The sequence below is a fragment of the Netta rufina genome (assembly GCF_964035555.1).
Source record: "Netta rufina genome assembly, chromosome: 1".
Classification (NCBI taxonomy): domain Eukaryota; kingdom Metazoa; phylum Chordata; class Aves; order Anseriformes; family Anatidae; genus Netta; species Netta rufina.
This window is the reverse complement of record NC_140123.1, coordinates 55,942,926-56,436,898: the sequence shown is the minus strand read 5'-3', so window position 1 is coordinate 56,436,898 and position 493,973 is coordinate 55,942,926. Positions and strand designations below refer to the sequence as shown.

Here is a 493,973-nt window from a genome sequence, read left to right as displayed (position 1 = left end):
ACTTGAGTGGCAGGTAGGTGGCAAGACTGTTAAAGATATGTTCAGAGGTATGTAGCACCCTTAGCAGAAGCCAGCAGATATTTCCTTAGAGAATTTTTTACTTTGTCATACATTCTAGCAGAAGGACGTGTGGCATGTAAGGAGTTAAATTTTTCTTGTGCCCTACTTCTCACCTAACTTTTAAAGAAGTTTTTGAACTCATAGTGAGATTCTTCCATTATGCTGAAGTGTGTCTTCACTACAATAAAGACTTACACTAATAACAAAATAAGACTCGAGGGAGAATGGTTCCTATAGACTAATCATAACCTCAGGGAATTGGCGTCTCTAGCTTGCAGTTTGCTATGCCCCACAGATGCAATTATCTCACTCCAGCTACATAATTTATTTTGACTCTTAATGAAGGACTAATACATGTGCAGAATTACACAGTTAAATCCAGAAACAGAATCACACACAATAAAGGAACAACAACATTTACAGATAATTACTGAACTCATCAAAATATATTATCCTGTAGACCCAGAGACCTCACATATATGATCAATGATTATTCTTTTATAATATTACTTGCATATGGTTATAGGATCAGGCCCCGAATAACTGAAATGAAGCACTGATTCTAATTGTATGCAGAAGTTGTCATTTAATGAGATGTCAGCTATAAACTGCCGATTTTAATGGGATTAGATAGCCAGATTTGCAAAAAAAAATAATCCCTCTGGGGAAAATCTTGGTCTATTTAATTCACAGGCATAGAGAGAATTTCATCATAAAATACCTTTATGCGGTGAATTTATTAGGAAAAATATTTCTGAGATACTTTCCTGAAAATATTGAAAATTTATTAAAAAAAAAAAAAAGTTACTTAACTTCAAGACCTGAAAAGTCCCAAAGTTTGATTGAAGTATAAAATACAGGTTAAGATGTCAGTAAATATCTTCTTAAGCTAAGTGAAAGTATGCAAAGTTATCATAAGCATCACTGTCAGTGCCTTCTCCAGCTCCAAAGCTTCCCTTGGCCTTCAAGTTTCCTGAGTCCAATTATCTTATCAGCTCTGTTCTCCTCTATTCCACCCTCCCAATGATGACCTGCATGCTTCTGCAAGATACCCATATCTTTGCTACAACAATGAAGTAAAAAAAAAAAAAAGCAAATCTGAGTTTTTCCCAGCTATAGGTAATAGGATGAAAAATAATCTAAACTAATTAAATGTATTAACTCCAATCTGCATGAACCAGCACACATGCATATATGCACAAGCATACAGAGAGCTTCAAAAACAGACAATTGGTTCAAAAACTCTTTTGGATCTGAAATATCAGTTTCAGACTGTGATACCTATTGCAGATAGATATCAAGAGTCCTTCATAACATGGTGTTCAAACAGAATTCTAAGAACATATGCAGCTTGAGTGGATCATCTGTAGGTAGTAACTTCTGTATGTTATTTTTCAATAAGTTAACAGTTTCAATTGCCCAACACAAATGCATGGGCATCATTTGCAGTAAAAATCTGTGGATGCTACATGAATTATTTAAAACATAAGATTTTTATTAGCTGGGGTGATGCAGAAGGCAACAGCATCCTGTACAAAGCTCATATTCAGGAAAGCCATTCTCAGAGTGCTGTAAATAAACACTTGTGTACATGTGTAAAATCCCATTTTGTTGCCAGTTAAACAAGACTGGCTTGGCTGAATGGAGAACTTCTCATGGATCTTATGCAAGAAAAGAAAATTTCCAATCTCTGGAAACAAGGTCAGGCCTCACAGGGAGATTACAGAGCTGCAGTTTGCATTTGTAGGGAGAAAACAAGAAAAGCCAAAACTCTGCTTGAGTTGGTAGTGGCCACTACACTATCAGATAATAAAAATGGATTTTTTAAGTATTTCAGCAGCAAAAGGAGGTCTAATAAAAACATTGGACAGATACTTGATGAAGATGGTCACTGAACAAGTAAGCCTGCCTGGTCCTCTGAGTTGGAGGACCATGACAGAGGGAGCAGTGACTTTCCATTTGTGGTCACTGAAATTGTAAGGGAACAGTTGTACTCAGCTAAATGTACTTAAGTCCATCGGGACTGATGGGATTCACCACAGAGTACTGAAGAATTTAGTGGATCTTATATCTGGACCTCTCCCAACAATGTATGAAAGGTGTGAGTCACTCCCTGTTGACTGCAAGCAGGAGAAGATTATCCTGGGGAATACTGAAAGGCTTTTTAAAGAACAAAGCTTTTATCAGGCATAGTCAACATGGGTTCATGAACAGAAAGAGCTGAATTAGTAGTTTGATCTCCTTCCTATCTCCTTGATAGGACAAGGGGTAATGATTTTAATACAAAAGAGGGTAGTTTTAATGCAAAAGAGGGTAGATTTAGATCAGACATTAGGAAGAAATTCTTTACTACCTAGGTGCTGAGGCACTGGAACAAGTTTCCCAGAGAAGCTGTGTATGCCCCATTCCTGGAATTGTTTAAGGCTAGCTTAGATGGAGCTTTGAGCAACCTGGTCTGGTGGGAGGTGTCCCTGCCCATGGCAGGGGCATTGGAACTGGGTGATCTTTAAGGTCCCTTCCAAATTATTCTATGATTCTATGATAAGGTCACCTACTTACTGAACTAAGGGAAAGCAGTCAATGTAAACTTTTTGGATTTTAGTAAGGCCTTTGCTACCATCCTTCCCAGTACCATTCTGGACAAACGGTCCAGCTGTGAGATGAACAGGTTCACGTTATGCTGGGTGATGAACTTGCTGAACAATAGGGCTCAAAGGGTTTTAGTGAATGGTTTTCACTGGCTGGTGGCCAGTTACTAGTGGTGATCCCCAGGGCTCAACTCTAAGCCAGTTCTGTTCAACATTTTTAGCAATGATCTTGATGCAACCTTAGCAAGTTAGTTGACAGTGCTAAACTGGGAGGTGCTGGTGATTCTCTGCAGAGATAAGAGGCCTTGCAGAGGGATCTGGACAGACAGGAGCACTCGGCAATCACCAATGACATGAAGTTCAACAAAGGTAAATGGCAGGTGCTGCACTTGGGATTGAGTAATGCTGGACACAGGTGCAGAATGGAAGGTGAGTGGCTGGAGAGCAGCTCAGCAGAAAAAGAATGAGTATTGCCTTGAATATTGTGTGCAGTTCTGGGTTCCACAATACCAAAAGGATATGAAGCTATTGGCCTGTGTCCAGAAGAAGGCAACAAAGCTGGTAAAAGGGCTATTAGGAGAGGCTGAGGACAATTTTTTGTCTAGGGTTTTTCTGGGGAGAAAAGAAGACAAAGACCTCACCACTCTTTACAACTGCCTGAGGGGAAATGGAGGGGGAGGTGCTGGTCTCTTCTCCCTGGTAACCAATGACAGGGCACTTGGGAATGGCACAAAGCTGCACCAGGGAAGGTGCTAAAGTAAAAAAAAAAATCTTTACTGTGGGGGTGGTCAAACAGTGGAACAGGCTTCCTAGTAAGGCAGTTGATGCCCCATGCCTGTTGATGTTCAAGAGGCATTTGGACAGTGCCTTTAATAATATGCTTTTACTTTTGGTTAGCCCTGCAGTGGTCAAGCAGTTAGACTTGATGATCTTTGTAGGCCCTTTCCAACTGAACTATTCTAATTCTATTCTACTCTACTCTACTCTACTCTACTCTAAATTCAGTTATTCTGTTTGAAGAGACAGAAGTACCAAAAGGCAATAGTTTGAATGAAGGGCATTTTTACATCCATTCCAAAAAATAATAATAATAATTTAAGAAAAGTCAAAAAGAAAAACAAAATTTTACTCATATTTAACAGGACAGTGAAAAGGGGAGTGTGTTTTTCAGCCCCAGTCAATGCTTAAAAGGAGCTGAAAGATGAATTTTTGTTTCCATTTTTTGGTTCAGACTGTTTTGTCTGATTCAGTGGTTTGTTCGTGTAAATTACAAAACTGGTTCAGCCTGCTTGGCTTGGCTTTGTTTGCACAACATTGCTGGGTTTCCATTGTTTTATTGCAGGCAGATCTGGCCCCTTTCTCATTATCATTCTCATTGTTCATGTTGGCAAGTGGCTAATATTTACTTTTTGTTAAATGTACCAGTCTGATCACCCAGCTGTACAAAATGAAGAGCCAAAGCTATACCAGGAGTTATTACTGAAATGTATAAAAAGGCAAGCAATATTATGGGGTATGGTTTCAGTTCCTCCCTGACTAACTAGAAGAAAAATTACATTTGAACTTACATTTGAGATGTCAGTGCTTTACCTGCAAAACCTGTATGAGTTATCAAAAGTTAACTCTATGAATACTGGCAGATCTTAACCTTAGTGGTTTGAAAACCTAATTGAACAAACAATGACAAACTCCTTTAGAAGCCAGAACAATATTTTACAAAGCCTCTCTTGTCTCCTAAAGTAACCCTGGTATGTAGCATACTTTATAGACTTATATATGTATATTTGCTGCATAAATGTAGGCATATAAGGCCTCCTGACTTCCATACCTTTGTTTGACTCAGGGTCTGCTCTACTTGTGCACTAGCATCCACATCTGACTTAGTGAAACCATCTCAACTCTACCTTTGCAAAAGTTGTGAAGCATGCTGCAACCACACCAACAGTTGTTTGTACAGCCTCACAAGCCAAAAAGGATAAGCCAAAAAGAATTTCATTAGCCAGGAAGAAGCTGCACCTTCTAAGTGGAAGGTAACGCTGATGGAAGCTGATAGTCTTTGTTACTGGGAATTAACATTGTCTAGCCATGCATGCAAACACTTAATGTCTTCAAAATTTTCAGCCTGTATTCCTTTGTGAGTGCTTTCACAATATTTTTTTATGCATGGTACCTGCTGGTTTACTATATGTTGAAGGGAAAAAAAAAAAAAAAAAAAAAAAAAAAAAAAAAAAAAAAACCTTTGGGGTGTTAATATCTCATGTAAACCTTTCAGAATGAATAAATTTCTAGAAGAAAATCCTGCAGTTTGAGAATTCCAGTTATCCCAGTCTCAGAAAAAGAGGTATGTTAGGGGAAGTTCAGGCTTGCAGTACTTAGCATTTAAACAATAGCATCACAATAAATAAATGAATAAATGAATAAAATAAAGAACATACATACTTTGACCGTTGTCATCCTGACAAATAATCCAAACTGGTCAAACATAAGGTGACATCAGGCTGTCAGAGCTGTTTTCAGACAACATGAGAAATCTGCATCTGTTGCAGAAGGACCTGATATGTTAATAAAATAAGTGAGTTCAAAAGTAGGGCAGGACTCATGGCACCAGGCAAATTACAGACAATGTGTCCACACAGTGAAATAGAGCATAGTGAAGAGATACCTGAACTAGAAAAGACTTCCAATGGTAAGTCACTACATTGTACCTGAACTCCTTGCAGACTTTAATTAAGTGGATCTGGATACTCATTCACTAGCTTATCAGTAGTAAGATGTATTAAACTGCACTTAGAGCTGCAGTAAATAGATTCACTACCTCAGATCCCCATTAGCTCAAGCCTTTTTGTTTCATGTGTAGACACAGGTTGGGTGATTAAACAACTATCAATTTAGACTTGCCTTCAGACACACCACTCTTGCTTCTGTTATGAAACTAAGAATAGTAAAACAAACTAATTCAGGGGAAAGAAAATTGCTCAGAAGAATAATTGTAGCAACTTTCACCTCTATAGCTAGGTCACCAGTTCAAAATCATTCAAATCACTTGTGACTGAAAATCATTATTAGTTGACTCCACTCAATGAGTTTGTGCTTCAGGTCAGAGTAATAATTACTGCAGGGCTAAAATTGCCATTAGTGGTTATGTTTGTAAGAAGAGAAAGAGAGAGAGAAAAGATGTAGCAGCCTTGCTTTTGTTAGTGTTGCTTCCCAGTCAAGGACAAGAAGAGGAAATAGTCAGGTATCACATACTGCTGAGGCCCAAGTCAGCTGCAAGAACACATTGCTGTATGAGATACTCTGGGACACGTCACTCAGTGTGCATCTGAAAGGACAGAGGTTTACATTGGGTCTTACCAGTCACATCTGGCAGCACCATGTACATATGACAAATACCCTACATCACCTCGGGTCTAGCAGTAGAAGTCTATCTGGGGACAGCTGGGTGAAACCTTTTCCCGTCCAGCCTACCTCCAGCCATTCCAAATAGAAATGCCTGTCTCAAAAGTAGTTGAGATATTAGTAACTTTACTAATTAAAGCCTTCTCCTTTCCCTATTCTTGTCTATGTTATGCCAACAAAGTAAACATACAGATACAGGGAAATCTAAGAAAATTTGTGTGTATAAATGATGAACATTCAGCAGACATCCACCTGTAGAGCTATTTATCTGGTCTTCCTTACAGCCTGAATTGTGCCACACTGAGTGTTTTTTTCACCAGCAATTTGTCTAACTTTTTTTTTTTTTTTAAAGGGAATTTAGAACATTTCAGTATCATAGAAATAAGCTGAACAAGCTGAGCTGAGGAGCTGCCCTAGGAAGAGCAGCCGATCTACGAGTGAGATTTATGACAGCTCTGCATGGCTTTCTGGTACATGAACTAAAGCATAATAGGGCTGTGCTTGGATGTTACACCCACTGCTCTGTCAGGTCAATGACAGCACAGATGAGGCCAGGTAAAATAAGTACAGATTAGCAAGAAAATTATTTGCATAAAGTGAAAGGAAATTCATGGTGGAAAACAAAACCTTTTTAGAGAAAATATGTGTCTCATGTTTTCAGAAGAAAGCCTGTAAAAATTCCATATACTAATGAACATAAATCTAGAGGCCTGTGAAGGAAGAGCAGTGTTTTAAAAAGGGTAACAAATGCTTGAATACTGTGTTAAAGATTTATTATAGATCATCTGCTTTCCTAAGAGTTTCTGGTAGTTTTTAAAAATATGTTTGCTTATATAACTGGATTATTTATCCTAAGATATCCTCACAATAACTTGTACTCACAATAATAGTATGGATTTATTAACATTCCATATTTAAAAGATCGGGTGACATTTCCAATTGTTGGGTTTTTGTTGTTTTTTCTTTTGACACTGTAACAGTTTTCTTAATGGTTGATAGCTTAATTTGTCTCTTTTAAAATCTTTCTCTCTTAAATATTTATCTTTCTCTTTAAGCAGAGTGTTTTAATCTAATACTAACTCTTTTGATTTTAGGAGAGGGTTATTACAATACATTAACCATATGGTCTCACTTCAGCTCCAGTATACAGAAAATTAGTCAAAACAAAACACTACCTAATCACTTACAAAGCATGTGGTTCAGTTAGCAATCTTTGCTCAGAAGCATCTTGGGACTAATTTAGCATGAAAAGTACAATTTTTTTTCCTCACCTCACTCTTATCTTTGTAGGTCATATGGCAACAGAAGGCAGAATCACAAGATGAAGTTCACTCTCACTGCCTCTCTCTGTCCCTCACTTATATTTCATTCAAGGTTGTCTCTGATTCCAAGATAACAATTGCTTTCAGAGACTGGGAAATCTATTTTCAGAATTTATATTGCCTTTTGGAATTACAGAAACGCATAAATCTCAACACACTGGTGGAAGCAGAAACTTCAAAGCAAAAGTCTTAGTACTGAAAATGTGAACTAATTCCAGGTTCTTCCCCACATCTCACTTCTGTATGAGATTGTTCGAAGAAAATGCCTTTGGGACCATGCAGATATACTGCTTGGTCCAGTGTTAGGATAGGGAGCACATCTGCTCTTCCAAAGAGAGTTCAGGAACTAAGCTACACCCCTCAGTGAACCCTTCTCTCCCTGGATCTGCTCTGGGACACTAGGCAACCACTGCCTTGAAGGCAATGCCCAAGCACAGTTCAAGGGATAATTTTCTGTCAGGACCACTCAAAATAGATATCCAGGTGTCATATATTGGTTTTGCCTTGTTCCACTCAAAACATCCCTCCAAAGCCCAGCAGGGCTTGCACCCTCAAGGTTCTTATGCTACATCCCAGGGCACACAAGATATACCTTTAGTTTCATGCTTTGACAGTACTGCACTGAAGAGTTGCAATTCAGCCCTCATGTTACTTTAGCACCTTTGAACTGTAAAAAGGACAGAAAATAGTTACTGTGTTTTATGGTCATGGGAGAGTCATACTAAATCCACAGAACTCTGCACTACAGTACTAGATGGGGTGAAAGTAGCTGCCTCAGCCAGGGGATAGCTTCATGAGCAATGGCGTAGCGTGACATGGGCAAGACCCTCACCTTCTTCCCTTTGGCAGCCTCAGGAATTTCCCTTTACCTCCTTTTTTGGTGAGAAATTCTGGAGATGTGCAGCACTTGGGCCTGACTTCAACAAGGGTGCAAAGCCCATGGTTTGCATTTTCTATACACTACATTAAAAAGACATACAATGCAAGCAGCTATAAAATCAAGCTGTGATTCACCATTAATGTATGCTGGCATATAATAGCTGTCAAGGGTTTCAGGCCAGGAAGCAGACTTAAACACAGCTTCTAAATGCAGAGATACTACTAAAATTGTTGCAGTTTTAGAAGTACAATTCCTGTTTAATGTAACACCACAACAATCTATGGGAAGTGTAAAACTGTAAAAGAAGATCGAAAACAACCTTTGACATTTCTGACATAGTGTGAATCCGATATGTGAAAATCAATGCAAAAAAAAACATGAACACTTTTAAAAGAAAAACATGCTCCGATATACGTGTGTATGTTCTATTTACTCACATATTTCACAAGATTTTCTGAGTAAAATGAATCCAAGAATCTTGTTGCTGGGGAAACTAAAATAATGGTGTAATCTTCTGAGAAAGTGTGAAACGTGAAATTAACACCACCAAATTGAATTTAATAACACTGTGCAACATCAGACCTACTCTTAAATCAATACTTAATTTTCTCACCCATCCTACAGATCAGTTATAGCCATTATATTTCCAGGAAATGTCTTCCACCCCATGGAGGGTCAGCCTACTTAAGTGGTGTTTTGAAGGATCTTCTAGTGGACAGATCACAAAATATTATTTAAGAGTATATAACCCCAGCCTCCATAAATGGTTGTTGTTTTTTGGTTTGGTTTGGTTTGGATTGGTATTATATATTAAGGAGACATCCCTAGGGTTCTCTAAAACAGTGACTTTTACCCATTTACGCTCAATGATACCTATGATTTACTACATCTATTATTTCTAAACATAGACTAAACATAACCCACTTCTGAAAGGCAACAAAAATAATAATCACCAATGTGATTGCATAAAAAAAGAGTTTCTGCAGCCACTGTTTTCACAGAAAGCTAGTTTTAAATGGAAATCAGAGCTGCACTTTAGGTTATTCATAGCAAAATATTGCTGCTTGAAGTTCTTCCATACTCTATTTCAATCAAGTTTCTACTTGGAGTACCTCACAATCATAAGCAAAACAAAATTAAGAAATTGGGTGCACCTTCAAATGAACCTTCACCCTTGTCTTTAAAAAACAGTTTGTGAAAGGGCTTTGTTGCAGCAGCAGATGTGCCACTCCTTGCAAGATATTCATGAGGTAGGATCAGCAGATGTTCATGCAAGGTGGTTAGCAGATCTGGGACCCACCAATTAACCGCATCAAATGAATAGAATAGAATAGAATAGAATAGAATAGAATAGAATAGAATAGAATAGAATAGAATAGAATAGAATAGAATAGAATAGAATCACAGAGTGGCTTGGGTTGGAAGGGACCTTAAAGATCATCTAGTTCCAGCCCCAAAACAGTTGGGTCCTTGAGCTATGAAGTGTGGCATCTGGATGCTACAGGTCCTCTCTTCCCCATAACACCAGGAGGGGGGGGTATCCATCATACTGCTTCGTACACAGGTGGGCATCAAAGTGTCTCTTCAGAATGTGGCCCAGTGCACGAATCTTCCCTGTCAGGCTCCCACATATTTAAGAGAATTTTGCTAGTATAAAACATGTCGGTGCTGAATGCACATAAATGGATGTAAGTGTGGCCAAGGTGAGCCCTGTGACATCTGCAATTAAGCAGCTTGACTCTGGAAGTGAAATTCAGACAGACTAACATCCTATCCGAATCTGAACCAATTTGTTTCTTCTTGAAGGATTCATAAGAGATTTGCTAAATTATTCTTACAGAGACGATCACAAATACTTATGCAAATAAATACTGATGCTGTAAGCAGCAATGATTTCACTTGGTAAATGACATTGTAAATTGATGGAAATAAGTATAGAGATTTTGGTTATGTCATGGCAGAACATAAATTTTGTAGTTCTGCCTTCAGCAGTAGGTTGGCAGCAACCAGCCAGGAGCAATTTATTAGGAAGAGTACATGCAACAGAAAGATCCTTCTCTTTTCATATTACACATGATTTCTGTCAATAAATGACTTTTGGACTGCCTGATAGAAAGTTTTGAGTCTAAATTTAATATTTACTGACAGATATGCATGTACATGTTTCGTGAACCCAAAAGTCATGGATACATGTATACTGGAATGTTACAAGAATCTCTGATGGAGCTGTATACTGAGACTACACTGTACCTACAGATCTATCCATAATTTTTGGACAGGCAGCTTTCCCACTTTTTTCCATAAACAATAAAATTACCCTAAAAAAAATAATTCTGAGTGTCAACATAAGATTTTTGTCTTCCATCCATTTGGCAAGAATGGAGGAAAATAACAAAAGAACAGATGGTAGAAAAGATACAGCAACATGTTGTATGCAACATTGAAGATGGTAATCTTGTAGGAAAAACATAAGATTTATTTGTTTTAAAAATGATAGACAAAGAAGATCTTTAGTTAAATGCATTAGACAATGTGATCTTCCAGACCTGAGAAATAAAGGGGTATTTTTTTCTGGGTTTCTTTCTACTACTGAAGACAGCTGAAACATCCCTGGTGTTTCAGCGATGGACACTGACAAGGCAAGTCTGTGTCCTTGTCAAGAAATGCAGCACTAAACTAGAAAAAGCATAGCTTTTATCCCTTTTTATTAGAGCACAAATATTCGTCCCTTTGGATTGACAAAAATGGTGAGCATCTGCAAATAAAAATCCTGAAAACACTTAATCTAAACACCCACAAGGACTGTAAACCCTGCAACTACTTTGTTGCTTCAGGGTTGTTTAAAAAGACATGACATTCTGCCTGAATGTATTTGTAATATAGGACTTTGTATTTATAGTGCAGCTATGCCATATAACACATCTAAACATAATATAGTACATCTGAACTCATCTGTAGAACTTACTGCTTTTGACTGCAGGAAGTGATTTAAATTACTGATGCTACATTTAATTTTTATGTTAAATATTTAACAAGCAATCTTCAAATAAGCCTCTGAGTATATAGTGATATTGCCACAACAAAATCTGGGAGGGGTTCTAGAGCTTCAGGAGGCAGATACCAGTCCTGGAAAGAATTACAGAGAGTGCATGTTAGTGTACACATAAAATTCTTGAAGACTGAGACAAAGAATATCATGTGTTCTCACTCAGGTGGGTCTGGGCTGAGGAATGTTCCTCTTTCATATGTCAGAAATGTTACATCCAAAGTCATTTTAATGTTGGAAACAGAATAGCCTCAGTGGAACACAGTGTTTGTTTGCTGCATTTAAATATTGCAGTTAAAGGATATTTCTTAAATATTCATTGCTTGTTCAACCAAAGAACTATTTACAGAATTTATTGGGGTTTTAGCATCTTTAAGAATTAAAATAGCAATTGTTTTTTCTCCCAGCTATACTGTACTGTGTCATGTGTGAAGTAAATCAATAATCTATACAGTTTTGATCTCAGACATTTAAAAGAAACTTAAAATCATACAGCCCCACTATCACCCAGTTCTTAAGAGTCAAGATGAAAGCTGTGTAAATGATATTTTAGTAAAAGAAGAATAATAATGGGCATAGGTTCCTTAGTGGGATTTGCAGAGTTCTTACGCTGACATTTGGAAAGTAATCAACGTACAGTGCCTGGGACTCAAAAAAAAAAAAAAAAAAAAAAAAAAAAAAAAAAGTAACCTTGGGTCCAAAAGAACTGAGATTGTATTCTGTTCTTCAATCAAAGAAAAAAAATCTCTTTAACGTGATTTATTAAAATTAAATTTTAGATGATTCCTCTTTTACTTTTTTGTTTTTTTGGGTGGTTGGTTTTGTTGTTGTGTTTTTTTTTTTTTACATTTTTAACCCTGGAAACAAACAGCACTGCAGAGGAGAAGCAATTTCAGAGTACTCAGCACTTACAACACTAAGATGCTGTAAGTCAATATTCTTCCTAGGTAATGGGCATTAAATGTAGATTTATTATTTGAAAACATACAGCAAACTACTTGAATAAAGGATAGCCAAAATTCATCTGTTCTACAGCAGATGTGACTGGAAAAATGCCAGCCTTCACCAAGAGATGGAGGAGGCTTCATTGTTGTAGTTAATATATGACCACAGCACCATTGAAAGATATAAAAATCTATCATTTTAAGACAAGGGATGTTAGTATCCCTTCACACCTATATGAAATAATGAGATAGACAAACTAAATAGATAAACCAGAAAAGTGTCCAAGTACCTATTAAGTTTCATTCATACAGTATAGTTACTGAAACCAAAAGCCTAAGAATATGCTAATCCAAACACAAGACTAGCTGAATGTTTTTCAGAGAAATTGGACAATCAAAAATCAAAGCTTCTTATTTCAACATTTTGACCAGAAAAAAATTTCTTCCACAGCTTTGAAGACAGACATTTGACTCTCTTATTTGAGCTGAAAGCTACTTACACAAAGACAGTGTCCACCTGAACATTTTCATAACCATATTATTCATTCTGACTTACTTTACTGCTTTTGGTTTTATCTCAACACATTACTGGTAGTTTTTCTGTAGTGGAAATTAACAACTCAAGAACCTGATTTTAATAATAACTTGAGGGCACCTTTTGTTTATAAAGTAATGTGCATAATCTGGACTAATAGATTCTGTGGCTGAAGGCCAAGGACTTTATTAGCCCAGGATATGATTATTACTAGGTTATTATACTCAATGTTTAATTAAATATTGAAATCTTAAAAGATAGAAGTGGGAGGAAAATTGCTTTTCTTCCTACACCATCCTCCAGCGGTGTCCTTTAATCTCCTACTGCACTTTCTCCTTGTTATACCATGTCCATTTTACATTATCTTCTAATCATTTGTGTGCAGTTTCCTTTTATTTTCACAAATTTTGACAACAGCTGAAAAAGTTTCTATTATATCTTTTACAGTAAAAAACATTTTGACAACTCAGAATACTATAGTTTTTTTTTTTACCAGAACATGTAGATACTAATACACAATTGCAGTAGAGGTACTTGTATATTCACAGTATAATTACTATAGAAATATCTTTATGTGATTAGAAGAACTCAAGCATGGAGAGGGGTAGGTTTGTCACTGAAGGCAGATAACATAAATAACCTTTATGCCAGTGAAGATACAAGGCACTTCATAGAACAAGGTCTGATGCATTTTTGATATTTAGGAGGCCATCACAGGATATGAATCCAATTCCTGCTAAGAGTTCTTTCCTGAACTCCATTTTTTAACTGTAACAAATAGTGTTGAATTCCTGTGTCTCCCACAGTAATACAGGCAAAATATTGAAAAAATAGCTGAAATACAGCTTACACAATTGTGTTTAGAAGAGTCACCAAGGAAAGTGAGATTCATTGGAAGCTTCTTAGGGAGGTGTTCTCAGTCACGAGAGACGAATGTGCAATTTCAGGTGGGTGTATATGAAGCGATGAAGCAATATTGTATGAAGACAGCTGATGAAAGAGATGAAAGTCAGTTGGCAATTGTCCTCCACATTAGCAGAAGTGTTCTCTTATTTGCTATATGGCCACAAGCAGAATGACAAGGATGAAGACAGGCTCCAGCAACACAGTGAGAGGAAACTTCAAACAATGGCAAAAAGATGACCACTGTTCATTGCTGCCAAGATGGGGCAATCTGTTCCAGTGTTTCACCCCCCAAATTAGTAAAGAATTTCTTACTAATTTCTAACCTAACTCTACCCTCTTCTAGTTTAGAGCCATAACCCCTTGTCCTATCACTACACTCCCAATAAAGCATCCTTCTCCATCCTTTTTTTAGGTCCCCTTTAAGTTCTGAATGGCTATAGAAAGGTGTCCTTGGAGCCTTCTCTTCTCCAGGCTGAACTACCCCAGCTCTCTCAGCCTGTCTTCATAGGAGAGGTGCTCCAGCCCTCTGATCATCTTCTGGACCTGCTCTAACAGGTCTGTGTCTTTCTTACGGTGGGGACCCTGGAGATGAATGCAGCGCTCTGGGTGGGGTCGTACAAGAGCAGAGCAGATGGGGAGAATCACCTCCCTCGACCTGTTTGTCATGCTTCTTTTGATGAAGCCCAGGATACAGTTGGCTTTCTGGGCTGTAAGAGCACATTGACAGCTCATGTTGAGCTTCTCATCCACCAGCACCTTCTCATCAGGGATGTTTTCAATCATTGTCTGCCTAGCCTGTATCTATGCTTGGTGTTTCCCTGCCCAAATGCAGGACCTTGCACTTGGCCTTGTTGAACCTCACAAGGTCCACACAGACCCACCTCTCAGACCCACCTCTCAAACCTGTCCAGGTCCCTCTGGATGGCATCCCATCCCTCCAGTGTGTTGATCACACTACACAGATTGGTGTCATTGGCAAACCTGCTGCAAGTGCTCTCGATCCCACCGTACATGTCAACAACAAAGATGTTAAATAGTGCTGGTCCCAATACAGACCCCTGATCATTACTGATCACTTGGACATTGAGCCACTGACCACAACTCTTTGAGTGTGACCACCCAGACAGTTCCTTACCCATTGAGTAGTCCATCTGTCAAATCCATGTCTCTCCAGGTTGGAGAGAGATATTTTTCTCACTTGTCTACGGCACTTCTCACACGTCTTTCTCACAGCTTTGTGTAACCTTAATGACTCAACTTTACATAGAGGTTGCTGAGAGGGAAGGTTAGAAGGACACTCACAGTGGTGAGGACTGGAAATTTATAGTTTCTGGCAGCTAATGTGAATAATGGCAGCAGAACCTCCCAAACAACATGAATTTCACATTATGAAGTTGAAAAGGCATACATGGTGCATCACCACAATGTTTGTGTAGCTGTACTCTGCAAGATACGTGGAAAGTGTGCAGAAACAAGCACCAGACATGCTGAGGATTCTCAGCAGTGCCACAATAGGAATGACTGGGGAGTCAAGTTTTAGGTCGATTCTAAAGAAGAGGACAAGTGAAATGGAGAGGGACTTCACAAGTGAAGCTACTGTCACAAGAACCTTAAGTAACAGCTTCAAAAGCAGGGAAATTTAAACTTTAAATTTGGAAGTGATCATGAGTGTTAGTAAAAGAAAATTCTCACATACAGGCTGATCATTAAAAAGTTTGGCTGAAAATTTTGCCCCTCACTACAAGAAGGACATTGAGGCCCTGGAGCATGTCCAGAGAAGGGCTACAAAGCTGGTGAAGGGCCTGGAACACAAGTCCTGTGAGGAGTGGCTGAGGGAACTGGGAGTGTTTGGTCTGGAGAAGAGGAGGCTCAGGGGAGACCTCATTGCTCTCTGCAGCTACATGAAAGGAAGGTGTGGGGAGCTGGGAGCCAGCCTCTTCTCACAGGAAACTGGTGATAGGACTAGAGGGAATGGCCTCAAGTTGTGCCAGGGGAGGTTTAGTTTGGAAATGAAGAGACATTTTTTTCTCAGAAAGAGCAGTCAGGCATTGGGACGGGTTGCCCATGGAGGTGGTGGAGTCACCATCAGTGGGGGTGTTCAAGGAAAGGTTGGATGTGGTGCTTAGGGACATGGTTTAGTGGGTAATATTGGTGGTAGGGGGATTGTTGGACCAGATGATCTTAAAGGTCTTTTCCAATCTTGATAATTCGATGATTTGGTCCTTAGCCAACCCAGTGTGTGGATAGGGTAGATTTTCCTTACTTCTTTGCTTTATCTGCTTTACTTGCAGTACATCTGTATCCGGATTTGTTCTACATCTCTTCCTCTACTTTCAGAGGACTGAAGAGCTCTCTGCAACACATATCACTTGCTCTACACATACACCTAGACAGGTGAGCTGTAATGTAAAACTATCTTGTCAGAAATCTTCCTTTACCCACAGCTGTCACGTGTCAGTGAGACTGTGCTTTTATTCTGTTTCCTTTCTGTTTGAATGAGGAGATGTATTTTGACCAGAGCACTTTCCTTTCCACCTGACCCAGGTTCACCCACACCAAGAGCTGCTATGTGCATAACAGCCTGTCAAAATGCAGGGGCAACAAGAGTACTCTATGAGTTTTTGTCCACCTGTCACTCTAATTCTAATAATTTCCTGCTTCTCATTCTCCCTCTGGGTTTTCCACTTCTCCAGAACACGGCTACTCAGCCTGTGACACTAACCACGAGGAGCAGCTTGTGCTCGGCGATCTGCACACTCCCCAGGAAACTTGAAGTGCCACAGCAAACCTCCAGCCGGGAGCAAGGGATCTCAGGTAAAAGGCAGTTGCCAAGGCACTGGGATGATTTATATTTTTTTAGTTTCAGTACACACATGCATTTCAAAGTCTGCTCTCTGGGTATTTGACCCACACTGACAAGTATTCATGCAAAAAGAGAATATCAATTCTATTGTTCATAAATTCTACTTGAGTGATTCTCAGAACTCAAGCTGAGGGCCAGCTCATGTGCCTGGCAGCCAAAGACATTTAACTTCTGGCAGTGGAGTAGTTATTTGTCTACAAAATCAATAATTTATAGGGAAGAGAGAGGCTGCATAAAACTAAGAGTAAAAGAAAAATGATAATATCTCTAAAATATGAATGCAAGAAATAAATCACTCTTTCTTTTTCTGTACTAGATTTTTTTTTTGGAGATTCTTACATCAAGTGGTCAGCTTAATGGAAACAAACCACCCAGAGTATAATTCTTAGTAGCATGCAAGTACTGAGGTCTTATCCAATTGCCTCAGCAAGCAGTTGTTCTGCAAGGGCAAAGAAGTAGGTGAATAACAAAGTTTCACAATTGAAGAATACTTTGAGACTATAAGTGATTTAATCTTTACTTTCCTTGACTTTAGCTGACCTTGTCACTATCCCCATAGGAGACCTCTGATTTATTCACTGTGATCTTATTTGGTTGGGTCAAACAGCTTTCCCACACAAAGATCACAGATAATAGCAGAGTAGCTTGGTTTCAGAAAAGAAAGGCAAGGTGTCAGGAGAATAGTATTGGTGCCAAAGTTTCAGCCTGGAAAGCTAAAGCTTGTAGCAGCATCACAAACAGCTGGATTTGCAGGGCCCAAATTTCTCAAGGGTACTGCACAGATTCTCCCCATCCTGCCCTGCAGTGGAAAGATACAGCAGAAGCTCCATGTGTGAAAACTCACCCTGCTTCTTCCCTCTTTTAAGAGTTTTTTCTGTTCATATAAGCAAAAATCCAGCTCAGAGCTACTAGTGCTGGCAATTCGATTGATTTTCAGGGTATAGTGTTTTCTTCAAAATTGCTTTGTCCAACATAACATGAAATTAAATAACATGAAAAAAAAAAATCAGCAAAACTGCAGGCACAAAAAATATTGGCACATTGTCAACTAATGACCTAAATTTCCGACAGCATTTGCCACCAAAGTCTGAGTAATTACCTCCAGAAGGACCCATGAAGGGAAGGGAAGGTAAATAGTTCATTGCAGATACTTGGTCTATGCATTGTGCCATCCCATGTGACAGCATAAAAGAAAATGGGATGATGTGGGTAATAGGAAAAGTTAGATTATCGTCTAACTGTGTTTGCCCAAGATGGAATTTCTTGACCCATATTGCCTCTTCAATCTGCCTTAATAAAACATGCGAAGGCCAAAATATGGTGTGAAAGTGAAGACAGTGCACATCACATCTTACCTGAGCTTGCTGCCCCTTTTCACAAGATGCACTACTATAACCTGTTAACTATGAAACAGGTACAGCCACATAGTGAGCCAAAACTCTCCTAACTCCTGCAAGCAATCCCAAATATCATTGTCTATACCACCAGCTGACAGTGCTTCACAGAAATACAAAGTTTGTATTCACGACATCCTGAGGAGGTAAAGCGTTGCCTCTCAAGGGTGAGGCAACACCCAAATACTTGTATGTGCTTGGGCATGTTCATACAAGCTCGTTTCAGGCTGTATGTAAGACCGATATGTAGGAAGAGTCATCAGTTTCAGAGGAACTGTTTTTATGACCACAGACAGCAGATTTCTTTCTGTCTGAAGTGTCTTCTGTTTGCAGTAAGATACCTGTGGTACCAACAACAAGCTAGGTACTAAGCAGTATAAAAAGAAAAGCACAGAACAGCTAACAGTCCAAAGCAAACAAAGGAAAAGAAGAATAAAAGAGGATTATACATATAGACTCATGGTCTTGGTCATGGTCTATGTTCTGGTTACAATGATGTGGGTGTAGAAGAAGGCTATAAAACATCTGTCTCTATTTCTGGAAGTCAAAATTATTACTTGGCAATTCAGCCTGAATGTCCACTGGTTCTGTCCAGATGTCATTCATGCAGTCTTAGGAGGGGTGTGATCTGGCAGATGTATAGCAGTAAGGAAAGGATTGCAGCCAAAGCAATCTGTGTTACAGACTGTGCTAAAAAAAAAAAAAAAAAAAAAAAAAAAAAAAAAAAAGACCTTCTGATTATTTGGAATACCTACTACTGCTATAGCCTGTACAAATGCTGCACCAGCTCCTGACCTCCTGCCCTCACCAAAATCTTAGAGGTGAGAGGTGCAACATTGTCCTCAACTTCTTTAGGCAAAACATGGAATCAAAACGAAAACTGAGAAGAGAGGGACACACAGTCTACATACAGCATCCAGGTGATAAATGTCTCTCTTTTGAGATTGAAGGGTTCAAATAGCCTTTTATTTCCAGTGCAATATGTAAAGATTATCCCAATTATTCATTAGACAGGCCACCAACTCTGTTAATTCTTCTGTTTCCCTTAGAGAAAGCTGATGCTAGCTATTAAATTATGCATAGTAGGAGAATTCTTAAGTTACCCAGTGTATGAGGTACATTTTCAGCAGTGCACAAAGTACAATTACCTTACAGTTAACACAGTATTGTAGGAATATGCTTTATTTATCATATCTGAAAATACAGAAATTGCAGCTGCATGACTCAACATAAAATATTCAAACTGTTAACACATTAACAGAAGTGACAGTATACCAGATTGCAAAGCTTAGCATAAAATTACAAATAACTAAATATGGTGTATACTGTCTCTTCTCCAAGCAATCAAAAACCTTGCATAATATTATAGTGCAGCTGGTTAGCAGCTCATGCAATGTAATTTAAGTCTCCTTAATGGATAAGAAGAACATTGAAGCAAGTTCTAATGAAATATCACGTTGGACTCCAAAATATCCTGAATAAGTTCTTTTTTAGCTTTTTGGTTGTTTCATTGTTGATGGTGGTTTGGTTTGGTTTTTGGTTGTTTGTTTTTGTTTTGTTTTGTTTTTTTCTGTTTTCCAGGACTAAACATAATAATCAAAGTAATGGCTTCTGTACATTAAATATATGTATTTTCACCTCTATCATACAATGAGAAAAGTGGGTGTTTCTCACTGCCCTTGTGTAGCTGTGTGCTGTATGTTTGAGGTGGCCAAACACTGGATGGTAAGTGAATATTCACACCAGCTTACACACTCAAAGCAGCACAAAAGAAAAGGGCAATAGAAGTTCCTCAGCTATGCTGATTAGACAATACTGACACATTTGGCTTGTTGTGAAAGCCAATACTGTTCCAGAAACAACCTTATTACCTGTCATGTTGAGATCCAGAACCATAAAAACTCACATTGTTGATGTTGTAATTTCTTGTAATTTCTGGCAGGCTCAATAGCCCTGGAATTGAGCTACACATCTAGGACTTCTTTAGCACGCTGAGATAACTTACCAGCTAACTACTGGCAATTAAAATCTGTAATGTAAATAGAAAAAGCATGAATTAATCAGCAGGACATTAGATAAGTAACAAATAACAAAAATAGTCCCTCAGTGCAGAAGCCAAAGTTTCAATAGGAAATGTGTAATATAATATATGCTAAAAGACCATTCTTAAAACTGGACTCTAGTATGTGTTCTCATACAGAAAATAAATCATATGCATCTTGCTAGCATTCAGATGTGAAAGAACTGCCTGGAGCTATGATAGTAGCTGAATGCTTCATTCTGTGAAGAATTAATATTTTCAGCAGCAGTAACCAGCACTTTACGGAGATCAGATAAATCATGGCAATAAATATGAGGTACAGAAGAAGAGACCGTATGTTTTCTTAATTTCTTCATCCATCTACTCATAGTATATTTTGATGCATTATGCTAAGATATATGAAACATTAAAAGAAACAGACAAGGATCTTATGATGCAGAGCTTTTGTTTGATTCTGACCATTAAATTGTAGCATTAGACACAAGATTGAATTATTCACTCCCATTTACAAGGAAATGATATGAAAACATTCTGTTTTAGATGAAACATAGATGGTAAATTAATTGCCTCACCAAATCGTTGTGTAGCTTCTTTGAAAAACATGTTTAAGACATACACTACTCTCAGAATACCCTGGAGATCAATGTGTTATGCTTAAGCAGTAATGAATTTTATGCTGGCCACTGCATTACCAGTCAGTTAAGTATTTTCTTAGTTAGGCCCTTGAGAATTTAGCAGGTAATTAATGATCATGAAAGATGTATTCATTACGAGTATTATGCATTTTTCCAAGATATGTCATTGTTCAGCTTTGTCATAAAGCAGAACCTATTATATGAAAAGGTTATGCACTAAGTACTATGGGCTTGAGAAATAAATCCACAGAGACAGAAACACTGAGACAAAATGCTATAGCACTCACATTTCACAAGCCCATGACAGTCCCAAGGTAGTCTGCCTTTGCCCAGACTCTTTTCAGAGAAGCTGTAATAGCAGAGTATACTGCCCAAAAATAAGAAACAAAAATAGAAAAGGCAATCCAAATTATCTACAAGAGGTGCTAAAGATGTTAATGGACCTAAGTACCCTCAGCAATAATTTAAAAATAAATTGGAAGAAGGGCTTGAATTAATATCTGTAGAGGTGTTTTCATAATCCCTACCTGAGTGTATTTGATAAACTGCAGCAGCTACAACAGAAGAAACTAAGTCCTATCTCTACACCACTACGTAAGGTGTAACCTTGAGGACAAATTCTGTCTACCCTTATTTACCTAATGCTAACCTTCAATGCATTTTCCCTTGTAAAAACATTACTTGACCATGTAAGGCACACCAGGTGGCTGGGGCTTTTCCTATAAGTGTTCCAATGCTCCTCCCCAAGCTCAGACAACTTGCACTGGAAATGGGAGCACCAGGTAGCAGAAAGACCAGTGTACAGCACAACCTTTTCCATCTTTCCCTGCCTCCTTTTTTCCCTCCTTCAAATAAGCTACTCTGTTAGATTCTTGTAGCTCAGGAACTTAAGAGGTATACTTGTTGTTTACATGGTACTGGCATTCTCACATTTTTAGTGTCTTGGTAGATTTATCCCCCCAAAAAATTAAAATGGTTGACATGCAAAAAGGCGACTTTCTTGCACGACAAGTGATTCCAAAAAAAAAAAAAAAATCCAAGAGAAGAAAGTGAAACTTTATAGACAGCTGCTGTTTACTTAAAATCAGACTACCTCTGTGGGGGGTTGAAGTGATTATAACCCACAAAACAGTATCTGTTTGGAAGGTAATGCCTCCCATACATACAAAGCTACATAAAATAAAATTTGGTAGTATAACTAAAAGACTGTTTTCTGTCAGGGAAATGACCCTTAGAGAATAACATTCATTGCTTCCTCAGCTGCTGTCATACTGACTCTTGAAAATCTGGATCATTGTTTAAACTATGGGTTATGCAGCATTGTTTCATAGAGAATTCATGGATTCAAAGACAGCCAAGCTGTTTTTAGCCAAACACACAGAGCTGTTAAAAAAAGAACAATTATGCTGTGAGCTGTTGTTTACTGTTTGATGGTTCTGATAAAAGTTATACAATAGAGCTGGTGCTTATTAAAAAGTTCATAAAAATCTGCTCAGTCTAGAAAACTCATTTATGTTATGCTTCAGTTACATTAAAAATAAATAAATAAATAAATAAATAAAAATAAAAAAGACTGACATGGATCTAATAACAGCCACATTCAGAGAAATATCCTGATAGCCTGACTTGAAATGGGTGAGATCATGAGCCCCTTTCTCTAGAGAGATAAAAACATATCCCCGTGAAAATCAAGGTACCAATTTGAAACAATCTCTGTAACCAGTCTGGATGTTGCATGTTCAGTTGATGCCATGTAGACCTAGGCAAAAAGTTATAAAGATCAATAACAAGAGCATCTATTTAGGAAAGCATGTCAAACATCTCACACAGTTGCTGATAATTCTGTGAATATATTTGCAATCTGTTACATATCAACCAACAGTATGCCGTCTTCCCAGGAGTGCTCACTGAAATAATAGCTTTTGCTCCTACAGGCAGCATCACTGATGTAAACTAGACCTGGACAAAAGGGTCTGCACACTATGCCATAAATAAGGATGAGGGGATTAATCCTGAAACCACTCTTCAGGCTAAAAGGCCAACCCAGTTACTGGAAATGTATATAAGGCATGAAAATTAAAAACAGACTCAGGCTCATGCACTTCTGGAAAGTCTGATAAATAAGAGGCAAGTGACCAGTGTGATTAGTTTCTTTGTTTCTTGTGTTTTTTTTTTTTGTTTTGGTTTGTTTTATCTCTGTAATGCCATATCTGAAATGAAAATTTACATACATTAAGCTTGAAAAATCCTACCACTAATTTTCATCTACCAGTTTATATATGCTTGTTTATTTTTATTTTTGTAGTTAAAAGTACTCCTTGGTACAGGCTTAGAACCAGGGTCTAAGCAAAAAACTTGAGCAATTGTTGGCACCAAGAAGGATATAGACACTGAAAGGAAGTTTCAGTAGAGAACCAAGACAACCTGTTTGATCTTTCCTTTACCTAACTGCTATGATCCTTATTATCTGTAAGGGGGTGGGATGGTACTTCAATATTTCATGTTTACTGGCTTTCTGAAAAAAAAAAAATCAGCATGTGTAATGTCTGTGTTTCAACTTCACTACTGGCCTGAAGAGGCAGTGGAATTCCCTGCTGCCCTCTTCATGTCTCTGACCATGAAGTTTTGCTTATCCTTTGCTCCCTGAAATAATTACAACCTTTCTACATAAGAAAAAAGTTTGGCTTAACATAGAGACCCTGGTCATCTTGTCAAAAACACAATAGTTAGATCCATGTCACAGCCTTAGTTTTGATCCACAAACCTCTGTCAGGGTACCTATATAGAAAAGAGTTTTCACAGACAGTAGATTCTTCACCATCGTCTACTTTGTCAAATGTACTGCATTTATTCTCTGACAAGACACATGAATAAACGTGTTATTTAGAATCATTTATGATGTTATTGATCTATAACTACATTCAATGTGTTCATTCATTGCCAGCCAGATATGGGATAGAGTAGAATAGATAAAAGTGCCTCTAAGAAATTGCCTTGCAAATAGAAGTAATGGGAACAGCATTAGGAAACCATTTTCTTCTGTTTTCTGCTTTCTGGAAAAAAAAAAAAAGAAAAAAAAAAAAAAAGTGCAAAGTCATACCTTTAAACCATAATTTTATTAAAATAAATTACAAGAATGATTAAGATGCAGGCTATAGAAGGAGGTAGAAAAAGAGATTTGTGAAAAATGAATTCTTTTCATCATCTTATACCTACATGTAGCAATATATATTTTAATTGATCAGATCTGAGGAGCTAAATTTCTCTTCTTTCCCTACTCCACTTTTAACTGCAGCGCTAACTGCTTTTATGAGTCCAAAGGCGACAGGATATCAGCATAGCTATGAAGGAAATATCTTACCTTACATGTGCTTTGGAATATAGGTGTGAAGACTTCAGCCACTGCCAGGGTGACTGAGCAGGAATCAAAGAGAAAGAGCAAGAAAACATTCCTGTATTCCAGGTTATACTGTAAGAATTCTCACCCACAAGAATTGTGAATAAACACCACAGAGGCCGTTTGGGGTCAGAGAGGGCAGCACAGGAATCCTAAAATAAAGCAAAATTAAAGCACAGCAAGTTCCTTAAGGAAATAAGAGTTCAGAAAAGAAGAAAAAACATCGTGACTTTTTGCGAGAGACCATTCCACCAACTGAAACTACAACTGGTCCTCTTCTTTGAAATCAAAAAATGGAGAGACAAGTAAACGAGTATGTTTCAAGCCAGTTGGGCAAGCCTGTGTTGCCCAGGTTTCTGTGCCATGAGGAAGTTTGAACCTCAGATCCACAACGAAGAACTACAAAACATCTACAGAACTTTGTGTAAAGTGGGGAGAGAGAACACGCTGCATCCTGGCAGTTGGAATTCGATTGACTAAAATGTTGAAATAAATAAAGCTATATTCACTGATCTCTAAGCTCTTTACTTTAAGAGTACAGGGATAAGCATGTTTCCTGATTAATATAGCTGCAACAGTCCGTAATTAAATATTTAATTAGATTTATATTTGAAGTTGTCGTTTTCAGGTTTCAGTATCAACCATGTCAAACAGTTTATTCCATCAAAGTTCATAGACGTGTCATATTTTTAAAGACCTTCTTCAAAAGGTCTCAGCTACCCATTGGAAAACTTTGTCTGCAACCAGCTGTTGTGGTTTGGCCCCAGCAGGCAGCTAAGTACCACAAAGCCCCTTGCTCACTATCCCCAGGTTAATGGGGGAGAAAATTGAAAAGGTAGAAGTACGAGAACTCATGGGCTGAGATAAAGACAGTTTAACAGGTAAAGAAAAAGCCGCATGTGCAAGCACAGCCACACAAAGAATCCATTCATTGCTTCCCATGAGCAGGCAGGTGCTCAGCCACTTCCAGGAAAGCAGGACTCATCATGCTTAATGGCTTCTTGGAAGATAAATGCCATTACTCTGAATGTTCCTCCCTTCCTCCTTCTTTACCCCGGTTTTATGGCTGAGCATGATGCCACATGGTGTGGGACATCCCTCTGGCCAGCCTGGGCCAGCTGTCCTGGCTGTGTCCCCTCCCAGCTCCTGGTGCACCCCCAGCCTAAGAGCTAGAAGAGTCCTTGGCTCTGTGCAAGCACTGCTCTGCAGCAACTGAAACTGTCAGTGTCTTATCACCACAGTTTTCATTAAAAATTCAAAACACAGCATTGTGTGAGCCTCTACAAAGAAAATTAACTCTGTCCCAGCCAAATTCATGACACCAGCAAAGGCATATTTAAAAATTTACTCAGATTGTCTGCAATCCATTAGTTATTAAAATATATCTTTGGTGGTCTCTTATATCAATTTTACTTGAAATTAAAGTTAAAACATAGCTTCTGATATCAATTGTTATATCAGAAGGACAGACTTGCCATTAAAACACTGCACTGACATCCATGTTTAAGTTTCCAGCTGTGTCACTGATTTTTTGTGTGCTATGCCCAAGCATCATTAGATAGGAATGTGTTTCACTTTAACCTATTTCCCCAGTGTAGATGGAGAAAAATGTATTAGCATAAGGTTTTATCTAAAATGAAGTATAATCAATAAAATCAATTTAATCGTCTAAGTTACCCTGTGTGCCAACCACAGCAGCATAGTTAAGGCTGAGGTTACACCAGGTTAGTCTCATATTAACCAAGCCATATCCAGGTCAAACTCACTCAAAATTTAGCCTTATGCACAGACTAAAAAAAAAAATAAAGAAAGAAAGAAACAACTTGGCAAATGAGTGTATATTTTGAAAAAGAAACATAAAGAAAAACATTTCAAGTCCATTCCAAGCATTATCTTCTAATTTTCCTCACTGAAGTCATAAAAAGTGATGTAGGATTAGAAAAAAAAAAAAAAAGTCAACCCCAAACAAGGCGTTTTATTTTCTTTCATTCTTTAGAATATTTATAATGTCATTGCTTCTATTAGTCAAAATAGATTTTGTTAAATGCAGTAGTGAAACATGGTTTTAGAATAAGCAATTGAAACAGCACTTTGTAAATACCAGAACCAATAATTTTAATATTTCAGAAAGAATCTCAATTTCACAAATATTTTCATTCAAATCAAAACTGCATTTTTCTGCAAAAATACTGTTCACCTAAGAAATGCCCCCTACCTGCACTCTTCAGCGCACTTATGACAGGCTGTAAAGAGAGAGCTCTGCTGATTCTTCTGCAGGGTAACAAGTGACATCAGGGTCCCTATGAGTCATGAAGAGGTGACAATGAGGCAATTTAGTTCTAGAACTGGCCTCTGTTGGAGGATCATCTTAGCATAACCTGCCCCTGTCCACATAGTTCTACACGCACATATGTCTTTATGTCTATGAACAAGTGCATGCGTGCACATACATGTACACATTACATCTATACATACACACATGCATACATGCATACATGTGAGTGCTATTGCTTTAGTCATATTTGCAGCCAAGAACATGAAAGAAGAATATAGTGCCAGAAAACTGAGTGATGTCTGAGAATAAAGTCCCATGTATTACCAGTAGACACAGCAGAAGTATGAGTTTCCATGGCAAACTACATTAATGAAAAATGCCTCATTTCTGAATTGCATCACAAGAGAGCAATTGTAATGGAAGTAACAATGAGATATGTAGGTGATAATATTCTTCATCCTCAGTGTAGCAGGATGGGAGGAACATATCCCTGTTGTGCAGTAAATGCCAATAGGTGCAGCCAAAGTGTTTATTGTTCTGAAGCCCTCAGGAAATTTGGGTAAAAACTAAAGCCAATTATTCTATTGGATCATTCAGTGAAATGAATGTTCATTATAACACACAGAAATGAAAAAATGCAAGGCCGTTTTAAATTTAAATATATTTTAGCAAGTAGAGCAAGGACTGTCACATTATTCTCTCGGTAGGGTGTGTGCTGCTGTATCAGTTAGCATCTGTTCTTTGCAATTCCTCCAGTCAGAATGCGATGATTTAGTAAATACACAAAAAGCCATACTTCTGCAAATTATCATTTTTCCTGAGGTGTTTGTTTCTAGTTCATATACAGTAGATGGCACTGGTGGAATAAGAAGTCATGGTATGTGGCAACTTGTAAAAGACCTACAACCTACAGCATTTCCACCATTTTTCAGTGAGGAGACACCATTACTTATTTTTTTCCATTCACTAGTCTCTCTTTTACACAGGACCTAAAAGAACTGTAAGCATGTGAACATTTTTATTTTCCCAGTTCACAGAATCACAGAATGTTTGAGGTTGGAAGGGACCTCTAGGGATGGTCTTGACCAACGCCCCTCAGAGCACCAGGAGGTTGCTCAGCACCATGTCAGTCAGGTTTTGAATGTCAACGAGGAAGGAGACTCCACAACATTCCTGGGCAACCTTTTCCTGTGTTTGATCAACCTCATAGGAAGTTAATGTTTTCTTGTGTAAATGGAATTTCTTCTATTTCAGTTTGTGCCCATTGCCTCTGGTACTATCACTGGGCACCACTGAAAAGGTCTTTGCACCTTCCCTTCAGGTGTTTACGTACACTGATGAAAACTGCCCTGAACCTTCCCTTCCCCAGGATGAGCAGTTCCAGCTCCCTCAGCTACTCCTCAACATATAAATGCTCCAATCTCATAATCACACCAGTACTGAAGAGAAGGGAAAGATCACCTCACTTGATATGCTGGCCTTCTTTGATGGAAGGACACATTGCTGCCTTGTGTCTGATTTGTTGTTTGCAAGAACCATCAGGTTCTTTTCTACAAAGCTGCTTCCCTGCCAATTGACCCACAGCCTGTACTGCTGTATGGCATAATTCCTTCTCAGGTGGAGGATGTTGCATTTGCTTTTGTTGAACTTCATGAGATTTCTGTTTGCTCATTTCTCCAGCTTATTGACATCTCTGTGAATGTAAGTACAACCATCTAATAACTAGTCCTCCAAATTTTATATCATTTGCACATCTGCTGAGGCTTCACTCTGTCCTACCATACAAATCATTAATGAAGATGTTAAACAGTATTGGCTCCACTATTGGTGGTGGTACATTACTGGCCTTGAGGCAGGCTTTGTGCTGCTGATCACAAGCCTCGAAGTCCAGCATTTAAGCCACATTTCAGGCCACCTTATTGGACATTTACCTAACAATAGAATTATAGAATATCCTGAGTTTGAAGGGACCAAAAGGATCATCAAATCCAACTTCCGGCTCCACACAGGATGACCCAAGAATCAAACCATATGTCTGAGAGCATTGTCCAAACACATGAACTCCAGCAGACTCAGTGCCGTGGTCACTTCCCTGCAGAGCCTGTTCCAGTGCCCAACCACTCTCTTAGTGAATAACTTTTTTCCTAACTTCTCCCTGATCCTCCCTGATCCTCCCTGACCCTCCCCTGTCCCAGCTCCATGCTGTTCCCTTGGGACCTGTCGCTGTCCCCAAAGAGCAGAGCTCAGTTCCCCTGCCCCTTCACTCCTCTCGTGAGGGAGCTGCAGACTGCCATGAGGCCTCCCTTCAGCCTGCTCTGCTCAGGGCTGAACAAACTAAATGACTTCAACTGCTCCTCATACGTCTTCCCATCTAGACCCTTCACCACCTTTGTAACCCTCCTTTGGATGCTCTCTAATTGTTTTATGTCTTTCCTATATTGTAGCACCTGAAACTGCACACAATACTTGAGGTGTGGCTGCACCAGCACAGAACAGAGCGGAACAATCACTTCCCTCAACCGGCCAGCAATGCTATGTTTGATGCACCCCAAAATACAATACTTCCACACAAATTAGTCCATACATCATCACTTTGTCAATAAGCGTGTTTAGCAACATTAAAAACCTTGCTAAAGTCTAGATAAACAATACCCACAATTTTCCCCTTGTCCACAAAGTCAATCAACTCATCAGAGAAGACTCAGGTTGATCAGGCATGGCTTCCCTTTCATAAATCCATGCTGACTACTCCCTGTCTTTAATATATTTGGAAATGGTTTCCAGGATTAGTTGATCCATCATATTCCTGGGGATCATGGTGAGGTTGACTGACATGCAGTTCCCCACATTCTCTTTCTTACCCTTTTTGAAGATAAGAGCGACCTTTGCTTTTTTCCAGTCCTTAGGAACCTCTCCCATTCACCCTGGCTTTTCAAAGACAGCAGAGTAGCTGTACGATGACATTTGGTCAGAGGCTCATTTAAGCAGAAGCTTAAGTCTGCTTTCTCAAAGTCCAGGGTTGCACTCCTACTATTTACTTTGTTTCCTCCCTGCAGGATCCTGAACTCCACAATCTCATGAGTGTTGCAGCTAAGGTAACCCCTGACCTTCTTATCCCCAAGCAGTTTTTCCTTGTTGGTGAATATCAAATCCAGGAGAGCATCTCCTCTTGTCAGCTCTGTGATCACCTGCATTAGGAACTTGTCCTCAATGCATTGCAGAAACTTTCTGGATTGCTTGGACTATGCTGTGTTGCCCTCTCAGCAGACAAGAGGGTGAATAAAGTCCCTGATCGGTCAGGGCCTTTGAATGTGTGGTTTCTTACAGTTGTCTGAAGAATACCTCGTCTATTTCTTGATCTATGACAGATACCCATCACAACGTCACCGATGTTGGTCTGTCTCTTAATCCTGTCCCATAAGCTCCCATCTGGCTCACCACATATTCCATGCACTCCTGCTGCTCTCTCAAATAAAGGGCAGCTCCCCTCCCTTGCCACCCTGGCCTTTCCTTTCCAAAAAGCCTGTATCCACCCCCTGTAGCACTCCACTCATGAGAGCTATCTCACTGTATCTGTGATCCCAATGGGATCATAGCCATGAAGCTGCATAAGGACCTTTAATTTCTTCTGTCTGTTCCCCACGCCACTTGCATTTTGCATACAGGCAGCTCAGACAGGCATGTGGCAGTGCTGATTTCACAGAAAAAGTGTGAAAGACTGTCCCCTTCTCTCTGTTGGTACTATGGAAAGGTTGCCAGACACAACCTGCATGCTGCATTGCAGACATGCCTCTGCCATACCCCGCCAGTTCAGACATAGGCCCAGACCTAGACCCTGACCTGTGGACTGACTTCCTGCCTTGACCTTGTACCTGTCTCCTCCTGGCAGCCTGCACTCAGCCGCCCCCAGCTGCCCTACTCCCTGGCTGGGGTTCTGGTATAGGCCCTAGCTGGGGAGACCCTAACCTGCCAGCCCCATGGGGAGCCTCCTCAACTTCCAGGTTCTCAGCCTCTATGGTGCTGCTGGTCCACACGATGCCCAGATAGACTAAAGAACTGATTTTTATATAGCCTTTGTTAGGTAAAACAAATTACACCTTTCTTCTGAATTAATGCACTAATGCAGCTTAGATTAAACATCTCAAAAAGGAAAAAAAAAAAAAAAACATACTTCTTTGTTAACACGTTTTTCTAATTTCACCACACAAGAACCACAAAACAGTTACTAAAGCAATTCCAGTGGAGCATTCCAATATTTTTACACTACTGACAGACTGCTGGGGCAGTAGCTGAAAGAAATGTGAGGTGTATTTTAGAAGGAACCTAATACTGCAGCTTCAGAATGGTTATGATTTGTAAAGGCAAGCATGTGGGCTTCCCTATGATTACATTTATTTCAATGCCATTGTTCTCATAATGACTACCAGTGGCCAAATGCTACAAAGACAATGCTACAAAAATCAAGGAAAAATCCTTTGACTGAAATCCAGACTGACTGCTGAGTGAAATATATATATATAATATACATATTATATATATATATATATGTTCAATGCCCTAACAAGGGTATAGTTAAGGAGGAATGCAAAGCCATTTAAATTACAGAGATAGAAGTAAAAGCATGAATGATGAATTCCCTATAATATCACTCTGAAGCCAGAAGATCCTCTTTGGTGTGAACAAAGTACGCTGGAGATCTCATATTTTATTGAAATTTATTCATTCTTTAAAAAAATGTTGTTACTCTAGAAGACAAGGTAAATTCCCAGGGCTGTTATCCCCAGTAGCAGTAAGATTAGCCACTGCTTGCAAACTTCTGCAGTACTCATTCTGAGCATAAAATTTCAGTTCTGAATTTTCTAGCTTTTATTAACACTTCAAATATTGCAGCCCAATAGATTTGTTTTTATTCCAGTTTTAGTTTTAATGGTGGTGTTAAAAAAGTGAAGCCAAATGGAACCTTTTATTTCTAAGTACACTTTAAAAGTATTTTGATCAAGGAAAATCTTAAACAAGTTACAGCTTTCTACTCTGACATGCCACGCGTGAATAAAAGAACAAAGCCAGAGAGATTTTGTAGCAATTCAGATAAAACATGTTTGTGATTGTCAAATGTGTTTAAGAGTGAGAAGTTGTATAATCAGCCTAGGAAGGGGCAAAAAAGGCATTAAATTCCTGTCAAAGTAAGGCACTCTTCTGTAACAGAAGACAACTGGTAACCCTTGTATCTGTACTAATACTTTAATACATGTACTCTTTTTTTACCATTCATTATACATGCACCACACTAGCTTGGAATAATTTCCATTCGGCTTCTCACAGGATACAAAGTTCTGACAGATCTGGGAAATCATTCCTAGATCTTTATTCTCCACTGGACTTTAGGATGGCACAGTCTTATCTTCTACTTCATTGTATGTCACTGTGCTGAGTGAAAAAGCAGGCAACCTATTGGCTTCCCTAATACTCTGGTGCCAAGTAACACATGTATTGTTTCCCCAAACACTATTTTGGCAGTTATTTTGTGAGCATCTGCTGCCCACGGCCAGGAACAACCTGGCTTCCCCTGCAACTGCACATAGCAGCAGGCAGCTTGTGTCTTCACCTTCTTCTGAAAGTTCAGCTCCCTCTATCAGCTTGAGGTCTATAGCTTAAGGCAGTTAAGAGCAACTACCACAGAAAAGGTGACAGCAGAGATGCTGTGGTCAGTGTAGCAGCGTGAAAAGAGAAATGAGGTTTCACTGGCCTTCTCCAATGCTTCAGTCCATTTTCCTGCAGAAAATCCAAATTTTCAGAATCCTTTGGAATAGCTGGCATTGCAAAAGGTGTAATAGGAGTAACAAAGTGAGCCAAAAATTTTACCTAGGCCTTGCTGAAATGCTGGTGTGTTGTGAGAAGGAAAGAAAATGGCAAATGATAACAGAAAAATAATAATAATAATAATAATAATAATTTAACAGAAATTCTCTTGTAATTTTACACAAAAGGGGGGGCAGCTTCTCTGAGCTCTGGTGCAACAATGTCAGGAATAATGTGGAGTTAAAAAGAAGAACAAGTGATTGTCATTAAAAATAATCTATTCTGATTCTCACCATTATAGCTGGGCCCCATCCAAGGCATTCACACAGAACTACAGAATCTCCTCCTCCTCACAACCAAAACACACAGTAGGGATGTTTGGTGATACACATGAGAAGTGAAGAAAAGAAGGAAAATACATGTACCTTGAGGTATTCTAAGTTCCTCTCCAAAATATACACCCAGCAGGGATAAGCATGAATCATCAGTCAGAAAGCCACATAAAGGATAATCCTCCCTGTGCTGTTTTTGTTTCATTTGCTTTTAAATTTGTTGAAGTATTTGTTTTGTTTTGTTTTGTTTTAAACACCAGAGCCAACATCATCTGTATTCTCACTTCCTGGGTTACGTTCAGTCTTTGAAATTTTCTGAAATGCAAGTCGTATGAAGCAGGTCATTCTTTTTTCACCCTCATAAATCATCATACAACAAAATCACTGCCCTTACTGCCCGCAGGTGACCGATAGAAAAAGAACGAGTTCTGACACTGAAAAGATTATGACAAAGAATAGGGCACAAAAATGTTCTGTTTAAAAAAACATAGCCTTATGTAGAAAAAGAAAAGGTTAGCTTCCTCCCAATTAACTTTTGGGGCACATAGCTCTAGCTCATCAATTTTAATCTGATGTTTCATGGCAACACTTTATAAATTAAAATAAGATTCACCTCTTCTGATATCAGGAAGAAGTTCTACAAAGGAGATGAGATTCAGAAGTCTGCACTTCTTCCTCTGTGCAGCATACAGAGTGGGATGCCACGTCTGAGTAATGCAGAGTATTCACCATTATCTGTTGTCTGAACTCTCACCAGGACTGAGTTTGTGATTATTAGAGCCCTGTATTTCAAAAGTGTTGGGACATCCTGATAGTTCATTTCTCCTAAGCACTGTTATATTCAACACTCCATCCAATTAAACACAACATTTACAATTGAGCTCCAAAATGCTGCAGTCCATATGCTGTGAATGGAAGAGGAATATGAGTTGTAAGAGCTTTGCAACATCAGTCCACTAAGCAGAGCAACATCTGAACTGTACAATGAGGAGATCCAAGTGGGAAGAATGGGAAATTTTCTAGAGCTTAGGTTCTGACTGCAGGCCTATGATACAAAGTGAAATGGGTTCAGAGACAAAAACCACCTTCTGCATTGAAGTATCTAAGTCACACACATGCGGACCTGTAATGTCTTACCTATAATATCTACCTCTCAGTGATAGTTAGTCTCTGTTTATATCCAGTGGAGTGAAATAAATACACTCTTCCAGAAATACTACTTTGTCTGCTTTTAGGTATTTATCTTGAGATGAAACAAATAACAAATCACGTTTTAGGAGATTCTAAAGAATGTTTCTAGATCTACTCTGATAAAGACTTCTCTGTTGGAGGGTTTACATTTCAACAGATGACTGTTAGTTTGTCAGTTTGAAAAGATGGCCATGAAAGATGTTGGCTGACTTCAGGAATGGCTTGGTTATTAGGACATTTACCAGATGAACAGGACACTTGAATTTTATTCTTTCCACAGCCAACAGGGTTCAGATTTGTAACTGCATATTGGCAGAAGGGAACTTTAACCCCTCACCTCTTATTACTGGTGGGCCACTGTTCAAGCAAGTAGAAGGGAACAACCAAGTGTCCATGCCACTCAACTGGAATCACAGTCGTCTTGGTTCTTCTCAGCACTTCCATGGTTAGCAGTCACGATTAAAAAAAAAGCAACAAAACTTAAAGCCAGATCTAGGTTCTCTATTTCTTCTGCAAAGACCAGTGCTGAGATGGACTCCTATACTTTTTTGGCCTCATTGAGTCTTTCATTCTTTGTTGCCCATGAAAAAGGAAGAGTACCTTTCTGATAACCACATGGTTAAGTTCTGCATTGGTCGGGCTACACAACTCTAAGGCATGCAAGCAGCTATGGCATTGTGCAGAATTCAGGCTTTTCTATTCTGCCACTATCTGCTGATTTTAAATAAGGCAAAATTGAATGTTAATATATTAGGTATAATGACAAAATGCTTAGAAGGACTGCATTCTTTGGGGAACTTAGACTGTAATTCCCAAAGAAGCCCAGGCAGGGGGTGATCCCAAATGTTCAGTTCAGCCACAGTAGCAGTACTTTTAGCTATGCAGAATACTACATTTTTTGGCACATAAATAATTTTCAGTAGAAAACTAAAGGATCTATTGCTTTTAAGGCACACAGATGATTGAACATTTATGGGTGTTTTTTGTTTGGCTGGGGTTTTTTTGGTTGGCTGGTTGAGGTTTTTTTGTTTGTTTGTTTCGTAATTTTTCCAGTAAAGTTAGGCATCTATATTCTTTCAAAATACACTTTAGGCACCTAGGCAATATTTTCAGATTTTTCTCTCAGTTAAGTATTTGTTCTTTGCTGTATTCAATTTTGTCTCATTCCCATTGTTCTATCCTTAAGGTCATCTATTTTTTCTTGTATGACATCTAAGTTCTCTCCTGCTTTGAGAACACAACCCAGTTCCATACCAGATATCATTAGTTCAATCCTACTTCTCATGCCAAAGTCATTAAAGAAAATATTAAGATCCACTCAAAGACTATTTCATGAAAAATGTTTTTAGTAGTTTCCCTCAATCCATTACATCTTTTATTTAACATTGCCCATTGTCATCTTCACGTTAAACAGCTCCCAAACTACCTTAAAATTCTTACCTCTGTCTTATTAATGAGCACTTTCCTACGGACATCATTTCAGATGTTTTATTCATAAATTAGTCTGTCTCAGTGGAATTACTTCCATTTAACTTCAGTGTCTTTAGGGTGGTTATCTACAGCTGATCTGGTCACCCCTGGCTAACGTTACAGTCAATGGAGAGAAACAAGCACTTGTAGGTGTGCCAATTCACCTGACTTACTTTAGACATTGACTTTAGGATAGCATGAATCATATCCTGAAAGGATTTTTTTTTTAGGCACTGCTAATAAGGGAGCCTGGGGTGATTAGTTTAGAAATAGGTGTCTCAACAGCAGACAAGTATATTTAGTTAGATGAATCCCATCATCCATAACCAAATAAATTAGATCTTTCATATATCTCTTCTTTATAAAATCTGTTATCTAAAAAATGAATCCAGTTATTCTGGTATAAACTGCCCTTGGCTAAACATGTTGCATTTTATCTCATTTTCTGTTACCTTTCTGTTATAAATTATGATTTCCATTATAATTTGATGTTGCATACTGTTGTTGCTCATACTTTCACCTTGTGTGAATAAACCTCTTGTATTTCATTTCTATCTGCAAAGCGGTTATGTCCATTTTCTGTACATTCATTCTGATCTTTATTAATTTTTATGTTTATTTTATATATTATTATGAACTATTAAGTGTATAGTTTTACTGATCTTCCTGCTTTTACTTTTTTTTTTTTTTATGTTTTCTACTAAGCAGCTGGCTATTTTAAAAGTTAAGCCCAACCAATGGCAGAAGTTTGGAATACAAGGAGTTTATTAATAAACATTCTTTGAAATTATATTTTTTTTAATATATAACTCTTCAGTTGTTTATCTTTAGAATCAAAATTCAAATAAGCAGTACAGGCATTAAGTGCAGTTAAGCATCAATTTTAAGTTCAGTGAATTGTAGTAGTTATCAAAATCTATAAACATGAAAAGGGGAGTATAGAAAATTGCTCAGTAGCACACAAACCCAGAGCAGTGAGCAATCTTCTCTACCTGACTCCTCTTTGATATGAAGCCTCATTGCAAACAGATGCACTAGAGAACAATCTCTCTGCTGTTCAGTAAATTAATTTCAATTTGACTTTATTAATACCGAATAGGAGCACATTGTATCATTATTAACAACCCATTATGAATGTGTAATATGACTAGATTGCCATATTTATTGGAATAATAAACTATGAACATTTAGCATAACATTAAAATCATTAATACAAGGACTATAGTAAGGTGGTATTTTCCATACTCCAAGCAGACGAGAACCATGCATAATGTAATAGCATAGCTTGCAGCTGGTAACAGCAAGCTAGATTGCACAAAGATATTTTAAATGTGCTTTTATTAAAAAGAGAAAAAGGTCTTTTAGCTGATCTAAAGCAAATACTGAGAGAAAAGCTAAAGAGGCTATCATCATGAAATGTAATGGTAAATGGAGAATCCTGGCAGAAAATGTCCCACGAAACAGTTTCCCTCTGTATTTGATCCATATTTACTGAGGACCTGATCCAAAGCTCATTTGAAAGTCAGCTGAAAAACTCCTGCAGAAGCCAATGGATTTTGGACCACTGTTGGAGTGCAAGAATAAGATAGTTGAAATTATCCACAGGGGCTCAATCTTGATATGAAAAGTAAATGATGCCTAAGATCATGTATACAGCTGGCGCTAAAATGGGAGATGGGAATGAACTGTGAATCTGTGGTGGTTTTACCCAGTTGGGCAGCTGAACTCCACCACAACCTCTCTCACACTCCCCCTCCTCAGAGGGAAAGCGGGAGAAAATACAATGGAAAGGGCTCAAGGGGTGAGATAAGGGCAAGGAGATCACTCAGCAATTATCGTCACAGGAAAAACAGACTCAGCATAGAGATTAATGTAGTTTATTACCTATCACTAGCAGGCTAAAGCAGTGAAAAACTACAGGTGAACTGAAAACACTTTCCCTCATCCACCCTCTTCCACCTCCTTCCCCTGAGCAGCACAGAGGAACAAGGAACGGGAGCTGCGGTCAGTCCTTGATGCTTCGTCTCCACTGCTCCTTCACGGTCCCTCTCTACCCCTGCTCCATGTGCGGTCCCTCCCACAGGATGCCATCCTTCCCAAACTGAGCCTGCGGGAGTTGCCCACAGGCAGCAGCTCTTCAAGCACTGCTCCCACATGGCTCCGTACCATGGGGTCCATCCATCCATCCCCCAGGAGCAAACTGCTCCAGCACGGGTCCCCCACGGGTGGGCGGCAGCTCCCCCCAGACCCCCCTGCTCCTGCATGGGCTCCTCTCCATGGGCCGCAGCCTCCTCCAGGCCACATCCACCTGCTCCACCGGGGGCTCCTTCACCCATGGGGGGGCTGCAGCGTGGAGATCTGCTCCATGTGGGACCCATGGGCTGCAGGGGGACAGCCTGCTCCACCAGGGGCCTCTCCGCAGGCAGCAGGGGAACTGCTGCTGCGTACCTGGAACACCTCCTGCCCTCCTGCTCTGAACTTGGGGTCTGCAAGGCTGTCTCATGTTTCCTCGCCCTTCTCTCCCAGCTGCTGCTGTACAGCATTTTTTTGTTGTTTGTTTGTTTTTTTTCCCTTTCTTAAATCAGCTTTCCCAGAGGCACAACCAACATCACTGACTCAGCTCTGGCCAGTGGCAGTTCTCTTTTTGAGATTTGGAGAGTTGCCTCTGATCTGACATGCGGCAGCTGCTGGGCTCTGCTCACATAGGCCACCCCTGAAGCCGCTTGCTGCCAAAACCTTGTCATGTATACCCAATACATCAATTATATGTAGAGTTATTTTGAATATTTTTCCCTATTCGATCAGCCCCAATGGTCCTCAAGGCTTTGGAACTCTAGCGTGATTCAGAAGCATTTCAGAAACAGATGGAAGGTATGAAGTGCAGCTTCCAAGCCCAGCCATAAATCTTAATACATTTATCAGACACTAATACATTAAATACCATGGATTAAATATATTAGAGATATTAGTTGCATTTCATCAATACATGGGTAAAAATCACATGAAGGAAATCAGATGACCAGAAAACACTGATGGTGAGAACACTTGTATCCAAGAAATGTGCCAGGGCTTCCTATGAGCAAAAACAAATAAGCTAGCTCATTCACAAATTTAACTTTTGCTTCATGTAAGAGTGAGACTGTTTTGTATTATCAGTGGATTAATTTTTCTACCTCATATAGACCAATATAATTTATTGATAATATCTTATTATATATATTAGCCTGATTTCATATCAGAATTAAAATGATAAAAGAAGAATTATGCTCTGAAGCAGTACTTCAATGTTACTGAATCAGTGTTCATGTTGCTTCCCATCTGCAAACTCTCCTAAACCCTTCTTTAAATTTTTTATATTTAAACTTCGGAAAATTAGGTAAGAATTCTTCCACAATAGGTTAACTAACTAATAATGATGGGTAAAACGTACATTTTGACTGCTTTTATTCACTCCTTTTCACTTACTTTCTCTCTTAGTTATTATGGTCATAATTACTGTTAATGTATTTCATATTATTGAAGGTATGAATTCTTATTGTGCTATCTCTACTGCATTATTCTTTTTAAGTTTCTTGTACCATGTACTTAAGACTTTAAGTATTAAAAAGTAAAAAGTTATCCATTACACTGAGAAGCTTTTACTGGGGTCTCTCTCCTGGACCTCTCTTTGTCTAGGAGGATCTCATGCCTGAGAACTGACACGTGGTTCCCTGTGTCAAAGGAGATGAACAGACTTTGTCAGGTTAGAATCCAGCTTCTATTAATACAGATCTCTAAATCTCACAATATGGGATCTAGGCACATCTATTTTTCTCTCAGTTAACTGTAAAGAAACCTGGAATGAGTAGCTCAGCTGTAGATAAAGAGCCACGTGCATTCAGTTTGATTGAACCCAACTTCAAGTGAAGGAAATTTACCACTGTCTGTTATCTGATGGTCTTCTTGGGAGTGGTAATATAAATGCCATTCAGAACTCTACTCCATATCTTCAGGAACAATTCCATCAGAAAGGAAAAGGAATGAATGGGATGCTTTGTGCACTGCAACATTTTGAAATTCTACCAGTCTGAAAAGATACCATTATTTCCAGGGTGAAATTGCTTGTCTTGAGAAATTGTAAATTCTGAGATGAGCAGGAGAACATTTGTAGGAAGGAACTTCCCAAAGGGTTGCAATTTTTGCTAAGGGTAAGGCACGTTAAAAGAGGCACTCACTCTACACGGTCTGTCAGTAACTAGAACACTCTCTTGAGCTTGAGAACGGGTGTGAAAGAATATCAGGCAGCTGACTGTCAGATGAAGACTTTGTGTGGTGGTTAAACAAGACAACAGGTTTGTCTGTAATGCTGTGCAAGAAGAACACTTCTGAGCATGGTCTGTTCTGCATCCCCTCCATTTCCTGTATATGCAATAGCTTCCTAGTCCTGTGAGCCCTTTCAGGGGGGGCAGGTATACATTGCTCATGTATGCTGATCAAGCAGGTATTTGAGCAAATATAGGCTTCTAAATGATCTGACGGGTATGTGCCACCGAGCTCCCACTGACAGACCAGTCTGCATGATGCACAAACTCAGTTTTGAAAATTTGCCTTCAAGCTGCTAGTTTGCCCTCCAGCGCACCACATAGACAGATGTGGTCTGGAAAAAGAATGGTTGTGGGAACTACTAAGCCCCACACTGCAGTCAGAAAATTCCTAGCCTTTTTAGGAGTTTTGTAAATGATTGTAAAAAAAAATGTAATGATTTTTACCCAGAGGCCTACCCTTAGAGGAGAGCAATAGCAAATTTACAGCTTAGTCTCCTTTATAACCTTAAAAACACTTAGCAGTATGACTTGCTTAGCATCAAGCTATATGCTTGAGAGTCAGCAACATAAATGTATTTGAACATTCATTCAGCAAACAAAGTGTGGTTCAGTCTGTTTTATTCTTCCTGCAGACTATAGCAAACACATCTTCCAACAATACATGCCCTTTTCCTTAAACAATGTAAAACTGACTTTGCTTGTATTCAGCCTCTGTCAGTGGTTGCAGCAGCAACCTCACCAAAAGCAATAGGTGACCCTCTGCCTCTCGGGCAGTTTTTATATGCTGTTTTGTTATTTATGATCCACATACTATGCTGGGGTAATCCATGTTCTGTTTATAAGTGCAAGCAAAATTCTGCTGTTCAATTGGCATAATCTCGCAGCACTTCTGTAGCTGTATTCACGGGCAAGCAATTAAATCCCTGTGCAATATACACACTAGCCATGTGCAGCAGATGTATGCAGAGCATATATAGTGCACCAAATATATATGTGCACCAAAATCCTTTTTGCAGCTGCTGTCTTGTTTTTATAACAGGCCATGCAGATGGTAAAGGTGCCTTCCCATTCAGCATTACCTTTCCACAAGTCAGTCACAGATTGTTTGTTTCTCGCTCACTACTTCCCTTAATATCACCACCCTTACGGCACCAAATGAGAAATCTGGTGTTCCAGATGCTCTATGCATACTACCATCTACCAAAGAGTTAGTCTGGCTCATTGCAGATGGTTTTGACTGTATATCTGTGAAGGCTTTCACCCATCACTACTGAAGAGAACTGATGAAAAGCAACACGGGTCTATGAGAAGGAAGACACAGGCAGGCACTTCAGCTGTCACACAGCTTTTGTTTCTGTATTCTAACTCACCAGCACGACTCTTCTGTCTTAAAAGCAAGAAATATTTGCTGCAATTTGTGTTCTGTTTGTCTTAATACATTGGCATACTTCTGCAGCTCTATAAAACAGCTATCACTGGGGACTATTTTATTGCTGGGGTGTCTCAACTGTGGCACAGATGCATGGTTGTGCTGCTTAGCTCCCACCACTGCACCAACTATTCCTTTTCTTGCTTCTCTGCAGCACAGCTAAGTGGGCAAGTCTGTTGTCCTAGACCACTGCTACAAGACTTTTCTACTATACAGCAGAATTAGATCTAATGTCTGCCTATGGGGGAGAATTTCATGGCAGATTAATCTGATTCTGCTGCTAAAAAGACAGTGCATATACAACTGTAAATACAATTTTACCTGACTATGCTCCTTGCCACCACCTAGTGGGTGGCTGGACATTTTTTTTATCCCTATAAATTACTGGGTTATCTTCTGGGAGAAGCCTCAAAAATACTTTGCACATGTGTTTATTTAAATGCACTTGTAAAAAAACAGGTTCACTGCTAGCTGGTTCAATAATGTAAATATCTGCTGTATATTTTCATCAAAAGTACCTTGCTAAAAGTCAAATGTGACATGTCTTTGCTCTCTATTTAGACAGCAAAGCTGTCTTTGAAAACCTGAGCCCACTGAAAGCCCATAGGAATGTATGCAATCTTTACAGATGGTACAGAATTTTCCTCAACTTTGCCTTTTACTTTTGTAGCAAAGCATGTTGTGTATGGACCAAACATATACATATGTATGGAGAGAGGGGGCTGGGAGGTGAAGAGAGAGGCCGTCACGATGCCATACTCAATTTTACTTCAGAACTCCTCCCTGGCTTTTCATACATTTATGCATAGTTCCCCTCCAGCTCTTCTAGACTTACACTAAAGTGAAAGCTTAGCAGTATGGAACAAAAATGGATGTAGTCTTAAGAATACATTTACTGTGCAACTGAGTTTACTCTCCTGTTCAGCCACAATCCTGTTCTCCCATCACACCAGCAAGCACTGTTTTTACTGCAGAAGATCTTCATCTGGGCCTGGCAATACAGAGGGAATCACCTGTGCCAAATCCTGTCCTCCTAAATCACAGCTAGTTGTGTAACAGACATGGAGTTCTCACAGAACTTCCACTCTTGTAATGAAGGACAAGCTTAAAAACTCTGATGTAAAAAGGATGAAGCCACAAAAACTGCAATACACTATATGAATACAGCAGAAAAAAAAAAAAATATATATATATATATGTATATAACAGTACGGTGAATGCTCAAAAATAACAATTTAGTTATTAGGAGACAGTTAAAAAGCTGCTTTTGTTCCTCTCCAAGCAGGTTTCTAGACATGACATTTTGAGCAGTCATTACAGTCCTTCACTGTTTTATATAGATACATAGGTATATAAATGTGTACATCTGTGTGCAAGTGTGTATAAATATGTTTATAAATATGCACATACATATTTATACTTATCTGCTCTCACTTGCTTTTCCTATTTGGCACCTTTCAGTGCTTGCTGTAAATGACCCACCTGAAGTACTGTCCCACACTGGTAAGCTGTGCCTTCTCCCCTTCTCAGCTTTATGGAAGAGGTACAGATAGGTACCCTGTTCATGTCAAACGTTAATACATCTCTATACCAACCAAATATTGATTGTTTTCCAGTTATATTTTTATGTGTATAATCTTTGCTGATTTGGGATTTTTCTTGAGCAGCATGGGACTAAGTCAGAACAATAAACCTGATGCAGAAAATAGCAAGCTGAATTCAGAAACAGGAACAGTTTTCATCAGCAGTTGTTTTATCTTTCCTGTAGTCCCCAAACATAAAATCCAAGAGGTATTTTCATACAAACCTTCCAGCACCGAGCTTATTAAAAAAAAAAAAAAAAAAAAAAGTTAATTGTCACCCTGCTGTATGGCATACTCACATCAGAGAGGTAATTAACTTCAGGGGATAAAAGAATGACGGTAAATCTGCATTTAAATGGCATATTTAAATCCTGCTTCCATCTCCCAAATCTGAGCACGGATTCCTTATCCATCCTCATTCATACTGATAAGGATTCATTCAAGTATTCCAATTGACCTTGGTAGTTTTTCTCCAGAGAGTACACACCATTGCCAGCTAAAGTGGCCCTTGGGGACTTCCTCCAAGAACACTTTTCTTGCTAATATATGACTTAATTATAACCAGTAACACACACTGTCAAACAATACTGCATGAATTCACAGTGATTAGGCTTTTGGATATATATTTTTTTTTAAGCAATAGTATAAAATTCTCTATATATTTTAACAGACAAAAAGAAGATTTCCTACTTCCAAAACCTGAGAATCTTCAACAACAAAAAATAAGCTGGTGTACACATCTAAAGACACAGGCAAGCAATTTTGGTGCTGGAGGTCTTCCTTGGACCAAAATGTGTGAAGTGACAGTGGCACAGCCTTGGAAGAGCCTAGAATGACTGAATGACACATAAATCTGACTACAACATGTAGATTTACTTGAGCAAAGTTGCTCCTCAGCTAGCTCTTTTTCTAACAAATTGTTACTGTTTCTTCTGTTTAAAGACTTAGAAAATTACTGTTGTTGAATATATTCATATGTATTTAATTGGTTTCTCTGTGGCTTGTAAGACAAATAGGTATAAGAACTATTTAGCTACTCTTTATGTGGTAGTTTATTTAGGTAGTTAAAGATAAAAAAGATTTAATTTTAGAGTAGACAGCAATCAGGTCTAGATAATTCCACTAGTTCTAAAAAACAAAAATATCCTTGCTTTAATAAAACAACCAAATGGTTCACACACTGAACTTACTCCAAGTTGGCCTATCTTCACTGAAATATTTAACATAGGCTAATATTTAATATATAGAGATGGGCTGGTGGAAATGTTAAACTTTGCCAAGTGAAACAAGCTCACCCAAGCTCTTAGTCTTGGTTTTCTATCAGGCTGAAGGTGGTTCTTTCAAGAAATGGGTGCACAGAGAGCAACTCACTTAGCATCAGCAGATTTCGGCTAAGTAGGTCATGTTACCTTGTTCCAAAATAAGCCATACCACAATTTCAATACAGTAAAGAAACAGGGAAAGAAAAAGTGATATTATTATTGCCAATGATGCAATGCTATAGATGTGACAAGATGAAGGAAGATCCTTACTTCAATAACTATACTTTTTGAATTAGACAGTTGACTTAATATGAAATCTCAATATTATTTCAAGAACAAAGCAAACCAAAACAAAAGTGATGGCACAGGTGAATGGCCTAGAGTCGAGTTATTTGCATGGGATTCAGAAAATGAGTTTTGATTTTGTGGTGAAATTCACAGAAGCCATGTAAGGTTACTTTTATTAGTCTCTACTTGTAGCCTGTGAAGCCATACAGGGAAATTTAAAGCAAGAGAAAAGTTAGGCATTGTGAAAACTTTCCCATATGTTCCTTTTTCTTTCATTATTATACAATCAGGATCATAATCAGCAAGGCGCATTGCTGAACTGGTAAAAATCAAGCTGAAACTGGAGAGTGTATTGCTTATCTCCTGATGGATGCAATGCTGTGTGTAGGTAGTGCATGTGAATGTTGCCCAAGAAGCTGAAAACCCTTTTTGAAAACTGATCAGTGTCCAACAGAATTTGAAACCACTGGAATAACTATATCAGTATGTTTTGACCCTACACAGCCTTAGCAATTAATTTCTACTTATATTTCAGGAGAACTACATAGCTTTCTAAAAATTATTTTAGAAATCCTTTCTCAAAGTTTTTGTGTTTAATTTTCAAGATGGATAAATACTTTAAACAAATCTTATATTGTATGAACTTTAGCTTAATACTTAAATGATTTGATACAGATTATGTTGCATCATTCCAGAACAAGATTTGGTGAACCTAAACACAAAGTAATGGTTCCTGAAGGAATTGTAAAATCAATGGCATGAGCATAAGTGAGATGCACAAAAATAAATATATATATATATTATTGCAGTTGAGAGCTATTAATCTTTTGCCACATATTTAGGGGGCCATAACTGCACTAACGCAAATGTTTAAAAATTCATATTATAGAACTTCCTGGGATAATATAATTGGAATTATTGCCTGTTATAATTATTGCCTTGAGTCTTAGTTTTTCCTTATATCTTTTTTTTCCTTCTCATTCTGCTAAAGAAATATTACTCTTATTCATGTCTCGATATACCATTTGTTGAATACTACCTAGCATTTAAGAAGTGATATGCTAATAAAACACACTAAGAAAATAACATATTTTAAAATGTGTTTTCAGAATTTGGAGTTTGAGTATCAGTTCTAACAAAACCCAGAATTTAAGAGTCATACGGCTAAACATCTATATTATTATTTTGTATGCATTTCAAACAGCTTTAGCAGTTTTATATCAGGCAATTTCTCTGCATTTATTTCTGGATTTAGTGAGTATCATGACAGTCTTGTAAAAGCACAAAACTCCTTTCGGGTTAATGTGCTCCTTTAGAAATGTTTGTTCATTAATGCTACACAACATTTTCTGACATTTCTCTATTGTGTTATACCGAGAGATAATTCACTCAGGCAAGTCTAGGATTACCTCCTTGTGACACATCACTTTATGTTTGAGGTCAGGGATGTGGCAATACCAAGTTTGATCCTGTGAAATACAGCAGACTTCCTCACTGACAGTTGGTATCTTGGAAAATGGTTCCAAAATCAATCACATTTGGAGAAGAAAACATTAGAAGATAACATGAATGTCTGTAGATACTAGCCAGGGCTGCCGTTCTGATCTTCCTTACAAAAATGTTGATCTGCTTTCATACAAGTATTACCACTGCAGTCAACAGAAGTTAGAGCACTTGGTGCTTTTCAGAAATGGTTCTTCAGTAGATACAGAAAAAGCATAGAAATGCTCAAAAAGCATGTGGATCGTCAAGGATTCTTTAAAGCCACAGATACTTTTACTAAAAGTCACTGATGCCTGGGCTATGAGATCGTGCAGGCCACTGCTTCTGTGGGAGAATTCATTCAAGTTTCTGACTTGCTTGGAAGGGAATAAATACAAAAGCAAGAAACAAGTAGAAATGTCCTTTCCCTAAGAAATCCATGAAATCTCTTATGTCTACGTATCCTGCCTGAAGGTTTCTACAGAAGGTTCAAAGAGACAATCTTGCTGAAAGCTCTCCATATATTTGCCTCAGGGAGTGGGACTGGAGTGCATTTTTCATATGTTACATCCAGCCTGCAGACTGTAGCCATTTGGTTTTCTTCTTCTTTTTGTCTTTTTTTTTTTTTTTTTGACATTAATTAACTTATCTTTGATGTGCTAAAAAAAAAATGAGTATGTGAGAAAAAAAAAAAGGCAGTAAGATTTTTCTTTCTTTTACCTTCTCAGTTAATCAAACTGAATAATTGCAAGAGATGCTTATTATAAGGCAGGCCTTGATTTGCATTGCGCTGAGCCACCAATCTTTTGCTGCAGTTACAAGATCAACTTGCCATGGGTGAGCCAACATCTGATTCTGTGGGGCATCAATTCTTCGGCTGTCACTGCTTGCATACACATTGCTACTCTGCTGTACCCTGGGGTAGATGCAAGCAAGTTTACCCTTCAGTGAAGTTATTTTCCCTTTATTATCCTGTTGCAGAATCTATCACAGCCCAACAATTCCACAATTGATTTGCTGGCAGCCGAGCCCTGGGGCTTGGAATGTAAATAAGACTCAGAATAAAAGTGATGTGCACTGCAGCAGCTGACAGTGAGTGCAGGTACTTCATCAATTGACCTGATTTCTTGAAAATCTGCTTGCAACCTTGAAACTTGCCTGCAATTACAATCTTTGCAATAAAATATTAGTCTCCATGGTAATGAGAAGTACTTTCCTAACATATTTAGAAGAAAGAAAAAAAAAAAGTGAGGGGATGACAATATCTCTGAGGAAAATGAAATTTTCAGTATCATTTCACAGTTGGACAGCTTCCTGCAGACTTGTCAACAGATTAGTAGCATTCTGCCCATTTTATACATGGGAAAACTGAGTAATTAATAGCCCTCAGGCCTTCCTTGCAAGAAGGAAATTTAATGAGCTCTGTAGCAGTATCAGAACAGAAGGGCACATAAACGGTTTGCCTGTGTCCGTGCAAAAGAATTGCACTGATGGAAGGATGGGCCTGCCTTACTCTTTGCAGGATCTACTAAATGTTATTAAAAAAATGCTGCTCTACCGGTTTAAACGTTACAAAATTGTGGGTTGAAAAATGATCTCTTTGGAGCAGAGATTAACGTATTTCCTACATTTTTGTACAATGTCTATCACAACAGGAATCTGATCCAGAGGCCCTACCTTACCAGAAAAGAAACATGAATTAGGGTCGGGTAGGCAGCAGAAGAATAAGAAAAAATGTGGTAGGCTCTGTACAAAGCCAAGCACTCAGCAGCCAAAATATTATCCAGACAGACTTATGAATAAGGGGCTATGTTAGGAGCCACATGAATTAGGTTCTAAAGCTGGCCATGAAATACCTTTCTGAATAATTTCCCCACAGGAAACAATCAAAACAACGGACAAAAATCTTCAAGGCCAGGAACCAGGCCAGAACTAAAGTCAGGGTATGGAGAGAGATGAGAACAATCTTTTTCTCCCTAGTCAGAGAGACAGAAAGAACCACAGCATTCAGAGACGATGGCAGGCTGCCTGGAGGATTCATGTCAATTTGTCTTCAAAAAGCCTTCCAGATGATAGCTGGTTTGCTGAGGAATTCAGTCTTGTTTCTCCTTAGATGGAGTTCTCTTGGATAGGCAGGATTATTTTTTTTCTAAGACCTCAGAATTCCTAACAGAAAGAAAAATGCCATGTTCTAATCCGCTCTGTTGGGTTGTGTTTTCTGCTCTTGACACTGAATTGCTGTGCAATCATGGGTAAGTGACTTTATCCTTTATCTCATTATTCCTCAGCTTCTCCACCTCTAAAGTGAGAGGCTTTCCTTTGCCAAGCAGTCTAGAAGAAGAAGAAAAAAACAAACAAACAAACAAACAAACAAACAAACAAAAAAAACAGATGAACTATTCCTTCTTAAACGTCTTATGCAGCTATAATTACCATTGAGCAAAAAGAAGAAAAATTTTATCTACAAATCACAGCTGGAAATTATCTAAAAGCAACCACTCTAGACTCACTCCACAGTAACTCATATGCTCATATGTCTTAAATTTCTCAGTTCTTTCTTGGGTAGACACAGAAATTTAGGCATCAATGTCTGATCTCACACTTCCAGCCAGACTTGTCTATTAAATGAAATGATTTTAGTAAGAATACTAGCTTCATTTCACAAATACCAGAAACGAGAAAAGTTTAAAATCATTTCTGGGTTTTATGTTAGTGTTTCTGTCTGATGTCTTGGTCTGCAGCCTGATGTTATCTTATATCTGCATGTTGGATGATGCTGCTCAACAGCTTTGCTTCAAACACTGATGCAGTTTTAAGATTTTTCAATTTAGATTTTGATTTATGAGTTATGAATTGGATTCATATGAATCATGCAATATTAACTTCTCTCTTTTTTTCTTTATATTACTGAGTGCTTTGCTGAATATATTTCCTGAGAGGTCTCTTACCGTTTTTAGGGTTAGCTTCAAAGATCATTTTTTACCCCTACATTTTATATATAGGTCTTGGTCCTGGAGTTCTTTGGATGAACTTTCAAGGTTTCATGGAGCCCATTGTTAGGTAAGTAGGTCTGTGAAAATGGAATAAAAGACAAAGCTAGACCTGTCACTGAAAAGCTAAAAATAGTTGGGAAGGGAACGTTTACACAGAAAAAGGCCCTACACAGGCCCTATTTCATTGTTTCCTCGTACCTCATATCATCATTTTAGATTATTCAGTACAAAATGTCATCATCTGACTTACCACATTCAGCATTTATATTTCTCTTAGGCTCTGTAAGTGCGAAAAGAAGGTCCAATTTTTGTGTAGTATAAGGAAAGGCAAATAATTTTCCTAGCTCTCTAATCACAGTTGCAAATGCTTTTCAAAAGAATTTATTTTAGATGCTGCTTGGCTTTCCACTAGATTATCATTTCCCTAATCTTCTAATGAATTGCCCAATACAACTTTGAGTAGTGTGCAGTAAGGTTCCCATCAATTTAACCCTAAGACAGTTACAGACATGATTAAAAGTGCCTATTTTTATATTTTTATATTTATTTATTTATTTATGTAAACATAGATAAAAGACTTAAAATTAAAGGTAAAAATAGTAAATTACAAATTGTTTCTGACGGAATGGAGATGCTTGTACAGCCTTTGATTAGGACAAAACAATCTTTAAATTGTAAAACGTGAAAATATTCTTAAATCATATTTTAGCACATGCAATCAGCCTGACTATGTCTCCAATCTATTCCTCATACAGCTTGAAATAATTTTAGGAAGGAAATTTGAGTACTTTTGAAAATGATTTAAGAGTTCCACTTTCCACCTAAATTTTCTTTTTTATCTTCTGCTTCTTTGTGTCAAGCGTGGATAGTTACTTTCATTTCAACGTCTGGCAAAGAGAGAGAGGAGGGGAAAAAATGTACTGCAGTTAAGTAAAAACTTTGTGTTTTCTCTAACATGACAACAGCTAAGCAGGTGCACAGAGTAAAGTAGTTCAGGCTTAACACTGAACTTTTAATGAGTTGGCATAACTACATCAGTACTTTCCTGGAAAGATTTAAGTTGATTACCAAACTTGTTTACTTTTCCTATGAAAGCTAAAGTATATCTTATACTATTTCTGAAAAACTGCAGTGAAGAGTAGTGATAAGGATACTTATCATTCAGAGGACAACAGAGCAGGGGAATCTGTGTTATTTGCAAGTGTTTGACCTGCTAAATTTCCATTTCATATCAACAAGAACCCATTTCACAACTATCTGCATAGTAGAGCATGATTTTCACTTTCAGTTATTAACTTTTTTTTTATTAAATTTCAGTTATTCACTTTCAGTTATTCACTTTCACTTATTAACGATAATTTTTAATAATATGTATTAGCTACCTATTTGGGGGAAGGAAAGTGCATGATTAAATGCACACTTTAATGTAATTTAAGACGGTGAGCCATAATCCTTCAAATCCCTGCTAAACATTACATGGATTTAGCAACAGGTCTTAATGGGTCTGCCCTTTCTCATCCAGCGAGCAAGGATATCTCTGCAGGAGCAGGGCATCTGGCACTTGAGTGGAAGCCTGGCTTCTAAGGAAAATTTCAGTTATGGAGTCTATTCACTAGTCCTCTTCTAAAAACTTCTGGCCCACATAATCCAGATTTATCAAAGTGCAGGAGCCTCAACTCAAGCATGTGGTGTTCTTACGTGTTTCATGAAAATCTTAGAGGCTGTGTGAATGAGAGCAACCTGACAGGTACTTTCACCAAGAGACGCTTTCTGTGGGGTAGCCCAGAAGTCTGGGTGGGCCATCCAGTGGTGAACACACTCACAACTCTGGTTAGTAGCAGGATAAACTGAATCTGGAGCAGGTGGCAAGTGAAAAAGCAAAGGGAAGAATGGAGTGGGATCTGAATGAAAATGACTCATACTGGTCATGGGTGGAATTGCAGTTACTAATGCAAGGTGTAGGGATGTGGGACACAAATCCATGGACAAGACTTTGATTCATTTAACTTCCCATGCAACAATCCTGTAACTTCTGTTTCATTTGTGTTTTATTTTTATCATTTAGAGTTTATCAAGACTGCAGCTATAGCATGAGTTTGCCTGAGTACACAGATACATGTACACACACAGATATATATAATTACACACAAAACAAGCTACCCAAGACCTTGAAAAGCCTTGTAGCAGAATACCTGGGACACGGGTTGCCTAGAGAAAGGGACCACTGAACTACTTTTAACAAGCAACTGGCGCATTTGCATGTGATGCTTGTGCATGCCCCAACCATGCAACACCTAATGAGCAGCTGATTAGGTCCAGTTAGGAGCAATTGTGCTCAATGGGCACAGCCACATTAATGAAGGCAAAATCCATGGCATGAAGAGGCATCTGTTTTGAATACAGCTATGGTAAAGACTGATAGTCTTTTAAGGCTTCTGAAACATTTTGGTTGAATCCCTCATTACCATAGTCACTGACATTTTATTCACGTCTGCAAAGTCACTGCAATACTTGCAAATGCTGATCCCTTGAAATATGTCTCTTGCACACTCCCTTCTTACAAAAGAAAGATTGGCCTTTGTGCAAATCTGCAATGACAGGCTTCTAAAAATAAGGATGCAATAGCCACTTAGGTGGATCAATTTAGCATGCTGAGAAAACTACAGCACAAGTAGATACTCACCTCATACATAAACCTTCCCAGAAACTGCAGATTTTTTAAAAAAATAGTGTTGTATTTAGGAACTGTTTTAAACTGGAGCGCTATAATAACCCTTCTGAAGAAACAGACAGGAGATAAATTATGCAATTGTAGCTGATTTAAATCAGACTTTGAGGGAACTCTCCAGAATGAGTATTTGCTCTGCAGTTAGTTCTTCACGTTAACTGAAACAGAACAGAAGGTCATTATAAAAGTTGCTATGTTATATGTAAAGCAAAATAACAAAATTATTAAAAAATGGGTTTATTTCAAAATGGAAAAAAAGTGGGAAGGAAGGACTTCAGTATGTGTTGTCTACATCATAAGGAAATGTTAATCAGTATTATTGTATTGACATAAGAAGCAATGAGGTGATTTATATCAGCTGTTAATCTGGCTGTGTGGATATAGATAAATTTGACCAGAACTGATGATATCAGCAGACTTAGACTGAACAAATGAAATTCCGGTTATAAAACATAGATCAAGTATGTGCAGATGTATAAGAAATGCGAGCAAAGGAGCTACTGAGTATCTGAATGGGCCATTAGTAGGAATAAATACATCAGCAAATGTGAAAATGACAGATCCTCTGCTGAACAAAATACAACGTAGCAATGTGGAAGTGACTCAACTAATATAAGGCTTGCAATCCTCAGAGTTAGTCCAGTGAGGCAAAGCTCAGCCTTGACTCTGAATCCTCCATATATTTGTATATGCTTAAATTACAAGAAATTCCTACATATTCACAAGTTTAAGCATGAACTGAATTTTAGTTGACTCTGCTGGAATTTATAGAAGGCAGAAGAATAAATATATGAGACTGCCTTTCATAACTAAGGATTTTTTTTCCAGATGGGGCCCCTCTCCTCTGAGTTGGGGCCCTTCCATTAGTAAAGGCCAGAGATTTAAAAGGTGTGTAAATATTGTGAATTCAGCAAGACTGTTGGGTTTGGAAAGACCGGGGAGATAATTGACAGGAATTTGAATTGCTGATCCTTACTTGCATTAGTTTGGGGGGCTTAAGTTGGATCAGTAAGGCAATGTGACAGTCATCAGCCAGTACTTCTTCATGATAACTAATGCAGTGTGGCAAACCAGCTGTTTTCAGGAAGCGGTATAAATCTTGTCGCTTTTCATTCTAGGAGCAGAAAACCTAGAAAACATACTGGTAGGGGTTATCTCACGTTTTATCTCGCATTTATAAGGCAAAAAAAGCCATAAAGACGCCTTCCATCGCTGCCAGTTTATGGTTCCAAATTTATGGTGCTAAATTAGAGGCTATGAAGCTTAGAGATTGTGCCCACCTATGCCACTAAATCGAGGACGAAGGCAAAAAGGACAAGATTAATTCCATCCATAAGGCACAGGTGACTGCCTTGGAGTGTTTATGCGTTTATTCGAGCCCCGGGAACAAAGGGAGAAGTTTCCGTGAGCTTTGTGTGGCGAACAGCGTGCTTTGTGACAGCTGCCTGGCATTGCCCTACCGCTCCCACACCGGGGAGCACCTCGGGTGCCTTGTGGCGGCTCCCTTGTGGCGTTACGGACTCAAAGCGGGAGTTTCACGGATACTTTAACAACACAGCCTGGGAATCGCGCTGCCTCAGCTGAGCCGGGCGTGTGGCGACAGCAGATTAAGGGCGACAACCGCCACGCTAACGGCCGCCCCAACGGCCGCCCCAACGGTCAGCCCAACGGCCAGCCAGGTGAGCGGGACGCCGCCCGCCCGGAGCCGAGGGGGGCGCTCCGCCAGCCCCGCTCCCTCCTCGCCCCGCCCCCTCCTCGCGTCACCGCCACGCCCCCCCGCCTCCGCCGCCAATGAGCGGGCGGGGCTGCCCCGAGGGGGCGGGGCGGAGTGTGGGCGGGGCGGCGGGGCAGCCAATGGGCGGCGGCGGGCGGGACCAAGAGGCGAAGCGGCGGCGGCAGCGGCCCCTCCCCCGGCGGCCGGAGCGGCGGGCGCTCCCCGCGAGGGGAGTTGGGCGGCGGGCGCCGCGCGGGCTCCGGCTCCTCGCAGGTAACGGCGGGCGGGGACCCCCGACCCCACAACCCACACACCCCGCGACCCCGCACCCCGGAGCCCGTCCCCGGCGAGGGGGGCTCGCCCTTTTCCCCTCTCAGCGGCCGGAGCGCCCGCAGAGCTGGACGGGACGAGGGGACGCGGTACCCGTTGGGACCGTTGGGGCCGTTAGGACCGTTGGGGATGCGGGGTCCCGGGGAGCCCGCTCTGTCAGGGCGAGCTGCGGACAACCCCCCCCCCCCCCCCGAAGCCCTTTTTTTATGAGGGTGCGCGGCAGGGAGCCCCCCGGGCGGGGTCTGCGGGGAAACTTCGCGGGGGGAATGGGGTGAGGGCAGGGCGCGTTGTGGCGGGGCGCTGCTCCCTGTGGCACCGCCGGGTGCCTCCCTCTGCTTAACCCCCTTGTTTGCAGCCTCTTCTTCTCCCGGCGACCTCGAAGCGCAGGGGTGGGTTACTTTGGGAGAAGGTTTTGCTCTTCTTGTGCTGCTAAAGTGGCTGCCCCGCTGAGCAGCGCCGCTTTTCCTCAGCCCTCCCAGCTCCCTGTGCCTGGCGCCGAGCTGCGGAGCGCTGCTGCTGGTCCTGGCAGCGAGAAGGGCCGCTGGTGGCACGGGGAGTACAGCCTGCACGGGGGCATGGGCGTGGGGGGGGCAGCGAGCTGCCAAGCGATTGTCTTTGCAGCCCTAATGGTCGAGTCCGTTCGGAAAGCCGGAGAGCTGGAGCGTTTTCCTTGGTTAAGTGCGATGTGTTCAGGTGTGCAGCAGTAAAGTCGGTATAAAAGAGCCAGCAAATAAGAAGAAAGTTTCTAAGTTAAGGTTTGGACTCTAGGAATTGTGAGGCTGGGCTCCGGTATGTGCTTGTCACAAACTTCACATACTCCTGTTATTACTGTAGCTTCCCATTTGTAACCTCCCCCCCTGCCATTTACAGCAGCACTCGGTAATAAAACCCCTCTCAGTACTGTGGGAGCAGCAGCGAAGCAGAGGCAGCATAGCTGCCCAGGCAGAGGGCTGGCTTTGGAGCATCAGACGACACCCTGCCGAGTAAAGGTGGCTCGTGGGTAAACTTCCAGTCTTGGTACCTTCATGCTGATACACTGCTCAGTGCTGTCGGATTGTGTGGTCGCTCTCATCTACCTCAACAACTACATGCGTGTGATGACAGTGGTGGAACTAAGCCTGTGCTGCACTGGAGGTGTGCAGAATGATGTAGTGAACGCTCCTTTGAGCCCTAATTGTATGATACTTGTCTCATTGTTTGAATTGTTGAGATTTAGGGCCCAGTGTCTGTATGTATTCCCAGTATGGACTGTATGTAAGACTAGATCACTTAACTCAATGGACTTGGCTTGAGTTGAGTTCTTTTTGCAATTGCTTATGGTTTGTGTTTGTTTTTTTTTCCACTCCCTGTAAGGAAATTACAGTGCTTATCATTCTCTTAAGAATTTTATAAATGCTCCGCAGTCCCTGTTATGCCCTATATGTTGCACTTGAAAAGAATAGCAAGAAACAGATAAAAGTGACTTGCTCAACATTTTAGGATTTATCTGTGCCAGAGCTGTGGCTTGGAATCTCAGAATTTCTTGGCTTCTATCTCTGTGCATGGACCGTGAGAAATTGTGTCCTTCTTCCAAATTTGAAGTATAAAATTGTGTTTTGGTATGTTCTGGTATTACGAAACACTGTGAAATAAAGATATTTGGTTGATAGAAATTTAATTTTCTTATTACCACCTCCCATTTTATTATTATTTTTGTAGTCAAATGTAAAACTGTGCATTTCTGTATATTTCTTTCAGATTTGCAACCAACATAATGCTGAAGCTCCCAAATTGGAACAAGCGTTTCACAGAATGGCACAAGCAGAACCTAATCTGGACCATGACATATCATGGGTTCTCCTTCCGTCACACTGGGCTAAAATCGTTGTGGCATTAATTTCCTTCCTCTGTTTTGCTAACAGTTATGATGGAGATTTTGTCTTTGATGATTCTGAAGCCATCATCAATAATAAGGTTTGTCTCTTTTGTTTTGTTGTTTTCTTTCCATTTGATTTAAGTGACAATAGGAAAAGAAATAATGACAACAGTTTAAGTAGGCCCAAAATATTCAAATATTCATCCTAGTGGAGAACTTCCTTCTGATATTCTTTTTTTTGAACTTTATTTTTGTTTGTGTTTTTTTTTTTTTTAAGTAAGCCTTGTTTACAGTTGACAAACAAACTGTCCAGAAGTGTTCCACAGAAAAACCAGAAGCATGAGTAAGCTCATTAAAAAAAATCGTATACCTAAAGATATTTGAATAACTTGACCTGGGTTCTAATGCATAAACAAAAGAGGGAAGAAATTAAACAGTTTTATTTTTCTCCCCTTTTTTGTTACACCAAATGGACATAAGAAAGCATCCAGGGTTGCAGTGAATTTGGATGTGATGCTTAATAACACTTATTCACTGGGTACCTGCATTTCAAGACTGCCTACAGATCTAATTTTATGCTCATTTCTAAGAGTTAGGCTGTAGATTTTCTAATATCCATTGATAGTAATAAGAGATATTTTCATTATTCCCTCACAGTGACAGATGAATAAACTGTATGAATAAACTGGTTGCGAGATCACTAAGTGGCTGTAGGGTGCAGGGGTTCTCCAGCTGTGGTTTATACCATAAAAATGTTATAAGAGCAAGGAAAGCTGTGTTTTCCTGTGCTCCTTCTGCAGTTAATATTCCTGTGATGGCAGTATTTTTTGAAATAGAGGCAGAATATTTTTGTGCTCTTCTTTAAACTGATCGTACATGCAACAAACAATTCTTGAAATACTTAGAAATTAACATACAACCCAAACAAACCTCTAGTTACAAGCTTCACTTTTACTGTGAGAAGCTGAGTGTCTTCAATCGCTGAGACCCTTCATACAGTTACATGTAGCAATTAGTGGGCCTGTGGTCATGAGTGGGTCATGGTGTTGCACAGCAGCTCTTACGCTGTTCTGGAAGGTACTTGTGACAGGTTTGAAAAGAGAAGCGCAGACTAAAATGAGTCATCCTCATCTGTTGATTCTGTTTTCCTGATGCTATGGGAGTAGAGGGAGGATAATTTACAGAGACTCGTACATCTATCTAGAAGAATACAATTCATGTTTTTTGACCTTGCACAAAATTTAGAGGCAACTTAACTGCAATGTACATTTAAGAACTTCACGGAATTACTGTTTACTCAGACAAATTTATATTTTGATTGTGTAAGTCTTCGTGCCTTGAGTTATAAATGGATGGGGGAAAATACATCTGTCAAATTGGAAATAAATCTCAAAGCTCCTACAAGAATACTATCAACAAATTAACAACCTACAGTGATTTTATTTTTGGCATTTTATTTTAAATTACACAGCTCCTGGGAATGTTTCATTTTGGGACACAATTATAATATTTTAATTTCCTAAAAGAACAAACAAAAGACTGATGGTGAAACAAGGCAGGTTTATTCTTGTAGAATTTCCACACTTGTCATCTTTCTCCATTTCTTCCACTTTTTAAGTTTTGAAGTGTTTCAGTTTATCTAAGCAACACAACAGCCTGCATCAGGATTATAGCTGTTGGCAAAGCTGAGAAATTCATCCAATTGCTTAAATAGATTAATTCTTACCTAGTCTGTATATTGAAAAAATTGTGAGGCTTACTCTATTTTTTCATTATCAAAATCTTCCAATATCCCATGGAAACTAAATGAGATTTTGTTGACAGTACCATTTTAATACAGGTCAAATAAGTATAGGGAAATAAAAAATCCACAAGAAAAATGCAGAGACGATGAGCATTTAACTGTGAGAAAGAGCATGTAGCAAAGGCAGGAATGTTCCACCATGTTGTAGAACTGTCTGATATTAGATAATAAACCCAATAAATGGGGTACGAGGCTGTTTCCAAGTTTTCTTGTTATTTTAACTAGTACACAGCTGTGTTTTTTTGTCTTCATTTATAGAATCATAGAATATCCTGAGTTGGGAGGGACCCATAAGGATCATCAAGTCCAACTCCTGGCACTGCACAGGTCTACCCAAAACTTCAGACCATGTGCACAGTCCAATCGCTTCTTAAATTCAGACAGGCTTGGTGCAGTGACTACTTCACTGGGGAGCCTGTTCCAGTGTGCAACCACTCTCGGTGAAGAAACTCTTCCTGATGTCCAGCCTAAACTTCCCCTGCCTCAGCTTAACACCATTCCTGCAGGTGCTATCACTGGTGATTACAGAGAATAGGTCACCTGCCTCTCCACTCCCCCTTGCCAGGATGCTGCAGACCCCAATGAGGTCCCCCCTCAGCCTCCTCTTCTCCAGGCTGAACAGGCCCAGTGCCCTCAGCTGCTCATTATACATCTTTCCCTCATGGCCCTTCACCATCTTTGTCGCCCTCCTTTGGATACTCTCTGGCAGTTTAATGTCCTTGTACCGTGGTGCCCATAACTGCACACAGTACTTGAGGTGAGGCCACACCAGCACAAAGTAGAGTGGGACAATCACTTCCCTCAACCAACTAGCAATGCTGTACTTGATGCACCCCAGGATATGGTTGGCCCTCCTGGCTGCCAGGGCACACTGCTGGCTCATATTCAACTTGCTGTCAACTACCACCCCCAGATCCCTCTCTTCTAGGCTGCTCTACAGCGTCTCATCGCCCAGTCTGTACGTATAGCCAGGGTTTCCCCGTCCCAGGTGCAGGACCCGGCGCTTGCTTTTGTTAAACTTCATGCAGTTGGTGATCGCCCAGGTCTATCTGCAAGGCCCTTCCACCCTCATCCAAGTCTACAATTCCTCCAAGTTTGGTGTCATTGGCAAATTTGCTCAGAACTCCTAGTCCTACATCCAACTCATTTATAAAAACATTGAAGGGGACTGGCCCTAAAATGGAGACTTGAGGGACCCCACTAGTGACCATCCGCCAGCCAGATGTGGCCCCATTTACCACAACCCTTTGAGCCCTGCCTGTCAGCCAATTGCTCATCCATTGTATGATGTTTTTGTTAAGTTGTGTGCTGGACATTTTGTCCAGTAGGATCCTATGGGAAACTGTGTCAAAAGCCTTGCTGATGTACAAGAAGATCACATCAGCTGGTTTCCCTTGGTTGACTAGGTGGGTGATCTTATCATAAAAGGAAATCAAATTTGTTAGGGAGGACCTACCCCTCATGAACCCATGTTGGCTGGGACCAGTGACCACATTGTCCCCCAGGTGTACTTCAATAACTTCAAGGATCATCTTCTCCATAATTTTACCAGGCACTGACGTGAGACTGACAGGCCTGTAATTGCTAGGGTCTTCTTTCTTACCCTTCTTGAAAATTGGCACAACATTTGCCAGCTTCCATTCTACTGGGACCTCTACAGATAGCCAAGATCGTTGAAAAATAATTGAGAGAGGTCCCACGATGACGTCAGCCAGCTCTTTAAGCAACCTTTTAGCACCCTATTATATTAAGCAATGTATTTGCTTGCTTGGCAAATCAAACAGCTGTATTAGGACAAACTTCAGACACGATGTGTCTTTTTGCATAAGCCTTCATATAGAAAAACCTGACCTTTCTTCAGGTATTGAACCCTGCCTTGTGAAGGCTGCTGCTATCAAATCTTTAGAGATTATTTGCTTTGTACTTTCATATGTATGTATGGGAAAAGCATACTTAACTTTTAAACAGTTGTGACTCTTAGAGCAAACAATTTCATTTTTAGAGTAAGTCCACTGTGTGGCAAAATTGATGTAAATAACTTTCTCTAAGAAAACTTAGGTATATGAACAATGATAGAATCATAGAAAGGCTCTGGTTGGAAGGGACCTACCTGAAAGACCATCCAATTCCAACCCCCCTGCCATAGGCAGGGGTGTCTTCCACCAGACTGGGTTGCCCAGGGCCTCATCTAGCCTGGCCTTGAACACCTCTAGGGATGGGACACCCACAACCTCTGGGCAACAAGATACGTGACTGAAGATTTCTGGATCATAAGGAAGTATAATCTAATCACTAAATCCTTCCAGGTATTCAGCATTTCCTGTATCCTGCCTGTTGAAGACAAAAGAAGGCTGATTGAAGATGAGCGGGAAATCTAGCCTTACTCATCTCGAATATTTCCAATCTCATGTTATTATGGTTATCTGTGACATAGAGAACATACTTTTAAAATTGTGCTAGTTCCTTAAAAAAAAAGAAGAATAAAGTTTCTTTCATAGTCCATTTCTTAGGTAAACATGCATAAGGAACAGTGCTGCTGGCTGGAGCAACAGTTGGAGGGCTTCACTGCCACCAACAAATCCCCCTTGCAGAGTACAAAGGCTGCAATACAACCCAGTCCCAGCTTGCCCCTGTAAAAGCAGGCCATGTTGATTGATTTAGTGGACTGCTGATGAGGTTCACTCCTTCCCTGAGAGTCAGATTATCATCTTTAGGGTTTGTCCATACCAGTGAGGAATGGAACAGGAATTTAGGTGCTGAAGGCCAAAATTGCAGTCCTGGGAGCAAAAATACCTAAGAAATTCTTAGCTGTCACTCAACAATGCAAACATCTGTGAGGGACTAAAGAAGTTTTGCACCTTGGGGCAGTCTTCTATAGAGATGGAAATGTAGAATAAGTGAGACGTATCACACCAGGCTTTGTAAGCCTTGTCATGGCTTCAATAACCTGATTTACCTGCTTACTGTTGTTTGGATTGCTTGTTTGGACTGTTTTGATTTGTTGGTCTGTTTAAGAAAAAAAAATAGGGAGAGAAGGTGGGGATAGACTAACTTGGGTCTGAATACAGGTATAATACCAGCACTCATACGAAAGCTGTTCATTAGCTGGTACAATTTTGTTCATAGATTCCGCCTTAAGTGTATTTAACCTTTGCGTTTGCTCTAGTATGAATTGGTACTTATTAGAATTTTCCCCAGGGAAGCAAGAGAATAAGGGGTGGGTAGAAGATAAATATGTTAGATCGAGCTTCCCAGATTGCTCTCAAAGAAAACTGAAGATGCTACAAAATCAATTTCTTTCAAAAGGTGGCTTCCTTATTTTTTTTCCTCTCTAAAGTGTATGTTTTCCATTCAATAGCCAGGTTATTTGGATTTTTCCATTATCAGCATAGTTTGAAGATAAAAGGAAAGAGTATACTTATCCTTTGCAATGTTATGGGTTTGTTTTTATTATAGGCCCTGACCCCACCCCATATTAACATAATTCATTCCATTTTTTAATCTTCTGCTATTAATCTTTTAGAACAGTATGCAGAAGAATTTGCTTCTTGCTTTCTTGTATTAAGGATTTAAAAAATAAAAATAAAAAAACTATTTGAATAGTGTTCTGTGCAAAGTAAGGCTTCAGAAAGGGCTAATTGTTGTTTTCTATATTTAGTCTCCTTGCTTTCTTGCTTTCACTAATAGTTGACCTTCTGACACTGGGAGAAAAATGGCTATTTGTGACAGTTTGTATTTGGCCTCTTTTGAAAGATAACCTAGCCCTAAAATCAAAGATGTTTTACAAAAATATTGTGTTCTTTTATGTGCATTATATCTCAATAATTGCACCAAATGATCAACTGATATGAAATTTAGTAGAACTATGAGTATTTATGTAGTTATGCCTACCTACAGAATCCAAGCATCATGACCTTCATGATGACAGGCATCCAAAATTTGACCTTCGCTGAAAACTAGGGTGCCTCATCAATGTCAGTAGTGAGCCAACAAAACACGCTTATGTCTGTGGTAACATGAACTTGTTTTAGCTATAACTTGTTTGTGCTATGGCTGCTTTGAACCAAACTGAAATGTTAAGAATCTGATGTCTTGTTTCAGGACCTCAGGGCAGAAACCCCGCTTGGTGACCTGTGGCATCATGACTTTTGGGGCAGCAAACTCAGCAGCAATACCAGTCATAAGTCGTATCGACCACTGACTGTCCTGACTTTCAGGTGAGACTTGTCATTTAGCTCCAGGTCTGAAGTTTTTTAACACATATTGGCTTGATTGATTTTGGGGAGGAGGAAACAAGAAAAGGGAAAGAGGGGGAAAAGGGGAGACACAGCGTGTCTGGAGGGAGTTGGCTGCCTTTCCTGACACTGATTACCTTAATCTCAAATTGAGTTTTAATTTTCAAATTGTTTCTTTCTCGAAGTATGTGTTATTTTGACTTTTTGTATTTCCTTTTATAAATTACGTTTTGTTTACTTGGTACTAGGAGCAATATAGTTGAGGTCACATATTGATGAGGTCACATCATCAAGGAATTAGATGTACGTTGCCTCTGCTTAGTCATGCTGCCACTTGTGGTGCTGTTGTTTTTTTCTGTTCTCTGCTTTGCTAGTGGCCTGTTGAATAATTCTCTTTTATATAAATAGTATCAATGCAATGTGGTCTGTTGCTACTGGGTTACTGAATAGTTTTCCCCCAGATATTTTAGCTTGAAGTGAGTGTCTGAGAAAAAGATACTTAGCTAATGTCTACTGCTTGCCCAAATCCTTGTACAAAGATCATGTAGCAACTGGGCACAGTAACACAGAGAACATTTGAGAACTTGGCCATAAGCTTCTTTACTTTCCCCGTACAGCCCTCTGTTGTGGGACCCGCTGCTACAGAATGTGGAGCTGGCACTGCTTATGCAATTGTGTCCAGACTAAGGCAGAGACTAAGTGATTGGGGAATAAGTATTCCTGCACTTTCTCCTCAGATTCAAGGAAAAGTTTTGACTCAAGCTCAGTGTTAGTGTTTTAAGTACTTAGCATAATGGATTTCACAGTCTTGTTGGAGTTTCTTCGCATTGTCACAGAGGAAGATGTATGGCTGAAGAGCATGTGTTAGTGTCTTAAACCTAGTAAAGCTTTCAGTGCATTACACAGCACATGCTTTCCTTTCTTTTCAAGGTCTCTGTGGTATATTCCATCCTCAGTAATATTCTGGTTACTTTAAAGAGAGAACTGGGTTACAGTCAGTGCTATATTCAAAAATGCAGACAAGCATGTGGAGATGGTCCATGAAATGTTATTTTTACAAGTATTAGCTTTCTTAATCCCCTCAGGTCTAACTTTTATGTGTGTCACGTTTACAATAAGTTAGGTATTTTTAATAGATTTCACTGAGTCAGATGCAGACTTGCCAAATTAAGTATATAAAATCCACTACCCTACCTAGGTGTCTATATATCTCACCTAGTGATAAAAGCACACAAAAATAACAAGATGCTTCTTCCTCTGCATTTTGTCTCAAAGTTCCTATCCTGAATAGGGTCTTAGACTGAATTTTTATTTACACTTCTTTCTGGTTCAGATACTTGCATGACACCTGTCTCTAGCCAGTCTCACAAATCAGTTACTAAGGCTTGCTATCTGACTACTTTCTGGATTGATGCTGGATTGTACCCAGTTGGTTTCCACATCATCAGTCCAAATGTGAGGACATTTCTTCTCCTAGAATATCAGTGGAAATCTGTTGCTGTGCATATCAGTTCCCTTACTACATGGATCTATTTAAAATTCCATAAAGTTGCTTGTGGACACAGTGTCTCTTAAGCCCAAAGTATGCCCTAGTAGACTGGGTTGTTTATTTGAGGCACACTATTGCATTACAACATTGAAGTTATGTTGCTGGCCAAAAGCCAGATCTAACTTACCATACGTATGATTAATACAGCAGTATTAACATATGTCTTTGGAGACGATAGGTATTATGTTAAATATGGTATCTCATGTGAATATATCTGAGTAAAATCAGGATGGTGTTTCTAGCCTGCTGTGGTGGTGAAGTGGTAATACTATGCGTGCTGGGGTTTGCTTTTATTTTTCAGCCTTTGGGGTTCTTTGTCGTTTGTTTGCTTCTAACATAATCTTTTAATCAAGTTTGGTTGGATTTTCTGTTTGCCTATCTCTAATCATTTATGCAATTCTTAACCTTAATGCTTTTGTTTGTATACAGAATTAATTACCTTTTTGCTGGAGGCTTCTACCCAGTTGGTTTCCATGTCATCAATATAATACTGCATTGTATTATCTCCGTGCTGATGGTTGATGTGTTCTCTATATTATTGGGTGGGCTGCAATTCACTAATAAAGGAAGAAGGCTAAACCTGGCTCCAAAGACATCTCTTCTAGCTGCTTTGCTGTTTGCTGTACATCCAGTACACACCGAATGTGTAAGTAATGAATACTTAACTCTTAAAATTCATATCTTCAGAAGTTCTTGATTATCTTGGCTAATTAGTTCTGACATAGCCTTTTACTCTACATGTTGCTTATATATATTCTTAATGCTTCTCTTGGTACTTGTCTTATTAGAATGTCATATTAGAACAATCAAATATTATAGTTAGTGCTTCCAAAACCTTGTAATTCCACAGGGCTGGACCTTATTAAGGAAGATAAATTAAATCATTTAGGTACAATAACTAAAGAAGGATAGCTGTAAACTACACGGTTTTCCTAATTACTTTGTTAAGAATTCAGTACATGAGCAGCCACGGAGAATGGAAGATAAACTGAATGCAAATGGTTAACCACTTTTCAATCCCATTTGCTTTGATAAAGAGCAGGGAGTTAGAAAATTGGACTAGGAGTATTATACAAACTCTGTATGTGACTAGTAGAATGCTTTATCCAGTTTTGAATCCATGCTGCAAGGAGAATGCTGGGAGAAAATGGAGAGGGCTCGGAAGAGCTGTGAAAATGATTAAAGGATTGGAAATCAACCCATGTCATGAGAGATCAATTTCCATGGGTTTATATTTTTAATATGAAGGAGAAGATTAAAGGACTTTTTTTTTTTTTTTTAATTACAGCCTCTAATTGCGTACATGAGGAGCAGAAATCTGATAGTAGTGGGCCCTTTAATAGTGCAGACAAAAGCATAACAGTGGCTGGAAGCTGAAGCTGTAAAGAACCTGAATAGAAATATGGCATGTGCGTAGCAGCCAATTAAAATAGCTGACCAAAGATCAAAGTCGTTGTGTGGAAATTATAGTGAAGAGGAAAAGGTTTTCTTAAAAAGCTCCTTTGCACTCATAGTTAAGAAAGTCTTATGGCGTTATGCTGGTGGAGTTGCTGGATTTGGTTCTTGATTGCTTCATGTCTTATAGATATGAGTACATGACATATAGAATAATAGCAATGCAGGATGTTTTGTTTTTTGAGTTTGGAGAGGCTAAGCTACTGGAAGAGTACTCATTTCTAATACTAGAAATGAACGCTAAATTCTCAGTGTACCTTTTTCTACATATGTGGCACTGATTTTTCACTGACAATATGCCATGGGTATTTTAGCCCTTTTTCATTCCCTTTGTACATAATTGATGGGGAAGAGGTTACAGAAAGTTAGCCTCTCAGCTAACTAGGGATATTGCACATACCGAACACCTAGAGATAGTGCAAGCTCTGTATTTGCAAATTCTGAGGTTTAACCTCACTTTATTTGACAGTGTAGCTAAAACACCCTGCAATTTGTTCTCTGGTGTTTGCTTGCCTGCAGAATAGCTTCTTTGTTAGAGCACCTTATGTTAGTCAGACGGGCTCGTGGTATGTGTTCTCCAAAACCAGTTTTAGATGTCAAAATGAAGTAAAACAAGTCCTTGGTGCTTTTGATGCTTTGACATACAAAGTGTAATCTCTCTTGAGTCTTATCCGTAGTCTTGCTATTGACTCTTTTATTAATATCCATAATTTTATTTTTCATTCCATTTGGCTCTAAAACTGTATTTAAGTCAGAAGGCAGTTTGTTGTTAAGACCTTGGTCTTGTCAAATAAATCACAAGTGATGTGGTCTGTCTGCTATGTGAGCTTTGAAGACTTGTATACACTTTGGGAAGACATTGGAAAAAGAGGAAAAAGTAGCATGCTTAGGTAACGCGTCTCTTCTAAGATCCAGGAGCTGACAGAGGCTTGTAATCATTTACACGGTGAATGATAAATCTTGTTGCACGATAACAATCATGATACTGCTATGGTTCTAGCATGAATGCATGTCAGGCAGCATCTTCTCAGAGAGCATTCCTCATCATTTTAGGTGCCGTGACATTCTGGTTTTGAAATGAGATGACATATTTTGACACAGAATTGTGAGGAATCTGTCTGTTTGCTGCTTTAGTTTTTGGTGTGTGCAGCACAAAACAAACTGTCATGTACAACAGATCTTGAAAAGTTAAGTGCATTCAGAAGCTATGTAATAAAAACATCTGTCATTTTCATTTTTCTACATACAAGTAAACACTGCTGTGGCACCGTTCTCTATTTTAAGAGATGTTTATTCTGTGTAACATTTGATGGATGAAAGACATAAGACTATGCCTGATGATAATTTAAAACTGTATTTTTCTGTTTACCTGTTAGCAGTGATTATGCGCCTGATTCTGTATCTGAGATGAGAATATTGTACATTTGAAGTCATCTGAGACCATATGTGTGTTATTAGCCCCTTAATCTTTTTTATAACAAGTTAGCATTTATTTTCAAAATTGCCTCATCTCGCCTTCACTTTTATCTCCTTAGTAGAGAGCAGCTTCTGAAACAGAATGGCACGTCATTATTGTCACCTTCCAAAGTACTTCATAGGTATTTAACTGATTATTATAACTCCTCTACAATGTAGAAGAAACAGAGAAGTTATCTGGATAAATGAAGAAGTTTTTCCAAACTCGGTTTAGATATACAGGAGTTTCTCCTTTATGGCACTCAGCTGAGGCGGAGGGTAAAGCAGGAAAGAGCTGCTTCTGTGGATTTAATCCTACTCACATATCTCTACATTTTACTTTCACCCTCTGAAGCTCTTTAGAAATATCTGTTCCCTCATGTCACACTGACCAAAAAACAAACAAACAAACAAAAAAAACACCTTTTCTGAAAGGAGGGTTAGCAGGTGCTTTTAAACTAAGTGAAGATACAGTTTCCCTTTTTACTTACTTCTCTTGCTCACAAGAACCAAAGTTTCTGCTTCTGTGCCTGAATCATTACAAACAAAAAAACTGTAGCTGTCTTGCTTTGCTTCCGAAAGGCCTCTGTGTACAGCTTCTCCAGGAAACATGGAACTCAGAGCCTCAGTAAGTAAACCAAGACTGACAACAGTTTAATGGCTTGAACCAATGCTTCTTGATGGTCCTGAGAATGCTCTTGATTTAAATAGTTGGGCACAGATCCAGAATACAGAGGTCCCAGAATGAGCTTCTGATTTTCTTATGTTACTACAGCTTCTGTTAGAGCAAGATGCAGTTGGAGATAGCTCTCATGTAATCAAGTAATATAACACAAAAATAAAAAAAAATGGTGGAGGGAGGCCTTTCAGCAGGCTAGAAGTTATTTGTTCATTCTGAGTGTTTAGACTGCAATTTGAAGGCTGCCTTATATTCTGAAAGTAGACAGTCTTGATTTGTATTTCAACAGAGTTCTCAATTTTGCAGGGATTTGGAATGTTTGCAAAGAATTCTACTGAAAGGCAATGTAACCCAAAAATCTGATGAAATGGGACAGAGTCTACATTTTCTTAAATAGTCCTTTCTTGTTTCTTAAAATAGCAGTTTTTTCATAAATTAAAGCTAAATTCTTTACCCATCTATTTCTAAGCAATAATAAAAAAAAAAAAACTACAGTGATAATTGTATGCATTCACATTGTGCATATATATGTATATGTGTATCTTAACCTCAGATTTTCTGAGAATAAAATCTGGTAATAGTGATTTTTTTCTTTTTCTTTTTAAGGTTGCAGGGATTGTTGGCAGAGCAGACTTACTATGTGCCCTGTTCTTTCTGTTGTCATTCCTTGGCTACTGTAAAGCATTCAGAGAAAGTAAGCATTATGTTTGCACCTTTAATTTTGTACTGTAAATTTTATCTGTATTCATACATTTCATTTAAGTGTAGCAAAACCGAAAATGTCAACTGTTGTGGATTGAATCTATTAATGTTTATACAATCTGAAAATATAAAGAAATCTGCTCTAGCAGGTATTTAATTTTAGAAGAGCTAGAAGGGAATGTTGTCCTTAATTCCTGTTAAACACTATGAATTTATTTTAAGAAAAATAGGTTTTGTACTAGGCTTATTTGTGAAATGGTTTGTTGTTTAGAAACATAAATAAATATTTTAATAAGTATTTTAGAAAGAAATCAGACCCGTGAATTTATTTTCTTAAATGTTTTAATATACTTTATGCCATTGTGTTGGGATGGCCTAAATGGGAATGAATTTTAGAAACCTTACGAGTAATTTTTTTAATAAACAGAAAGATTTACTGGTATGAGTAAGCCCTCTAAATCCCTGCAATATGCAAGTGCTGGCATATACATGTTGAATATAGTATTATTCATAGAGTTTTTGTAAGGTAACAGTATTATTTTTACATGGAAAGTTCTTTCTTAGATGTTTTTTCAAATGAGCTTTTAGATCTGTTGTATTATTTGATCTGAATGCAGCTTGGCAGTTGAAATACTGTTGTGGAGAAATTATCGTGGGAGTCTATTAAATAAGTACAGAATACATCAATTCACAATTCACAATTAGGAGAACCTGTACAGAATATGCAGTCTGGTATCTGAATGTGTTCTACCACAGGAAATAGTGGAATCATTTGGTGAACCCATGAAGAACTGCGCTGTGAAGAGCTTGTGTGATATCGGTTCAATAGGCATGGCCTACGATGTTTAACCACAGTTGGCAATTATTTAGATTAACAACACAGTCACAGAAATGCAGAGCTTAGTGTAGCCTGAGGGGGGTGAGTTGGTGCACAGAGAGCTCTAAGATGTTGTGAATAACTCCTGCTAATTGAGCTTAGCACGTTTAGAACTACTGTGCTTATTTCTGCACTTGATATCATAAGTTTAGGTTAAACTTGGTCACTTCAAATTACATTTGTAGTAATTCCTGTTCACTTCTGATTATTTTTTCCAACTGTTTCCATTCTGTCAACTGAGCTAGTAATGTCTTGATGAAAATTGGCCTTGGGACCTTGCTTACTCATTAGTTCTTTTTTCACCTATTTTACTGGCTATGATTGTGCTTTGGATGTTTCTTCTGTCAGCACCAAATTGAATTAGACAAAATATTGGCTATGTGCTTTCCAGTTTGTTGATAGAGGTAGGCTGGGGTAATTATCCTTGTTTGAACAACTCAAGAGCCAAGTTGTTAGGAGGACTACTGGAGACTCAAAAAGGAATCTGTGTTTCTTTTGATATGGAAGACATCTCAGGAATGATTAAGAATGTGATGTATACTCTGGTAAGGGATATTCTGAGTGCTTTTAAAACTTGCAAAGGCTAGTCTGATAGCTTTTAGAAGTCAGTGTAATTTTAAAAGTGTTGTACTAAAGTTCTTGTCATTGATACAGAAAAAAGAAAATGTTATGAAGTCAAGATACTAAGCAGCACGTAGGTTTTGTTTGTTGTTATTGTTGTTTTTTTTTTCATTGGATGCTATCTCATAATAGTATCAGAACTGTGTCTGTTAAGCAGATTTGCTATGGAGAACTATGGTCTGCCAGCATAATTGTGTCTTTTGTCCTTCAGATCAGTTTTCAATGTTTACTGTCACCTTCAGTACTTGATTTTTCCTCAGTGACTTTTGAAAGCAGTTTCGACTTTGTACTGAAGAATTTGTATCCAAGTTACATAATTGTGTCTCTTCCAACAGCTGCTTCATTTTTGGTAGCTTGGTGACAATTTCAGGTTCTTGCAGGTATCTGGCATCTTCTAAATGAGAGAATGAAAACTTACACATCATCCAGCACTGTGGAGAGCACTAATAAGGTCCTAAGCAGATCTTGCACAGACCCTAAAGGGAGGAGCCCAAGCTTCAGAGTATTTCTTCCCTCTGAACCTTATGTGATTTGCTACAGGCCAATGAGCAGTGTGCCGCACAATAGATATTTGCATCAAGTTTTCAGGTCAGAATGGTTCTGGTCTGAAAACTGTCTTAGAAAGGTCTGGGAGGTTTCATTGCTCATCCTAGACATGTCTTCCTAAATGTGAAAACCTTTAATTTGTAAACAGAGAGGTAAGTGAGATTGTCTCTACCAGCAGTTTCCCCACAAACTTGATCTCCAGTCTCGTAAGCCAGCTGCATTTCACCTTGTATCTGTTATGTACGTGGGTATTCTCAAGCTTTATTTTTAAGTTTCCCTACTTTGTGACCTTCACCAGCTAACTTGGGCATGCAACTTAAAAGCCTTTTCTCCATGCTCTTTCTGTGTAGTCACTGGAACGAGATAGGCTTATTTCAGTGGTTACTGAGAGGGGGGGAGCTTATCTTAGGAATTTTCTGTCACCTTCTGGGGGTACATTGCATAGAAGCTTAGGAAGACTAGGCTTGTTGCTTAGGGTAGCTGCAAAAATGGAGCAACCTAGGTTTTTGTCATAGATTATAGAGATCCTTAGGTCAGAAAAAAACTTTGGAGGTCGTCTCTGGTCTGACAACTTAAAGCAAGGACACTTTATAGATCAGGTTGTTCAAAGCATTAGACAGGTGGGTGGTAAAAATCTTCAAGGCAATTCACAGCCTCACTAGGCAACCTGTGTTTAACAGCCCTCCTGAGAAGTATTTTTTAGAAGTATTTTTTTTCCCTTTACGTTCAATTGCATTTTACTTCGCTGGGCCTTGCATCATTTCCTTTCTCTGGGCACTTCACAGAAATCTGTCTCTGTCATCCCTATAACTTTTCTTCAAATGGTAAGACTGAAATTGGATCCTTCTCAGCCTTCTCCTCTAGGGCAGGAGGATGAGGGAACCAATTCCCTCAGCTTCTTTTCCTAGTTTGTACTCTCCTAACCATCTTAGGGGTTCTTTGCTGGACTTCCAGCTTATTCATGTGTTTCTTGAATTGGGTACAACAGTGCTTCTGACATGGCCTCACAAGAGCTGAATACAGAGAAGCAACTTTCCCTCACCCCCTGGGTACACTGCAGGTTGTATAGCCCTGTGTACATTTAACCTTCTTCATTGCTACGCTGTCGACTCCTCTTCAACTTGCTGTCAACCAGGAACTCCAGCTCCTATTCTGCAGAGCTGCTGCCTAGGCAGTCCCCAAGCTGGTCTGCTGTGTGCTGCTGTCTTTGAATTTCACGAGGCCTCTGTCAGCCTGTTCCACCAGCTTGTCTTAGTCCCTCCAAATGGCATGCGTGTTCTTTGCTGTACCCATGTATCATGCTGAAGCCCACTGACCACCACCAACAGTTTTACTTTCTATCTTTATGATCTCTTTTTTCTTTTGAGCAGGGAGGTTGGTCCAACCCATCAGGCACTGGTATGGACAGTAGTGTCGGTATCATAAAGGCTGTAGGAAAAGGTAACCACGTATGAGGAAGTAGCTATAGGCAAGTATGACTTTTTGGTGGTTTTATTCTATTAAAGCAAGTGCAAAACTTTAGTCTTGGATGTCCCCATTTTGATGGTGTGAATATCCTTGTTTGATTAACAATTCTTCTAGTCATTCAAAAACAATAGGATGAATAAGGAATAAAGACCTTTTTATCTGAGTTTAGCTGAGTTTGGATGTGTATGGATTTGAGGGAGTCACAGCAGAAACCATCTTAGTCCCAAATGTAAGCTGATCTCACTTTGAGGATCAATGAAGAGCAAGCATTTTAAAAATATGCACATGCAGTTTAAAGAACAGACTTAAACAATGTCTGTTAAGATGTAACAAAGAAAAAATATCATGTCTTCTCTCAGAATTCAAACTATTTTCCTTCTGCTGGCAAAGTGTGGTTAGCCACAAGGCTCAGAAAGTCTGTAGTACTGCCAGGGCACATTGATAGTGCTAGTCCAAGCTAGCAGTTGTTACTTCATCTCTTTCAAGGTCCAACTGAGATGGTAATTTATCTTTGTGGAATAGTCTTAGTAAGAAGGAGGGGGAGAACACAACCAAAAAACCTTCTGTGCGTTCTGTTGCATTAGGCTTTTGTTTCTAATCATACATAGTGGCTTTCTGAGGATCCCCCAGAAAAATGGGATCTAGCAGTTTGTTACACCATCCTATTTCCTTTTGTTCTGCTAGATTTGTATATATTTGTACAGATACAGTTAGTCCTCAGTAACATAAACTCTTCTGTCTCCAGCAGCATCCTAATGTTACTAAATACATAGGATATCTTAAGTCTTTCATAAAGAACCTGACTGTTCTTGCAGCAAGGCAATGTGAGATTTGTGTCCAGCAGTGTTCCAGAAATCTGTTTCACTAGGATAGATACAGTTGTTGAATTGTCATCCTTGAAGTCTTCTCTAACAGTGATAAAAGACATAGAAGAGAGGCTGGTTAGTGTTTGTTTTCACCTGATATATAAACGAATAAATGTAAGATTATTTTTTTTGTCTTGAGATTGAGGACACAAAATGTGTGAAGAGTATTTGGGGGATAATGGAGGGAAGTATAAATAATACTGAAAACAAGTAGGAGATTAGAAAGGTAGAATTTGCCAGACTGGAAAATTTCCAAAGGAAAATGATTTTTGTAAAGCTCAATATATACTGTAGGTTGCCTGTCTGATGTGGTTTATTCGTGGCTTTGATGGATTTGGGGGCAGACAGTTTCTTTTAGCCAGAATCCGTAGCATTTTATCTTTTATCTTTTTTTTTTTTTTATCTTTTTTTTTTTTTTTTTTTCCAAAGAGTATCAGCGTTTAACACACTACATAGGTTATAAATATGTTTTACTGAAGTTCTAAAATTCTGTTACTTTTTTCTAACATAGAGTTTTTAATGTTACCAGAACTCTGATAGGATAACATTTATGTTTGCAAGGAACTAATCTGTTGTTCTCATTCTGTCCGGCTGTTTTAAAAACACATCTGTGGGGACAAATCCACTGCATAGGCTTTGGAGACAGCAAGAGCTGACAACTGTTTAGGTATGTTCTGAAGGGAACTGTGGGTTATTAACTTTGTTGAATTTTAATGCAGTATCTCTGGGAATTAATAAGGACTTCTAAAACTGCTAGAGTATTCATTTTGCCTTCCTTTGTCTTCAGCCTTGACAGTGATCCAGTTGCATGTATTTGCCAACTGCATTGGTGATCTGAGTAATGTAAAATGTTGAGTTTATGATATTTGCTTCATGTGAGTAATACTTGGCATGGATCTGAAATAGGGGAACAACTGTTTGCTCATATGCTATGACTTCTAAAAATGACTTTGTACTTGGTTGTGTGTTTCTGTTTTGTTCTGTTCTTTGTAGTCTTCCATTAATCATCTGCTAGTTCACTGCTAATATAATGAAACATGCAAAGCAGACTGTAGCAATGAGTTTTGTGAATAGTGGAGGTTTTCCTTTAGTTTGGAAATGTGTAAGTCTTCTATGTGAAAGTCAGTACTGTTAAGATGAGGGGGAGTTTGTTAGCTATTTTGCAATTGGTCAAAGGTATTTACTACCCATAGAATCACAGAATCATTAAGGTTGGAAAAGCCCTCCAAGATCATCTGGTCCAACCACCCCCCACCACCAATGTCACCCACTAGACCATGTCCCTAAGCACCATGTCCAACCTTGCCTTGAACACCCCCAGGGGCAGTGATTCCACCACCTCCCTGGGCAACCCATCCCAATGCCTGACTGCTCTTTTTGAGAAGAAATGTCTCCTCGTGTCCAACCTAAACGTCCCCTGGTGCAACTCGAGGCCATTCCCTCTATCCTATCACTAGTTACCTGTGAGAAGAGGCCGACCCCCAGCTCCCCACACCTTCCTTTCAGGTAGTTGCAGAGAACAATGAGGTCTCCCCTGAGCCTCCTCTTCTCCAGACTAAACTGTTTAACATTTGGGCCCTGATTTTTCAACTGTGTGCCCAACTGTTCATGTTTGAACACATTGGGAAGGAGGAGTTGCATGTGGAAAATCTATCCATTTATTCTTTTAGTGGGCAAATGAAAAACCATAACTTTCTTTCTTGTAGAATTAGCGCTAAATTTTGTTTGTCCAAGATGGTATGATTTGGGGTTAGATAATCGCTCTACTGTAGCCTCTTTGTAATGAGTTTGAGGTACTTGGAGATGTTTAGGAATGCCATTTGCTGTTGAAGTTTCATTATTAAGTGAAATGCTGAGCTGCGCTGCAGTGGTATGTACATTCAGAGAATTGGAGACACGCAGGGAGATCTCAGGCTTAAGTTAACTTTGACAATGGATTCTTACTTTATCTTCTAAGACTAGGGAATTCTTCCTGCTCTTTATAGCAATGCACTCAAACGTGCTTCAGTGACTTCTTGAACTGCTCCAAGTTGTCACCTGGTTAGGCCCTAAGATGCTCAGTTGGCTTTGAGGGAGGAAATGCTGAATGCCTAAATGTCTAACTTGATAATTATTGTTTTTTTTGCTGTTGCTAGCTTGACTTTAAAGTAAAACTAAGCTTGGTACTCTACACATGTAGTATTTTTCTTCATATCCTGAACTTATTAGGAATTTGTATTCATTGACTTGTGGATTTAGGATATTGCAAGATAAGGTCTCTTAAAAGAAGTAGGATTAGCATCTAGGAAGGCAGAGTTGAGGGGTATCTACACAATAAGCATATTGCTCATAAATTTAGGATCAGTTGACTCCACAATGTAAAACACTTTCCTAGAGCAATTCTGCATACATAGTGCTTATACTTGAGTCCAGCAGCCTGAGTGGAAGAGCCCTCATGGCTTCTTCATGTCTTACACAGGTATTTCTTTGGATCCCCTTGACTTTCAGACTTAAGGTACTCGTAAAGTGGGGTCATTGAAACACCCTTTTTTGTTGGTATAGAAACAGTGTGTTTTTCCAGCTTAAAAAAAAAAAAAAAAAAAAAAAAAAAAAAGGCAAGTACTCTGTTTATTTGGCGTGCTTACAATCTTGTCCATCTGTCAGAGTGGCACGATGCCCACTCACAATATGGTATACCAGCTTCAACTAGGTGCAGGTGCCAACCAAAGATTGGTTTCATTTTCTAACACAAGATTCTTCTGGTGGGAAGCAGTGCCGTATTAGGGGAATGTGCTTTGTTAGTCTGATTACTTCTATTGGCATGTGTGTATCTTATAATAATAATTAGCGCTTATGCAGTGCTTTACATTTTCAAATCACTGTAAAAAATTGCTTGACATTGCTGAATGCCAGTCTTTTGTATCTGTTTTTCAGTCCTAGTTTAGTCCTGAGATTTCTGCAGGGAGGATATGGGGGGTGTCTGTGCATATTGACCCAGGAAAAAGCACAAGATAAAACATTTCTTAATTAAAATTCTCTTTCTTTGAAGTTTAATCACAAACTGATGAACTTTCATAATATTACAGTTCTGTATATGGCTGTCCTGACTTTTTGAGACTGCAAAAGAAAATAAAGGAACTGAGATCATGGTTTTGGGAAGGAGATCGTGATGCTTGTTTCTCATCTTTTAACGAATGTATCTATGGAATTGTGTTTTTTCGTTGTTGTTGTTCTTTACCATTTTTACCGTATTTGAGGGTTCCTACATAAGCTTGGCTACACTTTACATGCTGAGACATTTCTGGCATCTGAGACTTGGAATGTTCACAACACAAGTCAGTTTCTGTACAACTTTGAACGTGTGCCTATTGAATAGCGTTTGATTATCGGTTTTCAAGACCATTTCTCCAGTTTGTCAGAGGAATTCTGTCTTCTCCTTAGTATGTTTCATAGCCATTGTAGCCTGGCAGCAGTTCTGGACCTAATCAGAATATTCCTTATTCCATCATCCAAATTTTTAAAAATACCTAATAGAGCTAGATGAAAGGAAGAACCAATCCAGAATGTATTTTCCTATTTTGCACAGTGGCCTTGAGTCTTAGTGCAGTTTTACAATGGTTACTTGTATCCATTCTATAATTTCATCCACCCCCTATTATTTCTTGCTTATTTCACGCTGTCTCCAGTGGCATTCTCATGCCTTCCTGAAGTCGAGGTTTACAGGTTTGCTCTCATCCAGAAAGTCCTTTTTGCTCTCCAAGTCAAAAACTATACTTTATTTGATTTAAGTAGCTGTAATACGTCTTTGGAAAACAATGAATCATATCCTTTTCTTTTAGAGACTCATCTAGAAAATACCTTGTGGTGTTTTTTGTTTTCTGGACAATTTCAACTTGTCAGCTTGGCTTTGATGCTTTAGCTTTACTTTTCCTATCTCTTTTACCCTTCAATAGTGGACATGCAGGCACGATGGGATTTTTTGTTTGTTTGTTTTTAACTCCAAGCTTCTGGAATTTCATGCATTTTGCATGATGTCTCAGAGGTAACAGTTGAGATTACTCTGTGGTGTATAAGACCTGTTGGAGTAAATGTAATCAATCGCTGTAATTTAAAACAGATTAACTTCTCTGTTAATTCTGTGTTGTTGTTGTTGTTCACTGTTCTGCTTCTATTCTTGCTCCTTTCCTGCTGATGTTGTGTAAGCCAGCTAATTGCAACTGACCTCTTTGTGAAAAATGAAGCAAAAAGGCACAGAACACTTCTATTTTCTTGGCAATGTCCATTTTCTTTCTCACTGAGTATTGGAATAACTCCTCCTTTACATAAATTGCCTTTTCTCCTTTTGTGATGCGGCTTTTATGAATTTCATGCTGTATGAGTGTGCTATTGTTATACTCGTCCTTGATAATTTGAACTTCCTTTTCTCCCTGTTGCTTCTCACACTGCAAGTTATCAAAGCATTTGTGAATCACTGTGTTGGTGTCTCTTTGCTGTATATACTTCCTACCAACTTCCGTGTTAACATAGTCTTTATTTGTGCTCAAACATCCCAGCTTCTCTCCTCCAGAATTTGATTGTGGGAAGAAGAACCCTCTCACCTGAAGAAAGTACACTTCAGTAAACTCAGTGAAGTCAGTTGACTTTGTTCAATGTTCTCCCTTTCACGCTTACTAGGGATGACTGATTGTTATTTTGTCATCACAGTCAATTAGTTTGCCTTCCATCCTCACCTCCTGCCGACTAGTTTCTTTCTACCTTATATAAAATAAAAAAGGCAGATTTCAAAAACTGGATGAGCAGTCTTGCGTTGCAAGCAGTCTGAAGAGTCGAAGATCTTCAAGGCATGTATTTAGGACAGATCCCTTTTATTCTCAGCAAAGCTTATATAAAGAAGTTTGAAGCCCCGTTCTCCATGAACTGTGTTCATATTGCAACCCTGAAAACCCTCAGTTCTGTATATGTGATGTGAATTAGAGTTTCCTCATTGATTATTTTTTTTAGTTACAACTAAAACCTCTTTAGTTTAGCCATTATATTTTGTATTTCCATGTTTTGTTTTGGTATTGAAAGGTGTATAACTTCTGTCCTTCAGGAGGCTTTCTTTTCAGTTTATAACATCTGCATCTCCAATGTTAACTCTGTCCTCACCTGCAAGGACATAATTTGGGGTGGAGGGAGAAGGAAAAAATGCCCATTCAATTTTTATTGCAATGAATTTTAAACGTCTTAATGTCCACTTTGCTGAAGCTTTAAGTCTTGGGTAAGAAAAAAGTGCTAGAAGCAATTTCAAAACTTGTTCCTGTTCTTCAGAACTTCTTGTTCTGAATAAAAAAATAAGTACTCAAAATAAGTACTCTGACTCAAAATGAGAGAGGAAGCCAATGTCAGTAGATCCTCAGACACTTGTGATGGTTCGTATCTTGTCAACAACTGAGTTAGTATGCTAGTTTCCCTTTATCATCGGTGAAAAGCAGGTGACTAGATCCCTAAAGGGTTCTCCTTCTTTCAACCAGTTAGAAAGGAAGCCTGATGTTCTGTTCTATTCCATTCTATTCTCTTCTCTTCTGTTCTATTCTCAGGTGCCTACTTCTGGTGAAATAACCCTTACTTCTTCCATTTGCCCTCTGCGTAGACAATTATTGCAGTTCTGTTTAAGTGCTGAGGGCCCAACCTGCAGTAGGAAAGTGCGGCTCTAGAGATCAAGGAGAATAAAAAAGGGGTTCAGTCGATGAATATAGAGTTCAACTTTTGTTTTCTTCACATGGCAAATGATTCTTGTGATGCCTGTAGTGCTCATGTTGCTTGAATCGAGAAACTCTCTCTGAATGAGCTGAGTGCTTCCCTCTGTTGGTTGCACCTGTGGAGTAGAGGTTGTGACAGACATGTTTTTATGTGAAGTACCCGTGTACTGTGTGTGTGATAGTACCTTTGGCTGTAGTCGAGCTTATTGTTATATCAATCTCAGAAATGCCTGCTTGTAGTGCCCAAACTCAGCTACATGGTACAGTCTTTAAAGACATTTTTTTTTTATACTAGAAGCTGTAGCTACTCTTGATCTCTTAACCCCAGAGTTTCTCACCCTGCTGTAAAACTGCAAGAACTAACTGCTTCTCTGATCAGATGCTGAAATTATTGAGCTTCATGGCATTCCACAGCAGTACTAATGAAATGACATATAGCACTTGCTAAATGTAGCAGCCCTGGAAAAGCAGCTCATTGTGCCTTTGTACCTTAGGTTACTGTTAACATAGTTTGTGTGTGTGGTGCTGCTTCATGTGTAACCATTAGAAAGAATTTCTTGTTCTTGTGGTAGCTTGGAGGAGAGTGGCCAGTAATGATAGAGCTATAGCTAAGGATGATAAATGAGTCTAAATATTGGGAATTAACCTTTTCAGATGATGAATTGTGAAAACTGTGAAGCTTCTGCCATTCTAATTAGTCTGGCTAAGACATCTAGCAAACAGGAGATTTCTAATGTCTCTGAGAATAGAAAATGACTGCAATAAAAGGACAAATGCCAGCATATTGCAGGAGGTGCCCAATGATTTTCAAGTCTGTGTATCCAGATTTTGACTGATAAAAAAAGATTGTGAGTTTAGATGCTGTTTGTTTCTTTTGTTTTTAATTCTAATTTTAATTTCTAACTTTGCCTTTAAATGTATAAACCTAATGGTATGGCATGCTTTATTTCAACAGATAAGGAAGGACATCATTTTTCTGTATTCTGGGTGCTGGTGAGTGTTGTCCTAGGTGCAGTAGCCATGCTGTGCAAAGAACAAGGAATTACGATACTGGTAAGAATCCCAAAAATCAATTGATTTTTGACCTTAGCATCTGTCAGGTGCAGTTGTAAAGTCTACAAGGATGAATCTTCTCCACAACTAATTTCATGAACATCTTTTTGTTCTGCTCAGAAAACTAGTTAATGTTTACTAAAAACAGTATTCCATTAGATCTCTCTCGATTGTATCCCAGCCAACCTGCTGGAATTCATTTTATCTTTCGTAAGCAGTTCACATGTATCTTGTTAATTACTTGCAAAATTTAAGATTCACAGTGTTAGTTTCACTGTGTATCACGTTCATTGGCCTTGGTTTTGAATGTATAATCGTTGAGGTAGTGGGTCTACAAACTTCTCTCTGAAGTTTATGAACTGGAGGAGACTGTTTTTAGGAGCTCCACCCTCTTGGTTTTTTTTGAACGTTCTAATTATAAGTAGGGTAATTGTTTATGTATTTCTAATACTGAATTTCTTATTTCCATCTCTTATGTAAACAGTCTATGCAAACAGATGTACTTACTTTTCATGTCCATTTTACTCTTGCTTTCTGTTACTTAAGTGAAGAGTCTCTTTCGGTTGATCCAGTAAGCTACCTGTAATACTACGTCAGTGATTTATACCTTTTGCGTGGTTGTATATCTGTATAAGTAAATCTGATTTGTAGCTTTAAATAACATAGATAAAGCAATCAGAAGAATTATTTGCAGCAAGGACCTTCTCAGCCTTAGAAAAAATTGTAGAAGAAATTACTGAAAACATCTTACTGTAGGACATTATTTTTTGATAAACATCCACAGGCTGATGTATTTTTCAAAGGTATCTGTGAAGAAAACAGAAGTTCTCTTAAAAAACATAGTGTGATTATTTCTTCTAGTGGTATGAAGTAATTATTTGAGCTAGCAGACACAGAATTGTTATTTGATCTGGATTTTTTGTTTGCTGTTGCATTGCTAGGATGATGATATTTATCCTTGAGTTGAAGGGTAAAGGTCAGAGGGATAAAGGGATATATCATACATTAAAAAGATTCCTTGTAGGCTGAATGTATTTTTCAGCAAGATTCTTGCTTTCCTAATCTCCATGTAAGTGAGCCATAAGCCTTGTACCTGCCAGCTGATATCTCTATGTGGAACCATCCAACTCTCCAGCCTATCTTCTCTCTTCTCCCTTTGACTATTAAAAAGAGACTTACGGCCTCCCGGTGTCCTCACTCTTTACCTTGCTAGGAGATATTTTTCATGACTTTTTTTCCCCGTTTAGTTTACAGGACATTGAGGTAATTTCTGAAGGTATTAGGATGTAGGCTAAGTATTCATGAATTGTCATGGTTGGTGATTGCTGGAACACTGAGTTTGGATTTTACTGGTGACCTCGACAGAATTACCTCATTGACCTCAAAAGAATTTACCTCTGGATATATTTTTTTTTGTTTCTGGGGGGGGAAATATGTGCAAGTATAGTCCTTCAAAGAGCTGAATATTCTCTAGTTTTATGTGTAGTGGCTAATGTTACATAGAATTCTGCTTTTCTTTTTCAGCAACTTCCACCGTGTGTATTGATGTAATTGCAAGAAAACAAAGCCTGATACCCATGTAAAATCTTTCTCAGCCTTTGCTTGTTGTGACAATTTATGTACCTTTTAATATTTTTGAAACCTGTCAGTCAAAAGATACCATGCTGCACAGCAAAAAAAAAAAAAAAAAAAAAAAAGTCTTAAAAAAACTCCACCTTACTTGGACAGAAGCCTTACCTTTTGACTGAAGCATTTACACTGCAGAACATTTAGGAAAGAAAGCAGAGAGCAGACAGATAGGTGGTTCAAAGCTGTTGTAACCATACATATGGGGTGTAGCTTGCTGGTACGTGGTATCCCTGGTATATCCTGGTATCAGATGTAGCAGGTGCATTTGCATTATAATAATGTGATGTTCTACTCATCTGAGCTCAGGTTGTTAATTTCTTATTCTGCCGTTGTTACTAGCAAGGTATCTATTATCTACTTGTTTGAAAGCAGAATTAAGTTGTATGATAGTTCATGGTAGAAGTGGAATATAAGGTGCATTTTTTAAAACCGGTTTTGTGTAGCTACTTCGTCTTACGTTCTTATTTTTCTTTTGGTTGCATAGGGTTTGAATGCAGTGTTCGATGCACTGGTGATTAACAAGCTAAATGTTTTGGAGTTCATTCAAAAGTTAATACGTAAGGACAAGTTGTTGGAGGTGAGTCCTTAGAGGTTTTGTTCATTCTTGCCAATCAGAGAGTCATGTACAAAGATAAAGATAAGACAAAGATAAAACTTCTGGCAGTTTTGTTTTTGCTGAGAGTTAAATAAAAATGAGAGGTATTTTCCGTCAGCTAAGTAAGGCAATGGGCTGTGACATCTCCTCAACATGAGTGGTAATGGAATAACGTTACAAATGCCTTGAATACAGAAATCCATTCCATGCTTCTCTCAACAGTATCTTAAAAATGTGGTGTGGAAGAGCTGGCTGCTTGATGCAACAAGTTCTGCAGGGTCAGAAGCTAGAATACCAAACAGGAGACAGTTCCGAGTAGCTTGGGAACTTGAAAGTGAAAATATTTAAGCACAAATAGTCATTAAGGATTGAATTTTTGACTTCTGTTGGTACTACTCTATCTAATATTGGCTCAAGTGGAATGTAACACCTAGTATTTGTTGTGAGATCTTGATCATAAGCAAATCACAGAAACATTCATCTTTAGGTGAACAATTGGTAACAACCAAATAAACAGCCTACTAGAACATCACTGCTGTTGAACAGCTAAACCATTTGCCTCTCCGGTGCAAGCTTTAGCAAGGCAAAGGAATATTCATTGGAGACTGCATTGGTCAGTGGTTTCACTGTAGACAAGTCTTGCTCATATTTCTGAGTAACACAAGTCCTACAGGACTTTTAAATTCCTTCACAGAGAGTGAAATGGAAATGTTCTTGAGGAGCTTTGTGGGGAAATCAGTGAAATTGGAATCTCTAGAACTGAAACAATAGATTTGGGCAAGAATGGCTGAGGGATGGAGAAGTACTTCAGGCAGCAAATAAGAATGCTGAAGAATTGAGTTGTGTAATGGGACTAATCAACTAGCATGAGGAAAAGGAGTGAAAAGCTGTAGAGAATTAAAGCAGATCAAGTTCAGAATTAAAGTGTTGGAAATGTGTCAGAGGTGAACATTTTTTTGGAGGATTACTCTTGAAGCATGAATAACTCAAAGCATTGTGCTTTTGTTTTGTGACTTTTAAACAGTGATGTCTGGGTGAATAAAGCATTGTGTGTCTTTTTTTTTTTTCTTATTGTAATAGGAGTAATTAATTTTAGCTCCTACCAACTACAAGAATCTGTTGTGGTCTTTTCATTGAAGTGTATTTAAAGTTTGTTTTGTTTTGGTGAATGTCAGGTCTTAAATTCTCCTACTTGCAGATTTTTTTTCCTCTTGATTTGAGAGATAAGTTTCAGTTTCATGCCAGATTTAGTTAACTCTAAATCAAAGACTGTAACATAAGGTAGCGCTTCTTCAACTTCTTAAATTCTGCTTACTAAGAGATTTTGTGATTTGTGAAATGTGGCCTTTGAGGAGCTGCATGAGGAGCTGTTAAATGAAATGAAATCCGGAATAAGAGTTTTTGTTTAGTTACTCTGTAATAAGACATTAATTGTCACTATGCTGTTTTCCTTTGTAGCACAATTTTGTTGCCAAAACAGTTTTTAGGAATGATTTTCATTGTATTGACTTTGGTTTCTGAGATGTGCAAAAATAGCCATTTTGAACACAAAGGCTAGCTTATGTAAAATCAACAATACAAACTTGTTTCCCTAGACATTCAATTAAGTGTTTTATGATGACTCCATTGTCAGCTACAAATATTAAAAGCCCGTCTGAATATTGCTTTTAAACTTATTTTTTCTATCATTTTAGAGAATAAATACCTTCAGCCAGGACACTGTTGGATCTCTTACTTTTTGAACAAGCCTATTTTTTTCTTAGTCTTCAGAAATAAGTAATATTGATCTAAATAATTGCATATTGCAATCATAGGTAATAATAATCAGCGTGTCAGCTGCTATGGTGGACATAGAGAATTGATCATGATAGGCTTTTTACGATAATAGAAGCATACCAAATTAAGGAAGGAAGGTAGGAATAAAGGAAAGCTGGAGATCACATAACCATATTTTTCAGGATCCAGTCAATTTTTCCATGTAAAAATCCACAGTTTATCAACATTTTCCTTTTCAGACAAATTCAGTGGGGAGGGAAGTGGTTCAAATGACCCCTCATTTCAGAGAAGCTCTCACTTTCAATTTTCTGCATCTCTGATGACTTACCAAGGCTGCATAGGTTAACTTCAGCCATCAGGATTCGGGCAGCTCTAAGGGATCCCTGCAGCACTGTAACACAGGGACTCAGAGAGAAGCCAGGTCCTTTACTTCCCATCTGAGTTAACACTTGCTAGCTGGGTAGGGTGCTGGAAGACTGGGGTTGCATCTTGAAGTTGTGACATGGGTATCATTTTAGTTCATGATTTTCTTCCCAGTCTCTGGAAAAGGGTAAAGAACTTCTGTGGCACACAACAGTCTTTGTTTTTCTTTGGTTGTGTTTTTTTTTCATTTATGAAACTGGTGCAAGCATGAAGAAGAAGAGTTATAATTCACAGGGAAGAAGCAGAAGTCTGTAAAATTTAGCTTCTATGACATCACTTCTCTGTGTGGACTCAGATTTCTTGCTTTTAAGTGAATTGCCTTCTTTAGACCCTAATGTGTATGTTATAAAACCTGTAATGTAAATCAATGGAGTTAATACTATAGATAAAACTGGATTATTTCTTTTATAGCTCCTGGAAAATTTTAACCTGACCAAAGTGATTTTGGTGCCTGTGTGTCATTGGCTTTTTAATTGCATTTGATTGTGAAAAAATTATTTTTTCTTTTCCCACAGCTTCGAGTTGTGCAGTTTTCTTGCACTCGTGTAATTTTACCCCTAAATAGACCTAAGTGGAGAAAAACTTTTGGTGACAAAAGGTCAATCAGAGCGATTTAAAATAAAATTCATGGGAAAACTGTCCTGCATTAATCAGTTTAATGTGGTATATACCAAAGACTACATTCTTCACAAATTCCCTGTCAAAAATTGATGTGTGAAATTATATCAACTATAAAATTACTGAGGATTTGTAGAAGAGAATTGTTCAATAAAAGTTTTCTGATTGAAAACGAAATGAAAATGTTTGCAAAAAATATTTTGCAATTAATTGTAGTAAAACTTGAGACCTTTCTTGTTAACTGCAAAAGAAAGACAAACGTCAGTTGACAGCCTCTTTTTTCTGAGATGGTCACAAAAAAAGATGTGAATATAGGCAGGATGAGAATAAAATATTGTTTGTTTTTATTTAATGTTATTTTTCTTTCCTTCCTGTAGAATGCCGGGCTGTTAAGAAAGGGGCTGCTTTTCAGGATAACTCTTCTGATGTCTGGAGGGGCTAGTATACTTTATATCCGCTGGAGGATTATGGGCACGGGGCCACCGGCTTTTACTGAAGTAGACAACCCAGCTTCATTTGCAGATAGTCTGTTTGTGAGAGTAAGTTATGAAGTTGTTTTTGTTTTGTTTTTTTCTGGCAAGCTCAGAGCATTTGTCTTTGTCATCAAATTAAATTTTCTGTGTCTCAAAGAAACAATAAAGCGGGCAGTCTAAACATTTAGAGATGTGTGATGAGTCACCTTCCCTTGTGCTTCTGTGAAGATTTTTTTGCAATTTGAGAAAAAGTAAAAAAAACTATTCTTTGCATTCAATTTAGCGTGCTCTGCACACATTGAAGTACATTTCCATTTATTCACTACTTGTCTCATGCATGCAAGGGTTTAGCTTTTGCTGGGTTTCTTCCTTTTTTCCACATACTGTATTTGACTCTTCATCTGTTCTTTCACAATTGAAGAAAATAGCATAAAGTTCTGGTCTGGTGCATTTGGAGTATGTATTGGCTTTATACCTCTGTATTAAACGTGGCTTTGGAGATGAAGACTGAAAGAAAGGTGTTGTCTTTTGACATTTCCTCCTGTTCTGGGAAATTATTCTTTCTACACGTGGGTATTGGTTGCACAACATAGAACTGCATTTCCCTTCTCTGAATAGGAGAACCACGTAACTATATTAAAAATAATAATTTCACAGCTGTTAAGTAAGTAAATATGCAATTAGATGTAATATAACAGTATTCAAGGCCTCTTTTTGTATAAGAAACATTTTACAATAGCAGAAATGATAGAAAACAAGAACTAAAGTTTCTCCCCCTCACACTTAAGTTTAGTATCAAATAAACGTTTGTTTTCTTTTTGACTGACAGGCTATAAACTATAATTACTACTATTCATTGAATGCATGGTTGCTGTTATGTCCCTGGTGGCTGTGTTTTGATTGGTCAATGGGCTGCATACCCCTCATTAAATCCGTCAGCGACTGGAGGATAATTGCACTAGCAGCACTTTGGTTCTGCCTAATTGGCCTGATATGCCAAGCTCTGTGCTCAGAAGACAGCCATAAGAGAAGGTAAGAGACAGTGATGAATTTTAAATGCCCGGACAACTTGAGTACAGTATTATTTTGTTAAATTCAGTACTGATAATTTTAACAATTCAGTGGAACCAGTGTCTAGCAAATGCAGTTCAAATAAATATTTATAGCTGTCATTACAGTTTATCCCAATTTGGGCCCATCACTGTACACAGGCTAGTGGGAAGCAGACTTAGAGGGGGAGGTATGGATGGCTGCTTTATTTTTCTCCTGAAATGGCATTTTGAGATCCTTAACACTGTAGGTGGTAAAAAGTAATCTCTGCTCAGAACAGAATAGTCTGCTGTTGCCCTTGCTGCTTATAAGTCATCATCTCCTTTAATCTTCTCTCCTAATAATGAAAGAGAGAGGAGATATGCCTTGAAAGGAGGTAGAAATGCTGTATATACTATTAAAAAATAGAATGCTGACCATGAGGAAACAACTTGTACTTTATCAAAAGAAACTACAAATTTGTTGTAAGCTATTCTGTCTTATTAAGGTCTTCTTTAACTTCTGTTAACTTTTGTCCATTCCCATGGATTTTATGTATAATTAATTTCTAAGCTCTTTAACGTTTTTAGCAGCTCAGTCATAATGAGGTCATCCTGTTTTTCAGAGTACCAAATATTTTCTTTTTATTTCTGTGGTATTCTGTAATTTAATTTCTTTCCCTGTGTCTCCCCAAAGGCTGTCATCCCACTAGACTTCCTTTCCTCTATTCCCATAATCATTTGCACAGATAAAACCATTTTGAAGGGGGTTTACACTTGTTACAAGTGTCTTCATGTTTTCTTTTAAATACTCACTGAGCCAATATTGCTGAAGAGGTGTTGTTTGTTTTTTTTGTTTGTTTGTTTGTTTGTTTGTTTTAGTAAAAATAAAGACAAAAGTAAAGTGAAAGCCAAGGACAATTAGGGAGGAGACGAAACTAAGAAGTACCTCACTCTAGATTTGTCATTTTGTCATTTACATTATAGTATAGAGACTTATTTGTAATAAACTGGAATAGAAAACTACCAAGCCTGTGGCCTGACATGGACATAGGGTTCCTACTCTCAGTTGTCGTAAGTTTTCTATAGACCATGAAGAGTTACCTGCTGAGTGTTACTCATTCCTAACGTAGATACCTAAAACAGGGAAGATGAACTGCCTTTGAGAAGTGCCTCTCTCCAATGACTGCGGAGAGTGTAGATGAGTAACTTTTACGTGGTTAAACACAATGGATTCTGTTATTGATGTCTTTGTTAGGAAAGACAACACTCTCAGTGGGATATGTACCTAAGTTCTTTAAGTGACCTATATTTTTTTCCCTGTGCTACTGACTTACTAGTTACAAAACTAGACAGATAGCTTTTATCGTTAGTTTTTTTCCCATATATTTTTAATAGGAATTCTGTAATTAATGTTCAATGGGTTTATTTTCTGCTCTGGAAGCATGAACACTGCTTTTCTGGGAATTATAGCTAGAATTCTGGGAATTATAGATAGAAAGAAGTATCAAAATGTTATTGAAACATAATCTGATTTTGTTATTTAGCTCCCATGGGCTGCTTTTGAATGCCCTGCTCCATATACACATTTCTGTTTGTTTTTTTTTAATAAGGTTTATATGTTAAGTGGAAAAGGTATTCTATTAAACTTTGTTGTTTACTTGAGAATCTGTTTCTTGTTTGCAGGATTCTTACACTGGGACTCGGATTTCTTATTATCCCTTTTCTTCCTGCAAGTAACCTGTTCTTCCGTGTAGGATTTGTTGTTGCAGAGAGAGTCATCTACCTCCCCAGCATTGGCTATTGTATTCTGTTTACATATGGATTTACTCTCTTGAGTAAGCAAGCCAAGAAAAAGGTATTATCAAAACAATCACTAAGGCTGATGATGAAGTGTTTCAGTTGAATGGTTTTGTTCTTACCTTGTTTCTCTTTCTTTAAGAAAATTCTTGCTGTCGCAGTCCTTGGAATCTTACTGATAAACGTTATGCGCTGTGCGCTCCGCAGCAGTCAGTGGAGGTCAGAAGAACAGCTTTTTAGGAGTGCACTGTCTGTGTGCCCTCTAAATGCAAAAGTAAGTCAGTTGTGGACTTTGAATCTTTCTTTTTTTTTTTTTTTTTTTTCTTTTTAGAAAGCGTTTTGAATTTTGGAGTGGAAGAGGTTGTGTGTAATTGAAGTATTGTGGTATAGTAGACCTCAGTCTTGATTGGGGCAAAAATATGACATATCAGACACCTAAATTATGGTGTTAACACGGTCAGTACACAGTGCACAGTCAATACCGACAGTGCAAATTACAATTTTCTATTGTTCTGAACTTGTAATTCAGAACTTGGGGGTGGAAGTGAGGAGGGGGAGGAGAAAGGGGAATATACCTCAGGAAAAAGCATCCAGTCAAATCAGATGTGCTAGGAAAATCTCTTAAAAGAATTGTATGCATAATTGCAGATTATTACAACAAAATATCAAAGAGGATGTAAGTAAGTTGAGATGTATTCACCTGAATAATTCCTATGCTATAATCTTCTTTCTGTACCTTCCAGTGATGCATATAGCCAGCACAGCTAAGGGAGAAAGAAGCATATCATCTGCTTAGTTGCAGGACATGGGATAAAATCTTTGTTCCTACTTCTGCTCTTTAACAGCAGCTGAATGAGCTAGGTAGTCTTCAGACACAGGCAATAAGGACAGGTGCAATGTCCCTTGCAAATCTTAGTGAGGGAAAAGGTCTGAGATGGGACTGGGTAAGATGTTTCACTGCTCTGAGTATCGGTGTAGCATAGACTGCATCTAGCCTGCCATTAGAGGTGAGCTCTGCAGCAGTCCTTCGATAGCTGAGGCTGGGATCTGTTGGAGTGTACCACAGAGCCCTGATGTTGTCTGAATTTTAGGACACGCTATCTTCAGTGAGCCTCAGAATAGGAATCCACAGCTTGTTAATAACAACACACAGATGTTTTGAAAGATTAGATTTCTGTAACCTAGAAAATACAGATGAAGATACAGAGTTTAAACAGCCAAGAAACGCTCAACTTTGTGAAGGGAATGATAAACTTAGCACACACTGGAATACAAATAGGCATCAATGAGCTCTAAAACACATTTATGATCAATATTTACAGCATGGTGATGTCTTTGAATAATCTCAAATTTTGATACATAGATAAAGAGCCGTAGTATTTTATTGTGGCAGTGGTAGGCAACCATCTCCTTTTTAATGATGACCTCAGTGTATCTTGTCTTCTGAATGACAAGTGCATACTATAAATGGAGCAAATGCAATCTGTTTCTTTGTGTGTAGCTCCATCCATCTGCTATGGCAAGAGTACTTTAGACAGATCCCCACTCTGCCTGGGCTCCAAGGTCCTTGGACACAAGCCACGTCTGGCTGGGAAGCTGTGTAGCTGTGTTCACACAGTGCTGTGCTTGAGCCGATAAGCTGTGTGCAAGCTACTGAACTAATGCAGCTGGTTCAAAGCCAATGAGTGTACAGGGAAAATGAGCTTGTGTTTGTCAACACTGGGCCCTCTAGACATGCCTGGACTGTATTGCTACTTGCGACAGCTTGCACAAATGGAGAGCATGGTGATGTGTACGGGGAGGTTTTTATAGACTCACATTCCAATTTTCTTTAAGGAGTCACTTTGAAATCACATTAGTAGGGAACTTTACTAGGCAAGAGTGTTAGAGAGTCCATGCCTAAAAGCCAATCTGTTTTTTTTTTTCCTTCATGGACTTCAGTCAATTTTAACCAACGTAAATGTAAAAAATGGAGCTGGTTCTGTTTTGATCTCTTCTTGTCATGAAATTGCAGACTTCCCTTAAAGCTGACTCCACGGGACTTTTCATTAGTCCATTTATTCCAGTTCAAGGCTGATGCAGACCAGAAGATGAATGTAGATAATAACATGTTTTTTATCATTTTTCTTGGAGCATCTTTAATATGTGTAAAGTGCTCATGCTTTAATTCCCCCATGTAGCAGGGCCCTAGAGTCTCCAGGTGTTTTGCAACTACCAACAAAAGCCGCAGCTCCTAATTCAAGCTTTGTAGAACAGCTTTTCTGAATTCCAAATTGTCTGTATATGAGCAGTGTAAAATAAATTTACCTTCATTCTAAATAGTATGTTCTCTAATTTCAGACTCATCTTTTTAAATATTTCTCTTAGATGGAGGTGTGGAAACTGCACTAAATCAGATTCTCTGGCATAGTAGCAAACCTGCCTCCTTGACTGATGGATGCATCTGGCTCAAGGTGGTGAAATTTAGTATCATTTTTGATAAACATGGCCTAGTCATTTTGGAATGTGTTGGAAATAATCATACACCATAACGAAGTTACAGAGATTTTTGACTTTAAGTTCATGACACAGAACAGTCTGGCAGCTCTGTCTAAAGAGAATCTGTTGCATATTTTTAAATATGTAATGTGTGTGCATTTATTTATTTGATAGAGAAAGAAGCATGTTATAGCTACGTCCAGGAGTATGTCACTCTTGCTTGGTCCTATGCTTAAGTTGGTTTGAAAGGTTGTTAGTCTGTATACAGTGTATAGTATACGTTTTGAATACACTTAACAGTATTTTGCTTAGATGAGCAGAAGGTGCCTGTATTCCATTTCCATTTTTGCATATAGTATAGATTCACTGAATTCTTGGAGTTCAATGGTGGTAAGCACTAGTGTGAGTTAGAGCCAGGCCTCTTTTTTCTACTAAGGCAGATTTTGTGAACAGTTACATGGACTGTTTCCACCTGATATGTTAATAATATGTTACAGGTAGTTTATAAATTTGGAATGATTCCATGCTAATGGCTTAGAAAAGGCTCACTGGATCTAATTCAGAATCTTTTCACTGATGTCAGTATGTTGCAACTTAATCCTGGAGTGCTTTGTTGAAGTACCGGAATATCTAATTACAGGCTATGATGAAAGCCTAACTACAGTTTTGCCATATATCAGACTACTTACTGGCTTGGGATTCATCCCCTTAGCTTTAGATGTCTACATCTGAGCAAGCCAGATAGGCTGCCCTCATAACTGTGAGGAAAAACTGACCCTTTTAGCACATTTTATCGTCACCTTGAGCTATGTGGCTGTCACAGGCCAGAAGGACTGCACCCTGTTCTGTGTGTTTCTTTCCACTGATTCTGAAAGAGGTCCTGACAGCTACCTCAGATGTGGATGCATAAGGTGACATGAGATTTTGCCCTTCTACTGCTGTTCACTATTTCTAAACATTGCTGTATTGCTCTTCACTCTCTGAGCTTGGTACACGTTGTTTCCTTTTGATTTTTGAAGATTATTCCTGAAGATGTTCGTCATGTTGGCTTTTTCTGCCATGCAGTAAGTTACTGTTGGAAATGTCAAGTTACTTTTTTCTTCCCTCTTAGCAAAGCCAGGGCAATTTTTCAGAATCCAGAGACAGTTCTTATTTCTGGATGACTTCATCTAATTAATTATATAATTAAATTTTGGAAGAATATCATTAAATACATGAGAAATAGTGACCGTTCTCTTCTGGTAGATTGGAAATAGCTAAATTTAAATAATTGTAAAAAGTTAACATTCCCCATGCTACCAGCTTTCATTTACCAAATAGAATTTAATAAACACGGATTTTCAGAAGAAACAAGTAGCAAAACCTGGAATCCTGAGGAAGTTATGATACTCTGAAAAGAATGTGCTACTAACCATTCTTTGTTCTTAATGCTTTGTGACAAACTTACACCTCTAATAGTTTGCAAAGACAAGCTGTTCTAATGCTGAAAATGTACAACAGAGTCTTAAGACTGTTTTTCAGTTCTTGGGCTAGGCTGTGGTGCCCTGATTATGTTAACTTTAAATATGGCATGCCTGTTGAGATAACCAACTTTTTCATGGGGTATTTTTAGTACTTTCCTCTTTCCTAATTGCCCTCATTGCAGAGAATGCTGTGTTGTTATTCATCCCTTAGAAATGTTCATTTTAGAGCTATTACTGTAAAATAATTACCTGTTTAAGTTTGATAAAGGAGCAAGTGGGCATAATGTAATGTGTCATTTCCAGTTAATATCCATCATTAATGCTCATCCGAAAATGAAATGGTATATCTGCTCTTAAATGTTTAACCAGGAAAGGAAAATCCGTTCCCAGGTTGTCCTGGGCAATATCAATCAAAGGCAGAAGAAACACGTCTGTAGAGATTAAATTTAAAACATCACACTGCCCCCTTCATTTTTAAAAGCCAGATTTTTCCCTCCCACTGGCATATTGAAAGTGTTTGTCCCCACGTTGTGCAGATAGGGGTCACAGGAGAGAGCAAGGAGAATTACAGCCTTGTGCTTAGCGGAGGGCATGTGGGTTATTGTAACCCTGGTTAAGGGGAGTAGAGCAAAAGGCTCATCTTGGCATCTGTCTCTAATGGCAAAAGAAGTGGGAGACATTGCTGTCCAGCAAAAGTAACCTGCACCTTTCAAGTGATTCTGTATGCCTAAAAAAAACCCTCCTGACTCTGTTTTTAAAACTTACTGCATTTAAATATATATATAAATATATACTTACTGCATATTTACCCATTGAAAATTATCTTGAAAGCTCTTTTCATCATTGGGTATTTATGTTAGGCTGAGGGGTTCTTTTGGTTTGCTTGCTATAATTTTTCTTCTCTTACTTTCTTTGTCACCAACATATTTAGAGGAGCTAAGGCTTCAATTTGTCTTGAAGGGAAGCTAGGAAACATACATACAACAAGCAACTCTTCATTTTCAGGAGTATTGTTTAGAAATATCACTTCCTTTCATGCAGAAACTGTGTCTGAGGACAGAAGAAATACAATGTAAATAGTCTTGTTATTGGTTTTAATACTGTAATACATCTTTCTAGTTCAGTTCACAAAATATGTATGTACACTTAATATTTCATTTGATATTTTGACTTTAAATAATTGATATCTTTTGGATTTTTGCAATACACACAGTTCTGTTTACATGAGAAAAATATGCTTTCCACTGCTGCTTTAGATAGAAACGGATGTTAAGAAACTGAGGAATGAGTAGAATCAGAAAGTGAAATGCTGACTGGTTGTTCATAACACAAGATAGCTAAAACATATTTTTTGAAATTTTTTCTTGTATGCTCTGTCCTCATTCTTTTAATCAAATTTTTTCTTGCAGTAATACTTACAATTTCTGAAAAATGTAAAACAATAAGAAAAAAAGGCACTCAAAACTATTTTAGAGGAAGAAACTGAATGTAGTTTTAGTTCGCTGATATTGAAATGTGAATTCAGGTATTTTAAGGGGTAATATACGTTACTGAGTGAAATCTTCCTTGATTTTTTTTCTGTTTTGCCACAAGTTATCATTTATCTAGGAGTACAGCAAAATTTAATAATCTAATTTTCTTCACATAGATTTTGAGTCTGTAAACTTCAGTATATATAATCACAGTGATCCAGTTTGGTAAGAATGTAGTCATGGTGTGCTGAAAAAAATTCCCGAAGACATAATACAAATAATACTCAGTCCTAAGAAGCATTTTTCAAGGTATATCATGTTACTGTAATGACTCATTGGAAAGCAGTGCCATTCTATTTTTTGTCACAGTCAAGTGATCTTTATAAATGGCTATGCCTTGATATAAATGTACCATTCTGTTGCTTCTTTGGAGTGGACCTTGTCATATTTTTATGAATGTACAAAGGAAGTCCCTGGATTATTTTTTTTTTCTACTTGAAAGCTGTACTAGAGCTTTTATTAGATGCTGAATTTGTGTGCCTTACAGGCTAAGGAGCTGTTTCTGTGAAAACTTATTAAGCCTTACAGCATCTTTGCTATCTTTAAAACCAGTGAAACTACTTTTTCACTTATTCTAGAGAGCATGGAAAACAGTTTTAATTTGATTTATTGATGGCATGTTACAGCATAGTCACAATCACGTAGAGGTGGAATTCAACAACTAAATACTATAACAGTTAGATTGAAGCATAACTTTGTGTGTTGGATCAATGGGTCCCAGGTATTGTGCCAAACACGATGAAAATTAATCCTCTGATGGACACATGAGATTAAGTACTTTTTTTTTGACTGTATAACATTAATTAGAGTTATCTAAGTGTATTACAAACCTATATTTATGTACTTCAGTCTGAAGTAATTTCTGCATAGTGTTTTTGAAGAGATTTAAATTAGATTTTCGAGGTATGGAAAAAATTGCAGTGTGAGAGTTTTTTAGATGAGGCATACAACTTAATTTCAAATAGTAAGGTAATTTACAGAATGAATTCTGGTCTAGTTGCAGAAAAGTGTTTGCAGGACTTTTTACTCAAAACACTTTTATTTCTAAACTTCAGTCTTCCTCTGACCATGTAATGTAGTCTTAGAGTAGGATACAAAATGTCTTCCAATTAAGATTTTTTTTCCTGAAATTCCTACCTAATCCTTTAATCCTTATCATAAATTCAAATGATAAGGATCTTCCCTGTAGTTATCCCAAAGCCCTAGATCCTCCCTTCATTCTCTGCTTTTGAACAGTCAAGGTCTTCAACATGATGCCACACATGATTTATTTTTTTCCAGAAATGTTGTTTGATGCATTATTGTATCAAGACAATAATAATTGGGTCTTTTGCAGGGCTGGGGTGAATGCTGGTTGGCATTCTTTGTGAGTTTTCTTTGTTTTGAAATATGGAGCTTAGCTTAATTTTTCTGTTAATGTTGATTTATTTTTTAGCTTATGCTATAGTGAAAGCAAAGTTTAATCAACACATACTGCTGTAGATTTTCTGCTATGCTGGATTTGAATGAGTCAGCCTTTCTCTTAGTCATCTGACAAGGAAGGACAAGAGGTGTCCATATAAAATGTCTTAGGGACAGTGTTGTGATCTCATTTATAATATCAGGGAGTGAAAAATCTTTCTTAACTAGCTAGAACAGGTAAGTTGATTTATTAATTTATTCCTCAGATTTTATCTTGCTATTTTCATTGTCTGTATTGTCCAGTCTTGAGATCCACCTACAACATAAAGCAGTAGTGAATGACAAAAATTCTGGCTGTATTTATTTGGGGTAAGAATTTTTAGCAACTTGACTCCACAAAATACCTGACTGTATAGCATCTGGCTAAAAAAGTTCATCTGTGTTTTCAGGTGCACTACAATGTTGGCAAAAACCTGGCTGACAAGGGAAATCAAAGTGCTGCAATCAAATACTACAGAGAAGCTGTAAGGTATTAGAATTTTTACTCCTTTATTGAACTATCCTAAAATTGCTTTAAGGTTTAACAGGGAGAAAATGCTTAGGTATTCATTTTCATGTTCTGCAGCGATGCAGAGCTAACAATTTGCATAAAGGAATGTGTCTCCCATACATAATAATAATCTCTTAAATTTTACATTTTAGGTTGAATCCTAAATATGTACATGCCATGAACAACCTTGGAAATATTCTGAAAGAAAGAAATGAGCTCCAAGAAGCAGAGGAGTTGCTGTCCTTAGCTGTACAAATACAGTATGTTTAGAACAAAGCCAAGCAGTATTTTGTACCAGCTGAGCAGAAAGGATACAATGGGATCTTCTGTTCAAAGTGCTCAGTTGTCATCTCTCTTATTTTTTTCTCCAATTTATTCAGACCTGATTTTGCTGCTGCATGGATGAATCTAGGAATAGTACAGAACAGTTTAAGAAGGTTTGAAGAGGCAGAGCAAAGCTACTGGACAGCAATTAAACACAGGAGAAAATATCCAGATTGTTACTACAATTTAGGGCGGTTGGTGAGTATTTTTGAATGAATTATTGCTATTAGAGTAATCTGTGCGTGCATATATTTCTGCTATGTTGTTAAATGCTGATCGTTATTCCAGTTTAATTGATTTGTAGTTCAGGATGATTTCCTACTTTCAGTAGCTTTTTTCTATTGCTTTCCTAGTATAATCCCTTTCTTATCACGTTTGGTAGTCCTACTTTCCATATAAAGACATCAAACCAAAAATATAGATTGTGATCTTTTGTTTAAGAGAGATCTTTAATCATTTCTCAATATCAGACTGCTTTACAGTCATGAGCATATTCCAACAAATTGTTAGGTAGTAGAACTATGCAAAAAAAAAAAATCATTTTAGATTCATGGAAATGTACTTATTCTCTTGTGTAGAAAATGCTAATTTCCCACTTTATTGGTGCGTATGTATCTGACCAGCTTCCAGAGAAGAAAAAAAAAAAAAAAAACAACATAAAAGTAAAAAATTATTTTATAACAGTCTATCTTCCATGCTACCCTAGTATTCTTTTTACATTTCTTATTTTTATCTGTAAGAGCAAGTTTTACTAGAACAGAAAGAGAGAGATTAATAATCTTTGTGCCTTTAGTCCATAATTGAAAAGTCAAGTAAATCTGAGTGACATTACTGGAGTTTTCTTTCTTTTTAGTATGCAGATTTGAATCGCCATATAGATGCATTGAATGCATGGAGGAATGCTACAGTTCTGAAACCAGAGCATAGTTTGGCTTGGAACAATATGATTATATTACTTGATAACACAGGTATGAACCCACTGGAATATTTTAATGAGTAATTCAGTGTCTTTCAAAACTCAGTTTTATCTGTATTTGTCTAAAAGGAGATCTACTTCTTATTTGGCTACCAAGACACTCTCCATAAAAATTAGAATGCTTTCTAACTCAGTGGTTTTAAAGCATCACTTGAAATCCAGCCCATCAATTGCATTTCTGATCCTCATTTGAAATGACATCATTTTGCAAGCATGTTTGTATTAGAGACCAAACTTCAGAACTCTCGAATCTCTGCTTTTGTTCTTCTAAAAGTGTTATTTGTTGAAAATAAAATGGAGGTTTTCTGTTGTCTTATTCTGTAGGCCTTTATATTTATGTGTCAGAGATACCTGTTTTTCTTCAAAAACACGTATAATCAGCCCTTCATACAATATGTGTGCTTGCAGCATGAAAAGTAACTAGTAAGGCTGTGTTAAGATGCCTTCTCTTTTTCCACTGCGTGGCTCCCAGGCAATCTAGCTCAAGCAGAAGCAGTTGGAAGAGAGGCCCTGGAGTTAATACCTAATGATCATTCCCTTATGTTTTCTTTGGCAAATGTACTGGGGAAATCACAAAAATATAAGGTAGGTAACTAGAGCTCTCTGTGTGTTGTTTTTTTTTGTGGTGGTGGTGGTTTTTTAACCATATATACTGTGTATAAACTGTGTGTATCTCTGTAGAAACGGTGTGAGGAAGTCATTGCGGACTGTGACTTCATCAGGATTCAGTGCCCATTTCTGTCACAGAATTGTTGTGTGACTCTGACCTAAATTCATCTCACCTTATTTTAGATGTTGTGTGGTTGGTTTTTTTGGAACATTGATTGCTGCACTAAACTGTCAATGGTCATTGAAGAGAAGTAGGCTCTTAAGCACACTAGAGGGCAGTTAGGGTCTTGTATTGGTTCACTGGTTCTCTCCGGAGAGAACCTCCCCTGATTTAAAGTCCTTGGTTCAGGGTCCAAAATTAGATGTGATATGTTAGTTCTGGTGTTCTTTCTGTGTAAGGAAGCAAGGTTTCCCATTACCCGATATGAATTCTAGCCTCATTACCTCAGAAGCTATCTAAAATGAAGATATCACAGACTCTCTAATCCCAGGTTGAGGATGGGATACCTAAGTAACCACAGAATATTATGGTATGCTCATACATTGAGCAATGTATTGAACTTTCCCTTGAATATAGTTGGCCAGTTAGCAAGTGGTACTTCAGTATTGACTACTTGTATTTAAAAGTAGTAAATGTAATGCAATTGAGGTCAGAGAAATATTTTCCAGAAGGAATTGTATGAATATTCAGAGAACAAATCATACATAGTTAATATTTTTCGTTACTTTAATTGACTCCATAGTTACCGATGTATGCATGCGATAGGGAGAAATAAATAATGGAGCAAGTTTTTTGTATTCCTCAGAAAAACATCATTTATTGAACTATGACTGCTGGGGGGAGGTTGATGGCTTTTGATATGTTGAAATGTTAGCAGTGCTGAAGGAACATCCTTAGTGTAAAAGAAGTAAGATTTTTTGATATTAGACTTCATAGACTTGATAGAACGGATGTGTTTTTTCCACCAATTACCGTGTCCACTAACATTTCCAGTCATGTCCAAATGTGGGGTGATGACCTGTCCACATGTCAGAGGCCCTGGCAGGCCTAACACCTCCTTTGGTTTGTGTTGGTGATGCTGTTACCCACGGCATTGCATTTTCTCTAGACTGTCACTTTCATTTTTTGTACACTCTGTTACTAGTCTCTTTCCACCTGAAGCTGTTATAAAATATATTTTTAGGTTACATTAACAAAGTTCCAGAAGGATACAGATTAACATCCAGAATGTATAAGGATAACATTATGGAGGAGTTAATTGCTAGTATTATTTTGATGAGTCATGAATATGAAAGAATAGAGTATTGTACAGTTATTTAGCAAGAATAATATGCAGCCTGACAGAATAAAGAATGTTTATAATGAAGTAAGGAGAAGAAATAAGTGGAAAACTAGGTAGGAAACTTTCTCCAGGTATAGGAAAAACAAGTCTGTCACAGTGGATTTAAAAAATAACAAAGCAGGTAGTGCTTTTGATGGCCAGTTCTGAGAGGTCATTATGCTGCATGGGAATGCATTGGAGACGGTGGAAATGATGGTGGGAAAAAATGAAGCTTTCAAGGCAGCATCCTGAATAAAGCAAAAGGCGCAGTGGAGCCCAGGGAAGAAAGGAGGGGGCCACTGACAGTTTTAATAGTTCAACAGGGAGTAGTAGGTTTGTGTAAAGCAAAATATAACTTATCTAGTAACTTGAAATTGATGGGTTATAATAGGGAGAGCAAACTAAGGGCATTGGGAAGTGCACTTAGAAAATTTGATGATAGCAGTAGCTGTATTTTGTATGGATTGGAAAGTAGAGATACAGGGTTGCTTTTGTCGTTGTTTTTTGTTTATTTTTAAGTGGGAGAATATACAATTAAGATAAAAAGAATGGTAGATTAAGATTTCTTGTCTACCCCTCCACATGTAAAAACAGAGAGAAGTGGATGGCTCTTTAAGGATTTTTACTGTGTATGGGAGGGGAGGGGAAGACAGGGGATTGGAGGCTGTCAAGGTGATGGAGGTGATTTGCAGAGGGCTGCCTGGCTGTGTCTGTTGTGTTGTATAACCTCAGGCATTTCATTTATTAGGTTACTTTTTATGTGTCTGTATAAAAGTTGATACTACATTGGCTCTGTTGCCATAAAGTAAGATTTGGTTTGGGTTTTGTTGTGTTTTTTTTTTTTTTGGTTTTGTTGTGGTTTTTCATACTTCATATTTTAAAAGGCACAAAATTGAAAAGATTTTGCTATTATGAAAGAGTTCCTTCAAATAAGTACACAGTATTCTTCAGTTTCAAATGCTCTTTTCATTAGAAGATAGATTTTCTAAGACCAAAAAAAAATCCCCCAACCCGTTAAGATTTCTGTTTGTATCTATTCATGAATGATTTATTGTTTCAGAAACAAAAGCACATACAGGAAGAGTTGTTTTGGTGTTTTTGCTTTTTTTTTTTTAATTAACATCTGTTATGTCAAGTTTGATTTCTCATTTAAGTACTTGTTGCAATGGACAAAGAATCAAACTATCTTTAGCTCTTTGAAAATATGTATGCTGTATTTTTGTTATGTATACATCTATGCTTTTTCTGTAAGAAGTACAACAAATCGGAAACATTCAGCATTTTTTCTATTTGAAAAAAAGCCAGACAACAATTTTGTGCTGTGGCCTTGGCAGCAGATGGAATGCAGTGTGCTTTCCCAAAGCCTTTGCTATACACAGTGTGCAAGTTTCTTGACAACACTTGATTTAAAGCTTTGGCAAGACAGTCATTTGAAATATCACCGGATGTACTGGAATGTATATTTACACCATATATCCACAATAATATGAATGTGATGCACCATCAATAGCCTTTAATCAGACAGTATGCTTCTACAAGCAAAGCAGTGGCAATAAGAATGTTTCCAGAGTGTGGTTGGAGATATGTACAGTAATGAGAGTCAGTCAAATCTGAGCATGTGTTTTATTATATTTTCTGGGAACACACTGCACATGTTGTCCCATCATACACCAGCAGTGAAAGGGTGAGTCTGTACACTAGCTGCTTCCCCTCTGTGTAGCTGACAACATTCAGGCATAAAAATGCAGTAATTGGACAGCACAGCTTTCAGTCTGTTGTTAACCTGCCCAGTAAGGAAAGCAGAAGTTTACTTAGTAAATTAAAATAGTAGAAATTGCAGTGGAAAAATTACAAATTGTAGGACTAATGACTACTGCGTAGTTTCAAGAGCCATTCTGCTGTTGATTTTTAGGTTTGGTTGGGTGTATATAAAGAGGTTACCTTGCAATACCACAAGGCTTGCCAAATGTTTGAATCTTGGGGTGTTTCTCAAGTGACTGAGTTAGAATCGTAGAATAATTTTGACTGGAAAGGGACATCCAGAGGTCATCTAGTCCAATCCCTGACCAAGCCAGGCACCAGGACATGCAGAGGGACACCCAGCTTGAAAGCAGCTCTGCAGAAAAAGACAGGAGGGTCCTGGTGGACACCAAGCTGATCATGAGCCAAAAGCTCTTTTTGCTGGTGCCCAGTGACAGGACAAGAGGCAATGGATGCAAACTGGAACAGAGGAGATCTCCTCTGAACAGGCAGTACTTCTGTGCTGTGCAGGTGATGGAGCACTGGCATAGGTTGCCCAGAGAGGCCGTGGGGTTTCCTCCTTGGAGACGTTCAAAAGCTGCCTGGAGATGGGCCTGGGCAGCCTGCTCTAGGTGGCCCTGCTGGAGCAGGAGGGTGGGACCAGATGGTCTCCAGAGGTGCCTTCCAACTGTAAAGACCCTGTGATTCCTGCCCATCCATTTGTCCATCCTGTTTAAGTGTGAATGGTGGCCTTCCCCTCCAGTGTACTGACCATTCCCTCCAATTAGGGGCTATCTGTAATGCTCCTGATAGAGTGTTCAGTCCCATCACCCAAATCAACACTTTGGGTCTCAAATAGCCCAGTTCATCTAGGTACATCAATAGTCAGGTATGTGAGAATGCTAGAGCTGGTGATGATGCCAGGGAAAAGCAATGCCAAAACTTGCAGTGTAGAATCATATACTGCATAAATTTCTGGTCATCTGGTTCCCTTGTTCACTCCTATCCACATAGGCCTTCCACAGGAAAAAGAAGTACAGAAAGGATACAGAAAGGAGATACAGAAAGAAGTACAAAAAGAACTACAAAAGGATTTGTTGAGAACCTAAAGTCTCCTTGACCTTACAGAAAAAAAAAAAAAGCACTTTCAGCATCAGCCTTTCTTGGGTTGAGAGTGGCAGCCTTAGCTGTGCTCTGGAACGCTTTGAAAGGAGAGTGAACTTTGGGTTTGAATTTGGACATAGCTCTTCAGTCACTCGAAGTTGAGTCACTGACATCAGAAACTTCTCACCTGTGGGACCCTTATGGAACTTATGTCATGCTCCTCAGAAGAACACAGCAGAATCAAAAATTTGGCCGATAGATTTTCTTTTTTAGCAGAGCCTGTGTGGTGCTGTGTAGTTTTAAATAGCAAAGGCTTAGCGCAAAGGAAAGGCCTTTTCCCCAGGGTTGTTCTCAAATACCTGGGACATTAAGTGTGTGCACTAGAATAGGTAATTTTATCTCCAGGTAATTTGACCTGAAACTAAATGAGCAACTTTCTCTAAAACACAGCATAGCCCAGAATCCATGTGAAATTGTTTATCTAAAGTATCTATTCTTGTATGCAAGTGAGTACAATATGGTCCATTTGGATTGGGAAATATCTTTCTAAACTTATACAGGAAATATGCTCTGGAACAAAAGTGTCTGTATCAGCAGCTCATTTGGTAAAATAAAAATGTCAAATTAGGGAATTAACTTAGCAGTAAGTTGTTCTTCTGAATATTTGGTGAGAGTTTGGCTTTTCTAAGTACTCGGACGTCAACAGTCCTAAGAGCATACACACTGCAGCTGGGAATATGGGAAAGGTTGCTTGGAAGAAACGTGAGAAACAGTTCAGTTGGTTTGGTTTTTCAATAACAGACACTCTGCTATTCTTCATAGAGAACCATGTTGAAACATCTGTATGAAAGGTTTTTACTGGAAAGCTCCTGCCTGAAATGGTAAAAATTGTTAACGGGAAAAGGTGTCTAAAAGGAGTTTTCTCATATGCTACATTTTATTATGCTTGTTTTGATTGAATAAATAGGTAAAACTTCAGCAGGTAATGCTTGAAAATAATATAACTGAGGGGCGGGAAGTTAAACTGCTTTATAAACTTCACTAGTGCTTCACTTTTCTTTATTTTTTTATTTTAGCTCTCAGCTAACATAATGTGAGCCTGTGAAATCTTGGCACTTATTTGTACCACTGTCACTTTTCTGGAGGCTACAGCCACCTGAACTACAGGATCGTGCAGGCTTAGATTATACATACTGTGGCATCGTATAGATATGGCACAGTTTGGAGTTTCTTTCAGTTACAATTTTGTGTACATTTTGTATTATTTTATATACTGCAAGAGTAGACTGTCCTGTTGACTTGTTCTTCTAAATTATTCAGGAATCTGAAGCATTGTTCCTCAAGGCAATTAAAGCCAATCCAAATGCTGCCAGTTATCACGGTAATTTGGGTAAGAGCTTTTCTACGTCTTATCAGCTGCATTGTTTATTTGCTTCATATTTGTTGTGTTTTAAAAGAAAAGGCAATCTTTTGAGCCTTCTTCCTGCTGGGCAGATTCCTATTTTACTTCCTAGAAAAACTGCCAGCCAGAGAAGAACAGGGCACTAAACCAGAAAAGCCATCACATGATATGACAGATCAAGAGGGCTGCACAATCCAGCCCAGAGGTAGCTGCACTTCAGTGGCTGCAAATTGGTTCATTTATGCTACGCTTGTAACCCGCAATGAGCTCACCAGATAAGAGCTGCCATTTATGGCTCCAGTGTAATTCATTCCTTCATCATTCCCATGCCAGTTCTGCTCCCAGGCTTTGCTCCTGCATTTGGCAACAGAACAAGCAGCTACTGTGCCACCAGCCAGTGAGAGACCCTCACTGGAAACAAATGCCTTAATGTTGTTTTCCAAGTGATTGGCAAGGCTGTGCATTATTCAACAATATTGCTAACGAAATTCTTCACTGACGTTCCAGCTGTGCTTTATCATCGCTGGGGAAATCTTGACTTAGCAAAGAAGCACTATGAAGTCTCTCTGAAGCTGGATCCTATGGCACCCGGGACCAAGGAAAACTACAACCTCTTAAGAAGAAAATTGGAGCAATTGCAGAAGAAAGGCGGTGCCTGATGTTTCTTTTCAGGTTGTCCGTGCATGCTGTTTACTGTTAATGTTACATGGTTACTTTTGACCATGTAAAGGATTCAGTCATTGTTTCTCAAAAATAACACCACCACCAGCAATGCACATTTGAATGTCCAATTATGCCCTCCTACAGATTCTAACATTTCAGCTGGAGTTTGGAGGATCTTTTTTTTTTTTTTTTTTTTCTCCTGAACTGCTTTTAAAGTCCCTTAGGACACTTTTATAGGTATACGAAAGCGATGCAGATGGATTCACAGCTGTGAATAAATAGCAATATTTGCTTTCACTTGCAATTTGATATCTTCATCTGACTTTTTAGTAGCAGGATGAATATCAGAAGGCAGTTTTATTTCTGAAAGTGTTTCTGGAAAAAAGTGCAATTTCCTGTTTAAACCCTGATCTGTTCAAGTATGAAGAATATCTGTCCACTTCAGTTTTATTACTGCTTTCTACCGCCAGTCCTGCGGAGACAGTGGAAGAATGGATTCTCTCCAGCACATCAGTTTGCTCTTGTAATTTGAATTACGCCCTTGTTCTTGTTTCTGGCTCCACCATTTGAAGTGTAGGATTTGTACAGGTGTAAATGAGTGCTGTAAAAGGTTTGTCAGCCACTATACTGCTGAGGTATGCTTGAGTGAAGAAAGTACTCCTAGATTTAAGGCAAAGATTTTAGCAAGCAGCAAAGGGAAGAGGACAAAGTTTAAAAAGACAGAGGGGTAAGCTAGAGTGTCTGTTTTTGCAGGCCAGCCTCATCTAGCACAGACAGCTTGGGCCACCAGTCAGCTCTCGCAGCCAGCTGGTGCTCTAAACACAGAATAGCATCTATAGGAGCTAATTCCTGTGGCTTGAGGCACTGCAGTGCTTTCTGGTTAAGGACATAACTTTTGGCTCCTACATTGTTGGTAAATAAAGAGAGAATTTCTGTGGAAAAGTAACTGGGCAAACAACCTGACCATGGCTACTGAGGTATGAACTGGAATGATCTGATTCCATTTTTGTCTCCCATGGCTCATGAGCTTGCGAAAGAAACAGTTAAATAAGCATAGCTATTAATGTGTAAGCTGATCACGTTGGTGCGGGAAGATTCAGAGATGGTACCCATTGATACAGTGTCACTTTTCAAAATGTGTTATGCTTTAATACATGTTTAAACTCTGGCTGTCCAAAGTTGTTTGTCTTGTGCCAGTATTTACATTCCTGCTTCAGGAAATCATCACATGTCTATTTTATTTGTTTTCTTGTTTGCTTGTTGTATTTAAGGTTGGAAGATTGCTATCAGATGTGAAAACTATGGAATTTAGTCTCTCTTTTTGCATTCCTTTGTTCTTTCTTTTTTCCCCTCATAGGAAGACATTGATCAATGCAGTGTTTGCAGCTTTCCTAATGAGTCCAATGGTTTTGTTATAGGAGATTGTGGAATGTTCCCCATACACAAATCATCTATGTGTGGAACCACTTAAAATGTTGAGGGAATGCCTGCCATAGGACAGTATGCCGCGTGGCCTTGCCAGCTGACTACCATATTCTACTTCTGTGTCTTGAACCTATAATAGGCTAATTTTAATTTTTTTTTAAATGACAGTTGCTTCAAGAAGCAAGTGTGTCTACAGAGCACAATACTGCAGAGCTACCCAAGCATCCTCTGACAAAGCTCACTTGGTAAAGTAGTGCAGCTACTTTAATGTAATATTCTTTCCAGACTAACTATAAATCAAGACAGCAAGGCTCTGGCAATACAATACTGACCACAAATTTGGCTTTGAATGAATGAATATGCCGGCATTGCACATACCCAAATTGTATGTTGTCATACTAATTTTAGTTGAGGTACCAGAGACATGTGTTTGTATTCCTGCAGTGTTCTGCTAATGCACCCTATCTTTCAGCAGGGCTAATTGGTTCCTGTAGGGCCCCAAGTTGATGCATTGTATCCACTTCTTCTGGTTTCCAGACAGAAGTTTCAGAAAGCAGTTTCTGAATGTCTTTATAGGATATAAACATGCTTTTTGGTAAGTCTCCTTACTGGTCCAGCAGAACACTGCACCAGTATGGTTAGTCATCTTCTGATAACCAGTATAGTTCAGTCACTACCAACTTTTGTACCCAAAATGTGCTGAAATTGATACACTGTTCAGTACAAACAGCACACTTTTAAGGCCTGGCATGCATCAGATACAGAGAACACGTAACTACATCAGTCACAAGGTATTAAAGGGCTGGGATCTGGCTGGACGTGCTAGTTTATAACAGAAAATAGATGTTTAATATAATCAGGTCTTTTCTGTATATTTGGAATAGGACATATTGAGTTTAAATTATTATTCTCATCATGAAGTTCATATGTATATTTGTGCCTGTTGGCTGCCAGGTTAGATTTACAAAAATCCAGTAGATCAATATTATGTATGGAGTATGAATTCTCTCTAGCTCATTACAAACCGAAGTTGTTGCAGAAATTCCTCTGTGGAAATCAGTTTGTCCTCCTACTCATGAGTCTTAAATGGAAGCGATACACCAACAAGCTGAATACCTTGTTGGCATTTGAAAATGGTGTTTACTCTTCAATACAGACAATGGGATTTATTCTCAATTGTTTTTTGGGCACCTATTGTGTTACTGTGAGGGGTGGGAATATTTGTTTTATATCATTTTTAGTGCTATAGAAATTCAATGTAATTACTTCTATGATGGTAATAAGGATACGCTTATGATTGTGCGTAATGTTGACGTAAATTGGGTTCAAAAAAAGCAACAAACAACTGATTTTTCAATTAAAAATTTCCTAAGACTTTAAGAACACTGAATCATAAGAATGCTAAGGATTTTTTACTTTGTCTTCAGAATTATTTTGAGAGTGTAAGTAATACTGTAAGCTTTATTGAAATGTTTATATTATCATCACTTATCACTTTTCTTGTTTTCTTATACCTCATAACTGACTCCTGGAATAGTGCAAAACCAGGCACCCTGGATAAAAAGAAAGGTATAGAAAAGTGTCCGATTCTGTATGAAAATCAAGAAACATGGATGCTTTTTTTTTTCCCAAAGCTTTCTTGTTCAAATATAGTTCTGAAGAGAGAAATACAGAATGATTCAATGCACAGAACGGAGTCAGAACAGAAAAATGTTCACACTGATTGCTATAGATGACAGCCTATTTTCACCAAAAACTTCCAAGAGAGTTCCCTTATTGTATGTTTCTCTCATGTCTAGAATAATGTCATGTACATGAAGTTTCCTGTTGTTTAATTTCATACTTAAAACTTAGAGATGTGGATTGTGTGTATGAGCACTCAGAAATAAAAATCTTTTATTTGTTAAAAATATTGGGCCTGTTAATTGGAAACAGATTCCTCCATATTTTAGACATCTGCATCTGAGCTATTCATCCCAGTTTTTCTGTATTGTCAATGGGAATAAAACAGGTAATCTGAAATATGATTCATCTAAAGAAAAAGATGTGAGGCATCCTGTGCTTGAAGCAGTCATTCCTCTTCACTAACTTCAAAGGGCAACTAAGATGATCAGCTCACATATCTGAAGAAAACCTCACTCTGCTGCTTTCAGATGAATTGATCTGGTCCTCTATACTTCTCCTACAGTCCATCCTTCGCACCAAGAATATTAATAGACTGGCATTGAGGCAAAGTGGTAGGTACTTGCCTGGAGAGTCAGAGCTATAGTAGTTAGATGAGGGGATGGGATAAGACAAATGAGGAGGGATTTGGGTTCTGCAGACAGTTAAATTTATGAAACTGATACAGCAACTGAATGTCAAATCTCTGCCTATGTTAACAGAACATTTGGGTCTAGCTCTACATATAATTAGCTTGTCTGCAATTACAATAAATGGTAAGAACTTCTTGTTAAATTGACTTTTTGCTGTGGTTCGTTGCTTTGGAAGCAATCTAAAGCAACTGTAAATTTACAAAGATGAGATTTTTGTCTTAAATTGAAGTTGCTATTTCAAGCTATAGCTATCAGAATGTCAAATGTGATTCCGTGTTCTGATGGGATTTTTTTGCATGTTTTACTTTAAATATCTTTATTTGGTGGTTCCTGCATGTATTCTTCATTTCATCTGAGCACATGTACATTTGCATACCTATCATTATGTGTTTATCCTCACATGAATCTTGACTTCGCCCATTCACTGGAAGTGCGTCTTTTCACAGTTTGTGGTAAGTCTCTACCAACCATGTGTTTGAGGGTGTGCTGAACCCAACAGCGAGGTCACAATTGAACCTCTGATGTAAAAGCAGAGGTGGCCAAACTTGTAGGATTGTCACGTACCATCACCCTAAGCTGCAGGTACTGTGAGTAACAGCAGCTTCAGACCATGTGCTGGGCTCCACGATAAGGTGAAGTGTTTTTATGTACCAGTAACATACAAACACGGCAATTTAGATGCTTGGAGGAAAAAGGACTGTCTGCCCGCTGTGAAGAAGCTGATGCATTCGGCTGTACAGGCTGTAGAGCAACGGAGGAGAGGTTACCTTGGTATCAGAGAGCTGCAGGGTGGTACGGGGCACGGGTGTTGGTGTGTGCATGTGATGGTCTGTGTCGAGTGGTTCAGGGCTTTATTTTTATATTTGTTAGAAAAAAGTCCCTGTAGATGTTGAAATCAGCAGCAGGTCAACTCAGGACAAGTTTTGAACCTTACGTGTTGTGGGGTTGCCAAGGGTTTGTTCCAACTTAGTTTCAGGGGAACGAGAGGCAAAGACAGGGGCCATGTAACAAAGCTAAGCTTTACTATCTTTTTCATCGATTTAAACTGTGATAACGATGCTTGTGTTTGAACTGGGGGGGGTGACTCGAGGTCCTGCCGCAGGCCGGTAACAAACATTTTCCCTTTGCCTTCACTGAGCCCGGCCGGGGGCCGCCCCTTTCCCTTCCCTCCCCTTCCCGCTCCCCGCCCCGCCCCGCCCCGCCGCCTATCCCCCGGGACCGGCCGCGGGCCGCCCACACGGGACGCGGCCGCGGGCGGAAGCGGAGGCGCCGTGAGGCGAGGGCAGCGCTGGCGGGTGGGTGCCGCGCGGCAAGGCGGGGGGGGGGGGCGCGTGACGCGGCCGTTAGCGGCCGTTGCCCCGCGCCCGCAGCAGCCAATCAGCGGGCGGGGCGGGGAGGGGAGGGGAGGGCGGTTGGGCCGTTGGGCGGGCGCTGAGGGAGGCTGCGGCGCTCGGCTCCCCGGCGAGACCTTGTGAGGTTTAGGGGAGAGTTTTGGCCGAAAAACCATGTCTGAATGTGAGGGAGAAGCAAAAGAAAGCCGCTTAGGTGTGGAAGATGAAGAGAAGCTACCAATCTCCTCACAAGTTAACGCTTTAGAGCGTTAATTGCTTTGCCTGCATTGTGTGGACTGCATATATCTTTCTTTTTTTTTTTTTTAAATCTTGGCTAACCTCCTGAGTATTTCATTTCACTGAACTTAATTTCTCATCCTTCCCTGCATCCCTTTCCATTTTAGAGAGTTGTAAACCTTCTGCTTCTGACTTCAGGTTTATTTAGCTGTGTCTGTGTTAACTTCAGGCAATTAACTTCCTCGTTTTTGGCTTTAGGGTTTCTAATTTTCTAGTGCTGTAACTTTCGCTGTCCTTTGAGAATACGAAGGCAGCAACTTGTATAGAGCTTAACTTGCAGAGACGCAAGTAGGAATATCAATCCGTACAACCCGTTTTCGTGTCAGGCCACGTGAAGAGTGGACCTGTCTTTTTATGCTTTCTAGGTTAGAGTTTAAGCACTCAGTCAATCTGCAGAAGCAATTTCCTGACAATTAAAATTGTTCACAGCGTGACATAGGCTTCAGGTTTAGCATATCTGAATGGGCTTATTTCAACTTTCTTTTCCCCTCCCCTTAAGAAATGCCTTAAGAACCTAGACTGCCTTTAAACCCTATGATATGTATCCTCAGCCAGCACTGATCTCCTCTTTCCCTGTATGTGAGGTCCAAGTTATGTTAAAATGAATGTGTCTTGTTAGCCAAGCGTATTACAGCATTCTGTTGCCATCCATAAGTAAAATTAAGCAGAACGAATACCTCAAAAGCTGAACTGTCAAGGGTGCTTACGTGTTAAAGAAATTAACTTCCAATACCTTGCTTATGTCTGAGAACCCGCATGCTATTGCCAATGAATATTAAGAAGTTCATTTCTGTGGTACAAGAACTTCATTTTGCTTGGATTCTTGTTGCCTGTTCATTCCTTGCTTTCCAAGTTACTGTGATGTTCTCCGTCAAGTTTGCAAACAAGTTTCTTTGATTCTGTTCAAGAGGTTAAGGCTACGGGAATATCGAACAAAGCTTTGCTCGATTGCAGAAGAGAATGTGTCACATCGATACGTGTCATGTTGTTTGATCCTTACAGTTTTTCTTTCAGTGCCTTCTTTACGTGTGTGGTCAGATTCAGGGTAGAAATGTTGCTCTGAATACTTGGTTTCCTGCAGTATCTGCTTTTTATCCTTCATAAGGGATCATCGCTTCAGTTCATGGTTTCCTTAGCTGATTTCCAACTTGGAAGGCTAGGTGCCTCCGGAGAGTACAGAGCACAAACCAGGTCTGTTTTTGCACCAGACATCCTGCTGTCTCTCCCACCCACTGTTTTGCTGAACGCAGCCTCTTCGCTGGAAAAGTGGTGTCTGGCGTTGGCATTAGTCCTGCTCTGAGCAGGAGGCTGGGCTTGGTGACCTTCAAAGCTTCCTTCCAACCAACCTTCCTCTGATCCTGCCTATATGTTTTCGTGACTCCCATGATAGTTAGTAACCTGTCTGTTTCAAAAGATTTTATTTCTCAAAGGGACTTGCATCTGACTGCTGTTGTAACCCTATTTTTCCCTCTTCTGCTGTTTATATGGTTGTGTTTGTTGTTCTTAGGGAACTTCAGGGAAGCAAGAGGTTAGGTGACTGCCTGATTTCTGTCTTAAGTTTGTGAGTGTAGGTACAAGTACAAAGGTGCAGTCAGGAGGGTGTACTGGAGTGAAATATGGGAATAATAAATTTATTATGATATTATTATGATATTGTATTATATATATTGTGGCATTCACCTTCTGGTACTAGCTCTGGTTCGCTTTTGCTCACTGATGGATTATCCAAAATATTTGTCTGTGTAACCATAAACAGCATTATAGCAAAAATATACCTGATTTCATTGTAGTTTGAATGTCATCACTTTTTTTGGAGCAATGTACTTTTTTTTTTTTTTTCCTTCTAACCTGTGTCCTGTTTTATGTTTCTCATGTTGTAGAAGAATATGCTCCTTGGGCTTAAATCTGGTCAAATATTTTCATAATTCTTGCTGTAGGTAGAATTCAGTCTGAAGCTTGCATGATGCTTTCAGTGACATGAACTGCTTGAGCAGAGAACGCTTGCCATGATAAGATGCATTTTTTATACGAACAGATTCTACCTTTTCTGCATCTTGTAGAGTATATTTTTCTCGTGCTTCTGACAAAGAGGGTGAGTATTAGAAAGATAATTAAATAGGGGCCAGAGTGAATGTATGAATGTGATGTTACTGAGTTTGCAGATATAATACCTTCATTCTCTCTCTTTCTCTCTGTCTCTTGTGTGCTTAATAGCTTTTTTTCCTTCAGGAGCAGAACGATTAAAGCAGTAGTAAATTACTGTCCTTAAATCAAGTCTGTAGCTATTTAGAATTCTCTGTTCTTTTTCACTACAAAAGTTTAATTACGTTTTATGGACCATGTCAAAAATGGCTCTCTTTTCCCCAATTCTGAGCACCAGGTAATGCTAAAGAAGGACAGACTTTACCGAGGCAATATAACGTTCTATTGATTTACCATTACGGTGTTTTTCAAGAATGCCTTTTACATTAAGATTTTGGTCATTTTCATTTCTTTTCTGAGTTTGTCAGCTATTTGCTTTTAACATCTCAAGAAAAGCATGCCAAATATCATTGTCACTTCTGATTTCTCTGTCTCACTCTCTCTGGAATTACCTGCACAACAGCTTTTTTCCTGCAGCGTTTTGTCTGTAATTGCTGGTGACCTTTACTAACAGCTGAAGGTACCCATGTATTACTGCCTTTCTGACAGCAGTTCTTGCCCACGTGGAATCGTATTTTCTCATCCCTTCCCTAAAGCATTGCCTTTCCCACTGTTACCTGTGTGCTTCCAGTCTAACTAGAGGGGACATCATGCCGTGTGCACCACCCTTCAGCTGTGGGAGGCTTTCTGCATTAGCACAGTGTTGCAATTCTAAATATGTGTGTCATCAATTAATAGCAGAGTAATTGCAAGTCACTCTGTCATCTTTCCCTCCACTCGTCTTGTTTGGTCTTACAAGAACCCCACGACTTTTTGTCATAGTATAAATAAAGCTGAAAGGGACCTCAAGAGTCTCTAGTCCAGCCTCCTGTTCGAAGCAGGGTCCCCAGTGTGAGCATGCCAGGCTGTTCAGGGCTTCATCTGATGTGTCTTGAAAACCTGCAGGGATGGAGGCTGCACAACCTCCCTGGGCAGCTTGCTGCAATGCTTGTCAGTCTTCTTCATGAAATCCCTTTCCTTGAATCACGTCAGGGCCTGTCTTGTGCCAGTCTATGCCTGTTGTTCCTCAAACCCACTGTAACCTCCTCAAAGGTGTGGGAAGGCTGCTGCTAGGTCATCCTGGAGCCGCCTCTTTTCCAAGAGATGAACACGCCCAGTTTCCTGAGCCTCTTTACAAGGCAGTGCTCACCCCCCGCCTGTCTTGGTGGCTCTCCCCTGAACTCACAGCAGTTTATCAGTACCTTCCTTGTGCTGGGGGGCACAGAGCAGATGCAGTACGGCAGATGTGGTCTAGTCAGTGTCAAGTAAAGGGAGAAAATCACTTTTGCTTGCTGCCTTTCATGCTTCTGTAGTCCAGCAAGGTGTATTCATGAGTTAAAAGGCAGGGAAGATAAGATACCATCACTGGCACGCCAGAGGAAGCATGGATCCCAGCCAGCATCACCCGGGCTGACACACTGCACTTCCAGCCAAGCTCTGGCTCTCCAGCGAGTCAGGAGTTTGGATTTACTGGTAGTAAGGAAGGAGACATCGATGTTCACTTCTCACCACCTTTAAAACCCTCACCGCATGTATTTTCCATGAGTCTCAAGAATGCCTGTTGGCATTATGGTACTTTCTGGTAACACTATCAAGGGCAGTTCGAATAGTGTTTTGGCATGATATAAAAGCCATCTCCTTTCTACCAAACATTTGCTTCTGAGCTAGCCTCAGTCTTCCATGATTCCTCTCTTGGATCTCTCTATACCCTGGGTATCTGGCTGTAGCTCCACTGTGGCCATCTGCATCACAGGGACTACTTCTCTAAATATCTAGTAAAATACATCACTTGTTACATTTTGCCTTCTGGTAGGCAGACCAGTTTGTACAGCACTTGAATTATATACACAGGATTTATTGTTTCTGCTGACAATTCTGGTAAGAATTGTATACTTATATCTCACCAGCACTTCCTCCTTCAGAATGGATCGTGGCAGTGTATAGAGAGTATGTTACTACTTCTGATTTGCAAGGTGGTTTCAATCTGATCAGGTTTTGCCTCCCCCGCTTCAGGAGCTGAAACATTTTTAGTGTAGGCTTAATTTGATGTGCTGAGACTACTCCTGCTGAATCTGCAGCTTTCCTAATAGTGTTTTAAAAAAATAAAAATAAAAGTAGAGTATGTATATACATGTAAGTCTCTGCAGAATTGGAATATGAATCCAAATCCATAATAAAACTATCTTGACATTACCAACATTAATATTTATCCATATATGGATACCATATATGTTCTTTTATATTTTTTTTTCCATAAATAACATCGTTTGGTTTTACTGGGTCCTATGGGATTCAAAACAGTGCCTTTCTTAGGTTCTGCAGCCCACAGTTCTTGTATTACACAGTGCTGCTAGAAGGCTGGTATTTTCAAGCACGTAGGTTGAACAGCTCAGCCATTGCCATTCGGTTTTGGAAGAGCACTCACTTTGTGATTGCGTCCTTCATGATGTCTGCTGGTGACAACAGTTTAGGTTTATTTTAAACTGTTTTAAAGGATGGAACTCGTTTTTAGTTATTTTTTTCCTCATGTATATTTCTGGATGTTAACATATAGAATATGTAGAAGCATGAAGCAAAAGCTGGTTTTAATTGAACTTGGGGTTTCAGTGTACCAGAAACTCCAAAGCTTGACAATGCAATATAGAAGCAAATTATTCAGGAGAGCTTCAGCATCAAACCATTCCTACGGGCACTATAAAGTGAGATTTATTTACCCAGCCTTAATTATCTACTACTTCAGGTGCAAGACTTGCATTTGAAATGTGAGTTTCATTTGTAGCTGATGGTGATGTAAAGAGACGTGAGCTGAATCCCTCAACTCTTAAAGCCTAAGTGACCAGCATAGATTCCTGACTTTAGAGTATTAAATGCAATGAATACTGCTCTCTGGTTCATAAGAACTTCTCAACACCATTCTAAGTTGTTTTAAACCGAACCCAAGGTTGTTTAATTGCATATGTGGATACTGAAATTTAGTGTTAAAATCAGGGTGTGATCATGATCGTGTCTTGTCCACAGTGAGATATTATTTTCTTTCACTCTCAGATTTCAAGATACAGCCCAAAAAATGGATTCTATCCACTCTGACTTCTGTAGTAGGAGTTTTGTTGTTGCTTGGATCTCAGAATTGTGTGAATTTCTCTAGAAATCAAAGGTAACAGGTTATATTATTTCCCATCAGGAGAAGTACAGCCCACATATATAGTAATTGGACTGAAAGCTAGCATGAAAGTAGAAATAAACCAATTTTGTTCAAAACATTGCTGAGAAAAATAATATTGGAAGTGAGATTATAAGTAGTAAGTGAGAAATAAGGGTCTTGTTTCGTTTCTGTGTTGGAAGAATGGTGGCTGTGGTGGCTTTGAATGACATTTAGATGTGCTGACAAGTGTTTCGTGTTAGTCGTGATATGAGACTAAGGCCATGCCAGAATTTCATTAGATAATAGCTTCATTAGAAGAAATTACGGGTTACTTTAATTTATAAGGAAATGGCAGATAGGCCAAAGTACATAAAGGGCCCTGGTTCAAGTTGTAATTCTCTTGTCCTTAATTCCTTTTTAATTCTTTAACTATTTTTGTCTTTTTAAATCTAATATAACTAACTGCATGACCTGCAATTCACTGTGGGTGCTGTAATAGGACATTTCAGATTCTGGTAGCACATAGCGTGCTTTGAGCTCTAAGGCAAGTGTTTAAGGCTGCTAATGGTTGGTCTAGCGGCTTTGTTGTGATTCCTAAACAAGAATTTATGAAGTCAATTGGTATCACAAGAACACAAGTTTGCAAATTCAAGTGGTTTGCAAGTCTAGAAGTGTGACTGGATGATGTTGACCAGTAAAGAACCTGATTCTGTCAACATCTTTACAGGTTTGCAGTGAAGTGATATTTATTTTACAGGATATTGGCTCCTTCATTAGGACCGCTATAATTTTAGCTTTTAAGACACGATGTAATTGCCCTCCTCTCTACTACCTCTTTTTTTGGTGATGACATTCTGCTGGCCTCCAGCTTTTGCTTCTTTTCCTGTGCTAAATGGGTTATGGAGCTATGCACTGGCAATAGTATGTTGAATGAGTGCAAGAATATGCTCTCTTGTTTAGATTTATCCAACCCAGGAACAAGAAGTTGTTGCGTAGTGAGGCAGCAGGTTCTTGGCAGTGTTACCATCTGGAAGAAACAGGAATCTCGTGGTGGTCGTGAAAAGCTCATGGAAAAGGAAAAGGGATGTAAGGAGACTTGAGAAAGGTCTAAATAGTGTAAGCATCCATAGTAATAACTTGCAGATGAAATTATTGTGGTGCTGGGTGTTTGTCACAGAGATTGGATCTATGTTGGGAATAGGATTTGAGTTCAGATTGGAATCAGTACTGGAACGATTGGGTGGGAAAACTGAAGGCGACTGACAGATTTAAGCAATAGCACTTGGGCACGACACATCATTGGATGAGATGATTATCAGAGGAAACAAAAGAAATGACTTACCATGGTTGTCAGCTGAGATGTGATGAGCTGAGATGATCTTGGACTCCTAGATAGCAGTAGGAGAAGGTTATAGGTATAAGGTTTCTTTATTCCCCTGACTGCATGCCTGAGCAGGTCATAGTGCCAGCACAAGGGGGAGAACACGGATATGAGTCTCCTTTTTTTAGTGTCAGCACAATCTTGGCCTTGAGTTATTCTTCAAACAACAAACTTATTTGGGGCAAAAGAAAGACTCTAAAGAGAATGTGACAACTCTACAGAGAGTTAGCAAAGTGAAGTGAAAAGAGATTTCCACCCAGAGATTACTAGGTGGAAAACAGAATCTTGCAGTTAATGTCTGCATTTATATACGTTCAAGAGTGTATATCAATTTCTATTGATTTTCTTTGAGGCAGTATTTACTGGAGCCAACAAAATTGAGATTTTCTGTAGAATGAGCAAGTAAGGATCCGAGCTCAGTGTTGCATAATATTTCTGCCGAAAGGGGATGGAGTGTGGCAACATGTACTTTGAAAGCAGAGCTTTAAAAATACATCACCTTGCACTGTGCTGTTGTCTACAGCACTGCTCTGTGTCGTGCTGCACGTGAGGTGTGGAGATAATGTTCAGTAAATATTATGTTTGGATGTGGGAATAGGAGAATAAGTAAATTAAATTTAGATGGCATTGCACAGAGCTAAGTCTGCACTGTATTAGGAAAATGTATAAATACCTGAGAAGCTATACGAATGAGAGAAATGTTTTGACACAATTTATGGAGTGGAGCCCCAGGCTTAATTTTGCCTTAGCTGAAAATTACGTAGGGAATAAATCCCAGCAGGACATTTATCATACACATACACGTTTCACACATCAAACCACCAACCTGCTCCAAGGCTGCAGTGCTTGCTGTGATGTAGTTCAAATACACCAGCTAGGAAAACTTTCAGAATATGAATCCAGCCACTGGCCAAATCTTTCTGAAGCTCATTTCAGACATGAAAAATAACATAAAGTTATAAGCTTATGAACTTCGGCCAGCTGGGAAGAGTGTCTTTGGGGAAGGTGATATGAAGGACTCAAAAAGAAAGGAATCTTTTGACTTCTGTGAACTCTGTGAGTAACGAGACTTGTTCTCTTAATCATTGTCTTTAACAGGAGTGCAATTCAAGAGAGACTGAGCATAAAAGAAGGGCAGTTAAGGAACAGTTAAGAGATTAAAATATACTTTAAGTTAATGATTTATTTCTTTTGATTAAACTCTCCTAGGGCACTGGACTATATTCTGTGTTTGTAGTTCCAGACATAATGAAGTTCTTAGTAATGTGATTATTTAAAGTTAGGTAAAGCTTCAGAAAACCTGCTTAACAGAAACAAAACATCTTGGAGAAGAAAAATAGGTGCAGCAAAAAGACAGAAAAGGTTTTTGGTGTTTTCCCATCTTTCTAGTATGGGGCTTCATCATGAGATACGCTTGCTGGCTGTTTTTTCCTCTCCCTTTTGTTCTTGTTTACATATACCTTTACTTATCGTGTTGAAATATCAAGAAATTTAGGTCAAAATATATCTGAATCCATCTGCTCATCTAGTCTGTTATTTTACTGCTAGGAGACACTATATCTTTTAAGTAAGTATGCTTAATGACAATTTACTACATTAATGGGTGGCACCAAGTATCTTTAATGTTGTACCTGATTAATTTCTACACAAGTTCTTTTTCCAATTTCTCTGTATCAAAACAATGACTTAATCTCTTTAATTTGTCCAACTGTAGTCTATATTGTCTTACATGTAACTTTGGTTTCAGCATTTTTGTATGTGAAAACCCAATTAGGATCTATCATTTAGCTGCCTTTATCAAAAGCCATATTATCATCACAGTCACAATGAATATAAGAAATATTTATTCAACAGTTCATCATCATTCAGCTTTGAATATTGCTAGCTATCACAGAATGCCAAAAGGTATTATCGTTATATTTTTGATGTAAGAACTTTAAATTCACTTTTTTTTTTTGTCTGTCATATGATTTAGAGCATAAAGTTTGTGACTGGCCTTTAAATTTTGTGTTCATCAGTTATGTTTTAATTTTAAATTTGTCTTTTTGTGGCTGACCTTCAATATTGATGCAACCTAATTGTAAACAGGGTTCTTCAGAGTGGTGCAGCAGACAATATGACCTGGTAGATCTGATATCAGAAGAGAGGAGCAGATGATATTGCCTTCAGGATAATTTGCCTTTCATGACTCTGCCAGATCAGGTGATTTGGTCTCGCATTGAACAGGTCAAACAAAAAATAATATCTTGGGCTAATTTTCAAGGCTGTATATGGGGAGGATTGTTTCTTTGACATTCCTTCCATCCTGCTCTACATCTCTCCGTTAGCCCACCGAGAACACCAGCCCAACCACGTTTTATCACCTGGCTTTTTGTTCTAGGTAGTAGTGATGCTTTAGGAGTGTGTTTAGGAAAAAGTGATGGGAAATATTTTCAGTGACAGTGGAGCAGACAGTCTTAAGATTATTTCTGATAAGAGATCAAATCATTAAACTTCTCAGTAATCTTGTAGTTTTGTGATCTGTAAAAACTCAGCAGTGTGCTAATAGCAGCATGCACAATTACTATTTGCTTCAGTATCTCTTCTTGGATCCCAGCTTCTGATTATTTCTGTGTTGTGGGCAGAGCTGCTGCTGATGTAATTTGTGTAGCACAATATAATTGCTTACTTAATTTTCTTTCTAAGAAATGTGTTAGCGTTTTTTTTTTTGTTTTGTTTTGTTTTGTTTGGTGAAGACCTGTGGCCTGAGTCTGTACTACAACCGTATGCATGTGTAACAAGTTACCTGTGAATCTCCAGTAATTTCAGTCAGGTCACGTGTGCAGAAAACAGTCCATGGAAATAAATGCATGTGCAAAATGTTCTTGGGCGTCTAGAAGACTAACATCAGCAGTTGCCCCATTGACAGCTTGGAGAAAGCCTGCAGGAGGGTATAGATTTTCAGTTAATTTCTTCAGTTAATCAGTATCGGTGATTTACCTCACCACTTACTTGCTAACAATAGAGCAAATAAAACATTTTGCCTATGAGCCAAATATTGTTTATATTTTTAAAATCTCTAATAGCAGTTATTTCAGAACTTCTTGCGATTAAAATCTCCTATCTGTGAGCTGAGAGCAGTAGTGTTTGAGAAGAAAAGTACATAAAATTAAGAGGTTTGAGTTTAGATGCAAATTTATAACAGCTTTTATGCTCAGTATGCAAAATGGGATGGCTGTCATGCAGGCTCTGAAGGATGAAAGTCTGTGTTGCTTTTTACTAGAGGAGCAGAAGCCTCCAGCAGGGAATGGCAGTAGTGAACTTTGCAGCTGTTCCAGCTGTGGTGGTGGAGTCCTGGGTCCTTTACTTTGCCTTCTGTCAGTGCTTTATCAGGCCAGAGGTGGGTAACTGTGCCAGAGGTACACATGATCCAACCAAGAGCAGCTTCAGGATTAAGAACAGTCTTTCTGTGCACCATCTCCTAGAAAGCAGAAAAATTAGATTTGTGCCCTCTACTTGGAGAGCTCTAACCTGTGTCTCCTTGGAATATTTGATCTTGCTGTTACTTGGCCTTTTGAAGCTGCATCAAAGCACAGAAGGCAGGATCCGTGGGGTCAAAAAGCATTCGATGTAGAACTTCGGGATTATATCTGCGAGTATATTTGGTAGGAGATATGTGGAATGGGTGGGAAGCCAACGTTTTGTTCTCTCTTTTCAAAGCTATTGCTATTTGGAAAAAAACTCCAAGTAATTGCATAGTGTACTGTCTCTAAACAGGTTAAGAGCAGGATGTAGAAATCTCTTCTTGAGGTGGCAGTAGATGGGATCTAATGACTGGACCACAGAATTAAGCTCTTTCTGTTCTTCTGTGTTCTCCATAAACCTAGTGTTCCTTTCCATGCATAGCATATGAATTAATCTGCTGTTTATCTTTACTCTTTTAAAGGAGAGCTAAGAGATTGCCTAATCCATTTCCTTGGCAAAAGGCAAGTTTAGCAGTAATACTGTTGTTTCTGACAGAGATTTGACTAACCTGCTGGATAGTTGATAGCTCTCCTGGATGGTCTAGGCTCTTCTTAAGCACTGTGCTTACCAGGAGGTAGATTAGTTCTAGTGTCTCTATTTGGAATTTAAGCTCGCTGGCTCTTCAGTAAAAGTGGATGTGAAACAAAGCTTTCTGCCTTTTCTCTTACGGCATGCTTTGATACAATTAAAGGCATGACCTATTTGCTCTAAAATAAATGATCACAGTACAGTGTTCCCTGCTGCCGCCGCCTCATGATTTCTTGGCCTATGATTGTCCTCTCTCTTCTTTCTGTCCAATTGATCCCATTCTTAAAAACGGTGGTGCCCAAAGCTGCACGTACTACTCTGTGACCGGGTCAGAGTTGGAGTTTCTATTCATGTACCTTCCTAATGATACACTTGTTTGTATATAAACATTAGGGTATTTTTTTCCAAGAGTACCACGTTGTTGACTCATGCTGAGTTCATGATCATTATAACTGCCAAATCTCTTAATACGGAGCTGCTGTTAAGCTAATATTTCCCCCCAGATTTTGTTTACGCAGTTGAGTATTCCTGGCTAATCTTAGAACTCGGCACTGACCTTACTTGAATTGCTGCTGCAGAGGCTTGTGAGGCACAAGATTAGCTTTGTGCATTGTGGCATCACTTGCATTTTTCATGTCAGTCAGTATTTTCATTACTAGTATTTCCCTGCTACTTGAATGAGTGTAACAAATTTTGTGCTTATTTCTAACCTACGTGCCAACAGTTCTTGTTAAATGATGTTTTTTTCTGGCTTGCTTATGAGAATATCTTGAGTAACAGCGCCAAAAGTTCTACAAAGGTCAAAATAAAAAAACTACCATAGAAGAAGACAGATTGGTTTTCAGCATCCATGCATCGTACCACCTGTGGAAGAAGGAAACTAACTTGTGTATATTCTAAATATTCATTTTTATTACTGGAAGGTCTACATCCCTTCTTTCTTCCACAGAAATTCATGTTGGAAATAGTGGGTGGCTCCATCCACATGCTGTCTCCTAGGTCTGTCTTGGCAGCCTTTTTCCTATCAGCTTGTATGGTCACCAAATGCTTGCATGTTTGGAAGAAAAGAGCTCCCAAAGACCTGATTGTTAAATTATTTTGCTCTTTTCAAAAGGGGTAAGGAGTTGTAAAACAATTGGCACTGGTTTGTTTCACAGAAAGCTTTATCTCTCTTTCTCTCTCTCTTTTTTTCCCTTTCTGAAATGCTGAAGAAGCTGGAGAAGAAGCAGAGTTATTATATGAAATAAGTCATGCGTGTAAAACTTGTCTAACTCCATTAGTCCACCAGACCTAGGTAGTCTCTTTTAAAAATTATTTGTTTATGTTAACATCTGTTAATTGGGAGAAAAGCTCTTTTTTATTAATGATTCAGCATTCCTCTTCTCAGGGTTCAGCTTTTTTTCTGCTTTCCATGAATTTTTTTCCATCAGCATTTTGATTTGGAGATACTGTTCTCTTTTGATCCTGGTTTACTTAGGCTTGAATTGCTTGATTGCAGCATTCAAGGTTGTGTTGCTTTCTTTTTCTTCTTTGATGACTCAGCTGTCAAGTACTTGTCAGTTGAAAAGTAGCAAATGCCTCACTGGAGCACAAGGATCTCCTCCAAACGTTGTCTGCAGATCCTAGATAGGTGTTCACCTGAAAATTATTCCTCTGTCAGTGTTAACCTTTCTGTACCAGCGTTTAAAATCCACAGTGGCAGGACTAACACCTGAATACCCACACCCATAGAAGTTCCTGTAAACTCAGTGAGAAAAAATATGGACAGACAATGCGAGTTCTGGAAAGTTTGTTGTAGAAAACTTATAATTAGCGGAAGGAAAGTGCCAGTTTTAATGTGTTTTTCAAAGTGAATTTGAAATATCTTGACCACATCTTGTGCAGTATTTCAATTTTCTGATAAAGAATTTTCTTCTGAAATAGAATCAAAATGTTCCGAAGGCTCTGAAGTATTCCATTCATTTGTTGTAATACAGTAATTTCGATCTTTGTATAACAAGCTTATGACTCTTCTGAAAGTTCAGGATTCCTTTTTTATTGGAAAAGCTGTATTTAAAAAAAAACGTAGCACAACTTTAATCGTGTATCAGTTGATCAAAATGCCAGCCATAATTCCGCTTGGGTTTTGAAATAAGCATCAAAAGCTGAAAAAGCTTTAATTCTCTATGCCCATTATCTGACGTTTAGAGCGAATAAATGCATCTACTTTCATATTAAAATAATGAAGTATGGGGTTACTAATTGTGACTGTCTAGGCATCTTCCATGAATTTGTCATGTCTTTTATTGGTTCTGTCTTGCTGATAAAGTGGGGAGGAGGAGGGATTAAGATTAATTACATCTTCTCCGAGATTAATTTTTTTTTATTTAGTATCTTGGAGAACCAGGGAGCTCCAAACAGTAACACGCCTCTCTCTGTCTATTCTTAGTGAAACCATCATGATAACTGATTAATACAGCTGTCCTAGGCTGGATAGAAAAGTAGTGATTAGCCCATACAAAAATTGCTTGCGATTAACTAACTTCTGGTTTAGAAGAAATGACCACTTAAAGCCTTTTTGTAAAATAGGTGTGGGATTTGGCTTGCTCAGAATATGGGAATACAGAAGAATTTTTGCTTTGCTTCAGGTCTTTCTTTACCTTGACTAAGGGACAAAGGCTTTTAGAGACCTTGAGTTCATTTTTTAAATGACCCATTATGGTCAGTTAACTGATAATGTCTCATTTAGCCACTAAAACCATCTATGTGCATCATTTCCCTTGATTTCTATGGTTCCACTCTTATTTGAAGTATTCCTGCCTTAAAATCAAAGCGCACACAACTGCAGAGCATTGTAGAAATATACGGCGTTATTCTGGTGACACCAGGTGTTGAAAGTAAAAAATGTAATGCATTATGTATTCAGAAGCATGCCTGCGTTAATTGATGGTTATCTGGAAGTAAACAGTCAAGTAGGGAAGCGCTGTCATTTCGCAGTGCTTCGAGTGATCTGTTTTAAAAGAAACGTTCACGTGTTGAAAATCAGAAGCAATGTGTTATTACTCGTCTTTTTAAGCCATATCAAAAAGACAACGTGAAATTCTTGTATGATTTCTCTTCTTCCTGTGTCTTAGGTAATGCGCTGTTTTGTGATTTGCAGTGCGATCCAGTATAACTCTAGTTAATTAGATTATTTATTTTTCATAATTAGCATCACTAAGTGATTATTTGCTTAACACAGAAGTAAAATTAATTGAGATTTCCAAAGGTCCCTAGATGCCTGCTGTCAAATCTGGGATAGATTTGTTCAGAATAATACCGTTACTATGCTTGAGGATTTTAAGCTGCCATAGATTGCTGTGCTACATGATATTCAGCAGGGCAGTGGCATTGGGAAGACAGAGACTGACTTGTTCAAGAACAGAAATAGAATTCCTTACTGTCAAGTTGGCCTAAGCAGTTGCTTAAGAATAATTGGTATCTTTTCAGCAGTGTAGGGATAATGCTTAACTTTAAATTTTTTCAATTAACTGTAACTGAAGTCAAAAAATATGATACTTGCTTAATCTGTAAAATCAGCTTTCCATTGTGAAATATATTAGATCTGGAAGTGAATGAGTGTTCACCCAGAACTACTTCTTGAAGCTCCCAGACCTAGGTCTAAGTAGGCTGCTACTTAGACCTCCTGGGCCAAGACCTTTCAGGGGAAGCCATCCATTTTTAAAAGTGTGGTGCTGAATTCTTCGTGGTATTTAGTGGAGGTTCATTTGTTTAGTCATAAAATGAAAACCTGTTCCTTGGATCAAGCATCAATAGCCTTCACAGCTCAAGTTTTCTAAGAAAAGTTGTTAGAACGTAGTCTTGCTGGAGATGAGCTTCTGATGGAGACGGGTGGGTAAATGGCAAATTTTATGGCTGTGGGAGAAGCTTTTAAGAAATGTGTTCGGCTCTGTTTTATTTTATGAATGAAGAAAATGATCAAAGCTCAGGTTTATAAAGTGGGTTGAAGGCATACAGGAATGATGATGTTGGTGCATTTGTAGTCGGAGGAAAGAATGGCTTTCTGCAAAAGCATATGAAGGAGCCGGAATGGCTTTTGGGAGCACCAAGCCATCTCATCTACCTGTAAAGTGGGGCAGAAAATGCAAAGCTGCCCCCCTTGGCTTCAAATGAAATGCATATGTAGAGACACATTTTTGGTCTGATTTTAAATGGTGCAAGTATCTTGTCTGTTTATAAATTTGATATTTATGATAGACTTTCCGGTGTAATGTAGGGCAAGGTACCTTCACAGTGTCACAGAAGCAGTTGCCTGTTTTTTTTTCTGTGAATCAGCTGCCAGATTCAGTGAATCAACTGAACCTCTCTTACTGATTAAGTTTCTGCAGAATCTGAGAGTTTCATTCAAAACTTTAGAAAAGATTAGTTTTTGTATTAAGCCTTTTTAAAAAAAATCTCCTCTAGTGAATGTCTATTTTGCCTAATAATCCACTGTGGCAAAGCTCTAATGGAGGTGGCAATGATGGGGAAAATCAACAGATGACTTTCCTTTATTAAAAAAAAATATAGGTTTTCTCTTCTTTATGTACATGCATAAATTGTCTGATGTATGTGTAGATTATACCTGGATAAGGGCCTTGCATAACACAGACTACAACATGAATAAATTCAGCCAAACAAACCTGTCTATAATGATCCATGCTGTATGGATCATCATTGGTGTCACCTTTGTGACCACATGGCTATGCTCCGTTCTGCAGGATTGACATTTCCTAGAAGTTCCTTACATGCTGTCCACAGCATCACTTGTACATGGCGTTCAACTGAGTGACTTGTATTCTGATCTGAGCTGACCTGAGAACAGCCTGGCATCTCTGTGTCTCAGGTGAGACTTCATCACGTTATTGCTATCACGTGAGATGAAGTTGGCTCTTGGAATCTGAGAGGTGATCAGAAACTGAGGTCAGATGGGTTGCCTCACAGGTTGGTGAAGGCATCACCAGAAGCAAATCCAGAAAGTTTCTGACCCCATGGCATGCAGAAACTCTTCACTCAGAAGCATAAAGTCGTAGGACCTGCCTTTCCTATCTTGCTCACCCTATTCACTGACACTGCAATTGGAAAAAGTAAAGCATGAGGAAGTGAATTGGTGGCTACTGGGACCTATCTGGAAAGGTGAGATCCCAATACAGCAGAGAATAAAGCAATAATTATCAATTATTGTCTCATTTCCAAAGCAAAGCATGGAAAAGGACAAACAGGGTTTCCATTATCACTTCTGTCTCAGGTTCCACTGCACAGGCAGTGGATACTAATTTGGCAGGTACCCTTTTCAGGCTGAAATCTGTGCAATTCCCTTTGGTCTGCTCTGTTGACTACTAATGTAGCCAGTTTTGCTGTGCTTATTACTAATTATTTTGTCCCATATCTGAGGCATGCAAGGAGGCTGTTGTGAGAAATTAAAGCTCGTCTGAGGATATGCTACTTTATACTGGAGGCTTAAAACACTTTTGCTTGGGATCTGCTCCAGTCCACAGCTGGCTACATCTTAAGCCCTTGCCTGAGGCATTCAGCACTTGCTCCAGCCTGTTATACTGTGATATTTACTTGTCTGCCCTCCATGCCTCTTTCCCCAACACTAAGTCTAGATCTGATGGAGAGATGTAGTCAGGCACTCTCTGAGATATTTGAATGCCTTAAGGTATGAGTTTTTTTTCCAATACATGCCTAAAGTAACTTTGAAGACTTATGTCCCTAGAATGTTTTTTTTTTAAACACCCCTACCCACACTAAAAAAAAAAAAAAAAAAAAAAAAAATGCTTTTTCAGCTACTTTGTGCTGTCATTGCAGATGAAAAACATGTGGTTTGGACAAGTACGATCCTTCTCAAAATTACTTGGTGCTGGAAAATATGAAACACACTTTCAGCGCGTGGGACCGAACAGTCATTAAATGCAGACATCTGCAACTGCAGAAAAAGAAGTAATAAACGCTTGCTGTAAGATAACTCGCACAACTGTATGAAGAATGCATGTATGAAGAGCAACAGTCTGCATTTGCAAGCCAAAGCCATTTCAGCCCTTTTTATTTTTAACCCTGATAACAAAGTAATAAAATTGAATGATTGAGGAAACAAGTAACTTTCCAGTCTTTGCATTTATGCCTTTTACTGGTGTTTCTGAGTGTGGATGAGGTCTCTTGCTTGCAGTTTTCTAAACAAGATTTTGCCAATACCTTTGTGGTGCCTCCTGTGTTTCTCTGAAATACTTCTTTTGTTTGTCCTGCCCTCTTTACAACAGTGTCATGTTGGTAGCTTGCTCAGGTGTCTGTTGTAGCTGATGGAGATGCTGCCTGTGCTGGTGCAGCTATTTCTGCCCAACATCAGTGTGTTTATTCGTGTGAGAAGAGGAAAATCTCTGATGAAAGGGAATGTCTGGAAAATGACCATGTGAATTTCTGAGGACTGCAAAACATACGTGATTTTACTCGAGTATTTTCTCTCAGTCTACAGCTTGACTTTGTTCTTTAGCCATTGTGCAACTGACCAAAGTACAGTGTCTTGCTTCGTTGCTTGCAACTGCTGAGTCCCCACTTTATATCAGAAGTTCTTGTCAGTGCTTCTTAAGCTTGTTTTTCTGCACTTTGTATCATTTAAAGCCACCTTACTTCGATTATGCACTTCATTGGACATCTAATATGTCTATGGCATGACCCACTCCTCCTCAGGATGCATCATGCATGGATCTGATAGGCACACAACTGCTTGCTGCAGCAGGGCCACTAACAAATAAAATAGCATCAGTTCCCAAGGAATATGACCAGTAGTTTGTCTGTGCTGATTACTTCTATTTTAATGTAGGCCGCTGTAATCTTCCCTTAAGAAACTCCTTATTCATATACAACTCTTCCCTATGGCTTGCTCCGGAGCTATTTTCATTGCATATTAAATTAAATATTTTGTTGTACTCCAGGCCCATTGTGTTAGCCTTGCCTAAGGAGGAAGCAGGTTGTTTTAATGACGTTAGTCTGGCTTTTTTTACTTTCAAAACCACGTTGAATATTATTCGCCTTCTCATTTACTTCCACTACTTGGTTCTGTCCTCCTTCCTTCATCAAGTTAGTAACTGGAATTCCTTCTCAAAGGTCACTGAAAAGAGGCTGCACAGCATGTATAAAACTGCTTTCATCTGTATAAATATTTTATTTGTAAATAATTCTGTCTCGTATACACGTCTATATAATTCAGATGAATATTATATATTGTTTTCTATTACAGCTAGAACTCTGGTTTAAGATGCCTTTGGTTAAGGCTTCTTTCCAGGGATCCTGGATGTTGCCAAGAAGACCTACAGTTAGAATAAATTCTACATGCCATAGTAAAACTAAAATAGCGTTGCTTTTTCTTTTTGCAATTGCAAAGATATATCTCAGTAGGAACACCATGTCAGGTAATTATTTCCATCAGTATTTCTTGTGAGCCTCTTGTGGTTCCAGGAGAAGATTTAAGAACTTCTATAGCTGGTTTTGCTGATTCTCCAGTAAATACAGACCTGTGTTAAATTTTGCATCAGACTGCAAAACTTATTTCTGCATCAAGAGACCACATCAGTCCTTACCGGAAAGTCAAGGTTTCATTCAACACATCCTTACAGGACACAAATTGGTAATTTCTTGTCTTCTTGCTTGTCTTTGATTCTACCAGCAAGGATATTTTAGGTTCTGGTCACTACATCTTCTGGATCTGAAAGCAGTTGCTCCAATGCCTTGCTATGAGCCATTTCAGGCTTTTTGGATGCCCCCAGAATATATATTTGTTTCTTCCATGTAGCAGATAGCAGACCAATAAATGTATTTGCTTTTAGATAAAGATGCTTTCGCAGTTGATGAAGAAAGAGACAAGGTATGTTTCAGATTTCACTGCAAGATTTTGCAAGTGCTTCTTAGAGAACAAAAAATCAAGATCAGGAAAGTTGAAATAACTCATTGGTTTTCTTTTCATGATGATCTGTGACTTTTTATCTTTTTTTATTGTAAACTTAGTACTAGTTTCTAAACAGAAGTGATATACCTCAGTGGGACTGAAGTAATTACAGACATCTGCTCATGGTTCTCTGTAGTTTCCATGTGGGGATCTGTTTTGTTTTGTTTTGCCTTTTAGTGTACTAGAAAATGATGGAAAAGATTTATTACTAAGATAGGGATTAGCTCTTTATTTTTGACTTGAAAAAGGCCTTTTTATTAAATAAAACTACCTGATATGCATACCTTATCAAAGAAAGGCTTGCATATTTAATTAATTAGGCAAGTAAAATAATGGCAGTTAGTGAATTAATCTGATTTGCTTCATTTCCAATATCTCATGTGTTAAATATTACGCTTCTCCACAAATCTGATTCATGGACTGAAAGGAATGAAGCCTCCCTTCTCTCTTAAAAAACAGAACAACATTCATAACCTATTTCTTAGCCTTAAAAAACTTGACCTGAATAAATTAAATAAAGTGAAGGGAAAATATTTCTGTATATCACAGAAGGAGGATCTGCTGAATATTTTTTTTTCCTCATTTTCCAATGTCTGTACAGTGACTGTCTCCAGATCAGTGGTCTGACTTGCTTCAGAGCTTTATTAGCCAGCCAGTAATTTTACAATTCCACTTTATTAATATCATAATCCTCCAGCTTTCCACGTGTGCGTGCTCAGTAACCTCATCTGTGCTCCTCCAAATGTCAAGAAGGGCTTCTCCTTCTTCTGCTGCGAGTTAGTGGCACGCATACGCTCATGTTGATACATTTTCATTTATATCGTCTGTGTGCCTATACCATGTTATCCACAACCCTTCTGCATGACCCTGCTTCAGAACAAGCATGCTTGGCCATCACCCCACGCTGTCCGTACCCTTCCTGGCTGAGTTTTTAAAATAGTGTCTGCATTTAACTCTGGTGATTCCTCCAGTACAGCTGGTTTTAATCTTTCTCTCTCTTCTTTTGTGGGCCACTGGTATTTTCCAAGAAAAGCACGGTTCTCTATAGAAATTTTATGTACATACATAAATGCTATAAAAGCGTATGAATTACCTTTCCTTGGCCCTTAAAAGTCACCCATCATTTCCCAAGGAATCATAGCCAGAAAAAAAGCAGCCTGTTGGGGTTTCCTTAAGTTTCGTTTCTACCAAGTTAGTTGGTTTGTGTTTCAGTAACTGGCCTACACTGGTACATGTAGGTGCTTTCCAGGATAAAAAAACAAGCTGAGTACTACGTGCCCCTACTCCTCCAGCTGCCAGGCCAGGACCTCTTGCCCTCATCAGTCTCATCATGAGGCCTGAGGTGGCACCACCTGGATGCTAGCAGAAGTCACTGCGTGCCACCTGGGCAGCTGGAGGCTCTCAGCATCCTTCCCACAGGGCCAACAGGAAGGCATGCAAGGGCCTCCAGAGCAGCCGGCTCCTGCTGCAGGAGGCCACGGCTGCTGAATGCTGCGTGAAAGCCTCCTTTCCAAGTCAAGCCACATCCCTGAGGGACGAGGGGAAGGAAATCTCCAAAGAGCAGATTTGGCTGTGCCGTGACCAGCCGGGCATCTCTCTGCTCCTTACAAAGCATTATTGTGCAGTGGCTTCCCCATCCCGTTCCAGCACCGCTTTGTGGCAAGGCACCTTGCGATCTAGCACAGACCTGATCTTTTCCCCCTTCCATTTTTCTCTCCCTCCATCTTTTCAGCACAGAAAAATATGTTCCCATGCTTAGGTACTCAGAGTGTTTGCTGCGTTTCGCAGGCTGAGATGCTCTTCCCGATCCAAAACAACTAACTGAACATTCTGGGCATTGGCATGTAAATCAGTGTGCTGACCTCGCTGGGAAAACCCGTCCCAGCTTCAGACTGTATTCTGAGCCTCAGGATGTCGGCGGTTTGAATCAAGGCGGTATGCCCTGCATGTCAATGACAGAAACCACTTCAAATTCACTGTGGTGTTTGAAACTGTACAGGGAGCACAGCTAGCATAATAGGGCTGTGCTATCAGAAATTGTTCTCTACTTTTTTTTTTTCCCATAATGGTGATCTGGTGTTTAAAGTAAATGTTCTTTTTATTTCCTCTGTCTCCTTTTGAATAGATATAACAGCTTAAGCCTCCGTGTTAGGGGGGTGGTTTGACACCAATGGGTAGGTAAGCACCACCATGCCACTCTCTCGCTCCCCCTCCTCAACAGAACAGGGGGAGAAAAATACGCTGGAAATGCTGGGACGTCTTGTATGCACCACGACAGTCACTGCCTCTGGGTTGGAAAGCTTCTGGGCCACCAGTCTGTAACCCAAGCACTGTCTTTGTGTCCTGTTCTTAGCTCTTGATGAGGAATCTGCTGTCAACCACTATCACATGTGGGATACGTGGCTCGTTTTTGTTGTGACTTGTTGTGGTCATTCTTATGTCCCATGTTTTTATAGAGAGCTGTTTGTTTGTATACGTGGAAGACAAATGGTCCCTTCTGTAAAACCTTTACTTCTATTTGTAGGTGATATGCAGGAGCCCTGATAGCTCCTCTTCAAGCTTAACAACTTCCACTTGTTTGATCTGTGTCCCAAAATAACAGCTGTGGACTCCTTTTCTCTGTGCTCTGCCCTGAGCTCAGTTTAACTACTTCTACAGTCCACAAGTGTATGAGTTGTGGTGTCAAAAACTTGATACAATAAGCTGTTAGAGGCTTATACATGTATAATGATAATATTATTACTTAATAATAATGCTGTGACAAAACAGTCAATAATACTGATCTAGTATCATGGGTGTGCAACTATTTCTTTTTTGCCAACACAGTTTGTCCACATCCGTTGACTTTCCGTTGTCTTCATGCTCCTTTTCTCATCCTCCTTACGTGCTTCCAGTCCCCTCCTGTCTCTGCACTTTAACATTTAGCAGATTAAATGGTCTAAAAATGCATCCGGCGTGTTTCTGCAGTGTGTCCCGGCATCGTTTTGTGTGTGGTGGCTTTAGCCAATTGCCTTTTGGAGCCCTCTTTAGCAGCTCCTAACTTTTACTTTGGGAATGAAGCTCTTCCAGTAACAGTAAATATATATATAATGAGGTTTCTCTATGAAATAGAGCTGAAAGTGACTGGAAACGGTTTCAAACAGATGAAAAGCAAACGTTTGCCCTGGTGCCGAGTCAGCGCGAGGAATTAGAGCAGCGGTGTGATTGATGCCTGTCAGGAGGGAGGGCTTCCGTGCTCTGGCTCCCAGTGCCAAACATCAGGATACCCAAGCTTAAGTGTGGGCGTATTTGTTGGTTTGGGGATATAAGCTGTCCGAGGGTGAAAGGAAAAATCTCGGTGAAGTGCCGTCCCAGGTAGTGCCCGGTAGTGTCCAACGTGGCATTGGTTACCATAATACCGTTGTTTGTTTTCACAAAGCAGCACCTCAGAGTTTCTGAGCGAGCGACTGCTGCGAGGAGACCGTAACCTCTGGATTTCAAAGGAGCCATCGTTTCGCTGCTGCCTCTGTGGTTAATGTAAGAAAGGTGTCTTGCCATAAACTTTTCCGAGGCATTCAGCAAGGTTGGAAAGGGGTCGGCCCGGGCAGGAAGCCCTTGTCTGTGCTATAAAGAAAATAGCAAGTAACAAAATGAAAGCATCAAAGGACCAACAGGATGCAGTCCCATGAGTCCTCTCTGGCATGTTAGTCCTGCTTGAAAGTTAGCATTGAGTGAAGAGTGACCTTAAAACTCGCTTCATTCAAACAGACTGGGCTCAAGTTTAAAGTTCAAGGCGTTTTGTTTTTTCACCTGTTTCCTACAGTTTTAAGAAACTTCTGAAGAATTAATGTGTAACTATATCTGGTCACTGAGCCAGCGCTAAGCATTTTTCTCAAGGGAAAATAATGTTACTGTATGGAGGGCGAGAAATGGATACTTTCTGAGCTGCAAGGAAAAGCCTCAGCAAAACAAAACCCGAACCCACCGCTACCGCAATCACAAAGGGCCCAGGAGCCAGCCTGATGCACGGAGTGCTGCTCACTTCATTTTTGGAAGAAGCTGGTAGGACCCCATCATCATCCGAGTCACAGAGGTTGTGCCACCCCTGCTTTTATCTGAACCCAGCAGCACCTTCTGCCTTCTCCATCCTAAAGCTGTTACTTCATTTTCTGATCTTTGCCTCTCACCCAGCGAAGGGAGCAGCAACGGAGCCCACGAGCGGGTCGGCCGGTTGCCTTTTTCCTAGCTGGAGGAGGCGACACGGATCTCATTCGCGTTCCCCCACATCATTAAATTTTAATGATCCCAGCATGAATATTGCATGAAAGTACTTTCTGAATGGGTTTGTTTTGCCCTGGCAGCTAATACTCAGCGTAAAGTCTGATTTTTATTTCCTTTTTTTTTTTTTTCCCCTCTAAGGTAGCTCAGTAGAGGGATGAAGTGTCAAACCGGATTAAGTGAGAAAAGGCAACTTTTCATTGGCACTGTAGGTTATCCGTTGAAGCGATGCCGTCTGGAGCTCTTTTCAGCTGCTCAGTGGAAGTCTGTGAAATGACCCTCAAATAAAATTCTGCTCTTTACTCTCCTTGCCACAAGGTGGCCAAAAATGGTTTGAAAGCACAGATATGAGTGCTGGGAATTATGCTGGTGCCTGGAGCAGCCTGCCCAGAACTCAGTACGCAGCGTGCGGGAGATTGAATTTATTACACAGAAAATTATATCAATTTTATTTATCAGGAGCTGCGTTCAGAAAATGTTTCTACCAACTCTTCATTTCACTCACTTCCAAGCTCGGGCTCAGTTTTGTTTTTTAAACTAAACAAAAAGTCAGTGTGATCAGCTTATCCCAAGCAGATGACAGGAAGATCCGTGACCGTGAAGGGGCAAGTGAAGTTCAGCTGCCAGCCTTCTCCAGAAGCCACAACGGTGGAAGTGCTGTGAATTTGAGGCTCGGAAGGCACCAAGTCTGCACGGACTGGGACTGAGACTTCCAGTCCCTACTCAGTCTCCGTTTATCCTGCCTGGTGAATTCATTTGCTTAAATGTTGGCACAGGAACACGTACCCAAACCTGGGCTAGTGAGTTTTGTTGTTGCTGCTGTTGAGTTTTGTGGGACCAGCACTTTTTTTCATGCCAGGTGCATTCCTGTAAATCCCTCTGAAGGGAACGTTTCCAAGCAGCCGGACGCTGCGCAGTCAGAAACGTGCGCTTCATTTTCGCCAGTTTCAGGAGTTGTCTCACTTTTCCCCGAAAACTTTTCGGAAGTTTATCTTGAGATATACAGTAGGGAGAGATCTTTAGTTTAATGGAAATGAAGCATATCTTTTCCCTACAGATGCACCACTCGGCATTGAGCTTTTTATGTGTGTTTTACATTCAGCTTTTTATTTTTTAAGTTATTAACTCTGACAAGTAACCTCTTGGTTGTGAACAATTTAATTCACAACTCATTTTTCTGATTCAAAGTGAACACGAGTGCCCTAATCCCCTAATGGGAATTAATTGCATGTTTCAGTGCTTAACTCTGATCCTTTCTCAATCCCCACTGGGACAAGTTTCTTCCTGAAAGATCTGTGTTTGTTATTCAAAACACAATCTGAAAGGTAATGATTTTTCTTATAGAAGGGAGTCAGACCAACTGAATATTAATGTCCTTTTTATTGTGAGGGAATGAGCTGCATCCAAAAAAACTCATTTATGTCATCAAGGATAAATTACCCTGAAGTATATCTGATAAAATACAGGGGAGGAGAAGTGGTGTAGTCCTTTTCCTGAATTGAAAGCTGTTTGCCAGTAAATAAAGGCACACATCACTTTTACTGAAAAACTGTATTCTGTTAGAGAAAAACTGTTCATTCACCAAGGGAGGAATTGCTTTGCTACTGGTTAAGAGGCTTGCTTATTTTAAATGACACTCCCCCAGGCCAGTACCATACCATTTTTGATAGCCTAACTATCTAGCAATTTATTAAAGTAAGACTAAATAGCTGAAAACACATTAATTTTCTTCTTTCAGTTGGTTTTTTTTTTTTTTATTTATTTATTTTCGAACTCTGAATGTTGTTTAATAACAAATGGAGCTGCATGTGCTCCTCTGGTGGGCAATGGGTGGCTGCCCTGGTGGGTGATGCTGAGGCAGGCTCTGAGCAGGTACTGACTGAGGGCAAATTCGGGAAAAACTTCATTTGCCCTGCAGAAAGAAAGGAGAATGAACAGGGCAGAGTGTGAAAAATAGATGAGGACCTATGAAAGTATGATTATTTTTTTCCTGTCTTTCAGGAAGGCCAGTCTTCTACCCAATTTAAACCAGTTTTGAGTGTTTTATGCTGCTAGGTAAATTTTGAACAAAATTGTTCAGGGGCTGTTTTCAAGAGATGGCTGGCACGTGTGCAAAACAGCGGCTACAGGCCAAGGTGGCTTGAAAGACCTGAAAAGGACTTGGGGCTGTGTCTGACCTGGCCTTTCTGCCAGCAGCCATCATTTAGTTTTGGTAGCACTGAAATACGGGATCCCCCCTCACCCACAAGATAGGTGAGGGCACTTGTGCCGACACCATCCCCTGGCCTGGCCTCGTCAAGTCAGCCTGTGAGGTTTGTCAGCTAGGAGTCATTCAAAGCCCTGAGGAGAAATTGGTGTTTGTTCCTCCCGTCCCCTGGATGGGCGAGACAAGTGTGTCCTTGTGCTTGTGACAGCAGCTTGGCAGCCCAGCCTGGCTCTGGGGGTGACCCCGGCGGCCTCCCCAGCTCGCGCTGGGCAATGCTGGTGTCTGGCGGCCTTATTCACCTCAGCCAGCGGCGGGACCGCAGGCCCGGGGCTGTGGGAGCCCTCAGTGTGTCCCCAAAAGGCCTCACCAGCAGGCTGAGCTCAACCTGCTCCCCTGCCAGGCCACCTGGTTGGGTAGCACAGGTTTCTCAGGCCTGGTGTTCAAGGCTTTGCGTTCCCCTCCACAGCCAGCAGCTGCTTTTCCTCCCTGACAAGCAGGGGGGAAATCACCCCATGGCTTCACCCCTGCAAGTTTTAACAGGTGGGATTGACCACAGCTACTTTACCTTAAATGCAGCAGAGCGATATAGTAAGGTGTTTGAACCTTTTTTGTTTTGCTTTGTTTTAGGGTGTGCTAACTGGAGCTTGTTCCCATCGCTGGGATGGCTCCCTGGGTGCCTTTAGGTATGTTACTGAGCGTGGCACCGTCCCCACTGCATGCAGCATGGCTCCAATATAATCACGAGAGAGGGAGGGAGGAAAAAAAAAGAAAAAAAAAAAAAAAGAAAAAAAAAAAGGCTTGAAGCTTTTACTCTGTCTCAGCACTGTGTTGGCTGCTGTCGTGGCATCCTTGGAGAAACAATGGGATGCCATTTGATTACAGCAAAGAACTGCAAGAGGGACGTCCCCCTGCTGTCTGTCTTTCTACAGTGTTTGACTGAAAAGTTTAAGGACCAATTTGAATTTTTAGCACGATTTTTTTAAATGAGATCAATTTTGCATGTGCCCAAACAGCCTCGCACGTACACCCCATCTCGGCGTGCATGCATTCCTTTGGTCCGTGCTGCACTTTCAGCTGGCCACGTGTATAACATCCACCTTTTTGTCTTTCTGCTGCTTTTTCAGGTACGATGGCTCGTGTCTTCGTGTATGGCACGCTTAAGAAGGGCCAGCCCAACTACAAGCACATGATAAACACCGCCAAGGGGATAGCGAAATACCAAGGAAGGGGCCGCACCGTGGAGAAGTACCCTCTGGTGATCGCAGGGAAATACAACATCCCTTTCATGCTGAACATCCCGGGCACGGGGCACCACGTGGCCGGGGAGATTTACACCGTGGACGACCAGATGCTGCAGTTCCTCGACGAATTCGAAGGCTGCCCAGACATGTACCAGCGCACGACGATGAGAATCGAGGTGGTGGAGTGGGAAGGGAAAAGCAGCGCGGCCGGGAGCAGCGTGATGGAGTGCTTTGTGTACAGCACGACCACCTACCAGCCCGAGTGGGTCCAGCTGCCCTACCATGACAATTACGATTCCTCCGGGACTCACGGCCTCTCCTACGTGCTGCGCGAGAGCAGGGATTAAGCCAGCGCAGCCCCGCCGAAGGCTCAGTAGCGCGGTAGCACCTTCCAGGAAACCCGTAATGCCCTTGTATTAAAACCCGAGATCTCTTGTAACCTCCCAAACCTGGGCACGTTGGCTCTAGCGTGTCGTAGGCCTGGAGGCTGGCACGCAGCCCCGGCTAGGCACAGCCTGCTGCCCCCACTAACACAGCCTAACTGGTTTCGCATGACGCCTGAACCACGCGTATCTGTCTGCGCGCACCCCTCTGGGGGTTTGGGTTTTATCCTCCACCACCCCCAGCCTCGCCTCAAGTACGGGGCTGAGGTGAGTGAAAGGCAGATGAGCACACTAATTTCTTCTTACCAGAATTGATAAATTTATCAAGTGTGTTCTCCAAGGCGGGCGGCGAAATAATGATGCTGTTGCACTAATAGCTACAACTGATTTTTAAAAATTGTATCTGCAAACAAAGTAAAACACACCTCGCATTTAATATTGCTTTGTGTGTGGTAGGCTACTGAATGTAAACAAACTGGGCAAACAAACGTGTCTTGGGGGAAGAAATGACCATACCGATAGCCTGCACTTCAAGGAAAACCTGAAATTGCTGTAGAAATAGAGGGGAGAGAATTTAACAATGACTATTCCTACTCTGTGATGCAATGTTTTTCTGAACTGGAGATGATTATTTTTAAAACGTGTTTAGTTTTATGAGAAGAGATATTAAAGAAATATTAAATATTAAAGAGAATTACATTTCAAGTCGTATTTTTAATTTAGCATTCTACTAAGCACTTTAGGTACTATTTCAGTTTAATAAGGGACGGGGGGAGCTGGGAGTTGGGGGCCAGAGAAAGCAAACCTGATTTCAGCTGCCCACCACAGTACACAGCTGGGCCGGGCACAATGTCCAGGTGACTTTTAACCAAGCACTTTAATGCAGAACTTGCAGTCAGATGCAGTCTGAAATTCTTACCGGGGGGGAGATTATTACTCACCTACTCATATTATAATATTAAAGAAATCCCCAAAGGACCTGTATGTGATTATTGCAACATTTAAAGTCCAAAAAAAAAAAAAAAAAAAAAGACAAAAAGAAGACTGTTGTCCCCATGATGACCCAACCACTGGTGCTGGTTTCTGTACAGTCTGGGGAATCTGTGGCTCTCTCCTGTGCCTTGTATTTCCTTCAACCGTGGTGTTTGGGGCATAGATATTGTACAAAATACAAAGCTGCCGAAGGGACAAGGCTGTGTGCTGTGCAGTGAGCCAAGGTACAATGAAATGTACTGAGGAGCCCGTTACAAACAAGCTTGTACTTTGCGTCATTGCCAGGAGCTCTGGGATGGCCAGAGGAGGTCAGCGCAGGGATCCAGGGTAAGCAATCAGCCTAAAAACTTCATTAGGAACAGGCGCTGCTGCAGTTCAAGCAGAAAAACAGACCAAGAGCTTGTTTCTGCAGTAAGCAAAGTAAATACCGTTCAAGTAGAATATTCTTTTTTTTTTTTTTTTTCTTCCTTAGTTCCCCTCTTTAGGCAAGCTGCTGTCTGAATGAATCATGCCCCAAGACAGCATTATGGATGTTCCTAGGAAAGGCTGCAGGGGCTCTGCCTCAGTTTCTCCAACTGCAAAAGCAATGCTGTGCTTGGAGGTCGGGTACTGCCCAAACACTCGCCTTAGTCATTGGAAAGAGAAGTAAACTGAGCAACAAAGCAGAGCCCTCTGCAAAATTATTCCCCCCCGTTGGCCATACTATAGTCAGCAGCTTTTCAGTGACACGACCAATGCACTGTCAATCATGTTCCAAGCAGAATGAACATTTCTGGATAAAAAAAAGAGTCACAGACTGGCTTTTGGTTTTGTTTTCTTTCTTTCATCTTCCTGTAAAGGGCCTGTCTCTGGCCAGAGGGTTGTTTGCTTGGTTGTTTTCCGGGAATTAGCAGAACCCAGCGCATCCTAAGCAAGAAACTACCGGCAAGCCCCCTCCTCACTGAGGCAAAGCAGGGCCGGTGAGGCTGCCACAGGCACAGCCCCGTGGCCTGGCTCCAGCCCCAGCAGCAGCAGAGGCCCCGGCAAGAGCTCTGGGGGACTGCGGGGACACCACCACGCCTGGGGGGCTGCAGCTGCCGACCTGGGGCTGGATGGGTTGGTGGAAGAAAGAGCCCTCGGATAACCACACGCTAACCCTGTGAACCCAGCAGACTTGTCGTATCTGCGCCTGCCTGTGGCACTGAGCTCCCGAGCTCAGAAAGAAAAATACATGGTTGTTTAATGTGACCAAAGTCACTGCAGTACAGGGCACAGGGGTGTGACAGGAGTGATGGTTCTTGCGCCTTTGAAGGATTCATAACAGAAAACCTAAAAATAAGTAGTAGGAGGTGTTTTACAGCCTAAGAAAGGACCTGCATCTCTTTTATGATGGATGCTTTTAAAACAGCTTTTAACAGTAGTTTTTCAAAGCTTATTAATGCCAAAAATACACATATAATCACCAGACCCTCTCACTTCTCTTTATATCTCTTAAATATTCCTCCTCTCCGGGCCTTACCTGGTTTCCCATACCGGATACACAGCTCTCCTGTAGGATATAATCACGTGTTATGAACAGCCCTTGTTCCTCACAGAGCCTTTAGAAGGAGACTGCACAACAAAAGGTCAGGCACCTGGGTCTCTCTTTCCCAGAGGAGTTCAGGGGGCAGCGTGCTTGGCCTGAGGGCCAGCAAGTGCCTCCAGCAATACCTTGGGGCAGCTAAGGGGATTCGAGGACTGTGCCAGCTCCTTCTGGAAGGTCTCGCATCCAGTAATCAATAGAAAGAAGATAAAGGGGAGGGCAGTTGAGTACAGAGTCTGAATAAAAGAAGAAAATTCCCTTACAACTGCAAATGAAAATAGATGGGGAAAAACCTGCGCTAGCAAAATAAAGCATCTAAGCAGAAATTTAAAGCTAGGCTGTACAAAGGCTTCAAATTAGTACAATAAATCTGACCAGAATTTAAGCCATTGGCAGTAATTGTTCAGTGCTTACACAGAGTTTAAGGGAAACTGCTCAGTTCATTCAGTGGTTAATTTGTCACTCACCAACCATTCTGTACATTTGTCTCGGGCCTCAAACCAGTGATATAACCATGGAGAAGATTAATTAGCTTTGGGCTTTTGTTGTGTTTTCTTAAAAAGAGGCTTTTTCTGTTTTAACGCAGAAATAGCATTTTATTGATTCTATATGATCCTGAAAAATCAAAGAATTACAAAGGTTATGTACAAGTATTTCTGGAAGTAAAAATCTGGGATCTGTTGCCAAGGTTTAGTATCTGTGTTTGCTGTCTTAACCACTGATACAATAAATATGACTGTATAAAATCTTCTGTGTAGGACTGTCCATCTTCTGTGTTGAATTGCCTTCGTTTTACTTTACGGATGGAAACAATCAAGGTTTAGGTAATTCAGCAGCGGGAAGGCAACCTTCACTCCAGTTCCACCAGCAGATCTCCTTCTCCAACAGTATCACCAGCTTTGCAGTGCACAGCTTTCACCTACAGCAGAAAAACAGAAATAATTTCAGATCTTCCTCAGTGTTCTGGTTGGCATTGCATATATGCAGTATGACATCTGCGTGCACAGTACATGCACAGGATAAACGGCCACTGTATAACGTTACAACCACCACAGGGATCACAGACACGGCGATGCTGGGAGGGCCTCGAGATGTTGCCAGCCCAACCTCCAAGGTTCAGAGCCCAGCTGAGCTCTGTGCGTCTCTGAGGATGGAGACTCCACCACCTCTGGGCAGGCTGCCACAGTGCTTGGCCAAATCCAGCTCCAGCAAGGTATCCAGGCACCTACCACTTGCTGGTTTGCGTGTGAGTTGGGTGCTTGAAGCTCTGAACGTCAGATCATTAAAAAGATATATTAAAAAATAAAAAGCACCTATTTTCACTGCTGTTAATTTCCTACTGAAATTCTAAGTATTTTAGAGGATAACCTGAGTATTCAACGTTCATTCATGCTTAGACATTACAATGAAATACGCCAGTAATTCTTGGATTACAGATCTGAAGTATTACTGATTTTTGGGATTGCAGCCATGAAGCTGGGTTTCCCTTAATCCCCAGAATGCCGAGATAAATCAGTTCAAATCTGAGTTTAAATCCTTCCAAGTAACTGAGCTTGGCAAAGGGCTACAGTTGTCAAATAAATGCAGTTACATTTGTAGATGAACCCTACCCTCAGGTGCGGATTCCTGAATTTTAAAACACATAAATCTTATACTATAAGTATATGTATTTATATCTAGTGTATAAGCTATAGTCCCTCATTTTCTCTATAAAATGCTGAAATGTGTTTAAATTCCCTTTTGCCACATGGAGCTCCAGACATTATTTGAAGCTCTGTATTAGAATTTGTTTGCAATGTTAATTCAGAGCTCCTACTGATGTGCCCAAACTGTTGTACAAAGCTTTCTTCAGCAGTTAGTTCAGCCCAGTCACCCAAACATCAGCTTAGGGCTCGTAAGGGAACTCTGCAGCACACCATAACTATCAGGCTACTACAGCTGCACTGCTGTCCACGGCTGCATTTGACAGTCTGTGCCACATGAGCTGGAGGTGTATCTCTGGATCTGTGGCACACACATATCCATGGCATTGCCCAAGGAATGAAGCTGAATACTGTTGACAGGCAAAAACACCGCAAGATGTACAAGAAAGGGCTTTATTTCTAAACCAATGCCTACACAGCCTACCCGATCCCTGAGACTCCATCTTTTGGGAGATGAAAGCAGCGTGAAAAATATTCTACTTCTTTCTGTTCTTTTTATACAAAGCCAAGGTTCGGCAAACGCTGTGGCTCAGCAGTGTTTCAAGCTCTGTGGTTATTTCTGCAATGTGCTGGCAGCCAGCACGGCCGGCTCCTCAGCCCGACCCACGTACAGCTGTCCCGTACGAGGGAGGAGGCTCTCGGCTCCCTCTCCAGCTTTCACTCGCTGCCGACCACCTGCAACTGGGGTAAATTCAAAGCAGATAAAAACAAGCCACTTTTCTCACAATTGCAAACAGGAAGAGTGTGGGGAGGGCTGAGGCAGAAAAGGAATTCAGGCGGGAATGAAAATGGACATCTTCCAGTTGAAGACAAAGGAACTGAGTTTCAAAACACAGTTTTAAGGCATCAAAACGTGGACTAGCAGCCAACAGCAACCAGCTCATTCCTGCGGTGGAGTCAAGTTATTCCAGCACTCAGCCGCGGCTTCGCACTGCAGAATGGTGCAAAAACTTCTGTTCATCAGGTTCATTTTTACACAACCCCAAAGTACTTTGCTTTCTGAAATTCTTAATATTGTAAAGAATCAAACAATCTGCTTATTATTAAAATGGAAACATTAAGGGGATGTTGTAAGGTACGCATCAGGCCCACTGAGTGGTCCCTGCACCATTCGAACCCCACTTTGAAGGATTAATAAACCAAATGTGTTTTTATGTGGCATCTGTGCAGATTGGTGGGAGGTATTTATTATTTTGAGAAGCGCAGGCAGGATTTTAAGGAATAGGCCCGTGGGTTGCAGCACAACTTGGTGGGGAAGGAAAAGTTAGAGTAAAAAAAAAAAAAGGGGGGAGGGTGGCGATGGCACTTTAATTACAAATACTCACTGGTTAAAAAGAGTGGATGCAAAAAGCAGCAATAAGGGGTTAAGCAAAACAAGCAAAGACAGAAAATAAATGCTATAAAAATATTAATGAAGTGAGAAAATAAATTATATAGGAGTTAATGCATGAAAGAAAATAATAAAACGCCAATGTCAGAGCAACAGGAGAAGGGACATTCTCACTCTCCCTGCATTTTTTTCCCTCAAGACCCAATTTTGCGTTAGATGTACTGGAAGAGGCAAGACCTGGGTCCAAGCCTTGGTGACAATTTCAGCACTGTGCCAAATAATCCTTTCTTGTAAACACACAAACAGTCCTTGGCATAGACACCCATCTTCAGATCTCAGCAAATCTTGCCAAAGCCTAACCCAGTCTCTGCCCTGCAGAGTCAGGCTCCTTGCTGCCTCCCTCTGGACTAATGAATCTTGCAATTTATTTTTATTATTATTTTCTTTAGCACAGGGTTCTGTCCCAGCCAGAACTGGGCTAGGACCTGCTAGGAAATATGAGATTAGGAGAACAAAAAATCCAGATCTCCTCGAAAGTGACTCTGCTCTCCCTTTGAAAAGGATGAACTGGGAGCCTGCGTCTAGGTGATGGCTGCAGGCTGTGCATTATAATCTGGCACAGGAATGCTCTGAGGCCCTGACCCGGGGGCTGACAGTCCCCAAAACAGATGGGGTTTCTCCTTGTCATATAAGCTTAACCAGCTCCCCACTCAGAGGGCTGGTTTTGGTACATCCTGCGCTGCAGGAGGACAGTCCCAGCTCAGGGGCTGCTATGCTGATCCCTCGCCCCCGAAAGAAGATACCAAAATGCACAGTCTGAATGCATTTGCAGATCTAGGCTTCATGTTAAATATGAAGCCTGAGCACAGTCAATAATCAAAAAATCGCCTCTCTGTTCTTCCTGCAAGAATCCTTTCTATGCCTTGTTCTGAGTGGTTTTGTAATGTCAAATTGTTTGCCATTAATGAATTAACTGGCAGAGAGATCTCTCTTCTTCAGTTGATCTTTGGAAGTAGGGAATTTGGAAAAAAAATGGTTTGCAACGTCTTTCAATTCAACTTGGCATTGTAACATCATAGAAAACAAATCATTTAGGAGAAAAAGAGTTATGTGAATTTCTGAAGCCAGTAAAACTATTTCCTGCTGTGCTATCTACAGCTCGGAACTACTTAACAGCATTCACAGCAGATGTAAATGTTAAAAATTAAAGACACCTCACTTCGAAAGACTTACAACAATCAGACTTAATTCCTTAACAACCAGAATCCTCCTTTCTTCCTTTCTAAATTCTATCCTATTTGACAAGTTGCATATGGTTTTAAGTGACCCAAGGTAGCTTACCTTGCCTGTTTTAGCAGCAATCATACTGTTCTGCATTTTCATTGCTTCAATTACACAAATCTCTTGACCTTCTGAAACCTGGTAAAATTAAAGCAGTACAAAATGAGAAGAGAGGATTTAAAATGCTCTGTGTATGATTCTTCTGGAAAATAAAGAGATTATTTCATTAAATGCTAAAAAGACTTTCATGGCACAAGTCAAGTCAGCCAGCTATGTACAGTCAAGACACGAACCACAGTTGCCTTTGACAAACTGGAAACAAAACAGGGAAAAAAGGATCACCCGCTTAAGAACATCACCCTAAACAAACCTGAAAGGCTCCTCTCCCACCCCATCTACTCAGCTCCAACCTTTACAGTTCACATTTCACATCCACCCCGGCTCGACATCAATTAAATCCAGACCAAGATTTAATTTGCGCAGCTTTGGCTGCGGAGCCTTTGCTTGGCTTCCCTGGCGCAGATCCCACGGATGCTAAGCCTGATTCAGAAGCCAAAGTTTCTTGGCACCGGTCCTGGGGAGCACGGGTGGGATGCTCCAAAAACACCCAGCAGGCTGATGCCGAGCAGCAAGCTGCACCTTTGCTCTCCTCGGTGCCCGGGTGGCAACCGAACGAAGGGAGCGGGCCTATGAGGAAACACCCAACCTCGTCCACAGGGAAGGGAGCAGGGAGGCAAAATGATCATTTTCCTCACAGCAAGTGATAGATCTTAAAGGGAAACACTCAAGTTTCCTCTTTCTGCCCTCTGCTAAAGCACGTGCAAGCTCAAGGTGAGGTGTTGCACGCTCCCCCTGGCCTCCACATGGGTGCTTGCTCCTAGGCCTTTCACCCCGCAGTGCTGGAAACCAGCTCCTCAAGGCTTCACGATGGCCCAGGGGCCTGCCTACAGATGAGGGAAAAGCACATATTCAGCATTTATCCCTCAGCTAACCTGGTGATTACCCAGACGTGTCACAAAAATATGTCACTTGGCATGCTCCAGTATTTAGGACTGGTACAGATGCGCTTCTCTGAGGTGGCTTCTCTGAGTGCCCACGGCAAGTCTTTCCCTGAGGCTCTTCTGTGGACATGGAAATCTGCCTTTCTCTCGTTATGCAGGCAAAAATGGGAAACTTTCACTCTAATGTCAACATTTCACTGAAGAGGGTCACTTGAGACCTGCGGAGATCTGGTCTTCGCATTGCCATAGGCGCTGTACTGACCGACTGAAGGAAGCGTGCCTGAGAAGAAACGCCAAGCTACATCCACAGGGAAGGGACCACAGAGACAAAACCATAGTTTTCACCACAGAATGTATTTGTGTATATATATATATGTTCTTATAGATAAATATGTATATAAATATATGTAAAACACATAATATATATTTAAGGACAAGTGTGTCCCACTTCAGGGGAATATACTAACAAATCGGTGTTAAGTCAGAGATCAAATGCACTCTGCACAAAGTACATTCTAAAAAATTAAATTATTTTTCTAAAGGTTGTTCCAGCCCTACTCTCAACTAATGTTAACCATACGTTTTAAGCAGAGCGTAAATTGGTCTGATTTTTTTTTTTTTTAATGGTCTAATTTCAAAAAAGTGTTGACGTCTGCCTTTGGGTTCTGAACAAGGCAGAATGACAGATATTGTATTTAAAATGGTTACAACTAGTTCTCCAACAGCATTATAATGGGCTTCTTCGAGTCAATAAGGAACTTGTTTGCTCTGGAAACACTGTGCAATGACTGGATACAGAAGAATAACCAACACCCAACGCTTCAACCGCAGCAATGCCATCCTGAGCTTCAGGTGAGCATTTAAGTCATTAGCAGTGTCAAATTCGGTGAATAGTGTCAAAGACTTGCACTTTGTCCCTAGTTATTTCCCTGCCTTTTGTCTCTCTCCTTCCACACCTACTGCCCTATCTGGGGCCTTTCTCCAGCAGCTCCTTCTTTCCTTCCTGCTTTTCCTCTTCCTCTTCCTATCTCACTCCTCAGCTTTTCTTCCATCTGCTCTGAACTTTGCAATTTCTAAGGTTAAGAGGAAGCTATGAATGCCCACTTAAAAAAAAAAATAAAAGTGCACAAATCCCTTAACAATTGTCTAAACGAAGTCATGAAAATATATTTACTGGAAAAGTACAGAGTTGTCTCTGTAGATCTTCAGTATAGCAGTAAAATGCCCGTAACCACTATGGAGATGTCCATAAATTTGAATTCCTCAGTTTCCCACCCTTCCCAGAAATAAAATGTTTGCACATTTCATATATAACTGTAGGGTTGATGGCAAAGGAATCAGTAGGAAATAATCCACCCAACCAACAAAATATACAGGCCAAGTAAAAAGTTAGCATCACGCGGTCTTACTAATTTGGAAGGAAGGAGACACTTGCAGTATGTACCACGTGTTAAAATGCTGTGTCAGTACTTCTGATGATGTGCAATTTGTTCAAAATTACCTTGGTGAAAGTGTCACTTAAGCACAGAAGTTTAATTACTGTTCTTATGTTAAACCTTTACAGCCCCCCTCATTGTGTTGCAAAGCAACAAATCCTAAAATTAGGCACTTGTATCTGTCTCTTCTCTTTCAGTCTTTTGGGCATTGTCCAATTTCTTTCATGACATAATTGCACATATCCTTTTGCCTGTTATTTAGCCTGCAAATGAAAACCACAGTGATGTGTACAATTTCTTGTTTTCCAACTTATCCAAGGATTTATCTGGACTGGTTTTTATGCTGCATTGTCTTTGTATGACTTCTTTATTTCAGTGCATGCCAAACCAGTGTAAACCACCATCTTTATACTTCAATTTATAGAGGTCTCAGTGATGACCCAAATCTGTCAAAATTGGCAAACAGAAAATAAACAAAGAATGTGATTGACTAGAGCCAGGTAAAATAGATGGGCTCTTTTTCTTAACAAAAAAAAATAAAAACTCCACTATATGTCTCTCAGTTTTGCCACAGACAAATCTACCTTCACATTGCTCGCAACATCAAAATAAGGGAGCGATTAGCTGTTAGACCTGCACTCTGTAGTTTAATAGTTTATTTCTGTACAGCTCTGTTCAAAGTATCTGCTCGGTTTTTGTTCGCCACAGAGTGAAAAGAAGAAAAAAAATTAAAAAAAAAAAAAAGAAAGAAAAAAGGAAAATAAAATCATTGAAGAGGAGGGGACCTAACATCTTGATGTCGCTGACAACTCAGACGTGAATTTAGCAACAGTCAATAGCACTGTCTGAATAACCCAGGGACTTAAAGAGTCCAGGAGAAACTTAAAGGCAGGAGGAACTTAGCGAGTGACCACACTTACAGTCGGGCCTCTCTAAAATGCAGAGAGGAAAAAAAAAAAAAAAAAAGGCAGCACATCTGAGAGCAGTGCTGGCGAGGGATCTCTGTGAACACAGCCCACGTTTCTCAGACTCGTGTGCATTGCCTGATGAAGACTTAATGATTGTGACAGGACGTCTTCAGTGCTAGGCCTACAGAATGGTCACAAGCCCCACAAGTCTTTCTGATAAACCCAATCGGCGCTGATGCACTTCCCCGCTCCCCGTCTAATTGGTGTAAAGTTTGCGGGTCCGAGTCCCCCTATCTTTTATCCAGCTTGCCGCGTCCTCTCCTTTGACACGGGGTCAGGGTTCACATTCGCATCCGATTATCAAAGTGGCACTCATTAACCGGCAGCCTGCCTCGCACCAAAACGAGTTCGCTGGAAGGGGAGCTCGGCCCATTTACTCAGCAGATTTTAGCATTTTAAGGAGGCCTGAGTGTCACACAGTGTTGCGACGTTTTGAGGAGTTTCAGACATCTCCAGCTGATGATTAATTGTGAGTGATGGGAAATAAAATCCAGTAAAGCCAGCTGCTTGCCATGGTCGGCAAAATTACTATAATGGATATAGGCTGCCAATTTTCCAGTTTTACTGGCGAGTCTTCCAAGTGTAATTAAGGGAAGTTATAAATGATATGGAAATCTATCAAGTCCCATTTATTTTCAGAGGACTCTTTCCCCTGAGACTTTTATCTTCAAGCTTATAGTTTGCTTTGTTGTGCTAATGATTTAAACCACTTCTTATTTCTGATTAAAGCCCCCAATATCCTTCGTAAGAAGTTAGATCCACTTTATTCACGGGGATTTAAAGAAACAGAAACCTTTTTAAAGTTGGGTTTGTTAACTGCGCCCAGCCCTTGCTTCCTCTCTAGAGGCACAACCGAGTGTCCTCCATCTTAGGCACCTCATTGCCATCCGGGTTTCTGGTTTGGGACAAATCCTGATGACTTGCAAAGATCTGTCGGGGGGAGGGAAGGAGGGAGAAGAGGGAATTAAAAAACAGAACAAAAAATCTGCCGTCAACAAAAGCCCAACTTCCCCCCAAATCCTAAAGCCTCCAAAAACAAAGATCGTCGGCGCTGCCTTAGACACCAGACATTTAGCACAGGGTGGTGTTGCTCACTAATGTTGTTTGATTTGGAATAAAAGCATGAAAATGATGTGCAAAGGCCTAAAATTGGAGATGTAAAGGATGACTGCACAGTATTCCATTTCTCAATTTCATCCTTCAGAGCCACAAAATGGGGGTGATACAGTTACTGGATGAGATTTACAGTAACAGCTGTGGTCTTCCCACACAAGGGAGGACCTTCTAATGGGCTAAGGTCTGTTTTGAACAGACGGGGAGTAGCAAAACAAGGTTCCCTATTAAGGGTGTGCGGTAATATTCCTGATAAAGAAAGCGAGTAGTGGGAGTCAGATTGCTTTAAGAGACCTAAATCTCCTTTCGCTGTTGAAAAAATAGAGCTATTTTAGAAAGTGCTAACTGCTAAATAAATGAAAGACGTGTAAATGTACGGGTTTGGTTTTTCGTTAATCTCCTCGCCGCGAACTGTAAAGAATGCATAGGAACCAGTGCCAGGGGCATATGGCTTTCTCCTGTGCTGAACATTCATACAAAAGACAGGTTCATCAGTCATTGGAGTATCTGGATAAAAAATTAGCTCCTGATGGATGGTATTTAGAGCTTACCTGCTGCTAGTACATTACCAGAGAAACACAGGTTTTGAAACCCACATGACATTAGAAACTGCAGACCATGAAATACCCCACGTGCGGGTGCACTCCTAATGTACGCCAGGTTATACAAAATAAGAAATAAGCTATTTAAACCCTCTGCCTAAAATTGGGCCCGCTGCAAGGAACCCTGGGTCAGCCCTACACAGGCCAATTAATGCACAGCATCTGCTGTATAGAAGCCGTGCATGAAGCACTTCCGAATGATTTCAGCAATTAAAAGAAAACTGTTTCCTGCCTGTTCTGACAGCAACTGTTTCAATGCAAGAGTGAGCACCAAATCATTGTGTGCAGCTGAAAAAATTAAGTCTTTTTTTTTTTTTTTTTTTTAGTCTTGTGAAAAGGGGGTGGGAGGGATGAAGATTTCTTATGGAATCGGATCGCTCTTTTGTTGTCCGACATTCTGTGTTTTTCTGCCAAATTAGACAGAAGGCTCCGAGGGTTTACGGGGCCCTCTACAGTATCACCTTCTGGTGCACTGTGGCTCCCTAAAAAGATGGATCAATATCAACCCTGCTGATTTGCCTACAAAAGTGGAAATCCCTCAATTACATTTTTAACTCCATTATATTTGGAACACAGGTGCTCCGGAAGCGTAACATTTTAAAGCTCTCAGATGTGAAGGAAAAAAATAAGAATAATTAAAAAAAAAAAAAAAAGACAACAGCCCTCAGCAAAAAGGATTTTAAATTTGCTTAAAAGCAAAGTGAGAATTAGGTTTTATTGGTATCTCCCTTCTCAGCTTTGGGGAGACACCAGAAAACAGCCCGTTCAATTTCCATTTTGCTGAGACTTGTGTCTCTGTAGAGTCTTCTGAGCAAGAAGGGACAATGCGAGACCATGCCCCACGAAATCCAGCTGCCCTGTCTCACAGGCTTCTGCAAAATCATCACAAAACTCATTTAATGTTTGTGCAAACCCACTGAACAGTAATTAAGCATGCATTCCCTTTCTAAAACCCTTGTGAAAATACTCCCTGTGTGTTTATTTGTTGTTTAAACTTGGTCCGTCCTGGTATCATTCCCCTTCCGGATTTTTTTCTCCCTGACTTGTTGGCATTCTGGCAGCAAGCATCGAACACGAAAACAAACTGAGAGGAATTTGATGAGCAGCAATTGAAATTCCTTAACATTGTCCATTGCCATGCAAAATAATTAGCGCAGGCTTTCCCTTCTTTCCAAATTAACTTTGAAACAGGAGCTACAGGGTTGAAAATACAATTAGCGGCAATTAATGCACGTGACAAATCATTATCAAACTTCTTTACTTCTTTTTTTTTTTTTTTTTTTTTTTTGCCACACTCCTTTAACAGATGAACCCGAAGATAGCACATCCCAAATTTTGTGACCTCTGATTAACCCAAGGTCAGCGATGTCCCCCTGGCAGCAACAAGCACTGGTCATTGCACTCCCACTTATCCCAAACACACTTCCCCAGCTGCTGCGGAGATCCCAGAGCACCAGGGGAAACGCTACAGAGGCAGAGAGCTTCTGTGGGTGATTCTTGTTCACGTTGGCCCAAGTCAAACCATAGTTTATATCACAGAAATCTTCATCAGTCAACTTTTTCAGCAATGGCTAGAAAGCTGCTTATCAACCGAAACAGCAAAGCAGACCGATAAATAAAGAAATAAAAATCTGTAAATTTCTTTTCAAAAGGGAGAAAAGGAAGAAACTCTGATTATTATTTTTTTTTTCTCCCTAGGAAGAAACTCTAATAAGATTGACTATTTGTACTTCTGCATAAGAATAGGATTTCATCCTTAATTATACTACACTCAACCACAAATCTTAGATTTCAAACAGAAATCTTACACTGGGTAAAGATACAGAAGAAAAACCTATTTGTAAAATATAACAATCACATAAATGTTATAAGCAATTAATATAGTGTTTTGCAACCAAAACATAATTATAACTTGAAGTCTTTTTGAAAGTATTCAAATATTTCATCGTTCCTATATCTTGATGTTATAAGAATGATGAAATATTTGGATACTTTCATTCTTGGTATTTCAAAACTGTGAAAATGGCTTAATCTGTTTACCGATAGTTTTGGTGGGTTTTGTTTTGTTTCCTACAAAAATACACACACACAAAAAAAACGTTATTTAACACACAGAATTATAAAAATTACCCAGGTTCCTGGACACACTTGGTCAAGTTCCCAAACTCCATTTAACAAAAAAATGCAGTTAATATTTGCAGTGGGATTGCTGAAGAACAGGAGGGATGAAAGGAGGCAAGGGAAAGAAAAAGGAAAAACACATCAACAAAAGAAAAAAAAATGTTCACGCATAACAGAAAATCATATTTCATTTTAAGAACACCTTGCTAAATTATTGACAGCATATTTATCAAATGTAAAACTGTTACTTAAATCAATTTTTACTGTTTTGCCTGGCTGTTATTTCTCTGTTAAAAAATCCAACCACTTTAATTACGGGTATAAGGTAAGAAAGAAGAATTTCATTTAGTTTTTGAGGTCTGAAGCGCAAATATAACTTAAAAGAAGACACACCTGGCTGGCGGCAACAGGCAACTTCACAACTCCACCTTCTCTTTCCCAAGAATGAACAATGCGGTGAGAAACAGAAATTAGGAAGCTGTTTTGTTTTATTTTGTTTTTCAGTCGTGAGCATTTCAACAGTAGAGGTCAAGTGAAACAGATCTTTTCCCAGAGCAAGAAACTTTCCTAGGCTTGGGAAATGGAAAATTCTGGAGAAGGCTTTTTTTTTTTTTTTTTTTAACTATTTTTCTAAAGAGAAACAAGAGAAATCGAACCAACTAACGTGCAACTTAATTGGAAAAGGAGTTGAATGCAGCTTAAAACATCTTCCTTGGTTGCTTTTAAAATGTGAAATCGCTGTCAGGAAATTACTGTGTTCAGTAAATTACACAGGTAAATAAGAAGCCCTTGAGATACCTAATTTTGAAATTTCTGACTCAATCAGCATATCCATTTCTTAGCTGATATCTGGGTAGCAAGAAAGCATCGCATGCAGTATCAATAGCTATGGCTACACCAAAATCAAAGTGAAATCATAAGACATTTTGATAGACAAAAGTCTGTATAGAAAGTGGTTTGAGTAGAGAGAACTTCCAAAACATGGGGTAATTACTGGCAGGAAGAAAGGAAATTTAGAAATTTCGGTCATAATAATGAATTGCCCTCTTTTTTTTGGCTGTAGAGCTGCAAAGCTTAAATAATAATGGGACATTTATCTAGAGGTGATTTCATTTTATATATTTATTTAGAGGAAGAAAAAAAAAATCATTAAAGTGCTTCCAGCACCGGTGTTAGCTTATTGACCAACGCTTGGCTTAGTATTGCCACCTGTTCTGCCTAATTCAATTGCAAAAGGAGAACAACAAACGAAAACATGCAGCTAAAAGAAAAGCATCTTTGCATTTCTGGCAGATACAAAACTGAATAAGCAAACTGTCATCATAGGTTAACATTTAGTAGAGAACGCAAGGCTTTCAGGACAGCTAAAATCTCTTTTTGTGGCTGCATTCAGTACAGACTACCCGACCCAGAATCTGTTGTGGGAGCACTTCATGTGGCTTTCTTCAGTGGGGCTATGACAACACTGCTCTACCTTTTCGAACAGTAGGACCCTGGGCTTGCCCTGTTCCTGCATTCTCAGTGCACAGAATCCTACAGGCACAAAAATCGAGGAGAAATACGTGTGTCTGCCTGTTCCCTGCCCTCTAAGTGAAGGAGAGAATTTGTGCAGCTGTAGCAGTTTTTATGGCGTTTTTGTGGTAGTTGTGGTGAGACTCAAGCTGGGTGCAGTGCCATCTCCACACTGGCACAAAAATGTTGTCGAATATGCATGAAATACAGTGAGCAAGCAGGGTTGGCTTGCGGTGGCGTTGGTGTCAGCAGAAACAGAGCGAGTCCCTCGTCCAGACTCTCGAAGCACAGCTCTTTTCTCTTGCCCTTAGCACCGTGGGGAACCAAAAAGTGACTCTCCCAAACATAATTTCATCTCAGTGCATACTCATCTGTAACAATCTAGTTGAAAAATAAACTCCCAAACACCCCCTCATATGGATATTTCCTATGTAACACAACCGTGCTGTCACGAAGAATGTAAGCTAAATTTAAATCTTCTTTCCCTAAATAATATTAACCTTCTTTCTATTCAGCCAGATCTCAAATTGTTTTGTTGTTTGTGTTGCTTTATGCTTCTGAGTGGCTTCATTGTGTTTCCAGGAATAATTGAGTGACAACTAATTACAGTCTTCTGATCACATGAAGGAAAATAAAGAAAGTAGAAAGTAACTGAAAAGCTAAAAAATTGGCAGCGTCACAAGTTCTGCTTCTCTCTGAATGACAAAAAGCACTTCCCCACTGTGTTACTAAGATCTATAGATCATCTTACAGACAAAAGAAAATAAATTCCTTGCATATGCAATATCTTTTGGCAAAAACGAATTGAAAAGTGCTTATCAGACCAGCTGGAGAGAGGATGCTCACACAATCTTCTACCGGGCTTCATTGGCCCCGAGTATTTTTCACCAACAGCAGCCAAAAGAGAACATTATACGTGAAGGAAAAAGGAGGTTGCATCGGGCAAGGAAAACTAACGGAGAGAGCAGCGTCGCCTTCTCCTTTGGCTAAGGATGCACGGAGAGGGACTAACAAACACCATATGCTTTATCTGGCTGGGTGTGATGCCCTAGAGCTGAGCTGCAGGCACTGAACAAGGGTTTGCACACGCAGCTCTTCAGACAAAGGCGATACATCCCTCACGAGTTGCTGCCTCCCTGTTGCAAAGTTTCCTTGAAGGAGGTAACCCAGCCTAGCTCCCCACGCTGCTGGCCGCTCTGGAATCGCAGGGACTGAGCTGTAGCTCTGCTGCCCGCACAGGGTAGGAGAAAACAGCCTCAGGTAGCTACGAACCCGGCAGCCTCCAACACCTGAGCGGGGAAAAAAGGACAACTACCTCACTCTCTGCTGATCTTCAGCTGTGCTGTTTTCCACACGGGCTGCAAAATCTGAACTGCCAAGCACCGCTGCAAACACAGAGCTTGCCCTATAGAGCCGAAGCTGCTTAAGTTCCCATCTCTCCAGTAGATTAAAGAAATCAGACTTTTTTTTTTTTTTTTCCCCCAAGCAGTGCAACAAAAGGAGCTGTATTTATCGGGGAGCTACAGTTCCCTGCCCATCACGCCTTGAACAGCTGTAGTGAGTGAGCTGGTTTCTGACGGGCAGCCAAGACGTGTAATCTGAATCACACCATCCCACTGCTTTTTCAGCGCAGATAGCTGATGCTACCCTCATCTCCCTCACTCGCTTCTGGTTTTTAAAACGTTTTGACACTAGTCCTGAAAAGGAAGGATTTAAGTTAAACCCTTTTCAATAACGCAAATGTGTTTTTGCAATTAAAGCCACACAATTAGCATTGACAAGCTCAGGTCAGCAGAACGTTAGATGACGCCGTCCGAACGCTCTGCCACTCGATGCCTCCAGCAAAAAGCTGCACGAGAGGAAAACAGAAAGAAATCTCCACACATTATTTAACAACTTATGCTCTGATGCACTGCACCACTTGTGGATTTGTGGGGGGAGATTCATTTATTTATTTACTTTAAATCCCTTTGGCTCTGGCCTCCTTCTCCACTGGTTCTGTTCCTCCACGACAACAAGAAATATTCTCCAAGGCACACACAAGAAAGCTGTAACACGCAGCAGAATTAACTTCTCAAAAATATATTAAAAAATATTAAAAAGATTAAGAATCCTTCCCTTCGTTCTTCACAGGAAAAAGTATTTGCTTAAGGTCTCCTTCAGTCAGTCACTCTCACTGCCTGTACAGAAATCACACATTTCTCACTCCATGCAATGCCTTAGTGACTAATTTTAATTGAATACTGCTGTTTTTAAAGGTATAAACTGTGTGTGTGTGTATATATCACAAAACCAGAAATCTAAGTGTGATCTAAAGGAATTTATCTCTTGCTAATATTTACTTAGCTGTACTTAGTAATGTTTTCTCAGAAATCTCTTTATTTTGTTAACATGAACATATACCCCTACAAATTTAAGTATTAACAGATTGACTCCTTTATCTTTGTGAATAGACAGAAATATCCAGATATTCTAAAAACAACAGTGGCATCACAGAAAAATGTTAACAAATCACTTTACCAGCACAACTGATGACTGTCACATAGTAAACGCAATGCTAATTTTGGACTTGAGATCTTTATCCCATTCTTATATCATCTATCAAGAAAATCTAGAAATCTAGATTTCGTTGCCATAAATTGTGATGGTGCCATAGATTATAACTCTGTGACTAAATCTTGTTTCTAAGTGCCACATGCACATTTATTACATCATTTAATCTGCAACAGTACCGAGTGCTTTAAAATTAATCTGCACAACCTGAGAGATCCACTTAAGGGCCCTGACATTAGAAATAACGTTTGATTACAATGTGGTAGAGTTTCATAAAAAGCTGATTTCAAGGAAGTATTTACGTGCAACTCTAAAACACTGTATTTATGTTTGTTTCCAGCTCAACACCAGATGAGAAGCACTGGAAATACCCAGAACAGCACTGGCATGTTTTGTTGCCCTTCTGTATGCCAAGTTTATCCCTCGTGCAGGACAAGAGAATTCCCATAAGAGAATAGGAAATCCCAGCACAGAATTCTCGGTTCATAAACGTCATGTGTCTTGTGAAATGCTACTAAAAAAAAAAAGGTAATATCTACCCTGTGTCCCTTGTGTTTACTTATATTTTCACTACTACATGGCAGAAAACTAACAATCCCATTTCTATCACTAACAACATATATTTACTTATATATATTTACACACACACACATTTTTTTTTCCCCTTGTCAAGGTACTTCTGACACAAAACCAAGCTATTGGTTAAGTTTTAACTGTGGACTTGTAACCAGACAAACACATTCCCTTTAAACCCACTTTAATTTGAATGGTGCTTCCTTATTATTTTTTACAATTTAAATGAAAAGCAGCACACATCCTTCAGCACACTTTACTCTACAGGTGAAGTTAAAAAAAAATAAAAATGTGACCTGTAGTTTCAGTTGCACCAAGGAGAAATTTGTGTGGAATAGATAATGCAAATGCAGATAGATAGATCACGTTTCTTACCATGTCCCCGGGCTTGACAGAAACTGCCACCACTGCTCCAGGCATGGGAGATCTCAAAATGCTGGAGGTGTCCTCTGCTGCTTTCTCTGGCATGTACTTGCTCAGCTCTGCTGCAACCTTCGTCAGTATTTGCAATTTGTACTAAAGAATAGGAAGAGGAATGTTTTAGCGTACAGCACTTTTGGTGAATTCCAGTGAATAATCCGCACTATTTTATGTTTTTATGTAATACATCTGTTATCTATTCTTTGCCGGACTGCCTAAAAATCACTGTTTGAGATCCTTATTCAGTTTCATTTTCAGGATGTAGGAAAAAAAATATGTTGACCCTAAACTGCAGCAATGAGCACATAAAAGGAACTAATCAAGTACAGTAAAGAAATGTCAGATTCATTTAAACAAATAGGATTAGACAGGGGAAATACAAATTTTAAAAAACACAAATATCCTTACACCTACTGCAAATTCTTATTAGTGGATAAAGAATACTGAGGTACTGGAAATTCATTCCCATCACTGTGCTGAATTAGAAACTGATCTTTTGGGAAAGTCTGACACGTTTTCAATGACACAATTGATTTTAAGTCTCTTACTTTTTAAACATTTATTTTGCTCACATTTAATGGTTGAAGAGAATAACTTGTTTAGGTTTTGCAATTTGAACATCGTAAACAATTTCATTTCCATTTTTCATACACAAGCAGAATGAAGAAATAATTTGGTTGTATTTAAGATATTTTAACTGCAATAAAAACCGTTCAGCAGCTGTTATGTTCCTTAAGGAAGAAAAAAAAAATGTTTTCTCTCTTATGTTTTATAACGATTAAAAATGGAAAAGAGTATGGTGAAGCCCAAGTCCCTAAGAGCATCAGATCAAACAAAACCTTTCTGAAAACATCCAAATGCATGCACTAATTTGAGCTCCAGGCTTTTAGTTTTTAAAAACTTGCAATCCCGTTGACAATTCATCGCATTCAGACAGATGGCCTTCCAATTCGTCCCAGTACGCTTGCAAATGAATGCAAAAATCCAGTAGATGGCAGCAGGTCTCTGCGTGAAGCTCCTTCCTCCCCATGCCCAACTGAGCGAAGACCAGCACCACACTTCATCAATAATTTAAACAAAGGTTTTAATAATAAGCATCGGATGAAGTGCATTTACAATTCAAATGTGTATTTTGCTGATGGAAAGTTCAACACCTTGCTTTGAACAGTATGTTTTCTTCCAAAACAATTAGCTATTGTTTTATTAGCAATAAAACGTCTTTACTTCTCATTTCTGCACAGACAGAAAAAATCCGATCCCCTTATGGCGAAGGTAAAGGGGGACTCTGCCTTCTGCTCCTCTAGGGAGGAGAACAACGTATTTAGGAATACATGCAAAAGGTAATTAACTCGGCAATGACATCTTTAAAAAGCAGCTTTCAAAGCCAAAATAAAACAAGGTAACGGAGGATCATCGTCCTCCACAAACGGCGCTTGCACACGCAGATTATGTGCAAAGAACAGGGTAGGTGTTTGGTTAGAAATATTGCTTCTCTTCAGAAGTACACGGAAATAAATGATCAAACGAACCAACCATTCCCTCCACACCCCGGGTAAATGTAATAAAACACCACGACAATATTTCCCAAAGCTGCAAGTGGCACCCAAAGATTTCCGAACCCGTTCCCAAACGCACGCCTTGGTCATAACCGCAGTGGCACACGCACACCAGCACCATTTTGTATGCAAAAAGCTGCTTTAACTCCAAGCCTCCTGCAGGCATCGTCGTGGCAATTAAGCCTCTGGCGCTCACGTTCTCCAAACCAAAACACACTCGGCTATCTCCGCACACAAGGAAGGCCGTTCAGTGCAGCGGGCTCCTTTTCTGGAAGCAAAGTGTGCGCTCACTTGCATGTGTGCTGTGGGGAGAGGGGAGGCGATGCCTAGAGGAGCTTTGATGACAGAAGTTGCAAATAGAATTGCAGCAGTGTGACAAGTCAAATAATAACATCTTGTGCATGTTTCTTCGCTCCTGAGTGTCTGTTTTGCAATCAAGACATACAAGTGTCTGCCAGTTTCTGAAGGATATGATCCTTAAGTGAAATTACTGTGCAAATCAAAGCTTTTTACTCCTATTAAAATTCGTCTGAGTCATAAGTGGCAAGGAAAAAAAGCTTGCAGAGTGTATTCTGCTGTCAATCTAATAAACATTCCGTGCAGAGGGACTATTTATCAAAGATAAATTGTACTTAAAAGTCCTTCATTAAATCTATGGGGGGGAATATAATTACACCAAATTGCACAGTTTCAGTATCCATGGTTAGTGTCTTCTTTGTACTCCGAGTTTGAAAATAAAATAAAAAAAATAAAATAAAATAAAAAAGAAACAACAAGGAAGAAAACAGAAGTTAGATTTGTGGGCTGTATTGTTGCCTCTTGCAAGAGACTATTTTGATGTGATTCCAACGGATTGGGTTTAGATGCCATTTCATTTTTTTCCAGCCACTTACAGAGAGAGAGATCAACACTTCTGAGCTGTCCAATTTCAAAATTTAAACTTCAAGTGAAAGCCATACCTTCTGCATTCATCTGAGTTACGGCGTTTCACAGCGAGTGAAACACACAATTCCCTATGCGCTCACAGCTTACAGCAGTAGGGGAAAACCATGTTCCTCAGTGTGCTGCACTTTAAAGCTCAGTTCTACACAGCAAGTTAAAATATCCCAACCAAACATTGTTTTTACTATCTTTATAATTTTCGTATCTTTTAGATTCCTTTCTCTGCAGGACTCCTGCTTTGCTTGGAGTGAGATGTAAGAGCCAGTACACTCAAAGCTTTAAAACGCAGGTCTTTGTTATTGATGAGCTGTTCCTTTTCCTTTTGTATTTGTTTATTGTTCTTTAGTCTGTTTGGGGGATAAGCAAGTTACTGTAATCAAAAAGTAAAAAATAACAACAGTAAACTTCTCGGGGAAGGGCCTTTTTTGGCACAGTTGGTTCACAAATGACCTTTCAGAATATAAAAAGACAAAGCAGCAAAGAAAGGTTCCTTCTTTAAGATTACCTTTGATGTATTTCTGCTGCCGCCTGGACCCCACTAAACACCCACATAAGCGTCCCTTTGTAAAGCTGTTTCTCATCTCTGGGGGATGAGGTTTGTGGAGGAGGAGCAGGGGGGCCGCTCACCTCGCCGGGAAGCTGCCCATGGCTTGGGGAGACCCACAAGGTTCTGGGGAAGACAAATCAGTGCCTGCCTATGCCACTAAAACAAAGATGATTAAGAATATATTTAGAATATACTTTTTTTTTTTTTTTTTTTTTTTTTTTTTTTTTTTTTAAGGACGATTAACACTGCTGTTATGCCTTTGATTTAGCGTGTGAGGACAACACTGTACATACAATGTAGACATTTTTATACAAATGGAGTGTGGACGGCGTTTGGGTTTTTCGCCTTTTTCCCAAGGAGGAGAAGATGGGAGAAAGCAAGGGGCGTAACTTGAGGAAGGCTGTAAAGTTTGGGTTATAAATAGAGACCAGAAGGTTTCCACTGGCCTAAAACAGAAGAAACATCTGTTGGAGTCATAAATAGATTGCGGTGGACTCCCGGCACAATGAAAGCTGCTAGCCATCAGACCTGCGCTGAGGAGAGGTTGTCACCAGCCACTGCTCCGCTCCGCAGGGCTTCGGAGCCTAATTCTTCCAGCCAAAGCAAAGTTAATAGAGAAGTACCTGAAAGGAACCACACAGCTTTTGATGGTGCAGAAAACAGGTGTTTCTTTTCCACAAGGCTGCTGGAGTCCATGCTCAGTTGACAAAAATTACAGGAGGGAAAGGGGATGTTACTTAATAGTTTTCTTAGCGTAACAGTATCCTAACTCTCCTGCTAAATGAATTGGATGTTTTTGTAATGCCAAACTACCTCTTACAACCAAACCTCTGTCACAAAAAAAGAAAGAAGAAAGAAAGGTGTAATAACAGCAGTGTAAAGGATTAGGTGGGGGAAAAGAGAAAGCAACACATTGAAAATTATACCTTGGGTTTTGTAGGTATTTTTATAGACATATACAGTACTGATCTCCCAAGTCAGCAGACAAGAAGTAGACCAGCTGCTACTAAATAGGTGGCCACAGCACACCTGAACCCCATCTTTACTTAAAAACAAGTTCTGTACATTGAAGAGATAAATTTCCCTTACTGGCTACAACTGCATACCTTCAGTATCATGCTCAAGACTGCACTCTGTTACAACTCACATTAGTTTATTAAATATGATCTTCCCCATACACATGAAACTCGTGTCCTCAGAAGCTGTAAATGTTCAAACTCCATTGGAGATTTTATAGAGCAATCTAATGTATCAATACCCATATGGTACTTACGACATTGTTTGGACTGCCGACCAGATGTGGATTTTCAGAGAGCTTTACCTTAATGTTCACCCATGTTTTTCAAATGTCTGTCATTCTTGTGGTCAGAAGGGTGAAAATCCTACGTAGCTCAGGTTTCAGTAAAGAAACTGCTGTGCATCTTAATTACTTTTGATAACCTTACAGTGTCATTTTTTGGAAACAACAAAATTTATTAACTGTGGTCACATAATTTCCCTTTAACATTACTAATCGGCATCCTATCTCAACTCGCTTAACTGTTGTGTGTCGCCTGCAGTTTGACCATCCCAGATTCGTGAGTAATACCTTATTCAGTATTCACTCATGGCAATAATAAGCAACGTTGCCGAGCTGAATGCAACGAGCACAGTGCCTTTTTTATGAAGCATTATCCATTTTGACACAGTGACCGCCCATGGCCTCGCTGAGATTTCCACCAGGGCACCTAAACAGGAAAATGATGCAGTTATCCCATATTACTGCAGGGTGTCTGGCACCACCCTCTTTTAGAGCCCAGGCTTTCCTACTCCAGATGAAGGAGCTACACGGCACTTTGCACACCTTGGAAGTTTTGGGTTGTGTTTTTGTGTTTGTTTGTTTTGGTTTGGTTTTGTTTTTGTGATGGTATGAGTTCAGGAGCTGATTTCCACATGGGGGTGGCGAGGTCTGGCCCCAACAGCCACACACAAAAAAAGCAGCACCTTCAGTCTAATGGAGCAATAATAATAATAAATAATATTAATGAAGCCACACATACAAAGCAGCCACAAAAAAAAATCAAGAGCCCTTAGCAGCGGCAATGGGGGGAGGGCCAGTGCCGGGCCTAGAGGACCCAAGGCCGGGCCTGGAGGGCCGGGGCCGGGGCTGTATGATTTAATCCCCCTCCACATGGAGGATTTCCCCTTGCAAGCCGCCTGCCAGCCCATCTCCGGCTGTATTTACGGTTGTGTTTACAAGGCGGCTGTAATTAGAAGGGATGCAACAGGCAGCCAGAGGGCTCGGGCTTCCATTTTGCCACCGCGCCGGGCCCGGCGCGATCCTGCTTCACGGAGTCATGCTAAACGACAAAAGCGCTATTTTCTGCCGGCCCGGCGCTCAGACAGCACTTCATTTGCAGCTATCTATAATTAGATTAATGGTGTAGTGCTGTACAAAGCAGGCCCACTTCACATCAGATAGCATATGAATTAGGACAAACACTTATTTCAATTCCAGGCAGAGAAAGCAGTGACTGGGGTATTTAGCATACCCTTTATGGTGGAATGAGATGTTAATTGTGTACCATTACCTCTAAACTGCTTGCTTGTTGTATAAATCACTGTGCTAATTGATGCAGAGATAGAAACGTAGCCACAGGCAAGAAAGCAACGGAATGAGAGCTGAAGATGGTGGATAAAGGATTATCGAGTAAAACCATATGGAGATGAGGTTCCTTTGAAACCTGCCCACAAGCAGTGCCACTGTGAACTACGGGGGGAAAGTGCTGGAGTGATGCGCTCGGAAAATGTATGGATTTTACCATCACCGCTAAAGAAGAGAGCCGTAGTAACGGGTCCGAGGCAAAGAGAAAAAAAAGTTCAGGAAAACTGCGTGCAATGAACCTCAACACATGCCTCCAAACCACAAGGAACAAGCAGAGCGTGCCTTGGGAACAGTCGCCCCACCATCCAGATTTTGGGGGCCCGAGTTAATAAATAACACTCGCAAACTGCCCAGAGCAGATGGTCCCCTGACCCAGCTGCAGGCTAGAAATGCTGGTGGTTTAAACAGAAAATGTTTCTCTTCAAAGACCGGGAATTCAAGTGGCTGTTGATAAGTTAAATGTCCTAATTAGGAGGAAGAAGGGAAGCAGCTTTACTCACCTGTAGTAACAACTACACATACTCTAGTCTGTGCCCGTACGGAGACAAGAAAATCCCTGAAAAATCCCCACCCATACACTGCGCAAGCAAGAAGGGGTAAATCTCTCAGAAGCAACACGTAGCTCTGTCTGCAACAGGACCAAAAAAAAAAGTACAGGACTAAATGTCAAAGATAGGTTTTGGAGCCGTTTGTCATCTCTTAAAAAGCACTACAACCATTCATCACTGCATTGCCCTCTGTAAATTCTCTCATCTTAAATAAATGGTGACTTTGACCAAATCTGCCCACCCAAGTCCTTACTGTACATACAGAGTTGCGGCTTCGTCCTCTGGTCACAAGCGATGGATTGGACCACAGCACTTTTAGGACCATTCCCACTGTTACTTTTGTCTGAAGTCTATCAACTGAGTCAACAGCATGCCTGTCTGAGTATGGGTTTCTTGGCAAAGGTAGCTAGAAACAGCATTACACAAGGAAGATGAGCTACAGTGACATCTTGAGCATCCCATTCAAGGAGGACAAGCCAACTGGGTGACGTGCTTACCACTGAGCCCTGCTTTTTCCTCTATAGACACACAAATCTGTTTGGCAGATGGGTCGCCTTATCCCACAACATGCTATTCAGTAACACCACTGCACTATAAATCATCTCACGCCTCACATCTGCTCCTAGATTATTATATAAACTATTTTCTTATGCTTTTTGTTCAGAAAACTTCATAAAAACTTGTTCAGAAAACTTAGGACTTAGTTTCATATTGTGATCACTACTAGCTTCATATTTTGATTACTAATAAAATACCAATCATACCAAATAAACCAAAGTACCAATGATAAAATACCAAATGATAGTAACCAATATGCTATTCAATGTTCTATTCCAAGAAAACAATACCCTTCACAACATGACACTTCAGGGTGAATGCTTCCTAGATCTTATCCCAGTAAAATAAAATAAAATTCCCCCAAAATACAAGGTCTCTTCCCCTTGAGTGTTTAATCCCTGCTGTTCTTCAGTGTACGATATTGCCTTAGCATAAAAGAGCAAAGAGAATGCATTGTATCTACCAGCATCTCACTATCCTAAGGTTAATTAAAAAGAATGATATATTGGATTTTCTAAACTCAGTGGAGTTTAAAGTGTCGTAGTAATGTTTGTCGACCTCAGTTCCCAACGAAAGTCACGTAACAACTATATACGTATATGTGTATCCATGTATATAAGGGAGGATTTGGGGGTGGACAGTTACCAGTTACAAACAAAGCAGTACTAATGTACAAATTACTGCTTGCTGCAATATCAACTGAATAGCAGAAGAAAATCATTTATTGGTTGACAAAGTGCTTCAGTCATTTTGAGAGGAACCTTTAAATTATTTCCAACACAATAAGCCAAACGGGAGCAAACAGAGTGATGTTAAAGACAGCATTCACTGTTCAGAAATTATGCTGGAGTTCAATAGTTTAGATTTTGGTCTGGCATAAAGCTGGTGGATTATCCTCTTTTGTCACTGAAGTTTACAAGTTTAAGGAAACATTAGCTATATCTGGCCAACCGAAGGGACCTATGAAATAGAAACAAATAGCAGTAGAAAAAAAAAAAAAAAAAATCTCTATGTTGACTACTTTGAAATAACACCTCCCAAGTGTGCGGCTAGTTGACATAAATGGAAACGCACGGAGGGAAAGAGCTGTGAAGCTGTGTAACAGTCCTGTTCCTAATCATTAATCACTTTTTTTTTAGACCGTTTAAACTAGCCCATTAGAGCCTGCAGCAAAATGCCAACACTCCCATCACTTGCATGTCAGCAGTGCTGGTGTTAACAGGAGAAAATATATGGTTTCTATGACTGTGCCCCGGTTCTACAGCATTTGCTACCTTTAATTGAAAAAGGCAGTTAAACACAAGGTAAATCATTCAGTTAGCTAAGCTGTTTAATAACACATAATTGATAATGTCAATATGTTACAGTGACATAATGCATCACTTTCATCACTCTTATGGCTTCAAATACGGTCAACTTATACTTAAAACATTCGCTTAATATCTGGTATTTAATGAAAAGCCCAGTGAGAACTGCCTTGAGCACCATGTGTGGAACATACGTACAACACACAACAACTGATCTGCTGTTCGGTTAGCAATAGGTTCCTGACACAACACTTACAACTGTGTGAAAATGGTTTAGTTGTATCATTAGCAACTTGGTTTTTGTCTCAAAAAAAACCAAACTCCTTTAAGAATAATACAGATTTCTCTGATAAAAATTATATTAAAAAATGGTATGGAAATTCTGCACAAGAAAAAAGCAACTACTTTTTCTGAAATGTTCTGACTACTTGATTTCTGAAATGAGTCCCCATCCTACAGGGTTTTGCTTAACTTTTTGTATGTAACCAGGCCCACAGTAGCTACCAGGACTTATTAGTGTAAGACAAAGCACATGCCTAAGTGCTTACAAAATCAAACCCACTAAATATGCAATATATTCTGGAGTAGAAAAAATATATATCTGATCAGCTGTGTACAGACTGTGGTTAAACATGACCGACCCCATTAAACAGCACAGTAGTTTTTAACATACATTAATTAAAAACTCCTAATTTGATTTGTGCAATTATTTTAAATAAGCAAGAACACTTGACCTGTTTATTCTATAACAATAAAACGTAGCCACTGACGAGTACCATGCAATTCTCTCCTCATTGTGTAGCAGAGAACAGCAGTTGGTTGCAAAATAGGACTTTTTTTTTCCCCCCAAACAAACAAAAAATAGCAATCTACTTTTAATGACCACTGCTACAGGATGTGTGCATCAATGGACAAACTACAAGCATTCGCTGCAGAGAAGATGATGGAGCAGACTCAGAAGCAGCAGCAGGCAAGATAAAGTGTGCTGATGTTTTGAACCTCCTTTATCTACATGCAATTGTAATATTTGCTCACCCTGAGGTTTCGAATGTATCTTAGACAAAATGTCTCAGAGGGCTCAGTATTCTGAAATAAAACTGGAGTGCTTCCCAGGTAAACGCTTGTCCTCCTCCTGTTCTTAACACCAAGTCTAAAAAAACATCTTTCAGAGAGGAGTTCGGTTCCGCTGTCCTGGAATTTTGCTGTCTGAGAAGAGCTAATAGCTCATAACAGCTACTAGTGATTGCGATGAACTGCAGTGGCCACAGGTGACTACAAAGTTGCCTGTGCATCTATCTTGCTTAATTTGTTAGAGTCATGCATTTTCACAACAATAAAAAGCAAGTCCATTGTGACAATGCTTGCAAAGGTAGCCTGTAGAGTTTGGTTAAGCTAAGCCTGGTGCATTTAAACCTTGATTTAACTAGAGTCCTGAGTGACTAAGGTAACAACTTACAAAAAGAGAAAAAACGATAAAGATGCTAAAAACCATAGTACCAGTTATATTGCAATCCAACACCTGTATTATGTTTACTATTTGTCAGCATGGTTTATTTTGGTTAATTACAAGATCATAAGTTACCCAGTAAGTTCAGTAAGAAAGTACTTTTTGAAAAGTACTATCTGATTCGGGTCACAATACATCCCTCTCTAGGAAAAAAAAAAAAAAAAAAAAGAAAAACAACACATAGCGAAATTGGTCTACAGAAATGCCAAGAAAATGCTGCTTAATTTCCAGACACCATGTTTTCCCTCTCTGGGTGGCCACGGAATAATAAATGTTTGAATCCTTATCTCTTCAAGCTCAGCTCAACTTTTGGCATTTGCTTGAATAGAAGAAAAAGACGAGCACAGAGTCCTTTCCTTCACTGTGAGAGTATCTGTGCCATAAAGAATATTTAGATAGGTCTCATATTGCACAGACAGCTAAAATGCTTTTTGTCTATAGATTTTATACAGGGAGAGTTACAGAGCAAACTACATTCTTTTACAGTTTACAAAGTTTTCTAGTGGTTGAACAAGAACTGGTTAGAGCTTGGTCTGTTGATTTGCCTTGGAGTGCTTCCAAATACTACTTGGTAAGCCACAGCATCTTTCTGTTTTGTTTTGTACAGCAGGTAGCACAATGACATCTACAACTGGAGAAAAATGTGTGTAGGAAGCCAGGGCCCTCTTAAGGCAATTCGATTCAGTTTACAAAGCCCTCTGGATTGAAGTATGGTAATTCAGGTAAGTTAACATATGAACCTGGGCAAGCCCAGATGCATTTTCAGGCTGTTGCAAACTCAAAATTCAAAGCAGGAGTTTTTAGGCAGTTGTGAGAGGAAGTAGAGAGAAAGAAGTGACTACATTTATATGGACTCAAACCATCAAAGATGGTGCAGCTTTACATAAACTATGATAATCTCTGCTGTACCTCTTTCTGCCAAACTGCATGGCAATTAAACAGCCCAGCAACTGATTCAGGGGTTTTTGTAGCATTACCGCTCACATTCAAGACAAAAGGGGCTTTAAATCCTGGATCTGTTTTTGTCCTGGACTGTTCTTGTCAATAGTCCCACTGATTTCATGGTCTCACCCAAGAGACGTTGCTGAGAATTTTCAGTTCAGTAAGAACTGCGTTGCTACACTGCCCACTAACATGGACAGATTTGCCTGGAAAACGTGTTTGAGAAATGAATCCGTCATCCCTACCATCTTCTGCAGGATGGGGCTTTTTACATTACAGACTAGTGCTTTTATAATTCAGGCCTTACATGACAATCCTAATATCTAATGGCTAGATCCAATAAAAGACTTACATATCTAAAGCAGAACACTTAGGAAGAATTGAAGCACCTAAATCCAAAATGGCAATACAAACCCCTGATCATCCGTCACTGATGGTGCTTACAACTAGCCCCCTTTCTGGATCAAAATACATTTTTAGAGTTCTGCTGCTGCAACAACTCAGCACCATGCGATCAGCCACCTCCTTCCCTAAGCCCAGATACGACCCTGAAATCAGGAAAGCAGGGTCCAGTTCTGCTCCAGGGACCATTTCTTCATTAAATTGACATTGCATATCATACATAAAATATTGCAGAGCAGACACAAAGAAAAGCAGAAAAATTGAGATCAAATGGATGCTAAAATTCAAAAAGAGAAAAAACTCAAAGGCTAGCCTCTTATTTTCAGCTTTAAGCACCTGCATAGTTAAACATATTCCTTAAGTGTGATAATGAATTGGAGTACCTATTTCAAAAACAGGTTTATAAATATTTCACTCACACAAGTATAAAGTTAATAATTTCCAAATATTCCTTCAGCAATTTATGACATAGCTATCTTAGCCCAAAGCCATAACATTCACGTAAGAGGCTCAGGTTAAAGTGAGTCCTGGGAGTCCTTTACCTTTAAACAGCAACATTATTCAGTGGATTTGGGACTGGGGATGAAGTGATGAACGTTACCACATCCAATTACCCTTGACAGGACAGCAGAATGCAATCGTGTAAACAGAGATAAGACAAAAACACCCCATTTAACAACTCTTGCTAAAAGCAAGAGTTAGGGAACTTCACGTTAAGTGACTAAGAAACTAAGAAAGATGGATCTGCAGTATTTTGTCCACTCAAATCTTTTTCATGCATTTGGAAAACTCCACCTTTCGCTTTTCTTTTAGAAAGTATTCCCACACAACCTTCTGTATTATTGGACACAACCTTTAAATGAACTTTAATGTACTTCATGCTGCAAATTTCTGAGTGCTTTTAAAAATTTTACTTATAACAACATACATTTTGGGGAGATAAAAAAAGTTGCAAATATAAATGCCTTTGTACAAGAGACTTTTCAATTCTTACAACCCACTGAGCCTGCCTCTAAACTACAACACTTTCTGCCAAGCATTTCACATTAAATTATGGAGTTTTCTCAAGGGCTAAATTACCCTTAGCCCCCCAAAAGTTATTAGTGTGTGAGTTTTGGCCATTATTTCTCAATTGAGTTAACCTCTGTCCTCGGGGCAACATTTTGCAGTTGTTGCTTAAAGTGACTCAGTATTTATTTATTTATTTTTAAATCAGACTAAGTTTTTGTGAGTAATAAATTTAGAGCATGGTGTATATTGTTCTCCATACTCTCATTTCTGATTCCAACTCTTGATTTTTCACATAATAATTAAAGAATGGTGTGAAACTCCTTCAGACAATCATCATGAGAACAGTAGAGAGAGAAACCCAGGAATATTTCTTTAAATTCAAATGAAACTCAAAGACAATGAACTTTGATTAAATATTTAATCAGTCCTACACTTGACCTTACCCAACAATCATTTTTATGCCACGCTAAATATGTTTGTAATTACCATTGTAAGATTTCTGTTGTAGATGCATTTTATATGTTTTCTCTTATTGCATATCAAAACTTTGTTTCTCATGCTAGCATTTTACTGCATGTAATCCAACAACCTACAGTACATTTGGACTATTACACTCATAGCTGCTACTTCTTTAGGCCCAAGAGCTATTTTCCAGTTTCACCATGCTATTTTCTCTGCTGGTTTAAAAAGTGAAATGCAAATTGTAGTGTGCTTCTCTTGATCACCAGATAACTTGGTCGAGTCTCTTTAACTATGGTTCTTAGCATCAAAAGACAAAAACACTGTTCATAAGAAACTTGAACTCATGCTCAAGTTTATTGTTAATCGTACAGTGAATTTCTCGGCCCCACAAGGAGTATGCTATAGACTAGCAGTGATCCACTGGACACAAGGTAAAAACCAGTGAACTGACGAGAATTTTAGCTCCAATAATGCAGTAGGTTAACACATCCATAGCTGTGGATCTATTTTCAACATACTAGTTAATCAGCCTCGGCATAAAAAGCAATCTGAGTAAGTCTGTGTATCAGTAGTTACATGAACTTATTTTGGGAATAGGAAAAGAAACAAGTAACAACAAAGAATGCCACTGCAAAACACAAATGCCTGAGCATTAACAGGCAGGGTAAAATGATGATGAAGAGGAGGAAAAATTTCTAAGACTAGAAATAACAAGTACTGATTTTATCCAACACAATGATCTCACTACTCAGTATAATGGAAGAAAGAGACCTGCAGGTTATCCCGATGCTTTAAAGCTTCCTGGTTGGTCTTTCAAATTTCAGATTTGCAAAGAAATTGAACTGAAAATGTTTCACTGTGAGGTAAGAGGAAAGTTGAACAGATCAGTCTTATAACACTGATTACAAATAAAATTTTAAAGTGAAACAAATTGCAAAAACATATATATTTTATTCTCTTTTTTTTTTTTTTTTTTAAACTTAAATGTCTATAAAATGGCCGGAATCTGGCTGACAAGGCAACCAACTCCATAATTTAATGTATGCAGTAAAGAAAGACTTTCATCAGTAGGTAACTAAAACTACACCACACGTGAATAAGTAAGGTGGGTGTACCAAAAGGACCACTAGGTTTTGCCACTATCCCACACTAAGACTTGGCAATTCCAGTACACTGCAGGGACACAGCAGATTGCAATCCCGTCAGGTGGAAGTCAGTATATAACCCCTACCTCCACCTTCTTAGGCAAGTGCTCTCTCAGTAGTGAGGGGAGCTGTAAAAAGCGAGCATCTCTACCTTCTACAGATACGATTTTTGACGACCACAGCAGCTAGGCTTTGGGCTGAACTCAAGTGTTGCCCACATATGCTAGGTGATTCTGAAGACTGTTCTCTCAGGAAACCTGAGACGACTTTGAGTGCTTTGTTTCAGCAGCACAATGGGGATAAGTGAAGATTGGAGATCTAGTTTGCCAGATCACGGTCACTAAGAAGATGAAGGTGCCTTAAGTTAGACAGCTACGAAGCCTATTTTACTGTAGGCGTCCTGAGGACACTTCAGAGGTTGCTGGACATTAAGCTTCGTGGATCACTGTCTTTGACTCAGACACTTAAAGTACAATTGAATTTTGCAGTAGTTGCCAAAACAGACATTTGAGCCCCTCCGGACATTTAGGTCTGATGCCTAAGGACATCTGAATGTATAATACTAAACTACTGTTGTCAAAAAAGGTTATAATCATACCACAGTGTATGTCTATTTCTATAAAACTGATTAGTGATAATTGTCTATCTATCTTCATTTCCCTTTGAATTACTTTCTCTACGCAAATTTCATTCACAACAAAATTATATCAGCCAGTTATAGTCACATCCTGTACCTTCTTTTCAAATACAGACATCAGTTTTAATCCCTTTGCTTGTTTTTTGACCTCACTGCTGTGTCCAAGAGTGTTGGATTTTAGATAGATGTTCAAACAGCTACAAACTGGCTTAAAATTATTCACTCTTCATTAATTAAAATGAGAAGAGAGTCACATGAGGCTGTCAGAATTACCAGTGTCTCCTACCCTTTACATATGGCACATGGTAGTTTATAACTTTTTCTTCTCATTTACCAAGTCTCGAAGATTAACCGTATAGCCTGTGAAGATGATGTTTGGGCGCATGCAATCAATGACTAAATCTCAGCTGCATGGCTGCCTGTAACCCAGAAAGGGTCCTGTGTTTCAGTTTCTTTGCTTTAGTTGCTGCTGTTTAACTACTTTATGGTAATACAGTTTCTTATCACTATAGGGGAATAAATGCAACAGCAACTGTGAGGCTATCTCCACAGCACACTCACTTCTGTGGTAGTTGTGTTGCACTTGCTCTCCCTCCTTGCTACCCTTTCACAGACCGAATAGCTTGAAAGATGATCAAGCATAATCAACATGACTCCTTTCTCCTATTCCTGATTATTTGCTTGTTTTGGAAGGTAAGTAGTTTTGAGAGCAGAGTACACTGGCCAGAATAATATTTGAAGCCTCAAAATTTGCTGACCTACAACATAACCAACGAGCTGGTTTGCTGCAGTCAGTAAAGACAACAATTCCAGTTCCACTTACAGACTTGCAGAGAATTTGGGACCAATTGCGATACTACTTTATGTCTGATTACAGGCATTGGATTTCTCTTCCTCCTTTAATACAAAACAAAACAAAATATGTTTAGTGCCATTATGGAGGGGTAACCTTGCTAGAGGCTGTAGCTGTAACTTGCCACATGATATCATATTGTTACATAAACTTCACTGTTTATATAGTCAATAGAATATAATTAAATGACTTCATAGAACCAAATTAATTTCTTCTATGCTGTATTCATTTTAAAATAGAGTCAATATTATTTATCCTACCTGACAATAATGCCCTGTGCTTCACATAAGATTGATTCAATACCAGCAGGTAGTTATCAATGAATGCACTTTGCTGTGGTAAATGAACACAATCAATACTCAGAAATCTGAGTTTTCTGGCATATGACTGAATTGTAACTAAAGTGAAGACCGAGCTTTGTTCACGTCTTTTCAGATCTTCCTTTAGGTTTCACATAAGAAGAGTCAGAATTTCGTAGTCAGCACCAGTACAGTTACCATCTGAAAAATTACCAGGCAGCACCATTACACACTGAACATCGTTATCCTCTGACAAGGTTATACTGCATAAGATATCAGAAAAGAAAAAAAATGAACTTAAAAAACTTTAAAAACTTAAGAAAGAAGTATCAGAGATTCTCAGCATTCCTTGAAAAACATTATTGTTTGAACTGTTAAGTAATCTCTGAACTAATACAACATGAAGGCATACTGATGTTAAAATCATCTTGATGAATATCATGTGAAGAAAACTGTGTTTTGAAGGGCACATTGCATGAATTTCTGTTTTCTCTGTTCAAAACAGAACAAGAAAAGCTATAGATCTTGGAAGGATATCCCAAGACATCCAATTTTCATTTAGAAATAATGCATGATTGTAATATTAGTTAATACAAGCAAAGAAACATTTTATAGTTATAATACATGCGTTCAAAAAAAACACTAATGTCAGCAAGATTGACATATCTTCTCTTATCTTCAAAAAGAACTACACATAAGGACTCTGGCAAAATCATGTTATTTAAAAATTGCCATAAACGAAATTGTGTGAAAAGAAGCTTTTACAAGACATCAAATGTACAGGTTTCCCCAACCACTGACTTTCAGCAGGAACTTTTTTTCTGATTGCTCCTAATCCCTTACAAAATGTGTCCTTGAACCTCACGATCCTTCAGCTTTTCAATCTTTTTAAGGAAATCCTCATTTTTCCTATAGTAACTTCTGCTAGCTTGCACTATTTCTGAAGTAATACTGTACCAATAGTGTTCCCAGGCACCAAGGTATTGACCCTTTTCTTTTTTTATTAAGTTCTTCAAACTTTACATGTACTGAGCAATCCTGCTTTTACTTCATAGCAAATACTGGGGAAGTACGCTCCATAGCACACTTGCTCTTATGTTTTACTACTGATTTAATATTTTTAAAATGAGTAAAAAAACAAGAGAGCAAAGCCAGAATGCTTTAGAATAACACTGGTACATTTTTATGTATTTACTGACAGAGAGGTGCATGACAATTTTAAATATAAACAGTCCTTATAGTTCACATCTTTCAGAAATCAACCACAAATTCTCTCTCTTTTTTTTTTTTTTAAATATGTTTTAGGAATGGAGCTGGCTTTCTTGGAAAGAGGTATGAATTCATTAAAATTTAAAATAATTCCTTTCTGATCCTATTTAACTTCTATCAGTGTTTTGATGTCTGCTTGCAAAAGAAATACAAGGCAGTGTGCTTCATCCATCTTTCCTCCCATTTACCAGTTTCATAAAAATATCCTTATGCCAACCGCAATCTACCTCAACACTCCCCCAAATAGCATGAATGCTAAATCTAGTTATTCAGAAATATTAAAATTCAAAATAGAGAAATTCAAAATAGAGAAAACTGAACAAAAAAGAGTTAACAATGTACATGCAAAATTATTTCCCTTGAAGTATTAAAACAGGAGCTTCCATAATTTACAAGTGTGCATAATGACATACAGTAATTGATACAACATACGCTAAATGCAGAACTACTGTAACTGCTGGAGTCCACAAAACTGAAGCTCTGCCAGTGGGGCAGTGAGGCAATTTACTGTGCAGCAGTCAACAGCAACCACCAACAAATAATTTGGCTCTGTTACTTTTTCTTTTTATTCCTCACAGCCTCATTTTCCTGAAGTTTCAGTATTTCAGGTGAAGTATCAGTTACTAGCTGGTTTTACAATTCTATTAATTCCTTTAGCATCCATGCCAACAAAGTTGTGCACAGAAGGAAAAATCTAGACTTCTCTATTACATAGAGAACCCTACTACCTGAACACAAAAAGTAAAATCATCATCTGATTCTCCCATTCTTTTTTTCTTTAACGTGAAACCATTTCCCTTTTGTCACCTTAGTATTTAACAAGATCATTTGTATGAAATGCCTATAAGTCTATACCGTGTGTACAAATTACTTATACATAACTACATGTGTACATATAACTATTTATATAACTAGATATACACGTAAGATGATATGCCATTTTTAAAGGCATCCTCAAGGAAGTTTTCTTTGGTTAAGTTATTAGATAGTACGTCAGATGTTAAAGAGAAACTTTGTTGGTAATGCTCTCAGTAAGATCTAGGCTCTAACAAATTTCCTGTAACATCTCAACCAGCTCTAGGGGTGAGGTTCAGGCAGCATTACCATTTTGGTTTGAAGGTATCTGGCTTTTGCATGATGCTATAAAAACTACAGGGTTCCTGTAGGACCTGTTTTATTGGTGTCAGCCTCCTGTAGATGGCTTGGGGTACACTTCATGCAGGAAAGTTAGATATTGAAGCTCAGACATGGGAACGTAAAGCCATTTACAGTTGAAGCAGAAAAGTACATGGAAGAGAATTGCTCCTGGAAGTACCTGATTCTCTCTGTTGATGGAGTAATCTCAGATTGTGATGTCTAATTTTTGGCAGGTAGCAGTTTCAATTCTGGAAAAAAAAGCTGTCCCTTATTCAGGAAATACTAGCAAAAGAGAAAAAGGCAAATGGGACAGGAAAACAAAGCTACACTCTCCTTTAAAAGGAAGTGCAGCTATAGAGTTTTATTTCAGGGTGATAATTGGAACAACCTCTTCACAAAAGGCCCTTCTATGAAGAAAGGAAAATGAGGCAAGTCACATACATAGATTTGGTGGTGGATAGTTGGAAGGGAAATTCATGGCTTTCTTATAAGGCAGTTGAGTATGCTTAAGCCAAAACGCACCTCTAACTTATTGGTTATCCTGGTCATCAACCATATATCCTCTCCCTTCAAGCAATTACTTGAAGTACAAAGGATCCAAGTGGCATGGTAGCCTAAGTAGACCAGTGGCCATAGTTTAACTATTCCTGCTTTGAGCACCACAACATTTACTCAGTGCTCAGTATGGAATTCCACACAGATACATGAACTCATCTTAATTTCAAGTAATTTAACCCACTTTCCTAATTGCCATTAGAACACTGATTAGTTTCTAATAGTTATTCATTAGCTCTAAGTTGAACAAGAGCTGATTTGAGGTAATCACTTCCTTGACATGTTCTGGGGACTAAGTATTTCACAGTTATGGTGATATGCATGGTCAATAGTAAAGACCATGAAGTTCTGGTGGTGAAGTTCTGAAATCTTCTCAGAACCACCTCTACTTTTCTGCATATGGACTGTTTGGTAAAAAACAAAAACAAAACAAAACAAAACAAAACAAACAGCTTTCCTCCTACCAGAGTAACCAAGGATGTTATTGAAGATCATAAATTACACAATAGAAACAGCTCAGTCTTACATACTTCATCTTTCCTTGGAGACTGTATTTCACCCTCCCTGTATAGGATTATAAAGTTTTGCTTCTGCAGAGAAGCTGTTTGCTCTCAGTCTTCTCCTTATGCCGCTGATCCTCAGTGACAAATATATCCTCCTTAGTCAAAGTCACATGTGAGGTGAAAGTTTCTTGCTTCATTGGCTTGGAGTTATGTTTCTGGAACACCCCTAGGCATCTTGCTTGTCCCACTTTGCCCATTTACATGTTTAGTTTTCTCTTAACGTGTTCTTGGAGGCTGCATTTTGGATCTCATCTTGAGGATGCATTGATCAAGCCCCCATCATTCTTACTACCTAACGTTTAACTGGAAAGAAAGTGCAGGACATGTGAAGAGATATATTCAGGACATTAATTTCTTTTTTCCACTGAGCAGTTGCTTGTTATCCATGGGATATTCTCTTATCCACTTGTGACAACTCATGGAAATTTCTGACTTGGATGTGGCCAAGCAAACAGGGTGTGTATCCGCCTTCAGACTCATCCCAATAAATCTCCAATCAGAGAAAACTGCTCTAGTGCTTATGTTCCAGATCTCAAATGCCAGGTGTGATCTCAGTATAAAGTATTACCTGGGAGGAGCGGGTTAACCCCCTGTTAACAGCAGTCCACATTCAATCACCTAAGAGCACAGATGAAGTGAAGGTAGCTCCAGCAGTTTCACTTCTTTTAGGGTTCAACTCTATTCAACATAACATCGCTTACAGTTTAGGCTACAATGGGCTACAAATTGAAGACCAGATCTTTGCAATTCCGCTTCAAGATCCTTCCTACAGAGATTGAATGCTTTTGTTTTCATATCCCGACTGTGCCCCCAACACAGGGCTTTGAAGGATGGCCGCAACACAACACTACTCCCTCAAATGACTTGAAATGACTAGGAATTGAAAACAATGGAAGAAAACAGAACGGTAGCTTAGTTCATATGCTCAGAGCTAGAAAACCTAAGAAGTAATTATTTGGGAAACACCCAAGCCTTTTCCTTTAAGCTTTGAGTCATTTCTTTACTCAATGGAACACAAATACCAAGCACAACATTTAGCAGAAACAAAACAAAGACATACAGAAATGAATACAGAACAGGTCAGAGGAACTTCAAACAGGCGTGGGTTTTGTTATTGCTAATCATGACATGGCAGACAGGTTAAATGACCTCCCAATATATCTGGTACTCTATGAAACTTGAACAATGCCTGAAAAAAAAAGTGCACGCTGGGGGAAGATGGAAGTGGAGAATTTACTTTAAACTCCTTTCTTAGCAACTTCTATTTTTAGATGATCTGATGATCTGTTGGTTTTGCTCATCACCCAAAATAATACAGACACCCCTCCTCCCCATGCAGAAGTCAACCTCTGAAGTTCCACAATGAGCTTCATTGATTTTTAAGACATATTGTCAGCTACCTAATAATTTAAGTAGTGGCACAGCTCTTTTGGTTGAAGCTTCGGTTTCACAAACAAAAGCTAACCACCTGAGACCACAGAGGACAGGATATGAGCTACTTATAGCAACACTGGACCAGTGAACAAGAATAGCAGGAAAGCTGCTTATTTTATTTTATTTTTTTTCAGCAAAGGCCTTTGAAGTAAACTATTTATTAAACATTATAATACTCGAAACAAAAATCTTTGAAGGCAGGTTATCCTCCTCTGCACCATGTCCCGTTGTGAATGAATTGCTTCCTTTTCCTTTCAGGATTTTTTTCACTTGTGAAACTGACACTCAAATTGTTCTCTGAAAAGGCTTGGGTGAGCCATTGCCTTCAGCGCGAGGAATAATCCATCCATCACCAAAGGGAACATTAAAAATATTTATAACTAAAACTATTGCAATATTACTGCGCTGTAAGCAGCCACATGATTCATTAGGCAGTGTTATATAAATACAATAAATAAGTTCCTTGTGCATAGAAAATAGCATCGATTAATAAGTAATGATGCCACCAGATCACTGGAAGCAGAAACAAGCAGTCTAAGAGCAAGATTTAATTTTTCACTTTTTTAATTAAAAAAAGGTAAATTCTCCCCACTAACCCAGTTACTGACTAGTGCACATGGGTTTTCTTTGTTCTTCTGATTAAAACATTCATCTCTCTCCCTCTCTGTTGTTGAAAGAACTCATTTTTCTCTACAGTATCACCAGGATCATCAGGGAGTTGTGAAACCAGTGCCTTTTCAAATACATGTATTTGACTTGCAGAGACAGAAATGTGCTTAGTTAACATACAGTATACATGCAATATTCAAAGGCCACACAATCCTGAAGTTCTTCTCTTTTAAATGCCTACTCATGAACCTAACTTGTTCTGCATTTACCCACGTACCTGGCACGTCCTCACATTCCAGGAATGAGCATACCAAATCTGGTCCCTCATCTATATAGCCACATTATATTGCGTTTGCATCCTCGAAAATCTGGCACTGATGTGCAGGATAGAAGAGAACTGCTCTGAAATGATCACTAAGAACCATCTGAGCCTGAGAAATTCTCTGTCGAAAGCCTGGGAAATAATCAGAAGTGAACTGAAACTCCCACTGGGCCAACGTGCATGCCTGCATAGTAAAGATGTCACTGGCAAGCTACAGACAAACCCCCACACTAAAAAAAAAAAAAAAATCTTAATTCTTCACTGAGAGAAATAACCTACTCTGAGCAGGAAAAAGCAAAGAAACCTAAACCATCAATATCCTGTTTTCTGAAAGATGTAAGAATTCATAACTTACAGTGATTTACATGGAAGTAATACTGACCTACCACTTCTGAAAATTTATTCACAGAGATATGACTCAAAGTTATGCAGTATATATACATATTTAGCTAAGGAGCATATCCAGCCTTTATTTGTGTGAAATAAGACACTGTTCACTGAATAGGTTCATTTTCTCCATTTGTTCTGCCTTCTGTTTTCAGGTGCAACCTGGCATACATACCAAGTGATAATCAAGCACTAAGCATTTTGAATCATTTTCTTCCTCATCTCTGAAATATTTGTCCATCTGACCGCCACTATAAAAAGTTGCTATGTATTTCCATTATGGATCATATTTTTGCTTTTTCACATTCTACAAATATGGTTAACACCTATGAACAATTTTTAGAACACGTATAAGGAGGTTTTTCTTCTGTTTGTGTTTTATGCTTTGTTTTATTTATTTTTATATCAAAGCAAAATTCTCCTTGCACAAACAGCACAGCTAGCCTACAGTAATACTGTTGGCTATGTGGTTGGCTAGTTGGGTATGGAAGCGTTCTAGATGTCCTACTTGAAGACTGTCACCATTAACTAGCCTTAATTTATCTGCAGTATGGATAAATCTGGATTTACAGTAGGGAGCAAGCCACTCATTCTGTGATTCCACCACAATAACCTGAAATTTGGTACACTTATTCAACTTTAAGGTACTGACTTTCAAAGAATAAGGTATACATTCTTTAACTATTCTTTAACTATTATAACTATAATAGTTAACTATTCTTTAACTATTTTTCTTGCCCTTGGAGGACATCAAAAACACCTGTAGTCATTTTATTACCTCTACCATAAGGATAAAGTGTCAAGAAGCTGTATAAATGACACACACCTGTAAAATTTGTACTGGTGACAATCACCAAACTTCTGGGGAACTTGTAGATGGATTATCTTTAATGGGGAAAAAAAGAGTGGAAGCTCATAATTTGCTGGAGATTTTACAAGGCTTTCTGTGGACCTACAATACAGAGACAGTTCTGAAAATCAACTGTTATAAATACTCTCTTGGAAGAAAATTCCTTGGTTGTTCATAATTTGGTTCATTATGAATCCTTAATCAAATGTAAATTACTGAGAAAAGCAGTAGATAAACTGGAAGGGATGTCCTAGTTTCCTCTAACTGAGCTCTCTCAAATTGGTTCTGAGTAGTGGACAAAAACTACAATGAACTTAGCTGAAGTTTTTCTGAGGATGAGGTATGGACAAAAAAATGTCCATACAGGTCTCAGCTCATAAAAACATCAATATTTTTAGTGCTCTTTAAGTAATTTTTTAAGTGCTTTCAAGGGTAGTGACAGGCTGAACCATTTACTTGAGCACTTTCTTGACTAAGGGCCTTAAATCTGTCAGCAGCCGCTAGTTCTATCAGCAATAAGATGTAACTGAGCAATAAGGTGTTACTGACAGTCTTCTGCATGGACATCTTCAGAGGTTCTATTCCCAAATCTTTAAAAAAGCCTAGTAAGTTATTTGGAGAAATTCCTGGTTGACCTTGAGTGACCTCAGGAACAGCCATATGATTATAACCCTTCTGTTCCTCTTAACTTGCTTCCCTTCAAAATCCAGTGAGACCATAAGTCAAAGGGAGAAGAAGATGGTTGCACACTTCTTTCCCCATCACTCTTCCTATCTGAAGGTTGTTTTTTTTTTTTTTTTTTTAGCAGTTTGTCACTTTTCAAGATGTGTTGAACAACTATCAAGATGAACTGCAATTTACTTAGCTCATACATCACGTTCCTCACCAGCACACATCCTGTGCATCTTCAACACAACACAAAGTTGTGTGTTTTCAGGCGTCAAAACCTTAAATCAGCTTCTGCTCATCTCTCCGACTTCTCTGCAAATCTCCCTGAACCAGCTGCAAAGCCAATGCAAGCTTAACCACTGTGATTTGGAACTGCAGTGGGGAGGAGGGAGGCACTCAGTGAGAGTCGGAGGGCAAACTGGGGACTGCACAAAAGTAATTTGCTAATAATGAAGTAGCTACTGAAAAAAAAGTTTTGTTCATACTTTCAGCTCTGTTGGGTAGACAAATTAGATACTCTCCTAGTAATGTAAGCACAATCTGGGCCTTAATATACATACACCTTTTCCATGTACTTGGAAGTTCTTTGCAAAGCGAGCTTTGAAATAAAGGAAAAAACAGCTCATTAAATCATTTTCAGACACCGTTTATATCAGCTGGTACCATCTCCAAGATTCATAATAGCATGATTTTATTAATTCTCATAAAGCCTGATTTTGCATTCAGGCAGTCAACATGATTTTAAGTGCCAATATCTCAACCTGAAAGTCAGCAAAATATAAAATAACATCAGTAGAATATTAAAATCTCCCACTGAGATAAATAGAAATATGAAGGTTCAGACGGAGCCAAATAGATTAGTGCGCACTTCCTACTCATTATGTGCTTTCAGCTACCATGGTACAGTTTTATAATTTGATGGGAAAAAAAAAATTGTACTTTTTAGCTATTTTCCAGCTTTTCTAAGACTGTTCCTCCCTTCAAAAATGGCATAGTGTTATTAGCCACAAAATAAAGCTATGACTACGCAGTAAGCTTGGTTCAATGATGTCCATGTTGCTGGGATATGTGTTCTTTTCTCAAAACAAGTCCTGGGAGAAACACCAAAAGCCAGAGGGAATAAAGTGTGGGGAGAGAAGGGGAAATTGTTCTTTGACATCCTCCTTACTTCACAACTGATGTGTAGTTCAGAATGGAGTCAAATGTCGGATTGGTAATTAAACTTTGACTCCTACTAGGGCAATATTAATGCAGAGTGAGTCGCAGAGCAGTGCTGCCCAGCCCTGCTCTAGGGGTTAGCTCCAGTGCTAAACAGCACGTTGCTGACCGACACAGGAAATCCCTCTCCTGTTCCTTGAGTTGAACTGAAGGGCTGGCATAAAGAAAACGTCCAAAGTATTAACAGCAACAAGAAGTGCAGGCTCGGAGCCAGATTTCAAAGGCATTTAGGTGCCTAACTTGCATTAATTTTAGTGGGACTAAGTTGCCTCTGAAAATCTGGCCTTCAGTTTTCGCTTTGCTTAAGCCACTCCAGATCCCGTGGTTCTGTCAGGATGTAGAAGCAATTACATTTCACAACTTTGAGTCCAACAATGTATTTTGGAAATCATTCAAAATCAGTGCTTTTTTAACATAATGTTTCCTTGTCCAGTAAAATACACCAGAATTTTATATACTTGGTATTTGGAGGTATCAGTGTTTTTTATATAGATTGATGCCAGAAGCTAACAGTATGTTAAAAACACTGACATCCAAATAAACTCTGCGTTCTTCCTTTAGGTGGGAGAAGTGTTTAATGGATACCAATGCTTTGACAAACGCAGTACAGAGAATAAAATGTACAGTTTCAGCTTTACTGAACACTAATGTGATTGCTCCCGAACAAAACCATTGCCTAAAGAATGTTAATCCCAAAAGAAATAATGTAGGTGTTACAGTGCATATAAAAATCAGAAATTAGCATTTGAGGTGTCCATTCCCATACATATCCAATATGAACTCAGCCAAAAAAATACCAGCTTGGCTTGTAAAGGAATCCAGTATAATGAAACACATTGAAAATGAGAAAACCAAACCCTCATTTTGATTCACAAGGCAGATGTGTACACACTTGAGCTAACAGAATTGATCTCAGAATATTTTAATAAACACAGGTAGCTGGAGTATCTGTGAACACCAATCCATTTCACGAGATTACGCTCACACTGCACCAACAGGTCGTGCTACACCAATTCTTCTCAGAAGAAACTGCAAGCCCTCTCCTCCCACATGCCCATGCCTAGCCTGTCACTTGCACTGGCTCTAGCTCCTTGAGGTCAAAGTACAGGGATGGAGCTAGAAATCATCACAGGGAGGAGTGGAAATCGTGTCTTCTGCCAAGAGCATCACATTTTATTCCTGACTCTACCAGGCACCATCCATCTATTCCCCAGTAAGGTTTCTTCCTCGCTGGCCTCTCAGACCTTAACTGGCTCACACACTTCTGAAAATCACTCCTTCAGAGAATAACCCACCTCCCTTTAAGCACCTGCTTGACTAATTTCAGGAAATTCGTTCCCGACTCAAGCTAATCCTTCCTGGCTAGTCATCTTCCCTTTCCTTCCCAACTCACTATTATCCTTTAATTGTTCGTTTTATCCCTTGCGTCCCAAGTCTTCAAGATTCCTTCACCACTCCTGCGCGGGACTGGTTCAGCAGGAATCTCTAAAAAAAGTTAACACCTGGTCACCCCCTGTAAATTTGGGGGAAGCTTCATTTCTAGTATAAACTGAAGGCAGTAGTTTCGGCTGATGGAAGACAAGGTTTTACTCTTCTTTTAATAGGGTACAAAATTAAAGTATTTACTACTGCTTATGTAACCTAATGATTATTCAATGTTAGACACATAACTTGTTTGGGGATGGAACTCAAAAAATGAGAAGTAGCTGCCATTTGCTTTCATCTCGCTTCTGGAACTCGAACAAAAATGCCAGCTGATGAATGGCCATTTGTAACACAGATGTTAATGCAATACTAAATGAGACAAAAATCACCAATGCTGTTTGCAAGGCTCCCTGTGATGTGCAGTCATCAGGCAATGCGGAGACCAGCACAACCCTAAGCTGGCTATGAGTGCGCAACCAATACATGTTTGGTTATTAATTTCAGTGCTCTTATTGCACACAGTTGGGTTAATTGAATGTCACAACAGTCACATTCCTCCAAATGGCACAGAAAATGTGAACGGCCTTTAAAGCAAGCACCAGCAACATACAAAGGAACCATTCTGGATGTCTTCACAGGTAATTTTGCAACCTGTACTTGCAAGGTGCAGTACCTGTTACTGCAGGACATACGAAGAAGCTGTCTGGCATATTAAAAGGAACAGCTTAAGCCATCATTTGGCTCGATTCTCAGCACATTCCAGGAACCCCATAAACAAAGACAACATGTGCAATGTTAACTTTCTCTTTTATGCTGACAGCTTTTTTCTCCCGTATAATGACCTTCCTGCACAGTGTGTGTTACCATAAAAAGAAACAGAGCCCAGTAAAATTAGAGGAACTGCTTAATATCAAAACGTTTTATCTGAGGAAGACACCACCGCCAGTGTAAATATAAAAAGCACAAGAATTAAAAAGTATTTGTTTTGCTGTCTCTTCTTTAAGTTTAGATTGTTCAAACAAACCTGGCTAGAGTTGTCAGTTGCTCCACATTAGACAGCCCTTCCAAAAACTGAAATGGTACTCCAGAGAATGTGAACTTGGCTCAAATTTCAGACAATTTTCATCTTCTTCTTTCAACAAAGAGAAAACTACTTGAATGCTTTGGCCGTAGCCAAGAATTTGGATATGAAAGCCAGACCAGTAAACAAGTCGCTAAAATGGGCCACCACTATACAGTTGTGCATGCTTGTTTGAAGAAAACAAACAAACAAAAAAAATACTTTTTGGGGCCCAAAGGACACTTTTCTATTTTACAAGCAGAATGCTAATGTGAAATTTTAGTTAGGCATTATCTCTCTCATCTAAGTACAAAAGGAAAGCCACTTGCATTTTTCATAGACGAAGCCCAAGTTCACTCTTTTGTTTGTACAAACAAAGTGAAAAGATAAAAGAAGAACCTCACACTTTTATTTGAACTACGACAGAGAACCAACAGCCCTTCTTCACAGCATTCATCTTTCCATCAGCATGCCCAGAAAGGAAATTGAAACATTAAAAATATCATTGTTTTGCACCAAATGCACACTAGCTTCTGCTGTGGCAACTACCCCGCAAAACTCAGGCAAGGCAAATCAGAGTCCGCCAGGATTATCATCTTTTATATCAGGGAGACCTTCAAGAGCATTATAACTGCAAGGGCTGCCTGAGAATATTTTCCTCACGCCATAGAGGCTTAATTTTAGTACATTCAGTGAAACTACATTTCTGCAAATCAGACGACATGCCAGGAGAAAGCTGACACTAGCTCCATTGCAGAGCTTCTTGCTCTGTACATGCGAGCACCAAGTGATGCCAGGGAGACTTCTCTGAGCATGCCAGCAAAGTCTCCCTGAGCTGGCCAGAAACCCAAGGGAAGGAAATGAGAGTGATTATATACAGCTGAGCAAGCACAGCACAGAGACTCCTAAATCAGTGCTATGGTGTTCACTGCTGGTGTTCTGTGGTAAAAATGTTTACCATCTGTGTTACTCTCCCTTTGTTATGGACACTAATGGAGCCTTCAAACATAAAAGCATGGGGCTGGGGAACAAAAACACAATTAAACCGAAGCACTTTAAAATCACTTTTAGCCGTATATTACATAAGGAAATCCTGACGCTGAACAAAAAATGGATCAAAACCAAAACAAAGCAGTTTCAGGATGCACTCCAGAGGGCTGCACGGAGTTGGGTTTACTCAGCCCTGGAGGTCTAGTTATGAGCTCTCAGGCACAGCTGAATCCTTTAGGTACTGAGATGCCGCTCTCATTTGGACACAAGGGCAAAGTACACCACAACCCTTTTCCAGCAGCTGCCAGGCCTTTAAGCCCCATCCGTATAAAGAGCCTGCCTGTGGCAGTGAGTTTCCTAGGAAGCAGCTGCGTTTGTACAAAGCTTTTCTGCAGGGGAACTTCTCCGCTGCTCACCTCCTGCTGCAGAGCGGTCACAAAGGCCTGGAGAGCAGGATAGTCCGCACTGAAACAAAAACTGAAACGTGCCATTCAACTTACAGCCTGCGCAGAAAACCAAGCATCTGCCTTGGTGGAGCTCAGCATCTCATGCTACGACATAAATGGAGATGGGGGAAATGACAGCCTCCGGTCTGACCTTCCTCCCAGACATTTTTACGCTGTTCCATCAGCATTAAGATAAGGGAAAGGAGTTCCAGTGTCCTTCTGCTATCTCCGCTACAACCTGAGGTAGTTGCCTCACTAGGGCTTCTCACAGCCCCTTCCCTCATGGCCCAGAACAACGCTGCAAGGCATGTAAGACAACAGTTCACCCCGCATCCAACAAGCCCAAGGAGCAGAGCTGATGCTCAGCTGGGCTCAGATTCTCCCACTTCCATTCAACACAGCTAAACTATTGGGGAATCTGTTCCCCACCCCACAGCATGCCCAAATTCTTTGGAAAACCTGTGCCAGTTTCAACAGAGCGGTCAGTAATCTGAGGCTAACTGCTCGATTCAGGACAAGCACACAGCACAGGCTCAAGACAATGCAAGACCATCTGTCAGCAAGAATAATGCTTTTCCAGATGAGATGCTTCAGATAAGACATTACGTCCCTCCTGTTACCAAAGCTGGTCCCAGTGTAATTCTAGCAGTGGCCTGGACCACAAAAAGAGCCAGGCAGAAAAAATTCGGAGTGGAATCACAGTTTGTGTTGTCTGCAGTTGGAAGGGCCTCCCATCACTCTCACAATGCTGAAAGTGGTTTTGGAACCAACATGTGCCACCTGCACCATGACCAAAACTGAAACACCACATGGGTTTTAAAATGCTTTCAGAGTTGGCACAGTGCTGGAGGAGCTTCCACAGAGCACGCACACACCTGAAAAGAATACAATTGCATCTCCCTCTGGCCCCGAGTTCACAATTGCCAATGCGGTCTCAGTAGAAAGATCCACTGAGGGTGGATTATTCAGTGTTGTGCTTGTGAGATCTTCCTCCTAAATTCCAGGAAACTCAGTGGCTTTGGGTTCTTTCTGCCTCTCAACAACTGCTCGAGGATTAGACCTAAAGGAAAGGGAGAAGGGTAAAAGGCATTGTTCGCCACAAGCAGAGCTGCCTCTGGAGCAGAGCAAATAACAATGTAGGGAAACCTGCATGGAAATAAGCCAGCAATCATGATCCTAGTAATAAAGAAAAACTCTCTAAACGAGGAAAGGACAAACCACTGACCCTTCAGATCGTGGAGGGAAATTAATAGCTTTGATACTATTTTTCTACTTCTTACCTTCTCAGCGAATCCTCAGGTTATCAAGGCACACACCTAAGATTCCCTAAGCCATGCACTTTTTTCCCTTTGAAAATTTATCTACCATCCAAAGAAAAAGCATTGATCTTACACACATCCACAGAAAACATGCACTTACTTTTTAACATTTAACAGTGACAAGGTTATAAAGCATTTGCTGGGAAGAAAAGAAAAAAAAAGCAAGAAAAAAAAAAGATACAGATTCCCTTTGCTTGACACTTTGCTTCTGATATCCTGTTTCCTGCATACTCTACAGATGTTCCTATTAAAATCTTTATTCCTTCAGGGTGCTAATGGTAGTCTGTTTGAGAGTTCAATTCATCTCTGGTGATAATCTCTTCTTAACCTCCTCTACAGCTTCCATCATTCCCTTCCAGCTGGATTTTGACAGGTTAAGAGGCATCAACCTGCCAGAGCTCTCTTGATCATCAAACTCCTACAGTAGTACCAGTGCATTCTGCTGCATGCTTATGTTTCTATCACAAGTGTCCAGCCTTTTTTAGATTAGAAGTGGAGCTTCTGACCTCTCCTCAACTGGAGACTTCTGAGTGCAGTCACTCGAGCTCTTGTAAAGAATGATTATTCCCTTTTACACACAGCATTACTGCAAACCTGGAATTGCTTGCCCTGATTTTCTCTATCTATATTACTTCTGTATCACTGCCCTGTAATGCCTTTTGGGATGCAGGAATTTGTACAATTGCTGTCATAATGTGAAGCTATGGAGTCCCTCAGAGGTAATCAAAAGCCAAATGGACAAGGCCCTGGTCAGCCTGCTCTAGTTGACCCTGCTTTGAACAGCAGAGTCCCTTCCAGCTTTAAATATTCTTCAATCCTGAGATGCCTCTCTGGCCTCTCCAAGTTGCACAGTTAACTCACAAGTAACATTGCATTTCTATTTGTTTATTTGAGATGAATCAGGAAACAGTAAAGTTCTGGGTTCTAATCTTGCCTGCAACATGGTAAGAAATATTTTAAGAGAGGAGAAACTCACTGCCTCTTTTGCATTTTGAGATGCCTCTCAACCTCTGTAAGGTATCTTTTGCTTTACAGGAAACATGGCTACAGTTTGTGCCTCATAAAAGCCACCACTTGATGTCATAAACCAGGATATTTCCACCTTCACATACGCCCTTCTGAGTCGGTGCATCAAAAAAAACTTCAGTGGGACAGATGCCTTTCAGGATGTAACTGTGATGTCCTTGATGCTGGGTCCAGATCTGGCTTTGGTACAGTGACCAGTTTGTTCTGCTTGCTGAGTATTTGTTAAATGTTAACAGTGGGCTTGGAACATAAAAGACTAAGGGAGGGAGTCCCTGGGGCTCTTTTATAACTAAAAGATAAATGCAGGGAGAAAGAAAACAAAACAACACAAAATCTTCACTAAAAAATAAGGAACACCCAGAGACTTGTAACAGAACACTAACATAAGTATTTTAAAACTCAAACATTTTTGTTCTTCCTCATATGAAGACTGACATCAAAGAAAGCAGAAGCGAGAGATAGTTGTGAGGGCCCTTCAGGAGAAATTTCTCTGAAGTTAGGAGGAGGAGGAGGTAACAGTGGAAACACAAGAGATCACCACATCTTTCCTACCAACCAAGCCTTCTGGGCATGATGGAATATTCCCGTGTCCCGTTCAGCTTTGTTGTGCTGTGTACACTGAAGTTCTTTGGCACAGGGGCAGTTTGTTTTCGCTGTTCTCACAATAGTGCGGGCCTTTCCTTTTCATCCGCTTTGCCCTGACCTCCGTTTTCTCCCTCCCTCCCCCCCAATCGAACAATTATCATCAGACGCAGGAAGAAGCTTGTTGTGGTTCTGCTGCTCATAACACAATTTGCTATGCTAATACTTCCTGCGCACCCTGCCAACATGGCATCTCTCCAAGACGTAAGACTGGAGTTTGGGAGATGGTCACACGAGCATGATACTTCCTACTACAACTGCTCTGCCCTTCACCTTCCTTCGCCTTACTATGGGCAAGGGCTATAAATATCAAATGGCATGAATGAAACAAAGATGAAGACGGCCTATTTGTACAAGCAGTGTGGATTGCTGTCTTTCAGAAAAGCAGAGATGCGTGAGATTTATGTTAAAACACTGTTAATGTAGTTTTCAATGTACTTGACGAAGAATTTCTGTGAAACTTTAGTTCCATAAAAATTGACGTAAACTGTCTGTTCCTGCTCGGTAAATTCAGTTCCCCTGTTACTTGTATATAAACGTAAAAGGAAAAAAAAATTGCTGAGCTTCAAAATATCAATTGAAAGCTAATACTCTATTTTACAAGCAATGACTAAACTGCACCCATATACTGTAAGACACACAACAGGGGCAAAGGAAAAACATTTGTTTTACAAGCAACAAGAGTTTCTGGTATTCCATCAGTCGAGATGTTAACTCCAGTACTGTGCTGATGCACAGCAATTTTTCTCTAGCACAGCAATTTTTCTTTATTCTGGTCCTCATACTTCTAAACAGGGCTTACACAACAACATGAGAGTTAATATCAGATTAATGGTAATACCTCTCTTCTCAACCCATATATTTCTAGGGAAAAAAAAGCATTCCTAAAAACCTTGACATGGGGAATGCACAAGAGAAGCAATCTGAGAACAGATGGAGAAGACAGGTATGGAAAAATCATAGAAAGGATGACTAGAAAGAACAAATGAAATATCATGAAGAATATTTGGCATGGCGTACAATAAAGTAATATAAGTCTTTGTGACAGGAGGACTGAAGTTCATGGATAAGGCAATAAAACCTGTCAAAAGAGACAACACAGAGTAACAGAAGCAGATAATTTTAAAGACAGCATGGTTGAACACACATTCTGGATTCCATGACAGGCATCCGCAAAGAGGAACTGAAACCAGTTTTAGTTAAGATATGATACAAAAGGCAAGAGTTTCAGCAGTGTGAACAAGAAAGTGTGGAACACAAGGAAAAGACAACTCAGTGCATGACGATAGCACTTAGAGCCCCATACTGGCTTCCTACCTGCTTCAAAGTATATTGCAGTGTGTTAAGTTTGACCTCTAACATGATCTCAAAGTTGGCCTTTTCCCTCAGTGACGGTCGTATCAGCAGATAAATTTTAGCTCATAGACGGCCAAAATGGAACAGAGCAGAGAAGTAAAAAAATCATTTATTACATTGGTTTGTGAATTTGATTGGATAACCTACTGTTTACTCATCTTTTGTCATGTATTCTTGTGCTCTAGCAATGGGAGAACAAAATTTGCTAAAGCAATTTACAGGAATCTCTTTATTTGAGCTTAGGATGCAACCCACAGTAATTACAAGCAGTGTGTGGCAATATTTTCTCTATTTAGGACAGGAAGTGAAAAATACCAAAACACATCTAAAATTACATTAGGGATTTATGTAGACAGAAGGTAATTACACAAAGTGGACTTTGGCCAAGACTCTCAGAACATGCAGCAATCTCAGAACCTTGTGGAAATTACCACGGGACCTTTGGTGATAAGTGGGCTAAATCTTTGTTTAAATTGTCCTAAAAAAGAAGCCTTCTCTAAAAGCATGTTGTCTCCTTCCTAAATGGATTGACAGCACCAGCATACTCCAAAATTATGATGACATCTCCAATATTACAGCACACAAGTGGAAAAAGAAAACCAACCAACCAAAATAACAACAGAAACAAAACAGAAGCACGCACATTTAAAAAAACAGAGCAGGAGTAGACATCTCAAATGTTTCATGTGCACAGAATTACTTGCTTCCCCCTCTAATTTATTTCAGACTAATCTGAGATCCTTTATTTTAGGTCAGTTCTATGACAATGGAAGCATGCCAATGTAACCTTCGTTTTCTTAATTAGCATTTAACAAGAAGTTTGTCCTCCTCTAGAAATACTCCCTTCCATAAGGAAGAATAACCTTGAACAGAAGACAAAACTAAGCCAAGGAGAGGAGAAAAATGAAATCGAAGCTCCAATATACTTATGTACCTTTAAAATGCATTTGTTTACATACCCTCAAAGCTTAAATAAAATAGCTCTGAATAAAAAATGACTTCATTTCCCAGAAGCAAGCACAGCACTGTGTCTGTATGCATAACTACTCCAGGGAAAACCAATTGCAAAGAATGTCTCTCTTTTACACATGCTTCCTACCATGGACCATGTGGTCTTGTAACTCATTGTTTATCTTGTCTGGAAACAAAAATGCCACTAAAAAACAATCCCAAGCCAGATGGCCAGTTTCACTAATCTGACCCTATTTTTTCCAAGTAAATCTAGTCAACTGTTACAATACTGATGCCCCAAATAATCCACCATTCCTATAATACTTAGATTTGCATATTTAGGTTAGAAATGCCAAGCATATCTGGATTAAGATTTTCCCCCAGTAAAACAATGCTTTGTCATAAATTCTGCTCTGGAGACCACACCAGTGTTTCATGACTTGAACCAGGCACGTCCACACATTGACAATCCAAGTGGAAGCACACCCACAAAACACTCTGACTAAAGCTCACCTCTCTAGCTGAAATGCGTTTGGAAGCTTCCTTTTAGGCTCCTTAAACCCTCATGTAAAGAGTGACAAATGCAGAGATTCTCTCTGTAGCCGCCCCCATGATAACAGATGACAAGATGCAGCACAAGCTTCATCTCTTGCTAATTAAACGAATCAATTAAGAGACTATTGTTGCAACTGTGTAACTGCTGTTCTATAGTGGCAATAACAACCCCACAGGGAGGTCTTTTACTACATTAAAATGCTGTCCTCCACAACTCCATTTGATATTATTAGAAACAGTTATTTGCGTCTTGCTGTCATATTAGTAGCAAAGGCAAATTATGGAAATATGCAGACCAGAATGGTCCCAGTATGAGATCAGGTTTGGTTTTCAGCCTCCGAGGGAACAATTGCTGAAATTCCAAAGTTCCCTAAAGTTCTTTAATGGAACTGATAAATCTATCAGCACAGCATCCATTTAGATTCTAGGTAAGGGTCACATATTTGCATACTTTCCTGCTAAGCTGATACAATTCAACTAGATAAATTATCATATTAAGTTTACCCTCCTGAGTTAAACTGATGGAGTTCAAAATTGTTTTCGATGGTTGTCATTAATCGCTGTTACATCCTAAATGCTCACTTTGAAATCTAATTGTGCTGGTGTACCAAGGGTCATATTAATAGCATTTTTAATGTTAAATCTTTGTAAAACATGTTTATTTTACTGATATTACCACTGAAGCCTAGAAGACTAATGAGAAACAAAGTATATTTATTATCAATAAAAACTTAATTTAAAATTTACATTCAGAGACTTAAATTAGCTTTACTAACTTCATCATGCCTTTGTTTCATTAAGATCCCTGGTTAAGCTTCAAAGCCATATAAATTAATACCTCCTAAACAGTTCTTGGGTATACGCCAAAGCTGCAGCCATCAAAAAGCTGTTTAAAAACACAGGCTACACATATGTTTATTATTTGGCAGTAGGCATCTTCTATCTTCTTCAGGAAAAAAAAAAAAAAAAAGCTAGATCTTCAGTATGATGTAACAGTCTTGATATAGCTTAAAAAACAACAACAACAAAATATTTCTTTAGCCAGACAAAGCAACTAATAATTTCTTTCAACATTGGTAAATCTGTCTACCAAAGGAAATCACTTGAGTTACACTTGGGTAACCTGTCAACTTGTGTTCCAAGAAGTAACAGGCTAATCAACTACGTTCAGTCCTTGTCCTTAAAGCATTATCAAGATGATTAAGAAAGAAACTTGTCAAATGATGTGTGGAAAATCAGAATTTCTTATTTTTCCATTTGTTTCTGAGGGATATCATGAGGGATAAGGGGCATAATTTATTATATGCAGAGACTCCTATAATACAGTCAACACACACACTGCATAATCCACTTATACGAAGCACATTCTAGGGAATTCTCACCTACTTATGATGTTATCACACATTTTCTCTGCAAATTAAAGCTTTAATTTAAAACAGAAAAAAAAAAAAAAGGCCATGATTAAAAATGAACAAATAATAAGCAAAACATTTAGGACCTCAATGCAAAATACCATTTCTAGTCTGATTTCCTAAGACAGAAAGGCTCACAAACCAGATTTTCTGTCTCTCAATCCTCATCCCCAACTCATTCTGTATAATTATCCCATATGATAATTATACCCACAGACATTATTTTAACCTGCTGATAAACTTCGACCAAATTTGAAGAAAAGGCAGATAAATCCAACCGCCTGTAAGTGCAGTAGGAATTATGACTATACTTTCCACAAGTCTTCTGAAGAGCAGTGGCTGTGTTGAGGAAACAGGAGACCTAAATTCACACTCCGGATGAGGAAAAGGCAACTTGGCAGCAGCCAGTTGGGCAGCCTGCGGGTTTACATTGGCCATCCAACATGCACGTAAGCAGCTCTGGTTTCACCTTGACACTGTTAGCCCTCATTAGAGAAGGTCTCAAAGACTACAGGAAGTTGTTCTGGGGGAACTTGAGGAACCTGATTTCCTACAGATCTCTGTCCTCTATCTGGTATGTCTCCTCTTTCTTAAACAACCTATCCAATATTTTCTAAGCTTCTCTTTTTTTACTTTGGAAGATTATTAACCCATAGCAAAGAGATGCTGCTTCCATTAGCCCCATTCTGAAATCTCAGACTGCACCCACACTGAGGCTCACAGGCTCCAAGTGACTGAAATATGTGCAAGCTTCTGATTCGTTTTAAGTCAAAGCAAAATTCAGAAAGAACTCCAAGCACTTTCATATTTCTCCTTACGATGGAATCCTGAGCAAGAATCCCAAAATAACCTAAGTGATTTTAGAACATGGTTTTTGGTAACACCAGTATTTCTAAATCTCTCAGGTGCTTTTGAGAGTTCACTCCCAGTGGACAGCTTTAATATATTTACTATACTTTATGCTTTCACATATACACATGTATAACATGAGAAGGGCATGTGTAGCTGCATGGTGGCATACCATCGTCTGCATCATGTCAGCTGGAACAATCCTCACTTCCCAGTCCTAATGTATAAGCCTGGATATCATTACTTTCAGAAGCTAAACACATGTTGCATGAAATGCCCCCTTTCTGCAGAATACTGCAGACGTTTGTAGCCAGACTCAGGATTCTCACTGTCCATGTTCAAAAGGAATTTGCAGAAGTTAACATTTCCAAAGCAACTGACCATTTTTCCTAGTGACACCTTCTGCACTGTTGTAATTCCTTTGACAGAAGCTCTACTACTAGAAGTACAGTGGTTCAGAGAGGCTCTGAAACTAGCCAAAAAGACAAAAATCTACACAGTCAAAGTTCCCTTTAAATGAGCAGGGACCCTGATCTTAAGACTTATGAAAGGGAAAAGTAAGAAAACTTTTTTTTTTTTTTTTTTTTTAAAAAAAAAAAAAAAAGATACTGGCTTGCAAAATAAACACGTACTGGACTATATTTATTTTCTTTTGGCTAATACTCTACATATTCCAATACAGATAATCTTTGTAACCTCTGTAGGTTTTCAATCAATGTTTGAAAGTCTGCATAAATCTTCAGTATATAAAGTGCCTGAAGTGTCACACACAGAAAGAAAAGCAGAAAGAAAGAAAATCTGTTAAGAACTGCAATGATTTGTAAGGGTGAAAGAAGCACGTTGTTAAACATCTGTCATTGTGAACTAAATCAGACTCATACAGTCAAAGCTTCCCATCTATATTGCCATTTAATTGGACTTTGTAAGAATGGAAGGAGAAAGAAAAAAGGAGGAAGCTGTCTGGAAGCTGATGAGATTATATACAGACTGAAAAGTTCCAGGACAATTTGTAAGCCTCGGTAATAGGACAGGAAAGTTGGAAGTTTGCTGTTGAAGGAACAGCAGACAAGTCATTGCAGTGGGGAGAATGGGAAAAGGAATCAGCAGTGAGAAGCAATTGAACTGTGGCCCCTAAGGTTACCTTTGATACATAAATGATGAATATGCAATAAGCCAGGAAGCAAAGGCAAAAATTTTGAGGAATGCCTGAATGTAAAGCTCTCAATTTCTGACCAACTTCATGAACAACATGCATAACTAATAATCCCGATTGTTTATGAAGCATCCTTTTGCCAACTTATCTGTAAGCAGTTAAGGAATAATCAAAAAGTCATTAATATTGAATGATCACTACTGTACTAGAATATATGCCAGCAATACTAAAAAGCATGGCCAGGGATTGACAGAGACTAAATTCCCAAAATTCATTTTTTTCCATCTGGAGTCTGTAGATCCAGTGGTGGGGGGTGGTAAATCACTAAACTACTTTGAGTGGGTCTGGAAAAAAGCAAGCACAATATGAACAAGGTGATATTAATCACATGACAGCATATGCTCCCACAGCAAAACTTCAGTTTTGTAAATCAAACACAGCAAAAAGCACTCTGTCAGGGATGAGACTGAAGCAATGGAAAAACCTCCAGTGAGAAGGCTGAACCAAGGGAACGGTGCCAGGGAGCTCAGAAGCATCTGAAAAAGGCATGATCTTTAGGCCAGAATAACTCCACTCTGTTCTACGTGGGTTCCAATATTGCATTCACCACTGAAGGAACACTGTCACGTAACGTACTAAGCAAAATGACTAATGTCTGTCACATATGTTGCTTCATCACTCCCCCAAAGGAAAGACGTGGCTCTTTTTCTACATTGCTGTTCTGACATCAGAGAATAGGTGGTCAAAAAATGCTGTGAATGACGAGCAGAGGATAGCGAGGGTTACAATCTTCCTCTGCAGCTGGGGAGTTTTCACTGTCTGGGACTGTCTCTTTCAAGAGAAGCGTTTCACTGGGCCAGCAGAACATTGCTGTCTAGCATGGTCTTCAGCCCAAAGCTGACAATGATGTCATGGATAGGATGGAGCCAGGCCACTCACTATCCAAACATAAAGAAAGCATTTCTTAATTTGAAATTCTACAGAGACCTTTACACACACTCTAGAGTATGTTTAATGCTTCCACAGAAATCTGCAGTTCTCTCTATACTTGAAGCTTTCTTCTCATTAAAGGCTGTCTGCCCAGATGCATTTCATTGCTGAAGTCCAGCTGATAGAGGCATGAGTAATCAAGTAAATGATCAGGTATCAGAATGGGACCATCAGTGGTCCAGCAGATAACAGTCCTCTAAGAGGAAAAAACAAAAACAAAAACAAAAAAAGTGGAACAAAGAGACAAGGAACAACCAAAACTGGAGGCCTAACTAGAAAGAGGAATGAAGGAGTGACTACGGTTCTCTGAAAGGACTGCTCATTTGTTACATATAGATATTTGTTACAGATCTACTTCTGTGAGCTGCCTACATATGGGAGACAACCCATAGAAGGCTGCCTCCCTGTTTCCTGGTATTCTGGCTTTTGGGTATGATTTTGGATATTAATCTGAAGCGTGGATTATCTTGTTTCCTTCCTCTTTGTACACTATATATCACAACGAGATTTCTTGGTGTTAACAATAATGTTATTAATAAAGAGAACTACCTGAATAATTTGAGAGAAAATGGGAGAATAACAGGACTCCATGAGTACATGATACTGTATCATGTAATGATATCTTTAATCTCTTATCTCTCTATCATGTAATGATATCTTTAATCTCTTTAATATCTTCATTGATGATCTGGACGAGGGCATCGAGTGCACCCTCAGTAAGTTTGCAGATGACACCAAGTTAGGTGCGTGTGTCGATCTGCTTGAGGGTAGGAAGGCTCTGCAGGAGGATCTGGATAGGCTGCACCGATGGGCTGAGGTCAACTGCATGAAGTTCAACAAGGCCAAGTGCCGGGTCCTGCACCTGGGGAGCAATAACCCCAAGCAGAGCTACAGGCTGGGAGAAGAATGGTTGGACAGCTGCCAGGCAGAGAAGGACCTGGGAGTGATGGTGGATAGTCAGCTGAATATGAGCCAGCAGTGTGCTCAGGTGGCCAAGAAGGCCAACAGCATCCTGGCTTGTATCAGGAACAGTGTGACCAGCAGGGCTAGGGAGGTGATCGTCCCCCTGTACTCGGCTCTGGTGAGGCCGCACCTCGAGTACTGTGTTCAGTTTTGGGCCCCTCGCTACAAGAAGGACATGGAGGTGCTTGAGCGGGTGTAGAGAAGGGCGACAAAGCTGGTGAGGGGCCTGGAGAACAAGTCCTACGAGGAGCGGCTGAGGGAGCTGGGCTTGTTCAGCCTGGAGAAGAGGAGGCTCAGGGGTGACCTTATCACTCTCTATAGGTACCTCAAGGGAGGCTGTAGCGAGGTGGGGGTTGGTCTGTTCTCCCATGTGCCTGGTGACAGGACGAGGGGGAACGGGCTTAAGTTGCGCCAGGGGAGTTTTAGGTTAGATGTTAGGATGAACTTCTTTACTGAAAGGGTTGTTAGGCATTGAACAGGCTGCCCAGGGAAGTGGTGGAGTCACCATCCCTGGAAGTCTTCAAAAGATGTTTAGATGTAGAGCTTAGGGATATGGTTTAGTGGGGACTGCTAGCGTTAGGTCAGAGGTTGGACTCAATGATCTTGAGGTCTCTTCCAACCTAGAAATTCTGTGATTCTGTGATATGTCCACCAGACAAACAATGCGTAAAAACTCAGGTAAAATCTCAGCCATGACAATAACGCATCAACTGTTCTGAAATAATCTAAATTAGGACTCAAACCGTTACCATCTCAAGAAAAATAAACCACATCAGTGTAGTTTCCTAGTCTCCATCCATATATTAGAGCTAGAAGTATATAAAAGTTGCTTGCTCTTTGGGCAGAAGCATCCTTCAATAGCACAAGTCCTGTATCATATCTGAGTCAAATAACCTTCTACTAAAAAACAATTCACAGAAAGTAAGCTAATGCCAAACTAATTTGAAGACTGAACAATACTTAAAGAACAAAAAATTCTAGTTGTGATCAGAAAAACAAAATTGTGTTAGATCCCCTGAATGATGCTAACCGTTCACTCAAAGCTATAAGTTAAGGGAAAAGCAACATTTTCCCTGTTCTCTTTTAAAACAACAGAAATATACTGCCACACTAATAGAAACATTTGCCCTACTGTCCGTGTTTGCCGTATGTTATGCAGCAGAATTCATATCATACTGTTGTCTTTCTGCTGCAGTGTAGCTTTCTCTGTCTTTCACTTAGCTAAAAGAAATATCAAGGATGCCCCCTAATAGAGAAGCATACTTTTCACTTCACCTCAGAGTGGCAGCTGGCTTCCTGAAGCAGAGGTTTGTGTTTCATCAAAAAACAGTAGCAGAACTGTTTCTCTCATCCAGTGTCAAAAAATCAAGTTAAACCATTTATCTAAGCTGATGCCCTCCTGACATGCCAAGGAGCCGTGCTCCCAATCAGCTAGTTCTAAAAATACGTGCTGATGGACAGGCCAGCAGTGTGTACACTAAATAGCACCACACCGTCTGCCACCACTGAAGTGCCATCAAAATTTGCCCGTCAAAAGTAGCACAGAATACTTACAGCTATCCCTAATGGTTTCTACTATGAAAAAAAGGCATAATAATAATTTTATAAATGGTTTACTATGTTGATAATACATTATAGTAATAATGAGAAATCAGATTCTTGCTGCTAAATATTATTTTCACTTACTATCTTGATTGTATTTTTATGTCAGTAAAGGTTTAATAAGAAATATATAATGGAAAGCCCAAAATGTATTTCTAGAACTTCCATTCATGATATTCTTTTATTTGATTAAACATCTACATTTGTGCATGTGCACACATACACATGCAGTTGTGCACACATAGATCTATGTATATGTGTAGACAATCAGCAGAGGATATTACTGTAAGGAAAAATCATCCTTCCCACTCTTTACAAAAGCTGGATAAATTAAATAAAGAAAACTGACTTAAGGAGAAGGAAAAGGACAGTAGGCTAGAAGAACTGATAGGAACACAAGCGCAGACTGTCTTGGGAAATGTGGGAAATCTGGTAACAGAGCAAACTCTGGGAAACAGATTTAATTACTGCATCTCTATCCTGCTCAGTGAAGTTCTCTCCCTGGGTTTGATCAGCAGGACACATGCATAATTTATACTAAATCAAAATGGGGGATAGAGTACTACAGGGTTTTCTTTTTAGTCCTCCCGAGAATTTTAGTTATAATCATACACTTGATTTCCCAAAATAACAAGAATCCAGTAAACACAACATGAGCTTGTCAGTAAGATTTGATATATATTATAATCTATTAGCTGTTTCACCATCAGTTTTCTTTTTTTTAAGTCAAAACCAAATCAAAACTGTACCCTCTTTTGTCTTTATCTTGTTGCACAAGGCCCAGCACAACAGTTATAGCCTGTAAGCAGAACTCCAGGGCACCTCTAACATATGAACACAAAATGTTTTCACATCTCACTTAACACATTTAATTTTTAATGCCACTTTCCCAGTGCTACAGCACATTTGGGATTCAATTAAAATCTTTTCAGTATTATCTTATGAAGTTGCATTAATATTTGTATCTTATCTACTTGGAGTAATTGTGTGTGGTGTTTTTCTTTTTCAACCAAGACTATCAGATCAGTCAGCCAGCAGTGATCTTGCATATGCAGGATGCAACTGTAGAGCTGAAACATTACTGCAAAAACAATACTGCAGAGAAAAAATTGTATTTTATGTTTTATTTGTACCTGTTGCTCTGCTTGCTATTGAATAAGACATATATGTGTGTATGTGGACATATACATAAAAAGGAGCAGCCTTCATCTCTAGAAAACATGCAAGTCTACTTTTAAGTTTAATCTTACTATATTATACTTCCCCAAAAATGGCTTCATAGGACTTGTAGAAGAACTAATTGTAAGTGGAATGAAAGCATTATCATATGCAATCTTAATGTATTTTTGCTCAAAAGCTATAGTGCATGAGGATGTCAGGACTAAATTCTAAAAGGAAAATTTCATTCCTGGACTTTCCACTGTTAGTGTCACTACTGAGAAACCTGTCGGCAGCAATCAGGACAACTTACTGTAGGGGATATTTCAATTTTATTTCATTTCCAGGTGCATAAGGAACTTGGAAAAATTCAGTGACAGCATTTTGATCATGCAAATCATGGAATTGGATGATGCTTCAATCACACGTTCATAAGCACCCATCACCTAACACCTAACTCAGATTAACAGCACATGAAAAATCTGTTTTACTGAGTAATTTCTGTGAAATGGTGTAAAATCTGATTGGGATTTCAAACGTACTCCTCCCCAGCAAACAAAATCTGGGAGCGTATTTAATTTGAGTGAAAAATAGTACTTTACATCATTAAGCAGTCTGTTTATAGGAAAGTTACTGGCATGCCTTTGGGATGCAAGGGTACATGCTATGGTGAAGCAACAGAGATCAGAATGCTGAGGTGCTGGGGAGGAGTGGTTTTGATTCTGACATGGATCAAACCTGAGTATCTTGCAATAAGCTTACCAGTCTATACCCAGTTACTTTTAAAACCCTCGTAAATGGAACAGAGGAGGACTTGAATCAATTTAAATGTGTAGTGCAGATACTGTGCGCTGTGCTTTGGAAGTTATCTTTAAGAACTTGCCTAAATTCAGCTGTTAAGCTCAGAATATTTGCACAATGCTAACTTTCACAAACGCATGCTTGAATGTGCTGCCGGTATCATTTATCTGTTTTCTGTTTACATTATATTCTTCTACCAAGATAACTCTTGACAATAGTTACACGTACTTACCACTGTGCCTAGAAACTGAATGCTTGTACTTCCAGAGGCGTTCCGAGAAAGCCGCTGAAAAAAAAAAAAAAAAAGATTTAAAAACTGATTAGAAGCTTCTCAGAAATGTGAAACAATTCTGTTTTCTTTGTGTCTCATCACTGTAATCAAAACTGAGTACAGAAAACTACATATAAAACAGATAAAGCAGGCATTTCCTTCAAGACTTTCAGTACCAGAAGTCTAATTCATACTTAACTCAGATTTTGGTTTTGTTTCAGTCAACTCAATAAAATTTACACTGAAGAACAATGAAAACAAGTATGACCAAGTACAATGCAGAACAATCTTGGGCTTGCACAACGATGAATGTTATGAATAAAACAAATATGAATAAAAGAGGCTTTTGCCATCTCTAAGTGTCTGATTCCGTATTCCTGTTGCTCACACGTAACATTAATTTCATTTTCTCCTAATGAGAATTTTTTTTAATATCTTTTTAAAATTCAAACCTCCAATGATGCTACTTGAAAAAGGAAAAAAAAAACAACACCACACATCTGGTTTCCTACTCCAGTTCATGAGTTGAGAGAGGTTATTAAACAGTCTTCAAATATTACATTGTCAGTAAGCCACAAGACAATGCAAAAGAAAATCTGTTATTGCTTCAACACGATGTTACCCAGAATCTAAACATGCCAAATGCAGAAAGAATTCTTTCTTCTTGTGAATTCTCTCTTTCTTCAGTGCAAAAAGTTTTTTCTCGTTTTTTCTTACCACAATTAAATTACTGTATATGAAGACCCCAAATCGGGGCCCTAGTCATGAAATGCAGACATAATACTTACATGACGACATGCATACATACTAATACAGATCGAGAAGGTGAGTATAAAATGCAAACTGAGAGCTGCACTGAGATCTTCAGCATTTCAAAGGCCATGAATCCTAGCAACAGGGCTGCAAATCTGCTTGAGAGATCCTCTCTAGCCTGGTACCCCAGGCAGAACTAAGCAGACATCACTTAGGTATGTCTAATCCACCCTCAAAATCTTTCAGATGCGGAGATTCTACAGTCTCCCTATGCAGTTCATCAGAGTTCTCAGCATCCTTATTCTTAGGAAGTTTTTTCCTAATATCAGATTAAAAATATCCTGTGCTGCAACTGCAGCACATTATTACTCTTCTTCATCATCACAGACAGGAAACACAGATTATTCCCTTTCCTTTTACAGCTACCTTTCAGGTATGTGAAGAGCCATTAGTCTTGTCTTCTTGAATAAGCGAAAAAACGCTCTACAAAAACAGCTAGATAATTCCCTGAGTAAATTTAATAGCCATAAATTAAATGCTGGTCCCTTTTTAATAATAGTGCATGTTCCTCAACTACACTTTATGAAGTAATAATTCCTATGGCCCTAACACAGGTACTTTTTGACTTAACAGGTCACACACTGACACTGCAATCTGTACAATCATATGAAAACAAAAGATGATGTGCCAAAGCCTGACATATTTCAACAATAATGATTAATGGAATGGAAAATATGGGAAATAAAATTTCATACAAAACCTGACGTTTACTTTTATAAAGGAAACAGGAATATACACTTTTCCCACAGTCTAGGATAAACACAATCAGGTTTTGGAAACCACAAAGAAGAACAAAGTACCGGCTGCCTACAATGAATGAACCGCATGCCAAAACAAACAAGTCCCAACCACTTGATAAGCTGTCAGAAAATGGCAAGCCGAAAAAAATTAAAGGATTTAATTTCTTTTTTTCCTGGAATGCCCTCCACCCTCGTTAGAGTTCTGTCACTTATTGTGCTACTCTTTTGTCCACTTTCAAGGGTCATTAGAGACCTTTTCATGTCCTAATAAAAATTCCATTTTTTGGCTAATCTCCCCATCACACATAAAAACACAAATTAAAAAACAATACGAAGCAAAGCAAAAATGAAATGAAAAAAAAAAAAAAATAGAGCCATTTTGTCATTCTCTTTAAAGGCTTTCAAAGTAAAGCCAGATATCTTGACAGCTTGACTTATTTTTCACAGCTAAGAATCAAAAAGTATTTCCTCACACAAACTGTCTTAATTTACAGATAAACAAGCTAGCAAGCCAATTTAGCAACCTGTGGACTAGATATATAAAATCATATATATATATATATATAAAATCAAGAAGGCACCTACTGAAACTACGGTCACAAGACAAGACAAAGGTATAAACAGCCTTTTTCCTGGTCTGACACCGCTTAAGTGCACTGATACTACAGTATAGTGAATCCTCACTGCTGTTTACTATGTCCAAAAGAGACACACTACATTCAGTCATCAGTAGCATCAAGAGTCAGTGTAAGAACTAAAATCTATCTCTTGAAATAACAGAGGCTATAGGGAAAAAAAATGGGGAAGGAGAGGAAAACAGTCAACAAATACAGAGGAGGAAACAAAATTTTCCTTCTGGGTATCTTTTAAAAAACAAAACATAAGAAAGAAAGGTAGAGAAATTCTCCAAGTCACAAAACATATGTTACACCAAGACCAAAAAGAGAACTGCCAGGCTTTTGAGAAACACATTACAAAAGAAGTCAGCACATTATCATAATTAATGTTTCAAATTACAGTTGTAAATAAATTTCAGCTGTTAGATGTGATTAGATTTTTTGAAGCATATTGAAAGGAGTTATTTCTGTTCCACTGGTGGGCTTGTGTTTCTGGGATTTGTAAATGTAATTGATGTTTTCAAGAAAATGAAAGGACACGGTTAACAATTATTCTTTTATTTTCCACCTCTTTAGAAAAAGGACCAGTCTCCAGTTACTCTTGTTAAGTTAGATATTTACATATTCTATACCTCATAATAGACGGTTTCATATTGCATGTGATAGCAGGAAAGTAATCAAATAGAGGTAACAAAAGAGAATAGCTAATTATATGCATTGCCATTGTTTTCCTAATAAATTGCAAATTATTTACTAAGAGGTTTACAGCAAAAAGCACGGGAAGTCTACCACTTGAACAAAGACAAAACAACACTGTATGTTCACCTGCAAATACAGTAAAATTACATCGTTCGTATCAATTACATGATCTCAGACATAACTGATACTCTTCTCGTTCATTCAACTGCTAGCGCTTCAGGCTACCTTAATTAGCATAATACAAGTTAAAAGTATAAAGCTTTTTCCTTATGAGAAAGTAACACGCTAAATCTACTCTGAAAAAAAAAATCACAATGTCAGAAAATCCGTTTATACTCTCAAAGCTGCCAAATGGGTGTGAGTTTTACATAAATATTATATGTATTTTTACACACAGGTTAGAGTATGTTATACTGTATATGCTATGTATATACGAACAAAACGCTTGTGTCTGCATGTAAAAATAGACAAGTGTACACAATCATACAAAATGTGTTCGATTTTCCTCCTCTACCTTAAGTGTATGCTATACCACAGCCATTTCACAAACAATCACTTTAATCTGTAAATCCCAGAAAATTACCAGAGGTTAGTGTGATATGACTTCAAATTCTTCTGCTTTGCCATAGAAAATTATTTCCACTTAGCTGAGTATCAATGATCTATTCATTGTAAGATGCAGTAGGGTTACAATCAGCTTTGCATTAAGCCTGCAGTGGATGAGCACTTTCAGATAAAAGTGATAATAACCTTTACATGAAGGAGGATAAAGCAGCTCAGCCAAATATAAAATATATATTATTGAAAGAGGCTCTGAACTGACATGGACATTATTAAACAATGACAAGATCTCGGAGAGTTTTTCACAAATCTTCTGGTACCTTGGGCTCTCCAAGCTGCTTGATGGGAGCAGCTGCACAGAAGAAATGGTATCAAAACAAAGAAACTGAAACAGAGCAAAAGCAATTTTTTGCTTTGCTTACAAATTAAAAAAAAAAAAAAACAATGTGCCAAGTCAAAATGAAATAATGTCAAGGCAAAGGAGATAATGTATTAAAGTTTCCCAAACACATTTATCTTCAACTACCATATATACTACCTTTATTTGTTGAAAGTAAAGTTGGAGACCATTTGGTACAGAAAACCTACAGATTGTCACTTGGCCAACCTTTTCCGTATTTTTTTTCAAGCGGTGGCATGACTACATTACCAGTGAGACAACATGTACCAGACTACACAACACAAATAAAAAAAAACCTTCAAACCTAGAAAACCTGCTGATAAGTATCTTAAATAATTCCAGAAGACTGTAGATAAAATTTTGAGTGAAACACTGTGCGTTTTCCCAGCATGGTTCTGTTTTTCAAGATGCAGAAGTTCTTGCAGCCCCTATTGTTTCACCTCAACTACTTACTACCATCAATTCTGAATGTCTTATGTCATGAATTTTAAGTAGAGAATGCTATGCACATTTTCACCACTACTTGTAAATTCTTGAACATTCAGGCTAGCAAATTATAGGCCAGAATCATCCCCAGACAGGTTCAATTAAAAAATAAATAAATAAAAAATACTGCCACAATAGGGAAGTCAGGGAAAAAAAAAAAAAAAAAAAGAAAAAAAAAAAGGTATTTTACCTTTTAAAGTTATAGCAGATTCAGCTGCTAGTAACTCATATATGAGATTTTATGTACATGAAGGTGTGTGGACATGTGAAATGCTCCACCATTCAACCATGTCAATCCCACCTTTGGAGTCCCACAGCAGGGACAGAGAGGGGGAGAAAGCTGCAGAAGTAAGCGTGAAAGCATGAAGCCATCATTTTCTTGAAAATGTGAAGACTGGTTTGGTTTTCTCTCTCTCTGCTTTTCCATCTTCCCCTAGAACCTTTGCAGAAGCAGAACACTCCTGTACTCCCCTTTTCACAACGTAAAACCCCAGTCCACAGACTATAGCAAGGCAAGTTCCACAAAGTTTAGGAAGGGCAAAACCTCATCCCAGAAATAACATAGCAGCAGCAGTCTTCTAGCATGGAAGACCCATAAGAAGGTCACACATGGACACTGGACCACATGTCTACAGGCAGTGACCAAACTTTCTTGTCCATTGAAGACTGCATCGCAGCCTTGCAAGCCTTTCCAGTGAAGGGATCACTCCACTTTTGTCACAATTTAATGTTCTCCACTGGTGGTGCCATCATTGCCTCACCTTACTGCATTAAGCTACAGATGAAAACATGGCTAGATGCTGCGTGCTGCTCTACCCCTAGCCATTACCAGTTTCAGATCACTCTCTAAAGTAAATGAAGCTTCAGTTAGCTGCTCTTCCTCAGGGCATGTCCACATTTTCCAGCTTCTTACCAGGACAGCAGTCACCCTGTAGGGGAATGCAGTGATCAAGTCCTGCTGAGTATGAAGCATTTTGACATGCGAAAGATCTCAAAGATTGGCTTAAACAGTACTATGACTAAGTATTCTCTCTCTTTAAAAGGAATCCTTCCAGTACGTTAAGACATTGGCCTCCCCCAGCACCTGCTGCAAGCTACCTGAATCCTTTTCCAAGGACTAAACAGAATCCACTCCCAAAAAGTACAAATACAAATGTCAAACACTGTTTGAATGGCTTAGAAGGCATCAATCCACACAGAGGAACTGCACCTGCACTTTTATAAGCGTCTGAGGCTATATTATGATTATATATTACTATATTACAAACTTTAAAAGAAGAACTACCCTCTTAACGCCTGAAATTTAATTGCAGTAGGTCGCTTAGGAACTTCCCTGCTCTCATAAACAGAAAAATGGAAACACAGATACTTTCCAAAACTTCTTTAGATGATATCCAATGTTAATGTTACTTGTTACACCTTTTTACCATGCTTTTGACATTGAAAAGTTTAATATTAATGCCACTGCAGTATTGCTGTCACATATATCTAGAGCACCTTTCAACAACGTCCATGTGCTCCCTTAACCCTTTGACAAAGGTGTTGTTAAAAAGTAGTGGATAATAGGCTTAAAAAAAAAAAAAAAAAAAAGCCACCACCAAAATCCACACACAGGAAAGACTGTTTGTTTGGTGTTGCTAAAGAATGAATCTAAAAGACACTTGCCCCAGGTCAACATTTCCTCCAGCTATGTAGGTTCAAGTACTGTGACGAGCTTGGGTCTCCCAGTGAACTTTGAAATTTCTTCTGTTATTAGATTAAATCATAAAACAAGTGAAACTTTTAGAGGTGTTATCCTCCTTTTGACATGCTGTGATATGTTCTGCTCTCACAGGCAGACACTGTGCAGGTAATCGCTGCCCTGTGATCCTAGATTTTATAATGTTTGTCATAACTTCGAGACCCTTTGCAGGATCTATAGTCCTTTCTTGCTCTTCCATGTCCCTCTTCCCCTTTGTTCTCTGAATGTATTACCACGTTCAAGAGAACAACTCATTGCCTTTCAACGTTTAGGTATAAAATTATGATGTCTGTCAACAGCTGAATACAATGCTTTGGTCTTTGGACACACAAACAACACTTACAGCTATTCATCCTGAATGTTGCCTGTCATTAAAATGTAAAGCTCCTTTGGAAAAAAAGGTATGCCATAAGACACTGCGACAACTAACGCTATTTGATTAACCCCTTGAGTAGCACAGGATATTGCTAATCTCATTAGATTAAAGAAAGGGAGAAGTATGTTGTTCGTAGATACAGCTTCATTGCAGGAGAACTCCCTCTGACAAGTGGACAATTAATTCCAGAGGGATTGATCAGGCATAGAAGTTGATCGCTCATTTCCTTCCTGAATGAAAAGAAAATCATATTCATGAAAGAACTGGATAGGATGGTGCTATGTGCTTTTTGCTCCAGCTTCTCAATTAAAAACAAACAAACAAACAAACAAACAAACAACAGAAGGCAGGAATAATCTGTAATCTTATTATCTTTTATTTCCTTGAATTTTCCTCCTCCCTTTACACATTCTCCATTCAAACCATGGACAAGCACTAAGTCAGCCCCAAGTTAAATTGACTTCACACAAATTGTAGACCACTCATGAGAGCTGGGTATTTGCTATTCAAAGTGGGTATTAATACAAGTACTCTGGTATGACAGTAATGGGTATCTGATCTTTTAAAATGCTTCATGACTCACAAACTGGCCACATTGCTGTCATGTATGCTATATATATGTAGGTTCAGGGCTCATTTTAAAATGTAGTAACTTTAATAGTTTGGGAAACACTAGTGTTAATCAAGCCACAGTAGCGATATTTGCTTTAATATGCATTATTGGCAATTACAGCAAGAAGCACCAAACCAGCAAGCTTTTATACATCTTCTCTCTCCCTACAGCTCCTGGAAGTAAAGGGTGAAATGGTACAACTACCAACTTCCTTGCACGGAATCTTTCACAAACCCAGCAAGATGAATTAACTAATAATTATCTAAAGCAGATCACTCAGGTCTTTCCAAGTACACCTTGGAGATGTGCACTGAATGATCACACATGCTGATGAAGTTTCAGAATTCCTTCTAACTATTCCTTCTCTTTGCTTCTGTGTCTGCTCCTTTGGGAAGGACCCACTTCCACCACTGCCCACGAGGTTCCTGTCCTCTCTTCAGCTGCTGACATCCAGAAGTGATATTTTGGTTTTTTAATAGATGATTCGATAGCTCTATGTTTACATCAGCTCTATGTTTAGGTTTGGTCAAAATAGCCAAAGGAAACATTCATAATTAGTAACGAGAATGAACAACACATCAAGCAAACACCATCAAGTTACGGTAGAAGTCTAAGTTTTGCCCATGCTTTTAATACAGAGCACAGTTCTGGCCCCCACAGCTCAGAAATGATACAAGAGAAATGGAAAATATTCAAAGAGTAACATCGTTGTAAAGACAAGCTTCTCTACAAGGAGCAACCCTACAGCACTGAAGAGAGGCAATTGCGGGAGGATACGAGCAGCATGGACAGTGTGTAGGGATCAGCGGTTTATGGTCTCTCCTAATACAGGGTCTAGGAGGAATTCAAACGAAGCTAAAGCACACTGTCATAGCAATTATTAGGTAATGATAAGGCTGTAATAAAAAACTTGCCAAAATGTATCACTCTCCTAGTGCAACTGCAGGGAAAGACATAAAAACAATAATGGAGCCCTGATAGACAGATACTAATACCTCTAGAGAAAAATAAAAGCCTGAAACACAGTGAGATATTCTACGCTGTATGCCACAGGCTTTTGTATTTGTCTTTTACCTGGGATATTTGAGAGCTTGTTTGTACTTATCTCAAATGCCAGCAGAGTGTCAAGAGAGGCAATAATTCAGTTTCTGTGCATCAAATCCACTGACTCTTTTTGGAGTTTCAGGGCTGACCTGTTTTCTCAGATGTGGGAGGCTGGACGAGCAAACATGAAAAAGATGGGCAGCCTGTGTTTCTGTACTGGTAAACGAAAGTGGGACATGCACGAATGGCTGGTCCCCAAGCCAAATGGCAACAGCTGTCCCAGTCCCACTACTTAGGTCTATATTACATGGCATGATTTTATATCAGATTTGTCTAGGTCAGCCATTATTGGATGAGCTGAAGCAAAGCCAGGCAATGATCTAACAAATGCTCAATACATGCCATCAGGAATCCAGTGCTGGGGCTCACACTTGGGCTTTTCTTTACCCATGGCAGGGGGGTTGGAGTTAGATGATCTTTAAGGTCCATTCCAACCCAAACCATTCCATGATCCTACCTGACAGTATAGCTTAGAAAGCCTGTGGCTTTGCAAAGGCTCCAAGTCGCTGCCTCTGTTTGCAAATCATCCTGTGTTCCTCTTCTAGAGACAACCTAGCAAAAATAATTCCCAGTTCATGGCTAAAAGGCAATGGCAGTGTGTGCAGTAATTGCACGGGGCTAAAGAATGGACTGTCAAAGTCTTCACATACACTGTTCACTAAAGCTTTCCAAAATCACTTTCAGTGTTTAAGAAAATGAGTCTGCTGAAGTAATGATACTTCAGACCAGAAACATATATATCATTATCGCAGATTATATCTGAGATCTCTAAACAGTACAAAAAATTATAAAGATATATTTTTTAAAAAATTACACGTGTTTGAAAAGTCTCCACTGGGTTGAAGGAAATGAATACTTGGGCACAGGCTTTGTTCTCCTGTCAGACATTTCCCAGAATGTCAGACATTTCCCAGGAACAAAGGCTTCATAACCTACAGCATTTTCATTTTTTCTATTATAAACCAAAATAATAATCAAAAGAAACATTGTGTCAGAGAAGCACTTAAATTTGTCAAATCCTAGGATGTAGAATATTCTCCTCCTGCTGCAATTGTTGATGCAATAAATAAATTAAATGAAAAAATAATAAGCAGTGCCAACACTGAATGCGACATAATACTGTAAGTAGAGAAAACTCCACTGATAAAGCTTCATCTATATCATTCATGAAAACACTTGATGCCTGAGACTGATGATTTCAGCTTTAGAGGATCATGTTCTTGCTTAGTAACTCCATTACTCTTGTAATTACACCTTGCTGTGACTGATAAAGACCTTTTTAGAGCAGGGTTTCAGATGCCCAGCAGAGTCACAGAACAGCTGGAAGGGACCTCTGGAAATCAGGTAATCACCTCCTCTTTTCAAAGTAAGGCTAATATCACAGTAATATCGAGCTGCTCAGGGCCTTGTCCAGTTGAGTTCCATTTCCTGAATTTCAGTTCAGCAGAGACCAGACTTTGAAAAAACAGAAAATACAAAGAGAAGACATCACCACTGACATCATAAAGCTGCCTTGTTGAAGCTGCCAAGAGCCACCAAGAGTTTTCCACATCCCAGGCCTGGGCTCCCTTTAAAGGGTGGAAGGCTTCATTAGGACATGCTGGCAGAGCAGTGAAGCCAGTGTGAGATGATGATATCAGTGGAGTGGCAGGGTGCGTATGGTACAATGAAGAAGGACAAGTGTTAGCGTGAGATGGTGACAAAATTTATTTTGGCAGAGAATCCTCTTGCTAGAGGGAACTGTCTGCAGGTAGATGGTATATAAGGATGGGCTGAGTGTTTGATGATGGGGTCAATGAAAATAGAGTAGTAAACTGAATTCTCTCCAAAGGTACTATAAAACAGCACCAAGGAGCGGTAAAATTTAGATGCGTGGCGCTGTCATAGAGAAGGCTCTGAATTTGAAGGGTAGTGATGGTTTTTGAGAACTTGACCTAACACAAGTAGCACCAAAGTAAACAGGGTTTGAGGACCTCCTACTGCATTCTTTCCTGGGCAACCTCATCCTTCTGAGCAGGGTCACAGCAGTAGGTGCCGACTTGCAACCTGATTGTAGCGTGCTGTCAAATAGAGGACTTGCAGCAACATTAAAGTCCATCTCCTGACTTCTTGGATTCATTTCATCTGGAGGTCCCCTTAGAGTCTGGTTCACGTGAGGGAATAAAAGTTGTTCAGCTCTAAGGAAAAAGCAGCTTATTCACTTTTCTCCTTCTACCCTCCCCACTCCCCCCCACCCAGGGAGAGAGCGCAGGTCATAGATGATGTCTCCTACAGGCACAGGGCTCACTGAAACCCATCTTACTTTTACAAGGGAGCGGAGGTAGAGGGATAAAATAATCCTCACTGTCCCAATATATGCCTGTCTTCTTACCTCCATGCCATTGTTCCTTTCCAGGATATCATTTTGAACCACCATTCTCCTTTTCTGTTTCTACCTGAATTCTTACAGTTCTTTTCAACAGCTCAATGTCTTCTTTTCCACTTTCTCTTCACAGAAATAATTAGGTTCCTTATTTGTTTATTTTTATTTTAATATGATATTTTTTATTTGTATTTTATATGATATTCAAATTATGTTTTATATAAAAAATATTTTTTATATATGTATTTTAAATTACATATTAACCAATGCCTTTAAATCTGAATCCTCATGTACTCCTATGGTAACCACATGCCTCTAGATACTTCCCTCATTTTCAGCAAAAGTAGATTCCAGATTCTCAATATTTCAATGTAATGGTCCAGAGCCACTAACATCTTTGGAAAAATGAACGGGAATCTTACACTTCATAATGCGTTTAATTCAGTCTCCCCAAATGAATGGTAGGTTCTTGTCAAAAGTGGAGAGAATTATGAGAAACTGGGATCAGCTGAGGAATTACTAAAAGCAAAAACAACAAAAAACAGTGACGGAATCTGCATACTTCAAGAAATACTATGGGGTCTGTCCCCCACATTCTTTCTTGAATAGTATATCTGAGAAATTTCTTGCTCAAATGATGCTGTGTTTTCACTACTTCATCACCTTCTATAGCATCCTACGGTTTCACAGGAATCCAAATCAGTATAATCCAAATCAGTTTTCAAGACCTTCCTGCAGGAAAATGAAAATGAACCCAGGGTTTTGGTCCCTCTATCATCTGAGGACCTGGCCAGGCACTCCACAGTGCCCATCTGTGTACAACAGATGGGCTTCCTTGCAAAGGAAACAAAAGCACAAGGGAGGGGGCTGCCGCACATCCTAGGTGTGCCCTGATATGCCCTAGACTGGCTGCGACCAGGGTACATACCTCTCCTAAGGCTCTCAGATGTATTGCCAGGTTTCCTAATCTAGAAATAGTCTCAGAAAACTTGCATTTTAAGCTCATAGATCTTCTTAAAATTAACTGCAGCAGAGTTAGTGCTCTGCTTTGCTCTAATACACATTGAGCCTTTATCGGAGAGGCAAAATACAGGAGCATTCTTAATTACTTATTTTTAAATGTGTGACAGATATGCAACAATTTGAATGTCTAGACTATAATTTACATAAATACATTTTAAACCAAAACATTTTAAAATTATTTATTTCCTGCTTCTATGCTTAAGTGCTTTGCTGGATTGGGGCCAGACTGCAGGATCGAGCCGAAGGTGCATAAATCAATCCTTCAAAGAAATATAATGTTCATAAAGACTGTATTTGGTTGAGCAAATTTAGAAGAATGAAACCAACTATGAAGAGAAATTAGATTGGCTGAAAATTAATAAAGCACAGCTGGAATTATTCGATTCATCCATATTTGTTGCTTAAATGGCTCTAGGGCTAAGTCTTGCTGAAAGAAGATACTTCAAGACTCAGGGGTCAATTGCTTTTGGAGACAAATTGACCTACAGGAATACACTTGTCTAATTTGGTTCTTGCAGTGGGGCAAGTCTAGAGAAATATATAACCAAAAAACCAATTTAGATTCCAGTGAACAGATATCAGAGGTCAAGCTTAAGGTTCCCATAATTTTACATACATATACTAAAAGATTAATAACTTTTCAAGCTAGTGAGTTTCTTCACTAAAAGCAAAGGCTTACAGATAACATCTGAGAAACAAACAACATATGTGCTTATTTCACATTCTCTTGGATAAATACCACACAGCCAGTTCACTGCTTATTGTTGTGGCCAGTCCTGCAGAAATTCATATAATTTGGCCGTACTCAGGGTGTGCAAGTAATATTATTGCTGGCTCAGCTCCTAGAAGAAAGCATGTTCACATCTCACAGTCATTATCTCAAAACAAATTCTATGTGCCAGTTCAAGTATTAGACTTCTAGTTAACTGGTCTCAACTATTATTATACTCAGGGATACAACCTGACATAGTTATTATGTAGCTTGAAATGGGGCCTTCTGAATATGGGTATCCATTCTAAATATGGTTTTCTCCTGAAGAGATTTTGTATGTTCAAACATCGGTATCATTCAAAATCAGGAATGTACTTTATAAAACAGCAGCAAAGTGGACCCGTATTAAAATACAAAAATATACTGTAGAATACAAAGTTATTTTAGATATAAACAAGCCCTGAGACTGGCAGTGGCCTTCCAAGAAATCTACAAAATAACCTGGAAGTTTTCTTAAATCATGGAACTAATAATATTTCATAAAAGCATATCAAAAAAGCATATTGCATGGGAGATATATTGTTCTGTGACTTTCAATCTGCGAAGGCCCACGAGTGGAAAAAACCACATGATCCAAACAGGAGGAAGAGAATAATTTTATTGCCAGACTCCACCTTTTTGTAAACAGTAATCCATTGTTTATTTCTTGAGTGATAAAGAAACCGTATCTTCTCACAACCAATAAGTAAAGAGATTCTAAGAACTGGGGTAAATTTCTAAAATAAGCATCTTAAATGAAAGACGTCAAACTCTAGGTGAGTAATTGTACAACAAGCTCATCCACTGAAGGTCTGAACACATGAAGTTCAAAGACTATGTTATTCACACAGTATAACGTAATTTTTATGCTATGGAAAGCTTAGATCCCACGTAGCAGTACTATTTCTGCATTTAAAGGCTTCTGGTTGGCTCAGCTCTACAAATAAAGCATTGGTGAATTTACCTGTATAGTCCTCTGCGTGCCATCAATGGTGACAGACAACAAGGGTGAAGCCAGGTTCCACTCGCTGGTCACGTTTAGTTTCATCCCATCAACTTCCACCTGTTGTGACACCAAACAAGGCTGTTACTATGAAGACAGACAGAAAACTGATCTCAAGTTCATTACTGCATACAAAGCAGCGACCATTTTAAAACAGATGGCTCCCAAACAACCTGTCATGTTTACTGCTTCTGCCATAAAAGACAGGGTCCAACAACAGAGTCTTCTAGCTATCTCTGGGGAGAGGTGAAGGACCTGTGAACAGCTGCCTCTGACTAGCAAGGTTTCAAGTGATTTCCAGCAAGTAACAAACAGCCATCCAACTTTTAAACCTATCTGGACATGCTACATTTACTGCAATTAGACAAGTAATGCATATAAATTCCAGTGACACCTTGCAACCCACACAACAGGGCTTGCATATAATATTCTCTCCAAGGACCAAGGAAGAACTTTTCCTAGGCTTCTAATGAAGGGTTTTGCATTGTTATCTTAATTAATATGAGGCAGTAATTAATTCTTTGGTATTTTACCTCAAAGTTCAGAAAAACTTTGCAAATTCTGTCATGTTTTCTCTCGATATGCATCTGATCAGAGGAACACAATTTCTGGCTTCAATGCCAATATGGTTATCCAGATAGAAATTTCAAAAAAAAAGCACCAAAATCAACCCAGTCTTTACACAAGGCTATTTTGTGCGAAAATTCATGAGTTCTGAAGGAAGCATGGGCACACTTGTGTATCACAGAGAAGGTGTAATGACACTCTGTCATTCTTCCACTGTATAATATACACATCACTCATTCAATGTTACAAAAGTCTCAGAGGAAAAGCTGGATTGTGAAAAAATGCCACACACAGAATAACATAATTACCATTTAATATCTGTGGTGTGTTTTGAATACTCATCCTGCAAAGAAAGGTTGATAAATAAGATTTCATTTGGAAGTTACACTATAAACACAAGAAAAAAATATGGTTGGCTCATTTCCCTCCTCTACCAAAATCTCCAAAATATTTTCAATCAGTAAATTGCAGACGATATTGATAATGACACAAATATTGCATACGTTCTCAGCACAAGGAAATCACTGCATCTGGAATAAAAGCTGAGCCCATATTTTGTGAAGTAAAACTCAGAAAATCTGCTCCTTTAGATCTCATACTAATCATTATTTCATCTTATAATGAGAACAGGCAACTGTAATCTCAGTGTGACTTAAAAGAAATCCATAGCAGACAAGTGCAGAGGAGCAATGTGTAATTTGATAATTTTTTTCAGTTAAGGAAAAAACCTCTGGCTTAAAAACCCTCTAATTTTATAGACTTTAGTTTAGAACACAAAATCTGTCTTTTAGTGATGCAATCTACTCAATTTCCAGAGGCTTTAGTTAAAAATAAAGTTACATGCATAGAACATGAAGAAAAACAAGTCATTTATAACGGTTCAGCAACAGGCCTGATTAGCTGGCATGCTTCAGGTACTTTACGCTGCTCCAGTGATGCAAAACAGCCATAAACCTGGCTTGAGTTAAACCAGAGCTGCAGCTGGTTTGCATTGCCAGAGCATGGAAAAGCAGCTGGAATATACCAGTGCATCCAGCCCACTGGGTCCAGCAAACCCGAATCAGCAAATACTGCCTTTATTGAGAACAACAGAAACATCTGAAAAAGGCTGGAGAAAAGCAAATCTGGTGCTCTGCCTCAATTCTCTTTGACTAGCAATTGTAATTATTTTAAAAAGCTCCTTTTTACAGTGATAGCAACAGATACAGACTGGTATATAACCTGGGCCTGAAAACATCATTTGCCATATTTCTCCAGGGGAGGAAGAGGGATGCTAGAAAAGCACACTAGACTCTTGGCCACCAAAAAACTTCAGTTGCACACCAGTCTTTTTGCACTGCAAAATTTACACATGGCCTCATAGAAAAGCTACAGCTGATGCCTACAATCCTACTGAAGGGTGTTCCAGTGGCGAGCTATAACTCAGCACCTGCACCAAACTCAAATTAATCATTAGCTCTTTTGCTGCTGTACAGAAGAATAGAAGAAAAGTAAACCAAGTGTGTCACAGCGGTAAATGACTTGCTTAAAATCCCTCACAAGGGTCTGTACAAGTCCAGCCACCATTGATTACAGATTAAATTAGTATCAAAAAATCACTGGTGGAAACCACCCTGAAAGAAAAGATATTACCAGTTAAAGCCCACAGCAGGCCTAAACAAACTGTGGCATTCTAGGAAAACTACAGTTGCTTATGTGGAATAGAAAAACCCGCAGACAGCATATTGCCTCTGCTGTATTTTTTCCATTCAAGAAAGAATAAAAGGACAGGGGGAAAAAAAGTGTTATTTGAATTAATGCACGTCCCAGTAAACTGCAGCAGTATTCTCACAGAACTGAGCTACATGCTCTTAAACAGATGCTTTCACCTTTTGGGGCTCACCATGGTACTGGGGAAGATGATGTGAAGTCAAGAGGATCACAGGAAAGTTGGCTCCAATGGGTAGGGTGACAGAGCCAGGAGTTCACACCATCAGAGAAAATGAAAAAAGACTGAGGATAAGAGATTGGCCACTTAGCATGTGTTATTTTCAAAACAGAAGGGGAGGGGAAAGAATAATAATAAAAAAAGAGGGTTGGAATCAAACAAATACTTAATAGAGCAAATACACCTTCCTTCTGCATCTCGGCAGCCAACAGCTAAGCAAAGATCGTTCATGAAGGCAGGGGAATAGGTAAGACACTCAAAGAACTTGTCAGACATTTGCATTTGCCTTCCTTTCTCCTCTAGCAACAGATATGACAACGGAAACTAACAAATAGCATGATACTACCTGCAGCTCTTTGTTTTAGTCCTTGAGCAGTTGTTGGGGGACAGAATGACACAACTAATGAAGAGTTACATTGACTGTTTCCTTTTTATTTTCTTTCTGTGCTCACAACACAGCCAGCAAGGAATCATCACTCAATGGATATTAAGACTTGTACTCTACAGAGGAAATATCCTCCACAGAAATCAAACCACTTATGCAGTGGGCTGCGCGCTGCTTTACATCACAACTATATGACTGGGATTTACCCTCAATTACTCAGTTCCAGGTGTGTGTATATCTGCATATGCATTTCATCTCTGTGTGGGGGAATTATTCTATGGTAATTGTGGTTGTCTGAGCCATTCCTAATACTGCATCAATGTGGCATGGTGGTGGTCATAGACTTCATTTTTTTAATACGATTTTTTGTCCCTCTGTAAGGGCATAGAAGATAAAAGTAGCCACAGTCCTCCCCTACAATTATTTCCAATTCAAAAGCTATTGTAAATGAGGCCTCAGAAAGAAGAATGACAAGTCCAAGACACGATGCTAGAAAAAGGTCAACAGCTTACTCTACTGTCACAACTCGCAGACTCTCACTGGCATGCACCTGAACTACACAAGCAGCAGCCCCTTCACCTCTTGTGGACTGAGTTCCTGATGTTCAGCATGATAGGTACCAGCTAACCAATAGTGCAAAGAGCTGCAAAGCATAATCTGCATTTAGTTTCCTTTAGAGAACATCATTTGGCATTCTATATGCATGTCAGGCAATTAAAGGAGGCAGCACAAGCCTGAGTGTTATAGCCCTGTTAATTTACTAATGCAGAGTCTCGGATACATCTGGCACATGTCACTTCTTTTCTCCTGGAAATGAAGGTGGTTTTCCAGGAGACTGGAGGGCAGCTCGAGCAGTTGTTTCCTGCCTGATGCTTCAAAGCATTATGCCTGCACATCTTCATGCCTAACTTAAATCTGCCGACCTGATTGCATGGTCCTAACTTTGCCTCCCAGTACCACGTTTAATTCAACTTCACTTCACAGAATCACAGAACTGTAGGGGTTGGAAGGGACCTCAAGAGATCATCGGGTCCAACCCCCCTGCTGCCAAAGCAGGTTCCCTAGAGCAGGTTGCCCAGGTAGATGTCCAGACAGGCCTTGAATGCTTGATGCTTCTTGGCCTAGAGAATCCTGTCTGGTTATGCCTGCTGAGTGTATTGGGTTTACGTGGCAAGGTTTTTGTAGTGGAGGGGCAGAGCACAGCAGCTGCCCCATGTCAGATCAGAGACACCTCCAGGCAGCTCCAAAAGGGACCCACTGCTGTCCAGAGCTGAGACAGTGAGCAACACTTGTTGAGCCTCTGGGAGAGCAGATTTAAGGAAGGGGAAGAACTGCTGCACAACAGCAACTGGGAGAGCAAAGAGTGAGAATCAGCCCTGCAGATCCCAAGGTCAGTGCTGCAGGAGGTGCTCCAGGCATGCAGCAGCAGTTCCCCTGCGGGCTGTGGAGAGGCCCCTGGTGGAGCACGCTGTCCCCCTGCAGCCCATGGGTCCCACACGGAGCAGATCTCCACGCTGCAGCTCCCCCATGGGTGGAGGAGCCCCCAGTGGAGCAGGTGGATGTAGCCTGGAGGAAGCTGCAGCCCATGGAAAACTCATTTGTCCTTCTATATGTGCTTTTTCTCCCATTCTTTGGACTGTATTTACTAATGACCTGGTCTGATTGCCCATAAAGCATTTGAATTTTTTCAGGTTCTTTCAGCATCGTCCTGGGATATGCTAACAGAAGCAGAGGCCTGTTAATAGAAGGAAGTGATTGTCTTGCTCTGCTCAAAATTCTTCAGATCACATCTAAATACCGCATCCATAAAAAAGACATTGACTGCTAAATCACACAAGGTTCCCATTAGTCCATTCCTTTGGCCTGTCTAGGTCCCACTGGGTGGCAGCACTGACTCTCTTGAGCACTTCCCCCAGTTTTGTGTCATCTCTAACCTCTGTGACCACGCACTCACATTGCCTTCTCCAGGTTCTTGATAAAACTGTTGTACAGGACTGATCCCAAGACAGATGCTGGCAGTGTTCTACTTTTTACTGATTTCTGAGAGTAGCGTATAACCCATTAACTACCACCTACGGTGCCTGACCACTCAACTGGCTTTTCACCCACCTGATTGTGTGAGATGGTGTCAAAAGACTTGCAATAGTCAAGGTAAATGACATTTGCTGCTCTCCCCTGGTCCACAAATCCAGTCAATTTATCATAAGAGGCAGTCAGGTTGATTAGCTCTTGGTAAATTCCTGCTTACTATTCCCTATCACGTTCTTATTTATGTGCCCAGAAACGTGCTCCAAGAGAACTCACTTTATGATCTTCCCAGAGACTGAAGTGAGGCTGACCAAGATGTACTTCCCTGGGTTTTGCTTTTGGCCTTTTCTGCAGACTGGTGCAACATTTGCTATCACATCAGTCAGCTCTCTCAGGACCCTTGGATGCAGTCTGTCTGGTCATGGGTCGAACCCTCTCAATCCCTGACTTGATTCGCATCTGCCACTGGCTGTTCTCCTCCTCCCTGAACCCCTTCAATAATCATAGAGGCCAAGGACACCTTGCTGATGAAGAACAAAGCCAAGAAGTCAACAAGTATCTCAGGCTTACCTCTGCTGTTACTAAATCTTTTGCCACACTCAGCAAAGGGCTCGCATTTCCCCTATTCAGCTTTTCATTAGTAATGAAGAGGCAGAAGCTCTTCTGGTTGCTCCTGACATTTTTTCTAGCGTCAAGGTAAACTGACTTTCCTAACACCATCCCTACATGCCCGGTCAATTTTTATAAATGCCTCCTTTGCATCTTGTCTCTGGTTCCACCTCTCAAATGCCTTCTCTTTGCTGTGATTTCCATTCTTAGCCACCAATATGGTCTCCTGATAACATCTGCTTATTTTCCTGACTACTCTTGCACCAGGAGGATGCTGTCCTTAAAGACCTGACAGCTTTTCTGAGCTGTTTTGCTTTATAGATCTGCCTCCCACAGAACCCTACCTGCCTGCCAAATAAAGACTAAACTAAGCCTGAAGTCCTGGGTCTGCACTTTACTAATTCAGGATCCTGGAGGATTGCCACTATTTATTTCACGGCTCCCACAGCCAAGACTGCCATTGGTTATCATACCTCCATCCGGTTCTTTCTTGACAGTAAATTTCAGATCCAGCTGTATTTTAGCACAAGTCCAACCAGCACCCATATCAACCTGTTATCTCACACACCCCTGAGAAACCTTCCGCCTTGAATCCTACCATATTGCCCCTCCAAAAGATGTTAGGGAAGATAAAGTCCCCTATGAGAACCAGGGTCTGTAATACAGAGATTTCCTCCAATTGTTTAAAGAAGTTTTATTCTACTTCCTCATCCAGATCAGGTAGACCATAACACACTCCCATCATGCTATTAAAAAAAAAAAAAAAAAAAAAAAAAAAGCAATTAATCAAGTCAATAGCCTTCAACTGCCCAAGTGATTTCTTAGTCTGGATACTTGGCTTTCAGTTTCTCTGTAGGCACCAAATGATTTGCCCTCCCAAAGCCCATGGCAAATTTATGAACATGGATTGTCTTCTCCACACTTTGGTGAAGGATCTTTCTGTCCCCAAACAAGCACAGTCATATCCCTGCTTCTAAAACTCTACTTACCTGAACTCAACTCTGCCTTAAAAAACACCATAATTTTACATGCACAGGTCACACAGTCTTTCAGTGAAGTCCACACTGGCAGCATTTTCATGACTGGCCTCATGTCACTGAAAAATAACCAGTGATGAAAATGCTATAAAAAGGAATGCTTCTACCTTTTGTTTCCATAGATAACTATTTTTTACACTTCCTTCTGAGAATGCCACATGAAGAAACTTGGTAGATGGATGCTTCCCTTAGCTCACTAAGTTGTCTTAAAAGTTTTCAGTATCACAAGAAGCAGCAGTTAAAAACCCAAAAGATTATCTGCCAAAAAAGTGCATGAAAGAGCAAATAGGACACAGAGACCCCATGGCAAACAGTGCAGTGTATCGACAAACTGAAAAATGTTATAAAGAGAGAGTTGCTATGAGTCTGGAAATAATGGCTTTCAAATAAAATCTGAATTCACTGATGTTTGTATACCAGGAGTATCTTTGATTCAAATTAACTAGCTGTTTTAGCTTGAATTTCAGCTTGTAGTTGTTGACAAAATACATTCACATCAGATTAACAGGGACTGACCTTTTTTTCTCCTTTTCTTCAAGTGACTGTAAGGTTAGCTTTTTGGACTTTTGAAGTGGTTGTCCAGATGCTTTCAAAAGGAAGTTAAAATATGTGAGTTTCAACCTCATTAAAAAGGCCTTCTTTTTTTTAAACAAACTTTTCTTTTGTTCATATCGGCACTTACTTTTAAAAAAGACCCCAAGAGAGAGTTCCAGTCTATAGATCACTTTTCCTGAAGAAAGCTCTGTTAACTATTTATAGATCATGTCCTTTTGTACCAAACTAGATCAAGCAATTTATTCAGTGCATGACTGCAGGAGAGAAATTCATTTGCTCTAAGTGTCATCAAGGCAGCCTTTTACCTGCTATGAACAAGACCAGAAAGCTGAATTGCTGGGCTTTTATTTCAAATGCACATTTTGACATTGTGTGGGGTGCCATCATTTCTTTCAAATTTTCAAAGTATTAGCATGTTCATAGAATGGGCAGTCCATAATCCCGGGAATAGGAAATAGTCCATAACCACTAGAATAAAGCAAACGCATGTGCACGCATTCAAATTATCTCCCTTTGCTTTAAAGTAGCACATATAGATGCAAATTGCCAGTAGCTGCTTTAGTATGTCTCACTTCATAAGTGAGCGTGCCAGCCCAGAGACTGAGGAGGAGCACGCAACAGGTAGCAGTTCCTCAGCTTAACAACAACAGAAGCAAAACAAAACAAAATGAGAGAGAGGTGATGGCCTTCATCACCTCTAATCAGCAAGAGTTTTCTCCTACCATTCACTAGGGAAGTTATCCTCTGTAAAACCGAGTAGAGAGGCTGTACAAAGTAATAACACTCTACTGTGGGCAAATGGTTTGCTTCACCGCCTCCGTTTTGTTTGTGGAGACATTACTAAGATGAAGGTTCCTATTTGTAACCACCCCAAGCCTGCTAAAGCTAAGAAAAAAATACGAAGTGGAAAAGCAGTTAAAAATATAGCAAGAAAAGAAATGATGTGAGGAGAAAAGATGTTAGGAAATCATTGAAGTTTGATGGCAACAGCTTCAGGTACACAAAGCACAGCTGGTTAGGGGAATACTTGCATTTGTTATCATAGGACCAATGCAGAAGAGAAGGACCATGACTAGCTTTACTTTTCCAGTTGCTCTACCACGACAAACTCCCTGGTTCTGCCTAGCCAACTACGCTCCAGCATGGAGACATTACTCCAAGATGGCTGGGAAAGGGTGTAGGTGGTTGAAAGAGTACTGCTACTTTCCTGTGCGTGTAGGGCACTTTCAAATTTGCACTGCAATCAGCTTCCCTTGGCTGACAGGATAAAGTGTTGGGGTTATTCTCTTTTTTTTTTTTTTTTTTTTTTAAATCTTGAATGGGTCTAGCGTAGAGACCAATATCAGAATATGGGTTATTAGGAACATTATGCTAGTAGTGAAAAACACATTGGTAAAATAAATACTGATAAGGTAGATGTTGCTGTTTTAGGAGCTTTTGACTCATGATTTCTTCCTACATACTGAAACCACTAAGCAAGACTGACTCCTAAATGACTTTCAGCTACATTTTCCGTTCTTTCACTTCAGAGGCACACAGGTATCCTGCTTGACAATGTAAATTCCAGAAAAGGGGAGAACGATGTTATCATACCATAACATCACTATGAAACATGACAGACTAAAACTCATCCCATCATATCAAAGAACACATTTTGGAATAGTTCTTTTTTAAAGCATTCATCATATATGTAGTTAGCCAAAGTTAATTAATACAAATTAATACAAAAGCTTAAAGCATATTATTTTTTTAAAATAGAGAGACCATATCACAGGAAGATCTGTGGATCTAAAACAGAGTCAAGAGTTCATGAATTCCTACCCTGACTGCCAACGTGCTGCAGATTATTCATACATAACTGTCAAGTCTCTAATTCTTGTTTTCTTAACTGGGAAAGAGGGGATGAGAATTAATATTGGCTGTTGAGAAATTCCCAGTACCACTATCCAGACATCTCTTCAGAAAGATATCATCACAGAATATGAGTTAGGAAGATTATTTAAAAATGGAATAAAATTAAAGGAGACTGACAGACCGGCACACACACACACAATTTATATATATGTATAACTTCTTAATTTCTACTGGTCTCCTTTCTAAACTGAGAAATAGGTATTAGGTAGACATCCATGCCTAATCTAAACGAAGCAGACTACAGCAATCCAAAGAGCATTTGAAATCAGAAGGACCGTGTCCATCAGCCAAACAGGATTGTATTATTTCACTCATGATAAACAACTTGATATAGTGATCCAACAAAATCAGTAGGCTCCAAAATAATTAATGAGAAAGAAAAGCATTGCTTTATTATGTCTGGAAGTTGTATTGCACCTAGGCCTAGTTAAAAGGGCGGATGACCACAGTAGATAGTTTGCCACTGATTTCAGTTACTTTTCCCATTGAACTACCATAGCCAGGCTATCTTCTTTTCAAATTAATAAACAGAATAAGCAACAGTAGAAAGTGTCTTTGAATTGATATTGCATAATGACAAGAAGAAAGTACAATGGGCAACTGGGTATGGATTTCATCCAGCAGTTTCAACCTGCTGCTCTCAGCTGTCACAACAGGATATAGGTCAGCAGTAGTCCTTAGGATATCCCCAGCTCAAGATTATTCAACACTTAAACTAAATGCTTTACACGCAAAATATCTGCTGGTACGTATCTTCCCCAAACTGCCCCTCAATGCATCAGGACAATAAGCGCATTATGGAATAAAATTGTTTCTAAAGCCAAACTTATTTTTATATCACCTGTGATCCAATGTATGCCCCTTAATCAAACAGCCAAAGGGAACACCTCTGTATGCTGTATTAATCCACTGGATTAAGGAAATGGTATGTTAACAGATAGACTAGTTATACGGATTCTTGTTTATAACAAAAAAAAAAGTGGTTGTATGAAACCTCTTCTTACTTACAGCCTGAAGATAAAAAAGAAACAGTTTTATTTCCAAAACTAAGCCTTGCAGAAGAGAAGGCTACATGCAATTAAAAAAAAAAAAAAAAAAAATGAAAACCTACTTCCATTACTTGGTTTGTTTCCAAGTCTAACAACTTCAAAATCAAAGCTAGGGTTTTAACTGATGACATTCACAAAGCTGGTCAGAAGTAATACCATCAACAGATGCTTAGCAAATCTCTTCCACCAATTCCTGCTCCCTAAATACGCACTGGATTTCTCTCTCGATTATGTTTGGCCATTACCAAGACAGCAGGACTCATTTTTATCAAACGAACCAGTCATCTTGCAGAGAAAGGAAAGAACTGTAAGGAACTATCAGAAGTAATAGTTGGCATAATATCTCTTTGGAAGGCCCTCCCCTAGTTTTTTTTTTTAGTTTTTTTTTTTATAATAAGCCCAGAAAAGGAAATAAGAAAGTTGTGGTTCCAGAGGTGTCAGCAATAAACAGAAAAGGGAAGAACAGAAGCCAGTGCACAAGGGATAAGGGAGAAAAGCTGAAGCAGCAGGGAGAAGATATCAGAAGAGTTATAAGCCAATTACACATAAGAGGAAATACTAAGAAGTTTTGAAGCATTTCCATAAGCAGAGCAAATCATGCAGCAATGTAAAAAAGATGTAAACATCTAATGCTATTTACCTTACCAGTTAATGGGATTGCATTGTTTATGTTAACAAACTGTAACCATGAATTCACTCAAAAGGCAGAAAAGTACTGTGGTGAATAGACACCTCTTCAAATTCTCTATTTCCTCACTGTTTCAGCTACTCACATTTAAATGGATGGTAGTGGTTTGCTACTGACTTTCACCAGATTCACTGTGCTAATAGAATAGTTAAATATTTTCCTCCAAAATGCCAGGTACACTAAATTCCAGTTCTAGTTTACATTTTGGGTTGAACTATCCTAATTACATTTTTAGCACATAAAAGTTGATATGGAAACTGTTCCACAAGTTGTTTGGAACACTCAGTTTTCCTATCTACGTAAATGTAGGGGAAAAAGTAAAGTGCACACCCTGAAATAATTTGGCATTAGAGACATATTACTGACATCCTTTAGCATTAAACAAAGATAATTTCCTCAAGAGAGAAACCTCATGAAATGATTACGATACTGTAACTACAAAATTTCAGTCAGTACCTGCTAAACAACCTCTTTGTTTTAATCACCTCTGAATATTCAGACTTCTGGCAAATCAAAAATACCTATCCTTATAACAGTCGTCAACAAGGATTGAATGTGTTTTGCACTGTTGTAAACAACACACACAATCATCACTCCTTGAGTCACATATTTACTCCAACAATGAGTAATTTTGGAGATATCAATTCAGAATAAATGCACAGAGTACAAAATAATGTGATCTTTGTCTCAGTCAAAGAACAGGGCATCCTGACGTCACTGTTTACTTGCCTTTGCCTTTTTATATATCATGAGAAATACAGACTTCTTTTTTGAAGGTTTTGTCACAGAAGACATATTTTTAAGAATCATACCATGGGGCTTTCAATAAATACATTTTAGGCAGGAACTCTGTTATTATTTCTTGTATATAAGTAATCACTGTCCTAATTTGTCTATGATATTTTTCTAAAACGTTAAAGGACAAAACATAATGTAACAGCTATCAATTAATATTCTCCAATGTAGCCACAAAACATCAGTGAAATTCCGAAGATGGGAAAATGTGGGAAGTTTAACTGTGGATCATAATACTTCAAAGCCCTAGCAGTCCCCAGAGATGCTAACATTTTCCTGCTTTTCCCTAGCACTTAAAACAAAGGTCCTATTCCTGACCCCGATAAACCTGGCCAGGCTCCATCTAACATGCATTGAAAAACCACGCTACATGGCAGGGACCCTCATACACTCACTGCATAAGGATTCTGCTATCCCAGTCACTTAAAACAGCTCCAACACCAGAGTGCAGAGATGCTCCAGCCAGGGATCAAAGAATGGGAAAATCTCCAAGAGAAGTTTCTCTCTTCCCTTAAAAGACAGGAGAGAAGAGCTCAATGCAAGGACTGCAGTGAACTCATTCTGCTCCCATTTTCATAGTAAATTCTCTGCCAGGGGCATCCCTGCTCTCAAAGCAATAAGCCAGATACTACAAAGAGAAAACATACATACGGTGCACAAACAATTGGAGTTTACCTCCAGTGATGTGCTACAGGGGAACACCAGTCCATCATTTTAATTTCTTAAAAAGTGTGAAATTCACTCTCTCTTACTAAGAAACAAGACTGATTTTTGACATTGTTACAGAAAGAAGTAATTGGAAGCCTCACAGAGCCTGGAAGGTGCAAGACAAAAGATCACATTAAAGATTTTGCTCTGAACAAACCTGTATTCAGAAAATACAAGAAAATAACTGCACAAACAAGGTTTTTTTTGTTTGTTTGTTTGTTTGTTTTTTTAAGAAACAAGGCTTCCAGCAGTCTGCACCTAAAATCCGAAGAATCAACACAGCTCATGTGGGAAATTTAGGAAATTCAGTAAGGAAACCAAAATTGTAAGTCTACCCCAATATTTTTGAAGAGTTCAAGAGAGATTCTAGGCAAATATATCAACAGGAAATGTAATACAGTACTAGCACAAAATAATGGAAAATGGAAAATTAAGAGGTAGAAAGAAAGTGTTTAAAAAGCTGAAGACTTTCAAAAAATCCCCAAAGCAGGTGAATTAAAGTTAAAACACTAGCAAACAAAAATGAGTTTGGGATTCAAGAAAAAGCCAAAACAGCTAGCATAATCCCAGGTCAAAAAAGCAAGGGACAATGTCTCAAATCAGGGAAATAACAGTCTAAATGAGGGCCCTACCTCAAAAGACATATTAACAAAGCTAAATTCATGCATTAAAAATCAACCAGAAGTGGAAGAGAGAGAGGACTATAAAAAAATGTTCAATTGTGTATACATAATTCAAGGCCTCATTATTCAAAAGAAGGTGACAAATGAGGACAGTACAGAAAGAGCAACAAGGACGGAAGGGAGGCTTGAGTATACTGTTATACAAAATAGCAAAAAGCTGAAAGGGTCAGCACTCAAATGATTAGCAACAGCCCTACCTAATACCACTCCACCCCAGATGCTTCCCATCTAAAACGACCTCCTTGACACCACCGTGTCCAACGCTTTGACTTTCAGACAGACTTTGGCAAACAGAGGACGGGCAGGAATAATTACACCTTTTGGAGATTGTCATTGTTGTTGTCATGGCTCTTGATTGGTATGAGCAATAGGAGAGAATTAAGGAGAAAAATTAGGATTTGTCAAGAGGAATCTCCTAACCCAATGAACAAGAAACTTCCCTTGTGAACCAACGCCTCCTCCACCTCACTGGTCAGGGCTTCCTGTATAAGCTGTGGAATAAATACTCAAGAAAGAAGGAGGCACTGTCCCTTCAGATTTTCCTCAACTATCTTTCCCAAGCACAAGGATACAGATGTTTTCCAGGATGGCTGCTCTTCTATGAGGGACTGGGATGACTCTAAGAGCTGAGAAACAGGATTTGGGCTCCCCTTTACCCTCTGCACAAGGCGGAATGCAGCAAAGGGCTGCCAGGAAACAATACCCCAGTCCTAATTCTTCCCAAACAGCTCCTCATAAGGCTGGCACGCAGCTACATTATGTACATTGTTGGAAGACAGGCTTTCCTTAACCCTAAGATGTTATTAACAGCATATAATGTGATTTAAAATAGATATAATTTCCCCCTAACAATACTTTCTGTTCATCCTGTGCGTATAGGAACTTTTGTAGCCAGTTCCAGAACTTACTATTGCATGTTATAAGCTTCTCCAAGTAATGAGTTGAAGCTCCTGTAAGTAAGCTAGTTAACCTAGTGCTGCATGTACAAGGGTCAGCAGACATGAATGGAAGATTAAGCTGACTTCAAATATTTAAAATAAAATTGTTATCTGGAGCTAAACGCTGTTGAATGATGCTAGCATGGCATTTTAACTTGCAAAAGAATCCAATAAGCTTTTGTGAATGCCATTGTTAGAACAGTGCATGATACTGCAAGAGCTATTAGGAAGCTACTTCGTGGAAATGAATGATAGCACAAATCACAGAGAAGCCTTAGTTTTCATACGTCCATTAAATACATGCCATTTTCAACTTGCTACTACTTGCACCTCCCGTAACAATTATTCTCAATTTCTTTTCATCTGTCCCATAAAAAATGATTGCTTCTGCTTTACTTAATCCTCCACTTACATCAACCCTATTGTTCGCTTCCTTCCCTTTCATCTTCTCCACATTAATTCCCCACATCGCTTTTGATCTAGCTTTTTGTTTCCTTTTTCCCCCTACAGATTCTTCCTGATGAAGAATTTACAGCCGTAATGTTCATCTGACGTGCATGGTGATATTTTATCGATTTGCTACTCTGTCTATTAGTTTTGTATAATGAATAGCATTATACAAAACACAAGATGGGTTGCCTATGCCTATATATGGGAACTTAAAAATCAATTTAACTGACCTTAAAAATGCTCCATTTTGTTGGTAAATATTCATATTTAATTATAACTGGAGTAGCATATGCAAGGAGCAGCCAGAGAAAACAAACATTTCCTCCTCACAGTCCAAAGAATTCCTCTTTGCCATAGTGGCAAGCCAAATTAATAGAATAATTGCAATTTTCACTGCTGTTAAATAAGGAATAGAAAACCTCTCCAGGAGCTATTCTGTGTTGCTGTAATAGATGCTCACAGAAACATACTAACGTTTGTCGTTATTCATGCTCCTGCAGAAAGGATGGTCTTTTAGAACTGGAAAGACAGCAAGAAGTAGAGCAGCTGGTTTTAGCTGATATAAACTATCAATTGTGTTTTAAATACATGCTATATTTAGTTTTTAAGGGAAAAAAAAAAAAAAAAGGTATTTAGTTTAGGCTGTTCTTAAAACTTAATGCTGAACCCCAGTACAGAAGCCTCTCATTAGATGATTTTACTTATCATGCTATACTTTCCTTACCATAACACCATATAACCTAAGATAAACTTTGTACTTACTCAGTTGTGTCAAAACCAGTCACTGGATAAAATCTCTGACCAGTCCCAGGGGTAGAAACTAGAGCCAAGGCCTAGTTCGTCCAGCCTCATAGCAGATCTGCAACTATGTCCCTCCTTAACCCTCTGGTCCTCTATACATCAGTAGAGCTTCAGCTGCAGAAATGCTTTAATCACCTCCCACCACACAACACAGGCAGAAGAGTAGCAGCTGTATCTTTTGCTGAACTCAAGGCTAGCAGCATTTGTCAGTCTAGGGGTGGCACTGCCAATGTGGGCTCTTCAATGGGCACAAGTGCAGAAACTCATGGTTCACCAGGTAGGAAAATGAGGCCAAATGCTTCAGCCTAGGCAAGGTAGTGGGAACTGTAGGTATGCACAAGTACCAATATTCTACACAGTTTTACTGGGGGAAAAAATAATTAAAAAAAAGGTCCCAAAGCGTGTCAGACACCTTAAAGGTTAATCCTAGGTTCTGATGATGGCACTCTGGAAATTAAAGATCAATATACTACTTGCATACAATACTATCTTCTACCACGGACCCAGGCTGATTCTTTGGTTTGCATGGTGAACAATTCGTGGTATTTATTGTTATACAGTCATGTAAGTTTATGGAAAAAAATGGATAAGTTTAGAGAACTAAGTTCAATGTCCTCACTCTTTGCTCACCCCTGACTTCTGGCTGGGGACAGCCAAATGCTCTTTCATTAAGGAAAACTGGAAACTACTTCACTAGGAAGAAGAATCCAAAATCCAGGTTTTATTTCTCTTCTTTTTTCTTTTACCTGCTAGGGTTATTTTCACAGAAACAGTGCCTTTGCACTTAGCCATATTCTTCACCTGTTGAGGTGCCTAATCTGAAATTGTTAAGAATGGAGGAAGCGGCAACAGAAACAAAAAATTCTGCTAGCATCTGTAATAATTAGTCACTGAAGAGAGTGACTGACCTGAAACATGGTATTTTTGTTCCTACAAAGAATATTATTTTCAGATTTTTTTTTCCTTGAAGAGTATGTCAAACACTATTATGTATTACTAACACAAGCAAGTGATCTGGACACTAGACAAGTGTAAAACAAAGAGATGGTCCCTCTCCTCCATGAATTAAGCTTTTTCCACAACATGAGCATGAATGCTTAATGTCTGTACAAGAAAATGACTTGGCATGAATAACATTTGGTGTGATAAACACTGGCCACAGTACAGCTGTTGCCTAACCTCTAAGCCAGAAGCACTGTAACAGAAAACCTTTTGGGGAACGACTGGAAAAGGAGAGGAAGGTAGCTTTGTAATGAGTAAGTTGGAATAATGTCTCATACTTTTCTAGTCAATAGATGTTAGACGTGGACATACTGGAGGGCCACCAAGGTGATGAAGAGACTGGAGCAGCTCTCCTATAACGAGAGGCTGAGAGAGATGGGACTGTTCAGCCTGGGAAAGAGGAGGGTCAGGGGGGTCTCATCAATGTCTATGAAAACCTGAACAGATGGCTGAAGAAAATGGAGTCAGGCTCTTTTCAGTGGTGCCCAGTGCCAGGAAGAGAGGCAATGGGCCCAAACTGGCACCCAGGAGGCTCCCTCTGAGCACCAGGCAGCACTGCTGTGCTGTGCGGGTGTCAGAGCATTGGCACAAGCTGCCCAGAGAGGCTGTGGGGTCTCCTCCTTGGAGACCTTCAAAAACTGCCTGGACATGGGCAATGTGCTCTGGGTGGCCCTGGTTGAAAAGCAGGTTGGAACAGATGACTTCTAGAAGTCCATTTCAACCTCAACCACTCTGTGTTTCTTTGAATGGAAAACTTTAGTATCCCCAAGCTATTAATTTCTGTTAAGAAACAGTAAATAAAAATCCTTCAGTGTAGACAACTGAAGCTGGAAAAAAGCCTATTTTTTCTGCTATTAAGAAAACCCAAAACGCAAGAAAACCTTTTCTGTCTTCCCATCTACACCCATTTTCAAAAGCAATCATACTCAATTACTGCCAGCTACAAAGACTGACACATATACACCTCTGACAGTTCACAGGTAAATTATCTAGGAAAGGTCAAAACATCTAGAACAATCACCAAGACCAGCTGTCAAAGCCTTAAACATAATGAAATGCTAAAATTCTATCACTGCATCTCTTATAAGTGCACAATGAGGACACAATAAAACAAAACAGATGTATTTTCTGTTCAAATTTCCTAATCAGTCTCAAAAAAATTTGGCACATTCCTGAATAATAATTCTATGAAAACAGAATTCAGACGAGCTCATACTGTGACAGCACATCCCACGACCTAGAACACCTATCATCTGGGTGTGCTGTTAGCTCCTATCCTCTACAATGAATGAACTCTACTTTGTCTACAGAAGTAGTTTAAAACATGAGATTTAAAAAAAAAAAAAAAAGTTAAGGAAGAGCTCCATTTTTGCATCACAGTACCTATTGACTAAAAGAATAATGAAAGCTTGTTAACATACATATAAAATGTAATTACCTGCCTGTGCAGTGATCTTCCCCATGGGGAGTTTCCTTGTTATAACCACAACAAAGGTGGTGTCTAATCATAGCCGTGGCAAGTAGGAGTGGGAGAAATGAATATTCAGAATTAAATGATTAATGAAGAGAAACTCTCAGAATCCCTGGCACTTGACAAACTTTCTATCCAAGAAGCTGCCAGTTATGGCATTAAGTTTACAGGTCTTCTGTTTGTTTGTTGATAATTTCAATATTTGATCACATTGCAGCTCTGTATATCTCTTTATAGGAACCTCATATCTTTCTGTCAAGGAAGTGGAGACTGTTCAGACAGAATTAGCTTTGATGCCGTTAAGAGTGAGGCTCTGGGCATTGATATTTTCTGATATAAAGAATTGCAGCCACTTCACAATGGAAACTTTTGATACATTTTTCCTCTGCACAGCCAGATAATGTAAAACAAAGAGTGATCCATCTTTTCAAATTCTCTGATTCTTTTCAAGGTATCAAGCCATTACACTACCTGCTTCTTAAAAAAAATCACAATATAGATACTTTAGTATTACAGTTCATATCAAATGTGCCATTTTCTTCTTCTTCACACATTTTGTTTCCAGACAAAAGACGACTGAACTGTCTTATAAGTGATAAAAACTGAAGATACTTTTGCTATAGACACATATTCTGTACCTCTACCCTTGCTGAAGGCATTAGCTCTGTTAATAAAGCTCAAAACTGCCAAATTCTCCTTACCATTATGTTATGTAGAAAGGAATCTTATTTCTTCAGAAGCAGAGAAATACTGAATAAAGCAGCTCAGCTAGGCAGAAAATAGAGGTTTGAAGTACCTTATTTACATTCCATCTGTTACACCTAGTTGTGAACATGTCAAGATGGAGCCATGGCAATAGGAACCCTGGTTTCACCGCTTTAGCCTTTGCTGCAACTTTGACAGGTAAGGAAATAGGGACTATTTGGAATTAATCAATCCCAATATATATAAATCTAAAGTCTGCATGTCAAACCACATATCACTGAAAACTCCATTTATTGTTATTGTGATTTTTTTTTCCTTGAGGTACATCCATCTTTATTATAGCCCTACGTAGGAAACTTATGTTTTATTCTATTTGCTCATCATGGGACCTGCACAGCCAAACGCTCGTGAACTCCAACTTGCATCAACAGGTATCAGCTGGGAACTAAGTTATAGCAGGTTAGTTGCACTTCAAGTTAAAGGAGCCAAACAACTCGAGTAGTTTTAGGAGAAAATGTGTGGGTCTTAAGAGTTTTAGTCAGAATTAAAGCAACAAAAAACAGTGAAGAAATAGTGCCTCTACTGTCTAACAGTAAATTTTTACTCAATTCCCCAATCTCCCGTTAGAAATAAAACAGTAATTTCTTTCATTTTGACAGTACCTTTGACACTTACAATACCACTTGAAGTGAAGGAGTCTGCCAGCCCTCTGAACACCTGCAAACAGAGCTCTCTAGCTATTGTCAGGTTTCCAAGGGCTTACGGTTTGCCTGAATGCAGCCACAACACAGCTCTAGTCCCCTTAATCCAGCTTCTCAGTGCAAAGTTCATTTGCCTGAGAGATCTGCATGCTTCTGGTGTGAACAGTTCATAGACAAAGATTCTCCATAACAAGGTACTGTGTATGTTTTCTTGAAATAATATGACTGTGCTGTTTACACAGATGCTGCTGCTGTGTCATTGACCATGTTAAGAACATACTTTTCCTTAAAAAAAGTTTCTGAGACACAATAATGATAGTGTGGTGTCTTTCAACTCTAACCAGGTAAAGCTCCCTTTCTGATCCAGTATGAACCATGCTCTCTGTATAGGGTTGCCTGCTGGCAGGCTCCCTAACATAAAAAGCTAGCAGCTGTTGTTACAGATTCACTATGGTTTCAGCCCAAGATGACAAAGAGAATCTCGAATAAACTCATTAATAAGAAAGCTGGAAGAAGAAAAGGAGGAATTTTCAACTCACACCTACTCTGAACCTATTTCTTCCTGTTCCCTGGACCCAAGCCAGCTCAGACAGGGGGTGTCTAAAGTGATGGGCTTCACAAACAACAGGGTCTTTGCATTCAGGCATGCAGGGAGATGTATGGATGCTGACACTGGGCAAACAAACACTGGCCACCAAAAGAGCCGTTTCAGTGATTGAGGATAGACCCCAGTATTTTAATTGACTTTCTCTTCAATTGTCACTTTGGAAACCTCAGGAGTCTGGGTAGAACTGAAAAAAAGATGGCAGTTCAGGCACCCTTTAACTAAGGCAGGCACTGTATGTACTTTTTGATGTGAAATTGTCCATATTTTACATAACTTCGCATGCTGAAGCATTTAAAAATTTAAAAAAAACGCTCATTTCTGCAGAGAGAAGCCTTGGCTTCTCCAGACTTTTCCATGCTTCTGCCTTGGGAAATAGCAAGGAGAAAGACCAGTATCCTTAGTACCCTTTCACCAATCAGCAACCAATGACCAATTAAAAGAACATTTAAGTACCTTCTCATGCACTTAAACCACGGATTCTCTAGTTGAAGTAAAACGGGCAACAAAACTATGAAGCTTCAAGTATCATAAAGTTTCAGAGCAAGAATTTTAGAGCTTTCTATGACTTTAATAAGCTTTGTTTCATTGCATTAGAACCCTGATAACTTCTGTCAATAGTACACGCCATAAAAGCCCTATCATATAGCACAATGCAGAATGATTTAACAAAACTGTAATATCAATTTTATATTTATGAAAGCAAAAGAAAAAAATTAAGTCCAAAATTTCGTGTTTGTTATATCCCCAGTGTTGTCAGAAAACAATTCTTTGAAAGAAAGACCTATTCCAACCAATATTACTAGTCCAATAAGTATTTATCAGCTTTAGATGTGTGCAATAAAATTGGAGATTATCACAGCTCTTTTTAAATACAGATGCCTTACAATGGAACAAGCAAAAAAAAAAATCCTAGTTCCACAGAAGACTGTGCTAAGGAGAAGGTTTCTGTACAAGTTAAAGGACAGCATGTAACTCATGGCAGAATTCCTACAGCACTGAAACTCAAGGTTATCAAAACCCAAGAGACTGTTTACACAAAACATATTTCCTTAGAAAGGCCAAAAAGTGCAACCAGGGAAAGGAAGAAAAGAATACAAAAAAAAAAAAAAAAAAAAAAAAAAAAAGAGTTCTCCCTGAGTGTGAGATTTAGCATACCATAAAACAGTAATAATGTTAAGCTTTTTAAATAATGTATTAAAACATGACTAAATAGGATGCATAAATTTATAGAAATGCACACATTTACACACCAAATTTCAAGATAAATGTAAGTCCATATATTCATGTAAAAATCATATGAGAAACATCAATGTACAATACTGGGAAAAAACAGAACAAACTCTGCCTCATTCCTTTCAAATCACATAATGCCTTTGTCATGAGCAAAAATTAAAATGACTTAATATTTAAAAAGAAATCAGACAGTTCCATCATGCCGGAAGAGTCCTACTCTACATAGGATGTGATTTCTTCAAATCAAATAGTATAAGCCAAGATGCCTACTTGCACAAGTAAAGACCATCCACAAAAACGCGCACTACAAACCCACATAGAAGCTCCATGTGGGACTCCTCTTGTGTATTTGCTTTTGCAGGAAATAATAAATACACTCTTCATACTACGTAACTCAATAGTTATGTGAAAAGCTTCATAATTGAAAGGCTTTAGCTCCATATTTACAATGTCCTTAAAATTGGGAATAGACATTTTTTCTTTGTTAACCATCCCTTATATTAACTGTTTTTAAAAGGAAGTTTAATACAGTTAAATTAGTGTTTCTTTCTATCCTTTTGGCTTAAGCCAAACAAATATTTAAATCCTTCAGTGGCAGAGGATAACAGATTTATGCAGGGTATTGGCATTATGGGAATCATTGATAGCGTAAAGGGCAATGTGGAGGAAAATATCAAGACACCTGTTGGGGAAGATGTCAAATAGTATTAAAAGCTGGCAAACTCAGCTGGAGATAAAGGGTACCTTACAGGTGAAAGGCTCAGACATCTCTTTTCTTCCTAATGTTAATTAATCTACGTGCTTTGCACAGATTGGTTTTTAATGCCTTTACTTAACAACAACAAAAAAATTAACATAGCAAGATACACTCACAGATTATCTCAGTTCATGAAGCTGTATCTAAATTTTCATGTCCCCAAAGTTTCCCATACTTTTTATTTGCTCTTCAGACATTTCTTAGGCATGAGGCCAAATCGCAAAATTTGCGCTGAGCTTTCTTTCATTACTGGCACCAATGACAGGCACCACTGACACACGTTCAGATCTGGAACAATATTATCCAGTTCAAATGCAATACACTGTTGACTTGATTAACAAAAAAAATCCAACAGTTTAATTGAAAAATCCACCAAACTGTTTGAAATGAATTAAAGCAATTCATGAATTAGTATTTTAAAGAGCTTGTTAGGCATAAATGAGAGAAAAATGTGGCATACTTTATTAGATTTCGAAGAAATAATAAAACATGCCAGACTGTATTGTGTTTAATTTTGTTCTAGAGGAGATGTGGAACATATCCTTTAAAATTCTTATTTTAAGTACCAATATCCTGGTAACTAGGACAGTATAAAACAGAGATGAAGTATAACATTGAAGACTAAATAAGAATTTATACTCTGAATTCATCTGTTAATCATTCCAAGTACTTGTACCAGAGGTAAACCTGCTAAAATGATAACCTGATGGACATCATAACAAAATTACATTTGAAAAATAATAATAATAATTAAAAAACTAGCATATAAACACAGAAAGAGCTAGGCAAATTCACTAAAGCAGATTAAGAGTTCCAAATGACTCAAAAATGCCAAAGTTGTAACATCAAACATCCTTCCTACTACCATTTTCAAAATAATTTCCCACCTATTCTGGAAAACATTACTAATGCTGAACTTTCTGGGGCACACCCTTAGCTATTGAAACAGCTTCTGTTGGGAATGCAGGTTCAGGAGGGAGTTGTTCAACACATCCAGAAGATCAAACTCAGTAATGCTCCTAAAAGCATTTATTCGTAAGGCCATCTAGCACTTCAGCAGTTGTTTCAAGCACATTTTTTACAAAGCAAAACCACATATTGTGAAAGGGATTTAAAACCAATTGCAATAAAACAAGCAATGGGTATTTGTATTCCGCAGGGTGAGCCTGAGCAACTTTAAATCACCTTTTGTTCAGTTTGGATTGCTGATGTATCTCACATCATGGGCCAAAGTGATTTGATCTCACCATGGACTTTAGTTGGGTAGACTGAAAGATGGATTGATCTTGACAGACAATGCCCATCCCTTAGGTCCTTTCCCCTGCATACCTATTAACTCACCTACTGCAGAAAGTTTTCCTTTGCTGAGGCCATAAAGCTGTGTAAGGGAGAGGGTCTATTTCTCTGTTTTATCTTAGGAGTTGCTGCTGTCTTGTTCAAGGGCATCATATTCTGGCTGGTTTTGTTCTTGGTCTGTAACTGCTAAAGAAGGGAGGCCCAGGCTCTCAGTTTCCTAGGGTTTAGATACACCATCTCTATCAATTTCTTCATTAATTGATGTTATCTTTAAACAAAAAAAAGCTAGTCTTCACTCTTCCTTATTGTCCATTATGCTGATTGGCCATCAGCGTAACATTTCTTTGAGAGTTTAGATTTAAGAATTAACATAAAAGATCCTGTATTACTCAAAAATATGTTATAAATTAGCAATACACAAACCCCACCACCATCAAAATAAAGATGCCAGTTTAAACATATGCATTTTTCATTAAATTATATCCCTCCTCCCCTGTCCACTATGAGAAGATATCAAATTAAATCGGGACAAACCGTGCATACAAGCTAGTCTGCTAGCGTGGAACAGCTGGGCTGCCCCAACAGTGACAAAGAGGTCACTCTGTGAAAATACACAGTGATTACGGCAATAAAGGAAACAGCTGATGGAGGTTAGATGGTGGAAACAAGAGGGCAGCCACAACAGAAAGACAAGGTTGGAATGAAGACAGAAGGAGCATGGGAGGAGCAGGGGAAGAGCCTGCCAAAAGGCATGAGTTTAGGACACAGAGCTACAGCACGAGGGGGAAGGGAAAAGCCTTAGTGCCGAAGTGGTCTGACAATTCACATCATCACGCTGTTTTCAGGTTCTTACAACTGGGGTGAACTCTGACAATTTGGCCATTTAGAAATAATTTTAGAAAGGGCAAATTTCAGAGTGCAACTATTATAAAAACAAACAAACAAAAAAAAAAAAAAAAACCAGCTATTCCTGCTGTGGAACAAGAATAAATTTTGGGCCACATTACTAAATTCTACTTACTTTTCTATGAAAGGTTGCAGCATCTCCTTTATAATTTAGAACAGACTTGAAAATCTGCCTGGGAAGTGAAATTGTTGGAGTGCACCTGTATTGCCCTCATGGAAACTTTGGATGAGTTCTGTGGATTTCAAAAAACAAATCCTACCCATTTGTAGACCACCACACTTCACAGCTGTATTTCTAAAGGAAACTTCATAAATTTAGCACATACCAGTGTAGGGCTGAACATGGCTTCGTCAGAAGTTTTATTTTTGAATTGCAGAATGCCAGCTTAAGTGTAAAACTCCAAATACATCACCTCTGTGGTTTCGGTGCTTGCTCTTGCCAGGTCTGAGCATCAGAGGAAGAAGGAACAGTACAAACAACACACAAGCAACAAAAAAACTTTGCACTACGGGTACAGTGACTGGAGAAAACAGACTGGAACAAAGATTGGAAGTGTCATTGAAGGAGGCACAGAAAAGATGGAGAGAAAAATTAGGAGCAAGTAGTAAGGCTGGGGGGACTCACTGAGGAAGAAGGCTATGGATGGAGAAAGGAAATGGAAGTGGTAACATATACAAGAGACCAAATTCAAAGAATGTAAGAGACGGAAGCATGGACTGACTGCAAGGAAGGAGTTCAAAATATAGGATGAAGGAGAAGAGAGAATAATCTGAAGACAGAGTGATCCCAGAAAAGAACTAACTGGATAAGTAGTAAGGGAAAGGAAAGGGGACAAGCAAAAACAATACTAAGGCCCTGGGAAAGGAAAATGGAAATGGGGACTTCTGAGGATAAAAGCCTGGAGGCCAGGGGAGCAGGGCACAGCTACATGGGATAACGTCCTGTAGAAAAGAACCAAGACTGATTGCTAAGTGATGTGGAAGTTCAGAGGGGAGACTCAGACTGGCCAGGCAATGAGCATAAACCAGGTGAGGAGACTGAGGGATGGCAACTGGGACCAGCCAAAACAAAGAGACACACTGGGAGAAGGCAGGGCTGGTAACGGATCCAACCCAGATAACGAGTCCTCTGAGTATCAGCGTTACATTGCAAAATAAATTGGGGAAAAAAAAGGGGAAGAACTATCATGTAAGATAGGGATCTACTTCTCTCTCACACACATATACACCTGTAGTCCCAAAGCACACCATCTCTAAATTGAGACACAACTTTATGTGAACATGAATATCAAGACCAAAAATTTGAGATGCTAAGCACTATTTGAGATGCTAAGCACTATGTGGCTTCACCTCCTTCACATGCATATTTTAAACAGATTCAAATGCTGTGGACGTATTATTGAACAATACTCATTAATTAAACTATTCTCCATATTGTTCCTCGGGTAGCCTTACTACACACTAATCAAGCCTTAGTCCACAGACAGAAGTATTTTTTTTCTTCAACATACTTTCTATCCCTCCCTTAGCACGTGATATTTCACTCTTTCACGTTAGAGAAATATCAGTTTATTTTCACCACGTTCCCATCATTTCACACCATCTAGTCGAGGTGAGACATCAACAGATGACAGTTTTTAAAGACCCTACTAAATATACGATGCACATGTGAGACCTGATGCTTCAGAGTACTTCTCGTTCCAGCTTTAAATGTTCTGATACACCACTGATTTCCCAAGTGGCTGTAAATACTCAGCTATGACTGACTCTACTGTGAGGTTTGAGGCCCAGAAGAGCATACAAAACTTACTGCATTTATAAAGTATGGTTTCAAAGATTTGGCTAGATTCTCTGAAAAACTTTGAGAAAGGCAGGGAGAAGTCAGCATACAGCCTCCTTAACCACAAGATTGACCTCTCTCCCTACACTCCCGTCATTCATTGCCTCCCTACATTTCCACAGCAAATGAAACAAAAGTCTATAGACAACAGTCCCCATCCCTACGCAGACTATGGAAAATGCAGAAAGCTGGCCGAAATAACATGCTCGACAGTGAAGGGATTCTGCATTCAGTCACACACCTGACATCTGGCATTCCTTAAACCTAAGTGATTTTGGAACTGCAACAACAATCTTTGCAATAAAGACTGGTGCATATAATATTACCTGAAATAATGCATCATTCTAGGTTTATGGAGCTATGGGTCTATTTGTTTTTTAGCTGATTTTGGTACATTCTATGTCCTCGAGATCTGTGCATTTTCTCTGGAAAATGGCCATGGATTAAGACTACTAAAATCAGTTCCCTTTTTATTCTCTATGTGAGCCAGACAGTGGTTTAGTTCATTTGTGGTATTTTCAAATTACTTTTCCTCCACCTGCATTGAAAATCACCTTGATCACTTTCTTGAGCCTTTCAACAAATCAGTACCTTTAGCCTTATCCCCGAAGGAAAGGGGCAATGACTGGGTGAGGCCAGCAGCAGCAGAAGTATTGCAGTGAGAGCTGCCAAGCAGACATACAATTCTGCAGTAGTTACTGACGTGGACAAGTAGCAGGGACCAAGACACAACCCTGTAGGCCAGCCAGATCTACTAATGCCACGTTGCTCACAGCCTACCACATTGTCCAAGACATTTTGCAGCTACCTGAGCATCCAGTGCTGCTGCATCTTGGGTTTCTTCAGGCATCTACAAGACACTGTCCTCTCATATTGATTTGTCCTAGGTGCCACCAGCTAAAGAGTTGGGCAGCCCTGCCCCTTCTGTGACAAGGAAGAGGAGGCAGTAAATGGCAATCACCAGAGGGAAAAAGAGCCCAGCTACATCGCAGGGGAGCAGAATAATACAGCCAACAGAATCAGCCTGCTTCTGCAAACTGATTCCCCTTAGTCGAAAGGACACCGTGACCGCAGAGAAGCCAGTGGGGAACACACACGGGCATCTGTCACCGTGCCCTCCTTCCACTCATTTCCCTTCAGCATCAACCACAGCGGTATCTGAATAGTCTACACGGATCGACCAGACACTTATCTCTACAGCTTTCATCATATTGGTTGTTGTAAAGGTATCGTGACATGGCACATCGCAGTGTGGTATAAATGATAAATAGGTGACATATAAATGATAAATAGGACTGCTATTCACTGATGAGCCTGATCATTTGTACCTCTAATCTCCATTTTCCCCCACAGCCCCGGTTCCCTGGTTTTATTAAAACCCTGTGTTTGCATTCAGATCTTCCTACAAGGAGCCTAATCGCCAGACATACAGCTGTCCCACCAGTCCTGTACAGCAAGATCTATTCCACAGATCTCCGACTCCTACCAATAGCCAACACTGATGCCGAATGAACTCTCCTGAACAAAGCTATGTTTTCTTAATAATAACAGTTGTATAAACATAAGGTCTTCTCAGTTAAAGGGAAACCAACATCAAAAAGCAGTAAAACATGGAACCCTAAACCCTCCTTTCTTTGAAGAAACACGTTTGAAGCGAGGTGTTTCTAGTTATGGGTGAATGAAATGAGAATTCAGCTGCAACAAACGGACATCCAGTCCGTATGAAAGACTAATTAGATCCATCTGAGAAGCTGTGTCTAAAACTGCTTCACATATTTCAAAGGAAAGCTCTTCTAGTCTATCTTTTGAGAAGACTACATCAAAACATTTAGTCACAGCTGACGCACATCTATCCACTACAGCAGCATTATTTTTCATAAGCCATAAAAGCTACATTAAAGTAATGTTAATAATCTGCCTTACTTAAAAATTAAATTAAAGGGGGAAAAAAGGCAGCAAAGAAATTTAGAGCTAAGAAAGCAACTCAAAGCAGCAACGACCCTACAGTTCCCCCCTCTGCCAAAGAATCAAGAGATCCCAAAGTAGAGTGTCACACTGAATATTAAATGTGCTGAGATTTGCTAAGAGAACAGAATTAAAGATGAAACACCATTCAGGAGCTGCAGAGTTAACTATGGCTTTTGTGGTAAAAAGCCAAGCTCTTAACATCACATTAGCATGCTTTTAAATGTATCTACTGCTACAGCTGAGCCAGCAGGAGGAGCTCACAACATTTTTTGATCTATTCACTCTACAAAATTTGGGGAGGGGGTTGGTAAGTTGGAAGGGATTTTTGAGGGTGGGGAGGAATTGGTTGGGTTTTTTCCTTTCCAGTTATGTTGGATGTGAAATCAATGGTAAAGAAAAAAATCCAACATATGCTCATGTAAGCATTGCTTTTAGAAACTAGAAAATAATTGTATGAATATTTTGGTGCAGGATCTGAAGTGTGCATGGCACACAAATGAATTGAGGACATTACTGGTACCCCAAGGAGTTTTCAATCTTACACCAGAAGACCACAGCAGGACAGCAAAGGTGGCTGCTATGCCAGAAATAAGACCTTCTGAAAAAAGAAAATTGTATGATACTGCTCTGTACCATTACAGACATTTAATTTCTATTTTACTGTTTGCTGAAATTCCTGGGACTGTTGGATCATGACCCACAGCAGAACATAGTGTCCGTTTTCATATCACAGGATCTCATGATGTGAAGCCATCTCTGTAGGTAAAACTCAAGATACAGCCAATCTTCATTAGATAATTTTTAAGTAATCACTGTAAAAACCTAGCTCCTTTTCTGCCTTCTAGGACCTATGCTTTAAAATAATGAAAATAAGCCTGCTTCTGAGACTAGGAAAATAAATATCTAAACTGACCACGCTTCCTTTTAAAGTATTTTGCTTCCTAACATTTCATACTTTTTGTTGCATTCCCTTTTCAAGCATTCCTTGTAGCCTACATACAAGTGCCAGACCATATGTTACTCCGAGTTTTACAGAACTATGAATCACCAGAAACCTGAGCATACCACAGAACTATTATAAGCAAGCTGCCCTGATACAGAGAGGAGAGCATATTATTAAAACTACAAAATTAGTTCATTACTTTTCATGTTATTTTTAGTTCTCAGCACTGTGGATATTTTCTTTATATGCCTATGAAGTACCGCATGAATAAACTAGTAAGAGATACACAAACAAATCCACACCAATCTCTCTTTACAAAGCAAATATGCACATATTGTACTAGTCCCTTACATATACTTGTTGTTAAACTGGCATGTTATTTAAGAAAATATGCAACGCAGATACTCCGTGTTTCTCATTTTGCTTAGTACACAAACGCTCCTAATACAAGCTTAGACAAATATTACACAAGTACACTTAATATTTACCTAAGAATTTTTACCTCCAGCTTACCTAACGCTGGTCATGATTCATGAACAATGTGTCCCAGCATCTCAGGGAGATGCTCGGAGAGACTCAATTCAGCAGAGTGGAAATGCATACCAGAAACACCGAGTTCACAACAAGATACCAAGGCCAAGGCTACTTTCATTTAAAAAACACAATGTCAGCATCCACAGAAATATACCAATTAAAGCACCTGCCCCACAGAGTCAGAACATGAGGTTCAGGGTTTTCCTCAGATTGAAGGGTTCAAGCCCGCAGCTTCTCCCCCAGGAGAAACTGTCCCCACACATCAGAACAGGATGTGCAATCTCTATCCTTCCTGCAGAAATCTGCCACTGTGCAGAAAGGAGTGTAGGATCCATAAAGCCACAGAGCCAGCCAACAAGTATTAATGCAGCCCAGTAATAAAGGCAGCATTTTGCAAGGGTGGAAATCGGGGGTTTGGTCTTGCTACAGTGTTATCTTACGCATACCTCATTAAAATGCCATTATACAAACCATTTAAGTCTCAGAAACAAAAAAAATGCTTTGGATTTGAACCTGAAATAAAAGAGGAATAAAAACTGGTGGCAGAATCTAGACTAAGCTGTTCACATTACACTACATGCTGGTGATCAAGGAGAAAAACTTAGGATTTTTTTTTTAAATGGTTCAGATATGTCCAAAAGTTAATGGCTAGTCAGCATGAAAAAGAAAAGACCAGCTAAGCTGGGGGAATACAGAGGGAAAAGTGAAGTGTGCATTCCCTTCGTTCTTGTCTTCTGTACACAAAATGGTGGGAGGGCAGAGGTGAACAAAAGTTGGTCACGCTGGCACCCAAAACTGGACTCCACCCTTTCTAAGCCCTTTTCCCTAAACCATGTCCAATTTTCTTCAGTTAATGAAAACCTCAGACAACATGCTGTTGAACAAAGTACTATAATTCAAAAGATCAGGAAATCAATTTATTGTTCTTCCAAGTTGAATTACAGTGCATACTTTTAGGCATAATATAAGCAGGAATATATGTAGCTAAGAAATGCCGAGCTGCATTAGACATTAATATGTTTTACTGTCTGGGGAGGAAGGAATTACTTTTCTACACTTTTTGAGCAGATTAAATAAGGGTACGAATAACAGGACAGCAACCCTGAAATGTGAATATCATGGAACTCTTTTAGAGATCTACAAATGAGACAAAGTTAACTACACAGTGCAAGCAACAGGTAGGTAGAAGAAAGCATCTAGTTGATGTCAGGAGATATGCTTTGCTAAATAGTTTCCTTATCTATGCTATTTGTTAAATAGTACATTAAAATAAAATCAGTGAATTTAGATTAAATTTGAGTCCAAACAGTCTACCTCAACTACGATGAGCAACCTCTGGCACTCAAGACACTATTTGGCATTATATTAAATGCTATGCAAAACCAGCAGTGGCGGAATAGTACATCTATCATAAAATATTTTCCTTAACTCCTAACTAAGCAACAACCTATAGAACTTAGTAATGACAAGTTTTGTTCACACAACTGCATGTGTATTGCAAAGGAGAGTATGTGTGCTATTGCACAAATAGAATGCAAACTACTCTGAAAAAGACAGGAAAAGTGTTCTGCTTATAACTTAAAGATCATGCAACTGATCTGCCCCCTACACTTGTGCCTTTACTTCTACATTTTCCCTTCATTCAAGCCAACACAGGATGTCAGAATAAAAGTACATTTTATTCCATGCATATAACAATATAGTATATATGACATTCCATTAGATGATGACATATATTTGTAAGTAGTACAACAGCAAAATCTTCATTTACTTCTGTAGCGGATATATGTTAACTTATACATTTCCTGGCTAACTCTCCTTACTACTTCAATTCTTACAGGTATTTGCATTTCATTCTTATGGACACAGCTCTCACATTTCTTTTATACGACCAATTAGTTGTACGTTATTATGTGCCTGAAGCATACCAGAAGTGTAAAATACCAGTTGTAATAATTCTGGTATTTTATTGATTCTCTTAAAAAGTTCATTAATTTTATACTGACAGAGCTGGAAAACATTCTTCTTCTGTATGGACTACTGGAAAGACGGAACAGAATATGCACTGGGTTATGATCCTGCTCCATTCACATTTGTATTTAATGAATTAAATGTGGATTAAGTTTGCTTACAGCAACTTTCCTTATCATTGCTCTGATTTTACATTATACCACTCCTTTTTATACTTGATGCCTTGCATACTTCACCTACATCTAGCTTGACTTCAGGGTGATATTCCTTCTTAAGCATTTTTCCTCCTTGAAGAGAATTTATAAAACAGAGACAATATTTCCTAAAGTAATTTTTAAAATCAACTTACCTCTCAGCCATAAAATTTGCAACATATGAATACAGCAGAATTCTTCTACTTAAGTGTATATTATATTTCAATTTGAAATGAAAGTTTAATCATAACTAGATAACGTGAATTCACTAATTTAAAGCATACAAATAACTAGTTAACCGCTCTATACTAATGATACAGGATGAATTCAAATAATGACTAATGCCTTAGATCTGTGTTTTTACACTTTCATTTATGTACTATACAATAGGTTTTCTTTTGAAAATATTAAAAGGCACACAAGACAATTTCCCACCTATACAAATATCTAATAAATTCTTTACTACCTGTGGAAAAAAATATATGAAAAAAAAAAAACATTCATTTTCCCTGAAAACAAATTTAAACATTCATTAATCAGTTTTTCATTTGGCTGAATAACCATCACAAAATGTCCACAGAGATTTCATGTCAGCATTATATTTACTTGTTCTTAAATTTGAATTTAGGAAGCGATCCAATATTTTGTGAAAATGGTAGCCCATTCCAGTAGTAATCTAAAAAAAAGTAATTAAGCTTTCTCTAGTCCTCTTACTCAGTTTGACCTACACAGGCCCCTTTGGAAATATATCAAATTTCCATTTTCTCAAAGTAACTTCTGAACTATTTCACCTTATGCTTTTTTCTTTTTTTTTTCTTTTTTTTGAAAAAATAAACAACTTTCATTCACCACAACTTCGGTGATAAGAAGCTACTTTATAAGTGAAAACATCTGGAAATTCTTTGTCAACTGAACAGACTGGGAGATGAATCCAACTGGCCTGGGAAGGTATGCATCTACTACTGAACTGAAGAACCCTAAGAGAAAAGGCTGAGAAAGGGCTGTTTTTAAACATGAAAAAGAATGACAACAATTACTTGCAGAGAAATCACGCAAATCAGCAATAACGAACTCTCAGGACAGAGGATTCCTCTTCTATAACAAAAGATCAGAAAATGGACTATGCCAAAAGGGTTTTCAAGAATGCAGTTTACTGCATAAAATATAGACACAAATGCTTCGTTGAACCCCGCATACCTTTTTGTATGTCCTCATCCTATACACAGATCAATGAACTTCAAAGAAAAGGAATCGTGTCTGTCACCTAAAGTGCAATTACTTACTGCCTGTATTTGCATTTGAGCTTTTGGATTCATCCATGGTGTTTGTGAAAGCAGAGAGTTGTAGCCAAAATATTATGATGACCATCCATCCCTTTTCTACCACCCCCTCTGCCCAAAAGATACTAAATCAAACCATTCTTTAGCTGTCTAATTTGGATAACATTTTTAACAAAGAACTATAACTGAAGAATATTGAAGGAAGGAAAGAAGGTGGGTTATAGCAGTGAAAAGATTGTGCTGAGTCAGGTAATTATTTATCTTTCCATCTTGTTTCAATCACCAAACCCTTTACTTTGTGATGGGAAAATAACACAGTGGTGAATCCAATAAATTGAACCATATTATTGGATTCCTGGTCCAATATATTTATGATCTCCCTTGCTTAGGCCACTTACATTCTTAACTATCATTTTTATTGCACGTTTTAATGGTATTACTTCACTGAATGACCATTCACTACATGAAGTTAGAATCACAGGATGGTTTGTGTTGGAAGGGACCTTGAAAATAACCCAGTTCCAACCCCTCTGCCATGAGCAGGGACACCTCCCACTAGACCAAGCTGCCCAAAGCCCCATCCAACCTGGCCTTGAACACCTCCAGGGATGGGGCATCCACAGCTTCTCTGGACAACCTGTTCCAGTGCCTCACCACCCTCAGAATGAAGAATTTTCTCCTAATACATAATCTAAATCTACCCTTTTCAAGTTTAAAGCCATTCCCCCTTGTCCTATCCTTATACTCCCTGACAAAGAGTCCCTCCCCAGCTTTCCTGTAGCCCCCTTTAGGTACTGGAAGGCCGCTATAAGGTCCGCCCGGAGCCTTCTCTTGTCTAGGCTGAACTACTCCAACTCCCTCAGGCTGTGTTCACAGGAGAGTTGCTCCAGCCCTCTGATCATCCTCATGGATCATCCTCTTATCTGGACTCACTCCACTAGGCCCATGTCCTTCTTGTGCTGGGGGCCCCAAAGGTGAACACAGCACTCCAGGTGGGGTGTCACAAGAGCAGAGCAGAGAGGGAGAATCACCTCCCTCAACCTGCTGGCCATACTTCTTTTGATGCAGCCCAGGACATGGTTGGCTTTCTGGGCTACAAGCGCACATTGCCAGCTCCTGTTGAGCTTCTCATCCATCAACACTCCTAGGTCCTTCTTCACAGGGCTACTCTCAATCCATTACAGGCAAGCCCAGCCTGTATTTATGCTTGCCCCGGACAAAAATTCATCCAAAATGCAGAAGGTCAGGTTAAGGCTGTCAATGACACTGAATTCCTATACACTCCAATGACTAGGGGGCTGCTATCAACATTGCTGGAGAGAGCAGCTCCCACCCAGTGTTTTAGCAGATGCTCTCCACACTGGCTGCGAGCAGCCAGGAGTGGGAGTCTGCAAATAGGCAACAAAGCCACCAAAACATGGGTCCAGAGCAACCCTGGTGTTTGACATCTGGCTCTGAAGGACTGAGTACATTCCCTTCAAATATTTCAGATGTGTTCAAACAGCACAATTCAGTATCAAGCAGGGAAACCACACATCAGCCAGGTTTGCTCAGTATATGCAGATTCCCATTTAATTTTGCATCTCCCACGCTTTAGTACTCTGCAGAGCACTCAGGCTTTGTAAAGAAAGAGCAGATTCCTTCACGAACATAACTATATTATGCCTTTGTATTGATAAAATCTGTTAATAAAAGCATTTCATAAACAGCCTGACAATAGAAAAGGGTAAGATGAAAAAGATTCCCATCTGAATTTGGAATAAAAAAGATGTTCCAGAGTTTGATGAAGGGATGCTTCTGGGCTGTTTGTTGCTGGTTTCCATTAGTCTTATGTAAAGGAGGTAATTCCTCCCTCTTTCAATTTTTATTTTAGTAGTAATCTCATTTTTTGGTCTAAAAGTAGTAAGTTTGATCTCCATTGATAAAAGGAGAAGTTGTAAGTTTAAGAAGAATACTGAGTAAAGACTGTCCTCCAAAAAACTAATTAGAGATGTAGATATGACAAGCAGTTTGTAGCAATTAATACATAGGAGAAGTAACACAGAAAAAGAATAAATCACATTTATATGAATTTAGTTGGAGAGTTCTTGGTATGAAAAAAAGCAGATCTCAATGTTGCTCCATTTTAATTCTCAAGTCAGGTCATTAAAAGCTTTCAACTGCTATATTGTTCGCTATTATGTTGATAGGGTGTCACCAGAAACAACTGCCTGATATTGAAAATACTAGGACAATAATTTTATTTAAATTTAAGTATTAGCATATTAGTTGCTGGCTTCATAATCATAATAGAATTATTTCTATTTTTAAAAGAAAAAATATCAACTTAGGATTCACAAAAGCTTTTAGTCTCTATTGGAAACAAGAAAACTAATTTGTTGTTGTTTTCACTGCTTCAAGCAAACAATATTGCTCACACTTGACCACTTATCGTTCAAGTCCGTCAGCTTGGGGAAGCAAGGCCCCTAAAGTGGCCTAAAATCAGCCCACATCGAAGACCTTTGTTACAAATAAAGCAGTTGAAAACAGATGGTTCCAGAACTTGAAATCCTGAAAAATAAAGAGCAGCAAAGAGCAGTTAACACTGCACAATTCATTAAGATTCTCGTGATAAAGGAAGAAAAACACAGATGACCCATAGACCGGGATGCTGCCGAATGATCTGCTCGCAAACAGCAGGAACCACGGAGAAGCCTGCTGCTCACACTCCCTACGCAGAGAGCAAAGCACTGCACACTGTGAGGTGGTGAGGTTTCAGCTGGTGAGAGCAGAAGAGTTAAGGAAAAAAGAAAGGAGTCACTGCTGGAAAGGTCCCAGTGGTAAACAAAGTAAATCAGAATGCGAACACTGCTGCTGCAAGGCACAGTTTGCAGCAGGAGCAAACTTCTGAAGGGGAATGCGAAGGTGGCCCTCCCACTGGGCGCTCGAACTGCTCCATGGATTCAGCTATCTTTGTCGCAAGCCACAAGGGAACACAGCCCACAAAGTCAGGAGCCCGTGTCACACCAACTTCATAGTGAAAAGTAAATGCAGAAGTTCAAAAAGTGAGGCTTGCGTTTTTGACAGAAAAGTTAATAAAGAAGACTTCGAGTCTTCCCTTTTTATTTCTTATAGTATGTTATACCTCCTAATCAGAAACAAGATTTCTCATTCCTAGTCTTAGACTTTTCTTAAGTCAATTGCTTTCCTGTTTTAAAGTTTTGAATTATATTAGAGAAGATTTTTGACTGTGATTTATTTGCTCTATTCTCTTGTCTGCAGCACAATCCCATAAGAACCCCAGCAAATAAAAAGAAATATTAATAAAGAATAGCAAGTTATCTATTTGTCCAGTAACAAGGAGAAATAACTGTAACCAAACAATCTTGGGATTCAAAGATAGTTACCGGCTTTGTAAAAACCCAAGCTTAGGAGTTATTTTTAATACTTGATGCCCTAAGGTTGAAGTGACATAGACTATATGGTCATTGCGAAATCCACCTACTGTCATTTATTTCACCAGCTAAGGAATTTTTCAGACAAACAAATAAGGAATTCTCTCTTCCCAGGATTGATAAAGAGGCTGAGTTAGGGTAGAACCAAAACACACTTCTGGCTCCAGTCCCTTTATTTCAACCTTTTGGCCACACAGCCACACTACCCCACACCCATACTCCTCCTCCCTTTTGCTTTTCTACCCCTTCACCTGTGATGCTGTAGGGTGCAGAGCTCCCCAGGAGTGCTCCTGTCTTGTAACCTAACAGTGAGAGGTAAAACCAGGAGACTACTGCAGGGCTGCAAGGAGATGAACAGGACCTTTGCAGGACCCTTGCTCCCCTCTGGGCCCTGGTGGGAATCCTGCAGAGCATTGCTTGCCCACAGTGATTTTCATACTGGAGAAAAGTAGCAAAGGAGGCCCAAATTACTTTGGAAGACAAAGGAATTTACAAAAGCAAACAAGAAAAATAACTATTCACTCGTGCCTAGTCCATTAATGCCAGACCACTTGATTATATTGGAGGTGTTACAGTTTGAATAACAAACTGAAGCATTAGAGATCAGACTCCAAATATGCTGTGTTAAAATGGGCTAAATGTTCCTACATTTAGGTAGGAACAATTCACTGTATGTTAATAATTGGTAGCAGCAAAAACATTACGTTTTCATCATCCTTTCTCAGAGCTAGCACATCTTGGACAGACACAATGCAGCTTACATCCGCTGCTCAGGAAACTAGGACTGACTCATATATGAGCTTATATTTTCAGTTACCTTCAAAATCAAGAGACAAAAGCACAGAAGAATGCTTACGCCTCTCCTCTGTCTGTAAACTTTCCTTAGTTTGACTTAAAAAAATACCTTTACTAAATTTAACCAAGCAAGTCTAGCCTAGGTATCTATATGAAACTGAAGTAAGTCACTCAAAAATATGTGTGCGTGCAATCCTCGCAAGCAAAGGCCACCTTGTACTTCCCTCATAGCTGCTGCAGACTGAGTGCTGTTAGATAGTGATGTTGTGACAAAAAGGTGAGAAGACTGGGGGCAATGACTGCTCCTGGCAAGAGCTATATGCCACACAAACCAGTGCCAGTCTAAATTGGGCTGAAACCTGGCAGGGATGTTTTGTTGTCTAAGCAATGGGTTGTATTCAAGTTTGCAGGATACCTAGGACATTATATAAATTCAATTAACTCAGTAAAAAGCTGTGTGCAGATATGGTCTTAGCTCCCAAAGCACAACTCCACATGTGGGGTGAGCATCACAGCCATGGAGCAATGCTATGTGCTATGCACTGAGTAAGAAGTTGTGTTCTAGACCTTCTGGAATTCTTTCTAAGAGGAATCAAGATGACAGCTAAAATGACCTCCACATTTTAAACTTCAAGTAGTATATTTGCAAGACAGAATTTTAAAAGGTACTGACTACAAGTGCTGATCTTGTCTACATCATTCCCGCTCTACTCTGCGCTGGTGCGGCCTCACCTCGAGTACTGTGTGCAGTTCTGGGCACCACAGTATAAAAAGGACATGAAACTGTTGGAAAGTGTCCAGAGGAGGGCTACGAAGATGGTGAAAGGCCTGGAGGGGAAGACATACGAGGAACGGCTGAGGTCACTGGGCCTGTTCAGCCTGGAGAAGAGGAGGCTGAGGGGAGACCTCATCACAGTCTACAACTTCCTCGTAAGGGGGTGTCGAGAGGCAGGAGACCTTTTCTCCATTAACACCAGTGACAGGACCCGCGGGAACGGGGTTAAGCTGAGGCAGGGGAAATTTAGGCTGGACGTCAGGAGGGGGTTCTTCACAGAGAGGGTGGTTGCACACTGGAACAGGCTCCCCAGGGAAGTGGTCACTGCACCGAGCCTGTCTGAATTTAAGAAGAGATTGGTCTGTGAACTTAGGCACATGGTCTGAACTTTTGGGTAGACCTGTGCGGTGTCAAGAGTTGGACTTGATGATCCTTAAGGGTCCCTTCCAACTCAGGATATTCTATGATTCTATGATTCTATGATTTCTTTCCGTGCATCTATGAAGCATATGGACAGAAAGTGTTCCTGGTCTCTACTCACACTCTTCTCTCAAATTCATCAGGAGTATGTGTGAAATACAGTGTGACAGAGGTAGTGTTAAAAAATAAATTTAAGTGAAAATTACCACCTAAAAACATAACTGACTTAAACTGTCATTTAAATATCCTTTTTCAAAAAAACAAATCTTGTGATTTTGAACATCACGACTATAAAAATATCATGGAGCAGATGTTGCAGAACATTCTTCAGTAAAGACTGGCAAGAACAGTGAACAGCTGTCGGAGACAGATGAAGAAACCTGAGGTTCCTCACAGTCCTGTATTTCAACGATTCTAAGAAAAACTGACTTCTTCAGGCTCCTTTGAAAGCTTCTGCCTAAGAGTCTACAGGTATTATGCAATTCAACTGTCTATTTTTAAAAATCTGTTTGATTATGGAATTACCATCAATGGACTTAAGAAGTAATGCTCTCTATGTATCTACTGTCTCAATACAATTCAACCAGCTTGCATCTTGGCCTTGATCTACTAAACAGCTGAACTACTGAAAAGCATTACCATTGTTCTGTTATCATGCTCTCTCCTTCCACCTTTCATGTTGACAATATAAAGTGTTTAAGTAATTATCTTAAAATATTTGTAAAACAATACTTAATACATATGCATCTGAAGTGATCTGGGCATATATCTTGAAATACTGGCATTTTACTATGCCTGCATGCAGTTTTACCACTGAGGTGCTGAATAATTCCATTCCAATATGATTATATATTCAACTTGCTCAGTTCTTTGATTTGTTTTTTTAATCACTAACTTAAGCTAACGTAGTGTTTCTCAACATTGCAGTTATTTTCGTGCTCTTAAATATTTACAACGGAAACATACAGCCTCACTTCTAAACAAGACACAAAACAGGGTTGTTAATTAGAAAAGTAATTTAAGAAACAAGTGGATAACAAATGTTCCATAGACACAGGAAGAGAAAAATCTTTGTACACTAGTACTACTTAATTAACATAACGAGTCTTGTTTTGTAATTCATGGTTATGTCTACTAAAGATAAAGCAAACAGCTAGTTTGGTCACTGAACAGATAGAGAATTGCAATAAGAGTCAAGGATAACACACATTGTTCCAATGCATCAAATTTCTTGGAAAATGAGCAGAACTTACAGAAAATGATGAGCCATCCTTTGAAACTGCAACAGGGTAAATTCCATCTCCTAGATGCACAGAAAGCTCCCAGCTACTTCTCTTTGATTTAGCAATAGGAATTCTAAAAAAGATACAGACAGAAGAAGAATTTTTAACAGAGATTTCATGCTTCTCCCATTTTAACCAGAAGCGCTTTCCTCATAGGATGGTCATGAAGGATATAAAACATCATTAATCTATAGACACAGTTGGAGATCATACTTGAAAAAAATATTGGATACATTTTTCTGTCAAATGGTGTATGAGGAGAAAATACACTCTACTTTCTTTCTAGACTTGCCTTGACACACTGGGTATGCTGATAGAGTTATAGGAGGCTCTTGAATACAGCCAGCACTCGCTACAGAATTAGTTCAAACAGGATGAAAAGCAGATGAGAAAGTGGGTTGGCAGAAGAATAGCAACAGCAATAGCTGCAGCATTCTTTCTAAGGGCAAAATATAATCACTATTCCCTTCATCTCATCCTCAGTAAACGTTAATTAAAGTCCAATTAGACACAAAAGATTCAGCCAAACCATTAATACACATAATTTTATAATTAATGTACATTTTAACAGCATTTCATCCACAGAGTCCTTCAAAGCAAACAGAAAAATAATGGTTTATCACAACCCATGTGCGGCATTATACCTCTTCCTGCAGCAGTCTGTGGCTGCATCAGTTATCAGGTAATACAAGAACCATGAATCTTTTCAACTTCAGATTAAAGAAGCTCACCTGACAAGAAGGCAATCAGACCTGAAATATAATTCTTGCTAATTCAGGATGAAATAAGTGATTGCCAGATATTTTATTTAAAATGTATAACTTTGATTTTTTTCCCTCATCCTAGCTTCCCAAGTCTCTTCAACTTTGTACTTCAACTCCGTACTTACTACAACTTACTACCTATCCTATTTCAGTGCAGCCTTCGATCTCTTAAAAGATGGAAATATGTTTTTTTGGATTGTGTCACACGCAGTCTGCTAAGGATTCAAGTGCCCAGTGAACATCATCTCACCCAAAGGAAGTGCTCAGCTTGTCTGTGGAATCCACAGGGAGAAGCACCTGAGAGACCTCCAGAGGCCACAGGAGGAGACGCTTTCTGCCTAAGCTCTGGCTTCCTCAACATTGCAGTTATTTCCTTGCTCTTCGATATTTACAATGGAAGCATAAGGCCCCACTTCATTTAATATAGAGACCATTGTCAAAACACATCTGAGGAAATGTCTATGGCTTATTGGATGCAATGACACTTCTCAGCACCTCGTCTTAACATTCCTTTCTGTCACCAAAACATTGACACTGGCTGATAGGAAACACTACAGACACTGGAGTTCCTGAAGGAGAGGAACTGAGGAATTTCCTTGACAGGTAGCAGGCGGAGAGATATTTTCATTGCATTTCCTGGCATCAGAGCACTAGGAGTAAGGAGGAATGTAAGAGGTTATTGACGGAACCTGGTTAAATTCTAGATAGTATTCTATTAAAATAAACAACGAGATTCAGTAGTTTATAGCAACTTCATATTTCTTGTATAAGTGGTAAGACCTCATCTCAAACACAGCTTAGTAGATCTGCTTCATTGGTGGCATGAGATTCCTTATAACCCTGCTGGCATGGCTCTGCTTCATATTGCATTTGACTGGAAGTGACCTCATGGGTCTGGCCGCTGGCCATCAAAGGAAAGACAGTCTTGTTCTCCAGCAGGGATTATTTTTGTTCGGGCCTGTCTTGCTGAGCTTTGTCAAGTGTATCTCCAAACAGGATGCATGCCTCTTGAAAGGCATGGCTATGATCACTGCTTTTCCGGGGTTTCAAACTGCCCCACAGGCATATAATTCCTCTCTCTGCAACACTGGTGGTCAGGAGGGCAAGGTCCAGAGCTGTATCTAATACCAAAGTCCACTGCAAGTTGTACATCCCTCCTGGAATTGCTGGATCCTCTCACATTTTTCAGCTTTGCTAACCAAATGCCTCTGGCTTTTTAACTGTAATCTACGGTTGTACTCACTAAGATGGATACGTACGGTATTAATTGTTCTCATAAGAATTCTGCTTTTTCTTCATTATATCAAATTCCTTTCAAATAAATTACTTTGTAGTAATAGACTCCATTTTAATGGGATTGAGGGATTTGTTGTCTTAGATTCACTGGTATTTGTGTGTGTGTGTGTTTTGTTGTTGTTTTTTTGTTGACTGGTTTTATTTTGTTTGTTTTTGTGTGTAGTTTGTTGGTTTTTTTTTTAAGGATCACAAAGTTCAAAAGTAAGGATCAAAGTCCAATCCAACTTTCTTGGCTGTCAACAGGTTGAAAGCTGATCCAGTCTGTGAACTACTTTAAAAATGCCAAAGTTTTTATCAGGCTAAGAAAGGGGGCTTGGGTGTTTTGTTTGTGGTTTGGTTTTTCGAATGTATGCAAAGTCCAAGTGAAGGAGAAATAGCCACTCTGTTCTCGGGCAAATTTGCTTCCTTAGCTGAGAACTCTTCTAAGCCCTCCAAAGAGAAAACATCAGGGCTTCTGAATATGTTATCCACCAGTTGATACAAAACTCCCGAATTTCTGGCTGCTTTCAAAGATGTAACTTTAAAAATTCTACACACTGAGCTAAAATCTGAGGTATTCTAGTTACAGAAAAAATGCTAGAAGACAAAATAGTGTCATTTTTACCATTATTAAAAGGGCCAAGTATCTAAGCTGCTTTCACCCCAACTTCAGACTCAGAATCACGGGATTCAACGTGCCCTCTCCTTCTTCCAGCTCTAGCATATGAAACATGAAAGAAATGACTCTATGCGTGGAGATCATTGGCTGCAGGAACAAGCACAAGTTTAGCAGCAAGATGGGTGCTGGGTGAACAGGAAGCGAGGCCACAGAGAACCGTGTGTTGTTTCCCCTTGCTAGCATTATACGCAAGGAGAGGAAGAGAACAAACAGAGCACAGACAGGACGAGGGTGAGAGGAGGGCACAATGAACTCCTCTTCCATGCAGTCTTCTCTGAGCTGCCTTCCAAAGGGAAGCTACCACGAGCAACAGGGGCACATACAAAGAGGAAGGTGGATGACGTGGCTCTGAGCCATAAAGGTATTAAGACAAACCATGTAAATTATAAAAACCTGTATGGTGTGAGAAGCAAAACAGCATCATTTGCCTGCTTAGTTGTTTGTTTATTTTCCATCTCTGTCACTATTTGTTCAACTGCAGATGATGTCACGGTCTCATCGTTTATTTCATACACTGTGCTGTGCATTACATCCCTTTTACCCTCTACTGCCATGAAAGAAAAAGAGACACACTTTATAATAATGCAGCAATCACAGCTCCTGCTTTCCTTCCAAATTTCCAGCAAGGGAAACAGACAACTGCTAAAAATTCTAGCTCGACACACACTGTGCTCATGGAAAACAGACACTAGTTAAACTATTATCTATTCTAGTCAAAAACAAATAACGAAAGAAAACAGACAGTCACAAAAGCAAGTCAAGTAATAACTCTGCCCCAGTCTGTCCATTTTGATTGTCATCAACCAATCGGATAGAAGGGACTCAATAAAACTACAATTTTCTGCAGTTTGTGGCAAATAAACTCCCCTCTCCCGATTACTGCTGATGATGTAATGAGCTATGATAAATGTCACCAGCTCCTAAGGGTCAGGAAATAGCATATGGATTTTTTTTTTTCCTTCCAATTCAAAATGTGAGTTCTAATGCTGGGGAAAACTTACAAATTCTTTTTACTTCTGATATTTTTGCTGCATAATACTTCAGGTAAAGGCAGAGAAATCGCCAACTATCATAACAAACTCTCCAGTTATGAAAGATTATAAGTATTTGAAGACCAAATTATATGACACTCCATAAAGCTGCTTTTCAATTGTGCAATTACCTATTCAGCAGTTAAATAAAAGTGAAATATTGACTTAAAACAATGTTAATGGTCAAAGAATCATTAAGAAATCCTTCATCATAACTTTCACAGCAGGTGGCCTGTAAAATGATCAAGAATAATGTGCTGGATTCTGTAGCCACCAAGGTCAGTTTCTGCATACAAATCTTTGCAGGGGGAGAAAAAAAGACCTTCAGAAAGTGGGCCATTCATCTGAACCAAGTTCAGAGAATTTCCAGCACTGTGAAAAGATATGTTATGCAAGCACATAGATGTATTCAGTGGGGGTAGACTGAACCAGCTACATGGAGACTACAAAGGAGCCCTCCCATGGCTCATGAATAAGTCGAGGAAATGATCAGAAAAAAATGGAGAGATGTTTAGACAGATGGCCCACTTAAAATGCCTGGGACAGGGCATAAGCAATTTTAATGAAACTTTAGATCTACCATATAAATTGTTTCTTATTTTCTCCATACTCCCCCCCCCCCCCCCAGAAAAAAAACTCAAGAAAGGCAAATAGAAATTTAACAACTCAAACAGGATTCTACCTTGTGATGTAAAAAAAAATAAAAATAAAAGTTGTAAATCATATACTTTTGAGCATTATTGGTTTAATAAGTTCATATACAAAGAAATATCCTTCACAGAACCTTCAACTATCAGATGAATATAAAAGCAGGGAATGGATAGATTAAAAGAATTCTAAACAGAAGTGTACTGCCAAACAAAACAAAAATCTAAGCTTTACTATCTGAGTACTTTCAACACTTTCCAACATAAAAGTTCATCGTTGCACAGAGAAGATAAAAGCAGCACTTTCACAGGATTATTTTAAGAACTAAAAATTATGTGAAAGGAACCTAAGAATCTGGGAATATTTTATGGGACTATTTTATTCAGCAATTTGAAATATTTTCTACATATATTCACACACATTTCTGCATATATTCAGATTGATGCATCTATACCTAAAAATGGGTTTCCCTTCTTTCTACTTTATGCATGCATTATGTCCACATACACCTTTCACCAAGAGTATGAAAATATACCATCATTAGACTAAATGTTCTGCATGTGTCATACAAAATAATAACCTCTACTAGCCTGTGTGCCAGCCATCAGACAAAGGCTGAATTACTCAATGCTTATGTCAAAATTGTTATGTCAAAATGGTTTCATATTGCATTTTCTTACATATTAAATTTAGATTGATAACAAACGCATAGTTATAGCCGTGTACTATATCTGAATAGTGACCACTAGAAAAAATAAAATTACATGGGAGGTAAACTGCAAAATAGAAAGCATCGTTCTAAAAAAATATTATTGAGTGAAGTGTGCTTTGATTCAAAGTAATGCACATCTGGATGCTTCCTTTTGATTTAATAAAAGCCTTTTTGGGGATTGACAAAGACCTGCAATGCAATGTCCACTGAAAACCTCCAGCAGCAAATCCCAGATCAAGGCTAAGTAATGAAATGGTTAAACCTAGGTCCTATAAATCCAGGGTGAATTTAGCTACCCAGATCTAAGTGTGTGGCTCAACCACTTTTTTGTCTTCATTTAACTGACAAGTAACCCTGCAGACAACCTGAGCTCACCCTGGCTTACCCTCTTTCACTTTGAAGGTCTCAAAGCACGCAGAGCTTGGGGCCTGCAAACTGTGTCACTCCGGCTCGCCTGCTTTACAGCTAGCTTCCCGATCGGCCTAGCAGGCGTCTGGGAACTTAGGGCTCCTCTGCCAACGTTGTCTCCAGAGTCTTAAGGAGAAGAGATGTGCTCTGAGCACACAAACTAGCATCAAAAAATTCTAAACCTCTTGAAAAGTCTTTCATGGCTCTTAGTTTTAAATCTTTGAGGAAGAGGAAGTAGGATTTATGCTACTGCCCATCTTGCTCTAACAAATTCATGCTTGCGGTACATACACCTGGAGAGATTTGGGTTATCAGCCTACCTCAGCCTACGAGGGTTCAAATCTACCTCTCATCTCCCAAGAGTAAGAAGCAAGTGTCCAAGCAGACACTGGGGAAAACTCACCATCCTGCCTACTGATGGAAGGATGGAACGAGGGAGTCACAGGTTGGAAAAGACCTTCCAGATCCTGTCCAACCATCAGTTTGACCTACTGAGTTCCACCACTAAACCACATATCTCAGTGCCATATCGACACATCTCTTCAATACCTCCAGGAATGGGGAGTCCATCACATCCCTGTGCAGCCTGTTCCAATGCTTGGCCAACCTCTGTTTGAAGACTGAGACAAAGAAAATACAGCTTTACAGCCTGACGATGCATCCCCCAGGACAAAGAGTTTTGGTACTTGGTCCTATTCCAGGCAAATTTTTATGCACTTTTCATTTAATGAACTGGATGAAACACAAAGCAATGCAGGGAGCTGCAAGTACAACCTCTCAATTTCAGGGAGGGTCATACTGCCTAGTCCTTCAACCGCAGCATACCAGCATATGACAGCACACCTTGAAAAATACAAATAAATAAATGTACTTGATACCTGAAACTAACTTCCTCCTAAAACATGTCAGAACCTACTTTAGTTGCTCATGGAAGAAGTAAACACCACAAGCATTAATGCTGGGTGAGATGTTGCTCATTGTCTCATTGCAAGTATTTGTGAGATGAGAAGCAAGGAAGCTTCAAATCTTGTGTAAGGGAGAGAGCAAGGAGAGCACTGTGGTTGAACTGACAAGACGGGTGAGAGAAGGGCATAATGAACTCCTTCCATGCAATCTTCTCTGACCTGCCTTCCATAGGGAAATTGTCACAAGCAGTGGGGGCACGTACTGTGAGAAAGGTGGAAAACCTGGCTCTATGTCATAAAGGCATTACTCAAATTGTGTGTTCACAAACACAGAGAAAAAGTTGTTTATTTTCCATGTAATTTACAAGTCTGTGCTTTTGATTTGTTCTTTCAAGCCATGTTTCCTCAATCAGCAAAACTATTTATGGAAAAAAAGGAACTATTTGGAAGCAGGTGTTTTTAATAAGATCAGTCAGCAATATTGACTTGTGCTGAAAACTACCATATAGAAAAGAAAAATCTAAAAAATCATTCCCATAAAAAAAAAGTCTGGGGCAATTTCTCCTCTATTAAAATATTTAATTCAACAACTGTGTTTCTGTCTAGCAAATACTGTTGCATTCTTCATTTTTTAACAAGGGTTTGTCCTTCACACTTATAATAATAATACACTCCACAAGAGGACAAACATCTTTTTTCCTGTACAAGTTTTCCGTATTTCATTGAACAAGAAAGTCGATTTCTCTTATTGTGCAACTAATTATTGTAAAACTACTCGTAAATAACTCCCTTTCTTTTAATACTCAGAAAGTTTCAGAACAACTTGCTGTGATGCAGCAGGGAGGACCACAGCTCTTCTGTTAGCATCATCCAGCAGCAGTTATATCCTCCCATACGGTGTGATGGTACTGGGATGTAGCTGCTGGGCAGCCTGCTTCCTGCACCTCCATTCAAACAACGGCTGTGCCCAATAATAATGTGCTATTTTTCACTTTGTGTTTTTAGAATATTACAGGTTTCCTGTGCGTATTAAAAACTGAAAACAAGCAATTTCTAAACCACTAATATGTAATGGAGATGAAATAATTAAAAGATTATCTGCTGATAAGTTTGATAAGGTAGGAGATACTCAATTTTACATCTGTGCACAAGGCAATTTTCCATACTTAAAAAGAAATTAAGACATCTGGGCAAATTCTGTGTTAGGCTTCCTGTCATCATCCAATAGCAAAATTGGCCCGTTAATTAATGTAGCCTACTAATTCTGAACTAAATTGCTATCAACCACTGTAAATGTGAATTCAAAACACATTTGCTACTTTAATCCATCATTCCTTTTCTCAGAATTCAAGTTTCAGTTATTCACCTACTTTTGCAAAAGAACTCTGTAGAGCACGCAATCTCAGAAGTAATCAAAACAACATACCATGGGTGTGAAAACAGTGCTTTAGTTCTTGAAACAAATTACCTCAATCATCTCTACCTACTAAGCTTTGATTCATGCTGCAGAACAGACTCTGGGCATAGAAACCAGATCCTTGCCCAACACAAGCAGGACAGAAGTAAACCCAGCACAACGCAGCCACAAATGGGCACACAGAGCGCAGGACTAGACCAGAACTAATCTGAAGTCAAACACACAAAGAGTATCTGCTCCTCAGCATCAACCAGAAAGCCACTTGTACTGACCTTAATGGCATTTTATGCATCTGCACTCCTCCAAAACCACAGGCTCCATATTTAGTTTGGTTATCAGCCCACAGTTTGAGAGAAACTGACACTTGTTCCCTAGATTCAAGCTCAAAACACCTTGTTCAGTGCGGCACTTTTGAGAAATCATTTTGCCAGTTTGGAGGGCAAAATATTTATATTCAAATCAAATTTAAAACTTTCATTTTGAAAAACCCCTGCTTTAACATGCCTATGCTGTCCTTATCCTGTTAAAAGACATCTTCTTTAACACATCACTGTTTTGCCAGCTATGAGTAATTTACAAGGTTAATCCCCCCAAAACACATTAACCTATCTTTCATATTCAGAGACGCACAGCTGCACCCGCAGACTGTCATACCCACCATTACAGCCAGTAACATCTGACTGAAACACAGCATTTCCTTGAAGAATAAATGATATGTGGCCCGATACAGTGAAACCTGTCAGCACCTCCTCAATTTACTAACCCACAAAAATCATGAGTGAGAGCTATTACAGTCAATGGACAGGGAAGATATCAGAATAAGGCCATCTCTGAGGAAATTTGTTAAAAACACTGGAGGTAAGAACATCAACCTTATAAAAGGCCCACAGGGAATACAGTATGCAAACTAATGAAAAATTATAAATTATATTAAGCTAACTAACAAAACCTGTCTTCGAACCAAAGTGAAAACGTCTTCTATAAAACACCAGCTCCAAATACCCTTTTGAGGCTGTTATTAAAAACCACGTACAGGCTTCTATTTTTCCCATATTTAGTGGTTTAATTTAGTTCTTTCACTACTGTCCCTTTTTAATCTGTCAGTCTACTAAAACCAGATCATATTGCCAGATATATGGAATAGTTTTCTCTCTGCCATGCTTTGTAGTACCTATGATTTGACTTAGCCCATCACATACACAAATACCCTGAAGGTCATTATTTAAAAAAAGAAAGAATGCTACGAATTTTGTGTGCATCTTGGAAAACATAACACAGCAGGCTTCAGCATGATTTCCAAGAGCTCACCCATCACAGAGCTGACCACCTCCTGCAAACTGGGTTGCAGCAAAGCCAAAAGAGTGCATCGAACAGCTTAATCATCTCATGCCTGAGATCACTTTTGTAATACAGCTGTACTGATCATATTGCTCTGTTGTGATTTCTTCTCCATGAGGCTTAATTCAGGAAATACGTGGGATACACATTCAAGATGGTACACAATCCCAGAAAAGGATGGTCAGATTTTCCCTTACTGGCCATCCTATATGCTGTAGTGTAAGAAATGGAAGCTAACACTGAATTGCAACAATATACATAATTTAATATCATTAAATATGATTAAATTTAATTCAAAAATGTTTAAAGAAAATTAATATCATTAAATATGATGAAATGATAATAATCATTTGCAACAATATATCTCTCTGGAATCTTTACAAAAAGAAGCATCTTTAATGCATACATAAGAACTGCCATTGGATGATGGTGCATCAGTGATGCACTACCAAACCAAAGACAAATCTGATCAGAGCATTTGGCTAGAGGTACTCAAGCCAATGTCTTGCAGACAATGTAACAGCTACTTCCTCTACCTGACATGTAAAAAAACAAAAAACAAAACGTAACATCTCATAGATTTTAAAGCTTTGATCTCTATTTCTTCTGCACTAGGTTCCTACTGAACAGATTAATGCTGCTAATTCTGCTAGGTTAGAAAGAAAAACCAGAAGATGAAAAACCCCAAGAGTTCATTAAAAATTAAATTATATTAGATAACATAAAACATGCATATCTTCAGTAAGTACTAATTCTTCACATCTAGACAATTATAGCATGTAACAGAGCTCCAATGACTCACGTTACCATCTATAGATCTTCTACTGCACCTTTAGCATACATCCTGAGTTTAAACCACTGAGCTTTAGCTACGTGATATTAACCATTTATTTATAACAAATGAAGAGAGAAAGGTGCCTCTCCACAAGGAGTTAGACCTCAGATAGGCTGAACTACCTTTAGGTGACACTCATCTGTATTTACTACACTACTTGGGCACTATGAATCTGGGCCACAGAAACCCAGGATCTAATTATTTAACAAATTCATACGCATTCAAAAGATAAATCTCTATTTCACTCTGTATATTTTCATCCTTTTAATAGGATACCTGCTATTGTTCACAAATCAATAGAAGAAAGCCAACAAGATAAATGGTGTGCAGGTTTCCTAATTAGCTTAAGCTATGTGCAACAGATGTGAATGAAAGAATTTCAGAATAAATGATTAGTTAAATTAGAGATATTATTTGTGAAGGACAAAAATAAGATCCGTAAAAAATACTGAAGTATTTCTAACAGCTAATGCTTTATGCTCGGTTTTAACAAACAGAACTTTTGCTCACTAACTGTGCAGATGGGATGGACCCAAAGAGTGGCAGTAAGACAACTGCATATAATGACTATTAGAAAGTGGATTTCCTACTTGGATTCGTCTCTGTTTATCTGGGGAGAATCATACCCAAGACAGCAGGGGAACACAAAACTGGCCATATTAGGAGGACAAAATCTCCATTTAGTCTAATATTCAGTGATCCACAGCAAATAAATAAGGTATAAGAAGGACAAGGACCTAATCACACTTCTCCAATATACTTACCCAGAAGTTCCCTCTCCTTCCTTGCCTTTGCAATGACAATTAGCACTAAATCAAGGTAGTTTGGCAATTTGCAAATCAAAGAAATAAATTTCCAAAATACCAAACATGTTTTTCACACACTACACAGCGATATATATATATTATACATATATGTATGGTGTATATATATATAAAAACATGGTACATATATACCTTGTGCTGTATATTTTACATAGTATAGAAGACGCTTTTCTTTAAACATATTTACTTCCAATTCCAAATGTTATTTAGTTAAAATGATTACACATACAGTTTTAAAAGATAGAACTGTTCTTTTTCATAAACTGATTTGTAAAACTGTATAAAATTATGTTTGGAGAAAAACGCAAACAACCATTGGCAAACAACTCATCTGTTTCATCTGACACAGAGAAAACAGACACATTTTCTATAAAATGTAAGGTAAAATTGTTGCACAAACATGATGTGCAAGTCCTTAGCTGGTTTTGATCCAGTGTCACCATGCCCCCTGCTATCTCACAGAAATTTATATACAATGCTACCGGTAATCAGTAAAGGAACAAATGAATGCAAGGGAAGGACCAAAATACTTTTAAAATGCACATCCAGAAGCAGTGACCGGCAGCTGAGAGCAGATGTCATAGGAAGATGCTCAGAAACAATTCTCACAACTTCTTCAATCCCAACCCTTCCTTTTTGCTGTGCTGAGGGAACCTGTACACAATGACAGCCACATTCCCTCTAAGCCCAAAATCTCTGCACCCATATCCAACACAGTTTTTCTAAAAATGCAAATGACTGCAGCCCATTCTGGGCTATCCTGTTTGAGATGAGCAGACCCTGCCAGCTTTACAGGCATGGCAATTTCTCAAAGCTTTTCTAAATCCAACTTTTCTAAGGGCACGACAGCAGAAAGGTGACCAGCTCTCTCACTACCTCTTGCTTCTGTGAAGGCACATGTGAGTTACTAAAAGCTGAGGAGGTTGAAGAGATGAGAGTTGTGGAACAGTGCTGCAGTGCCTGGTGTAAGGAGACGCAGGCTTAAACGGCCATAAAACTGCCACAATTTTGGAAATCACTAAAACAGAGATTCGCTCTATTCACTCAGAAGGATTCAGTTAAGACAGGCATTAAGATTTGGAAAAGGAAGCCTGTATAATGTGATGTCTGAGATCAAAGAAGGAAAAATCACATCTAACAGGAGAGTAAGGTGGACCTAATGTTAGTAAACATCTTAAAATGACTGTGATTTGTCCAACGACATGGGTAAAAGAAAAAAGGATTTGCTGCACTGGGGTGGGGGGGGAAATGTAGGATTTAGAAAAGAAGTGCTGCCACTTGTTCAAGGCAATGAACAGAGGAAAGCTGTTGGTTTACAGCATCTCCCTCATCAAAGAACCATAAGAGTTGGGTACAGCCAGATGAAAACCTGGCTTTAAATTCTTTAAATTTTGGTGCCTGGTAGAAAAAAATGAGCAGCAGAACCTGCAGAAAATCCCTACTGTGTGATCAAGGTGTATCAAACCACCACCCAGGGCAGAGCAAGAAGCCTCAGAAACATGTGCCGCAATACTGGGGTAAAAGAAGCTTGAAGCCTAGGGAGGATAAAATTTAACAGATATTCCATTATTTATTTAAATTAAAAAAAAAAAAAAAAAACTTTTTTTTTTTTCTTTTTACATCTGGGACTCAATAGCCAAGTAAATAGTTTGTATCATTGCAATACAAGTGTAGCAAGACTAAATTTTATGAACCACCACAGAGAGGACAGGACAAAGACCTGTCACCTCCTTTCTAAATCAATGGGTAAACATCCCTGGTTTCAAAAGAACCAGGTTCTGCACTGCTCTTTCCTGCCCAGCCTTTCTCACACTGCAGGCTTTGAAGATGCATGTTAAAGGGAAACCACAGCCAAAACAAACTCCAAGCACCACATCCAATTACACAAAGAAGTAAACCACTAAAGAACCATCTGTGAAATATATTAAAGAAGTGCTCATAATCACAAAAGAAAAAGTCATTCAAGCAGTCTAAATACAGATCCAGGCCTTTGAATACTTAATATGAGCCAATAAAAGTAAGAATATTTTTCATTTAAGGCACCATCTATCCACCTAAATATCTCATCTGAAATATTATGACACACTCAAGTAGATTTTTCTTTTAAGAGTCACCACAACATCAGGTTATGAAGATAAGAATACAAACTACCTAATGGAGAACAAAAAGGGATACCTCAAATACAGGTAGCAGATCAGCAGATGATTTTGAGTTGTGCAAGACATCAAACTTATCTCCATGACAGCACGTAACAGCACAATTAGCAGTGTTACCTCTCAAATTCTTTTCCCATTACAGTTAGACAAACCTCCAGTCACAGAGCAACAAATGGACTTGAGATCCTACTTAGGAAAATACATATAAAAAAGTGAAAAATATTTGGGTTTAGTTTGTTTTTTGTTGGTGGTTTTTGGGGGGAGGGAGGTTGTGGTTTTTGTTTTTTCATATATACATATATATATATTTATTTTATTTTATTTTATTTTTAAGATACCTCTTGGTAATGCACTATCAGGAAATGCCTTACCAAAAAAGTGAAGGAAGAGCTCTCAGGACTTCTGAGGGAAACATGGGACTCGTTTTTCTCCTGAAAATGTTTCTTCAACATTTTCACTCATACACACACACACTAAAACTATGCAAAAGTGACCTGACTCTTTAAAAACTGAAAAGAAAGAAGCCTTAGCTCAATCTTACACATTTGCACTTTTAATCTTACCCTTAAACAAGACTGATTCAAGCATAACTGCATGGAAGGTCAGCTTCTATACTGGCATATCAAATTTCAAGCCAACAGCTCTTTTATTTAAAATATGTTAGATAAAAAAGGTAATATGCTCTCTGTAAGAGTTCCCTTGAGGTTAGAAGAACCAATAAATTAACTGTTACCATATGTTTGGCTCCTTTTGGCAAAATTCAGTAACAAAACACTGCCAAACCACTTTTGGCAGGTAATAATATTTGGTAGCTTATAGCACAACTTGGGAAAAAAGGAAACTGGACAGAAAGCTTGGAAATTAATAGAAGGAACTGCATTATATAGTTAGCTGTACGCTGTTGAAAGAAAAATTCTAACAAAGTCAACTTTATGGGTCTGATCTCTAATAAGCAGCTGCCTCTTCAAAAGAGAGCTATATCAAATGAAAACTCAAACAATCCAGCTAATACAGTAATGATATTTTGCTTAAAAAGAGCCAGATACGTATGATTTATTTTGCAAACAAGAAGCTCTGTAAAATTAGCATTTCAGTGTTAAAATGCTTATTATTAGTGTTTTCATTATAGCTGGCTTATTTCATTATAAATGAGTAGAGTTTGACCTTATTTACAACACTCTGAGTTCTTACGTTTCACTTGTTAAAATTAAATACATATTTTTCACATCTTTTATACCTACATGATTGAGAATAGAACGTGACAGATGAAAAGCCTTTAACACTATACCTCTGATTATATTATAATTAAAGACATAGGATGTAAAATCCTGGGCATTTTAAGAACATCTATGAAAAAATTGTTTAAAATTCCAGCCAAACAGGTGGAGGCAAACCTAGTTTGTCCTGTTCTTATACCAAGGCAAGCAGGACTTGCTCTGTAAGGTCAGAGATGACATCAATGCTTTTCCACATATGAAAACGTCTGTTTAATGTTATTTTTGTAACCATCTACAGTGAAGTACTCCAAATCCATTATTATTCTCATTTCCAATAAAATGGATATAGCTCATTGTTAATGTCATAAACATGCATTCTGTATTTCTTTTATCAATTGCATCATCCCATTAAATTCTAATTTTTATGCAATAAATCACTTGCTATTCAGTCAGTAATAGCGGTTCACTTGCTATTGCAGTTCTATACACATATCTGGCAAACAGTTTCAGGCAGACTGACAGGTATAGGCCAGACATTTCACTTCTTAAAGTCATGTTACTGCATAGTTAATCCCATATTTGCATTAATTTGACTACAAGCACTTACAGGTAAGAGTAATCCTAAAGCTCAGGTCTAAAGATCATACTATAAGCTTCTGGAAGGTTTTCCAGAAGAAAAATATTTTTGCCTTCCTACAGATGCTTGTCTCGTTCATCCATGTGGGATTTGACTAATAATCTTCTCATTACTGTATTCATCTTCCGCTCTTTTATTTTTTTATTTTAAATAAGGCAATTTCTATGAAGACTTGACACTGAAATCAGAGACTTCATTACCCTGCAAAATATATCCACAGTTCAAAGTATTTAAGAGGGTTAAACAAAATGCAAACATTTAATGCAACATTAAGCATGTGAAATAAAAACTTGATTGCCTAAAGAAAGCATGCTATGCTGTTACCCTGGTGACAGGTTAAAAAAGGATTGTGAGCTGAATGGCTGTATGATATGAAATTAAAATGTTTCACATTGAACAATCCAAAATGAATTGGGAAAGGTTAGAGCAGAGGAGAGAGAAATCAATTCTCCAATGGCAATGGTGAATGGAAGTGAAGTCTGAATAGGATTTGCCAGTGGGGTGCAACAGCTGCCAAATATCCTGCAGCCAAAGAATTACAATAATACTGATGAAGTGTGCAAGAGCTTTTGGAATCATTGCAGGGAACAGAGAAATACTCCTACAATAATGAGGCCATTCTGTGTCCCATCCCACTTTAGCAGTTAAATCAAAGGAAAAAGAAATGGTTGAAAATTGTAATACTCAATAACAAAGGTATAAATGAATTATCTATCCCTTCAATCAATATCTCATATTTAACTACAGCCTTTGTGAATCATGAATGAAGCAAGTGTGCTAAAGAATGGACAAATCAAGACACATACATGTAAAAGTATGCAGACAATATTGAATGAGAGAGAGTTTCTTCCCATATTATTTTCTTGGTAAAATTTCTACTGCAACAGCATCCAGAATATGCTATACACTACACAAACAAACAGCAGGACACAGCCAATGCTCCAAGGAACTTAACAAGGTAAGGTCCTGATGTTTGTGCTTATCTTTTTTATGTTGTTAATCCTAGGAAAGAAACACAAATAGCACTTCTCATATGAGAACACAGTTACACATACATTTTTCACTGAGCTTAGGAGTCCCCTAAAGTGAAGAAAACCTTTGCCCTTACATTTAAAAAAAAAAAAAACAACAACAACAAAAAACTCCAACACAATTTCATTTCTGCCCTTAGAAACTCCATATAAAACATACAGATGGAGAGAAAAAACTATGCTCAAAATAGCTGTAAAATGACTGGGGAGCATGTGGTGATTAGCACGCAACTTGTTAGTTCTACAGCTTCGTGTATGCATTTTTTACACAAATATTAAGGAATGAGTTTAGGAGGTGTAAGTCTGCGTGAAAGGAAAGAACTGTTAGGCTTAAAAAAGGGGATCAGACTAAAGGTAAGACCAAGAGATCTTGTGGTAAAGTGAGGATCTTGGAAAGAAGTCATAACCAAACCATGGATGAGGAAAGGGCCACGTCGTGTACGTTCAAGTTTCAACATTAACTGAGTGGTAGCCACAGAAGCTATGATACTCCAGTAGTAGCTGCTGTTTTCCCTGCAGACATGGTGAAAGTAACTCACAATAAACACGGGGACTTAGCCAGGTCCATTTACTTTGGTGATCGACCTTCCCACCAGCAATCACCTGAGCAAGATGTGTGCTACCTGCTGCCTGAACATCCTTCCAGAAGATGTTCAGTGAGGTCCAAATTTCATAATGATTACTATGAAGTATTATGAAGATATATAATATCTTCATAATTATGAAATAATGATTATCAACTCTAAAGATTGAGCACGCATGAATGCCCAGAACACCTTTTTTCCCCGTAAATGAAACATGGATAATAGGCTAGGAAAAGCTCCCAAAATAGACCATTCTGTTTCTGGAATATATATTCACACAGAACAATAGCTCTGCTTCCAAACTACTATATAAATACCTGATATTACTTACACTATCAATTCTGATGTCATTAATTTAATCCAAAGAAAAAAAAAAAGATAACTTCTGTAGTGGTCATAAATACTCCATTTATGCTGAATTTCACTCTATTCCAACCTTCACATTTTATATAAAAGTTTGTTTCCGCTGGCTAAAAACACCTGCTTCGTATATTTGCATCTAATTGTTTGTCTCTACCACATGTAATCCTCTTTCTGTAATATGCAAATGATCAATGTAGAAGGGTAAATAATACCACATTTTAAAGACGGACAGAATGCTATATAGGGCAGCAAGATTACAAAAAATAATAATAATAAAAAAACATTATTAATGAGAGGCCAAAAGAATAACATTAAGCAACATCTGAAGGGAAAAGGTAGGGATGTAACAACCTGAAGATCCCATTACGAACAAGGATCTCCCACAAACAGAGAACGGATTCTTAGTACCTTGCTAGTACATAGGGAGCAAAAAAATACACAGTGGAATAATGGTCTGAAGCTGTAGTGGTTACATAAGTATATTGAGGGTTTTCAAAGGCATAGCAGTAAATCATGAAAAGAATGCCTGGCTTGTTAAGCAGGGGACCAGAAGAGTAAGGGTAAGACAGTGTTATTTTCATGAGCTAAGGATGACTGCGTAACTCCAAAGTAAGGGAATGAAGGAAAGCCACAATTGGGTTGGACTTAGTCATCCTTACCAAATGAAAACAAAGCATTTTAGCTTTATATCACACAAGAGAGTATTTGTAGGGTAAGGCAAAGTATAAATATTTAGCTGTACTTGCAATAACTGTTCATGTTATTACTGCGGTTCTGGGGGGGGAGGTGGAAATCACGTAGTGTAACTGATACAATTCAGCGGTGCCGGTGCTGCAGCTCACTCTCCTTCCAAGTGTCTGGTTTGGATGACTCTAGTAAATTTTCCTGACATCATCAATGTAACACAACTTTATTTTGTGCTGCTCCAGCAGTGCTGGAGAGCCAGAAAGCTCTCCTATTGAGCAGCTGACCATTCGTCCATATGGGGAAACCCTAGGCTGGCAAAGAGCTGGCTGCGTCCCAGCCTCCAGCAGGATAATAGGTGTAGTCTATGTGAAAGCAAGCATGAGAGGGGTCCTGGGCTCCATTGCCCTCCAAACAGCTCACTAGCTGCCCTAAACCATAAAACAGCACGTAAAAGCAGGCATCTGAACCATCATTACTATGCACAGCTGAGGATTTACATCAATATATCTGTATCAAGTCAACCTAGACACAAACCTACAAAAGCTCACAAAATAAAACGCTAAACATAACTGTTTCTGTTCTTGCTGTTCACCAATCAGAATTGGTAAACAGCCAATGAGAAGACAAACCAGCAGTTCCGGATTAAAACAAAATTTCACTTGTATTTTAACTATAGTTTCTCACTAAGCAAATATATTTACCATTCCTATGAAAGTATTCTTTCAACATACTTTATAGAAGCTGATAAATAAATATTTACAAGACCCTAATAATGCAGCAAGGCAGTAAGGCCATTTTGTCTTTTGGTAAACTGAGGCTCAGTCCAGCTGACTTCTCTAAGGCCCCACAAGAACAGTTTAACTCAAGGCTCTCCAGTCTCAGTCTTCTGTGCTAAACAGGCAAGCAAGAAAACCCCTTTAGTTATTTTCTAGCAATGTAAAACATTTCCCAATGCGTTACTGTCTTTTTGCATGTAGTATCAGGTAATGTGGGCATGCAGCCTCACTGTTTTTTTCCAAGTCATAAATGATGAAAGGGTAAAACCCATAGAAAAATTAGGAAAATACACTTAGCTGCCAACACAAGCAACACATAGGAAGTGCTGCAGGCAATTGGGTTTAGAAGTATAAACATCACATTAGTAGACCCATGAGATAGCATGATGTAGCCACACCTGGAGAGTCACTCTCCTATTCCCCTCCCAACCCACTAATGAAAACAAGTCTGAAGCCAAAATGTGAAGATTCAACTGTACAACATCATTTTTGGTCTCAAAGGCTAACTACATCAAACAGACACAAAATAAGCTGGATCCACTTCAGCCAAAATATGTTTCCACTTGAAACGAGATCAAGTTCTGTCTAGAAGACCTTGGGATTTTACTAGATGCTGTAAATCTGTTCAGCAGCTGTGGGTGGCACCAGCTTCACAATAAACTCGACTATGGAACAAGTAGGAAAAGTCCTCGGCAAAGTAACTGAAAGCTGAACAATGAAATAATCATCAATCATTCATAGCTGTTTCCTGGAGGAAACATGTGCCTCTATTATCTGGATACCACAGCGAAATATTCACATTAGTAGTATCTGGCTCACAAAACACCAAGCATTTTCATTAGCTAATTATCTTCCAAACACAAAACAAAACCAAATGCTCAACAATCCATTTCCCAGGAAAAATGGTCAAATAACAAGTAGTTAGATTCAAAAAAAAAAAAACCACCAAAAACACAGAAAATGCCCTAAATATCATATTGCATAACAAAAGTGTCTGAATTTCTGTAACTGTGAGCACTCACAGGTCCCCAACAGCCGTTCTAGCTAAGGGTTGGCAAATTAATCCTACAAGACCATTGGTGAGGGCAGGGGCACAGGGTAATGCAGACAGTGGAAACTCACCTGTGGGTGCTCCACCCGAATTATAATGCCATTCACTCTGACACAGGAAAGGCAAACTGGTGCTGGCTCAAGGCCTGCATTAACCTCATTGCCACACAAACTACCCCAACAAAGAATCCCATTACAGAGGTCACACCTAATTGAAACCAGCGGAACAAAGTTGGGTGTTTGATCTTAATGAGGCAGAAGCTCACCAATCCGAGTGCACTCTAGTAAGAGCCTTACACTTGATGATTCAAGACACCCAAGGAATTGTCCAATTCCTTGCCAAGCAGAGGAGCAGGCTGGGACAGTGAATCCATAACCTGGCTCCGCTCCATTTCATCTGAGTACAGTCTCAGTAGTCCTGCTAGCAAAAGGTGGAGTTTCTGTGAAGACTGCCAAGTGTGGTTCTGTCTATCCATCTGACTAGAATAACAATCCTGAGCTTGGGCTGAATAAATCATGGGGAAAAAAGGGAACTCTAAATACCCCTGCAGTTGTAAAAGAATGCATACTACACATATGGCTCCCAAAAGGGAAAAAAAAAAAAAAAAAAAAAGCCACAAATGAAAACCAAAAGATAATCATATAACTCAAATTCAGCAGAAAACTGTCTATCCAGTAGCTGTGCCAAGTTCAGAAGAAATAATGCATGATTTCAAAATAGTAATGTTCAGTGTAATTCCTCGCACAAAAATTCCTCATCATTGCTTTCAGTGTATGCAAAAGAAAAAAATGCCAGGGCAATGAAACTTTGAAGACGGTCATCAACATGTTTGTGTACTTTTCCAAACTGTCAGGAGAATGTTATGGATCAATTTTGGAATACATAGTCTAAATTCACTTACATTCTCCAACACGGATTTAAAATTCACACAGACTCCAAACATCCAATTCTCCCACAGTGAACTGCATCCAAGATTACAACTGGCTTTTTTGATTTGTTGCCAGTAGGACAGGTTCCTACTATATACTTTTTATTTATTAAAAATTTTCAAACAGATTGCAGGCATACCAGTAACGATGTGCTTTTTATGGCCACAATCCTGCTCCTAAAAAATGCCCACGACATGGAACACCTTCAAAAACAAGTCAGACGCAGCTTGGCTACGTTAGGGACATGCCATGAGGGATCCTTGATGGTGCTGCAGTTACTTATATGATCCACAGTATTCAGTCCCCTCTAGAGGGAGTCCACTAGCTGCTCTGAGGAGTGGAGAGTACTGTCCAGGAAACTGCACAATCCTTCGACCTCGCTCTCCTTTTGTTTCCTTGACTTGTCTCTGAAGGAAAGGGGCTCGTTATCGGTTTTGATTTTCTTCAGATGTCACTTACCAGTAAGTCTTTTCGCATTACTTTGTCCTTAGTTGGCCTCAGACAGGCAGCTTTACTGTCATTAGAACAAGTAGACCTAACAGTGGATGTGGATTGAAACAATGACCTATCCACTAAGAACCACATTCAGCCCCGACTTTAAGAAAATTCTAAGGTTCAGCTTCTGAAGGCTTCCTTCCAGATCTGCATATACCACAACAGACAGAAAAGACCATCCTGAGGAAACTCAGCTGAATTTAGGTACCTGTCATAGCAAGAGAAAGAGATATCCCCTGTACTGAAAAGATTTGTTAGCTGTCCACCACTTGAAACCTGAAAAAGCAGATCTTAATCTAGTTTTATCAAGGAAAAACTTCATGTGGTCAGACTCTGCTGCCTTCTCTGCTCATGCTAGAGGAATCCATGTGAGGGAATTAGGTTACAAGGACTTCAGTAGGAAGCTACTTTGTCTTCAAAGCAGTAGAGTATTTGTTTCCCCAATATGTTGCAAAATGAGAAGGGCTGTGCCTGATTGCTCAATGAAGTATTTTTTACGTATTTGACAGTATGGTTTAAGTAGTTGAATATGTTTTTTCTATTAAGATACCTAGACACCTAGTAATAAAAGAAAACTTTTGCATTAGAAATAAAACATTAAGAGATTCTTCAAAAATTGGACTCCTTTTCTCATTATCAAGTAACAAGATTTTACCATCAAAAAAGAAATCCCAAATCAGAGCAAGGAATACAACAGCAATTTGAGAATCACTATTTAAGTCAACAATTCCTATACTTAAAATTAAGTAGGAATGGATCCTTTACTAATAGACTACTTAACTTCCTATGCTGACCAGCAAAAACTAAGTCAAAGCTCCTCCTCATTTTCCCTCATTCATTTTTTAGCTGAGGAACAGTGGCCTTAGACTATCTGTTGTTCTCCTTATGCCATTTGCTATTGAGGATACAACTTGTGGAATGAAGTAAGAAGGCGCTTAACTTTCCCCTATAGGTGCATAAGGCAAGCAATGACCTAGCCCTACATATGCTATGTATTACGAAGCTGTTATGCTTGCTCTAAGTGTCTTTTTTTTTTTTAACACCATATGGTACTATTTATCTTTGTGGGTACAAATAAAAATAAAGACTTCTTGAAACCACATTTCATTTATTCCTGACCACTGTAAAATCAGTAATAGAATACACTGTCAAACCACTGGCATGGAATGTGAATGTCTGTCCTGCATTCTAACTCTGTCTGTATCTCTCACAGACGTACACATGCAACTACATTAAAGAATTTAACTTAAGAAACCAAGAAGCATTCTGAAGTTCATATTTGCTATATGCAACTGTTGGAAATACCAGCTACCCAAATGAGATTAATAAATTACATTGTTGTAATAGAAGGTCTCAAGGCATTGACAAAGGCTTCAGCTTACAATGATGGGCAAGAGGACGATGAAAGTTAGGAACATCCTAGAAGAAAAGCATACTGTTCCAAAAAGCCAAAGAACTGAATTACTATTTTGACAGACACTGCTGCAATGGCTTGCCAAATAACAGTGCTATGTAAGTTACTAGCTGCTGCTACCCAAATGAATGAAGAACCAAAAGAACGAAGAAGCAGGGGAACAACAGCAAGGTGCTGACTACTCCAGCATTTACTATTCAGAAAGTGTTTTCAGAATTAGACCCTAAACTATTAAGCTTCTTCATCAAGGTAGCAAATTACTCATGAATCCACAATATTTTAAAGCTCTGTAGCTGAATATTCATATTATCCCAAAGTGCTTAGATCGCTTCAAATGGACACATGGGAAATTTGTGATGCTCAATTTGTGGTTAGTTACTAATGTAGCAACATTTTGCATTAATGAAACTCCTGATGTGCATTAATTACTGTACTGGCTTGTAACACATTTTTGTGCCTATTAGCTTGCTAATATGTAGAATAAAAATAATTGTGTGTGACTTGTGCGAGTAGGGAAATGTAAGCACCAGCTCATTTGAATTTAGAAAAAACAGACTATATTAAGAAACCATGCAGTTTCTCACCAGTGTCTCTCTCATGCATAAGAAGATGCCATTAACAAAACGCATCAGCACATCTGAGTTCCTAGAAACAAACTTACCTTGGAGTCCCTAGAAATCGCTGTGATCTCAGTTGTTCAGCCACATACAAAGAAGCTGCTGTTGCCAGAAGTTCCCTTCTTTCAAGATCTGTCAACTTGTGCCCTAGTTTTCAAAAATCAGTTATAAAAAAAAAACATTAGATACCACAGACCAACATAGACACAGACACAAAAAGTAACTACCAGAGAAGACACTATTCAGTCCTTACAGATTAAACCTACATTTTTCCCCTAAATTAAGATGAGGCTCAGCATAGCAGACGCTCTGAGTTTCAAAGTTGAAATTGCTTGTTTTCATACAGATCAGCCCTACTGCTAACACGGGTATATCTGTTGAAAACAATTTGACAACTGAAAGAAAAAAAATTGAACGACGCTGCAGCATCTTGTTTTCGTTACTGAAATGTCACTGGTTGACATATTGTGCCTCATGCTGGTAAGGAATCCATCTGTACATTAGAACTTATTCAAAATACACAGCATTCTTTCCCAGTACCTTACCTTACCAAGGCTACAGATTTTTCCGAGCAAAAGGGAGAATGACAACTCCAGAAATAAATGTTGATGAAGCTAATTGTCCTTCAGTGTCATTTGTGTCATCATTATTTTGTTATTAATGGCATACTTGGCACTTCATAAACAGAAAACAGCTCAAAGTAGCCTGCAATTTAAAGGCAGGCGAGCTAATGAAGGTTTGGACAAAAAGGTGTGAACCAAAGTGACTGGAAGGTTGTGTTTTTTGGTTAGTTTATTTGTTTTTCCTATCCTGGTCTTGTTGCAGACAGTGAAAGTCAAGTCGAAATGTGGTCATCCAGATTAAAAGAGAGAGCACAGTGCCAGAACTTTGTCCTTCCCATGTTTAGGTCAGAGACTGTGCAACACAGATTTGGTCTGAGAAGCTGGCAAATAGGTGGACAAGACTGACGTCACCAGAGAAGAAAGGCAGTCAAACTGATGTGAGAGGAAGTCAAAGGGCAAGTAAAGTAGCCAGCCCATACTGGGGTGACGGGAAGTTAAAGTTGGCACAGAAGAGGACAAGAAGCGCAGAGATGAATTGTCATGGAGAAAAAGCAGCAAACTATTCTCAGGAGAGAAATTTTGCACAGATGAAAGCCACGGGTGTTTCAAAAGCCAGAGAAGAGGATAATGCAATAATTCAAGTTAAAAAGAAAATACAAAAAGATGACAGTAAGACTGAAAGACGTAGCTGAACTTAGTTACAACAGAGCTCTCAAAGTGCTTCATGCAGCTGCTGTCTGCCTCAGTAGACCTTCATGTACAGATATCACAGCAAATGCCACCATCTATGTCAAGTACAGACTTTACATTAAAGACTGGGGAAAGAGGTGGGGATGGGGTTCAGAAGGCTCTACCTGCCTAAGCAGCTCTGCCCAGTGAAGCACGTTTGCTTCCAGTCACACATCAGAGACAATTCCCCTCTCCATCTCTATACTCCCATCACCTCAGCTCCACTGCAGGTAATGTTAACCAGCACCAGGGAATACGAGTTATTAGGGAGTGACAATATCTATCAGCAGCTAAGGCTAGCACAATCGTCAATAAAATACAGAATGGAGACCTCTGAAAACGATGAGAACAGACTTTACAGCAACAAGTGCAAGAACAGTTTCAAAACAGGATGTTTTCTGCACAGGACTCATCATCATTTGACCGGTCACATTAATTATGGATAGGTAAAGATGCTGCTTAGAGTTCACCTCGGCAATGCAATCAAGCTAAGATGATGGGAACACCCTCATTACAGTTCCAGTTAGCAGTACAAAGGAGCTGTCACAGGCCAAAGAAATGTATATTTAGAAATAATAAGAGTCAGCAAATCTGCATCTATTTATTTTTAATTTAGCCCATATTAACATATTCTGGCTAAAGATTAATGCAATTCCCTTTGCTCAGTGTTTATTATTTTCTATCTGCCTTGAAATGGAAACTGTCTTGACTAACACACACATGCAGAAAGAAAAATCCTGAAAGGCTGAGGAACTGGCTTGAGAAACAAACTTGATCTTTCCTATGCCAGTTACTAGAAAAATTAATTGCAGAGTGAAATTCAAAAAACACTAAACTTCTATACGATTTATATATGTATATAAATACATACATATAAGCCCTATACAACTACACAATGCAATAAGCATCCACTATCTGGCTCTGAGGTGTGCCAGTTTTCCAGTTTTCCCAACAGTCTGCACACAGAGAAGAAGCTGAGATCATTTTTCCAGAAGGCTGTATTTCTAGAATTGGTATTTATATATATTTTCTTAATATACATATATATACATATATATATATATATATATATATATACATATATATATATATATTATCCCAAGAAGAGTTCAGACACCTCAGGTAAAGATATATCAGAAAATCTCTCCTAAAACCTTTGCTTTTCAGTCATCATGCCCATGCAAAGCTTGTGTGACCAAAACCATATGCTCTTGTCTGCTCCAACAAATACTGGTAGCGTCAACTCAGACACAAGAACAAGGTAAAATTAGAGAAATCCCAATGTGCAGGTTTCATTGCATGACTTCATCTTGGATGAAATCAATAACAGCTTTTGCACTTGTGCTGTTAAAACTATTTTCTCCTTGTATCTTCAACAAAAATCAAACTCCAAACAGTGAACAAATGTCAATGATTTGAAACAGGTTAACAACCGATCAAGAACTACATTCACCTCTTCATTATCACTGATGTGAAAAAAATGTTTATCCACTTTCTGTTTGTTGCAATCTGCATTAGTTGTGGCACATACTTGGCAAGCAGAAAGCCAGTCATCACTGTGGTGTCCGACATGGGCAAGCTGTATTGATTTTCCCCAGTCTGGGAGATGATTCAAACTTAACAAAATTAGGTTTTGGTCTTCGGCTCTTTGGTGGTGAAGATACAATCTTACCATAGAATGTCCTAAGCATAACTTTGGAGACATACCTCAGAAGTTTGATTAAAGACTGCTTCCTACAGATGGCAATTTACCATTATTATACAAGAAATTCTGGTGTCAGTACTACATTACTACTGTCTGAACACCAGCCCCGTTCCCCTTGCCTTTTGCTCTTGCTATGCTTAGTAGGATTTTAACCAGTTTTGAATTATTTATTACATTACTATATCTGGGAATACATCAGTGTTCCAGATCGTGATACCTTTGTTTCACCTTAAGTATTATTTTAGCTTACAAGCTAGCCCTCAGGACTTCAACTGGATGTCTTGAAGCATAAGTTAATATTCACCATCAATAAAGACATAATAACACAGCCTTTCATGTTCAGTATGCAGAAGATCGATCTGAAAAGTTACAAAGGTACTTCTTTTTCCAAGAGCTGCCTTGATTGGAAGCAAAACGAGTACGGAGCAAAGGCTCCCCAGCTTCCAATACAGAAAGTTCAATCACTGCCCTTTGCTACCCTCCTTACTGCATACGGGACTCCTGGATTGTATGAAGATTTCATCTCCACCATAAAATGTAAATCAGCTCCCAGATCTCTCTCCTCAACCTGGGATATACTTCTGCACACTCAGTATCACTGAGCTGAATTATATAATGTCAACATAAAACACGATTAATGGCTATAAAACTAAGCCACAATTAAAGGAATGGAAGCGCTGCTGTTCCTATTACTGAAAACTAGATCATACGCATCTATTACTACTAAACAGCAAAACCCTGATTGGAAAGAAGACAGGGGAAAAGTATTTCTCTCTCTCATTTCCCTGATGTTATGATTGCTTAAATCAATATTATCACAGTATCCCCCAAGCTGAGTCAAAAAGGTTCATGCAATTACTTTACATAACCAACTTCAAATTAAATTACATAAAAGGTCATTTTTCCCATAACAGTCTCATTTGCATTTTGTCCTAGAAATGTGTTTCCTCCTATCAATTACAGAAAGAAAAAAAAAAAAACACCAAGCCCTGGTTATATACTCAGGCCTGTTACTTAATAGTTGAAAAGTGACTTTTCTGATAGAGAAGGATAAAAATCAAAAGCAAAATGCTTAAGATAGAAAGTACAACACACAATTCAGATCCACACCAATGTAGGCAGTGGTGGTATCATATTTGGGTTCTGTTTTGGCTTCTGTTTCTCCCCAGTGGATTTTGAAGTTACAAATAACATGTATACCAAGAAGGCTGAGGCAGAAAACATAGCTGTATATTATTAGAGGTTTTGATTTCTTTTGAAATTGAGATGAGCTTTGTTCCACCCAAAAGTGGTCATAGAAAAATACAGACAACATTGTCAGCATATGCAATCCCTAAACATTCAGAATAGAGAAGTATGTCTCTCAGAGCGGGTGGCGACCATTCGTAGAACAGATTGCTAGAGCATATAGAAAGGAAACCTCTACTATTATGAAGTACAAACTTCTGACAAACCAATAAAAGTTCACAACTTCACCTGGCATAGAGAAGAAAGTCAACTATGCTATCTGTCAACACAATTTTTGTAATCCAGTCGCTTTGTAAAATGGAGACAAAGATTCAGTTCTAGCGTGAACAGCATACATAGTCGTAACAGCAACTATCCTCTCTCTTTTAACAGTAACACAGCCAGAGAAGCAGCATTCCCCCATCCAACTAATAACAATTCAAATGATACCTTAAGTCCCAATTCACCTAAAGGTACTTTTATGGAATCACTGAGGCTGAAAGGGATCTTGGGAGGTCTCAAGTCCAAGCAGTGTCCATCTGTCTCCTGACTGTGCACTCTCAACATCAGATTCAGACCAGGTTGCTCAGAGGTTTGTGCAATCAAGTCTTGAAAATCTCCAAGGATGGAGATTCCACAACTTCTCTGGGCAAGTCATCCCAATACTTAATTATCCTTAAAATTATTGTTTTTTTTTCCTGTATTAGACTTAGGTAACAAAGGGATGTCCACCAGAAATTCTGCTCTTCCTCTCCACCAAATGAGATAAATACGTGACGAGATGGGAAGATAAAGTGCTCTTCTTTTTGTTCCCTGTGTTCCGGTATAGATTTTGAAATAATCTCTTGGAAAATTCCCCCATTTCCCACTTGTACGTGATGTCTTTCCCAAAGGGACTGACAAAGTATTTGAGACATCATTCAATAACCAGAAAGAGTTGACCATTAAAAAAAAAAATCTCAGTCATCAAAATTATCCAGGAAAAGATATTTTAACTGTCAAACAGCGTGAACCACAAAGAATGATCCCATGCATATGGTAATAAGGTAAGGATCCATAGGTTTAATTTAATCTTTGTCAAAGACTCCTCTCTGATCTCTGAATATAGAAGCACTCTCTGCGCCTATAAAATAGGGATACTAGATAGTATATTCCTTTTCCACCAGAAAGGTGAGGAAGTACAGATGTATTCCTGTCTGCTTGTTTGACAGTACTCTAGTAGTATGGACTACTGTGTGCTTGGCAAACATTTTCATTCTCTAAGCAAAGTGCTTGTAGGCAATATTTGTGTCACGCCTAACCCAATCGATGTTGCTGTACACACAGTCAGATCTGCAATTCCTCCCAAAACATACATGGGTGCACAGAGCAATAACCCTCGCCAGCTGACCTACCAGCCAGCCAGCATTCTGGACAGCAGCTGTCTTCCCACACTAATCATACCCCGAGCAAGGCTAGTTTCAGCACAGCAACATTTTTAAATTACTTGAAATCAACTTGTTCTTGTTAATGAGTGTTTATTTAAGGAAGGCAGTTAAGCCTTAACATGAAAATAACTAAGTTTTCCAGTTCTAGATGTAATTTGAAGTGGACATCACAAAAGTTAACTTCTAGAGTTGAAGAAAAATGCACTGAAGGGAATGGGTCAGTCCTTATGCAGTCAAGAGAAAGAAAACAACTGACATTCATTACTTAACGTCAGCGTAGACCTACAGAGGCAACTGTGTAGTTTAGAATTTAAACACACTGGATTGTGCTCAGGCATTAATATAGCATGGATCTTCACTGATTTATTTTTTTTAATTAATTTTAAGTTTTCCAAATTTAAAACGTTTCAGGTATGGATTTCTACTGTGATCAGCAGCACAAACTTCTAGGTATTTCCAAATCCACTTCAGCTATGCTTTGTTCTCATTTTTCAGATTATTCCATATTTTTTTTATTTTTTTTTTTAAAGCTATGGGGTTTTTGTCTCCCTTTTTAAAAATAAACAATATTATGATATATGAAGCTACTTAATTTTCAATTTTTTGTAGCAAAAATTACCCTGGGTATTTATATAAAAAGGTTGGTGAAGTGAATACAGGACTTGCATTGTATAAGCTAATTTTCCTTTGTTTCTCCTGCTGAGTTTCTACGCATCATCTTCCCACCACTCTAGCTTGCCTTCAACAATTTCCATTAGAGTCTCTACATCTGCAGAAATATTTTTCAATAGGTACTTAAGAAACTATCCTCTAATTCAAATGACTGATAATTTTTCAAGCCAGAGGGGTCTGATCCAGTGTGAACTACATCATTAAAAGGGCTCTCAATTACTTCAGTGAGGTTTGAATCGGTATTCTTGAATGCGTGTTCTTGATTTGAAATAGAAATGCTTTGTAAATAAAATGCAGAAATCATTATTATCATTACGAATGCTAATGTATGCCTGTATTTGATGCACAGAAGGAGAGGATTGAGACTTTTCATTCTGCATGAACAAAGTCTAATCATTTCACAACATTCATTAGTTCCTTTGGGGAACTGTCATGTTATCTCTTTGCTTGTTTTCTAGTGTCTCCAGCAAAAGCTTATCTTTAAGAATCTGTTAATACAGATTTATTTTTTTAATTCAAGATTGCAACATTAATCAGTCATTTGCATGAGTACGTGCACACAAATGTATGCATATACAGTTCAAGTCAAATGACCCCAAACAAATTTGTCATCCTGAAACTTGTGGATCAACAAGTAATTAACTGATTATATATAGGTTAACATTGCAATATAAACTTTTTTTTTTTTTTAAAGAATAAAAGAACAACAGATAAGTGTTCCTTCCCAGTGTCACAAATACAGAGCAACAGAGCAAACAAACTGCATCAGCAAAACATGTCCCATCTTCTAAGAAGTGACCAAGGACCCCAGACGCATTAGCACAAGTAAGGGCAGAATGGTTTCTGTTTTCATCATTCCCAGTTGCATGCCAGGTGAGTCTGCCTTTTCACAACATGGTATAAACCTACCCAATAGTTTGCAACCTTTCCTTTCTCCTCCATTCCCTTCTCCCCATTCTAGCCTGTCAGTCACTCTGTATATCTGCCTAAGTATACCAGACTCCTCCATGAGCTAAGTCAACCCAATAACTCTCAAAAAACTACTGCAACAAAGGCAGCAACAATAAAAATGCAGTGTTCTGGTGGTTTAGGGAACTGAATCCACTCAGGAAAAGGACTGAAAAGTCCCAGAACCATCAAAGAGATGGGACATGGGATTCCATATAAAAGTGTCAGGGCAGGGAAGGGAGACAGACCGGCTAATCAGCAGCAGTGAGCCTTCATAGCAGATCAGAGTACCTTCAAGTCTATGATGGATGAAAGCCAGCTCAGTTACCTGAAGATTAAGTACCTTAGCAAAGAAGACAAAGAACATTTGAGCTTCAACCATCCCAAGCTTACTGCCACCCAAGGTGACTAACTCTTATTCCTTTGCCTCAGTCAGGAGCCAAGAACAAGCTGGATGCATTAATCCCACTTGTAGGACTGTATCAAATAAAGCTGCCAACTACACGATGATATAAAGTACTTCTGTGGGTGAGTACTCTTTGCACCAAACTCACACACTGAGTCCTGGGGTAGAAAAATCTGTTCTGCTCTTAATGACATTATATTTCATGAGGTGCCAGTCATTTCTGGTGACTCCAAGTGGCAGCATTGTCTCCAAGTGGGACCAGGATTTTGCCACATTGGGTTAATAATGAATGGGGGATGAAGGAATCTCCGCAAGGTTCATAAAAACACCCACAAAAGATGAGCTATAAACACTGGAACTTTTATATATATATTTATATTTATATTATCTTTTTATTTTTATTTTTTTTTAAGTAAGGAGGAGCTTCTGCCTCATGAATGTCAGCTGAGGTGTAAGGCCTGTAGAAAGACTGAGTCTCTGGCCACATGGGTCAAGAAGGAATCTACAGAAGATTGGCTGAAAGAGAAGACAACCTTTAAAATTTTGATCCTTGTGAAAGGAAACCAATCTATTCGTTTACTTACATTCCTCTACCAACTGTTGTTATACACTTCTACAACTTGTCATTTGGGATGTTGTAAAGAAATATTTGTGTTTGTGTTCATGTTAACCTAGCTTATGAGCGACAATAATTTCAGGCAATGCCCACTACTGTGCATAATGAGTATTAAGACCAGCTTACTGGAATACTCTAACAGAATGCCTACATTCTGCACACAATGCTGCAGTGAACACAAAGGGTGCCAAAAGGTGCTTCTGAAGATACTGCACAGACCAACTGGAGAAGCAATAGTGGTGGGTAAAGAGAAATCTCATCTCCAGTTAACAGTAGGAGCACTGTCTGTAATGAAGCACAGCAGCATGGTAGAGTTGAACTGATGTTTATTTTACATATTTCATATCACCTACAAATTGTTTTGCTTGACTTTGGTTGTATTTCATTTACTATTTTGTTACTAGAAATATATATTTTGTCTTGTTCAAAGTGAAGAAAGTAACTGTTTCAATCATGTGTTATTAAAAAACTGTGTATACACGGATACATACAAAAACTGTAAAGACTGATTTGAGAACATGACAATCTATAAATATAAAAGGAATAATAACCAGAAACAAACACCTCTCAAGAAAGAAAAAAAAAATTAAAAAAAAGAAACGTAAGAAGCATTCCAAAGAGGAACAAACCTTTAAATCCATCAGGATAGACTTCAGGAAGAAATTTAGTGCTGATGTCTCCTCGGACAAAGCGTGGATGGATGATCACTTCTCGCAGTAAAGAGATATTGTGAGTCACACCTGAAAACAAAACACCAATACAAAAATCAGGTGAAATTATTAATCAAATTACAGTAGGAAACAACTTCTAAAAATACATGCTCTCAATTACATAGAATATTTGTTTACAACTTAGAGACCATAGTACTGATGTAATCAAAGCAAATTTACCAGTTTTCTCCACTCCTGCTTCAAGATACCCTCCTTAAACACTCAGGTTAATTATGAAGTAATTAAGAGAAAGAATTTTCACCTCGCCAAGCCTGGTTCAAACACCTAGTTAAGTCAATGACAGCATGCACAACCAAGAGACTTTTGGTCATCTCACTGAAATGACAGATGTGTCATGACCATGCATATCAGCACAATTCCAACAAATCCCAGCCTATCTTGTTAACCTGCCACCTTACATACATGCACTGCTGTGGAATATATATGTCACAGTAATTCCTCAGTCATGGTAACGAGAGATGGTAAGAAGTTTTATCACAAATATATATATATGTACACATAATTTATATATATACACACTATACATAGTAGCAGTAAATGTGTGCCTATATATACACTATATCACTATACAGATTTTGTAGAGTTTTCATAATTTCTATGTCATAAAAGATTCTCGTGGAACATATAAAACAAAGAAACCTATTGGTTACTCTCAACTGCAAGTTAAGCTATTTGGATTTTTTTTTCCCCTATTGAAACAGATATCACTAACACAAAGACACTAGCAGTACAGTGACTGTGAATTGCTGGGGCAACAGAAGGAGATTCTTTTATGCTTCTACTTCTTTTCCCTTTGTGTTTTTCCAGTTTAGAAGTATGAATAACATTCTTGTTATTTTATGTGCAGATCAGTTCAAACTGTTTTAAAGCTTTTTCCCCCTACAGTCTGCTGCTGGTGTGAATTTTCAAGCTCTCTGTGTGGCCATTAGTGAAACCACTTTCAACACATGGAATGAGACTCAGCCTCATTGAATCATGAAGTCATAGCTTTAAAGACTAGTTCATGAGCCATTAAAGAAGCACATTACGCAACCAGTTCAATGATGACAAGATGAAAATTTGACCATTTGATTAAAAGAGCTTCCTTGCTGCTTCTGACCCAGACAGTCATTCATGGACCTTGATTTCATAAACACAGAATCAAACTCACTTTGTGTGTCCACTAAAAATATATATATATATACTATATATATATATATATATATATTTTTTTTTTTTTTTTAAATACCAAATGACTATAACTTGAAAAAAAAAGTCCTTCTTTGGTTGCTACAAAATAGAACTAGTAATGCATGAATGTATTGATCCCTTCCCCCAAATTTTTCCATTTGCATGGAAAGTTGAAGTATCAGAGATTTTCATCTATTAAGTACAGTTTTGGGACTGTAATTAGAAGACAAAAGAGGGGCTCTTCAATGCTCCCTGACTTTGACTGAATGCAGGGTTTAAACGCATTACAATGTGTAACCAGATCATCTCATGTTTTTCTTTCCTAAACAGCTATAAGATCCCCAGTGAGATGATGGCTGATGACAGATGACAGAGAGCTTGGTGTCTCAACTGACTGCCCCAGAAGACCTGACATCAAAAAAACACCGAGTATCTTAATTATTTTCAAATCATTTGTACCAGAAAAATCAGAAACTTCTGAAATGTTTTAAAACTCTAAAATTCCCTTTTTGAGTTCAAATGAGCAGACAAACCTAGGTGTCTGGGAAGCAATATAATGTGTTCTACGCATGTAAATTACAATTTTAATATGCAGTTTCCATATAAAGTATCATAAAAGACTATCGATCCCCATAATCGGTATATGAATAATGACTGCATGGTTGATCTACTTTTCAAAACAGAGTTACTATCTTTTGTGGTGTCCCTAATCGTATGCTCAAAAAAATTAATAATAATAATAATGCACCAGTGTAATCCTTCAGAAGTCTAGAAGTTTTAGATTTACAATTTAGCATGACCTCTGTCAAAGTTCATAAGGTCTCCATCTGTGTGCGAGTAACTGCTAGGCTACAGAAATATGGACCCCTACAGCAGCTCGCTCCTGACTACCTGCTGCTTCCAAAACACTGGCCAGACATTAGCCCCACACTCTCACAGGATCAAACGGAGGCTAACAGGCAGTGCTTATTTCATGCAAAGTTACACACTAAACTGAAGTATATTATATTTATGTTGCAGCGGTTTTCAGGGGATTTTTCTTGTTCTTGTCCGGGTCTGCAGTCTGCCAAGAACAAAATCACATTTGTTAACCTGACAAGCCATGACATTTCCAACAAACAAAATCCAAAACCATATCAATTTATTTCCCCTCCAGAAAACAAAATTTCACTTCAGCATCATTCTTTTACACCGTTAAGACTGATGCAGAACTGCAGTTGCAGTTATATTCTTCGTCTCTCTAAGTCAAAATATAATAAAAAATAATCAATGTTCCTTGTGCCTCTTTTCTTTTCTTTCACTCAGCTGTGTTCTTCATACTACATTACATCAGCAGAAGCTCAGTTTAGGATGTACCTCATGGATTTCAATTTTGACACACTATTTTCCAGAACACACTTGTAAAAGAGAGAGGACTAACACTTAACTTCTGGAGATCTAATGAAATAAGAAATGTATATATTTTTAAATCTTATATATAAACATATATGTAATCCTGATGTTCAATTAGCTTTCTAGTTAAACTGTAGTTATTGCCTAATGAACACATGAACATATTAAATATTCACATCTTTCAACAGGACTGATTAGTAAGCACTGTTTTGAAGAAGTCCTCATTAAAAAAATAAAATATTTGGAAGAAATTCCTTCACATACTGTCTCTTATCTTGTACACTCTCTGGTTATCTACCTTAAAATCTTGGTAAATTTACCTGATTTTTTAATCAACTTACAAAATGCTGCCTAGCCCCTCTCCTGGGTTCCAAAAAACAGAAAGATGAAAAAGACAATAAAATTAGTTTTATAGAAAACACAAGTTTTATAGCAGGTTTATGAACAGACTATTATTTTTACCCACTAAAAGTCTGTACAAACCTGGAATGCTAAGGCACAAAACCACAAGCCATGTTTTCACTATAAATATTTACTGACACTAAACATATTCAGCGTTGATTAGCCTTTTTACAGCATTAAGCTTCTGTCATCTTGACATTTGCAAACATAAATCTGCATTTATCCATGTAAACTTAATTGGAGTCCTACATGCCTCTCTGTAGATAAGCAGTTGAATAGACTTAACTTGCTGATAATTCCCAATTGTGCTGAGTGGAACAGAACGAACTGCATACTTTCTGATTGCAAAAACTATGCATAGAGTACTGTACTAGAGGTTTCTCTTTAACAAAAATAGCAAAGAAATTATCACCAATCATTTTAAATACTGAATAAGAATAAATGCTATGAAGTTTAGAGGCATTCCTATCAATTTCTTTAACAAAAAATAGTGCTAACCTGTGCCGTGTTTTGAAAAACTTATTATGCTTCTATTTAAAACAATGTGCACATCTGTGGTAATGCTCAATTATGAAAAAACACTTTGAACACAAACTTTTCAAAGTTCACAATTACCACTCAGCTAGCCTCCATGTTTGTAATTCCAAAAGTTGTCATAATATTCCCTAAATCCTTCAACACTCAACTGTTTAGTTGCCTTTCAAAGCCTGTGTTTTGTTTTACTTCAGAGAAGTCTGAATGTGCATACAAAGTCAAATCTCAAAAGCAAAAAGAAAGGCTTATTTTTATTAGTATTTTTATTATTTTAATACACAAACGTCCACATAAAATTCTCATACAAGATCAGTGCACCACTGACTCTTGGAGTTGAATATGTATTTCAAGTCAAATGATAACTCATCCTGGTATTAAAGTCTTGAGCTCACAAAACTCATAGAGCAGGATAAAGAAGGAAAATAAGAAAAAAAAAAAAAAAAAAAAAAAAAAAAAAAAACAGATTACATAATGGTAGTATCCTACTGAAAAAATATTAGATCAAACTAAATTTTGTACTGCGTAGACTTCTGAAAATCTTAAGATTAAGAGGAAGATGATGGCCACCTTGCCATCACCCTCTCCTTGGCCAGCCCTTTACTCCAAAGAAAAGGAATGGACCGCCAGGACAACCCTATATCTAAGGGGTTTAACTAGAAGTAACAGTACATGCTTTTTATTGTCTCAATGTGTCACACTGATTTTCTTGTAACTTTTCACTTCCGCAGATTCCCTGACACAAAAAAAATGCAAACTTTTCTTTCTCTCTTCTCCTGCATCAATAACATCACATTCCTTTTTCACCTGATCAGTCTGTACTTTGATTGTCCTTTCCTCTCCCTCCCACGTATAGCAGTAGACAATAAACATTCCTAAACTGCATGCCATAACGCTCCCCTGACAAACCACCATTCCCACTCCTTCCCCTGGAACTGGTTTAAGATAAAAGGGATGGGACAAACAGGAGGAGAATCTTCCCTCATGCCAGCATCTGTACTCTATGCTGACGTTACCAAGCACTCTGCAATGGTCTCTTCTAGCGCTTGGGAGCTGCTATCCATTAGTTGCCTTCCCTTCTCTGGTTTCAGTTTCCACAGTGACCCGCTTGGGAGCCAGCCGATCTCTGCTGCAAAGGGTCAGAGAACACACTGAATCTTGCGGAGCTCCCAAACCTCTCCGCCTCTGCTATGCAAGGGGGAAAATCCACAGGTCAGTCGTGGAATCCCTTGCAGCTCTTTTGTAAAGTGCAAGCAGAAAAACGAGGCTTTCCTTTTTTAAGAACAGGCACTTTGCAGGAAAGTTGGTTTACATACAAAGATTTTTCACAACCCCAGTGAGCTCACTAGCACACCAGCATGAGATTAGAATACAAAATAACACGCAATTTGCATCACTGCCATCAAGAAGTATCTTTTAAGTAATATATAAAATACAATAATTCAGTAATTTATAACAAACAGTTTTTTGGATTTCATTGAAGTTTACTGCACAGTATTCTTTTTTTTCCTCCTAGTTACTGTGTTTACAGCTGGAAAAAACTCACACAACAGTTTCTGCTGCACTGTTCTTTCAGGTCTCAGTTCATATCATGGGGTTCACTTCTATATTCCCATTCTCCTCAAAACATTCACCATGGTTATTTAACACTTCTCAGTTTTAGGTGCTTGCTCTTCTACTCCATGCTGGAAAAAGCCACAGTTGGTGGCTCCCCTATTTCTACTGCTCCTTGTTTCATCTGCTTCTTACTCCTTCCTCAGATGCTCTTTTTTCCCCTCTCTCTTCTTTTTTCCAAATATTATATGACATGCAGCAAGCAGGACCTTGACAGGGAAAGGCTGACTGTTCACAATGACTGTTAATTTCATGTTGGTGCTTTATGCTTGAATCAGCAGGGAAGACAAAAAGCAAAGAGAGGTCTAAGGAAAGATTACAGAAACCTTTGCATACAATGATACAAGCTATCTGCCCAATCAAACCTCCACTGAGCTGATGTTCAGTTCTACTTGCTGCATAAATATGTTCATTTTGTTTATTTAAATGAAAACACTTCTCATATGTAAACTTGCCAAAAAATTATACTGGGTTATACATTCTCCTTTAAACGAACTGATTATTAAGCATCATGAATGATTACATGACAAACGTACTAAAATCTTAGAGAAACTGAGAAAACGGAAAATCACACATTATGTTTACACATACAGTAAACACATTAAGAGGTATTATTCTAGAATCCTATATCTATTGTCTAAATTAGAATGAAAAAAAAAAAAAAAACCTTAAATTTCACATGAAAGATGACATAAAACAGGAGAAAGAGGAACTACTAATAGTGTTACAAACTCACAGGTGAATTATTCATGCCTCAGCCCAATGAGCAACACTACTATGCTTGACCAATGACATTAATATTTCAGTATTTAGAAGATCTCCAGTAATCACTGGATAAAACTGTAAGTGCGATAAACACAGGTTAGACCTTGAACATTAAAATCACCCCTGAATCATACTGGAAGACCCATGAATAGCAATGTTAATCATACCTTTCCTCTTTCAGAAATCTCAGCTGGGATTTTGAATTCAGATCAGTTCTCAATGGAAGAGTAGGTTCTGATCAGAATAATTTAGATGGTAAAGGACCTCAGGAAATCATTCAATCCAATCCACTCCTAAAGTGTTAGACTTTCATCTGGCCTATTACAATATAGATATCACAAAGGAAGTAAGATGCAGATTGCTTCCCTATGACCACATTCAATGTATCCTGGGTTAGCCACATTGTTAGCACCTACTAATGAATAGATTTGTTCCCTGCAAGTGGAATGGAGTTAAAACGCAATGGGATAATGCTTGGATATCCTACCTAAAGTCACAGCAGCAGAAATCAAATATGTACTCATACAGACAGCACACAAGGAGCAGCAGAGTAAGTCCTTGCACTACACACTCTCAGCACACCTCAACCCATCCTGTATGAGGCACCTCCAGGAAGGTCACTGTGCTGCCTCAGTCCCTGGGTTCTCTACGGGGATTGCCATGAATGACACGGTATGTCGGCGTTTGTTCCAAGAGGACATTTGTCTTCCAGGAACTCAGTAAAGACCACTGATTTCACACAGGTCAGCAAGCAACCATCAAAATATTAGTGACTAAAAGTCCTTACCAACTTTTGCCTGCTTTGAACTGGTGACACAGAAGTGATGGGAAAGACTCCATCTTCCATTAGCAGTCCCTAAGCTATCCATTAGATGGTCCTTGACCTGTTACCCAGTCACCCCATCCCATCCCCACCATAGGTGAGCAAGCGAGCATTTTTGTTTACAGAAATGTGGCAATTCTTGAGAATTTACATCTAAATTCTCACAGTGTGTAATATCTGTGCAATTTGCACTAACTGTATCTAGTAACACTTAGATAAAATGCTTTGAAACTCGTAAAAGACTTGCTACTTAGAATGGAAAATAAACTCTCTCTAAAATACAAAGTAAACAAGAGCTGATTCAAATAAATTGCTTTTTTTCAGAATATGAAATATGAAGCACACTATTCAGTACAACTATGTTGATCTTTAGTTATATAGAGACATTCATTTGGTTTAATATTGTTTTATATAACATTTTAAAGCAAAAACATACAAATTGCTTTATAAAGAACGCATGAAATTGCTGTTACTTTCCTGATGTTTACTTTCGTCCATTTAAACAGAGTATATGATTTCTTCATCACTTGTTAAGCTTACTTGAACTTTAATTAGAGACAACTCCTCCGAACAACTGAAGTTCTGTACTTGTCTGATCTGTCCTGTCTGCAATGTTCTTTACTGCACCGACAAGTACAAAAGCATTATTCACACTAGAAAAGAGATACCTCAATACCCATGTACGCTTCATTTTAAGTAAACCCTGAGAATAAATTATCTGCTGAGTAAAACTACATGAAAATCATGTCGGCTTTCAGATGGAAACCACTGCTCATCGCGACTGAAAACATGTCCTGAAAATTCATCTACTTTTGAAACCTATGATAAATTAATATTTGTCTTCTGCAATACACTAAAAACACATTCACCTGTACTTAACTTATTACCTCTTTAGATGTTTTTAATAGATGAAGAGCTTTTTCACTGGTAGAACTACTAGAAAGAGATCAGGTATGGACATTTAAATGCATACATGCATATTAATTTTAAAAAAGTTTTAAAAAATCAAAAACACAAATTAATAGTTTTCAGACATCAGGTGTCATATCCTTTCTAGATATTTATATACATTTTACAACTGTTCATAGGTCCATATGCATCTATATTTGGGGGTTGGAACTAGAAGATCTTTAGGCTCCCTTCCAATGAGCCTTTCTATGATTCTACGTAAAATACCTAAGAACAAACTATTAGGTAGTCCTGTGTAGACCCAGACATTGGACTCAATGACCCTTGTGGGTCCCTTCCAACTCAGGACGTTCTGTGGTTCTATGATTAAGTTCCATCCCACATTATAGCAGGATATCATATTTATTATTTATCCCAACCAAAAATCATGCTCCGCAATGTCAATATTCTTATTAAATATAACCCTTCTAGCATCATTTACTATTAATACAACTCATCTTGAATCAAAAGCCTGTCACCATTAAAAAAAAAAAAGGAAAAAAAAAGACTCCCACATCAGTTTAGCTATAGTGGCGTAAATTTCTTTCTCACATGCATTTACTCTGCTGATACACAGCAGGGATTTACATCCACACATTGTACTGCAATAGGCTAATGGCTCAAGTTCCACCAGTATAAACCCATTAAAGAGTTATGCAGCTCATTTCCAATGTCTAGTCCTGCTGCCTATCTCGCTACACTGTGGTAGAGGAATGCTCATTTTCCCCTAGATAGACAAATCTGTTGAGCCTGAAATGGCATCTGTACTATTCACTATGTCTATTCATCAACAGCATTAAAGCCATATCAAGTTTTACAGAAACACTAATGTGCTTGTCTTCTGTATGAGCTAGGATCTCCTGCTCCTCCTTCTCAGCCACTTATGGAAGGAATTAAACGTGTCCTGTGTATTTCTCCCATTTCAAATCATTGAATGAACTGTCCAATAATCAATAAAAATAAAAAAGCAACAAAAGCAACAAACCTTCCAACAGGTGCCTTCCCTGCTACCTTCATTCACTAAGTATACTACTGAATGAAATTACTAGTATACTGGTAATTAAAAAACAGTTTCTTCAAAAAACACAGTTAAGGGGCAAAATGAAGATTTTGTGACACGCCAGTTTCCCTTCTCTAATCAACTCCTGGATAAGAAAGAATAAGAAATCCTATTTTTCTCCCTCCTAGTCTGAGTTTTCCTTCTGCATTTTCCATAAGACACAGAGGAAGATGTAAAGATTTCTTCCAGACAAACCACAACTTCCCTTTGTAAAACTTCAAAAGAGTTAAAGTGGTCATGGTTGATTCACCCCTGCTGCTTGGGAAAGCTGAAAGAGCATCTACTTCTTCTAGGCAGTCAGTCAGCAAGAGCTGAAACACATTCTGCTTATATCTCTATTTACCAAATATAAACAATTACATTGAAAATAAAAAACATATATATATACACACACACACACACAACCAAATACTGTATTCCGATATTAATTTGTCCGCAGCCAATGTATTACAGTGCTATAAAACAGCAACTACTTAAAATTTCTTACAGTGCAGTGGTCTTTTTTTCCCAACATTAATGTAAAGTAATACATCAATTATGTGACACCATTTTGTGAAAATCCTTTAAGGAAACAATTTAAATATTTAGAGAGAGAAATATTTAATCCCAAAGCATAAGCAAGGAGAAAAAAAAATCTCTTCAGTATTGATTTATCTTCTCAGCTTAATTAACACAAGCTTTTCCTGTTTTCTTTTGCACTTAAGAAGCAGGAACTTTACTCAATTTGCTAATTACTATATTTTCAAGCTGTTTTCTTGAAACAGATGCCAGCCTATCGCACTAGGAACCTAAATTTCAGTAGTTACCTCGAATTACGTAATTGTCCAGAGCCTCTTCCATTCTTTTCAGTGCTTCAGCTCTATTAGAGCCATAGGTAATCAGCTAAAAAACAAAAGAAACAATGTTATTTGTTTCTAGAATCTGAAAAGCATTTAAAACGAACACAGTTTGTACAACTTCTGCAGTCACAAAAACATTTCTCACACATTAGTGGATCTATGCTTCAGAGGCAAAGAGAGAGGCAAACACCAAGAGAAAACTAAGATCTCTTAACCCATTCTATGAAAGAAGTCCAATCACCTTCACTTTATACCAGTATAAGCATCTAAACGGCTCTCTCTTCCTTGGGTGCATAGAAGATTAGAGCAGAGATTGAGCATTAACTGATTCTCCTGACTACTGAATGTCCCAGCCAACTTCTAAGGTGTAAATGTGAATTTTTTGACAATCTGGCTATAAAGTCAGAGTTTAATTTTACCAATACATTACTGATGAATAAGAATAGTGCGAGAGACTTTCAACCATGTATCACACACTGCTTCTCTTTGGTAGCCAGAACTATTACAATAATGCCTAGCTAGGTTACATTAAAAGATAGAGTAGCAGCATCCAAGTCTGATTGTACATGCTTCTGTTTAAATTAGAATCCTATTAATAATCAGAAACTGCAAAACAAACAATTATTGTATCAAAAGATATTTTTTGTTTACAAGTAACACTCAACTTCCTCTATTCTGTATCTTCCTTTGCTTCCTCCATATTCCCTCAAGGCATGTTATGCTCAGCATCTTTACAATACTGATTTACCAATCCTTTAATATAATTTCCTTCAATGATCTGCCTACAAAATTGGTGTTTCTTATCTTCAGACTATTTATTAAGAAAATAATCAACTTACTTTTGAGATCATAGGATCATAATAAATGCTAATATCACTTCCTTGTTGTATGCCACTGTCAACACGTACCTTCGAAAAGTAAGAAGCAAAAATAATTTTTACATTAAAAAAATTCAAAAATTCAACTTGTGATAAAACATATCTGACAGATTTAAATTATAATGCTCATTAAACTTATCAAGTTTATTTTGTCCCTTGAAAAGCTACGATAATAATTTGTTGTCAGAGAAGCTGAAAAGATGGGGGAGGGAGCTTTTTTCTCCACCAGGAAAAATACTTGGAAGTTATTCTGTCCTTTAAAACAAACAGGAATGCAATCTTCACCTGATGGTCAAAATTCTTTTTTTGTTCTCCTAGAATGCACGGTAAACACATTAATTTTGATCTAACAATTTAGGTTGTGTTACACACTCTAAACTTCAATGCTCCATGTATCCAATTGTGATTTAATCACTGTAATAAAATAGTTGTAATTATTTTTGACTGACACCTGGCATGAAGGATGCCCCTTCTAATCACACCCTTTCTGCGTACACATGTAATCACATCCCACACGTTCCACTATAGACCTTCTGAAGGCTCCGGGAGGAATACAACTAAGGAGTATTCAGCAGGAACTTTGGAGCTCTGCTTATCAGCTCTATAGGAATACTGATCCTGTGGTTTTCATGTCTGTAACACTTTCCTTCTCTGCCTCACCCTCTCAACTGTAAACCTTTTTTTTTTTTTTTTTTTTTTTTTTTTCTGTTGCTGCTGTTCCCCTGAGGCTTTAATGTTTACACAGCTTTTTCCATGGCTTTGTTTTGTAAGGACACAGCCCCAATTAAAGCTCTGATTCTGCAATATTCATGGAAAAAAAATAACACAAGTTCAAAAATTTCTTTTGAAGAGGCTGATTGCTGTTAACCAGCCAACAAGTTAGTTAGTATATTGCTGATTCTTGTTTTCATCTCTGTTTGATTTCATCACTGTAGCAATGAGGTTAGCCATAGAAAACTTTGTTTTAAATGAGCAATTCCTGGGTAAGAAATATTTACTAAACTGCTGCTTTTGAGCACTGGAACCTGAAATATTTTTAAAATACTGTGATAGATGCATTCTGGGGATGGAAGACTCTAATCAAAGCTGTTGAAACAGCAGGGCTCTGATATACGGCGTTGTAAAGGGGATAGGGAAGAGGGTCCTGGAATCTCACTTAAATCTTCACCTGTGGGAAGGAACCTTTGCAATAAACAGCAGCTCATCTGTCTGCAGTAAGGCAGAAAAAGGTCAACGCAACGGCTGTTAGGCCTTTAATATTTTAATTTAGGCAATTATCAGGGGACCACATGTAGAACCTCTTGTCTACAGAATCCACATGAGGGCATGATGATGACTTTATTATCCAAATGACATAAAAAGATACCCTAGCAGGTGTACTCATGTTTTTCAGAAAGAAACACCGTCTGATCAGTTTTTATGAGGTTTCATTTAAGAAAGAAAGAAAAAAAAGGCATGTATTTATAAATTTGTATGTTTGTACTTTTATATTCATATTTATTATTTATTGTACACCTACGTTTGTTTTTACAAAATACTTATTTACATGTAAAGGCAATAGCACTTCTGTATCATTTTTATTACATCTTATCTGAATGTGTTTTATCTACACTTAAGTAGGTCCCCCACTGCCCATTCCAGGTACATAACATTATCTACTGATGAGAAGGTAGTTCAGACATATTGTGACTACAGAAAAATATGCAGCTTAATTTCCAATTCTCCTTCCTGTAAGTCTTAAACCATCCTCTCTCCCAGAATATCTGTCTATGCATATATAGTCAATGCATATATTCTCACATTCAAACAAAAAGAATTAATTTACCTACTCGGTCTGTGATCTACTATTAATCCCTTCCTTGCAGTATATTTTGGAATACATGGTAAACATGTATATAAACCATAAAGGTAAGACATAGGCACTCCACACATAAATGAACTACACTGTGACTTTTGTGTCCAAAGCAGCACCTATAAAGTGATCATACAAGTGTTTGTGGGTGCTTTAACATGCATATATGCATACATAAGAATTTATGTGTGTGTGTCATATTTTGACAAAGAAAAAAACATGGTAAGTGTATAATTCAGACTCACAGTAAAGCCAGTTAAACAGGCCTTGAAATTAATGTAAGGTTTCTAGTGCTCCGGACTACATGCTCTGCCTGCCCTATGTTTCTGTTTGTGTACCACACACACATCACTATACAATTTACACTTTTTCTTAAGTACGATATCCTGAAAAATGAAAAAATACAGTAGGAATTTACAATTCTTCAAAATCTGCTGCAGAATTTACTAAAAAGAAAAAAAAAAAGTGTCTGCAGTCCTATGCAGAAGTTTAATTTTCATAAACTTGGGATGAGTAAAAAAAAAAAAAAAAAAATATAGCAGAAAAGAAATACATTTACCATCTTCAATTCTCCCGGCAGTGCTCAAATTCTCAGACCTTGGTAACAGTAGGTGATTTTATAAACTATATGGTGTGACAGAACTTAATGAATATTGGATGAAAAAGAAACCCTAATTCAGTAGATACTTATTATAATGTGCTTATGTAGATAAAGAATACCAATACCTATCAACCTCCATCATTTGTTTCTACTTAATATATTTCCTTTCTTTTATTCAGTATTTAAAATACAAAAGAAAGGCTATGGTTCAAGATCTTATTGCACCCTACAGCTCATTGGTATGACAGTCCCAAACACTTTTACTGATGTTATACTGCCATTATGTGTTTTTATGCTATGCGAACAGTAAACTGAAAGATAAAAATTTAAAAAAAAAAAAGAAATCGTAAAGGGGTCAGGAAGTACAAATCTACATTCCAGTCCTGCAGTAAACTTAGTGCATCAAATTCCACTCACCTATGGATACATAATTCTAGCATTTCCCAATTCTTAATTATATTAAAGCCTGAGAGGTGTTTTTTTTTCTTTCTGTCAAGAGTGATTAAAAGAACAGACTTGTGATCATACTGGCAAAGGGTAATGCTGGAGCTCTTCAGATATGGCAGCATGTTTTTGATGTTGGGTAAGAGTATTAAATATTTATGCTCACAATCATAATGATATAGGGGTTTGTGATTACCTATCTTAAGCTTCATTACCAATGATGAAAAAATTTAATATTCCTCAGTACCATGTTCTAAGAAAGTTACAGAATATGTGACACAAAAAGAATGAGTACAGAATTATCTATGGATAAGGAAAAACCTTCCCACATTCATGCGTCATAGTTCTCCCAAGTGGAGAAACCAACAAATATGGGCACACAGCCCACCACAGCTAACTTGAAAAACAGGAGAAATGAATTGAAAATGCATTTGGCAATGCACTAGTCTTAAACTGAACTTCCTGTAACACATAACAGGTCTGACCTAATTTCGATATCCAACTTGTTGACAACATGACAATCTAAAAGGTGGAAAACAAACACTGTGGCACGATGGGCCTGTAAGAAACTTTTTTAGTCATGTTAATTTTGTTCCTAGTGGCATGACACTCTCAGGAGGGAAATTAGTTCAACAGTGGCAGAAAACATGAATTAAGACACCAAACCACGAGTGTGCAAATAAAAATAGCTGTTCTATTTTTAATAATACGAAAGTAGTAAACAGAAAGAGAACAGCCCAGACGCTCCATAGGAGCTCCTCAAGCCACTGCTCCGAAGCCTCCAGCGTAATTAAAATTTCTTTCTTCGGTACCACGACGGACCACGTGAAGCGATCAGGCATCTCCCACCCTTCATTTTCAATTCACCTCTTCCCCTAAGCCCAACTCCCAGCCCACCCTGTCTACCTGACAAGTGACAGCCCAATCTGATTAAATGCTTGCAAGGGAGGGGACTCATGGGCCTCCATGACAGGCCAAAAGTGATCACCATGGAGATACATAATTACAGCTGTCAACGCGTCTACTGTCCTGCTGGCATCAATTTGATTGCTCCCAGCAATAATGATAGACAAAGCTTAGTGTGCACTCTCCTGCACCCAATCACTTTATCTATTCCGTGGTCCATTTAGCTGACATGCAACATTCACACAAGCAAATAACAGCAGTAAGCAGAACATTTAAGGCATTTTAATTGTTTTTTCTTTGTATGGATGGCTCGCAAGCGCAAATGTTATTACATAAAACTCCTGCTGCAGCATTAATTGAAGAAAGATTTGGTGGGACAAAGACTGTAGGGGGTATAGTTTGTCCATTATCACTTGTACTTTCAACAGGTCTCACGTTTGGAAAATTGCAAATTGCAAAAACTTGCAAGGGCAAAATGTTTGACATCCTGTTAGCTATTACAACATGGTGAAAACTTCTAACAACCACTGGAGTATTCATTATCAATTCTTATTAAATACACTCTTTGTTTCATTAAAAAAAAAAAAAAAAGTTTAGATACATCCAATGATACCTTTTCCCCTCATCTCCTCTTTAAGATCACATAACGCCTTTTAGATCTTTACAGGTTTTTTCTGCTTTCAGGCTTTGAACACAGCATGAAGCCTTGAAGACCAGAAAGGGTCAGGTCCCTTCGGAAAGTACATGGGCAAAAACAATTTAAGAAGTGAAATAAATCATATATCCAATAACATCTCCACACTTAAGATTTCTCCTGTAATCTTTCATTATTTTCCATGCAAGCAATCTGACAATAATTGTATTCACAGATGGTACAGCCTTGCAATTCCACTAACTGACAGCATCATATATATGTGCACTTATGACTTAGCCTACCTTGATTTTACACAATGACAGTCCCCTTGTTCTTTTCATGTAGCAGAAAACACTGCTTGATAAATAGCCATTCTATATAGTTAGACTGCATCTTGAAATGTGTAATAATCACTGTAGCAAATTTGCTCTTCAAAGTCTATAAAGCTAAACAGAAAGCACTGGCAGTTTCTCACAGTTGTCTGTAGTTAAAGAGCTGACCCAGCATTTGACTGTCATTTTCTAATCATCCTGGTATGCTCAGTTGAGCCATGTTTGAAAAACTTGCAGTTTAAGTTATACAATGTAGTAAAATATTTCAACATACATTGATTTCCTGATATATTCAATTTGAATCCATTTTAAAGCCAGTAAGAAACTGTACAATTTTAAGCACTTTTTCAGGTAGCACAAATAAGTATTGCTGAGACCCTCCATCCCTAAAAAGTTGGAACACCCTGATTTAAAGAGCTATTGAGTACTTATAGTCCTTGTCTGTAAAAATGAGACCCTTAACACTGTACCTATGAAAATCAGTACCTATGAAAACCAAGTTACTTACACTTGGCACATTCAATGGCTCCTGATACTGAGACAGTTTACCAATGGATGGCAGGCCAAAAGATTTGTAGGGGTCCTGAAATAAAATTCAACATGAAAAAGCATTAAAGTTTTACAGATGTTAAGAAAATAAGATTAAATAGCGTGAAGTCTAACAGAAACAACTGCTTCAATAACTTTGTTTTCCACCTCAGAATTACTTGTGTTGAGCTACTTTTGTTCAAACTACCCCTATGACTCCAGATAAAAAACTGGAAACATAAATTTTCATGCATTGCAGCCAAAAAGCAGGAAAAAAAGTAGCATATAACACATACGTAGCACAACAGTAGAGCACCAAAATACACAAAGACCACATTTTCATTTGCCACATTGTACCTTGGAAGAAGGATGGGAAAGTATTCATAGAATGGGTGGAGTTGAGAAGAGAGTTTAAGGAAAAAAATCCAAAGATAAAGTGCTGTTAGGAATTCAGTTATCAAACTGATCTTTATGCCTTTTGAGATGTCTTGCATAATGCAACGCCCATGTAAGTTTAATAAGACAGCAAATAAATGTATGGCCTATAAGAACAACTAATCTCATGGCAAAGTAATAGGATCCATTATTTAGATTCCCACACACTTATAAATAAGCTGGATAAAAAGAAAGCCCAAGCATCAGTTACTCCAGGGTAAAACCTACTCGTACTCAGAAGAGCTTCCATGCCAGTCACGGGACAAATATCTATTCTTTATCAAAATAGTTCACATTACTTGAAAACAGTATAGCGAGTTGAAGATTATGCATATGTCATGAAAAGGAAAAAACATTTAAAAAAAAAAAGTCCAGGGCCACAAATGATGAAAAAATATCAGTTTTTGAAAAGTACAGTTGCCTAAGATTTTCTTAAAACAAAATGAAGGAAGCTGAGTGTCATTTTGTTAAATGAGCAAATCTTGATTTTCACACATCAAAAATGAGAGCAAAAAGACTAACTACGATAAAATGCACTAAATATGCCTGAAAATGTTTTATATTTTAGTAAGCTTTTTTTTAAGATGAGACGGACAGACATGCACCACTTTGAAAGCTTGTCCTATAAAGAGCTGTAGTCTCAGAAGACATATAACTTACTTTTTCAACAACCCTGAATCGTTTAAAACAATAAAAATTCTTTAAGCCATCCAATTTCAACTGTCTTTTTAGGTCAAGAAGTTTCAAGCATGCAAACTAAGAAATCTGGAGACACTAATTACCTGCACCAAATAACGCCAGTACTGCATTACTAAATACGAACTAAATAACAAATGTCCTTAGGAACAAATCTTAGCTACTTCTTTTACCATTTTTTATTTTGATTTTTGGAAAAAAAAAAAAAATGTCAAAATATATGCTGTATTTTGAATTAATAAAAACTCTACAAAGGCTCATCAACCATTGATGTTGCAGTCTTAAATCACGACTTTCATTCGATAATCCTTGACTTCACCTTGGCGTCCATCCACACCTGGGTATTATTACTGTACAATTCAAGCACCTACCCTCCTCCCCATTACCACTCATTTACCTCAGCATAAACTCGACATTCAACCGCCCAGCCGTTGATGGGAATATCAGCTTGTTTGTGCCGGAGAGGGTAACCCTTAGCAACACGGATCATTTCTTGGACCAAATCCAGGCCGGTAATGCATTCTGTGACGGGATGTTCAACCTGCAAGGTCAAGAACTGTCAGTCAGTAGGTAACAAAAACGACCAAAAAAAAAAAAATCCCTCGCCATAAACAAACGCAGATAAACAAGAAATCAGACCGGGCAAAAAATACGTTCCCATCTGGGTCTTTTTCTCCCCCAAATATTAAACTCGATAAACTCCCTGCATCATCCTTTGCAAGAAAACACCTCAAAATAAAAGAATTAGATTACAATAACTAGGAACAGTACACAAAAGAAAAACACCTAAGAGGTGGCTTTTTTTCCATTTATTTTACAAACTCAAAGCACCTGATGATGATATTTTTTCTTTTAGAGGCTTCTTCTGTTCAGTCTTGTTTTGAAAAGAGTAGCTCTTTAGCCACAAACATGTTTTAACCAAGAATCTCGAAGTAGCTGATAATCAACCCGTTCTGCTACACTTAACACGGCACGTACGGGAGCCACTCGCAATTCGCCACAGAAGTAGCCTACCCTAAATCTCACCCATTCGCCTGCTTTCACTAACCTGTCCTGACAAGCAACCAGATTAGCGTAATCTTACATCAGCGCAGTGTAGCAGAAATGAGCAGATGGATCCTTCAATTTTTTCCCCCCCCCCTCCAGACTTATCTGTTTAGTGCTTAGCATGCACAATAGCTGGGCTGGACCAGCAGAGTCACTCTGCTCTCTCAGCAAATTGCTGCTAACGGCTTTGGATGATGCTGCCATGGGAATACCCGTCGGTCACACTAACCCAGGCATGTGCGTACAAGCATGCACACATGTGCGCGCACACGCATGCACACACACACTTCTCCCTTTTAAATGCGAAGGGGTATGAATGAATACATTTCCTAGCTTGAAATAATAGTCGATGTATGCCTGAAAAAACACAAAGCATCCCCAGAATGCAAGACATGCCATATAGATAAAAGTAACCTTCACATGTTAAAAGCATGTTCTTCACACACACACACCTCTTTAAGAATTTCCCTATGAAAATGATGACAGACCTGCCATTTTTGTTACAAAACGTTTCCATTCCAAGAGCCAAGCACCTTAAGAAAATGCATTTCACAATGGTTTCTCTATCACGAGATGTCACATTGCATACATTTTGTGACACAGAAAAAGGTCAGTGAACAGACCACGTGTCTTTCTTCCCTCAAGTACACTGGTATAAGGAAAACATTTAGTCATTAGAATAATCTTGTGGCTTATCAGAAGAAGATGATGCTTTGGTCTTTAAGAAAAAAGCTTGGTAAAAATAAACAGATGGCATCCATAATTAGCCCGGTGTGTGCTGTGAGTTTGTGTAGAGTTTCAACAACATTTTAAGACGTTTTGACATAATTTTAATGACAAATCATCACTGAAACAAGAACCTATTCTTTGAAGGATAAAAGTGACATTGAAATGGGAATCTGATTATACAGTTTAAGGATATACCTTTGGGATTCAATCTTGATCCCACCTAACACATGATATTCTCCAGTATGTCAAGCTTAATAACAGTATTTTGGGAATCTATGAAACATCTCAGTGTCTACCTTGCAGTGTTAAATTGAAGCAATTCAATTTCTATTAAAACTTAGAGATTTTTTTAATAGAAACTTCAAGTCTAACTTAGAGTTTTAATAGAAAGTTTCTTATCACACGTGGATTACTTGGATAATAGAACTTTCTTATCTGAGAATTTAAGTTTAAAAAAATCACCTTTGAGTTCTGAACACCTCTGGAATTCTAATGTCAAAAGCAATTAAAATATAATACTTTCTTACTTTACTTTAACCAAAGACACTTGCATTATTTAGCTATACTGTCATTTTTCTTGGATTACAATTGGCATTCCAGATTCAATAGCTTCATTGTTGTTTTCAGTTTTATTGTTGATGATCAAAATAGGACGGAATGTTTCTGGAAAGAAAAATATTTTTGTTGTTTGGTTCTTATGACTCACAAACATTTATTTAATCCATTCTTCAATACAGATCTTTGACTTGGTCAATATTTTCTTCTGTTTCTTCAAAATACTCCCTTTGTGTCTACACAGAAAACAGCATTCAGAAAATGATGAGCAAAATTTTTTGAAATCTTTTTGAGGGTGGGGAGAAGATGTTTGGCTTTCTTTTAGGACTACGCTTCAACTAATGCTGTTTAGGGAAAATGTAGGGATGCATAATAATTTAAAATATATTTCAGTATACCTTAATGCCATCAGATAACCCAAATGGGGTAGAAAAATTTTAACCTTGAAGTGCTAGTTGACTTTTTGTAACTTTAATCTTTCAGATAGGTTTCACAGCTCAAATTGCACTTGTTTTAGCATTTGTACTTTTCTTTCAGCAAGGGGAGGGAGTGCAGGAGGGAATCAGTATTTTTAGCAATGTACAGAATACACTTCAGTTTATAGTACAAAAGGACATTAAAAAAGCAGTAATGCCATATCCTGGTTCAATGAGCACCCTGCAACGAGGTTCTAGAGGTGCAAGAATCCACCCACAGAGAGATGCTTGCAGGATCTGAAATTAAAACTCTAATCTCATACAAGGCAAGGAAGGATGGGGGTAGAAGCAGCAAAATAAGACCACTCTTCTCCCTCCCCTCCCAAAAAAGAAAGTACAGATTTCATCAACCGTGCTTAGGAAAGCTCTAGAATAATTGTTGCAGTTATTAACCAAGATAACTGTTGAATCTGGTTTTGAATCACTACCAGAAGTTAGCCTTTAATGTTTTCCTCTTTCACGTTGCAGCCTTCTGCTTTAGATGTCATTCTTGTTTTGCTTGTATTTTCTTCTATTAATTTTATTCTATGCCTCTTCAAAAGCCTTTACTTGCCATTTTATGGATGCTAAATCAAGGAGTGAATTTTTAAAGAGATGAAAGTATGCTCACAAACAGAGCTGAATCACACTTAATCAATCAACTCCTTTAGCTTTGGGCCATGCTCGGATTTAGTAGTCAGCTGAGCCAAGGTCTTGCCAGTGCAACCTTCTGTCAATAAGGTAAGAGCCAATGGAGGTATGGCTATGCGATAGCGGGTAAATTCACACATTTTCACTGGCCTTAACACAAAGGGCAAAACCAGGCATGCCTGCCGCAAGCGATCTACAGATCAGAGCTATATCAAGGCAGCTGTCCCTATTATCAAGAGGACAAGGAGAAAATTTGATCAGTGATAACTCTCAACACACTTAGCTGCCAAAAATATCACCTTTACTACCAACCCGTTTACATATACCAAGCCTGGACACAAATGATTTCTAATATAATAAGTTACTTAAGTGCAGTATACAACTCCTCAAAAATACGTCTTACTCCCCACTTCCAGAGATCCACACAAAGCCAATGCTCTGTAGAATGCCACTTTTTGATCCTGCTCATGAGCCCATACAGCCAAAACTGTTATGGCCTGCAACATCCATAGGAGATAAAGGGAAACTGCATCCCTTCCTACTGGATCTGCTCTTCTTCAGACACCTCACAGCAATCACCTCCCTGTGAGCATTACAAGTTTTTGATTCCCAATACTCTTCCCATTCATACATCATGGGGCACTGGCAGCACTGGTGGCAAAGTCCGTGAGTGAAAAGCAACAAAATCCCAGACTATAGATGGTGAAACATGCACTAAAAAGCTAGGGGAACCTGTAAACATAACAGTCCAATTAGCATCGGTTCCCAGAAGAACTGCTAATTTGTGTCTCATTCTGTGATGGCCTACAGTCAAAGCTTTCCCATACTGGGAGGCTCATCCACAGCTACCAAAACAGTGATGCAATTTTTACAAACAGTTTGAGCTAAGAAGTAAATTAGGAGCGGCTGCCTCTCCCCCCCCACCCCCCCATATCCAGTGGAGTATTTTGAGAACAGTTTTTCTCATGGCCAGCAAGGTACTCAGGTCTAATAGCAAGCACTTACTGTTATTTTCACAGATTGCACTCTTGCTCCTGTATGCATCAGGCATCAGCTTACTCGCACGTCAGCTGGAGTGTTCAAACAGACCACAGAGGCCAAGAAAATCTAAATTTCAGTACACCCAAAACTACAGTCTGTGCCATTCCTACTGTTTTAAATCTCTTGTTGGTGTCATATGCTCCTTTACATTCAAATAAATAATCTAAAAGCTAACTTTCAACATTCACCACAGTTTCCAGGAAACATGATTCACCTGGAATCCCATGGGCTTTTCTTCTACTCCAAGCCCCGTATCAATTGACCCAAACTCAGCAACTTACAGATGCTCTTCAGCTCCTGCTAGTTCAGTGAGCCTGTTTTCTGTTTTGGAGAAGTGAACAGCAATAGAGGTGCACACATGTTCTGCTATTCAGGCGTGCCAGCTTTCTGACTGCTATGAGCAGGAGCACTCTGGGGTCACATCATCTTTCTGCAGAACAGTTCCTCTGCAGAAGTCCACAAGAGTACACAGGGTTTAGGGATATGTATAGAAAAAATCTTTTTAGAGAAGTTGCTGGAGAGCAGAGAATGTTTGGGCTGATGTAAAGACTGAATGGAAAGCACACAGAAAAGCCTAACAGGAAACCTCTTATGTTGTCATCTTCTGTAGACACAGTATATAATACTAGTTGCTGTTTACATTTGGATTTACTACTATGATCAAATAAATGAATACAACCAGAACTACAAAAATTTCCATCAACTGAGATGCTGAGGCAGACTTCTTCTGTTTGAGTTTTGTTGCAGAAATAAAAACTAATACATAGCCATTTGGTACCAACTAATTTTTTATGGCAGTATATATTAGACTTTGAAAAAAATCAATCCACTTCTTCATAGGAAATTATCTTCCAATAATAATAGATTCAGTTTTGTCAAATTTTGTTTTGCAAGGATTTCTTTCTTTACTGCACTGGACAGACACAGGTAAGACAACTTACATAGCCTGCAATTACTGAATCTGCCTTTTCTGTGTTTTAAACAACATACACATTATATCAACAGTCTATTTAGCTTGCAATTTCAACATTACTTTCTCAATTAGCTTCTGCACTTCAAAAAAAAATCTTGCAACTCACTAACTCTACACAATTTCCTTTTCACTCATGCTCCACCTAAGAAAGTAGAGAAACTTGCATCCAACAGAACCTGCTTACACTTTTTTAAGAGATGCTAGGTCTGCTTTGACAATATTTAGCTGTAGCATTAAAGGCTTCTCAGAGTACTTAATTCAAGATGGGTCCTGTCACACTGCAGCCATTCTTGCATTTTCTTTGCATCAAATTCAGCAAAGGAAAGAAACTAATGTACCGTTTGAAGAGTGATCTTTTGTCCTACTTATAAAAAAAAAATGGAGCAGAGCCTCCTTTTTCTCTGCTTTTTAAATAGTATTCTGATAGTTACATGGTAGTGTTGTCTCTAAGATATCGCTCTGTGCCCTGGCAGCACTGTTAATGGCATCTTTCAGATTCAATGACTTACACAAACAATGTCGTTCTCTTCTGTCAACAACAATTAGCAATGCTTTTCTGTAGTTCTTTTGGAAAGCCTGAAAAGCAGACAACCAGTAGCTACATAATGGAAGTTGCATTAGGAGGCAAGAATGTGGCAAAAATCTGGTTAACTGTTGTCGGCTGACCCTCTTGTGTGAAGAAGTGTTGTTTGGCAGCAAAATCACCTTTTCTTTCGGTTCTAAAAATGGCCATGAACAGCTGGTATAAACTGTGTGCAGAATGGATTCTGGTGGGCTTAGGGGATTGGTAATGGGATAAGAGACCTTTCACCTTTAGGTCAGGAGTTCAAATTCAGCCCAGGTTAGTAGCAATTGAAAGTCTTTACCATCTGACATTGTTCGTTAGCCTATTTAAAATGACTGAAGCAAAGTGTCACAGTAAAACAAGATTCCAGTATTAAGAAATATGAAGAGTCTGAGCAAATGGCAGAAACAGTCACTTGAGACTTTGCTTTGAAATCCCCCCATTCAGACTTTGTAGAAACCTACTCCTCTAACTACTGACAGCCCCTTTCACTGCTCCCATCCCTCCTTCCCACCTATCACAATTCATCCTCCAGACAGTTACGCAGGCGAGGACAACAAAACCGTCTCTCACCATCCCATGGGTCCGCTATGGATACCAAAGCCACCACCTCTCCGTGGTTTTATCTGGCAATCCAGACTGAGCTCATCGCTTTGCTATCTGTATTTTGCTGCTTCTGTTTATACAGTGCAGCTGTGATATTTTCCAGCACTTCTCTCCTTCACCGAGCAAACATGTAGCAGGTGCTGCCTAATGATGTGCAACAGAATACAGATACCATGAGGAGCCTGATAGAAACAAGAGTTAAGATCGCTGGGGATCCAAACAACCACCAAGAGGATTTCTACATATCTCTAGATATTTTCCAACAATGCTTTTTATACTTTCATGAATGGATAAACAGAAGAGGAAGGCAGAGAGGGACAGAACTGTTGCATTCAAAAATCCTTCCTCTTCTTTAAAACAGGCACTGCCAGCTTTGTACAAAGACAAAGCTCTAGAATATAACACTTAAAGGTGTCACTGAAGTCTGATGAAAACACCAGAACTATGAAAGCACCAGAACTGATTAACAGAAATCAACAAAATCAAAATTAATATGGTAATAATGTAAGGGTATATGGAAGCTTATTTACCTTATGCCTTGGAATCAAGCTACTTTAAAGACCATGAAACATTTACATAAAATAGTTAAACACTCTGACTATGATTAACTGTAAAATAAGAACACAGACACATTCATTTGCTTTTAATAAACCTCTTGCAAACACTTTAATAGAATATTCTACAAAAGCAGCTTTTATTCCCTAAAAAGTCATGACAGAAACGTTCCAACTATCACCTGAGGAGAAAACACTGTCATACTTCTCCACTCTGCTGCAGTGAATTTTATAGACTGTATACAGTCTATGCAATCAATCTTTTCAATCAGATTAAGCAAGTTTGGTTACGTTTTGAGGAGGAAGGGAGTGCTCACTTTTTATTTAACTCACACAACACGTGAGGGAGGCAGAAGGTTGGGAGCAGATCTGAGAAACAGACGTACAAACCGTATTTAGGATAACTGTTCTCTTTACATCAGTCATCACACTTTTCTCAGTTTTTCCTCAAGCCAATGAGAGATGCTTCTCATTTCAAGGTACTACAATCATTTCCAGAATATTTGATGCTTTTCCTTTGCTGTCACCAATTGATTCACATTTAAGAAGTTTAGCCACACTGCACACCCAGATCTTAACAGATATTCTTTATTTACGGACTGCATACTCTCTTCATATAAAGTAGAGAAGGAAAATTTCTATTCCATTTTTCATTGGAAAAACTAAACTTTTCTGGTGAAAGTGAGCATTTCTGATGGGAGTTTGAGAAGGAGATTTTGACACAATGTGGTAGTTAGAAAGACCATCAAGGCTAAGGGGTCAGCAACTTTTTATTTATTTCAAAGCTCTTGTTTGGCTACTTTGGATTATGACCGCCTTTTATTAGACTGATGACAACTAGGTAACACAAAGCACACCACAGCATGAGCAGCTATAAAGAATCAGATATTCAACATCTGGTCTGCCTCAGCAGTTTAACAGTGGTAGCTGCCTGAAAACCACTCCAAAAGTGCACTAAATGACAACATACAGGAAGTTCTCTTGTAGCTGGTAGGGCAGACATTTCTACATTTTCTTGTAAAAAACAAATAACGAGTTTTGCTATCCAATTATCCAATCTTGCGCTTTATCAGCTAGCCTCTGAAAGATGTCAGAAAAGCAGATAACAAAAAGTACAATGCCAACAGCAGAGAATAAATCATTCTAGCTGAATCACTTGGAAGGATTAAAACATCTGTAACAGATTTATGTAGCTTACAACAGACAACGGAGCTGATTCACCAATTTGTTTTGCTTTCCAGGCTCATACTGTAGTGCAGCAACATTTAATACAAAAAAATACAGACTTTCTGTAAGGTGTTATTTATACTTTTTTGCAGAACTATTTGGCAGAAAAGGTATATTCCCAAAGAGTTCCCCAAAAAGACAGTAATATAATTCTTAATTACTGCAAAGTAACTTACATAAAACACTGGAAAACCCCTGACACGTACCAAAGGGAGGGAGGGGAGAAATCAGCAAACTGTGCAAAGTGTTGGAGTTGGTTTAGTTAGCTTTGTGCCATTTTATTCTGAAGTCTGTATCTGAAGTAAAAAGATTGCAGTGGTCTGATTAGAGATTACACAGACATGAAAACAGACATAGAAATTTGCATAATTTACAGTAGACACATTCTGATGATGCTGACAGGCAGCTGTGTCTGTAATGCACACTGACAAAGACCTTAGGAGCATCATTTACACATAAGATGTCTATCATTTAAGAAGTTTTTCCAACTGTTGAGTACTTAGCTGAAACATGGCAAGTAAGCCTGTTAGTCATTGTTCACATCTCGGGGATGGAAAAGGAGAAAGATAAAGCAATACAGGGACATCTGCAGACACTCCTGGTTATGAAGTTAAATCTGGACAACCAGCTTCATTAGAGTTTCTAAGTTTGGCTCTTAATAGAGGGGAGCAACAAGATGTTAGTTGCAAAACTGTTAGCTGCACAGAAAGTAAAGCTTGAGACCTGGGAGAAGTGACAGATCAATTGGGTAAGCCTGGGGAAGAATCAGAGAAAATTACTGCTCTGCAGCCTCAAGCTGAAATGCTAATTAGAGACAATACACAGTCAGGATAGAAGAATTAAAGAATATCTACACAAGTACTGTAATTTAAGATTAGTAAATTTCTTTAAGAGTTGGGAAGAATGAGTCTGCTATTATAGGGGATTGTCAAAGTGCTTAGGCTATATAGCAAAAGGAGTCTTTAAAGTCCTGAAAGATGGAATTCTGAAAGCTTTCTTACTGTGTATGTGGAGACCTCTACAATTAAGCAAGTTTGAGGCTTGGGACTTGGAACATTCTTACCACCATGCATTAAGGCAGGCGGGGGAGAGACAACACAAAACAGCTAAGATAACATCTTTAAAAAAAAAATTGAAAATCAAATCAACTTCAAGGATCTTTCACCACTGTTTCCATTTAGGAATTGATGGCCAATGATGTATTATAGCAAGGAAATGGTTTGGGACTCCAGGTGGGTTAAACAGAAAATCAAATATTTTCTTCTATGTACACAAGAGTGTGGAGAGCCTTTGAAAATTGTTCTCTCAAAAGCTACAAGTTTGGGAAAAGCATAAAAAATGTGTTATGATAAATTTTTCATAATGTTTGAATGAGCTATACAAAGCAATTAACAATCAGGCAAATAAACTGCTAGCAAAAGTACTATATTGGGTTTACATAGCAAGGGTATGGATTTTACTAATCTCCCTGTGTTGAGTCTGTTGTGCCCATGATGATAATTAAGCGATCTCCCCATCCTTATCTCAACCCTTGAGCCTTTTTCACTGCATTTTCTCCTCCTTTCCCTTTGAAGTGTGTGAGTAAGACAGAGGTTGTGGTGGAGTTCAGCTGCCCAGCTGAGTAAAACCACCACAGTGTAAGTAAAATACAACTGTCATGAGTAATTCTGAAAACACTGCTGCACTGCAAGGCAAGGCAAATTTTACCAGCAGTCTTCCCTCTCTACAACAGGCTGTTTTTAAAACCCGTACTCCTTGGGGCCCCAATCCCCTCTTGTTTATTTACCCGAATATAAGTTTGCCCAGCCATTTTACAAAGTCATCCAAAGATGTCAGAATCACAAGCATCTCTGTGCTCTCTCTATTATTGCCCACAGGTACAAGCAGCAGACAGGACACAGCCCTAATGAAATGTAGCTAAGAAAGAAAAATAAGCTAATTGCTCTATTGCTTGATTCTAAATTTCAGTACGTCTGGCATAATTTGACAAAGTGAGAGAAGGAAGATAAAGACTGTTCACTTGCTTGCAAATTGGACTTTCTTGCTGTTTCGGAGAGTGACATCCAGACTTCCACGTTGTTTGCCTACTTTCTTAGATCATGGCCAGAAATGCATTACTACAGTCAAATCAGGGAGAGAGGAGTCCAAGAAACTGTCTGCCCACCCATGTGGGATTCACATCTACTACTGATTCCATGAGCTGGTACAAAAGTCCTACACCACATCAGCACTCTTTTTACAAAGTTACATTCCATTCACCATTTCAATCACATGCACATTGCCAGTGTTTTTATTTCTGATATACACACACAGTTTTAATCACAGTCCTAGAGATACCCAACAAGCAATCATAAAAGTATAAAAAATAGAAAAGAAACTTGAGTGGGGAACCAGTGGGGAAAAGCATCAGAGCACAGTGGCTAGTCACTTACTGTGTGCTCACAGTGGCACTTAACAGTGACCTCTTGAAAGGTCTTTAGGTCAAGTGTAACAAAGAGTAAAAAAACCTCTGAATGCTTACTTGAGTGCTCTACAAGAGCTCAGGGCTGCAAAGTCTTGTATACACAGGCTTACTTAAGTGAGTAGATCTTTTAAGTTCAGTTGGAAGTGCTCACATCCGTCAAGTTAGTTATGTGCAAGTCTTTGCAGGAGCAGACCCCTAAGTATGGAAGGAGGTTATGTTCTGTTTTTTTTAAATAACACTTTTTCTGAATCTGAAGAGCTGTTTTTCTTACCTGAAGTCTAGTATTCATTTCCAAGAAGTAGAAATTCTTACTGGAGTCCACAAGGAATTCTACTGTTCCAGCAGAGGAATATTTTACTGCTTTGGCAAGAGCTACTGCTTGTTCTCCCATTGCTCTTCGAGTTTCAGGGTCTAGAAAAGTGCTACAATACAGAAACAATGCCTCTCTTCAATTAAAAAAAAATGTATTATTTATTTTCTGCTTAAACTACCACCAGAAGACAGTATCATTATTTAAGCTATGATAACATGTCAAAACAGTCAAAAGTTACCTTTATATTGCACCTAAATAGATACACTGCATACTTCACAGTTACCACTAAAGTACAAGAAATTCATGATGAATAACAGTATTCTCTAAAACATAACAGAACTTTTTTAGAATACTAAAATCTATAAAAATTCAAGTTAAATGAAAATAAATACATACAAATCCATGACATTTTAGAAGGCATACCTATTTTCAAAAAATAGTAACTAAAAAATAAAGAGCCACAATGAAGCTGTTAAGAAAAGATACCATCCAATAGAAACATTACTGCCAAAATACATGTCAAGAGGTCTAAGGAAAATTTGTTTTCTGACTCAAAATTAAAACAGCATGTCTGTTTTATTGATATTCTTTGTAATCGATAAATTCTGGAGGTTCATGAAGTATTTATTTGAGCTTCCACTGATATCAAAATTGCAGCAAAGAAAAATTATGTATTCGTTACATTAGCAAAAACCCAATCACTGATGCCAGGACAAACCTCCTCATGCTGTATCTCCTCTCTCAGGTTTACCTGTAAACTGAAGACTAGTTATCCACATCTGTTAATTGCAATTCATTCCTTTCCACAAAGTATGGACACCACCCACAGGCACGCAAAGAGCAGCTCTGCTACCATCCTGGGGATCACCTGGGAATGCTGTCCAAATTGCAACCCTTCTCTATCCAGGAGCTCAATACACCACTTTCACTGGTCAAATGCATTGAAAGACTTAGGAGGATACATACTCTGCTCATTCCTCTCCTCTATACTGCAAATTTAGATTTAGATGAACCTGCACAGTTTGTAAATTTACAGCTACAGAAATTTCTGTGGCTTTCCATCAAAGCTCTGGAACTGGCTGCCCTCCACTCCGATGCACTGACCTTCAACAAGAGACACCATGTAGCAGTTCATTTTATAGGAACTTATCAATATGCCTATCATATTTCTGTGGTGATTTACATTGGGCATGTAACTCAGCTCTCATCTAGAAAACACTTTTGTAAAGGAATGGGAAGTCACTTCTACCTTACCTCTAAGTTACTGTTTATTCTAAGTTACTGTTTAAAATGAAAAGGCCACAATACCAAATGTTATGTATTGCTCATACCAAATTGTTATATATTTGGGTTCTTGTAAATGGCATTACATCAAGCTGGCAACCTGTCACTAGTGGGGTTCCCCAGGGCTCCATTTTAGGACCAAGCCTCTTCAACATTTTCATAAATGGTTTGGATGTAGGACTTGAAGAGTTTTTGAGAAAGTTTGTGGATGGTACCAAATTGTGTGGAGCTGTTGACTTCGTCAAGGGTGGTGTGGCTTTTCAGAGAGATGTAGACAGGTTGGAGAGCTGGGCAATCACCAACAATATGAAGTTTAACAAGAGCAAGTACTGAATTCTGCACCTAGGAAGAGGCAACACTGATTATAGGTACAGGCTGGGGGATGATCAGCCCTGCAGAGAGGGATCTGGAATTTTAATCAACATCAAGCTGAACACGAGCCAGCAGTGTGACGTGGTGGACTGGAGGGCCAGCTGTACCCCGGGGTCCACCAAGAACAGCATTGCTATCTGGCTGAGGGAAGGAATTGTCCCACTCTACTCTGCGCTGGTGCATCCTCACCTTGAGTACTATGTGCAGTTTTGCAAGCCACAATATAAAGAAAGACATGAAACAATTAGAGAGTGTCCAAAGGAAGGCTACAAAGATAGTAAAGAGTCTGTAGAGGAAGATGTATGAGGAGCAGCTGAAGTCACTTGGCTTGTTCCTGGAGAAGACAGAAGTCAGGAGACTGAGGGCAGAACTCATCGCAGTCTACAACTTCCTCACAAGGGGGAGCAGAGAAGCAGGCACTGATCTCTGCTCTCTGGTGACCAGCAATAGGACCCAAGGGAACAGCTTGAAGCTGCAATACAAGAGGTTCAGACTGGGTATCAGGAAAAGGTTTCTCCACCCAGAGGGTGGTCAGTCACTGGAACAAGCTCCCCAGGGCAGTGGTCACAACACTGAGCCTGCTGGAGTTGAAGAAGCATATGGACAATGCTCTCAGACATAGGGTCTGAGGTTTTTTTTCCAGGGTGGTCCTTTGGGGACCCAGAAGTTGGACTCAACAATCCTTGTAGGTCCCTTCCAATTTGGATATTCTATGATTGAGGTGTCTTCAAAAGTGGGTCCCAATTTTGGAAAGGACCAATTGGAAGCCTCCACGTATCTGAAGCAGCTCCATCAATATCCACAAAACTCTACCTGGGGCCCAGGACTGCACTCAAACAGAAGCTGTTGCTGGGTACTTGTCTTTTAGTACGTCCTCTGAGGTTTTTCACTAAGACTGGAAAGTCACGGAAGAGATAGAGACTTCTGCCACAACAAACTGTGTCTGACGTGACACAAAAAGCAAGGAGATACCTAGGTAAATTGATAAGACAATGGAAACCTTTTCTTTATTGGAAAAGTGCTACTTTGCACCCCAAGTCCAGCCAGTGTCACAGGGGTGGATTTAGTTGGACAGTAAGACAGGCAGTTTCAGAATTTTAGAAAAAAAATTCCTACTTGGCAACAACTGGGTCAACAGGAAAAGGAAGTCAAGACAGATCACAGGAATGCTATCAGCAGATCCTACGCTAGATCAGAAGGGGAAAAAAAGGGCAAAACCGTCATACCTATCAAAAATAGGTGCTGGTAACATAAAAGAGTTTCATAATATTTCTTATTTTGATTCAATAAGGAGATAACATTACACAAAGACATTAACTTATAATTCAATTCAGGGTTTTGATCATGAAAGGTCAATGAGTGGCTTATGAAGAACAGAACCTTTTCAATATTGCCTTCATATTCTATTTCTAGAATAACCATTATTACTTCTCATATGGATGAAAGACAGTTACTCCCTTTTATTACAGTGGTGTCTCCCTATGTTTGTTAAATGTATGTCTGAGATCTCTCTGTTCACCTCCTGCTGTAGCCAAAGAATGGAATAGAGAGCTGTCACACTGCTGAACTTGATCTCTGCCATGTGGTTAAGCTTTATGCTCTAAAATGACTGGAATATCCCTGCAATCAGGTAGGTTAATTAACTGAAGTTTTCCTATTCCCCTCTGCTGCTTTACCTTTCATATACATTGTTTCTCCATTCTTTAACCACTCACCTTATACAAATGAAATAAACTTTCTCCAGTCTAATTAGACATCCCTTGAAAAAGAAGCATTTTCAACCTGACTTCAACTCTTTTCCTCACACATACACTGTTATTCTTCCCACCAAATAGCTCCAATGGCAGCATGAAGGCTGCAAAATAAAAAGGATTCACAGGATAAAAGCACCAAAAAGAACAAATAAGATCAGACCTGACATTTCACTCACAAGACCTTCTTCAAGTGATTGTAAAGTTGATCAAAGACAATCCAGTTGTTTTGTTCTATTGTTTCTACATCCAGAGAGGTGACCACATGGACAAAATGCTACCTCTCCACCTCTAGTTCACCAGATGTTTCTCAAAATACCTTCATCACCTTCACTCAGATAAAGCCAAGTATTTTGAAAAGTACAATTGCATTGTTGGTGGAAATTTACTGCTCAGCTTAGACAAAAAAAATACACCCAATACAAACAATGAAAATTCGCTTTACACTTCTTCTGAAGATATGACTATGCTGGGAGATAACAGTATCTGCATTTTCTATATTTCAAGGTCAGCTTACCTGCTCTTAGGAAATACTTTAAACAAGCAGCATGTCCAACTAATTACTTATCTACAGTAACCATTCCTTGAGATATCTGTGCATACTACCACACTACAGGCATGTTTGAAAAACAGCTTTACCCCCACACCTAAATTGTGCTAGCCTATGAATCACGTACAGAGACACAAACAGAACAGGCTCACAGCTTCCCTTGGCCCAGAATCCTTCAAGGCTTTCTGGACAGAGTGACAGGAAATGTGGTTCTGGCACATATGCATGGAGCACAACTCTAAGGAGAACTTGTATATACAGTATAGAGCAATGACATACTTTTTCACTAAGTTCTTGTCTATGTACACTCATTCGACTTGTTGGTGACTTCTCATAGCACCTTGGCAGTTAATCTGGAATATGATCCTGAAGTAACTTGGCTTCATGGAGAAAGCTTAGTGCTTACATAAAGTGAAAGAAGTTGCTGTCTGTGCACCTTCCAGGGACAGAAACATTCCTCAGAGAAGCTAACAATGGTGCATGCCAAAAAGGTCACAAGAAGAGTTTAACTGTTTTACTTGCATTCCAGTGCAGTCACTTACTGGTAAAATAACCTCCCTTTTGAAATCTGTCTCTTAGATCTTTCTGTCACAGGCAGAAAAAATAAAATAAAAAAACATTTCTGTCCTTTGAACTGAAATTGAAAGAGCATCCTTCAATTTAAAAAGACAGTGCAAAATTAATGTCTATGATAGCTAAGTCAACCACAACTCTGAACGTATATGGCTAGGAAGAAAAAAAAAAACATACTAAGAAAATTATTTCCTGCCTGAGATAAAACTCAGGGAAATTTTGGGAAACAGTTGAGAGCGTGTCACAATAACTTCATTCTGAAGGTCTTGTCTGCTAAGATTCAAACCAAAGGATGTGGCATCACCTCAAATCTCCAAAGAGAAGTAGAGACAACCAAGGAGAATAAGCAGGCAGCTAGCAAATTTTGAGAATTTGCTCATGAATTATAATGCAGATCTTAACACGACTGTAGAGAACACAATGGCAGGGTGCTGCTCCACCATTACTTGAACAGTAAAGTCCTGAAAACGTAGAGAGAAGGTTACATCCAGTGTCTAAGTGTCCCAATGTTAAACACTTTGAGATATGATACTTAAATAGCAGTCCATGGGGGATCAAACGTTTGATCTCTTTGACTACCACAGCAAAGCACAGTGCTAGATGATCACAGCGAGTGGAAGAGCCTTCACATGGCACTTCTCCATAACGCCATTCAAGATACTTTGGAGGAAAGTCATTGACATATTCAAGGAATGATAGCTGAGTGAATAGCCAATCTGAACGCAAGAATAGAAAAAATTGTTAAAATCTAACTTTGGACATCAAAGAAACAAATAGCCACGTGCTTCTGAATAGCTGGGCATTCCTTCACCCAAGCAGTGAGGCAAAAGATAAAAAGCTTATCAGGCCCTGAAACAGAAAGGACACCTGCTCTAATCAAAGGGAAGGTTAAGAACGATCCTTTGAGCTCCAGTTATACAACAGGAAGTCAACTAAGATTCTTGAACATTTACATTCTGTTGATCAATTTATTTTAGATTGATTATAAGGGATCAGTGGATTTTCTCATAAGCTTTATGAGCATTGTTTCTCCACATGGTGAAGACTCCCTTAATTGCTCTACCAGACAAAATGCTAGGCTGTTGTCTTTTTCTGTCTTGCCAAAGTACGCTGCCTTGTAGCATCTCTCTCTGAAAATGAACAGAGAGAGTTTGGGCAGAGCAGGAACAAAAACTGAACTAAGGAACAACAACAATTAAATGTTGCTCATCTGTTTAAATTTCAACCTGTGTGGTGACATGATAAGTCAACAGCCTCTTCCCAAAATGTTTGAAGCTAAAGGCTAAGACAAAACTGTTGCAAGGCACCAGAAGTTTTGCCCAGCTCCCAAAAAGTGCTGAGAAGCCTACAACCAGCACTAAATAAAAAAACAGTGATGTTCTTACTGTCCATGCTTTCCGGAACAAAGTAGGACAACTGACTACGGTAAAAGAGAAAGAGCAAGGCTTGTTGGTCTCCCATCTGAGAACAAGGGATTGACCCACCATGAATCCCTTGAATACAGTAAGTTCATCACGTTGCAAACTAAAGAGCTTTCTCTCCTCAACAGATGAGTATTTTGTTGTCATTTTGTTTTTTAAAACAAGACAACTTCCCTATGGAAACCTCAGATTCGAACATGAGATGACCCCATTAGGGCAAGTTCAACAGCTGCAGACTTAGCTTTGTTTAGCAAAATCATAAAGATTATTTTCAAAGCTAAACGGACCCCAACAATCTGTCTGTCAAAATCAGCTAGGCACTTCAGAAAAAGGCACCATAGGCAGGAAGAGAATCAAAAGAGGTCTGAGAAGAGGCCAGAGTCAAAAGCCCTACATCATACAAAATAAAAATAAACATCTTAGCCCACAACATTCCCATCTCCTCAGCATCATGCAGGGGAAAAAAAAAAAAAAAAAAAAAAAAAAAAGGCTTCGACTTAGCTCCATGTTCTTAATAGCAGCTAACATACAAAATAGGAGGGGAAAAAAAATAAACAAACTAGTGAGGACAGCATACTTCCTCCACCCAGTTGTACAAGAAAAGTTGTGTCATTATTTGGAACATTTAACTGAAGGCTTTAGGGTCTCTACAGCGTCTGACAGAAGTTACTGCCTTGCTTACCTGCAATGCTCTTGGAACTGTTTGTAAATAAATGGATTCTGCAGACAACTGCAAGCAGCTATAAGTCAGATAAGGCTTTCAATAAGGGTCTGGCAAAGTCTAAAACATTCAGCAGCAATGAGAAAGAAGAATTTTCAGGCCAACTTTTGGAAGCTATAGGCTTGCCCCCGCTCTTTTGTAGAGTTACAGGAAGGGATGAAAAAACTTACTGGCAACTCCAACAGAGAAGCCCAAGTAAGTTAAAAGGCTGATATTTCTGATGAAAGAAACACTCTAATCACAGTTGGCTGGTGACAAAGACGTATCACTCCTTTTAATTCGCCACAGGCATGGAGTATGAGCAGGCAGTAGAGGCAGGCAGCAGCCTATAGGTACTGGGGCAGCAAAAGACTCTCCTCTCAAGTGCTTGGTTATACATATATACACACAGGTATGACATTGTGACATGAAGCCTACACATTGCCCAAACAAAAACACAGTCTGATTCCTAGGCATAATGCTTCTGAGAAATCCACAAGCACTACAGGAAGCAACAGGAGCTGTTTAAGCATTACTGGACACCTACACCCATAGCTCACTCCCATGAGAGGCACTAAAAGTGGTGCAGAGTATTTAGAACTTAATATTCAATTCAAAATAGAAATAAACTGCATTATCAGGCCATCTAAAAATTACTATAACAGTCAAACGTCCAGTTAACCATTCCTAAAGATATTTCATTTTTTATTTGACTCTTAAATCCAAAAGTTATAGAATCATAGAATCATAGAATATCCTGAGTTGGAAGGGACCCTTAAGGATCATCAAGTCCAACTCTTGACACCGCACAGGTCTACCCAAAAGTTCAGACCATGTGACTAAGTGCACAGTCCAATCTCTTCTTAAATTCAGCCAGGCTCGGTGCAGTGACCACTTCCCTGGGGAGCCTGTTCCAGTGTGCAACCACCCTCTCTGTGAAGAACCCCCTCCTGATGTCCAGCCGAAATTTCCCCTGCCTCAGCTTAACCCCGTTCCCGCGGGTCCTGTCACTAGTGTTAATGGAGAAAAGGTCTCCTGCCTCTCGACACCCCCTTACGAGGAAGTTGTAGACTGTGATGAGGTCTCCCCTCAGCCTCCTCTTCTCCAGGCTGAACAGGCCCAGTGACCTCAGCCGTTCCTCGTACGTCTTCCCCTCCAGGCCTTTCACCATCTTCGTAGCCCTCCTCTGGACACTTTCCAACAGTTTCATGTCCTTTTTATACTGTGGTGCCCAGAACTGCACACAGTACTCGAGGTGAGGCCGCACCAGCGCAGAGTAGAGCGGGATAATCACCTCCCTTGACCTACTAGCGATGCCGTGCTTGATGCACCCCAGGACACGGTTGGCCCTCCTGGCTGCCAGGGCACACTGCTGGCTCATATTCAACTTGCTGTCTACCACGACCCCCAGATCCCTCTCTTCCAGGCTGCTCTCCAGCGTCTCATCGCCCAGTCTGTACATGCAGCCAGGGTTTCCCCGTCCCAGGTGCAGGACCCGGCACTTGCAATGTAAAAGAAAACTATCTCAGATGTAATAAGCAAGCCATCTCATATACTCCACATATTTGATTGGTAAGATCCACTTCTATTTTATACAAGATCATGAAAGAAAGTATTTCTAATAAACCATTTTTCTTCTTACAGAATGACTTAATGAAGCAAGGTCAAACCACTCTCTAAAGTACATTAAAGATGCATTACATTCAAATGACTGTAATATACTAAAACATACCATTTATTTTCTTGGCATTTTTTAAAAAGAATAACTTGACTTGTAATTGTATAATAAAATCAGGAGCTTTCTGAAAATGTTTTCAGTAACTATGAAGCTGTATGGAGTGCGGTATACATACCTTGGTGCTTCCTCCACAACTTTCTGGTTTCTTCTTTGAATAGAGCACTCTCTTTCATTCAACCACAAGGCATTGCCATGTTTATCTGCCAACACCTGAAACAATGACATGCTGCTATTAACCAACATATGCATACAAATCACCTTTTGACGTTATACTGCTATTATATAGTATTCAATTACTCTAATTTTATTTTTTTCCAATCTAGAAATTAAAATTGGGGAAAAAATGCTAGTATAGAAAATCAATTATATATGAAATATTAGTTAAATGCTACTTCAAATTCTAAACAGAATTATTTTAATGCCTCTCTACAGTCTGTATATGGAAAAGAACACTCTCTTCTTGTGAGAAGCCCCCAAGAAGTTCCGAAGGGAAAAGAAATCATAAGACTGAAACAAGAAAAAAAAAAAATATATTTTCAAGCCTCTAAAATTGTACTGCATAATGAAATACCAAGAAGTGTGTTGTTAAGCATTATTTCTTGTCAACAAAGGAAAGTAAGATCTCCAGGCATGTCGAATTTAGCTCATGAGTTACAGACAAAAGCTTTCAGAAACAACAGCTAAAGGGTTTTTCTTAGTAGGCTGAGCATCCCGTGCTTAACGAGGAAGAAACTTGCAATGGAAATTAAGGTAGTAGGATTTCCAAGGATTTTCTCAAAATTCAGGAGTCAACTACAGTTCTTGGCTGCAGCTTCAGACCACAAAAGAGTTAAACATACAAACATCTAGATCCAACTACCTAAATTACATGTTAGGAAAAACACAAGTTAAGTGTAGCAGAACTGATTCTGCAAGTTCAAACTGTAAGAAAAAGTAAGAAAAGGAACTTTATGAATTCTTCTGTACAGTGCAGTTATTTGCAATAGCAGGAGACTGGATTTGAGGATTCAAGTAGACTTCTTCCGATCTTGTGATGTTATACCCTATGTACTTATTCTTGGAACAATTTCTTTCCTTGCAGACCACACCTGCTCCCTTCTTCCTTATAAATTTTTCCCTATAATCCATTTTCTTCCATCTATCTTCCTGCTCTGATCTGCGGGAACCTGTGCCAATATTCATGCTTCATTCTTTAACAGTGCAGTTCTACACTGAAAACAGACAAGATAAAAAAAATGGAAACAATCGTCCTCAAACTGTGTGAACTCAACCATATCTGCTTACATTTGTGACAAAGACCCTGTATTATTTATTATTCCTTTTAGCACCACAGAGAGAGCACGGCACTAAGCAAGATGAATTCCTGCATCTATGACACCAATGTTTCCTGATGCGTGAATAATCTGGGTAGATGCAACTGGAAATGAGGCGCTGATCTCATGAAGATGATTCGTGCGCTGTGCAGCATCAGACCCAGAGTGCTCTGCACTCTGAGGGATCGGACTTGTCTTTTCCTCACAAGTTTTGTTGAGCTCCCATAGGTTTATGGAACTTCCTAGAGGAAAGATCCTTTAAAAAGGGCTCTACAAGAATGACACCAAGGGATTTCCAAAACTACGGGATTTCCAAAACTACAGCTTGTCCCAAAACTCTCTTCCCTGCCCCACAGAAGGTTTAGCAACAGGCAGCACCAGAGTACTCCAGCCAACTGCTAGATTCTGTAAGAGGCTCCCCTACACAAAGAGAAAGAAAACCTAACAGCATCTAAAGCAACTTCCCACTCCAGTCAGTCCTAAATCACCCAGTAAAGAACTAAACACCACGGAGTAATACAGAAACTCATTTGGGAGATGAATTTTTTAATTATTATCATTAAAACAGTGCATCTATGGGTATGTGGCTGGAAAATCACTGTCCTGTAAATAGGACGATTCCTGGTGAGCAGTTCTGCTTCATTACAAAGCCTACAATTTCCCACAGAATACAACTTCACAAAACAGGCAAACTAGAAAATATTATCCTGGATTATTTCAACAAAAATAAGTTTGTGTTTCTTCTCTCCCTCCCCAAAGGGAATAATAAAATATTTTTCAGGCCATCTTGTAGGGTTTTTTTTATTTTTTTATTTTTTTTTTTTCCAGGACTTTTCTTGCATTCTTCTTGATTTCTGCAACGTGTATCTTAAAAATTTGTATTATTGCATTCACAGGCAATATGGCCCAAAAAGAGATAGATGTGTTTATTTACTATGAAGATATAATTATGAACAGACTAATACGTAACAACTAGTTAGTTAGGCTTTTAACTCCATTTTGGGTTCATTGCTTATATTATCTGAAACAAAAGATACTTATTCCATAAATCAATTATATTTCAGAAGACATTTACAGAACACTTAAATCAATCTCTGAGGTGAAGTATATGTCTCACTAAAAATGCAGGTCACAGCTAAGGCATTTTGCTAAATATCTTAATATTCCTAAACAAGAATATTCTGCTTTGTGGGACAATTAGAACACGAGTATATGTTATGCACATCTATACACTAAAATAATTAAATATAATTTATCACAACTGCTTCTATATGATTCAGCTAAATTTCCAGTTGTAGGTCTGCTATTTAGCCAAGTAATAATTAGATATTACAAGTACTCTTTAAACTCAAATCCTTTATGTCAGATATTTCAGGAGAACAAGACTTCAAATCAGTTCAAGCATAAAGTCTATTTGGACTCTTTTTTCCTGTTAATTGTTTTAGTCTTTTCTCATGTTTTACAAAGTGATTGTTTTATAGCTAGACGCAGGAAACCCCTTATTTAACAATTTCAAGCACCAATCCTTTGGAGCTATATGAGAATGTTAAAAAAAAGTTCTGTTTAAAAGTTACTGCTAACGTAATAAATATTTGGCATCTGGTCTCAAATTGTTTGTATATTTAGTAGCTTGAAAATGAATCAAGGCCAATGTCCTAAAGCTGATTAGAACATGAAGTTAAAATGATACACCATGATATTGTTACAAGGTACCATCAAAGTGTTTGTGTAAGGAAAACAACACTTACTGTACACTCATAATAAAAATTTATGTGGCATTAATTATAAATGGCATAGCTATATTGTTTAATCTAGGCAAAAAATATTTGGTTGTTCTTAATTACGATGCTAATTTTAAGGTAATAGTCTTTTTAAAACTAAAGGAACCAAGACAGAATGCAAAATGCGGCCCCAGCTGATGAAATTATGGAACAATCAAATCTTATCTAACTTAAGTCATCAGAGAGTCTGTAGGAAAGTGTTGAAGCTCTCTCTAAACAATGCAGAAAAAAAGGGCACTTTCAGAAAATGAAGCATCCCAAATTCTCTAGGGCAGTGGGACTGTCTCTGAGGAAGTATATACCTCTTTCCACGGACCTAAGAGGTGTCTTAAACTTAGATTAGAACAAAAGGTTAACTTTAAGACAACAAAAAGAATCCCAAGCCGAAGCACACACTTTAAAACACTTTTATTCAAGACAACTTTAGAGCACATTAACATACTTGCTTCAGTTCTACTGCATTTTGAAGAGTGCCTTGTAGCCTGATCTCAAAAATAAATATAAGCCAAATTTATTTCAGTCTCTAAATTAATTCCAAATGTATTTTCAATCTTCCTGAAGAGACTTTTCTTCCACTGCAGCTGGTAGCCTGACTGGAGTTTTACATAGCATACTGCAATTTTAACCCAAGGCTGCAAGGACCAAGAGAAACAGAATATGAAGGTACAGTGAGCCTTAAGGTACAATGAGCCATGTATTTAAAAAAAAAAAAAAAAAAAAAAAAAAAAAAAAAAAAAAAAGAGAAAGATGCAGGTATCCAAAAATTATCGGTCCTATCAAGAAAGTATAGGAATGTCTAGTGATCTGAGCTCTTTTGCAATGAAGGTTAGTGCTGAAACTAAATGTTTACTATACGTCTTCCCTTGGCCTTCAGAAGAGAATAGGTTGAGGTTTAAATTTCATTTTTACAGATTGTTTCTTCATTTCACATATGCTGTAAGTTATCCTGCACGTAGACAAGTTCTAAATTGAAATAGGAAAAAAAAAAAAAAAAAAGGAAGTCTATCAAGTTTGAGTGGGCATGTATCTAACAGAGTAAAAAAAATGTTGAATATTTCTCTCCCACAAATCATCCTACACTATCAAATTTGTTGTTTCATCAAGTTATTGAGCTACTGTCAAAAAAAATGAAGGTCTCACTGTAAAAAAAATAAACTACAACTTCAAGTTTATGTTTTGGACAAGAATAAGTAAAATTTCTATTGCAGAAACTGAAATACTGCTTATGAATTTCTTGTCAAGGTAGACTATTTTAAGCCTATTGAAAAACACAATTTAGTTGCCTACGTAAGATTAAATACATCCCAAATTTTAAGATTGCAATTTTGTTAAAGAATCTGTCCAACAAAAACAAGTCTTGTTTTGCATTAGCAGATCTGGCTCAATGCTAGATCCAATAAAAGATAAAAATTTTCATAATCCAGAAGGTAGGGAGAATATATCTGATTTTGAACAACCATGCCCAAAATGGGACACACATCCTGCTGAGTTCACAGACAGCATTAGACATCAGATACAAAACCAAAATACAGACAAAACCACCTACAACTTGCAAGAAAAATGTTAAGCATAATAGCGCTTGAACTCCTACATCCTCTGCTGTGCTCAAGCACTGGAATCAGGATCCAGAGTTCAAACTTCAGCCCTCAGGACAGATGCCTACAATCATTTTTTTTCAATTAATTGAGTATGGTTCATCGTCTTCCTGCTAAAGAAAGGGTAGAGAATAAAAACAGGAAGGCTGCACTGTGCATGATAGCCATGCAGTTTGAGCAATGGTCCAAGACACAGGAAAACACAAGAACATAGGCCTTTTTTAGCCTAGTGTTTGAAACAATATTCCCTAACACTTAATCAAGCCTATCAAGTACTAGACTAAGGGTGGAAGGACACTACAGTCTCTTAAACTATATGTTAGTTACTTATAAACACATTTCTCTTCTCCTCTAAAATAAAATGCAACACAATCACTGAACTTGTCTTTCATAAGAAAAAAAAAAAAGGGCTGCTCAAGAAAATCACCTCTAAATTAAAAAAAAAAATAAATCTAAAGGTCACTGCAATTTTTAAATGGTTTAATTAGAAAAATTATATTGAATTATTTGTTCCTAATCTGTATGCTTTGAGAAGTCTACTTATATTGCAGTTGTTTGACCTGATTTCACGACATATGTTTGGTATCATTAGTATTAAACCAACCACCTATCTCTTAGCATGAAGACTATTATTTTAAAGTTGCAGTTCTAAACATAAATATTTTACTATTATTTTAGGACACACAAATTCTGGGTTTAATCATTGGTGAGAAAGAAATGAAGGGTTGTGGTTTTCTTAGTCTTAGTTGAGGGCCTAAAGGAAATCATTTTGGAAAACAGAAAAATCACATTAGTAAAACTGTTTGATATATTTCTGCAATTTTTTATTTGATGCTGTTCTATAACCAAGATACAGGTTTTACTTCAATATTTTAAGTTTGGAAGAGACTCTTACAAAAGGACTCAGTAAAACTTGCCTGTGATACTGACTGTACTCACCAGAACAGTTCTATGTCAGTTCACTTGAGCAAAACAAGCCCAAAGATTGAAATATTTTGCTACACAGCTGTCCACAAGTCTCTCCTATTTTCACACAGCGAACAATGAGACTACATCTTTACATACATCAAGGTAAAAACGAACAGCTCAGTTTTGATGATGGTTCAGGACCCTCTATTCCAAAGAACTTCCCAACACTATTTTACTTATAGTTAAAACATAGAAGGAAAGTTGGAGTAGGATGATTTTTAAGACAGAGTCATAAACAGAAAGGCATCTTATCCCATCCTCAGAGAAGAGCAACAATTATGTTTTGAGATGTTTCGTTCACCTGTTTATACATACCAAGCTTAAGGAATCTAAGGAAATACTATACTCAAGGTTTTTATCATAACAGATGTGATGGTACCCTAGAGAGCTCTGCTAAAGGAGTAACCTGGAATGCAATACATAGGCACTCTACACAGCCACACTCTCTTCCTTCTTGCTTGTAACGTCCACTTCGTGAACTTCGATTGGTTTATCAGTTTGAACCTTTTTAACTAAGTAATAATAAGAGTACAAACCTGGATTTCTATGTGGCGAGGGTTATCAATGAACTTTTCTATCAGTAAGCGATCATCACCAAAACTTGAAGCAGCTTCTTGAGACGAAAACCTGAAACCTTCCCTTAAATAACCAAAACAAAAAGAACAATCTTTATTTTGAAAGATAAATTCTGAATCATACAAGGAGAAGAAACATTTATTCATTAAAGTTATCTTTCAGTTTTCAAACAACACACATCCAAAAAACAAGTTTTATCATTTGCATTTGATTTTTTTTTAAAATGTCTTGATTTTCTTCAATTACATAGAAAACAAGTGCAAAGGATTTCAAATTGTTTAAAAAGTCTGAACATTTACAAAAATTATTCGTATAACTTTGCTGTCATTTTCTTCTTTGGAAGCAACACAGTAATCGAGTGTAAACAAAAATAAACACGTTATATAGAAGTAAAAGTGAAGCTCACTACTCTTTAACGTATACAGCCCTCTTAACGCTAAAGAATGAATGCCAGGCGTTAGTTGTAGTTCAACTGAATGAAAAAACTGCAGATCCAGTATTGCATATTTTGCAAATTCAGCGACTGAACACATAACTTGAAGATGCAATAATTCAATTCATAGAACATGCAGCTGTACTACTACTTTTTCCTCATGTTAAAGTAGAATTGTTTTATACTGCACACGTTCCAAATACTTCCCTCTGTTTTATTTTCTTTTACATACATAATTACTCAAACAAAGATTATAAGATATTATATTCATTTACTTTATTTTTCCTGGCAGAAAGATTATTCCTACGGTACATAACTGCTTGCAAACAACTTACTGTGCAGTTTTCAGTGGGGAGAAATGTATCGTAATACAGGTAACTAAAGGCTCCACAGAACTTTTCTACAGGTTCTTTAAGTGACATATGACACATGTGACAAGGAATGACATCTATGATCAAGTCCAAAACTCTCCTGGCCACACAAGCCCCAGAATGGAAGTGGAAGGGAACTTGGGACATACTTAAAATAACCATGTGAAACAGGTCATACACCTGTCCTGTTGCAATGAACAGCCATCCAATCTTCAGGAGGGGCAAAAGAATAGGGTTGCCCTTTTTGTGAAAGGGCAGATCAAATACAGCGATCTCTTAGGAAATGGAAGGGAAGAGGATGAGAGCTAGAGGGTTTGGATCATTTGGATCAAGGAGTTGGCCAGTAAGAAGAATTCTGCAGTGCAAGTTTGTGCTCAAGCTAAGAAAGTGGACAAAGCCTTCACACAACAAAGTCTCCAATACACTTTCTGTTATTATGATTTTATTTATAGGAAATTAACTTCCCTGACATGTGCTGGAAGAGCAACACAGAAGACCACAAGCAAATAGACATTTCTGATGGATGTTGGGGACAGCTTCAACACAAATGGACTCAAGAAGAAAAATTACTGGTAATGAAATGGAAGAGGATGGAATCAAGAATCTCTTGAGAAACTGACCCATACAAGACCATAAGACCAAACGTAAGATAGGTAGCATATGTCACTGGGAGGCTGCTCTGTCAACTCCGAAAGGCTTTGAAGATCAGGAGAGAACCCAGATGCCTGGAGAAAGACAAACACTGCACCCATCTTTGAGAAGAGCGTGAAAGAATCAGAACTACTATCCAGTCCACCTCACTTTAATTCCTTGGAAAAGTCATTTTGCAAGCTTTACTAAAAGACAAAAGAAAGGGATCCAGAACTGATTGGATTTACCATCTTTTATGACTATATCTACTAATTACAGGAGAACAGTGGGTATCTGCTTCAGTTTTAGCCAGGCCTTGGTGATCTGTCACAGTACCATTGCTTCCAAGGCAGGACATTACGGTCTACATATGTGCACAACTAAGGTGAAAAACTGGCTAGATCCTTAGGCTCAAAGTTAGTGGGCTCATATCTACTTGGAATCCAATACAAGGGAATTTTCCCAAGAATTTACTTTGGAACCAGTTTGACCTGGGATGCACCACCACCAATGCATGGAGAATACTAAACTGAGGGCATCAACATACTCAAGGGCAAGGCTGCATTTCAGAGAGATCTAGACAGGCTTATAGGAGTGAGGTTACAGGTATGTTTAGAAGTTCCACAAAAACAAAATGCAGGGCCCTGCACAGACTAATCCCCCATCACATAGCCAGTAGAGCAAACTATTCTCTAATTACTCCCTTTTATTCAGCACATGTCACATTTGAAGTACTGCATCCAGTTTTGGAGCTCTTAGTACTAAAATAATTTCAATATGCTGAGTTGAGGTCAATGGAGAGCCAGTACAATGGTTGGAGCACACTAGGACAGGCTCACTGGATGAGGCATGTTTTGACCTGGATGACAACAACAGGGCTTCGGGGGAACCTAACAGCAGCCTCCCAGTAGTTAAAGAGGAATTTATCAAGACAAAGAAGCTGTGCTCTTTATTGAGGTACACAGGAGAAAAGAGACAGTGATCATGAACTGAAAGGGGGAGTTTCCAACTGGATATAATGGAAAAACGGCTGCAAAGAACCAATCAACATGGCAGGCTCTTTGGAGAGGCTGTGAAAACTCACGCCTTGGAAGTCTGCAAGACCCAACTAGACAAATCTCTAAGCAATCTACTTCAAATTCAGTGCTGACCCAGTTCTTAGCAAGAAGCTCGATGAGATAATTTCTCCAGGTCCTTTCAAACATAAATGATTCTATAAGGGGAAGAACAGGATGTCTTTAAAGGTTTTCCTCTCATCCTACAGTACATTTATTCACACTGAAGTATAAGCCATACAAAAGCATTTATTGATCTTGCCACATGCTTTCTTGTGGTTTTCTGAAGTGGGATAGTCCATGCCAACTTTTTGCCTCCAGCTCCAAGATCAGCATCACTGCTTTAATTAAAACAACCACTTTTTTGGAGGCAGACAGACACTAATAAAAGACTGCCATCATTATGTAATATTTCAGTTTGCAATATCAGGAAGCAGTAAAAGAAAATAGTCTTCTCTTGTTGAGGCTAGAATTAGAAAGGGCATAGTTAAAAACAGATGTTTTATAATCATTAGTACAACTGAGTATTTCTAAAAATATGGCTGGCAAGCTAAGCAACCAAAAATATTCAAATATTCTCTGAGTTTAAACAAAAAACAATAATCCATTGCTTCAGCTCAACTCCAAATTTAAAATAAAATTGATCTAATCACAGTATTTTACATAAATGTTTATACATGCAGCTGGCATAAAAACCTGTGTTTAAAAAAATGTTTTTAGGAACCACTGTTTTTCACTCATCCAGTCTCACTCCTTCCCTTTACCTGAACAGTTCCACAGCCCATACCTCTCCTGTACAGACCACATATGGTCTAGGAGGCTAATCCCATACATTCCCACTTTTGCAGAGCACTCTGACAGACTAAATGCACTGCTTTGGGAGGATAATAAAATTGATAATTTTACAAAGGGGAGGGCACAAAACTCCAAATTCCTCAGAAAATAATTGTTAGAAGATAATTCAGTGTCAATTTCCAACAAAAGCTGTTTGCAGCTGCAGCTATTAACTAGAAAAACTAATTTCTATTTATAAATTTATGGAGTAAAAATTAGGACCTTTAGTTCCTATTTAGTGACCTCTGATCCTAACCCTACAAGCTAGTAAGTACCTTTGTTTAAAGATCCATCACAATCTTTCCTCAAAATGAAAATCTGATCTTCAGAGAGGATAGGGCCCTCAAGTGAAATCCTTTCTAAAGTTTGCAGCAGACCGTTTGAAGTCATGATACCCACAGACTTATTATATGTGCAAGTGTTACAAGCAGACTGAAAGCAAGAGAGCCTTCAGTTTCCCCACAACCAAGAAGTGATAGAGAAAATTTCTAGACTCCCAGACTCCTACCCCTGCCTTGTTGTACCCTGTACTGAACTTCATGTTGCCTACATGGGGCTATGATCAATTAATGTCAACAGTAGGTTTATGAGCTTAGTACAGCCTTCAGCTTATTACCCACGCCCGCTCATCATTGAAGTACCTACAATATTGTAACAAGCCTAAAATCAAAAGGGAATTCGGGATCCTGGGAAGATGGCTATAAGATTTAAGTGCACGGGTAGTTTTTTATCTCAATCCTACCAATAGCAGGAAGAGACATGGAAAGAAACAAGCAAGCCCAGGTCATCAATGCCTGGCTCTAAGACCGGTGCCTCCACCAGAGTTTTGGCCTTTATAGTTAAGGAGGAGTCTTTGAGAGAGATCTGCTGGAGCCTAACAGGATTCTCCCATCTTGATAGAAGAAATATTCATTGGCTCATAACCTGGCAACACTGATTGAGAGAGCTTTAAACTAGGATCAGTGTGGGAGGGGACACCACTAGCAACACTGAAGTTAAGCCAAGTCATGACACTGCCTGAGGGTGGCAAGCCTAATGGGAGCATCTACAGTGGTGCTTGGTGCTTTAGGGGGCACTGAGGGTTCAGGAATGCATCCAAAATGCTTGTGTACCAATACACACAGTATGAAGAACAAACAGGAAGAAGTTTTGGTTCACTCCCTGAGCTATAATGTCACTGGTATTAGTGAGACATGGTGTGATGAGTCCCATGACTGGAGTGCTGGGATGGAGGCCTATCGGCCATTCAGGAGAAAGAGGCATGGCAGGCAAGGTGCAGGTGTGTCATACTGGATGTAAGGGAGAGACTAGACTACACAGCCCTTGCTTGGGTGATGAGCCTCCAGGTGAAGATTAAGGGGACACAGAACAAAGTAGATATCGTTGTGGGTGCCTACTACTGGCAGCCCACCCAGGACAACAGCACAGATGAGCTACTCTATAGGCATCTTTATGGGGGACCAACTTCCCAGACATGAACTGTGAATATCATACTGACAAACAAGTCTGGGAAATTCATAAAGTGTGCTGAAGATAATTTCCTAACACAAGTATTTATGAAAGCCAACAAGGAAAGCTGGCCTCCTAGATCTGCTGTTTGAGAATATGGAAGGCCTTGTGGAAGCTGCAATGGTAGGTGGCTGTTCTGGCTACAGCAATCATGAAATAGTTGAGCTCAGAGTTTTTGGTTTAATGAAAAAAAAGGTCAGCAGGGTTGCCACCCTGGATTTTAAGAGTAAATTGAGTTACTCAGGGAGCTAGTTGGCTCCCTCCTTTATGGGAGACTATTCAGATCTGGATTAGTGGCTTGAACTGCATACAAAATTTCACACTAGTACTTGACCCAAATTTAGAAGAAAAGCAACATAAATTAGATTTAGAAGGGATTCATATCTGAAGAAACAAAGGCAACCATACCCAAAGAGGGAGAGGGGAACATGGCAGCCCTTCCACAGTCACATGCTCATGAAGAGATATTTCAAGAAAAAAAGTTAAAACGGCAGTGAAACAGTATTCTAGTACTTCCATTTAGAAATATTAGATGAAAATGGAAGAAATCTTAGACATAAGAACTGGAATATCATAATAGCTAGACGAATCTAACACCGCTAATTGTCTGGGCTATATAAGAGATGTGAAAGATGAAGCACTAGTAAGTTACTATAGCAAATAATTCTGTAACAGCAGGAATTCAGTCAATCAGATAGGTCTTTTCCATTTCCAGTGGTTATTTCCATGCCACATCACACAATACAAACATTTCCATGTCACATCAGAGTTGGACTCAATGATCCTTGTGGGTCCCTTCCGACTCAGGATATTCTATGATAATATATTACTTAAACTTCCTTTTGATATTATGTACAGCCATTTAAGATGAGGAAACTTTTCAGCTTTCCTGAAAATCCAAAAGCATGTTCCAAACAATATAAGTTTTATATAAGGCTTCCCCCCGCCTCAAACAGCGCTTAGAATTAATCTCATATGTCTATGCCAAAGCAAGTTTTCACATTAAAATACTATCAACAGTTCTTCACAATCATCTCAGCCGTATGAACCCTGATATATAAAAGGTGATTCAGATATTGGTTCCTTAGTCTGCCAGCAGCTGAAAATCAATTTTTAGGATTACGTGGATCTGTATTCAACGAGAAAACATGTGATGTCAGCAAATTTTTGTAAGATATTACAACTATCAGATACATTGTTTTGTCACTAACAAGTTGAGTCACCTTCAAAAAAAAAAAAAAAAAAGACTTTCTTCAGTCACAGAAAACAGAAAAACCTTAGTTCTATAATGCAATTAATGGACACGTACAACAAATTTATTTCTTCCAGACAGATTGTAAGAGAAACTTAAATCCTCTATTTCACACTTCAATGCAAAGTAAATCTTTTTCGATCTTCAGTTCTTTTAATCTCACTTACCATCCTGTAACAAATATTTTGTCAAATACATCTTAGCTCCATTGGTGCCCACCTGTCACTACTAAAAAAAGGCATTTCTTCTTGGTTTAGGATCACTAGCTCTATAAAATTATACTGTAAAAACAAGGCTAACATAGCTAACAAATAGGTTAGAAGGACACCACTGGCAAATATTAAGAAGCTCAATAGTATTCTGAAGGCTTTCAACAAAGAAGGCAAGCATCACTAATATCACTGGGTCAAAGTAGTATCACTAAATTAATGTTAAATGCACAAAAAAACATCCTTAGTTGGTTTCTATATCAATCAATTTTGTCAGGTGACCATGGTGAAAACAGCAGCCACAACTTTTCTTTGAAACAAATGAGCAATTATGATTTTTAGACCAAGTTTTCAATTTTTAAACAGTTACTTTAATCAAACTCCTTTGACAGTTTCTGTGCAAAATGAGAAATGAAAGCCTTTCTTTTAAGTCCAACAGATGTACTTGCTGCCTGAATGAGATCAAGGCAGTAATTTGGGATTCTAAAGCAATGGGAACAAAGCATTCTCATAAAAAAGCAGCTTTTTCTAGATCTTTCATTCTAAAATTCAAAACCTTGTTTTCCTATTTAGATTTGAGTTGGAATGGGCTAAAGATAGCAAGGCACAGAATGTTTTCTTTAAATCTAGAATTTAACTGCTAGGTACTCATTTTCTTGTTCTTTTCAGTTTCCAGGTTTTGAGGCAAGACTGAAAAAAACACAACAATTTAATACATAGGACAAAATATATCAAGGAAATCTCACAAGTAACTAACAATTAAACAACAACATGAGCTGTATTCCGAGCTAATTCCAGCATGTGCACTGCCCTCTCCTTCATGTAGGAAGCATTTAAAAAGTCACTTAGTTTTAGATTAAATCTTCTTTTTGTTATGCATCTTTGAAAACTCATACAATGTCTGTGTTTTGTTTTTTGGTTGATCGTTTTTGTAATAGTGACACAAGAGGTTGGAACCAGGCTCTTCACTGTCAGAATATCAGAGGAGAATGTATCATAAAACATCTCCAGTCAATAATGGAGTATCCTGAAGGGTTCAGGATTCAGACAAGCATTAAAAGACAACAAAAAAAAAAAAAGTGTTTAAACAGATACTCAGCTTCAAACAGGCAAAAGCACAATTTTGCACAGGCAAGTATTTTAAAGTATGCAAGTACGCTACTAGAGCATATTCTGGAAACACCGTTTCCACACATGAATAATCAGTCTTATCAACTTTAACAGAGCTAATGGTTTGCATTAATGTCTGAGAAGCAGGGCCTATAAACATTCTACCTAACACACAGACAATTAGTACATCAGCATTCTGGAAGGGACATAGCAAAATATTATTTACAGTGCAAATTTACAATTTATCATTGGGCTAAAAAGGCAGATGCAAGGGTTGTGGGTTTGGGTTTTTTTATTTTTGATTTTACTCTAAATAATGGACTTTTGTTTTAAGGTTTATGCAAAAATTAATTTTAATTACACACATGCAAACTACCAAAATTCACCACTTATTATGCCAAAGAGAGAAAAACAAGTACTACCCAATTTCTGTTTAACAGTTCATATCTGTTCAACTGTCAGCTCACAGTGGCTTAATAGGACTTTGGTAACTGCAGCATTCATCAAGGCAAGCTTTTGGACAGCATCTCACCTGGTCTCTTCATCATCCCAAGCGATTCTCATGCCTTTCCCACCACCACCTGCTGAGGCCTTGATCATGACAGGGTAGCCTAACAGCGGGGAACAATTAGACAGAAGTTCAAACTTTGATCAGTTGGTCATACAAACATGACAACTGACCACATGTCCAATAATGCCAGGAGACAATAACTTCGTTTATTAAAATGCTTCTTGTTTGGAGAGAGAGGAGAGGTTTTTCTTTTCAAGACTTAGCTGTCAGTACAGTGATTTCTAAAGCCAAGAAAAGGTTGTCTTCTCTATTTCATTTATATGAAAAAAAAAAAAAAAGCCACACTACAGAATGAATTATTCCCGAGTAATAAAGTGGTTTATGAATAAAGTCACTTGACCATTTTAATCTTACATTCTTTAGAAACAAAATTTGGTTTCTTTGCTACTGCTAAGATATTGCTGTGATTAAATTTAAAAACAAAAACATTTTATTAGCAAGAATAAGCAGATCTTCATAAACTATTAGTCCAGAGATTCCGTAAACAAGCCTGTATTTAATTCAACGCTTTTGGTGCAGACCAGTTTAAATAAGAGCTGTACTGCTCAGATATTACACAATAAATATCAGATTATTTTTTATCATTAAAAAAATGTGCAAAAATAAAGTATTTGCCCCAACCTGACAAGTAACCAAAAAAAGTGAGCATGATAAATCTGACTGTGCATAACCAGCAATATTTCACTTTCAGAACAAGACACATTAACAGGTACGTGAGTCAGGACCTTAGTTTTCTGAAAACTGAGTGTAGTACCAGCGTAGTTTAAAACCACATTTAGTAATGATTGTTCATCTTGTAGCACGGTATGTTTTGAATTCAAAACAACTTCCTAAAACAATTCTTTATTCTCATCAGTGAATTTCACCTTTCTCTCACGTGAGTATATGGGAATTTGGAAGTTAAGGTACTGATCAGAAAATTTTTGACATTCCTAGGATAGTAGAAATGTTCTTCTTTGGTATCCAGTAAGCTTAATGAAAAATCATAACATTTTGTCAAACATCAGACTAGCTGATATGGTCTGACAAGAAAAGCCAATCAGTCCTTGCAAATTGAAGATATATTCCTAAAAGAGGTTTTGATCTAGGGACAGAAAGGGACATTCATTAAGGTTCCCTAATAGAAATGGTCAGGTGTGCTATTATATGCATAACTAATGTGTACAGTTGCTTTCTGAAACATAGATCTACTCTAACCCTGTCAAGTGACAATGACAAATTTCCCCACCACTGCCTCCTCCGCAAAGACATTTTAACAAAAGTAGGTTCAAAAGATGTTTAAAAACAACATGATCCAGAAAATCTTTTGCTTAAAAAGACTGAAGTGGACACAAACAGGAGAGACATGATACATAAGAAACAAATAGAGCAGTGTTGACTGGAAGGCAGGAAAGCAGCAACAGCATGAAAGAATGATGAATTAACAAAAATGGCCCCCCAAAAAATCAATAAAATAGTTTCCTACATAACTTGTAATTAGGCTGTGAAACCCCATCCCACAGAGTGCTCATGTCACTAAAAGCTGTAGAATAGTAATAGATAAGCATATGAAAGCACAAATCTCAACTTCCTAAAGGCAGGTAACCAAAAGGTTATAAAGCTGCAAGCTTTAGTCTCAAGTAATCTCTACTTACTAGATACATCCTTAAGACCACACTGAACTGTTCAAGGAAGCTTGCTAGAGTGTATGCTACTTTTTCCTCTAAGTATCTGATGCTGCCCACAAAGGGTATGGGATTAGTCAGACAGCAACAGGTCTGAGAGATAAAAAGGCACAAGACAGCTCTAGGCTGCATGCAGGAACAGTGAAGTCCAACTCAATTCAATGAAATGCAGCATATGTTGTGCCTGTATAAGAACAATTTACCTTTGCTGTAGCTGTTTTTCCAGATCACTGGCAACCACCACGCCCCTAGACAAGTCAACTAGCAGTCTCGAAATAAAGCAATAATCATATCCTGTATGATTTCTAAGCAAGAAGTGAGGGTTAACTAGGTTACACTACCAAACTCACACCACCTATGGTAACACTAACAGCAGCTAGAGACTTCAGCTCAAAAGGTGTGAAATTCTTAAATAAGCACTGTTTTAAGAGTTATTATGGCAAACTCACAATGGCAGTTTTTCCATCACGTTATCTATCTCATTCAGTGATGCACGTACTTGAAAAATCATCAATTATGCTAACAATTTCAGTTTAACAGTATCAGTCTCTTGAACTGCTTGCTGAGTTTACTTCTTGAAGAAGAGTAGTTCTAATTTAATGTTTTTTCATTTCAACAGTAAAATATAAGTATACTGGCAGTGAGCCTTGGTGTGTCTTCATATATTATAGAATATATAAAGCTTATATATCACAACCTACTTGGTTAAATTATCAGACAGGATACATGGGTCACTGGCAGTACTCACCAATTTATGAACACAGCTTTTCTCCCCATCCTAACCTTATGTGCACTGATTAAATGTCGATCACGCTTTTATGCAAAGCAGTTAAAGATTCTGGAGAGCCACAACATAGTTAAAAAGAAATTAAAAAAATAAAGTCAAAGTAAGGCTTGGTTTTGAGAAGATACATGCAGCTTTTTGGGCCAAGAAATAAGAATTCTTTGCAAGAGACTTCTGTAGGTTGGGATGACAATTAGCCAGCCTCCTGAAAATAAGGGGACTTGAACTTTTGCTCACATATGAGTTTACACTCTACTTGCTGTGTCACTGAGCTTAACTAAACATGTCAGTTCCTTGGCCAACACCAAAGACTGATCTGTCCCAAGCCAGGCAAGGTCTCACAGAATTTAAGCTATTTAAGCATAAATATCAGGTAAATGATGCCAAGATAAGGACGTGTTCATCATTTTTCTGACAACTTTTACACTAGCAGCAGTTAAAATTGCTGAAATACCAATCCATGGATTAGTTGGATTAATTGTGGGAAGGGAGAGGCATGCAAACAATTTATAGTAGCATTTATAAAAACATCACAAAACATCAAATTGCCTTACAAAGCAAGCACATTTTTGAGTAGATGTTAGATTTTCAACCCTTCCCTCAAAGTAGACACCAATTTACATGAGATTAAAATTGAATAGACCCTCATTTAGTTTATACTGCCTGCACTTCTTAGTTGTTCGATTCATCCAGACAACAAACCGAAAAGTAAAACTTTCTGAAGTTTCATTGACACTTCAGAAATTAAGAAGCTGGCAGTTCTTAACGTATAAGTTATAAATGGACTTTAAAGCAGCATGGGAAAAGAGCCAGTGTGATTAAACACTACAGAAGAAATCACAAGAAAAGAACAGCCCACACAGACATATATGAGAAGAGCGACATTACAAAGGAGCCTATACAGCAATTTGTGCCTGAACCACTTCCAACTCCTGATTCAGCCTAGTATCTTTTTAACACTCACTCTTGACAGCCTGGGAGAGCACATCTCAAATGAGGGGTGAAAAGTAGTTTTTTTTTTTTTTTTTTTTTTTTTGTTTTTTGTTTTTTGTTTTGTTTTGTTTTGTTTTGTTTTGTTTTGTTTACTCGGGTAGGTATAAAATATTTTTAATCCATAAACAGTATCAGTTAAAAGCAGTATCAGTTAAAAGTAACAGTTAAAAGCAGTTCATCAGCCCTGCTACTAGTTCATCACTGTTCATGCAACTAGTTCATCACTGCTACTGGACCTTTGGCCAGAACATAGCAGGGAACAGTAGAGGAATGCACAGGCCATAAGAGAACATTACACAACGTTTTACAGTTTTAAGTAATGGCCCACAATGATTTATTTTTTTAAATAATTATTTAAGCACTCTCAGAATACGTAGGCTCTAGATATATGAAATTAAAAATAATCTGAAAGTATTCAATTATGTATCGAGTACTTTATCATACAAGGACATTATATACATGGAGACTTACACAGAAACATTAATTTCATCTTATTTTACACCCTTTGAAATTATAGATCATTGGCTTGGCTTCTGATCCATGGTTTTGACTAGATAGAAGCCTAACAAAAGTGATCAGTTGATCAAAACAGGAGTACAAACAAGCTAGAAAGGACAGTTTCCTTTCACTACATGGCTACCTCTTGTTCATACAAAACTGGCTTTAGAATTTGTCATCTAAATAAAAAACACCACCCAGCTGTCTGCAATCGACTTCAATATCTGCAGATTTAAGACTGCCTTGGTATAATGACCTCCAAAGTGCTGCTGATATCAAAGACAGAAACCAGTCAATAGAACACCAGAAGAAGTTAGAACAATTAAGTAAGAATAAATTTTAAAAGGTGTCTAGGAAGCCACTGAATGCTTTCCTACTTAAAATGATCAAAGCTATTTAAAAACATTTTAAGAAAATGTAGAAAAAGCACTGAAATGAAACTGAACTGAAATAAATTCATAACACTATATATGCCTTTTTAAGCACTGAAACCAATTTTATTTGCCAGTTCTCCTCCCAATGTTCTAGTTGTTTGGCTGATAACCTCTACCTTTTGTTTCTGCTTGCATGGCAGTGATCAGTAATCACCTGATTTCCCAAAAGGGGCCAAGGCTGACCCACAGAAGTGTTGACTTCAATCATGTCAGCCTAACGTTCAGTCAGGCCTACGCTGAGGGGTTTCAGGGTAGTTAACCAGTGCAGGGTAGGAATGCCAGCTTAAACTCAAACTGGAAAAGCCTTACAGTAATGAACAATCATCCACAGCAAAGCAAGTCCAAGTTTCTATTTGGCATTAAGACACACCCATAGGTTTTGGCACTGGTGAGATGTATATGAAGTGGATTCTTGGAATTATACTACTGATGAGCTTAAATAGCTTCTCATGGTTACTGTATCTTAAAATGAATTAAACAAAAAAAGAAAACAAAACAAAAAAAAAAAACTCTTTTTGCATTACTTTCTCCTACTAGAAAGCATTTAAGAATGTGTAATTTCAAGCATATGGTTACACATTTTCCCAAATATTAAGCTTTATTTAATAAAAGCCAAAACTCATTAAACACATTACACTTAACCTTCATCAAAACGAGTCCCAGACAGTTTGCTGGTTGTTCTTTTCACCATTCTGTAAAATATTCAGAATCTCTTCTGGAAAGCACAGAAGAAAGGCTGGTGGTCTGGATGATATTCAAGCTAATTGCTGTGCACACAGTGAAGAACGAAGATCATAACATCACTGGTGTCAGCCTCCGTACCAGGTGAAATGTACCCTGCTTAACTTCTATGAAAAGAACACCACGTCCGATTGCAGATACACTTTGAAATAACTCCTTTTTGCAAGCCGACGGCTGCATATTACATGCATTCCACAAATCATGGCTGCACTTGTTCGGTAAAGTCCAGTTGGTTAAGCTAAAATGTGATGATTAAAGAGACAGGGCGTTAATGCCTAGATTCTTCCAGCCCCATAGGCAAGAGGGAACTTAAAAACTATTAAAACATTATTTGTTCTATAGGGATTACTTATTACACATTCAATTTAGTCAACCATGTCTGCTGAGAGGCACACAAATCCCACCATAGCTAATTTAAGAACTTACCAATTTCCCTTGCAATTCTGACAGCTTCATCTGCATCCTGTAAAAGCAGGAAATGAGACCCAACGTTAATCCCATCAGCCACTGCACTGTGTCCTGAGGGCAGTCATATATTGCACTACTGTCTCCTCTGATTCATTTAATGTTTGATTTTACAACCTTCTGACCCTTTTCAGCCAGAGGAATGTAAAATTAATACCATAAGTGGAATGTAAATTCTACCTCATCATTAGTATACTGAGAAACTCAAAGCAATGAGGAATCAGCTGACAGGAAACACAGCCGGGATTGCAAAATGATTTTCTGCAGTTGTAGGAATTTAATGCTAGAATTTAGAAGTTTACAATCAATAATGGACCATAAATCAGATCGTTAAAGTTTGTCCACTGCCAGCTTGTTTCTGTCCTCTCAGGTATTTGTCATGTTTTCCTGGCTGTTGTCAGTAGGGGGAGTTGATTCTCTATTGTTTGGGTGTGATTCAGGTTCCGAAAAAAATCTTACAGAACTTCTTCAAAGTTGAAAATTTGTCTACTGAAAAAACAAAACAAAACAAAACAAAAAAAAACACAAGCACTTCACTTTTGTAAGTTGTTTATTTTTCACTCCATTTTAAGGAGAATAAACCCTTTCACATATCAGTTCCCATTCAAAAGTCTGCAAATCATTAGTGTATGACAGCTAGAACAACTCTTGTTGATGCCACCTATGGCTTCAGCTGACTCATACCACTATAGCCTGCTACAGAAAACATGATACAGAAAATAGTATTAGGAAACCCAGAGAACAGAAACAGTACTTGAACTTCTCACTTTTAAAACAACCATCTCTCTTCTCCTGCAGCAGTTAATTCTGTTTTCTCCCACTGGTAACAATACATTTCCATGATACAACACTAGAAAGGAAAAAGGGTTAAACTACAGTGGCATGGGTTAAGTTCGAGAACTCCATCCAAATTTGCTAGTATTTATACTATTCTGTGACATACATTAAAAAATTAGTATGGAAGGCAGTAACGTCTGGAAACCACCAGCTGCTAAGTGCGTCTGAAACTATGGGGGCTGACTTATGAACATTAAAATGAAACCTGATATTTTTAAAGCTTTCAAGGCAATCCATTTTAAAAGCACCCAGGTCAGAACTTTAAAAAAAAAAAATACATAAGCTATGTTCATACCTGGTTCATTTATGTCCGATAATAAAACAAAATCCTCTTTAAAAGTCTTCAGTACCTAGTAACAGCCCCATGAAGAATAAGGGGGCTGGCAGGGGAAGTTGTCAGAAAATTTAATTTCCTTTCATTAGCTAGTCTGCTCCACAAATCGGTGCTTGTTAAGTTCAAAGCAGTCCTGAAAGCAACATCGGTTTTAAGTCTTTTTACTCCAGTCACATCTGTTAATGAGATTTTTCCAAATAACAATTGTTTTTAAGTCGAGAGATAAATCTAGCAAAAAAAAAAAAAAAATTCCTTCCCCCTCCCCAAGAAAAAAAAAAAAAAAAAATCAGGGTTAACTGTTTTATTACACCTTGCTGCTTTCCATGACCCTGCACCCTCCAAATTTTAGCTTAAAGGGATAAAATGCATGAAAAGGGTCATTTAAGAATGTTAGTGGTTTCCACACATTGAGTTTGAAGGTTCTTTGTTCCTGCCTGTGACAGTTATGCGAGAATACTTCCCCTTAATAGCCTCTCTGTCAGGAAGTGTTAAACCTGCCAAATGCAGACAATTAGAGCCTCCCGAACAAAATGCAGGAAGAGTGATGACTGATGAAGAGCCACGATTATAGTCGAGAAGGAAACTTTTACATTTCTTTTCTCTTGCAAATCCAGTCATATATTTGCAAAATAGAACGAGGAGGGGGGAAGCAAACAGGGTTGGTTTTGTGTTGTGTTTTTTTTTTTTCCCCCCCCTACTTAGTTACCTGCAAACAAGTGGCTAACTGATACACTGCAGTCCACAGGAAGACAAGCTGCAAATCATTACAAGGGAGTTTTTCACAGCCACTGTATTCATAAATATATTGAAACACATACAACAACTTGAAGAAAAAAAGCAGCATCATACGAGAAGCACTAATTGTCTCAGTTCTAGCCTGAACAGACAGGAGACATCTGCCCAGCGCAGTTATTAATTTACACTATTCAAACATCTGTTTCTTTTTACAGTTTTGATGTATTAGAACTCAAGCTCTAAAATACCAAAAAAATGCATATTCAAATTCTTTAGTCTTCAAAGAGTGTTTCTGAAATAGGAAACAAAAATATGCTGTGCTTTAAAGAGAAAAAACAGTTCGGAAAAATCATAAACAACCGACACAATGAAATCTCTGGTAACGATCTTTTGATCTTTTTCCCTAAGAAAGTAAAATTTAGTGTCATGCATTTCACTTGTGGCTCACTAATACAGCAGCATTTTGAGTAGCAATAAAGTTAAGACAGTTGTTTTAGATTTTGGGTGCAAAAACCATGATTGATACGCAACATTTGCTATTGGAAAAAAAAAAAAAAAAATCAATGTCATGACAACACTCAAGACCATATATGCAAAATTAAAAAAAAAAAAAGCAGTACTAGGACCATTTTGAACCTTTTTTTTCTTTTAACAACATAAGTCCTCGCTGATTTATTACTATTTCCTCGAAAAAACACAGTAGGTCCACTACCGTTTTCCCAAAATAACCTGGAGATTGTAAAGAAATACATAATTTTGGCACAATCTTTTATTGTACAAATAAAAACGTTCAAGTAACGCTACAAGTTCATAAAAATCAAGAGTTATAAAAAAGACGTCATAGTGGAATTTACAAATGGCTGATTTCATTATTTTAGTTACAGACATAAAACACTCAGTTTTACTCACTTAAGAATTTCTAACCTCTTCACGTACATGCCTCCCTGCCACGTACCAGCAGGTGGAGACAAAAAAGCAAAACGATTTGACATAGAGGAATGCCAGGATGAAGCTGCTTAAGAAAGTACTTGAGCTGTAAAATATTGCTTTAATTATGACAAATATCATGTAGCTATTCATGGCTGAGGGTGTTGGGCCTGGAGAATCTCCAGGTCATGACTAGTCTCCAACAACCTCTTCAGCAATACAGTGGGTATTGAATACCAACATCAATAACCCAATGCAAGAATACTGCCAAACCAGGTACCTGAAACTTAAATACAATAAATTCTTAACCTCAATGAAAACCTTCAACATGACTACTGACATCAGTGAAACCAAGTTGACACCTGGAGACATTAATCTTCTGGGGTTATATCCAGCTATGTTCTACCAGCCATAAAACCAAACTGGCTGTGTAGATACAAAACCTTTCTTCTTTTTCTATTCCTTTGCCAGTTTTTCACCATGACATCTCCACACACACAGTCCCTCTTTCTTCTTACCATGTATTCATTTTCATGTGTTTACAGACATCTTCTCAGCTCTAACTTCAGTATAGCCACCAGTCACATGGATTAACACCAATTCTTTTGATCAAGACTTTAGGCCATTACCTCTCCCAGTCAAGTTTTAGGAAACTAATTGTAGTTAGAGACTTGGAGCTGAAAACTACTTTTCAATGTATTTGTTGACTCTCTAGCTGATAGCACAACACTCAGTTTTCTTACACGTGCACTTTGACAACCCTTACCTCAGCCAAACCAAGGAAACAAATAGAGGACAGAAAATAAATTACTTTGCCAAATTGCCCTCTCTATTCTTATTCTGTGTTTCCATTCTCAGCTTCACACTTAATACAGTGACTACCTATATGAGAACACTTGGTTGTGCCTGCTATGCCAAGCATTCTTCTTACATCCCTTCCAGGTCCCTTCTTAGAGTACACTGTTGAACAACTTCCTTCTCTTAAAACATTAATTTCTACTCATTGGGAATTTTTCTTTATACATTTTCTCCGAGGTGTAATTTCAGGATCTAAACAACTCATAGTCTACTAAGTAAATACTAAGCAACAGAAATCGGGGGGGAAGCTTCACCCTTTATTCACGAAGGACCTGTGCATCTGCAGCACTAGTTAACAAGAGCTGAATAAAGACAACTCTTCAAGTAACAAAGATTTGCAGTGCAGTCCTGAGATGAATAAAAGAAGCACAAGAAGTTGTTACTCTATGTTTGCTTTAACTATTCATCCACAAAGAACACATGCAACTGATCTTTCTTAACTTCTGGCATTGTCAGAGGCATGAATGCAGTTTCCTTCCAGCTTTAGACTCCACTACAAAGATGAAACCACCTCTAATCAACTCAAGTATCAAGCAGACACTTAACTCCTTCCCCAGACTTTTAAAATGTCTACTTCTCAACAACAAGAGCCCTCAAAGATTTTCAAAGTTGCATAGCTCTGTGACCAAAACAAGACTCCCAGAGAATGGCAGAAATACAACACAGTCTCCAATTCCTTGTGTGCTGTTCTTCTGATTGTATTTGGTGTCACGCAGCTTTGCCCTTCATCTCCTGGTCTGAGTTGGCAACATACTACATCAAGCTCTACTCAAGGATCGGGCATCCTGTACAACCTAATTACTCAGGTATTCGTCCCAGCAAAAGTCATGATATCACAGAAGGGAGATCAAGAGACAAATGCAGGCACATAATTAGATGCATAGGAAGGATGATAGTTTCAGTTACCAGAAGTTTTATTTCCTAGAACTTGTAACCAGAGCACTAGTCAAATTTTCGTCTGGGAGATGGAAAAGTTACCCCTTCTCATGGAAACTACAACATTGGCAAGGCCTGCGGATTCTCCTTTTTCTGACGTGCCAGGCATACTGCATTTATTTAATCTCATGTTCTTTTTCATCAACACTCTTCAGATAATCAGAAGCACTGCAAACGATGTATGTGAAATTGATGTGATATGGAGACTTCAGGATTAAGCAACTACCACACAGCTCCTTTCAACAGCTGGGATGGGATTTGTCAAATTCAATCATAGATTCCAGTTCTTTTGGTGTTAATACTATCATTGCCTATAGCTGATTGCCAACCAGATCACTTACATTCCTTCGTTCTGAGTACCTGGAACTTCAGATAATTAAGAAAAAACAATATAATCAAAGGCCTCAGAAAAAAAGAAAAAAAAAGAAAAAAACACAAAAAACATTTCAATACTGCAGTTTCATTGATTATGTTACTAACTGTTCATCAACCACTATCATCCTACTTTGCTAGGTTTGTTTCTTTAACACTGTCAGAGTAACAGGCCCTGATGTAATTTTAACTTGATGCAGTGATAAACAAGTGTTCTGAGTGATTCTGCGTTAGGTAAAGTTTTGTGGGGTTCAGACCATTAATTCAAAGTCATGTTCTAACTAGGTATTTTTCTAAATCGTAATTTCAGGGTTTCTAGAAGAACAGGTAGGATATCAGAAAGAACAGAGGATCTTATGCACAAGAGCTGGCTGCTCCTAAAATCTCATGAATGCTAAGGGGCTACAGACAGAAGGACTGCTAAAACATGCAACAAAAAACAGAAGGAACGCTGCGTTCAACTTAACACTGCCAGATTTCAGCACTGCCACAGAAATGCTAGCCTAACACTCACATGGAGCCCTCCAGAACAGAGGATATTCTTTGCACTTGTACCTGTTGCAGAATACCCCACTGGTAGGTATTACACGCACACCAGGCGTTTCTATCACAAGTACTCGAGAATTCTCTTGTGCATTTTGATCTTCCCAGACCTTTCAAAACTTTACCATTTCCTCTCGCTAGCCAAGCTCTTCAGGCAGTTCATCAGAACAGATCATTTTGTGGAGAGTTAGCCCCTTCATATTCTATTTATCTTCTTCATTTAATTGGTCTTCTTTTACTCTAAGAATTTAAAATCTAGCTTAACTGACACAATACCAAACAATACCCTGATATACGTTGCTCCTTGAAGTACAGTCTGCATTCCAACATTATATTCAGTTGTTCCCAATTATCTTGAAGTTTCCCTTTTTATCATGTAAGATTTATGATGATCAGAGGTCAACATAGTCATAGATAAAACCTAAAAACTTTTTCCTTCAACTACATTAAAATGTTGTTTAAACAAGCTTTTAACATTCCAAGTTTTACTCAAATTTTATCTGAAACAATAAAAAAAATAATAAAAATCACTGGAAGTGACCAGCATAAGAATTTTCAACCCAGGAGAACAAAGTTTTAGATTATCTAGACACATACAACAAAGGCATAAAAGGCAAAAAGCTTATTCTTCCTACATCAACACAAAACATATATGGTATATAAAGACACAGGAAAGATTAAAAGAGCCCCATACATTATCATTATAACACAAAATAAACCAAAACCAAGACGTCTTTTATTCCATACCAAATAAAGCAACAACCAAGATATATTAGATGTTGGAAATCATTCCTTCTAAAACCCCAGGAAGAACACTACCTGTAGACTTGGACAGAGAAACAACTTTTTTTTTCCCCCTAAGTGACTTTTTCAACACATGAAAAGCTTTACTTCCATCAGCACTGACCATAAGATGGGAGATTCATACAGTGAAACAATCTTTACTGCTACTGCGAAATTTTACTTTTTATGTATACTTACGTTAACTTCAGTAATATTTTATTTTATGCCAAGATCTTGGCCAGCAAGAAGCAAATGTCTATGTCTTTTACGACCAACACATGTCTTTTTCAGACCAACACAAAGGCACACCTCACAATAAACACATTTACCTGCCTTCATGTTAAATTTAAATCAAAATATTTTTAGAGACTTCACACAAGCAGTCCTGATTATACCATATACTTCATTTTTCCTCCTCCAAAGATCCATACCCCTATTTTAATTATGTCTCTTATTGATAACAAAGTTGAATTTATAATTACATTCTGTATCAGACCTTCAATAGGTGTACTTTGATTTAGGCACTAATTCTACAGTGGGCAGACAGTAGTTAAATGGTTTCTCACCTTGACTACTCCATCAAAGCCAGGGATTGTGTTGACCTTTGCATTCTTGGCTAACAATTTGCTTTCAATCTTGTCTCCCATAGCTTGAATAGCATGTGTGTCAGGTCCAATGAAGGTGACACCTTCTGCTGCCTGCAAAGACAATGAAGATACATCTTTAGAAGACTGAACTTGAAAATCAACTGCCTTCTGCAGTCGTTACCTTCAAGTTTAATAAAGAGTAAAAACATTCTTATTGAAGCAATATTTAGAAGACCTAATAATCTGTTTATGCAACACACTAATAATATACAAGCAGCATTTCAGCCAATCCACTGAAAGATGTATATGTCCTTGTAAAGCTATGTATACATACAGATTCAGAGCCCCTATGATTAGAATTTGTATGAATCAAAGCCAAGCCAAAGAGAAATAGCTGAAACTCGAGGTTCTACAACTTCAAAGCTAGAAGTATCCCTTGAGAAAGCAGAGGCTAGTTAACTCACCATTGAATAACTCCAAGTAATTTACAAAAATATGCTTGCTGAACTGTAATATAGTCGTAAATTTCATTATGCATTCTTTAAACACAAACCTCTATGAAACTTCAAAATGGAAGCATAGTCTCTTACTAAACACATTTAAATACCTGGTCGATAAGGTAATAAATGAAATACTCTTCACCCAGATCTTTGGCAACGCTCAGTAAAAAGGTCAACACAAAATAACGTGTGGGTAGAACACCAAATTGCTTCCCCCACACTCCTTTTTCTCTATGCCCGTAGTAGATTTCAGTAATGAAGTACATAGGTGCTTTTTTTAAACCTCTCAAGCCTCAGTACTATACAGAGCTGAAGACAATTCCACCAGATCTGCTTCAGTGACAAATACTGATGCAGTGAGTCTGTGCATGTTTTAGCTAACTTAAGTTTTTTGTACTATAGGAAAAAAAAGTCAGAAGACTGCTATAATTAAACTATCAAAAGAATAAGCATACCAGCCCTGCATTTTTTTTCCAGCTATTTTGTTGATTATTGCCCAACTGTAAGACACCTATAAAATACTTTTAAAAGTTGTTTCCAACTGATGAGCAGTTTACTTAATAGCAACACTAATAAAATGACAAACATTCAATTCCTTGTATCAGAACTTGTCTTCGTGTTTCATTTCCAATGTACACTCACGCTGCATATATTTGCATTGTCATGTAGTTATAGTTACTAACAAAAAAAATCACTTGCTGAAAGTTTGTGTATTTATGAAGTGCTATTACATGACCACAGAACAACCATGTGGAAAAAATACATTGCTGTTGAAGGCGTGGAACAATGTCCTTCGAATCATGAACTGGTAAGAGTGGAAAGCACCCAACATGCATGGGAGTTATTGTTCTCACTGTCAGCAGCACCATAGCAGGATCAGTGTAATAGCAGAAGCTCTGCATAGACAACTTCCTATCCTCCCCGTTAAGAAGGGGGAGGGAAAGGGGTTGTTTTCTTCTAATCTCAGCCCACCTCTTTCCTACAGTAGGCTTATTAGCTCAGCAACTCAGCAACAGCGATTTGATGAGTAGCAAGCCGTCTTACAAAGTTGGGAATGCTGCAGTAGGAATAGAAAGACAGACACGAGGGTACAGATCTCAGTGCCAAAGGATCTGAGCATAAAGAAATAAGCTTTTTTAAGAAGAGAAACAAGGAGTTGGTATTTGAAAGCACAGCGACACAAAGTCTAGAACAAACCATTTCAGAAATAGTAGATTGCAACCTGAAAACTGACAACTCACTCCTCTCAACAACAGTGTTTTCAGTTGGGTGCCTGCATACATTTGGAGGCAGGACAGGGTTCTCTCATTAGACTGTAATCCGATCTCAAAGTTTGTGGAAGAGGTTTGCTAACACACTTGGCAGCTGGAGATTATGCCATTTCCCCCATATCACTTGAACTAGAAAAGCCTTGTTTCTACAGTTTCTGCCATAACATTGGCATTTGCAGCCTGGCACCCACCACCGTAAACTTTACCACAGATTGCTTCACCTCCCCACTCTCCTCTCAAAGTCTACCATTAAAAACAAGGTATCTCCAGAGGTCATCAAGATAGTAGGTCCAGAACTTCTGCTACCTTTACAGGTCATCTAAAACTTCCAGCTTGCAGTCTATTTCCAATACAATACAGTCACTTACACTATTTTTCTTCCTCCTCTGACCACCTTCTGCAAGAAGACAAGAAAACCTTAGTTCAAGGTAGAGGTCACAAGAGAGGATAAGAATTACATTAATGGCACTAGCAAGAATGCACCTTTCCAGGGAAAAGCATGTAGGTGGCATTTTGCTCCACTTAGCCTGTCTTTTCATTGCCGCATTACCTGGACTTTTGAAGTGTTCATTCCCTGCTCCCATCCACAAATGTAGTTGGATAGGGGAACAGGTCTGTTCACAAGAGACTTATGAACCACCTGAGAAGGAATGCGGCAGGCCATGTCAAGAAATGAATCTGTCGCATTCAGCGTATTCACTGCAAAAACGTTGTAGACCTGTAATACCCACATGGATATAACCAGTATTTCTTATTAAAAATGAAGAATCAGAAGATGGGCAGCAGATTGGCATTGCTCTAATGCAAGTCTCACCTGTTGCAAGGTACACTTAAAAAGAAAAATGTTTCTAATGCCCATCATTTACAAATTGCACTTGTCTACATACGTACCTCCTAGCTTCAACTGCTCTGCATCTTTCATAGAATTGCTCTTTATGAACAAGAAGCAGCTTAGTAGCACCAGCTGTTCTCTTTGGTTAGTTATTTCAGGTACTTGGGGCATCTACTTTCACCCCAGCAACAAAAACTGAAACAGAGATGCTTCGCGCAACATAACATCACAAGGTATCTCACATCACGTAACTGCATGCTGCAACATCTGCAAGTCAAAAGTAAATCAAAACAAACTAAGGGAGGATCCACTAGTTTCCACTGGGTATGTCAACTCATCCCCTCAGTAGAAAAGGTGTATCTTCTTCAATGCTACTTGCAACTTTAACTAGGCTCACAAAAACATTTTGTCAGCAGAAGGCACTACTGGACAAACTCTTACAAGTTTTGCTACAGTAACCCATGACACACCAAAGATGCTTGCCTGAGCCCTCTGCCAAAGCTGGTCAGCTGGCATCCAGAAAAATGCCTTGACTTCTTTCTTGCCAACAGCGATAGGTAATGTACTAAATGACCTAGCGTCCAATACTGAAAATGCCAAAAATTGAACGTAAAAACATATCAATAACATTGTTACCTCCCACAAAGATTTATCAGCACCCTTCAATTCACATCCTCTCTATATAAGGTGCATGGAAGTGGTGAAACTCTGCAAAAAAAAAAAAAAAAAAAATCCTGTGCCTACTGATAGTCCATCCACATACAGAACATTGCTAACATAGTATGAACCAGCACAAGATGCTCCTCCACATACACAAAAGCTTACACAGCACACATCAAGTGAGTTCTTCAAGAAGTTCTGTTACTCCTCCACATGCTCAACAGTCGACTCCAACCTTGACCTCTAACTTTTTGGCTTCAGGGGAGCATGTCAAGTTGCACCATAAACACACACTCATTTTCTTCAGAAACATATCTGTATCACTGCTATCTACTTTGCATAGTCAAAGGTACATACTAACAATAAGGCACATTTAAAAAAGAACTTTTTCAGAAAACATTCCATGCCCAGCACATTCTTTCTTTGACTAAGAAGTAGATATTGAAGAGTCTTCCCCAACACCCTTCTCTATTTTTGAGAGCAGCACTACTTTAACTGGTTGATTTTTATGGCACTACAATTAATTTTGTCTTTTTTTCCCCCACCCACCCTCAAAAGAGCCAGACAAAAGACTTATTCTACCCTCAGGTGGATGTGGGATGCTAAATATATCAAAAACTAAGCAATATTAAGATAAATTAAGCAAAATTGAGATTTGAAGAATCCATCTGGGGAGTCTGTGGTTGAGCTCTGCCCAGTCTGTCACCAAAGTCTGTCTGAAGTGGACCAAATGGACCTACATTTGTGTAAATCACCATTCTCCTGATGTTTGGAAAGAAACTGTCCCTCTGACAAACTCTTGTGGCCCCGAAGTAATTGACAAGACTGATCCTGAAGGAGGAGATTCCTTTACATCTTCTCCTGGCAGCTACTATGGAAGGATTTACATTTAATATTTTATACAGTAAGCGGTAGAGTCAGCCTTAATGACAGCACAAGCAGAACCAGAGACGGAAAGCATGAAGGAGGGAAAAGAGCATAATAAACTTCTATACACGTGAAAGCAATTAAATATATAAACATAATTTAATACAATAATCTCTAGCTCCCTTAGCAACACGACAGCCTTCTGCGGGTTTATGAATATGTGGCAGAACAGCCAAATGGCTGCTAGGCCTCTCAGCTCTGCAGGAAGTGACGGAACGGTTCCAAGCCAGCCTTAGACAAAACAAGTGATACTTCGACTTTTTCTCTTTTACCACATTAGTTACGGACAATTAAACACACTTCTAGGTGTCCTCATTCAAGCCAAGGTATTTGAATCTGCACATAACACCAGCCTGAGCAGCTCCAACCGAGAAGGAGGTATCCCGTGTACTACAGGAAAGAAAAACATAGGTATCAAGAATTCGGTGTTTTCTTTCAGGATCATTTGGCAAGGGGATCCTTCCACCCAAGCCACAATGATGTGGCAAAGCACACTCCCAACTGCCCAGCTGCTTCCAGTCACAAGCGCCCCTGTAATTATCTCACCACACAGAAGCAGTGCCATTAATGCAGGTTTTGTGCTTGCTCATTCCCCGGTGCCTGAAGCAGTTAGTTGTAGGAAAGCATTTCCCATTTCTGAGGAAGAAACGGATGGAGGGATCTCAGGAGCAATTACAGCTGCTCTATCTTACTGAAAATAAACTCTCTCATGTAAACACTGAGCTGGTTTTAAACATGCTCATGAAGCTCACAGGAGAACCCAAACAATCTGTTGCATATAACCACTGGATCTTATGTTCTCAAATGCACATTTACATGTTTTCAAGTCTACCCAAACTCAGGGTGCTTCTCACTGGAAGACAGACGGCAACAGTAATTCACTCAAGAGAAAAAGGCTTAACCCCAGTGCCTCTAGCTTGGTAGACACAGGGCCTGAAAGTCTGTCAGGAATGACTGGGGAAGGAACCGAATCAACCTAGCTGCTTGCTTCTACCCCATGTTCTCTCCCTTTTTTCCTCCATGTCCCTTCCCACAGTCCTATCCCCTTTCTCTAGGACAGGTTCTGGCATTCCTCAGTTGTAGCTGACTGACATGGCTGAAGACGGCACAGGTTTTGGGGTTGTTTTTGTGCTTATGGTTGTTGTTTGATGACAAGTCCTTTTCGTTGCTTTTGTGGGTTCAGATAAGCTCACAGAAAGGCTTAATGGGCATTGGAAGAAACAGCTGGAGCACACAGCTGGGAAGAAGCTTTCTTCCCCCAGGCACATCCTCAAACTCTCAAGTGTGCAGGGGAGGGGAGAAATAGTGCTGCCACATCAGTCTTCTCTTGTGCTTCAGTCTGCATTTGTTTTATTTTAAAACCAACTTTAAGACATGTATTTGCTTCTCTGAGGAACACTGTCTGAATCACAGAATGGCTGAAGTTTGAAGCAAACCCAGTACTTTGCATGGGCTGTCAAGCAGTGCAACAACTTAGGAACAGAAAGAACTGGAAGCTCAATTCTGTTGTGATGAGCTAACAAGGTGAGCAGGTGTGGGTAACAACTCACCATATTTACTCAAGAATGTACTGGTGAATGAGGTTATTAAGGAAGGTCCACAGATAAGAACTTCAGTAGAAACTGGTATCAAAGGTCTAGTTTTCAAAGACATTTTGTTCCAACCCTCAAGTTTTCTTCACATGAAATTCTGGAAAAAGGTTTCCACAAAATACGTGCTTGAGTCTGATGAATTCTTTCACTCTTGTTCTGGGGAAAGATTACCTTAGTGTTTCTGCCCTCTTGACACACAGCCACTCAGATCCAGCGGGGAAGGGAAGAGGCAGAAGTTTGGTAAGCATCTGAACAGTATCAAAGTTCCAGAAAAACTGGCATCTGCCACAGATAAGGTCTTCTTCCATCTAGAGCAGGAACTTACAGCTCACCAGAACAGAACAGACCTGTATACAGAGCTGCCTGCAGCCGTATATGAAGCAGAGCAGATAAACAGCTCAGCACAAGGACAATTAGCTCAAGGATAACTACACTAGCTAGCTGAGCTCAAAACTCACAGGTGAAACGTGGGGTTGAGAAGCAGGGCTGGCAGCAAAAACAAGGTCCAACAGAGGTTTAACCATCCCAGAAAATATCCAAGCAGAAAGGCAGATAAAATATCCAAAGACAGACAAGATGCAAGAGTCCTACCAGAATGAAAGAAAAAAAAAGTGGCAGCTGTTGAAAAAGGTGAGGACATTAACAGATCACCTCACAATACAGGAGCTGTTCACTGAGCACTGGGAAGAACCCTTCTAGGAAATACTGTATAAGAAGCATTTACTCAAAAAGCTAGGAAACACTCAACTGACAAAATGTTCTCCAGCCAAAGGAGGTGGAGATGGAAGAGAAAGCACTGAAGCTTTCTGCAAGCTGCACAGAAACCATCTCCCAGCTCCAAAAACTGGATCCTGTTGCTGAAGTTACTGCTACTTTCCTTACAGCCCACAATAAAGACCATATGTAGGAATAGTCAAGGATCAGTCATCAACCTGTAAATTTCACATTGAGAAATAGAATATTTCGTTTTATGCAGACTTTAATCTGGAAAAGACTTAGAAGAGCAACGTGGTTATCATATATCACCAAAACAGTAACCCTTCAGCTTTTCAGCAAGCATGAGTTTCTCCAGTCTTTTTTAGAATGGAATAAGAAGGACCTTCGAAGACAAAAGGTCTTAGGAATATGAATGAGAACAAAAGCATCCTTCATTAGAACAAGTATTTAAAGGAGGGGGGGCTGTGATGAAGAAAAGGTCTTTCTCTATAGGCTCACAAAACAGCAGCAGCATCTGTTAAGTGAGTATAGCTTGCAACATAAGCAGATGGATAGCTATTATAGAGTTGGAAGACCGTAGCATCCTACTTCTTTCCAATTACATCTACCTTTGGCTACTGTAGTTCTTCCTGGAGGCCTGTTTTTTGTTTAGTTTGAGGGCTTGGGAGGGAGAAGGAGTCATACAATCACCTAAGGTTGCATTAGCAGCAGGAAGGTAGCCTGTCACAGCAACCAGCCTGGGAAGGAAAAGGTTAACCGGTCCTGTATTGCTGACTAGGAAGGTGTCAGAGCCCCCAAGAAACTTGGAAGGGAAGGAGGCAGCAGCGAGGACGTGTGCTGCCCAGCCTGCCAGACCTCACGGCTTGTTCCGAGTCCTACTTTGAAATAAAACTTGCTGTTACTTGGCACAGAAACACACTGCAATTTAGAAGCCAGACCCACCACACAAGCTATGTCACCACCCGTGACACTGAACTATTCAGTTTTAAATCCCTGTACTCACTGTCTTAAATAGGTGTACATATGGTAAGAGCAAGTGATACAATAAAAAGTTTCTCTGAAAAATGGAAAAGCTAACAGAATGAAAAAGCCTCACCTGAAATGCAGCTGCATTTGAGAGGTTTGTCTCAGTTCTTAGAACTGAAATTACAGAACACTAAAGCATTTTCACAGCCACTACCTTCAGTAAGAAAGAAAGAAATGTTGGGCAGGCATTCTTAAAAAAAAAAAAAAAAAAAATGAAAAACTAGAGTCCTCTAATTTACTTGGAAACAAACCAACATGTGTTAATTTTGTTGTTTAATATAACAAAAGGTCAAACTCCTTTTAAGCCATTATAACAAATGTATCTGATTTATTTAATCCTAGTGAGAACCTGCTCATACTGCTCTCCAAAGTATAGTTTAAGCTGTGCAGAGCCAGGAAAACGCATTATTCGGTTACCAGAAAGCCTCGTACTACACTTAAGTTCCACTAGTATGACATTGCAAATCTTTAGAGGACCAACCAACAGCAGCACTTAGGTCCAGTTGAATTTGCCCTAAGAATGTGGAAACAGCATCTATGTGTATGATACATAGAAAAGTAAGTATACCTGTGTGTTTGCTAATATAGTATCCATATATTCACATATTTACAGGGTGGGATGAAAGATATCAGTCTCTTGTATTACTCTAACGGTCAGCTTAAAGAGAATAATGGCACTGTTGCTGAATCAGTATAAATGCAGTTTAAGGCCACCAAAACTGCACTGTCCCAAAGGAGTAAGCATCTCTAAGGAAAGTAATGTGACCTCCTGCATAAGAACAAGAGAGCAACCAGGGTATATCTAGATGGTCAGCATCAGCTCATGCACAAATGCTGCAAAGAAAATAGCCTTTATATAAAAGCCATTTCCTTTTTGAAGTGGTACATTTCCAGAGTCAAAACTAAGAATCAACCTAATCTGTATATATATTTCCCTAACAAGACACAAGCTGTGAAGCCATGCTATCACAGAGCAGACGTGCAAAGGGTAAATGTGCTTGCTCCGATTCAATATTGCATTTGAAAATCAAAAGTGTCTCATAAACCAAACATTTCATAGTGTGTATTATATCTCTAGAGTGGAAAATAATGTTATTCAATTTCCAGGCCATATCTTCACAAGTGAAAAGCCACACAGAAGCTTCTTCCAAGGACTCGGAGCTAAAAGATTTGGTGAGAAGAACAAAAAATACCTCTGGGGCTCTATTCTTTTAAGTTTTCTCTTTGGATCTGATCATCAAGCTGAAGCCTTACTTGATAATTTCACTTAAAAACAGTTTAAAGCTTTAGATGGTCTACATATTTTATGCCTTAGTTCAGAACCCAAATGCAATGCTAAATTATCCAAGTTTTTTGAAGCACTTCTCAAAGAAAAACTATTGTAATAAAAACTTTAACATAGTTTATATGGCATGTCACTGTCAATGATGAATTGCTCTACCACCTACAAAACATTACACACACACACTCGATGTGCAAGCACAGGAACTTATTCTGCTGTGTTGCTAAAAGTTTGAGCATTCAACTTCATCAGGAGTAATGAATACCCAGAAAATTTAGGGAGAAACAAATGAAACGTAAGAATTTTCCCTGGATAGTTTCCATATTGCTTTTCTTCACTTCATGGCATTGAAACCAGTCTTGATTTTAACATGATAAAAGAAATCTGTGGAACTAATCCTAGAAACCTCTTTCTGTTTCCTTGCTTAACACCTCCAGGCGACAGAAGAGACAAAATGCTTCATTTGCATCCTTAAGCATTAGAAACTGCGAATGAGCCTTTTCAGCTGCAAATGTTATTGCATCTACATTTCCAGAAGAGAAAGAAGGTTAAACAGCCTACTCAGGTTTATGTTAACTCATCTCTTTTTAGCACCATGACCAGCACAAAGAGCAGAGAATATGGAAGCTTAACAGCCCAACCTCTTTCTTCATTACGTTCAATTAGATCCTGGAAATGGATATAGCTGCTGATTACACGAAGATAAAGAGAAGAAATCAGGTATGCACAAAGGAAATGGCAAACACTAACAAGTGTAATCTTAGTCTCTGCAATCATCTGGCCTCATGAAGACCATTTCATTTTTCATGCAACAACAAAAAAAAGTTCTGTCACTTGCCTTCATCGCACGGCCACACAAGATTTTGCCCCGTGTACAAGCAGCATTTGCTTAGTGCAAACTCTTAGCTTTAAATGTAGTGTGCCAGTGTTGCACGAAGCTATCCTGAATGTGTTAGTAAGGTAGGAAACATTCCCTGCTTGATGTGCTACATGGTACTCCAGCTTACCAATTAAAGAACACATTTGAGCCATAGCCAAATAGCCTAATAACACCATTAATTGTATTTTGAAATAGAGTAGCTCAAGTACCACTTATTCGTCAAGACTACTCTCTCTTAAATTACTTTTTTTATTACTATTAATTTTAAATCAGATTCAACCTACACACTAATTTTAATTCATTTAGAGTGGAAAAAAAGCACTTGGAATTACTGGACTAAATTCAGCAGAGAAAGTTAGCAGCACTTTATTTTCTAGGCCACTTGGCTTTCAGCCTGGAAGAAAAAACTTCAGCTTGGCAGGCAATGCTCAATGAGATGTTTAACACAAAATATACATTACTCTAAATGAAAAACAGGCACTCATGGAGAAAAAAGCAGGATAGAATGATGAGGGAGAAACAGAGGAGCATTCTTCTAGCCAAACCCATACTTCACATTATCAATGACCCAAGCTTACTACATAAACAAAATTTTCTGCATCGATTTGAAAGGTTCAGTACCGAACACAAGAGGCAGAGCCCAAACAGCTCAAAAAACAATGTTAGAGCAGATTAAGAAAATATATGGGCACAAGACACCTATTCTTCATACAGCCACATCATCTCTCATCTTATGGCACATACATACATGAAGCTTTGCTAATGAATATGGAATGCAAGTCTACAGCCTGATTAGTAAGTGCATTTTGCAAAGCCCTAGCTCGTGTTTTTTTAAGGAATAAGAGACAATACATAGAGAGATCAAGTAATAACAAAAAAAAGTAGTAAAACAGATACTACACTGAGCTTGTACTCAAGTGACATTAATTGTATGGCTGCAAGAAATCCTGTATTAAATCATAACATGGAGGGAAAAAAATCATGTTAAAAGAAATTATCCAGTATTTCTGCAGACATGCTACAATGCTTTCAAAGTTAGGCAACCATTTATATTGCATATTCAGAAACTAAATTAAAACTTATGACCGTCCAAGCTCACACCATGAAAGTATTGATTAGTTAAGCATGCAGAACCCTGATATTGATAGTCAGGAAAAGAAGTGATCCTAGAGTAATCTTCCTAATATGTCTGTTGAGAAACTGAGTTGAGCAAAGCACACAAACTACACTGAAAGTTGTCATTTCTCAAATATTGTAGAAAAGCAGGGGGTGGGGGAGTGTTAGCCCACTGCCCTGAGCTAATTTTAGCATGGATAACCCTGTTCTACCTAACTAAAGCTCCCTTTTCTCAGCTGGCTAGCATAGTTTAGCATCCCCTGTCCTCACTTGAAGGATACCAAGTTCCTTCCTGGCAAATAGCTGCACATTCCTATGTAAGACAAGGTCCTATTTCTCATCAGTAAATGTAGCTGCCTGAAGATGTATTCGCTAAAGACAATTTTGAACACTTTCTGAAAGAGTTAACAAAGATGCCAGGAACTATGCCAATGCAGAGCTGACCACTGAGCTTCACTTTAGCAAGTGAAAAACGTCAGCATCTCTTCAGTAAACTGGTGTTATTCACACACACACAAAGAAGAGAGACATTAAAGAGCACAAGATGTCATCTGTGACATTCAAAAGACATCATATGGTAAATAGACATATTTATTCAAAAATCAGTATCAACCTGTCAATCACATTAATAAACATTAGTTAAAAGAGCTAAAACAAGCTGTAAAATCAATCATACACAAATGGTGTGCATGCACAATTAAACATTTTGGGGCTGGCTTCTGGGTTAGATCCCACCCCCAGACCAGGTTTGGTTCATTGAGAAACCGTCTGCTACCAAAACCAGCATGCACTGACCCTGCAGTGACCAACACCACACAAGTAAAGGAAGGGTAGGGCTGGGACAACAGTTGCTCATGATGAAAGCCTTTATAAAACCCTAAGGACAGGTCATATTAAACCATCACAGCGCAGTGATCCAGGCAGACATCTGGCTGCTCTCACACCACAGCTGCACTGCCACCAGCTGCAGTTTGTAATGGCAAAAGGTACTGGAAGAAGGCAGTCAACACCAGAATAAAGCTATGCAGAGAGGCCCTGGTCTCCAGCCTTGGTGATATTCCAAACCCAAGTGGACCTGTCCCAAAGCAACCTGTTGCAATCGATCTTGCTTTGAGAAAGGAGCTTGGACTAGATGTCCAGAGATCTCTTCTTATTTCATCTACTCTAAGTGAAGAATATCACAAAGACTATCATCATTGGCCAGAATTATGACAACAAACTATATAGAGAACATGGCACAAAACTTGTTTGTTAAAAAAAAAAAAAAAAAAAAAAAAAAAAAAAAAAAAAGGCCCTCTTAGATTGTCCAAGATAAAGGGAGATGGATCTTTCTTCCAAATCTCACAGCATCTATTTCTCCAAGACAAAGCAGGGCCTGAGCATACTGATCTTTCTTCTCCAAGAAGCGGTGGAACTCCTGTCCCTAGTCATTCCTACCTCCTGTACTGAAGCATGCTGTTCCCTCAGTTCTGCAGGCAAAAGTGATTCCCATTACATCACTGAAATAATCAGCATTTTAAACAACAACAACAAAAAAAGACATCCAAAGGTCCCCATCTCTTAAAGATGATCTCATCCGATTATATTAGGAAGTCACCACAGGATCCAACACAGGGCTGGGAAGACACAGCTGGGGGCAAGAATTGAAGATTGGGAATCCCCTACACCAGCACTGCTGTGGAAGCAGTTGGGAGAAGAAGCTGCAGTCTGAGGAAGGAAGGATGGTAAAGTGGTATTTCTGTAATGGTCTCATCATTTGAGCAAACACTTGTATACACATAGGGTAACAATGTTGGACAATATGGCCATAGTAAAAAAGATACTACCCCATACCCCATAATTCTGTTAGGCACTACTGCCTTACCTCCTTCACTAGTTATTTATAAAAGGATGTATGTGCCAGTATCGCTGAGAGAAGATGCTCTTATTTAAATCTTACACACAGATCCTTGGAGAAAACTGTCAACTAATTACCCTGTAATGACGGATAAATAGCTCTTACAGCTGCCCCCTGAGAGAAGTCCAATTCGCTGCATTTAAGTAAATGAAAAAATTGATATTTTTCTTCCCTTTAGAGTGGCAAGTATTCTAAGAAGTTTCTGAGGTTTTTCTGTGTGTTTTAACAGTCAATTTAGTTTTTCAGTACTTATACAGTGCGCTCCCTCTGATTTCTATTTATGCTCACCTACCATAAACTACTTCAGTCTAGTTATTATGGACAGGCATGAATACAACTGCATTGTCTGCTTAAATGTGGATGTTCAAATAAAATTAAGAAAGAAGATCAGATACCTTCAGCCAAACTTAACAGAAAAAAATTTTACTCGTGACTTTATTATCTTTAAGTAATGAAACTTGTATACAGGTGTTTTTTACACCAAACCCTGTTCTTACACTCACATACTCTTGGATGAATCAAACAAGCAGATTTGGCCCTTTGCTTTCATTTTTTTTAAAAAAAAGAACTGCAGGTGATCATAAACATCTCTAAACATTATGAAAGTTTTTATTTTAAAACTATGTGTATACTCTATTTCTTGGCTAGCCTGAGGAAATAACAGTGGAATTGTGCATGTTTTAATCTATGAATCAAAATGATGAAACAGCAGTATTACAACAGTCAAAATGCTATAGTTTTGGGATAACAACCTCTCGTTATCTCAGTGTCATAAATAAAACAAGTCAATAACATGCATCGATATGTATTACTAGAGAATTTATAGACACTCATAATGAACCAGTCCATGAGATCCCCTTGTGGCCCTGCTCCCTGCGAACCACAACCCTTTGGAACTCGGGATATCACATCACAACAAAAATGCCTACAACATATACTTGAATAAGACAACTTTTAACAATTTATCTGAAAGATAAATTTGGTCTGGTAGCTAAGGGTGGAACAGCTTTTTGGAAAACACACAGTCAAATTCTTCCTTCTCTCTCCCAACAGATGGTCCCAAGAGTTGAACAGTCTGGCTTCACTCATGCTATAAAGTAATTAGACAAACAAATCTGGATCCTGTAAATAAGCATGTGCTTGAAATTAAGCATGCTTAAACAGTTGCAGGATGAGGGCCTAAATTCCCAAATTCTAGCCTGTAAAGGAAGACAGCCTGTTAAAATTATGGCAATCGCTGACAAGCTGCTATTGCTTTCTTTTCAAAGATTCCCACAGAAATGATGGAAAGCGAGGTGGGCAGTGCACAGCCCAGAGTAGGGAAGAAACCTGGGCTAGCATAAACCAATGGGATATCCACTTTTTTTTTTTTTTTTTTTTAAATGGAAACTGATTTATCAGGATTGCTTACAACAGTATATGAAAATGGCAAAATGCAATAGAAATTCCTGAAGTCCAACCTCTAATTTATACATTGGTCTAGAATTACTCGGAAATTCTTAGAAAACTGAGGTTTTAATCACGAATTGGATGTTGAAGTATATGTCTCGATAATGTTCCTCATGAAAACACAGAACAATCCTTAAAAGTAAATGCAGAATATACTCTTGGAGAACAGCGGTGGAAAAGCAGCAAAAGGCTACATTTAAAGAGTTTGTAACTTAATATGGAACATTAAATGCACCAGAAGTTTCTTATCCTGCTTTTTTCTTTTCCTGTATGTCATATATGACCTCATATACGGCATCATGAATCAAACTACTGCACATTGTACCACAAAAGTGGAATCCTGACCTCTAGGCTCTTCATTTTTCATAGTCAGTCCACTGCATCTTTCTGGTGCAAGCACTAACTTGTCTTCATGGATTGCTTTTGAAGTCACTCTAGAGGACTAAACAGTAGTCCCAACACAAGGACAAGTGGCCAAAGCCAACAGCTTCTTGCAACACTGGAAAAAGTTTAACTTATGGAGACTGTGAAACTGCACCTTTGTACAGATGTCTAGAAGATGGAAAAGGGCATCGTGGGTCCCGTTCCCCCTTGCTTTGTGGCAAAACCTGGGTGCCACCAACAGCCTCAGCTACAACAGGGCTTGAAACATTCACTCCGGAGTCCCAGGAACAGAAAGACACTTGCCATGGAAGCTCTGTGTCAGTTTCCTAAAAGTAATCCATCCTACCTGAATCTTCACTGAAACTCGACATACAGAAAGTCTCAAGCAGAAACAAAATAATCATAAGGTAAAAAACAAAGAATGTTAAGAACGAGCCTAGCAAAGCTTTAAAACAGACAATCACTTTTGGTGCAAAATATTTGGTTATTTTAAATATGCTGCCACAATGATCTCTGTTCATTATCCTAATCGAGAATCTCATTAACTATTCAGAGGCAAGTTAAATTTATTCCTTCCCCTTGCCAAAATTTGAGTCTGTGCACATTTTCAAACAAAAACACAAGCTGAAGAGTGTATTTATTGCATAGACTCTGTGTATAAAATTCATCCTCATCATCTCTCTCCAGCAAATTAAAAAGGCAAAAACAAAAATCAAAGTGAAATGAGTACTGGCAAGAGAGCTGCAGATACCAGCGATGCAACAAATGAGCTAATCTGCCAGAAAACACTCAACACCCTCACATACAGAGACTAGCTTATGAATTAGAGCTGGTGCTAAAAATGGACTTTTTTTTTTAAAAAAAAGAGAATAAACAAAGACCCTGGCTCCCAAGATTTTTAGTACAGAAAAGAAATACAAAAATAAGGAATTCATTAACTCATGTCTGGAATAAATAATCTTTTTCCACTCTTAGTATAAATATATTTCAAAAGAATTCAAAAATATTATGTATAAGAAGGGAAAGTTCCAAAAATACAGAAACCAGGACCCAATATTGTCACTCTTTCCCAGAAAACTATGCCCTCTAATTTTAAGGACTACAGTCCAGATATTATCAAAATCTATAGGATTAGGGCCTTGCATTTGTATTAAATATCAAGAGTTTATGCCTTAAGAAAATAAAAGCTATATTAAATATTTACAATGCAATATAAGCTTAACTATTTAAAGTTAGAAAATTCTTGCCTTTTCTGGCTCACATTCTAAAGAAGACTTCTGCTGAAAAAAAATACTATAAATGAACTGCACAAAAATCTTCCCATTGCAGGAGCACTACACTGATTTAAAAGAGAGGAGAGAAAAACACCCAGATCTTTGAATGCTGCTTTGCTCAGCCACACGAACTGCTTGGATTTCTCAGTTTTCAAGAGAACAGTGAGGGTAGAGGTTTTTTTGGTCAGCTGTTTTTATTTTTTGTGGGATGGAAGAGGATATCATCCACACGGGGATTAAGATTCCCCCACTTAAGACCCCCAGGCTTTCCTCCTACATAACATGCCATTTACTTTTAGCTTATGCTATCTTATGTCAGATGCAAACAGGATGGAGCTGGAAAAGTCATAAACCAGCTTTTCATTACACATGTGCATGACATCTAGCACAATGGGGATTTAGTAAACGTAATTAGGTTCTTTGGATTCTGCTCTAATACCGATAAAGTCAACAGACACCAGTGATACTGTAATATAATTACATTTACTGTACTCTGCAACATCTACCATCACTCACTTGAAATTTAAAAAAAAAAAAGTGACATTTAAGATTTAAACAATAACAATGTTTAAAAACAATAACAAAAATAAATCTAGGTTTTCCCATCTTCATTCTTCCTAGTAAATTTTTTGTTCAACTCCAGGACTTCATTGTCACTGCTATTTATTCTTCAGCGTTGTATCTAAAAACATGCACAGCAATAATCACACAAACAGCAGTCTCTTCACTGCAGTTGTATGAATGGTTGATGTAAGAGTTCTTGCTGTTCACAAAATTGGAACTATGTTTAATCTACATATCTCAAGTTGTTTTTCCATTGTACTGTATTTTAAACAGTTTATGTTAGCATACAGATTTTTATGGGTATTTCACACTTTTGTCATCTGATGATAATTCACTCATTTATCCATCACACCTTTTCATGAACAAACTCTGAACACAGGTGAAGTGACAGCTTCTGTTTCACCATTTATACGGAGCTCCAATTCAGGCTTGTTTGTGCTACAACAAATCCAGAACCTATGATTTTAATTACTGAAGAAAAAGAATTTGACAATGCTTAATATATGAAGCATTTTTCTCTTGGTCCAGATACACATATCATTTGTACATACTATGATACACCCTTATAATCCACAGAGAATTATATGGATCTTCACACACTTTTTAATAGCCAGTTTAATTATTAAATAGGGTGTGTAGAATTAAGACTTATCTGTCATACAGAAACAGCACTATTCTCCAACAAATGCCAGCATTCGCACAGCTGCCTTAGTAATGGAAAGTTACAGAATACAAACAGCCATTTTTTAGTTTTTATTTCTTAAAGTCACCATGATGCATTTGAGTAGAGTTTCATAATCCCCTCAAAACAAGAATCCAGTGTGATTTTAAAGAAAGCGTCTCCAATATTGGCTATAGCTATGCAGATAATGCAGCTGAATGCTGAATTCCTTTACAGTATGGAATTAAAAAAAAAAAATAAAATAAAGAAAAAACATACTAACATACTAACATTTTACTAACTATTACTTACATACTAACTATTTGTTTCCTAAAAACAATTCCTTTTCTGCCTACCGAAGAAAATCTCAGTTATTCTCTATTATTTAAAGATGGCTTTAGAGGTGGATTCTGAGCAGTTATCCCTGTGCTTGGGAACAGTTTTAACACTCAGGTTCAGGTTTTTGTAGTTTGCAATTGCACAGCCTCAGTTTCTACATAATTAATGTTAAGTTACTACATTAGCTATGATACCTGTGGTTTTGACTGTAATCTTCAGAATATGGTCCAACGTGCATATGAAACTGAACGTCTTGCCATAGCTAGAGTTTCAGCCTCTTACTGTTATCTCCTGATTATCAAAATAAGGCATCAAAACATGTCTTACAATCAGATAAAAGACTAAGCAACCAGAGAAATCTCAACAATTAAGTTTAACTCCTAACAGTAACATTATTTTACTTAATTCATTTCAGCAATAGCATTCAATGGTCACAGAATCAGGGGCTACAAAGCTTAATTTATCCATGCCAAAAATCTAATCCACATCTAGCTTTTTCTTTTACCAAATTCCATCTTCATTTTAATTGCTCTAACTTATTCTTGTAGTAACTTTTGTGAACAGATTTTTAGGAATGTTCATCGTTCCTAGAATGAAATCCTATCAGATTACTTTATTGCACACTAACAGAGCATGATGCAAAGCACATTATACTAGAAACTCCTCACAAGGGAATATTTTATCATTTGAAAAAGCTCTGTTTTCTTTTGTTACTTTTTAGATGTAGTTGCAATAAACTTTTTTTTTTTTTTTTTAATAATATTGTGGATCAGGACTGACATGCCACTTACGTGACACCAAAAATAGCTGGCATTACAAATATTTCACTTAAGGAGTCACACATTTAGTAAGAAACCACTCCTGCACTGAATAATACAGACATTCTAGAACAACTAAAATGTGTAAATTTAATATACTGTCAAAAACATTTTTTCTACTCCTGTGCTCTTCTTTACCTTGTATCAAATTCTGGCCACAAATTTTCAAGTGTCAATTCAATACGATCTATGACAATGGATTTGTATATTTCTGCTTGTCATATAGTAGTCAGAAACTAGAGTCAAACTGAAGAAGAAGCAGAGAGCAGGCTAAAGAGGGAGAAGGGAACACAACATTTGGTTTTAACTGCAAGACAAGAAGAGTGCCTGATGTTGTAGCCCTTACGAACAATACTTTTTCCACAGAAATATGGCAGAAGAGGGCTAGACAACGAAGTGGTATAGACTACAGTTGACCCATAAATGTGCTGCAGATGCTTTAACCTTACTACTTTAATTCTATGTTGCAATGGAAATTTCAAATTGTCAAAGAAAAATAATTCCATAGTTTTCTGGCATTTGGAGCTAAAACAATAGCCTGAGTTATATTCAAAACACAATAAGCAAATACGTGATAAAAACACAGGAGTATAATATACGTACTCAATTCTTTAAGCTGCCCCTTACAGATTTCTTTTTTTTTTTTTTGTGCTGTGACGTGTGTAACATGTCAGATTTTCTTCCCTTTTTAAATAAAATTAAGAGTTTTAATAAATATTTGACACCAGAAGAACAAATACTGCCCTTAACACATTTAAGCTACATTTGGGAGGAAAACCACTTGCAAAAGCAACAAGCAAGCCACCAGAAAATAAGCAGAGTGAAAACACTCTAGGATACCAAACACAAATCTCCTTTCAAGAGAGTCTTTAGCTTCTTGCCGTAGGAGCTGTTTGAACCTCCCATCACTTTAATTGTGGAGGCTACTTAAGAAATTCTATGTCAGTCAGGACCAACACTGAAATACAACTATAGTAGTCCACTTTCAAATTTCTTGAAAACCCATTTAAGGATATCAGTAGGGGGTAAATTAAAGCTGTATGCATTAGGAAGCTAATAATTTGAAAAATGTACAGGGGCAATGAACCCTGAAGTTATCAAGCACTGAAATGACTAGAAAAGTGTTTTGTATAGTTCGAAATAGCTAAATAAAAAGTTGTTGCGGAAAAAAAAAATAAAATCTACCAGACAACCTAACTTAATATTAACACCTGGGGTATAACAAAATCTTGTAGATAACTTTACTTGTACCAAAAAAGGGTGTATGATAATACATTATAGTTGAGCTAGTACACAGCTAGCTTGTGTGATAGCAGAAGTCAGTGTGCCCTTCTATCTACTCTACACAAGGACACTGTTACCTGAATATATTCTCATCAAATTCTAAATCTTGTTGGACTCAGGTTTTCTACTCCAACATCTCTTGCACAATAATTTCTCCAAGCATCTGCAAAAAGTTAGAACTTTCAAAGAGCTGGATTAGGAGAAAGAATTGCTATAATACTGTAATTGTTATTTAATGTGAGGTGAGAAGGTCTTTCATGCAGAATCTGGAGGACTTGAATCAAGAACTATGAAGTCAGAATGGAAACCATACTTATGTCATAACTAATGCCTCTACCATCCTCACAAATAGTTATAAGCCTCTGAAAACCTCAGTGTGCACAACCTTCTAGGGAACTTTGGAGAGCCTTGCTGGCAGGTACTACAAAGCCATGTTCCACCCAATGGACACAGGACCATCTAAAATCACTCCTCATTGTTGGAAGCAACTGAAAATCAGGACACCTGTTCCCTGAGCCCTCTGAGCTTTCCAGAAGAAACAGCCAAGACATTCTTGAATGCAGAAAGACAAGAAAAAGAGGTGAACATGTACGAAAGCAGCACGACGTAAGCTGAACAGGAGAGGACAAAGAACAGCAAGATGGTAAGAGAAGGAATGCATTAACACTTCCAAAAATGTCACATATGTTAGAAATGAACAAAGGCATCCAGCTAAATTAAAAATGTGTGCCCAATGCAAGGCTTGAATATTGTCTTAATCCAAACACTGAAGGGTGAACAAAAAGAAACACTGAGGCTTATGTGAGGCAAGAGTCCCATGGAAACAATTAAGCAATTACATAATGAAAAATGTGTCAGTGTCTACACACACACACGAAATCCAAATCAAAGTGATCTTAATTTGAGCATTCCTATCTTTTGGGTAATCTGCTTTAAGACAGCAGGATGCTATTTTAGAAAGATGGCTTTGAATTTAATGCCATTAAGTTAAGCACAGCTTGCCCAAAAACCTAGGCAGAGAACTTACTCTTTCCAAGTTTCTAAGCTCAGCTGAACACCTCCAGGTGGGATAGATGGAAGCACAACTTAGTAGCACTCTTCTTGCATGCCTTTGAAAAGCAAATTTACACACTGGGTTCCTGAGCAGCCCTGACATGCTAAGAAGCATGCTTGACATATACAAAGGTATACTTTCAGCTTTTGTATGTACAAAAGCTTACACAGTATTTGGGTAACCCCTTGCACAGAAAAAACAGTCATTTGTCCAAAAGAGGTCACAGTAGTATAACATGAGTGCTATATTTAGATTGTTAAAACAGAATCCATAAATAACAGCAGCCATCTTACAAAATTCAATTGTTTCAGTTCTGTACCACCTTAAAATTAAATGTTTTTTCTGCAAGAGGAATAAAAATATGCACTGAAATAAAGCAAGATATTTCTGCATCCATTATAGAAGGGATTCTCTGGTTTCTTAAAAGATGCAGAAACTCATGTGTACTCACCGTCTTCCCAGACCAATATTTTTTGGCTTTTTTTTTGTCCCAAAAACTTGATTAACGCCTTAAGCACCACAACACATTTTACTTAAGTTAAGCAACTTGAGAAGTGTCCTTTGAACAACATGACATGGACTACACATATGTTGAATTCACTTGATGCCAGCCACCAAAAATCCTCATTAAAGACAAGGATGGTTGTGGACTGCAACAATTTGAATGACAAGAGCCTGCCACTCACTTCACGGGAAGCCCCCATGGATTAAAAGTTTACATTAAGAACAAAGTAACTCCTTCCCCTCACCAAAAAAAAGCAACTGGTAGGAACATCTTTCATGTTTTATTCGAGGTCAGACCCTGTTCCAATGATTAAAGACTCATTAACTGACTCAAAGCTGCCTTTCGTGCAGTAAGTAACAGCTTTGTCCTATAAATAAACCTTATAAACCATTCCTACCAGATCACACATAGGTAGACACAAGCTACAATCCTGTCAGTCAAGAACAGGATCAGAGCACCAAAAAGCCCCAAGTCCCAGAAAGCAAACAGTTCACCTGCCTTCAAGACAGGTACACAGAACTATATACAGAAGGCAATGCCTCAGTGTACAACTTAACTGTACTTAGGTGGCAAGGACAACAGCACACACAGTACTCACCATTTGCTTCATCAGCCATCAGGAGAGGACCTATTCTGGAGATAATGTAGTCTTCCCATCAACAGATCTACAAGAAATCTTAACTAGTTTGTTGTTTTGAATGAAAGCACTCTTCATCCCTTCCATATGTGATCCAGTCAGAAGCACAGCCCAACACTAAGATACAAGGCTGCCAATATTTTATGACAATTGCCAATATTTTATGACTATTTTATGACAATATGAAAAAAATGAAACAGTTCTAAGTTTGAAGCATAAAATACTTGTGCAAGCTCTACTCAGGCATATTCTTGATTGTGTTTCTGCTGGTCTCAGCATCTCTTTCCCATGCCTAGCTGTGAGTATCTCCAGGTTTCTGACTACAGAACAGGGAAGTCTCTTAACCACATGGAAAAACATCTGACAAGTTTATCTGGAAAGAGTACAGGATTCCCCAGTTTGACTATAAGTCAAAATGGGAAAAGTATCTTTCCAGCAACATCTATAGGTATGCTATCAACTGTTAGCTCATAAACTATTAGCTCTTGGCTAGTCACAATGACTGGATCAACTGAGGTTCTGAATTACCACTTCAGATTCCTTCTGTCCATTAATACAGTGGTAAAGGCATCACTCTTCCCAGCCTGTTTTGCAAGTTAAGAATGGGAATTCCAAATTTGACTGAGGCCGCTATGAAATATTTCTAGCGTGTGAAAAATATTCAAATGATTCTGTTTTCTACAAACATTCTCATTTAAATATATTTACCTAACGTTCAGATAGGCTAATAAAAGGGTTCCCAAGTGCTCACACAATGAACTGGCAGGTTTTATTCACAAGAACGTTCTGGAATATCTTTTGCTGTTTTTCCCCCATTCTAAATGTTTAATGCATTCCCCATCCCCAAACTGTATAATAAGCAGCTTGAATATAAACAGCGTTCACAATACCTTAGAAAGAGAGTGGGAAAGAGTAAGCACCAGCACTCTCTTGCTGGAGTTCTGAAGAACACGTCAGTATGATCCTAACAGGCATCTGGAATAAAAATGCTTAGTTGTCTGCCTACATATGTAAATTCAGCAATATCTATCCTGTTGGACAGAAAATATATGCAGGACTCTCTACAAAGGAAAGCAGAATTTCACAGTATAAGTTTCCACACAGTGCTCTGTAAACAGTCAGAGCAGCTTGGAAAATAGCAAGAATATCATTCCATCAAGAATACATTTAGATAATTATATGGTTTTATTACCAAACTAAGCTGCTGCCACATGAAAGCACCCATTTCTCTGCCTCCCTTCCACCCCTCTCCCCCCCCCCCCCAAAAAAAAGCTATCAACCTTTGTTTTGCATCTCAATAGCCAAACACAATGCTACTGCATCCCAACATATATATTTGCTATTATAGGTATTAACCACACTCATCTTCAAACCAAGACAAGACAGTATCTGACAAAGCACAGGAAAGAAAAAAGGGCTACAGCAAATATTTACAGGGATCCCTATCATCATAACCTGATAGCAGGAAACTGTACAGCCTATAAGATCATTTGTTCCTAGGTCTCCCCAAGTAACAATCACTTTCCTGTGCCACCTCTGAATGATTAAGTAACCTGGTTGGGATGTCTATCTAATGCACCACATTCCTATACTAAGAGAATGCTTGCCAAGAGAGAAGAATTTTGAAGAGAATAACTGTAAGACTGTAAAGGTAGTTACAAAGAAAAAGGGGGTTGATGGTAGAGCCTACCTGTAGTAACCTTCTAGACATTATCTTTGCATTTTCCTGCTGTGCCATGCATTACTAATCAGTGACCTACTGGAAACTTCAGCACCCATTGAAAAGCCTGGCAGGGTATTTGGCTTTCAATTCTTCTACTCAGTTTATTCCCAATACAAGTATATTCATCAGGCTTAGAAACAACTCTTGAACAAGGGCAGCCACTCAGCAATGAAATGTAAATTACTGACATGTGCTAAAACCTGGACTTGCCACTGCTAATGAGCACATTAAAGGAAAAAGCTCACTAGATATTACTGCAACCTTTTCACTTAACCCTGTGTGTACTGAAAGCCGTAATTTAGCAACAATTAAAGAACTTACCTCAAAACAGTAAGATGTTTTTCAGCAAGCGCATGTGTCCTACACAAGTCTGATGTAAAAATCAAGATGGACGAATATGCAAAAATGCCTAATCAGAAACGTGTACAATCTAAGTTTATTTTTAATCTAAGTTTCATTAAGCTGTTCAAGAGATAATATAAAAAGAAATAAATGTATATGCCTACTTACATACATAAATCACAACCAAGTTTACAAAAAACTACTGGTGTCAAACCTCAGGGTATCAAATAAAATGATTTTCTGCCAGAAAGCTCTAAGGTTAGGAATTCAACTTGGAACAACTTTTCCTTTCCTAATGATAGCATGTTTGCCCTGATAACCAGGTGACTTACTCCAGGACTTAGCCATCCAGCCAATTCCTTACCCATATAGCAGTCCATCCATCAAATCCACATCTCCGATTTAGAGACAAGGTTATCATGGGGGACAGCATCAAACACTTTGCATAAATCCAGGCAGATGTCGTCAGTTGCTCTTCCCCTATATACCAACACTGGAACCCCACTGTAGAAGGCCACCAGATTCGTCAGGTACAATCTGCCCTTAGTGAAGCCATGCTGGCTGTCACCAGTCACGTCCTTATTTTCCATGTGCCTTAGTAGATTTTCCGGGACAATCTGCTCCATAATGTTGCTGAGCACAGAGATGGGTCAGACCGGCCTGTAGTTCCCCAGGTCTTCCTTTTCCCCCCCCCTTTTTAAAATGGGGGTCATGTTTCCCCTCTTCCAGTCACTGGGAATGTCACTGGACTGCCACAACTCAAATATCATGGACAGTGGCTTCGCAACTAGGTCTGCCAGTTCCCTCAGGACCCTCAAATGCATCTCATCAGGTCCCATGGACTTGTGCACCTCAATGTTCAATAGCTGTTCTCAAACCTGATCTTCTCCCTGCAGTGAGAAGTTCTTCATTCTCCCAGTCCCTTTGCTTTCTGGGGCTTCGGCTATGTGGCTAGAGCTCCTGCTGGTGAAGACTGAGGCAAATAAAGTCATTGAGCACCTCAGCCTTCTCCATACTCTGGGTGACAGGAGTAATATTTATACCCTGGGATTAACAATGCATTCCAGAAACCTCCTGAATCACCTATGCCTTGCTTTGCTTTCTGCCCAACAGATATTGGGTTGGCTGAAATCCCCCATGAGGGCCAGGGCTTGTGAACATGAGGCTGCTTCTGTCTACAGAAGGCCTCATCTGCTTGGTCTTCCTGATCAGGTGGCCTGTAGCAGGCTCCCAATATAGTATCACCTGTCCCTGCCCTACTGAATGGCTAAGTTAAAGTGAAATGTTAACCAGTTCTAATGATGTGAGACCTTATTCAACGTTTACATGCCTATATAAAGCTTGTTCTTCATACTTTACAGCTTCCACTGTTGCTGTGACTGGTGGACCCACACAACAATAAAAAATAAAACTGAAGTTATCTCATGTTGCAATGCACCTTCAGCAGGTTGGGTTATTTTGTTGTGGTAGAAGCAATTCAGGATATTTGAAAGCTTTCCATAATAAAATGCAAATGCAATGTAATGTAAGGGCAACATAAATACTCTACAAGTGTTGTATAAAAACCTGTGAAAACAATCAGGACAGATGCAACAATCCAAAAGGAAGCAAACAGCAGCATAAAATAAACTCTAACTTCATAAAATTGAGATTAAGTTCTAATATTCAATATGAATGTAAGTACTAACTTCAAGAAAATATTTCCTAAAATAAGATCACAGTCAAAGCACATACTATGGAGTAAAGCACCCCAAAAATTTTGTCTACTCCAGAATAATAGGCCATCTTCAGAAGCATGTTTTCATTTAACATCTTTTTCAGCAGCTGATACAGAAATCACTCAAACACCTTAAAAAAAATGGTTGCCAGTCGTGATCAACCCTCGTGAAGCTCACTCCTGGTTGTATGTCAGAATTTAATCTAAAATACTGTCAGGCAGCAAGAGATATTACTCCCCTAAAACTCCAAAACCACAAGACCCAACTAAAAGAGGGTATAAATTAGGGACGAAGACTCCGCAGAAAAAAGCCACTAATGCAGAGGAAAAAAGCAAATACACAGCATCGCTTACTGCAGTGTACAGGTGTCTTCAAGCTAAAACATACTTCTACAAACAAAACGAGTTTTTTTTTCCCCCTGTGACTCCAAATATAGCTTTAGCACAGAAGACATTTTGTATGTCTCCTCTCACGTAAGACACCACTACTGACAACAATATGTATATGAAAATACAGCATGGTGCCCATGTGGCAAACACCCTTCTTGGCTCGTGAAGAGTAATTTCTTTAGACAGATTTTAGCCCATAACTTGCTGTAATTGGTTTTCAACTACGGAAGAGAACAGCAGTCAGAAGTGGGAGATGGAAAATGGTTCTATTTATCACACACATTATTGCTTCACTATAATACTTCAACTCCATAGTAATACCAAAAAGTCAGCAATAGAATTAATTTTCCTGATATGCATATTCTAGTAATTATATATAATATATGTAATAATCTATACGTATATATAAGTACATAAAAACCTTAAGGATTTTGTCTGTAACACAAGACTACTGAATATAGGTCATCCATTGTCAAAGTATAAATTAGCTCTTAAAAATGCAGGCAGAAAACAGAACTGGTTATTAATAAGACAGCATCAGTTTGGCTGAACTCTGAGCTGATGCTTCATCTGCTTAGAATTACCTTACCACAAAAGGTAAGGTATCTGCTTACCTTGTCACAAAAGTAAAGTAAAATCCATGAGACAACAGTTCTTATTTCAAAAGACGTATCAACCCTTAACTGTTGAAGTCTAATCCAACTCCACTAGTAGCAACTGGACATCTAACACTAATTTAGAAACAGAGCAGACCCACATGACATTTTCAAGGTTACCATACTAATTTACATCAATGATACTAGAATAGGACAAATTAACAAATCATATTACATCAAAATGGATGGAGCTTGTGACAACCAGACAAGCTTGTCTGCATCGTTACAAATCAATAGCAGAAAAAGGCAGGAAGTGGAAACAAACAATATTGCCTATATAAAAGGAAAATTACATAGCATTATGTTATTACAACAAAGAAAAAATAGACATACAGTTGCTAATAACCACAAAGGTGGAAAAAGGGCAAGAACATTCTATTCTCACTAGAACTGATAACCACAAATCAAGAAATAATGGATTTATTTTTTTTATTCTATTTTCTTATAGTTCAGATAGCTCTTTTCATTGGTCCCAGTGCCAGGACAGCAGTCAATGGGCACAAACTGGAACACAGGAGGTTCCCTCTAAACATCACGAAGCATTTTCATTACTTTCCAGATGACAGAGCACTGGCAGAGCTTGCCCAGAGAGGCTGTGGAGGTTCTCTCCTAGAAATCTTCAAAAGTCACCTGGACAGCCTGCTCTAGGATGCCTGACTTGAGCAGAAGTTTGGACCAGATAAACTCCAGAGGTCCTTTCCAACTTCAACCATCCCATAATTCTGTGATTTTTCTAGCTCACGTGCACTAGCAGAGGGCTAATAATGTCTGACAAACACTGCAGGTGATCTAATACCTGTACTACTTGTCCCTCCTGTGGATTTCACACAACCTGATCCTATAGATAATTAGATTATTTCTACAAAAAAGTTTAATTGGGATTAAATGCAATTATATTAAATAATATTCGGAAGCATTCCGTCCCAGAACAGTAAGAAGTCTCCCATCAACATCACAGTCTCAGAGGCAGAACCTTTTTAGGGGCACCTACATCACCTGTTCACCTAGGTAAGAACATTGCCCACTGTTTAACACCCAGCAGAAGCATGGTCTGCAGTCTCCATCAGAGCACCTTAAGCCACCACAGACTGCTTGAGCAGCAACACTATACTTTGCATGGCAGGACAGAATAGGAAACCCTCATCAACAGCTCTGTCCGCCCTGCTATTTGATGTAATCTCTGCCATAAGCAGAGAATTCCTGATACCAAACTTCCAAATCTTCGCCCCCACCCCACCCATCACCTTTCAAGTCCGAAAGAATAAATACCAACCACTTACTTGACTGGCTTCCTATTTGGCAACCCATGTGGGAACAGCAAATGAATGACACCAAACACTACCCAAAAAATGTAATGCCTTGAATCAAAGGAATTTCAAATTTTACTTAGAAATAATGAAGTCATACACAACAACTGTAAGGAAACACTACTGCCACTAACATTGCATTTTAAAAGGTGACAATCCCATAATTAGCTCTGTGTAGGGCTATGGATCCACCTAAACAAAGTTTCTTACAGGTCAGACATGCATCCCCTTACAGAAAGGGATATACTTAGTTCTTTGTTTTACCTTTTCCATCTCAAGCATACAGCCATTTACAAACATGTGATTAACCACTTCTATGTGTATTGTTTGCCCATTTATTTCAGACAACATTTTTTTTGTTGTTGTTTTAATTCCACCAAGAATGTTAATCTAGCTTCAAAGGTAAAGAAAAATAGCACTGGCTGCTTTGTTCTCCCCTTAGTTCTCCCCAACAGTAGTTGCTAAAAAGACACAAAAGACTTGTAGAAAGAGGTTTCACTAGGTACTCCAAAAAGATCCATATCTTATCCCAAAATTGAATCCTTCTGTCCCACCATGTGTATGGCTACTACTGCAGAGGAGGGTATTTTGGCAGAGCATGGGGACTAGATTTTTTTTGCTTGAAGAAACAATGTCAAGACAGCATTGTCAAGGCTGCATTCAAAAGAAGAATACTCCAGATTAAAGGTTAAACTTATAACCTTAATTCTTACCATTTATAGACCTATTTTATGCACAAATTCCATGGGCTTTGAGGGAAAATATATCACAATGCACCACCCATGGAAGTAGGAATTTTATCATATACATGCCTACAAGTGACCAAAATACACTGAAGATGTAAACCCTACAAACTGGTATTTTTTCATGCTATACTTTGTAAGTAAGTAGTGTTAATCTTGTTCTTCTTTTTTTTTTTTCCTACCCTTCTTCCCCTGAATAACTTCAGAAGGGACTTCTGTGGCAGAGGGGGAAGAAGTTCATTTGTGTTTTTCTTTTATCTAAAGAGTGAAAACTGATCCCATTACGAGTAACTGAAGTACAGAGTCACCATGCATCAAGGTTTGGGCTTCTGGCCATTGCCATAAAGCAAGAACATACATAACTTCAGCTACAGGAATAAGACTTCTCCTTGTTACTAACTACACCACAGGAAGGAGTGCTCAAACTGAAAGAATGACTGGGGCAACCCAGTCTCAAATTCACTTTCTGTCACACTCTTCTCCCCTATTTCCTTCTTTATCCAGGAAGAAAATTAAGAAGAAAAAAAAAGTCACTGAGACCATGGGCCAATCTCAAAGCATTTGACACGCATGTGAAGAGGCTTGACTCATCACTCCCACCCCCCACTGTAACAGATGCTCTGTAGATTTGCAAGGAAAAAGAAAATGGCAATTTCAGAAGAGTATCTTCCAACAACAGGCCAACCAAAAGGCTCGTCTTTAGTCTCAAGGCTTTCCCCTTGCCAAATTTCAAAGGCCTACTGCAGACAATAGCACTGTTAGAGCTTCTCAGAGAGGGTCTGCATCAATTCTGTGTAATGGGATACGTTAAGCAAGCTAACGTAAATACAGAGGTCACTAGCAAATTTTTTTAATAACGTGAAGAAACAAACTGTTCTTGCACCTTAAGATTTAGGTTAATATTGAACACTATGTGCTTACTCCACAAAGGGAAAAAAAACTGCTTACATACAGATATATTGGCACACAAACTACAAGCAACAACTTATGCACTGGTCTTCACAACCCTAATGTATATAGATTCTTCTTCTAGAGCACTGCAAGAGCTCCAAGTTGGACAGCTCAAATTTCTGAATTAAAATGATAAGTTAAGGTTCAAAGAAACTACATTCACTTGCCCAGAACCACAATTTATTCTTCTACATAACTAGTGCACCTCAAATACCAGCCTTAAAAGTTTTTCAAGAAATTTTGTTCTAAAATCTCTATCTTCCAAGAAAACAACCTTCAGTTTGACAAACTCATTAACTGACTTCCTTGATATAAATGCAGTGGGGATCCCTTTTCTTTAAGCTATCAAAAGCAACCAGAGCAGATACACCTGGAAAGGTGGTTGAATGCCCCAGCTTTTCATATTGGATCACTATGAATAACATGCCAGATCACCTTTTAGAAGATTTGTTCTGGAGCCAACAAATCATTTACCTGAAATCCCAAACATGTTTGTGCTGTCCTCCATTCTAAAAAGAGGAATCCCAATACCCTTCTCTCACTAAGGGTAGAGAGAAGAAAAATAAAGAACGGTAATTTTTTAGTACTCTAAATATATTGAATTCTTTACAGGGACTGTCTAAAGCTGTCCACTTACTCCATGGATCATTTAGATAATAATGAACAAAAAGACATGCCTTTGTTCAAATCATGCACAGTAGGATCACATGTGAACTGACCCTCTGTGTGTTAATTGAAGACAAAGCTTTGCTTTGAGCTCATTACCACTCTTACAGACAAAATGGTAAGTTTAAAACATTTAGTGTACTTGTGTTTCCAAATCTAGGTAGTCTTGCTTTAAAAACAAGATAGGCACCAAGAAATAAATCTAGATTTCACAAGTATATCAGTACTTTCAGCAACTCAAAAAAAAAAAAAATAGTATATGTGCAAAGAAAGGAGTGCGGAGAAAGATGAAAACAGAACAAAAGCACATCCTTGCCAGCTTCATAACAGTTTTGTAACATTTATTACAGGCTTTAATAAAGAAGAGAAGCAGCAGGCAAGCTTTCCTCCTAAATACATTAATCAGGTTGTCTGGAAAAAAGAAAAGTAGTAGTCCTCAGTGATAAGAAGACATCATTTCACCAATTCTCACTAGGGTTTCGATATTCTAGATCCTCTGACATGAACGGACGCATGATTATGACTTAATTGAGACTTTTGAGAAAGCAAAGCAGAACTTGTTTTTACTATATTTTTAGGGAACAGAACACACCAGGTTTGTGAAATTCAATTAAAAGCTACTTTAAGGCGGTAGCACCAACCCAAATTGAACACGTTTCTAGTGACCACGTTATTTCAGGAATTCACTATTAAAGCATTTGAGTGAAAAGATGAGAAGGAAGGGGGAGGGGATCTCCAGGAATGTTTGTTCTTCCTTCATTTCTACTTAATCCCGCCAAAAAAAATTGTTCCAGATTGTCATGTCATCAATATTGTAATTTACATCACCAAATAATAACCAGATTACTAGGACGCATGCCCAGTTTGGAGTAAGAACTATCAAATTTCAAAGTTTGGCAGCAAAATATACCACATAATAGCATGATCAAGTACTTCCGTTTCATTCATTATTTTTTTTACAGGAACTGCCAACTAAAGCCAGTTATTGTGCTGGTGCAATCCAGCAGGAACATAATTTGTTATAAATTAAACCAGGAATCTTCCCTCTAAGAAGAGGCTCTGATACAGGAAGCAGAACAGAAAAAGCCTCTAAACTACATAAAAATAACATGCAAGAGATTACCCTAGATTTGGTAAAACCCAGCGAGTGCCAACTGTTTAGAATTCCTTTCAACTTTAACAGAATACCACCACCACTCAGCAACCAGCAGGACACGTTCAGTATCACACAGAACTTGCATTTGTTTTTATCTGGTGGCTTTTAAGAAGCATGGCAGCTAAGAAGCATAAAAATCAGAGTTCATTCCCAAATATTTTCCTTGGTGAGTGGGTGGTATTATCACCAAAGAACTAACTGAATTGTAACAGTCTATACTACAATTAGAACTTGAGCCAAAAGGGACATAAAGGAAGATGCAGAAACAAGAGCTATTCTATTAATGTTAAAAACAGAAGAGATTTTACAGAAGCACATTCCTCATCTGTTTCTACACTGAACCAAAAAAAAAAAAAAAAAGGTATAAATGACTCTTGAAAACAGTAACAAATTTCTCTTACTGCCTGTAAAAAAAATAACAAATTAAAATTTTTCCAGCATTTCATGAGCGACAGGGTTCAGAGGAAGTCAGTAAAAAAAAAAAAAAAAAAAGCCACGTATCAGTTTCTGTGATACACAAAAACCCCACAGAAGTAAGGAGATTGCAAAAGAAGAATTTTTTATAGATTCAGATGCGAAGTGAAAACACCACCCTCAACTCACTTTTGGTCCTTTCAGGGGATGCAGTTCTACAATACATGACTTCCAGCACAGAAGCCAGTTTTTAAACAGCTTTCTATTTCTATGCTGAAAGTGCAGTTCGGCACCTTTTCAGGGCTGCTGATACAGCTGTTCACCAGCTGTGCTATGAGTCACCAAAATGATCATTTAAAAAACAGATACTTTCAACTTAGATCATTTCAGTGACCCAGTTTTACAGAGCAGCCACAAACAGTACAAGCACAAGCAAGAAAGCTGAGAAGTTCCTATGTCCTTAGTATCACTCTTACAAAGAAGCACCTCCCCTTTTCCCAAAAGAAAATAGACTGCAACTACACCCTTAAAATATCCTTGAAATCTGCCCTGAATTGGTGTATTGATTCCTCAGATGGCTTGAAATGAATATATACCACCTAGTGCATACTTTGCAGCCAAGCAAACGAAAACAACTTACCAAACGTCTAGCAAATTCTTTATTTTCTGAAAGAAATCCGTATCCTGGGTGTACCTGTAAAAATAAAACAAAGAAGTTTAAGTTGATTGACTTCTGGAACCAGACACCAAATTTGCTAACACATTTTAGATACCAGGGAAGGTGAAACAGACCAGTAAGCATTTAAATTAGTTGAATAACTTAAGAAGCTGTCATAACACATTGATTTAGCTGTCTTAAGTAAAGCTGTAAAAATTTACTGGTTGAACTTAATTTTCTGAAACAAGTATTGCTTACTTGACTACAGAGACAGATGCTGTTTGCAGAGACTGACGTGCTCACTTTGTTCTTTTGCTCTTTTTAAGTCCATTTTGCCACATTTACATCAGTGCAGACTTCTACCTCTATACTCATCCACACTCTTCTCAATAACCACTGTGAAGCACTCTTCACCCCAAAATACATTTTAGCTCTGTTCACAACAGCACTCCTAAGGTCCACAGTCATGAGCCTCCTACCTCTAGCGACCCTTGCTGGAGAACAGCATTTACTGTCTCATTAGTATAAGTGATGCATCCTTATGTGCCCAGTTTGCTATTCACGCCCCAGTATAAACCCTGTATAATTACTTGATGTGAGTGTGGTGGAAAAGTTTTCTTTCTGCAACTCGTAAGATTCTTCATCTGATATACTTCAAGAGACAAAGTACAAGCCATTTTACCACCCTCTTTTAAAGAGTGTAAACAACTGCAATCTACTTTCAGAAACTCTGAGGGAAGGAAATAGGAGTCATTTTCTTTATAAGGAAGTTTTGGATCCCTAAAAGCACCATATCAAACATCTCCTTTGAAAGGAATTACCCTGAAATGGTTTGGATCAGGATTGTAATTAGTGTTGCTCAAATACATCCATCAAATTTTACTTTAAAAATGCTGTCTACAGTAGCTCTGAATAACACATTTGTTTCATTGTCAGAACAAAGAACATTGGACATGTGAACATGACTACACATTAGTTTTTCCAACTGATCCCTGGTAAGCTTTGAATCCCTGGCTAGTTTGGAAGGAGAAAGGCAGAATAGCTCACATGTATAAATAAGGGCTGAAGTGCATTTTGTAAACATCCTAAAACAAGCAATTACAGAATGCAGCATCTTGTAAGTACCACGTGTATACAAGTCAAAAACTGATTCAAACCAAGTTTAAGAAGGAGCCTTTTTTTGGACACACTTGTAAAACATTCAAAAAGCCATTATGGCATATAAAGGGTTAGCGCTCAAAACTAATTGGGATTTTTTTTTTTCCCCTAGCAAATTTGGAAATGAACTGAAGCTGCTCCCTGGTGTGAAAGCTGAATCCAGCAGCCACCTGCAGGATCAGCGACCAGTGCTGCCAGATGCTACAAAGCCTTTGATTTCCAGTAGCGATTTCGGACACATTTAACTCATGTGACATGAACTAACTGGAATAGCATATTCAATCACTTCCCCCCCACACACCTTTAAAAAAAATACAAACTCTGGCTTTTCTGCTTTCTATATATGAAACAGCTGCAGCAGATAGACTCATTCAGACTCACAGCTTGGGCCCTGGTTTTCTTAATGACTTCCATGATGGCATCCATGTTGAGGTAGCTTTTGCTGGTGGGAGCTGGGCCAACACAGACAGCTTCGTCCGCCATTTTCACGTGAACCTGAGGAGGGAATATTCTGCATTAACAGATGCTCCCAGCAAAAATAATTACCATCATCCTGAAATATGCACACAAATCTGATTGTTTCAAGGGTGATTTACATACCGTAACCACTCTAAAACACACGCTGAAATTGCCAACATCGACGTACAGGAACTCACACAATAACATTAGATCTCATTTAACTCCGACCTTAAGTCGCTGTCAAATGTTTTATTCCAATATATTATTTTGAATTTGGTCAAATAAAATCACGACAAATACAATTTCAGCTTCCTATACTGATCATCTATATGTAAATTCAGTCTAAAAAGTACTTTGTTACATGTAACCAGGGTAGTCTAATATCTTAATACTTAATAACAAACATTCATGACCAGTTCTAAGCAGGCTCCCCAGGAAGTTGGGGATAATTAGAGTGAATTGAATGAAGGGATGCAGTGAGTGTCCCTGCACAGCATCAGGTCAGCACCATGCACAAATTAAAGCCTATGACTAAAGAGTTCAATATCACTACACGTGAACCAGAAAATCTTGAGAATTATTTAAGCAGGCTCATGTTTGATTCCTGATCCATTGTATCCTCATTTATATGCATTTGTCAAACATTTTTTTAGACAGTTCTAAACTACACAAGAGCGATAAATATTTTTACCAGGAATAATAAAACAGCTAGGTTTGAAGAAAATGAGAACTCATTCACGCACTCAGGGAATACAAGTTACAAAACTTCAGTTAGGTTGCTCTTCAACATGTTTTCGGAGTTCAGAATTCTTTTACCTATACGTTTCCAAACAAATCAAGATACACACGGACCCACAAAACAAAAAGCAGTTTCCCATTTTGCTTTCCTTTTGTAAGCTCCCTTCCAGCACGTATTTAAGGAAGCCTGCCATTGTTTAAACTGTGTAAGATTTGTAGTAACTATGCGTTAATAAGGCTTGTCACTATACAGCTTGACATTTCAATGCTTACCAATTTTAAAGCTGTTATTTTTATGAAAGACTTTACATCATCTTCAACATGCTATACAGAACATAATTTAAAGGATGTTGATTTATAAAGTGAATCTCAACATATATGAAGTTTAAAATAGTTTTAGTTTATGAACAGGAATTTTACTTGCAAGTAGCATGAAGATTATTAGTATAACATACTAAGGTTGGAAGTACTGTAGTTCCTACACACTATTAGCTCACTCAGAACAAAACAAGAACAGAAAAAAAAAATCACGTCTAGAAATAGTGACAATCAGTAGTCAAACAATTCTGAGTAGTAAAATAAAAAATAAATATTCAGGTAGTGTATAACAAACATCTAACAAGCACAGGGAGTCACTTTAAGCATTCACCTTTTATAGGTAGTTTCACCAACTTTTTCTGTACTTCTCAAGAAGTTAATCCTAACACAAGGAAGAACATGAAGTTTTCTTCTGGGAGCATCTTTTAAATAGATACCCAAATACACAGCCAACTCAGAAGCTCTGAGTGCACACAGCCTCCTGGAATCACCACATATTTCACATTTGAGTAGTTATTCCTTCTTTCAAGTGGCAGTGATTTTATTTTAACATAGCAGCATTAGCCTCACATTATAAACAAAGCTACACCAAAAACCCTAAGCACTAGCACAGACAATCGTGCTGCAGGATTTTAATGCTTTATAGTAAGAACACCTTGGCAGATTATCCTTCCTGGAGCAGTAAGTGCAAGTAACTGCATGGCCCTTAGATACCCTTATTTACATGATTGATTCATATGTTTAAAGTTGTTCTGATTTCCAACATGTTTTACGTGTCTAGATAAAATTATTCAAGCTAAAGCATGCATGTTTTATGGGACCAAAAGCTTCCTTACATAATGGACTAAAAATAAGGCAGTTAATTATTTTTAAGCATCAAGAGAAAAGTTCCACATCCGCACACTTCTCACACAGAGACCAGCAGTTCTACTAGCACCAAAAGTAGTCATAAGAGACGTTGTAAAATCATTGATTTTCTTTTAGATTTACTCCAAACAGTCTCGTGCACGTTTCCTCCACAAGTTTCTTCCCCTTCAAGTGTTTTATTTCAACTCTTTGCATTTCTTACGCTTTCTTACACTTACGCTTTCCCACATCCCCCTTTAATCTGGCAAATCCATTTCTCTTCATATCCATTACTGCAAGCTGTTAGTGCCTTCTCAGGCTCACTGTCAGATCAGCCTTGCGTGCACCCTAATATACAACACACACAGATATAAGAAAACAGCAGAATTTTAACAGTCACTTTATCTGATACACTGCCAGAGCAAGAAGCAAGTTTCTTTAAGACAAGAAACAAACCTTCATTTCTCCCCACTAGCTCAAAATCCCCAGTTTTTCACATTCCAATGACATTAATTCTGTGGATCTTTCCATATTGACTTATTATAAATACAATTAAACCAGCCCACACGCAATCCAGAAACAGAGATCCATTTCTTAGCAGATATCACCTCTTTACGACAGTTCCCATTTTTAAACATACTTTCTTTCTTTTACAATGCGCTGCAGTTCATGAAGAATACTACAAATACTATAACACAAATACAGTACAGAACTTACAGTATAACATGTAGAAATGTAAATACACTGAGCAGCCATAGCAGCAGGTAAACATTACAAAAGCCATCACTTGAATCTAAATGACAGCTGAATCTTTCAGCTTTCTGCCAGGTGGCACATAACAATTCACACCATAATTCTTTTCTCTGCAAAAACTAGCTTACAATAATGCAATATTTCTGGACAGCCCAAAGAATTCAGCAACTTCCTTTCTTCAAGCATTTCAAATATATTTGTTTTCAAATTCAAGGGTTGACTTAAATCACACAACCCTCGGTATTCAATACTTGTCCCTAGCTTACCAAAGCCAACATTTCAGGAGAGTAATTTCTCCCTTTTCTGTTTTAGTTTAGAAAAAACAATGTCAACAAAACAAAGCAGCAAGTCTCAGGAGGTTTCAGAAGAAACACAATCCCTTCATAAATATTAGAATTGACCCTGCAATCTCAAGCATGAACGGATAACAACAAAGGGTGGAAAAGCAGACAAACTGAAAAGTGCTAAATGGTTTACACTGTAAATTTTCATCATGTTGGGCTACCTGTGCCTCAAAAGACACATTTCAAGCAACTAAAGGACCTGTTACATTACAGAGTACAAAAAAAAAAAAAAAAAAAAAAAAAAAAAGACTTACTTCCATAAAGCAGTTTAATTTCTGTAGAAGTTGTGTATTGGAACTGTATTTCATAAGGACTACTTACATTGTAATAATAACAGAAATAAGAGATTTACTACAACCTACTGACTCATTTTACATAGCCTCCACTTAATTAAAAAAACTACAGGCTAAATTTAGTCATCTGAATCCCTGTATCTTACACCTCTGGGAGCCTAAACTCAAATCTGTAATGAACACCCAACCATCCCATTACAGTCTCCTCAGCCTGGAAATCTATTAAAAATATACTACTACTAATACTCCAGATTTAACAAGGAGTCCAAGAGTATTTATTAGGACAAATACTCTTAAGTAGCATAACTATTTTTAGATAAAGGCTTATCAGCACACAGCTGAACAACGACAACAGGACACCATTTGATACACCACAGTGACTTTGACTTTAGTGCACACAATTCTTCATGGCCACGCAGACCCAAGAACTAGTTCAAGTCCAACACTCTTAGCAATTCAGAAGCAAACTGCACAGAAATGGCCACTTGTTTCCCAAACTAGCATAGGTACAGGAACCTGGCAAGGCATCTGAACTGCTAATCCTGCCAGATCTTTACACAGAAACAGCTTTGTGTTTCTTCACCGTGTTTCCAACAAATAGGCACCTAAAGAGAGGAGTCCATCAGGGGTGATTATCCGGCCACTTTTGTCCAGGGTTGGCTCCAAGCACCATGCCAGGCCACAGTGGCTCTCAGGGGCATAAACACAACGTGGGGTAGTAACAGTGGCAGTGACTATTTTGGAGATCATTTCTGTACATTGTTCTGGTATTCCAGCTGGATTTACGAATCAGTTATTGTGCCTGCACTCAGGTTTTGGCATCACATCCTAGGAAAGAAATAGTCCCAGAACCCAAAACGTTGGATTTACACATGACAGAAATACCCAATATCCACTTTGCAGGAGACAACTCAATTTAGAAGGACTGCACTGAACTACAGCTAGTAAGCAACCAGGTTACTGAAACTATGTTGGGACTCCTTTACCCTGGAGAGTGGCAAGTGTACCCACTTGACAGCAGCATGCTCTCTTGCCCAGCCGTAGTCTGAATTTACTGAATTATTCTCCTAATGAAGCCTGTATCTCAATCATTTAGAGAAATCCAAAACAAGTTTAGTAGTTAAAATACACATAGCACTTTTAGAGATATGGTTTAATGCAGTAGGATCAAAGTAACCTTCTCCACATGTCATCTACGTGCTGCAGATTGCTAGTTCAAATTTGTATTATATGTTAAGTTGCACATGCATGCCACCAGCATTAAACAAAAGAGTTTCTGGTATGTAAATAGAAAAAAGAGCCCACATGTATGAACACCATGATGCTAACGCAAAGCACTGAAAAAAACTATTCCCAGTGCATATGCAGTCTGTAAAGTAATGACAGCCACCAGAATAATTCACAGATCCCTAGCATTTTTAATTATTCACTGACTCCAGAGTTTGTTACTTTCTTATGGATCTGATTCATGACATGACAAAAGTGCTCTCCCTCCTAATTTGCTTTATATTGATTCTCATCTATTAATTGCAAAAAGTAAAGGCTGATTGTCACGTGAGCCAGTGTTGGAACAAAGATATCTACATGTGTTTCCTAACAAAGTGCTTAATATCACCTGCACAGTTTTCACAGATGATTTTATACACTTCAGTAGTTTCTGATGTTTATCGTGTGACAGATGCCATTTACCTCAGTGTAAATGCCTAATTAACACATACACACACACACACACACACTCCCCCCACTCCTCCATCTCCAAGGAGGGAGATGTCTGGGATTCCCTGGTGTCCCAGTTTTTCAGAGTAGGTCACCCTATTCATCCCTAGGTCTCAATACAAGTTGATATTCATACAGCAGAGACAGTTTTATTGAGGTACAAGGTGCATTTTCCCCAGTTCTGTAGTTTCACAATTTATAGAGAGGGAAACTGTTATACCTATATATATATAGTGTTAATCAAACCTCAGAAACAATTTTTAAAAAATTAATGAAGGGAACACTTCTGTTTGGTACACTAGATAAGATCCCAAGCATTGCTTAGACAAAGAAGTCTAATCAAACAAGTCCTTCTTCTTTTATAGCTCAAATCAATATTACACATTGCAACAACATCCGCTGGTGTAAGTAGATTCACTTAATTGACCCAAACTGCATAATACCGCTCAGCAAGACGAACCACAATTAGCTCAACTCATAAAATAGGGCTAATGAGTAAATCCTTTGTAAGGGTAACTAAAAAAAAAAAAAAAAGAAAGAAAAAAACACACACCTCAAATCTTGCCAGCATCAGTGCCAAAAGAGAGACAAAATACAACTAAAAGCTCGTGGCACTGAACGGTCAACTTTAAAAAAAAAATAAACACGCAAAAAAAAAGTTCAAATTCACTGCTTTGCCAAAAATACACAACTTTCAGACCTAAGTGTTCTTAACAGCTTCATGCTAAAATATACACCAAGAATACAACAAATCTGTGCACATAGCAAGTGTTCAGTATTCGTACAGTCCTTGAAGCGCTGTCTGAAAAGAAATACTGCCACACGATTATGGCATTTAACCCTAACGTGAACTAATGGAAACATTTATAAACTGCATGAAAAGCAGAACTGTGAAAGCCATTAATAGCATAAATATCACATATTTTCCACATTTATTTTAACTCAGCATTTCAAAAACCTAAACAAAAAGTTACACAAGTAAACACCACAAACTATAGTCAGTATAAATAGATTTTCCTGCAAAATTATTTAAAAACCTGTGGGTTTTGTTGTTGTTGTTTATTATTATTGATGGCCCACAACTACAGCTATGTGAAATTAAGATGAAGTTATTCTTCAGTGGACTTCAAGAATTTGGGTTAGCAAGGAATATTTACTTAGTCCCCTCCAAGCCTACTGCAACTCTCAAAACAGTCTACCAACACATCCATTAGCATCTACAGGATCAGACTCTGGGCTAGCAGACAGTGGAAAAGAGAGAAAACATTAGCACTTTCTTCTGCTCCTTCCTCCTGCCCTTCAGTTTTCCAACAGCTCCAAACTTGGAGGCAGCTATAGCCTCACTAAGTAGTCGAGGTCTGTGGATTTCTGAAGCCACTAAGATTAAAATGGATGGATCCAGGTTGAACTCAACCATCCTTTAAAAGAAGAGACACCAACCAGGCAAGAAGTGTTGCATTTCTAATTAAGGACTGAGAGCATGCACTTTTCAACACACAAAGATTCTCATCTGTTCATAGTCTCAGTTATAAAAGTGAATTCTGTAACATTAGAAAACGCAAAAATAACCTTGAAGTCTTGATGGGAAAGAAGGCTTCTGCATAAGAATTTTACTGCAAACGGTTCTGGTGTTTTACCCTCCAGAAAGAATTAAGACCAGGAACTAGTAATTTAGTGTGCCTTGTATAACCTTAAAACCATAGAACTGAAGTTTAGCCAGACCTGAGTAGCTGAATGTAGTGGGAAGACAATATAATTAGGCTGATTAAAACAAGGTGGTTTTGTGTTCGTTTTTCTCCAGACCTTGAAAATTGAAGATACGGTGTTTCTCTCTATAGTGTGTTCTGAAACTTTTCTAGGAAAGCTCATCCCTACAGACTGCTATTCAGAAGAATTCAATTTTCTTAAAACAAATACACTTTTGCCCATCAAGTCTATCTGCATATAACCAACAAGCATAAATTAACGGTTGCTTAGCTTCTTTTCAAGAAGCTTTCTTTTTGAGGAAATAATGCTTAACACTCTAGAAGCCAACTGTGATAGACTAGCACATTTTTATTTTAAGTAGTCTGTAACAGTGATTTGTTGGCTTCTGAAATTTTAGCAAAATGAAGTAGTTGGTTCATATCACAGCTTCCACATGTTTTCGGCAACACCAACTAGGAACAACCAATTTTACTTTGGTAGAATAACTGAAAAAGTTAGGCATTCCCCTCATCTCCTTCCAGTCATAGTTCCCTTTCACAGGATGTTGTAATTACCACGTTTCTTCAGCCAAGTAAAGGTTAGAGGGAGCACTCAGAACCACCCTTATTCATTTATGCGGTGCTATGAAAAAATTTGTCTGCAGACTAGCAACTGCGTGCATACTTCCACAGACTATTTCTACTATGGAGTATATTATCTAAGGCAAGTCTGCAGGAGAAACAGAAGAATTTTACTTCAGAGCATAGATAAACTGTTTGGAAAGATGTTTTGGTAAACAGGCTTATTTAATAAGCGTCTCCTCACCTGTCACAATTGAGCAGATTATCATACTCAGTCCACTATCCTCATGTGCATGCTAGAGTTTTATCTTTGCAGTATATGTGTTCCCAAGCTTTAAGTGTTTTAGACAAAGAATAGTTTTTAGTCATATCATCAAAATAGGACTGCACTATCGTGTATTCAGTAGTCTCTGTGTTTCAAACATCTACACCTCAATCTTTTCCTAATGTAATCTCAGATTTCTAAGCACAGTAGCAAGCCTTAAAACAGATTTTTCTCTTGCTGTTTCCTCCTCCTGCCTCTCCCAAGAACAAGCTCACCACAAAATATACTTGATGATGGTTTCTTTGTTTTCTAGGGAAGGCATGTGGGAGATAGAACTAATAGTTAAGCAGGTCTGGAAAGTAGGATCACGGGTAGCCAACACTTACAGAATTTCACATAGTAGAGATATAGTTCTTAATTGAGTGAGATATACCAGCAGACATATGGGATTTAGAAAAAGTAGCTTAAGTTCAACCATACTAAGCAACACGTCATATGCACTGGTAGTATGCTTCTGAAATCCAGGATTTTCATCTTGGAGTTTGTTGGTTTAAAGTTGTCCATCAGATGGATGAGCGCAGTACACAGGCATTCAGATGAGGTTCCTGTCCAATCTCCAATCTGCCTGCCTGCATAAAATAGACTGCAGAAATTGCTTTCAGCATCTAAAGATGGTAAACAGGTCAGGGATCCCCAAAACTAATCCTAGGGTCAAGATAACAATCAATAGAAACAGCAAGAGGAATTCACAGCTACCTGGTATTTCAGCTACCCAACTGTATTTAAAAGAAATGTGTCAATGGAAACTATGGACATGAGTGCACATTCAAGGGAACACATTCTGGAACAGTATTTGGAGTATTAACATAAATCATCAGAAACACAAGATACAAATCCTACAGTAAATTAAGTTCTTCACAAGATGGACTAAGTTCTGGCCCAAGAGGAATCATATTAAGAAACTTCACTCGTGTAAAGTGAGGCTTATATCGAGACAACTGTAAGTTGCCACACAAAGGATGATTCCATTTCTAATTCCCTTCCACATTCAGCTCTAGCAGTTACAATGCTGCTGAGAACTAAGGGGAAGGGCCATCAATCTTTGGTTAGACCAGCAAGTTAAACCAGCTCGCAGCCACATGATCATTGGATCCAATACAACGAATGAGTAAGTGACCAGGAGAACACAACTGGTTCTTTCAGAAGTATTTTGGATTCTGTGAAAAGTAAGACATAACATGAAACCAGATCTCAAGTGTCGAATGATTGATAAACAAAGATTCACAAAATAAAAGGTTGGGGTTGACTGTGGAGAACCTTAGGAATCATGGAACTCTCATTAAAGGTTCTCTAAAACACAGCATGTTTTCTTCACGTCCATGCAATATTTTTATTTCTACACATAAAGTAAGACCAAAAGTAGAGCTTTTTTTCATTCAAAAATCACTGGTATGACTATTCAAAATTATTTCTTTTAAAAAAAAAGTTTCACCAGTTCTTCAATAAAATTAGAGACAGGAAGATTACTCTTCTGACACTTAAAATTATCTCATTCTAAGGCAACTTCTAAGAGTTTAAAGGTTTTTGTTTGTTTTGTTTTAAAAAGGACATAAAACCTGTCCAGAGTTTTCTACCTGCAAAAGTCTTATTTTGAAAGAACACAAGGCAGCTTTGAGATTGCAAAATGCAGGTACTGAGATGAAGAGCATGAAAGTTGTGTAATGGGGAAAAAGAACAAAGCATGCTTGCTCTACAAACCTAGAGAATACGGTAGAGGCCAGAAATCCCATGAAACTTGCTTGTTATGTAGCTTTTCAGAATAGACTTACCTTTTTCTTTAATTAAAAAAAAAAAAAAAAAAAAAAAGACTTCTAGAAAGAAATCAACGTTTCCAGTGCCAAAGCATAATCATATTCCTATGAACTGCTTGACAGACACTTGGACCTGTTATAACAGACGCAGCAAGAAAGCACAGAGCAGCTTTTTGTTCTAAAACTGCCACCTACCACAAACTCTTAGTCCTCGCTTACATGAAAAAGCCTGTAACAGCGCCTGTCAATGTTTGTAACCCTGTATGCAAAGAAAGCTTGAAGAAATTTTGCATAGTAGTATGAAAGAGTGGTCACAGAAGACCCTCAAGTCAAGCACATAAAGTATTACATGGGAAAAACGTGTTCTGTAAAGGAGGCTCAAATTAGACAGCAAACAGGTATTTACCATTGCTGATTAGACCACTGTACTAATCTCCCTTCCATCCTTCAATAGAATTTGTGTTTATATTTCACAACACTGAACGTGTTACCCGTATACCGAGAAACCAGTAAATAAGCGAATATCAGCACACTTGAAATTGAGGTTTGTTCCACGCCCTGTCTATAGACAGCTAGCTGGCTTACCAAAACTGGACAAGAACAGACAAAACCTGCAGTCTAAGTAAAATTTTTACTCGGGTAATGCCAGCACTGTACAAGCCACAGGTGCTGATGCCAGACTTCATATGGTCTGACACAAACGTATGACAAAAACCTTTTTTTTCAATCCCTCAGCATTCTGCAACAGCTACATCTCAAACTGCAGAGATTTTATTTTACCACAACCCCAAGAAGATCTTTAATTAGCTTTTTAGTTTATTGACTAGTTTCCCTGACATTCCCATTTCCCAGATGCTTTCTTATAATGCACACTTTACCATGTGAAGGTAATTCAAATACAGCAGAACCCTAGTCTCTACTGTATCCCATTAATCTTACAACAACGTTATTTCAGCACATCCAACAGATTTAGCCTAAAAACAGTGTACTGTATTGAGGAAATAGGTCTTGATACATAAAAGAACACAGTTCGCAAGCCACTATGAGGCTCACCCCCACCCAGGGTTTAAGCACTGTTCCTGTCCAAATAAATAAAACTACAGTAGAAGCGTCAGGTCTCCTACACCTGCTTCACACCCATCTATAGCAAGCTATCATTTCCAGGATTTTCTTTTTTGAGGCAAGAATTTAGGAAGCAGGAAGTAAAATGTTATTGATCTTCACCTTTGAAAACAGACTTTAAAAAGATAAACAGAAAATACAGGCAGTATCAGACTAATTCAACTACAGTATCACAAGTAGTCATAGCCCATATGCATATATTTTAATAAACATATGCTTAGATCTTCAATATAATACACTTGGTCAGTGTTAAATATACTTAGGATGGTTCAGGAAAAGTTACACACAGTCCACAAAACCAAAAGGAAAGAAGCAACCCATTTCTATATGGTAACAACTGTTCCCACGTTTTAGGAAGTTATAAACTTTTGCATTCTTCACTTAAAAGAGAAATATTCACAAGTTTAACAGTTTAGTTCAGCCACATGTACAGTTTTATAATACACTGGAGTAAATTTCTATATAAATTAATTCCTTATTTATTTTTTTTTAAACACCTGGAATTAAGCAAGTCCTCCCAAGCTGCATGGAATCTGCATAGCAGTGACACGCTCACACAACACTTCTGTCTAAATCCTCTTCCCTGTTAGCATTTCTTCCCCCTCCAACCTGCTAAATAAAGTCATATTTCCTGCTGACAGCAAATGATTGGTTTACCTTTAACTCCAGGGGGTTTAACTACCAGTCCTTTAAGAAGCTTTGACAGTTTAACCTGCTGAGCTCACAGCACCCAAGGGAGGGTCTTGCTTGCAGTTTTACTTCTGATGCTGCTGACCACTAATACTGACTCCACAGATAATGGATTTCAATAACAACCTCCTACAGGTTAACACTTTGGGTACTAGCCATGATGCTGCTTTAATTAAGTTAATACATGAAGGTCACAGTTTGGTAGAAAGTTTTATCAAATTTGGCTGTGCTTACCATAGCAGGAAAAGTGCACGTGCTCACCTAGCCAGCAGCTGTGGGATGAGCCTGCCTACAGATACAATCCACTTGGTTTCTGGGTTTATGCAACTGTTTGATTTTTTTAAGTGAACTCAATTTATTAGTTTCATTTCCTTAAAACATGATTTTTTCCCCTCCCAGCATCACCAATAATTCTATGATAGATTAGAACTGGATGCCTCTAACCACGCTGTGCAAAGGATGGGCCTACCTGGCACGTAAACATGCATTACATTTTAGGGTTTGGGGGTTTGTTTGTTTGTTTAAAATTTGCAAGGTATGTATCATCCTGATGATGAAAAACAATTAGCTTTAAAAAACATAAATGCTAAGTGTTAACAATACATTTTGGTAAGCTATTTTTTTTTTAAATTACATGAAAGATTCAACCAGATGTTTTTAAGATCTTAAGTAGGAAATAATTCACGTTCGCTGAAAGCAGGCATTTGATAAAAATACAAAAAGAGCAGATTGGAGAGGAACAATTAAAGTGTTTAAATGCATTTATCAGACCAAGTATTCACTTATTTATTTTCAACACCGAGCTTAAAAGCCCACATCCACTTAAAAATATGCAGAAAAGGTTTTTCTTTTGTTAAAACCAGGGTATTTACTTTACCTGTAAAGACATCTATTTGTTGGATTTTATAATACACACACACCCTTGGTTAAAGTACACAATCTGACAGACCCTCTACGGAGTAATAATGAAGCAGCATGGGAGCCATTTAATATATTTCTTGATTAACTCATTGCCTGTCCAGTTCTCATACAGACATGTGCTCACATGTCATAATCGTCATAACTCCCATCATCCCTACAGTTAACACACAAGCTCCTTGATTAGCGCACAACTCCCAGACGAGCCATTGCTAATGCTAAATAATTCCCTTCGGCCTCCTGCGACTATACCACAGGCTCTCCAATTAAATATAATGTCTCTGATGAGCCATATTAATACGGACAAATTCCTGCCAGGGATTCTAGCCCACTCATTTTCGCCAAAGAAGAGGGAGAAAAAGAACTCAAGAAAATGAAATAAAGAGAAGAAAGCTGTGTACATAAAGCTAGCCTAAAGAGCAGCTTTACCATGAGGCTTTAATCACAAAACTTTGTCCACGGCCACGGGTATGTTATTCTTGGAGGTATCTGGAAGACTGGCATATTGCTACTACAAGTGTACTGATAAATGGCAACGAGTAAATTAGCATTTTAATAATTGAAAAGCAAGCATGTGAAACAGAGAGCTTTTCAATCAGTTAATTAAAATTAACAATAACTAATCATGTGATAAAGTTAACTACCGAAACCCCCAGACCACTTACTGCTGGCTATGCTTAATACAGGGAAAGAATTACACTCTGCTGGTCTGGGCATTAAGCAACACTTACAGTACCACCATAGCTGAACACACCTAAGGAGACTTTTTTTGTTTTCTTTTTCAAGGTTAACAATATTTCAGTAATGACCCATGCATTATATTTTCAAAACCTGCACCAAGAAACACTTATGGTGTCAGGAACCTGTTACCAGTTACGTAATTATCTTAGAATATGGACCTTGTAATATATGTACAAAAAATGTTAGAATACTTTATGGACATAAAACAGTCGGGTCAAAGATATGTGAACTAAGTTATGGTCATCTTCACCCTTTAAAACTAAGAGGGACGTGTCACTGGAAAACCCAATCTTTTCAATGGACGCTAGAATTCCTAACACCATTCAACTCAAATTTGCTATAAATTACCTAGAAATTCACTACACAGATTTTATTAAAGTCATAAGGAGTTTCCAGTTTTTAGACTGGAGAGTCTGATGTCCGCAACCCTAGAGCTGACCCTCTCGCTAGAAGCGGTATTAACAAAGGACATGTAAAATAGACTGTTGCAGAAGTATCCTTCAGTAGTTTTAAATATTGCTTGCAACTGCACAAATAAATTGTCAAATATTCAAATAACCCCCATGAAATTTTGATAAGCTCTTCCCCAAGGTCCTTGCACCTTCATCCTTACACTAATGCACTTCATCTTCATTTACCTGATCATTAGCTTCCAGTTTGTTCAGCTGGAAACCAACACACACTAATTACTTTGACATCACAAAGTCCTATCTGTCTTCACCACCTCCCCAGACAGCAGGGAGAAATTATCAAGGGTAGGCATGATAATATCCTGATAAATGATGATTCACATCACCTCACTGTCAATCATCCAGAAGTGCTCACACAAAATACCACTCAATCTCATTATTGAATCCTAGGGCTAAGAGTACAATACACACCAGGAGTCATATTTCAAACAGCAGGCCACCTGAGTAAGATGCAGCTCTGAGATTTTCATGAATTTCGTTGGCTTTTTGTTTGAACACTGTAAACGTCAAGTATTCATATATTTTACTGTATGCATACATGCTGGCAGAAAAGGACAAGCTTAAAGCAAGGCAGTCCATCTTGAGGGCTCAAGTGAGAAAAAAAAATGTGTTTTTTTTGGAAGAAAGATGTGAACTGTTTCATTAATTTTAGAAAAATGAATAAACTTGTGAAGTTTCAAAGTTCATTTTAATTTAAGGATCTTTCCTGCTGAAACAATATAAAAGCATTCAGAGCTCTGAAAGAACTAATGCTAGCTTTGAAACTCACTGACATAGGCAAAGTTTGCTTTTTCTACAGCAGAAAGTTGATATACGTTCCTGCTTAAATAGCCTAATCAGAAAAGACAACCCAATTAAGAAGTAAAATAAAAACTTGGTAGGAGCTGCTTTCTCAGAAAAGATCACCTTCTTCCCTACTTCAACTTTGTGTCATCATCCTGCCAGTTGTCTCAGTTCAATTAGACAGGCTTTATATAGACAGGTAGACATAAGGCATGGGGCAGGGAGGAAAGGGTATATGACACCATCCCCAAGGTTTGGTAACTTGCCCTACTTCCTTGCCCAACGTAGATCATCCACTATCAGTAAATTTTCAGAATGACACACCATATACCGCACAACATGATGAATCACAGACCCACCTACCCACCACCTCACAGACACACAGAATGGTTTGGGTTGGAAGGAACCTTACAGAACACCCAGTTCCAACCCCCTGCCCATGGGCAGGGACACCTCCCCCCAGCCCAGGCTGCCCACAGCCCCATCCAGCCTGGCCTTGAGCACCTCCAGGGATGGAGCATCCACAGCTCCTCTGGGCAGCCTGTGACAGGGCCTCACCACCCTCTGAGTAAAGAATTTCTTCCTTATATCCAACCTAGATCCAACCTCCTTCAGTTTAAAATCATTGTCCCTTGTCCTGTCGCTACAGGCCATGATAAAAAGCCTGTCTTCCCAGAGCCTTCTCTTCTCCAGGCTATGGAAGAAGCTGTTCTTCATAGGAGAGGTGCTCCAGCCCTCTGATCATCTTTGTGGCCCTCCTCTGGACCCACTTTAACAGGTCCATGTCCTTCTTGTGCTGGGGGCCCCAGAGCTGAACGCAGCACTCCAGGCAGGGCCTCAACAGAGCGGAGTAGAGGGGGACAATCACCTCCCTCAACATGCTGGCCATGCTATTTTTTATGCAGCACAGGATACAGTTGGCCTTCTGGGCCTTCAAAGGCCTTACAGAAGTCCCATGTTCACTGATACAGACACCCTAACTGATGATGTAAAAAGAAAAACACAAAAACACTGAAACAACAGAGCAGTGAGAAAAACAATAGCAAGAAGGAACTCCACAACCATGTGTGGATGTGCTAGTTACTGCCAGGAGGAAGGAAAACAGTCAAAACTAAGAATCAAAAATTGAGTAGAGAAAGGTCTAGAAACAAACAAACAAACAAGGAATCAGGAGAATAAAGTACAAAAATGCATGTTGAACCGTTCCATTGTGTTCTTCTGGCTGAAGACACTTGATCAATCAATGCAAGTCAGAGCAGTGCTCCTTCCGAGCACTGACGATAGTGGTCCCCAGGTGCCCTGGTACAGCCACCCACGATTGCCTGCCCATGACTGCACCTGAAATTGGTAGGAGCCCTCACACACACTTTCTTGGACCTTCACTGACCCAGGCTGTTTGAAATATGATCATAGACTTGCAATGAAACCTTCGTCTCACTTCAGACTACACTCCTGTAGGGCTACACAAGACAGACTGCAACTTAGAGGCGCTTGCTAGGATAAGGTTAAAATAACATTTTTCAAGGAGAAATTGCGAGGATGTGTTCTAGTGTATGGAAACGCAAACACAGCAGAACTGCAAGAATCCATAAAAAGAGTGAATGAAATAATTTTAGTGCGGCTGCACGACATACCTGACATACACACCATTAGAAGCCCACCTTTCAATGCAGCTGTGGATCACTATGTCTGAAAGCTAAGAGCTCTTCACAAGCTTCCTATCAAAATACTGACCCTAACAAAAGCTGTCTTCCAGCCTACATGCACACGGATTTCTCTCTCCCAAGTCTGTGGCCAAACCTCCTCACCTCTCTGGCACAATTTACATAAGGTTGACAAAATCATCTGTCATACCTAACATGATAAATAAGTGATTCTATGTCAGTTTTGCCCAGCAAGTTTAAACACCACATCCTTTGGCAACAAAATTCAATGATTTTATCCATCAAGAATGAAAAGGGCTGAAAATAAAACAGAACCTAACATCTCTAACATATCAAGTAGGCAAAAGTATGGGCAAGAAGATGGATTTCCTCCCCCGCTCTGAATGCAACCTCACTGCTTTTCTTCCTAGACTAGAGGAGGGTTGCTAGAAGGGAACAAAACTAAGAGTCCTGTTTTGGTTTACAGAAACATAGCACTTAAGACAAAAAGGAAGTGAGAAACTCAGACCAGCAAAAGTTTCAGAAAAGTTACTCGATGATAAACTTCCTACAGACGTGTTAGTTTTCACTTTATCTTCGGAACTGAAACAGCCTTATTCATCCCAGACTTACTGCACCTATCACTTCTTAAAGAGCATATGATCTGACTATTTGCACCTCAAGGCCACTGTTGACTTAACTGCTTGAAGTCATACAATTCAAATTTCTTTTGTGGAAAGAATATTGGCGCAAAGAATACACAGGCATGCACGCCTGCCTGCAGAAGTGAATTTAGAATGATAGTTAATGCGTTAGCTTTACCCCCAGAAATCTACCGAGGGCAGAAAATTGCAATAGTGATTGTATCCTTTAGTTCAGCTGATGGAAATGTGACATTTTAGCAGCTCAAGACTTCCTTAAAAAGGCATATCTGAAGATCAGAAATGTTGTTTAAATTTCCATATGTTAGGCCTACACTGATTACTCTATAAGAACCTTTTAGCTTAGCCATGTTGCTTTTTAAATGTCACTACTGTAATTTTTTTAAATGAACTTTCAGACCTAATTCATGCAAAGAATGCACTTTTTCTTGCTAACTTGATAATGAAAATTCTTTGCAGAAAGGACTAAAATTGGCACAGAATCAAGTTCTACTTTTAGGGAAAATGCTCAGTTGAATCCATTAAGACCATCTATAAAAACTACATCTTTCTGTTAAGCCACTGAAGTTAGCTTGCAGTACAATTATAGTATTTCCTCTGAAGGAAAAAAGAAAAAAAAATAGATAGGAAACTGCTGTCAACAACCATCAGTATCACAGAGCTCACAGTCTATATGTTTATCTGTCAATCTTGAGCTCCACAGATATGGAACAAGAACACAGGACAAAACTTGAGGCTCAATTTAACCCATGTTCCAGGCTGGCTGCAAAAACTCTCTAGAGCATTCACGAAGTAGAAATTAAATACGTTTACAGTAGAAGTGCAATTCATATCATAAGATAAAATTGAATTTCACATCTGAATTCAGGTTATTACCTTAAAATAATCCTAGAGTCAAAAAAATCCACCACATTGTACTCAAATTTTTATTTTTAGAGAGCAGTGATATTTAAAGCTACAGACCCACTACATACTTTTACATCAAATTAGAAGCTAGCATTGATAAAGATACACCATGATCATTAAAATGACAGAAAATACAATAGCAAAATCCTTATTAATACTATAGTAATGTAAATTTAAAGGCTTGGGATTCAGCACTTACTTACCAAATAAATGCAGGGGTTGATGATTCTTTATCAAGTGTTAGACGGCACAAAAATGGCTTATCAAACCAAAAGCACAACAGATGCTACTGTGGTTTCCAAGGTTGTATAAAACATTACTTAACAATGTAAATGAAGAACACAAGCTAATACCTAAAAAGTTCAAAGCTTCAATCAGTCTTAAAGTCACAAGCAAGAAAAGCAGTACTTTGCTGCAAGTGTAAGAGAAGAAAGCAACAACAGTGGTCTCTCAGGTCACAGTAGCAAGCAGCAAGACTGCCCAAACCCAGCTATTCTGCATGTCATTCTACTCTATTAAGGGAAAATTTGGATACTGGGACCTGGCCCTACCAACCAACAGTGCCCAAAGGCCATTCCTTAATCACCTCCTCTTCCCTCCTACATATACAAGGTTTTCAGCCACTAAAAAATGTGCAAGCAAGCAGTATTAAATTGGAAGCCCTTTGGGATCCTTTCCCATGGCATAAATGAGTGGCCTAGGAAGACACGCCGGGCAGTTTTCCAACACCAAGCCTTTATTGCACCACACCGCAGAGCTGCCATGCCAGGGCCTTAATGCTAGAGGAATGTCACAGTCCTTAAAACTTGTTATCACAGGTGGTTTGGGGGTTTTTGTTTTGTTTTTCAAAGCTGAAGGCTGGATTCCGATTAGCCTCTAACACGTTCAAAGTGCCAACTTCTCACCTCCGCAGAGCACAAACGAAAGCCAGGCAATATAACCGCGTTTGTTGTCTTCTGGAAAAGCCTTTAAGAACAAGAAAAAGAAAGGATGGAAAGGAAAAAGAAAAAAAAGAAAAGGCACCTCCCAGCAGCCCTCTTGCACAGTATACTTGTTAGCTCTTCTCCACAATAAACTCCTTCTCTGAGTTACCAAATATTAAGCAAAAAGCCCAAGAGAAATCAGGTTCAGCAAGTTAGCTTTTTGGGAGCATTTCTAGGAAGCTGACAGTCCCAATACTGAACCAGCATCCAGAAAAGCTAAAGTTAAGAGCTGCAGCCATGCATGTTTGAACAAAACCATTACTCATAACTGAGCAGAAAAGTTTTCAAGCAGCTAAAACACCATATGTAAAACTGGAAAATGTTAAGCACAAGATCAGCAAAATTATGCAGGAAAGGGTCATAAGCAATAGCTATTATTTCAGTTGCTGGGCCTCCCCCACAAGTTTTATACTCTTATTAAAATTAAGAGAAAGAACCAGAGGCTTACGTGTACTCTCATTATCATCTTTATCCATACTTAGACTCACATCAGCATTTTGAGATCTGTACATCCCAAGAAAAATCTTAATTGAAGAAGTACTTCCCCAAACTGAGACTGATGATTCAGCTATGGGTGACAGATAACTTTAAGAAATCACCCAGGTAAAGGAACAGGCTGTATTTCCATAAGCATTCAGATTATCTATGAAGAGGCATTTGTTTTCTTGGCAAATATGCCACATAAATGGTGAAAAAAGATGACTGCTTTCTTTCACTTCGTGTAGCTAAGGACTATCAGCTAAGTGTATGTGACAACAAAACAATTTATGAATCAACTACCTGTTGAATGTTTTGCTTTTACTTGCATAAAATAATGGTTCTCACCCTAACCTTGTGCCATCAAAAAAGAAACACACTGAACAGACAAGTAATTGAGGTTGGAAGGGATCTCTAGAGAGTTAGTCCAATCCTTCCACTCACTTTGCAGTTTGGCTAGGTTGACTCTATCTCAAATTCAGCTACCAAGATACTACAGGATACCAGTGCTAGTGAAGACAAGGTAAATGATACCAGCTGCTCTTTCATCCACGGATCTGATCACATCAACTATGACTACCAGATGGGCCAGGCACAATTTGCCCTAATAAATCCATGCTGACTGCTCTCAGCCATATTCTCATCCGTCATATGATAGGACATGTCTTCCAAAAACTCACACCACTCTGTTCTTTTTTCCTCCAGTAACTTTCCTGTAGTTCACTGGATCCTCCTTGGAGATGCGTTCATCTCTTCCCAGTCATCAGGCACCTCCCACAACACCATGTCATTTCCAAAATAAAAGACAGCAGTCTCCCAAAGAAATCAGCTCATTCCCTCAACTCTGTCACATGCATCCCGTCCAGGCCCACAGACTTTGTGTGATACCTACCTGATCTTTCCCAACTGTGAGCAAGGCTACACTTCACCTGGTACTACAGCTAGATTCAGGGACCTGGGAGAGCTAGGAGGGGAATTGCTCAGTAAAGGCCAAAGCAAAGAAGGGTTTGATTCTCCCAGTCTCTTCCGTATCCTTTGTCATTATAAGGTATCACGCCCAATGAACCAACATTTTCTTCTTTCTTCCTTTGTCTGCCAATACGCAGAAATTTCTTGTTGCCCTTTCACACCATCCAGTACAGACATAGCTCCTGTGCTTAGAGGTTTTCCTTGAATATCAACCAGGTCTCCTAGGCTGCTTTGATCTCCAAAAGAAGTCTCCCATGGGATCCTGCCGATCAAATCATTGCTCAAGCCAAAGCTGGTTCTCCTTAAGTCCAGATTTATAGTTCTGCTATTTGCCTTACTTCTCTTGAGAACCTAAATTTCACTTCTTCCAAAAGTTGTCATCAAGCTTCATAGCCCTGATCAGCTCTTCCTTCTTCCTAAGATGTCCAGCACAGCATTTCCTCTAGCCAACCCATCAATCATCTATGCCAAGAAATCACCCGCCACACATTCCAGAAGGCTCCTGAGAGCACTTTCACTCCACATTTCCAGCGGATATCAAGACGGTTAAAAGCCCACATTAGTACTAGGGTCTGCAGTCATGAGGCTTCCTGCAGTTTTCTTAAACAAGTTTCATCTGCTTCCTATTCTTGATCAGGATTTTGGCAGACAACTACAACAAGGCCTACTCACAGAAGTCACAGCCTTCCCTATACTGAGTCTCTGTCCTCTACCTACTCCAGTACAGCCTCTTGCAAATCTCTTGGCTCTACAGGTTCCCTGCAGAAGAACCTGCCGGTGTTTGTCCTCCGTGACCCTGCAGTCAGCTCACCTCCTTCCTGCAGCTCCCTTCACCCGCAACCCAGCACCTCAAGCACAGCATGCCTCCCACTTGGAGGACCCCACTCCCCTGCCCCTAATCCCAGGCTCAGGAAGAAGTGCCAGGTATTTGCTCTAGCCCAAGGCATGGATGACTGCCTCCTCACCCCTTCCACGTACTTCTAAATATGAAATCTTGCCAGCAGTCAGAAGTTAATGATTAACACGAGTTCATTTGTTCAGAGCTGCTTTTCTTTTACACTTACAATAGGGATTAATAAAGAAATAATATAGCCATAGGACAATTCCTGCAGGGACTATCATAACCAGTTCCTTATACGTAACCAATACAACTCCCAAAGTATCCTTTAGGAACGTAGTGTTGATAACACCTAAGAACAGACAAGCATCAATTTGAAGTTCCATTAAAAGAAAGGAATTGCACTACACAAGTTTTAAGCTCCTCTGTCTTCTTGGTAAATGCATACAGTCCCAGTTTGATACAATGCCCCCACCACAGTCTGGTTGCAGCTTAGGAAACCTCTCTTTTATTCACCAAACTAGCACTTTCACCATGCACACGTGCTCCCCTATAGGCACACATACAAAGAAAGAGGATTAGTTACCCACAGATGTTTATGTATCCATACGAGTTATGAGACAAAGCATCCCATAAGAGGATAGAGGCTGTGCTCTCTGAAAGTCTAGAAATAAAAGCTTTATTCAGGTTACCTCTGATATTCCAGTAGCGTTTTAAATCAGTGGAGGAACTTAACTCCTAAAAGAAATGACAGTCTGAGATGCAGCTACACTGTTAAATAATTGAACATTTTATTTAAGTCAATACTGAGGCACACAGATTTTCATTCTCTAGCCCTTAGACATTCTCATGATCAGATCTTAATACAAGCTGTTTAACGACATCCTTCAGAGTTTCTACTATTCAACACTATAAAGCACTACAAATCAGTAGACCGAATACCAACCACTCAGTTTCATGTATCTGGAAAAGTAATACACCATCTCAGACAAAAAAAAAAAAAAAAAAAAAAAAAGTAATTCTCAGGAGACAACCACTGCCAAGGTAAGTAAAGAGTATCACTGCAAAGCCCACAGTAAGGCAGGTCACCTGATGCTTAAGCAAGTGGCTGTAACACACTAAGATGAGAGGCTGTCAGAAGTGCCAACCGACGTGGGCTGGAAAATGACTCGGTCACACCAGTTCTTAATGCAACATCACAAACCAATTGCAACCGCTGGCCCCGTGCCACTATCCCACACACCAACCGGGATCTTATCTGCCTGCAATCCAACCCAGTTGCCTCGGCTTCCATCCACATTCCTCTCCTGCAGGGAGCCAGTCCCTAACAGTTGCATTATTGTGGGACCCAAGCTGAACGTGTACTCACTGCTCTGGTGGCTGCACGCACTTACGGAGCCTTGGCCCCCTTATTACAATCTTATATTACAAAGAAAATGCAGTGGGAAAGGGATACAAAATAAATCCATGATTTCATAACAGATCTTCTAGGATTAGCGTTACTTGCAGACTGGGATTTTTATATTACAGTGGAAAAAAAACAATCCTTAGAGATCCAAAAAGGAAGAGTACGTATCAACTTCACTCAGGCAACTCAGATTATTCGCGTGGAAGAAAGGACATGAAGAACCATGCTGTCCTCCCTTCCTGCTCCCTCCTTCCAAAGCACTATCACCCACTTCCCCCAGCAGGTACCATCAGTGCCATGCTGAAGCTGTTGTTGCTTCTCAGGTTCGATCTTAGTGCCTCAGGAAGCTGTGTATGGAGTAAAATGGACAAGAACAAAATGATCAAAGGTCAGCATTAAAGACATGATTCCTGGAAAGCGATGTGCCATTACTACAGAGAGCAGACGTGGGAGAGGACATGCTGTCACAAGCAAGCTGTGTCACAACTTCGTCAAGAGCCAACATTACAGCAGGCTTCACTTCGACGACTGCCAGCATCCTACCTTACAAGGTCTGTAATTCACAAGCCAATAGGTGAGCCAGTATTAAATGCTAGAGACTAAGAAAGTATTGCAAGAATTCATGCAATACCATGCATCAAATTAGTGTTTATGAACTCAGAGCACTGTCCAATTAGTACATCAAGACAAGAGACAAAAATTGGAAAAAGGTACTGCATTTAAATAAAACACACCTCTATCAAATCCAAGTTGCCACTAGGCATAGCTATTACCTTGCACCAATTACTCAAACAGACTACCTTTTTGCCCTATATTAAAGAGGGGACATGAATGAGTGTGTGGTTTGGGGCTTTGTGTTTTTGAATTAAAACAATAACACAAAAAACAGCTGTAAGCTGTTTCAGAAAACTCCTTTTTGGAAGCAATTTCAAACACTAATTATTGACACTATCATTGAGAAGAATTGCTGCATTGATTTGCAATGAAGATCTGAAAACAGGCTTCAAGGTTGACCATACTGACTTAAAAGACTAAGCTTTAGCCAGACACTACGAGACAAGCACTGAACTAAAGCTGATTTCGGTCTATGCTTAATTGTTTAACACAGACCTATCCTCTCCAAGTTCAGTTTTGAGGAGTTTACTCATTCTAAGAAAGAGAACTTGACAAATTTTGCTATGTTAAGGTCTCCAATCCTGAGTTTTTCTATCTTTTAGATACTTCATATGAAATTTAGTTTCTATTTTTACATTCTTCCATAGGAATAAAAACACCAGGATCACACTCATGGAACCAAAGCCTGTCAGCCACAGATCCCGCAACATCCTGCAGCTATTTGCTGAGCTGTACAGATAACAGTCAGATGTATTTGGCTTTAAACACAACCCTCCTTACAAGGATCTTCAAAGATGTCTCTGCCTCCTGATCCAGTTCTTCACATAGTTACACTACATATCCCACCATTAGGGTATACAGGGAAGAGGTAAAAGGGAAGGAAGCTGATATCAAGGACACACTTACCTTAAGACACTAAATCCATACTGCCTCTCAAAAGGATAATCTGGTAGTCTCCTTTCTCCTGGTCCCAACCATGTGTCCTGAGAGCATTAACTGTAGCCCTCATGAAGCCCTGCAGTCAGTCACATGAGTTTACTGATGCCCATTTCCTTCTTTTCTTCAAACTCCTTTCAGACATATAAGCAGCCTGGATCCAATTACCAGAAGGCTGCACATACAGTGGTGCTAACAGAAGTATAAGGTACACAGGGGATAGGAATGTAAGAATGGGAGAGAATTACTCTTTATAGACACCACAGTCTGAAAACAGCTGCCAAAGCCATTCCCCACACAGTTGTGAACATTACTTAAAAATTCTGCCTCGGGTCTATCTTTGCCTACAAGTCCTAATTGCATAGGGAAATTCAGCACAAAGCCTGCTAACCAGTGCTTACGCCCACACAGATAAGAAATGAGATAAGATTACCAAACAGCGCTGCTCGTGAATACAGCCTGAAAAGAGATCATACCTCTGTGTGCCCACAACCACAGCACAGAGCACACAGCACAGCTGGGACTCGCAAACCACAGGAGCAAGAGAAGTGAATCTGCACAAAAAAAAGGGGTGCTACTGAACACCTGGGTGAAGGATGGAGTCAGGAAAGAGCCAGGACACTCAAAGAGCTTCAACCTAGTGACTAGCTTAGTGACTTCAGCCCTGCTCAGCCTGGTTGCCAGGACTGTGAGGATGAGCCCCGAGGTGCCTATGCACCTCCCCACGCAGGTCACAGCCCTGCAGCCAGCACCAGTCAGCTTAACTGATGGCTGACCTAACTCATCTTCCCTCCATAAACGGCTCCAGCATCCATCAGGCATTCCACTGAAATATTTTAGCATACCAAATCAGGAGAAAAAACGTTAACTAACTTGACAAATAAGGTGTCTGGTGCGTTCAGAGCACTAGAACAGCTCAGCACAAGGTCAGGGAAGTGCCCAGAAGGGCAAAGCCATGCAAGCTAGCAATCACAGCAGCCTCAAGCAAGCGTACATCAGCATTTAAGTTAATCTCTTGGCCACCTTCACTTACCACACAGGTGCCTCAAGGCACAGGAGCTGGCTGTCTCCCAGGCTCAACCAAAAGACGCAGCCCAGCAAGCACATCAAGCCACCACTAATGGGCACCAAGTCCACAGTACCACACTAAAACCAACCCAAAAGGGATAAAAGGCAGACAGCAAGGATACCGTGTCTTCAGCGTGAATCTCCACACCCTACAGCCCCTGTCCTGATCCTCCACAATACCTGCTAACCCACAGAGCCACTCTCGACAGCGGTGACCACCTGGATATTTAAGCCATAACAAACTTCTGGCTTTTTCCTATCCCAAGGACAATTCAGTACACCTTCCGACAACCACCTCCCCCAAATGAGCTTTATGCTAAGTTATTTTTAATCTGTGCATTGATCCTTCAAATAAATCAGCTTGGTACTTAAAAAAACCCTCCTTACAAAGGTCATAAGACCTTTGGGACACATGCAAGAGCCAGGTACTTAAATATTGAAGGAAGAGCAGGACAGCAACTGCAAACCTGCCCCGATGTTTCCGAAGAGTGCAGAATATGATTTTGCAAAGGAGAAACACCACCAACTACTAGAAGTTCATAGTACATGGAGGCAAAGAATGTTTTTCTATGCACTTTAGACACCAGTCTTGGAAACGTATTTAAACAAGGCATTAATATTAGCAATTCTTAATATTAGTATTTGCTTTTCCTATAGGTACTCAAACGAGATCTCCTCTCCTCGGGTTATCTGAGCACAGACTCCAAGTGCCATTGGGAGGCAGTGAGCTGTTAAAATGCTTAAATTTCTAAATTTTGGAGCAGATGACAGATTATAGTTTTGCATATTTAAAAAAGTAAACAGCAAAACAAATAGTAAGTGAGAGTTTGTCTAAACTATAAAACCTCTGTGAGTTACTTATAAGTAAAGAAAACTCCCCAGTTTTGGATAAACTTCCATCTTTCAATATAATTATGGCGTTTGGTTGTTTTTCTTTCTAAATTAATACAAACTGCCAAGTCCCCCCCAGATATTTATTTCTACCAAGTAGGTTTCTTGGGAACAAAAGGAATTTGCATTCTGCTAAGCTGTAGGAAAAAATCTTCGAAGTTATGCTTTTATTGTTTCAGTTAGAAGCTCAACTTGTTCATCCAAATTCATTCTCCTCAACACAGACTTGCTATAGCAGCTTACAAACTTAATCAGCTTTGCAGTTTCCTTAAAAAAGTTTCTTTGCCCCACTTTCTTCTGAAATACTACCTCAAATTTCAAGCTTGGAAAAAAGACAAATTTGGGACCTAGAAACTGAAGATCTATAATAGTTTGATTGTTTTGTTTTCCTTCAAAGAAAAGTGTTTCTAGAGAACAGATAAATTACATGCAATTAATTTTACAGCACTAAAAGGCACTTGCATTGTTTTGGGGTTTATATTTTCCAGCAGAACAAGATGACTTGCAAAAGTTACAAAAATTTGGAGATATCTTTGCTTGAGGCCTTTTAATACAATAACACCTGAAGTCTTAAGTGAGTGATAGAAAAAAAAACTGTGTTAGAGGTAAAACTAGTTGTTTAATACTCCATGAAGTTTGAGTAGTTTACATTACTTTCCCATGGGATTTTTTCAGTCATTTATAGTTCATTGCTTCGTATGGCTATAGAATCCCTGCTGTGTTAAAAAATGCCAAATAAAATTATATCTCATTCACTGCTTTATGCTATACCTTCTTTTGTTCAGATCCAATTAGTGAAAGCCTGTTCTTCATTTATCATACTTTTAGCTGATTACATTAGGCACTACAATAGTCCTCTAGCTTTCCTTGACAATGTTTGCACCATCAGTGTTACATTTATGGTTGAGGAGGCTCTTTCATCTTAACCCTCTATTCCAATCAGTTCAGGGGGAAAAAAAATACATACGATTATTCTTTTTTGACTGAAAATTCTTTGCTTGTTTTCTCACCCCAAAAATAGTTTCACAGGATGTTTGAATTATATTTTTTTCCAAATTCTATTGGTCCTTCCCCACTGTACCTATCCGAGTATAAAGAATTAGTGTTTTACAAGTTGAACACTGAAGCAGCATTTTGTACAGTTTGCATGAACTTATTTTGGGGAAGTGTAGGAAAGAACATGTGTAATAAAATGTATTAGTTAAGATTTTCAAGAACTTAAAAAGCATCAATTATGACCTACTTTTCTGAATATACGCAGTACCTCTTGACCAAGTGTGTTCTCTGTGAGCCTGAGTAGCCTTTTTGCCAGACTGCTTTCCTCACACCACACTGATTTTATTTCTGGACAGTTGTTAAGAAACAACTTATCTTCCACAGCATAAATAATATTGGACATGATCTTTTTTCCCATTCACACCCTCTGGGCAATATAAATGTAATGCAATCCCATTTACCTACAACTTTGCATTAACACACAAGCACCCAAAAGCTCCTGAATTCACCTACCTTCTTTTAAGCTTTGCTAATGTCGCCTTCCTATCACCATAAAAATTCCTGCTTTTAACCTACAGAAATCCTTCAGATCTTTGCCTGTTTTTCAGGCTACTTTATGCTTTACTTTTCCCTTCTTCAGATAAATACTATTCGGCTTTCAGCAGGCTGTTCAATTTTTACTACATTCACGATTTAAACCAGTCCTCACTGCTGCTTCCTGCTCGCAAGTTACTACAGTTTTAATTTCTTGAGATCACAAGTCTTTTGTACTGTTATAGTCTAGTTACCTTTCATTAATCTATAAAAGTACCTTGTCAAAATGAATATTGCTAACAGAATATTCAAAACTTTTGCCATAGAAACTAAATCTGAAGAAAACAAAAAAGCAAGTAGTTTCACTGAAGGTCTAAATGTATTTCAGCTATTCCCACCACCTCCATTCAACCCTAAACTCCATAAAGATCTCAGACAGTTTTAACATTAGAAAATATATACTCAACAGAAAAAAATCAATTAAGTCTATCAGAGTACAGCTTTAAGATAAGATTATTCACTAGGGTGCCCTAAAATATCTTTTGAGTAAAGATCAACACTTTTAAGACTATATATCACTCCTACACAAATACCATTGAAAACGCCTGCTAGGGTCATTTAGGCATACAACACTAGGTAGGGAACAAACTAGAAGCTGTTACTGAGGAGCCTGAATTGCTAGATAATTTATGGGTTTATTTTTTTCCCCTCTTAGATGTGAACACTAAAGCAGCCCTGCTTCAATTTCAATTCTGTTTTCAACAAGTGTGACAGAAGGGAAAGACAGAGATAGAAGAAACTGAAGATATAAGAAGCTGGCTTACTCTCCTTTTAAAGTTACTTGTACAAATGAATTGGTAGAAAGAGCATCAAGTTACCCATGTTTTAGTAAGAAGCTACACAGCTGTTTTAAGAGACTATTACCTCATCTCAAAGGTTGCTCTGAGTTCAAAACAGAAAGTCTGCTTCAATTCATGCTGGTTTTATGCATTTTATTCAAAAATATTTTTTGTAAACAGACCCTATGTACTCCTGTCATCACTTAAAAATGGGTCCCACCATCCCTATTAAAGACAAATAAGTTTAGGATGGGTAGCTAGTTCAATCTTCAAATTTATTCCTTTAAATTTACATCTGCCTTTGGTTCAGTGACTATCATCATCATGGTAGTTGCCTATGGCATTCATTGCCTTTGCAATACAAGTCCTAGAAGAGTGAGGGAAGTCTGGCTTAATCCTGTCAAGCACAAAAATCGAGAGTCACATCTTTTACAGAATCCCACCAGTAAGCAAGCGGGTTTCTCCTAGCTACATGGGGACAGAGGTTCATTTGGCAGGATATATCAGCTCCCAGTTCTGATTTCAGTGTTTGACAGCTTTCTACCACTGGTATAACCAAGAAGGTAGCTGTCGATGCAACCTGAACAAAAATAAACAACATGGGACAAAACATTTTTGTCACTACTTTATGACAAGTGACACGGTCATAGAAATTGGCCTCTGGACTCATCTATCCAGATCATCCAAACTGGCAGCCACACACATCACCACAACAGCCAGGTCATTCACACAACAATGAACTACTGGAAATTTCCCAGTCATTAAGATAGATGACATTAGTTAAACTATTTCCCCGTGCAAGCATCCAAGGAAGTGATTAGAGGATGTACGGTAGACATAAGCACATTTTTTGGATCCGATTGTATTAAGTCTAAGTAATATCTGTAAAACTACCATGTGTTTAAAACACTTCTCTGTGTGATTAAAAATCTCCCTCACTTCCTTTTAAATACTGCAAGCTTCTTCAGTGCACACAGCCAGATTTGTTGGTCTAAGTAAGGATTCAACGCAGCTAAGCAGGCACTATTTCACCCTTGTAGAATTTGTTAGAGCCTCGTCTTTGTCCGTCAGCTCAAAATGTCAGCATTTAACAGGTTATCTTTACGAACTGTTCTGAATACATTACTGCATTTCTGAGATACCAGCTTGAATTTACTTTTCCTTATGAACTATTAGGAATTAGAGACCCTATACACTTTTTAAAGCGAAGACGGCACTGTAGATTGAAGCAGAGCAGCTATTATATTTTCAATTCTCTTTGTAACGCGCTATTTGTACTCCCTTCCCTAAGGTCATGAGCTGTACTTTTCCCTGTCATTCTTATTCCCTCATTATACTCTTCAATCTCAATTTTTACTTATTACTTTCAGACTTTCCATATTCTCCAGTTCATAGCAGTGTCCGTACAATAAATATAAAGCCATCCAGACACACTGGAGGGACCAATTCATTTTCCGAGTCTATTACTGATTGGCAAAAGAACACGCTCTCTTTTTAAACAGGTTTTTAGTCTATTTTCAGAATTCATGCCAGTGAACAAGGCTATGCAGTGCTGCTAAACAGCAGATCCATTTATCCTAACAGCAGATAATATACATGTAAGATGGAATACAAGCACCCATTAGCATGCTTCTGTTTTACCAGAGGGATCGTAGATCATACAGAGTACTTTGCATTCACATCCACTTAACCCCTGGCTTCCAGAAGAATTATGATTTATCATAATGCCTGACACCCATCTATTAGGAAATCATTTCACAGTCCATTGAGCATCCACAAGCTACTATACTCCCAGTTGCAGATCCCAGTTAAAATCCAGACCAAGTATATTCCTCGTGCACCTCAAAAAAATAATTACTTGGCATAGAAATTCAGTAGTAGAGCATACGACTCATCTGAGAAAAATTTGGTTTCAGTCCCTTATTCTACCTGCAACCTATTTATTTGAACTGAGCAGGTGATATAGGAATAGAACTGCAAAAGGACTCAGACAAAAGCTGTGTCAAAGTCCAACTCCCAACAGCTCTCCCCTTTCACTTAATTCTGAAAACACCAAAGTTCTCCTAACTAAACTTTCACAAATTGCACAAATCATGCTTCAGTTTTTCAAGCACTGAGCAAACCAAGTCGTGACAAGCATAAAATACACATTTTTTCCTGTCAACTTGTCTGAGGGACCTCTTTCATGAAATCATAACATGGGGTTTCTGATCCCTTCCAGATTTCAGTAAACAATCCTAGAACGTGGAGGCACCCCCAAACCTTTCTCCTGCGTTAGTCCAGCAGGCAAAGAATAATAAGATGTTATTTTAGTCAACAAGAATATGCAAGTATGCCTATACTGGATGTCGTATCACTCAGAGAGAGCACAAAAGATACTAACTTTCTGTTCTTGCTACAACAGACTTAAAATACTTCCAAAATACACTAGAGAAGAGACTACAAAACCTAAGAAGCAACCAAGTAGCCAGACAAGTACCTTCCCTGTTTAGAGACCCATTTTACCACCTTCCTGCCACACCACTGAATATCCAGACACCTCAATATCAGCATCAAGTGGAACAGCTCCAGCACACTTGTCCAGCACAGCTGGTAGGTGAGAGCATCCTTCTGGCCAGTGGAAAGCAATGAGTTGAACATACCAGGCACAGAACAATTTATATCAAGTTCTCCATCTCTTAAAATCCATTTTTCATTGCCTTTTGTGTTCATTAGCAAAACAAAACTTTGGTTTCACTGTCGCTCTTACACTTGCTGCACAAGAGCAGCTACTTACCAGGTGATACTGCCTGGTTTAATCCAGGAAAAGAACAAAAGAACAAGATACCGTTTATATGAGCAGAACATGGGAGAGTTCACAGAAAAACAGCGCTAAGTACTTGTCCAGTTCTCCCCCTTCCCTTTCCCCTCACTCAGCCTCCATAGTTTCTCCCCTCTTTTAAAGCACACGGACAAAAAAGGTCATAAGCAAAGATACTTGGAAAGTGCAAACATGCCTCCCATGGTAAGCAACAAACCTTCGAAACAGTTGCAAGCCTTGTTGAATCCCCATCTATTTCATTCCATCAGTACTTACAGCATTGGCATCAACATCGCTGTGTATGGCAACTGTTTTAATCCCCATCTTCTTGCATGTTTTGATGACCTACCATATAAGAAGTGACAATTATCAATATTGAAAATACAAATAGTTTAAGAATGAACTACAAAAAAAGAAAACCTTAAGGTTATATACTTACTCGACACGCAATCTCTCCTCTGTTGGCAATAAGGAGTTTTTCAAAAGTCTGGAAGAAAAAGAACAATAAAGACCTTGAAAGATGAACGCCCCATAAATTTTCCTCTCATCAGAAACACACACTCCTTTCTCCTCCACTTCCACTAAAACCCACAGAAGATGCAGGAGACCAGCCCACAGAAGAGACTCTCGCAAGCAGTGCCAAAGAAGCAGCACCAACCTTAACTCCCAGAAGTGCCCAAGTTGCTTGTTTTTGAATACACAGAAGATATTCAAAGGAGGCATGATTCCCAGGTCTCTGCTTTTTTCTTCCTCTTCCCTCTGATGGAAACTATCCTCGCTGTTCTCCCAACTCTTGCTGAGTTGTACCTGCCTTGCCCCTCAGTGTAGCTAAGTCAGGTGAGGAACCTGGTAAAATCCTGAATTGCCATCAAGGCATTGTTACACACTCAGCATTAAGCTGCAACAAGACAGCAAGTCATGTTTAGTGTGCATGTGAAATCCTCAGTCACCTTTTGCATTAGGTTGCACTTAATGCTGTAAATACACCTCAGAGGCATGACAGGAGCATTGAAGAAGGAGATAACGAGCTGCCAGAAGCCAGTCAGCCTTATACCCTAGACAAAAATTTTCTATTAAGAACTGAAGTGAGGGAGGAGCAGAGTTGCTCAGCATAGAAACCTCATTGCTGGGAGTAAGAGTTATTGCAGTCACTGGCCTTGCTAATCACACAGGTGCACTTCCAACACAGCAGGTTCAGTACCAAACAGTATTCTCCCTCCCCTACACCAAACAGCTGCCTTTCATATGGTCAGGGGGAAGAGGGGGTATTATAAGTACAGCAGTGACACTGTGTTACCCCCACAGTCATCAGTGAGTGCAGTGTAGGTAAGAGAGGAGGGAGGAACTGCAGAACCACCAAGGGAATTTGTATCGACAGACGGGTGTAACAAACAGAGGTACTCAAGTTGCCCTTGACCAAATTCACTTCTTCAAAGTCAGGGCTGAGCTGGCAGCACATGGTCAGTGTAAGAATGCTGCCACGTGGTAACAGCACACAGAAACCAAGGCATTTGAGAAATTCAGAAAGCAAGGCTACAGAAATTAAGGGAAGAGCTGCAGCAAGCTTACGTGGCGAGCTCAGCCAGACCTGGTGAGGAAAGGGCACCACTACCTCGCACACAGGCACATCTACATCCCATCAGAAGATGAGCAAGCTCAATTATCAGAGGTACAAATATTGCAAGAACACCACAGGAACGGGCGATTTGTTTGGAGAGCTCTTTTAGCTGGGGACCTGCACAAAAAAACTGGTGAAAAATGGAAAAGGTTTCCAGTATGCTCACACAAATTAGTCTTGAACCTAAAACATTTTAGGCAGAGAGCCTTGAAGGGACATTAAAATAAATAAATAACATAATCAGCACTAAGAACTTTAACAACTCAAATGCTTCAACTTATTTTTTGGCATAATAGTTGTTTTATTAACCAAGCACGGTCACATCGTAAGAAGGCTTTCAGTATCAAGTTGTTATGCAGATTTGACATTTCCAATTTTGCAACACAACTACTAGCAGGAGACAACTGCTCTTATTCCTGCTGTTAAAAAGCAAGTCTCCAGTCCAGCAAGTAAAAGGAGAAATTTAATTCACATGCTGCTTTCAGGTAACATGTGGCAGTTCTTTTTTTTATGACATTTCCACTAATGAGCTTACAAAAGCCTGCTACCACAGTCTGGGAATTACAAAACCAGTGCAGGAGGCAGCAAAGGGAGAAGGCAGGAAAGACCGTGAGCTACCTGGAGAAGCCACTGGCTGGAGCGACATGGCTTGTAGTTAAAATAAACCAAAGACCTGATTGCATTGTCTAAACATAATTATGCCTTTAGAAAAGGAACAGGGCCTTGAACAAGCAAAAAAACTAAGAATACAGGAAGCATTTGGTAAGTTGAGAGTTATTTCTTCAGGAGACTTTTCCTGCAAGCCAGGGTTCTGGGCACACACTGGTTTCTCTCCCCCTGTTTTCTAATACTGTTTCACTCCTGGTTAATCACCCCTACGCTAGTAGATATGGGGCAAGCCTAAGCATGCTGAAGTGCTGGCATTCCTGCCCTTCAGTACAAGCCTACCTTCAGCCACGTTATTTTTCCAAGTGTGTTACTTCAGAAGCCATGCCAAGACAACCTCCCACAGGAAAAGTTTTTCTTGGCTAGTAACTGTAAATTGAGATTGCTACCGCACGAGTCTGTCAGCGAGTCTGACAGAGAGCTCAGGCAAACCCATGTTCCTGCTGCCGCCTCCAAAATGAGGATGTAGCATGCTCTGCAGGCCTTACACAGCCATCTTCATCCAGGCTCTGAAGCTCTCACCCCTGCACGTGAGTAGCAAGCTGGATTTGGACAAGGTGCATCAGACCATCTAACAAATGTGCTGCAACTACTGCATTTATATAAACATATATAAATATGTGCACACAGGTTTTTTGGTGTTTGTTTTTAAGAACTGTGTTTAGATAGTCTAGCTTACAATAGTTTTAACAGGCCTGCACCTCCCACACCACATAAAACATTAAGAATAGTTGTGTCAAAATTGTAACCTGTTCAGGCCAGTACATACCCTTCCCAAGCTCACAATCACTTCTCCAACCAAGACATGCACTTGACATAATATCCAACCCCAGCAAATATACTGAAAGAAACTTTGATTTGAAGAAGAATGTGCAACTAAATCAGTGATAGCACAGGGGGTTCACTGGGAGAACTGCTGTTGTCAGCAACAGCACAGGGGAGAGGATAGCTTTGAAAGCCAAACATCAGTGATACAGTAAAGCACTAAAGAGGGAAAACGCACCATGCTACTCACCTTTTCATTTGGATCATACGTGGCTGAATACAGCTTATGGGATGTTTTAAGGTACCATCTCGAACAGAGCGTTTCACACTGCAGAAGAGAGAGGGAGTTAAACATTTCTTCTCCTGCTACTGTATGCCAGGAAGACAGAAACAGTTCATATACTGACATCTTGAGGAAACTCTTCCTTATTCTTCCCTGCCCCTCCTTGCATTCCCCCACAAAGCAGAGAGAATCTTTTAAGGATCTGCCTCCCCCCCACAAGCATTCACACAGCAAAAAGCAACCTCAGGTGCTGGTTTGGCTCCCAGTCTTCCCCACCACAACCCCATCATGACAGCGGTCTAAGGATGAGAAAGGTGATACACCACCAATAACCTCCAATTCTCAAGTCCAACCTCAAAAAATAAAATCCAGAAAAATAACACAAATAGCAAGTTATACTAGAGGTGCTAGAATCAAAATTGGAGGTTTAGAAGTTGTGTTTTGGTTGTTTGTTTTCAGATGTTAATTATTCTTCATCTGAGGATGCAACAGGACGAGCTGCTTCAGGCTCTGAAGAGGGAAAACACAGTTGGGATCATAATTCTGCCAACCGCAACCACAGCCATCAGTTGGCCATTATTCCAAGTTCCTGGCAGGACGCTTGCACCTTCAGCGACCTTATTGTTATCTAGATCCCATCAGAGGGAGAAGCAAGGTCAGCTGTGGCAGCAGAAGCAGAGCATATTCTCCTGCTGCAGAGTACACGCAGTTAGGTGGCTGAGTCCCAGACCCTACAGTCTCTCCTCCCAGGCCCTACAGACAGAAGTGGACCGCAAATAGCCTGAACCTTGTCATATAGGATGCGCCAGAAAATCTCCATCAAGTTATTAGCCACTGAAGAAAGTAATTGAATGGTCAGAGGGACTAACCTAAAGACTTGTAGTTAGCTGGGGGAAGGCACAAAGCCTCTGAACTTTCTTGTGAACACCTTTCATACAAAGCTAGCTTTGAACGCACATGAGAAGACAGAAAAGTTGTGCCACAGATGGAGAGTGAAAGGAAAAGCTCTGTTGGGAAAAGTACAGTTAGCATTAAATTTCAGAATTTAAGCCATGCCTTGAAAAAAATCGCTACATAAACCTAAAGATTTTATACAGAAAAGTTAAGCAGTTGATCAATTAAAAAAAAAAATTGAAGACTAAACTGCACTCAGCCATGCTTTACACTACAGAATCAGACAGTTTTCACATAAGAATCTTGTACTAGCCTAAACCAGTTATGATGCTGTGTTAGAAAACTTAGCTACCTCCTACACAGACACATCACTTACAGTGCCCTGAATTGAATACATGTGGGGTAACTTCCAAAGCCAAATCAAGTTGATTGCTCAGCTCAAACGGGAAGTATCTCGCTCTAATTCACAGCTTTGGAAAGACAGGGCGTGGGGGGAGGTTTCTATTTTCTGTGCATCTGTACTGCTACACACAAAGGTTTAAGAGCTTGCTTACTCTAGAATCCACTTCAGGACGATTCTCCTTGAATGTCTGCTCCTAGCCACTGAACGATTGGGTGTGTATTTAGAAGCAATTAGATATTTTGTAAATAATGCATGGCTAGGGCCACAGAGGAACACTGCAAAGCACCATCTGCAAACAGACAGCTACCCAGCTGCCACTTACCTCTGGGCTCCCAGGCTCCCTCTATAGTTAGGTTCATCTAAAAGATGCACCAAAACTCTCAAAATCAGCCAAGCCAGTCTAGAAGTAAGCGGCTGTCTCCCAAAATCCACACGTGCTCCAGGGATACTTTACCGAACAAGGGAGAACCCATCATGTTTAAGAGTACAGCTGAGATTTATACATCACGATACCTTCATAGCTGAACTGCTCTTCTAGCCTGCGATGTAGGTCATTATACTTACACAAAACAGCTCCTCATACTGTAGCCACCAGCATCCAGAGAAAGCATTCCTTTTTACTGGATTTCTAGGTTTTACTGCCCATTGTCCTAGCTGTCTTGTTTTGTAGTTCTTAGTAATTGCCTGTTGAAGAAGAAACCTCACCCACACCACTCCAGGCAAGGCAGGAAAACAGAAGGAAGGACCCAGACGGCACCTTCCCTGAAGCTCCATCTCCGCAGCAGCGCATAGCCTGGCTGTAACACTCCCCCAGTAAGGAGCGGGTGGATGCTAATCCCTTCCAGATGAAAAAAACAGCTTAGATCAGTCTCCCACACTCTGGCAAGCGCTCAAGCGTTAGAAGAAAAGTCAGGCACAACTTAACCGCTGACATCTGTCACTTCATTTCGCAGGCAGCTTATCAGCAAACAGTAGGCACGCCTTTTGAAAAACCTATTGCGTCCAGCAGCATGCAGGAGCAACAGCTCTATCACAACAGCTCTATCCAAACCTACCTTGATTTCTAACCACATCTTTCCCCGGTGCCCCTCCTCAAAAGGAAAGAAGAGAAAAAAGCAGCTGTGAAGTGGCCTAAGTGGGTTTCCACAGCCATCACTGATCTCTGATGCACAGCTCCTCGTTATTTAACTCGTTCAGCACCAGCTTAGCTGTGCCCACTTCCCTCTATTAAGAGAGTGATGGAAACCACACAATTCAACATTAGCCAAGATGCTGAGGAAAAAAAGAAATCCCAGAACTCAAACCTCAGTCGAGTACGGACCTAATGACTTTTTCCTATCTTGCCAAACTAGGGCAGCTCATATCTATTACAATCTATTTCTGTCGCGACTGGTTACCTCAATTTGATAAACATTTTGACTCTTGAAAGTTCAAGGCTACAGACTAGTGCTTTTTATTTACGAGAGCTCAGCTCCGGGCTGAGGAGCTTGGCTTTGATTTTCCCACCCCTATGGGATCTGCTCTTCCCTATCTGCCCCACGTCAGAGCAGAGCCAGCTCCAGCTGGCTCCGAAGGGACCTGCTGCTGGCCAGAGCTGAGGCAATAAGTGACACTGGTTGCACCTCTGGGAGAGAAGATTTAAGGAAGGGAAAAAAAAAAAACTGCTGTGCAACAGCAGCTGGGAGAGTGGGGTGAGGAAATGTGAGGGAAGCAGCCCCGCAGACAGCAGGGTCAGTGCAGGAGGAGGGCAGGAGGTGCTCCAGGCACCAGAACTTTGCAGCTCCCACTGCTACCAAAACCGTACCACCTAAACTTAATACATCATGCTAGGATGGTATTTTGGAAACACATCTTGCTTTTACTGTTTAATTACACAACAGCCAAACTGACTTTTGACCTGAACAGCTATACTAGCCCTAAAATAATTCCATGTAAATCAAAGTACGCAGTAATTTGTACAATGGCACATTCACTTCAGCTTTGAGGCCCGACAGTGAATCTCCCAGGGCCCCAAGGCAGCCCTGTGAAACCTCCTCAGGTGGTGGTTTAAGGACATGGCACACAGTAACAAAATAGAAAATAATTAACTTATTATTTATAGACGACTTGTGTGTGTTTTTCAAGACGTCCCTTATCCAGGGAGGATGTTTCCCTGCTGTACAGGTCATCTGGTAAATACCTTGCTGCTACTGAGCCGCCTGGGCAGAGAAGTCTCCGAGTCGAAATGGAGATGGAGTTCCAGATTTCAGAGAGGAAAAGCACCACACACCAAGGTTTGCTTTAATACATCTAGCAATGGCAGGCATGTACATGTTAGCCTTACTGGAAGATACAGTAAGCAGTGCCCAACAGTAACAGCTAGAGCAGCACACTTGCTTTTCATATTCTAATTCCTCCTTTTGCTTTCTGCCAGAGATCCTACCAAGATATATTTGTGCCCCTACGGTTTCAGAGATTCAAGTTTAAGACTTGAAGGTGTATTCGGTAGAGGAACACCTCCACATTTCCAGCATATTTCCCATTAGCCATAAGTGTTTCTGAGTAATCCTGAACATGAAGAAGACGTAGTATCTCCCCTATTTTATTACACAGCAACTTTGCTGATTCTTTTTCAACTCACTTGACAATCCCTTGACAGATTATGTATACAACATATAGAAAGCAGACGCTTATACATGTCTGCAAGAATTTTAATCTGTAAAGTTGAAATGTTTAGCTTGTTAATACAAGATTGTACATATCCTTTAACCATGAAAGCAGCCATAATAATGCTTTCCTCCCCCTACTAATCAAGTGCTTTCCCTCCTTTGTACTCTCTCAGAAAGTGCTGAACAGCAAAGCACTTGTAACTACAAGCAGATCCTCCTGAAGCCAGCTTCAAACAAACAAAAACACTGCACAATGTTCTGTAAGGTCCACTGCATTATAATACATGCAGCTCTTTCACTCTCAGGTCTGAGAATCATTGGCTATTCCAGGAGGCAGAGAGGAAACCCAATTTTCACGTCTGCCAACACAGCAGGCAAGCTACAAGCAAGGGAACTCCTAACACCCAAGGCTATTTTTAAAAAACTAAGTCATTCCTACACCCAAGTACCTTCTCCCTTGTGCCAGTACAGAAGTTTGTACAGTCACATGGTGAATCGAATTAGGGAATACGTCCAGCTGAAAAGATACTCACAAAGAGCGGGGAAAATTTGTTCTCTGCCAGATTTCTGTCCTGTTTATCCACTTAGATACTCAAATAGCAGCATTGGGTCAAGCTGGAAGGAGACAGGAGCTGAAAAGCTATGGCCCGCGATCAAAACCTAACAGCTGCAGAAAGCTGGAACAGTTTCTCACAGCACCAGCTTAAACAGTTCCAACAAGGCTAGAGCCTGTGAAAGAGATCCCAGCACCATAACAATGATGCAAGAACCACCAATGCAAAGTTTGGACAGGAAAAAAAAAGCAAATAAAAACAAACAAAAAATCTCAGAGCAAGACTTTTTATTTTTTTTTAAACCTGGTGTAAACTTTAATGAAGTTTAACTTTTTCTCCATAAAAAAAAAAAAAGTCTCACCCACAGCAGACGGCACAGCATGCTTGGCCTGCAGGATCCAGACAGCTACTCCTGGAAGCAAAGTGACTAAAGACAGAAATCTTGATCTGTGAACTTCTTTAAGAGTACTTACAGACTAAAAGTCTGTAGTTTATATACTGGAAACAATCCCTGAACTCCACAACTGTAGGGCAACATTCATCTCCCCAAATTAGTGACCATTCTGGCTCCCTTCCTATATGTAGGATGATCCCAACCTTGCTATCCCCTCTGGCCTAATGCTTCTGTGCTCACAAACAAGGGGGAAAAACATCTCCCTGGACTAACAGCATGCTTTAAAAAATCCCACAAAAAAGCGAGAGGAGCTCCCACTGTACAGGTAACTTCTAGGACTTTAAAAAAAAAAAAAAAAAAAAAAAAAAACTGAATGCTCAGATAACTTATCAGAGCACAGAAACTTTCCATACATTTAGTTGAATGGTTGGTTGAACCACTCCAAACGGATCTACGCTGATAAAAATCCACGTGTCAGCAGTTTGCTGATTTCATAACACACATTATTTATAACTTTCTCCTCCATTCTTTTAGCCTGACAGCTTTCTCAGAAGAGTTTTGAAACCGCAATATCTAAAGCCATCTCTCAGCCTCATACAGTAACTACCACCTCCTTTCAAGATCAGATTTTCTCCCAATTCCAGAAGTGCAAAGTACTCAAAAGGAAGTTTTCGTTACACAGAATTAGATCTGCATAAAATCTAACACACAAGCATTAAGCTTAGAAACACAGTAATTAGTTAAATCTCCAGTTGCATGTTTTTTCTCTGCCCTTTCTCAATTCTTTCACTGACTTCCACAAGAGAGTAAAGAAGCTAAGGGCAAGTGGCCAGCTACTAGCCCTAGAAAGTAAAAAACACACCCACACACTAATATGCTCGGAGCCCTTACAAATTTGAAGATTTAAACGGTAGCATGTGCCTACGTCAGCAAAGAATACAGGAATCTAGGAAAGCAATTCCCATGCAAACCTGACTGAATGTTTTCCAGTTACCGACAACTTGAAGGTGACTTTCCTGCACAGATAATAAAGGCTAAAAAAAAACCACATCAGTTACATAAGGCACAAGTGCTACTAGGTAGCTTTTTGTTCTACAAAGTGTCACTCATGAAACATTTCTATACCATTTACAGTGATGCAGTCAGGTATCACATCCTTGATCCCTTAGAAGAAAGGAGGCACAGCTGGCCTTTCACAGGGACACTCCAAAGGACTGACATCAAAGTCCTTGGACTATTTAGTGGAAGAAGCATGTCTTCCACACAAATATACAGGTACCAAAAACAGCATCAGCCTTCTGCTAGTTCCAAATGAATCTCCAATCACTCCCAAACTTCTCTTGTTGTTTAAGAAACTTCTCCCCCATACACTTTCACAGCACCACAGGTGTGCTCTGCATGTTTCCCAACAAAAAAATACCTAGGTAAAGTAAATCCTTTTGGTCTTTAACCCCTTCTCAAGCTGACCTGCCCTTGCAGCACAAACCACTGCTGTTACTGTGGTGGTTTCACACTGGTTGGCAGCTGAGCTTCACCATGCCACTCTCTCACTCCCCCTCCTCAAAGGGAAAGGGGGAGAAAATATGATGGAAAAAGGCTTTTGAGTTCAGATAAGGACAGGGAGATCACTATCCTATTACTGCCACAGACAGAACTGTCTCAGCATAAGGGAGATTAATATAATTTATTGCCTACTAATCACAGACTAGAGCAATGAGAAACTAGAAGTGAATGAAAAACACCTTCCCCCATCCACCTCAAACATCCACCACTTCCACGGGCTGCAGCATGGAGATCTGCTCCATGTGGGACCCATGGGCTGCAGGGGGACAGCCTACTCCACCAGGGGCCTCTCCACAGACTGCAGGGGAACTGCTGCTGCCTGCCTGGAGCACCTCCTGCCCTCCTGCTACACTCACCTGGGGGGCTGCAGGGCTGCTTCTCACACCTCACTCTCCCAACTGCTGTTGTACAGCTGGTTTTATTTGCGTGTGGGTGTTTTTTGTTGTTGGTGGTGGTGATTTTTTCCTTTCATTAAATCTGCTCTCCCAGAGGTCCAACCAGCACTGCTCACTGTCTCAGCTCCGGCCACCAGTGGGTCCCTTTTGGAGCCATCTGGAGCTGGCTCTGATCTGACACAGGGCAGCTGCCTGGCTCTGCTCACAGAGGCCACCCCTGCAGCTCCCTGCTACCAAAACCTTGCTATGTAAACCCCATACAGTTACATGATCCCTGAAAACACGTGATGACTTCCTTACAGTATAGTTTAGGAGTTACATTTCTAAAGAGACACCTATCCCAGAACCACACAGAGAAAAATAATTCTGCAAGTTATTCCTCCCTCCTCCACTTGAACTTGCAGACCTCTACGCAAAATTTCCTTTTTGTGCAAAATCCAGACTCTTCCTACTGTAAGCAGAGCTATTTTGCACCACTTTTCCTTTCTGTAAAGCAGTGAGTTTCACATAATGCAGTGTGATATTGCGGCTTGCTCTTATCCAAAATAATCTCGTCTGTCTGTTAAAGCAAAGCAAAGCAATCTGCAGGAGTAATAGAGCAGAAAGCAGCGACTGCCCCAGCAGAGATATCGTAGCTTAAGGCTTTCTAAATGTTTAAAGTCTTCACCAGAAACATTAGCACAGATCTGCAATGGGCTTCTCGCATTTCCAGGACCAGTAAGAGGAGAATGCCACTAAAAAGCTTGAGGTGACAGCTGAAAGAGCCACAGCTATGCGGAGGAATAGGTGGATATGAAACAGCACGTTTGCAGAGAGGAATAACCCCTTGCTATGAATTAAGATGTGCAAGTACAAATAACAGAGAACCATGCTCTTTACAGCAATTAAAGCGTTGTTCTCATTATGATGTATCCCTCAGTTTTGATAAGCTCCTCTTTAACCGAGGGAGAGGAGAGAAGCAGAGAGGCACAGCACACAACCCCTCCAGCAGGAAAAAAAAAATAAATTACGAAAAATAAAAGCACAGAGACACCTCCACCAACCCCAGCAGCACCAACAGCCAGGCTCCACCACGCACCCTGCTCTTAGCGGGTCACCCACAGCTCGACCCCAAACGGGGCTCCTAGCGCTCTGCAAGCGCTGCTCCCCGAGCAGCCCCGCAGCACCACCCCCAAACCCCACAGCACCCCAAAACCCCCGGGGTACACCCCCAAACCCTTGATGACCGCGGGGACACCCCCTGCCCCCTCACAGCCCCCTGCTCCCGGCTCTCACCTCCAGCAGCGCCCGCAGCCGGCCCCGCGCCGCGCCGCCCAGCGCCGCCGCCATGTCGGCCGCCGCCCCGCCCGACCACCCTTTCACCCGGCCGGGGCCGGGCCGCTCGCAGCCAATCCCCGCGGCCACGGCAGGCGGCGGGGCCGGGAGGGAGAGGAGGGAGGCGGAGGATGGCGGAGCCCCAGCCCCCGGTTTGAGGTCCCTGCAGCGCTGGGAGCATCCCCAGGGTCCCCCCCCCCCCCGCGCCCCGGTTTCGTGTGCCTCCCGCTCCGGGCTCGCTGCCGGCTGAAATCGCGGCCCCCGCTTTGGATTCGCTCGAAAAGGGGCTCTGAGGAAGGGGTCTCAGGGCTTAGTGTTATCTTCCCCCCCTCTTGGAGGAGGCAAAGTGGTGAAAATCGTGGCCTCGTGGTTTTGGCATGGCTGTCTCAGCCTGCTGTAGCAGTGCTGGGGAAGGCTGCGTGGGGGCAGAAGGGAAAATGGTCGCGCCCCCCTGCTGCATGCTGTAGTTCAGCTGCAGGGCTTCTCTCCTTCCTCCCAGCTACGATTAAAATAAAATCTGCACGGAGTGGCCTCTGTTTATACAAGCATTCTCTCTGCTGTGCTAACAGTGCCTATCAGAGCCGCGCAGGTGGAAATGCTGCAAGAAAACCGCTCTCGTTGTGCCTGAAGGAGGTCACCGCGTTCACAGCCAGCAGCCGAGGGGACGCAGCAGATTCCCAGCACGCCTGGGAAGTCTTTGAAAGCCAGCAGACGGGACCGAGAGCAGAAGGGAGGTTTGCAACACGCAGCCCTTCACCGTGGGCTCTGCACGTGGTGGATCAGATGTACGGAGACGTCCACCAGGACAGCGTGCAGGACGATATCCTGAGGCACCTGACGTCAGTTCCTCCGGCATCCACCAAGTACACAGTCCCACGGCAGCACCATGGCGTTTTCATTTTGCTCCACAGCAGAGACCGTGTTTGCAGGCCCCGGCTGCGGCACGGGCAGCCACCTACGGCGGCACTTCAAAGCATCCCCCCCACCGCTGCAAAGGGAAGCTGGCTGGGATTACACAGAGGCGCCGCAGCGAAGAGAAACTTCACAGCCAGCTTGGCGCATGGAGGGCTCGATGCGCTGAGAAACGGCCTGATGCATGCCAGTTTCCACATGAAGCTAAGGCAAAACCTCTCGCATATGGACGGGACTGAAAAAAAGGAAAAAAAAAAAAAAAAAAAAAAAACAACTCAGGAATGCTAACCATCATCCCTTTGCACATGACGTTTCGTACTTTTGCTATGGCTCAATTTGACTGACAGGTTTTACTAATGGTCTTTTTACCTAGTCTAGTTTAAATGGGTACTGCACGTGAACATTAAATTTTCATTTCTAACAAGAAAAGGAAGATATTGAACAGATCAGGATCGTACATAGTTACTATCGAACGTTTCAAAAACACCAAGAGGGTAACATCACCATTGCTAAAGAAATGGCAGATTTACAGAAATAAATTGCAAAAATTAAGTATCTAGAAAAATTAAAGTGTACACAGGTTTGGAAAAAAAAATAAAACCTTAAATCTGCAAGTCTGCAAGCATGTTTGTAATGTTGTAGCTCTAAGTATGCACTGCTGTCTCAGTTACTAAAGCTATTAATATGCACAAAGTTAAGAAGGTTTAGAAGACACTGGAATACTGGGCAATATGTTCTAATTATTTTGAAGGGATCCTGAGGAACTGCAGTTTTTGATGCTGAGAATTTCCTCCTCGATCCCTTCCTTTCAGGGGAGATACTCTAGTCTTGTAAAGTAATTCCAAATTTGGGAATCATAAGCTATTGTGTCATCATCTGACTTTTAACCCATAACCCAGAGAGAAACGTGGAGTAATTGTAATTCTCCTTCCTTTATCTAATAAGGACTATATTGTATCAGGTTTATAGAACATGAAATGCATTATGCACAAAAGACTGTGACTGAAGAGCTCAAAGCCAGGAGAAGTCTTTGAAGTACCTGTTATATATTCTGTAAACAGTCTGTGCTTCTATCAGCATTCTGCTCAACACACTGAGAGAGACAGAAATTCGTCCGTGGAGTCAGCCAAGTCAATATCACCATGCATCTCTCCACTAAGTACCCACAGAAAAATCTTGACTGTGAAGACCCCTCATGCAAGATTCACCTGTAAGAGTCAAGAGTTGTCAGCCAGGGATTGTCAAGCACCCCAGGGAAGCCCTGAAGCTGGGAGCAGCCATGGATATAGGCGACCCAGGATGGGGTTCGATGGGGCACCTTGTTTCATCCCCACACCCAGCTGCACAAGCTTTGGGGCTCCTTAGGGGTGGCAGAGAAAACCTCCAAGGCACATCAGAGGTGACCATACCCCTACTTCAGGGGTGGCTTGACCCCCAAGCTAGGTTGGCCTTCTTTTGGCCAACACACTGTGATCCCCTTGACTACCCAGGGCCTGACCCTACACAGCTTTCAGGGCTACTATGGGGCAGCCTGAATCACCCCAGCTGCTGGGACTGCCCAGGGAGGGCTTGAAACCTCCAGGCCTGCCTGGTTTCTCACAGATACCACCTCAGCCCCTCCAACCACAAGCCTCTGGTACTCCTCAGGGTGGCCTGATTCTTCTCCCCAGCTTCTAAGGCTGCTCAAGGACAGCCTGGACCCCTGAGTGCCTTGATTTCTATCCTGGGGAGACCTGCTCTGAGGGACCTCAAATATGGCCTTCCACTAACATGGGCTCTACTGAGGGGGCCAGATTCTCCTCCCCAACTGGTCTCCAGGATGGCTTAACACCCCTCCAGCCTTTGGAGTTTCCTTGGGGGAGCTCTGAGCCCTCATCCACCCCAGTAAGGCCCTGGGGCTGTTTGACCTCTTTCCCACCTTACTAGGCTGCTCAAGGAACCCATGTTTTCATCCCCAAGCCCTGTTCCCAGCCAAGGGACTACTCAGGGATGGCTTGATTATCCCATACTCGCCCAGCCTCGTGAGTTTGAGCTTCATCCCAGCTTCCTGCTGTTGGTCAGCCCAAATCTGCCTTTCACCAGCCATTTAGCCTGACAGAGGGGAGCCATAGGATGGACAGTGTCCTTGCCACCAGGACACAGCTCCCCAGAGTCTGAACAGGCTGAGCAGAGCCTGGCACTGGTAGCAAGGTCCACAAACAGTCCCAGATAAGGCAAGGTGATGACACACAGCAGGACTGGGATGGCCCTTCAGAGCCACTGGTGGAGGGAGGCCCGTGTGAGGCTGGTCGGGGCCATGGAGGCCTATCGATGCACTGGATGCCAATAATGTCGTAAATGACAGCAGTTATCAAGGAGGACACAGGCACCTTTTGGAAAGGCCTCATGCATAGCCGTGATGAAGTGATACTGCTTAATGACATTTCTTACGAGATTAGCACAGAAACCACAAGCACCTTGACACTATGGGGCGATGTCTCTGTGGGAATTGTGTTTCCTGTGGTTTCATGGACTGGAGGGTTCTGCAGGGCTGTATCAAGGTGGCAGAGACCCAGACAGCTTCTTCCCCTTCTTGAAGAATTCCCTCTATTCATCCATAACTCCCCCACTTCTTGACATAAAAGACATCTCTTTTATTTGATCTCTCAAACTGACCAGATACAATTTTGTGCTTATCTTCAGTGCATTCATAGGTCTGAACATTGCAGGTAGGAATCACATAAGAGAAAAATAAAGTAACAGGCAGTCTTTATTTCATTCTTCGGTTTCTATGGTTTCAGAAATTTAAAACAAAATGTTTTCATTTTTCACTTGTAGTCTCTTTATCTTGCAGGCACTTTCACTCTGCCAGCTCCGCTAGAATTTTGTTTTGGAGATCTGGCCTTTTTGCCACGTTCACTTTATGCCACAGAGTCAAAGAGGAGGGTTTTCATGACATAGAGATTTCAGTCTATCATAGTCTAGCCTGAATCGTTAGTGAATTACTTTATGAGGTTTCATACTGCCTTAGTAGTTTTACACAGCATATGCTTTGCAGTAATTGTGTTGACTCCCTAGAGCCAGGGAGAGGAGTCAGGGGAATTTGGAAGCTATGTTAATGACTGTGATATCATTTTAGCAGGCAGTCCTAACTTTGGAGGTTGGATTCCTACTCTGTGTGCTGAAAAAGCAAAGAAAGAAACAATTTTGTAAGCTAAAGATAAAGGAGTCCTAGCTAGGATTGCTGCTCAGCACATGTATGATGCCTCCAGAGGTTCTGCATGACCAGAGAGTCATCTGTCTGGGAAACAGGGAAGAGACCTCTAAAATCAGGGAGGTTCAGACCACTTTCCATATTCTGAAATTCGTTGAAGAACATGGGCACAAATTTTGCTGAGCCTCTTCTCTGTGGCGTTGTTCACGTGGAGTGACAGCAAGCTTGACTAGTAGCTTGAAATTTACTGCCTGCTTGTAATGTGAATACAGTTTTAAGCAGCTCTTGATCCTTTCTAAGTCATTAAAAGTAACCCTAAGGATTAAGAAATTTGTAATTCCTTTGATTAAAAAAAAAAAAAAGTGTTGGCAGGGCTAACAAAGATTTGTGCAATGGCTGTCTGGGCTGTCAAGCCCTAAGAGAGTCTTGGTGAATTCCTGCTGTAGTATTTATTCCCTGAAGGTTCATTGCTTAATAAACATTTAAATGCAAGGTTGCTTGTAGAATTTGTTATTCCTGAGCATGGACAAGCTAAAGGAGGAGATGGATTTTCTTAAAAGAGGCAATAAGTTTTGCAGGGCTAAATCATTTGTTTGGATCCCAGCCAGGGCATGAAAGCTTGGGGCAGAGGGAGGCAAACTGGTTTGCTCAAGAGGAAAGGAGACCTTCCCCTTGGATACATGGAGCAACCACTCTCCTGAGTACAGAGGTGGAAATGAAACACCAACGGAGGAAAAGGGAGCAGGCCTGAGAGGAAATATTTGCTCCAGTCTGTTCCTGATGATGGCACCCAGAACTGGCAATGGAAATAGTCTCTGTTGGGTCATGTCTTGCTTTAACAGCCAAGATTTATGTTCTTACCCATCTCCTTCTGATATCTGCTGGAAGCACTGAGAATTTAAATTTGTGGAAAGGAGTTCAAAAAGGCTGAATTTCAAGGTCAAGCAGCACATTCACTTAGTCACAGCTCTCTAACACAAAGGGGTCTCTGTTGTGTGGATGATTCCTTCCCATTTTCCTCAGAATGATAAATGTTTTCTTCTGTTTGTGGCATGACATATAATACATTGGTGATAATCCTCATATCAGCCAAGAGGATACTCCTGACTGGTCCTTACTTGTTTGTGAAGGGTATCTAAGCCCTCTTAAGTCTTCACAGCTTTGTTCTGGCATCAGTTGCTGGAGACCATGGTTTCATATTGCTCCTTGGATCCAGTGTTGACAAGGGAGGGCTATGGATTCACCATATGATACTAGAAAGCACTGGATTTTGGTAGTTCAAAGGATGGTGGAATTAACAAAGACAAGCTTTTGAGGCATTCATTTCAGGAACACCTGCCTGAGCACAAGTCAGATATTAAGCACTATGGGACAAGCACCACCTCCACTGCTTGCTCACTCTCTGCTGTCTCTGAGGGATACAGAGAGGTTTCCCTCATCCACTCAGTCCAGGGCCCAGAGAGGTGACTGAGGAAGGCTGTGCTGGGCTCTGAGTGCACTCATACACCTTAATTGCTCTGACCAGCCACACCAGACCCACACCATCAACCCATTGGCCCCATTTCAGCTCAGCCATGGGTCATCAGGCCCGGTCTGAATTACACGGTAGGTGTGCCTGCTCCTGAGTTACCATTCAGTTTTCCTGGATTGAATTCAGAGCTGATGCACTACCTTGCCTCTCTGCCTAATGATTCCCAGACACCAGGGTGTGCAAACAAAACCCAGGATGTTGCGAGGTGCGAGGACACACTGTGATGGGGGGGAGGGCTGTGCTGGGCCCTGAGTCCCAACACAACCCTAATTGCCATGACCAGGCTTACCTGGGACCTGAATTCATACCTCTTGTCATGCTCAGCAGCCCCATTTCAGCCCTTTTGCTGCTCTGAGCTACATCATAGGTGTGAGTGTGTCCTGTGTTATTCTCTACTGAATTGTTTGGATTTCCTCAACTGACCCCAAACCTGTTAATGGGACATGTGGCTACCACAACCCCTGGTCTGTTCACCCTGCTCAGTCGTGAAGGGACTGTGCCCTGTTGGTGAGGACACTGCCCTGTCTGTGCTGGGGTCATCCTCAGCTCACCTTCCTCATGCTTGCTGCTCTCCAACAGGCTGTGGAGGTTGAAGGAGAAAAGAAAGTCCTGCAAGGGGTGGCAGGAAAAGAAAGGGGAATGGGAGAGGGCTGAGGAAGGTGGCATTACCCATCCATTACCACAAATTCCTTTGGTTTTGACAGCTGATCTCAGCTGTGCCAGAGGAGATCACAATAAATGTGCTGGTAAAACACTATCCAAACAACATGCCTGCATGGTGAATTTCATTTCTCAGGCACTTTAGGAGGAGCAGTGATGGACCCCACTCTTTTTGGAGGTAACTATGTTCTCTTCCCATTCACCTAGTTCCTGCTGGGAGCTATCTACTTCAGAAGGATTTCTGCCTGCAGGATCAGCCTATATGAGGGCTGAAGGAACATTTGAAGGCAGCATCTTTTGTAATTCCAAATTCAGCTCTACTGCCTCATGAGCAGACATGTCACTTCCTTTCCTCCTTCTACTACAAGTTTGGGATGGCATCATTGACTCTACCAATTTCTCCTTCTGTTTGTTTGTTGTTTTTTTTCATGTGTGTTTTGTTTTGTTTCTTTTTTTCTGTCAGGTTCTTAGCAAGCACATATGGAGCAAGATATTTCTCCTGCAGCTGTGCATTGGAGAGTGGGCACGAGTGAGACGAGTGAGACTTCATCTCATCCAGACCCAGCAGTGGGGAAAAAGAGACCCTGATTTTGGTGTAACACTGATGGTCCCTCAAATCCAAGTCAGAGTTTCTCGATGCTTCTGCCCATTCTTTCCTCAGCAGTGGTGCTACAGTGGAGTCAGGAGTCATCCCTCACTGCTAGGACAGAGTAGGCTGATGTCCTGGCTCAGGCTCCTGTCCAGCATTTTGGAATCCCCATCAGGTTGTACCTGGAGGGACTGGGGAGGAAAATGTGATGAAGGCAAAGCCTCACTGGTAGCAATCCACTAAATCAGAGCTTGATTAATAATTAGAAGAATGCATACAAACAGCAGGGATACCCATAGTTACACAGATAAAGGACAAATAACATAAATACAGATAGAGGACGTAAGTACCAACGAAAGCCAGAGGAAAAGAGCAGCAGAACAGCCTCTATTCACCAGGGAGCACACGCATCCGTTTAAAAGGCCTCCTGAGCGTGGCCCGGGCATTCACGTGTTCAGAGTTAAGTATGTACTTAGGCCCCCTCCTAAATAGGGGCCCAAAGGCAGGAAAGATTTGATCCAGATCACATAATGATTTAGTAAGGCTGTAGGAAATAATCCCTGGATGCTCTGTCCCTTGCTCCAGCCCATGAATCACAGAGCCTCTTCAGGCAATCTGACAGACATAATCCTGAGGGGAAAAGTAGGAAAATAAAACAGGATTTCCACTTTATCGAGATAAAGCTATAGCCAGAGCTGATAACAGGTTACTTGAAAAAATGCTGGTCATGTATGCTTAGTGATTGTTGCTTAATTTGTTTAAGCTGAAAAAGCCTATTTCTACAGCGGAATACAAATTAGGGTAATTATGTTGTGATGGAGTACTGCATGTTTAAGATGAAAGCCTTTCTTTACAAAAGCCTCTTCATCACTTGAGTAGAAGAAAATAAGATCCTGCTTAAACAACATGTTGTTTTCTGTATTTCCATTTGAACAAAAGACTTTTTAATCTTTTCCCCCCTTTAATATTGCATGGCTTGGTTTTCTAAAAGTACTTTTACTTTCAACAACCTCACAGTTAAACCCTTCAACATACATTCCAATATGTAAATATAAAAGTACCGGGTAGGCACAATAATCTATATTCATTTCACAGCCTCGCTAGATTATTAGAAACTGGGTGTTCACATTTTATATTTTTTCCCATTTTCTGACTGTCACAACTTCTCATAAGCTTTCTCCTGACTTGATACTCCGCATATCATAAAAATGCAAAGTGCAATGTTTGTAGTAGGTTAAAGAAAAATATTTTTTTGTGTTTGTGTCTTATGAGAAACAAGCACATCTAACATCTAACTCCTTTGTATTTATTAACCCTGTGGGGTTCTTCAAGAGTTGAAACACGTACAGCCAGATCATCAGATTATAAATTACTCAGATACGGATCAAAAGCAATTCATTACAGATATACATGTATCCATGATAATTTTTTTTTACTTCATCCTGTACAAATCTTCATTTCTATTTTCTATGTGAACCACAGTTACTGTTTCACACAGGACGTTTCTAAAGCATCAGTATGGAAATGTTTATTGCATGGGCTCGTGCCCTCACAGTGCACATACACAGTTGCACGCTAATCCAAATGATCAGATCCAGGACATCCTTACCCACATAAGCAAATCTTCTTGTAACTATTTCCAGTGAATTGATGGGTGAATAAGACCTAGTAGAAGTAAAAATTTGCTGGTTTGTGCCCTGAGTTAACGTGAAAGGTGGGAAAATTGATTTCCTTGTATAGGAAAAATAAGTGTTAAGGTGAGTATAGAGGGAATCATTATTCATTCTCTTCACACAAGAATTCAAAACCAGTATTTGAAGTTTGGGGAAATTGTCTTAATTAGGATTATTTTAAATGATGGCAATTTAAAGGCAGGCAATTTAATTACCAAGAAGATAGATCAAAGGAAACGCTTGAAATGGACATTTGAAATGACTTATCAAGGAAGATGGTGTTTAATAAAATAAAGGAGGAAAGAAAGTAAATGTGCAGATTGCCCAAGTACTCCCCTCCCAGGGAGCTAAGAAGACTCCCTCCCTGGCTTCATATGCTTGAGCTGCTCTAAGGAAAGAAAACCCAGTCATAGTTGTAAGAAATAGGTGTGTCAGACATGGTGTATGCACATGTGTAGAGAAAGCAAGAGATTTGCTTCTATCATACATGTATATATATATATTAAAAAAAAAAAAAAAAAAAAAAAAGATATTTTCTAGATGTCACTTTGCAACTTTCTTTTGCAAAAGCAAGGCTGTGTTCAGACATTTAAGTTACATTGCTGTATTTGCGATTAAGTTAAGGTGGCTGAATTATAGCGTTTGCATCTATGATTGACTGTGATTCAAGCAGGCACCTAAAAATGGCATGTGTAATTGGACTTGCAGCAGCGCAGAGCCACACTGACTCATACGAATCTGGGCAGGGGGCAGTGTGCCTGGTCCTGCCCACCCTCAGCAAGTTGTGAACATGCCCACAGAGGCATGAGGAGGGGAACGGTCAGCCCAGGTGATCTCCGACCACGGCTCTTGTGCCTCCACGGTGGACACAGGGGGAACTAAAATCACTCAGCACTTTCTGTGGGGACCTGTCACTGCTTGTTCATGTTTCGTTCTCATTTGTTCATGATGTTGAGTAACATGAGTTGAAACATATTCCTAGAGTCTCTAAAACTATCGAGTAAAATAAATGTGAGAAGCAGAAGTCAACGAATGGGTATCTATCCTTTCTGTAAGAAAATTTCTTTCATCTACTACTACTACTATGATTGCTCTTAATGCATCCAATAAATTGAAGGCCACTGAACAAAAGGCATAATATCATTTAAAAGGAACCAGAACAGAGACGTTTTAGACCATTAAGTGATCAGGAAAAGTCTGCTGGGTCTTTGTGACTCTATATAATTATCAGGAACCACATTTTTATTGTATTTGTTTTTCTTCCTGAAATTACAGGGCTGGCAGTATATGCCATAAATAAAATATTTTTATTATACTATTTGTTGAGTATTTGCATTACGCTTAACTCATCTCTTTTTGACATAAGGATATGAAACGAGCTGAAGTCTAGAAGGTGATCACAGGGTCCTGTGGTCCAGTATTTTTTTCTGTATTCTGAAATGAAGATCAAGTTTTCTCCACTTCAATTCTCCAAAGTGATGGTTGTAGTTCATCAGAAGGCATAGAGTTATATTTTTATAGGATTATTCTGCCCTCCAAACCTTCCACTGACATCCCGTGGGAGTTGCCCCTGTGTATCTGACAGCTGAATTGGTCCTCAGTGAATTTTTAGCACATGGAGCTATGCACACAACTTGGGTTAACAATAACATGTTGCTATGGGAGCTCTGTGCATGTAACTCCTTGCTTACTGTGCTGAAAATTGCGCTGGAAGGCAAATGTAAGTACGTCTGGTATTAGGCTAATTATTAAGTAGAATTAGAATATGGTGCTCTATGAATATCAGCCAGAGAAGGAACGGAGCATGCATAAGGATGCTCGCCAGCAGTGGCTGAGGTGCTGCTTCTGCATGCCTTTAAACGGAAATCACATCCATAGCCGTGAGACTAATTATTTTGGAACCTAAGGGAAATGCAGCCTATATAAGAGAGAGAGTGAGCTGCAGTTAAGGATCAGTGAGCCAGCTAATGGCTGGTTAGTCAGGAGGGTACAACTCCAGAATGTTAATAAAACGTGTCTGAAGTCCAACACCTCAGGGAAGAGGCTGAGTGCTGCGGAAGATACACGGAGACAGAGGCTCTGTTGTTTTCTGCCACCGAACTGCTCCTTTAAAGGTTTTAAGCCTATTTTGAGACTTGCTTATGAATTTCAAAATACCAGCAGGATAAGAAAGCAAAACTCAATGTGGCTGAAGCAAATTAAGTTTTTAAAAGCAAGATACTGCCACGTTGTGAGGTTTATAAAGCATGTTACACAGGTATAATGCTTGTTGCACAGGTGCATACATAAAAGTAAGGTAGAGGTTGACTGCTTTTTCCCATGCACTCACTAATACAGATCATGGCTTACTAACCAAAACAGCATGTAGCATTTTAAAAACATTGTATAAGTTGTAGTTGTTTAATCCTCTTGGGGAAACTAAAAATAAAAAAAGAGAAAGAGAAAGAGAAAGAAAGAGAGAGAGAGAGAAAGAGAGAAAGAAAGAGAGAAAGAGAAAGAAAGAGAGAGAGAAAGAGAGAGAGAAAGAGAGAAAGAGAAAGAGAGAGAGAGAGAAAGAGAGAAAGAGAAAGAGAGAGAGAGAAAGAGAGAAAGAAAGAGAGAGAGAGAGAGAGAAAGAGAGAAAGAGAGAGAGAAAGAGAGAGAGAGAGAGAGAGAAAGAAAGAAAGAAAGAAAGAAAGAAAGAAAGAAAGAAAGAAAGAAAGAAAGAAAGAAAGAAAGAAAGAAAGAAAGAAAGAAAGAAAGAAAGAAAGAAAGAAAGAAAGAAAGAAAGAAAAGAGGTTGCAGCTTTATTTTGTGGATGGAGAGAATAAAAGTAGAAATCTAGTAATTTTTTCAGCAAGAAAGCCTGTACCAAATACCAAATTGCTACTTAGGATGTTTTACATAAAATGGTTGCTATTTTATTTTGTTCAATATAGCTCATGCAGTTGTGTAATGTGTTTAGACTCATACACTGAGAAACACAGGAGGACATTTTGCTCCTTAAAATGCCCCATCCCAGCAGACAAACTCCTGTGACCCTACAAACCACACACCCCTGTTTCCATGGGACTGAAGGCCCCAGGATGGATCCCACACCCTCAGAGACCCAAGAAAAGGGCAAACTCCAGGCACAGCCTGTCAGCAGGAGACAGCACAGCTCCTTGGGATGCATCTGGCCATGTGGTGGCCCAGCCACGGCAGCCACTGCCACTCCTCCCCTTCATGCAGGAGACCCCAGCTCACATCCATTGCCCCAGTGAGAAAATCCTGCTTGGTATGGAGCCCTTTTGTAACTCTGGGAAGAGACAGATTTGTGATTTGCAACCTTTCTGTTTCTCCAGTGACTTTGCTGAAATACATTGGCTGTTGTCAGAATTGTAGTAGTTTCCTGACCAATGGGGACAGGCATTTTTATCTGAGAAACACACTAAGAAAACTGATATTCTTGTAGCATCACCCTTATAGAAGTTCTCAAGGAAAATGAAACTTCAGCAGATATTTTTGTAGCTTTCCATTTATGAAAACCAAGAAATTTTATTATTTTTGTCTTTTTACTAGCAACATATAATACTTGTATATAACATTTTTAGGAGTCAGGGATGCTTCAGAATAAATGATCATATGTATATAGTAAAGGGGAGGAGAAATCATAAGCAATCCAGAGTCCAGAAGGACTTTTACTTCATTGAGAACTATTGAGTGATCTTTTTGGAAGATTTAACAGGGGTAGATTTCAATCTAGGAAGGAAAGTGAAGCAGCCAAGCCATAGTCTCCACATCCATATGATGCAACACCACATCAGATGGTGAATTTGCAGCTGCAGGGAGCAGGGCAGTACCATATTTTAATGATAGATCTTGCTAATTGTTGTACCGTTAAATGGTATGTTTGTTACCTGTTGGACATGTGTAACTTGTTGGCATTTTTTAATAGCAGACATTTTATCACACACCTAAGAACATTTGAAACAAAAATGTCAAGGATGTCCCATACAACCAGTAACAGGCACAGGTGCCAAATACACTATGGGAGCCTTAAGCAAAATTTATCCTTATTTCCACTTTTTTTTTCCTTTTTTTTTTTTTTCCTTCAACAAACCCTGGTGTCTTTTTCATATTTGTAAACCCACATTGGTAGAGACAGACATATATTCAAAACAATACTTTGGCGTACTTCCAAAAAATGAGTTCATATGATGAGAAATGGGTTCTTAACAGAAATTGCATGTTTGCAATTGTTTTTGACCTGTTTTTGTTTCCACGTCATTTGTAATTTTGTAACAATGAAGTTTGCAAGAAAAAAAATCATTGAATGTTTACAGTGAGAGCCTTCCAAAATTCAGTCAGCATGTTTGGTATTTGAAAACACTGGCCCAGCACATGAAATCCCAGAATGAAAGGAAGTCTGGACTGAGTTTTCAAAAATGGAAAGTAGAGATCTGCACAGAAAATTGGGTGTTTGAGTGCACAGCTGTGGTTGACTGTCCCCTAATTGCAAACTGGGGCAACCAGCCAAAAACTGGAGCTTGCTTGCATTGCTGTGCTTGTGAGGAAATGCTGTTACTTCAGTGATGCCATGGTGTATTCATTATTTAGAGACAATGTAAATGTTCCTTTCTTCCTAAACATGGGGGAAACCTTGGGCAGTTTCCTTGCTCTCAGCAACCTATAACCTCTCTTTCTAGACCTCTTCCAGGCTTGAGTTGACGAGGTGAGAGTAAGGCATACTTCCAGTCAAGTAACTGCCCCCAGAAGTAACTTTACACAAAATGCTTCAAATTCCAGAGCAGTCTAATATTTTGGTTTTGACTTGGGTCACCAAGCACAGGTCCAAGTTGCCCTGAGAGGCCTTGAGGAGTCTCCCTCCTTGGAGATATTCAAAAGTCACCTGGACATGGGCCTGGGCAACCTGCTGTAGGCGTCCCTGCTTGAGCAGGGGGCTGGATCTCCAGAGGTCCCTTCCAACCTCAACCATTCTGGTGTTCTGTGACATATGACTTCTGCATCAGGTTTCTGAGGGCATCTTCAAGCCCTACTGTCTACAGCAGGCCTCCACAGGACCTCCATACACACCACCCCTGCCCAGGGCACCAGGGCCCTTTTTGGCTCAGCCATCCCAGCCCATATTAGGCCCTGTCTCTGTGCTGCCTCTGGCTGGGCCTTGGCCTGGCACCATAGGGAACCTATCACCCTGTCCCCAGCTCTCTGCTCCCTAGAAATGTTGGGGGCTGTTGGGGGCCCCATTACCAGCCCCAGCTCTGCCTATGGGACAGCAGCCATTAGGGGCATGGATAGCCTGGGTGTCCCTGCAGTGCTCCACGCCCCATCTGCCTCAGGGGGCAGTCCCAATCCTGTTATACCCCATAAACCCTAATTAAAGGGCAGAGATAGCAACCATCAGTTCCATCTAAATGTAACCAACTCAAAACAGTTGTAGTTTCATGTGCAGACTGGGAACCGTACCTTCTGATCCATTTGTTGGTGGTGGTAGTGGTGTTTTTTTTTAAGTTAAATTTCTCCTTTTTACCATTGTGATTATGTTCACAAATTAGAATTAGAATTAGAATTAGAATTAGAATTAGAATTAGAATTAGAATTAGAATTAGAATAGTTCAGTTGGAAGGGACCTACAAAGATCACTGCAGGGCTAACCAAAAGTCAAAGCATATTAATGAGGGCATTATCCAAAGACCTCTTGAACACTGACAAGCATGGGGCATCATCACCTCCCTAGGAAGCCTGTTCTGGTGTTCGATGACCGCCATGGTAAAGAATTTTTTCTTGAGATGTGACTGTGCAGATTTTCTCACACGTCCAAGTAGACTTTTTACCATATGGAACTGTAATTTCATTTGATGTCTATTTTATTTTTCACTTTTTTTTTCACCCTGTTCTTGGAACTTCATCTACCAGTGTGACATGTATGCTTTGTTGTCTCTGAAACAGCAGTGCTCATAACCTCAAAACCAAATCCTTACAAGGGCTAAAGGTCACATCCCTCATAGTTTCAGTTCGTGAGTCCTAAATTTTGCATGAATTCTGATGGCTTGAAAGCTTCTATCTAGGAAGTTGACTGAAATCAATTTGACTTTTTTTAAAGAATATTAAGTTCAGTATACTCTTCTCTAAACCTGGAAACAGACTTTTCTCAGCTGTTATTTGCATTATTTAAATTCTTAAAGGATAATGTTGTGTCTCTAGTCTTCATTGGACATGGTTTCTGGTCCACACTTACAGCCCGCCAGTGAACAAGAAAACACGTTTTTGAAGAACAAACATCAATAACAAGTTATTACAGCTGACATAGCAGAACTATAGCTCATATTATCCTTGTCTTTCTGTCCATGCAGCTTCCCAATTTAAACTGCTCAAAAGTGTACTAGCTTTCTACCACACTGCTCAAAGTCAATTTTTATTTGCATTGTTGATGAAGAAAATGCAACAATCTCTGAGCATTAGGACAGTGAAAAATACTTATAAAAAAAAAAAAAAAAAAAGCAATCTTTTTTTAAACCTGCCTGATGGACAAAAGGGCTGGGAGTTGAGAGGATAACATTTGGCAGGATAGCCTCTTATTGAAAAGTAACTGTGAATGTCTCAGGGGGACACTGTCTGAGGCTTGGCTGACCTACCAAGCCTTGAAAACCAGGCAGGGGTGGCCATTCCCTCCCCTCAGACGACAGAGAGAGAGAGGGAGGAAGGGAGGGAGGAAGGACACACATGGACAGCGAGAGTTGCACCTATTTGCAATATCTCGTAGGACTAGATCATGACTTTTGTGCTCTGGCTTGCCACTGCAGAAATCAGTTTAAAACGTATTGCACAGTGTCTTCCACACTTGTCTGTGTCAGTCTCTGCTAAGATCCTACTCTTATCAGCAAACCTGACCACTATTTCTGCTCCTTTTGAACTTGAAGGTGTTCACCACCAGCTAACTTCATCTTGCTTCCCTAGAGAAGTGTGTCTCAATTCTGATCCCTTTACAATGTCATCTTCTTCTCTGCAATCTCCATATACACTTAATTTGGGCCCTATCCTTCCATGAATCAACCATAATTCCCATTATCTTCAGTGACTGTGCCACACAAGAACCAGCATCAGGACATGGCACAGGACAATCTTATATAATGACAAAGTATCTTTTTTTCTTTTTTCTTCCTTTCCCCTAACATTTTTTCTACTACTACTACTTTCTTACTGCTATTGTTTACAGATTTTTGGTAGCCTGCATAACTCTTTTAATGTAATAAGAAGTTGTCATGCATCTAAATTAATGTATTTAAAACATTTCTTGTTTTATTACATTTCTAAGGACACTATGGCAATAAGACCTTTGTTCCATAAAATGTAATTAAGCTGTGCTTTTTTCAGGATGTTTCACATTTTATCTCTTAACATCTTTTGCAAGCTATCTCTTGGTGTATGACAAAGTAGTATGCTGCAGATGAAAAAGTATTTTATTGTTGTTTTTATATTTTTGCCTCCACCTCTCTTCTGGGCTATTATCTGTGTGATTTTACACATACCCATCTTCTGCAGGGGATGTCCAGAGCATCAACTCATCTGAGGTTATGATTTCAGCCCATAGCTTGGCTGTAGTCCCCAGCCGGTTGAAGAAGTTACTGTAAACTGACTCCTGGTTCCTGGCAGAGGGGACCATGGCTTGCAATAGCACACAAGCTACAATATCATCTTCAGTGGAGGAGGATGGGAAATAGACATCACCACCAGGCCTGGCAGCCCGTGGCCCAGGAGAGGGTCCTGATTTATTTGGTCCCAATCTATATACATGTACACACGCGTATGAATTCACTACAGATATACAATTACTCAAGTAAGGCTCAGCAAAGGACTTCAACATAAGATTTAGATGTGATTCATGGGCCTAAATCAATAAAGTCTTGTAAAAAAAAAAAAAAAAAAAACACATGGTAACTGCAAAACCTATTATATGCCTCTCCTGATGACATGGGCATGCTAGGTGACCTTTGAACACACTTATTGCACAGCAAGAACACGCAGTCCTGCACAAATTCACAGTTGAAATGGTCGAACACCAAGCTCTAGGTTGTCTTTTTCCCCAAAACATCTTTTTTGGAATCGTTTTGCTGTAAGTTTGCAGGCAGTGGGGAGTTACTGAGTTCTGCTCTGGCTTCCCAGGATTATTTATGTGTTTGGCTAGGTGTCTTCCCTCTTCTGGCCACATGCCTTACCCCCTAGGCTTTTATTTGGTATTTCTTCTTGCCTGCCTATTAACTCCTGCATTCCTGCCTCTGCTGCAACCCAGGATCAGAGGATGTGGCCCCTGCTCAGGCATTCACAGCTTACAAGGCTCCTCGGGACAGTCACATCATACCCTTTGGCCCTACACCAGCTCCCACCCCTTTTGCTTAATATTTCTTCCCTATCACTCAGAAAACTGTCTCTGAAAACAAACTCAATCTTCCAGTTCAGGGCAAACGAGGCTGCCAAAGCCCTGGTGGTGGGTGAGGGCTGAAGCACAGCAGCTCCTACCCAGCTGTGATGAGCTCCCTGATCAGCTCTGGGAGTGTGGTAATTGTCTTTGGAACTTAAACATTTAATTTTAAGCATTTTGCTCCACTTCTTTGGAACACTCCCCTGTGGCCAGGCACCTAATCCAATTGCGAAATGTGCTGAGGAAGCACTAAGGCACCTTTCTGGATCACACCAGGGCTGTCATAACTGTGCTGTACTCGTCTGCTGCTGTTGCCAGCGCTGCTGTCCAAAACCCATTGCAAGACTGAGTGTGGTGAATGTCAAACACTCAGCATCAAGTATCGCACCACCCCCAAGGACACCGGTTTTTTGGAAGGAGAGGAAATCCTGCCTCTTTAGCAAATTCCCCTGGCAGTGGATTTTTTTAAAGAGCCTTCTTTTTCTTTTCTTTTTCCTCACTACACTTTGCAGTGGGCTTTGTAGATGCAATATAGGGGTTCATCATTTTTAAGGTAGCATGGATCAGAAGACATTGATAAAATTTGTGAATAGATGATCTCTCTCTATCAGTAGTATTTTCCAAGCTGTATTGTGTTTCATTTACCATTTTGTAATTGTTTTGATTAAATTAACTTGTACTTAAAACCTGAGATGTGTATAGATGTGTCTTTTTCCCACATAGTATACACTGCTTTTGCTTCGTGTAATTAATTTTGACTTTTCCTTTACGCTTTGCTAATTGTTGAGAAAGGAGAAAAGCGATTAGAAAATAAAACATGTAGTCAAATGGGAAATTTAATTTTATTCAGATATAAACAGTATTGAGGAAGAGGCAAACTCTTTCTCTGTTCTTACCCACAGATAATGCAAACAATATCTGGGGAAATACATCCAAATATTGCAATGTTCCCCAGACTGCAGTTGCTTTTCTAACAGTTATGGAAAAAGCATTAGGCAGTTCTTGGAAGATCTGAATGATGACACTATAAATGATGGAAAACAGTTAATGAATATCATACTACTGCAGCAGTAGAGTGGGTGAATATAAAAATCCTTATTAAAACACTGTACCAATTTCTCTTTTTTTTAAGACACTGGAGAACTAGAGAAAGAAAATTATATTTAAACTGAGAGCTGGTTAAAGCAAACATCCTAGGCAGATGTGCCTATAGATGATCTGAGGTAAGTTTGTCCAGTAATAGGAAGTTTAATATGTGTTTGGGAAAAGAAAAAGAAAAAGAGAAAGAAAAAGAGAAAGAAAAAGAAAAAGAAAAAGAAAAAGAAAAAGAAAAAGAAAAAGAAAAAGAAAAAGAAAAAGAAAAAGAAAAAGAAAAAGAAAAAAAGAAAAAGTCTTAACAAGAACTATTAACTATTTCCCTAGTTTCAGATTAGTACTTTGAGGTATATATTTAGAGAAAGGAGGAATTCTGCACTTCTTAATGATGGCTGCATTTAATAATGATGACTGCTATTGATGTGACATCTACTCTCAGAGGGAAAGAGCCTTCCCCTTCCAAACTTCTTGCTGCCATTGCTGTTCTCCATCAGAGCTTTCTCAGGTACATAACACATTAAAAATAGGATTTAGTCCTGTTTTAAGGGTGAGGAAACATGGGATAATTTTAATTCCCAGATTCACACCAAGATAAAATTTGGTTTAGTTGAGTTGAGCTTTGTTTCATTTTGCTTTTATTCACATTCATAGTGAGCTTTTATCTGTCCCAACCTTCACTTTCTTAGCAAATAAGGGTTAGAGAAACAAATGAGCTTAATCACCCATTAGAACAGCTACTCCTCAGTTGCAGTGCAACAAGGAGAATTAATTGATTCCTCACAACTGGCCCAGTTTTGTTGTCCTAGAAATCCCAAAATGGAGAAGAGGGAAAAGTAACCATCCTTCTACTGGGACAGGTATTACTGGTGTGTAGTTTCAGATTACCAGAGCTGACCTAAAGAGACAAACTTAACTAAAAACATACATTTAGTAGGCACTGTTATAAGGTAACATAATAGGATTTTTTCATCCCTGATGCATAATTTATCCAGTTTTCTATGTGTGAAGCACTCCACATATTTTTCTGAAAGTATTTATGCTACTGTAACTAGTAATAGATAATTTTCTAAGCCTGGAGTCTCTAGATGGCTGAGAACGTACCTAAAAATAGTGAAGCTACAGTAACTCAGTAATGGTTAATTCAGACATTTTTATGCGTGCATCACCCACCAAGACCAGGGGAGTTCCATGTTAATTTTTCATAACCTAGCAAAGTCTTTTATCTCTTGTTTACGTCTGAGTAACAAGTTAAGTGTGATGCAAACTCTTTAGGCAGGTCAGAAACCAAACTGAACTGCCAGAGCAAGCCTGCAGTTGTCCTTGATGCTATGTCATTTGAGATGGATCTAGATCTCACAGATCTTGCTGTAACAATTCTTGAGGTTGGCTGACTTTCGAATGCTTAATCTTTTGACCTTTGTGATGCATTAATGTTTCCAGCATATTTACCTAAACTTTTAAGGAAAAGACATCTCGAATTATGTATGGAGGAGAAAAAGAAAGGAAAGAAATCTGGAATCAATAATCTCATGGAGCTTGTAAATTCCTTCTTTCCAAGTTATTCATCCTGAAGAGGATACAAACTCTGCTTCTTAGAAACAAAAATGCAGACAGAGGAATGAGACACTTAATGAGCATAATATATCTGGAGGCTTCAGACTGTGGACAACCTTTGCGAAGAATCTGCCTTTCCAGTCAAATCTCTTAAATTTTGTTCCCGAAAAGAAAAGTTCATGCTGAAGAACAGTCTAAATTAATGTAGCTGAGAAGAAATCTGACCGGAGGACACTGACCTTCAATATAGATTTTGTCCGTGTTAACTCTGCTCTGACTCTTCCATGGTTTGGGTGGCTTATTCTATATGGAAAATATTTTTTTCTTTTTTCTTTCCTTTTTTTTTTTTTTTTTTAACCATCAGCACTTCAGAAGTGAATGAAAGAACACTGTAAAAAGGACTTAGGAAAGTTGATTAGGGGCAAAAGCCACAGAGAGGAAATTTGAAACCGCAGAATATTTATTTTAGAAAATTGATCACATGAAAACAGGAAAGAAGATTAAATTGAAAATAGTTGGCAACTGTGAATATGAGACACCAGTAATCATCTGCTGCTGTGTCTACTGTGTAAACTGTACATGGACAAGATAGGCATATGCAGCACGTCAGATTTCAGGTTACGTATGCACTGCTTTATGATTCACAAAAATGCGCGATTTCTCCTCGATGTTCCCAAAAGTCTGTGAAATAAGGAGGCTATAGGATTGGGGCTATGGACTTGAAAACTGAAATACTGCATCAGTAAAGCAGAGAAATATGCTCTATCCTTCATGCATCTCATACCCTATGGGAAGTGTCGTAGTGCCATCTGATATCCAGGAACTCCTGGGCTTCATCCTGGGGTCTCTCATTCATCCCTAAGGTGGCAGAGCCAGAGGATCTCATCGTAATAAATCTGGGGGCTGATATTTTCTGACAGTTCAGTCAAAGGTTGATCATTTCTGGTTGTTCTGCATGAATCGGGTATCTGGAGCACCCGTGATGCTTGCCCCTTGAAGTGCAGAGGGAAAGGGACTCTGTGTGCCTCACAGTGTTGCTGTGACAAAAAATAAAATAATAATAATAAAAAAAAATCTAACAGATCCCCAAACAATTGATACCTTTGAGGTTAACTGCATGTTTGGAGTGGGAGATTTAACCCAACACCATGGGTCCAGTGGCTTCTTGGGGATTATCTGCTCAGGTCGGCGGAGAAGGGCTGTATTATTTCACCACAGGTGCTCTTCAGCTTTGAAGTGACTGATCACCTGTGCTTCTGAGGGATGACCAAGCTTATCTCCATTCTGGAGATATTTCTGGATTTGCAAGGGGAAACCCCACACAGCAAAACAGGCTCAGGCATGGAGCCCCAGACTGTGCCTCCGAAGCGACACAATCTTACCATCAGCGGTCACTGCACAGCGATTTCTGTAGGATCTCTGTAGGTGAGGTGCTGCCAGGAGGGTACTGCTCATTGCATCCTTCTCCTTAAGGGACACTCAAAGGGTGACTAGTTAAGGGACCAGGGTATCTGAGAGGTCCCTGGGGTGCAAACAGGGTGGCTGTAGCACTGCCATTCTTTTGGAGCCCCCCTGCTCCTTCAGTCACAGGCCTGAGCCTCTGTATCTCCTCAGAAAGGAAAGGATAAGGACACGATATGGATACAGACTGATTTAAGAACACAGTGTTAACGTCCATGGGTGTTTGCTTTTCTCTGAAGCTGCTTTACATGTCCCCTTATAGCCCCTCAAAAACAAGCTCGGTCCTATCCATAGGTTGTAAGGTAAAGTATGAGCACAAACTGTTTTCAATATCCATCGCCAGTTTTCTACGTTGCACTTTAATTCCCAAATTGTATGCTGGCAGTTGCAGTCAATAATGACTGCAGAATTTTATATTACATTAACTGTAACAAACAGAAATCTAATACCTCTTAAAAAAAAAAATCCTGAGTGTTATAAAAATAAAACAAATATTTCTGAATGGAGCCCAGCAGCTGTCCTCTAATTACTTTAGATTTCAGTATATAGCAACTATGCTGAGTGACAAGTCAATTTATTTGCATGCTGGAAAAGTTCATGTTCTAGGCACGTGTTTATATGATAACAGCTTCAAGCATATGCTTTTTATTTTTCCCAAATAGACATATGATGTTTTTCCTCGAGCCACATAAGTTTTCTGCTCGTATGCTACAGTTAGCACACATTTTTCCATATTTATAGTATTGTGGGTGTGAATCTGCTGTTCTTGAGAAAAGCTGGATTGGCAGCCCTGTCAGATGCTCCAGCCTGCCCTGTTACTCCCCTTCATCCTGACCTGAAGAAACCACCTCCTGGGGAGAGAGAGCAGGTCCCTCTCTGCCCAGCTGGCACCTGGCTTCCTCGCTGGAAGCTGCCCACAAACACTTTGGGCAGGTTCTTAGGGTGATAGGGACACTTCCTTGAAGGAACTTGTTGAAGTTCTGTAATTGTTTACCAATCTGTAAATTCTGTATATACAAAAGCATAATATTCAAGTTTGTTGTTGTTGTTGTTGTTTTGTTTTGTTTTGTTTTGTTTTGTTTTGTTTTGGCATGCTAAGAACGAAGATATTCCTCTAAAGACAATCTTGCATGGAGCTGAATTAGTCTTATAACATTCAGTATTGTACAGGAATTCTGAAAGAGTTCAATTTCCTTGTTTTATAGAAACTTTCTCATTTTACCAGAACATGAAAGAGAGAGAAAAAGAGAAAAAGAAAGGAAGAAGGAAACAAAAAAAAAGGAAAGAAGGACAGAAGGAAAGAAAGAAGGACAGAAGGACAGAAGGAAAGAAGGAAAGAAAAAAATTGATTGTCTATTTCTCTGCTAAACTCCAGATCCCTTTCACAGTGATCATAATCAAGCATTCAGTCATACCAGATTTAAAACCGTGGGGATTTTTGTAGAAGGCAAGCTGCCTCGCAGACATATGTAAAACCAAACCGCAACCTGGGGCTAGAATTTGATGGGGTGAGTCTTTGTAAAATTCAGCCTTCAGAAGATGCAGAAATACCTTCTGGAAATAAATGGCAATTGAGCGTTCTGTTCTTTACTAGACCTAAGCCCATGAGATTTTTAAAACTCGGTCCCTGCGATATGGAGTGTGGCCCTTGCCTTGGCAGCAGTTCAAATCAGTTGAAATAAACCTGGAGGTTTCATTTTGTCTGGCCTGCCCAGGAGACAACCTCTAATCCATAAGGAGGCTGGATATAAAGAATGTAGGCATGCAGCAGCAGAGGTGCCTACGGGCAGCAAAGGGCAAGAAATCAGGATGGGTCAGCTGAGCAAACATCAAAGACTCTCAAATAACAAACAGAAAAGCAAATATTCTCGAGCAAATGGGATATGCCCATAACACTATTGAGATTTCATAGAAACCGTTCTTTGAAAACAGTTCTGCTGAGGTGTCTCTATTTGTCTTTCCCATTCTGGAATATTGAATTAAGCCGGTCTGTTTGCTCTTAAAGTTCATCTGTTCTTGCAACTCGTTTCCCACCACAGCCTCTTGACATCGCAATTATCTCTTCAGCAGCTCCTGATAGTACCACAGATGTTTGTGTTGTCCATCTGGATACTTCCAACGCACCCCACCACGAGACTTGCTTAGCAAAATGCGTGCAGGTACAGAGGATAAAAGGTATTTATCCATACTGGGACTGCACAAGGTCTAGGAATTATTTAAAATCCACTTAAACCCTTGAAGGAAAGAAGGAATGTATTTAAGGATTATTATTTGATGGTATTAAAAAAAAAAACGTATTTTAAAGACAAAAATCCCTGCATGATTTCCACTGCTACATCTCATTCATGCAGAAATTAAGATCGAGGATTACGATACCCATAAATTTCAATGCTCAAGCCCATAACTCAGGCTAAACCCAGAATTTTTTGCTGCTTCATTCTCCCACATAGCTTCCACCGTTCTTTGGAAGGAAGAAAATTGATATAAGCTCCATGTGGTGCAATCATTGCTTAATGTAATTGGCCGGTCTTTCAGTAGGTCAGCGTCAGGCTGGCCGAATCTCCGGTGGGCTCCATATGGGGGCTGATCATTTTGGCTGCACAAGGAGCTGCCCCGACGGCTGAATTAGTCACTTAATGCCTGGCATGGCTCGTGGGGGTGAATGAATTCTGCCGGACGATAAATCTCCTCTAACAGCTGTAGCAGAGAGGAGGTTGCCAAAATCTCACACTGCAGCCTGCGATTTCAGGCTAAGACACGGCAACTTTCTGGAAAGCGTGGTGGGACAATAAAAGATGTGCTAAATATACAGCTCCACGGAAGGCTAATAAAACATCGGAGATTTCTTTTGGCTGGTAGTGGGGCTCGGCTGCGCTTGGGAAGTTCCTGAAGTTCTTGCTTTGCACCTCCACCTCATCTTCTGCCCTTCCAGTCATTGCTCCCTTCAGTGGAAGGAAAACGTCCCCCCTGTGCAAACAGCAAACGGGTCCTCCTGTGCACCTGCACCACTGCTTTACGTATGTGCTGCATATATACACGTATGTACATATGTTTAAGGACCAAAATTGGTTGTTTTTCGCCACTAAGCCCACCAGCACCCCCAGCCCGGGCAGTCTCCTGCTGCTCATGGTATTTGCCCGCGCTGATCCGCATCCCGGGGCTCGCTTCTCCTTCCCCCCATCCCCGCTGCTTCTTCCGACGGACCCCCGGGGGGGCTGCCCGACCTTTCCACGGCTGCCGTCGGGGCCGGGGTTTAAGGGACGAGCTGAAAACGAGCCCCCCAGCCCCTTTCTCCTGACCGGGTCGGTGAGAAGCATTGGAGACGGGGAGGTTCCCAAAGCCGTACGCCAAAATCGGGGGAACACCCGCGCCCCGACGGCCTCCCTGCTGCCGGCCGGGCCGCGCAAATCCCGCGCAGAGAGCGGCCCCGGGGCGCGCAGGGAGGGCGCATTTCGGGCCGGGAGCTGCAGAAACGAGCGGCGGAGCCCCGATTTTAGCCGGCTGCCAGCCCCACCTCGGCTTTTGGCCGCACGTCGGGGTGCGGGAGGAGGCGGTCGGGGAGCCCGGGGGGGGGCCGCTCGGATCGGGGATCATTTTTTTATTATTATCGGGGAGGTGAGGGGGGAGCTAAAAAAAAAAGCGAATCATCCCTCGCTTTGCCTTTTCTCTCCCCTCTTGATTTTATTTTACATCCTTAAGGTTATCTTTTTTTCCCAAAGCCTGCATAACAAAGGCGGAGGATCGCGGGGCCGTGCGCCCCGTCCCACCGCCCGGCACAGCGCTGCGGGGACGGGGGGACACGGGGCTGAGAGGAGAGGGCGAGGGATGAAAGGGGCAGTGGGGGCTCGGCACCCTGCCCTCTCCCCACCCCCAAAAAAAAAATAAAACAAAAACGGGGGGCCAGAAGGGCTGCGGGGAAGCCCAGGTGGGGTCACCAGAGCAGCAGGCAGGAGGTTACGGGCAAGCAGAGAGCTGAAATCTATCTTCACCCTGCTGAAAATAAAGGAGGGGAAATAACGAAGCGGTGGCAGGCAAGGAAGCCTCTAAAAGCCCGGCTTGCTGGGGAGAAATAACTTTAGGAACCTCTCCCCCCTGTAATTTTCCCCTCCAACTTGCACCCCAAAATTTGGAGAGGGGGAAGAAACCTGCCTGATCCCGCCGGGCACCTCCACAGGGCAGGCCTGCGCCTTTTCCTATAATTCCGGGATTCCCTTTTGCAAGCTATTAAACAGAATATTGAAAACATTTTCCTTCTGGTGCCTGTTCTAGCCTTGTAGCGCTGGCATTAAACAAATAGGAAAAGTGTGTAAAAGGGAGGCTACGGTTACAGCATCTTGGCCTGACATTCCCACATATAATTAAAAACATAGCCGCAATAATGCATAAATAAATAACAGCAAACAGAAGGATCCGTTCCCGTTCCAGTCGAAATCAACTGTTTTGGCTCTGTCACCGGATCATTTTATTGAGGCAATCTACGCTGTTCCGTCCTAATTTTATTTTATTTTATTTTAGCAGGAGGGACGGCGGGGAAAGAAACGATACTTTTTTTTTTTTTTTTCTTTTAAGTCCGTGTTTAGTTTTAATTTTCCTGTATTTTAAAATAAACACGTTGGCTGGGGCGTGTTTGATCTCCGCGAGAAGGAAGTCTATATTGTAAAGGAATGTGCAGCAGTTTGGTATGAAAATGGGGTTGTGACTCACAGCTGCAGGCAGGAAAAAAAAAAAATGGGAAAAAAAAAAAAAAAAGGTGTTGTGGTGTCAGCCAGAGGTGTTCGGTCTAATAACTCAAGCTGTAAACTGTATCCTCTAAAATTACTTACGTAGTAAATCACTCAGGGGTTAAAAAATAGACTGGAAAGCGTCAGGGAGAGAGAGAGAGAGAGAGGGAAAAAAAAAATCTTTTCACGAAAATTATTGGTAATGACGGGAATTAGGGACTTTAGCATCTCCCTCATTTTCCTGCTAATTGCCCCCGCGCAGCCGACGGTGCTCAGCCCGGCTCTGGCCGCTCGGCAGCGAAAACTCGCACTTGTATTTGGGGACGGCTCTTTCCCTGCCCTCTCGCTCACATTTAGGGCTGGCCTAAATTGTTGGGGGGGGGCAGCAATTTCGGGGAGCAGCCCGGCCAGTGATGCACGAGTGCAGCGTACCGAAAAGCTCCCCGAAACAGCCTTTTTCGCCCCGTTCCCCGTGCTGTTCCTCCCGGGCGGCTGGAGAGCCTTGGCAGTGCCTCTCCCGGCGAGACAACGGCGTTTTCCCGTCCCTCCATCCCCACCCTGGGGGCACCTGGGCTGGGGGCGGCTGGGGAAAACGGGGGGACCCCGTGCGGAGCCGGGAAAGCGGGGACCCCCCCGCGGCCGGCGGGGGAGCGGGGCGGCCGGGCGGCGGCTGCGGGGCTGCTCTGCAGAGGAATGAAGCGAGCAGAGAGGCAGAAAGCCGAAAGGTGGAGCCCCGGTGGAGCCCCCTTTGCCCCCCCCAAAAAAAAAAAAAATTTCCCCACGCGTTTTTCCCACGCGGGGTCCGGCGGCTGCTGCCCCCCGGGTGCGGGAGCGCGCCCGGTGCGAGGGGAAGGGAGATGCTGCGGAGGTTTCCGACGGCCATCGGGGGGGGGAAAAAAAAAAAAAAGAAAGAAAAAAGAAAAAAGAAAAAAGAGGAGAGAAACGGCACCGAGAGACGAGGAAGGGAAGGGAGCTAAAGCGAATAAAACAAAAGAAAACCAAAGGGGCGAAATTTGCCCCACGGAGGGTGGAAATCGGGAGCCGCCAACAATTAAACCCCGGAACCTGCGTTCATTAGCATTCAGGAGCCGGGACCGAGCTTTTATGTTTATCTTTCTCGGCGGATCAATATTGTAGCAGCATGTGCCGGCAGCGAGCAGAAATCTGGCCACCGCATGTGGCTGACCTTTCCCTCTCTCCCTACAGGTCAGCTCGTCTCCATCAAACCGGGGCAGCTCGTCCCCACGCCTCGCAGCACCCAGTGCCGCCGCAGCCACGGCGCTCATTAAAACCGCTGTTTAATCTAGGGGCTGGCACCGGGAATCAAAGGAGAAGGGGCTGTTTGCCCACACGGAGGAATTAGTGCTCCAGCAAAGAAAAAAAAAAAAAAAAGGAAAAAAGGAAAAAAAAAAAAGTTGGAATGAAAATTGCTCTTTTTTCTTTTTCTTTTTCTTTTTCTTTTTCTTTTTCTTTTTCTTTTTCTTTTTCTTTTTCTTTTTCTTTTTCTTTTTCTTTTTCTTTTTCTTTTTCTTTTTCTTTTTCTTTTTCTTTTTCTTTTTCTTTTTCTTTTCTTTTTCTTTTTCTTCTTCTTCTTCTTCTTCTTCTTCTTCTTTCTCTTCTTCTTTTTCTTTTTCTTTTTCTTCTTCTTTTTCTTCTTCTTCTTTTTCTTTCTCTTTTTCTTTTTCCCTTTCCCTTTCCCTTTTCCTTTCCCTTTCCTTTTCCCTTTCCTTTTCCTTTTCCTTTTTTTTCCTTTTCCTTTTCCTTTTTCTTTCTTCTTCTTCTTCTTCTTCTTCTTGTTCTTCTCTTCTTCTTTTTCTCTTTTTCTCTTTCTCTCTTTCTCTTCCTTTTCCTTTTTCTCTTCTTTTTTCTCTTCCCTTTTCTCTTCCTTTTTCTCTTCCTTTTTCTATTTCTCTTCCTTTTCCTTTTCCTTTTCCTTTTCCTTTTCCTTTTCCTTTTCCTTTTCCTTTTCCTTTTCCTTTTCCTTTTCCTTTTCCTTTTCCTTTTCCTTTTCCTTTTCCTTTTCCTTTTCCTTTTCCTTTTCCTTTTCCTTTTCCTTTTCCTTTTCTCTCCTTCATTTTCTTTTCCTTTTTTTCCCCTCTTCCTTTTTTTCCTATTTCCCCGCCTCATACCGACACCCACCCCAAACCCTCGCACGCCCAGACCCCACCTCCCGCAGGGGCTCCACCGTCGGGACAGCTCCGTCCCACCCGGGACCCTCGGGGTGCCCCTATCGCCTCCCGGGACCCTCTTTCCCCCCTCCCCACATCGGTCCCGCAGCCGATTAGTTGCCTTTTAACCCCAAAAACCCATCCTGCCCCTCCGGGGCGCCGCGGCTGGCTGCCTCCCGTGGGAGCCCCCGAGATTTCCCCCCGAGGGCGTTCCTAAAAATCGAGTGGGGCCGTGGCCCGGGGAAGGGGAGAGGGACGCGGGGAACCTGCTCTTGTTTACTGCCCCGCGAGGAAATCGCATCGCCGGGACGTTTTGTGCCGCGCTTCCTCTCTCCTCGGGACAACGGCGCAGCAGCGACTTTGAAGTATTATTAAATAAAGACGTGAAACCCCTGGCTAAGGTTTTCTCCCCCCCCCACACACACCCCTCCCGTTCTCCTTCTTTCTTTTTTTTTTTTTTTTTCTTTTTCCCCTCCTGGCCCCCTCCCGGTGTTAAACCCCGCAGCCCGAGTGGGGCCAAGAAGAAGGGGGGAAGCCCCGAGCCCTAGGGAGGAATTGCAGCTCCGGAGGGAGGGGGCACCGCGCCCCGCAGGGTGGGACAATGGCTTTTGCCTGCTCTGCTGGTAAAGTGAGGCTCCTTCCCCGGCCGTCTGGCTCGTGGAGAAAAAAAAATAAAATAAAAATAAAAGGGGGGAAAAAAAAATAAAGAAAGAAAGAAAAGAAAAAAAGCGAGCCACGAGATTAAAACCCTACCAAAGAAACCCCAAACCAACCGTGCCCGGAGATGAGAAATCTACGTACCTCGCAGTGCCTGCGTGCACGTGTGGCCGGGGAGAGGTTTGGGTTAGCTTGTTATGTCTTCATATAGGGCAGGAAACGTGTACGACTTTCTGAAAACAAAGGGGAAACTTAAAAGGCTGTCAGGGGTTTGGGGAGGTCGGTGCGGAGCGGGGCAGGGACGGGGATGGGGACAGGGACGGGGACGGGGACGGGGACAGGGACACAAGGGACAGGGACAGGGACACAAGAGACAGGGAAAGGGACAGGGACAGGGAAAGGGACCGGGATAAGGACAGGGATAGGGACAGGGACAGGAACAGGGGCTGCCTCAGGGCTCGGCTGCTGCTCGGCGCTGGGCTCCGGGCGGGAGCAGCCGAGATTTCTTTGAATTCACTTTTATTTTATTGCATTTCGGCTTGGGCCGTGCTGCTGCGGGCTGGTCCGGCGCTGGGTTTCGGCTCTTTATGCCGCCCAGACAAAGGCAGCAGGGCAGCGGGAGCAGGTGAAGGGGGAGGCTCGGTGGGGAAGGGGGCGGCGGGGCAGGTACGGGCGGCTGAGCCCCAGGGCAGAGCCTGGCAAACCGAGCCTGGCTTATTTTGTTTTCTTTTATTTATTTTATTTTATGTTTTTGGGGGGTGGGAGGTTTGGGACAGCGATTCCCTGGAAAAATCGCTGAGGCTCTTCGGGGGGTCTCCGGGCAGAGCGAGGAGCGAATTTTACGATTCGTAATAACGCCACTAATAAAGATCGGGATGGAAAAGCTCGGATCCATCCCGATGGGCGCCGAGAAGCGAAGAGAACCGGGCTCTCCGTTTGTTTTTTTTTTTTTTTTTAGGGTGGGGGGGTCCCCGCTGGCAGGGTGGGGACGGGCCCCCCGCTGCCGGCCGTCGGGGCAGCGCCGTCGGGGCGAGCGCTCCGCCGCCCGCTGCGGCTCTGCGGGGGATTTTTTGGGGGCGTGGGGGGCCGCAGAGGGAACCCCAGCCCCCCGGCCTCCCTCCAGGTTTGTCCCCGCGTTGCCTTCGGGGCCGGGGCGGAGAGGTTTGGAGAGCTCGGTGCGAGAGACAAAGGGAAACGGGGAGAGGGGGAGGAAAGCGGGGTGGGGTGGAGGGGAACGGGGAAAAAAAGGGGGGCAGGAGGGGAGCAGGAGCGGGACTGCGGGGCCGCCCTGAGGTCCCTGAGGCCGGGCCACCCGCGCACAGGGCTGCGAGGCGGGTCGGGGCCGCCCCCCCAGCCCCCAGCCCCGGCACCCGATGAATTACGGCTCGCCCGTAAGCGTGGCAGGGCCGGGCCCGGGGTCAGCGCCCGGGGGAGGCGGGCTGGAGGCGCCGAGGCCAAGTTCAAGTTCAGGGCCAGCCCGGACGAGGACGAGGAGGGAGGGAGGGGGCCGGGGAGGAAGGGAGGGCTGCTGGCGGCCACGGCAAGCCGCGGCCCCTGTGGTTTGGCTGGGGGGTGGGGGGCCGCCTGCTCGGTGTCCCCCCCTGCTATCGTCCGGGGGTGACCCCCCAGGCTCCCCAAAACGCCCAGCCCCGGCTCGGGGAGGCAGCAGGGGCAGCCCGGCTGGGCGCAGGGCTCCGAGGAGTTTGGCTCCGGGAAGGCCGCGGGGAGAAGGGCTGAGCCCGACGGGGCGAGGGCCGGGCAGGTGCCCCCCGGGCCGGGCTCGGGACGGGATTTTGGGCAGCCCCCGGCCTTACAGAGGGACCCCCGCCCGATTTTTCGGCCGAGGTGACGCCGCGGGGCCGGCGGCAGGACAAAGAGGGATGCTCGCAGCCGCCTTTCCCACGGAGCTCTCCAAGGGGCAGGCGGCATATGCCGGGGATTTTAATTTTTTTATTATTATTATTATCGTGATTTTTTGTTGTTGTTGTTGCTTAATATTATTACGGACCGTAAATTAGATTTTAACAGCCGTTTGGTTACTCGCGGAGCCCGCGTGATGCGCGGGGATGGCCGCGCTGGGAGGGGCGCGGCTGCAGAGGATGCTCCGGCCCCGGCCTGAACTTGGCTGGCAGCACCGGCATGGGGGGGGGGCTTCCCTCCCCTTGCTTTGATTTTAGGTGTTGCCCCCCGCCCCAGAAGCGAGCAGGGACCCTTGCAGCCCCCGCTGCCCACCTGCCTTCCCCCCCAGAGGCTCTGGACACCCCTCCTGCCACTTGAACGCGGGGGACGGGGGCCCAAATCCACGACCACAGCCGGGCCAGGGGGGTTTTGAGCAGGGGGGGGGGGCGATGCGGTCGGCTGCCCCTGAGAGCCGGGGGTCTTCTCTCTCCGCACACCCCTTCGCTGCGAGCCGTGCAGCCACCGCAGGGCGCTCGGGCTCCGGCTCACGGCGCTGCCTCTTCCCCGGGGCGCATTTCGGAGGCCGGGGCCTGTTCCACGGGGGCCCGGCTGCTGCCAGGCTCGGCCACGGCGGGGGTTGAGGGGATGTATTTTTTTTTGGGGGGGGGGGGCCGGCCCTGATGGTTCCTGTAGGGGAGACGTGGGGACCCCGGCCCGCACCCCTGGAAGAGCCTCGCTGCCGGCCCTCGCTGGATGCATCTGAGCTGCTCCCTGGTTTAAAAAAAAAAAAAAAAAAATAGAGAAAAAAAAAAAAAGGAATAAAGAAAAGAGAAAGGCTCGGAGGGAAATCCGAGCTCTCGGACGCTGTCGCTTTCTCCTCTTCGGAAAATGTGGGGAGGCGCCGAGGGGCTCGGCAGCGCCTTCGGGCGCAGCTCCCTCTCCGTCCCCTCCTCGGGAACCGTGCCCCGGCCGGGCACGCACGGGGAAAATCCTCTTAAGGCTTCGGCAGGCAGAAAACGGAGGAAACGGGTCCCTTTCCACGTCGAGCTCTTCCCCGGAGGTCCTTCCTCGAGAGCAGTTTGGGAGGATGCGGAGCGTCCCCGTTTTCTCTCGGCACGCCGCTTCCCCAAACGCTGCCGCGCTCCTGGCTGCGGGAAAACCTCGTGTCCCAGCCACCGGCTGGCCTTTAAAAAACATTTGGTGGTGCATCCGTCACTGCGACCCTCACACGCGTTGCAGCGGGTGTCAGAGAGCCCTTGGCGGAAAAAGAAAGCAGCCCGTGCAGTTTCAACACGTTTTTATTATATTTCTGTATGCATTACTCTCAAAACATATCACAAGAAATGATGAAACCACTTAAACCTTCAAATAAAAAAATCTGAAACAGTTTATGCTCACAATTGTACATATTTATAGTTAAGAAACATTCTTTATAAATACTGTTTCCTCTGTAGCAAGTTAATACCATAATTTAATTACAAATGGATAAATATGGTAACAGGTATTTACAGGAGGAAGGGTGTTATTACGGAAAAGCTAACGGCACGACGTTTATTTCTCCTCACAATCTTCCGAACAGGAACTAACAAATCGAACTTGCAAAAGCACTAAAACATCACATGTAAACCCAGCTAACAGAAAAATACATTCACAAGCGTTGTTGGTCGTGTGTGTGTGTGTGTGTGTGTGTGTGGGTAACAGAATGGAGACTTTGGCACGGTATTTCTTCCCCAGTCTATAGTCGAAACGCAGTTTACAATCAAGTTGCCTCTTAAAAAGGAACACAATATTCAAGATATCACAATTACAAAAGAAACCTTTTTTTTTTCTCTCTTCCACGTTACTTTTTTTTTTTTTTTTTTTTAACGGGTGAATTAAAAAAAAAAAAATGAGGAGAGGGGAAGGCGGGGAGGAAGAAAAGAAAAATAAAAAGTCCATCACTTTTTCGGGCGCGGAGGGAGAGAGGGAGGGAGGGAGAAAAAAAAAAAAAAAAAAAAAAAAAGAGAGAGAGAGAAAAGGAAAAAATCCAAAATAAAAAATAAGAAGGGGACCAATCCGCGGGGTTACAAACGGGACGGGCTTCTATACACCGAGAATCCGGGAAATCTCCGCTCCCCGCTGGCCGGGGCCGGCCGCTCCGCACAGTCCGGGGCTGCTCCGGGCGGGGAGGCGCGGGGCCGGAGGGGCTGCAGTCTCTCATCTTTTGTCCTTGCTCTGCAGGGAGAGTTTCTTTTCCGCCGCCTCGAGAAGCTTTTTGCTGGGTGGGTGCGTTTTGTGTTTGTGGTGGTGTTGGTTTTTTGTTTTTTGTTGTTTTTTTTTTTTCCTCTCTCTTTTTCTCCTTTCCATTCCTCTCCGTCTTTGCTTATTTTCGGCACGTACTTTTACGGATTTTTTTTTTCCTTTTTCATTTTTTTTTTTCCTTTTTTTTTTTTCCTTTTTTTTTTTTCTTTTTCTTTTTTCTTTTTGCTGGTTTAAAGCGTTCTCAAAGAGAAAACCCCCACGAAGAAAATTCCCTCCTTCTCCTCCTCCTCCTCCTCCTCGCCCCCGGGGCTGGAGAAAGAGGGGGCCGCGGCGGGGCCGTGCTGGGAGCAGTCCGGCGGGGTCGTTGGGGGGGTGGGGGGGGTTTGGGGAGGGGGGCACCTCAGACGTACCACTCGTTGAAGTTGGACGAGAGGCCGCTGTGGCCTCCGCCGCCGCTGCCTCCGCCGCCGCTGCCTCCTCCTCCGCCGCCGCCGCCCCGGTGCACGGCGGACACGGCCGCTGCCGCCGCCGCCGCCGCCGCCGCCGCCGCCGCCGCCGCCGGGGAGAGGTTGGTGGAGCTCTGCGGCTCGGCGCTGGGGGACACCAGCCCCGGGGGCGTGGAGGACTCGTAGCCGGAGCTGGCGGCCGGCGAGGACTCGGAGCCTTGCGGGGACGACTCGTGCACCTGGGGGGCAAAGGCAACACGGCCGGGTGGAGGGGGCACGGGGAGGCCGCGGCCGCCGCCTCCCCCCGGGCGCGCCCCCCGCCGCCGGCCCGGCCCCACGCCGCCCCCAACCTCCCGCCGCCCCGACGGGGCGCCCGGAGCGGGGCGAAAGCCGCCCCCCCGCCTCCCGCCGCCGGCTGCGGGGCCGGGTACCTTCATGTGCTTGCGCAGGGAGCTGGGGTGGGTGTAGGACTTGTCGCACATCTTGCACAGGTAGGGCTTGTCCGACGTGTGGACGTGCATGTGCTTCTTCCTGTCGCTGCTGTTGGCGAAGCGCCGGTCGCAGCCCTCGAACTCGCACTGGAAGGGCTTCTCCCCTGCAAGACAGCAGCCTGTCGGGCCGAGCCGGGCCGGGCCGAGCCGGGCCAAGCAGGGCCAAGCCGGGCCGGGCCCCGCATCCCCCTCCCCGCGCCCCGTCCAGCTCCAGGAGCGCCCAACGGGGAGACCCCCGCCGGCATCCCCAAAATGCGGCGAGACCCCTCGTAGAGGGTAAACCCTGAAGGCCGGCTTTGAGGCCGGGCAGAGCGCTCGGAGCCCAGCTCGCAGCCGCTGGGAAAAGCAAACCCCCGTGAAATACCGCGGGGGGGGGTTTCCTGCGGGGCCCGCAGCCGGCTGCCGGGGCAATTTGGAGGTGCGAACCGCGCGTCCCCCCCCCCCACACACCTCCCTCCTCTCTTTCCGAGGGGGGGACGCCCGGTTTAGCATCCAATTCCATTAGCACCTAAAGCGCTTCCCCGAGACATCCGCCCAGACACAATGGGCTCCGGCGCGGGCATCCCGAGCAGAGCCAGTTCTCGATTTTTAAACCTTGTTAAAGCCTCGTCTCGCACCTAGCGCCGCGCTTAGCACCCGCCGAGACAATGGGCCCGCAGCTTTGCGCCCGCTCCGGGTAAATATTTGGAGGCCAAGTGGCGAAAATATTTGGCTCTCTCGGAGGAAATAAGTCTGGCACAAGCCGAGCCGGGAGGAGTAGTAAATGAATAATAGATGAGGCTGGGGAGGTGGGGGGGGGAACACGCCGGGATTTTGTTTTCCCTCCAGCTCCCGCGATTTTCCCCCAGGAAAGCCTCGGCGCCTCTCCCCGCGTTGCCCCCCGGTTCCTGCCCAAGTTTCCGAGCCTCAGAGCTTCTGCTCCGTAATTTCACTCTTCCATAATTTCTCTGCCCCTTAATTTCACCAGCTCTCGCTGCCCCTTTCACTTCGAGTGAGACTCGGAAAACGCTTTTTAAAATTTTATTTTCATTTTATTTTATTTTTTTATTTTATTTTATTTTTTTTTCCCAGGGAGGCAATTTTATTGCCTTGCTCGCACCATTTAAATGTAATGCAAAGCACGCCCAGGCACGGACCTTTGGCCGCTTCCTACGAGCTTTCGGGCTTTTTCTGCGGCCCCGCTGCCGTTTTTCTCCCCCTCTCCCCGGCCGCACAGGCTCGGGGCAGCCGAGCTGAGTTACTGGCAAAGGCTCCGGGCACTGCCGAGGCAGCGGGATTTGGGGTTTCGGGGGCTCGCAGCCGAGCGGCAGCGCAAAATGTAGCGCCCGCTGCGTTGGGCGCTGCTGGGCAAGGCTCCGCCGAGCCCGCTCCGCCACCGGCCGGCCTGCGGGCGCCTTTCCCGGAGCTCGGGGGAGGAAGAAACCCCGGCGACAGCGAGACCCGAGCTGTCCCCGGAGGCTCCGGCCGGGGCCACGAGTGCCACCGGAGCCCCGTCCCCGTCCCCGTCCCCCTCTCGCGCTCCGTCCCTCGCGATCTCGGCATGCCCGGCCGGGAAACGCGCGTTACCTGTGTGCGTCCTTTTGTGAATTTTGAGGTTTTCCGACCTGGCGAAAACTTTCCCGCAGCCGGGGAAGGGGCAGGGGAAGGGCTTCTCTCCCGTGTGCACTCGGATGTGATTGACCAGTTTGTATTTCGCTTTGAAGGGCTTGCCTTCGCGGGGACACTCCTCCCAGTAGCAGACGTGGTTGCTCTGCTCGGGGCCCCCAACGTGCTCCACCGAGACGTGGGTGACCAACTCGTGCATGGTGCTGAAAGTTTTATTGCAACTTTTTTTGGGGTTGTTCAGCTGCTCGGGGTCGATCCACTTGCAGATCAGCTCTTGCTTGATGCACTGCTGCCGCATGTAGCGGAAAAAGGCACCGGGGTGGTGGTGGTGGTGGGCTGCCATGTTCATGCCCATGTTCATATTCATGGGGCCGTACTGGTTGTGCAGCTGAGCCGCCGAGTAGGGGTCAGTCCTGGGGCTGGAGACCTGCCGGTACTGATCCGAGCGGGCGAACACCTCCCCGGGCAAGCCGAGCCGCATCTGCCCGTTGAGGACGTTCTGCGAGGCGTGGGGGCCGTGCTGCTCGTGGATGCCGGGGAACAGGAGGTGGCTCTGAGCGTCCGTGTGCGGGTGGTGCAGGCTGCCGGCCGCCGGCCCGAAGATGCCGTGCTGCCCGCCGGCCGCCGCCGACTCCCCGAAGCCCCGGCTGCGAAACAAGAAGTCCCGGGGGGAGTTGAAGGGAGCCCCGGAGTACGAACCGACGTGGGCGGCGTGGGGCCCCAGGGCTGCGGCGGGGTAAGCGGGAGCCTGCGACGTGAACGCCGAGCTCTGCCCGGGGGAGAGGTCGTGGGCGCCGGCGTTGAGCTTGAAGGCTCCCATGTGCGCCGCCGCCGCCGCCGAGTCCACGAAGCCGTTCTGCGCCGCCAGGCTCAGCTCCCGGTCCTGCATCTCGGCGGCCGAGTGGTGGTGGTGGTGGTGCCGGGCGAACGTGCCCACGCCGAGGGCCGGGAACTGCGGGCCGGCGTCCAGCAGCATGGTCCGCGCCGGGCACGGCCACGGGGAGCCGGGCACGGGCTCCGGCGGGGCTCCGGGGACCAGGGCGCCGGGGCCGGGGCCGCCCTCCCGGTGCGGGGCCGCTTCCCCCCGGCAGCCGCGGCGTCCCCCCCGCCTCCGCCTCCGCCTCCGCCCGCACCGGCCCCGCCGCCGCCGCCGCCGCTGCCGCCGCCGCCGCCGCCGCCGGAGCCGGAGCCGGAGCCGGGCAGCGCAGAGTCCAAAGGCGAGCGGAGCCCAAAGTGTATTAAAGGAGCTGAGGCGGGGGCGGGCAGGGGAGGGGAGGGACGGCGGCGGGGACGAGGGGGGGGCCGGCCGAGCCCCGCCGCTCCCTGCAGCACGCGCGCGCGCGCACACGCGCGCACACGCCGCCTCCTCCCCCCCTCCCTCCTTCCCCTTCCCCTCTTCTCCTTCCTCCTCCTCCTCCTCCTCCTCCTCCTCCCGCTTTATCCCCCGCCGGCCCCCCGCACGCAGCAAACTTGCAGCCGCGGGTTCCCACGGACGGGAGAGGGACCCGAGGCTGGGGGGCTGAGGGGGGGTGGGGGGGGGGCGCCGCGAAAGGGGCGTGGGGAAAGGGAAGGGGGAGAAAAAAAGGGGGGAAAGGGGGGCCCGGGGAGGATTAAAAACAATGGGGGCGGCGGGCGGTGGGGGTGGGGACGGCGGGCAGGGGCGGGCAGGGGCCGCGGAGATGCGCGGAGCGGGGCCGCGGAGTTGCAGCCCCTCTCCGCTCGCCTCCCTCGCTCCTCTCCTCCTCTGTTTATTCCGCCGGGCTCTGCTGAGCCTGCCGCTTTTTATTTTTCTCCCCCTCCCCTCGCCCCCCTTCTCTTTTTTTTTTTTTTTTTTTTTTCCTCCTCCACCCCCCCCCACCTCCCACCTCCCTTTCTCCCTGCCCAGCCTCTCTCCCTCCTCCCGGACTGGCAGCTCCTCTTCCAACGCCCCCTATAACAGCAGCCCGGGCTCTCTCCCAGCTCCAGCTCATTGGCCCGGGCCGCCCCGTCCATCCGGGCGTCCCCGGCCACCGGCTAATCGCCGAGCGCCGGCCCCGAGCCCTGCCCGCCCCGACGCCCGCCCCGAGCCCCTCCGCTCGCCCCCCGGGGCCGCCCGACCCCCGCCCGGCCCGGCCCGGCTCGGCCCGGCCCCGCACGGAGCTCAGCAGCTCGGCCCCGGGCCCCGCGGAGGCTGCCCCAGGCTTTTGGGGTCGCCCCCCCCCCCCCCCCGCCCCATAGCGGTGGGGTGGGTGGCGAGGGGTGGGGGGAGGCGCGGGGGGGTTGGCGAGCCACACGCCCGGCAAATATCGATGTGCGTTTGGCCATGCGATCCCGCCTCGGGAGGCAAACAAACAAAGCGAGGGGCTTCAAACATAAACAGGGTTTCATGCTTTATTTTATTCCTTTTTTTCTTTTCTTTTTTTCTTTCTTTTTTTTTTTTTTTTAGGTGGTGATGGAGGAACTTGCCCACCCTTCATCCCCTTTCCCCCTTTTCGGCTCAAACACATGATCGATAAAGGGACCGAGGGGGGAACGGGATAAAAATCCCGCTGGCGGTGCAAATAAAATTTAATAATAATAATTAAAAAAAAAAAAAAAAAGAATAAAAATCAAAACAGATGAGGGAACGGGCGCCCGGCTCGTCTGCTCCTTTAAACCACTTGTGCAGGAGCCGGTCTGCGGGTGTTGTGCATCTGAGAGCAGATGCTTTAGGACTTTTCCCTCGTCTCTTCCCTTTCTTTAAAAAGCAACAAAACCCAAAGCAAAACAAAGCACCGAAAACATTAAAAAACCGCCACCCTGCCATTGTTATTTGGAAACCGGATTCTTCCATGGCAGGGATAAAAAAGCGTAGGGCGAGCGCTCACACACACACACACACACAGAGCAAACAAGTCCACCTCCCCTCCCCCCAGTAAATACATGTCTGGCCCCTGCTTTGCTTTGGGTTGTGGTGCCTGAAAAATAACCATCGTGGGGCCGGCAATCAAGAGATTAGGGTTTATAAAAAAAAAAAAAAACGCGGCGGAGTTTTTATTTTTAAAACCTGCCTGCACTTAATCTCGCCTTTCCCTCCCCATCCTCTCCACGCTTCGCGGAGAAGACCCCAAAACTGGGGGGTTTTGTGGGCTTTGGTGGGGCTGGGTGACGAAGCGGGCTGAATTTTCACTGTGATGTTGTCCTGGCGGCGTTAAATCCTGCTTCAGGCACGGGCTCGCTCAGCAGTGGAACCGTGTCCGGGCAAGATTTTTGCTGCGAGAGGTAGATGGATGATGGATGGATGGATGGATGGATGGATGGATGGATGGATGGATGGATGGATGGATGGATGGATGGATAGATGGACGTATAGGTGGATGGATAGATGGATGGATGGATGGATGGATGGATGGATGGATGGATGGATGGATGGATAGATAGATAGATAGATAGATAGATAGATAGATAGATAGATAAAAAGAATGGAAATAAAGAAGGAAAATGCCACAGCCTAGGGTGCGTTAAATAGGGTTTCCCCCCACCGCTGCCACTAAACAGTTAACCCGCTTCAAAGCCTGTCCGAAAGTGGCTGAAATGCGCCAGTACCGCCCGTGCACTCCCCGAAGCGGGCAGGGGTTGGTGTGGGAGCAGCGCTCGTCCTTCTGACCCGCGAGGAGCAGCAGCAGACGAGCTGGATGTCAGCGCAGAGCTGCACCTCCGTGCCAGCAGCCCTCTGCTCCGCAGCACCGGGCAGGCGGTGCGCTCCCCGTATCGCCCCTGCCCTGCCCTGCCCTGCCCTGCCCGGGCTGCAGCTTCCGAGCACACGGAGCTCCTCATTTGGCTGTCCTTGTCCCGGCTGCCGGGGACAGACCGCGGACACGCTCGGGTTTCCTTCCCCGAAAGGTTGCAGAGGCGGGGAGCTGCCTCCTCCGCTGCTGGGCACGGCGAGAGCCCACGGTGGAGAGGGGGAAGCTCGGTCGGCTCTCGGTCTGCCTCCGGATCGGGGGAAAAATCAGGCGGACAATCAGCCCTCTGCGGACACCTTTTTTTTTTTTTTTTCCTTTCCACGCCAGAAAAAAATTAAAAGAAGTTAGTACATCTCAGATTAGAAAGGAACCCGAGGTGCCCAGGGAAAATTCCTAGTGAAAAATACTGTTTTGGAAAAAAAGATAAAAAGACAAAAAAAAAGATAAAAAAAAAAATGTTCATACAAATACCTACCTTCTAGATTTCCCCTCGTTGTTTTTCTTTCTCCTTCTTTCTTCCTTTTCTTTCTCTTTCTTTCTTTCTTTCTTTCTTTCTTTCTTTCTTTCTTTCTTTCTTTCTTTCTTTCTTTCTTTCTTTCTTTCTCTCTCTCTCTCTCTCTCTCTCTCTTTCTCTCTCCTTCTTTCCTTCTCCTTCTTTCCTTCTCTTCTTTCCCTCTTCCTTTCTCTTTTTCTCTCTTTCCTTTTGCCTTTTTCTTTTTTCTTTTTCTTTCCTTTCTTTTTTCTTTCCTTCTCTCCTTTTCTCTTTCCTTCCTTCTCCCTTTCTCTGTTCCTTTCTCTCCTTTTCTCCTTCTCTTTTTCTTTCGTTCTTTTCCTTCCTTCCTTCCTTCCTTCCTTCCTTCCTTCCTTCCTTCCTTCCTTCCTTCCTTCCTTCCTTCCTTCCTTCCTTCCTTCCTTCCTTCCTTCCTTCCTTCCTTCCTTCCTTCCTTCCTTCCTTCCTTCCTTCCTTCCCTCTCCGTTTCCTTCCCTTTCTCTCTCCGTTTCCCCTGTTCCCTAATCCCTTCTCCCTTTATTCCCTTCCTCCCTTCCCCTCCCTGCCGTCCCCTCCCGGGGACACTCGTGGGGACCGGGCCACCTCCAGCCGTGCCTGGCCGCGCTCCGCCGTCCTCGCAGGGCTGCAGCCCGGCTCTCTGCAGGCAGCAGAGGAGCTGATCCAAGTTCAAAGTCACGTCGCCGGCCCTCCCGAGCCGTGCTTTATCCCCCTGCGAGCCGCAGGACCCCTCTCTCTCCCCAAGGCTCGCCCTGCGCTCTCCGCACCGTCCCCGGGAGCTCACCACCGCGCTCACCCCAGGTCGGGCTGAACTGCTCCATGCCAGTAAGTTTGGGGCTTTTCTCGCCTTTATTATTATTTTTTTTCAACAGGTTTCTGGAAGTGCCGGACTTGCAGAGAGCAAACGTCAGCCTTCCTTGGAAAGCATCACCCCCCCTTTCTTCTTATTTTTTTTTCTGATTTTTTTTCTTTAAAACTGCGCCGCTCTCATCGCTGCCGGCTGCTAACACGGAGGGAGCTGGGTGGGGGGTGATGGTGGATTGAGAGCACTTTCTCCTTTTCCCCGGGCTGCACACACCTCTATTGCCTTCTGCCTCCTTCCCCAGCTGCCACCACCCCCGGGCTGGGGGTGCCAGGGGGCTCCCGGGCTGCTCCGAGCCCCCACAGGCTCCCCAGCATGGCTGAGAGGGGACAGGGATGGAGACGGAGAGAGAAACCTGGGGGATCACACCCCAAAAGTAGAGGCCAGGGTTTTCTTCTCCCCACAACCTCAGTACGAGGTGTGGGGAGAGCAGGGGGCGTCCAGGCATCCAGGCTGGGATGTGCAGGCCGGCTGAGCGGAGTCTCTCGCACCGTTGTCTGTCCCACAGACACTCATAAATTCAACAAGATCATCAACAGGATATTAAGTTGCAGGTTACCTTTGATTGTGCCGATCCGAGCCACTTCTAGGCCGTTCGACCTATGACCCGTGAAGACCACATGTGTCGTGCTGCAGCCTCCCTCTGTAAAACACACTTCGGGACAAAAGTTCTTTGTCAGGCTCCAGCAGCAGCGTAATGTAAAAGAAAAAGGGGAAATAATGAAAATCTCAGCCAAAGCTGTAACTTTTAAATGCCTTTTTTTTTTTTTTTTTTTTGGCCAAAAACCCGCTTACAGGAGGAACCGGGGAAGGAGCACCTCTCTTTCGTGCCATTAATATTTATTATTCTCTCAGCCTCTCGTATGTATATGTATATATATATAAGGTGCTCTGCCCCCCAGCACGGCGGGGCTCGGGGGGGGCACCTCTGCCGGACGCGTGGTGGTGGCGGAGGAGAAGCTTTCCACCAAAGCGCGCTGGACTTTGTAATACAATTTATGCTGTCATTCATAAATAACAATGCCATATGGTAACCATATTGCTTATACAAGTAAAGCCGTCAAAGTGTCACTATTTGATTTATCTCAACAGCTTCTTCCAGTGGTGACGTTCAGCTACGGGGAGAGGGGAAGGGGGCGGGGGGGGGGGGGAGAGAGAGCGCAGAGCAAAATTTGGCCTGGCTTTCCTGAGGCCACCTCTCCCTCTCATTCCCTCCGTACGCCTGTATCTCTATATATATGGACGGAAGGACGGATTTTTTTTTCTTCTTACGTTGTCCCTATTTGCCCAAATCCACGAAGGGGCCGTGTGGGGACGGACCACGCTTCCCCTGGCACAGCGCAGGCTGAAAATGGCAAGCGTGGAAGTTATGTCCACAAATCCCCATCCCACGGGCACCGGAGGCTCCCGACCCCACAGCCCCGACGGCCCTATATGTATAGGCAGCCTCATAGGGCCGCCTGCGAGCCCCCGTCCCCCCCGTTTAGGATCAGGGTATAAAATCTCCCCCCCCAGCTCCCTTCCAGAGAGAAGGGGCGCGCAGCGAAGCCCCAACCCTCCTCCCTCTCCATCTTTGGGGTCTGTGTGCCCTTGCCAGACCGCCCGTGTGGGCACCACCAAACCCCCCCCGTGTCCCACTGTGTTCCCAGGTGATGCCCCCGACGGGCTGGGATGCGGGGGCCCCGTCGTGGGGCTGGGACTCGGGGCGCTGCCAGCGCTGGCCACGCGTGTCCGCGGCGGGGGGCGACCCACGGGGCGACCCCCACGCCACGGGGCAGCCCCACGGGCGAGGAAAAACCCCAAAAAGAGCCGGGCCGAGCCCAGGTCTCGGCGAGGAGATCTCTGCCGGTAAGAGCTCCCCAGCAGCAAGCTCTCCGCCTCGCCAAGCCCCGCTCCCCGCTCCCTAACCATCAATAAGGCGTGCATTAAAGACGATTGTTTGCAAATGGTGTGCGAGCTCGTTAGCATACATTTACATAAGGCAGCCCGCCGCACGGCACTTCAGGGAGGAAAACCTCCGACGCCGGGACCCCCAAAGGAGCAAAAATTTGGGGGGGATCCCGGGACGAGCAACTTTTTGGGGGGCTGATCCTTGCTGCATCCCCTGGGCTGGCCTAGGAGGGGGTCGGGGCAAGGGTCGGTGGGTCCAGGGGGGGCGCAGGGGGGGCGCAGGGTGGGCGCAGGGTGGGCACGGGGGGGGCGCCCCCCTCTTGCACCGGGTGTGGGAACCGGGCGCGTTTACACGCGGGGCTCGGCCAAAAAAAAACAAAACAAAACAAAACAAAAACCCAAAAAAACAGAAAAAACACCACAAAACCCTCCCCGCCGGCAGCGGCAGGTCAAGCCGCCGGGTTCTTCAGCTATAAAATATTTTCTTTGTTTTACGGCCCCTCGTAAAAAGGAATTGATCGGGGGGATAGATTTGAATTAAGACGTATTAAATCGATGACAGATCCACACCACGCTGCGTTTAACAAGGGCCGGACAAGGAGGCGGGCACGCGGGGCGGCGGGGCTGCGGCACCACGGGCTCGCCACCCCCCAAAAAAAAAGCATCCCAGCCCGGGACAGCAGCCCCCCCCCCCCCAAAGGGCCCGGGATGTGGCAGGATGGGAGGGACACACCGTGTGTGCCGAAAACACGCCTTTGGAGACGGCCCTACCTGCGGACGGCTGGCTGGAGAGAAGTTATTTTTTTTTTTTAACTGTGCAGTAAAACCCTTTTAAAAAGCCGGGGGTTATTTATTTAAGCCCCTTTGGGGGCATCAGGTGGCCGGGGAGGGGTGTGTGTGTGTGTCCCTGTCCCCCAGTTCCCATGGGGACACCTCTCCTCCCCGGGCCGCGCTGCTCTTCTCCCATGATTTGGGCATCTTTGGGGCACCCCCGCACGGCAGCGCCCTATTTTTGTAAGGCAGGGGGTTATTTTCGGCTCCCCTCCATCAGGACCGGGGGGGGGCAGACCCCTCTTTTCCCTGCCTGCCCCCCCTTCCCCCCAGCACCCCAAGGGCTCCCCAAACTTCTCGGGCACATGTGCTGCCGGCCTCACCTCCCCCCCCTCCGCCTCTCACCCGTTTATTTTGCGAAGGGAAGGAATCCCCCCCCCCTTCCCCGCCCTTCATCCCCCTCCCCTCCGCCGGCCGGCCTTCTTTTTTAGGACAATTTTGGCTGCCTTCCCCCGGCGGTGCTTTTTAGCAGCGAGCCTTGGCCGTGAGCACACCCGGCTGCGTGCGTGCGTGGCGCATCGGGGCGTGCGTTCCCGCGGGCGCACCGAAAAAAAAAGAAATTAAAAAGCGAGGTTTTTGGGGGAGGGGGGGGAAGAGAAGCAGCGGGGGGGGCTCCGCCTCGCAGGAGGAGCCCCTCAGCCCCGGGGGAGCCGCAGCTGCAGCCCCCGGCCCCGCGGGTGCCGCCGTCGGGGGGGCTCCGTGCGCGCCCCGTCGGGGCCCCGCGCGAAGTTTTGGCCAAGTGCGGCCCCGGGGGGGGCGCGGGGGGCGGCGGGGGCGGATCCCCGCGGCGCCGGCGGCCTGAAAGGGAGCCAATGGAGCGGCCCCGCTCGCTGCCAATCATCGGGCCCCGGCCAATCCCTGCCGAGCGGTGCCCCCCCCGCGGCGCCGCTCAAATGTTGGTGCGCGCTCTGCCAATCGCGGGCGGGCAGAGCGGGCGCGGGGCCGCGCGGAGTTGGGAGCGCAGACAAAAGAAGTTAAAGGGCCGCCGCTTTGAAACGTGCATACATGTTTTTGAAGGCGGGCAGAGGGAAAAAAATCACGCCGGGCGGCGTAGATGGGCCCGGCTGTGTCGGTATGGAGCCCCCCTTGAGCAAGAGGAGCCCGGCCCTGAGGTTGGCGGATTTGGCAGCGGCTCAGCCCCACCCGCACCAGCACATGACAGGCTTCCCGGGGCTGGGGACCCACCACGGCCACCCCCACCACGCGGCCCACCTCCACCCGGGGGACGCGGGCGGCGACCCCGGCGGCGCCCTCCCTCCGCTGGGCCCCGAGCACATGGCGCAGCCCGCCGCCGCCCTCAAGCTCGCCCCCGAGGCGCTCACCGCCGCCGCCGCCGCCGCCGCCGCCGCCTTCTCCGCGCCCTCCGCCGCCGCCGCCGCCGCCGCCGCCTCCGCCGCCGTCTACGCGCCGCCCGCCGCCGCCCTGCCGGGCTACCCGTCGGGGGGCGCCGCGGCCCGGGACTTCCTCCTGCGCCGGGACCCCCAAAGCTCCGCGCAGGGGGCCGCGGGCGAGCAGCACCCGCCCGCCGGCTCCCCTCACCTCCCACCGCCCCACGGCGTGTTCGTGCCGCCGGCCGCCGGCGCCTACGGCTCCCCCGACGGCGCGCACGCCGCCGCCTTCCCCCCGCCGCCGCCGCCGGTGTCCGGCGAGCGGCAGCCGCCGCTGAACGGGCAGCTGCGGCTGGGGCTGGCGGCCGGCGAGCTGTACGGCCGCGCCGAGGCGCACTACGGGGCCGCCGCCGCCGCCTCGGCGCTGCAGGGCTACGGCCCCGTCGGGCTGGGGCTGGCGGCGGCGGGCCACGGGCAGCCGCCCCCTCCCCACGGCCCCCACGGGCAGCCGCACGTCGGGGCGGCGGCCGGAGCCTTCCTGCGCTACATGCGGCAGCCCATCAAGCAGGAGCTGATCTGCAAGTGGATCGAGAGGGAGGCGCCGGCGGGGGGCAGGAAGCCCTGCTCCAAAACTTTCGGCACCATGCAGGAGCTGGTGAGCCATGTCACCGTGGAGCACGTCGGCGGGCCCGAGCAGAGCAGCCACGTGTGCTACTGGGAGGAGTGTCCCCGCGAAGGCAAGCCCTTCAAAGCGAAATACAAACTCATCAACCACATCCGAGTGCACACGGGAGAGAAGCCCTTCCCCTGCCCCTTCCCCGGCTGCGGGAAGGTCTTCGCCCGCTCCGAAAACCTCAAGATCCACAAGCGGACTCACACAGGTGGGTATTCCCCCGCCCCTCCCGGCCTTCCCTCTCCCCCTCTCTTTTTTTTTTTTTTTTTTTTTTTTTTTTTTTTTCCCCTTTCCCCCCTCTTTTCCTCCTCTCCTACGTACCGCCGCCCATGTGACTCCCCCATCCATAAGTACCGCCGGCGGCCCGCGGGACGCGCGCACACGGCCACGCACGGCCACGCGGACGGACAGGCGGACACGCCGACGGACACGCGGCCCCCCCCCCTCCCCACCCCACACCCCCCCGCCGCCGGCAGCGCTCTCCCCACCCCCTCGGCCCCGCAGCCCGGCCCCGACCCGCCGGGGCCCCGGGGGCAGAGCCAGAAGAAGCGGGGACGAGACGGGCGCACGTCGGGGGGGGCTCGGGTCTCGCCGCCCCCCACCCGCCCGGCCCCGGGACACCCCCTTGGGGCCGGTGCCACGGCTCGGGAGAGCAGCGAGAGGACGGCGGCCCCGCTTCGCCCCCCTTCTGCCACCGGGGGGGCGCCGGGACCCCGCCGTCGGGGGTGCCCCCCTACCGGAGCCGCTCCCTCCCCGCTCCCGGGGTGGGTGCGCGGCCGCCGGAGGATGCTGCTGCCCTCCACCCGAGGACCCCAAGGGAAAAAGGGGAAAGCAGCCCCGGCTGGCGGCGAGGAGCTACGGGAGGAGGGCAGCGGGGCTCCTGGGCGCAGCCCTGCGCCGGGTTTTGGGGGGCGCTTGAGCCGCGTTCGCCTCTTTTTTATTATTATTTTCCCCCTTTCTTTCTTTTTTTTTTTTTTTCCCTATTTTTTTCCCCTTTCTTCCTCCTCCCTCCTCGCCGCTCCCGATCTACGCATTGCGCTCCGGGTGTAAAAAAAAAAAAAAAAAAAAAAAAACAACAAAAACAAAACCAAACAAAACAAAACCTCCTCGGAAAACGAAGGGAGCCGGGATTTATCGCGGCAGACGAATATTATTCCTCCGAGGACGCTTAAGGAAGTGGAGTTCCCGTAATTGCTTTCTTGATTTATTGCGCGCTGCTCGGCGAGAGAAAAGCGGCGAGCGCTGCGACGTGGCGCCCCGATGTCAGACCCAATGGCCCGTGGCCGAAAGGATTAGAGGGGTTTATCTCCCCAAATATACCCTCCCGCAGCCTGTGGCTGTGCGGGGAGCCGTGCGGGGCCGGGGGGCTTCCCCCCGGCTGCTGGCGGTGGTGGCGGTGGCACTGCGGGACGAGCTGCGAGCCGGAGGCGCTTCCCAGCCTCCTGCTCCTCCGGCCGCGCTCCTGGCACCCAGCCGTGCCCATCTGCCCGCCTGCGGGAAGCCAAAGCCGGCCGCGGAGCTCCCCGGCTGCCCCCTGCCCCTGTCCCTGCCCCGCCGCGGCTCCGGGAGGGAAGGGAGAGGGTGAGGGGGGATTTGGGGAGGTTCGGAGGGGGTGGGGGGTGAGGGAGTCGACGGGAAAAGCGACCCCAAAAAAATAACCGCAGCGCGCAGCCTAAATGCCTACCGGGGATGGGGGGGTATTCGCTGCTCCGAGCTGCGGCCGAGCGTCGCCAGGAGGCGGAGGGGCAAAAAAAAAAGAGAGAAAAAAAGAAAAAAAAAAAAAGCTGCCGGCTCAAAAGGGAGGCCCGAGCAGCAACAAAGGGAGGCCCCAGGCCATGCTTCCCCTCCCCGGGGCGAGGGGCCGCGGGCGTGGGGCCGGGGGGCGCCTTCCCCCACCCCACAGACCCCTCGCGGGGGGATTTCGCCCCCTCCACGCAGCTCCCCCGGGCTGTGAGCTCCCCGAGGGCTTTCCCCTCTCCCCCGGTCCCTCGAGGAGCCCACAGCCCCCGGGAGGGCTCCCACGCGTGATCCCACGGGGGGAAGCGGTCCCCACGCAGGGACAAGCGAGCAGCCCCCCAGGGACCGGGGTGGGGGTGTGCAGGACCCCCCTCCGGGTGGCAGCTCGGCCCGCGGGAGGGGAAAGGGGGGAAAGGGATCGCGACCCTCGCCCCCACGCCCTCCCCACGGCCAGCCCTCGCGTGGACGAGGCGCGGGGGCAGCTCCCGCCCGTCCCTACCAGATGAATTGCTCTAATTTCGCAGCTCCGGCGGCTGGGAGCACGGCAGGTTGGCTGGCAGGCCCTTCCTTTATTACGGGCATTTTTTCCGGGAGGGGCGAAATAATGACACCGTAATTGCGTGTAAGTCATTAGGGGATTGTGCGCGCCTCCGCTAATCCCCCCCCCCCCCAACACACCCCGGCCCTAATTCGGGTGCCCGCCGCTCGCCCCTTTTCCCCTCTCCCTTGGCAGCTGCGCCGTGCCACTCGTTTTGGGGGACAAACCCCAAAAAGCTTCCCGGTGGCTTTCCTGGGCCTGCAGGTCGCCGTCCGTACAAGGAGCCGGTGCTCGCCCTCCCCAAAAACCACCCCCTCCAAATCCCTCCGTGCCCCCGCTGCTTTCTGCCCCGAGCAGCACGACCCCGTGGTTGGGCTGAAACCACCCCAAAACGGGGCCGCTCGGACGGGACCTCCCCATTTGGGACCCTCCTTGCTGCAGATTTTGGGGGGGCAGCGCCCGCGGGAGGCGCCGCTGTGTCCCTCCGTGGGAGTCCCCGTGGGGAGCCCCCCAGCTGCTTTTTTTCTTAGCATCGCATCCTTTTTTTTTTTTTTTTTTTTTTTTTAATTTTATTTTATTAAATAAAAGACAAATAAAACCGAACTCGCTCTTCCCAGTGCTACCTCATCGCTGGTGGGGGAGCAGGTTTTAATTGAGAAAGTTGACGTGCAAATAGGCTGCAGAGGCACGTGTTTCTATAGAAACAGCAGGGAAATAGCCATTAAAAAAAAGAAATAATAAGAAAATATCATTCCTTTTTCCCATCGCTATGTCGGTCAAACCCCATGCGGGGTTACGGAGGGAGGGGAGCCGCAGCCCCCTGTCGCCGGCCCTCGCCCCGGAGGTGTCCCCTGTCCCCCGGGGGTGCCCCCGCTCACCTCGGGGCGCTTAAGCAGGTGTCGCATGGGCTCCCCGAGCCCGACCTGTCCCCCGGCGCAGCGAGGGGATTAGGCGAGAGCTGTGCCAGCCTGTGGGCAAACACCGGCCCTGGAAGGCAGAGGCGGCGAGCCGTTTTGTTTGGGGTTGTTCATTAGGGCCGTAATGAACGCTCCTCGTGTGCGCCGAAGGCGGCCGGGTCCTGCCGAGGGTGGGGGGCTAAAGGGGGATTGGGGCGGGGGGGGGGTGGGGTCGTTTTTGGCAGCTTGCAGCACCAAGCAGGGGGGATCCTCGGGGAAATCCCAAGCCCCCCGACGTGTCCCGGGTGCCCTGGGAGGGGGGGAAGAGGAAAAAAAGAAAAAAAAGGGGGTGGGGGAGAGGGGCGGGGGGGGGGGGGTCTCGTCCCTGTGCCGGGGGCCGTAACCACCCGGTCGCTGTTTGCCGGCAGGGGAGAAGCCCTTCAAGTGCGAGTTCGACGGCTGCGACAGGAAGTTCGCCAACAGCAGCGACCGAAAGAAGCACTCCCACGTCCACACCAGCGACAAACCCTACTACTGCAAGATCCGGGGCTGCGACAAGTCCTACACCCACCCCAGCTCCCTGCGCAAGCACATGAAGATCCACTGCAAGTCCCCGCCGCCCTCCCCGCCTCCCCCGGGCTGCTACGCGGCCGCCGGGCCCCCCGACGGGCCGCTGCCCCCCGAGGCCGACCCCGCGGCAGAGCCGCCCCGTGTCCCCTTGTCCCCGCCGGTCACCAACCTCAGCGAGTGGTACGTCTGCCAGGCCGGCGGGGCCCCCCGACGGCCGCGCACCCCCTCCAGCCGCGCCGCCTCCCCGGCCTCCGAAGGGGAAGAGCCCCACAGGACCTCGGGGGGCAGAGCCGCCCCATAGGGCCGGGCCGGGCTGGGGCCGAGCAGGGCCGTGTCAGGCCGTGCCGGGCCGTGCCGGGCCGTGCCGGGCCGTGCCGTCGGTGCCCCGGCCCCGTCCCAGCCGCCTTGGCCCCGCGGGCTGGCGTGGAAGCGCCGTCAGGTTTGACCCGCGCTATTTATTCCGTGTACGAAACCCTATGGTGTTTGTACGGTAACTAATTTAATTAAAGACACTCGGACCTTCTTCTTCCTTTTTTTTTTTTAAATTTTTATTATTTTTTTATATATTTTTATTATTATTATTATTTTTTCTTTTCGAAATCTTCCGTTCTGCTGCGCACAGGAACGAGCCACAGCCCCGGCCCCTGCCAAGCTGCCCCCGGCCGTGCCATAAGGGGGGGACTGGGGCCGGGCGGGGGTCTCACAGGCTGGGAGCACCCCCAGCCCCTCCTGGCAGCCCCCCAGAGCCCCTCGCAGCCTCCTGAAGCCGGCACCTGCTGGGGCTGCCGCCGGCCGAGGGCAGGGTGCGCTCCCCTTAAAACGACCCGAAATGAACTAAAGGGGGGGGTTTTACCCGCCCCGTCCCCGCAGCTCAGCCCCGGTGCGATCGTGGCCGAGGCCCCGATCCTTTCCGCCTCGGCTGCGACCATGTGCGAGGGATTTGGGGACGGGGAGACAAAAGGGTGCAGCGCTCCCTCCCCGCTCCTCCGCGGTCTGTACGCTCACGGCTCCCCAGCCACGGCCGGAGAATAAAAGAAAACCCGCTGCTACTTGACAACTGTGATACTGTGATGCATCATTATTATTATTTTTTTATATATATAAAGAAAATAATAATAATTAGTAATAATAATAATAATAATAACAATAAGGCGAAAGCTGACGGCGATTTCCCGTTGTCTCGCTCCCGGTGCTTATTTCCCCTGCTGCAAAACGCAAGGTGCCAGCTCCCCTCGCACAGGAGGACGGGGGACACCGACTGGGGGGGGGGGGGGGTGGGAAGGGTCCGGGGGCGTTTTTGTCATTTTTATTTCCCGTGTTTCAGAGTTTTGTTCCCCCTCCCCGGCCCAGCCCCTGCCTGCCTGCACCCCTGCCTTCCCCCGGGGCTGGCGGCCGGGTCACCTGGGAGGGGGCACCCGAGAGAGCAGGGGGGGGGTGGGATGGGGTCGGGGCGCCAGCCCCCCCCCCCAGGGACCCCCCAGGGGCTTGGGGGGGCGCAAATAACCCAAAGGGCGCTGGCTCTGCCCCCGGGGCTGCGGGCCGGGAAGTGGCAGCCTCTCCCCTCCCCCAGGGGCTGTGGAAATTTGTTTTGTGTGCCGTGAATGGTTGATGTGGTCTTGTCATTGTTAATAACGTGTACGCGAACGCGATTATTTTGTACAGTTGAATTAATTTATTTTCTGACATCACCCTCCTCTCTCTTTTTTTTTTTTTTTTTTTTTTTTTTATTTCCTTTCCTCCTCCCGGAAGAGTACAGAGCACACCAAAGAAAATTCTATTATTAGTTTTGGTGATGGATTGTTGTTTATGATGCTGTGGTTTGTACAAAAAAAAAAAAAAATCATTATATTTTTCAGCTTACTTGAACGAACGATGTAATGTGAAACAGACTCTTCCTGCATGTCCTCTGTGCGGTGTGTTGGTGATGCTATATATAAATAGTTCATAGAGCTATTATATTATTAGTACAGTGCATGGTGCTGTCACTCTGGAAGCCTTGAAACGTTGTCTTCGTATTGTTGTGTTGGATATAAAGAAGCAGACATTACTTTAAAAAAAAAAAACAAAACAAAACAAAACCGAGAAAACTTGAATAGACAGTAATTTTTTAAACTTCGTTTGATTTGCTTCTTATTCGTTTTTTTTTTTTTTTTTTTTTTTTTTAATTTCCGAAGCCCATTTGAATAAATAGGAAATAATAAAGGAAGGTACGGACTTTTTAAAGAGTAATTTATGTAATGTAATCTTATTAGAGATATTTTCGTGCTGATTTGTAAACGAACTTTTTAATTTATGCCTTTTTTTTTTCCACAACAGATTGCACTATACATGACTACATGGCAGGGTTTATAAAATACGGCTCTGGGGGCTATAGCACTATTTTTATGTACTCGCTCCACGTAGGGTCACACACTTGCCCGTCCGTTTTCTGACACATGATACCTCCTGAATAAAACCGTAGCAATTAAAATAATAAATAATAATAATAATAATAAATAAAAATCCCCCCCTCTGTGTAAACCCGACAAAAAGCAAAATATTAAAAAAAAAAAAGGGAAAAAGAAAAAAAAAAAAGGAAAAAGGAAAAAAAAAAAGGAAGGCGATGGTACAAATGAATAAAAAACCTTATTTCTCTGTCTCGCACGTGCCTTACTGACAGGCGAGGGCTCGCACGGCGGGGCCGAGGCGGGGGCGCAGCAGCGCGGAGGCGGCAGCGGGAGCGGCCCGGGGCCGGGGCCGGGACCCGCGGAGCTTTTCCCGGCACAGCTCCCGAGATCCGCCTGGGTTTCCCCTTCTGGTCTCCCGGCCGTGCCCACGCGTGGGGCTTTTCCCCCGGGGGCTCGTGGACCGACGTCCCCAAGGAGGTCGGCCCCGACGGGGGGAGGTGGGGGGTGCGTGGGGAGGTGGGTAACACGCAGGGGAAAGTCGGGCATTTGTGTTTTTCATCGCTCTCAAGGACAGCTGAGCGAAGCATCAGCACCGCCAAATCCAGTCAATCGCGGTGTTAATATTTCTGCCGGAAAAAAAAAAAAATATCGAATGAAATCTCCCTGGCATTCAGGCTCCTCTGACTGACACCAGCGAGTTAAGCATCTCTGGTTTCCGGGAGAAGGGACGGTGGAGAAACCGTATGGAAGGAGATGGTTCCGAAACACGTTTCACGCCAAGCTAGAAATCATGTCAGGAGATCGCCTGAATGAGAAAAGTTTTCAGGAGCTGCGAGAGAATACGCATTTCCCTGGCAGTGACTTCGGGAGGGAAAAGCTGAGCGAAACCTGCTGCTGGAAAAACAGTGGGCAGAGCTCTGCCAACGTCCTCGAGGATTTTTTTCCTTTCTTTCCCCTCATTTTCCTCTTTTCTTTTTCATTTTCTTTCTTTCTTTCTTTCTTTCTTTCTTTCTTTCTTTCTTTCTTTCTTTCTTTCTTTCTTTCTTTCTTTCTTTCTTTCTTTCTTTCTTTCTCTCTCTCTCTCTCTCTCTCTCTCTCTCTCTCTCTCTCTCTCTCACTTTCCCTTTTTCTCACTCTTTCTTTCTTTTCTTCCTTCATGAAATAAAATAAATAAAACTAGTCCAAGGCTGTTTTTTTTTTTTTCTTTCTTTTTTTTTTTTTCCACATAATTTACAGATGCTCGAAGATGACTGGTCAAAATGTCAAGAACAGTTTCACCAAAAGGTTATAGTGTTTTTTAAGTCAGTTTTGTTAAATGTGGTAAAGGTGAAACAGGTTGCAAAGAGTTGTTTCAAGCAGAATGACAATAACCAACATACGAAGCAGAAAAACACTCATAAATGAGGGCTCTAATCAATGGGAAAACTTATAGCTCTCTAATGAAGTTTCTTGTGAAAAGGAGGGCGACACAAAGCCACCGAGACATGAATCATTCATGGGAAATATAAAAGATAAAAGATATCTGACAATGAGCAGAACCTTGTATAGAGTGTATAAAACAAGTTTCCCCTTCTTATTTTCTGCTTTAAACCGCACAATCTCCCGCTCCTAGTGTTCTCTGTCCGGCCTATAGAGTTAAAATTGACCAGTGCACGTCCTGCGCCACTTCAAAGTAATTTAGCCCAGAACGGAAGGCTTGGCGCTTGGACAATCTTCATGGTGTGTTAAGATTTCTATGGCAATTGGCAAGCAAGACGTTCCCATCTGAATATGGCTCAAAGAAAGCCACTTATTGACACTGAGTTGGCCATCATCAAAGACTTCATCTTTTCTAGGCAAAACGTGTTCCTAACAAACACTGTTTAAATCATCTACCTTTGTATTCAGGGCTGGGAGACATCTCGCCACACACTGCTGCCGGCGCCCGGCCCTCCAAAGGGCAGAGCCGCGAAGTTTGAAGGGGCTCCGAAATTTCGGGAGTGTGGGAAATGACTGAGGGGGGGTCCAGGGTCCGGGGTCCGGGGGGGGGGGGGGGGGGGGGGCGCGGCGGGCCGTGCCCCCCAGTACGCACGGATGCGCGGGGGGACACGCGTGTGCGCGCATAGACACGCGTGCACACGCACTTACACACACGGCCACGCGTGTACAAGCATGCACACGCACACATCCACGCATATACCCCCCCTCGCACCCCCAGATAGCCCCCCCCCTCCCAGGTCCGGGGCACCCAAAGGCGGCCCCGCAGCCGCCGGCACACCCGCACCCACGCTCCCGCATTCACCCCCACAGCACGCAAGTGCCTAATCAGGCAGGGAGAAGTTCAAAGGCAGGTTCTTTGAAATTCAAACTACTGCTTTTATGGTACATCAACATGGAGCGTTAGGATTGCTATGGCAATGAGCGCCGCAAAAGCAAGCTGCATTTAAAATAGTCCACCTCGATTCGAGACACTCTATTAAGATACAGTTGCGGTGACCTTTAGTTTCATGCCGTGTTAGCGCAGTCAATTTTCACTTCATCAGAACGCCTCATATTTTTGGCCTCTCTCCCAGCCCCCCCCCCCTTCCCCATTCAGAGCCCCCCCCCCCCCCCTTCCCTATTTCTTTTTTAGGACCCGTGGCGGCATCGCCCCCTCCAAGCGCAGCAGGTAAACAAACAAGCAGATACGCGGGGAAGAAGCTCCCTCTCCGGCTCTCCTCCTCCTCGGCCCCCCTCTCCTTTTCCCACCTAAGCACTTTTATTTGCAGAGCGATTGTTCTTTGTTTATTTAATACAAGTGCTGTGTGAATGGTGAAAAATAAACACGATGAAAAATAACCAAACAGATGATTCCGCCAAGTGAAAAAGCCCGGACTTAATAAAAGTGCGAGGCAGTCACCGTTGAATGAGAAACCCTTTGAAGTGGAACTTATTATAGGAAGAATACTTTTTGGTTTCCCTAACGACGCCGCTGAATTGAAAGGGCTCTCCTTTGTCACCGATTTGTTCTCCTTTGCCGGGATGCCCGCAGAAATTACTTCCATGGGCTGCCTTAACATGCAGCCTGCAAAGCGGGAACTTCCCCGGCGCAGACTCGCAGACGCCGCTCCCCTCGGGACAAAAAACCCGCAGCGCACCCCAGCCTCTCCCCCGAAGCCCCCTCTTTTGGGGGCCCCTCGCCCCGTGCCCCCGCTTTGGGCCGTGCCCCTCTCCCCCCCCCCCTCATTCCCCGACCCCCAATCTCCGGGGCTTTTCCCAGGCGGAGCCGTGTTTAATAAGGGTCGTTTATTCCGGAGGCGCTTTGAAGGGTCGCCCCCGAAGCCCCCGCGCCCGTGAAAAACGTGGAGGTGACATTTGCACCCCGGTGTAAGAGGGGCTCGGGGGTAGCTCGCTGAAAGGCGACTCGTTTGTCTCGGGGGCTTGGAAACAGCCTCCCTCCTTCTCCTTTTGACCACATGGCATAACTCAAAAACAATAGTTCAAAAGTAAAATGGCATCGTGGTGTTCAGCCGCAGACAGGCACCCATCTAGCAGGAGAGAAAAGGGATAGTCCGCAGCACAATGTGCTTTTTGTGTCGGACTCTGTCACAAGGATTTCGTTGTTTTGCTTTAGAGGCTGCGCCTGTTATACTTTCTTGAAAGTGCTTGTGTTAAACAAGAGTTATAAGTCATCCAAAACAACAAACATTTTGATTTTCTTTGCCTAAAGGGTTTTCCCTGGCCGTGGGCACCGTGAAAAAATAATGTACTTGCTGAGAAAGGAGCACCAGTAGTAGCATTACAAGCACAGTGCATTAAATATTGAATGACACCAGGAGAAAAAAAAAAAAAAAAAAAAAAAAAAAAAAAAGAGCTTGTCGAGGGGCACTCAGCCTTAAAGTCTTTCTTCAACTTTGTCTTCAGCGCCTGTTGGACTATTTAAGGCGGTGTTAATTAAGGGCTGCAGCTGATTCCCCCGGCCCGCAGCTTTGTCTCTGTCAATAGCCCCTCTGAACCCGGCTCTTTCCTCACGCCTTGGCTCGGCGGAGGCTGTGGCACGGCCCCGGGGCTGGGGGCTTGGAGGCAGCCCCGGTCCCAGAGCCGGGGCGATATTTGGGGGGGGGTTGGAGGGGGTGGCCGGGGCCAGGCGGCGGCACTGGGAGCCGGGGCACGGCGCCGGAGTGAAAGCCTGTTTGCACATTGCCCGGAGCCTGTTTGGCAAACAAGAGGCGGGCGAGCTTAATTTGTTTCAAATTAATCGTTTTCCCCCCCCAAAAAAAAGGAAAAAAGAAAAAAAAAAAAGAAAAAAAAAAAAAAAGAAGAAGAGGAGGCAGAGCGGCCCTCCCCAAAAACCCGACGGGAGGAGCCCGGGGTGGTGGTGGGGGGGGGGAGCTGCGCGCTCCCGACGCCCCGCGTCGTGCCCACGCGTGGGGAGGCGTGGGGCGCGTGCCCGCGCGTGTCGGGGCGCGTGCCCGCGCGCGTGCCCGCGCCGCACCTTGCCGGCCCGCTGGGTGCGCGCCCGGGGCGCCGCACGGCTGCACAGCGACCCCCGCGCGGATTTTGGGGAGGGGGCGACGGGGACAGGCGTGGGTGTGGGACCCTCCCCATTCGCTTCCCCGTCCCCGAGGGCATCCGGGGATGGGGGCGGAGGGGCCGCTCGTGCAGGTGGAGAGGGGCCGGAGCCCCCCGCTCCCCCTTTCCCCGGCCGGGACCCCCCCGTCCCCAAAGCGCAGGGGCCGGGCTGGGGGCAGCGGGCACCGAGAGGGGCGGGGGGGGGGGGGGGGGGGGGGGGGGGGGGGCCCTGTGCTCTGCCCCGCCAGAGGGGCGAGGGGGGAAGAGCCGAGCATGGGGCTGGGAAATCCAATAGGCGGATTTTTCCTTTTTTTTTTTTTTTTTTTTTTTTTTTAATGTCTGCGTTCCCCCCCTCTCCTCCTCCTCCTCCTCCTCCTCCTTTCACACGGCGAGCCCCGGCCAAAGCGCTCCCAATGGCCTTTCAGCGAAGAAAAAGCCTCCGAGTGAAAACGGGCACGCAGCCCCTTCCAGGCACCTTGCCAAAAGCTCCCAAGCACCCTACCTGGCATCCCAGCTTAAGTTTCTCGCAGAAGTGCGGGCGAGTGAGCGGGGGGGCCGGGAGGGGACGTGTTGGGGGGGGGGGGGGACGGGGACGGGGACGGGGACTGGTGGTGTGTGTGGGGGGGTGGAATTACAGCCGCCCCGCAGCAGCAGGCACAAGTTCAGAGCTCCGCTTCCCCCCTCTTTAATTAGGCTGGGGAGAGCCGCGGAGGCGCCTGGCTGAGGTGCGGCCGGGCCGAGCGAGTGAGTAGGGGGCTCAGCCCCGACGGGACGGGCACCAGGGGCCGGGGAGGGGGCGAGCAGCCTCCCCCCGGCCGGGGGATGCGGGGCGAGGGGTTTGGGGTGGTGTGTGTGTGTGGGGAGGGGGCGCAGGGGGGTCCCCTCCCCGTCGGTGCCCTCCGGGCAAGTTTGGGGAGGCCGGTGGCGGTGCTGCAAAAGTCAGCCTGGAACAGCTGTGACTTCACCTATTAGCCCCGATGTCTTTCCGAGGAGATTGGCGGAGTTAAACATCCCACAATGGGCGCTCTGGGGCGTCTCCAGCCTGACCTCTACCCGGTTTTAATAGTTTCATAGGAACTTCATTAAATCAATTACTTAGTGAGCACATCATCATTTATTTGTAATTAGCACTGAAGAGCTTGATTTTTGCAGCAGCCCGCAGCCCGGTTCCCAGCGGGGTTGGCCATGTACTACAAGCACTTTTGTTTGCCGTGTGTGTTGACTCGTGGTATTATTATTCGGCCGCGACAATAAAAGTGTAATCTTCACGTCTTAATCTAGAGTTCGGGGGGGGGGGGGGGAAGAAAACAAACACGGCGAGGACGAGGCGCCGGCCCCCTCCCCAAAATCCACCCCCCCCTTCATCCCCAAGCTGGCGTGGGGCGGCGGCTCCCGGGGCGTGCGGCCGGGAGGGGGGCTCAGAGCTCAGAGGGGCGGGTTTGGGGCCGGGGAGAGGGGAAGGGAAGATGGGAAGGGGGCGAGGGAGGATGAGGGTCGCGGCCCGGGGGCTGCGAGGGCGTGAAACGAGCGCTGCGGCTGCGCGACGGCTGCCAGCGGCCGGGCAGGGAGGCTGTGCGTGGCCGTGGGGGTGTTTGTGGGGGGACCACCGCTTTTTTTGGGGAGGTGGGACGGCAGCAAGCAGCCAGGCCTCCCCGTTTGCCCCGCAGAAAGCGCCCCACGCGTGGAGCTCCACGAGTGGAGAGCCCCACGGCTGCCCCCAGGCGATGGCCCCGGGCCGGTGGGCGAGCCCGGGTCACGCGTGGGCTTTGGAAGGGCGGGTGCTGGTGGTGCCAGTGCGTCCCCAAAATAACTCAAATAAGGGAAAAAAAAAAAAAAACAACAAAAAAAGAAGGCAGCTGGGGCTCGGCGAGGCGCAGCGCTTGCGCCTGCTGCTCGCCGGCAGCGCCGACCCTTGCGAAAGCGGGGCGCGCTGCTCCGGATTTTCAGCCTTAAAGCGCCTCGCCGGGTACACGAAACGGATCCAAGCCCCCCCGCTCGCAAAACATCAGCTGGGAGCCCGCAGTTAGAGGGGGCGAGCAGCCTTTTCCCTTCGTGGCACCGCGGAGATGGTGCTGGAGAGGCTGCGCGGGGTTTGCGCGGGGTTTGCGCGGCGGAGCCTTCCCAGGAGGGCAGGGGAAATGGGGCAGAGCCCAAAGCGTTGCAAAGAAAAAGGGCTGCCCTCCCGGACCCTCTGTGCCGAGGTGCTCGTCTGCCCCGTCCTGCCTGTCCCTGCCCGTCCCTGCCCACCCCCTCCGACCCCTGAATCTCTTAATGACTCGCAGGGCGTTAATTCACCTTTACGGGGGGCTGCACCCCCTGGCATCACCCCTTTCACCCTCAATAAGCAGCAGGAAAGCTGCCCCCATCTGAAACGGGTTAGAAAAGGGGACCCAAGGGGATGAAAGCGCTCGGCTCGCCTCCTGCCAGACCCCTATGGGCTGCCAGGACACCCACCGCTGCCACCCCAAGCAGCAAAAAGGGTTTGAAAGTTGGGGCTCCCCCCAGTAAACGCGCTCCGAAATCTTGCACAGCAGCTGTTCAACATTTCCCTACCCAGTTATTAAACGCAAAAGGGAGTAAATTAAAACGGCAGAGTAAAATGAAATAAAAGCCCTCTTTTCATTTTGCTAAGAGACAACACCTAATTAAGGAATATTTGAATCCCACAAAAATGCAGACTCTCCGCGGTGACATAAAACTTCTCTTCCATAAACCGCAGCCGAACGCAAACCAACACGACCCAGCCCAGGCCCAGGGTCCCAGTCCCGGCCTGGCACGGGTGTGGGTTTGCTGCCTTGATGCCACCCCAAACCAGATCCTCTTCTGTGAGGCTTCCTTTGGCCTCCTAGGCTGTGATTTTTGGTCCAGAGCAGCTTTTCAGATCACCGCACCAGCTGCTGTGTTACACCTTGCTCAAATGCCTGACCCTCAGGGACCTTTTTTTTCCCCCTGGGACCCTTTTTTCCCCCAAAAAGAAAAAGTCTCCTGATGAAGTGCCCATCATGCGTTCACCGGGAAACTTGGGGTATTTCCTACCACTCCATCACCCGATCAAAAGCTCACAGCAATCTGCAGAGTATTTTACCATGATCTTCCTCCCCCTACCCGTTTACTTTGCCAAGACTTATGTTCCTTTTTGGGTTCGTAGCCCGCCCCACACACGTGTGTGCGCACTGCTCGCAGCAGGATGCTCGCAGGCAGCACCCAGGGGTGTTCAGAGGTGGGGTTTTAGGACCAGACACCCTCCTCCCTCAAGTGAATCTGCTCCTAACTAGCCAGAAACAGCAAGCAGGAGGAACGGGAAGATCTTAAGGCCGAACACAAAGAGGAACCACGGGCGCAGAGCGCTTCCAGTGGGTAGCAGAGCAGGGAGGCGAACGGCCCCGGCTCCTCAAGACATCCATCAGCCGGCGAGCCGAGGATTTAGCAGCATTTTATAGCCATTTAAATGGGGCTGCATTCGCTGTTTTGTAAGCCACCATAAAGCGGGAGTTTATCCTCTCCTTGGCTGCTGCAGTTGTGCTTTGTGTCCTCCCCAAAGCAAGGCCATTTCTGCAATTGCAGCTAAAAGCCGACCGCGCGGGCGATGCGTGCCCGGCTCCCAGCCCTCCCCTCCACACGGGCACCGATCCTGTACAAATACCCTCAGATCACGCTCGTTAGAAGAGTGAAACCCACAGGCATTTTTCCAGGATGGAGGGGGAAGAAACAACAACCTCGGGAGAAAGGTGGTGGTGGCAGCATGCGACCGCCTTCTCCTCTGAGCTCTCCAGGGACACAGAGGCCAGGGCGCAGGGTGACAGCAAGGTCCCTTTAGCAGCAGATTCATCTTTGCCCGAGTGTCCCGTTTTGTAGTGCTGTCTTTATTTTTATGATGGCTCCACTTGAGGGGCTGCATCCCAAATGTGCTAGGAGTCGAGGCTTCGCTCCCTCCCTTTCGCAGTTGCCCATCTGCCGAGGAACGAAGCGTCGCACCGTGCCCGCGTGTTGGATCCCAGTCAGTTTAAAAGGGGGCAGTGTGGTGGGGCATTTGATTTAAAATTTGACCCTGAGCTCCAGCAAAGACGGGCCCAAACCCTGCCGTGCTGCCTGGGCCGAGCCCACCTTACTGACACGGGCAGCGGGGGACGAACTGATGGCCGATCTCGCAGGTGCATGGCTCCATCTCCAGCAAACCAGGGCTGGAAAAATGGGGGTCACCTCGAAATCGCAGCTTGCAGCCACGGCTAGGCGAGGTGATTGCTTCCGAGCACAAGGAACCCGGCCATTTCCTGACGCCAGCACCGGATCTGCCGCCTGCATTTGCATCGGCGGGCTGCCCGAGCCCCGCGCGTCGGGGAATTTAAAAACAATCATTCTTATTTTCTCCCTCGTTTCTGAATGAACCGGGCTCCTGCAGGAAAATAGCAGGGGGGAATATATTTCTGTGCGGGGATATAGCATTCTCGTTGAGGCATTTGGAGAGTAAGAGCATAAATGTGCAAAGCTGTGAAGAGATAATACACGGGGAAATGTTTTTTAAAATATAGAGGCAAAACCAGGATTACACTTTTCCAGAAGCAATTTGCAGCCTGCGTGGCAATGAGAACCGGCGTGGCAAGGGAGAAACCTGGACGCTAAGGCATAAATGCCACAGGGCTCCTCCGGCCACCATTTTAAGCGAATCACCCCAAACCTTGAGGGGCGCACACGCAGACACGTCAGTGTGTGCACGTGTCTTTGCGGCACGCTGCGTGGCTATTCCTTTGTTTGAGGAAGGTTTAGGCATTTCGAAGCCCTGATGATCCACGCCTACCTATGGGGGTTTGATGGTTAGGGTGGCACCCGGTTCACGTCCCGGCGATGGCGTTGTCAATAATTCATTTAAATGACCCGCGGGGACGTGCGGTGCATTAAGGGCTCCTTCCGCGCTCCATGCATATTCAGATTTTGACTCCTGAGGATCCGCAGCCTCACTTTGCCGAGCGATGCTGTCTCTCCAGCAGGTGTTACTAACTGAGGTAGTGCTAAAGCAGCAAGCGGGGTGACGGGGGAATATCTCACGTAGCTGAGCAGGGCCAGAAACAGGTCGTGGACCAGACTCCGGTGAAGCTGACAGGCGCTCAGCTATCGGGATGTCGTCTTTCAGTCAAGGATTGTTTCAACCTCAACTCTGTCTTTGAGTGCAGAGATTGTTGCGGGGTCTGTGAAACTGAAGAGGCAGATCTGTGTTGCTGTGTCATAAACATGCACCCAGGGCAGTGTTTTGGGGCAGCCTAGGCTGAAGTAGGTCTGTCTGGTTACGTGTGTGCAAATCGCTGGATGCATACGCCTGCCAAAAGCCAAAAGCAGAGCGGGATCACGTAACTGACTTCTTCCCAAATGATGCTTCTTGCTGCTGAGCATCGTTTTGCAGTCCTGGTTATTCTTGCTTGTGAAAGCCTATGGTGTTTTGGGTCTCTTTGGGAGGACATTAGGTTTTAATTGCCAATATGGATTTCTAACTCAGCCAGTCCGAATGGTGCCCTCAGGACCAACCAACATGGCACTGGTAGGAAGTAATAATTCCCTCAGTGGAGGCTGGAAGGGATATTTTCTCCTGTGTCAGAGAAATACAAAGCTTGCCTCCAGTCAGCTGCACGGTCTGTGCACAGGGCAGGGAGCTGGACCCATAAGCGCCGATCCCGACAGACCCCCCTGGGGGCAGATCTCTCCAACCTCACTCTCAACAAGTGGAGACGATGAGGAAGATGCCCTACATTCCTCGGGGCTCAGCAGGTTTGCTCACACACGTGAGGCTGCTGGAAGGCGGCCGTCCCGCAGGCGTTCCTGAGCACCGCGATGCCTCCTGGATGCTGCTGCTGCCCTTTGGCTGCCACATGAGCCACAGCAGTCCAATTTTCTGGGCCACCACGGGCAGGCGAGTAGCAGCCGTCCTTTGTTTGCTTTAAATGATTTCAAGCACCAAAATAACATCTCTTTTCTCTGAGCTGCCGGCAAACCATGCGGCCTCCTGGCAAAAACTCTCCTCGTTCCTGGTCAGCTTTCCTTGTGCTCTGCCTGTTCACCTAAAGATGTTTCTTTCCAAGGTGGGGGAGGCTCTGTTTTTATTTTTATTTCATTTTTCCAAGTGGAAAATCACTGCCTCTGGCAGCTCAGAGCTGGCACAGCCTGCGTGGAGCAGTGGTGGTGCTGGGGGCTGCCCCCTGGCCCACGGGCTGAGTACCTCTCTCATTGCAGGGTAGCATCTGGGGAAAAAGAGACACTTTTAGAGGCTTTTTAAAATTTATTTATTATTATTATTTTTTTTTATAAAGCACCCAGCAGACCCCAGCATGAAACGACCACAGATCTGGGAAACCCGGAACCTGTGACCAGCACCGTCTCTGCTACAAAACGCTGAGCAGAGCCATGCTAATCGTAACGTTTTGTCAGTAAGGTGCAATTTTCTTCTCTGTCGTCCCCACGAGAGCCATCTACGAAATTGTGGCAGAGAGGCCGTGATGGTCGTAAACCCACCCACTGTCCTGTTATACAACCCTGGAGAAGCCACAATACCTCCCCCCCTCTTTCACCCCCCTCATTTTTTAGGTCAGGATCGCTCTCGCTGTTTGTGCCATAGGTAGAGCCAAGGGGGCTCCCAAATCGTCGTGGTGGTGGTAGGAGCAGCAGTAGTAAAAATAGTAATTATAATTATATCAAGAGACTGGGCTGGAGCCAAAACGAAATCCCTTTTCACACATTTCTATTTAGATGTAATCTATAAAACTGCATTTTTATGTCAACACATTGGCAATGCAATAACCCTGTCGTGGAGGCTGGAATAGGCATAGGCACAGACATCTGCATATTTATTCTATATCAGCTCATTTTTATGTGTGTGCATAACGACATGGCACGTCAGGATTTATTCTCCCGTGTTCACTGGGATATATATATATACATATCAGTGCGTCATTTGCACAGCAAATGCTAAATGCCTCCAGTTTGTTATCCTGGGTGGTGCACAGGTAGCCTAGCCTTTTTTTGGCTGCCTACAAGCTGGTTCAACTCTTTTATAGCACCAGAGGGGATCGCCAGGCTTGTAACTTCACAGAGGCAAGGAATTGGCCCTTGCCACTTGTAGCTTCGAAAAAATTAGACTAATTGCATGAGGTGCTACCACTTCCCTCCTCTGATCTGGCATCTCCCATGGCAGCAGATTGTCTCTCTGGCTCATCCAGCCCTGGAGTCAGGCGGTTGTCAAGAAATGACTTTTTCCCCTCTGGTATTTTGGCTCTAGATCTCTGGGTTGGAGGACACATTTTTCAGCACCTGCTAATAATTTTTTAACAGATGCTAGAAAGGAAAGTTTCCAAATACGGCAGCTACAATCTGCTGCAGCCTGGGTCAAGCATGGACCACTAGGTTCATTTGCCCTAGAGATGGGGGACTAACAACGTCCATTGTCTTAGCAAAAATGTTGTCTTCCTTGAGGATGATGGTCGAGGCACCACCTCTGCTGCAGAGCAGAAGCACACTGTATGCAAGGTCCCTTTTGGCTGTAACACCAACCGGCTCCTCCGTCATTTACAGGGAGGAGGAAGCCACGCAGCCGAGAACGATCATTTGCATTTTTTCAAACAAACTTCTATTTAAAATCCAAAGGAAACACTCGGGCTGGTACAACACGTGCAGGTTCAAGTTGCAGTTCAGCCGCAGGAGGAATTCAGAAGCCCTGGTCTTCACGGAGATCAAGTCTAAAACAACTCTTGAAACAAATACCCACTGCAGTACTTCTGGCAACTCACAGTCCCACGAGTGCCACCACCCTTTGCTAAGCAAGTCCTCTGCCCCTTTCCCTGTGTTTTTCTTGTGATAGCATGTGTGTTTTCATCCACTGAAACTATTTGGTCTCATGGCCTTCCCTGGTCAGCAGGAAGCAATGGGACCTCAGAACAGCTCTTGAGAGGCAAGAGAAATAAATACAAGAAAAGGAAATTGAAACAATAACAACAAACACTCCATCCAGTGCAGTTTTCCATTAGGCTCAGAAGGCAAATGACAACAGTCGTGGAAGGCTGCAGAAGAGACAAAATGCCTCACAAGGTTTTGACACTCTCACATGGTACTGTTTAGACAGAAATACTCATTTATCTCTTTCTCCTGCATCCAAAGCTGACACAGGGCTCAAAGCAGGAGAAATGGAGGAGGCTGGGCATTGAGAGTGTGCTTGCTACAGCTGGGGCTTCTTTTACAGTATTTTCCCAGTATATGTACATAATGACATATGCATGACATATATATATGATGTTAGTTAGGCCTCTGGACATTGTCTTTCTCCAAGAAGTCCTCACTCATCCTCATCCCAGCCCACATGTGATGGGCACACATGCTTTTTCCCTATCTGAAGCTCAGAAGTTATCTGTAAGCTCTCTTTCTGCCCACTGTAAAAAATAATCACTTTCCCAAAAACATACGGTCAGAGCCTTAAGGTGAAGTCAGAGCACCCAGGTGAATGTAGTTTCCCCAACCCACTTTTAATTTCCGCTGCTTGTGCTACTCCTTTTCAAGTTTGGACATTAAAGTTATTTCCCTGCCAATGTTTTCTGCTTCCATGTGGCAAACGTTCCCCTTTCCAGTGGAGCAGAAGCCAGCATGGCTGCCTTGAGCGTGCATCAGCTTTGTGTATCCTGTCAACACTTCCGTGGACGAAGTGAACAGTCCTGAGATCTGTTCTGCTCTGCCCTAGCCCACTGATGTGGCACCCCAAGTTGTAGTACATCATACAGGGTCAGGAGGCAAAGTACTGACTGGATGTGTTCCCTCGTAAATAAGGTTTTGAGGATGGTTGCCAATTTTATCTTATCCATGAAATATTTTCTGACTTTTTAGCTGGGATATACTAAAAAGTGTGACTTAAAAACTGAAGCTCAGACTTCAAAATTATTGCATCTCAGTGACTACTCATCTTCTTTGCTCAGATCATAGATGAAGGGTAATTTGTCCTAATTGCTAGTTTGGTGCACTTAACCTGGGATCTGAAGACAAACTTGCCGTCAGACAAGTCTTTTGAGGTTGTTCAGCAACATACATAACAGAGGGTTGTGACTTGAATGGTGGGAAGTCAAACTGCCGGACGCATGTTTAGCTGCTCTGTAAATGTTGTGTCTTTGGAAAAGTCCCAATCCATGAGTATTTCAGTAATGAACTGGAAAGTAGTTGAGGTTTTCTAACATCTTTCTCTTTGCCTCTATTAAGGGGCCTGCTTGTGCAGTCAGTAGCTCTAAGTCTCGAGGAAGTGTGGCAGATTGTTTTCCTCTCCCTTCAGCTTTGTTTTCACATTCTGCACTCTGGAGAGGAACAAGTCTAATACTGTCTGTGTACTGTTCCTTTTCCACATAGCTTGAACGTCACAGCCTCTGCTGAACAAGACTGTTGCTGAACAAGCTATTGCTAAGGATGTAAAAAAAAACCCTCTTTGCCTCACATGAATACGTTTTGGAAAGCTAGACCTTAAATGCGGTTTGGGTTTTTTCAGTCTGAAGGTGTATTTTTGCATACTAAGTTAAAATAAATGTAAAACAAAACAAGATTTCATCTCATGGCATAGGCTAAGTGCCAGCTTCCAAAATCTGTATTTCAGGGTATGTTTTAAGTTTAGTTTCAGTCTTCAGATTTTTGTTTACTCTGCTGTCAGCAGACTTTTGCTTCTGCTATACTCCTGCCCTTACGATGCATGTATTGATGACTGCTTAACTCTTGCCAGAGCTCGTCTCCCATATTGTGAATAAATTGCAGCTTGAAGTTGCCACGTTTTGCTCGCATCGAGTTGTTGCTGTTGTATTTATTATAGTGTTACTACGGCTCTGCCGTGACGGACTTTGAGTTGAATTTCTGCTCCTCTCAGCAATTAGATGAAAAAATTATGTTGACTTGTCCCCCGATCTGCCACCTATAAATGCAATGATATGATTTGACATAAAGTTAGTCAGATAATTGCCAGAGACATATGCCAGCTGGGACAAGCCCAACGTGCTGAAAAACAGCTGAAAAACCCATGGCCAGGCATATAACTCAGGGCATCATGCACCCCTTACAAACAAATCCAACAAGGGTCCCAGGCATGTGATTTCAACCACATCATCCTCTCTGCCTCTATTCTAAGCAAAACCTACAGCAACTTGTTTTAGGGTGGTGTGAGCTGGTCCTGTGCTAGGAGGGGTTACACTGCACCCTGCCATGATCAGCATGCGGCGCAGGGCTGGGACGCTCAGAGAGACAGGGGTCAGGGATGAATGCAAGCCATCCCACGCTGATCTTGAGCCCTGATTGAAGCCAGGTGGCCATTTCTGCAGTCCTTACTCAAGCCAGGCTCTCCTTGTACCAGCGAGACTTTGGCCTGCGTGAGGACTGCAGATTTTGGCCTCTGACGTGCACTGCGGTGGCAGATTCCTGCAGAAAACTGCTGCTGCTGCAAGGCCGCCGCTCAGGGCCGTGCCAGGAGAGAGAATGGGGGAAGGGACACTTCCAAACGAGAAATGGACTTTTTTTTTTTTTTTTCTTTTAAATGAGCGATTTGTTGGCTTCAGGCAAATGGCAGAAGGTTTTACTGAAAAGGCTTCTTTATGGGATTGTGGTTTTGCTTGGGGTAGCTGAGAGAAGTCTGTAAACCCCAGGAGCTCGGGGAGTTTGACAGGTTTGACAGGCCTTCCTGCTACTTGTGAACAGGAGGCTGGGACGAGTGCTCCGGAGATCACCGCCCCGTTTTCCATCAAAGCGTGCTGGCACGGCAGAGGAAGAGGGAAGCTGCTTTTTCCCCCCACTCCGTTTGCTCGTTTGGAGGTGATCTCAGAAATTTGCATTTCTGGGTCTTTTAACCTCCGTGCGTTCTGGGCTCTCCTCGGCATCACATTCCTGTCAGCCTTCCTGAGTTTAGGATTAGAGCCTCCTGCCGAGCCCTGAGCACCTTGAAGGGGGCATGACCACAAGTATTAGCTAGGGGAAAGGCTGGGGTATGCTGGCTCCAAAAAGCAGCCCTCTCACATGGATCCCACCAGCATGGTTCTCCCTTCCTGGGCCTGCTTATCCTACCTTACCCTACACGCTGCCCTGGCATGAAGTGGTGGGCAGAGGGGAAAAGGAAGATGGAAATCATCGCCCTCCTGTCCCACTCTGTGCCCCCAGTCCTGCCCTGATCCTGTGAGCACTCGCTGGGCTTGCAGGGCCTGGGTTTCTGGGTTTCTGTGACTGCTCAGACCATCGCTGGCCAGCAAGCTGCTGTTGGGGTCGCTGCCCCGTGCTTGTGGCACAGGGGAAGCCTGGAAAGAATTGGTAGTTCATAGAAAACCTACACGCAAAGAGGAATTTCCTCTTTCTTTGAAAGGCTGTAATTTAATTTAAAAGGAAATCCAGCGACAACTTCCTGGGAAATAAATGGCTTTTTGTAAATCTCTGTGGTAAAAGGCTGCTTAGCTGAAAATCAGCTGAATTCTTCTTACTCTGGTTTCTAATCTGGCCTTAGTTCCTAACCCAGACCAAAGCTTCGGGAGCTGCAGTGAGCTCTGACACTGCTGAGGGCTGAACAAACCCAGGAGATTAAGTTAAGCTCACGAGCTGAAGCCAGCCTCCGGGCTGTATCGAGCACACAAGCTGAAATAGCACTGGGAGCCAACCTGATCCTGCTAATACCCGAGCACCCCGAGTCTCCTGCCTCCAGGATCCCCAGCACTGGGGAGGTCACTTTTTTGGGGACTGTAATTCCCTCCACTTACCCCTGACAGAGCTTGGGCTGTCCACCTGGTCTGGTTGACCCAGATGGACGCTCACAAGCTTTATTCAGCAGCAGCTTAAAACGTAGAAGCATCGATCCCATAGGCAAAGCACTGGAGAAGGCTGGTCGGGCTGAAAAAAAATAAAAGCAAGGCTTTTGGTGTAAACCCTCCAGCTCCGTTCTGCTTCCCTGTCTCTTTCTGGTCTCACTGAGGCTGTGTAATACCATATATTTTTCATTCTCCTATAAAGCTAGCTGCTGGTTCTCTGGTCTCTTACCATTTCCAAATACCGTCATGCAACAAATGTTTCTTCCCCCTTCTGGTCACTCATGAGACACTGGGGCTCCTTCCACACCACCTAGCCACCAGCTGGCTTCTCTGAGCAAGCTGATAACATAGTTTCACTCTTCATATATTGCTATTCAACTAGGGTGATGACCACAAGCCCTGAATGACTATGGTAGGGCTGTGCAAGCACAGTAAGAAGTGACCTGTGCCCCAGAGTGCATCATCTGAATAAACTGAATAATAATGGTCCAGTTGTATGAGAGGGAACTGATGTCCACAGAGCATGCTTGGGGGAAACAAGACTGTCCTGGCGGTGCTGGAGCATCCCCACGTGCGAGTGCCCTTTGCTTGGGTAGGGGGTGTCCGGCGCTGCCGTTCGATGTGAACTCGGCTCCCACTCCACAAGTCATTTTCATTTTGCTGGGGTACGGAGCTGCAGCTCAGTAACTGACGTTAAGGGGAACTTTTAACACCTCAACAGCAAATGGAGGAGAGTGTTTCCCATTAGTGGCTGAGGAAGTAGTGCTCCCGTAACTTCAGCCTTGAAAGCTAATGAAGCTCAGATTGTGGCCGTGGCCTTTGAAGTACAGATGCCTGAGGTCAGTGCAGTTTTCAGAGGTGCCAGTGCTATGCTCTGTCAGTGTGTTAGTCTGGGCGAGGGCCCAATAACTCTAATCCTGTAATCATGTTTCTGTAAGCAACAGCATTTATTGTGCAGATAGAGGGGGATAGCTGTAGCAGTAATTAAATCAGGGGTATGCTATGGAGGAGAAGCCAATCCAACCCTGGAATATCATTTCCAGTAGAGGAAGTTACAGCCAACTACGTCAGTAAATAAGTAGCAAAATATTGGAACCATTTTAGTGAGAGAGCGCAGGGATGGAAATGACTTGCTTGGCCATCTAATCCATCCCCCTGCCAGTGCACTCATGCTGGTAGTGCGGTGATGTTAATGCGCTGGCAAAAGCCAGGCAAAAAAAGCGGTGGCTTGACACTCCATCCTTGGCTCACACTAACACGCAGGGGGTAAGAGAGCACAACGATGAGCTTGGCACCTTTAGCTTGGGATTTAATTCCTTCTCTTGGGCTGTTTCACAACCTCGGGTCACGTAATATGCATTTTATGGCTTCTAACGTAGACCATTATCTGCCAGGTATGTGTGGGTTGTCAGAAGGACATGAAGGCATATACCACTTTAATGTGTGTGGGGAATATGTATATGTAGATATGGTCCATCAAGGAGATGGGAAGAGCCTCCAAAAAGCCGTTCTGCTCTACTAATTACTATCTGCTTAGACATATCTGTTGTTTTATTTTTTATAACCTACTTAACTCCATTATTGACGAATCTACATGTTATGAATATACATATGTTTTTAAATCAGACATCATCTATATTAAATAAGCAGTGTATGAATATACGATATACAGCAACTATTTTTAAAGGGAGAAGTGAATGAGAGTACATTGTACTCCTTTCTTATGCAGATCTCTCTAACTTCAATGGGGGCTCTGTGTGCGAAATGGCCGTAGAATTGGTGATGAAGAATCCGTTCTGAATACCAAGGAAGGACGGAAAATGCTTGTTTAAAGAAAATCTGATGGCACGCTGCAGATTTCAGCTGTACTGCACAGATGTGCACACATGCATGTGTACCTCTACATGTATGTGTGTAGGCAAGTATGTATGTATATGCATATATACGCACCCATTTCCTTTAGCTCAGTGCCTGAAAGTTCATTTCTGGGAATCCTGATTCTTGATATATTATTTGTAAACAGAGGGCCAGGGGACTGGAGCATTTCCTTGACTTCAATGGATGATGAGGCCTCAAGCTGTGAGCTCAGATTGGGACCTCTAAGTATCCCGCTGCTCCCTAACAGCTTGCTGAAAAATGACATAATTTGTGACATCAGCAATATGCTGTTTTAACAGAGGTTTGTAAAACGCTTTCCACCCGCGTGTGCAGGACAAAAACACCGATCCTCACTACACCAGGAAGGCCCCCTTCTCAATTCCTCACCCACCTTGCGTTCCCCGGACTTTTGAGGTGCATGTTGCTGTAAAGTCCTGACATTTGAAGAGCGATGGGAGGTTGTTTGGCGATGTCTGCGCGAGAGCTCCCGCCCCGTCAGTGCCAGGCAAGATGTCACTTTTCAGAGGAGCGGTGGCTGCCAGCGGGAGGCTCAGCGATGCAGATTTTAATACGGAGATTTAATTTCAAATACAATTCACAGTTTGTGCATGGCTGAAAAATGTTTCCTACCACCTGGATGCTCAGGACACCGTTTTGGGATGAAATAAATTTCAATTCGGACAATGCCTTTTCCTTCCAAGTGATGCCTTTGAAGCGTTTCACAGCTCTGCCAACAAGATGTCATATACAATTCTAATAGTGGCAGCAGAGAATGCACCAAATTAAAAATCGCCCTAAATAATATTAAAAAATAACCACTAGTCTTGGATAGAAAGATGTTAGCCTGAGATTGAGTCAAATGCCGGAGTTTTAATGATTTTTGCAAATGCTCCGTTTCACACCACAAAGCGAAAAGAATGATTTGCTTCTTGTAAATGATGCTGCATCTGGGGTGGATTTATTTTAAAATAAGATGCAAACTAAAAATAAATAAATAAATAAAAGAAAAGGGATATGAACAGAAATTTAACCGCAATTAGAGGATCATGCCTGCAGCTGGAAGAGGCTTTGTTGGGAAGGACCCACCGAGGGAGGGCTCCTGGCACTGACTGACCTCCTAGGAGCGAGGTCTATCAGAGAGATGGACCTAGAGCTCCCCGTGGATGGCAGGGGAAAGTAGCTGGGGAGATGGAGCACCTCCACAGGTGACAGACAGGGGGATGAGGAAAGCACCTGCCTGTTTAGGAGACCATTCCCTATTTTATTTTTTTTTTCAGCCCACCCCAGTCTGCTCCCAGAGGCAAAGTGCACTGAGATGAGAACATGGAAGAGGTTGATAAGACTCCATGTGAAAAAGTAGAGGGTTTTTGCCACTCAATAGCAGTGTTGCAGGCCTTCCTCACAGAAAGAAGGAAAAACATATATTTTTCAAGAGGAGAAATAGTCCATTGCTGTGGATATTTAGGCAGGAGGCTATGGTCATGAGCCCAGCTGGGGAAAGCATAGAAGTAGAAGTTTCCTATTCTTCCTAAGCTTTTAGGTTCCTCTTTTCCCCATTTCTTGCTACACCCCTGTACATTTTATAGCATCATGAAACCATAAGACTAGAAAGAACTTAGGGGTTTACCTTACCTGGCCTGCTCCAAAAAACCCTCATTGCCTTACTTTAGTGATTTACCGTGCAACTGCTCTTCAATTAGATGGGTATTTGTTGTTGATGATGTTATTTTAAAAGTAGTTGAGGCGTTTGCACTTCCATTTGCTGTGAAGTAAACTGTTTTTTGCCTACTCTTGTGCCCAAGGACAACTCCAGCGGGGAGGACAGGCATGCAGCTGCCCCCTCCGCCCCCATCCCTCGGCCACCTCTCAGCCTCTCTCCCCACACCCCACAACCGTGGTTTTTGTAATGCTCAGAGGGACTCGCTACAGCCCTCTGAGGTTTTTTGAGGTGGCAGTCCTCTGCTGAGGTTGGTAACCAAATGCACCAGACGGCCAGAAACACAAGGCTTGCACCGGCATCTCGTGGAGAGAGCGTTCGCCATGGGCAGAGAGGGTTTGTCGGTGTCCTGGGGATGACTGGAAGTGTGCATGGAGGGGGAGCTGGGAGAGGTGGAGAGCCAGGGCTCAGCTCACTCTGCCTACTCCTCTCTATATGCTGAGCTGGGGGCTTGGAGGATTGGCACCATGAACCAGGCGCGCAGGCGGTGTGCTTCAGCTCTTTCTGCTCATCCACAACCGGAGAAGCAAAATGCGGTGTGGAGACACAAAATGATTTCTGCCTTTGCCCGTAGCACTCGCTGATAACAACCCAGCCCCGTCTCTCTGGTGATTTCTGGATTTATGCACATTTACTTTGGACGGAGAGAAAGCACGGCCCTTATTTTCATACTGGGTTCTCACATGAAATAATGGGGGGAGAGGAGAAGGAGGAGGGGGAGAAGATGCAGCTGCAAAAACAGTCAGTGAAACATAAAAATCCCTATTGTTTTGTTGTAGCTCTCAGTGCCCTTCAACTTCTGGGCACAGACAGGGCCCCCCCCTGCTCAGGTTCAATGCACAGGGGAGCCTTGGGGCTCCGAGCTCCCTCCCTATTTTCCCTAAGCCTTGCTGTCAATTGTGCTTTTGTTCAAAGAAAAAATTTAGCCCAATGCATGCTAATTTATAGCCAGGGAGGCAATTAAAAAAAAAGTTTATTATCCTTCCCTCCCGCCCCTCCAATGGAGTGTTACAGCAGCGGGGTTTTTCGGTAAACTCGACACAAACTGATGTCAGTAAGAGAAGGGGGGGGGAAGAAGGCCAGGAACCAAGCACAGATCTCTGCATCTTCGACATGTGAAATGGGACAGCCTTCCAATTCGCCCTGCCTGCCTGAGCTCAGGAACATGCACATTTCATGAAATTATAGGCACACAGGGAAAATACTGCACACTTGCACTGTGCACCTCTCTCTCGCACACCTAGTTCAACAAACATGACTCAAACATTAAGGAAAGAAGCCTCCTAACTTAGCTGCCATGCCAGCAAAGTAACCGTACATCCTTGCTCGTCCCCTGCCACCAGTTTCCCTCTCCCTTGCAAGTATTTAATTCCAGCCATGGGCTTCTTGCTGATAAAGCAGGAGGCAGGACTCAGATCTGCAGCGATACATGCACCGCTCCCCCTGTCTGAGCTGCATCTCTAGATAGGAGCGGGCACACAGAGTTAACACGAAGAGCTTCTGGTGGCACCCCGCAGTGCACCAGACCTGCACAAGCATTGCTGCATTTTAGGGACTGCTGCAAAAGCAAGGCAAGAAGGAGGTCAGGTATCAGGAAGCCTAGACCAGGTCTTGTCAGCAGCACGGACTTGAATGCTGTATATCTGAGGATATTGTGGTCATGTGCCATGCAGGGACAGGGTTTTTACCCTCAGCAAGCTTCACTTTGGAAAATTCCTGGTGTGTGTGCTTGCCATCACAACCTTAATAATGTTAGGAGTGCTAGCAGAAATAGGAATAAAATCACAAATGTAAGACCCAAAGCTACGAGGATCTACGTGTAGCACCTTATGGTATTGGCTTTGCCCCACAGATATGGGAATTTCATGGTTAGTTTGGGAAGTGGCAGCCCCAAAACAAAGTGAGGATGTCTGAGTTCTCCCCCATGGGGAACCCCATTCCCCGTGCCCCCAAGTGCAGGAGGAGAGTCCCTCTTCCAGTGAGGGATGCTCACAGCTGGGGGGAGGGAAGGGAAGGGGAAGAAAGGGTGAGGACCCTCGTTCTCCTTTCTCTTCATCTTCCTCATTCCCTTCTCCCTTCCCAATTCCTTCCTCCTGGCAGCAGGGAAGAAAAGCAGAAAGGAGCACCCCAAAACTGCTGCCAGCACCCCCAGTCCTTGTGCCCCCCGCCTGGCTTGGTGCTAAATCCCCCAAACCCAGGGTGCAGGGAGAAATAGAAAATAGGGCAACACACCACCCCTGCAAGCTTTTTTTCCCCAATTGCTGATATTTAAAAGGGGATCTAGCACCCCGCACTGCCCGGGAGCCTGGCCGCTCGCTGAAGGGACCGAGGGAGGTGGCGGTGGGAGGGCTGCAGCGAGGGGATGGATGAAATGCAGCCAAAGCCGGGCTTGCTTTCTTCATTTTCTCCCCCCTCCTCCAACTCGAAACGAGAAATTACTGCCCGAGGAGCAGATACTCTGTCTTACTGGCTCGTAAAAAAAAAGTTTTCGGAGGCTGATTTCCACCAGAAACCTCTGTTTTCCGTTGAAAGCAGAATTAAGCCGACACGCGTGAGTGCGTGCTGCCAGAGCTGCGCCGCGCTGCGCCGCG

General features: G+C 40.8%; 5 protein-coding genes across 6 annotated transcripts; 3 read left to right on the top strand and 2 right to left on the bottom strand.

The window, feature by feature from the left end:
* The first annotated feature begins 54,243 nt into the window (after nt 1–54,243).
* Nucleotides 54,244–105,270, top strand: TMTC4 (transmembrane O-mannosyltransferase targeting cadherins 4). The gene is made up of 18 exons (XM_084296300.1): nt 54,244–54,324; nt 54,928–55,143; nt 60,951–61,066; nt 63,063–63,279; nt 66,829–66,916; nt 77,977–78,074; nt 80,188–80,280; nt 83,493–83,654; nt 84,418–84,620; nt 86,303–86,474; nt 86,559–86,690; nt 93,740–93,819; nt 93,993–94,100; nt 94,221–94,362; nt 95,018–95,132; nt 95,613–95,725; nt 101,236–101,305; nt 101,825–105,270. The coding sequence occupies exons 2-18, from the start codon at nt 54,982–54,984 to the stop codon at nt 101,974–101,976; spliced, it is 2,223 nt and encodes a 740-aa protein (XP_084152426.1). The 5' UTR covers nt 54,244–54,324; nt 54,928–54,981; the 3' UTR covers nt 101,977–105,270.
* Nucleotides 105,271–106,959: 1,689 nt separating this feature from the next.
* On the top strand, nt 106,960–134,825 carry GGACT (gamma-glutamylamine cyclotransferase). Of its 2 annotated transcripts, XM_084288177.1 has the most exons (3): nt 106,960–107,015; nt 133,135–133,190; nt 133,632–134,825. In XM_084288177.1, exons 2-3 carry the CDS (start codon nt 133,169–133,171, stop codon nt 134,093–134,095), a joined length of 486 nt encoding a protein of 161 aa, XP_084144303.1. In that variant the 5' UTR covers nt 106,960–107,015; nt 133,135–133,168; the 3' UTR covers nt 134,096–134,825. The 2 variants fall into 2 exon arrangements, with proteins under 2 accessions (XP_084144303.1, XP_084144304.1); XM_084288178.1 differs by lacking the exon at nt 133,135–133,190 and having other exon boundaries at nt 106,977–107,015.
* Nucleotides 134,826–137,313: 2,488 nt separating this feature from the next.
* PCCA (propionyl-CoA carboxylase subunit alpha) lies at nt 137,314–420,288 on the bottom strand. Its single transcript, XM_084306585.1, has 24 exons — nt 420,221–420,288; nt 412,062–412,139; nt 409,202–409,249; nt 409,039–409,107; nt 378,045–378,158; nt 376,488–376,541; nt 344,093–344,224; nt 337,163–337,199; nt 331,584–331,662; nt 323,609–323,711; nt 317,530–317,624; nt 308,984–309,134; nt 298,243–298,386; nt 296,695–296,769; nt 291,379–291,447; nt 290,507–290,582; nt 280,894–281,004; nt 272,016–272,118; nt 249,149–249,251; nt 209,891–209,989; nt 196,602–196,655; nt 153,254–153,394; nt 141,060–141,137; nt 137,314–137,604 (listed from the first exon to the last, which is right to left on the bottom strand). The coding sequence occupies exons 1-24, from the start codon at nt 420,272–420,274 to the stop codon at nt 137,536–137,538; spliced, it is 2,136 nt and encodes a 711-aa protein (XP_084162711.1). The 5' UTR covers nt 420,275–420,288; the 3' UTR covers nt 137,314–137,535.
* A 33,123-nt stretch (nt 420,289–453,411) lies between these two features.
* ZIC2 (Zic family member 2) lies at nt 453,412–456,529 on the bottom strand (the record flags this gene model as incomplete). Its single annotated transcript, XM_084302330.1, has 3 exons — nt 453,412–453,696; nt 453,889–454,052; nt 455,515–456,529. The coding sequence occupies 3 exons, from the start codon at nt 456,527–456,529 to the stop codon at nt 453,412–453,414; spliced, it is 1,464 nt and encodes a 487-aa protein (XP_084158456.1).
* Nucleotides 456,530–464,109: 7,580 nt separating this feature from the next.
* ZIC5 (Zic family member 5) lies at nt 464,110–469,391 on the top strand (the record flags this gene model as incomplete). The annotated part of the gene is given in 4 exon segments (XM_084306445.1): nt 464,110–464,283; nt 464,286–464,333; nt 464,336–465,557; nt 468,949–469,391. Coding segments are annotated over 4 exon segments (1,836 nt in total). The 5' UTR covers nt 464,110–464,160.
* Nucleotides 469,392–493,973: the final 24,582 nt, after the last annotated feature.

Bases quoted from the DNA above. Each gene is read 5' to 3' on its own strand.
- GGACT (XM_084288177.1), top strand. From the start codon at position 133,169: ATGGCTCCCTGGGTGCCTTTAG. The intron at 133,191-133,631 runs GTATGTTACTGA...CTGCTTTTTCAG, and splicing joins GGCTCCCTGGGTGCCTTTAG to GTACGATGGCTCGTGTCTTC.
- TMTC4 (XM_084296300.1), top strand. From the start codon at position 54,982: ATGGCACAAGCAGAACCTAATCTGGACCATGACATATCATGGGTTCTC. The intron at 93,820-93,992 runs GTATTAGAATTT...TTTACATTTTAG, and splicing joins TACTACAGAGAAGCTGTAAG to GTTGAATCCTAAATATGTAC. The intron at 94,101-94,220 runs GTATGTTTAGAA...CAATTTATTCAG, and splicing joins TCCTTAGCTGTACAAATACA to ACCTGATTTTGCTGCTGCAT.
- PCCA (XM_084306585.1), bottom strand. From the start codon at position 420,274: ATGGCGGCGGCGCTGGGCGGCGCGGCGCGGGGCCGGCTGCGGGCGCTG. The intron at 309,135-317,529 runs GTATGTATACCG...TCTGTATTGTAG, and splicing joins GTTGTGGAGGAAGCACCAAG to CACTTTTCTAGACCCTGAAA. The intron at 272,119-280,893 runs GTTTGTTCCTCT...TTTGAAAACTAG, and splicing joins CTATCCTGATGGATTTAAAG to GGCACAAGTTGACAGATCTT.